The sequence below is a fragment of the Martes martes genome (genome assembly GCF_963455335.1).
Source record: "Martes martes genome assembly, chromosome: 7".
Classification (NCBI taxonomy): Eukaryota; Metazoa; Chordata; class Mammalia; order Carnivora; family Mustelidae; genus Martes; species Martes martes.
In genome coordinates, this window is record NC_137894.1 from 90,032,589 (window position 1) to 90,609,304 (window position 576,716).

Here is a 576,716-nt window from a genome sequence, read left to right on the forward strand (position 1 = left end):
GGATTCATAAAGTATCAGCTCAGGTCATGATCTCAGGGTCCTGGGATCAAGCTCAGCATCAGGCTACCTGATCAGTGGGGAGCCTACTTCTCCCTCTCCCTCTGTTGCTCACCTTTCTTGTGATCTCTCATGCTCTCTCTCTCAAATAAATAAATAAAATCTTTTTAAAAAATTATATATTGAAACCTGGAGTTTGGTATTCAGGAGTTAATGATGAATAAGATAGACACAATCTTTTGGAGCACGCCTTTTTTTAAGTTGAACAAAATGAGCCAGGAGAAATGACCTTACAAGGGAAATGAAAAAGGAAATGAAGATTACTCTATATGGATCTTTAATTCCATATAGGTGGTTTCAGAGAAGAGATGCTTGGAGAAATTGAAACTTTAAGAGTGACAAGACATTAGAACAACTCTGGGGGTGTGGTGGGATAAAAAGGAGTGTATTGGTGTAGATAATTTTTTAAGAGTTGGGGACAGATTATTTTGAGATCAAATCAGCATAGTGACTGTACCAGTTTGCATTCCCATCAACGATGCAAGAGGGTTTTGCTTTCTCCACATCCCCACCCACTGGGTGTTACGTGGAGGTGTTGAATCACTATATTATATACATGAAACTAGTATTATACTGTATGTTAAGTAACTAAGATTTAAATAAAAACTTTAAAAGAAAAATCAAAAGAGAATTTCTCATTATTAGAAAATAAACAGATTGGTGTGTTTGAAGAATATTCAAGGAAGTACAAGAGATTAGGCTCAAAGCAAAGATCTAGGAGAGTTTGTCGATGTCATAAAGGACTAGAATTTAATGTTTATTTTTATTTATTATTAAACACTTGCTTTTACCAAATAAAGCCTTTTTGACTTTATAGTAAATCAATGATACTTCAGATAAAATATTCTTATGGACAGTTAAATAGAAACAAGTGTTTCAAGTGATGGATTTAATATCAACCACAAAGCTTTCAGTTGAAAAACACTATATCCATCCCTAACTATTTTCTCTGGCAAGCAGTAAAACAGCACACATATACATGTTTTTATTTTTTATTTTTTAAAAGATTTTCTTTATTTATTAGAGAGAGAGAGCAGGGGCAGAGGGAGAGGGAGACCCAGATGCCCCGATGAACAGGACCTGAGCCAAAAGCAGATGTTTAACCGACTGAGGCACCCAGGTGCCCCAAATATACAAGTTTTTAAATCTCTAATACCTGAGAGATAATTTTGATCTTGCTTTGATAAACAGTAGCAACCATCCCATAGCATGTTTGGTTTAATCTCATATAATTAATGACCAAGAACCCAGGGCAGCAACTGGAAATAAGCATTGTGTTTACAAATGGTGCATATCAAAGCAAACACCACAGAGCCATATTAACAAAAGAATTATAAAACATCTATGCAACTTTATTATTAGGCAAAAAAAAAAAAAAAACCTTGTTATATATTATACTTTGTAGTAAAATTGCAGTGTGCAGTGCCACTTCTATTATGGGACCAATTCATTTCATTCAACTAGTGCAGGAATTTTTTTTTAAGTTTTAAGAAAGATTTTCTTAAATCTTCAAACTTTATGGAATGGATAGAATTCATTTAATGTTTAATTTTCAAATTATAGCAATGATTAAATTTGTTTTTAACATTTGTACTTAAATTACTCTATTAAAATAACTTCTTCAAAAGTGTGACTTCATATTACAATTATAAAATGGTAGGCAACAGAGAAATTACAATTAATTAAAATGTAAACCAATATTTATTAGATTTCTTTGAAGAACAGTAGATTCTATTTAAATAAAGAAACTTACAACTTTCTTCATAATTACACACCATCAGCCTCACATTACAAAAATTTGCCTTTTAACTAATATAGTTTTCCAAATTTATATACATATAAATGTATAAGTTATATATCAGTTATATATATATATATCAAAAAGTATTATCTAAAAAATTTTTAGCTATATAAACTTTTATGTATGAATCCTACCTATAAGACTTGAACTGTGCTCTGTAATATATATTTAAGTTATAGTTATATATATCACTTTTGGTAATTTGAACTTATTAAACCATATCTAGATAGATATATAGATACATACATACATATACACACATATACATACTGGGATTCTTAATTCTTTATTTCATAAAAATTGCAAAAATATAGAAATATTTATAATGGACTTAAAAGGCCTTTGCAAAGTTATGTCTTTATATATTTTACTTCAGTTTTCATTTAGAATTCTACCTACAAAGGAGGATCTCAGTAAATGCTTTATGCACATTTAGAAATAATTTAATGTACTACATATTCACTGGGTAAAATTATAAACATTCTTCAATAAACTCACAGAAAACATTGAAGACAAGCTATATAGAGTATGAAAATTACTTTTATGTAATCTGGTTAACTTCTGAAGCTTTGGTTGGAAAGAACAAGTAATACTACCTGTGTATTTTTCTAATAACTCGTTTTCCTGCTACATAACCATTCCTCCTGGGCTCCATATCTCTAGAACTACTGAATTCCTCCATATTTGTGCCTCCATATTTTCTCTCAGTAATATAACTGTTTCCTGTGTCTATTTCTTTGCATATCCCCACTTTCTTCAAATCTGGTAGTCAGATTAAACACTCAAATAATCACCCTAAAGTACTCTCCTACTCATTGCTTCTTGGACCTCTGAGGTTGGGGCATCCCTAGTAAGACCTCAAAAGGTCTTTGTAGTCCTTCATAGGTGTTGTGTTTATTTTGTTTCCTAACCTTGAAAAATTCAGCAAAATTATATTTGTTAAAGATATACTTCCTTTTCCTTTACTTTTCTGTTTTAGTAGCGATTATCTTTTTAAATATTACTTTTTGTCATTTCTGCAACATTTGTTAAAAAGGTGAAGTAAATATGTATTTTATAAGCCTTCTTGATAAATTTGAAGCTTTTGGAATTTAGTAAAATGATAATTTACATTCTCTTTGAAAATAAATGCACACAAGTAACTGAAAATTATATACTTTTTTCAAATTGAAGACACAACAGAGAACAATGTTTCAGAAATTTAATAACTTAAAAAAAAAAAACAACACAGAGGATCAGGAGTACAAATTGCCTTAATGATGGGATATATTTTCTCCAAAAACTTTCATTTACAAGAAGTTAATTGGTCTGGTATAGGTTGTAACAATATATATAATATATTTTTCACATAACTTATATAGCATTTCCCTTTTCAATTGTAGCTATGGAACTAAAGCAAAATCCAAAGTATTACTTACATTTGGAATGCCAAGTTTCTTGCAGTATATATAAAATTATATGAATATTTCCGCATATGAAACATTTTCTTTGTGCAAAATAAGTATTCTAGGCTAGGGTGGCCTAGTTCTTATACCTTAGGTATTTTCATAAGTTAACTTGAATAGACTGTCTTCTAAAATGTAACAAAATGTGCTTGTAATAATAATTTTACAATGTTTATAATTCTTGGAAAAATCCTTAGTATCTTATTTCCTAAAATGAATTATGATATACTTTGAGTATCTTTCATTTTCATATCCTTCATTTCACGTGTAATTTACTCATAGAATATATAATAAACAATATTATTTATAGGATAAATCATAAAATAGCACCCTAGATGGATATTTAAGCAAACACCAAAAGACACAGAAACAACAAATAGATACATAGGCACTCCGGATAGACTCCATATTGCTGTAATTTGAAGTTATACTAAGCTTACTTGTAATATTAACATACTTTGTTTAATATAATGACAAGGAATAAAAGAACATACACTGCAGAAGTGAAACTTCTGATAGTCTGTGACCCATATTTTTCTCACTTCAGTTTCGTTTTATAAGGGAATATGTATATTTGAGTTTAACATCCAACTTACAAGATATTTTAAAGTAGTAATCTTTAATTAATTTTATTATACTATATCTTATTAATTTAGGATTGGTATATAGGATTTTCAGTGTCCATGGGATTAAAAATTTCATCATTGATCATAATTGCAAAACTTTTAACTCTGAATTAATCACAGTAAAATACTGAGTGGCTGAATCAAAACACTATGTGTATTACTTTATAAAATCATATACATACACTTTAGATAAAAAGAAACATTTGAAAATCTGTTTAGAACTTCTTGAGTCTTGTAAAATGCTCAAAGAAATTGACTTAGGAATCCAACTCATCACTGTATAATGTTTGTCCTTTTTGAATGCCCCTAGGGTGCATAAAAGCAATTCACAGAGAATATGGTAACGACAATTGGCTTTGGATTGAATTCATAACAATGCTAGGAAAAAAAAAAATCTGTCCTTCTAAACACTGGAAAGTGATTCACAAGCCAGCAAATCACTAGTACTATATATCATTCAGCATCATAATTCTGTTCTGTCCTAATAAGCTTCACCAAATGCCAATCTCTGTCCAGATGTGAGACTGATTGAACATTCATCATTCAATGCAAATATGAGCAGTTAAAATTATAAGAGTGTTTCTGTTATATAAAATATTTTCTTCCTGCAGAATGAGTAGTCTATTATAACTAGAAGTAAAGGGGATTTCTTAATTATTTCAATTATATGCTTTGTCACTAGATAAAAATCACTATTATATATTTAGGAGATAAAAAAGTATGAAAAATGTAGCATATTTGGAAAGCAATTACTTATCTTTTCCGTGATTTTACTGGATTTCCCTATTAGAAAATCATTTTATTTTTAAGCAAAATTTTATTTATTTTATAGATGTAATCAACTGTGCATGTGTATCTCTGTGTTTCTACATGCTGATAAGTATTTTTTTCTCCCTATTTCTTTTTTTCATTTGTTTCACCTCCATTCATTTTGTCCATTTGTATGTTTTGTCACCCTCTGAAATATAGGCAAAGATAAATATAATCACAGTGGTAGAAATCACAGTTATACTAAAAGTTTATATTCTACTATTGTTGCAGAGACAAAACTCTGTCATAAATAGAGAAGATAATCTCATATCTAGAGTAAAGCCACAGGAAAAAATGCTCCACATCACTTGTCATCAGGGAAATACAAATCAAACCACAGTAAGGTACCACCTCACACCAGTCAGAATGGCTAAAATTAACAAGACAGAAAACAACAAATGTTGGGGAGGTTGCAGAGAAAGGGCAACCCTCCTACAGTGTTGGTGGGAATGCAAGCTGGTGCAGCCACTCTGGAAAACAGAATGGAGGTTCCTCAAAAAGTTAAAAATAGAGCTACCCTATGACCCAGCAATTGCACTACTGGGTATTTACCCCAAAGATACAGATGTAGTGAAACAAAGGGGCACTTGCACCCTGGTGTTCATAGCAGCAATGTCCACAATAGCCAAACTGTGGAAGGAACCAAGATGTCCTTCAACAGATGAATGGATAAAGAAGATGTGGTTTATATATATAATGGACTATTACTCAGTTGTCAGAAAGGATGAATACCTACCATTTACATCGATGTGGATGGAACTGAAGGGGATTATGCTAAGTGAAATAAGTCAAGCAGAGAAAAACAATTATCATATGGTTTCATTCAGATGTGGAATAGAAGAAATAGCACAGAGGATTGTAGGGGAAGGGAGGAAAAACCCAGTAGAAAGAAATCACAGAGGGAGACAAACCATGAGAGACTCTTGACTCTGGGAATCAAACTGAGGGTTGTGGAAGGGGAGGTCATTGGAGGGATGCAGTAACTGGGTGATGGTCATTAAGGAGGCAACGTGATGTGATGTTATACACAACTGATGAATCATTGAACAATACTTCTGAAACTAATGATGCACTATATGTTTGCTAATTGAATTTAATAAAAAAATAAAAATAACGCTACAGGAACTTGACTGTGAGGGAAATTTGCTGTCAGAAATCACCTCTTTCTTTTTCTTATCTCACTCCCTCCCTCTTTCTCCATCTTTCTTGGTCCCCACCCCCCAATGGGTGGGTTATGCTTCATTACAAGATTTTCTTTTAGAGATTGATCAGAAATGCTTTCCCCAACATGAACCTTATTGTGTCATCAGATATTTAGTGCTCTGTGGGCTTTCTATCCTGCTCCCAGTGGCATCCAAAAGCAGATAGGAAAGAAGGACATGTATTATAACATTCTGTGGTGATTGGCCTTTATTATTTCTTGTATTGGTCATGGCTTTCATGAAGATAAGTATTTATGAATGTGGGTAAGGAGTTCTTCCCTAAGACTGAGTTATTTGGTCATAGTAAATCTCTTTTCCCCACAAGTTATATTTTTAACCTGATGGGTGAGTTTTCTCAGCTTACTTCATGTATAGTGAAGAAGGACTATAAATGATGTTCAACATCACTTGTCATCAGGGAAATGCATATCAAAAACATGATGAGTTACCACCTCACACCTGTCAAAATGGCTAAAATGAACAACACAAGGACAACAGATGTTGGCAAGGATGTGGAGAAAGGGGAACACTCTCATACTGTTGGTGGGAATACAGGCTGGTTCAGGCAATCTAGGAAGTGTATGGGGGTTCCTCAAAAAGTTAAAAATTCAACTACCTCTTTCATAATTGTCTTCTATTTAAAAAATATTTTTAAAAAAGATTTTACTTATTTGTTTGACAGAGAGAAAATACAAGAAGTGGGAGTGGCAGGCTGAGGGAGAGGGAGAAGCAGGCTCCATGCTGAGCAGAGAGCCCAATGTGGGCCTCCATCCCAGGACCCTGGGATCATGACCTGACTGAGCTGAAGGCAGATACTTAACCAATCGAGCCACCCAGGTGTCCCCTACACACACACACAAACACACACATCTTGAAAAAATATTCTGAAAATATTCAGAAACAAATATTCTGAAACAAAGCCCCACTTCACAAGAATGCAGAAATAGGACAAACCTATGGAGAATTGCCTCCCAACAGTTTTAAACTACACATAGTCGTAATACCTTTAGTCCAAGCTGGTTATTATTTTGTTAAGGTAATCTGAAATATTTAGTCAGCTTGTATCTATTTGATTGAGGTATATGTACTAATAGCCATACCTAGAGTTACTATCAAGTATACTTCCTTTTTTTAAATTAATAACCTTTTTGAGGTATGTTTTATATATAGTAAAATTCACTGGTATAAAAGGTACTTTTCAATGATTTTTTGGCATATTCATAAAATTAGACAACCATCGCTACAATCTAAATTTAAAATATTTCTATCACCTCAAAGAGAAATCTCGTTATTTACAGTCACTCTCTTAACCCCACCCCCAGTACGAGGCAAACAACAATCAAATTATCTCCATATATTTACCTTTTCTGGACAATTTATATAAATGGAATCATAAGATGAGATTGTTTATGTGAATGGTTTCTTTTACTTAACATGATGTTTTTGAGGTCTGCCTATGCTGTAGCATGTATCAGCAGTTTACTTCTTTAATGGCCAAATAACATTTCATTGTATATAATACCACATTCATTATTGATTGATTCACCAATTGATGGATATTTGGGTTGTTCCAACTTTTTCTTTATTGTGAATGATGCTGCTATGAACATTTACGTGTAAGTCTGGGAGTAGACACATATTATTTCCCCTGGATACCCAGAAATGAATTTCTGAATAATATGATAATTCTGATGTTCTTAGAAACTGTCAAACTATTTTCCAAACTTATTGTGCCATTTCACATTTGCAGTCATAATATGTGAGGTTTTTAATTTTTCCACCTTCTTGTCAATGCTCATGATCTTTTTATAATAAATATCCATTCTAGTGGATGGGAAGTGATATCTCATTGTGGTTTTGATTTCCATTTCCTTCATCACTAACGATGCTGTGCAGCTTTTGAATGCTTATTGGCCACTTGGATATCTTCTTCACACTTTTGTCACTCCAAATATTTTGCTCGCTTTTAAAGTGGGTCATTTTTCTTTTTTTTTTTTTTCTAAAAGGTTTTATTTATTTATTTGACAGAGAGAGAGAGAGAGAGAGATCAAAGTAGGCAAACAAGTAGGCAGAGAGAGAGGGTAAGCAGGCTCCCTGCTGAGCAGAGAACCCAATGCAGGGCTCGATCCCAGGACCCTGAGATCATGACCTGAGCCAAAGACAGAGGCTTAACCCACTGATCCACCCAGGTGCCCCTAAAGTGGGCCATTTTTCTTTTTATTATGGAGTTGTTAAGAGTTCTTCCTATGTTCTGGATATAGTTCTTTCATCAGGTATATTAATTGAAACAATTTTCTTTTTATTTTCTTCTAGTCATTGAATTTTTTTTTTTTTGCTTAATAGTATGTTCAAAATATAAAAACATTTTAATAATTATAACTCATAATTATCTTTTTTTTTTTTTAATTTGAGCTATTGGTATATCTAAGTGACCATTGTCTAACCATTGCCTAGCCTACATTGTTTTTTAAAATCTTATAGCTCTGGCTCCTAAGTTAGGTCTGTAACAAATATATTTTTAAATTCTGTAATTTTTCCCATGACTATCTTTTAGATTGATTATGGTTATGTTTAATTATCAGGCTTTGGTAGGAAAGTCTAATGACTAATTCCTTTCCACTAAGTTCTTTGTTCTGAGTGAAGTAATTTATTTCATGACACATCATTAATTGGACCTTACCTCTGAGACATTTATATAGATTTAATGATTATAACTAATGGGTATGACCATAGTATACTTCATTTGGTTTTGGTACAGCACTGAGTTTAATTGGCAATTATCATTGAAAGCATTTCTCAAATTTGAGTTGTATTATTTGGGATTAGGAACAGTGTCGTTTCCACACCTACAAGTTGCCAGTTTTATGGGCTATGTCTAGTCTTCTCCATTCTTGTTTTCAAATAGCCAATTCTTTTTTGATTTATTTATTCCTTGTATTGTGTTATATTCCTTTACCAAATACGGGCACAGGAATCAAATCACATTAATAGCATCCTATTTCCAAACTCTTCCTATACATCTCCAAGTGCATTCCATACCTGATATGCTCTCAAGTTTCCACATACACATGTTAACCAAATTATACGTCACTACGTAAATAGGATCATCATCTTTCCAGCCTGTTATGAAAATTTATTTACAGAATACACACACACACACACACCTTTGACTTTTATAATATGATAATACTTAACCACTGGTAATAATTTATGCATTAGAATATATTAAGTTATGATGCAATAACAATAAACAAAAAGTCACAAGGAGGCAGAGAGGCAGGTAGAGAGAGAGGGGGAAGCAGGCTCCCTGCTGAGCAGAGAGCCCTACGTGGGGCTTTATTCCAAGACCCTGAGATCATAACCTGAGCTGAAGGCAGAGGCTTAACCCACTGAGCCACCTAGGCGCCCCTTATCTGTGTCTTATAAAATAGGACATTATATTATATAGACAAAGTTAAAAGAGTACTGATTAAATTATTATTGTACAATGCTTTTTCAGCAGTTAAAATTTTTATACATGTTGAAAGCTCATTTTTACTTATTTAGACTTACTCATAGTATGATTGCCATATATTCATAAACATAAAATATAGCCCGCACTAGGGTGGCTCAATAGGTTAAGCTTCCAACTCTTGATTTCGACTCAGGTCATGATCTCAGAGTTGAGAGACAGAGCCGGTTGACCAGCTCCATGCTCAGCAGGGTGTCTGCTTGAGATTCTCTGCCTCTCCCTCTTCCCTTCCCCCCACTGGCATGCATGCACACTCTTTCTCTCCCTAAAATAAATTTAAAAAATATAGCCTACAGAATTATTTTACAAATTCCTAAAATATCTAAAAAGTAGAATTTTACACTTCTGAATAATTTTTGAATCAGAATCATTGATATCCATGTGTTTGACAATATTTTCTTTGTTCTAATAGTTTTAGTGACTCAGGATTTTACCTAAAATTCAAAATCCAATATTCTAAAAATGTTTAAGTTTTTTCATTTGACAAAATTTTTAGGTTTTTAAACAATGCTTTAATTGAATAATGTTTCCAGAATATAAGCAGCTTCTCAAAACTTTAACAGTAAGTTTCAGACAAGATGACACACAGTTACTTTGTGCAGAGCTTGAATTGGTCACACCAGCTCTCACTGGGGCTTCCACATTCCTTTTGTTTATTGGGAAGGACTGGTCTATTTCTTCGGCCATCTATTGTATTGCTTTGATAAACAGGCATTTCATCTGTACATAGCTCACTAGTAAGCATTGATGCATCTTTACCCATTAGCCATTCTCAGATTTCATTAAATCACTTAGTTGTTAGTTTGGAAGAAAACAGGGAAGTGCCAGAATTTCTCCAATCATGGGTGTTTGCTTACTACCATCAAATTAATGCTCTGCCTATCTTTTGTTATGCCGTTTTGTGCACAAGATCTTTCCATTTCAGTTATCAGAGTCTGATGTTTTTAATGAACTTTTCTACCTTACAGTGACTAGATTAACAGAAAGATTGTAAAAATAAAGAGAGATCCCCATTATCTCTCACCCAGTTTCCTCTATCATTAACTTACATTACCATCTTACATTTGTCAAAACTAAGAAAACACTGGTAACATTGTATCACTATTAATTACAATCCAAGTTTTATTTAAATTCCTCCAGTTTTTCCAATTTCATCTTTCATCTTTATGTCCCAAGATCCAATTAAGGTACCTCTTTTTACTTCATCGTCATGGGTCCTCACAATCCTCTGGTCTCTGGAAACTGTTTTAGTCTTTCTTTGGATTTTATGACCTTGACTGCCTAAAGGCATACCAAACAGAAACCCTGTAGACTATGTTCTAACGAATTTATCTGATTTTTTTTTTGTTAGTTCAATCCTTTTGAAGACAATATAAATGGTTAGGCAAACCCAGTGTTAAGTGATAGTAACAAAATGAACTTAATTGCACACAGATCAAATGGAAATGTAATTACTGAACACCTCTGACCAAGGTGGTGTTGCCCAGCTAAGGAAAAGCTTGTATCTCTATATGGACACTATTCCTGACTATTCTGATTAACAGAATCTAGATTTGAAGAATAAGTTGGATAACTATCTGAGAAAATTTGTTTAGTAACATACAAAAGTATTTAAGCTATGGCTGTTATAAACAAAATGACAAGTAGACGGTCTGCTCCAGTGACACACGGTAGAAATAAAACTTCCCGGAGTAAAGTGGATCAAATGACTGAGAAGCCGAGAATTCATTATTTTATTTTTCAATCATTGGCAACTAATATATAAGTTGCACAGTGAAAGGTACTGAAGCATTGGCAATTATTAATTCTTATTTGAATGAGTATAGATGCATAAAAAAGGAAAAGGGTGAGCTGAAACACTTCTGTGAAAAAAATGCAGCCAAAAGACTAAGCTGTGAGAAAACTGCAATGCATTTTAATGTCTACTTAAGGAATTAAGACATTATTTGGTAGCAATAAGAAGCCATTGTAGGTCATTCAGTGAGTTAGCAACATGATAAAATAGCAATTAGAAAGAGTAAATTCATGGTGTGTTTAGGATAAATTAAAGCAAAAGAGGTAGAGTGCTGCCCAAAGGTTGTCTCTGAAGTTATCCTAATGAAAATAGAATTTGATCAAGAATTCTCTCTTGGGAGTGAGAACATTCCTGGGAGGTAAAATATCCTTTGCCTTATAATTTCTCACACAGTAATTTGTAGTTTATGCCACATTATATCATATTATTTTAACATAAGGGTATGAATTCATACTTTCATGATGGTGCGCTATCCTTAATTTGGAGCTTCACACAATGTCTCTAGCACATCGCTGTGCAGCCAGGGAACATCTATGCCAATTTGCCAAACCAGAACTACAAGAAAGAATGGCCTTCGAATTAAACAGAAAGATAGCACAATATCCAATACACTGTTAGCAGTGGGAATGGAAGGCCTGTTGCATAGTTTGCCAAAGACAACTAATCTAATTAGCGATGAAATCGAATGAGGAGGTAGTTTGAATCAAATATTCTGGGTTTCAAGCCTGGAAATCTGGGGCAATAGTGATGCCGTTAACAAAAGAAAGAAACCTGAAAGCACAACCTCTTTGTTGAAAGGACAGCCCTTTCTTTCTATTCTCCTTCCAAATAGACTGGTCACAACAACAATATATTGAGAGGGTTCTAGCATCTTGCCATAACTTTCACCTGATTTTGTATAACTGATGCATATTTTTTCAGGTATCTAATACACAGAACAAATAAATTATCATCTTTAGCAGTGTTTAAAAATATGAATCAATAAAGTATTTTTTATTTCTTTTAGGTCCTTATGTCCACAGTCAGTTCCATTTCTTGCTTTGCATTTGTAATTCTATCTTTGTCATTTTTTTTAGGACAGATCATTTAGAACTGTCTGATTTATCTTCTCTGGCATGCTTTAAATTGTTCATTATTGCAACTGAGATCAATACACAAAGCTGAAAGAGATGTTTAGGAGTTTCCTTTTAAATAAAATTCAGTAAAACTGAATTTATCATTTTTAAAGTCATTTTAATTGCCTAAACAAAAATACTAATAATAGTTATATATTAGTAGTTATTATATATAATATAATATAATAATAGTTATATATAATAGTCAATAATAGTTATATAATAACTCAATATTATGTATATTGAGTTATATAATAATGTTGAGTTACGTAATAACTCAAAATTATATATTGTTATTATTATACATTGAGTTATTAACCACCTGCCATTGCCATTATATAATAACTCAATATATATACTCAATAACTCTAGTTAGATACTAGAGACACTCTTCCACATATACAGTCATATTGAATGGCCCAAGAGGAGTTGCTATTATGTTTGCATGTCACTTTCCAGTGTTTATTTTAATTTGCAGTATTTTTTTAATAGTTCACAATATATAGGCTTTTGTGTAATGCTATATAAGATTCCTATTTATTTTCTGGTGAAAAAATTTTATCTAATCAAGTCCGAATTTCAGAAGCATCTTTGCATTTCTGATGTGCGCTCTACTATTGTAACAAATATGTTGAATTGCATGGCTACTATGTCTTTTGGGTGATTTTCATTACCATAAACTTACAAAAGAAAGAATATTGTGTTTGATTTCAGTATTGGGTGCTATCTTCTTGTAATCCATGTATCTCCATTTCCATCCTCTTCCCTTCTGCTTATAGATTTGGGAAGTTCACAAATACATGGTAATTAAAATTTCATCAACTATATATATATATATATATATATATATATATATATATATATTTATGCCATGTTATATAAGAATTATAGATATATTTTATAATTACCTACATAGTTACTTTTTCTGATATTCTTTCACAGATTCAAGTTATCTGGTGTGACTTCCTTGTAGTTTGAGGCAGTTTTTTGCTATATCTTTTAAAATAGATTTGTTAACAAAAATTCAGGTTATCTAATGAAATCTGGAAATAGCTATATTTGAGTTTTATTTATTTTTATATTTTTGAAAGTATAGTTTACTAGGTAAATAATTCTTGGTTGACAGTTCAGTTTGCTATTTTTTAAGTTCCTTGAATGGGAAGATTAGGTTACTGATTTTAGATGTTTCATATCTGAAAGGCCTTACAGCCTAAATATCCTCTAAATTCATTTTGGCTGAAGTCCCTCAAGTTTGCTATGTTGTGTTTTCATTTTAATTCATTATAAAATATTTCCTAGTTTCTGTTGTGGCTTTTTGACCCATTTGTTATTTGGGGATGTATTTTTTAATTGCCATTTTTTGGTAAATTTCCCAAATTTCCCTCTGTTGTTGATTTGGAATTTATTTCCACTGTGCTTGGAGAACATACTTTGTATGATTTCATTCCTTTTAAATATATCAGGGATGGTTTTATGGTCCAGCATATTGACTATCCCAGAAAATGTTTCAATATGCCCTTGAGAAGATGTATTCTGCTATTTTTAGGTACAATGTTCTATAGATTTCTGTATATATAGTTAATTGATAGGGTTATTCAATTCTTCTATGTATTTGCTGATGTCTTACCTAGTTTTCTATACATTATTGATGAGAATATGAAGGTCTTTCACTATTATTATTTTTGATAATTTATTTAAGTAATTTCTATACCCAACATGGGGTTCAAACTCATGATCCTGAGATCAAGACTCACATGCTCTACCAACTAAACTAGCCAGATGACCCTGAAACTATTGCTTTTAAGTGATCTGTTTCTCTCTCCAATTCTATTAGTTTTGCTTCTTAGGTACAGGGACTCTGTTTATTTTGCTTTGTTTTGTTTTCATTTTTTTATGCATATGTATTTATATTTATAATTTCCTGAAACAAAATGATGTTTATTATTATAAAATTTTTGTCAGTTTTTCTAGAATTATATTTTGCTTAAATTATATTTATTTGATCATTCCAGCTCAATTATGAGTGCTGGTTGGATGGTATGTTTTTTCTATCCTTTTGCTTTCATCCTATTTTTAACTTGAATATAAAACTTATCTCCGGGGCGCCTGGGTGGCTCAGTGGATTAAAGCCTCTGCCTTCGGCTCAGGTCATGATCCCAGGGTCCTGGGATCGAGCCCCGCATCGGGCTCTCTGCTCCGCGGGGAGCCTGCTTCCTCCTCTCTCTCTCTGCCTGCCTCTCTGCCTACTTGTGATCTCTCTCTGTCAAATAAATAAATAAAATCTTTAAAAAAAAAAACAAAAAAAAAAAAACAAAAAAAAACTTATCTCCAATATCACTTATTTATTTATTTTTGTCCAGTTTGACAATCTCTGCCCTTTGATTGGAACATTTACTCTATTTACATTTATTGTTGTTATTGATATGATTGGAGTATGTAATTCTTTTTGCTATGTATTTCTATATGTTCCTTTGTTCTTTTGTTTCTCTATTCTCTCTTTACTACACATTTTGTGATAGAGTATTTCTTACCTTATCATTTTATCTGTTTCAATTTTTCTTCATGTTTGATCTAGGAGTTAAAATAAACATCTTTAATTTTCAGATTATTTCAGAATCTATTTCAGATACTATTCATTTGGTTTCAGGAGAATACAGTAACTTTGCTCTAATATTACTCATTCTCTCCAAACTGTGTGCTTGTGTGTATGTGTGTGTGTGTGTTTAAAATTTTTTTTTACTGTATTCAGTATTTCTTTTTTCTTGTGTCATTTCCTTTCCGCAGTACAGCTCCTTCTTTGTGCTGTTATTTATTATTATATAAACAATAGCAATATAACTATATATATATAACTATATATATATATATAGTTTTACACATAGTCTTACATATTATAAATCCAACAGTAAAATCTTATAATTGTTTTTAATGGGCTTGTTTCTGAAAAGTTAGGTAAGAGAAAAAAAAGTAGCAGAAATATTTAAATATATACTTATGCAATCTTTTGTGTTTATCTACATAACTCTTTTTTTAAAGACTTAAATGCAAATGATTATTTGTAATAGGCACATGTATAAACAACCTACAAAATTATCTTAATATCACTCTTTATTTCTTCATATGGATTTTAATTACTGCATGGTAACTCTTTCTTTCAACTGGGCGACCTTCTATTTCATTTCTTTCAGCTGGGAGACCTCTATTTCTATTATGATTTTTCTTAAAGCCTATTAAGGGAATGCCTTTATTTTTTCATTTATGAAAGATTATTTTGTTGAAGTAGTATTATTGACTGGCAGATGCTTTTTTTCCCATAGTCATTTCCTTGCCTCTGGTCGCCAGTGTTTCAGATGAGACAGCAGCTCTTAATCCTATTACATTTCCTTGTTATGTAATGAGTTGTTTCAAACATCATCCTTTGAGTCTGGATTTCAGGAATTGAACTGTGAAGACGTCAATGAATCTCTTTGTCCTCTCCCTCTTATATTTCAAGAAGATTATTATATTTCATCCATTTTGAAAAGTAGCCATGATTTCTTCAAATATTTTGTCTGCCTCTTTCATCTCCTTCTGGAACTCTAATTATGTGTATGTTTGTACATTTGATAGTGTCCCTCAGGTCTCTGACTCACTATTCTCTTTTACTTCTATGATTTTTTTCTTCAAATTACATCATTTCTGCTAATTCATCTCCAAGGTTACTAATTATTCTTTCTGTCTCTGAATTCCGATAAAACTCACTAGCAAACTCTTCCTTAAAGTTTTTATACTTCTCAACTTGATTTATTTTTTGTAATTTCTAACTTTTTCTAATTTCTAATTTTTTAGTTATTCCCTTAATTTTTTAAAGTGGTTTTCCTTAGTTCTTAGAGCATATTTACAACACTTAACTTTGAAGTCTTTGCAGAGTTCATCCGAGCCACTCAGAAATAGTTTGTTAGTTGCTCTTTTTTAAAAAAATTATTCTGTATTTAGATCTCAATTTCTTCTTTCTTTGCATACCTCCTAAGATTTTGTTGGAAACTGAACATTTTAGATAATATATTATGACAAATTTGGATACTGAACTTCCTCTTCTCTGGGAAGTAGAAGAAAGTAAGTGTATTTTGTTTTGCTTTGTTTTTTTTGTGTGTTTTGTTTTGTTTTGTTTTTTGGTTCTTTGTATTGGCTGAATTGCCTAAACTAAGTACATAGTTGTTTTTGTGTTTTGTTTTGCTTTTTTTTCTATTCCATTGGATGCAGGTCCTGATAATTCTGTTTAGTTTTGTTTTCCTTTTTTTTTTTTTTGTTATTACCTTGGCTTCCCAGGAATGCCATACTTTGCTGATGAATCTTCATGTGTTTTTGAAAACACATTTGAAAGTTTAAGAAGCTTGCAGTCTAACCCAGTTTTTATTTTCTGTTCAGTCAGAGAGAGAGGCATATACTTTAGGAGGGAGGAGTTTCCTGATATCATTTGAGTGTATGCAAAGTTTGTACAAGAACACAGCTTTCCAAACCACCAGATATGTGTGAAACTTTGTCACAGCACATTACAGGTGTCTCATTCTTTGAATATGTACATTAAATTTCTGCCTGTTTTGCTGGTCTGTCGCTTGCCCCAACCAGTATCACAACCACAGCCTAATTGTGATGTTGCCTTTCCTATCTTATTTGCCACAAGGATTTCTATTATTTCTGACAATGTTCCTGGGAATAGTTTTTTCCCTAACTCTGAACCAAATCAGATACATCTTCTGGGGCAGGACAACTGCTTGTCTTCCCAGCCTGTCCAGCCTTGGTAGAACTGCAGTGCTGGGTTGGGTGTTACAGCATATCCATCTCATGTACCCAAAAGTCAAGAAAAGGAAAGTAAACCATAAGTAAAAACATAATTTTTAACCTCTTTACTTTTTTTTTCTTCCCGTAAAAATTACTTTTTTCTGCTAATAAGTTTATCAGCAATTTAGTAATACTATTATTCCTAAACAATACTGGTATTCTGTCCATAATAATTTCTTCTTAAATATATCTAAATTCTTAAAGGAAACAAGACATGCCAGATACGAAGAACTTAAAAAGGAATATTAACAGCAAATAGGAAAATAAATCCTGATTTAATAAGAAAAAAGTTCTAATGATAGAAGGGAGGTTTGAATATAATACTTTGCTTAAGGTATCTCTCTCTACCTTAATCTAATGTTCTCGATAATGATAAGAGTAAGGTAAAGTGTAAGTTATTTTTCACTGTTTGCTTTTTATGTACACTTTTGTCTTGTTAAAGAAATGAATTTGGGGCAGCATTGTTTGCCAAGTTTGAGAATCGTTTACTACAAACCATAAGAGACTCTTAATCTCAGGAAACAAACTGAGGGTTGCTGGGGGAAGGGGAGGAAGGGATAGGGTGAATGGGTTATGGGCATTGGGAAGGGTATGTGCTGTGATGAGTGCTATGAATTTTATAAGATTGATGGTTCACAGACCTGTACCCCTGGAACAAATAATACATTATATGTTAATAAAAAAAGAATCATTTACTAGTTCTGTGACTTTATATACATGGCTTTGTCTCTTTCCGTTTAATTATGGTAAGAACACATAACCTAAGAACTACATTTTAAGTGCACAATACAGTTTTATTATTAACCATAGGTGCAATGTTGTATGTGAGATCTCTAGAACTTACTCATCTTAACTGAAAACTGTATACCTAGTGAACACCAACTCTCCATTTTTCCCTTCTCCCAGCCCCCAACAACCACTGATAAACTGTTTCTAGGAGCATGGCTATTTTAGATGTATTTTACATGTGTAATAAAGCAATATTTATCCGTTTGTGACCAGATAACTTCAACAAGCATCATGTACTCCCAGTTCATCTATGTTGTCCTATATGGCCAAATATGTTCTTTTTAAAGGCTGAACAATACTCTGTCCTTGGGATCTTTAACCTTTGGTTTCTTCATTTCTAAATCAGAGGTAATGGTAGTTTTATTATTGGATCATTGTAAATATTAAATGAGATATTGCATACAGAATCCTAGTACCAGAAATATTGAGAGCTAAATAAGTGCCTGCTGTTTTACTGCAAGTAATAGATCATTACTAGTTACATTACTGTGATGAGCTCATTTAAGTAAATTACAAACTCTCCAGTTCTCAATTTATTGAAGTATAACAGGTTTCTGGCTGGTCTTGGTGTTTCTGGTGAACTTCAAAGGACCTAATGGTGTAGTTACAGAAATAAAACTCAGCCAAGCCTGCAACCAAACAGTGTGGAGAATGTTACACTAAGAAAATTAACCCCTTGAGTTTGACCTTTACTTTACCCAAATGTGCAGTCATTAATTCCCGACAGATAAGGTTGTTACTTCTCAGTGGGTCCTGGTCAGAAAGAGACAGGTGTGCCTAGGAAAACTTAACATCTTTCTAACAATTATAAAAAGAGGTTCTTGAAGGATCTCACTGGAATCTGGCCTTGTACTAACTGACTCAGAGGCCCTAGTTGGAATATGAAGGTCAGATGTCTTAGTCTCTGATGTGAGGGATATTGTGTGTTCTGCCATGTGTAGTAAGGTCTGTGTGTTGAGTTGAATCTTCCAGCTACATCAATCCATGCATTTTACTTAATGTCTAATGTCTTAGGTACTTTGTGTTTCTTTAATTCTGATAATTACATAGTATTTATTTCTAAACTGTAAACATAAACAAATGAAGAATTTTAGTGAAAGACTATATATTTATATTTGTTTAGGTGAACAAAAGTAGGAATCAGTAAGAAGAGAATGTCCTGTGGAAACTATTTTCACTCATCCTCAGGATTCTAGGCTACACAACAAAAGCCACCTGTTTGTTTTTATTTTTGTCTCCAAGATATCTTTATTCTTTTAATTATTTTCAGTATAGCATATCATTGAAAGACAGAATAGCTGCATCAGTGAACACCATATAAACTCATTGTTCAATGAATGCTTCATTAGTCTCATGCATTTTAACCATAGGGCTAACATAATTGAGAGTCTTAGTTCTCTTTAATCTTGATATCACTGCAGTTCCATGAATTTTTCTTCATGTTTTAAAGGTGGTTTCAATCAGCAATAAACTCTTCCATTAAAATGTACCCAGTTAAAAAGAATCACTTGTTGCCCAGACACTGCCAATTGTTTATAGGTATCTTTAATGTCATGATGATGGGCTGTGATAGTGTTTGTGTGGTAATTAGAGACACTGATATGTTCACGGTGAGAAATAAAAAAGGTAGGGTCATATTTCACATCTATACATGGTATTTTGGAAATATCTCTAATTACACAAATCATGGGGAACCTACAATATATACATAAAACCAACTTTTAAAAGGAAGTTTATACTTCTGATTTGATCACAAGCTCTCGATCATGGACCACACCATTCATAATGTTTCCCCCCATAGTGTCAATAACAAAAGACCATGAAAGGATTAAAGACACGGAATGACTACTTTTTTATTCACCAAATATTTGATAAGCATATGCCGTATTCATGATATTGTGCTAGAATCAATTGTAATTCAAAGATGAATCCAACAGACCTTAAATATGGTCTTTCATCTCCCTGCCCTACCTGTGTACACTACTTTTTGATGCTGGGGCCAGGAATCTGTGAAATACATTTCTCTTTGGCCAACTGACTTCCTATTAGTCTCAGCTGAGAAAGGGACTGGCTTTTTAAATTTTTTCCTGCTTTTCTTACCAAGGTTATCCCAACAGTGCTTCTTCACCAAAAGCATTCTGTTTTGTTTTTAATCATTTTATTTTATTTTTTTTCATCATGATAAGTATACTCTTTAATCCCCATCCCCTATTTCTACCATCTCCCTACCCACCTCCCCTCTGGTAACTAGCAGTCTGTTTTCTATCATTAAGAGTCTGCTTCTTGGGGCGCCTGGGTAGCTCAGTGCATTAAGCCTCTGCCTTCAGCTCAGGTCATGATCTCAGGGTCCTGGGATTGAGCCCCACATTGGGATCTCTGCTCAGCGGGGAGCCTGCTTTCCTCCCTTCTCTCTCTGCCTCCCTCTCTGCCTACTTGTGATCTCTGTCAAATAAATAAATAAAATCTTTAAAAAAAAAAAAAAAGAGTCTGCTTCTTGGTTTATGTGTATCTCTCTTTCTCCTTTGCTCTTTTGTTTTATTTCTTAAATCCCACATATTAGTGAAATCATATTGCATTTGTCTTCCTCTGACTTATTTTGCTTAGCATATACACCCCTTTATCCACTCATCTTATCTATGGACACTTGGGTTGTTTCCACAGTTTGGCTATTGTACATAATGCTGCAATAAACAGAGGGCTTCATATGTCTTTTTTTAATTAGTGGTTTCATATTCTTTGGGTAAATACTCAGTAGTGGAATTAGTGGACCATATGGTAATTCTAATTTTAATTTTTTGAAGTATCTCCCTACTGTTTTCCACAGAGGCTGTACCAGTTTGCATTCCCACCAAGAGTGCTGAGTGTTCCTCTTTCTCCACATCCTCATCAACATTTGTTTCTTTTGCTTTTGATGTTAGTCATTCTGACAGGTATGAGGTGATATCTCATTGTAGTTTTGATTTGTATTTCCTTGATGGTGGGTGATGTTGAGTACCTTTTCACATGTCTGTTAGCCATCTGTATGCCTTCTTTGGAGAAATGTCTGCTCATGTCTTCTGCTCATTTTTTTTTTAAAGATTTAATTTATTTATTTAACACAGAGAGAGAGAGAGAGAGAGAGAGAGAGAGATTACAAGTAGGCAGAGTAGCAGGCAGAGAGGGGAGGAAGCAGGCTCCCTGCCGAGCAGAGAGCCCGATGCGGGGCTCGATCCCAGGACCCTGAGATCATGACCTGAGCCGAAGGCAGAGGCTCAACCCACTGAGCCACCCAGGTGCCCCGATTCTGCTCATTTTTAATTGAATTATTTGTTTCTTTGGGTATTGAGTTGTATCAATTATCCATCTATTTTGGATGCTAATCTTTTATGGAATATGTCATTTGCAAATATATTTTCCCATTCTCTAGGACGCCTTTTGGTTTTATTGATTTTTCATATTAGGTTTTTCATAAATGTCCTTTATCATGTTGAGATATGTTCCCTCTAAATATGTTCCTTATTTCCTTCACTCTGCAGAAATTGCTTACTTTAATGTAGTCCCAATTGTTTATTTTTGCTTTTATTTCTCTTGCCTCAGGAGACATAACTGGGAAAGTGTTGTTAGAGCAGATGTCAGAGAGATTACTGCCTGTGCTCTCTTAAGGTTTTTTTATGGTTTCAGGTCTCTTATTTAGATCTTTAACTCATTTGAGTTTATTTTTGTGTATAGTAAAAAAAAAAAAAAAAAAAAAAAAAAAGGTCCAGTTTCATTCTTTTGCATGTAGCTGTCCAGTTTTCCCAACATCATTTGTTGAATAAACTTTTTTCCATTGTATATTCATTCCTCCTTTGTCCAAATATTTATTGACTGTATAATTGCCAATTTATTTAGAAGTTTTCTGTTCTTTATATTGATCTATGTATCATTTTTATGCCAGTACCATACTGTTTTAATGACTACCATGTTGTAATATAACCTGAAATTCGAAACTGTGATATCTCCAGTTTTGTTTTTCCTTTTCATAATTACTTTGGCTATTTGGAGGTCTGTGCTAGTTCCTTACAAATTTTAGAATTGTTTGTTCTTGCTCTGTGAAAAACACTTTTGGTAGTTTAATATGGGATGCATTAAATCTGTAGATTGCTTTGGGTCATGTAGATATTTGAACAATTTTTGCTCTTACAGTCCATGAGCATGATATGTCTTTCTGTTTCTTTGCATCATATTAAATTTTTTTCATCAGTGTTTTGTAGTTTTCAGAGTACAGATCCTTCACCTCTTTGGTTAAGGTTATTCCTAAATATTTTATTGTTTTTGGTGCAATTTTGAAAGGGATTGTTTTCTTCATTTCACTTTCTGCTCTTTCATTATTAGTATATAAGAATGCAACATATTTCTGCATTTGTATCCTGTGACTTTACTGAATTTGTTTATCAGTTCTAGTAGGTTTTTTTTTTTTTTTTGGTGGAGTCCTTTAGAGTTTTCTATTTTTGTATCATGTCATCTGCACATAGTGAGTCTTACTTCTTCCTTACCAACTGGGATGCCTTTTTATTTCTTTATATTGTCTGATTGCTGTGGCTAAGACTTTTAGTACTATGTTGAGTAGAAGTGGTAAAAGTGGACATCCTTGTCTGGTTGCTGACCTTGGGAAAAAAGCTCTCAGTATTTTGCCTTTGAGTATGATATTAATTGTGGGTTTTTCATATATAGCCTTTATTATGTTGAGATATATTCCCTCTAAACCTACTTTTCAGAGGGTTTTTATCATGAATGGATATTGTACTTTGCCAAATGCTTTATCTGCATCTACTGAAATGATCATATGGCTTTTATCCTTTCCCTTATTGATGTGATATGTCATATTATTTTGCAAATATTGAACCACAGTTGCATCCTGGGAATGAATTCCACTTGGTCATGGTGTATGATTTTTGTAATGTATTGCTGGATTCAGTTTGCTAATATTATGTTGAGGATTTTTGCATCTATCTTTATGAGTGATATGGGCCCATAGTTCTCTTTTTTTGTGGTGCCTCCATCTGGTTTTGGTTTAAGGATGAATCTGGCCTCATGGAATGAATTTGGAAGTCTTCCTTCTTGTATTTTTTAAAATAGTTTGAGAAGAATGGGCATTAATTCTAATGTAAACGCTTGGTAAAATTAACCTGTGAAACTGTCTGGTTCTGAACTTTTGTTTTTTGGGAAGTTTGATTACTGATTCAATTTCATTGCTGGTGATTGGTCTGTCCAAATTTTCTGTTTCTTCCTGCTTTAGTTTTGGTAGAATATGTATTTCTAGGAATTTATCCATTTCTTTTAGGTTGTCCAGTTTGTTGACATATAGGTTTTCATAACATTCTGTTATAATTGTTTATATCTCTATAATATTGGTTGTTATTTTACCTCTTTCATTAGTAATTTTATTTATTTGGGTTATTTATTTATTTATTTATTTGTCTTGCCAAATGTTTATCAGTTTAGTTAATCTTTTCAAAGAACTAGCTCCTGATTTCATTGATCTGTTCTGTTGCTTTTTTAGTTTCTATATCATCTATTTCTGCTCTATTCTTTATTATTTCCTCCATTTCGTGGGTTTTAGTTATGTTCTTTTTTTCTAGCTCCTTTAAGTGTAAGATTAGATAATTTATTTTAGATTTTTCATGCTTCTTGAGGTGGGCCTGTATTGCCCTCTTAGAACCACTTTTGCTGTATTTGAAAGATTTTGGACTGTTGTTTTTTCATTTTTATTTGTTCCCATGTACTTTTTGATTTCTTCTTTGATTTCTTGGTTGACCCATTCATTTTTCTAATAGCATGTTATTTAACCTCCTAGTATTTATGCTCTTTCCAGATTTTTTCTTGTGGCTGCTTTCTAGTTTCATGGGGTTGTATTAGGAAAAGATGCAAGGTGTGACTTCATTTTTTGTTTGTTTGTTTGTTTGTTGAAATGTGTTTTGTGGCCTAATATGTGATCAGTTATGGAAAATGTTCTGGGTATACATGAAAAGAATATGTATTCTGTTTTATGATGGAATGTTCAGAATATAACTGTTAATTCCATCTAGCCCAGTGTCATTCAAATCCATTGTTCCCTTGTTGATTTTCTGTTTGGATGATCTGTCCTTCAAAGTAAGTGGGGTGTTAATTTCCTTTACTATTACTATATTACTATCAATTATTTCTTTTATGTTTGTTATTAACTGTTTTATGTATTTGCATGTTCCCATATTGGGTGCATAAATACTTACAATTGTTTTATCCTCTTGTTGGACTGTCCCCTTTATTATTATTGAGTGTCCTTTTTTGTTGCTTGTTACAGTCGTTGTGTTAAAGTCTATTTTTGCTAATATATGTATTGCTACCCAGGCTTCTTTTGGCATCCATTGCAGGATAAATGTTTCTCCATCCCCTCACTTTCAATTTGCAGGTGTCCTTAGATCTAAAATGAGTGAGTCTCTTGTAGACAGCGTATTGAGGGGTCTTGTTTTTTGTGGTTTTGTTTTTTCTTTTTTTGTGTGTGGGGTTTTTTTGTTCGTTTTTAATCCCTTCTGTCACCCTATGTTTTTTGATTGGAGCATTCAGTACATTTACATTCAAAGTAATCATCGATAGCATTCTGTTTAACTAACAACATTAGGTTTCAGGGTATAGTTTTACCAGTGACTTCAAAATCAGCATTATCTTGTCCCCTCAGAAATATCAGTACCTGCCGCATGGAGTATATTTTCTAAATTCCTGGATTTCAGCTCCATAGAGCCTTTCCTCCAAGTTCTCAATGATTAGTAGTATTAGCTAAGCAGTGTCCTTCCTCAAAGGTCTCCATTTAAGTTCCATGTGTCCCTTATTTTAATACAAATGATATTTTCAAACTTTTCCCTTTGTTCCCCACTCTTCAATCGGCTGCTGCTTCCTGCAGTAATTACCTGCAAGATACTTGGTGGTTTACTTCCTTTCCTCATTCCCTGGTTAACAGTTCTTTTTTTTTTTTTTTTAATTTTTATTGTGGCAATGGCATATAACATAAAATTTACCATTTTCATCATTTTAAATTATACAGTTCAAATGGCATCAAGTACATCCATAGGTATTTAATGGTATGCAAACATGACCACTATTTATCTCCAGAATTTTTCATCCCAAACTGAAACTTTGTACCCCTTATAGCAATAACTCCGTTTCCTTCCCTCCCTCCAGTGCCTGGTGACCACTATTTTACTCTCTGTCCCTATGAATTTGACTATTCTATGTACCTCATATAGGTGGAATCCTCCAATATTTGTCCTTTTGTGTCTGGCTTATTTCACATGATACAGTGTCTTAGGTTTATCCATGTTGTTACATTTATGTTAACCATACTTCATTTTAAATTATCTGTTAAAATAGCAAGTATGGTTTGTGTTTCCTGACTTAACCCTGACCAGTACAGTAACTCACATCATGTATGCTTTACTAGCAGAGAAACAGTTCTGGATAAAATTCCGGGTATCAATTCCAGATAAAAAGTTAAGAGATTTTTTTTTTTTTAGGATTTTATTTATTTGTTTACTTTTCAGAGAGAGTGAGCTGGAGAGAGAGAGAGGGCTCAAGTAGGGGGAGCAGCAGGCAGAGTAGCAGAGGGAGAAGCAGACTTTGCGCTGTGCAAGGAACCTAATACAGGACTTGATCCCAGGACCCAGGAATCATGAGCAGAGCTGAAGGGATGCTTAACTGACTGAGCCAACCAGGCATCCGAAGAGAATTGTTTTCAACCAACAAATTTATCCAGAAGATTCAATTATATAAATATCAGTCACACAGTACTTCCAGAGGAAGTCCCCTCTATCTGACCCACAACACCTTGTAAGCAACTTTCATTCTCACAGGGAAGGGTATGGGTCTTAACATTTTTCATGACATTGTACTACAAATTTGATTTATTTAACTTTGTTTGAAGTTAAACATTAACTGAGTCTCATATTTTCATATAAATTCAGATTACGATGTTCATATTTTACTAGGTAGATGGACAAGAGGTAAATGGAGTGAAAAATGTGACATAGCAGGGCTGGAAGGGAAGATTCTATTATTTGTGCTTTGATTCACCTTATGAGTGGGTAGCTGACCGCCAACCTTGCTATGCTTTCTTTTACATCCTCAGGTGTTTTATATTTTATGACAACTTTCTTTTTTTTTTTTTTTTTTAAAGATTTTATTTCTTTATTTGACAGACATAGATCACAAGTAGGCAGAGAGGCAGGCAGAGAGAGAGAGGGGAGGAAGCAGGCTCCCCGCTGAGCAGAGAGCCCGATGCGGGGCTCGATCCCAGGACCCTGGGATCATGACCTGAGCCGAAGGCAGAGGCTTTAACCCACTGAGCCACCCAGGCGCCCCTATGACAACTTTCTAAGAGTTATTTATATTAACAGTCTTTCTTTGGATACACTTAGAGGGAAATTAAGGGCAGAAAGTGCAAAAGGAAATCTTCCATTATGTCTCATTACCTGGTCATAGGTAGATGCTTCAGGGCCTGCCTATATAATATAAGGTTTAAGAAAACCTGTGAGTAGCTCTGTCCCTATTGGGATCATTGAGCCATATTCTTTTTTAATGTTAAAACTTGTGCATCTGAGATTTATCCATTATCCATTAAGCTTCTGTTCTTGGTACAAAAGGGGGCTGTAGATTATTGGAAATAAACTAAATAGGAAATAAGGCCTGGAGTAATAACTTGAGTAGTGCCCTATTGTCCTGAATAAAGAGCCTTATCATCTCAAGAATTAATTATTCACCAGAGGCATTTCTGTGATCACCAATGAGACCATAAGATGGAGAACTTACTTAAAGATTAGGCTAATTATTTTTTTTCCTACTTCATCTCACCTGAGTTTAAACCACTTTCTCTTAGAAGTTAGATGTTGTTGTTACTGTTTTATAAAGTCATAATTAAATAATTTGAAATGTGTCAGACTACTATACATAACTACAAATTACATATTTATCAGCCAAATTAAAAAGTTTATAATAGCAAAGGATTTTGATTATTCCCTTATCTCCATCCTTCTTCACAATTTTAAACTGACTTTACTGGCTAAAATCTTAAGAACCATCTGGGCTTTACACCAAAATTTGGTGCTACAGAAAAGCTGATGAAAATTTCAATGTTATATTTAAATGAAATATTCATTATTTTATCTACTAGTACAGACAGTATTGCTGACTAAATTCGTTTAACAACAGAAAAAATGGTCTTAAGAAAAAAAGGACTTACCCTTTCACCTGACTTAAAATTTGTATTTATTATAGAAATATATAGTTTAGAGTTAGGTAAATTTTTAATAGAAATAGCTTTTTTTCAGTTAAACTTATTTGAAAAAGTATTAGTTTAAGAATATATTTGCTTTTTAAAGTCAGAACTGAGGAATGATGTGTATTCTATGTATCAATATTATAGTCCATTAGGGGATTTGAGTGGACTTGTCTAGGGTGCTTTAAAATCTAATGTCTGAGAATGCTTAATTGCTGCAAGTAACCTCAGTTTTTAATTTTAGATTTCACTAAAGATTATAATATTTAATGATTAAGCTTTAAACAAGGAAAGAACTGTGTACTTGCTATTTTTTATTTCTGTTTTAGATACAGTATATTGACTAACCTGTAGCTGTCCTCTCCCCACCCCTAACTATCCCCCAAATCCCTTCCTTCTTACCAACAGAACTCAATTATGATTAGGTAAATAATGTGCCCAAATTTCCAAGATAACCATTATCAATTAAGCCAGTCATGTTAATTGCATTAGCTTTTGCTGGACTTTCTTCATCCAACTTCCTCTAGCTAGGGGCTACTATATGATTCAGATCTAGCCAAAGAAAGGGAAATAATGGCTAAAGCATCCTGAGAAAGTATCACTGAAAAACAAGGAAACAAGGGGGAAAAAAAAAAAAACAAAACTTTGCTGCCTCTTCATACTTGGGATGCTAGTATTAGTAGATTACATCTGCAGATGTGATAGCCATTTTGCAACTGGTATAGAGACTAAAGCCAAGACACTGACAGGGTAAAAGCAGGATGTTGGAAAGAGCTGGGGTTCTCCCGTTATGTTTGAGCTCAAGCATATCAGCCTGGATTGTCTATCTTTCTACCATCTGAGTCAATGAAATCTTCTATTTTATAGCTTAATTTGCAAGATTTTCTATTGCAGCTAAAGCATTTCTAACATTAAATTACTTTCTAATTAACTAATACTAGAAAAAACTCATATTTTTATAAATATTCTTTTTAAAAACTGCATTTTCCTTTTAACCCTATAAAATACGTATGCCTATAATCTCTTTTGAGAAAATACATACACTTACTTACATATAGCATATATATTTCAAGAATGTCTTGTGCTAGTAATTTATTTACACACTTATTGCCAATAGAATTAATTTTGAAAAATTTTGGTAGAATTTATATATCTGAGAGTATATCAGATTGATATTATGGGTATATATTAATACAACAAAACAAAGAATAAATATAAACAACCTGAAATAATTATAGTTAATTATAGTTAACCTCTACTTCAGAAGTAAAATGGAATGAAATATTAAATTATTTGTCAAAATACATTTATATATTTTATTTCAAGTCTGAATTTTATACATTTATAATCAATTTAAGCATGCAGTGTGCTTACCCCGTAATAATAGCCCAAGTTAATAAAACACATAAATCTCGTCATCTAGGAAATATGAACTTTAAATCTTATAGAATAAATACATATATGTGAGTTTCGTGTCATAAAGATATTTGTAAAGTTCAAAACCTAACTTTTTGCTAAGCAATTTATTTAATCCATTATTCATGCAACACATCAAGCTTTTTTTTTTAAAGATTTTATTTATTTATTTGACAGACAGATCACAAGTAGGCAGAGAGGGAGGCAGAGAGAGAAGGGAGGAAGCAGGCTCTCTACTGAGCAGAGAGCCCGATGCGGGGCTCGATCCCAGGATGCTGGGATCATGACCTGAGCCGAAGGTAGCGGCTTTAACCCACTGAGCCACCCAGGCTCCTCACATCAAGCTTTTAAACAAATTTTATTCTAGTTACCCACGAAAGCCAATACTAAAATGTTTGGAAGAATGACTTAACAGAAAATATCCAGCTATTTAAATAATGTCTTTTGGGGACATTTCAGTGGTATAGAAAGCTTAATTATGACGTGGGCCTTCATATATTCAAAAATGAACCAAAACAAAAATAAGAATAAGAATAAAATTTTACCAAAAGTAAAGTGATAGTTTGAAATCCTTAGAGTCTTATGTAATTTTTAATACTCTTTTGAATAATTAGTTCTTAGCTTTAGGTGGAAGGAAAAAAAGAACACACCACACACATTTATTTTATTAAAATGGATTTCTATAGAATTTCTTCTGCATTATTTTATGTGTATGATTTCAACATGAACAAATTAAATTCACTGCAGATTTATTTGCCTTATCTTAGACCAAGGATCTATAAACTGTTTTTCTGAGAAGGGTCAGATAATAAATAGACTCTGCCCGTCATGAGGTCTCAATTACTCACTGCCATATATAATTGCCACATACACTAACTAAATGAATGGATATAGCTGTTTTTAATAAAACTTCACTTACAAAAAGAGGCAGTAGGCTGGTTTGCATCATAGGCTCTACTTGTGACCCCTCATCAGATAGCAGTTCATTGACAGTTAACAAAATTAGGCTGAAAGGTTTTTTTGTTTGTTTGTTGTAGTTGGTTGTTTTTTGTTATAATTGTGGTTTATTTTGTTTTTTGATAGAATAGCCCAGAAACTCAGATAAAGGTGTGGAATTAAAATGATAGCAAATGACATGCTTTGAAAAATCTCTACCTAAGGTTTATGGACTTCCCAAAGTAACTTTTTCAGTAATGTCTCTATAAAAAAAGAAATTAGCCCTAAAATACATAGGGAATGACAAAGTTATAATAAATCCTCTGTGTTATTTTTCAGTCTGTTTCTTCTTATTTTATATCTGAGTCAGAAAACTAATTCATTTATACTTGAATATAGAATGGAGAAAAATAACCCAGTTGTACTAGTTGCTGTATAACGAATCACTCTGATAAAACCACCATCCTGTCTTTTCTCATTCAGTTTCTGAGACTATGGGATCCAGGAGAAGCTGGCTCCTCTAGATGATTAATTCCACTAACATACAGTTGACCTAGGGTCATAATACTTTTACTTTTAAAGCACATGACATATTTTAATTTATTTTAAAATCAGAAGAAAGCAAACTTTTAGGTCAGAGAGAAATTTTAATGTATATTTCTAAATTTATAACACTGTAGTCAGTATAGCTAAAATATCATTTTGAACAGTTATGTATGTTGATAAAACAAATGTAATACATACTTCTGTGTAAGGATCTTTTACCCTTCCCTCTTCTGTCTTATGCAGATATGAGGTATACATATAGGTACAGGGACTCCTGGGTGGCTCAGTCGGTAAAGCATCTGCATTCGTCTCAGGTCATGATCCCAGGGTCCCTGCTCAGCTGGGAGCCTGCTTCTCCTTCTGCCTGCTGCTCCCCCTGCTTGTGCTTGTGTTCTCTCTCTCTCTCTCTCTATTGAATTAAATTAAATTAATGTATAGAGATATATATAGAGAGAGATTGATGATACAGGTACAGATGATATAAAGGTACAGATACCATAATAATATATAGGGATGGAGATGTAGATTTAGATAAAGATGTATTTTAATGGAAAAAGGAGTCAACAAAGGCAAAATTGAAAATAGTTAAAAGTGCCTAGGGCCAAAGAAAGTGGTGATGCAGTAGTATGACTCTGAATTCAGTCTGTCATGAGATTCTATAAGCTATAGGCAGAAGCTATAGTTTCTGGAACTTTGAAGGAGGCTGGAAGATCCACTCTCAACCAAACTCTTCACACAGCTGTTGTCTAGAGTCTTTGTTCCTATCCAAATGGGCTGCTGCTCAAGATACTCTTTCCCCAAAGTAAGTGATCTCAAAGAAAAAGTATATGAGAGAACAATCAAAACAGAAATCATACTTTTATAACCTATTCTTGACAACAGTATACTATCATTCCTGTCATATCTTACTGTTCACACCGTCCAACGTTAGCAATATTGAAGGGACTATAAAAGGGTGTGAATACCAAGATTAGAAATTACCAGCGGCTATCTTGGAGGCTGACTACCACACCAGGGGAGTCAGGATTACCAAGGGACATCACCTTGATGTCCACGTGGTGAACCACGTGGGTGAACCTTAGGTTGAACTCACTAAATCTAAGACCTCATGCCAAATTTTATTATGAAAAATTACTTGGGGCCTGGTTGGCTCAGTGGGTTGAGCCTCTGCTTTCAGCGCAGGTCGTGATCTCAGGGTCCTGGGATCGAGCCCCGTGCCAGGCTCTCTGCTCAGTGAGAAGCCTGCTTCTCCCTTTCTCTCTGCCTGCCTCTCTGCCTACTTGTGATCTCTCTCCCTCTCTCTCTCTGTCCAATGAATAAATAAAATATTTTAAAAAAATTACTTGCAAATAATCTAATAAATCAAAGCTTTGTATTTCTTAAGTACCTAAGTTTAAATAAAGTAATATTATATAGTTATTTAAAACTATCTCTGCTTACTATACATATATATCCCAACTGGTAAAGTTGTGATAAAATCCAGTCTATTGGGAATAGCCATTCCACATTATTTTGTAAGTTAAATATTTTATTTTTTAAATTTTTTCTTAAATAAAAACATATATTTCTTAAAAATATTTGAACTGAAAATGTAATGAGTTATTACTACTTACGTTTTAGGACATATTCCTATGTCTTTTTTAATTTGTTTTTTATTATGTTCAATTAGCCAGCATATAGTACATCATTAGTTTTTGATGTGGTGTTCAATGATTCATTAGTTAAACATTTTATAGTAGATAAATGTATGTATCCATGTTTGTGTCTTTTATTTGTTTTGTCTCTCACTAACTCAAATGAAACAAAAAAATTCATAAATAAGAATAAAAATTAAGGTGGATGATATATTATACTTTTTTCGAAAAAGAGGTTCTTTGAAATTAAAACTTGATCTAATGTCAACAACTGGGTCTTCATCTCAATTCCCATAATTCCCAGTCTTTAATTCTGACTTTCCTACTGGTCTGTTTATCCAGCAGATTTATCATTCTCTCTGACGACTTCATATAGAGGATGCACTTCACCTGTCTCTCTTCATGAAAAAATGAACACAAGTTACATGCTTCTAAATGAAACTGGGGCACACTTGTTTTGTTTTGTTTTGTTTTGCTTTGTTTTTTTCCCATCTTCTTCCTTTTTCTTTTTGCTGTAATCGCAGACTTCTTTGCTGCTGAGCTCAGATACTAAGAAAGCCGTTATTCCTTTTCTACCTAATAGAAAGTGTATGGATCCCTTGGCTGCTCCAAGGGGAGAAGATAAACACAGACAGGATGAAAAGATTACTGGTCAGAACTGGAAGATGCTGACTCAGTTTTGTACCTATAGTGGAATAGCCACTGTTGAAATGCAGTTACATGCAGACACCAGAATTAATCCTTTGCAGCATAAGCAGTCAGGAATAAGTGTTGCAAACAGTTGATTATGAATATTCTAATATGAATTATGAAAATATGAATATTCTGTTTTGAAATATGCAGTTTTTTCTGCTCCTATCCTAAAACCTTTTATTTAACATAAAATCAATGATATATAAGGCATGACCATTTAAAATGTTAAAGTCATTTACCACAAGGTACATAAAAAAAACTTGTGTTACCTTTCCCTTTGCTTTTAGTCCCTTCATTATTTCAATAACCCTTCTGGTGGCATCTAATTTCATGGTTTCCTTTCCACAAGATTTTTTCATCTTATTATCATTTTCCCACTCTTACACTTCTATACTTTATACGTTAATTGATTTATTCATCAATTCATTTAACAATTCAGTATCCACTAAATTTTGATAATATGAAATACAGGTAGAAATAAGTCTTATGATTTCTATTCACATAGTTTCTCAGATTGATGTCTCTCAGCACTTGATGTCTCTTCCACTCCCCTGGGGGTGGAAGCCAGCCTCCAACTGTTCCACAGCTGATGTTTTTTTTAATCCAAAGAATGGCACACTCTTGATTGAAGTTGATCACTTTAGGTGGTCAGTCACCTAGCTAAAATACTGCATTAAACAATTTTGTATGTTGATAGGAATAAATGTACCACATACTTTTATGTGGGGATCTCTCATCCATTTTTTTCCCTTGCTTCAACCACCTGTGCATTGAAATTATTAACATATGTAAATACTCTACCTATGTACAAAAAAAACAAGAGAATAAGGATAAGTGCATTGTACAGGTGAGAAATTTATGTTCCTGTTGTTGTTGATGATGTTTTCCATAGTCAAATGCAGAAGGGCTAGAGATGCTGTACATTCAGCAGACAATTCCACTTAGAAAACAGCCAGAGGAGAATACTAGCAGGAGCTAGTTAAGGCTACCTAATTGGAGGAGCAAGAGCAAGCCACAGCACAGATGGAGAGCAAACCACTTGGATCAATTTTTATGCTGCACATCAACAGCTTTGAGAAGCAGCTGTGCTGGAAGCCTAGGGTATTTTTCAGTGCCTAAACCAAGTAGAAAGCTGGTGTTTCAGTGTCTCCACCCCTCCGAAGGCACCAAGCAGAGCTGGGAAGACCAGGAAGAGCCATGCCTTGTAAGTGTTATAGAGGAAGGACAATAAAAAATGGTGCTGAAATTAGAGCCTTGGCAGTAGCACTTGAACTAATCAGTAAGCCAGATAGGAAAGTGTATTTCTAAAATTTGGCAACTCTGTCTCTGTACTCCTCAGGGCTGCTGGATCACTGAGCTCAAAATGTCTGTTCTAATCAACCAGAGCTTCTGCCTGACATCTGTGTTGTAGGATATATTTCACATTAGTTTGAGGTTTTTATACTTTTTTTTTTAATTTTCCCACCTTGATGTTTAATTCAATTGAATCAATTTTTAAACCAAACATGTTCAGTATAGGCTTTTTATAGATGTTTTGAAAAAGAACAGAGTAGCATCAAAGAACAAGGTCTATATTGTATCCCATCTTGGGCCCAGGGAAAGTCAATATCACAGACTCAGGTGGCCTTTACCCCATTGTGGGGTAATGTATGGCTCATGTAGGTCTGATGGGCCTTTGTGGAAGCTGACTCAAGTATGGGGTTCCTTATCTTTATTCTCCAGTTAAAACAGGAGGATCAAGATGAAGTGCAATGATTTTTCTTCCAAAACTCTGTTTCTCAGAGTCCACAGTCTCTCATACTTTGTCTCTCCCTCTAATTTACCCAAATTCACTTTCCTTTTCCTTCCCCTGATGTCCTCCATGTTTTTTCTTATGCTCCACAAGTAAGTGAAACCATATGATAATTGACTTTCTCTGCTTGACTTATTTCACTCAGCATAATCTCCTCCAGTCCCGTCCATGTTGATACAAAAGTTGGGCATTCATCCTTTCTGATGGCTGCATAATATTTTGTTGTAGATACAGACCATAGCTTCTTTATCCATTTGTCTGTTGAAGGGGATCTTGGCTCTTTCCCACAGTTTGCCGACTGTGGCCATTGCTGCTATGAACATGGGGGTACAGATGGCCCTTCTTTTCATCACATCTGTATCTTTGGGGTAAACACCCATTAGTGCAATTAGAGGGTCATAGGGTAGCTCTATTTTTAATTTTTTGAGGAATCTCCACACTGTTTTCTAGAGTGCCTGCACCAACTTGCATTCCCACCAACAGTGTAAGAGGGTTCCCCTTTCTCTACATCCTCTCCAACACTTGTTGTTTCCTGTCCTATTAATTTTGGCCATTCTAACTGGTGTAAAGTGGTATCTCAATGGGGTTTTGATTTGAATTTCCCTCATGGCTAATGATGATGAACATTTTTTCTTGTGTCTGTTAGCCATTTGTATGTCTTCTTTGGAGAAGTGTGTGTTCATGTCTTCTGCCCATTTTTTGACATGGTTATCTGTTTTTTTTTTTTTTTTTTTGGGTGTTGAGTTGTTTGAGGAGCTCTTTATAGGTCTTGGATATGAGTCCTTTGTCTGTAGTGTCATTTGCGAATATTTTCTCCCATTCCGTGGGTTGCCTCTTTGTTTTGTTGAGTGTTTCCCTTGCTGTGCAGAAGCTTATTATCTTGATGAATTCCCAAAAGTTCATTTTCACTTTTGTTTCCTTTGCCTTTGGAGATGTGTCTTGAAAGAAATTGCTGTGGCCAATGCTGAAGATGTTACTGTCTATGTTCTCCTCTAGGATTTTGATAGATTCCTGCCTCACGTTGAGGTCTTTCATCCATTTGAGTTTATCTCTAACACTCAGATATTTCCATCCCACTCTGCCTAAGGAGAGCAAGACACAGTGTAGTTTCCACACCGGCATCTCTCTGGAGTCATGGGGAATCTCTCTTCCCCCTCTCAAAATTTAAAATCTGTCAAACTGTATTCTATATTAACAAGATACCCTCAGGAACATCAAGCACCTAGAAATAAAAACAAAACAAAACAAATCAAAACAAAACAAAACAAAACAAAAACAGGCAGGTAGTTGTACTCATGCTTACTCTTACTTAGCCTGGCAATACAAATCCCACTTTCCAGCGATAGGAAACCAGAAGTCTCACTACCTACCTGTAAGAAGAAAAGAGAGTGTTAGGAGAATAAGACACAAGTTAATGTTTCAATAAATTATCGTGCCCCACTTGCACCTTTAAAAAAATCTCAGTGGGCTTTATTTAAATTTTAACTGGATCTTAGACTCAATTTGTTAGTATTTTATTTCCACAATAAAAGATAACTTAATTGTTTATGATAGTGATGTATATGTTTCTTGAAAGATTATAACAGCTCACTGAATAGATGTTGAATCTGATGCTCTTATTACATGTGATTTATTGGTAAATTATGATTATAATAATTACAACCTTAATAAGATCATTAAATAAATGCCTATGTGTGCCAAAAATGTATCAGGAGATTTACATTCATTATCTCATTAACTCTTAACAATGCTGAAGTAGGTATTATTATTCCAATATTTCATATTAGGCTTAATTATTTTGAATTCACATAGATCGTAAGTACAGGCACCTTGAGTCCTGAGTAGCTTCTCAATGGCATCAATTTTGCTGGTTTTCTTTGCATTGAAATAAGAAAAAAAATGTAAATTAAATGGGACGTTGTTTTCTCCTTCCTTTTTTATATGCATCAGATTAGTGACTTGTGACTTGTTCATTTGCCATTTTTCAACTAGTAGAGCACATTCTATCCTGTGGCCCTCATGGGGCACAGTCTTTTACCCAAGTTCTCTATTAGTCCCTGATCAGGTCTGTTTATCATATAGGTTTCATAGCTACAAGGTGTGAGGATGAGAAGAGACCAAGGAAGGTGTAATCTGGGCTAAACCACCAGGCACATGAACCTGTGTTTTCAAACAGAGCAGGCAATTCACTACCAGCTAAAGAAGTTGTGCCCTCATTGCTTTTTAAAGGGAAATGTACTAATACTAATGAAGGGGAGCACCACCTAAAAGATAATCTTCCTCTCAGTTCCCTATAGTCAGATGGAGGCAGAGAGGGATCATGAAATGCAGGAGAAGCAGGGCAGCAGGGGCAGTAGAAAAAGGAAGAGGTGGGTTCTGTGAATGGGACAATGCCTTTAATCACTGCTTTCCCTCTTTTATTTTTCTCAGTCTTTTTTCGTGGCTAAGCCAAGTCACTTTTTTTTTTTTAAAGAATGATATTGATTCCATAAATAACAGTAATTTATTTTTTTGGAAGAGGAATGTAAAAGAATCCCAACAAAAACATGGGTTGGTTCAAATAACCAAAAAAAAAAAAAAAAAAGAAGAAGAAGAAGAAGTCCTTTAGTCACTGCAAAATTGTATTTTCATGGGTGCCTGGGTGACTCAGTGAGTTAAAGCCTCTGCCTTCGGCTCAGGACATGATCTCAGGGTCCTGGGATAGAGCCCGGCATCGGGCTCTCTGCTCAGCAGGAAGCCTGCTTCCCCATCTCTCTCTCTGCCTACTTGTGATCTCTCTCTCTGTGTCAAATAAATAAATAAAATCTTAAAAAAAAAAGATTGTATTTTCATATACTCATTTTAAATATGACAGTTGTTAACTTTTAAAGAGAAAAACCTGCAGACAACATTGCTGCCTCTCATATTTTTCAACTATAAGGTGGTTCTGCTTGGATTTCACAGGCTTTATGACTCATGATTATTCAACAGTAAAATCACCTATTTGGAAAGAGTGTTTTTTCCAACTAGTATTCCAAAAGAGTAGAGAGCTAGAAGGGAGACTTCTCATAACTCGGTCTTTTACCTGACTGTAGTATGGCCACAGACCTTCATCTAGTTGCCCATAATTCAGAAACTGCCAGATGCAGTCTTCATCATCAGAATTCTTGGGAAAAGAAACTCTAAATAGTTTCCTTTCAACCCAGAAAACCACTCCACCAAGCTAGAAGAGAAAGGAGACAAATTTATTTATGAATAAGCATTAAACCAGAATGTGGGGGCACCTGGGTGGCTCAGTGGGTTAAAGACTCTGCCTTCGGCTCAGGTCACAATCCCAGGGTCCTGGGATCGCCTTGCCATCAGGCTCTCTGCTCAGCGGGGAGCCTGCTTCCTCCTCTCTCTCTGCCTGCCTCTCTGCCTACTTGTGATCTCTGTCTGTCAAATGAATAAATAAAATCTTAAAAAAAAAAAAAACAGAATGTGAAGAGCATCACAATCTACCAAAAAAATTGCAAAGACAGAAAGAAACCTCACCCTTTTATGAGACCAAGCGAATACAACCCACTTCATATGTGTTCTCAAGGGGGTATAGCTCAGTGGTAGAGCATTTGACTGCATGTGTTCTCAAGATGAACAATAACAAGTCCTCAAGTAAGAGAATTTGATATATCATTTGTCATAGCTCATTTTAAATTCACTTAGTAGTTGGGTGACTATTTGTGTTAGCAGTTTGGCTTTCTCTAAAGGAAAAAATAAGCTTCCCATATCCTTCTGACAGGAGGTAGCTTTGCAACTTGGAGTTAAATGCCCACAGAAGTTGGGCTCCTACTCCTACAGAAAGAGGGAGGTAATGTGCCATCGTCTTTGATGATTACCTGTCCGGGATGGCTTTCGGATTCTTGAGATTTATATACATTTCAAACAGAAAAAGAAGTTACAATTATACATTTTGTTTAGATAAATGCTTTTAGAAAAAAGGAAGAGAAGTGTCTCCCCTTGTTTTAAACAGGAAGAATTAGCCTTCTTATTTATTTAAAAAAAATGATTGAGATATAATTCACATACAACAGACAGCCTTTGTTTTATATTTTTTGAAAATGTTTTCTAACATTTTGTAGGTCATTGTACTTTCTTTAGTATCTTTTGATTAACTACTGTTCTTAAAATTAATTCTGTTGATATTTCAATGTTTAATGTGTACTATTGAACAAATCATTACTTATTACAAAATCAGAAAAAAAATCTTATATTTTCTCACTCCCCACGCCTCCCCTCCCCTTTCCCTCCCTTTCCTTTTCTTACCCCCTTCTTTCTTTTTTAGAGAGAGAGAGAACAGGGGTGGGGGTTGGGGTAGGGGCAGAGGGAGAGGGAGAGAGACAATCTTAAACCAGCTCCATGCTCCATGCTCAGTTCAGAGACCCATTCGGGGCCTGATCTCACCACTCAGAGATCATGACTGAGCTGAAATCAAGAGTTGGTTGCTTAACCAACTGAGCTACCCAGCGTGCCCAACCCCTTATATTTTCTTAAAAGAAAAATCAAACATTTTACTGTGATAAAAGCTTTTGTGTAGGCTCTTAATATGTTTAGAATTTATTTTAGCAAATGTCAAAAGCTCTCTCTCTCTTTTTTATTTTTATTTATTATTTATTTATTTATTTATTTAGTATGACTAACTAATTTAACTAGCCGAACTTACTAAAGGGTTTCTCCTTTCCTTTACTATGTGCCATTCTACCTCAGAGTCATATCAAGATTTGATATAACAGGGAATCTGACTTTGAGGTATTTTATTCCATTTCAGTTTATTTACCACTGTAGGAGTATTGTTATTTTTATTATTACATTTTTATGTCTGGTACAACATAAGGCATTTCCTTACAGTTATAACCATGAATCCAGTATACTAGTTATACATGGCCCTTTGTTCTGTAATGTGTATTTTAGAATTAACATGTGAAATTGTATTTAAAATTCAGATGGAATTTATGTATAATTTTTTAATGTATAACACAGTTTAAATAAGTCAAGATTTTTATATATTATATTCTTATTAATAAAGACAGGATAGGGGTGCCTGGATGGCTCAATTGGTTTAACATCTTCCTCTTACTCAGGTCATGACCCCCGGGGTCCTGAGATAGAGCTCCACATGGGACTTCCTGCTCAGCAGGTAGTCTGCTTCTGTCTCTCCTTCTGCCTTTCCCCACCACCCCCCAACCCCCTACCCTGCTCTGCTCTCTCTCTTTCCTCTCAAATAAATAAATAAAATCTTATTAAAAACAAAAGCAAAAACAAAAAAAACCAAGGGGTGCGTGGGTGGTTCAGTCATTAAGCATCTGCCTTGGGCTCGGGTCATGATCCCAGCATCCTGGGATTGAGCCCCACATCAGGCTCCCTGTTCCTCGGGAAGCCTGCTTTTCCCTCTCCAGCTTCCCCTGCTTGTATTTCCTCTTTGACTGTCTCTCTCTCTCTCTCTATCAAATAAATAAATAAAATAAAATAAAAAAACAAAAAACAAAAAAAGCAGGATATCGCCATTTGTGTAAAACATTTTAAGGCCTTTCAGTAAAATTGTATAATTTTATGTAGAGTTCTTATAATTCTTTTGTATAATTCTACATATTTATAGATTTTTTTTGCATAGTAAAATGTGACTCTTAATATTAGATAGTCCAATTTTTTTGTGGGCTAACAATTGCATTGTATAGAAATGTAACTAGGGGCGCCTGGGTGGCTCAGTGGGTTAAGGCCTCTGCCTTTGGCTCAGGTTGTGATCCCAGGGTCCTGGGATCGAGCCCCACATCGGGCTCTCTGCTCGGCGGGGAGCCTGCTTCCTCCTCTCTCTCTGCCTTCCTCTCTGCCTACTTGTGATCTCTCTGTCAAATAAATGAATCTTTAAAAAAAAAAAAAAAAAAAAAGAAATGTAACTGACTCCATATATTGAGATACTTGTTAATTTCACTGATTAATTTTAGTTTTGATAATAAGCTTTTTTGGATTATGTACATAGGTAATCATATGATTTATAGTGACACTTTTATTTCCATCTCTTCAATCTTGTGCTTTTAATCTTTTTTTTTTTTCTTTCTTTTCCTGTTATATAGGCTAGGACCTTCAGTACAATGCTAAATAAACTTAGTGATAAAGATCATCTTATTGTTTTCCTGATTATAAATGGAATGCTTTCAGAGTTTCATAAATTAATGAAATCAAAGGTATAATGTATGAGATGAGTTCCTTTCATTCCTGATTAAACAAATATATATATATATATATATATATATATATATATATACACACACACACACACACATATATGTATATATATATACATATATTTTTTTTAATTTGGTAATCATGGTGTGATTTTTTTTTTTTAAATCATAGATGAAAACTATTTTTGGTACTTTTCAAAAAACAAAGCTTTGACTTCATTGGTTTTCTTAGTTTTTTTTTTTTCCTATTTCATTTATTCCCGTTTTGTATTTACCAAAGTTTCCTTCATTTTACTTCTAGTTTTCTTTTGTTGTTGTTGTTATTGTTGTATGTATGTATTTATTTATCGCTGTGGCTCATCACTTAGTTGCCTGTTTCTCAGGTTTAAGTTTCTTACTCCTGGATTAATCTCCAGTTACTTACATCACGTTTCTTTTTTGTTTTGTTTTGTTTTATTTTTGGTTTTTGGTTTTTTTTTTGCAGCAGAAACTTTGCCTGCCAGACCAAGAATATTTGCATTTTTCCCCTTTAAAATTGTATTCAGTTTGGCTCAAGTCGATCCCAGTGTCCTGGGATTGAGTCCCCTGTTGGGCCATCCCACTCAGCAGGGAGCCTGATTCTCCCTCTCTCTCTGCCTACCTCTCCCCTGCTCATGCCTCTCTCTCTGTCAAATAAATAACTAAATTCTTAAAAAAAAAAATAGCATTCATTGCTGTGAATGTCCTGTAAAACCTCACCTCCATGATATAAGATAGTTTTGATGAGTAGTATTTTAGCTATATTTGACTTTAAATATTTTAAATGGCAAATTATAATTCATAGTTGATATATGATTTATTTAATGACTCATTACATGAGTCAATAAATTATTTTAATTTAGATATGTTTTGGAATTTAGATTTATCATTTGGAAGTTAACTTCCAATTAAATTACCTTGCAGAGAATATAGTATATGCAAAAAATTATTGATAAAATTTGCTGAGACTTTCACTATAACAAATACATGTATGTGTTCCATATGTATTTGCAAATAAGGAGCAATTATAATTGTTGAAAGCAGAATTCTTTACATGTTGACAACATCATATTTGTTAATTGTGTTGTTCAATACTGTTTTGCTAATTACCTGCTTCGTCAATTAATGGGATGTATATTTAAATATCCCACTATAATGAAGGATTTCTCCAATTATTCCTGCATTTCTACTTACATTTACTTTTTATATATGCAGGCTAGATTTTGAGCACAGTGTATTTAAAATGCCATGTATCATTTTTTTTAATTTAATTTCTTTTCAGTGTAACAGAATTCATTGTTTATACACCACACCCAGTGCTCCATGCAATACGTGCCCTCCATAATACCCACCACCAGGCTCCCCAAACCTTCCACCCCCCAGCCCCTTCAAAACCCTCAGATTGTTTTTCAGAGTCCATAGTCTCTCATGGTTCTTCTCCCCCTCCAATTTCCCTCAACTCCCTTCTCCTCTCCATCTCCCCAGGTCCTCCATGTTATTTGTTATGCTCCACAAATAAGTGAAACCATATGATACTTGACTCTCTCTGCTTGACTTATTTCACTCAGCATAATCTCTTCCAGTCCCATCCATGTTGCTACAAAAGTTGGGTACTCATCCTTTCTGATGGAGGCATAATACTCCATAGTGTATATGGACCACATCTTCCTTATCCATTCATCCGTTGAAGGGCATCTTGGTTCTTTCTACAGTTTGGTGACTGTGGCCATTGCTGTTATGAACATTGGGGTACAGATGGCCCTTCTTTTCACTATGTCTGTATCTTTGGGGTAAATATCCAGTAGTACAATTGCAGGGTCATATAGAAACTCTATTTTTAATTTCTTGAGGAATCTCCACACTGTTCTCCAAAGTGACTTCACCAACTTGCATTCCCACCAACAGTGTAAGAGGGTTCCCCTTTCTCCACATCCTCTCCAACACATGTTGTTTCCTGTCTTGCTAATTGTGGCCATTCTAACTGGTGTAAGGTGGTATCTCAATGTGGTTTTAATTTGAATCTCCCTGATGGCTAGTGATGATGAACATTTTTTCATGTGTCTGGTAGCCATTTGTATGTCTTCATTGGAGAAGTGTCTGTTCATATCTTCTGCCCATTTTTTTATATGATTATCTGTTTTGTGTGTGTTGAGTTTGAGAAGTTCTTTATAGATCCTGGATATCAGCCTTTTGTCTGTACTGTCATTTGCAAATATCTTCTCCCATTCCGTGGGTTGCCTCTTTGTTTTGTTGACTGTTTCCTTTGCTGTGCAGAAACTTTTGATCTTGATGAAGTCCCAAAAGTTCATTTTCACTTTTGTTTCCTTTGCCTTTGGAGACGTATCTTTTTTTTTTTTTTAATTTTTTATTTTAATAAACATATAATGTATTTTTATCCCCAGGGGTACAGGTCTGTGAATCATCTGGTTTACACATTTCACAGCACTCATCATAGCCCATACCCTCCCCAATGTCCATTTCCCCACCGCCCTCTCCCGTCCCCCTTCCCCCCCGCAACCCTCAGTCTGTTTCTTGAGATTGAGTCTTTTATGGTTTGTCTCCCTCCCAATCCCATCTTTTCATTTTTTCTTTTCCTACCTCCCCCCAAACCCCCCCACCTTGCATCTCCCCTTCCTCATATCAAAGAGATCATATGATAGTTATATTTCTCCGATTGACTTATTTCGCTAAGCATGATACCCTCTAGTTCCATCCACGTCGTCGCAAATGGCAAGATTTCATGTCTTTTGATGGCTGCATAGTATTCCATTGTGTATATATACCACATCTTCTTTATCCATTCATCTGTTGATGGACATCTAGGCGCTTTCCACAGTTTGGCTATTGTGGACATTGCTGCTATAAACATTCGGGTGCACGTGCCCCTTCGGAGCACCACGTTTGTATCTTTAGGATATATACCCAGTAGTGCAATTGCTGGGTCGTAGGGTAGCTCTATTTTCAGTTTTTTGAGGAACCTCCACACTGTTTTCCAGAGTGGTTGCACCAGCTTGCATTCCCACCAACAGTGTAGGAGGGTTCCCCTCTCTCCGCATCCTCGCCAGCATCTGTCATTTCTTGACTTGTTAATTTTAGCCATTCTGACTGGTGTGAGGTGGTATCTCATTGTGGTTTTGATTTGTATTTCCCTGATGCCGAGTGATGTGGAGCATTTTTTCATGTGTCTGTTGGCCATCTGGATGTCTTCCTTGCAGAAATGTCTGTTCATGTCCTCTGCCCATTTCTTGACTGGATTATTTGTTCTTTGGGTATTGAGTTTGATAAGCTCTTTATAGATTTTGGATACGAGCCCTTTATCTGATATGTCGTTTGCAAATATCTTCTCCCATTCTGTCAGTTGTCTTTTGGTTTTGTTTACTGTTTCCTTTGCTGTGCAAAAGCTTTTGATCTTGATGAAATCCCAATAGTTCATTTTTGCCCTTGCTTCTGTTGCCTTTGGCGATGTTCCTAGGAAGAAGTTGCTGCGGTTGAGGTCAAAGAGGTTGCTGCCTGCATTGTCCTCAAGGATTTTGATAGATTCCTTTCGCACATTGAGGTCCTTCATCCACTTTGAGTCTATTTTCGTGTGTGGTGTAAGGAAATAGTCCAATTTCATTTTTCTGCATGTGGCTGTCCAATTTTCCCAGCACCATTTGTTGAAGAGGCTGTCTTTTTTCCATTGGATATTCTTTCCTGCTTTGTCGAAGATTAGTTGACCATAGAGTTGAGGGTCTATTTCTGGGCTCTCTATTCTGTTCCATTGATCTATATGTCTGTTTTTGTGCCAGTACCATACTGTCTTGATGATGACAGCTTTGTAATAGAGCTTGAAGTCTGGAATTGTGATGCCACCGACTTTGGCTTTCTTTTTCAATATTCCTTTGGCTATTCGAGGTCTTTTCTGGTTCCATATAAATTTTAGGATTATTTGTTCTATTTCTTTAAAAAAAATGGATGGGATTTTGATAGGGATTGCATTAAATGTGTAGATTGCTTTAGGTAGAATAGACATTTTCACAATATTTGTTCTTCCAATCCATGAGCATGGAATATTTTTCCATTTCTTTGTGTCTTCCTCAATTTCTTTCATGAGTACTTTATAGTTTTCTGAGTATAGATTCTTTGCCTCTTTGGTTAGATTTATTCCTAGGTATCTTATGGTTTTGGGTACGATTGTAAATGGGACTGACTCCTCAATTTCTCTTTCTTCTGTCTTGTTGTTAGTGTAAAGAAATGCGACTGATTTCTGTGCATTGACTTTATATCCTGACACTTTACTGAATTCCTGTATAAGTTCTAGCAGTTTTGGAGTGGAGCCTTTTGGGTTTTCCACATATAGTATCATATCATCTGCAAAGAGTGATAGTTTGACTTCTTCTTTGCCGATTTGGATGCCTTTAATTTCTTTTTGTTGTCTGATTGCTGAGGCTAGGACTTCTAGTACTATATTGAACAGCAGTGGTGATAACGGACATCCCTGCCGTGTTCCTGACCTTAGCGGAAAAGCTTTCAGTTTTTCTCCATTGAGAATGATATTTGCGGTGGGTTTTTCATAGATGGCTTTGATAATATTGAGGTATGTGCCTTCTATCCCTACACTTTGAAGAGTTTTAATCAGGAAGGGATGCTGCACTTTGTCAAACGCTTTTTCAGCATCTATTGAGAGTATCATATGGTTCTTACTCTTTCTTTTATTAATGTATTGTATCACATTGATGGATTTGCGGATGTTGAACCAACCTTGCAGCCCTGGAATAAATCCCACTTGGTCGTGGTGAATAATCCTTTTAATGTACTGTTGGATCCTATTGGCCAGTATTTTGGTGAGAATTTTCGCATCTGTGTTCATCAAGGATATTGGTCTGTAATTCTCTTTTTTGGTGGGATCCTTGTCTGGTTTTGGGATCAAGGTGATGCTGGCCTCATAGAATGAGTTTGGAAGTTTTCCTTCCATTTCTATTTTTTGGAACAGTTTCAGGAGAATAGGAATTAATTCTTCTTTAAATGTTTGGTAGAATTCCCCTGGGAAGCCGTCTGGTCCTGGACTTTTGTTTGTTTGAAGATTTTTGATGACTGTTTCAATCTCCTTACTGGTTATGGGTCTGTTCAGGTTATCTATTTCTTCCTGGTTCAGTTGTGGTAGTTTATACATCTCTAGAAATGTATCCATTTCTTCCAGGTTGTCAAATTTGTTGCCATAGAGTTGCTCGTAGTATGTTCTTATAATTGTTTGTATTTCTTTGGTGTCGGTTGTGATCTCTCCTCTTTCATTCATGATTTTATTTATTTGCGTCCTTTCTCTTTTCTTTTTGATAAGTCTGGCCAGGGGCTTATCAATCTTATTAATTCTTTCAAAGAACCAGCTCCTAGTTTTGTTGATTTGTTCTATTGTTTTTTTAGTTTCTATTTCATTGATTTCTGCTCTGATCTTTATGATTTCTCTTCTCCTGCTGGGTTTAGGCTTTCTTTGTTGTTCTCTCTCCAGCTCCTTTAGGTGTAGGGTTAGGTTGTGTATTTGAGACCTTTCTTGTTTCTTGAGAAAGGCTTGCACTGCTATATATTTTCCTCTCAGGACTGCCTTTGTTGTATCCCACAGATTTTGAACTGTTGTGTTTTCATTATCATTTGTTTCCATGAATTTTTTCAATTCTTCTTTAATTTCCTGGTTGACCCATTCATTTTTTAGAAGGATGCTGTTTAGTCTCCATGTATTTGCGTTCTTTCCAAATTTCCTCTTGTGATTGAGTTCGAGCTTCAGAGCATTGTGGTCTGAAAATATGCAGGGAATGATCTCGATCTTTTGGTACCGATTGAGACCTGATTTATGACCCAGGATGTGGTCTATTCTGGAGAATGTTCCATGTGCACTAGAGAAGAATGTATATTCTGTTGCTTTGGGATGGAATGTTCTGAATATATCTGTGATGTCCATCTGGTCCAGTGTGTCATTTAAGGCCTTTATTTCCTTGTTGATCTTTTGCTTAGATGATCTGTCCATTTCAGTGAGGGGAGTGTTAAAGTCCCCTGCTATTATTGTATTACTGTCGATGTATTTCTTTGATTTTGTTATTAATTGGTTTATATAGTTGGCTGCTCCCATGTTAGGGGCATAGATATTTAAGATTGTTAGATCTTCTTGTTGGACAGACCCTTTGAGTATGATATAGTGTCCTTCCTCATCTCTTATTATAGTCTTTGGCTTAAAATCTAATTGATCTGATATAAGGATGGCCACCCCAGCTTTCTTCTGATGTCCATTAGCATGGTACATTGTTTTCCACCCCCTCACTTTAAATCTGGAGGTGTCTTTGGGTCTAAAATGAGTTTCTTGTAGGCAGCATATTGATGGGTTTTGTTTTTTTATCCATTCTGATACCCTGTGTCTTTTGATTGGGGCATTTAGCCCATTAACATTCAGGGTAACTATTGAGAGATATGAATTTAGTGCCATTGTATTGCCTGTAAGGTGATTGTTACTGTATATTGTTTCTGCTTCTTTCTGATCTACTACTTTTAGGGTCTCTCTTTGCTTAGAGGACCCCTTTCAATATTTCCTGTAGAGCTGGTTTGGTGTTTGCAAATTCTTTCAGCTTTTGTTTGTCCTGGAAGCTCTTTATCTCTCCTTCTATTTTCAATGATAGCCTAGCCGGATATAGTATTCTTGGCTGCATGTTTTTCTCGTTTAGTGCTCTGAATATGTCATGCCAGTTCTTTCTGGCCTGCCAGGTCTCTGTGGATAGGTCCGCTGCCAATCTAATGTTTTTACCCTTGTATGTTACAGACTTCTTTTCCCGGGCTGCTTTCAGGATTTTCTCTTTGTCGCTAAGACTTGTAAATTTTACTATCAGGTGACGAGGTGTGGACCTATTTTTATTGATTTTGAGGGGCGTTCTTAGCATCTCCTGGATTTTGATGTTTGTTCCCTTTGCCATATTAGGGAAATTCTCTCCAATAATTGTCTCCAATATACCTTCTGCTCCCCTCTCTCTTTCTTCTTCTTCTGGAATCCCAATTATTCTAATGTTGTGTCGTCTTATGGTGTCACTTATCTCTCGAATCCTCTCCTCGTGTTCCAGTAGTTGTTTGTCTCTCTTTTGCTCAGCTTCTTTATTCTCTGTCATTTGGTCTTCTATGTCACTAATTCTTTCTTCTGCCTCATTTATCCTGGCAGTGAGAGCTTCCATTTTTGATTGCACCTCATGAATAGCTTTTTTGATTTCAACTTGGTTAGATTTTAGTTCTTTTATTTCTCCAGAAAGGGCTTTTATCTCTCCGGAGAGGGTTTCTCTAATATCTTCTATGCCTTTTTCGAGCCCGGCTAGAACCTTGAGAATTGTCATTCTGAACTCTAGGTCTGTCATGCTACCTATATCTGTATTGATTAGGTCTCCAGCCTTCGGTACGGCCTCTTGTTCTTTTTTTTGAGGTGAGTTTTTCCGCCTTGTCATTTTGTCCAGGTAGGATTTGCTTTCTCCTGCTGTGGAATTCCGCTGTTCTTGGTGACTGAAGTTGGTTTTGGATCGGTTTCTTGTTGATCTTCTGGGGGAGGGGCCTGTTGTAGTGATTCTCAAGTGTCCTTGCCGCAGGCGGAATTGCACCGCCCTTGCCAGGGGCCGGGCTAAGGAATCCGCTCGGGTTTGCTTTCGGGAGCTTTTGTTCCCTGAGCGCTTTCCGTAGAGTTCCGGAGGACGGGAATGAAGATGGCGGCCTCCCAATCTCCGGCCCGGAGGAGCCGAGAGCTTGGGGTTCCGCTCCTCAGTGCGCTCTCAGAGCAAAGCGCCCAACAGTCCCGCCTCCCTGGCTTGCGGTCGCGCCTCGAGGAAAGCAGTCAATTGTTGGAGCTGGAGAAAAGCGCCGGGTCGCTTTTGTCTCTGTGGCCTCCGGCCGCGCTCCGAGCCCACCCAGCCTGAGACCGGCACAAGGTAACCCTTTGCTTAGAGCTCACTCCTCGGCTTTGTCGCTATAGCCGGCTTCCCCGCTCCAATACCTGCGAGCTCTGCGGCACTCAGACACCCCCGGTCCTTCTGTGACCCTGCGGGTCCTGGGGTTATGCTGACCCCGCCTGGGTTTCCCCCCAGTTTAGCCTCTGGAGCGATGTCTCCCAGTGGAGCCGACTTTTAAAAGTCCCGATTTTGTGCTCCGTCGCTCCGCCGCTTGCCGGGTGCCGGCCCCTCCCCCCGGGGTCTATCTTCCCGTCGCTTTGGATTCACTTCTCCGCAGGTCCTACCTTTCAGAAAGTGATCGATTTTCTGTTTCTGGGATTGTTGCTCTTCTTCTCTTTGATTTCCCGTTGGATTTGTAGGTGTTCACAATGGTTAGATAAGCTATCTAGCTGATCTCCTGCTACCCGATGTCGTCTCAGCCTGCTACTTCTCCGCCATCTTGACTCCTCCCCTTGGAGACGTATCTTGAAAGAAGTTGCTGTGGCTGATATTGAAGAGGTTACTGCCTATGTTCTCCTCTAGGATTCTGATGGATTCCTGTCTCACCTTGAGGTCTTTAATCCATTTCAAGTTTATCTTTGTGTACGGTGTAAGAGAATGGTCAAGTTTCATTCTTCTACACATAGCTGTCCAATTTCCCCAGCACCATTTATTGAAGAGACTGTCTTTTTTCCACTGTATATTTTTTCCTGCTTTGTCGAAGATTATTTGACCATAGAGTTGAGGGTCCATATCTGGGCTCTCCACTCTGTTCCACTGGTCTATGCATCTGTTTTCATGCCAGTACCATGCTGTCTTGATGATCACAGCTTTGTAGTAAAGCTTGAAATCAGGTAACTTGATGCCACCAGTTTTATTTGTTTTTCAACATTTCCTTAGCAATTTGGGGTCTCTTCTGATTCCATACAAATTTCATGTATCATTTTATGATAACCTTTTTTATCTGTAAAAATGTTTTTATCTAAAATTATTTACTGATATTAACCTGGGTATATTAAATAGTTTTGCTTTAAAGTATACCTCGCTTGTTTTAGCATAGGTATAGAGGAATGGGGAGACAGTGTTGCAGATCTCTCTCTCCCAAGGGAGACAAGAGATGTCTTTGAGAAAGTGTTATAGTGTGGAAAGCTAACTCCAAATTCTCAGTGGTTCAATATGCCACAAGCTAAAACTTTCTAGAAACTTACAAATGTTCCTGATCCACAATTTTAACAAAATCCCCCAAGAAGATGCCGGTGTTTTTCTTTGCCAGCTTGTGCCTAAAGAGTTTTGTTGGGGTTGCATCAATATAGTCTTTTACTTACCCTTTTTAAAACTGAAACATTTCCTAAGAAGACTTTGTTCTTGACCTTGGTAACTAGATTCAGTCTAGACTGTATCGGCATGCCAAAGATAAATTTATTGAATTTGTTGAAAATACATATTTTTTTTTGTTAAAATATGGTGCTGTTTTAGGTTCTCTCCACTATTTGGGGGAGGGTATTATTTACATCAATTCATGGAATAGAGCAATGAGACATATTGACATATTGCCTAATCTTTCTATATATATTTTTTAAGGTTAAGAGTTTTTATTTACTTTTTTTGGAAATTTCCTTTAATTAACCACAATATTTTTTCCCTATACAGGCAGTTTAAATTCACACAACATTTTGGGAAACAATTTTTCTGTGTGGCTTTAAAAATAAATCATACATACGGTATTGATCCCTGAGTCTAGAGTTTTATGGACCAGTGATTTTTGAAGTTTTAATTAAATGAAACTACTTCTCAGTATTCAAAAGATTGGTTTATGCTCTGTGCCATATAATTTATTAGGAGCTTTTACAATTGCCTTTCACATATTTAATTAAGATACAACACTCCTTCATTTGTTTTCAATAAAATACAATATTTCTATAGTACAGTGGTATCAACTTATTTTTCCTGTTTGAGCAATACTAATAAATATTTAAATCTCAAATTATAACTGTAGGGTGTATAAATGCCATATGATATTTTAATTTACAAAACTGAACAAAATACACAATTTTCTTGTAAGCTATGTCCCTTTCATTTCAGTATCAAAAGGCTGTTCATATGATATTGTGGATATTTTCAAGGAAAAAATTGTGTGAATTTTTCATGTCATTTGACTAAAACCTCATGCTTTACAAGAGGACCTTCATGGAAAACTGTTCTGTGGTATGTTTGCTATTTATAATGCAAAGAAGAGATCGAAGAGATTGAAGAGTAGTAACAGATATATGATCCTATACATTTCTTCTTAGAGAGAAGATTGTTTATTTCTATCAGTTATTCCTGTCTCTTATTTTGCCAGAGGAGATAGATATGCAAATCCTGGCTTGGATGATCATCTGAAAGAATTTTGATAATTATAGCTTCAAAGTATAGGTTATGTTGAGTTAATTTCAAAAGTAAAAAACCGGGGTAGATTTTTCAGCACTGTCTTTACTGTTGTTCAAAGAAGTATTTATTTTATGTTGGGATTTTCTATAGCTGAACACAATAGGTCTATTTTTTTAATAACATAAAAGTAATTTTCTCTTTATAGCTAAACCTTCTTGAAACTGGATTTTTGGAAACATATTTTGACTCCTGTTTTACTGTTCCTGAAAAAAACTTTCCTTTTTGCTTATGTATACAGATATAAAATGATAGCACGTATAGCTTATTTGTGGGTCTTTGGAAAAATTTTTTCAGAGCCACTCATTGTTCAGTGGATACATGTACATAAAGCTAAAAGTATATGGTTTTTGATTTGAAAACTGAAAATTTTTAACTTTTACTTTTGTAGTTTATTTATCAAAGGCTCAGCAGGATTACTCCAGGTAAAAATCCCCATTTTGCCACAGCTGTAGTTCTTGTTAGTGCTTCTATTACAAATGTCTGTTTTAGAGGCTATCACCTCTGACAATTTAAGTGACATCAGGTCAACCACTACAATAACAATTGTCACTCCTCATATAAAATGTTTTCAGAGATTGTGCAGAGAATACTCTTCACACAGTGGATAATCAAATTTGAAGTTTGCTGTTACTAATGTTCTCACTGTGGTTCTTTTTCTTCGGCATTATATACTTAAAGAAGAAATATTACTTTGGGTTAAAAGAGCAAAATTGTAATAGGCTTTGAAATTTTGGTAAGAATAATCCACCAGTCGTATTGTCATCTAAAGATTTATACTGAGCTACAATTGTGTGATTTATTTTTTTTGTTTTCTGAAAATATATTGAGAGAAAACAAAGATTTATCCACCAAATGAAACTGACAAATAAAAGGATTAATAATTGCTGCTAGGCAAAGTCACTTACAGGAGCAGAGAAAATAGGTATTTTTTTTTTAAATTTTAATATAACACCAACCTCCTTACTTGTATTTTTCAAATTTTATTTTTTCAGATAAGTAAAACCTTGCTCCTCAGTGCAGTCATTCATTAACAGTAAATTTTATTCATACTTGCTACTTATCATGTACAGTGATAAGTGATAGGTATTCAGTGTGAAAATGCAACTTGTCCGAATTTCAGCTTTGTGAATATTTGAGTCTTGTACTTCTGGCCCTAGATTATCTATGGCTGCAGTTTCACTAATTTTCTTACTCCTGTATTTGAGTTTTGACCTAATGTTACCCTTGTCCCAACTATCAACACTATTTCAGTTTCAACTTTGCAAAGAACTAAGAACTTTAAATTTATTTAATACACATTTAGTAATACACTTTAAATTTATTTAATACACATTTAGTTCTTTCTCATGTCGATATAATATATACTCTCTATATATTTATAATATGATTCACGTAATTTGGCATAGTGACTACATTTAAAAGGCCAAATAGTTTCAGAAACACTTTTCCCCCTCCTCCAAATATCAGGCATTATATGTACCATTCTCAACATTACTCTATCTTCCTCACCTTAATGGAAGTGGCTTCACAACTCTGCCTTCCAGAGCATCAGATAATTTCAAATCAATTTAACCTTTGACATCATAATTGAGCCCTCTGAAAGACTGCCTCTTTGTTCCAAAGGTGGAAGTAGTTCAAAAGACACACCACGTACAAAGTGGCAACTTGATTGAGCCATAGCTAACCAACCTTCAAATAGTCAAGATTTTCCATCTTTATTGCCTTGGCTGAGTTTTTTCTCTGATCTCTGCAATAAAAAGCATCTAGTAAAATTACCTGCACTGAGCCTGGTGCTTTGTTTTTATGCCTGTTGACAGCTATAATGTTTTGAGGGGGCCAGATTTTACTCCTTAAAAAATCAATGACTAAAAATCCACCAGGAAAGAAAACACATTTAAATTCATAGTTTACTCATAGTGTACTTGTGTGACTCTACTAAGTTAAATGGGTGGTAAAAAATAAATGAGAAAAGGATTGATAATTGCTGTGAGGCTGAGTCATTTAGTTACAGGCTAAGAGAAAATAAGGAATTTATTTTATATCACACTTGTAGCTATCTAAATAGAATAAAATGTTTTTGGTATTTACTGAGAGTCAAGTTAATAGAACAGAATTTGTTACACAGAAGGATTCATTAAACTTTGCTTTAAATCTAAAACTAATGGTTTATTTTACATGTTTTCTAAAGTACCTATAATTTATATTTTGAACTGGTCTTTGGCTTATTTATCAACTCTTGCATAAAAAACCAACCCAAACACTTTCCAGTTTAAAAGAAAGATTATTATTATGTCTTAAGATTTTGGGGGTTGGAATTTGGGCTTGACTAAGCTAAGCCATTCTCCTGGCCCATGAAGTGAAACTGGATGATCTAAGATCAGCTCAGTCACATGTCTGGCAACTGGAGTTGGCTGGTGAGTAGCTGTTTGGTCTCTTGACCTTCTGTCATTGCTATGAGAAGGACATTCACAGACCAGCCTGCTGGTCTCAATAAGAAGATGAGAGAGAGGCATGATTATGTATGTAGAAACATTCAAGGAATCTATAACAGAAATCTACTAGAATAGGGAAGAATTTAACAGTGTTGCAGGATACATTGTCAATATACAAAATTCTCTTATATTTTTAATACGAACAGTAGCTTATGTTAAAAATTTCCCTACCACACAGTCCAATGGTTCTACTTCTAATTTCTTCCATAAAAAAATGAAAGCATATGTCCATACAAACACTTCTACACAGATGAATAACTTAAATCTGGACACTATGCAATGCTCCTTAACAGGAGAACGGATAAACCAAAATTTTCTTCAACGTTTTGATATATTTATAATGATAAAAATGCCCAATTTTACATTCTTATGAAGCTGCCATCCTGTGTATTAACTCCTAGAAACTTTGAAGTATGTCATATTCGTTTATTTAGCAACAGCAAGTATCACTTAATGGTGTCAGTAGTGCCACGACAAACCAACTACTTTATCAATTTGCATCACCATTTTTCCCCTTTTAACCTTTGGCCCAACTGACATCAATCTCACTTAATTCAACCTATAGTTATTACATCCCTAAGGTTTCAGGCCCTAATTGAGTACACTTAAGATTGAAATCTCTACCTGAATAACTTTTGTATCCTTCTTTCATCATGCCTCCATGTTGGTATATGTTATTTTAACATTATCTAAAGCCTGTTACTGTTTAGCATAATTTTTTTTTGGTCAGCAATAAAATACATAATAGTGCAGAAAATTTTAATTTTATTGAATTTATTTAATTCAAATTTTAATTTGATCTTTGGATAAATTGGTTTCTAGCTCTTCTACCGACTTATTGTATCATTTAAATCATCTATTTTTCAGTCTCAGTGTATGGGTAATACTTATTGTCCTTCCTCCTTATTTCCTAGTTAGGTCATAAAGAACATCCACCCTCCCCCTTTGATGATCAGATTCTGTGGAAGGATAATTTGTCCCTCTCTTCTTTCCCCTTAGTTCTCCTTCCTAATGAATATCTAATTGAACTGAGGAAACTTAACATTTTTTATTTGAAAGCAATTATTTGAAAGGAAATGTTTAAAACTATATCCTTAAAAACAAGATTGTGTATAATTCTACCTGCTGAAGTACATAATATCTTTGCCAAGGATAAAATATAAAAGAGGTATTTTGCTGGTGATTATGTAATTTCAAGTGTGGGACTCTTTCTTCTCAAATGCTGTTGCCTTATACAAGTGAATGCCAATTAGCTAACTAGTTTAGATTTTTAAAAATGTGAATGATTCTTGACTATTTCTGTGATAATATTACAAATTTTGAGAGCTACTTGGTGTTTACAGGTGCTGAGACATCTAATTAGAATTCATAATAATTTATCTAGCAAGTACATATTCTATATAAGATATTATCCTTACAAGATGGCCATTTTCTCTTTCAGAAGTGCTTGAATTATTAAATATCAGCATTTGGGGGGCTGTTGGCACATAGTGATCGCTAAAAAACTATGCTTCCTCCTAACTGCCCAGGTTGATTATTGTAACAGAATTCTGCTGTGCTTTTTATATTTTTCATGAGTAAAATAACAGACTTTTCATAATTCAGATCAGGCACAGGTGTTCATTACCTTTTCTGAGAACATAGTTACAAAGGCACTTATCTCTAATAATGGAAAAATGAAAAGGATTCAAAGAATCACACAGACAGATTGGTTAAAATGCAAGAATATTTTTGCAGCATTCTACAGTGTGCCTGGTTAAATTGTGTCACATAATTCTTCAGGATGAGCATTGTTAAGTGAGAGCAGAAAAAAAAATACTTTATTCATAGAAGACTCTTAGTCAGAAAAGCATTATTTCTATGAAGAACATAATTTTAAGGAGCTTGATTTCGTCTTGTGAATATAAAAATAAGAAGCAAACCATAAAGCTATCTTTATGCCATTTGAAAAAACCAAATTTCATTATGTTGTGAATTTGGCAGTGTCTTCAAGTAATTATCTAGAGATATATATATATTTGAAAAATCCTTAAATAGCAGTTATAATTAGCCTAGCAAAAGGAGATATTCTGTCTGGATTTTGTAAGTTGAGACTGTTCTCTTGTAATTATATAACTAGACACTATAAAATTGTAAGCTAGCTTGATCGTTAGAGCTAAAATTCTGGCCTCAAAGCCGAATCTGACAATATTCTCTACCTCTCTCTCTTCCTTTATGGTAGTCTTCAGTTTTATTCCATTGATGAGATGTGTCAATAAACATCTTCTCAGTTGCCTGGAAATAAATTTTGACCATTATTTGACTGGGGGTGGGATGGGGGGAGGTGGTAGTGGAGGAATCAAAAACAACCACAGCCCCTTGGGTTGTTTCCTTCACAAATTAATATTAGTTATCAAACAATATTGAAGACAGCTATTCTTGAAGAAAAGATACTATTGATTTTTCAAAAACATAATGAAGACTGAAGGAAAATAAGAGCTGCTGGTGCAAAACCGACTAAGAAACACTTAGGAACATATTAATAACTGCTTAATATTTGATTCACTGAAGACATTACTTGGGGCATTCCAAACTACCTAACCTGGACTTTGGAGAGAGCACACTTAAAGAAGTTCTAGTCAACATTTATACTGGCAACTTGACCTTGATGTTGGTCAGGATGATAATCTCCATGTTCAATCTCTCAATGATTCTTACCTATAAAAGGTCGATGATGGCTTTAGGGGAAAAAAACACTAGGCTTGTATCTTTTTGGATTTATCTTAAAACTACCACATATTCTGGAATGTGGCAGATAATATCTATTTGAATGAATGAATCCGTACTAATTATGACACTGTTTAAAACACTTTATGTGAATCCATTGGCTTTTAGAATAAAGGTCAATAGCCTATGAAAACTAACATATATGGCATGAGTTAAAGAAAGAAGGCTAATGCCTTACTAAATACTAAAATCTGTTGTATATATACCTTCTTCATTCCAGGTTGACTTTTTTTTTTCCCAATTATTTAAACATTTGGTGCTCTCTCTGGACTGATATTTCCTCTATATAAATTAGTATTTACCAACTCCATAAAACTCTAATTTTCAAAAATTCGGATACCATTTTTTTTTAAAGATTTATTTATTTATTTGACAGACGGAGATCACAAGTAGGCAGAGAGACAGGCAGAGAGAGAAGAGGAAGCAGGCTCCCTGCTGAGCAGAGAGCCCGATGTGGGGCTTGATCCCAGGACCCTGGGATCATGACCCGAGCCAAAGGCAGAGGCTTTAACCCACTGAGCCACCCAGGCGCCCCTCTGATACCATTTTTATCTCATTATTTCATCCCCAGTTGCCACAAGAGTATCCAGAAAACAGTAGTTACCAAATAATTATTATTTCAAAAAATATATAGATAAATATTAGTTATGCCTTTAATGAAAGCCTAACCTTTTTCTACTTTATTCTATATGGATAAAAGTGTACTCTCATCTACATAAACTGAAAGACATAACACTAGTACAGAACTGATTCATAGTCAAGAACTAAGAACACAGGGGCACCTGGGTGGCTCAGTGAGTTAAGCCTCTGCCTTCATCTCAGGTCATGATCTCAGGGTCCTGAGATCAAGCCCCACATTGGGCTCCCTGCTCAGCAGGGAGCCTGCTTCCCCCTCTCTCTGCCTGCCTCTCTGCCTACTTGTGATCTCTCTCTCTCTCTCTCTGTGTCAAATAAATAAATAAAATCTTAAAAAAAATAGAACTAAGAATACAAATAAATTCTTTCCCCTTCAAGTTAACTTCTAATTTGTTATCCTTCTCTTCTGTAATAAGTTAAAAAAAAAAAAGTGCTAAAATTTATAGGAGAGGTGATTTATAATAGTGCATTGCTTTGTTTCCAAAGGAATTTGAAATATTCTGATTGTCTGAGAGATGGCTATGTATGCACTTTACCCCACCACCACATACTCACACAGGATATACTGTTTATTGAGTATAAACATGCATGTGTAATAAATACAGACTGTAGTCTCAGCTTTATAATTTACTAGTGATGTGGCTTTTGAGGAGCTTTTGAATTTTTTGTTTGTATGTTTCTTTATTTCCCCCCAAATATGTGGTAGTTTCTAGAGCAAATGACTAAAACAGATATGAAAAATTTAGCCTAGAACCTGACATATAGTGTGAACTCAGTTTGACAACTATTTTTATTGTATCAACAATTTTTCCAATAATAAATTATATTAGTAATAAGAAATGCTAAAAAAATAATTATTTGTGAGTTACTTGAGGGTCTGAAAATATATTTGCTTTAAATTGGACTTTATTGGGGCGCCTGGGTGGCTCAGTGGGTTAAAGCCTCTGCCTTCGGCTCAGGTCATGATCCCAGGGTCCTGGGATCGAGCCCCGCATCGGGCTCTCTGCTCAGCGGGGAGCCTGCTTCCCTTCCTCTCTCTCTGCCTGCCTCTCTGCCTACCTGTGATCTCTGTCAAATAAATAAATAAAATCTTTAAAAAAAAAATAAATAAATTGGACTTTATTTAAAAATAATCTGGAGCTAAATTTTATTTTAAAGTAGGCTGACTATATATTGGTATATTCTGAGAGTTTATATCAATCCTTGCTATCCACATATTTTGTTCTTTCGTATGTTTTAAATTCTAGAGAACAATGGCTTTGTTTTTAGAACCTGTGTTTAGACCCAAAGATTAATGGTAATTCTAGTCTGGATACTACATTGTAAAAAGATCAAAGAACAAGGACCTATTTTTCTTTTAAACTGAATTGTAAATATGAGAGTTTTAACATTGTTTTGCCATTAATCACAGATCTCAGAGAGGAGCTGTTAGTCAGGGGTTTGTAAGACTAGCTTCAGAATCTATGAGGACTCACAGGACCTCAGAAAAGCTGTTATACTCAGTTATAGTTTATTACAGTAGAAGGATACAGATTCAAATCAGCAAAGGGAAAAAGCATATTGAGGAACGTTCAGGAGAAACCAGGCACAAACTTCCAGCTATCCCAATGGCATTGCATGGATGCACTTATTTTTCCCAGCAACTGTGAGACAGTATGTGCAAATTGTTTGCAACCAAGGAAGGTTTCCCAAGTCTTGGTATCCAAAACTTAACTAGGGTTCGTACACGTAGGCATGTAGCACTTCTATAAGTGACCTCAGCTACTCAGACTCCAACTTCTTGGAGGGCAAACATTCACCATAAATTTTATCGTTAGTATAAACTATCAGATCAAAATGATACAACATGGCCAGAGGCTTCAGGCATACAAAAACGGGATTTCACCCTAACTCATATTGTTAGCATAAACGATTGGAACAAACAGCTGCAAAGCCTCAGGCACAGAAAAATACTCTTATCAAGTACACTACAAGGGCTGTGAGCTCTTATCCCAGGAGCCAGGAAAGGACCCATCCTGAAGACAGGTTTGTTTTGGGAATGCAAGGGTTTGAGTAAACCATGGGGAGTTAATTCTTTCCTGCACAGTCCAGCCCCTGGCTCTGGACTGAATTTGACTGTAGCAAAATGATTATATTTTCTTGGTTATCTACATTTAGTATAGCACTAATATAGAAGATACAGCATTAGTAACAGCATGTCCGTAATTCTCATTAGGAGGAGCTAGGGTAGTGTAAAGATAGACTTAAGAATCCGTTCTGTAGATCCATTACATATATTTTCATATTTTTGCAGTTTTTAATTACTTCTCCCTTGATCTATATGCCTTCTGATGTATTTGCGTGGGGGATATTTAGCATAAAGATTATCTAATGGTTAGCTAAAATGAGTTCTTCCTCAGGCCAGTAATTTTCCATCACAATTACATCTTTAAAAGGTTTTAATTTAAACTTTCAATGTTTTGATAACCAGTATCAGTATTATCATAGGACTTATTTATATATTTTTATGACAATGCCAGTGTTACATCATATCACAAGCTGATCATGGCACAATTCAGTTACATTGCAGAAATTGGGAAGAATTAAAGAGATATTTGTTATACATACCCAAAATAATCAACCCTTGCCCCTATACTAATTTTTATTAATGGGCAACATCACAGTTGACCACAATTCAGTTGTTTCTCAGTTCCAGGTCAGTTTGGAACAAGGACAGGCACCTTGCCTTAGTCCAAAGGCTTATACTGAAGCTATTTATTTTGTGCTTTATGCATCTAGGCATCCCTCCCTCCTATGGATGTTAGGCAGAATAGTTCCTATTCTGTAAGTAGTCTCTATTGTAGGTAATTTGGGAATTATTTCAGTCTTAACAGTATTAATCTTCTGACCCATGACCCTGCTCATGCCCAGTTCCAAACACATCACTCCATCTTGTGATAGATTGCTGTTGGACCTGTCTAATCTATCAGCTTGGTTGGTACAGCAATATCCAAGTTCATCGTTACGTGACAGGAGCTACTTTACAAATCATGTTGAAGAGTATGCTGTAAACGGTGTTACCGCTCTACAAACAGTGAGGACCTACATTATGATTAAGGGCTGAAATTCTGACAGGAAAACTTGGTTTTACATACCTGTGTAGCAATTAGGTATGTGTGTAATAATAGGATTTATTTTTCTAAATAGAAAATTTGTTTAAAACCTATCTACAATTATAAATTCACTCCTTAAAATATTCCCCCATCTTTAGATTGAAGCAGGTTTTTATCTGTTGCTTTAGGCCATCTTTGATCACAAACACCTGCCTCCATCAAAATTTCGAGCTTACCTTTTTATATATATTTTTTAAAAATTTTATTTAATTATTTGACAGAGAGAGATCACAAGTAGACAGAGAGGCAGGCAGAGAGAGAGGGGGAAGCAGGCACCCAGCTGAGCAGAGACCCCAATGCGGGGCTCGATCCCAGGATCCTGGAATCATGACCGGAGCCGAAGGCAGAGGCTTTAACTCACTGAGCCACCCAGGTGCCCCCCTTTTTATATTTTAAAAAGTGGGGAATAGTCATAGAACTAGGTATACATCAGATTACTCTCAGGCCCATGGTCTATTACTCCTTTCTTGTGAAAAATATTTTATTACTATTATTTTTAAAGATTTTTATTTATTTATTTGACAGACAGAGATCACAAGTAGGCAGAGAGGCAGGCAGAGAGAGAGGAAGGGAAGCAGGCTTCCTGCTGAGCAGAGAGCCCGATGCGATGCGGGGCTAGATCCCAGGACTCTGGGATCATGACCTGAGCTGAAGGCAGAGGCTTTAACCCACTGAGCCACCCAGGTGCCCCGAAAAATATTATTTTTAAATTAAATAATATAGAATGACCTAACCAACATTAGGATAAGAAAGTTTTGGCGGGGGGAGTGCCTGGGTGGATCAGTCTGTTGGGCGTCTGCCTTCAGCTCAGGTTGTGGTCCCGGGGTCCTGGGCTCAGGACAGGCTTCCTGTTATGCAGGGAGTCTGCTTCTCCCTCTGCCTCTGCCTGCTGCTCCCCCTGCTTGTGTGCTCTCTTTCTGCCTCTCGAATAAATAAATAAGTAATCTAAAAAAAAAAAAAAAAAAAGGAATAAAGTTTTAGGTAAACTTCAGGATTAAATAACAAAGTTTAAATAAAATGTGTTATTTTTGTTAAGTTTTATAAAAAATTCATGTTTTTATCTTATGTTTTATAACTATACTGGAAATATTTTATGAGTTTAATTTGTTATTTTTAAGGTTCTTTCTGTGAACAAAAAGGTCAGAAAGTGACTTTAAATGTACAGTTAATAGAATTCCTTTAGATTAAAAAATAAATTTAAAAGACCATCACAGCTATTTTTTTTAATATGCAATAGAAAAAAAATAGAGTTGATTAATCATATTAAAATATAGGGGCTCCTGGGTAGCTCAGTGGGTTAAGCCTCTGCTTTGGGCTCAGGTCATGATCTCAGGGTCCTGGGATCCAGCCCGCATCAGGCTCTTTGCTAAGCAAGAAGCCTGCTTCCCCCTCTCTCTCTGCCTGCCTCTCTGCCTGCTTGTGACCTCTCTCTCTCTATGTTAAATAAATATATAAAATCTATTTAAAAAATCATATTAAAATAAAAATTAACAGTATTATACCTTTTGGAATTGATATTCTTGGTGTTACCCTGATTTTAATTATGTTTACTATCTCAATCTCTCTAATTCAGTCTTGATTGGATTTAATAAGGAGGTTTAGATATGTCTTCACACTTTCAGATTAATCAAAATCCAAGTAATTTAATATTTAAAACATTCATCAAGAAGCTAAAGATATATTTTCACAACGTCTTTATGACAGAATTGTTGCTAATTTGGATAAAGAATGGTTCATGTGGCATGTACTCTGGGCTACAGTCCTTTATAGAGTAGACTGCAGTGGACATTGTGAAAAATGAAACTCATTTGAAATTGGCACCTAACAGATGTGTGTGTGTGTTTGCTAAATTCAATTAATATAAGTTTGTGTTTATAAAGAAATAACATTCAACTACTAACACTCAGTGGAACTGGCAGTAGGATTAACTGAGAAATTGCAACATGTCCACAGAAAACTGTTAGTGAAAATACTTTATATAATTGCACTGAAGTTATAGGAGATAATGGAGTTGAGATAAGGCTGAAAGTCATAATTTAATTCAATCATATTTTATTAAGTGAACAATTTCTTTTGAAGTTAGAATACAAAAATGTAAACACCTAGAGAAGTTAAACAATCTATTACTGCACAACAGCTTTTTTGTTTCCTGGAAAAATGGGTTAGCTATGAGCTATTACTTTATAAGCATAATAAATTAGACATATAAATTTCAAAAACTAATTGGAAAAGTGCATTCATCAGTGTTAGTGCCATAAAATCATTTAATATTGAAATAAAAAGGCTTAAGTTTTAGTGAGAATGGAAAACTAAACAACTAAAATATCTTGAAATGCCATAAAATTAGGGAGTTAAATATTTATTAATTGTATTGATGAAAAAGAAAAATTTCCATCAGTTATCAAAGCTCTTGGAGAATTCTTAGAAGATGGAAAAATAATGAATCCAAATAATGGAAAAAGGAACACATAATCAAAAAAGGAAAAAAAAAAAAGACCAGAGTGTTGATAATTTTCTATCACAGAGTCAGCAAATGTGAAGAAAATGAGAGCATCTCCATTAAAATTAAAGGAGGAAGGGAATAGTTATTTCTTGCATATGCCCATGTTGCCCATGTTAAATCTATAGTTGTCTGAAATGAGAATGTAGAAACACCATTGGTATCAAGGTTGGAGAAACAAGTCAATATCTGAATAAATTATGAACTTCAGAATAGGGAGATAAGTGGGCTATGCCCATATGTCACTAGGAAAAGGATCTCATTTTGTCTTACCAAAATTTCAATAAAGGGGACCAGCATAAATAGAGGCCATATTAAATTACACATAAAAATCATTATGCATCTTCAATGATACAACAAATTGAAGTTTATAATTGAAGAAATGATTTAGAACATAGCACAGACAGGTCGGGAGATGGGAAATTTTAAGACACTGAGAGGTACAGAATCTAATTCATGGATAGAGGCAGTGATCACTGATGGCTACTGACAGAAAAGGAACCAGAAGACATTATGTGTCCCTGATGAAAGTACACACCACTTCCTCTCAATTATCCTTGAAAGAACGTCTTAACTTCAATCTGATCAAGCCTTTTCATCTAACTACACGTTTATGAGAAAAAAGAAATAGTTTAGCCACATCATGGGATACATTCCACAAAATAGAGACTGAACATTATTCTACATGACAGTTGACTTTGTGACTCGGTTTCTTCCACAGATGAATTACGGAGGAAAGGAGCAAAGCTGGAAGGTTACTCTATAGATTACAAAAAGACATATGCATGGACCATACCTGGATGCTGATTTGAACCATAAATCCGCTTATGGGATAACTGGGAAAATCTGAACACTAGCTCTTTTAAGTAAGATCATTTTTTTAAAGTGTGGTAATATGTTGTGGTTTTTAAAACACATCCTGATAGAGAGGAAGTGATGATGTATCAGATTTAATTCAAAATAACGGGGGGGCAGGCATGGGAGGATGAGCAAGGGTGCTGATAGAGATGAAATACAACTGTCCAAGCGTAGTTACTGATTGAAGATCTGTGATGATACCTTGGGGTTCCACCCCTGAGGCAGGGTACACCAGGGGTCCACTATGTTATTCTCCATATTAGCATGTGCATTTGAAATTTCCTACAATAAAAAGTTAAAAATGGTGAAAAAATCATTATGCATCTTCAAATTGAATAGTCATCCAATAATCACCAAATATTTGAGGGTAATATGAACATACAAGGAAAGGTATTAGACTTAAATATACTTAGCTCCCACCTACCCCCCCAAAAAAGATTCACAGAGGAAAAATAAAGAACCACAGTTTAAATATAATTTCAGAGAAAGAAATTGGTATCATTAAGATAAAACTACAACAGAAAAGATTTTATACATTTAAAAGATTATCCTGGTTTAGGTGAGTGAAGAAAGATTATGTAAAACTTTGAGTTTGGAAATCAAAACTTCAGTGCTTGAGCTAACAAAACATTTTATATTGTTGAGGTGAAAAAATAAAGATTCAGGAATTACAGCTAAGAAAATGCAACAAAGTCAAGGAGAAGAAAAACAACTTTAAAGTAGAGTTTAAAAAATATGAAATGAGTGATCAGCATATATTTACTCAAAGCCTCAAGAGGAAAATAACATGAAGAATAGCTTATATGTGAGCTGAATATTTTCCATAGTTGATAAAAATTATGATGCCACAGATTGATAAAGAACAATGCATATTAAGGTGCATATTAGTTAAAAGACATATCTACATTAACTGAGATGAAAATGCAGAATAACAAAAATGAAGAGATCTTTATATAAGTCAGAGAGGAAAGATACGTTGTTCATATCAGAATGACAAAAAATGATAGCCAACATTGAAGCACAAAAAAGCCAGCCAGGTGACAATGGGAAAATAACTTTAACATGCTAAGGGAGTATAATTGTCTGTAAACAATAGATGTGAAATAAATTTATTTCCTTTACAAGGATCTTTATAAAGAAAATACTTAGAGCTTAAAAATTTTTAAAGGATTCATGAAGAAAGAAAACAATTTCAGAATGTGGTTTTGAGTAAAGATAGACTTAGATATGTTACTTAATCTAATATTGTATAAATAAATAATGATAGCTGCAACAGTTGTTTGTGGAATTAAGTAAAAGGGCACAATACTATATACACATATTAGACCAGCGCAAGGAGTGATTAATTTTGAAGCCCACATATTTGTCAGAAGATACATAATTTATAGTTACTGAGATATGATAAAATGTTAAGGTTAATTGCTGAAGGAATACAATTAAAGTGTTAATTTTCTGTACCAGGAGAAAAACTATGTAGAATAATCAATAGAGAAGCAAACAAACAAACAACAGCAACAACAAAGAGTTAAAACACAATCACAAAGAGAGGTAAGCTACAAAGGAGCAAAAGAAGGTTTATAAAATTAAAGGATGACTAGAAATAAAAAATGAACATGATAGAAGCAAATTCAAATATTTTAAAACTACAACAAATATGAAAATGATATAATCACCAGCTAACAAACAGTTTATCAGATTAGGGGGGAAAATCTAATGCTGTTGTCTACTTCTGATTATAACAAAAATCATAGCTCCATCTCAGCGCATTGTAGGCAAGGAGGACCATAGAGATGAAAATACAAAATGCAGCATCTCTTTTCATCAGTTCTTCCCTATCCTTCATACTCACATTGAGTGAAATGGACAGGTGTATTTTATAAACCTTTTTCAGTTAACTGCTTCTTGGCTAGTAATTGCAAGTCTGTCTCTCTTTCTTTCTTTCTTTTAAAGAATGTGGACTGAAACTGAGAAAATGCATATCAGTCTTAAGGAACATATAATTGAAATACAAGGAAGTGTTAAAAATAATATATATAGATAGATTTTTGTTAACACTGGAGTGCAACCACAGTTATATACAAGAATAACTACAACATTTACAATATTTTCATATGGCATTCAAGACAAAAATAAGAACATTAGCATAACTATACAGCTGGAGAGGAATCCTCTCTGTACTGCCCATAAAGTGTCCTGATGAGTCATGAGTAAAGTTTTAACTGACTACATGGAAGAATGTTTTAGCAGACTAATAAACTAATGTAATAAGTAGTTGACCATAATGCTACAAAGTTATTTAACAGAATCTGGAGTATAGAAGTCCAAGATCAGAGTATCAGCATGTTTTGGTTCTGTGAAGGACCTCTTCCTAATTTTTTGTGTCCTGCATGTGGGAGAGAGAGGGCTCTGGCCTATTCGTTTTAATAAAGACTAATCCCAGGGCACCTGGGTGGCTCATTCAGTTAAGCATGCCTTTTGCTCGGGTCATGATCTCAGGGTCCTGGGATTGAGACCTGCATCAGACTCCCCACTCAGTAGGGAGTCTGATTGTTCCTCTTTCTCTGCCCCTCCTTTCTGTGCTCACACACACTTTCTCTCCCCTCTCCATGCAAATAAATAAATAAATAAATAAATAAATAAATAAAATAAAATCTTAAACAAAAATAAGGACACCAATCCCATCATGGGGGTGCCATTCTTATAACTTAATCTAAACCCAGTAACCTCTGAAACACCTAACCTCCGAATACCATCACATTGGGGGATCAGGGGTCAACATGTGAATTTTGAGGGAACATAAGGATTCAGTTCATAACAATATGTTTATAAAAAAATTACAAGGAATTATACCAGATAAAATATTTTTTTAATTTCATTTTTTTCAAGTATAATTAACATAGTGGTTTATTTGTTTTGGGTATACAATATAATGCTTCAACAGTTCTATACATTTGTCAGTGCTCATCATGATAAATGTACACTTAATCCCCTTTACCTATTTCACCCATGCCCTCCACTCACCTCCCCTCTGGGATGTACCAGTTTGTTCACTGTATTTAATAATCTGTTTTTTGTGCATTATTTTGTCTTCTTATTTTGTTTTGTGTCTTAAATTCTACATTTAAGTGAAATCATATGGTACTTTTGCTTCTCTGTCTGACTTATTTCATTTAGCCTACTGTCCTCTAGGTCCATCCATGTTGTTGCTAATGGCAAGATTTCATTTCTTTTTATGGCTAGGTAATATTCCATTTCAGAGAAAGAGAGAGAAGAGAAGAGAGATCTGTATCTATATCTTATACCTTCTTTATCCATTTATTTATGGATGAACATTTGGGCTGCTTCTGACAGGTGTAAAGTGATATGTCATTGTGGTTTTAATTTGCATTTCCCTAATGATTAATGATGTTGAACCTCTTTTTGTATGTCTGATGTCCATCCATATGTTGTCTTTGGAAAAATGCCTGTTCAGGTCCTCTGACCATTTTTAAGTGGATTGTGTTTTTTGGTGTTGAGTTGTAGAAGTTCTTTAAATATTTTGGATTCACCCCTTATTGGGTATATCATTTGCAAATACATTCTCCCATTCAGTAGGCTGTCTTTTAGTTTTGTTGGTTGTTTCCTTTTTTGTACAGATGTAGTCCCAATAGCTTATTTTGATGTAGCCACAGTAGCTTAATTTTATTTTCATTTCCTTTGCCTCGGGAGACATATCTAGAAAAATCATGCTATGAATGATATCAGAGAAATTACTATCTTTGTTCTCTTCTAGGATTTTTATGGTTTCAATTCTCATATCTAGGTCTTAATCCATTTTCATATATGGTGTAGTAAAGTGGTCCAATTTATTTTTATTTTTTTAAAGATTATTTATTTGACAGAGAGAGAGAGAGATCAGAGGCAGGCAGAGAGAGGGCGGGGGAAACAGGCTCCTCTCTGAGCAGAGAGCCTAATGTGGGGCTCGATCCCAAGACCCTGAGATCATGACCTGAGCAGAAGGCAGAGGCTTAACCCACTGAGCCACCCAGGTGCCCCAACATGGTCCAATTTAATTCTTTTGCATGTAACTGTCCAGTTTTCCCAACACTGTTGAAGGGACTGTCTTTTCCCCTTTGTGTATTCTTTTTTTTTTTAAATTTTTTATTTATTTTCAGCGTAACAGTATTCATTGTTTTTTCACCACACCCAGTGCTCCATGCAATCTGTGCCCTCCCTAATACCCACCACCTGGTTCCCCCAACCTCCCACCCCCCGCCCCTTCAAAACCCTCAGGTTGTTTTTCAGAGTCCAGAGTCTCTCATGGTTCACCTCCCCTTCCAATTTCCCTCAACTCCCTTCTCCTCTCCATCTACCCTTGTCCTCTATATTATTTGTTATGCTCCACAAATAAGTGAAACCATATGATACTTGACTCTCTCTGTTTGACTTATTTCACTCAGCATAATCTCTTCCAGTCCCATCCATGTTGCTACAAAAGTTGGGTACTCATCCTTTCTGATGGAGGCATAATACTCCATAGTGTGTATGGACCACATCTTCCTTATCCATTCATCCGTTGAAGGGCATCTTGGTTCTTTCCACAGTTTGGCGACCGTGGCAATTGCTGCTATAAACATTGGGGTACAGATGTCCCTTCTTTTCACTATGTCTATATCTTTGGGGTAAATACCCAGTAGTGCAATAGCAGGGTCATAGGGAAGCTCTATTATTAATTTCCTGAGGAATCTCCACACTGTTCTCCAAAGTGGCTGCACCAGTTTGCATTCCCACCAACAGTGTAAGAGGGTTCCCCTTTCTCCACATCCTCTCCAACACACGTTGTTTCCTGTCTTGCTAATTTTGGCCATTCTAACTGGTGTAAGGTGGTATCTCAATGGGGTTTTAATTTGAATCTCCCTGATGGCTAGTGATGAACATTTTTTCATGTGTCTGGTAGCCATTTGTATGTCTTCATTGGATAAGTGTCTGTTCATATCTTCTGCCCATTTTTTAATATGATTGTCCATTTTGTGTATGTTGAGTTTGAGGAGTTCTTTATCGATCCTGGATATCAACCTTTTGTCTGTACTGTCATTTGCAAAAATCTTCTCCCATTCCATGGGTTGCCTCTTTGTTTTGTTGACTGTTTCTTTTGCTGTGCAGAAGCTTTTGATCTTGATGAAGTCCCAAAAGTTCATTTTCGCTTTTGTTTCCTTCGCCTTTGGAGACATATCTTGAAAGAAGTTGCTGTGGTCGATACCAAAGAGGTTACTGCCTATGTTCTCCTCGAGGTTTCTGATGGATTCCTATCTCACATTGAGGTCTTTTATCCATTTCGAGTTTATCTTTGTGTACAGTGTAAGAGAATGGTCGAGTTTCATTCTTCTCCATGAAACATTCCAACGTCAGAATTATTGGAATCCCTGAAATGGAGGAGAAAGAAAGAAGTCTAGAAGATATAGTGGAACAAGTTCTTCATGAAAATTTTCCCAATATTGCGAATGGAACAAGTGTTCATGTACTAGAGGCAGAACGGTCTCCCCCCAAGATTATAAATTCCAAAAAAAAAAACATCCAGGCACCTCATAGTAAAAGTGAGGAATCATAATTGTAGATATAATCTCTTGAAAGCTGCTAGGACAAAGAAGCTCCTTACGTACAGAGGAAAGCCCATCAGAATAACGTCAGAACTGTCCACAGAGACCTGGCAAGCCAGAAAGGGCTGGCAAGATATATTCACGGCACTAAATGAGAAGAACATGCAGTCAAGAATACTTTATCCAGCAAGACTGACATTCAAAATGGATGGAGAGATAAAGAGTTTCCAAGATCAGAAAGGCTTAAAAGACTATGCAACCACCAAGCCGACACTGCAGGAAATATTAAGGGGGGTGCTATAAAAGAGGAAAAATCCTAAGAATAGCATTGAACAGAAATATAGAGACAATCAACAGAAAGAAAGACTTCAAAGATAACACAATGTCAATAAAAACGTATCTCTCAATAATCACTCTCAATGTGAATGGCCTAAATTGCCTATAAAAGGACACAGGGTTGCAGATTGGATAAAACGACAGGACCCATCCATATGTTATCTACAAGAGACCCATTTTGAACCTAAGGATACACCCAGACTGAAAGTGAAGGGATGGAGAAGCATCTTTCATGCCAATGGGCCTCAAAAGAAGGCCGGGGTAGCAATTCTCATATCAGATAAATTAGAATTTAAACTAAAGATGGGAGTCAGAGATACAGAAGGACACTACATAATTCTTAAAGGGACTATCCACCAAGATGATCTAACAATTGTAAATATCTACGCACCCAATATGGGAGCAGCCAATTACATAAGAAAACTATTAATCAAGATAAAGAGTCATATTGATATGAATACATTTATAGTAGGAGATCTTAACACGCCTCTCTCAGAAATAGACAGATCATTGAAGCAGAAAATCAATAAAGAAACAAGAGCATTGAATGACACATTGGACCAGATGGACCTCATAGATATATACAGAACATTCCACCCTAAAACAACAGAACACTCGTTCTTCTCAAGTGCACATGGAACCTTCTCCAGAATAGACCACATACTGGGTCACAAATCAGGGCTCAACCGATACCAAAAAACTGAGATTATTCCCTGCATATTCTCAGATCACAATGCTTTGAAACTGGAGCTCAATCACAAGGAAAAGTTCAGAAGGAACTCAAACACCTGGAAGCTAAAGACCACCTTGCTTAAGAATGCTTGGATCAACCAGGAGATCAAAGAAGAACGTAAACAATTCATGGAAACCCTTTGTGTATTCTTGCCTCTGTTATATTAACATTAGAAATGCCAAGCATGCTAGTATCTACCAAATCTGCCTAAACTAAGGATTTAATTAGTCATTGTATTAGAGTATTACTATTTATGTCTTATCAATACCTCTCATTTTTTAAAGACTAGGAACAGTTGAGTCAACAAAATTAAAATGTCCCTCCCCTCAGGATCTATTTATAGCTGTTTCCATTTTACATTGTTTCTTTACCAAAATCAACACAATGAATACTATAACATTTTTTAATCTTTGTCAGCATAACCAACACAGAACACAAGCATATTAATATCATAGCTTTCTGTTTTCACTTTATAATTATTATAAAACTAATAAATGTACTTGAGAATAGAATGAAACTGGAAAGAAAATCTCTTGGCTCATTTCACCCCATTCATAATTCTTGATACTTTTTTATAGCTCTATTTTTATTACTTTTAGATACCATGAATTGACTCCAGGCAATGAAAGATGAAAAATTTAGCTCACTTGTGTGAACCATCCCCTCCCCATATCTTCCTCCCCATGTGATCGAGTCCTTTAGATATGCAATTATTGTTTCTTTAATTAGTTATTTTGATAGTGTAATATTTTCAGAAATTTTATTCCTTCAAATTAGACACTTCTTGAAACTGTATTGTGTAGGATACTTTTTCCCACTTATCATTGTCTTTATAACATCAAGGTTTACAAAATGCACATCTTATTTCGTAATAAAAAGTGCCTTGCTCTTCAACTATAAGTTTATTCTAAAAATAAAGACCAGCAATGCTTAGATTAGAATAATTGCATAATTAATATTCTACATAAAACAAAGTGCTAACATTTTTTCCAGTGAAAAAGAGTATGTTTAAATTGTTTTTCTGTCATAAGATAGATTTGCTTTGATATTTTTTCTGAAAGAAGAACACAGAAAGGAGCAGACATGCATTACCCTGTTTTCTTTTTCTTTTAGAGATGTTTTTCGTCTGCTCTGAGTTCTCTTTTATCCATTCTGTTTTTGCTTCATGCATATATTAACTTTTAAAATCTTTTTGAAGCATTTTTTAAGGATTTTAAAAATTTATCTCTGTCCTCAGAGTAGTCTTTTTTATAACCAAACTGTGCCTTCTGGACCTTCTTAGATCTGATGCCAAATATTTCTGTCATATAATAGATGGCTACCACATTCATACAAAGTTATGATTCAGTTGATAAAATAAATTTCAGCTCTGAATAGGTAGCTCTGGTCACAGTCACTTGATATCCTATGGTTTGATAATGAGTTTCAATCTATATCATGAAAGATGTTACTTTACAAGCAGTGAGTAATTTCTGCAGTAAAAGGAATATCTGCTCCATAGTCATGGAATTGTATAGTGTGATTCTCATATGGGTGTGGTGAGAACACTATCCAGCATTGATCTATTGCAGAAAGCACCACAGGATCTTCTGGGTAATAAGGCCTGGTGAATAAAAGCTTGCCACCCGGTGGATCACTGTGGAGGTCTGGAACTCAGAAATGGCAATATTCCCAAGACTGAGCAATACTTCCTCCAACATCCAAAAGCCCACCAAACAATGTGGCTTTTTTGTAATGGTAGTATGTGAGATGCAAAAACTTATCTTTTACATTAGGGAATATCATGTGAACATTTGCATATATGTCATCCTCAGCATCTTAAGGCATTTCCCCCCCATGCCTTGGTATCCATGTTTCTTGCTAGAGTGTTTTGAGTACTTTCATTTTAACTGTGTACCAAATCCAGTCAACATGATGTCATCACTATACTGGGCCAATCTAAGGTTCTGCGAATGATGGAAATTCCTGAGTACTATTCAGTGACAGAGAGCAGGAAATTTAAAATATCTCTTGGGCAAAACAGGGAGTAAATTCCAACACCCTTCCTACATAAAAGCAATTTTTTTTTTTTAATGGATAGAATGGGGGGGGGGCTATGTTTGTCAGATTACTGGTCCCATAGCACATGCACAGATTGATATATCTCTTTTGATAGGAATTCCAAAGATGGCACAGCAACTGTCATAGCTGTTATTGCCTTGTTAAGTGATAGTAGGCTGACATGATCTTTCTGTGTTTTGCAGGTGACAGGTAAATGGAAACAGGATATGGTGTGACCTACAGCTCTACTACCTTTGGCACAAATCTGCAAATCCTCAAAAATTATGGTATTGTTTCTTCTTTACCATCTTGGAGGTAAAGAGTTGGGGGTGTGATCAATGCTAGGCATTTGCACTTCGCCATTTCTACTGTAGTTGTTTCTATTTTTTTGGCAGGAAATAATATGTAGATTCTCATTTGTGTTCAGGGAGTAGAAAAATGACCACAGGGTGAGTCCATGGACCCACTGATGCACAGATCTTAGCCATTAGTCCACTTAAAGTTCCCAGTCTTAGTGCCATGGTGATGCTTGGGCTTTACTAACCTGTCACTCAATGAAATAGGTCTTTGGAGGTATAAGTTTTCCCAAGTACTATGTATCCTTATGAATGGACTGAGGTTTAGGTGAGGAAGATAAGTAGTAGATATTTTATATTCTTATAAGGTCGACTTCAGTGGAAAACAAAACAAAACAAAAGCAGAGTCTCTTTCAATCAATAGACTCTGAGTATGGGATGTAGTTTTGTGGGAAACTGAGTTAGAGATTACCATTTACCTTTACTTTGAGGCAGCTTCTACTTCCCAGACTTTGTCTTTTCTTCAAGGTTATAAAGTCCAGTAACACACTAGTTCATTTTCCCTCATTTCACTTCTACACATGGATCTACTAGCCACTGCCATGAATGACTACAGATTAAAACATTCTAGTTTCTCCTCTGGCTTTATCGCCTGGAGGGCATTTCTTTCTCCATGACAATGAGAATTGCCCCAGTGAGGGGAAACAGGGTCTTTGAGAACATCTGTGTTGGTTCTCTGCTGTAGTCTAGTGTGACCCTGAGAGCTATTGTATTGCAACCAGGATCTTTGATATCAATAAGGATACTATGGTGAGTCAAGAACAGCAGAATCTGGGCACCTGGGCGGCTCAGTGGGTTAAAGCCTCTGCCTTCGGCTCAGGTTATGATCTCGGGGTCCTGGGATCAAGCCCCGCATCAGGCTCTCTGCTCCGCAGGGAGCCTGCTTCCTCCTCTCTCTCTGCCTGCCTCTCTGCCTAGTTGTGATTTCTCTCTGTCAAATAAATAAAATATTAAAAAAAAAAAAAAAAAGAACAGCAGAATCTGCTTTCTGTTCCTTCGGGATTATCCCTAAATGGTAATTAATTTCTCAGGCTCAAAAGATATATCTACCCAAATATTCTTAATTCACTGAGTTGTCTTTTTCTCAGTACTCTGTCAAGGCAGTTGCTATATCACCTCCTCATTTATTGCAGGATATCATCATGCCCAAACCAGCATCCTGAACAGGACCCTAAGCCAGAAATCACAAGAGAATATTTTTATGCCAATAAACCCTCCCTTATCTAACTTCAGGTTTTACCTCCCACACATTTCCAGTGCCCTGCAGATCTCCTCATGTATCAGTGAGGTGGTTCCTTGGATGCCTGTACTACTCCTGGGAGGAGCTCAGGCTTACCCCATCCTAGTTGCTTGAAAATGGTGTGTACAAAGTAGGGGTAAATATGGTGTGGAACAAGAATCCTCTTGTGAGGCAACTGCCTGCTTAGGGTTTTTAGGGTCTTCGTGGCAGAGGCTTTTCTTTTCAAGCTGATGGAAGGAGCTGCTGCTACCAGCTTGGAGGCCTCAGGGAAATCTGACCTGGAAGATCCTCAGACTGTTCCCCACTAATGACTCCATCCTAGGACCCAGATCTCCTCATTTCCCTATGATGACCCTGACTTCTGTTTAGAAGACATGTTGAGGCTAGGTATTCATCTGTTGTAGCTCCTAGTTAAAAGTAAATCCTGAGTCTGATTTTCATGAGTGTTTGCCCAGAGGTTATCAAAGTTAAACATGTCTTTAACAACAGCCTGGGGGCTTTCTTTCTGGTGTGCCTTGAGTTGTTATTTGCTCTTCTGAATTTACACAATTGTGTGGGTCTTTTAAAGCTCTTAACAGAATCCTCTAACTCTACAGCTTTTATAATTACAACTGCCTTCCTATGTTACAAATGATAGTGTTAGTGAAGTAGTATGTTCTTTCCCTACTTGATACTGTTGGCCAAATAGCCACATAACATTATTTGATGGCAAGCAGGTAATTCATTCAAAGGCCCTAGAATGGAGAAGGGGAGCTCATGTTCTAAAGGCACCTTCTCCCCAGTTAGGTGTCATGGTTAAGGTTTTATGGGGTTAGGGTAATTAAGGGGCTGATAAGCCAGGTGATGTAGAGGTTTTTCAGGGAAGGGATGAGTGGCTTCTGCAAATCAAAAGTGTTCTCTCTTTTTTTCTGTCAGAGCATTGATAGGTGTAGCTTTTGTTTTTACAGTTAGTTGGTAATGATCCCAGGGTCATCTGTAGGGTTAGCAATGTGTCTGAACTGAATCAAACTGGTTAAAAAGTGGGTCATAGGGGTTTGTTTGGAGCTTGTGGCTTTTGGCATCTGGTCTTCATTTCTAGTGGCAAGCTGCACCTATAAGCGGAGCTAGAAAAATGAATTATTGTGGCTTGTTATCAAGTTCCTGGTGACAATACTAGTAACTCAAAAACTCAATGATTTACCCTCTGAATACACTTTAGTCAAGTGCTGCTATAAACAATAACTGTTTTCTGTTTGTTTGTTTGTTTACCTTTCCACTTGTCACAGACAATAACGTTCTTTTTACAATCTGACCAAGTTGATTAATGACCAAATTCAGAATCTCATCCTGAGATTATATTTTTCAGGGCAAGTACAAACAAGAGTTGTAGCCTGGGTTTACATTCTGAGGAAGTCCTGGAGTCAAGGATTTGCATGCAGGCAGATTTCTCAGGAAAGTGATCCCAAGGAGCAGGGGTGGGAGACTCTAAAAAATGGGGAAGAAAAACATAATCCAACTGTGGATTATTATGCTAAATACTATACTGGGAAACAAGGTCTTGATCCCACTGGTGCCTTTAAAGAGCCAAGTAGAATGCACCTAAGAATTGACTGTCTGAGTATATATGTATCAGCCAGAGTTTCATCTTGTTGCATTTTAACTCCCTTACATGTCTAGATTTCCATATGAATCAGAATTGCGGAGTGGATTCCAGCAGTCATCCCAGTGGAGGCTGTGATGATGACCCAGGGCAGAATGTGAAAACTGCTTGCCAAAACAGCTGGGGTAAGTAAAAAAAAGAAAGGTGGACCAGACAGGACACCAGAAAAGTTTTACATGCTACTGTTGTAGCAGTTCCACCTCCGTGGTTTTACACAAGTCATTCTTGGACACATATTCTCAGTGATTCATATAGAAGGGGCTTTTCATTACAACACTGTAATATCACATATTATAATCAACTTACATCAGAAGTCTCATTAATGAAAGTGGCTTAAAACATAGTATACAACACTGTATAGTAGATAAAAGGAATAATTTTCATATGGAGAGTATGGTATCATGAACAGAAAATGGGAAAACAGCAAAAATATAACTTGTTATATAAAAGTATATATATGTCGTAGATTGCAAAAACCTAAAAGGGAAGGAAAGATGCCAACTTGATGATAATGTTGATTGCTGGCAAAATAGGAAGCAAAGGGGTTGCGGAGGGCTACATAGTGAGCTGCAGCTGTCTCTGCAAAACACATATTTTTTTCAATATGTTAACTGTTTGACTTGAGATTTCATTATATTCCCACTTCTTTCTAAGTTTAGACTCTTTTTTTTTTTAAATTAAAATGGGTTTCAAAAAGAGCTAGTAGAATGTCCTACCCTACAATCCAGCAATTGCACTACCAGGTATTTGCCTAAAAGAAATGAAAATAGTTATTTGAAGGGGCACATGCCCCCTGCTGTTTATAGCAGCATTATCAACAATAACCAAATTATAGAAAAAGCCCACATTTCCATCAGCTGATGAATGGATAAATTATGGTGTGTGTACACACACACACAATTAAATATTAGTCACAAAAGTGAATGAAATCATGTCATTTGCAATGATATGGTTGGAGCTAGAGTGTATTATGCTGTAAGTCAGTCAGAGAAAGACAAATACCATGTGATTTCACTCATATGTGGAATTTAAGAAACAAAACAGATGGACAAAAGAGGCAAACCATAAAAAAGACTTTTAACTAGAGAACAAAACGAGGGTTGCTGAAGTGAAGGGAGGCAGGGAGGTGGTCTAAATGGGTGATAGGTATTAAGGAGGGCACTTGTCATGTGAACACTGGTATTGTGTAAGTGATGAATCACTAAATTTTACTCCTGAAACCAATATTTCACTCTATGTTAACTAGTATTTAAATAAAAACATGGAACAAACAAATAATCAATCAATAAGAAATTGAGACTGTGTAGAGGCCATTCTCTTAAGTGAATTCTCTTTATACTTCAGCAACTTTTTGTTGTTGTTGTTGTTTTTTAAGGAGATGAGATTTATTTATTTATTAATTTACTTACTTACTTATTATTTTATTATGTCATGTTAGTCTCCATACAGTACATCATTAGTTTTTTATGTAGTGTTCCATGATTCATTGTTTGTGTATAACACCTAGTGCTCCGTGCCATCAGTGCCCTCCTTAACACCCATAACCAGGCTCACCCTTCCCCCCTACCCACCCCTCCCTTCTAAAACCCTCAGTATGTTTCCTGGAGTCGATAATCTCTCATGGTTCGTTACCCGCTTTGATCCCCCCTGACTTCATTTTTCCCATCCTTCTCCTAATGTCCTCCATGCTATTCTTATGTTCTTCTGTTCTACAAATAAATGAAACCATATGATAATTGACTTTCTCTGCTTGACTTTTTTCACTTAGCATAATCTCCTCCAGTCCCATCCATGTTGATGTAAAAGTTGGGTATTCATCCTTTCTGATGGCTGAGTAATATTCCATTGTATATATGGACTACGTCTTCTTTATCCATTCTTTTGTTGAAGGGCATCTCAGCTCTTTGCCCAGTTTGGCTATTGTGGCCATTGCTGCTATGAACATTGGGGTGCATATGGCTCTTCTTTTCACTACATCTATATCTTTGGAGTAAATATCCAGTAGTGCAATTGCTGGGTCATAGGGTAGCTCTATTTTTAACTTTTTGAGGAAACTCCATACTGTTTTCCAAAGTGGCTGCCCCAACTTGCATTCCCACCAACAGTGTAAAAGTGTTCCTCTTTCTCCACAAGCTCTCCAACACTTGTTACTTGCCTTGTCAATTTTGTCCATTCTAACTGGTGTAAGGTGATAGATATCTTGGTGTGGTTTTGATTTGAATTTCTCTGGTGGCTAATGATGATGAACAGTTTTTCATGTGTCTGTTAGCCATTTGTTTTTCTTCTTTAGAGAAGTGTCTGTTCATGTCTTCTGCCATTTTTTGACTTGATTATTTGTTTTTTGGGTGTTGAGTTTGAGAAGTTTGTTATAGATCTTGGCTATCAGCCGTTTATCTGTAATGTCATTTGCAAATATCTTCTCCCATTCTGTGGGTTGCCTCTTTATTTTTTTCACTGTCTAATTTGCTGTGCAGAAGCTTTTTATCTTGATGAAGTCCCAAAAGTTCATTTTTGCTTTTGTTTCCCTTGCCTTTGGAAATGTGTCTTGAAAGAAGTTGCTGTGGTCATTGTTGAAGAGATTATTGCCCATGTTCTTCTCTAGGTTTTTGATGGATTCCTGTCTCACACTGAGGTCTTTCATCCATTTTGAGTTTATCTTTGTGTATGGTTTAAGGGAATGATTGAGTTTTATTCTTCTGTATATAGCTGTCCAATTTTCCCAGCACCATTTATTGAAGAGACTGTCTTTTTTCTGCTGGATATTTTTTCCTGTTTTGTCAAAGATTATTTGACCATAGAGTTGAGGGTCCACATCTGGGCTTTCTATTCTGTTCCATTGGTCTATGTGTCTGTTTTTGTGTCAGTACCATGCTATCTTGGTGATCACAGCTTTGTAATATAGTTTGAAAAGAGGTATTTTAAAATTTAATACAATAGGGGTGCTTCGGTAGCTGAGTCAGTTAAGCATCTGCTTTGGCTCAGGTCATCATCCCAGTGTCCTGGGATCAAGGTCGAATCAGGCTCCCTGCTCAGCAGAGGAGTCTGCTTTTCCCTCTCCCTTTGCCTCTTGTTCAGGCACTGTCTCTCATTCTTTCTCTCGAATAAATAAAAAAATACCAAACAAATAAATAAATAAAATGTAATACATTGAATTTAAAAAGAACTTTTTTTTAAATATTTTTTATTTATTTGACAGAGATCACAAGTAGGCAGAGAGGCAGGCAGAGAGAGAGGGGGAAGCAGGCTCTCCACTAAGCAGAGAGCCCGATGTGGGGCTCGATCCCAGGACCCTGAGACCATGACCTGAGCCGAAGGCAGAGGCTTAACCCACTGAGCCACCCAGGCGCCCCAAAAAGAACATTTATAGAATAAATGATAACATCAATGTGTAAAAATTTTTCAGAAGAAATAAGAAAATACTATAATTTTTAAATGCTCAAAATACACTTACAAGAGAATTAAAAATAAAAAGATCTCAATGATAAATGCATAAAATAGATTCAACTCAGAAATAATCAGATAAAATTAAAATTCTATAGAAATATATATTATATAAATATAAAAATGAAAAACCAATATTAGCTATCAAACCGACTAATATTTAAAAATAAAAATACTTTATATGTAAATGGAAATATATGTGCATATATATATATCTCCAATATCCACATATATGTATCTAAATAGGGGTGTGTATGTGTGTGTGTCTATTCTATTATATAGTAACCACTACAAATGTTTGCCCACTTTGTTTTTTTTTTCCTGGTTTTATTGAAAAATAATTGATATACATCATTATATTTTAAAATATAGCATTATAACTTGATTTACATGTATTGTGATACAGTTACCTCAATAGCTTTAGCTAACATGTAGCTTCTTCTCATATAGGTAGAATAAAAAGAAGAGAAAGAAAAAAGGAAAAATATATTCTCCTGTGATGAGAACTCTTACGATTACTCTTTCACTAACTTTCCTGTGTATCCTATAATAGTGTTAGCTAAAGTCATCATTTTGTACATTATAGCCCTTGTACTTATTTTTCCTATAACTGGAAGTTTGTACCTTCTGACCAAAGTACAATTCCCCCTCTCCCACCCTCCATCTCTAATAACTACAACTCTGATCTCTTTTTCTGTGAGGTTTTTTTCTTTGATTGCACATGTAAGTGAAATCATGTAGTATTTGTCATTCATGGTCTGGTTTATTTCCATTAGCATAATGCTTTCAACCTCCATCCATGAGGTTGCAGTGGTGAGATTTCCTTGTTTTTTTTTTTTTTTGTTTTTTTTGTATTTTTTTTGAGGCTGGATACTCGTCCTTTCTCTCTATGATATATATACATATATATATCATATATATCATAAATATATATGATATACATATGTATATGTATATCATAAATATATATATATACACACACACACACACACACACATAAATTCTTTATCCATTCATCAATAGATGGACACTTAAATTATATCCATGTCTTGGGTATTGTAAATAATACTGCTATGAACGTTGGGGTGAAAGTGTCTTTTCAAGCTAATATTTTTGTTTCCTTTGAATAGGTTTCCAAAAGTGGAATTCCTGAACCATATGTTAATTCTATTTTTAATTTTTAGAGGATCTCCCATGCTGATTTCCATAGTAGCTGTACTAATTTGTAATCCTACCAATGGTGTATAGGTATTTCCTTTTCTCCACATCCATGCAAGCATTTCTTTCTTTCTTTTTTTAATTTTGTTTTTTAATTTTGTTTTTGTGTTGTTGTTTTGTTTGTTTTGTTTTTCTTTTGATAGCCATTCTACCAGGCATGAGTGATAGCTCCCTGTAGTTTGAATTTACATTTCTCTAATGACTAGTGATATTGAGCATCTTTTCATGTACTTGTTGGTCTATCATATATCATCTCTGGAGATGTCTATTCAGGTCCTGTATCCATATTTTAATTGGGTTATTTGTTTTTGGCTTTTGTTTTTGCTTTTGTTATTGAATTGTATGAGTTATTTATGTATTTTGAATATTAACACCTTATTAGATACATGGTTTACAAATATTTTTCCCCATTCCGTAGTTGTATTTTAACCCTTTTACTGTGTAGAAGATTTCTATTTGATATATTCCCACTTGTTCATTTTTTATTTTGTTGTTTCTCCTTTAAATGCTGTAGCCAAAAAAATCATTACCAAGAGTCATTTCAAGGAGATTTATTACTATGTTTTCTTCTCTAAGTTTCATAGTTCTAGGTCTTATATTTAAGTCTATAATCCATTTCAAGTTAATTTTTATGAATAGTTTAAGATATGGGTCCAGTTTCATCCTTTTACATGTGAATGTCTAATTACCTCAGCATTGTTTATTGAAGAGACTGTCTTTTCTCCATTAAATATTCTTGGCTCCTTTTCAACTATTAGTTGACTATATATTCTTGGGTTTATTTTGGAGTTCTATTCCATTGGTCTGTTTGTCTATTTTTATGCCAATTCCCCAAAGTTTTGGTAACGATAACTACATAGTATAGCCTGCAGTTGGGAAGCATGACCCCTTCTGCATTTTTCTTCAACATTCCTTTGGCCACTTAGGATCTTCTGTTGTTCCACATACATTTTAGGATTTTTTTTCTACTTCTGGAAAAAAAATGTCATTGAAATATGAGAGAAATTGCATTGAATCTATAAATGGCTTTAGTCGTATTGACATTTTAACATATTAATTTTTCCAATCCATAGACATGGGATACCTCTCCATTTATTTGTTTCTACTTGAGTTTCTTTCATCAATGTGTTGTAATTTTCAGAGTAGAGATTTTTTTATTCCTTCAGTTAAATTCATTTAAAAGTATTTTATTGTTTTTGATACTGTTATAAATGGGATCAATTTATTTCTTTTTCAGAAAATTTGTTAGTCTGTAGTAACACTACTGATTTCTGTAAGTTGATTTGGTGTCCTGCACCTTTATTGAATCCATTTATTAGATCTGACAGGTTTTTGGTCAGTCTTTCTTTTATATAAAATGATATTATCTGAAAATGGAGATAATTTTACTTCTTCTTTTCCAATTCTGATTCCTTTTACTTCTTTTCCTTGCCTGATCTTTCTTGCTAAGACTTCTGATACTGTGTCGAATTGCAATGGTGAGAGTAGATACCATTGTCTTGTTCCTGATCTTAGAGGGAAAACTTTCAAACCTTCACCACTGAGTCAGATGTTAGCTGTGGGCTTGTGGCATATGGTCTTCATTAAGTTAACATGTTGACTCTGTGCTTCATTTGCTAAGAGTTTCTATTATTAATGCTAGTTAAATTTTGTCAATTTTTTTTTTACATCTACTGAGATGATTATATGATTATTTTCTTTCATTCTGTTAATGTGATAGAGCTCATTGATTGATTGCATGTGTTGAACCATTCTTACATCCCAGGGATAAATCCCTCTTGATTATGGTGAATTATTCCTTTAATGCACTGCTGAATTCCATTTGCAAATATTTTGAGTTTTTTGCATCTATATTCATCAAGGATATTGATCTGTAGTTTTCTTTTCTTATAGTGTTCTTTTCTGGTTTTGGTAGCAAGACAATGCTGGTCTTGTAAAAGGAGTTTGGGAGTGTTCCCTCCTGTTCAGTTTTTTGGAACAGTGTGAGGACTGGTGTTAATTCTTCTTTAAATTTGTGGTAAAATTTGCCAGTGATACCATCTGGTCCTAAGCTTTTCTGTGTAGTGAAATTTTTGATTACTGATTCCATATCTTTACTAGTAAGTTGTTCATTCAGTTTTCTATTTATTCCTGATTCAGTCTTAGTAAGTTGTATGTTTCCAAGAATTTTTCCATTTCTTCTAGGTTGCCCAGCTTGTTGCTGTATGTATAGTTGTTTATACCCAGTGTAAAATTTACAACATAAATTTAGTAAAGCACAAAGAAGCTATTCATATATTCACACAGAAAGTCCAGTTTAGGATTTCTCCAAAGAAAAATGCCCAAAAATGTGTTAAGCAGTTTTTCCCATTCTTTTATATTTTGTTTAGTTTTTGTTTTTAACAAATGTAAAATGTTTACTTTCATATTTCCTATATATGATATTTGTAAAAAGTGAATGGTTGATATAATAAAGTGTACTACATCATTTGATAGAAATTAAATTTTAAAAATGTTTTGATTTAGAGTATTCTATACTGTCAGATATATTCATGGTACAGTTTGTAGCATATGCATACATATGCATAGCATATGTATGCATATACATGGGCATACATATATACAAAGAGTGTTGTTAGTATACTAGATATACATTTTTTTTTTTTTTGAGCAACATTCTTTCCTCTGTCCCTGGGTTGTCCTAAAATATGTCCTATATTTTCATTTTCATCTTAAGACTCTGCTCTAATTTATAAATTATTTACTATATGTATATATAATTCTTCATATCCTGATTAAAAAACACATTTTGTAAAAATACCAAAAATGTACAGCTTTGTTAAATTATATCATGTTCTTTTTTGGTAAGTAATACATAACAGGCCTAATTTTCCTCTTTATGCTTTAGTTCATGCTCATTCCTTCAAATTAGGATATTGTTACTTTGTACTGTGCAACTTCCATATGATTACTAATACTTGCTAATTAAAGTTGTACTTCATTAACCTACAACAAACATACTGTGCATCTTTCGTGGTGACTGGCCATTTGGCTCTGAGAGATAGGTGCTTCATATTTAAAGGGCACATTATACTTTATTCAGATATATCCAGATATAATCCACCGTGAACTCTAGTCAGTTAAAGATTTTGAAAGAAAACAAAGGCCATTCTAAGGACTTAAAACAAGAAGGTATTTAGGAATGTAGGAAACTAGAGTCTTCCAGAAACATGGTTCACATAAGAAACATAAGTCATTCAGTCATCAATTGCAGGATTCTTGTGCAAGCCTCCTTGAATGATATCATCTACTTGTAAAATCCAGTTATTGACTAGTATAAGCTTGTCCAGAAGTTTCTAAAAATTTGCAATCTAAAGCTTTTTGGCAGCTTATACCATATAATAATAGTTTCCTTTCTTTTCATTTTCCAAATCACTTATGAATGACTTTCATTAATAGAATCTAACCCAAAAAACTGCTTTCAAGGAATTCTGAGAAATGGAATTCCCAGATGTCTTCTCTCAGGTATGGGAAGAGGCAGAGCAGAGTTAATAATCAATAATTAGGTATACTTGAGACTAAAATTTATAAAAGCTAATATTGCCCTGATTTCATTTCCCAACCATCTGAGAGAAAAGAGAAATGTAAAAACAATTCATTTTATTTTGGCTTCTTGGGATTCAGTTTGATAGCAACTTCTCTAATTTAACGTTAATTTGGGAGCAAGAACTTAAAATGCAGATAATAAATGATTTTTTGTGATAGATACATGTTCATAGACTGCAATAAATAATAAGGGAACATCAAGAATGAAAAATGGTGTCTCAGTATGTGAAACAGACTTGCCTAAGATTTATTTCATCAAAGTGACCAGATTGTCCACATGACATGGAGTAATTTTCTCTACATAGCCATTTATTCTTACCTTGTTCTCTATTTGCATAAACCCCATTTTAAAAAAATGCCCTTTCTCATTAATTTTTTGAAAATAATAAAACTGCATGTATAACATCATCATAGTCTTAATCCTAAATGGAAGGTACTATCTCAATTAATATCTTATGCAGTTGCTACAGATTACTCCAAATTTTCAATAAATGGTTTGTTGTATATTTTATATATCATCCAGTCTTGCATTCTATTTTATATACCATAGAGTCTAGCATTTTATTCTCTTATTCTTTATTTCCTTTAGGCAATCTCTTAAATATCTAATAAAATCTGTATGGATTATTAATCTATAAAAATTATATCATTATTTTAATTGATAAAATATTTTAGACGGAATTGAAGTCTTGATCCCAATCTCTTCCTTCTCTTAACAGAGGCCACATTTTTTCTAAAATAAGTATGTGTCAGGCTGGTACATATATTAATGGTTTTATTACACTCAATTGTTTCTACAAGTAATATAATGATTTTTCCCCAGGTTATTCCTGATGATATAGGTTATTATAGTTACTCATTTCCCACCACTATATGATGTCTCATTGTAAAAGTATATCAAAATTTATGCATTTCCTTATGGGGTATTTAGGTTGTTTCCTTTTCTTTCTCTTTTATTTTTTATTTTTATTTTTTTTTAAAGATTTTATTTATTTATTTGACAGAGATCACTAGTAGGCAGAGAGGCAGGCAGAGAGAGAGGGGGAAGCAGGCTCCCCGCGGAGCAGAGAGCCCGATGAGGGGCTCAGTCCCAGGATCCCGGGATCATGACCTGAGCCGAAGGCAGTGGCTTAACCCACTGAGACACCCAGGTGCTCTCCTTTTCTTTCTCTTTTAAAAACAAGTTCTTAATGCATATCCATGTATATATGTGTCTTCTTATTCATGTATATAAGAATTTCTCTAAAGGATCTAAGACCAGAGTTTGCTTCAGATACCACTATAATAGTTTCATCTAACTGCCAGATCCACTGTCATTTTTACCTCTTTTACTTCCCAATACAGTTCCACTCATTTTGAGTTTATATTTCAAGCATTGCTTAAATAACATTTTCTTAAAAATGGAAAGTCATTTTCTTATATAACTTGGGCACAGAGGTTAAAATAAGGATCTTTCCATCAGGAAGCCTGTGCCAGATATAATGAAGGAAGTTCAGGGTACTAAAAATGGTGAATACAGAAATAGAAGATAATTGATCTTAGGAGCTGGAAAAGTCTTTTACAAGTAAAGTAAAACCCGAAGGATAAATAGATGCCATTCATTTGAAAGGAGGAATGGTAGAAAATGCTTAATACACAGAATATGATAAAAATATTAGATGCTCAAATGTCTAGTTCCATATGACTTGAGTCTGTAAGAGTGTCAGGTAAAGAGGTGAATAGAGAGAACCCAATTCATTTAGGAACTCACATGCCATAATAAAATGTTTTTATTTCATCTTGAGGGCAATGGAATTTCAGAATTATCATTTCAGCAGGTAAAGAGATAAAGTGTAGCCAAGTAAGATACAAAATAGGAAAAATAAATTTTAAGGAAGTCAGTTAATTTAGACAAAATACTGCAGTGACTCAGGGAAGTGGCATCGAGGTTCTAGAGATGTAGCTGGATTTGATAGACATTGAGGAGATTGAATTGCCCGGCTTGGTGATTACATGATACGAGAGTTAAAGCGGAGAATCATCCATAAAAATTGTGCAGTTTAAGGAAGAAAAGTCACATCCATTGTAGAGCTCAAACACACATTTTTAATGAATATATTCAGGAGTATATGTAGGACATTTGATACCCAGAGTACATCATTTTTTAATATTTCCCCATCTACAGGCAAAATTTTTTCAATAATAGTCTTATCATCAGGAATAATAACCAGAGTTTCATGAATCATTCTTTAGTTTCAAAGCAATTAACGATAAAATGAAACTAAAGTTCAAAGACATAACTCAACTTTAGTAAAATACTGCATGTATGAACTGAACTTGGTAGTTTACCAAAAAACAAAAAACAACAACAAAAAAAAACTTGGTAGGTTTTTTTCTCAAGGTTAATAAAGGCTTTAATTACACACACACACACACAAAATTCTATGCATAATTTTAAAAGGAAACAAAAACAAGAAAAAAACCGTAAAGGATGCAGAGGAACGGTTCTGCTAAAACACAGAAAAAAAGTGCCACTCCATACAAACAACCTAAAGAATCAGAATCAAGTCACTCTGAACACAAAGAAAGAAAATCACCTCACAAATAATGTGGCCAAAGCTGCCAGCAAATCTGGTAGTGACTCAGTTAGGCAAAGTGCAAGGGACCCTTCCTTCTGTTTTCCTCTCTATGGCGTAAGTAAACAACACTGACAATGGGCCAGAGGAATCGGGATGGGAAGGACAAGGTCAGAGAGGGAAGGAAACCTGGGGGCAAGAGGTGTGTGGTCTCAGTCCCTGTCTCTCCTCTGTTCTTGAAACAGACCAGGTCAGTTGATTGCTCTTATTTTGGCATTTGAGCTACTGCACTTGGGTCTTGATCCAGACCCTCATCCCCCCTATTGTTTCACCAGTGAACATGCCTATACTTTAATGTATAATGCCTATACTCTTAATGTACTTTAAGAAAAGTTCAATGTTACTAAAATCAACTACTTACATTTATACTGGCACAAATATAGTGTCCAAGATTCCTACTCTTTTGTACTGTTTTAAGTTTTAGAAGCAGATGAAATCTCTATTAGTCTTATGGAATGACAGAATTGAAGTAACTCAAGGTCCATTTTTTTTTTCTTTTTAACAATTATTGTAATCTCTTTGCCAATTTGGAATCTACCGTTTAAAGGCAGAAATGAGAAGTACTATAGAGATTTCAGACAAAATGTGTTCCAGATATTCCCAACCATTATGAACTTACTTTCGAAAGAAACATAGGTAGATGAGTTGCTATGTGTCAGGAAGCCAACTGCATAACTGCGAGATCTCTAGATTAATTCAATTTAGACAACAATGTACATTGTCAGTGTTTATTAAAGAATAAGTAATGAATTGTGTTAGTCTGGAGCAATGCATATGCAAACTGTACATATACACATAAATAAAATTGATGGGTATATATATATACACACATAAGTAGTGTGATATTTATGTATTATATATTATGTTTATATGCACTTAGAAAGATAAAATACTCAGTTGTTTAAAGGCTAGTGCTGAATCTGGTAATGCTTTACACCCTATAACAATATCTAAGGGAGTGAAAAACAGCCTGTATCATTTTACCTCTGCTTCCTAATAACAGACTATATTGAATCTGTTTACTATATCAGTTAGTCACTTTTTTCTAAATCTGCTCAAAATCACCAGACAGACTAGGATAAAAGAGACAGGAGAAACCTTTATCAGAAACAACAAAGGATTTAGAAGATATTTAAATTCTCAGAAGAATTGAAAAAAAACTTTTTTTTTTTTAATGAATGCTTTATAGTGAGAAGCTCTAGATATACTATCATATCTAGACTGTCTTTTTAAAACTTGGTATTTATAATTAAACAACCATGCTCTGTTCTATAATCAAGAAAAAGGGATTTGATATTCTATTTAGGTAAGAAGAAAAACAATTATCTTCACTGTCTTTTTTATAACATCGGAGGATTGATTTTCATTAAAGTTTTGTGAATAATTGTCATTTAACATAACACAATACTTAACTAAACTCTCCACTTGTGGAATCAAAGATAAAATTTATAAAGTTCGGGGGAGACTGGGTGGCTCAGTTGGTTAAGCATCTGACCTTTAAAAAAAAATTATTTATTTATGAGAGAGAGAGTGCACGGGGAGGGGCAGAGACAGAGAGAGAAGAAGAGAATGTCAAGCAGACTTTCCTCTGAGCTAGAAGCCTGATGTGGAGCTCCATCTCAGGACCCTGGATCATGATCTGAGTTGAAATCAAGAGTCCAGTCACTTCAAGTGTCTGACTCTTGATCTCAGCTCAGGTCTCGATTTCAGGGTCGTGAGTTCAAGCCCCCCATCAAGCTCCAGGCTGGTGTGAAACCTACTTTAAAAAATTTATGAATTTCAAAAATATGCCATTTTAAAAATTTCAGGCCATTTAAAAAATATATATTCATTTATTTGACAGAGAGAGACACAGTGAGAGAGGGAACAGAAGCAGGGGGAGTGGAAGAGGAAGAAGCAGGCTTCCCATGGAACAGGGAGCACGATGGGGGGGTGAACTGAGCCAAAGTAAGATGCTTAACGATTGACCCACCAGGTGCTCCATTTCAGGCAATTAAAAGAGTACATATAGAAAAAATTAGGGACATATGTGGTAGAATAATAGCAAAAATAAAATCAATTTTCAAATTATATTTTTAATAAAAAATTTTAACAAATATTGTGGCTTTCATCATCTCCCATAAGCTGTAGCCGTACAGGTTGGTTTGCTTTGTTGATGAAGCAAAATTTCTAGAAGTCAGATAATCTGGGTTCAAATTTTTCAAATTTTCTTCTATAAAATTCTGAGTAGTGTGACCAGAGCAAATCATTAAACTTCTGTATGTCTCGGTGTATGATCTGAAATCATATATTTCCACTTTATAGATTTGTTTGCATTATAAAATCCACTTCAAATCCACTAGTCTAGCTAGTCTATCTTCACCTTTCAATGACTTTAATTCTGTTTCTCCTTCCACCCTTGAGGAACATAACAGTTCCCCACAGCTGCCTTTGTAATTGATTTTTAACCCCCATATATATTTCTTCTATCCTGTTAATACCTTTAGAAATATTTTTTTAAACAATGTCTTTTTTTTTCTTTTAGGAATATTTTATTCATTATTGTTTCTCATGTTAAGTCATTTTAATTATGTTTTTTTATTTTTTGTATTTTAGTTAAAAATCTTTAATTTCAAAACTAATTTTCTCTTTTTTTTATTTTTTTATTGACATATAATGTATTTTTAGCCCCAGGGGTACAGGTCTGTGAATCGCCAGATTTACCTACTTCACAGCACTCATCATAGCATCCCCAATGTCCATAACCTAGTCACCCTCTGCCTACCCCCCTCTCCCCAGCAACCCTCAGTTTGTTTTATGAGATTAAGAGTCTCTTATGGTTTGTCTCCCTCCCGATCCCTTCTTCTATAAGGAATCCCGATCCCATATATATATATATCACTTCTTCTTTATCCATTCATCTGTTGATGGACATCTAGGTTCTTTTCATAGTTTGGCTATTGTGGACATTGCTGCTATAAACATTCAGGTGCATGTGCCCCTTCAGATCACTACATTTGTATCTTTAGGGTAAATACCCGGTAGTGCGATTGCAGGGTCATAGGGTAACTCTATTTTCAACTTTTTGAGGAACCTCCATGCTGTTTTCCAGAGTGGTTGCACCAGCCTGCATTCCCACCAACAGTGTAGGAGGGTTCCCCTTTCTTCATATCCTCCCCAGCATCTGTCATTTCCTGCCTTGTTAATTTTAGCCTTGTTAATTTTAGCCATTCTTACTCATGTAAGGTGGTAACTCATTGTGGTTTTGATTTGTATTTCCCTGATGCTGAGTGATGTGAAGCACTTTTTCATGTGTCTGTTGGCCATCTGGATGTCTTCTTTGCAGAAATGTCTGTTCATGTCCTCTGCCCATTTCTTCATTGGATTATTTGTTCTTTGGGTATTGAGTTTGATAAGCTCTTTATAGATTTTGGATACTAGCCCTTTATCTGACATGTCATTTGCAAATATCTTCCCCCATTCCGTCAGTTGTCTTTTGGTTTTGTTGACTATTTCCTTTGCTGTGCAAAAGCAGTTTTTGATCTTGATGAAGTCCCAATAGTTCGGTTTTGCCCTTGCTTCCCTTGCTTTTGGCGATGTTCATAGGAGAAGTTGCTGTGGCTGAGGTTGAAGAGGTTGCTGCCTGTGTTCCCCTCAAGGATATTGATGGATTCTCTTTCTCACATTGAGGTCCTTCATCCATTTTGAGCCTATTTTCATGTGTGGTGTAAGTAAATGGTCCAGTTTCATTTTTCTGCATGTGGCTGTCCAATGTTCCCAACACCATTTGTTGAAGAGATTGTCTTATTTCCATTGGACATTCTCTCCTGCTTTGTTGAAGATTAGTTGACCATAGAGTTGAGGGTCTATTTTTGGGCTCTCTATTCTGTTCCATTCATCTATGTGTCTGTTTTTGTGCAAGTACCATACGGTCTTGATGATGACAGCTTTGTAATAAAGCTTGAAGTCTGGAATGGTGATGACACCAACTTTGCCTTTCTTTTTCAATATTCCTCTGGGTATTTGAGGTCTTTCTGGTTCCATATAAATTTTAGGATTATTTGTTCCATTTCTTTGAAAAAAAAAGGATGGAATTTTGATAGGGATTGCATTAAAAGTATAGATTGCTTTAGGTAGCATAGATATTTTCACAATATTTGTTCTTCCAATCCATGAGCATGGAACATTTCTCCATTTCTTTGTGTCTTCCTCAATTTCTTTCATGAGTACTTTATAGTTTTTTGAGTACCGATTCTTTGCCTCTTTGGTTAGGTTTATTCCTAGGTATTGTGTGGTTTTGGGTGCAATTGTAAATGGGATTGACTCCTTAATTTCTCTTTCTTCTGTATTGTTGTTGGTGTATAGAACTGCAACTGATTTCTGTGCATTGATTTTATATCCTGACACTTTACTGAATTCCTGTACAAGTTCTAGCAGATTTCGAGTGTGGTCTTTTGGGTTTCCCATGTAAAGTCACATAATCTGCAAAGAGTGAAAGTTTGATTTCTTCTTTTCTGATTTGGATGCCTTTAATTTCTTTTTTCTTATCTGATTACTGAGGCTAGGACTTCTAGTACTATGTTGAATAGTGGTGGTGATAATGGACATCCCTGCCGTGTTCCTGACCTTAACAGAAAAGCTCTGTTTTTCTCCATTGAGAATTATGTTCACTGTGGATTTTTCTTAGGTGTCTTTGATGATATTGAGGTATGTACCCTCCATCCCTACACTTTGAAGAGGTTTTTTTTTTTTTTTTTGTACTTTGAAGAGTTTTGATCAAGAAAGAATGCTGTACTTTGTCAAATGCTTTTTTAGCATCTATTGAGAGTATCATATGGTTTTTATTCTTTCTTTTATTAATGTATTGTATCACATAGATTGTTTTGCAGATGTTGAACCAAACTTGCAGCCCAGGAATAAATCCCATTTGGTTGTGGTGAATAATCCTTTTAATGTATCATTGGATCCTATTGGCTAGTATTTTGCTGAGAATTTTTGCATCTGTGTTCATCAAGGATATTGGTATGTAATTCTTTTTTTTTTTTTTTTTTTTTTTTTTTGATGAGGTCTTTGTCTGGTTTTGGGATCAGGGTAATGCTGGCCTCATAAAATGAGTTTGGAAGTTTTCCTTCCATTTCTATTTTTTGGAACAGTTTCAGGAGAATAGGAATTAATTCTTCTATAAATGCTTGGTAGAATTCCCTTGGGAAGGCATCTGGCCCTGGGCTCTTGTTTGTTGGGAGATTTTTGATGACTGCTTCAATCTCCTTACTGGTTATGGGTCTGTTCAGGTTTGCTATTTCTTCCTGGTTCAGTTTTGGTAGTTTATAAATCTCCAGGAATGCATCTATTTCTTCTAGATTGTCCAATTTGCTGGCATACAGTTGTTTATAATATGTTCTTATAATTGTATTTCTATGGTGTTGGTTGTGATCTCTCCTCTTTCATTCATGATTTTATTAATTTAGGTCCTTTCTCTTTTCTTTTGGATAAGTCTGGCCAGGGGGTTATCAATCTTGTTAGTTCTTTCAAAGAACCAGCTCCTAGTTTCATTGATTTTTATTGTTTTTAATTTTATTTATTTATTTATTATTATTATTATTATTTTTGGTTTCTATTTCATTGATTTCTGCTCTGATCTTTATGATTTCTCTTCTCCTGCTGGGTTTAGGATTTCTTTGCTGTTCTTTCTCCAGCTACTTTAGGTGTAAGGTTAGGTTATGTATTTGAGACCTTTCTTGTTTCTTGAGAAGGGCTCTCTCTTTCTTCTTTTTCTGGAATCCCAATTATTCTAATGTTGTTTTGTCTTATGGTATCACTTATCTCTCGAGTTCTCCCCTTGTGGTCCAGTAGTTGCTTGTCTCTCTTTTGCTCAGCTTCTTTATTCTCCGTCATTTGGTCTTCTGTATCACTAATACTCTCTTCCACCTCATTTATCCTAGCAGTAAGAGCCTCCGTTTTTTATTGCACCTCATTAATAGCTTTTTTGATTTCAGCTTGGTTAGATTTTAGTTCCTTTATTTCTCCAGAAAGGGCTTTTATTTTTCCAGACATGTTTCTCTAATATCTTCCATGACTTTTTTGAGCTTAGCTAGCACCTTGAGAATTGTCATTCTGACATATTACCAGTGTCCATATTGATTAGGTCCCTAGCCTTCAGTACTGCCTCTTGTTCTTTCTTTTTTTTTTTTTTTTTTTTTTTTGTGGTGAGTTTTTTGCCTTGTCCTTTTATCCAGATAGGAATATATGAATGAGAGAATAAAATGCTAAAAGTCTGGCAAAAACCCCAGAAAAATGTGTGTTAACCAAATCAGAATGGACCCCAAATTGTGGGGAGGAGGGGGTAAAAGTAGTTCCAAAACAATTAAAAAAAAAAAGAAAGAAAATATATATATTAGACTGGTGAATAGAACAGAGCCACCCACTTAATTTTGGGAGTATTTTGGTCTCTCAGAAGAAACTACCTTCCACAATTTTAAAGAAAGAAATACACAAAAATAAGGGTTAACATGATGAAGGGACAGAATGTGACTGTAAAGATGAAAATTAAAAAAAAAAAATTCTAAAAAAAGAGTTGATAAGTTGGTTGGGAAAAGAAAGAAAGAGAAGGTGGAGAAAATTTGCTCAGGCTGGAGACCAGAACAAACCCCTGTGCTAGATTTAGGGTATATTTTGATCTATTAGAAGTTGTATCCCAAAATTTTTAAGAAGAAAAACCCTATGTGTATACAAAAAATAAAGTTTGATACAGTGAAAGATAAAATATGACTATAATAATGAAGGTTCAAAAGATTTTTTTAAAGAAAGGTATTGTTAAGATAAACTAGTTAACAAAACTAACAGAAACAAAAAACAAGAGGAAAGAGTAAAAGTTAAAAAATTAGAATAAGAAAAAAAATTAAAAAATTTAATTAACTTTGCAAGACTAAGTAATCATGGGAAGAAAGCCATGAATTCCATGCTTTGCTTTCCCCTCCTCTGTAATTCCACTGTTCTCCTTGATCAGTGAGCTTGGTCTTGGCTGGATGTTCTTACTGATCTTCTGGGGGGAGGGGCCTGTTGTAATGATTCTCAAGTGTCTTTGCCTGAGATGGAATTGCTCCACCCTTGCCAGGGGCCGGGCTAAGTAATCTTGGGTTCTCTCTGGGGTAGTTTTGTTCCCTGAACACTTTCCCTAGAGCTCTGGAGGATGGGAATGAAAATGGTGGCTTCCCAGTCTCTGGCCAGGAGGAGCCAAGAGCTCGGGGCCCCACTCCTCAGTGCGCCCTCAGAGAAAGGCAATCAACCACTCCCTTCTCCTTGGCCTCCAGCCATGCTCCAAGCTCAGCTCACCTGTGACCCATCATGTCTGTCTCCACCTTGAGTGGAGACAGAGCCCCACCTGGAGTCTCTAAACCCAGCAGATCCCTGCTGCTCTTCCGGGGGAGTCTCCCCAGATCTGCCTCTTGTGGGGTCCCTGCTCAAAGAGCAGTGGTATGATTGTGCCACAGATCACAGTTTAAGGTAACCATGAGTTGAGAGCTCATTCCTTGGCTCTGTCTGTCGCCGGCTTCCCTGCTATAATACCTGTGAGCTCTGCAATACTCAGACACCCCTGATCCTTCTGTGACCCCCACAGGACCTGAGACCATGCTGTCCCCGTGAGGGCTTCACCCCCACTTAGCCTCTGGAGTTATGTCCTTCAGTGGAGCAGACTTTTAAAAGTTCTGATTTTGTGCTCCACTGCTCTGCCACTTGCTGGGAGCCAGCCCCTCCCCCTGTAGTCTATGTTCCCATCACTTCGGATTCACTTCTCTGCTCGTCCTACCTTTCAGAAAGTGGTTTATTTTCTTTCTCTAGAATTGCTGCTCTTCTTGTCTTTGATCTCTTGTTGGATTTGTAGGTGTTCGGAATGGTTTGATAAACTGTCTAGCTGTTCTGCTACCTGTTGTCATCTCAAATCATTTTAATTATGTCATCAGTAACTGTCCAGATACTTAACAGATAATGCTTTAGTTTTTAAATGCACCATTTGAAACAAATTTATGTCTTAGAAAATATAAACTAATAAACCAAATTTTGATTGGATATATTTTATTAAACTCAATAGTTTATTCAATAAATTCATTTAGAATATATACATCGTAACTCCACTGAATACTACCTGATTTATCTACCTAATTTTCTTTCATTAATAATGTATTTCCCCTTAAGATATTTGACTTTTTATATGTATCCATCAAACAATGAAAGCGCATCATGTGTTTATGATTAGAAATACAATATTTTCATCATAAAATATGGAAAATTCAAACAAAAATACATCTTATGAATTTGAATCTATAACAAATAATATCAGTATACATTTTGTGAGAAAATTGGTGCTTTAAGCAGTTATTAAAATCAAATATAATGTAAACGATGTATAACATACATTTACAAAGATAATGAGAGGGGGTGCCTGGATGGTTCAGTGGGTTAAGCATCTGCCTTTGGCTTCAGTCATGATCCCTGAGTCCTGTCATCGAGTCCTGCATCAGGTTCCTTGCTCAGTGGGGAAGTTGTTTCTCTTCCTCTCCCCTAGCTCATGCTCTCCCTCACTCTCTTTCTCTCTCTCTTCCTCACTCTGTCTCCTCAAATAAATAAAATCTTAAAAAAAAAAAAAATCAAGTTTTAAAATGCCTGGGTGGCTCAGGTGGTTAAGCATCTGCCTTCAGCTCAGTCTGCCTTCAGCTCAGGTCATGATTCCAGTTCCTTGGATCGAGTTCCACATCAGGCTCCCTGCTCAATGGGGAGCCTGCTTCTATCTCTGCCTCTTTCTCTCTCTGTCCCTCATGAATAAATAAATAAAATCTTTAAAAAAAAGATAATGAGGGGCGCCTGGGTGGCTCAGTGGGTTGGAGCCTCTGCTTTCAGCTCAGGTCGTGGTCTCAGGGTCCTGGGATCGAGTCCTGCGTCGGGCTCTCTGCTCAGCGGGGAGCTTGCTTCCTCCTCTCTCTGCCTGCCTCTCTGCCTACTTGTGATCTCTGTCTACCAAATAAATAAATAAAATCTTTAAAAAAAAAAAGATAATGAGAGGTATAAAAGATGTCATTCTCCATATGAAAGTAAGAAGTACCAATCTTTCCACTGATACTAGTTTTAAAGACCTTTACATACATTTGAGAGTTTTTTGAAAGGTGAAGTATTTTACATCACATATTGTATAATAAAGTGATAATAATACAAGATTTGCTTTCCCAGTGTGATGTCAAAAGAGCCATAATTATTGCCAAATCAATTTACAAATGGCTAATTGCAAGAATACATAATTAACAACAAACCAGATAGCAAGTTGTGATTACAACATAAGTGCTAATCTTCCAGTTTGTCAAATAAATGAATGCATTTTGGAAATAGAGATAACTATAATAAATAAGTCAATCTGTAGTGTCATTTAACTATGAGTAAATATATTCATTTTTTGACATTTTAAATAAATAATGATTTTTGCATATAACTGCAAGTAACTTTTATTTCCAGTTTGTCCTTTTATAGTGTCATGTTTGTAACAATGCAGTTAAGACTGTGTCAGCACTTTCATTATGAAATCTGTATTTGAAGACATTATATGTGATAAAAATTATTTTCATAATGAAATTTGGATTGTAAAAGCTCTTCCTAGGAGATATTTTAAAACATTTTAAAAAGTGATTTTTTACAGGAGGAGTATATCTGATTATGAGAAGGGTGTGTATTGATAAGTGATAGGCTATTGATGGTTCTAAATTACTTTTTTTCTGACTTTTAATGAGTATTTCTGACAAATAAGAAAAATAATGGATGTTATTAAATAACTTCATTAAAAATAAATAAGCATTACATTAGTTCTATAAATATATATTTAAACCAAGGCAATAATTGATACACTACTTTGCCTTTTGAAGGTTGTTTCCAATTTTTATTTATTTATTTTATTTTATTTTATTTATTTTATTTCATTTTTTAGATTTTATTTATTTATTCAACAGAGAGAGATCACAAGTAAGCAGAGAGGCAGGCAGAGAGAGCAGGGGAAGCAGGCTGCCTGCTGAGCAGAGAGCCCGATGCGGGGCTTGATCCCAGGACCCTGGGATCATGACCTGAGCTGAAGGCAGAGGCTTTAACCCACTGAGCCACCCAGGTGCCCCATGTTTCCAATTTTTTAAAAAAGAGATTGATAGGCAGAAAAATATGTATGAAATTTTTTGATAAATTTGATCTTACAAAGCCAACTTTAACCAAATTTGCCGGTTTTTAATTAACTATATAGAAAATAAAGCTAACTGAAATTCTTCTTACCACACTTTTGTATTTCAACTACTTACATTTTAAATAAGCCAAAAAAATGTGGCAGTAATAAATTAACAAATACTAATATTGAAAAAATATCTTACTTCTTCATGGTCAAATTCAATATAAGATTACTAGCAGCACAGATATAAAAGTAAAACTATTAAAATATTATTTCAACATAATAGATGTCTTGTAGATAATAAAAATTTTATATTTGTTTTAAGTAAAAGTCTGTAGTAAAGTCCGCAACCATAGGAATTATATTAAAATTCTAATTTACACTATTTCATTGATTCAATCATCAGTATTTTTTTACTACTCATAGAGCTTCTGAAATTATTTTATGAAGAAGATAAGGTTTTATAATAGCAGTTATAAAGTCTGGAAATTTTATGGTGCATATTTTCCCTCAAAAATAATTTTTTAAAGAAATTCAGCAAATGCAGTCTTTGGAATTACTTGCTATACCTCTGTTAGGGTTTGTGTTCATAGTAAGATTTCTAAATTCAGTAACCTTTTCAAAATAAAAAAGTATGTATATCATATGATCTCTTGTTTAAAATACATAAAACATATTATAACTATTTTTACCTAAAGATTTACCTAAAGATTTACCTAAGTGAATCTTTAAATTAGTAAAAAAATATTAAATTACTAGTATTTCTGTAAAATTTTATATACACTTTCCTGAAAATATGTAAGTGTGTGCTAGATATCTAAATATCTTGTTCTTTCCTTGATTACTTTTGAAATAACCAAAATAACATAAGAGTTATATCAAACCTCCATGGTTTAGAGTAACATTATCCTTAGAACAGATACTTGAAGGACTGCTACTGTAGTTAAAGTACTTGTGCTGAGTTAGAAAAAAGGGGCAAGAATTGGATTTAGTGATTATTTTTCTGATGAAATGCAAGAAGTGGAAATAAATTATTTTAAAGAGTCTGCTCAGTCAAGCTCACCACCTAACTGGGATAGATGCATGTTGAATGTGAGAGGCCTTTGGGGCTAAGTAGGAAGCATATGCTAGGTTCCTCCTTTCACTCCACCTACACTACTTGAGACATTAGAGTCCTGGGAAGAGGCTACCAGAAGCTACCAGAGGGACGAGATTAACCTTCCCAGCCAAAACAGTTAAAAAGAAGGAAATATATGTGGGGAAAAAAATGACACTCAAGACATTAGATATCAGTAAATAAATAAATAAAAGAGACCCATCGAAGATGGGAAACAAACTAGGAGTGAACTATAACTGGCTTAGCATATGACTTGGAGAAAGTGTACAAGGTACAGTCTAGGGAGGTCAATGCAAGATAAGCCCAGCTATCATCCTCAGTCAAGATTCCAGGTAAGTAAAGATTAATAGAAGTTGTAGGGCATATTAAAAGAAAAGAAGAGTCATGTGGATAAAGAGGGCTGCAGAGATCTGTGCAGGATCACACTTGAGTATTCAGGTGGGTCTTGGCCACAGCATGCCAGGGAAGAAAGTACCTGAGTCTAAGGGAAGAATCAAAGTAGTAGAAGTATGGTGAGTACCAGGAGCTCATGTAGGGCCTGCAAAATGCCTGTTCCCAAAAGTCAGTTTGGAAAACCTCATAATTCAGGATACATCAATTAATACAGTAAAATTCTTGCCTCAATTGCAGGGAAAAAATTAACCGTAACATAAACACAACTCCTCCCCCACCGTTCCCTACAAAAGCAACAGCAGTTTAAAGAAAAACCTAATAGATTACATTGTTTCCAAATACCTTATGCCCTAGAACAGTTTTAAAGGATATTAAAGAAAGAAAAATAATGCAGCACTCCAGAAGGTAAAAATCACAATGTTTGATATTTAATCCAGCCTTGCCAGACATGCAAAGAAGCAGGGAAAATACAGTTCCTAATGAGAGAAATCAAATCACACAGGACTGACCCCCAAATGACAGATTATATAATTAGTAGAAAAGACATTAAAACAGTCAGTATGACTATATTCCATGTGTTCAATTAGCTAGAGCAGGTGTCAGCAAAATTTACTTATTTATTTGTAAAAAGCCAGATATTAAAAAAAATAGGTTTTGTGAGCCAGATAGCTTCTGGTATAACTGTAGTGTAAAAACAGCCATTAATAATATGTAAATAAATGGATATGACTGTGTTTCAGTGTAGGATTGTTCACAAAAACTGTCAGAATTTAGCTCGTGGACTATAATTTACTGACTTCTGAGGTAGAAGAAATAATTCATATTGCAGAAGACAATACAGAAGAAAATATTTCTGAACAAATCAGTGGAAACTATGCAGACACAGAGACTAATAGATACAACAGAAGTTATCCAAAATATAGCATAGATGAAAGAAAACTTTTTGAAAAGCATTAGTGAACTGGGACAAAGCTTCAAGTAACCAAATAACGGTGTAATTGGAGTGCCCCAAAGAGAAGAAAGCAATAGAGTAACAAAAAATACTTTTCCTTTAACACTTTAAATCTTTCGATATTGATGAAGTCCCAAAAGTTCACTTTCCCTTTTGTTTCCTTTGCCTTTGGAGACATATCTTGAAAGAAGTCGCTGTGGCTGATATAGAAGAGGTTACTGCCTATGTTCTCCTCTAGGATTCTGATGGATTCCTGTCTCACCTTGAGGTCTTTTATCCATTTCGAGTTTATCTTTGTGTACGGTGTAAGAGAATGGACGGGTTTTATTCTTCTACATATAGCTGTCCAGTTTTCCCAGCACCATTTATTGAAGAGACTGTCTTTTTTCCACTGTATATTTTTTCCTGCTTTGTCGAAGATTATTTGACCATAGAGTTGAGGGTCCATATCTGGGCTCTCTACTCTGTTCCACTGGTCTATGTGTCTGTTTTCATGCCAGTACCATGCTGTCTTGATGATCACAGCTTTGTAGTAAAGCCTGAAATGAGGTAACGTGATGCCGCCAGTTTTATTTTTGTTTTTCAACATTTCCTTAGCAATTCGGGGTCTCTTCTGATTCCATACAAATTTTAGGATTATTTGCTCTAGCTCGTTGAAAAATACCGGTGGAATTTTGATCGGAATGGCATTAAAAGTATAAATTGCTCTAGGCAGTATAAACATTTTAACAATGTTTATTCTTCTGATCCAAGAGCATGGAATGGTCTTCCATCTTTTTGTGTCTTCTTCAATTTCTTTCATGAGTGTTCTGTAAATCTTTCACTCTATCCTCCTCTCTTCCCATGGCTTTTTAAGAGAGTTTCAATGTAATTCTTATTTCTGCTCCTCTGTAAAGGAGGTATCTTCCCTGCCCCTCCCCACCTCTGGCATCTTTCAAGATTTTCTCCCTGTCTTTTATTTTCTGCAGTTTGAGTATGTTATACCTAGTGTAGATATTTTCATGTTTACTAGTTTGGTGTTCTCTGAATGTCCGGGATCAGTGATCTGGCATTATTAGTTTTGAAAAATTCTGTCATTATCGCTTCCTTTCTTTCTTCTTCTTCTGGTATTCCAATTAACATGCGTATCTTTTATAATTGTCTCATGGTTCTTGGCTATTCTGTGCTATCTTTTCATTCTTTTTTCCCCTTGCATTTCAGTTATAAGTTTCTTTTGACATTGCTTTAAACTCATTGATTTGTCTTCTTTGGTACTCTTTATTATATTGATGGTCCGTTAAAGGCACCCTTCATTTCTTTGACGACATTTTGATTGCTTCCACTTCCTTGTGATTCTCTCTTAGAGTTTTGATCTCTGCTTCCATTATCCACATATTCTTGCATGTTGTCCATTTTCTCCACTAGATCCCTTAGCATATTAATGCTAGTTGCTTTAAATTCATCGTCTAATAATTCCAGTATCTTTGCCATTTCTGAGTCTGTTTTCTCTACCTCTTTAAGATGTGTTTTTATCTTTTAGTATGCTTCATAATGTGTCATTATTGTTGTTGTTCCTGTTGTTGTTGTTCTTGTTGTTGTTGAAAACCTGTTATGGACTACATTGTGCCAACTCAGAAGTAATATCTTGAAGCCCTCACCCTCAAAACAACTATACTTGGAGATGGGGCCTAGAATGAGGTGATAAGTGTTAAATGAGGTCCTAAAATTATGGCCCTAATCCAATAGAGCTGGTGTCCTTATAGAAAAATAAGACACCAGAATTTCTCTCTTTGCCATGTGAAGAAATGCTCAGACATCTGTCTGCAAACCAGAAAGAGGGCTCTCACCAGAAACCAGATCAACTGGATTCTGATCTTGAACCTTCTGGCCTCCAGAATTATGAGAAAATACATTTCTGTTGTTTAAATTTCCCAATCTGTGCTATCTTCTTATGACACCAAGAGCTGACAGACAAAGCTGGACATGACATACTGGGCAAAAGTAATCAGATTAAATAGGCCTTTAATGTGCAGTTTTTATTTATCTGACTAGGACTTAGGCTCTTTTTACTGTTTCCTATAGCTACAAGTGTCAGAGGCTAAAATGTTCTCTCATGTCCTTTCCTTGTCTCCTCTGTTGTCTTTGGACCTCCCTAGAGAGTCCTTTTTAAGTGAGGTCTAAGATGTGCAGTACTTGTGGTTGTACTCCCTGTTATAAGAAGTTAAGTTTTGGGGGAAGCGGAATGATCCTATAATCCTAGTGATAGTCTTCAATTTTTTCTTGTTTCTGTCCTCCTGGCGTGACTTTCCCAAGCGTTTCTCAGATTGGCTCCCCCCTTTAAGTAAGACAGGAAGGCTAGAACTTAGGGGTTTCCATTTCCCAAAGTCCATTATATTTGCAAAGTCCCATTCAGTTAGACACTGGGAAAATAATTTCCCTTGAGGGCAAGCCACATTAAGACATACAGTATGCTCTGGACATATTTATTATTTTTTTTTCTGGACATATTTAAATATAGCTACTTTTTCCCTCCATTCACAGGAAGCACAAAAAGATTTTTTTTTTTTCTTTGTCCTTTCTGATCTTCAGTGTGAAAACCGAGTAGGCTTTTTGGAGGTAAAATTCACAAATGCCCCCCTCCTAATTTTAAGAACCACTGAATTTTTTTTAAGAACCACTGAAACTTATCCGCATTGAACTCTCAACAGTTCTTCAGCTGTCGAGGTTTTGTGAACCATATAGTTTCTGTTGTAACTGGTGTGAAAGAGCCATTAATAATACATAAATGAATGGCTGTAGCAGGGTCTCTATACACTAGTTCCCACAAGTTTCTGTTCCTGGATTTGTACTCCAGCAAGCTGGGGTTCTCTGTCTCTCTGCCTCTCTCTCTGATTTTTCAGCACAAAAGTTTGTCCTGTGACCTCAATACTCGTGGATCTAAGAAGAGTTGTTGCTTTTCAGTTTGTTTAGCTTTTGTTGTGTGAAGACTGGAGTGGTAACTTTTAGGTTCCTTTCACGTTGGACTGGAAAGTGGAAGTCTCAAAATATGCCAATGTTTACAATGCAGTGACCAAATGTTTACAAAATTGATGAAAACTGTAAAGTCACAGATACAAAAAACTTAGACCTCAACTAAAAGACGCACAAAGAAAGCTTCCCATGGCAAATTGTATTAATTTGTAAGGACTGCTGTAACAAAGTATTACAGATGTAGTGTAGTGGCTTCAACAATAATTATTTTGTCACAGTTTTAGAGGTTAGAAATCTGAGACTGAGGCATTAGTAGGGTTCATTCCTTCCAAGGACCATAAGGGAAGGATCTGCTTCAGGCTTCAAAGGCACCATCTTCTCCCTCTGTTTTCACCTTGTCTTCCCTCTGTACACGTCTGGTTCCCACTTTTGTCTTTTAATAAAGACACCAGTCCTACTGGATTAGGGCTTACACAGATGACCTCATTTAATTTAATTACCCCCTTAGAGACCCTATCTCCAAATAAGCTCATATTCTGAAGTACTAGGGGCTAAGACTTCAACATATGAACTTCTGGAGAGGAGAGACACCATTCAGCCCCTGATACACATCATAATCTATTTTTTTAGAAACCAGTAATAAGGAGAAAGTCTTAATATCAGCCAGATATAAAAAAAAACACATTGTATACAAAGGAGCAAAGGTAAAAACAATAGTAGACTCCTTGTCCAGTTTGACGCAGAGGAATATGAAGAGACCCAAACATCTGGTCAGCTTTGCCTACAGGACATTTATTGATTTCTGGGAACTACACTGGAGGCAGGCAGTACTATGCTGCATGTTATGAAGAGCCAAAAAGAGAAAAAAAGAAAAAGAAAAGCCTCTCATAATTTCTAAATATTTAGAAGTCAGGTAACTTCAATACTGGAGGTGGTCTTCTTCAGTCTTTCAGCCAGTCTTTTTCTAACTAGAGATTTGGCAGAGTTTAAAGCTGTGAGGTGGAAAGGGGGGAGTATAAAATGAAGACAAAGGGATTTACTCAAAACCCACACAGAGCAAAACCAAATCTCCCACAGTCTTCAGTCTCTCAATTTAAAGGTGGTATTATTTTACTCCTTGACTTTGCAGACTCTCAAGGATGGAGAAGACATACAAGACACACTTTTCCTTAAAGCCACACAAAGGAGTAGAAATATACAAGAAAGAAAAAAAAAAAAAACAGTATCTCACCTCTAAGCCTTTGATAAGAAAAGGTTTTATGCCTCCTTGAAAGAGCCTGACACATAGAAATCTTCCAAAGCCCAATAAAACATTTAATTTGCATTCTGTGTGCCTGGAAACATCTTCCAGATCCTTCTGACCCCAACTTATTTGTGTAGAGTTCCCTGTCAGAAGAATTAGCTCCCAAATTTGTTGGTTAGGAAAAGAATGCAATTAACACTCCAGGGGACCTACACACAGAACAGCTTTATCTCTCAAAACAAGGATAGACATTTTATGTTTTGATAAACATAGATAATTAGAAACAGTTTCTGTTTCTTGCACTTACAATTTTGCTCTGGTTAGATACTAATAGCTTGATTTTTGTAGATATTAAGATGCCATAAAATAAAAGCTCACTTATACTGAGTCACAGATTTAATGTAAGGAAGGTCAAGCTGAATATTTATGAATGGGATTAACAGATACTGAAATATATTAAAGAGAGTATAAGGTGAAAAATGCAGTACAATTTAAACAAGTCAGAAAATTCTGACTAAAGCATGAAAAGACTTTCTAAAACTTACCAGAAGAGCAATCAGTATTTTTTCACCTTAATTAAACATTTACTTAATGAACTAAAATAGAGTAATAGAACTGCTGGGGACCAACTTAAAATAAAATGAAAGAAATATCAGGCAGAGAAATTATGAAACAAGGAGGAAAAAGAGAAAAAACCTGGAAGATGGATCAGATTTATATAACAAATAATGGGAGTTCTAGAGATAAAAATAACAAATGATAAAAAAATAATTGAGAGCGATAGGATATTTATCTGAACTAAAGAGGGACCTAAGTTGCATAATGTATAGGTCCACTAATTCCTAAGGAAACTTATTGAAAATATACTTACAGGTATAGACAAATATCTTAATAAAGTCCTGAATTTCACAATTAATTAAAAAACTTAAATGTTCCAGAGAAAAGAAAAATGATACTTTTATACTGAAATCATATTGAAGTTTGATTTTTCATTTTATTTTATTTATTTAACAGAGAGAAAGAGATCACAAGCAGGCAGAGAGGCAGTCAGAGAGAGAAAGGAGGAAGCATTTTCCCCGCCGAGCAGAGAGCCCAGTGTGGGGCTTGATCCCAGGACTCTGAGATCATGACCTGAGCCGAAGGCAGAGGCTTAACCCACTGAGCCACCCAGGTGCCCCAATCATGTAAACAAATTCTTATATGATATAAAACATGGTGTGATAAAGGCATTGGAACCCTAAAATTTATACTAGCTAGGATAAAATTTTCCTGTCATGGCAAGAAGATCAAAAAAAAAAAAAAGGAAAACACAAACAATTGAAGACATAACAAGACTATTCCTCTCATATAATATAATGTATTTAAGAAAAATACATATTCTAACATAGTTACCTTATTAGGGAGTAAGGTTTACTCTCAAAATGTTCCTGACAGTTGAAACACATATGTTCTCTTATGTGTATCTATTACCAGAAATATTAACCAAAGTAAGTGGTAACACAAAGAGTCAAATAGTCAAATCCAATTCCCAAGGACCATATGGATAACACTGAATGATTTAAAGGATACTAATGATTTAAAGGATGATAATGATTTAAAGAATACAGGGAATTCAAGACCTAGAGTAACCATTCTTCCTTGGAAGAATCCAGGACATTGGACAAACCTTTCCATAAATCCTTTTTCTCCATAATTAGAATGGCTTCTACATTGGATTTAGTATGCAAAATTCATTCAAACCAATTTACAGGGAGACGTTACGTATAAAGACTGCTATTTCACTAATGGAATATCCTCATTTTATCTTCCACTATTAATTCACCTTATATGCTTATCCTCCATTATTCATCCAGCTATCATAAACTCCATAAATTCCATAAGTTAAAGGAGTTTTGTTCTTTTGTTTTTTACAATAAGTGCCCCAGGTTTAAAACAATTCATAGATAATGAAAATACATTAGCTTTCTTCTAGTAAGCATCATAAGTAGTTTTCAAGAGGTCTGGATTGCTAGTATTACTCTCCAGCCACTCCTGGTGGCTTGCCATTGTAGAATCTTAAACAAGTAATAGGGACAAAAAGATTATACCAAAACTCAAGAAGGCAATAAAAGAAGGAAAAGGGAAAAAAGAAAGATGTAAATGCATAATAGTAAGTCATAAAATATGAACAACCAATTTGTTTATTGTAATAAACTTGAATGGGATGAATTCTCCATGGAAATAGTAACAAAAAGCTGTATATAATACAAGTAGAAAACATGGGGAATAAAGATTGTGCAAAGACAATTTAAGTGCATGAATATATAAATACGCATATAAACTGATAAAGTTTATTTTATCTACATTTAAGTTGAGACAGACAAAACAAGTCTCAAAAATTTCAGATAATTAGGAATATCAGTAATAATGTGGTATTTAAAAAATTATAGTGTAGCTAAATTAGAAATAAATATATGAATATATACATTAAATGTGTTTGAATAAATTTTTATTTTATTAGTTTTCTTATAGTTTCAAATTTTGATTTAAATGCCTGTTAGTTAAGGGCACCTGGGTGGCTCAGTGGGTTGAGCATCTAACTTGGTTTTCGGCTCAGGTCATGATCTCATGATCCTAAAATCGAACCTCCTTTTGGGTTCCATGCTTAGTGAAGAGTCAACTTGAAGATTCTCTCCCTTTACTCCTCCCTAAACTAACTAACTCTCTCTCAAATAAAATAATAAATAAATAAATAAATATACACATAAATATACATATATATGTTCTAGTTAGTTAACATATAGTGCAATATTAGTTTCAGGTATAGGATTTAGTAATTCATCCCTTAATATACAACACCCAGTGCTCAATATGAGTGCTTTCCTTAATACCCATCATGAGTTTATCCCATCCTACCTCTCATCTCCCCTCCAGTAACTCTCAGTTTGTTCTCTGTGGTTAAGAGTTTGTTTTATGGATTGCCTCTCTTTTTGTTCATCCATTTTGTTTCTTAAGTTCCACATATGACTGAAATCATATGATATTTGTCTTTCTCTGACAAATTTATTTCACTTAGCATAATACTCTCCAGCTCCATCCATGTCATTGTAAATGACAGTATTTCATTCTTTTTAATGACTGAGAGTAATATTCCATTATGTATATATATACCAGTTCCTTTTTTTTTTTTTTAAGATTTTATTTATTTATCAGAGAGAGAGAAGACTCAAGCAGGGGGACCAGCAGGCAGAGAGAGAAGCAAGTTTCCCACTGAGCAAAAATCCCAATATGGGACTCAATTCCAGGACCCTGGGATCATGACCTGAGCCAAAGGCAGACACTTAATGGACTGAGCCACCCAGCTGTCCCTATAGCACTTCTTTATTCATTCATCAGTCAGTGGACATTGGGGCCCTTTGGCTATTGGGGACATTTGGCTATTGTTGATAAGACATCTATAAACATCAGGATGCCCGAACTCCTTCAAATAAGTATAGCTGTATCCTTTGGACGAATACCTAATAGTGCAGTTGCTGGGTCATATGGTAGTTCTATTTTTAACTTCTTGAGAAACCTCCATACTGTTTCCAGAGTGGCTGCGTTCTGGAATGCAGTTTGCATTCCCACCAACAGTGTAAGAAGATTCCCCTTTCTCTGCATCCTGGCCAACATCTGTTGCTTCCTGTGTTGTTAATTTTAGCCATTCTGACAGGCATTAGGTAGTATCTCATCATACTTTTGATTTGTATTTCCCTGATGATGAGTGATGTTGAGCATCTTTTCATGTGTCTTTTAGCCTTCTGGATGTCTTCTTAGGAAATATGTCTGTTCATGACTTCTACCCAGAACTGGATTTTTTTTTTTTTTTTGAGTGGTGAATTTGGTAAGTTCCTTACATATTTGGGTCCTAATTCTTTATCAGATGTGCCCATTGCAAATATCTTCTCCCATTCTGAAGGTTCCTTTTTGTTTTATTAGTCGTTTCCTTCACTTTTTACCTTGATGAAGTCCCAACATTTCATTTTTCCTTTTATTTCCCTTACCTCATATCTAGTAAGTTGCTATGGCTGAGGTCAAAGAGGCTTCTGCCTGTGTTCTCTAGGATTTTTATGGTTTTAAGTCTCATATGTAGGTCTTTCATGCATTTTTAACTTATTTTTGTGTATGGTAAGAAAGTGGTCCAGGTTCATTCTTCTGCATGTAGCTGTCCAGTTTTCCCAACCTGATTTGTTGAAGATACTTCTTTCCATGGATATTCTTTTCTGTTTATTAAAGATTAGTTGACCAGATGGTGGTGGGTCCATTTCTGGGTTTTCTATTCTCTTCCAATGATCTATGTGTCTGTTTTTGTGCTGGAACCATAGTGTCTTGATCACAGCTCTGTAATGTAACTTAAAATTCAGAATTGTGATGCCTCCAGCTTTTTGTTTCTTTTTCAAGATCGCTTTGGCTATTAGGGGTCTTTTGTGGTTCCATATAAATTTTAGGATTGTTTGTTCTAGCTCTGTGAAAAATGCTGTTGGTATTTTGTTAGGGATTGCATTCAATGTGCAGATTGCTTTGGGTAGTATAGACATTGTAACAATATTTGTTCTTTAATTTTTTTTTTAAAATGAAGCCCAATATAACTCCAGTATTAGAAAGGAGACCACACTAGAAATTACAAAATATTTAGAATTAAATGGTAATAGCATTATATATCAAAACAGGAAGGATAAAGCTAGAGTAGTAATTGCAGATATTGAAGTCTTAAAAATATTTTTTTAATAAATACTGTGCTGAAAACAAATGTACAGCTTTGTGTTAGTTCAGGCTATTATAACAAAGACCATAGAAGCCGTGGTTAATAAATGAAAGGAATTTATTTTTCACAGTTCTAAAGGCTGAATGTCTGTGATCAGGTTTATCAGCATGGTTTAATTCTGGTAAGAACCTTCTTTCTGGTTGTAGACTACCAATTTCTCATGTCTTTACATGGCAGAAGACAGAGAATGGAAACAAGCTTTGTTTTGACTCTTACAAGGGCATTAATTCCTTTCACAAGAGCTCCACCCTCATAAATTTATCTCATCCTTGTTACCTTCCAAGGCCCTGCCTCCTAATATCAGTGCATTACAGAACAGGATTTCAACATACAAATTTTGGTGGGGATATTTTCAGTTAATAACAAACATGTTCTATTGAATAACTCATTAAAATTGTGAAGAAAATAATCAAATATAACTATAAAGAAGGAATCATAGAAAGAGCAGAAATCATGAAATAGAAAACCAAAAAATAAGAGGTTTTAAGAAGTTAAAAATAGAGGGGTGCCTGGGTGACTCAGTGGGTTAAAGCCTCTGCCTTCGGCTCAGGTCATGATCCTGGGGTCCTGGGATCAAGCCCCACATGGGGCTCTATGCTCGGTGGGGAGCCTGTTTCCTCCTCTCTCTCTCTCTGTCTGCCTGTCTGCCTACTTGTCTGTCAAATAAATAAATAAAATCGTTAAAAAAAAAAAAGAAGTTAAAAATGGAACCCTTAAAAAAATCTGTGCAATAGACCAATCTCCACTAATATAGTTAAAGAGAAAAATGAAAAGAAAACAGTATTAGGAAGAAAAAGTGGACATGATTTTATCACTTAACAAATAAAAATATTTATTCCTTTGCTAATGGAAAACTCGAGGACATATTTTTTATAGAATATTTATTTTTAAATAATCAGATGTTAGACATAATTTATGTATTTGAATACAGTTACTGTCTCAAATATAACTGTATGTATATAATAATATTTTTTACTATAATGTTTCTCTTCTGACCACTAACACAAAATAAATAATGAAAGGATAAAAATTATAATTATTTTAAATTGAACTTCTTAGTTATCAGTAAAAATATGGGTTGTGAAGATCACTTCTTGTATTATTTCCTTTAATGAAATTTAAATGAAAATTACATTAACAGAATTTTTCTGATATTATTAAGGTCTGAGAAGAGAAAAAAAGATCATAAATTATGTACAATGATATATATCCACATATTTTATGAATTGACAGTTTGGCATTCATTTGTAATTATTATTTTGTTAATTCTGTTCTGGATCACATGATAATTTTCAGTGTATCTGAAACCTTACAGATTCTATGGCACTCAGCTGGAGGTCTTATAAATTTGATACATTGGCATTTATCATTAAACATCATGCCATTTTCCAGTCAGTCTTCATGACAGTGTTCATGTCCCAACTAACTTCAGTACATTTTTGCATAATGTTATATCTAACATTATATTCAACATTTGAAAAACTTCAAGATGTCAGTATTTATATTTAACAATTCTGTCAAAAATCATTGTTTAATTTCATATGATAGATCTTTTAAAACTCAATCTACTCATTGTCTGAAATCACATTATAATGCACTTAAAATTTCTTCCTCCTTCACTTTTATTTTTAAAATTATTTCCTAGATAGAATGGTTGGTAATACTTGGAGGAACATTAAAGGATTTACATCCCCATATCTTGTTTAGGACAGTCAGATATCATTGTAAATAGTGTGTGAATGTGTTAGTTTCTTTGATGCCAAGAGAAATTACACAAACTATTTAATACTTATTAAGTATACTTTCTTGTTAGCAAAAGATCATAGCAACATTTTAATTATTTTACTTTAATAAAAATGCCCCATGCTCTTCACCAAAGTATTTATGGGAGTTTACTTGTTAATTGGTAATAATAAATCTTTCCTTTTTCAATCTATTTACTTTTACCACACTTGCATATTATTTTATTTATTTATTTTGATTTTTTTTTTTTTTTTTTTTTTTTTTTTTTTTTTTTTTAGTATAGTTGGCATACAGTTCTATTTGTTTCTGGTATACAATATAGTGATTCAACTCTACATGCTATGCTATGCTATGCTATGCTCACAAGTGTAGCTTCTGATCTGTCACCCAATAATGCTATTATATTATCATTTACTGTATTCTTTATGCTGTACCTTTTATTCCCATGATTTATTCATTCCATAATTGAAAGCCTGTATCTCCCACTCCCTTTTACCCATTTTGTCCTTTTCCCCGACCCTCGTCTCTCCAGCAACCAGTCTGATCTCTGTATGTATGAGCCTGGTTCTACTTTCTGTTTATTTACTCATTTGTTTTGTTTTTCAGACTCCACATATGATTGAAATCATATGGTATTTATCTTTGTCAGTCTGACTTATTTCACTAAGTATAATACCTCAAGGTCCATCAATGTTGCTGCAGATGGTTAAATCTCATCTATTTTTATGGCTGAATAATATTTCCCTGTGTGTATATGTGTGTCTACATACACACACATACCACATCATCTTTATCCGTTCATCTATCAATGGACTTCCATATCTTGGCTATTGTAAGTAAACTGTAATAAACATAGAGGTACACATATCTTTTTAAATTATTGTTTTTGTTTTCTTTGGATGGATAATCAGTAGTAAAATTACTGGATTATATAGTATTTCTATTTTAATTATTTGAGAAACCTCCATATTCTTTTCCATAGCGTCTATACCAATTTATATTCCCACCAAGAGTACACAAGCATTCCTTTTTCTCCACATCCTTGCCAAAACCTGGTATATTCTGTCTTTTTGATTTTAATCATTCTGACAGGAGCAATGTGATATTTCTTTTGACTCTATTGACTCTCCCATTTCTTTTCTCTCTCCTTAATCTCACCTTGGCTTCTTCATTCTTCTCATTTAAAATTTAAGTGCAAGTCTTTTTTTTTTTTATTTTGGCTTTTGTTTTTTTAAATCAAACCTACTCTTTCTAACCCATTCTCTGTCTTACTACTACTATTCTGGCTATCTCTTAACAGCCTCAATGATTTCCATATTCTGATTCAGTTTCCTCATCTGACACTCAATTTACTTTCCCTTTATTTCTATCGGTACACTGAATGAACGCTCATTAAGGTCAGCAATTACCTCTGTTAATTGAAATTTAAAGATTTATTTCTTATATAACTTGACTTTATATCATTGTTCTACACATTTGATAATTTTTCCAAATTGAAAAACACTCTCCATCCATAATTCCCTGGAACTATGGATACTTCTTCTAGGCTTCTTTTAGAACATGTACCTCTACCTTTAAATCTTGGAGCTTCTAAAAATGTAGGCCCAGTTTCACTTCTGCAGATATTCTTGTCTTCAAGGGAGTAATGTCTCTGCCACTGACTACGTTTTCAAACAATGGCTGTCAGGACTTAGAACCTGCAAATACTGCCTCCTTTGTCACACATCTGACATCTGATTCATTGGTATCTCATCTTGAACATTCCAAAGTCATCTAAAAACACCATGTCAAAAGCTGAAACTTTAATGTCCTCTGTAAGATTACTTTCTCTTCCCCATATTAGTGACCAGGATCATCCACATCTAGTTCATAGGTAAGAAACCTAGACATCCTCTCTATACTTCTCCTTATTGTTACTACTCCGTCCTTCCCCAAATCAGTCCACCACCAAGTGTGGCATATCTTACTTCCTAGATAGCACTCAGGTAATTCGTTCTTTCTATTTTAACTGGCAAAATACCTCCCCACGGTGCTTAAGAGAGAGAAAATTGCATGCCATCTAAATTGACTGTTGCCAAGCTATATAATCTCTTAGCTTTAGTTTCTTCTTCTATAAAAATAAAATTAATATTAAGTGATTGGAGGACTAAGTAAACATATATTTTATGTATGCATAATAGTACTAGTGAAGTTTCATTAAACTTGGCTTTCATATAATCTCTCTCCTGAGAATGGCAACCAGTGAATGCTGAAAACTTCAGTCTTAGTTCTGCACAATGGAGTAAGAATAGTCCTTTCAAAATGCCAGTTTCACCATGCTATCCCCTGATTAAAAATTCATCAGTTCCCTTCTGTATTTTCTTAGAAGGAAGAACAAACAACACTGCCTCTGAGACCCTTAGTTATGTGATTCCAAGTTCATTTCCAGACTCTGGTCAGTTAGTCTTGCTTCTTCCTGACTTAGGACCTTCCCTGGTCTCACAAACTACAGTGGGATCCCTGGATATATGCTTTGTCAGTTCTGTGTATTTCTCCTTCAGAACATTGTTAGGGTTTGGGATTGCATGCATGTCTTCTTATTTTGTTTATACTTATTTGTATCACTAGTCTACTAAGTTTCATGAGGAAAAGCCTATACTTTACCACTCACCATTATACTGCAAAGATCTAACACAGTGTCTGGGTTATGGTAGGAATTCAGCTAATATTTTACAAAAGATTTATGCGTTAATAGATGGATTAATGGACTTTAATCATATTGTAATTTTCCTTCCTTTTCAGGGCGGATCACCATATACATAATTCTACAGAATACTCTTTTATATCTAAGACGCTGTTTTGATATTTTTTCCTTGTCTTCTAGTTTAGGTAATTAGCAAGACAAACAGAACAGAAACCTCTTACACATTTATTTAAGGGGGAGATAATGCATTGCTAATTTGTGACAGCATAACCCCAGTAGAGAAAATAAAATCAGTATAAAGATTTTGGTAATAAAATCAAAGTACCTGAAAATACTAGATTTATTTTCTATATAGTTCTGCAACTAGTAGAACAAACATTTTGTAAGCAATATTTGCTGAGTGTGTATCATGTTCCAGACACCCATATGATTATTTGGGTCTAAAATAGTGATACAAAATATTAAAATGGTTTAGATGGAAGACTTTGTTACCAGTTTTTCTATGTAGGAACCCTGGTTTAATCACTTACTAGATGATCTCTATTTGGTTTCCTCTCTCTCTAATGATGAACAGAAAGTAATATAACCTAACTTCCAGGCTCATAGTGAGGATTAAATGAATGTAAAGAATTTAAGATTATAATTTGTATAATTGTATAAAGGACTATGTTTGCCATAAAGAAAGTTTTCTATGACATACTATTATTACTCATATTTTGGAGTCTTAGCACTTAGCTGCCAATTGAATGAGGGAGAAAAAACAAGTAAGTAGGCACCAAAGATATATTGTGATAACTGATATTGTATAAAAGTATGATGTTTATGGGGCACCTGGGTGGCTCAGTTGGTTGAGCCTCTGACTCCTGATTTCCGTTCAGTCATGATCTCAGGGTTGTGAGATCATGTTGGGCTCTGCCTGTCTGCTTGTCCCTTTCCCTCTGCCCCTCACCCCACTCACACACATACTCTCTTTCTCTCTCTAAAATATATCCATATATGTATATATCTACCCATATCTATCTATCTATAGCTATATAAATATAGATATATCTATATCTATATATATATATACATACTTTAAATATATATATATATATATATATATATATATTTTTTAATATGATGTTTAAGGGAGTCACAAAACTGGAATGTCTTACCTTAACTTGTGGGTGCAAAGAAAGCTTGATTCATAGTGTGGCATCAAAAAGGACCTGAAGAATGAACCCACGTTTGTTCATGATAAATGTGAATACCCTCCAAATGGTAGTATGTACAGAGTTGGCATATACACTTGTCTTGACTTGTGGTGAGGCCTGGAGTCAATGTTGTCAAACTATATGGAGTCAGAAAGTTTAAATCAAACAGTTAAATACTTCACAGTTAGCTAAAACTTTGACTTACAATGGAACGATACTTCATCTTTCCCTTCACTATTTGTTTATGTCCAAGTACATTTTGTCTCAAAGAGAATGATTCTAGATTAGCAACAATCACTCAAACAACTCAACATGTTTAAAAGTATAAATCCAAATGCCTTTTGATAGGGGTCATGACACCACTTTTCTCCTCTCCCTTCCACTACCTTCCTCTTTTTTTCCCCCTTGCTTTCATTCTTTCTTTCTTCTTTCATCTTCTTCTTTCCTTTCTTTCTTCCTTCCTTCCCTTCCTCCCTCCCTTCCTTCCTTCCTTCTTTTCTTCGTTTTGTTTTTTTCCATAATGCCTATGCTGTTTTGCTTATTTTTTTCTTCTTTAGTCCTGTAGGAATTCTAAGAATCTAGATAGTTAAACTCAATCTAGTCTTCTGGCTGAAATACAATTTTATTACTCATTCATACACACACACACACACACACACACACACACAGTTTGCTAAGAAAGAGAAGTGAGTGAGTAAATAAAAATAATTTGAAGTATTTGCAAAGGCGATGAAAGAATACAAATCATTCCAGTTCTGCTCTAATACCACTTTCATAGCGTTAATATCAGGCATCTATAATTTAAAAGAATTCATTCAGGAATGGTCGTATATGTGTAGTCAACAGAAGGCGTTGTTATATAATGTGTTAAACAGAAATTCATATGTGCAGAGTATCTTGAAAATACAAATTCTGATTGCCTGGATGTTATATGTGAAGCTCCACTAGAATAAGGAATTGGCAGGGATAAAATTTGCTGCTTTTTTCTATTAGAGTATCTGCTTTATTTTCATAGAGTTTATTTTTAATTTTTAGTTTTGTTTGTTTTGGACATTTAAGTCTATCTGTTAAACAGAAATTTGTCTGTAACTCAATTTTATAAAGGCCATAGCTGTCTAAACCAAAATCCAACCTGATATACTAAACCACATTTATATCTGAAATTATTAATCTCACTAACTGCCTCCATAGACATCAGTAAATGAAAGTGAAAAATGTCAGTGAAATGGTCTGCTGAAATGAATAATCTATTTGGTGTTTATACATAAGTCTACTGTGCAAACTAGATATTACATGTTCATTATTTTTGTTTAAATATTTTAGTGTCTTTTTGAGTATTAATGAAATTCCTGGTATCATGATTTAAAGTAAATCATCAAGATCTGTCAGCTTTTTTTTTTTCCTTTGTAGTATTGAGTTTGAAGTGAATTCAGTAGCCCTTAGTCATGAGTATTGCCTTAGAGTCATTTCATTCCTAGTGAGTAGAACTGTGAGCTGACAAACTTGTCCTTATACTTTGCCAGTATTGAAACTGTTACAAAGGGATTATGAGATTTATCCAGGGCCAGAGTGCTAGTCATTGACTAGTTGGCTGAAAATTATGTTGCAGATGCCTAGTTCTTAACCCAATTGGCTGTGTAACATCCCTAGAGAACACTGGTGCTAAAAGATTCAGGCTGTTTCAATTTACTCTTTTAATTAAAACATAGAACTGGAGAAGAAACAAATAAAAAAGATAAAAGCAGAGCTTAAAATATCCTCTAGCTTACCCTCAGTATTCTTTGTTACAATTCTGCAGTAAGGCTCCACCAACATATCTCTGAACAACTGCCACTTTTTCTTTTTCATTATGCATCATGCCACATTTACAGGCTCAAAATGATACTTTACATTCCATTTCCTCAACATAGCATCATTAGAAGGAGCACATAATTCCACACACTGACACCTAGAAAATGCAGTGTATTGTGTTACTTCATTATACTTCCTCGTTTAGTTAGAAACTGTAGATTAAAGAATCCATCAACAACTCTTATCAAGCACAAAGTGTTCAAAACCTATCAAATATAGGCAGCAGCTTAAGAATAAAATAATATAACTTGTTTTTAAGAGATTGGTGTTAACATATGTTGGTGAATAGAGAAGAACTAAAAACACAGTGTCGCCTAAGTCATTTAAACATACAAAAACAGACCCCCTCTCTTCCCCAAGAAAAACTCATTCTGTATTTAAAGGTACTAAAAAATAAAATTGGAAAGAATTATTTTAGGTTTCATTATATATTCATTCATTCAGCACAAACTGGGTCTGTGCTAAGCTTTAAGGAAATAGACAGATTTGGTTCTTCCCCACAAGTAGCTTATATTCTATAAGGTGGGGCAGACAATATGTATTTACCTACACAAAAAACAGATACTGATAAGTGGTAAGTACGGAAAGAAAATCCAGGGCATACAGAATTTGCTATTGAATGAGCTTGAGTACGTGACTTGTGAAATTTGGATACACTACATTTTTTCCAGTTACTTTTATAACTATAATGAAAATAAACACATATTAAAAGAAAAAAATAATTGACAATTCTGGATGAAAATCTAAATATATAATGGCAACAAGATAGTTTAGTGCTCTGGCAAACTTACTGTGTCTGTTTGAATGTCCATGATAAACAGGTTTAGGTATGATCAGGACCTATAATTAATGTAATTGAAAATTATACAGCCATGTGCTGTGGCTTCATTGTCTTTCTTGGCTTTGGAGAAATATTCCAAGATAGGGCTACAGAGAGAGATGATTAGGTTATATTTACCTGTGTTATTAATACAAATAATACAAGTATGTTCTTATTTGACAGGGGCATGCCTATTTTAAGTGCAAGAAAACCTTCACACAGTATAATGCAGTGTTGATAATACAGATTCTGGAGCCAGGACCACTGTATGTGAATCTCAGTTTTGCCAGTTAACTGAATTATGTAATACTGGACAAGATATTTAAACTATCTAGCATCAGTTAACTCATCTAGATATATAGAAAAATAATATTATCTTCCTTACATGTTTTTGTATGGATTAATTGACTTGATACATATATGCATGTTTTAAAACAGTGCCACCTTCATGTTGAATATTCAGTACAAAATATGGTGATGTTGAGGCTTATAATAATAATGATCTTAATACTGAATCTTAAGAGACAGTCAAATTTATTTTTTTATTAACATATAATGTATTATTTGCTTCAGGGGTACAGATCTATGAATCATCAGTCTTACACAATTCACAGCACTCACCATAGCACATACCCTCCCCAGTGTCCATCACCCAGCCACTCCATCCCTCCTACCCCCACCCCGCAGCAACCCTGTTTGTTTCCTGAGATTAATAGTCTTATGGTTTGTCTCCCTCCTGGATCCCATCTTGTTTCATTTGTCCCCCTCCTACCCACCATGACCCCCCACCCTGCCTCTCAAATTCCTCATATCAGAGAGATCATATGATAATGAGACTGTCAAATTTAAACTTACAGTATGAGATCAATAAATGGAATTGTGGACTATGATTTTTGCATTGTCTTGCATTCATACATATATCAGTTCATGTCCAATCAGGAGAAAGATACTACGCATTAATTCAAACAGGGGAGTTTCAATATAAAGAATTATTAATTGCAACAGGGGACTGGAGTAAAAAGGGATTGTCTAGTAAGAAGTAGAGAACTCTAAATATAGAAACAGCAGCCGCTAACCCTAGGATTGAGACCAAATGCCTTGCAGTAGTCTCCTGCTTCCCTGAGTCTGATGTGCAAGCCTTTTTACAGAAGGCAGAGCTGCTGCTCACTGAATGACAAAGAAGTACCGAACCCTACCCTTATCTTTAAATTTTAACCCTAACCTTAACCCTATAGTAGAAACTGCCATAAATCTGCCCTCTGGGATGTCAGGAAAGCTGTCCTTTGTGGGGGCTGCCGGCTATCAGGTACGGAAGGAACAGGACATGGGGGAAGCTGGATGTGATTCAGAAGTCTGAGGTGACTCTCTGGTGATGGGAGAAGGCAGTAAGGAAGGTGGGGGCAGCAGAGGGCCCACAGGTATGCACTGTAGGAGCTGGGAGGAGAAGAACCTGCAAGCACTGAAGGAGCTGGAGAGAATGTCCTCCAAAGTGGAGGGGCCTGCGTGCTCAGAGAAGCTGTGAGCCACTTAGTGTTGCTGGCCCCTGTGTTCCACAGGAATGGGCACCGAAGAGGTGCAAGTGCGTGTCGGAGTCCCTTGCTGTGAGTCAGCAGAACTGAAATGGGAAGAAAAACTATTCTTGGAACGCCTCTTCAGTTTCTTCTACTGACAAAGCTTCTTGACAGCATAACAGGAAAAACAAAACAAAACAAACAAACAAACAAAATACTATTTGAAGGGTCAAGTATCATTTCAGAAAGCAGTCTAACATGGTCAGTTTGGAGCTGGAAGGCAGTAAGACAATAACTGGTACAGTACAACAAACAAAAACACTGAATATGAAAAGTTCCTATTTCTATTTTTTTCTGCTAATTTATTAAACATACTTCATTCCAGTGTGGATTCTAGGAATCCTTATGAATTGGAAAATCCACAAATACTATTTGCATTTACAGTACTGGAAACAAACTCTCTAATTGACAACCAATCCTTAAGAAAATTGTGTACTCATGGGGTGGTTGGGTGGCTCAGTCATTAAGTGTACATCAACTCTTGATTTCAACTCAGGTTATAATCTCAGGAGCCTGAGATCCAGCCTGGCATCTGGCTCCCCACTCAGTTGGGAGTCTACTTAAGATTTTGTCTACCCTTTCCTGCCCCCTACTCACTTGCATGTGCAAGCTCGCTCTATCTCTCTCTCTCTCTCTCTCTCTCTCTCAATCATTTAATTAAGAAAAAAAGAAGGAGAAGAGGAAAGTATACTCTTGAGGAGAGCTATTGACCAGTGACATCATCTTTTAGAAATCTATTTGTATTCACATATTGCAAACTTTTCCAGAGATCTTTTACTATTTTAACATAAAAGCAATCCAGTCTCATGTTAGTTTTTATATTACTTCACCCATCAGCAGCATTCCCTCCTTATCGAAACATTTTAAAATTCTGGTTCCAAACTGCCAGATTCTCCTCTAATACTGTTTTCTATTCTGTCCTTTTCACTTGCCAATCCCTACAAGTACTATTTGTTCGTGGACCTCTTGTCTACCTCTGTTTATTTATGAGGCTCCTCATACAATCCCATGCCTTCTATCAGGATTGAAGACTCCCATTTATAAGAATATAGTACAAGCACTGTTATTATTATTTTTTAAATATACTCAACAGACAGACTGAATTGGAGGAGGAAAGGAAACAACCACACATGACATCTTCAACCATGCTAGGTAACGAGGAATCCGCATCAACCCTTGAACATAGGGATAGGTAGTCAGGATCAATGGCTTTTCAGTAGAAGCAATAGAGAGTATAATATGGAAGGATCCAGCAGGTCTAAGAATGAAGATAATGCAACAAATTCTATACCCCAAGCAAGAGGTTTTAGGCAGAGTAACAAATAGGTGAGCAAATCTGAGAAAACTGACAAAATTCAAAATCCTCACACATTTTCAATAATTGAAAAGTGCAAGAGAAATTTCCTTTCCAATTGATAGAAGTTTACCCCAAAACTCTGCAAGGGGCAGAAATACTAGGTGCAAATTCTGGGACTTTCAGATGTAGAGTGGTTCAAATACGAAGAGAGGTTCAAAGGAGGCCAAGTGCAAAGTAGTATAACAGCAAAATACTTCATAAACACAAGAGAACTACTTTAAGGGACAGATTTGTTGAGCTCTGAAAGATACAAAAAGATATAAAGGAAGCACTCTGAATTGAATCATATACGAGGGATAGAGATGTGAGCACAAACAAAACAAAACAAAAGGTTTCTTTCTTTTTTTCTTTCTTTCTTTCTTTCTTTCTTTCTTTCTTTCTTTCTTTCTTTCTTTTCAATCCCTCATGGGGGAAGGGGAGGAGTCTGAATATCATACAAAGGGAAGAGTCTGAATATCATTGATAGAGTAGGGGAAGCTAACCTACTCTATCATTTCACTGTATGTGAAAAAGTCCTCCTAATAATCTAGGAAAAGTCAGCTCTTTTAATCATGAAAAATCAGTAAGAATGATAATCAATTCACATATACATATTTTGTAACAAAAGTTAAAAATTAATGAAGTAACAGTCCAAAGGTTACCTAAACACTCCCCCACCACACACACACACACACTAGAAAAATACAGTGTCAGAGAAGATGAGAATAGCAACAATATTTCAAAGTGAGTTATAACAAATTAAGAAAATGATAAAATAATTCCTATGAACAGAATGTGCTTAAAATTAGACGGTTAAACTATAGCACAGTGTTACAGGACAGCTCACAAAACTTAGAAATAAAATAGAAAAAAATCATTTTAGACTATACTCAAAGGTGTACAGGAGTGAACTGACATAACAGAAATCTCAGGGAATAAAAAAATGATGAGCTGAAATTATGATATAGAAGCAAAAAAAAAAAAAGAGGCAACAAGTTTCTAGATTTATGGTTAAAGGAGATAACAAAAACACTTCTGCCAGAATGATTAAATCAATAGAAGAAAAAAAATTGAAAATCATTCATTTAAGAAAAATTTCCTGAATGAAAACTCAAATATACATATTTTAAAACCATACACAATACATAGTGAAACAAAATCCAAAATGTTCAACAGTGAGACATATCACAGTGAAATTATTGGGTTTTCAGAATAATAAAAAAAATATTTTGGACATCCACATAAGAAAATCACATGCTTTTAAGGGAAAGAAAATATGATTAGACCCATAATTCTTTAAAGGAACATTTCATTCTGAAACAGATTGAAGTAATCTATTTTGGGATATCCAATTTTTCTATCAAACAATAATGTCTTTCAAAAATAAATGGAAAGAAAAAGACTATGCAAAATACCTGGGAGTATAGATCTTTGAAACCCTTCCGTAGAATGATATAAATAAATGGTGATGATTTGAAGAAGATTTATCATATATTCTAGAAGTGAGCATTTAATGTTGTTAAAAATCCAGGAAAGAATGATGGCTATGAGGATGATAAAACTGGATGCAAGTGCATAGTCCCTAAAATATATTAATGAAACTAATAAAAACAGATAGATAATGGATAAAATAACTAAAAGTATAGAATGGACTGCCTTGCAGATATGAACTTGGAATGAAAAAAAATCAGATATTTAGAAAATGTGGAATGAACCAAGATACAGTATCTTATACAACAGGGGAATATCTGTGTTTATAGGATATTACCATAAAATAATAGGCCAAGAGTACTGAATACCAAAAGTAAATAATACTACATAATTATATATAACTAATATTATATGATTATTATATAATAATTAATGCTATAATTATATATAATTAATTTATATGAATATATGACCTATATAGCAGATAAAATATTTTAATAGGTGAGAGAGCCCCTTCCTATTTCTTTTTTTTTTTTTAAGATTTTTTTTATTTATTTGTCAGAGAGAGTGAGCACAGGCAGACAGAGTGGCAGGCAGAGGCAGAGGGAGAAGCAGGCTCCCTGCCGAGCAAGGAGCCCGATGCAGGACTCGATCCCAGTACCCTGGGATCATGACCCGGGCCAAAGGCAGCCGCTTAACCAACTGAGCCACCCAGGCGTCCCCCCTTCCTATTTCTTAATATGACCAACATACTTGATCTCAGTTCTATAACTGCATGTGTGTAGGTTGTAATATATACTGCATATAATTATACAACATAATATTACTTTCATTTTAACACCCTGACTTCATTACCCTCCATTGTCCACAAGCTCATTCACTCCAGCCTTGTGGAACTGTTTGGGTTTCTTAAATACCTCAAGTATCTCCATTCTTTCTGTTACATAAAGAGGTAAAAGTAAAAGGGAAGGAGGACGAAACAGAACCATAAGAAGAAACTGGGGAAACACATTTTGAAGCGAATTGTCATTTTTCTCTTGCACTAGTAGTATAGCATCGAACAGAGCTATTCTAGTTCTAATTAATTAATATTTGCTCATAAATAGTTTCTTTGTTACTGCCAGAGTCAAATGCTTTCAAAATTAATGTAATTTTGTCAAATCTTTCCTTAAAAGTGCCTTTAACAAAGTCTAAGACAATAATAGCACATGATGTGAGTTTTCCAATATTCAGACCCATCCCAATCTAATATCTACATTTCCAAAGAACTACATCAACTTTTCACCTATCACATAACCTGTATTCCAAACATACCAAACATAAAATTTCAATAAAAAATACCTGGCTTTTAATATTCTCTTTCCCCCTCTTCTACTCCCTAGAATTTATTTTCTCTATTATTCATTAGCTGTGTCCTATTATTTTCTTTTTAAAAAAATGTATTTATTTGTTTATTTGACAGAGAGTGTGTGTGAGTAGGGAGAGAAGCAGGTAAAGGGAGAAGGAGAAGCAGGCTCTTCCCTGAGCGGGAAGCTTGATGCAGGGCTGGATCCCAGGACCCTGGGATCATGACCTGAACTGAAGGCAGACACCTAACTGACCAAGCCATCCATGTGTCCTATTATTTTCAAGTAGAAGCTTATAACTCACCTTTGTGTGCTCCCGTGTGCAAATGAAAATAGTGAGTTTGTGTGTCAATATTCACTTATTTTTCTTAAGATTTATTTATTTTAGAGAGAGGAGTGGGTGTGGGAGGGGCAGAGGGAGAGGGAGACAGAGTCCTCTGCAGATTCTGTGCTGAGCATGGGGCTCTGTGCAGGGCTCAATCTTATGACCCGAGATCATGACCTGAACTGAAACCAAGAGTCCAGTGCTTAATGGACTGTGCCACACAGGCATACCTCAATATTCACTTCTAAACCTTATGTTCATGGAGAGGAAGTGGTGGTACCATATTTAATCTCTCTTTAGGCACATTGCAGAGTACTTGGCACATAGTTAATGTGTAAAAAATATTGATTAAATAAACAAATAATGGATGAAATTTGGAAGAATGTTATAGAAATTCATATAGGCTAAATTTTCATTAGGATGATAAAAGAGAATTTTTGCTGAGTTAGTATGTAAACTGAATCATAGAGGAGGAGGATTATTCAAGAAAGGAAACAGTATACCAAATTGCCAAAGAAACAAAAAAGAATCTGTAGTGATAGAAAATATCAAGAATATGACGCTTACCTCTATTTTGGAATATTAATGCTAAGGAAAAGTTAGAGATTTTAAAAAAATCAAATAGCCTGTAATTAAACCCATAAACCTCTCAAATATAATTCAGAGAATCAGAAATTAATATAAGGACCAATCTAAGGTAAATTTAGTTTCCTAGAAATTATATATAGAGGGAAAAGAACTCAAAGAAACAGTAGTAAAATAAATGTTAGAACCATTCTTATTTTGCTAAATTGCTAAAACAGAACAATGATACACTATATACTCAATTTTTTAAGAATGAGTGTCTTAACCATAAATTTAAGTTAAATAGTTTTAAACAAAGAATGACATTATTACATTTTAATTTTTATTCAACCTCCAAAACACCATAATACAAAACACAGTTATTAAATATTTTCCAAAGATATGGAAAACTCACTCTTTAGGCTAAATTAAAAAAATCCACTACATTATTTCTTAATTTATAAATTATGCTTATATTTTTCTTTAATCCTATCACATAAAAATTTTTAGACCTTAATAGAAAATGCATTATTTTCTACATATCTTTACCATATGTAAAGATAAAATAAAATAAATAACTTTTGGTGACTGTTTCTTTTTTTTTTTTTTAATTTTATTTATTTATTTGGCAGACAAGAGATCACAAGTAGGCAGAGAGGGAGGCAGGGAGAGAGAGGAGGAAGCAGGCTCTCCACAGAGCAGAGAGCTCAATGTGGGGCTCAATCCCAGGACCCTGGGATCATGACCTGAGCCAAAGGCAGAGGCTTTAACCCACTGAGCCACCCAGGCGTCCCTTGGTGAATGTTTCTTGCATCCAACAACCCTCATCTTCATGAGATCAAGGATCATATCTTATTTATCTTGACATTTCAATGCTTGTTCTAGTGACTTGCACATTGAATACACTCACACAGTGAGAAAGAAATAACAATAGCATTTATTAAGAATTTATTTTCTTCTATGCAATATACATTGTGTGAATTACCATGTATAATTTTAGCAATAGCTGATGTTATAGGTACTTGTATCTTCCTCTTTTTTTACAGAAGAAACTAATGCTGAAAGATGAACAGTTAAAGAAAGAAAACTCTTCTAAAGTTGTATCACTGGTAAGTAGCTTACCTAAAATTTGAATCTCGGCAGGCTAGCTCTCTATTATGATTCTATAATTACCAGAGGGTACTCTTTTTCTAGAATGGAAAACAGATAGATAATTAAAAGCATGGTTACTTTCATTTTGAAATTTGGGATGAGCAGTTATATGTCTTATATAGGTTTTATATTTTTATTCTGGTGATAAAGTCAGTATATGTCACACATATTTGATTTCAAATTGCTTCAACATTTATTTAGCAATAATTTAATTTGAGTTTATACTTAATGTAGTCTATCTGTGTGTAGTAAGTACCTGTTGAGAAACAGTTCTCCCTGGGTCTCGTGGGGTTTTTTTGTTTGTGTGTTTGCTTTTGGTTTTTGATGTAGCATTCAATGATTCATTCGTTGCAAAAAACACCCAGGGCTCAAAGCACTGGCTGATGTTCTTCCAGACTATTTTGCAAGGATATTTTCATAGCAAGTGGCCTTGAAGATAAAAATATTGTCAGCTCTGAAACAAAGGGAAGGTACACTAATTTCAATTTAGAAGAGATTTGAATTCTCTAAATGCTGAGTTCCTCTCCTATAATATAATACACCCTATGTGTGCAATTATAATCTGGCTCTCTTTGTGTCTGTCTCCCCTTAAAACTGGGACTCAGAGAACTAACAGAAATAAAGTGGATACTCTGGCTACTGCTATTGATTAACAATAAACTGTCCGTCTTTGAGTCAGGAATCTATCTACATACATAAAACCATAGCAAGCAAATTCATTAGCTTATGTATAGTATGAACCCCTAGACCCTTTAAAGTTCCTCATATACACATTATATGATTTTTTTCATTACATATTATTAAATGAGATTTTTTTAAGAAAGAAATTTGCTGATTTATCTAATATTTTAAAATATTTTAAAGACCCAAGATTTGAATGATTAGAAGAGGCCATGAAAATTCATCAAAGATTGAATATGTAAGTATTTGAACTATTTGAAAAATAAATATAAATCTATTTCTGATCATCTTGAATATATATTTGGCTGGTAATGAATATTTTTAAAACATTAGACCAGCTGTTCACAACAGGAGCCAATCTGTCTCCTGGGGAATATTTGGCAACATCAGGAAACATCTTTGTTACACATTGCTTGAGTTATATACATTCATTACTTATCTCAACTGGGAGTAGTGTTGGTTATTACTATCATTTAGCAGATATAGAGACCAGGGATGTACAGGACAACGACCCATAATGAATTATTTGGTCCCAAATGTCACTTATAATCATGTCGCAAACCCAGTTACACACATATATGCTTCCACATCTGAATTTGAGAGATCTAAGTCAATCTTCTCAATGATAAGAATTAATCTGCATATAAAATTTGAGAAATGTAAATATCTCTAATTTATCTATCTTGTCTATAATATAATATTTCATGAAACTCAAACCATAACATAAACAATAGCAAATAGTTAATAGAAAACCAAAATTTCAATCATTCTAAATTTTTAGGATATACTTGTATTTAGACATATTAGAGTAATATAGTCAAGCCTTTTTTATTATTATTTTTGGTAATGAGGTATAACCAATAATGTATATAAAGAAAAAAAGCTTTTATCATGTATATAGATGGGCATGGATGGGTATGAACATTAAAAAGAAATTATCCTGTATTTGGTTACCTAAGTCTATGCTGTTACTATGGAAGCCATAGTACTATATATCTATTTGTTATTATAACAATCTGTCAAGGAAATTCTGTAATTTATGTACATTACTTTTCAAAACTGTAATGTTGTGTTTGAATATTACCTAGTTTATAGAACAATCCTTAAGCATCCATGACTTTACAATTATAATTATAAAATTATAACTATGACCAGCATATGTGTATGCATGTATGCATATATGTATATATGCATGTATATATGCATATATACACATATATATATATATGCATACATGCATATATACACAACTACTTACATATAATCAGCTAACATGCACCAAATATCTGTGTTGTAGGGTCGAATAAAATTTGTCAAAATTGATCTAATTGGTATAGTATTATCTGGTTCACAAGTGTGGCCCAACAGTGTCTTCGTTCATATCATCCAGTATTAGTAGGATCCATCTACATATAATCAGAATTTTATTTTTCAGGGGGGAATTAATGTTGTTTCAAAGACGCCAAAGAGAAATCCAATATTGCTGTACCTGGCTGGCTCAGTTGGGTAAGCACCTGGCTTCAGCTCAGGTCAAGATCCCAGGGTCCCAGGGTCAAACCCTGTATTAGTCTCCCCACCCAATGAGGAGTCTGCTTCTCCCTCTCCCTCTGCTCCTCCCCCTGCTCATGCTCCACTCTCCTGTTTATGCTTTCTTTCTCATGCTCACTCTCTGTCTCAAACAAATAAAATATTTTAAAATAATAAATAAATAAATAAATAAATAAATAAATATCCAATATAAGAGGAGCACAAGGGATTTGGCAGGACTAGGAGTTGGGGAGCTGGGGTAGCATGTCTGGTGGCCTGGGTTGCAAGCAAGCAGTGCTGCCTTGGCCTATGTGACTGGTGCCGGCATGGCTTCTGTCTGGAGAGGATTCAAGCTGACCAGTGAGGAAACTCTTCTCAGAAAGTTTCAACTGAGTGAAATAGACTTCAAAATTATGGCACAAGATGAGTTAATTCTAAGATGGAAACAATATGAAGTATATGTCTAAGCTTTGGAGGGCAAGTGCACAGATCTTAATTCTAATGATGTAACTGGCTTAAGGGAGTCTGAAGAAAAACCAAAGCCAGCAACAAGAGTCTGCACACAGGGAAAAAAATCCTTGTAATGTGACTAGCAACCAAGGAGCAAGAGATACAAATGTATACTACTCAAATCCAGTATGTCAAGCAAGTCCAGCAGCCAAGCATTGCCCAAATGAGATCAATAGTGGTAGACCAGCAATCAACTTGGTTTTTTTTGTTTTGTTTTGTTTTGTTTTGTTTTGTTTTTCTAAGAATGAAAGGTGAATTGGAACAGACTAAAGACAAACTGAAACAAGCCTGAAAAAACGGTGTACTTGGAAGTTTATGCTGGAAGTAGTTAACAATCATACTCCCCAGTTGAGACTTCCCTGATTATCCCACTAGGAAAAGCTATGGTGGGACAGCTAAATACTCCTTTCCACAGTAGTATTTAGACTTTTTGAGCCAAAAAAAAAAAAAAAAAGCCACAGTCTTATACTTTCCAGCTTGTAATTGTTCATGTAAAATTTACCAGAAGAACCTTGTGTTCGACATTTTTCTCTTCCCCCGCCCTTGGCTTCAGAGGCCTGATGGTGAGGCACTATTCCAAAGAAGTAGCCACTTCAAAAAACTTCCTTCTAGCAGCTTTCCCAGGGATGTGTTTTACACCTTGAAGCAAAGTTGGCTTTACAGAAAAAAAATACAGTGAGGAGCTTAAGCGCAGCTAGAATGAACTGAATTCTTCATCATTCAACTTGACAGAAGTAGAAGGTATGCTGAGCACCATTCTAGTTTTTCAGCAGCAACTGAAAGAGACATGCCAGTATTTGGCTCAGCACCAACAAGAGGAGTTTCATGCTCCAGCCCCGAGTACCAGCAGAACTACATCTTCTGAGCCTGAATGACAGGCAGAGGCCACAGGTAAAGACTGCAGTTGGCTGGCCAGTGGACCAAGTAATGGCAGTTCCTCCTGGCAGAGGACATCTGGGTCCAGATTTTACAGGAAGAGGGACATAACCAGAGATGACTTTCTTTCTTCTCCAGGGAATGGTAATAAAGCTTCCAACAGCTCAGGGGAGAACTGGAAGAGGAGATAGTAGTTACGCAAACCAACTCAGTGCAGGGTATGGAAGTGTTGACTTTCACACTGGCAGTGAAAACTCTCACAAGTCACTCAAATAACACACACTCCAATCAATGAAAACAGTGAATGAGAAAGATAACTCCTGCCATGTTCGAAATGGCTTGGACTCGAGTATAAATGTGCAGGGTTCAGTTTTGTAATATTCTTTTTTCCAACAAATTTTTGTACAGTGCCATTTAATTTGGGGGCGATTCTGTCCAGCAAATCAACACATACTTTTGTCACAATTTACTTTTTTGTGGGTGTGTTTTTTTTTTTTCTTTTCATTTTTTTTCTTTCTTTGTTTAAATACCTTTGTCACTTTGGAAATTGTAACAGTTAATTACTTTGTTGCTAAAAGGACATTTTGTGTAGGGTTAAATTACTGTTATGTGACTTAATGTATAGTTATAAATGGAAATCTTTCCTTAAAGCATAACACAATTATGTTTGTAAAAATCTATGTCTATCCTAGGATCTGTGCTGGATAAGGGCATTCTTACCCATGCTAGAGTTAGCTGTTAGAATAGATGTAGGTGTATGACTGCCAAGGTTGCCAGTAAAATAGTTTTATTGTAAAAGTTGGGCTTGCTGATGGAGTCCTATCATACTTTCAGGGTTAGATACAGTTTTCCCCATTATACATCTGTGCCTTTTCTCTTTGGGTGACTGAATGTTTAAGAAATTTATGTGTATAGTACTCAGTTTTTATGAACTGTTGTATCTTGTTAATGCATATTGCTCTATGACTCCAGTATATCTTACCTATACTGAACAAGCCTAAATAAAATTTTGCATTGTAAAAAAGGAAGAATGGAAGAAGGAATGAAAGGAAGAAAGAAATCCGGTATAGCCAACACTTACTTCTACTACTTGGTTGGATAGTAACAGAATTTCATGGAAGGGTGTGATAATACAGCCATTTGGGAGTTGTCTTTGCAAGTAGAATTAATACTTATAAGATTCCAAAGAAGATAAATAAATTAAGAACTACATTCACAATTGAAGGATACTATTCACATGTATTTAAGACAAAAATTTCATTCTGCATCAAAATTTTAGCCTGCCTTTTACTCAAAATCTATCAGTTGTTGAATATATTTTAAATAGAGTTTTAAAATACATCTTACTAACTAAAGAAATACCAATTCTAAAGAATTTCTTTCAAAGTTCTGAGTTTTTAAAATATAAATTTACTTACATTTTCATTAGTCATTATTTTATCATACACAGCCAGAAGTGTTTTCTACAATGTGTGTTTGTGTGTTTGTGTTTGTATAGGTTGAGTTTGTCCAGGGATACCTGGCTGGCTCAGTTGGTAGATCATGTGGCTTTTGATCTCAGGGTCATGTTTGGTATGGACCCTACCTAAAATGTCAAAAAGAAAAAAAAAAAAGTCCAAAAGTAAAATGAAGGAAGTAATGAGGGAAAGTCAAGAGAAATTATGTATTAAAATAGTATTTAAAGGGTCATTAAATCTACTGAAGAGAAAAAGCCTTTCCATCTACTTATATGGTTAAAGGAAAATAATTTTTTTTTAATGGCGATGTAATGACCTAAAATGTTATATTAGTTTCAGGTGATATTTGGAAATATTGCAAAATGATCACCACAATAGGTCTAATTAACATTCATTGCCATACAGTTTTTTGTTTGTTTGTTTGTTTGTTTTTTATGATGGTAACTTTCAAGATCTACTCTTTAAGCAACTTTCAAATACACCGTATAACTATAGTCACCATGCTGTACATCACATCACCATGACTTACTTATTTTATAAGAATCAAATTCCTACACCAGAAAACATGAATAAGTGAAAACTGATTTTTTTAAAATAACAATTTTCAAAGCAATTAAGAAACTTGAGATACCAGGTAAGGAGAAAGGCAGGAATGTCCACTCTCACCATTGCTATTTAACATAGTATTGGAAGTCCTAGCCTCAGCAATCAATCAAGAAAAAGAAATAAAAGACATCCTAATCATCAAGAAAGCTGTCAAACTTTTACTCTTCAGAGACAACATGATACTCTATGTAGAATACCTGAAAGACTACACCAAAAAATTGCTAGAACTGATTCACAAATTCAGCAAAGTTGCAGGATACAAAATCAACATACAAAAATATGTTGTACTTGTATACACCAATAATGAAGCAGCAGAAAGAGAAGTCAAGGAATTGATCCCATTCACAACTGCACCAAAAACCATAAGATACCTAGGAATCAATCTAACCAAAGAGGTAAAAGATCTGTATTCTGAAAACTATAGAACACTTATGAAAGAAATTGAAGAGGATGCAAAGAAATGGAAAAACATTCAATGTTTACGGATTAGAAGAGCAGGTATTGTTTAAACATCTGTATTACCCAAAGGAATCCACAGATTCAGTGCCATCCTGATAAAGGTAATACCAGCATTTTTTCACAGAGCTTGAACAAACAATCCTAAAATTTATATGGAACCACCAAAGACCCCCCATAGTAAAGTAATATTGGAAAAGCAAAGCAAAGTGGGAGATATCACAATCCTAGACGTCAAATTATATTGCAAAGCTATAATGATCAAGGCAGTGTTGTACTGGCACAAAAATAGACACATAGATCAATGGAACAAAATAGAAAACCCAGAAATGGACCCACATCTTTTGGGTCAATTAATCTTTGACAAAGCAGGAAAGACTATCCAATGGAAAAAAGAGTCTCCTCAACAAATTGGGCTGGGAAAACTGGACAGGTACATGCAAAAGAATGAAACTGGATCACTTACTTGTACCCTACACAAAAATAAATTAAAAATGGATGGAAGACCTAAATGTGAGACAGGAAACTGTCAAAATACCAGTAACATCCTCTCTGACCCTGGCTATAACTATTACTAGACATGTCTCCTGAGGCAAAGGAAACAGAAGCAAAAATGAACTATTGGGCCTTCATAAAGATAAAAAGCTTCTGCACAGTGAAGGAAACAATCAACAAAATTAAAAGGTGATCAACAAAATGAGAGAAGGTATTTACAAATGACATCTGCTAAAGGGTTAGTACCCAAAAATCTATAAAGAACTTATCAAGTTTAATGTATTGTAGGACAACACTGCCCCACACCATCATGCCTATACCTCCACTGAATACTCTTTTTATCCTTCCTCCTTTCTATATTGACATAATTTTCTGAAAATAATCAGGCAGTGCTTATGTTGTTTGACACCATTCCTTTTTCTTTTCACTACTTGGTGTTTTGTAATCATCAGGATACTCGGCAAGGTTCAAGTTATCTCCTCTATTCCTTGGGGATTTTCCAGCAGCAGCCATCTCAAATGATAGGTGGTTACATCTGTATCGCTCTATGCGATCAATAGAATTGCATCCAAAATATGTATCTCAGACTTTTCAGAAGCACAAGAGAACTGAAGGCTATATTGGATTGTGCCCTGGTGAAACCTGTGTTTTCTATTAAAGAGTAAACCTGGATCAGTCAGCCAAATATGAAAGTCTGTTTGCCACATGGCTGTTCTTAAATGTTTCCCAGGAGATCTCAGTGTATCTTCCTTGGGATCCTGTGTTTTTCTATAGTCAAAATTATTTTTTATCTAGTTCAGGTGATCAGACACACCCAGCACACAGAACAATGCATTCATTGACAAACTCACTACATTTAATGAATGTTTTGCTTTCCAATATGTTAGCTTACTTTTGAGTTATATTTATAATTATGCATTTTAATCATTCCCAATTTGTGATAAGAAACAGTTTATTGCCTTCATTTAAAGCCCTTTCTTTTAAGGTGCTGCAGATAATAAAACTTAAACTACTCTCGACAACCAGTCATGGATACAACTTTCTTTTTTGTTCACTAATGTACATGTTAGGGAGAATACTGTCTACTGATGAGTTCCAGAAATTCTCCATGAGCAATCTTCAGAGATTGGTACCATAAATGTTCACAGTGGCTAATGTTGATATTTGCTGGTTCTTTCTCGCTGGTGCTTCTGATGAAATTAATAAATGTCTTTCATGGAATATATGGATGTTTTTAAAAAATGGAGCCTTGAGTTGTATCTGTTTGAATATGCCAGTATTTCTGAAAAAACACATTTTGATTTTCAGTTATGTTTCTATTTATTTTTATCCATATACACTTAAAACAAAAAAAAATGTTAAAGGTGTTAGGGTGGAAAATTTTGTCAGTGTTTCCTTTTCCAGAATATCAGGTATTATTTCTTCAGATTTCCATTAGATCTTTCATCATTTATATAGACTTCTAAAATTAAAATTTATTTTTATTTTTATTATCTACATTCTTCTATTTATTTCTTTGTTCTATCAAAAACTGCATTAAATTTAACTCAACAGAGAAAAACTGTCTATCAGATACCATATTTTAGGTCACAGAAATATAAAATATTAATTTAGCACTTGTATTTTTTACATTTATCCAAACAATTACAAATAACTACTAAATTATATCTACAATCATGGAGCAAGTAAAACAATATATTTTAAAATTTGATAGGTAGTAATCAAATAAACATTTATATTTCATGATCAAGTATGATGGAACTCATTTTTTTAAAATAGGAATCTTTTGTAAATTTGTGCTGGTTACAGGATTTAAAGGCATATATAGAGATGTATTGCTTTATGATTTCGTTTAAGTAGAATCTTTACGATAATAGATTGCATAATAATTGGGTACAGTACATGTTATTCCCTACACTTTAGAGTTATTCACATGGTGAATGTTTCATAATCTATAAACAGAAATGGAGAGAGTACACAGATGGAGATGCTTCCGTGGGTAAAGCACATGAACACTGATGTGACACTCTGTATACCCATGGATAACATCACAGGAATGGCCATTAAGTTTTACAACATGAATTTAGCAACTCAGTTTTATAAACAGTATGATTCTTAGGTCTTTACCACCTCTTCAGCTGGAATATGTTATAAAGATAATTTGATTTCCTTCAACCCAATTTTAATCATTAGTCCTGTCTTTTTTTTTTTCTTTTTCGTATTACTATTTAAATAAAATTTAAACTCTGGGGAGGTCTTTTATTTTAAAAAATAGTCAATAGATAAACAATAAATTATCAAATATCCATTTGTTTGGATATACAATGTGATGTTGACTAAATTGTCTTTTATTTAAGGTTATCCTGAAATGTGGAGTTGAGAAATGTGCTGTAAACTACAAATCACCCGTTTTGCTACAAATAAAATTAATTCCATTCATTTACTGAAATTCTCTACCTATAACCAATAAATCTGTAAATAAACATGGATACTGAATTCAGATAACATGTTTATAAAGTAAATGGGAAGGTGGTAGGACTAAATATGCAGTTGCATGGTATAGAACTGCGTGATAGCACTAACAGTATCTATGATTAGGAAGTTTCCATGCAGGGAATTAATCAAATCATCAATAATGGAAACAAAAACTTTAAAAACTGTGTCAGAACCAAGGCCACCATCTGAATGTGAAACATAATAATAAGAGCTGTCAAATTATCTTCCGTTAGAGTAAATGTGGTATTTTGACATTTGAGAAATTGCTATACATAATTGGAGGAACTTTATATATACTATTTTAGAAGATGAATCCGTAGTTGGGTTATAATCTGGGTGACTAACAATTGTATAAAGGAAATGACATGGTTTTCACAGAAACCTCAAACTTCTAATATTTCTTTGATTTTTTAATATATTTCAGGTTGTCTCCAGAATTACTTGAAGAGGCAGTGCTCATGGTCAATTAACACAGGTATTGTCATTCACTTGCAGTTTACATTCCTTTTTTTTTTTTTTTAAGATTTTATTTATTTATTTGACACAGAGAGAGAGAGAGAGAGAGATCACAAGTAGGAAGAGAAGCAGGCAGGTGGCACCTGGGTGGCTCAGTGGGTTGAAGCCTCTGCCTTTGGCTCAGTTCATGATCCCAGGGTCCTGGGATCGAGCCCCGCATCGGTCTCTCTGCTCGGCAGGGAGCCTGCTTCCCTTCCTCTCTCTCTGCCTGCCTCTCTGCCTACTTGTGATTTCTGTCTGTCAAATAAATAAATAAAATCTTTAAAAAAAAAAAAAAAAGGCAGGCAGAGAGAGAGGAGGAAGCAGGCTCCCCAGTGAGCAGAGAGCCTGATGCGGGGCTCCATCCCAGGACCCTGGGACCATGAACTGAGCCAAAGGCAGAGGCTTCAACCCACTGAGCCACCCAGGCACCCCTGTAGTTTACATTCTCAAAGTGGAAGTTTGAAGTATCAGACTTGAGGAGTTATTCAGAAAAAACCAACTGGTTCCTTTGTCCGTGTGCTGTGATTACTAAACTATCTCCTGTATATCTACTGACTAACCTTGTAACAGGTTACCTTCTGTAATTTTGAACAGAATGAGACTTTACAGAACTCAACTTTAGTTCTCTAGCCCAATAAGCTTGTGACAAACTTGGCCTTCATCTGCCAAGTACAATCCACACAAATAATAGTGATCATTCATTTGGCATCATACTATATATATATATTTTTTTTAATTTCTTTTTGGTGTAACAGTATTTATTGTTTTTGCACCACTCCTAGTGCTCCATGCAATACATGCCCTCCTTAATACCCACCACCTGGCTCCCCCAACCTCCCACCCCCCGCCCCTTCAAAACCCTCAGATTGTTTTTCAGAGTCCATAGTCTCTCATGGTTCACCTCCCCTTCCAATTTCCCTCAACTCCCTTCTCCTCTCCATCTCCCCAGGTGTTCATTGTTATTTGTTATCCTCCACAAATAAGTGAAACCTTATGATAATTGACTATCTCTGCTTGACTTATTTCACTCAGCATAATCTCTTCCAGTCCCATCCACGTTGCTACAAAAGTTGGGTATTCATCCTTTCTGATGGAGGCATAATACTCCATAGTGTATATGGACCACATCTTCCTTATCCATTCGTCCGTTGAAGGGCATCTTGGTTCTTTCCACAGTTTGGGGGCCGTGGCCATTGCTGCTATAAACATTGGGGTACAGATGGCCCTTCTTTTCACTACGTCTGTATCTTTGGGGTAAATACCCAGTAGTGCAATTGCAGGGTCATAGGGAAGGTCTATTTTTAATTTCTTAAGGAATCTCCACACTGTTCTCCAAAGTGGCTGCAACAACTGGCATTCCCACCAACAGTGTAAGAAGGTTCCCCTTTCTCCACATCCTCTCCAACACAGATTGTTTCCTGTCTTGCTAATTGTGGCCATTCTAACTGGTGTAAGGTGGTATCTCAATGTGGTTTTGATTTGAATCTCCCTGATGGCTAGTGATGATGAACATTTTTTCATGTGTCTGTTAGCCATTTGTAGGTCTTCATTGGAGAAGTGTGTGTTCATGTCTTCTGCCCATTTTTTGACATGATTATCTGTTTTGTGTGTGTTGAGTTTGAGAACTTCTTTATAGATCCTGGATATCAGCCTTTTGTCTGTACTGTCATTTGCAAATATCTTCTCCCATTCCGTGGGTTGCCTCTTTGTTTTGTTGACTGTTTCTTTTGCTTTGCAGAATCTTTTGATCTTGATGAAGTCCCAGAAGTTCATTTTCACTTTTGTTTCCTTTGCCTTTGGAGACATATCTTGAAAGAAGTTGCTGTGGCTGATATTGAAGAGGTTACTGCCTATGTTCTCCTCTAGGATTCTGATGGATTCCTGTCTCACATTGAGGTCTTTTATCCATTTCGAGTTTATCTTTGTGTACAGTGTAAGAGAATGGTCGAGTTTCATTCTTCTACATATAGCTGACCAATTTTCCCAGCACCATTTATTGAAGAGACTTTTTTCCACTGTATGTTTTTTCCTGCTTTGTCAAAGATTATTTGACCATAGAGTTGAGGGTCCATATCTGGGCTCTCTACTCTGTTCCATTGGTCTATGTGTCTGTTTTTATGCCAGTACCATGCTGTCTTGGTGATCACAGCTTTGTAGTGAAGCTTGAAGTCAGGTAACGTGATGCCGCCAGTTTTATTTTTGTTTTTCAGCATTTCCTTAGCAATTCGGGATCTCTTCTGATTCCGTACAAATTTTAGGATTATTTGCTCTAGCTCGTTGAAAAATACTGGTGGAATTTTGATCAGAATGGCATTAAAAGTATGTATTGCTCTAGGCAGTATAGACATTTTAACAATGTTTATTCTTCCTATCCAAGAGCATGGAATGGTCTTCCATCTTTTTGTGTCTTCTTCAATTTCTTTCATTAGTGTTCTGTAGTTCCTCAAGTACAGATCCTTTACCTCTTTGGTTAGGTTTATTCCCAGGTATCTTATGGTTCTTGTTGCTATAGTAAATGGAATTGAGTCTCTAATTTCCCTTTCTGTGTTTTCATTGTTAGTGTATAAGAAAGCAACTGATTTCTGTACATTGTATGAGTTCAAGTAGTTTGGGGGTGGAGTCTTTTGGGTTTTCCATATAAAGTATTGATGGGGTCCATTATGAAAGGAACGAGACTGAGACAAAGTGAAAGTTATGCAAAGCTTTATTCTATGCCAAGCATTAGAAGTCAGACTGACCAGCTAGGGCTGCCTCTGAAAAAAGAGATCTCCCCTTGGTCTTACAGGCTAATTTTATAGGGCACAACCGCAGATCTCTACATATGTGGCTTTGGCTGATTAGATGTCTCTTACCTGTCTGGCCTTATTTTAGGTGTGTGTTTTAGCAAAGGTTACCTGGAACCGATATCAGTAACCTCTGAGGTGTTTATTAAATAACAAAATGGCTACCTAGGCAACATGGAGTCACTGCGGCTAAGCAGGCCCAGGCAGGCCCTAGGGGTTTAACAGGTTTTAATGTGGAATCAGCCCCAACAGTATCATGTCATCTGTGATGAGAGAGAGTTTGATTTCTTCATTGCCAATTTGGATACCTTTTATTTCTCTTTGTTGTCTGACTGCTGTTGCTAGGACTTCTAATACTATGTTGAACAAGAGTGGTGAGAGTGGGCATCCTTCTCGTGTTCCTGATCTCAACAGGAAGGCTGTGAGCTTTTTCCCATTGAGGATGATATTTGCTGTGGGTTTTTCATAGATTTTATGAAGTTGAGGAATGTTCCCTCTATCCCTATACTTTGAAGTGTTTTAATCAGGAACGGATGCTGGATTTTGTCAAATGCTTTTTCTGCATCAATTGAGAGGACCATGCGGTTCTTCTCTCTTCTCTTATTGATTTGTTCTATCACATTGATTGATTTGCGAATGTTGAACCATCCTTGCAACCCAGGGATGAATCCCACCTGGTCATGGTGGATAATCTTTTTAATGTGCTGTTGGATCCTGTTTGCTAGGATCTTGTTGAGAATCTTAGCATCCATATTCATCATTGATATTGGTCTGAAATTCTCCCTTTTTTGTGGTCTTTGCCTGGTTTGGGGATCAGGGTAATGCTGGCTTCATAAAAAGAGTCTGGAAGTTTTCCTTCTGCTTCAATTTTTTGAAACAGCTTCAGGAGAACAGATGTTCTTTCTTCTTCGAAAGTTTGATAGAATTCCCCAGGGAATCCATCAGGTCCTGGGCTCTTGTTTTTTGGGAGGTTTTTGATCACTGCTTCAATCTCGTTACTAGATATCGGTCTATTCAGGTTGTCAATTTCTTCCTGGTTCAATTTTGGGAGTTTATTGTCTTCCAGGAATGCATCCATTTCATCTAGGTTGCTTAGCTTATTGGCATATAACTGTTGATAATAACTTCTGATGATTGTTTCTACTTCCTTGGTGTTAGTTGTGATCTCTCCCTTTTCATTCATAATTTTATTAATTTGAGCTTTCTCTCTTTTCTTTTGGATTAGTGTGGCCAATGGTTCATCAATCTTATTGATTCTTTCAAAAAAACAGCTTCTCATTTCATTGATGCATTCTAATGTATCTCTAGTTTCTATCTCATTGATCTCTGCTCTAATCTTGATTATTTCCCTTCTTGTTTGTGGAGTTGGTTTAATTTGTTGTTGATTCTCCAGTTCTTTAAGGTATAGAGACAGCTGGTGTATTCTGGATTTTTCCATTTTTTTGAGGGAGGCTTGGATGGCTATGTATTTCCCCTTTAGGACCGCCTTTGCTGTATCCCATAGGTTTTGGACCAAAGTGTCTTCATTCTCATTGGTTTCCATGAATTGTTTAAGTTCTTCTTTGATCTCCTGGTTGATCCAAGCATTCTTAAGCAAGGTGGTCTTTAGCTTCCAGGTGTTTGAGTTCCTTCCGAACTTTTCTTTGTGATTGAGCTCCAGTTTCAAAGCATTGTGATCTGAGAATATGCAGGGAATAATCTCAGTCTTTTGGTATCGGTTGAGGCCTGATTTGTGACCCAGTATGTGGTCTATTCTGGAGAAGTTTCCATGTGCACTTGAGAAGAATGAGTATTCTGTTGTTTTAGGGTGGAATGTTCTGTATATGTCTATGAGGTCCATCTGGTCCAATGTGTCATTCAATGCTCTTGTTTCTTTATTGGTTTTCTGCTTGGATGATCTGTCTATTACTGAGAGAGGTGTGTTAAGATCTCCTACTATTAATGTATTCATATCAATATGACTCTTTATCTTGATTAACAGTTTTCTTATGTAATTGGCTACTCCCATATTGGGGGCATAAATATTTACAATTGTTAGATCTTCTTGGTGGATAGTCCCTTTAAGAATGATGTAGTGTCCTTCTGTATCTCTGACTACAGTCTTTAGTTTAAAATCTAATTTATCTGATATGAGAATCACTACTCCAGCCTTCTTTTGAGGTCCATTGACATGAAAGATGCTTCTCCATCCCTTCACTTTCAGTCTGGGTGTATCCTTAGGTTCAAAATGGGTCTCTTGTAGACAACATATGGATGGGTCCTGTCATTTTATCCAATCTGCAACCCTGTGTCATTTTATGGGCACATTTAGTCCATTCACATTGAGAGTGATTATTGATAGATACTTTTTTATTGACATCGTGTTACCTGTGAAGTCTTTGTTTCTATAGATTGTCTCCATATATTTCTGTTCAATGATATTCTTAGGATTTTTTCTCTTTTATAGAACCCCTCCTTAGTTTCTACTTTTGAGATAACAGATCATACTGCATTGGTATCAATATAGGACTAGATAGAGGTCTTCTGTAGGAATGTGTAGACAATAGGATTACACTGTTTTTCTCCATTATATCAGAGATGAAGATACCATACTAGTTCATAAATTCCCAACTAAGAAATTACATGTTAAAAAGTATTCCGTAGTGATGTATTTCTCTCTCATTATTAGGAGAATTTAATAACCAAATTTATTATTTGCTTATTCAAGAGAATTGAATAACCAAAATTAAGGTTATTTGGTTGTGTTAATTTAAGTAATAGATCTTCCTTTTCAACATGCTAATACAAGTTCACACTTTTGAACTGTAGTGTTTACTGTAATGTAAATGCCAAAATATATGAGTTATCTTCTGCTAAAAATTTTATTTTAAACCTGAGGGTTTTGAAGGGGCGGGAGGTGGGAGGTTGGGGGAGCCAGGTGGTGGGTATTAGGGAGGGCACGGATTGCATGGAGCACTGGGTGTGGTGCAAAAACAATGAATACTGTTATGCTGAAAAGACATTAAAATTTTTTTTAAAAAAAGTAATATTTCCTTTAACAAAATGTGAAAAAATCAGAGTCTGCATTTAGATGTATCTGTACAACTAGTGCTCAGGATAGGGTTTAAGAGCAAGGGGTCTGTCTATGAATCTCAACTCTGCATTTATTGCTGATTGAACTGTAAAAAAAAAAAATGAACCAACCAAACAGACATTTTGAGAGTGTTTGATTGAGTACGATGTGTATGATATGCAATAAATATAATTTAAGGTGGCCATTATTTAAAAGGGTAAACTAGTTAAGAAAATTTGCAGATTTACAGTAGTAACTTTAAGATAACTAAAAAAAAATTACTTGTGTTAAATTTTTACATTCCTTTTTCACTGTTTCTGGCTGGGGATTTTTCATGACATTGCATGTACAGAGTTGTTGGGAATAGAGGATCCTTGCAAAGACTTCTTTAGTCAAGTATCTGGCTCTGAACTGGGAAGACTTGAACATCTGGGAGCTGGAAGAGATTACACTGCTTGTATGTCTCTCTCTATCTCTGTCCTATTTGCTTTCTCCAACAAGGCAGCTTCAGGGGACTCAAACATTCTCCACAAATACTCAGGGCTTGGTTGGCATAAATTCTAATGGAGAAAGACCTGAGAGAACCCTGTAGGCAAATGTCCAACAGCATCATCTCCACTACCTTTTCCCTTTTACAAGTGCATCAATATGCTGGCCCATTTTTGGGAAGTGAGAAGTTAGACTCCAGTTTTTGTGAAAAGAATGTCCAAAAAAGAAATGCTGATGAGTTTTAAAATCACCATTGTCTGCCATCTGCCCACAAATTATTTATATTCCTTCTATATTCACAGTAAACTCTCCTCCCCTCAACTGACCAGTGAAATTGTATCTTTTATTGCATCAGGCATAGGCTCAGATTCCAGGATCTGATCTTTTCAATCAGGTTCAGGTATAGAGGAGGCAGTATGGATGCCATTCCCTGAGTTCAGCAACTTAAGTCCAGTTCTTCGAATGTGAGTCTTGAGCTAAAGAGGCAGTTATGCTCTCCATCCCCACCACACCAAAGAGACAACAGTGGGACAGGACTAAGGTAAGTGCTATAGTCTCTTCATCTTAAAATGAGGATGTGAGGGGAAACAGAAGGCAAACAGGAGTCATTGTGGTGGTAGAAGGAACCATTTTTAAAGAATGTTATAGCAAAACTTTCATTTGTTTTCAAAAGTATAGACCAGAAATCAGAAATAATATACTATCAGATAAGAAAGAAAATTGAAAATTATTTGGATAACTATTCCTTAAATTTAGACCTGGACTACATGCTTCAGAATAATACAAGATACTTAAGAATAAAAATACAGATGTCTACATTTCAGCACTGTTCTAATGAAACATATTTTTTATTTGGAACCTGGTTATTTCATTTTTACCAAAGCCATGAGATGATGATTTTGTAAATTACAGAGATTCACTGAATAGAGTTAATGCATATATTTCATAGATTTTAAAAATGGAGAAAATTAAAGGTTTAACAAGTATAAATTCTATATAAAAACAAACAAAACAGTAATACTATGGAACAAACCAGATCATGTTGGTGGGCATTTTTTTAATGCAATGGGATAATTTAAATCTCATTAATTTTTGTTATTGAATTTGAGATGGTAGTGCTAAAAGTAAGGAAAAACATTGAATTATATGAGGTGATTACATAAATGTATGTCAGACAGGAAGCATCACTCTTGATTCTGAGCAAATTATATTATGTTATCACAATTCATTGCTAATATTAAAAATAAAAACAGATTTTAGTGCTAAAATTACAAATGGTTGGGATAATAATGTCTATAGATGATGGTAGAGAAACAATAAAAATATTAAAACAGACTAAAAAGTCAAAATAACTTATACTTTAAAGTAAATGTGAGGGCTGCCTGGGCAGGTCAGTTGATTAAGTGTCCAACTCTTCATTTTTGCTCAGGTTGTGAATTCAGGGTTGTGAGATAGAACCCTATGTAAGGCTCCTCACAGGGCATGGAGCCTGCTTAAGATTCTCTCTGCCTCTCCCACTGCCCTCCCCCATTTGCCTGTGAAAAACAAGAAGTGAATGTGGAAGATACATAGCAACTATATATAAAGAAATACATTATTTTATATAAAATTCTTAGCTCTTAAGTAGCACCAAAAATACAATGAAAGAAAGGTATCAATGTAGTACAGAAATTTTAAAAATTCATTCTATTTGTTAGGGACACCTGGGCGGTTCTAAGTCTGTTAAGGCTCCACATTTTGGTTTTGGCTCAGGTCATGATCTCAGGGTCCAGGGACTGAGCCTGACATTGGGCTCCACACTCAGTGCAGAGTTTGCTTGTCTCTTTCCTTCCCCCTCTGCCCCTCTACTACCTGCCCCCACTGTGTGCATACATGCATACATGTATGCTGTCCCTCCAATAAATAAATAAAATCTTTTTTAACAATTTCATTCTACTTGTTCCAAGTATCCAATGAGAAAGGCAGTACAGAGAGGAAAAAAATCAGTTTCAGTTTTCCATAAAAGTAGTAGATAAGTCTTATGGATACAATAATAAATATAGTTCATGGGCACAAGGAGAAAAATTAAAGAAAAAATATCTTTAGTGTGAAATTTATCTAGAAATATAGAAGTTACATTTAACCTATGCCAAGTAGAGAGCAAGTAGAACCTAAGGCAACCTATTCTCTCTGGTTACAAAGAGTTGGTCTCAATAAATTTCCCAGAGAGTTAATAAAAATATACAAATCATAGAAATACAGTGCAACAAACTCATCCCAAAAATTCACAGGAAGAGTAGATTTCTAAGGATGATTAGTAGGACAACTGTAAGAATATGTGTAATCTTCAGTGTGACTACAGGTAACATGGCTTGTAGGGAGAAACTACAGCAAACCACTGGGAAATGGGCAAGATAAGAAGAATGGCAAAGAAAGGAAAGAATTTGGCATCAATATTTGCAGTTTTATATGGAGAAATACGGAACAAAAGATGTCTGTTGAACAATAAAAACTGGTATGTTGGAAGATGAAAAAAGACTAAGCATAAGACTTAATCTGATAACCTCAAGATATTTGAATTCAAGTGTTTGAATTCAGAATATTCAAGATAAGGTATAGAATGTGTTCAGTCTTGTGAAAGGGAAATAGAGGATTATGTTTCTGGTATAGCAAGAACAAAAACCCTAGTATCAATAATAAGAAGGAAGCATAAATGGGTTTTGTCCTAAATTTTATTAGCAAAACCTAATCCAGGAGTGTACAGTTATTGTCGTTTGAAGTTACAGTGGTGACCTGAGTAATTTTCCCAAACTATACAGAATAATTTTTTTTCAAGATTGTGAAATTATACTATCAAAACCTAATTTTTATCTCTTATTAGTCTCAGTCTCATTATAATCACCTACGAATTTGAGGGTATTTGGTCAGAGCAACACAGTCCGTAGAAAGGGTCAACGAACACTGTCATAAAAACGGAAAAGTGAGTTTCTCCCAGTTGACCATACATTATGTTACAGAGCATCTCAAAAAGATGCAGAGATTTGGCTTGTATTAAGTGATATTGGGGCATGGTTTTACTTTAGGTGAGTCTATTTTTATATGGAAGTGGGAGAATTGAAGCAGGGCTAAAGCTGAATTTAGTGAAGAAGCTAAGAAAGATATATGTTTATATAGACATTTATATAGATGTATATCAGTTTTATGGCCTTCGCAGATTGTTTTTTATCTATGTTTAGACAAAATTTGTCTTGTTTTAACTCTCTCTGTCCTAATTATGAGTAACCTTCTTGGATAATAGCATTCTGCAAAAATATCTGTGATCATCAGGAGAACACTGTGTCCTCTCTCTTAGTGCTAGGCCACTTACCACTAACAGTAGTGGGAGTTTTTTATTTTCCCTCTTTCTCACATATAAACAACACCCAAGAAGTATCTTCAGAATATGAGTATGTGTGTGTGAATTTAAATCTGATGCCACGTGAATAAATGGTAAATATCTTAGCAACTTCTCACCCCAGGATAAGTCCATGAGTTCAGTTCTCTCTCAAACAATCCAGTTCTGACATTGGAAGCAGTTGGGGTCACTGCAACTGTTTGTCTTTTACTGTCTTTTGTTTTCTCTGTTACTAATAACACCTCATGTAGAATTATAAAATATTAAACATGACAGAAAATCCAGCTTATAGAAATACATTTGAGTAACTATAGCATCTTGGCTTGAATTGCTTTAGCATTTACGAGAGCAACAAGAAAGAATTTATATTTTAACGTTTTAATTTTACCACATGATTATTATAATACCTCCCTGTTCCCAATTAATTCCAGAACTGCATATGTTGGCATACAGCTTGTTTTGATGGTGTTCTTTCCTCTCATATGTATATACATCTGTGTGAAAATTTCATGGAGAACTTTTTTAAGTAGTTGTGGTATGATCCAGAAACACAGTTACTTTGTTCTTATTGTTAATAGTGTCCATCTCCAAGTAATGATTTTACAGAGAGATCTTGAGGGGAGAGTCTCAGAAAGGTTATTGAGATGAAGGGAGTGTTTTTAATATAATGAAACTTAATGTAAACTTACATATATATAATGCTAAAAGTGAACTACTTTGGTGGGAACAGAAACACAGACTCAGAGGTGAATATAAAAACAAGACAGAAAAGAGATATCAAGAAGGCAGGACTTCTCACCACACATGGAATGGATTTTGAACAAATTATATTTGGATCTCAAAGGACAGGGTACCTGAGCTGACAACCGGGTTATACACCTGAGATTCCCTGAGGCTGGTGTTGCAAACAACTGTCTTTAATGTAATTATTACCCTAGAATTGAGCCAGGACAATATTTTTATTATAACTGACAAACTTTAAATACCTGATTATGGAGAGTACTAATTAACACAGCTCAGGCCATGTTCATACCTCAGGAGATATCAGTGCCATCTGATGAAGTTGTAGAAAGTGTTTTGTAATCAACATTAAAGGCTATGCAGGATACAATTAGAAATTAAATGTTTCAGATGAAAAGCCATGCATATGAAGTGCTTTGCAATCACCATCCTGTGATTAGGAGCAAGTCATTCCTCCAAAAGTAATGTGTGTGGAGACATGCAGAAAATAAGATAGCAAACCAAGCAAAGAAATTTTGAATTCTTTTATCTAATTCATTTAACCAAAGAATTCTTGGGCTGAATAGGTCCTCCAGTTGTCAAAGCATATAAAACCTTACATTTTCTCTTATGCTGTGGTATAGTCACTCAGGAACTACTTAAGTAAATAGGTATTTGGTAAAATGAAGGGTATCTGGGTCTGTAGGAAAAACTCTGGATGGTGTATTATGACCAGAGACTGACAAATATAAAGGTACTAATGTGTCCAGCTTCCCTTACCCCCCAAAAGAAAGGATTCAGTTGCAGCATGCAGATATGTGGACTCTCAAATTTTCTAGGAAAGTAACATGACATTCCGGTAAGTCCTTACTTCTTTGGAATAAAGAACATTGAGAAGTGAATGGGAGCTATGTGTAAAGACTTTCCTCTGCATTTCTGTAAATGCTTATAAGGATAGAGAAGCCTTCCTGACGGACCCACTCAGTCTTGAGGTGACTTAGAAATCAGGAAGGCTGGACACTTAAATTTTGGGTCTGAGGCTTTACTCATTTTCAGTACTCATCCTTGACCAGGATCAAGGAGAAGGCAGTGATTCCACCTGTTCGATTAGCACCAGTGATTAGCACCAGTGACTGACAACTCTAACTTGAAGTATTTTGGTACTTAAAATGAGTGTTATTTTCCAAACTGCTTGTATAATGAGATTGTCGTTCTGATCATAGATATTTTTTTGGTAAAGTTAAAGGACATAATCCTTACGAAACATCAGGATGACTGTTGTATAATAAATATGCAATCAATGTGAGCAATTTATTTTTATTCATAAAAACTGTCAATCCATATTTTAAGTATTCTGCGTATTATATATGTATACTCTTCTCTTTCATCCCATATGTCTCTGTTGAAACTCAGTGTAGGAAACTCTTTGTGAAAGCCTTGAAATCTATAACTGATGTGTCCAAGTCTGGTGCTAGGACTGTGCCCTTTCCTGAATTTGCCCCCTTCAGATCTTCAGATTCTCAGTTTAGACTTACTGCACCCATGAGAAGAGTCCCTGGACCCACAGCTATAGCGCTGTACCTCCCAGGCTTCAATCCACTGGGACAGTAATGTATGATTCCGTGAGTCACCATTCCTAACTGACCTTCCTATAGCTCTCTTGTCAGTACTCTTGACCCATTGACTTAGCAGGGATGTCAATATATGTGTCAGTATACTTGGGTATTAAATAAGGAAAATGGAATTTGTGTTAGCCAAATGAATGGAAATAATAAGGACACTAGTTCCTTATTAGAGAGAGAGAGTGTAGGAAAAGAAAGAAATATTTTCTATGTTTTGTGTCTGTATTTCATCTCTTTTTTTGGGGGGGAGCATGAAAGAAAATGAAAGGTGAAAAAAAGTCAAGTATGCTCTGTGGTCAGAATAATTAGAGCACAGAATGTCTAGGATTGTGAGAAGAAGGAAAAGCGGATTAAAAATGACATGGGACCTATTACCTCAAACCTGAGTTTTCAGGTAATATGCCCAAATGATTTGAAGATAATTTTGCATGTTATTTTCTATAACCCAAGTGTGGATGGGTGCATTACTTGATTGTTTGCTCCTTTCAAGAATACAATGAAGATTTAGTTATTCTACTACTGAAATATATTTACCTCTCTTCACTGTTAATGGGCAAGATGGGACCTGTCTGCTGAGACAGGGCAGCTGACACTCAAAGTCATCAGAGATTCTATATCATAGTTCACTCTAGAGGATAATGAACATTACCTCTGAAGAAAACAAACCCAAATGTTCCTCTAGCTATCATTTCTCTTTAGAAAAATACAAATATAAAAGAGTGATAATGAATATACAAAAAATTATACACTGAAGGTGGGTGTCCTGGAGCCATCCCTAGAGAAGAATTAAGATTATAAAGAACAAAGTTGAAGTTCTCAACAAAATCATTTTATTGTTCCGTGTATGGGAAGATAGTTCAAACCTTAGTATCATCCAGAGATGTGTGTTTCTATGAACATCATTTCAACTCCTGACCTCATTCTTCTTTCCAAGTGTTCACACTTGCATATATTCTCCTTCTCCCCCTCCCTTCATATCCCCCACCACTTTCCCTCTCTCTCCTCACCTTGAAGGCTTTCAATCCAAAAACGTACTTCTCCTAGTCTTTGGTAAGTCACCCCCTATTCACAGGAGGAAGTGCTGTCTTGTGATTCCTTTCAGAATTCTCATTCTCACCTGATATCAAATGTCTTAGTCAAAATGCATTTGCAAAAGATGTAAAGCTTATGAATGCTAATCACTGAAGTGTTCTATTCCGAAGCTACTTTAATGGAGAATGACACTTCGATTAGTTTCTTTTTGTGATAGTCTCAGTTAGACCTCTGTCAAAAGCATCATTTTCTCTCTGTGGCAACAACCTAATGGCATACTGAAGAAAAAATTGTGCCTATATTAGGAAGGATTTGACCCTGTCCTCTAAGCACAATGGTATCCTATTATTGTGCTGAGGAACATTAGTCTTTGTTCTGTTCTGCCTATGGCCTGTGCCACAAAGAAACCACAGGAATCGATGTTCTTTTAGTTTACAGAGGAAAGAGTAGAGGGTCTGATCCCAGGCTTTCCTTTGAGTGAGAGCCTTGTAAGAGATGCCAGTCTTTACTCAGCAACAGTCTTCCTTTTGGCATAATGATGGGAGCAGGCAAAGAAGACTCAGAATTATTTGTGTCCTTTTTGAAATTACTCACTCTGATTTCTAAAATCAGTGTGTACAAAGACCCAAAGTCTTTTTTCCTCTAAGCAACCCTGAAGAAAACCCATTTCCAATTTTATACTTTATCCAGAAGTATATAATGAAATAAAGATGCAATATTAATCATATTATTTTCGCAAATTTTGGAGTTCTATGTCTAACAAGCTTTACAACAATTTAAAAAAGGAAACTCATTGTGAAATGTGTAAACCTGGCGATTCACAGACCTGTACCCCTGGGGATAAAAATACATTATATGTTTATTAAAATAAGTAAATTAATTAATTTAAAAAAAAAGGAAACTCATTCGAACTCTTTTAAAATTATGGTTTATTTTCTTTCACTTAGCATTGATTAATGCTACTCATTTCTTTCTTATTCTCTACTTGTGTTTGTTCCTCCTACTTTGTGTGATGTTTTAGGCTAAACACATCTGAATCTATGTGGCAACACATTGTTTTGAAAACTAAAACTGTATCAGTATAAATGTATGTGATTATATGTGTTATTATATTCATAAACTGTACATATAACTGTTATTTTGCGCTGCCTTATATAGAATGATGTTCAGGTATGATTACTTACAGGAATAATCTAATATTCATATTTAATAACAATAAAACATAGAGTCTTACCCATGTTTTTCAATGGGGAAAGTATTTCCCACAAAGATGCATTTTGGAAACATATGGAGGTGTTTTCAGTTGTCATAATGATTATGTAAATATTATAGGCAGGAGCTATTGATGTTACAAGTTTTATAAAAAACATGTGTTGGTGCAGTGCACTGAAGACTTTTGTGTCCTCTTCAGATTTTGAAAGACATCAAGAATCATGAGGTCAACTATGTTTTTAATTGTCTACTATTATTGTCTGAATGCATTTTACATAAAAAGATAACATATTTTTGCACTGTTCTAGTACATACTGATTTTTTCTAAGAATACAATATTAGATAAATGAAGACAATGCCTGCCTTTTCTGCAAACAGTTGTCATTTCAGAAAATAATATGAATGATGACTACATACTTTTTGAAGTATTTGATTATTGATAAAACATGCTTGTTTTAACTACCATTTGTAGCATTCAAAGATTACACACACACACACACACACACACACAAACACACACATACTCCTTATACCAAGTGCAAAATACAAGGAAAAAATCTAATCTGCTGTATGTTTGCTTACTCCTAATAAAAACATTTTTAAAATTTATGACTTCTTCATGATGTATACTAATTTCTGGAAAAGACTATTATTAGCTGAATGGGACTTCTTTCTCTCTCTTTTCCTGTCACTCTACTTGTCCCTTGTGGCAAATCTCCTGAAAACTCACCCCTTCCAAAAAGTTGAGACTGATTCTTGGTCATAGTGGAAGTGAAATAGTGGATATTAACATCATAGTTTTGCTAACTTTAGTGACTTTTCCACAGCATAACTTGTATGTTGTGAGTTTTTATGCTAACTGTCCTCTCTCAATTATGGATAAAAAATACCATATATATGTATAGATGTATAAAATTTAATATTTCATTACCTGCAAATTTAATATTTCATTAATCAGAAAAATATGAAAACTGAAACCATTCTTATAATTTTATTACTCAAAATTTATAAAGCCTTTATAATATTTGAAAATTTTTAGATATGTAGAACATCAGAATTGAAAGTAAAAACCTGCCTGCAACAATTGATCATGCTTACTACTAAAGTTACTAAAGTCTCAATAATATTGAAAGGGTTTTTGAATTGGGGCACCTGGGTAGGCTTAGTTGGTTAAGCTTCAGACTCTTGATCAGGTCAGGATCTCAGGACACTGGGATCAGAGCCCCATGTACCTTGGGCTCTATGCTCAGCTGAGGCATCTGCTTTTCTCCCTTTCCCTCTGCCCCTCCCCCATTTGCACTCTCTCTTTCTCTCTAAAGTAAATATATCTTAAAAAAAAAAAAAAAAGTGTTGAGGGGCGCCTGGGTGGCTCAGTGGGTTAAATCCTCTGCCTTCGGCTCAAGTCATGATCTCAGGGTCCTGGGATCGAGCCCCACATCGGGCACTCTGCTCAGCAGGGAGCTTGCTTCTTCCTCTCTCCATGCCTGCCTCTCTGTCAAATAAATAAAATCTTAAAAAATAAATTAAAAAAATAAATAAAGTGTTGACTCTAGTTGTGAGTTGCTGATGAAGCATGAGTTTCCTCTAATATACTTTATTATCAATTTATCCAGTAGTTATGAGTTATGCATTATTAAAATACAACATTTATTATTTTTAATATGGCATATATTCCAGTATGTTTTCTTTTTTAATAAATATATTTGATTATTAAATTTGTGTTTCAAAAGGTAATGGGATTCTATCTAGTAGTTACTGCAACTTTGTAATATTTTTAGTAAGTTTTAATATTGGATTTTCTAATTCATTTTTATTTTATATTTTTATTTTTTTACTATTTTTCTCCTACACTTTTACCTACTTGTTGATTACTATATCTTTCCAAGAAAAACCTGGAATTGTCATTTTTGAGAGTATTTCCTCCGATGTGTGGCATGGGAATGTATTTGGGATCTGCAGATTTTCAGCATGGTTCCAGTAATGAAGTAGCATGCAGTGATATATATGAGGCTACATTAATATCGAGCTAAATCTGGCTTTTGGTTTTGTACTTCTTAATGATATTGTTTAAAAAGAATATATTTTCCTGATAATCACCCAATAATTTCATTGAATGAATTAAATTAACCTTTTTACTTAAATAAAAATAGTTAAGTAATTATGAAATAAAAGCATTATTTTGGATTTACAACAGTACAGAATTCTTCAAATGAGTAAGACTTTAGCACTTAGTTTTATAAAATATGCTTCCTAAAATATACAAAGATGTCATCAAACATTTGAGATTTTTCAGTGTTTATCTTGTTTCAAAAATAGTTTTAATTATTAAAATAAATCAAAGGAAGAAGAATATTTTATAACAGGTTAAAAAAATTAGGGAATGTAAATATCAGTGTCCATTAATTTCACTGCGCCACAGACACATATTCTTTTATATATTGGCTATAGCTTGCTGTCACACTGCAAGGTTAGTGTGCATTTGAGTAAATGCAACAAAGATGGTATGATCAGCAAAATTTAACATATTTACAATATGAAACTTTAAAGAAAAAGTTTTTGACCCCTGAATTGAATAAATGAATTAATAATGTCTCAAGTATGACAAAGAAGAATGGGACAAAGGACCTGAGTAGATATTTTTCTAATGAAGACATGCAAATGGCCAATAGGTAATGAAAATGCTCATTGTAACTAATCACCAGTGAAATGCAAAACCAATCCACAATGATATATAATCTCTCACTGTTAAGATGTCTAAAAACAAAAGTTAACAAATGCTGGTTGTGGATGTGCAGAAAAAGGAATCCTTGGGCATTAATTGTTGGTGGGAATATAAACTGATACAAACACTATGAAAAACAACATGGAGATTCCTCAAGAAAATAATCTATTCTTTGGGAAAAATGTCTAATCAGGTCCTTGCTCATTTTTAAATTTTTTTTCATTTGTTGCTATTGAGTTTTATGAACTTCTATGTTTCAAATATTAAGCTTTTATTGGTATATGGTTTGAAAATACTTTCTCCCATTTCTTAGGTTGCCTTTCAATTTATTGATGATTCCTTTTCCTTTCCAAGATTTTTAGCTTGTTGTGGTTTCACTTGGTTTTTGTTGCCTTTGTTTTTGGTGTCTAATATAAATATAATTGCCAAAACCAATGTGAAGTAACTTATATGCTGTATTTTCTTCCAGGAGTTTTATGGTTTCAGGTCTTACATTCAAGTCTTCAATCAATTTTGAGTTGAATTTTATGTATGATTTTTAGACAGTGGTCCAGTTTCATTCCTTTGCATGTGGCTGTGCAGTTATCCCAACACAGTTTACTGAAGAAACTATCATTTCCCCATTGTACATTCTTGGCTTCTTTGTCAAAAAGTAATTGACCATATATATATGGGCTTATTTCTGGCCTCCCTATTATGTTTCATTTATCTATGTCTCTGTTTTTATACCAGTACCATACTGCCTTGATTACTACAGCTTTGTAATATAGTTTAAAATCAGGAAGCAGAATACCTCCAGCTTTGTTCCTTTTTCTTAAGATTGCTATGGCTATCCAAGGTCTTTTGTAATTCCATAAGAGCTAGGGTGTATTATGCTAAGCGAAATAAGTCAGAGAAAGACAAATACCCTATGATTTCACTTATTTGTGGAATTTAAGAAAAAAAAACAACAACCAGATGAACATAGGGGAAGGGGAAAAAAAAGAGAGGGAAGCAAACCATAAGAGACTCTTAACTACAGAAAACAAATTGAGGGCTGCTAAAGGGGAGGTAGGCAAGTGATGGGCTAAAGGGGTGACAGGGACTAAGGAAGACACGTGTTGAATACTGGGTGTTATATGTAAATGATGAATTGCCAAATCAAAAAAAAAAAATTTTGTTGTTGCTATGAAAAATGCCATTTGATTTTTGATAGGGATTTCATTGATTCTGTAGACTGCTTTGGGCAGTATGGGCATTTTAATAATATTCATTCTTCCAGTTCATGAGCATAGAATATGCATTTACTTGTGTCTTCCTCAATTTCTTTCATTAGTGTTTTATAGTTTTCAGTTTATAGACTTTTCACCTCCATAGTTAAATTGTTTTCCTTAGTATTTTATTGTTTTTGATGTTATTATAAATGGGATTATTTAATTTCTTTCTGATAGTTCACTGTTGTATAGAAACACTACTGATTTTTATATATTGATTTTATATCCTGTAGCTTCACTGAACTGTTTATTCTGTTTTTGATGGAATCTTTAGTTTTCTATATATAATATGGAAATATATAAAATTTATATAAAATAATATGTCACTCTGCAAATAGAGACAATTATACATACTTCTTCCTTATCTTTTTCATCTTATTTTATTTTATTTTTACCTAATTGCTCTAGCTAGTAGGTAAAAGTGGGCTTGTTCCTATCTTAGAAGACAAGATTCCAGCTTTCCACTATTGAGTGGGCTTGTCAAATACAGTCTTTATTAGGTTTAGATACATTTCATCTATATTCAATTTTTGAGAGTTTTTTTATCATGTATCTGTTGATAGGATCATATCATTTTTAGATTTCATTCTATTAATGTGGCATATCACATGAAAAAAGACCAAAACATTTTTGCCTTAGTTGAACTACCTTTGCATTGCAGGATAAAATCCCACTTGATTGTGTTGTATGATTCTTTAATATATTGTTGAATTTGGTTTGCTAATATTTTGTTGGGGATCTTTGTATTATGTTCATTGGGGATACTGGCCTGTAATTTGTTTTTAGTTAGTGTCTTTGTTTGGTTTTAATGTCAGGGTAATGCGTATCATAAAATGAGTTCACAAGTGTTTCCTTTTCTTCAGTTTTTTGGAAGAATTAGAGAAGGAGTGATTTTAATTACTTTATAAATTTTTGATAGACTTCACCAGATCCTGGGATCTTCTTTGAAGGTTTTGATTACTTATTCAATCTCATTGCTAGTAATTGGCCTATTTATGTTTCTATGTCTTCATGATTCAGTCTTAAAAGTCATACATTTCTAGGAACTTACCATTTCTGATTCCTTAAAAAAATATTTGTCCATATCAATTTCTCATGATCCTTAGTCTTCCTGTGTTATTAGCTGTAATGTTTCCTCTTTCATTTTTTATTTGAGTCTTCTCTCTTTAGTTCATAGCCTTAAACATAGGTTAATCAGAAACTGGATCCTCAGGCAGCAGCTGGTAAAGTATGCAAACCCTTCCAGGAAAAAACTGGGAGATTGGTATTTTTGTCTGGCATCTCTGCATTAAACAAGGAGGAGGAGGGAAGAGCAGCAGGAAGTGTTCTCACACTGTTAGCAACTGTTTCTTTGCTATAATGTTACAGTCCTGTGGGACTCATAAACACGAGCCCCACTGGCTCTTGGTACTAGCTGATTTAAGGGCTCATCTGTCAGGTGGCAGCTTTAAAAGTTAGGGCACTATGTTTGATCTTCAGAGAGAAGCTGGGAGTTCAGTTTCCTCCCAATTGTAAGGTGTTGTGTTGCAGTTTATGGCAAGAATGTGTCTCAGTTTTTTTTACCCATTTCAGTGTGTATTTTCTCAGTTGCCTGATGTGGAGGAGTCACTCAACTAGTTTGGATTTTTCTCAGAGGAAAACAGTTCATGTGTAGCTTTATATTTGGTGCAAACTTGGGAGGACAGAAATTCAGGAGCCTCCTATATCAACATCTTGATTAAGTCCTGGGATTCATTCTTGGTTCTCCATATCTTTCAACAGTACAACCAACTGTTCACTAAGTCCAGAAAATCCAATTTCTGTATATTTCTGCAATTGATCTGGTACCTCTCCATCTTCTCTGTTTATGCATTAATTCTATTCTTCATCATGAATAACTGGTTTACTCTTTGCCTCATCAGTTTCATTCTTCACACTCTCATCATTGTTGTCCTTAGACTTTAATTAAATTCTACTTGAAATCATTCAGCAGGCTTTCCAAAAATATAAAAATAATATGGAATTTCATTCATAGTCTGGATTCTCCCTAGCATTTCAGTTTTGCTGTCAGTAATGTGTTAATCTTTCTTCCAGTTATACACACAGGACCTTGTTAGGATTAAATTACATACTATATCCAATAGGCTGTTCAGGGTGTAATTTGTGCCATGCATTGTTTTAATTGTGCAATAGGGAGATTAATAAAATATAGGCCAACATTTAGGATATGTTTCATCCAAGATCTGATCCCAGTGAATCTTTGTATATGATTCTGGTGCAGCAAAAATGTTTTTTGGTTGGTTGGTTGTCTTTTTATGTTTTGTTTTGTGTTTTGGGGGTTTGTTTTGGTCATGAATGCCACTGAATTATTTTTCTATGGTTAACCAACTTTGTTACTTAAGTAACTTGTATTTCCCCACCTTCTATATGCCTTTTTCTTTATGGATCTTTTAACATTGTATTATATATTATTATATTATTATATTCTGCATTATATTATTATTATATTAATTATATTTTAATTATATTATTTCTGCATTACATTATTAATTCTGAAATTATAGAGAGATTACTCTAAAAAATCTTTATAACTTTTGTATATCTAAGTAATGTATCCAAGTAATTTTTATTAGGTGTTCATTTATTTAGTTAATAAACTTAAAATAAATCAGGACCTAAGGATACCATTTATTACAAAGAGTCAACATTGTGCTTAATGCATTTATTGTAAGAGTTCTTGGCTAAGTATTTAACTAATATTTTTGAAGAGTGATTTCAATGTTTGGTTGGCCTATAAGAGTTAATGAAAGCTCCAAACATTATTAGTATTTTTAGGAAATAATAGAAATCAGAAGAAGCATTCCTTGGGCTTTATAATTATGAAATATTCTATAACATAAGTCTTATAGTTAAGATATTTTTGTCTGGAAACAATAAGTTGGGTTACCTGGCCATGAGAAACCCTTCTTCTCTATTTTTAGTAAAAAAAAAAAATCTTGAAAATTGATCTCTGAGGATGTAGTGGTGCGCTAGGTGAAAAATAAAAGAATGTTGATATCACTATTGCCTGTAGTAGAAATGTCACAGAGCAGCTACAACTCTGCTATATAACCTAACCTTTCTATGTACTGGCCATTTATTTCTTTAATTTCTTGACAATAGAATTGTGCACTTTTCTTAGTTTAAATTAGAAATGTCTTCTGGACATTTATCTTCATTGTGACCTCCTGTATAAGGTTCAGGGATTTGGCTGCTCTGATACTTAATAGAAGCTCTTCAAGTCTTTAATATATAGTGCCTATAGATACAGTGGTGTTAAGCATGATATAATCATTTCCATTTAAACACATATCTCTTTTTTGAAGTTATGCATTTTACACTGTAAAAATATGATGAATTGCAATCATAACTCATGGAATGAGTTATTATTATATACAGTGTTAGCCATGTTCCAATACAAAACAAACATAAAAAGGCCACTCCTTTGTTGAAACATGAGTATTTTTTAACAACGAGACTATTTGTTATTTGTCCACTTTAGCACAATTTAAGTGGAACCCACCCGAGGCAGTAATCCCAGTCTGTCCTTTTTATGTACAATCTCAGATCATGCGTCTTTCTCCTAGCATCTCTAAACGTAGCTCATGTCTCTGCTTTCTGATCCTCCTGTTTCTGGTTCAGTTTACCTGACACTATTGCAGATACTATTCTGCAGATTTTACCAAGTAGACATTATTATCGGAATCATTTTACTCTTAGCTTTTAAATAAAAGGACTTATGTCTTACAAAAAGAATTTTGGGTCACTAGGCAAAGGGGGGTTTGTGAGGCTGGCTAGGAATAGACTTAAAATTGCACTGGTTTTAAAGTAGATTAGGTTTGCTGCTGCTGCTGCTGCTGCTGCTTCTGGGTGATTTTGGGGGGGGGGGAGTGGTAATAAGGTTAAATATGTCATTTAAAGTATCCCACTGAGTCAAAAAGCTCAGTGTACTGAGACCCAGATAGTGGAGACAAAATATTTTGCACCCTTAATCATTGACAATACTTAATCTTGTTTTAGGAAGTACTGAAAATGTCATTCTGCCTGTCATTTCCACTACTGGGCTATAGAGTGTCCTAGAAAGAGATGTAATTTTGGTGTGCACCTTATTTTCAAATATAAACTCTATTTCTCCTTTTATTCAGGGAAGTCATAATTCATTTTCTTCTTCAAATTCATAAAGTTTAAATGTGAAAATTACATCATGGTAAATTGCAAGAAAGTTGATACATTATTTGATTTAGAATAAAGGATTTATAGTTAAAAGAATTTCTGTCATTTTTTTAATGTGCTGGTAAAGTGATAAGTACCTGAAAGTTAAAGGATTTGTAACCTCTATTTATATTTTCTTATCCTTTTGAGAGGAAAACTCTATATTATTCTTGATTGGAACATCAGACAGCTGCTACAGTATAAAATTACGGTTGATTTTCTATTATGACTAAAAATAGCTAGTGGGAATGTAATTCAGAGAAATACAACACAAAACTTATTTTGCCTCTAAACTTTCTAAATACAACAGCTGTTACATGAGCCTATATAATAAATAATTAAATACTTCCATAAATAAACTCAATAGAAATAAAAGCTATAAGGATATCTTTTAGCAACATTATCTTAGAATATTTACTAAGTTAGCTATGAAGAACTAAAAAAAAAATCATGTTTTGTTGGCAGTAAAAGACTTTTAACAAGCTAGGAAGTTGAAATGGTACAAAGTAAGATGTAGTTTTGATAATTATAAGTAGGTGATATAAGTGGATAGAAATGATATCAGCTATGTAATAAAATAATTGTCCTAAATTACACCATTACAGATATAAATCAATATTTATACAGATGAAAATGAAAGCTAGTAAACATATAAATATTTATATTTCAGGTGAATGAGTTATTTAATCTTCCAAAAGAAAAAAAATTTCTGAGGGAAAGAAGTGAATATTTTACAAATCTAAAATTAGTTTAAATTTGGTTTTGTTAGAAAATGTTCTAAATATTAAGTGAAAAATTAAGTAAAATTACCATGTTTACATACCATGAGGGAGAATTATTTTCTGTAAATTATTACTGTGTTTTGTTTGGCTGTTGATGTAATTTCTTTCCATAGGACTCCACAGAGCTGGTTTTGTCTGTTTTTCTTTGATGTCAGAAGAAATCTAAATATAAACTTTCTCTTTCTGATTTTTTGTGGACATGAAAAGAATATTTAGATTGATAAAAGGTACATAAATTTACACATGCTGGTTCTTACAGATAGGGCTGTTTATACATACTCATTCACATACATATATGCTATGCACTCAGTTTCCATTCAAAACAAACATTCGTTTGTACTTTTGTCCATACGTTTGTACTTGAGTCCATCCATAGTACCTTGATTCCATGATTGGAGGTAGTTGCAGTTTTCTCGTTAGACGTCAACATTTCTAATTAAGATTTTATATCCCACCCATTCCACCTTTCTCTAAATAAAATGTTATTATTTTCTTTATTTTCAAACTCTAACATGTCTTAAGTATGTGTGCCTGTCCAATTTGGTGCTGGTAAAAATAATTTTCACTTAGTAGAGCATAATTCTTAAAAAGGAGCTTTTATGTCCTTTCAATATATTCTCATTGATTTAATGCATATACTTTCATAATTTTCATATAAATTAGTCAATTTATTTCCCACTTGAAACTACTTTGTTTTCTTATGTGTCAGCATAATGGCACTTATCTAAACTTGCAAGTAATTATCCTATAGATAAATTAGCTCTTTTTTTTTTTGTTTCTTCTCCATTAGAATTTAACCTTTATAGACATGATCATCTTTATTTTTGTTGTTGCTAATCAATATCATGTCCCAGATATTAGCATGGAGCTTGGGATCTAGAAGATAAGAAGTAAATAAATAACTTAAATGGGGAAAAAATGGCCAATAAGAAATTAGTTAAAGCAAGTCCTAACATAAATAATTTTCCTGTAATAATCTGAACTATAATCTGCTTCACTGCACAAAATATTTAGTAGGATTTATTTATGCACAGTCTATGTTCGTTAATTTTAGGGAATAAAGGAATTCAGGTTGTGTTGCATGATATAAAGTAATTAAAAATAGCAAAGGAAGAAGTTGAAAAGTCTGCGATAGTTGGAGGTGAGATTAGGAGAGGTCTCATCTGTGCTTCTTGGACCTTGTCCTTCACCTTCATATTTCAAGGATCACCCAGAGATTTGAATAGTTTATGTATTCAAAGCCTGTGTCTCCCTACAGAAGTCTCCTTTTCTGGATTTCTTCCCTCACTGAGATCACTCAAAACTCTGTCCTCTAATCTCTCAGTCGATAAGACTGAAGCAGGCTTAGGGTACTTCACACAGCACCAGTCAAAGCCTACCCTCAGGTGAAAAGCTTTAAGAATAAGAAAATCACCCAGATCTTTCTCTTCTTCCAAGTGTCAACTCAATTTTAATTTTTCCCAGTTTTTTTTAATTCATTTGGCTATTTGTAATATTTTATCTTAAATTAGTAAATGTTATATGTAGATGTCCAGTCCTATATAAGATACTTCACCTTTACTAGAAGTAGAAATCCTCTACAATTTTTAGTTCATTTTTTAAAGAAAAGAACAAGTGAAATAAATATATTATATTATATTTAATATATAATATATAATATATATTATAATATGTTATTTATAATATATAATATATATTATAATATATTATTTATTATATATAATATATATGCTATATATATTATATATACTTTTTCATTTTCAAATTTTTATTTTTTTTAACTTTCATTCCAATATAGTTAACATGCAGTGTTATATTAGTTTCAGCTATACAGGATAGTGATTCAACACTTCCATTCAACACCCAGTGTTCATTAGGACAAGTACACTCCCTAATCCCCATCACCTATTTAATCCATCTCCCCACTCACCTCCCCTCTGGTAATCATCAGTTTGTTCTCTATCAGTCTATTTCTTAGTTTTTCTCTATATATCTCTTTCTCTCTCCGCCTCTCTCTTTTTTTTTTCCCTTTGCTTGTTTGTACTACATAAGAGTTGATATATAGTATTTGTCTAACTGACTTATTTGCTTAGCATTATACTCTGTAGCTCTATCCATGTTGCTGGAAATGGCAAGGTTTCCTTCTTTTTTTGGGTGAATATATATATCATATCTTCTTTATCCATTCTTCTATTGATGGACATTTGGGATGCTTCCATAATTTGGTTATTGTAAATAATGCTGCTAAAAACATAGGAGTACATGTATCCTTTTGAATTAGTGTTTTTGTAATTAGGGAGTAAAGTATCCAGTAGTGCGATTACTGGATCATAGGGTAGTTCTGTTTTTAACTTTTTGAGGAACCACCATATTGTTTTCCACAGTGGCTGTACCAGTTTGTGTTTACACCAACAGTGAGAGGGTTTCTTTTTCTCCTCCTTGCCAACATTGATACTTCTTTTGTTTTTGATATTAGCTATTCTGACAGGTGTGAGGCGATACCTCATTGTGATTTCAATTTGCGTTTCTGATGATAAGTGATGATGAGCATCTTTCCATGTGTCTGTTGGTCATCTGGATGTCTTCTTTGGAGAAAAGTCTGTTCATGTTTTCTGCCCATTTTTAAATTGGATTATTTGTTTTTTGGGTATTGAGTTGTATCAGTTCTTTATAGATTTTGTAAACTAACCTTTTAGCAGAAATGTCATTTGCAAATATCTTCTCCCATTTGGTAGGTTGCCTTTCAGTTTTGCTGATTGTTTCCCTCACTGTGCAGAAATTTTTTTAATTTTGATATAGTCCCAAATTACGTAATACTTTATTATCTGTAAACATCTAACTTTGACATTATGGAGGAATGTCATTACCATGGTTCCCTAGAGACTTTGCCCATATCTTTACAGGCAAAGTTTTGAATTTCAGCTCATTTTAGTTAATCTTTCCAGAATGTCCATTGTCCCTACCCCCCTTGGATTAGACCTGAAGAAAATGGATGCTTAGCTGCAGTTTAAAATTACCTCCTCGGGGCGCCTGGGTGGCTCAGTGGGTTAAGCCTCTGCCTTTGGCTCAGGTCATGATCCCAGGGTCCTGGGATCGAGCCCTGCATCGGGCTCTCTGCTCAGCAGGGAGTGTGCTTCCCCCTCTCTCTCTGCCTGCCTCTCTGCCTACTTGTGATCTCTGTCTGTCAAGTAAATAAAATCTTAAAAAAAAAAGAAGAAAAAAAATGACCTCCTCATCATTAGAACAACTTATATTGCAGTTATCCAGACTGTTTTGTCTCAGCATCATGTTTTTTTGTTATTGTTTTGTTTTATTTTGTTTTAAATTTTTAGAATCATAGGAGCTAGAACCATTGACATATTCTTCTTTTCTCTATTTCAGTGGTAAACTATGTACATTAAAACTGGCTCATTTTATCTTTACCGGTCAAATCAGTCAGGCTCTCCCATCAGCTCTGTTTTTTATGTGCTTAACAAAGATGATGAAGTCCATCAGGCAAGGATTATTAAAGCCACCTTAGAGTCTGTCTGTCACAGGTGCCGGTCCCTTACAAAGTATGCTAGGAATTGTGTGTAAAAAATTTTTAAAAAGTAGAGAAAATTTGAGCTTCTGAATATTGTTAAATCTTTCCTTTTGATTCTTGCCAGAACTGGGCTAGGGACATTTAATATACCATATCCCTTTAATACAGTTAAGAAGTTAAATGATTTAAAGCTATTTTCTGATTCTGGGAAGCCTAGTTTATCATTTTGGGATTTAAAGTCTACTGTTGGTGACAAGATGCTGTTTGGAGCCCCCTTTTAGCAAGATGTGTTACTCAAACACACCACTCACAATATCCCCTCTCATGCCAGTTAATTTACTCTCAAAGTTTCTCTGCTTCTTTGCAGTTTCTCTAACTCCACCACCAATTTTGGAATTAGTAGTTGTCTCTAGAGGCTCAATTGTTTCCTCCTTCCTAAATTTTACCCCAGTAATTTCCTACCAACATGGTGATTCTTCAGTGGCTTCCAAAATATGATTTTTTCAAGCTCTTCCAATCATTCTCAACTGGAAATTTGAATAAACTTATGGACCACTATTACCATAAGTACAACTCTTTAAATATTTAAAAGTATTACTTTACCTGTGATTTCTCTGTATTTTTGCTTCAAATTTTAAGTATGTTCAAACAATGTCCTTAACAAAAATTATACAAGCTACATAAAAATAAGAATTATAAAAGTTATTTGAAAAAATACTTTTTTTTTTTTTTTTTGCATTATAGATTGAAATAGCATCTCTACCAGATCCCAGTATGGCTTTTTCATATTCCATTCTGAAATAACCACAAACCCTTGGGAGTTACAAACTAAATGCCAAAACACTCATTCTCCCATTAGACAGACCAAACTGGAAAAATAATGAATTCAGATAATGGCATGACCTCATTTAGATACATGAAACAGAGCCCTCCAACAAAATTAAGGGTAGAGTTTCATATGGGTTTAAACTACACCCTCAGGACTCTACCTGGATTAGAAACTGGCCCTGATGTTTCTTTACTATGAGAACCTGAAAGTGTTGCTTCAACTGCGTAATCCTCTTTTTTCCTATCTGTAAATCAGGAATGATTATCAATGATAATAATTAGACCTACCTATCTGTTAAGGTTGTTTAAAGGAATACATGAATGGGAAGAAATCAGAGAGGGAGACCAACCATGAGAGACTCTTAACTATAGGAAACAAACTGAGAGTTGCTAGAGGGGAAGTAGGCAGGCGGATGGGGTAACTGGGTGATGGGCATTAAGGAGGGCATGTGATGTGATGTGATGAGCACTGGAGGTTATACGCATCTCATGAATTACTGAACTCTACGTCTGAAACGGATGTTGGCTAACTGAATTTAAATTAAAAAAAAAAAAGAAAAGGAAATACATAATTTAGTATATATAAAATTCTTAGAATGATATCTGGAATATAGTGCATTTTCAATAAGAGAAAAATACACTCCTCCAAAATAAGAGTAAGCAAGAATAGGAAACTTGGAATCTTAGAGTCATTAGTTTAAAAAAAGAAAGAAAGAAAAGAATTTCTCTGGATCATGGGGAGAATTAAGTTTCAAATTACTCGTGTGTCACAGCATAGAAAACAAGAAGCTGAACTGAAAACTCTAAGTGGCATAACTTTTCTTTAATTGATATGCTAACTGATTAATTTGATGCTCGTTTTTTAGAACTCTTCAGCAACTATTCAACTCTGCCATCTACTACAAAAACCTTTAATTAAAGTACACACAATTTTTGTTACTGAATCTGCCTTACTCAAGTTTCTTACCATTTTCATGACCACAAGCCTAATACTATCTGAGAATTACAAAATTAAAATTTGTTTAAAATATCTACTTGAAAGTTTAATTTTAATCATAAACCTATTATTTTTCCGATAATTCAGATTGAATTTGTTGACATTCGTCAACATCACTATTTTAACAGAATGTAACAACTTAAATTTACTGTAAAAATACTTCTAAGTATTATTTCTCAGGATAATAAAGATTATGAAATTTCTCCCAACCATCCAAATAACAGTGCAGATAACTCAAATGAAAACAGTTGTTAACTAAAATAGAACTACTTAAGGGGTGTCTGGGTGGCTCAGTTGATTAAGTTTCTCCCTTCAGCTCAGGGCATGATCCTGGGGTCCTGGGATTGATCCCTGCATCTGTCTCCCTGCTCAGCAGAGAGACTGCTTCTCTCTCTCCCTTTGATCCTCCCCTCTGCTCATTCTCATGCTCCTGTGCTCTCTCTTTCTCAGATGAATAAATTTTAAAAAAGTAATAAATAAAATAGAACTACTTAAGAACATTCATGCCTATTATTTTATGCAACACTTGCTTTTATAAGTTCCAGAAGCAGAACCTAAAAAGAAATCCTTGGTTTTGTGTGTTATATCCTTTGGTTTTTTCCCTTGTTTTCAGTTGTATTAATAAGTTGAGAAGAGCTTTGAATAATATGAAGTAAAAATAATCCAAATCCTAGATAATTGTTAAATAAATATTTTATAATAACAATGTAAAGATCCAAACCTTTTCTAAACACCCAAACCTTTCCCAAAGATTTTTTAAATATTATTTGATTTGAGAATTCAGTTAAGAGTTTAACACTAATATGATATAAGTAATTCAATTAAATAGATGAATACTTTATTATTTTATACATATTAGTACCTGTAGTAATTAATTTTTGAGCTAAGGCCTTAAATTCAATACATGCATGTCCTTGTATAAGTTCTTACTTTACTTACTGATAGCTGCTGCCTGTTTTAAATGTCAGCTTGGATTTTATTATCATTTTCACTCTCCTCTATCACTAAGAAATAAATCTGTAGAATAATACTGTTTATTCAGGGAGAGGAGCATTGTGTTATTACTATAAAAATATTTTTTGTCATTGCTTTGATTTTTATCACCAAGTGGAAAAAGTATCATTTCTGGAGAGTTTCTAACTACCTAAAGAGAGGTGTTAGATATATGATTGAAGTAAGATATTTTGGTTATAGTAATGAGAATATGCAATATTGTGGTAACCTAATTTTGAGTGACTGAATGAGCAGGAAAATAGACTAGCAGAGCCTCATTCTTGAAATTCTCTTTGCATAAATATTTATTCTAAATACCTACATTGGTTATAAAGCTCACACTTACATACTTAATATTGTAAAACTATCACCTAAAATCGGTAGTGAAGCGATGGAAAAGCTTCTTTTTGTAGTTATTTATCTGAAATACAGTTTGAGTTATATAGTATCATTTGTATTTTTTTGTCAGATTCCCAGCTCCTTAATTTTGGACACATAGTTCAGCTCCATTGCTTTTATACCATTAAAAAAAAAAAAAAACACCAAAAAAACCCCTATGAGTACATGTTTTATTGATTGGATACATAGCAGAGTGTCTTTCATTTGCTTTCAATGCTGGATTTATTTACTTATTTATTTATTTCTGTATTTTATTTTCCCCATATATTTCTAATGTAACTGATATTTTGCTATATTAATTCCTCCTAGCCATTTTCTATATTCTTTTATTTCCTTTTTTATTCTCTGACTTTTTTGCTAATCTCCTTAATTTATTTCAATTTATACATAACTACACCATTTTGATTTATTAATGTATCTGGTAACAAATCTTTTTTTTTTAATTTTTTTTTTAAGATTTTATTTATTTATTTGACAGAGAGAGAGATTACAAGCAGGCAGAGCAGCAGGCAGAGAGAGAGGGAGAAGCAGGCTCCCTGCTGAGCAGAGCCCGATGTGGGGCTCGATCCCAGGACCCTGAGATCATGACCTGAGCCGAAGGCAGAGGCTTAACCCACTGAGCCACCCAGGCGCCCCATCTGGTACCAAATCTTTAAACATTAAAACAGACAAACAAAAATCAACAACTGCAATATTGTGCTAACATAAGAGTAAAAAAAAAACAAACAAACAAACTTAAAAAAAGCAGAAATTGCACAGGCTTTTAAAAATAAACCACTCATCATTAAAATGTAAACAACTATTAAATATATCTCATTGAACGTATGAGATCCAAATAAGTTATGGAAAATAAAATATATATGTGATTATAAATTATATACAAATGCACATACAAACACACAAATTTTAGTAGCCCCAGCCATGTACTATGATACCTATTTAAAATTAATGCATAATACATACCAAACTGTGTACATTTTACATTATTTCACAAGAATGTGTACTTTCTAATTATTGGTTGCAGAATTCTATATTTCTCCCTTTGTGTTGTTCAGATTGTTTTTACATTTGTGTTTGTTTTTTGTGTCTATCTTTCCTATTTGACCCATCTGTTAATAGCTGATATGAATTAGAATGTCTCATTTTGGTGGACTTAACAATTTCTTCCTCTAATTTTATCAGTTTTACTTAATATATGATAAATCTGTTCCATCTAAACATATTTCTAATTGCCTAGTTCTAAACACCTTTGATGAATTACAGATTTTATCATGATGTAATAACCCTATTTATTCTTAATATTGATTTTTAAAGTCCATATAATTTTAATTTATATAAACACCAGATTTTTTGCTCATTGTTATTTTTTATATCATGCTTTCATATTCAGCTTCCTTGCATGCTTAATCTTTATAGGTGTCTCTTGTAAAGAACAGAAGACATTATTTAAATCAAATCTAACAAGGAAGGTTAGTGTATTTAACTTTGTTGTAAAATCAGCTACTTGAAAATGCATCCAAAAATTTAGTTTAAAAGAGATCTGTATTTTTTATTTTCACTTTTTAACCCTTAAAATATTTTCTATAGTAGACATCCACACTGTTTACTTAAAACACAAGAGTTTTAGGATGCTCTCACCAATGATTTCCCACAATTTTGTCACATGAAATTTTAATTCTAGGTTGTGTGTGTGTGTGTGATTTATTTTAGTTTCTTAAATCTTATTTATTCTGACATTTAACTCTTATTGCCGAAGTCAACTGCCTTCATTATCTCTTTCATATATTCAGCATTTTACTTTCTCCAAAGGTATTTTCAACATGTTTATATGATAAATCTGAGGCCTTATGTTTATGAGATTGTTTATAGAATGGCCTTATATTTGGCAAATGTGTTTGGATATAAAATTCTAGACACAGTGTTATCTTGTTGAAAATAATGCTGTATTCTTGAGAATAGATTCTTAAATCTTGCTATTGAAAAATCTAATGCTAAGTAGACCCTGACTCATTTGTATGTGTGATCTTTTTTTAAAAACTTTTAAATTATGTTCCTATTATATATTCTTAAATATCTCTATATTTAAATTGCTTTATTTCCCTATCTTAGTGGTCTATAGGTTTCTTTATCCTGAGGTTGTTCATTCTTCTTACATCCTACAAAACATGTCTGTTTAAGTATTTTTTTCTGTTCTTTTTAATTTTTTTCTTTCTTTCTGAGATTTGTGTCATTAGGATTGGGGCAATGAGATGACAGCAGTTCTCTTTTATCCTTCGTACACAGTATTTCTCTTCCTTAATTTTTGTTATATATTTATTATTTCTTTATCCTTTTTAACAGCATTTTTGGGAGTGCCTCTCTATCTGAGCTATCATTTCAGTAATTTTTCCCCAGCTGTATTCATTTTATTATTTATTCAGTCTGCTCTTTTCTGTACTTCAGTAATCACATTCTTAAACATAATATTACCACGTGGATTCTGCTTGTGATTTTTTAGTTTATTACAAAATGATTCTCATTTTCTGTTTTTTTTTTAATTTTAGTGTGATTAATAGATTTATATTTTATTATTTTTCTCTCTTTTATGGTAGTTTGTTTCTTTTTTCTTTTTCTTTTTTTTTTTTTTTGGATTCAGAATCAGTTTCCTAAACCACTACATTTATTTATTTTAATTAACATATAATGTATTATTAGCCCCAGGGGTACAAGTCTGTGAATTGCCAGGTTTACACTTCACAGCACTCACCATAGTACATACCTTCCCCAGTGTCCATAACTCCACCACCCTCTCCCTATCCCCCTCCACCCAGCAACCCTCAGTTTGTTTTGTGAGATTGAGTCTCTTATGGTTTGTCTCCCTCCCAATCCTATCTTGTTTCATTTATTCCTTTCCTACCCCCCAAACCCCCCATGTTGCCTCTCAATTTCCTCATATCAAGGAGATCATATGATAATTGTCTTTCTCTGATTGACTTATTTCACTAAGCATAATTATGGTAGCCTGTTTCTGATAGAATTCATATTTCCATTTTGTTTTTCTTTGAAGATAATCTGTTCTCTTCCTTTATCTTTATAATCTCAAAGTAATAAAATTCACTTAAAATCACTCAGAGAGGGGCGCCTGGGTGGCTCAGTGGGTTAAAGCCTCTGCCTTCGGCTCAGGTCGTGATCCCGGGGTCCTGGGATCGAGCCCCGCATCCGGCTCTCTGCTCAGCAGGGAGCCCCGTATCGGGTTCTCTGCTCAGCAGGGAGCCTGCTTCCTCCTCTCTCTCTGCCTGCCTCTCTGCCTACTTGTGATCTCTGTCTGTCAAATAAATAAATAAAATCTTCAAAAAAAAAATCACTCAGAGATATTAATTAATAGCATGCTGTATATTAACTTTTAATATTTTATTATGCATAAAGTATGTTTAGGATTATATAAATAGTTATAAATAAATACATATATATTTATAAATGTAAGCATAACAGATAGCATATTTTCACATATGAATACCAAGTAAATTCATTTCAATCCTAAAGAAACAGGTTAAAATGTACACTTTAAAACATACTTATTTTTCTTTACAATTTCAGACCAAATTATATAATAGATGTATATTTTTAGATTTTAAATAAAATTTTTCTAATATTCTGAATTTAACATATTTTTCACCTTTAATGTTCTTTACAATTTATAGATTTTCTCAAAAATTTTCCAGATAAGAACTTTAGAGGGAATCTGACTTCAGTAAATTTGACTGACTGTTCATCCCTTCTTCAGTCAAATTTACTGAAGTTTTAAAAAACCCAAAGCATTCTCTGTATGGCTCAATTTTGAAAATGTCAGCATTTGTATGACATTTTAAATTTCATCATCAAGGCCAAGTACTCATTAAAGATGTTTTTAAAAATAGATCAATTGAGAAATCATATAATTAAACTTTATACAAAAAAGAGTGCCCTGGTGATTTAAAGTTACATCATAACTACGGAATTTTGTAAAGCATAAAAAGTTTAAACTTTCACTTGTGTTTTTCTCTATTTTCCTTAGGAAAAAAATGATTTATCTTTAAGTCAATACTTTCTATATAATAAAGCTATATAACATAAAAATTTAAAATTCTATTTAATACCAAATTACATATATGGTTTACCTGATAAATTGTATAATATGTATTTTCTGTCATTTGGCTTCTATAGTTTTCAGGAAAGATATTATTTACATAAAATATGTTATATAACTCCATAAATTGAATAATCATATTGAAATTATCTTTTGACATATGGATGATATCTACACATTTATTCTTTGATAAACAGCGTTCATTAAAAGTTGCCCTGAGAAAACCAAGATGTGATAAATCAATGACAGATTTAAAATAATGAAAACAAATAAGTATGTTTTATACATTCTGGGATTCTTTACCAATAAGCATTTTTTTAATAAAGACACTAAACTAATGGTCACCAAATAGGTAACTTTGTGCCACTTGAACACCAAATTACAGCAGGAAGAGAGACTGCAATTATATAGTAAGTAGAAATAATAAAATAATAATAAATAGTAAAATTATAAATAATAAAATAATAATAAAATTAAACTTTTTGACCAGATAATCCATCCCTGGGAGAGGCCAGAAGTCATATCTGTTGAGAGACATGTTTTTCATGTTTCTGCACATTGTGTAATAAGAGGTGCTGACTATTTTTGTTTCAGACTACTTTTCTGGGAGTGTATTTTTTTGAAAGTGCCTTGGCACATCGAGTTTGTCCCTCTTGAGTGAAGGGAGGATTTACTTGCTTGTATCCTGTAATAATACGTTTGGGTTTACCAAAGTTGGAGTTCTTCAATCGTGATACAAACCCGTGATGTGTGTAGCATCTACTTTAGCCTCTTGTTTTACCACTATGATGGTTGTGGGAGAGGTATTACCACAAACTTATGGCTTAAGACAACACAAATGTGGTATGTCACAGTTTCTATAGGGCAGAGGTTTGGGTACACCATGATTCAAGACTATTCAGGCTCTCACTGGGCTGAAATCTTAAGTTTTACATAGAGCTGTGGTTGTCACCCAGGGCTCAGAGGCCTCTTCCAAATTCATTAATTCCTGATAGAATTAATTTCTGTGCAACTACAGGGACTGAGGTGTCTGTTTTGTTGCTGTCTTCAAATGACTGCTTTTAGCATAGGCCATCCTTAGTTCCTTGCCATGTGGCCCCACAGAAAATTAGCAAGCATGTTTTCATGGTTTCTGGCCAATCTGAGCATGTCTGCAACCAGGCAAAGATAACCCTCTGCCTTTAGAGGACTCAGCTGATTAGGTCAAGCCCACTCAAGATAGTCTCCCTTTGCCATATAACATAACATAATTGCAGGAATGGTAGCTCAAAATATTCACAATTTCTTCTAAGACTCAAAGGAGAGTTTTATATAAGGAAGAACAGGATCACTGGGAGCATCTAAGAGTGATACCTATCAGAGTAGCCAAGAGGAAATGACACAGATACAAGTTTTGTAGCTTGTTATGCAATGTGCAATAAAGTCAATTGTCTTTGAGAGAGGAATCTTATACCATCTTCCAATAATTTATTGGTATAAATTGTTTTCTTCAAAGTAGGGTAATATCTCAGGCAATTCGCAATTTTTGACAATTGCCTTCACCAAACCAGTAGATAGTGCATTGGCTGGAGAGATGCAAAATATATTTGAGAAACTGGTTGTTTATTTCTGCTTTAAGCTGAACAGAAAGTAAGGTGTGCTTTGTTGGAATTGAGCAAACTGACATAATGTTACATGATAGCATGTCACCTTCAGATCTAATTGTGACCAGTATAGGGAGAGTGTCCCAGCATTCTCATATTGGTTTCCTGATGTGAAATGAGAGTAGAAATTACAGTAGAAAGACAAAAACGGAAGCTTCTGAATGTGTCCTCCTGCCTCAGCCAAGATGGTATATCAGATGCCTTCCTGAATCCCATCAGGAAATGCTGAGACTAGCAACTGCATCAAAAGCTTTAATGTGGGTTCCCTATAATACCCTTGTTTAGACCACTTGTCTGGATCTTGAAACACTACATGGAACTTGAAAAATGACAGCAAACTACCAGAACTACCAGAAACAAGATAGCCCCCAAACCAACTGTGGTGTCTTGGACAAGTGTCACTGCCACAAGATAAACAGGAAAACATACTCTTAACTATGCTCATAAATAAAAAGATCATATCAATTATTTTAATGTGGGCAAGATAGCCACATAGACTCATGTCTTATTTAGGATTATGTTAACATTTGTTGTTTTGTAGAAATATAGTCTTCAGGGAATTTGGTAGTCTTGAACATTCCTGAGAACATCATGTCGATCCACTATATTGATGACATTTTGCAGTTATGCAACAGGATCTGATAAGCAGGAAGTGTAAGTGTCTACATGCCATAGAAAGACACATGTAAATGAAAGGATTGAAGATAAGTCTTATGTTTTAGATGCAGAGACTTGACACAACAATGTAATTATTATACCTCCAGTCATCTTGGTCCTGCTGGACTTAACTGCTTTAAGTTAAAGGTCACGTTGCTACAGTCCTGTTAAGGATCAAATATTTGTATTCCTCTCAAATTTATATGTTGATATCCTAATGCCCAATGTGATGATATAAGGAGGACGAGGCCTTCGAGATATGATTAAATTATGAAAGGGGTACCCCCAAGAATAAGATTAGTATCTTAATGATGGAGATCCCAGAAACCTTTCTCACCCTCTTTGCCATGTAAGGACGCAGCAAGAAGATGACCACCTATGAATCAGGAAATTGGCCCTCACCTGACACTGAATCACACAGCACCTTGATCTTGGACTTCCTAAACTCCAGAACTGTGAGAAATAAGTTTCTGTTCTGATAAGCCATATAGTCTATAGCACTTTGTTATTGCACCCTGGATGGACTAAGGTACTCACCAAATCAAAGAGTCATGTAGGTTAAACAGCAGTCTATCAGACCCCAGAAATGACATATTTGAGATGGAGCTCAAACATACACAGTTTTTCATTTTGATCACCTCTTTGCACCAGGTCTTCTTCTTAAATTACACCTGGGGCCTAAAGTGGGGGAAGAAAAAGAGCTCAGTCTGGTTAACAGATGGGTTGACCCAATATGGTATATGAAGTGAAAACAGAAGATGAACTGCTACAACACTATGAACTAAGTAAGGCATGTCCTAGACACTGGTGAAGGAAATACTCCCAGTGGCAGAAATGGAGCAGAACACTTGGTCAGTCATTTTTTTATGAAGGTTGAAATGGTCCAAATTAAGAACATTCATAGACTGTTAGTGTGAGAAATGGCTTGACTGGTTGGCCAAAGGCCTATAAGGAGTAACTTTAGAAGATGAAATGCAAGAAAATGTTGGGAGAAGGCCTCTGTATAAAACTGCATGAGCATAAAGTCGCAGATCTTCATATTTCATATTTATGTCCACTGGAGTACTTCACTACAAAAGATTTTTTTGTGCATTTAGACAAGATAATTTTTGTCTATGATTGCTAGTCTTTCTCGTTGGCTGGTACAATGGTGTATATCAAAAAAAGAAATGCTTGATTTACTACCCGGAGAGCTCCCCAAACCTGCTGTTGACCATGAGACTTATTCTGTAGAAGGAGGTATAATAATGGATCATGATCACAGAATCAAGTTTTCCTAATCTAGCCTACATCTTATAGAAGCTGTAGTTCTAATGGAAAATAGATTGCACGTTTATATTCTAAACTAAGACATCAGCTCAGAGAAAACTTCCTGATGGGTTTGAGTAATATTCTTGAGGATACAATAATTTCACAGAACTAGTAGCGAATATATAATGTTCAAATATATGAAATCAAAAGACAGGAATATCTCTGGTCTCCCAAACAGTTATTTCTAGTGAACCATTTAGAGATTTCCCCCCACCCCTCAAAATTCCTGAATCCTTAGGTTTTGCTGAATCTGAGGTCAGGAGTCCTGGTAGGAGTAGTGAGAGCTGATGAAGTTGCTTCCACTAGGGACACAGGCAGATGTTGTAGTTATTACTGTCTTGCAAGCTGGGCTCTTCATATGGAATCGCAGACGGAGTTACTGTACTTCATGGGTCATTGGATCTGATGACCATCAGATTTGCTACATTATGGGTGTAGGAAAATGTATGGAACCCCTGAAACCCACTGCTAAGTCACTTCATTCTTGCATGTCTGATGGTGGTAAATGGGCAGTTCCAACAGCCATGGGCCACATAGGGTAAAACAAGTAAGGGTTTGATTTCTTTTTCTTTTCTTTTCTTTTTTTTTTTTTTTAGGATTTTATTTATTTATTTGACAGAGAGAGATCACAAGTAGGCAGAGAGGCAGGCAGAGAGAGGGGAGGAAGCAGGCTCCCCGCTGAGCAGAGAGCCCGATTTGGGACTCGATACCAGGACCCTGGGATCATGACCTGAGCTGAAGGCAGAGGCTTTAACCCACTGAGCCACCCAGGCTCCCCATGAGGTTTAACTTCTTGAGGATAAAATTTATTTTGTTGTTGTTGTTGTTATTTTTTGTTTTAGTCACTTGAACTCAAACTGAATACTAATAGAAAATTCTGTGTGTAAAAGAGATTGGTCCAGAAAAGCTTTTTCAAGTGAAAGAGCAAACAGATGGGAATGTAACACTAGGGAGTTCTAATATTTAAGGTTTGTGAAGGGGATGAAGTCCCTAAGGAGAATAAAATTGCTGGACCAGAAGTTAGTACAAAACTAATGATGTTGAAGGTATTAAGCCAAAATAAGATTTCAAGTAGGAAGAAGCAGTCAATAATGTCAATTATCATAAAGAACCAAACAAGATAAAAATAGCAATGCTCTTCTTATGTTTTTTTTAATTTGGCAATTACTATTTATTTAGTTAGTAGCATAGCTTCTCTGATTTTAAAACTCAATAATACATACTTCCCTTGCATTGATTTTGTTTTTACTCTATTGAGTGTATTTTCATATTAGCAATATTATTTTTTATACCCACTATTTTCAAGTGGTTCATATTTCCAGTATCTTTTTCTGTCCTTTTTTTGGAAATGTTTATGCTTATTTAAACTTTTGGTTTTGATGTTCTATTAACACATTTTAAGAAAAGAGAGATAGAAAATATAAAAGAGAAAAGGTATGAGCCCACATACCAACGTGTTAATACCCATATAATAAGAATCCAAAATGAAGGGTAGTAGTAATATATGGGAGAAAAATAGTTGAAGAAATAAGGATTAAGAATTTTCTCATATTTAAAAAAGATGAGAAATCGTCTACTTACCTTCAGATAGTGAAAAAGCACAATATTTAAAAATATATATATATTCACAACCAGCATAGAGGAATTTAAGAACACAACATACATCAACTAAGATACGCATATTTTCAGATACACATAAAAATGACAATATACTGGGGCGCCTGGGTGGCTCAGTGGGTTAAAGCCTCTGCTTTCGGCTCAGGTCATGGTCCCAGGGTCCTGGGATCAAGCCCTGCATTGGGCTCTCTGCTCAGCGGGGAGCCTGCTTCTCCTCTCTCTCTCTTTGCCTGCCTCTCTGCCTACTTGTGATCTCTGTCTGTCAAATAAATAAATAAAATCTTAAAAAAAATGACAATATACTAAAAAGATGTAATTTTATATGCTAGCAATTAACAACAAAAATGATTAAAACTGCTATTTAAAATTGCATCCAAATACATGATATACTTGAGGATAAATTTAACAATATGCATGAGGAATCAAGCTCCTGACCAGAAAAAAAAACTGTGTGTTTTTTTGGACCCAACCATAGGCAATTACAAAAGCTTTAGCTGGCAGACCTCATGGGGAAGAGCTGCCTTCCCTATACCAGATTTGGTGCACAGTCAGTACACTGCAGTATCTAAAGAGAGCTACAGTCAGGGACTCATGCTCCCCTAGCTGGCTATCTTCTTCAGCTTAGCTACATTCCTGGTCCAGGTGCCTTCCATTTGGAGTTGTTTATAACGGAATTCTGAAAACATGATTCTCATTCATACTCAGTACTTTTCCACTCCTATTCCTTTCCTCATCCCTCTCCACTGTCCCTATGTCCATAAAACTGGAGGTATCTTTTTTGGGGGTGGGGTGGAGAACTCTCTCAATACTGTAATGATCCTTTCCTCTCTCTGTGTGGTGATCCACCTAGGTGATATTCCATGAAGGAAATGGAACAGGAGGCAGTTGGCATCCTCTCTGTTTTTAGATTCTTCCTTATACTATGGCAATAAATGATTAAAGTTTTGACTGTCACTTTCATTTCTGGGTTGTTGCTTTAATTTTCTATCTTGACACCTGGTAACTCAACTCTCTCTCCAGCTCAGCTGAGATCCTGACAATGTATTTAAAACTTTTACACTTATAAGTACAAACATTCTTGAGAGAAATTAAAGAAAAAAGATATGTTACATTAAAGAATTGGAAATGTGAGTATTTTGAAGATATCCATTCTCCCAACTTAATCTATAAATTCAGAGTGATCTTAGAATCCCAGTCAGGTTTTGTTTTGTTTGGTTTGGTTTGTTTTTTTTTACACATTGAAAGAAAATTCTAAAATTTATGGAAAGATGAAGGATATAAAATAGTCAAAATAATTTGAAATGGATGAACAAACTTGAAAGATTTATAGCTTATTTAGTTTCAGTGGAAAAGAGAGTGTGGTATTTAAATAAGGATAGATATATATTAATAGAACAGATTACAGAGTATAGATATGCCCACACACAAATGATCAAGTGCTTGTTTTTTATTTTTGTTCCAGATTTCTTTTAACTTGTCATGTTGGAATGATTTTTAACTTCCAGAAAAGTTGAAAATAGAGCACTGATATTTTCCAAATATCCTTTACCCATTTCCCATAAGGTTAACATCTTACATAACCATGGAAAATTTGTTAAAACCAATAAATCATTATCAGTAAAATAGTATTAACTAAACTGTTTGACTTTGCTTGGATTTCAGTAGTTTTTCTAAGTTTTGTTTGTTTGTTTGTTTTCTGTCCCAGGATGTAAACCAAGATACTATACTGTATTTAGTTTTCATGCCTTGGTCTCCTACAGTCTGTGAGTGTCTCTGTCTTTCCTTGTTTTCCATGATCTTGATACTTTTGGAGAGTGCCTTGTCTCTGCTCTCCTAAGAAATCATAGGAAAATGCAATCTTTTAATCTACTGAAGTTATATGTTAGTTCTACTATCAAATGCTATATATTTTGAAGTTTTTCTTTTTTACTGATCATAACTTAAAAAAAAAAAGGAAGTCATTTTATTAGTTTAAAAATATTTTGCCAGGGACGCCTGGGTGGCTCAGTTGGTTAGGCGGCTGCCTTCGGCTCAGGTCATGATCCCGGCGTCCTGGGATCGAGTCCCACATCGGGCTCCTTGCTCCATGGGGAGCCTGCTTCTCCCTCTGCCTCTGCCTGCCCCTCTGTTCGCCTGTGCTCGCTCTCTCTCTCTAACAAATAAATAAATTAAAAAAAAATATTTTGCCAAATGTATTAGCTCAAGTCTTTGTGAGATGTCCTTCATCACTTGCCAGGAAGTTATCGTTTTGGTATCTAAGGCCAAAGTACCAAATACTAAATCCTTTTCATTCTCACCATCTAATTAATCAACTGTTCAATTGCACGTTGCCACTTTTCTTCCAAAATCTCAAATTTCAACTAGAGTAAGAGTTAAAACCACATCCTATATCTTCAAGTCTTCTAATTTTTCACTGTATCTTTTGTTCAGGTTTTTCATTTTCAAAATGTTTTGATTATATAGATACCAAAGTTGCATAGTTACATAATTAGTACCTTGTTAATTTATATTAAGTCATTGCTAAATTACTTCCTCTTCAATGATAGTAGTCATTATCTTATTGCTGTGTATTTTGGAATAGATACTTTTTTTCTTATGACCAGTTGAATTTTGCTGGGTCTGGAAAAAATGTAAACATTTATCCTAGTGCCATATAAAAGGCAGGATGCACTTTTCAACAATAACTCAATAACTCAACTACCTTTGGGAGAGTATCATGGGAAATTTTACATATCTGATTATAGAAGTTTTAAGTTATTTTTAATACTCCATTTTCTACTGATCTTTCATCCAAATTTGAAAGAAAAGTATATTCACAAGCTTGACAAAATGAAGTAAAAATCACAAGGTTAAAAAGTATGCTCAATTAAACAAATATTCTACTTTGTTCTACAAAGATTACCTTCTCTGAGTTTGGAAATCTAAACAAAGCTGTTGAAATCCTTCATTCATGTTTCTGGCATTAAAACCAGTACATAATTCAAATTAAATGCTCCAATAAACAAGGTTCTAATTTATTATTTTACTTGACTGCATATTCAAGAAATAACCTGTTGTATTATTAAAGTTGCACCACCTCATTTTTCTTTTATGATTCATTTTATAACCCATTTAGGTACTGAAATAAAAGCAAGTCAAAAGTTTAGAGAAAAAAAATTCTTTATCTATGCTTGTTACCAAAACCCAAGTTCAGCTGCCCATCACTCAAAATGCCAGTACTTCAGAAATGAGTTTTGATTCAGGAAGCCAGCCACCTGGGGAGAAGGTAGACTCTTGTCCAACCCTGAGATTTCTGCCTGGCCCAGGGATTTTTTGAAGGACTTTAGGGAAGTTAATCAGTTAAGAGAGTTCAGTGGTCTATAACATTTCTGGATTACAAGCAGACTAGATGGTGCCAGTTACAGACCTTATCATTGTGCTCAGAGGTTGTGCAAGAGGGGTCTGGTCCCTTAGTGCTCAAGAGTTGTGCAAAAGGGGCTTAGGGTCGGTTCCTTGGTGCTAGGGGTGGGGTTGTGCATGAGAGTCTGGTTTCTGTTTCATGACATTTAAAAGTTCTCTGTTTTTGGATTTCTGTTTAGGAAAGAATGCATGATCTATAGATATACAAAGAAAGGTTTAACTAATGAATCATGTGAGCTACGTGCTTGTTGAAGCTGAAATGCTATTAGGGTGGCTGGAGGGGTCAAGGTAACTTTATGCTCAGTAATACGATTTAGTTTAAATACTTAAATATAAATCTATCTTTTAGCCCTAAATGTGCAATTACATGTAAAGAGCTATATAGCTTATTTTCATAATTACATATTTAAGCTTGAGTTTATTTGCCAAATTACATTTATACTCACCTGACTTAGTGTTTTAGTTAAGAGTGCTAAGTAGTGTACATTTAAAAATTGTGATGTAATTTAAATACCATAAATTCATACTTTAAAGTATACAATTCTGTTTGTTTTCTATATTGACAAAGTTCTGCAACCATTGTGTCACCCTTCTCTAGTTTCAGAATATTTCATCCCAAAAGTTAAGTACATATGCATTAGCAACCACTCCCTTTTCCTTCTTCCCCTATCCTTGGAAACCATTAACATACTGTTTTTATGGAAATACTAATTTTGACTTTACATATAAATGGAATTACACAGTATGTAATTTTTGTGTCTAGTTTTGTCATGTAACATAAATGTCTAAAGATTCCATGATGTGGCATATATCAGCACTCCATTTTGAAGTCTAAATACTATTCCAGTGTATAGATACAATGTATTTTATTTATCTTTTCATCAGTTGATGGACATTTGAGTTGTTTCCCTTTTTTGGCTGTCAAAAATAATGCTGCCATGAACATTCATGTACAACTTTTCATGTGAACATGTTTTCATTTTTCTTGTGAGTATACTTAGGAGTGGAATTGTTGGGTCATATGCTAACTCAGTGTTTAACTTTATTGAAGAATTACAATGCTATCCAAAGCAAATGCAATCGTTTTCATGCCCACCAATGTCTATGAGGTTCCAATTGCTACACTCCCTCACCAACACTTGTTATTGACTATCTCTTAATTACAGCTATTCGAGTGGCTATAAATTGTATCTCATGGTTGTTTTGATTTGTATTGCACAGATGACTAAAACTGCTAAAAATATTTTATGTGCTTATTTGCCATTTGTATAGCTTCTGTTTTAAAACTAGAATCCCAATAAGTTAGGAGAAATATGGTAGGGTAGGAGCTAGAAAAGCTGAAGAAAGTTAGAAGCAGACTTTTAAAAATCTTTCTTAATCTCAATATCATTGAGTTTACATTTAGTCAGCCAAGAATTTCAATCAATATGAAGAAACAACAATATTAGTAAAAACAACTAAGAGCTATATATTTTAACATCCCATTACTTTCCTTAGGAAAGAGTTTAGATACTGTGTCTAGATGAGCACTTGTCCTTGTAAAAATGATTGAATCACAATGAAAATATTTGAATTATCTAAACTTCAAGAGTCCTTTTAACCAAAGCAATTTTTATTGTTATATTCCTTATGTTTATTCTCTCTAACATTCATCCCATCAGCTCTGTCATGACTTACAAAATGCTATTTCCTTAGATCTGTTTGTCTTATTGAATACTTAAAAACATATAGCATTCAAATTATTGGAAGGTTAAATATATATCTAAATTATATAATATACACTATTAATACACATTTTAAAAATATAAAACTAATTATTAAACCAAAAGCAACTCTCAGGAAATAGTCAAAGTTTTACACAGAAGAGAAGTAATCTAATTAGCCAGAAAGGCATGTAATAAATTTTTAAACAAAATTTTTGCTTGAAAATAGTAATGAAACCATTAATAATACTGAAGATAAAAAATGAAAACATTATTTATCAATCTTTCTTCTGAGGTTTCTAGAACTTCCACATAAAGTACACTTGGCCATATGTTAAATAATCTGTAAAGAATTGAGTACCAGAGCTACAGAAGTTTCATTAACATGTTGCTGTTAACCCAACTTCTTTTGTACTGACTTCATGAAAGTTAAGTGAGAAATTGTCTCACATGAGGTATCAGATTTTTTCTTAAAGTGAACTTTTTTAGAGTACATAGATACTAAGAACAATTCAGTTTTTCACTCAGAAGGAAGTTAGAAACACACTTATCACTTGCGCTATCCACTGTCACCTTCTAATGTGTCTACTTTCTAGGGCATCCTACTATAAGTTACTTATACCCCAGTGAACAGCAGTGCCAAAATTGATCAATGATTAGTACTTGCTTTCAGGTTTTTTGCACTTGACATTACAGGATTTAGTGGAAGTTCATTCCTATCTAGTATATTCTACTTTTTAAGTATTTTGCCAGTTTATCTTGTATATTGTTTATCACCTGCACTAAAATGTAGTTTTTATGAGGGCAGGGTTTTTTCCCACTTTGATCATAGCTCTATTGTCAAATCTTTGAACATGCCTGGTGAAGGCAGGTGTTCAACAATTGTATGTTGAAAAGAATGAGTCATTCTTAGATTGGAAGTTAGATATTATACATATCACCACCCAACTCTTCATTCAACAAATATTCACTCAGCATCTAATATGGATTAGGTACTCTGATACAGTGTGGAAGTACACGAACAAACTTGTAGTCTTGTCCAAATGTTATTATTGAAATTTATGGAGTTTTGTCACTATGGGTTGTATGTAACAAACCTTTAATTTTTTGCTGTTATAATGGAAGATTTTTTTTAATTAGATTCCATTCTGGATTAATGAATGTTTTGTGTTTTGCTACAAGGCATTTTTCCTGACCATGACAAGGTTTATTAAACCACTCAATGGTAAGATAGAATTCTTTTCACAATATTTGAGTGTTTTGCTTACCAAGAGTCAGCTGGGCCACAAAGCTATTTATATCAATTGTAGGTATTATTATATTTAAAAATAGTTTTATATCCTATAGACCAATGAAATATGGGTATAAAATAATACAGATAGCTCTTTCTATAGGAAATAGTTTGAAAGTTGCTGAAAGATTGATAAATGGAATAAAATAAAATGCTGTTAGATTAGTTATGGGTAAGAATTTTTTAGAGCTGGTATTAAAAAATCTATAGAAAGTGATGCCAGTTAAGTGTACTTTCTCTGCTTTAAGAAAAAAACCTGAAAATTATATATTAAACTATTTAAAGCACATGCAAACAGGTCACATGTGTAACAGTTTTATGATTCTCTGAAATAAATTTGTTCTATCATATGCAGATTTGGGGGGTATGATACAATAGAAAAACATACGAGAGTGTTTAACATGAGTTAAAATCTCACCTGTGCCATTCATAGTCTATGAGAATGTACATCAAAAGAACTAATTTCATGGTCTTCAGTTTTCTAACCTGTTAAAATTTTGTGATGTTTCATAATATACAAAAACAAAGTAAATGCCAAAACAAGATGTCTCAAAAATTAAAGACAATGTTGTAAGTATTTAATTCTTAGGAGTTAAAAGTAAATTTTAAATAACACAAATCAATAACTTCCCTGAGAGTCTTCATTTTTGTGTTTTATGACAGAATTGGTAAACATAGATAAATTTACTTCAGTTTGCTTTGACCTTGGTGAAAAATGGTTAAGAATGTATTAGAAAGCATATTCAAGCTGGGTATTAGGGTACACTTTCTTTCATATAAACTCACTTCCTTTGCTTAATTATGAATACTTTTGCTTGTGCCGGTATGATCAAAATCACCTTTGCTAATTTTGCTAATTAAGATTTCAGGTATTAAAGGGATGTTGAAGTATTCCCATAATAACATTCACATATCTTTGTATTTTTTCCTACTAAAGTACTTATAAAAATGAGAGCCTATAGAGAATACTGAAGTTTTAGAAAATGCAGCGAGTAGGAGGAGATAGTAATCAAATAAGACGATATTCTAATATCATAGCTGGTTAACAGCCCCCCCCCAGAATCACTGTCAAACCTACAAATATAAGACTGCCATTTACTTAGATGGCATTAATAAATTTAGTGTATCCACATTTCACTTGTACTTATACATGTAATTCATGAATATGCAAACATTTTTACATATGTAAATACTTACAGTGAAACTGAATATTAAGTCCCTAGGTAAAATCTACATCATTTAATATATATTACATAATATATAATTAAATTTCTGGAGAGGGGGTTTGGAATTTGACTTACTAAGGAAATTGATTTGTATAGAATATAATTAAACTCTTGAATATTAAATACACATTTTTTTCTAATCACTGTTTCCCACATTTTTGTCAGGACACAACAGAAAATATATGCAGAGTAAAATGGAATACTGAATCTTTATGTTTTAAATCATACCACTTCCAACATGGTCATATATATTTTTGGTATTCTTTAAACGTTCACATTTTTTTCTGTAAAATTTATCTTCTAACAAGATACAGGAAACCCCATGGTAATTTTCCATGGGAAACAACTCCACACCACCTTTCATATTTGTATTTATGAACTTAACAATTGATCAATAGGCAGACACCTATAAAAAAACTAATGTCTAATACCCCATAAATGTCTGGGCAAGGGAACTGCTGGAGGAAAAAAGAGGACATAAGTTTTAATATTGCTGAATAAGTACTGAATAAATGACTTACACGCAAATGACTAAGTAAAAGGAAGGAAGAAAGGAGAAATGGATAGAAGGAGAAAGTGGAGAGTGAGAGTCTCATTGACACCAAACACAATATTGATTTGAGATGGTGGTAGAAAGTTAGAGATTTTGAATATCTCAACAGATAATTTAGCTGCTGTTTAAAAAATACATTTATCCTCAGTTAAAAAAGATGTGGTCTTGAATCTCTACTAGCTTTTGATTAAATTTTCAATGATAAAGGACACCTGTTAGATGTCACTGCTCAGTAAGGACACCATTCTTCAGTCCAGTGACAAAGAAACTAAATGCAGAGCAATAGAAAAAGGTCAATAGAATTATAGATACTAGGCTATATAAAATATTCTAATACTTATAAGTAGATTATTTAGAAAGTACTCAGATCAGAGAAAAGTATCTGTAACTTTGAGACTATTATCCACTATTAATTGCCAGGTGAGATTTTACTGAGCTGACCCATCAACTTTTTTTTTTTTTTCCCAAATTTCTGAAACTAGTTGTTTTGGTGCTGATTGTTCCTGAAGGCTTTTCTTCACTTATTTTCCCTGATGTGCTAATAATATAAACAGAGATTTGTTGACTATGTACTGCTCTTATAACATACTTGTCATTAAATGCAACATAATAACAATAGACCTAGAAACACTGTAAGATTAGAAAACATTACTGTGGAATTAAATATTTTCATAAAATGAGTGGTAGAGTTTTAATAATTCACATGGCTTTTTAGGTTTAAGACTAAAATTTTTGTTCCTTCTCGTTTATTGGGGAGAGGGTTATATAATAGATAACAGTTAAGATTATGTACTACATTTTTATAAAAATCTTATTTTACCATAAATGAAAATATATATTCTATGAAGGCCAGGAAAACTAGAATAATAAAGAGAATTTTAAGGATTGATTGATAATTTGCCCTTAGGAAAAAATAATGGGAAAAAAAGGACTAGTGAAAAAAACAAGTGTTATTAATAATTTCACTTAAAGTTTATTATATGAATTATTTAAGAAAGAGTTGTCATTATTGGGTTCACTGGTCCTAGCATCCTTTTGTCAAAATATAAATTCTCACACAATACCAGGATAGAAAGAAAAAGATACAAAGAATATTAAAATTTTGGACTATTGCCTCTTGTGTGTTAAAGATATATTGAATGTCTGTTTGATGAGCAGCTATTTAAATTCATTAATATTTACATCTTAATATATAAAATGTTTGGAATATTTTAGTCAAAAATTAATTATCTTTGATACTGTGTTAAAACTCTTCTATTATTTTGAATTTGATGTTGGATACATGACTATATAAATTTTCCAAAAATCATAAAATTGTATGCTTAAAAGGGTGAATCATACTCTATTTAAATGTCTCAATAAAAATGTATAAATTATAAATTGCTTTTAACATTCACTATAGAGCAGACTCTATATATAATAGGAGAAATCTCTTGCAATGCAAATAAACTGCATAGAATTATTTTACAAATGAAATAATGACATTATAATTAATTTTTGAGAAATGATTCTTTAAAAAATATATTTGAATTATTTATCTTTAAAATACTAATATGTAAGGGGAGCCTGGGTGTCTCAGTTGGTTAAGTGTCTGACTCTTGATTTTGGCTCAGGTCATAGTCTCAGGGCTGTGAAACTGAGCCCCACATCAGGTTCTGCACTGGGTGTGGAGCCTGCTGGAGATTCTTTCTCTCCTGGGATGCCTGGGTGGCTCAGTTGGTTAAGGTCCAATGCTTGGTTTCTGCTCAGGTCATGATCTTGGGGTCCTGGGGTCAAGTCCCCTATTCAGCTCTGTGCAGAGTCTGCTAGAGATTGTCTCCCTTCCCTTTGCTCTTCTACTGGTGCTCTCTCTCTCTTTCTCTCTCTCTAAAATAAATAAACAAAACCTTAAAAAAAAAAAGAGATCTCTCCTCCCTCTGCCCCTTTACCCCCGTGTGTGCATGCATGCATGCTTGCTTTCTCTCTCAAAAAGAAAAAAAAAATCCACAAAACACTGTACAATACATGTTTCAAAGATCAAACTATGACTTACTATATATTATGTGATAATTTTAAGTATTTATACAGTAAATAGACTTTGTATGACTTTTTCCATTAAATACGAGAATCTTTTTCTTTTCAAAAGACTAAAATATTACATATCAAGGACTATTTCTCAACTAATATTTCTCAGAATTTTACAATATAATAATACCATTAATTATGGAATTCTGTAATATATAATACAATTTTATTTAGGAATTATCTCAAACTTATAGACAAGTACAGTAAAGAGACCTGGATTATAATTTTGAAATACTGCAGTTCTCCTGTGTTCTGAGAGAGTTTGTGTAGATGTATTAACTTCTTTCCCCTTCTAACTTCTGGTGGCTCTCAGAAATCCTTGGCATTGCCTGGCTTAGCAGCCATATCATTCTAAGATCTGTCTTTATATTCTCATGGCTTTCTTCGTGTGTGTCTTTGTGTTATCTCTTATAAGAACACCAGTCATTGGGGCACCTGGGTGACTCAGTGGGTTAAAGCCTCTTCCTTTGGTTCAGGTCATGAACCCAGGGTCCTGGGATCCACCCCCGCATCAGGTTCTCTGTTCAGCAGGGAGCCTGCTTCCCCCCTCTCTCTCTGCCTGCCTCTCTGCCTACTTGTGATCTCTGTCTGTCAAATAAATAAATAAAATCCTTAAAAATAAAAAAAGAACACCAGTCATTGAATTTGGGGCCCACCCTAGATCCAGTGTGATAGTCTCTTGAGATCCTTAGCTAATTACATTGTCAAAGACCCTAATGATAATTGAAATGACATTCTAGGATTCATTGTGCACATGATTTTTTTTGTAGGGGGAGGTAGGATTGAAATTATTCATTCTTAAACGTTTGATAGAATTCATCATTAAAATATGAATATCTTTGGGAGAAGATTTTCTTTCTCTAAGATTTTATTTTTTTAGAGTAGTTTTGGGTTCACAGGAAAATTTAGAGGAAAGTACAGAGATTTCCCATACTCTCTGCCCCCACTCATGCATAGTCTGCTGCATTATCAGCAGTTCCTACCAGAATGGTACATATCCTACAACTGATGGATCTACTTTGACACCTCTTAATCCAAGGTTCACCCTTGGTGTTGTCCATGCTATGGCTTTGGACAAATTTATAATGGCATGTATACACCATTGTAATACAGCAAATATTTTCATTGCGTTAAAAATCTCTTTTCCCGGGCGCCTGGGTGGCTCAGTGGGTTAAGCCGCTGCCTTCAGCTCAGGTCATGATCCCAGGCTCCTGGGATCGAGTCCCGCGTTGGGTTCTCCGCTCCGTGGGGAGCCTGCTTCCTCCCCTCTCTCTCTGCCCGCCTCTCTGCCTACTTGTGACCTCTGTCTGTCAGATAAATAAATAAAATCTTTAAAAAAAAAAAAAAAATCTCTTTTCCCTGTCTATTCATCCCTCCCATACTTGAAACCTTGACAGTCAATCTTTTTATTGTTTTCATAGTTTTGCTATCTCCAGAATGTCATATGGTTGGAATTCTACAGTATGTAGCCTTTTCAGAGAATTGGCTTCTTTCACTTAGTATTATAAAATTAAGTTTCCAGGGTGCCTGGGCATCCAACACTTGATTTTGGCTCAGGCCATGAACTCAGAGTGGTAGGAACCAACCCCACCTTGGCTCTGTGCTCAACATGGAGTCTGCTTGTCTCTCTCACTCCCCATCTGCCCCTCTGCCCATGTACTTTTTTTCTTTCTCTCTCTCTCCATAAAGTAAATACATTTTTTAAAAATTAAGTTTCCTCCATGCCTTTTCATTGCTTGATAGCTTATTACTTTTGAGCACAGAATACCATTTCATTTTCTGGAGGTACCATAGTTTACTTATCTATTCACTTACTACAGGACATCTTTGTTGTTTCCAACTTTTGGCAATTATGGATAAAGATGCTATAAATATCCATGGGAAACTTTTTGTGGGGATATAAATTCTGGAAAGACTTTTAGTAACAAATTCAATATATGTAATTGTTTAAAAAACTAGACATACTTTCTATTTCTTTTGGGGCATTTTTGGTAATTTGTACTTTTCAGGGAATTCATCCATCTCATCTACCTTTTTACATTTGTTGACTATCAATAATAAATAGATTAGGACATGCAAATATCTCAGTCTCTTCCCTTATTATTTTATAACTTACTGATATTTCCTAATGTTAATTCAATCTCATTTGACAGGTGTTATCTATACAAGATTCCTGTTTATGAGCTCTAGAACCCAAGAAAGTTTTTTTTTTATTATAAGTGGATATTAATTCTTATCTGAGACTTATTGGTTTCTATTTTGATGTTATCTTTCCATTAATATATGATTACTATTTTTAAAAACAATGCATTCCTAGAATAATAAAGTGAGTTGCAGAGCACTGCCTTATTTTGTGTTCTGTAACCAAGTTCTCATAACATCTAGACAATTTGTGCTGTAAATGTTGAGTATGTTTGCAGCTTAAGGTAAAGTATATGGTTCTGGTATTTTGAGGGGAAGACATTAGCCATTTATTTACTTTTAATGTTTCTAGGATTAATATTTTCCATTTTTGAGTCAGTTTTTAAGTTGTATTTTTCTGATAATTTCCTCTTTTCATATACATTTTTATGTCAGAAAATATTATACATATTTTCTCAGTAGTGCCTGGGATGTCTGCCTTTTAACATTTAATACTCTGTATAAATTCTCTGATTTGTTTTTTATTCAGAATATAGAGATTTTTTCAGGGTGTCAGGGTGGCTCAGTCATTAAATGACTGCCTTTGCCTCAGGTTGTGATCCCAGGGTTTTGGTTATCAAGCCCGGTGTCGGGCTCCCTGCTTAGTGAGAAGCTTGCTTCTCCCTCTCCTGCTTCCCCTGCTTGTGCTCTCTCTCTTGCTATCTCTCCATCAAATAAATAAAATAAAAAAGTAAAAAATAATATAGAGATTTTTCTATATGACAATTATTTCCAGATAATTAGTTTTATTGATCTGTGTTGGATATTTGATTATACTCTAATATTTCTGCACTTACATTTAATATTTTCTTCCTTCTAATTCCTTACTTTATTATATTGTTCTTTTTCTAATTTCAAGTGTTGAAAACTTAGATTGTTTTGCTTTTTCCTGAGTAAACATTTAAGAGTATAACTCTTTGTCTAAGAACCATTTATTGCCTCTAGGTTTGAAAATTAGTGTTTTTATTGTGATAAAAATCTAAGTATTTTCAAATTTGTCATGATTTGTTCTTTAACTCATGATTTTTTAGAACTTATTTTTTTTAATTTAAAAATATATGTGGCTCTCAAAATTTTTAAAAAATCAACTGTAATACAATGTAGTGAGGAAATACATATCATATAATATGAACTTTTGTTAATATTTAAGGGCCAGCTTTATGTCCTAGCATCCAGTCACTTATTATAAGTGCATCCTTGAATATATATATACTTAAAAATGTTTATATTCTAATTGCTAATTCAGAGTTCTTAATATATTTGTCCACTGGATCAATCTTACTAATTGAAGTTCTAAAGCCTTCCATAAGCTTAATGACTTTTTGTCTTCCTGCTCTGATAATTATAGTCATAAATATATTAAAATTCCTTATAACATAGTAGGTTAATTCATTTCTCTTTATGTCTGTCATTTTTGAGGATTATTCTTTTAAAACAAAGTTTAGTATTTTTATGTTTTTGGTCATTGAAACAGTTTTCATTAAATATTTGCTATATTTCCTTAAGTAATTTAAGCTTCAATTTTTTTCTAAATTAATATATAGTTTCCCTCTATTCTCTGTATGGAATTTTTGAGTAACAAAGATTAAAAAATGGAAAAGAGGGACACCTGGGTGGCTCAGTTCATTAAGATTTGGACTCTTGATTTTGGCTCAGGCCATGATCTCAGGGTCTGAGATCAAACCCCACAGCATTGGGCTCTGCAATGGGCATTGAGATTCTCTCTCTCACTATTCCTCTGCCCCTTTTCTGAAAAAAAGAAAAAAAAAGATACATGTACAGTCTTAGAATTAGCTTCAAGATTATAACATTTGGAAAGAATACCACCAGATAAGATATTCTGCCCCATCTATCTTTTCTTTTTGTTATTTCCTAGAAAATATACATTTCACCTGCTTCTTTTTTTTTTTTTTAGATTTTATTTATTTATTTGAGAGACAGAGATCACAAGTAGGCAGAGAGGCAGGCAGAGAGAGGGGGAAGCAGGCTCCCTGCTAAACAGAGAGCCTGATGCGGGCTCGATCCCACCCTGGGATCATGACCCGAGCTGAAGGCAGAGGCTTTAACCCACTGAGCCACCCAGGCACCCCATTTCACCTGCTTCTTAACAAGGATCGTGATTGGAAACCTTAAAGTAAAACCATCAAATATAATTAGTGTATTAAATATTTCAGGGGTTTTGTTTGTTTTGTTTTTTGGAGAGAAAGGGAGAGAGTACAGAACTTGAGCATGAGATTGGGAGAGGGGCAAGAGAGAGGGAAGGAGGGAATCCCAAGCAAGCTCCCTACTCAGGGTGGGGGAATCACTGGACTCCATCTCCTGACCCTGAGATCTTGATCTGAGTCAAACTCAAGAATCAGAGGCTTGACTGAGCCACCCAATTACTCCTCCAGGTTTTTGTTTTTGTTTTTTTTTAAACAAAACAAAACAAAATCCCCTTCATTTTCTTCTCTGAGTAGTGCTTCCACCATGTCTCAAACATGCTGTATTTTCTTTTGACCTAGACCTTTGTTGTCAGTCGATCATTATATAGGTACAGCTGGAACAGGTTAAACTTACTATTTAATTAAGTAGACATTATTAAATGTCCTGGTTTCTCGGGTTAATATAGCTGAGAGAATCTAACAGTGTACCATCCCAATGCCTAGATGGTGGTAATCAAATGCTAAATAAAGATATAATTAATATAATTAATTATTTTAATAAGTGACAGAATATTTCTGCTCCAAAAAGCTGAAATAATATGTTTATAAAAACAGAATGGCTACTTGTAGGTTCAGTAGATTCAGCCCATATGGATGAGATGGCGTTTAAAATAGGTCATGGTTGGCCTGTGGGACATCGAGATAGAAGTAAAGATAAGTTCAGCTGTAGGTAAGAGGGTGAGCAAAATCATAACAGAGAAATTGTGGTTCTTTGATTAAAAAACTAACAAAATATATTTATGCAAAATATCAATAATATTAAGATGAGTTTATCTCCTTTCAGTGTTTATGGTGGATACAAATATCTTGTAGCCCACCTCATGTCAGTCATTCTTCTCTTCCTTGATCATGATTATGTTGCTGTAGTAAAGTGACCAGCTGAAAAGCTATTCTATAGTCTTCCTTGCAGTGGCTGCTGCCATGTAATCAACCTCTTTCTAACAGATGTAGGAAAAAGCTGTTGAGCAAATCTTTCATAAAAGTTTATTAAGGATGGTACAGGAGGGAGTTGACTTAGCCTGCACACGTCTTTTGTTCATTGACTTTTCCTTCCTTTTAACTTATTTCCCACGATATTGACATTATGAGTGGAACTCCTATAGTAACTTGGAACTGGGCTTAAAGGAGTACAGAATAAGAATGAGAAGAGTCTGGGTTCCTAAAAACACTAAAGAGCTTCAGGACTAGCCCTGGACCTTTGTATTTCTTTCTTATGTATATTTCTTCTTATGTGATAAAGGTAACCCTCCAATTCTTTCAATCCACGTTACCAGAATTCAGTTGCAGTTCCTTGATTATATAATATGAAGGTCAAATTTTATTTTTAATTTATAAGATATATATCTTTTGAAAACAAAACTGAAATTAACATTCCCTTGACAAAGTACCACTTTATGTTAGTAATGAACACTATTTTTATCATGTATTTTAAATACTTAAATATTGGAAATTAAATATTGAAATCATATTTTTCAGATACTAGTGAACACATATTACCCCAAAATACTTAACGTATAGTACTTATACAGTGCTACGGAAGTTTGGTTTATTTTTTCATGGGATAAATCAGCATTAATGAAGTACAGAAATATACAATTTTGGATTTTCTCTTTAACTATGGACATTGTAATAAAATTGTATACATTTAAAAAACTATTTTTTTCAAGATTTTTATTTATTTATGTGAGAGAGAGACAGAGAGAGCACAAGCAGTGAGAGGGGCAAAAAGAGACAGAAAGAGACAAGCAGGCTTCCTGCTGAGTGGGGAGCCCGATGTGGGGCTGGATGTTGGGCTGGATCCCAGGACCCCAAAATCATAACCTCAGCTGAAGGCAGTCATTTAACCAACTGAGTCACCCAGGTGCCCTGAAAGAATTACTTAAATAAGCACTGGCATAAGCATGGTTAATTGAATTGCATATAACTTATATCTCAACCAAACCTCATAAAGAACCTCATGTGATTTTTTTTCCCCATGTGATTCTTATAAAGGGTTTAACACTGAGTTATTTATTCACACAAATGGATTGTAGATGCCATAAATGTGAAAATCTACTGAATGAAATACCACTTAATTTCCTTCTTTGTATGATAAAGAAGATAGTTGTCAGAACCACCATGTTGAAACAAGTTTTAAAAGTTCAATTTTGCCTGTTCTAGCAGCTTGCTGTTGTGAATATTTCATAGATTTTTTTTAAACAAACTAAGCTAATTTAAGGTTGATGCTGAACCTGTCATCTGTGAAATTCTTCACTTCATTATTCTTCCATCTTCTCTGTGATGATGATCTCAGTGTATATCATTCAATTAAACTTTTGTCTATAGAGCTGCTTTTACTTATCTTGAAAACTAGTTTTGTTTTCAAGCCCACACAAAAGCTTTGGCTCAGGGTTGTTGGGATGGTTCTGTATGCAGTTTCTAAAAGGACACTGAATCTAGAGAAGTATGGTAACAATCGTGATTATTTTGTGTGTTTCAGTTAGTCATAATACTGTATTATAACGTATGTCTTCTGGAAAATTAACCAGGGATTCTGTATGTGCTAAACCTGCACGAATTCTAAAATGTATTTAACCAAACTATTGCTACTCGGGCCAGTAACAGATTTTTCTGTAGGGTTAAGTGGGCTCCAATGATACCTGAAATACTTGTATTAGTGGGACTGCATATTCTAGTCAGTATTTGGTGCATTTAAACTTGAATGCAAGTATGCCTGCATGCATTGCTTTTTCTGAGACTTTAGAAAGAAGAAAACCCTCACAAACCAGAACACCATGCATTTTTATCAGCTTGCTTAGAGAAATAGTCTGACACAATTTATTTTCATTTTGTGTGTCTCAAGGTAAAGTACATGCTCCAGGGTAAGAAAAGAAATAGGGAACAGATCTTTCCCTGAATTGATAGACATGACATTTGTGCAAGTAGGTAGATAGAATGATTCACAAAAGTGGACTAGGAAGGAAGAAAGGTGAAATGTAAAAACTGGAACTAATGTTATCAACTCAATCTGTTATCTGAGCTCACAAGTTAAACATAGTATTGCAGTGTCAGCATTCCTCCAGGAAAGTAGAACGCTATAAATACCCACTGCTTGGAAGCGATATTTGACCTATAAAGAACCATCATCCCAACAGTACTTGCTGCAAAAATTGGATAATGGTTGTCTGCAAAGTGGCAGACTTTCTTTGGAGTCTGGGCTGAAACAGAGGAGTTCTGTGTAGAATAGCAATAGAATATGTTGTGAATTTTCAGGTTTTGATTGACATGTTTTGTTCATTATACATTTTCAAGAATTACCAGATTTAGCTCAGTATCCTGAGCACTGCCTTAACAGAAACTGTGATATTTCAGTTGCAAACTGTACTAAAATTCTAGTTGGATGGTGCAATCCCATAAAACCTGTAATCCTAATTGATGGAATGGTACTATTATTTCCTGTTTCAAAGCATATGTTCTTAGGGCTAATGACTTAGAAGTGTTTAAAACATGAGTTAAAGAATATTTAGAAATCCTTAGGCTTATCTTCATTTTGGTTTCTTTATGTTTTGGGCTGATCAGAGAAATGCTAATGGCACAAATACTCCAGTATTTTCCCTATTGCAAAAAAAAAAAATATATATATATATATATATATATGTTGATTTTTTTTTTTATCTAGCAACACTGTTTTTCACACTTTTCACAGAACATGATAGCATTTGCATTAGGCATCAGTCTCAGAGCAACAGATTTATTTAAAGGTTATTTACCATGCTCTTTTCTGAAACAATTTCTGATGACTGTTAGCAGCACTGTGACTGCTACTGTTCTAACATTTGATTTCAATTTATTTAACTTCCATCCAACCTGAAAAAAACTAATCTTAGTCATGTACACTTTCACAAATGCTCATCTTCTCTAAAATTCTCATTCTTTGTTATGCCATGTATTATAATAAACAATTTTAAATTATCATTTTAAAAATACCACGATTCTTCAATAGTGGTCAAGATAAACAGGTTAATGTTTTGATTTTCTTGATGAAATCCTTTTTAGTTACTCTTATTTCTTCACCTCCATATCTGTTTTATCATTGTGACTTTGATCCTCACAATGTATCTCAAAGGTGACCAATGGGACAACTCCCCCCAAACTTTCTTAGTTATGTCTCCATTGTGTCTTGTATCAACTACAACAACATCTCTAGCAGATTTCCCTGCTTCACTTCTTTCTCACTTACAATCCACAGCAGTCAGAGGGACCTTTAAAATCTAGTTTTTACTATCACTCTTGCCTATAAGCTCTCAGAAAGTTCCCATATTACTGAGAGTAAATCCAGACTCCTTTCCCCTAACTAGAAGACCCTGCCTACTTCCTCAAATTGATTTTCCATGATTATTCTACTATATTCCATGATATATTCTAGATATATCAGTCTCACATTGGCATGCTTTCTCTTGCATCTTCTTGCCAAATATCTTCTCAAATCAACTTTTCATTCTTAGAAAATCCTTCTCCATTCATGTATCTAAATTACCCCCACTAACATACAGACTTCTGGTTCTGGAATGAATAAGTCATGGGGATGAATGGCACAACACAAGGAATATAGTCAATGATACTGTGTTAGCATTGTGTGCTGACAGATGGTAGCTACACTTGGGATGAGCATAGCAAAATGTATATAGTTGTTGAATCACTATGTTGTACACCTGAAACTAATGTAACATTGTGTGTCAACTATACTCAAGTAAGAAAATTAGAATTAAAAACAGAATTACATTTTCACTATTATAAATAAATAACACCCACTATTATGAGGTGCTCCTGCATACACTGATTTTAATTTCTTTAAATTATATGCTAAAATATCACATAGATTTTGTTAGTTTATTATTTGGAATATCTCCTATCCAGTCTGAGAATATAAGCTTTATTAGAGTAAATCATCAATAAGCTGTTGATCATTTGAACGAGGCAGAAAAAATGTTAGGAAAAGAAGATAAAAATTGCAAAAAAAGTAAATTAAAAGAGGCTTTCAAACAGTAGATAAGGTCTAAAAGAAAAACAAAAGAAATACTAATCTCTCTTTTCCCCCGTGGTCATAATTTTCTTACATTGTTTACTCTAAATGTAATATCATCCCTCACTGCTATACAAGCCCAAATTGTCATAAATTTTTAAGACCTAAATACAATTTTTTGAGTGACACTTTACAGGATGTCCAGGGCTAAAGTAATTTCTTTTACATTAAAATACCTGGAACATTTTATGTGTACTTCGTTAATACTACTTAGCATCAACATGAGATGTAGGTCTGGTTTCTATTTCTATATCCCTACTGTCCTGAACATGATTACTTCCATATTATAAATTTATTATTAACAAATAATGGGCAGGACTCAAACATGTATTTACTGGAAATAATTTATGTTCCATGCTTTCCAAATCAGATTCATAATGCATTAACATTATGTCACTATTCACATAATCATATACATTTTTAAAACTTTCATGTTTATTTGAAAAAGTGGAGGTTACATATTTAAATAATATTTGAATATTTGACTCTACATATTTTCTTCCATTCCATTTGTTTATATACTTGTTTACCTTTTTTATTTCTTTCTGTTTTTATATTAAGTGTATAAATTCTCCTTGGCCACTATCTAGAATTTCTGGAAGAAGAATCTCTCAAGTTTGGCAATAATTTATCAAGAATTTTATTTAGTGAAATGACACTTCCAGTGATTTCAAATAGTTTAAATATTTCAGTATTAAGGGCAATGGTTTTGTTTTGTTTTTTGCATTATTGATCAGTCAAATACAGGTGATTATGGACCTAGATAGATCAAGATAGATATGTATTTAGATATATATATATATCAATATAGATATCTATCTAAATATATAGATATAGTTATTTACTTAGATATGCATAGATGTGTGTTTAGATAGATATGTGTTTGTATGGATTAATGGCTAGATATAGATAAAATTTTTTCCTAATACTTAACAAGGTAGGAGCTTGATATGAAAAATTTCCATCCTCTTCCATATCAGCCTTTAAGTGTTTAAGCTCTTTGGTTAGGATTACTAAGAGAATAAATTCAGAACTAATAACAAATTCTGGTTTGTCTGCCTTCAAAACTCTTGGTTGTGCCCTTCAATCTCTGGTCACTCTCTCTGCCTCAAAACAAGGTAACCTCTATGTACTTTGAGAATATCATCCATATTTTCCTTCTGTTTCAGGATCCTAGGTACATTAACCCACCAGTATTTCTTATTGTCATCTAGAAATCATATATGTACACCTTAATGATGGCAGCTGGACAGGGTTCAATTGCTACAGAAATGACTCATGAGACCAAAATAACATTTTTTTATAAACCTATGATTTATTACAAGAATATTTTACCATATAGCAACATATTTTTTAAAGATTTTATTTATATTTTTGACAGAGAGAAAGAGAGAGAGAGAGATCACAAGTAGGCAGAGAGGCAGGCAGAGAGAGAGGAAGGGAAGCAGGCTCCCCACTGAGCAGAGAGCCTGATGTGGGGCTCAATCCCAGGACCCTGAGATCATGACCTGAGCCGAAGGCAGGGGCTTAACCCACTGAGCCACCCAAGCACCCCTAGAAACATATTTCTTAAGAAAGAATTATAATCAAGGTGCCTGGGTAGCTCAGTCAGTTGAGTGTCTGACTCTTCCTTTCGGTTTAGGTCATGATCTTAACAGTTGTGAGATCGAGCCCACAGGTACTTAGTGTGGAGTCTACTTGAGATTCTCTCCCTTTCCCTCTCTCCACTCATGCTGTCTGTCTCTAAAATAAATAAATAAAATCTTTAAAAAAAAGAAAATTACAATTACATTGAAAGGCTGTCTCACACCAAGTGTTCAGAGAGTCAATTCAATCTCTAACCATCTTGCCTTTGCAGGGGTATTACAATATGTTTTCTCTTTTGGGCCAGGGTCAAATGTCTCATAGATGGAACACCATGGAACCAGGGAGTCCAGTATAGAGTATAGGCTCAGACTTATATCCCGTAGATCAAGTAGGCTTGGTTTTACTCTGTAACTTGACCCAGCATCAGAGCCCTCTAATAGGTCTCACAGAGACATGTGCAAACCCTCAATCTCTGTTATCAATAAACTATGCCCACAAATTTAGGCTGATCTTTGTAAAAATGGTTATAAAATAACAACTAAAGGGGTGCTTGTGTGGCTCAGTCATTAAACATCTGCCTTGAGCTCAGGTCATGATCCCAGGGTCCTAGGATCAAGCCATGTGTTGGGCTCTCAGCTCAGTGGGAAACCTGCTTCTCCCTCTCGCCCTGCTTTTTTTTCCTCTCTCTCTCTTTCTATCATATAAATAAGTAAAATCTTAAAAAAAAAAAAAGATAACAGCTAATGGGTAAGTTGATGCCTTGATAAGAGGCTGATGTCATCCACCATTATTTCCATTATTTCAGTAAAATGTCTCAGGACAATTCCAGATGTACTGGAGTTAACTCTCAAGGCACAATATATATATTATAATAATCAGAAGTACTTTTTTAAATCAGAAAGCATTTTTGAACACTTTCTAGCTGATATGGTGCAATGCAACTGAAAAGCTCACTCTTTCTGACAGACCCCAATTTACCAGTTTGTCCCAGTCCCTAAGATTGACATACCCAATAATCATGAGATTCGTATGTGTGATTTTTCATTTTAATTTATGTGTGAGTATTTTTATACAAATTGTCTGGTCTCCAACCTTTTATCAGCCAGTCCTTTCCTTTTTCTATTTTAATATGAAATGTTACTTGTTACTTCATTACATAGATTAGATTAAAAATGAACTTCTCTATTTAGGAAAAAGGTAAAAGGATTTTCTACTTCTGCTTCCTTCACATTCCAGTTCCCATATGGTCCCTGAATATCATCAGGCAAATCCTAAAACTCCTGAAGCACAGCTTGAAAATTACTTCTCTAATCCAATCCTGTTGTATAAAATATGAATCTGAAATACATTGACGCCAACATTTATTTGTAAAGAAGTGTTGCATATTAGTAAGAATGTTGATAAGACTCAGATTTTTTCTCTAGCTTCCCAGGGTTCTTCTCAAATGGAAGTATCAATAGCTGTCCAGTTGGCACATAGATAATATTTTCTTAGAAATAGTACTAATTATTTATAGAGCAAAATTAAATGGTGATTATAAGAATGTTAATTTAGGCAAATAAATATGCTCCCATAAATGTATGTAATCTTTTAATTTGTAGAGCTAATCTTTTTATCAGTAAATATGTTCAGCTTATGGAAAAGTATCATATCCTTAAATAATTAGTGTCTAAATGTTTTCTACAATATCTGTTGATTATCTATGTGCTAGTCTCATTTAATCATTTCTGCTAAATGCTTATTAACCTGGTGGGTATTTTTGCTAGTTTTTTTTTTCTTTCTTTCATAGAGGTACATAAAATAATGATTTTGTCTTAGAGTGGATGATACCTTGGTTTCATGAGATACATATATTTAGAAGGATTTTCTTTTTCTTTTTTCTGTTTTAAAGATTATTTATTTATTTATTTATTTGAGAGACAGCGAGAGCATGAGAGGGGAGGGGTCAGAGGGAGAAGCAGATTCCCTGCCAAGCAGGGAGCCCAATGAGGGACTTGATTCGGGGACTCCAGGATCATGACCTGAGCAGAAGGCAGTTGCTTAACCAACTGAGCTACCCAGGCACCTAAAGGATTTTCTGATGTCAGTTAGGACAACACGTTAGCTGGGCTTGAGAGTTCAGTCACAGGTTTTAACTTTACCTGAAATTCACTCAGTTTCACTCCAAAGATAATGTTCTCTGCGGCTTTTTGCCACACTTAGTCTCTACCCATTCTAATACTGTGGTTGATGGAATTATTGTTCATAGTTACCTGGCCCCTTTCTGTAGATGCAGAAAAGTGCGCCTCAGTGTAATCCATGCTAATCAACCTGGAGCTGTAACTTGCTGCCAGGGTAAAACATCCTGACCACTGCCATGTGAATTGCCTCAACTCCAGTTGAAATCAGATTTGGCCAGATGACCTGCCAGGACAACAGAATGTGAGCAGAAGTGATATACTTCAAAAATCATTGCATTTTTTTGCCATTGCCTTTTTTCCTCTCTACCACAACAATTACAGGATCCAGCCAAGGGTGGCTCCTTCATCTTGTGTCCAAGAACAAAGACTTTTGGGGCATGTTGGCAGCTGACTCAAAGCATACATAAAACAAAAGCAAAAAATTACCTTATGTGTCAGCCCCTGAGATTTGGGAGTTGCTTATTTCTACAGAAGAATTTAATGAAAATTGACTAAGATGAATTCATTTATTAAAATATTTATTTTCGTCAGTTAGGTTAGACAATTTTAGCATTCTGAAATGAGTTGTTAGCATGACAGTTAACCCCCTTCATATACATTGTTTTCTTGAGGGAGAAACAAACAATAAACACATAAGCAAATAAAAGAAAAATATTGTTTCTAAGAGCATTAGGTGTTATTGGAAATACATAATAATGTGTCTTTGAAACTAAGAAGTTCTAGGATTTGAATATGATGATTAGGAAGGTACATCTAAGAGGCATGAATTTGAGCTAAAACTCTGAATGACAAGAAGAAACTAACAATATGAATATCTGAGAGCACAAACTTCTAAGCAGTGTTTACAGAGACTGGAAGGTAGGAATAGAACATATTAGAAGAACAGAAAAAAACAACAACAGCCAGTAACCATGGTATATGATGAGCTAGGAAGGCAGTGGTAGAAATGTATTTGAAGAGGTGGCAAAGGCCAAGTTACATCAGGCCTTTGGGCTCAGAAAAGGGCATGCAGTCTGTTCCTAGGTGAGTTCACAATTATCATCCCATACCTGTAGCATGATTTCAATACATAATACATCAGTGCCATCATTAATACATCCTGATATCATTAATCTATTCCATTCAATTCTTTTTTCCTGGCTTGTTTCTTTCCTCTCAATTTCATTGTCACCTTTGGTCCTTACCTCTTAAGCTATACTAAAGATATGGACTTGATGGGCACCTGGGTGGCTCAGTTGGTTAAGTCATTGCCTTTGGCTCAGGTCATGATACTGTAGTCCCGGGATCAAATCCCACATAGGGCTCCCAACTTCATGGGGAGTCTGCTTTTCCTTCTGACCTTCTCCCCTTTCATGCTCTCTCTCAAATAAATAAATATTTTTTAAAAAGATATGAACTTGGTGATTCCTCCTATACTACAGTATACACTGACCCTCTGAAATATCTCTTTTTTGTCACTTAACATTTTAGTTCAATCTAATTTCACCTCAGGACCTTCTCTGGTGCCACTCTCCCTGTGGTTAACTAGCATGTCTGATGAATCTCATCTCTTCTTCTAAGAAGGAAATACAAAAGTCTTTCTTCTCTCTCTTTTTTTTTTTTTTATTTAAGTGTTCTCAGTCAAATTCAAGTTTTTATTCAGAAAGGTATTCTCTCTGGATTGTTGGATTGTGGAGAATCAATATCTAAGTTAGTTTTAGGGTCAGTTATTAAAAAAAAAAAGAGTAAGCATCAACTCTGTCTTCTGAATATGATAACTATAAACTTAAAATATTTTGTCTTTAGTATTTTCTTGAAAATGAGAAATCAATTTTCTGTTAGTTTAGGGCATAAAAATAGCTAAAACTAAGATAATAGTTTTATCTAATTAATCACAAAAGGATAAGAGAAATCTCTTTAGTCAAAAGCACCTGGATTTGGAATAAAAAATATTGTCTTCATGTGTATCCTTTAGCAACTTATTTAATAGTCCTGAGTATCTACTTTCCCTGTGTATAATTTTGGTCCTCTGATATTTGTGTGCATCAATCAAGAATACATGTTCTAGAAACTGAATTTTCAGAAAGTATTTATATGGGGAAGCAGGATTAAACTAGAGACATTTTATGCATGAAGAATATATTAACGAAATTAAGACATGTTTGATTCGGAGCTTTTTAGGAGATTATTATATATATTACAATCATTGGGATTAATATATACAATATGTTAATAAAATATATACAATAATTAAGATTATTGTATATATTAATAGAATAATGAGTGCAGATGAAAAGTTCAGTATAACACCTGACTAACATTGTTAGTGTCATTAAATAATAACATTGCATCGCTCTCTGCCTGCTCAAGAATATTTTTTATGGTACTGAATATCTCAGTCTGAGAGTTCTTCAGCATTGTAATTTTATATTACATGTGAAGATGTAAAGGGAATAAATCGATACTGAATTTTAAAACTATTTGAGCTAAAAAATATATGTTGGTTAACAGATCTAACGTGTGTGTCCAAATAATATTAAATACATTTTCCAAAAATTTTCACTTACTAGGTATAAAATTGGATAGAAATTTCTGTCTAGACCCTGGTCCCAGTGAGGACGTGCTATTCACATTATGGCTTGTTCCCCTGGATAGATCGTCCCTGCTGGCAAGAAATACAGCACAGCCTGTAGATAACCCCAAATTAGAACTCCCAAATGCTGGCAGGAAGTGTTCAGTATCTGGCAACTGAGGCTTTTTAATATTTGCCTCTACCTCTTTTCAGTTTTATTTGCAATATCCCAAATCATTAGATGTCTTTTACTCATATGCTTCTATTTACCCTAAATAATTCACTTTGCCTGAAATACATCTTATCATATGTAATTATAATTTTCAAGACATAAAGCTTATAATAAAAAGTTATACTCTGAACATGGAAGAATCATTGTAAACTCCGAGCATATTGGCAGCCTATGGCTAACCCAGGAAAGCAAATTCATGAAAGAGAAGCTTGATTCAATTTAGATAAAAGGAGAACTCCTGTTATTATCTATAAAAACATGTTTGATAGGTACTCCCTCCTGAGGGAGGTGGGGTGGTAATTAGTAATTTCAGGAAAAAGGTTGCTGTAAACAGGTAAGAAACTAAAATGGAATTCACTTTTGAAGCTTATAGGCAAACCAAGCTTTTATTTTTTATTTTATTTTTATTTATTTTATATTTTTTAATTGAAGCATAATTAATGTACAGTTTTCTCTTAGTTTCAGGTGTACAATAATTATTTAGCTTTTCTATACATTCCTCAGTGCACTTCCAGATAGGTATACTCTTAATTACCTTTATCTGTTTCACTCCTTACCACTAATCTCCCCTCTGGCAACTACCAGTTTGTTCTCTGTATTTAAGAGTCTGTTTTTTTGTTTGTTTGTTTGTTTCTCTCTTGTTTTCTTTGTTCATTTGTTTTGTTTCTTAAATTTGACATATGAGGGAAATCATATGGTCTTTGTCTTTCTCTGATTGACTTATTTCACTTAGCATTATACCCTTTAGGCCCATTTAAGTTGTTGCAATTAGCAAGATTTCATTCTTCTTTATAGCTGAGTAATATTCTGCTGTGTGTGTTTATGTATGTGTGTGTACACGTCACATCTTCTTTCCATTCATTTATGGATGGACATTTGGGTTGCTTCCACATCTTGGCTATTGTAAATAGTGCTGCAGTAACCATAGAGGTACATATATCTTTTTAAAGTAGAGTTTTCTTTTTCTTTGGATAAATACCCAGTAGTGGCATTAGTGGATCATATGGTAATTCTTTTCTAATTTTTTTTGAAGAACCTCCATATTGTTTACCACATTTTCCTAAAGAAAACATACAGATGGCCAACAGATACATGAAAAGATGCTCATCCCAAGGCTTTCACTGGTTCTTATGGGTTACAGGTGGATTCCAGTTAATATATTATTCTACATATTCATCTTTGTGTAAATATATTAATTGGGTGCTTTTGAATTTCAGGTATTTCAGAGAGATGGAGAACATTTTTAATATAATACGCTTCTTAATGCTGTCTAACTTTGTAAATGATTCAAATGTATATTTCTCTTTTTTTTTAAAGATTTTATTTATTTATTTGACAGAAATCACAAGTAGGCAGAGAGGCAGGCAGGTGGGGGCGGGGGAAGCAGGCTCCCTGCTGAGAAGAGAGCCTGATGTGGAGCTCCATCCCAGGACCTTGGGCTTGATCCCAGGGTGACCTGAGCTGAAGACAGAGGCTTTAACCCACTGAGGCACCCCTCAAATGAATATTTCTAAATGTATTCCACTAAAAATACATAGTCAGATCTGAGTTCAAATTTTGGCTTAAAATAAAAAATAGAGAATAGTTTCAAAAATTCTCAGAGCAGACAAAACCAGTTTAGGGATACATACAAAGTTTAATTTAACTTGTTTTGTAAGACTAACGACCACCTCATGTCAGTTTGGGGGAACCATTTAAGTTTCACCTGTGAATTCTGGAGGCACAAGCAAGAGATGACCAGGTCATTAGTTATATTTCTGATTATAATTTATCCCTAAATGAAAATTAAGATTTGTTTCTATGAAAAACATTAATCTGTAGTTTCGTAATTTTATATAAGAGTGTGTGTGTATATATATATATACGTATATATATAGCATATATATACGTATATATACACACACACACACAAATGTAATATTAATTTGAAAAATACACATGAGTATTTGGTCAGGATATTATATAAGGGTTAATGTTTTCTCTAGTCATAGGGTTAGAATGAAACAAAACAGGAAAGGAAATAATGCAGAATTACATTAAATCACATATCGAGATACTTTTCAATAGGTAAAAGACATGCAGTTAAAACACCTCCTTAGTGGGGTGCCTGGGTGGGTCATTTGGTTAAGCCTGCAACTCTTGATTTCAGCTCAGGTCATGATTACAGGGTCATGAGATCAAGTCCCGTCTCAGGCTCAGTGCTAGGCATGAAGTCTGCTTAAGATTTTCTTTCCTTCCTTCCCTACCTTCCCTACCCCCCACCCAACTCTCTCTCTCTCTCTCTCTCTAAAACAAAACGAACAAACAAAAACATGTCTTTAGTTCTCCCAGATATACAAGTTATGTGATCAAGTCTGTTCAACACCAGCTTGTGCTTTATGTTGATAGATTTTCTTTCTTTGATATTTCATTAACTGTGACTTCAACTTTTCATAATCTTGTTATGACAGACAACTCCAATCCATTATTTTTAAAGCTGAATTTTGAAAACAACTCCATTTGGAGGAAAGTTACAAGTTGCATTTCTCATGACAGTCATCAAGGGTTTTATTATGCTATTTATCATTCAAAACTGTTATACAAGAAGTAGTACATTTTTAAAGAATATAATAAATTCCCAAAGTTAGAGATCAATAGGATCTAAAGATATTGTACAGACGTTTTAATGCCTGTCAAACTGTAATATACATAACACTGATAATATTCAGAATTTTGTGTCACATTGATAAATTATTTAATTTTACATTTATTGTTTGATAGAAAAAACGTATCTAGAATAGGAAATCAACGACTTAATAGTTATTCCTAGGGCACATCTTAGAAATTCTGAATTTATTTAAAATTTAATAGAAAAATATTACATGGTTATTAGGATAAGTGGCATATAGATATGACAAACACTGTCAAGATATTCAGGGAATACCAAATTTTGAGGATTATTGCCAAGATATCTATTAAATATTTCATAATAATTTTAAAATATCAGAAGTCATACTAGTTGTTTTAGTTACCTAAGATCGTCTCAACAAAAAAAGGCCACATTAAATGATCAATTTAACCACATAATCTTTTAACAACTGCATTCCTGCTTCTAAGTGCCTTAAGTTCACAGTTCGTAAGTCAAGTTTTTTGTTGTAATCTTATATTATCTTTATGTAATCTTTAAATTATCAACAAATGTTGACTATAAGAGCAATCTTCAGATTACTCTTTTCCCCCAAAACTTGGCTTGAGATAATCACAGAAAGAAAGCACAGGATATATTTAAATCTTTTGTGTCTTGGGACACCTGAATGGCTCATTTGGTTAACTGTCTCCCTTCAGCTCAGGTCATGATCCCAGGGTCTTGGGATTGAGCCTCGCATCAAGCTCCGTATTCATCAGAGGGTCTGCTTCTCCATTTCTCTCCTCTGCCTCTCCACCTGCTTGTGCTCACACATGCTTTTTCTCTCTCTCAAATAAATAAAGAAATTCTTAAAAATCAATCAGTCTATTGTGTCTTCACCATGGTACTTCCTTCATATAACGATAGAAACAGGGTCTGCCATATATGCAACCAAATAACATTTGTGGACCAAGGAATGACATCGTTCTTTAGAAACATGTCCTGGAACCATTTTGTTGTAGACTCTTGTTTATGATTATTTTATAAATAAGTCAGGAGTAGTTTGGCAAAAGTTCCCAAGCAAGTATTTAGTGAAATATTGCTTATAATAAGTAGCTAAGAGTTTTGCATCATTGTCTATTATTTTGTTTTTGTTTGTTTTTTAGAAATCTTATCTTCTTATTGATGTCTATGTATGTTACTCAAATCCTGGTCCTCGGAACAGTTGTAGTATAATCACCTTTGGTGATAATCAAAATGCAGTTACATGAACCACCCTTTAGCTGCTAAACTAGAATCTCTATGGAAAGGACCTGGGAATCTTTAGGATTTCCTCAGGAGGTTCTAAATTACACTGAAAATGAAGTATGAGAATCAGGGATACCTACAGGATATCCTTTTTTTTTTTTTTTTTTTAAGATTTATTTATTTGAGAGACAGAGCACCCATGTGTGAGTGGGGGGAGGGCAGAGGGAGAGACTCTTCAAGCAGACTCCCTGCTGAGCGTGGAGCCCAACTTGGAGCTCGAACCAGGACCCATGAGATCAAGACCTAAGCCAAAACCAAGAGTCAGGTGCTTAACTGACTGAGCCACACAGGTTCCCCATCCTACAGGATATTCTAATAGAGGTCATTGTAATGATAGTTGACAGCACACTTCTCAAGAGTTCTTTTTTTTTGTTTTTATAAAGTTACTTTTTATATAGAACAATACAGTTTGCAGATGCTTATGTACATACTCAGAAGTATTTTCTATTTAAGAAGTTTTGCCACACTTACTGTTTGCATTGGTCAAGGCATGGGAATGATCAACTTTATTTTTTCATTGTATCTCTCAGGATCCAGATGACACACACAAATTTTAGTAACTCAGTTTATTTACAAAAAATAATTTCACAAGTTTTGGTGGTATATAGGTGAATCATAATGAATAGTTCTCAAACTCAGGTTAACATCAGTACGACTACTGTCACTTCTGGGTCCAATAGTTAGAGAGGAGAGAAAGACTTAGAATTCGTAAGATAAGACAGTTCTGTAAAACACACCACTTTGGGGAAAGCAGTGACATTTTGTGAAGGGATGCAACAAGCACAAGTTAGGCTAATATGGTGAGAACTGTATTCAGGAAACTGTATTCCTTGACCTCTCTCTCCTCAATCCCTACAAACTTCTGCCATGATTCCTCATTGTATGAACTCAAAAGGCAGTCAGGAGACATGTAAGCTCACTGATGTGATTTTTACAGTCCAGGTAACCTGAAGAAGGATAGGATAGGGAAGGGTGGCTCTGGAAGGACACAAAATATATCTAGTATATTTAATCTCATTATATGCAGGTATCATTGCTTTCTACTTCTGAGTTGTTTGATGATGATAATATGTCTGAAATTGTGTTTTATATTATGTGACATTATTTGTTATGAAATAGTGTTATGTGAAATGATTTGTATCTAATATAGTGCTGCTATAATTTGCATGTATTTGTGTTTAAATGTATGTTTATATGTCAGTGTAATACAGATGTGATGTGTATGTGACCATATATAAAAAAAGGAAAAAAATCTCTCCCTAGAGGCACTTTCTCACTGAAGTATCATCTAGGTTTCCATATTTTCTTTTCATACTTACTGGTTTAATTTTTCTTAATGTATATATCTCCTTTAGTAAATTTCAAATATAATACTCCTATTTTTTCTTCTTTACATTTAAACATATACACAATCAAATATAAGATATGTATATTCTGCATTGATTTTATTTTCGATTTACACAAACACACATGCATACATATCTGGTGTATATTTATTCATGTGATTGCTTTGATATTCTTATTTATTTCTAATGTAAGTCACGTAATAAATGAATTGGTAATTATTTCTAATGACATTAACTTTTGTAAAATAGTTTGTGGATTAATATATATACATTTCAATTTTGTTTGCTTTCTAGGTTAATTGGAAGATTGCACAATTAATTTTTAATGGTGGCTTTATTTCAACAATCATTCGTTACTTCTATTTGCACTCTTTGTTCACAGGAGACTTAATATAATTTACCTAATCCAAGTACACCTCCTTATTTCATTTAAAATGTTATGACTCTCGTCTCCCCATCAGTTGAATCAGGAACGTAGGGAATGTTGGCTTTAACACTAGAAAGCCTAAGTGACTTTTCAATTGCTCCAAATAGAGAAGAGTATTTCCCTTAGATCATTGCTACTTGTTCCTGGCTTATGATTAGACCATCTCTGCCACTTTTCTGACAACTAATTTACCTAGCTGTAAGATGTAGCTTTACCAAGGAATCAACTATGTTATTTTAAAGTGTAGGCAGGGTACAAATTTCAGTATTTTTCATCTCAACCAGTTCCCAAAATCTAAGTGCTAATGTTGTCAGACAAATGAAGTACTAAGGGAAGATTTTGAATATCTATCCCAGGAGTTATTTTAAAATAGCATAGAATTACAACTATTTCTGGTGTAGATATATTCATGCTTGAAAGTATAGCTTAGCATTTTCACTGTCTTTAAAAAAAGATTTTTTTCAGTTGTTTAGAATTTTTCTAAAGTAATAATGAAAGAGGAAGATAATTATAGAGAACTAGTATTTAAATATAAATATAATGAAAACCTAACGAAGAGATAAGATATTTGCTTGATTAGTGTTAGGATAGTACTGGTAAACTCAAATGTCTTTTAGAATAGAGACAACTCAGAAGGAAGCATGTTATAACCATTAAATAATTTCACACTATTTAACTTTTAGGTATTGATCTCTTGGGGAATTAATCTTGGATCATGTTCAGATTTCTCAGAAGAAAAGTTTGAAAATAGTTTTGTAATACAATGGTACAGTAGTAGTTAAAACATACTGTGAGATCCATTGTTGAACTTCTTTTTCCACTGTCCTAACAACAACAAATAGTGTGGAGAGTATGTATGTGTCAGCATAGGGCATATACGGAATATCTCTATACCTTCATTCCAATTTTGCTGTGAACTTAAAACTGTTCTAAAAATAGTCTCCAAGATTAAAAAAAAGTAAATGTTTATTTAAAAATTTAAAAATATATAGTTACAATAAATATCGTGGTTTTTTTTTTTTTTTTTTCCTCATAGGACTAGATAGGAATGGAAATAATTAGTTGGAAGCCAGGTAGTAGCCTTGGATCTGCTATCCTCTGGGTCTAAAATGGGCAAATGGATGGGAGTCTGATTCTTGTAGTAATAATAATAAAAATAACTGATAAAGTACTGGGTTCATGGTACTATGCAATAAATTATATATATTTGTATACCCTGAAATTTTATATAATTATTTATTAATTCCAGGAGATTTTTGTCATTGTTTTTGCTTCTTTGGGATTCTTGTCATAGATAGAAAATATCTATGAACAAAGAAAGTTTTATTTCTTGATTTCCTATATAGGAAATGAAGAAAAAAATATATATATATATATTTCATTAACACATTTCCTTTCCTTATCTTATTGCATTATCTGGGACTGCCAGTATGATGACATATAGGGTTAGTGGAAGGAGACATCTTTGTCTTGTTCTTGATTTTAGCTGGAAACATTGTAATTTGTCACTATTGACTGTGATGATATTTGTAGTTTTTCACAGATGTTTTTTATCAAGTTGAGGAATGTATCTTCTATTCCTGGATTGGTAAGAGTTGTTTTGTTTTGTTTTCTTTAATCATGACTGAATGTTTGATTTTTGTAAAAAATCTATTCATTTTGTCTGAATCTATTGAAGTGACCATGTAATTTTTCTTATTTAGCTTTTTGATGAGATTGTTTGGATTAATTGATTTTTGAATATTTAACTAGCCTTGTATACCTGGAATAAAACCTAGTAGGTCATATTGCATAATAATTTTTATACATTTCTGGATTCCATTTTCTAATATTTTGTTTTAGATTTTTTGTATGTATGCTTATGAAAGATATAGGCCTACAGTTTTTCTTTCTAGCATTCTTTCTGGTTTTGGTATTAAAGTAATGCTGGCTTTTTAGGGTTAGTTATAGTATTCACTGTGCTTCTATTTAATGGATGAATTTGTAGAGCATTGGAATAATTTCTTCCTTAAACATGTGGTAAAATTAACCAGTGAACCCACCTGATCTTGGTGCTTTCTGGTTAAGAATGTTATTATTAATTCATTTATTTAATAAATGTGCGCCTATTTAGTTGGTAGAGCATGAGACTCTTGATCTCAGGGTCATGAGTTGGAGTCCTATGTTGGTCATAGAGACTACTGAAATAATAATAACCTATTCAAATTGTCTATTTCTCCTTGTCTGAGTTTGGGTATATTGTGTCTTTCAAGGAATTGGTCCATTTTAGGTAGGTTGTCAGATCTGTGGATCCAGAGTTGTTATAGTATGCTTTTTAAACACCTTCTGCAAAGATAACTGGATATAAAAACTATGGACAATTTTCACTTGAATTCCATTTGATTAGCATACAGAAAAAATTTTGGATAATTTTCTTTTCATAATATCCCAAAAAATAAGGAATAAAATTATTTTCAAGCCCTTGATAAGCTAAAAGACTAGGCATACATTATACTTTTTAATGAATAAATACTTTTAAATAACACCTGATTTGCAACAAAACAAAGTTGAACTTTTAGTTCACTGCATCATTAGTGGTAAAACAGATGATGAAACTCATGTTGCATATTTCAGATACATACTATATTGCCAATTAAGATCCATAAATATATCTTGATATCAAAAATAATAATACTCAAAATATAATATGCTATTTTAGTATATCTTTGAAAGTCAGATCACACTTCAAATATCAGATCTAGATGATAAAGATTCACAGAATTACAAAATGGAAAAATTTTTGTTGTAGAATCAGATAGGGACCTCTACTTCAGCTCAAGATAGTAAACAAAGTAATAGACTTATCCTTCTGCTTTAAACAAATAGAACAAGAAAAATGCAGTCCACCTTGTATGTAATATATTACAAAACTAACACTAAATGCCCATAAATTCCCAGAGAAAGAAAGAAAACATGATTGATTAGATGCAGTTTTCAAAAGAAAGAGCTAAAAATTTAGCTAAAAGAGTATTGGAGGGGAAAGTGATGCAGAGTTGGAAATCTCCAGATATCTCAAGAGAGGGCCCCTAGAATCTTGACTTGAGTATTGATCTGTACATGAGGGCAAAGTGTCTAAGGTCCAGAAAGAGACCATCAGAAAGGAATAGTACAGAGCTCAGGGAGTTGGGAGTAATTTGTATTGTCACAAGGTAGATGAGAAAGACAATGAAGTGCACAGGGCATGAGGTAAAACATTTAGAGAGGTGTGTCTTGAGTAATAGCTAAATTGACCCTAGATTATAAGCTTTTCTAAATCTACACTAAACAAAATTTATAAACAAACTTGGAAAGCATCCTATGGATTTAAAGTATTTAAAGGCATATCCAAACTTCACTACTTAACGGAATTACAACAAAATTCAGATAGCAAATATATAAAATTCATAGTCTATCATCTTATCAAAATTTATTAGTCACAAAAAGGAGGGACATATGGCCTGTGATCTAGAGATAAATACATCTGTAAGAACAAACATGCAGCAAATTGATGTTGCAAGCTGGGAGAGGAAGTCAGTTATTGTGAATAGGCTACAAATGTTTAAGAAGGTAGAGGGAACTAGTACAACAGTGAGAATAAAACAGATAATATAAAAATGAGCTCTAATATTCATATTGATTTCCTCTCTTTGTTCTAATTTTACTGATAGAGGGTGGTGTGTGCTCTGATTAGTTTATAGGCTGTATACTACGTATATTGGTATATATATTGCTACATATATATTGATACTCTATTATTCAGTACAGAAATATTTAGGATTTTATGTCTTACTTAATTGACCACTTTATCATTGGGAAATGACCATCCTCATTCCTTATGACAATTTTGCTTTGAAATCAGTTATTCTGATATTAATATAGCCATTTCAATTTCCTTGTTTGAATAATGTTAGCAGGTTATGTTGCCCCATATTTTTATTTTTATTTTTTTTTTACTTTATTTTTATTAACACATAATGTATTATTAGCCACAGGGGTACAGGTCTGTGAATCACCAAGCTTACACACTTCCCAGCACTCACCATAGCACATACCCTCCCCAATGTCCATAACTGAACCACCCCCTTCCTACCCACCTTCCCCCAACAGCCCTCAGTTTGTTTTGTGAGATTAAGAGTCTCTTACAGTTTGTTTCCCACCCAATCTCATCTTGTTTCATTTTTTCCTTTCCTACCCCCAAACCCCGACTTTGCCTCTCCAATTCCTCATATCAGGGAGATCATGTGATAATTGTCTTTCTCTGTTTGACTTATTTCACTCAGCATAATACCCTCTAGTTCCATCCACATCATTGCTAATGACAAGTTTCATTTCTTTCAATGGCTGCATATTATTCCATTGTATATATATACCACTTCTTCTTTATCCAGTCATCTATTGATGGACATCTAGGCCCTTTCCATAGTTTGGCTTTTGTGGACATTGCTGCTATAAACATTGGGGTACAGATGGCCCTTCTTTTCACTACGTCTGTATCTTTGGGGTAAATACCCAGTAGTGCAATTGCAGGGTCATAGGGAAGCTCTATTTTTAATTTCTTAAGGAATCTCCACACTGTTCTCCAAAGTGGCTGTAACAACTGGCATTCCCACCAACAGTGTAAAAAGGTTCCCCTTTCTCCACATCCTCTCCAACACAGATTGTTTCCTGTCTTGCTAATTGTGGCCATTCTAACTGGTGTAAGGTGGTATCTCAATGTGGTTTTAATTTGAATCTCCCTGATGGCTAGTGATGATGAACATTTTTTCATGTGTCTGATAGCCATCTGTATGTCTTCATTGGAGAAGTGTCTGTTCATATCTTCTGCCCATTTTTTGATATGATTATCTGTTTTGTGTGTGTTGAGTTTGAGAACTTCTTTATAGATCCTGGATATCAGCCTTTGTCTGTGCTGTCATTTGCAAATATCTTCTCCCATTTCATGGGTTGCCTCTTTGTTTTATTGACTGTTTCCTTTGCTGTGCAGAAGCTTTTGATCTTGATGAAGTCCCAAAAGGTCATTTTTGTTTTTGTTTCCTTTGCCTTTGGAGACATATCTTGAAAGAAGTTGCTGTGGCTGATATTGAAGAGGTTACTGCCTATGTTCTCCTCTAGGATTCTGATGGATTCCTGTCTCACATTGAGGTCTTTTATCCATTTCGAGTTTATCTTTGTGTACAGTGTAAGAGAATGGTCGAGTTTCATTCTTCTGCATGTAGCTGTCCAATTTTCCCAGCACCATTTATTAAAGAGACTGTATTTTTTCCACTGTATATTTTTTCATCCTTTGTCAAAGATTATTTGACCATAGTCGAGGGTCTATATCTGGGCTCTCTACTCTGTTCCACTGGTCTATGTATCTGTTTTTATGCCAGGGCCATACTGTCTTGGTGATCACAGCTTTGTAGTAAAGCTTGAAATGAAGTGACATGATGCTGTCAGTTTTATTTTTGCTTTTCAACATTTCCTTAGCAATTTGGGGTCTCTTCTGATTCCATACAAATTTTAGGATTATTTGCTCCAGCTCATTGAAAAATACTGGTGGAATTTTGATCGGAATGGCATTAAAAGTATAGATTGCTCTAGGCAGTATAGACATTTTAACAATGTTTATTCTTCCTATCCAAGAGCATGGAATGGTCTTCCATCTTTTTGTGTCTTCTTCAATTTCTTTCATGAGTGTTATGTAGTTCCTCGAGTACAGATCCTTAACCTCTTTGGTTAGGTTTATTCCCAGGTATCTTATGGTTCTTGGTGCTATAGTAAATGGAATAAATTCTCTAATTTCCCTTTCTGTGTTTTCATTGTTAGTGTATAAGAAAGCCACTTATTTCTGTACATTGACTTTGTATCCTGCCACGTTACTGAATTGCTGTATGAGTTCTAGTTGTTTGGGGGTGGAGTCTTTTGGGTTTTCCATATAAAGAATCATGTCATCTGCAAAGAGAGAGAGTTTGACTTCTTCATTGCCAATTTGGATACCTTTTATTTCTCTTTGTTGTCTGACTGCTGTTGCTAGGACTTCTAATACTATGTTGAACAAGAGTGGTGAGAGTGGGCATCCTTGTCATGTTCCTGATCTCAACGGGAAGGCTGCAAGCTTTTTCCCATTGAGGATGATATTTGCTGTGGGTCTTTCATAGATAGATTTGATGAAGCTCAGGAATGTTCCCTCTATCCCTATACTTTGAAGTGTTTTAATCAGGAACGGATGCTGGATTTTGTCAAATGCTTTTTCTGCATCAATTGAGAGGACCATGTGGTTCTTCTCTCTTCTCTTATTGATTTGTTCTATCACATTGATTGATTTGCGAATGTTGAACCATCCTTGCAACCCAGGGATGAATCCCACCTGGTCATGCTGGATAATCTTTTTAATGTGCTGTTGGATCCTGTTTGCTAGGATCTTGTTGAGAATCTTAGCATCCATATTCATCATTGATATTGGTCTGATATTCTCCGTTTTGGTGGGGTCTTTGCCTGGTTTGGGGATCAGGGTGATCCTGGCTTCATAAAAAGAGTCTGGAAGTTTTCCTTCTGCTTCAATTTTTTGAAACAGCTTCAGGAGAACAGATGTTCTTTCTTCTTTGAAAGTTTGATACAATTCCCCAGGGAATTCATCAGGTCCTGGGCTCTTGTTTTTGGAAGGTTTTTGATCAGTGCTTCAATCTCGTTACTAGATATCGGTCTATTCAGGTTGTCAATTTCTTCCTGGTTCAATTTTGGGAATTTATAGTTTTCCAGGAATGCAACCATTTCATCTAAGTTGCTTAACTTATGGGCATATAACTATTGATAATAACTTCTGATGGTTGATTCTACTTCCTTGGTGTTAGTTGTAATCTCTCCCTTTTCATTCATAATTTTATTAATTTGAGCTTTCTCTCTTTTCTTTTGGATTAATGTGGCCAATGGTTTATTGATCTAATTGATTCTTTCAAAATAAACTTCTCGTTTCATTGATGCATTCTACTATATCTCTAGTTTCTATTCCATTGATCTCTGCTCTAATCTTGATTATTTCCCTTCTTATGTGTGGAGTTGGCTTAATTTGTTGATTCTCCAGTTCTTTAAGGTATAGAGACAGCTGGTGTATTCTGGATTTTTCAATTTTTTTGAGGGAGGCTTGGATGGCTATGTATTTCCCCCTTAGGACTGCCTTTGCTGTATCCCATAGGTTTTGGACCAAAGTGTCTTCATTCTCATTGGTTTCCATGAATCATTTAAGTTCTTCTTTGATCTCCTGGTTGATCCAAGCATTCTTAAGCAAGGTGGTCTTTAGCTTCCAGGTGTTTGAGTTCCTTCCGAACTTTTCCTTGTGATTGAGCTCCAGTTTCAAAGCATTGTGATCTGAGAATATGCAGGGAATAATCTCAGTCTTTTGGTATCAGTTGAGTCCTGATTTGTGACCCAGTATGTGGTCTATTCTGGAGAAGGTTCCATGTGCTCTTGAGAAGAATGAGTATTCTATTGTTTTAAAGTGGAATGTTCTATATATATCTATGAGGTCTATCTGATCCAATGTGTCATTCAATGCTCTTGTTTCTTTATTGATTTTCTGCTTGGATGATCTGTCTATTACTGAGAGAGGTGTGTTAAGATCTCCTACTATTAATGTATTCCTATCAATATGACTCTTTATCTTGATTAACAGTTTTCTTATGTAATTGGCTACTCCCATATTGGGGGCATAAATATTTACAATTGTTAGATCTTCTTGGTGGATAGTCCTTTTAAGAATGACATAGTGTCCTTCTGTATCTCTGACTACAGTCTTTAGTTTAAAATCTAATTTATCTGATATGGGAATCGCTACCCCAGCCTTCTTTTGATGCCCATTGACATGAAAGATGCTTCTCCATCCCTTCACTTTCAGTCTGGGTGTATCCTTAGGTTCAAAATGGGTCTCTTGTAGACAACATATGGATGGGTCCTGTCATTTTATCCAATCTGCAACTTTCAGGCCGCTTTTAGGCCATTTACACTGAGAGTGATTATTGATAGATACATTTTCATTGACATCATGTTACCTTTGAAGTCTTTCTTTCTGTAGATTGTCTCATATTTCTGTACAAAGATATTCTTAGGATTTTTCCTCTTCTATAGAACCCCCCTTAATATTTCCTGCAGTGTCGGCTTGGTGGTCGTATACTCTTTTAAACCTTGCCAGTCTTGGCAACTCTTTATCTCTCCATCCATTTTGAATGTCAGTCTTGCTGGATAAAGTATTCTTGGCTGCATGTTCTTCTCATTTAGTGCCCTGAATATATCTTGCCAGCCCTTTCTGGCTTGCCAGGTCTCTGTGGACAGGTCTGACATTATTCTGATAGGCTTTCCTCTGTATGTAAGGAGCCTCTTTGTCCTAGCTGCCTTCAAGAGGGCCTGCCTACAATTATAACCCCTCATTCTTGCTATTAGGTGTCTTGAGGACTTTCGAGAATCTATAATCTTGGGGGGAGACCGTTCTGCCTCTAGTACATGAATGCTGGTTCCATTCGCAAGGTTGGGAAAGTTTTCATAGAGAACTTGTTCCACTATATCTTCTAGACTTCTTTCTTTCTCCTCCCCTTCAGGGATTCCAATAATTCTGATGTTGGAACATTTCATGGCATCATTTATTTCCCTGATTCTGTTTTTGTGGCTTCTAATCTGTTTGTTCCAGGCTTCCTCCTGATCCTTTCTCTCTATCTGTTTGTCCTCCAGATCACTCATTCTATCTTCTGTCTCAGTTACCCTAGCTTTTAGAGAATTTAGATTAGATTGGAACTCATTGAGAGCATTGTGAACATCATCCCTGGTGGCTTTCAGTTCTGCCCTAATCAATTCTGTTTTGTCATCCATGGCTTTCTCCAACCTAGCTATTGCCTGGATAATTGTTAGTCTGAATTCCCTTTCTGACATATTGTCAATGTCGATAGCCATTAGCTCAGAAGGCCCATCCTCTGAATTATTCTTCTGTTGGGCATTCCTCCTCCCAGTCATTTTGGTGAGAGATGGCTGAACAGATGTAGCTGGATGTCTCGACTGTGGTGCAGTCAAGGTGCCCCCTGATACACTTCTGAGCAATCATGAGTCTCCACCCAAAGGAAAGAAAAAATAAAGAGAGAGAAAGAGAGAGACAGGAAAAAAAAGAAAGATAAAAGAGAAGGCTCAACCAAAATGGGCCCCAAGGTAAAATTTATGAAGTATATAAACAAAAACAGACAAACAAAAAGACTAATAAAAGTATATGATAAGAGAAAAAAAATATATATATATTTATATATAAGCAAAAAAAAAAAAAAAAAAAAGAACCTCGTCAAAAAGAACCCCAAGTATAAGATTTATATACTATCAGGACAAACACAAATACACAGAAACACTGGCAGAAGAAAAAGAGGGGAGATTGGTTATAAATTCTCAGTTTGGGTGAGGATAGTTATTTTGATTCTTCCTGGATGTATCTTGATATCTTTGTTAAAGGACTCAACTTTCCTAAGATAAAGGGGGATTAAAAATTGGTTTACCTATAGGGGCAGCATTGATTGGGGGAAGGGGATTAACTTGAAGTTTAACTCTATATGAATATTAAAAAATAAAATTAAAAAAAGAATAAACTAAACTAAAATAAAATTTAAAGAAATTAAAAAATAGAAAAGCAAAAGAAAAACACGGGTATATGTATCAAAAAGTTCAGGTTAAAAGGTTATTGTGGAATTTGATGTACTGTACATCTCAATGTGATGATAAATAGGTTAAAAAATCTATATAAAAAATGAACCAGAATAATGGGAACAAATTAAAAATAAAAGTTGTATCTATGAAGTAGTGGTGGTGGTTCTCTTGCCGTCTTTATTTTTTTCCCCTGGTTGTCTTTCTGGGGGAGGGGCCTGCCACGTGGGTTTTCAGGCAGTGTTCCCCGTGTTAAGTCCTCCCGCCACCCTCAAGGGGGTGGGCTCTGAGGAAACCGGTTTTTCAGACTTTTGTTCTCTGGAGGTTTTTATGTTTGTTTGTTTGTTTGTTTTCTCTTGCCTTGACAGCTTTTGATGGTTTTTGGAGATTTAGAGGAAAGCAAACTGCACCCAGACCTCCCTCTCAGAGACAAGCCTCAGTCTGTTCCCCTCTGGGTGCTGCAGATCACATAAGTTCCCCCTCAGCCACTGGCAGAGCACCTTCTGAGTCACAGTCCCTGGGGACACAGGAACTCCTGCTTGTACCCAAAACCACGACAGCGGTGACTGTCTGGGCAGTTCCAGACCGCCAGAGAGGTTCCAAGCAGTGATTGCACACTGAGATTTTCCCACTGGCCCAGGCTGGGATTGCCTGGTCTTTCTGGGTCCGAGAGCGCCGGGCTGGTGCCTTTACGCACCTCTCTCAGGGGAAGGTGTGGGGCGCAACTCAGGCTCTGATAGCATGGCACGGCGCATGCATGGGGACTGCAAAAAGTCTGTGCTTCTGCCAGCTGGTGAGGCTCCCAGCCCCTCATGAGAGCCTGAACCCATGCGCTCTTAGTCGCACTTGCAGCTCAGGGACCAAGACCTGGTTTCTCTGCCGCACTCTCCCTGGCTCAGCACCAGGGGTGGCTGTCCTGGGTCCAGGGACTTAAGCCCCTGTCCCTAACCGCCCCGATTCCCACAATTTCCCCCTGCGGTCCTTTGCTCTTTTTGAGTGCTTTCAACCAGACTCCAAGTTAATGCTGGTCCCCAGTCGCAGGTCACTCTAGTATTGGGGTATTACTTTCCAATGGGTCACTTCTGGTGGCTCCCTCCCCCTTTTGTTTATCTTCCAATATCTGTTCAACGTTCCCACTCCACTTTACCCGCCCACTGTCGTCTTCTGCCTCCATAAAGATGCAGATGTGTGTAATTCTAATCTTAGGCTGATTTCATGGGTGATCGGAGTTCTTTGGTAGGTAATCAGCTCACTTTAGGGTACAGGTTGAAGTGGCGCCTCCTCCTACTTCCCCACCATCTTGTCTCCCCCCTATTTTCAACTTTTTGAGGAACCTCCATGCTGTTTTCCAGAGTGGCTGCACCAGCTTGCTTTCCCACCAACAGTGTAGGAGGGTTCCCCTTTCTCCACATCCTCACCAGCATCTGTCATTTCCTGACTTGTTAATTTTAGCCATTCTGACTGGTGTGAGGTGGTATCTCATTGTTGCTTTGATTTGTAGTTCCCTGATGTCAAGTGAAGTGGAACACTTTTTCATGTGTCTGTTGGTCATTTCGATGTCTTCTATGCAGGAGTCCCTGTTCATGTCCTCTGCCCATTTCTTGATTGTTTTATTTGCTCTTTGGGTATTGAGTTTGATAAGTTCTTTATAGATTTTGGATACTAGCCCTTTGTCTGATATGTCATTTGTGAATATTTTCTCCCATTCTGTCAGTTGTCTTTTGGTTTTGTTGACTGCTTCCTTTGCTGTACAAAAGCTTTTGATCTTGGTGAAGTCCCAATAGTTCATTTTTGCCCTTGCTTCCCTTGCCTTTGGCAATGTACCTAGGAAGAAGTTGCTGCAACTGAGGTCGAAGAGGTTGCTGCCTGTGTTCTCCTCAAGGATTTTGATGGATTCCTTTCTCACATTGAGGTCTTTCATCCATTTTGAGTCTCTTTTTGTGTGTGGTATACAGAAATGGTCCAGTTTCATTCTTCTGCATGTGGCTGTATGATTTTCCCAACACCATTTTTTGAAGAGATTGTCGTTTTTCCATTGGACATTCATTCCTGCTTTGTTGAAGATTAGTTGACAATAGAGTTCAGGGTCCATTTCTGGGCTCTATATTCTGTTCTATTGATCCATTTGTCTGGTTTTGCGAGTACCATACTTTCTTGATGATGACAGCTTTATAATAGTGCTTGGAGTCTGGAATTGTGATGGCACCAACTTTGGCTTTCTTTTTTTGCTTTCCTCTAGCTATTCGAGGTCTTTTCTGATTCCATACAAATTTTAGGATTATTAGTTCCATTTCTTGGAAAAAAATGGATGGCATTTTGATAGGGATTGCATTAAATGTATAGATTGCTTTAGGTAGCATAGACATTTTCACAATATTTGTTCTTCCAGTCCATGAGCGTGGGACATTTTTCCATTTCTTTGTGTCTTCCTCAATTTTTTTCATGAGTACTTTATAGTTTTCTGATTACCGATTCTTTGCCTCTTTGGTTAGGTTTATTCCTAGGTATCTTATGGTTCTGGGTGCAATTGTAAATGGGATTGACTCCTTAATTTCTCTTTCTTCTGTCTTGTGGTTGCTGTATAGAAATGCAACTGATTTCTGTGCATTGATTTTATATCCTGACACTTTACTGAATTCTTGTACATGTTCTAGCAGATTTGGAGTGCCGTCTTTTGGGTTTTCCACATAAAGTATCATATCATCTGCAAAGAGTAAGAATTTGACTTCTTCTTTGCCAATTTGGATGCCTTTAATTTCTTTTTGTTGTCTGATTGCTGAGGCTATGACTTCTAGTACTATGTTGAATAGCAGTGGTGATAATGGACATCCCTGCTGTGTTCCTGACCTTAGTGGAAAAGCTCTCAGTTTTTCCCCATTGAGAATGACATTTGCTATGGGTTTTTCATAGATGGTTTTCATGATATTGAGGAATGTACTCTCTATCCCTATACTTTGAAGAGTTTTGATCAAGAAAGAATGCTGTACTTTGTCAAATGCTTTTTTAGCATGTATTGAGAGTGTCGTATGGTTCTTGTTCTTTCTTTTATGAATGTATTGTATCACATTGATTTGTGGATGGTGACCCAAGCTCGCATCCCAGGAATAAATCCCATTTGGTCTTGGTGAATAATCCTTTTCATGTACTGTTGGATCCTATTGGCTAGTATTTTGGTGAGAATTTTCACATCTATGTTCATCAAGGATATTGGCCTGTAATTCTCTTTTTTGATGGGGTATCTGTCTGGTTTTGGGATCAAGATAATGCTGTCATTATAAAATAAGTTTGGAAATTTTCCTTCCATTTCAATTTTTTGGAACAGTTTCAGGAGAATAGACATTAATTCTTCTTTAAATGTTTGTTAGAATTCCCCTGGGAAGGCATCTGACCCTGGGCTCTTGTTTGTTGGGACATTTTTGATGACTGCTTCAATCTCCTTACTGGGTATGGGTCTGTTCAGGTTTTCTATTTCTTCCTGGTTCAGTTTTGGTAGTATATACGTCTCGAGTTCACTCTCAGGAGCTTTTGTTCCCTGAACGCTTTCCGTAGCGCTCTGGAGGATGGGAATGAAAATGGCAGCTTCCCAATCTCTGGCCCCTAAGAGACAAGAGCTTGGGTCCCAACTTGTCAGTGCACCCTTGGAGAAAAGCAGTCAATTCCTCCCATCTCCCTGGTCTGTGGCTGTGCTCAGAGCTCGCCCAGCCTCTGATAGAGTGTTTTTGTCTCCGGCACGTAGCCGCATTTGGAGTCTCCAAACCCAGCAGATTCCTGTCTCCAGAGTAGGAAGGTGGGTCTCCCTGGATCTGCCACTTTGGGGTCCCTGCTCAAAGAGCAGTGCCCTAACTGTGCCATGGATCAGTTTAAGGTAACCCCGAGTTGAACGCTCACTCTTCAGCTCTGTCTCTGTAGTCAGCTTTCCCACTCTGACACCTGCAAACTCTGCTACACTCAGACACCCCCAATCCTTTTGTGACCCTGTGGGACCTGAGATCACACTGTCCCCGTGAGGGCTCCACCTCCACTTGGCCTCTGGAGCGATGTCCCTCAGTGGAGCAGACTTTTAAAAGTTCAAATTTTGTGTTCTGTTGCTCCATCAATTGCCATGAGCCCCCCACCCCACAACCTACCACCCCACAGTCTATCTTCCCATCACTTTGGATTCACTTCTCTGCCCATCCTACCTTTCAGAAAGTGGTTGATTTTCTGTTTCTAGAATTGGTGCTCATCTTCTCTTCAATCTCCTGTTGGGTTTATAAGTGTTTGGAATGGTTTGATAACTATCTAGCTGAACTCCTGCTACCTGCTGTCATCTCAGTCTGCTACTCCTCAGCCATCTTGACTCCTCCCCTGCATATTTTTATTTTCAATAAAGTTTCTTCTTCATATTTAAGTTTTAGTAAGCAACATATATGTGGGTCTCACTTTCTTAACCAATTTGAAAAACATCTGCTGTTTGATTGGGTTGTTTGCTATTTACATCTAATGTGATTATTGGTATGGCTTGATATATATCTACAATCTTGATGTTATTTTCTATTTGTCTCAACTTTTTTTCTTATTTTTCTGTTTTACTTTTTTTCCATTGCGTTTAAAACAATTTTCAAGTAAATAACTATAACTGATAAGAGAATTTGGAAGGCCAGAAGGATATATTTTCAATATATAAAAATTAAAAATATGTGTACACACTATTAATGAACAATTATAAGATAATTGAAAATTTAATACCTTATAGTATAAGGTATTGATAACATATATAATAATTTGTATAATGCATTATAATGTATACTTATATATTATTTACTATTAGTATATTAGTATATGATATTAGTATATTATATTATATATATTATATATTATATATAATATACATAATTATATATATTATATATTATATATTATATATTAGTATAATTTTCATGGCTTATACAGTAGTATCAAAAACATATTCTTATGATTAATTTTATAAATATGTGCAAAATTTCTAGGATGAAATTATATATTTTATATGTACATATGGAATTTTATGTATATATATGGAATTTGCATATATATGGAACTTGTATATATAAATTATATAGAAATATAATTCATATATGAAATATATATAAATATATAATTATACTTTATTATATAATTATTACATTAATAATATAAATTATATATTCATATTACTATATTATATGAATTATGATTTATGGACTTATGTTTATTTATATATATTTACTTATATATTTATTTATATTATATTTACTTATATGTATTTACATATAAATACTGTATAAATTTATATATAAATATATATATGGAATTTTTAAAAGCCTATATAGCTGGAAAAAATTCTTAAAACTTAATAACACGATAAGATTTTAAAATGGGTAATATGTATGGGCCATTTTACTAAAAAAGAAAAGAAGCATTTAATAGCCATCATCATTTAAATAATTACAGAGCAACAGCATTATACATCTACTAGAATTGCTAAAATTAAAATAGTAGGCAATATCATTTACTAGAGTCCTTCACTTGTTAAGTACTTTTTTCCCACACCATATTTTGTCTATACAGACATCTTAGTTATCAAGCTGTATATAGCACTTTAACATTTTCACTTAAAATTAGAATCTATGATGTAGTTCATATTTAGAGGGGTTTTTCACATTAAAATGTAACATAAAGTATTGATATCTAATGTATGAGGTGAAAGACTGATAATCACTGCCTTCTATTTATGTATTCATCAATTGAACTAATAAATACCTGTCAAACACCCACCATATACTAGGCTGTGTTCCAGCACTAAGAATTCATCAGTGAATACAGTGGACAAAATGACCCTGACCATATGAAGTTTAGAGTTTAGTTAGATGAAAGGGACAAAAGTAAAGCATGAACAGGTAAAAGGGAGTGGGGGGATGCTGCAATCTTGAATAGGGGTTTATAGAAAGCCTAACTAAGATGGAATTTGAAGGATAGCCAGAAGGAGAGGTGCTGATTTGTGTACATGTTGAAGTCCCAGACAGAACTTCCTACTGCTGAAAAATTTCAGGGACAAGTGATTGATATTTAATAAATTTGTGATTGTTTAAATGTAGAAATTGAATACTTGATTTTAATAACAATGTAATTTAATATATACATATGCTACATTTATATTTTAGATGGGGGACTACTCTCATTCAACTACCATCTCATCCTGTTAATTATTTCAGTAGATTTGCCTATTTTCATTTTTATGTGGTAATCTTGATCATTATTAAGATGAATTTATTCTGAGGGCAACTGAAGCAAAACCCCATGTGGGATGCTTAAATTCTCTCATTTGTAAGTTCAAGTAGATGGTAAAAGTAGCCAACTATTCCATTAAACTGCTATAACCTCAGGCAATCTGTTCTGAAAATCACTGGGCTGTGAATTAACTACCAAAATAAAGGTGAAGACCTCTTAGTCACATTTCACTGGATACACATGAATAAATCTTAAGAATTAAGACTAACTTCTCTAACTGCTGAACCAGAAATGGCTATAGTATAATAATATAATGCCCAATATTCCATTTATAATCTCAGATGCAATAAATTTATGTCACTTCATTATGTTTGCTGTGTAATGCATGTATTTTTAATACTATATATTGTTTAGAAATTGGTTCTGCTGTAAATTCCTGAACCTTTATTCTACAAATTTTACATATTAGAACTTATCATGAACTTTCCATGATAAAATATTCCTCAGAATTTTTAAGTCCCAGCTTCAGGTATATATTTTAATTGTATTTTAAATGACATAATCTATATTTATATAATACAGTAACATGTTTCAAATAATATATGCTTCATAGGATTTTCAGTTTTTACATATTGCACTATTTTGTAGAAGTGAAGTGAAAATGAACAATCGACTAATGTAAGCTAACCTAAATTTGTTATGTATTAACCTTTCCATTCTAAATTAAGTCTTTACAAGTGCTAGGATAACAGACAAATTTACCCTTTTCATCAGACTAATAATGGCTGAACACTAGGTTACCAAATGCTTTCTCTTCACTTCTAGGATTTTTGTTTGGGTCATTATAATTATTGTTGCTGCTCTTGCTGCTGTTGTTGGTGGTGGTAGTGGTATTTTGCTTCCTTTTAGGCTCTGTTAGAAGGCAGGAAGTTCCAGCTGGGCTCACCTACCTTTTTAGTTACTAGAAAAAAGTTAGCATGGAATGCAACCTGAAAATGTCAACAATATTTTACCCGAAGTATTTGTTTAAATACCTCGTGTATTTAAATATCTTCATATTGCCAAGGTCCAAAGTCCCCTTTAACTCTCAGTGCATATGTATAATCAAAGAGAAAACTAATTTTCAAATCTTTTTTATTTCCTTCCTTTTAAAGAGAATACAATGCTGAAGTAACACAAAAGCTGTGCAGAACTAAGAATAAATAATCGAACAACTTTTTCTTAGGATTATAAGAGTAGCAGAGGGCAGTATAAAATCAATAATTTAACTTTTTCCAAAATGAGTGGAGAGAAGAAAGGAAAAATAGAGGAGAGATAAACATGAAAATAAATAATGACTATGGTCTGTTTTTAGAGATGAAAATATCCTTTTAAGTGTGTTTCTTCTTGGAGTAATATGTTCAGTTGATACAAAATTCAAAAATTATAAAAAAGTTGGAATGGAAAGTGGCCCTCCCTTATACCTAGTCACTCACTTTCCCTATCTGATGGTCACCCAATGTTTTCTGCTTTCATAAAGACCCTATGGATAAACACCTAGTAGTGCAATTGCTGGGTGGTAAGGTAGTTCTATTTTTTACTTTTTTTTTTTTAAGATTTTATTTATTTATTTGAGAGCGAGAGAGTGAGAGAGAGCATGAGAGGGGAGAAGGTCAGAGGGAGAAGCAGACTCCCCATGGAGCAGGGAGCCTGAAATGGAACTCGATCCCAGGACGCTGGAATCATGACCTGAGCTGAAGGCAGTCGCTTAACCAACTGAGCCACCCAGGCACCCTATTTTAACTTTTTGAGGAACCTCCAGGTTGTTACTTAAAGGATACAAAAATATTAATTGGAAGGAGTACATACACCTCGATGTTTATAGCAGCAATATCAACATTAGCCAAATTATGGAAAGAGCCCAACTGTCCATTGACTGATGAATAGATAAAGAAGTGTACACATGTGTGTGTGTAAAACACAATGGAATATTACTCAGCCATCAAAAGAATGAACTCTTGTCATTTGCAATGACTTAGGTGGAGCTAGAAAGTATTACACTAAGAGAAATAAGTCAGTCAGAGAAAGACAAATGCCATATGATTTCACTCATTTGGAATTTAAGAAACAAAACAGGTGAACATAGGAGAAGGGGGAAAAAAAAAAGAGAGGGAAGTAAACCATAAGAGACTCTTAACTACAGAGAACAAACTGAGGGTTGTTGGAGGGAGGGGTTGCGGGATGGGCTAAATGGGTGATGGGTATAAAGGAAGGCACTTTTGAGGAGTCCTGGGTATTATATGTAAGTGCTAAATCACTGAATTTACTTCTGAAACCAATATGACCCTATATATTAACTAACTAGAATTTAAATAAAAACTGAAAACAAACAACAAAAAAATGCCCTACACCTGTGCAGTGATGTACACATATATTTTTATTTTCCTATTCAAGTGGTAGCATGTTATGCATATTATAGTTTGTTTTACAATTTATATCTTATATTTCACCACAGAAATAACTTGTATTTTAGAAGCATTTATATTTGTTTTTGCATTTTATAGCCTGTTTAATATTATATTGTTGATTTTTTGCTTTTTTTAAAAAAGATTTTATTTATTATTTGACAGAGATACAGTGAGCGAGAGAGGGAACACAAGCAGGGGGAGTGGGAGAGGAAGAAGCAGGCTTCCTGCTGAGCAGGGAGCCCGATGCAGGACTTGATCCCAGGACCCTGGGATCATGACCTGAGCTGAAGGCAGACACTTAACAAGTGAGCCACCCAGGTGCCCCGATTTTTTGCTTAGTAAAGAAACTTGCATATATTAAAGAAATCAGTCTTTTATTTGTTATATGAGTTGAAACATTTTTTCTAGTTACTATAAACCATTTTCCCAGACAGAATTGCCTTACTGTTTGGTTGGTCAAAATTATTAATATACATTATTTTACTATTTTGCATAACATATTTAGAAAAGCCTTTTTCATCCTAATAATAATAATGACAGCAAAATATCTTGTGAGTTATGTTTGCACATTTAGACTCTTTTTATATAGTGTACCTTAAAAGTGGAATTAATTTTGTGTAAGTTTTGTTCATTTCTTTTTTAGATATATTTGAATTTATCCCCAAACAATTTACTTATGAGCTTCCTTTTGTCACCGTATTTTAAATGTCTTCTAATGTATAATAAATCTCATATTTACCAGGGTATATTTTTCTGGCTTTCTACTCTTTTTCATTGTTCTTTTCATCTATGTGTTATTAATCACTACAGTGTAGCTCTTAAGTGTATTTTAATTTCTTGAAAAGGTAGGCTTGTATCACCTTATTATTAATTTTTTGAAAAAACATATTATCCAATATTACATTTTAGTTTATTCACCTGGAGTTTTACCTAAGTAGATTTGCTCTTACACTGTCTTTCTGTTCATACTTGAAATCCTTTCCATTATTTTCCACATTTGGAGTGGGGGATCAGTAATGAGACAAGTTTTATGTTTTAATATTTTGCTTATTTGGTCTAACACATACTAGTTTTAAGAATTATTATTGTAAATGAGGGTTTTTTCATATTATGTCTTTTAAATGGTTGATTTCTGTAGGTATAATGAGACTATATTAAAATATTATTTATATTAACTACTTTGCTTTATATATTTTATTTTAGTTAATTTTCTTGGGTTTTCAAGGTATACAACTTTCAAATAGCACAACCAGTATCAAGACCTTTTAGGGAATGTAGGAAGACATATTCATCCAGGCATAGGCTCAAGTGTGTCTAAGAACCAATCATCATATGGCTGGGAGTGACACATCTTGTATGTAGCATGAACAGGATGAGAAGTCACAGGAAAGCTGAACTAACAGATAATCCAGACATCCTTGTCTTGGCAATTTTAAGCAATATGAAATAAAGATATATTAATGTACGTAACACTAAATTTGTTTTTGTATTTTATTATGCAGTCTTGAGGATTTTTTTAGCAACTAAGAACAGACTTGTTTGACACATTATTCTTCTTGAAAAAATACTTATTTTAGAAAGTATATATTTAATTTTAATATTTAAATTAGTATGAGATATGGGCCCCCTGGGTGGCTTAGTCAGTTGAATGTCTGCCTTCAGCTCAGGTCATGATTCCAGGGTCCTGAGACTGGCTTCCTGCTCAGCAGCATGCAGTCAGCTTCTCCTACTGCCCTTCCCTCCACTCATGCTCCCTCCCTCTCTCTCTCTTTCTTTCTCTCCCTCTCTAATAAATTAAATCTTTAAATAATGATTATGAAATATATAGAATTGGTATTTCATTAGTGATTACACTTTAAAATAACTTTCAAATGGGATTTTAATATTAATGTAAACTATGCTCAACAGAAAAAACATGGTATTTATAAATTTATATTTAGCTACAGTCAAATGGATGCCATTGTATAAACATACTGTGTTTTGGATTGTTTAAATGATTTAAAGAGAAACAGACAAATTTCAGTTTTAAAAAATCATTTCAGGGACATCTGCGTGGCTCAGTCGGCTAAGCATCTGCCTTTATCTCAGGTTATGATCCTAGGGTTCTGGAATGGAGTCCTGCATCAGGCTCCTTGGTTGGTGGGGGAACCTACTTCTCCCTCTGCCTGCTCTAGCCTCCACTCCCCCTGCTTGTGCCCTCTCTCTCTGACAATAAAATAAAATCTTTTGAAAAAATTATTTCAGACTGATTAGCGTTATTGACTAAAATGAGTGGTTAGACATTTGCAGTCTTTTTCCTTCCTTCTTTCCTTCCTTTCTTTCTCTCCCTTCTTTCTTTTCTTTTTTCTTTTTTTCTTTCTTTCTTTCTTCCTTTCTTCTTTCTCAACTTAATAGCTAAAAATTCTTCCAACTTCCACAGTAGAAGCTGGAATTTCAGACACTTGCTTTCCTCACCACTTTTATGTCTAGAGTACAGGAACCTGATCCTACTTGAGCAGAAGCTTTGCAGGAAAAGCAGGAAGGGACATATCCCATTTGGCAGATATGGCAAGACCGAATATGCCTTCACTCAGTTTCTAGAGGCAGGAGTGATTCTGACACTGACAATACCTAGTATTACCATTAGGTGGTCCTAGCTGCAGGGTCCAGCTGTGGGAAGTTATTGTGCAGCCACTGACAGTGATATGTGTGTCAGAATAACTCCACAACACTATCTGAAGGTGGTATTCCTGACTGTGTCATCTTTAAACCTAAATCTCTGGCTCTCTTGCTGATTCTGTGAACTTTCAAGCATCCTTTAATAAATTACCATGCCTCATAAATTAGCTAGATTCTGTTCCAGTTGCTTTTGTTAAAAGTGCTAAATATCTATACCATAAATCAGTATTCCTTAACCTTCACACTCTTGATATGTCAGACTAGATAATTCATTGTTGGGAACTAGGGAGTGGTTGTCCTCTGCATTATGGGATGTTTATCAGCTTTTACCTACTAGAGCCAGTAGCATATTCCCATTTGTGACAACCAAAAATGAATGTCTCAAAGACCTTGCCACATTTTTTTTATTTTTAATTTTATTTTTCAGTATTCCAGAATTCATTGTTTATGCACCACACCCAGTGCTCCATGCAATACATGCTTTCCTTAATATGCACCACCATGCTCACCCAACCCACCACCCTTTCCCCCTCCAAAACCCTCAGTTTGTTTCTCAGAGTCCACAGTCTCCCATGGTTTGTCTCCCTCTCCAATATCCCCCCACTCACTTCTCCTCTCCATCTCCCAATGTCCTCTGTGTTATTCCTTATGCCCCACAAGTAAGTGAAGCCATATGATAATTGACTCATTCTGCTTGACTTATTTCACTCAGCATAATCTCTTCCAGTCCCATCCATGTTGTTACAAAAGTTGGGTATTCATCCTTTCTGATGGAGGTATAATACTCTATTGTATATATGGGCCATATCTTCTTTATCCATTTGTCTGTTGAAGGGCATCTTGGTTCTTTCCAGTTTGGCAACTGTGACCATATGTACATATGCCCCTTCTTTTCACTACATCTGTATCTTTGGAGTAAATACCCACTAGTGCAATTAGAGAGTCATAGGAAAGCTCTATTTTTAATTGGGACATGAAACCATTACATTTCAGTTTCTGAGAAAAATGCCCAAAGGTTGATAAATTACTTTATGGAAAGGCATGAATATGGTTAATTTACTGTCACTTGGGGCTTTGGTTCTCAGTCTTGCAGTTAAAAATTATATTTTATCTGTCCAATTAGAAATTAGTAGACCTCAGTAAAGTGTGCTTTCCTTTTATTTATTGTAGTAAGATATACATAAAATTTACAGTTTGACCATTTTTAAGTATACAGTTTTATGGCAATAAGCATATTCACATTATCATGCAACCATCAGCATGTTTCTTGTCCAGAATTTGTCTTCCCCAATTAAGTGCTAACTCCCTTCAGCCCTCCCACTACCCCCTGGTGATCACCATTCTACTTTCTTTCTCTATGAATCTGTTACTCTAGGAACCTTATACAAAATCAATCATTCAATTTTGTCCTTTCTGATTGACTTACTTCACTTAGCTAAAAGTTTCAGTGTTGTAGGATGTGTAAAAATTGCTTTCCCTTTTAAGCCTAAAAAATGTATAGATCACATTTTGTTGATCCAATCATCTGTTGGTAGACTTTTTGGTTACTGTAAGCATTTGGCTATTGTGAATAACAGTTATGAGTATGAATATACAAACATCTATTTGAGTCCCTTGTCTTCACTTATTTGGGGGATATACCTAGAAGTAGAATTGCTGGATCATATACAGGCACACTCTTAATTCATCATCATTGCAAATTATGTTTTTGATTAAAAGAGCATAGTGTATCTCTTCTTTGTACTATAAAAAAGTTTACCATGTATTTAAAGACAACTCAAAGCACTTGACAAGATGGGGATCAAAGTGTATTTACTTACTTATTTACTTCACTAATTTATTAGTTAGATGGTTAGCAAGTAATGCAAAGTACTTTTTCAAAAGAAATTGACAGCAAGGTGTTCATACCTTGACTTACTGAGAATTTATTTAATTAGGTTTTTCTCTCAACTCAGTATCCATCAGGCTAACTTTCTGGGTAAAAATCACTTACTTTGATATCTATTTGATGTTAAAAAGATAGAACTTTATGTGATCAATATGCTATTAGGGAAAAGATCAGAAATGGATATTTCCCAATAAAATGGATATTTCCCAATAAATTGTGTTGGAAAGGAATAACAAAACATGTCCAACCCATGCAGAAACTGACAGTCATTTGAAAATATTAAGTTATTCGAAAATCATTCTCTTAAGATTATCTCCATACAGATTGCTTTTGGAAAATGAAAAACACAGATATGTATAAGAAGAAAATGACAATTACCTATATATCCATTGGCCAAAAGTAGCCATTATTAACTGTTTGGCATATTTCCTTCTAGTCATTTAATTTAAAGAAATTAAATTTACCTAAGTGAGTAAACTATATTTATTCTTTATCCATCATTCAAAAAAGTAAAAAAGAATAAATAAAAATCGTGTAGTAATTTTATTGTTTATAATAATCCTTGTTATAGTTCACTGAACCTCTGCAGATAATCTATTTATCTAGACAGATATATTTCGTACAATGTGATTTTACTTTGGGATGCTATTTGCATCTTAAAAATAATACTGTGCTGAATTTTATCTATAAAAAACAAAAGTGAAATTGAAAGAAATTTTTAATTCAAATAAATGTATGTTGAAGATGAAGTTAATTTCTTAGCTATGTTATTTAATTTTCAGTAGAAATGACTCCCAGCTCTTTAGGATAAGAACATAAGTATTCTTATATTTGATCAAATTTCCTCTGCCTCCCAATCTTAATTGTTAGTCTTAACTTTACAATGTCTAGTTTGTAACATTAACATTTCTGTCCTACATCTAATATTTGCATGAGTTTAGATTTATCTTACATCTTTATTACATTAATACTATTTGTCAGTCCTCTTACCATTTTTTTCTATTTTCCTCAGTTTAACTATAAGTACTAAATATTTTAAATTTATTTTTAAAAATAGGTTTAACAGAAAGTACAGATATACAACTTACATATGTGGTGATTTAGTGAATAATAAAAGGCATTTTAATTTAATTTAGAAAATAAAACTTTATTGAAGCATTTGAGTAGACATTTTTTTTTTAAGATTTTTTTCATTTATTTGAGTAAAGGAGGGAGGGAGAGAACACCAGGGATGGGGGAGTATGGGAGAGGAAGAAGCAGGCTCCCCACTGAGCAGGAAGCCTAATGCAAGGCTCCATCCTAGGACTACGGGATCATGACCTGAGCAGAAGGCAGATGCTTAACCAACTGAGCCACCCAGGGACCCCTTCAGTAGACATTTACAAAATAAATTTAGATTCATTCCTTCTCCATATGCCAAGATAAAATCAACACATGTGGAAAATTTCATTGTAAAAAGAATTTACTTACAGACAAATAATTGGAATGTCTATTTTAACCTTGGAATAAGGAAGCAGTTTCAACAATTACCCCAAAATTAAACTATTACATAATAAATATAAAATACCTTCACATGCAAAGAAAATGCCATTTGTTAAATTCAAAGATGAATTTAAATAAATATTTATAACTCATATACCAAAAGAATATATGCAGAGATTATAAAAAAAAAATAAAAACATTTTAGAAAACCAGCCAATGCACTATGTATATTTACTGACCCTACTTACCAAATATCCATTTCTGTGTTGGACTCTTGTAGGACTGCATTTTCTTTCTATTTGGATTAAATATGATTATGTGATATGTTTGGACAGTAAAAAGTGTACAGTAGTGATGTGTGTCACTTCTGAGTGGAAACTTTTGGCTCAACTGCCTCCTCAACTTTATTTCAGTGCTCATGGAAGTACATGTGAAGATTGAATGTTGGTCAGCCCTTATTCCTTATAGATTATGATCAGCAAAGTTCCTAGCCAACTTGTGATATTTGGCACAATCAATAAATAAATCTTGACTTCTGCAGCTACTTGAATTATAAACCAAGAATATTTTTAAATTATTAGAGCATAAACTAGTCCTTCTTGATTGATATACAGTACCAAACAAAAGACTCAAAAAAGACAAGTCATCTAAACTGCATTACATGTATTTTAGAACATCTTGAAATTTTAGAACATCTTGAAATTCCAGTGTATTGTGCAGTCCAGTACAAGGATAAATGTACTACTTGTGGAGCAAAAGCTAGAAGTAATTCACTCTTGAACAGGAATATATTCATAGATAGGGTAAACGGACATCTTTGTGTCTGCCAATATCATTGAAAAAAGGAACCAGAGCCTGGGGCACACTCTAGATTGAAAGGCAGTATTGAATTGAACAAAGTGAAGAGTCTACTTTAAGTTGAAGAGCCAGAACAAGTATTACATGTGGTACAAAGTCCTTGTGATAATGTTAATGGGTAATTATGAGATTCCTTTATCCCTTTCCTCAATGTCAACTCTCTGAAAATATCCTGATGTTCTGAGACGAGTAAATAGTCTCTTAAAGATAATTTTCCTCAATTGTATCACTCAAATGAAATCCTACATACGTTGTATTTTGGAGCAATGGTGGAAATAAAAAATTTCCCTAGTCCGCCAATAATCCATGCTAGGAGATAGATTACTAAAGTTTACACTGTTTTCATGATTAAATCATTGCCAAATCATCAACAACACAAAGTAAGGAGTGTATTTCACCTAGTATCCTCAGAATTATTGTGGTAAATGTAGCTACCATATATGCAAAAGGTGATGGGGTGCCTGGGTGGCTCAGTCAATTAAGCATTTGCTTTTGGCTCAGGTCATCCAGCTCCACATTGAGCTCCATGCTCTGTGGGGAGCCTGCTTCCCCCTCTCCTTCTGCCTATTGTTCCTCCTGCTTGTGCTCTCTCTCCTCTCTGTCTAATAAATAAAATCTTTAAAAAAAAAGGCAAATATCTAATTTATATTATTTTCTGCCATATCTTTATTAACTCCTTGGAAATAATGACTATATATATATATATATATATATATATATATATGGAGAGAGAGAGAGAGGAGAGATTCTAATTTAAAAATTATAATTATGAACATTTAACTACCTGATTTAATTTTTATATGTATTTTAAAACTTTTATGAATCTTCAAAAGCAAGAAAACATAATCAAAACATACCAGTGAGTCATCTCTGATTTTAACAGTTTTTGATATTTCATCTTGAGATAATTTATATATACATATATGTATATATAAATATATGCATCTTCTCTTGAGGATATTTATATATATATATAATTATAATTATAATTATATATCATCCATCTTTTTTAGCATTCATTCTTTCTTTTTAGACATTGACAGTTTTATTTCCTTATTTTCTGTTTGCATTAACAATAAGAATTCCTAGGTAAAAATTTGAGGCGAGAGAAACTTCTTCCTAATTTATGTTAGTTATCTACTCCTTAGGAGGTATTCCTCCATCATGCATTAAATTCTTACTAAATGTTATCATTCTGTTGTTACTTGTGATAGTCTGCACTGAAATATCATATATTCTTTTTCAATATTATTTAAATTCAATTAATTAACAGATAGTATATTATTAGTTTCAGAGGTAGAGTTTAGTGATTCATCAGTTGCATGTAACACCAAGTGCTCATTACATCATGTGCCCTCCCTAATGCCCATTCCCCTACCTACATCTCCTCCACCCTCAGTTTTTTTCTTACAGGTAAGAGTTTTTTATGGTATGTCTTCCTCTCTAATTTCATCTTATTTTTCCCTCCCTTCCCCTATTACCCTCTATTTTGTTTCCTAAATTCCACATATGAGTGAAATCATATGATAGTTGTCTTTCCCTGATTGACTTATTTCACTTAGCATAATACCCTCTAGTTCCATCCATGTCATTACAAATGGTAAGATTTCATTTTTTTAAAAGATTTTATTTATTTATTTGACAGGCAGAGATCACAAGTAGGCAGAGAGGCAGGCAGAGACAGAGAGAGGGGGAAGCAGGCTCCCCACTGAGCAGAAAGCCCAATGTGGGGCTCGATCCCAGGACACTGGGATCATGACCTGAGCCAAAGGCAGAGGCTTTAAACCACTGAGCCACCCAGGTGTCCCAGGATTTCATTTTTTTTTAATATATTATAATCTGTCATCTCAATTCTCAGGTTTGAATCCAAAACTTTCCACTTATTGGGTGTTTTCGATAAATCCTTTAGCAGAAATGAATCTTTTTTATTTAAATTCAAGTTAGTTAACATATAGAGGTTCATCACATTCATACAATACCAGTGCTCATCACAAGTGCCCTCCTTAACCTACTGAGCCACCCAGGCGCCCCAACAAGTGCCCTCCTTAATGCCCATCACCCATTTAGCCCATCCCCCCCATCCTCCCCTCCAGTAACCCTCAGTTTGTTCTCTATCTTTAAGACTCTCTTATGGTTTGACCCCCCCTCTCTGTTTTTATTTTATTTTATTTTTCCTTACTTTCCCCTATTTTCATCGTTTTTGTTTCTTAAATTCCATATATGACTTGAAATCATATGGTGTTTATCTTTCTCCAACTACCATATTTCACTTAGCATAATTCACTCTAGTTCTATCCACACCATTACAAATGGCAGATTTTGTCCTTTTTAATGACAAAGTAATATTCCGTTATATATATATACACACACACATATATATGTATATATACACACACATACATATACATATGTGTGTATATATATACACACATATATATATACACACATATACATATATGTGTGTATATATATACACACACATATATATACACACACATATATATACACACACACGTGTGTGTGTATATATATACACACATGTATATATATATACACACACATATATATAAAAATCACATCTTTATCCATTCATCAGTTGATGGACATTGGGCTTTTTCCATAATTTGGCTATTGTTGATAGTGCTGCTATAAACATTAGGGTGCATATGTCCCTTAAAATCAGCAATTATGTGTCTTTTGGGTAAATACCTAGTAATGCAATTGCTGAATCATAGGGTAGTTCTATTTTTAACTTTTTGAGGAACCTTCATACTTTCTTCCAGAGTGGCTGCATCAGTTTGCATTCACACCAATAGTGCAAAAGTCTTCCCCTTTCTCCAAATCCTTGCAAACATCTGTTGTTTCCTGAGTTGTTAATTGTAGCCATTCTGACAGGTGTGAGGTGATATCTCATTGTACTTTTGATTTTTATTTCCCTGAAGATGAGTGATATTGAACATTTCTTCATGTGTCTGTTAGCCATCTGTATGTCTTCTTTAGAGAAATGTCTGTTCTTGTCTTCTGCACATTTCTTAGCTGGGTTATTTGGTTTTGGGGTGTTGAGTTTGATGAGTTCTTTATAAATTCTGGATATTAGCCCTTTATCTGCTATGTCATTTTCAAAAATCATGCATTCCATTGGTTGCCGCTTAGTTTTGTTGGTTGTTCCCTTCACTGTGCAGAAGCTTTTTATCTTGATAAAGTCTCAATAGGTTTTTTCCTTTCATTTCCCATGCCTCAGGAGATGTTTCCACTAGAAGTTGCCATGGCCAGGGTCAAAGAGATTGCTGCCTCTTTTGCCTTCCAGGATTTTGATGGTTTCCTATCTCACATTTAGGTCTTTCATCCATTTTGAATTTATTTTTGTGTAATGGTATAAGAAAGTGGTCCAGTTTCATTCTTCTGCATGTTGATGTCCGGTTTACCCAACCATTTTTTGAGGAGGCTTTTTTCCATTAGATATTCTGACTGCTTTGTTGAAGATTAGTTGACCATATAGTGGTTGGTCCATTTCTGGGTTTTCTATTCTGTTCCATTGATCCATGTGTCTGTTTTTGTGCCAGTACCATGCTGTCTTGATCATTACAGCTTTGTAAGACAGCTTGAAGTTCAAGGTTGTGATGCCTCCTGCTCTGCTTTTCTTTTTAACATTACTTTGGCTATTCAGGGTATTTGTGGTTCAGTACAAATTTTAAGATTTTTTTTTTTCTAGCTCAGTGAAAAAATGCCGGTGTTATTTGAGTAGGATTGCCCTGAATGTGCAGATTGTTTTGGGTAGTATTGACCTTTTCAACAATATTTGTTCACCTAATCCATGGGGATGGAATGTTATTCTATTTCTTTTTGTTCTCTTCAATTTCTCTCATAGTGTTCTATAGTTTTCAGAGTGCTGATCTTTTACCTCTTTGGATAGGTTTATTCCTAGGTATCTTATGAGTTTTGGTGCAATTATAAATGGGATCAATTCCTTAATTTCACTTTCTGCTGCTTCTTTATTGGTATATAGAAATGCAACAGATTTCTGTATGTTGATTTTATATCATGCATCTTTGCTGAATTCATGTATCACTTCCAGCAATTTTTTGGTGGAGTCTTTCAGGTTTTCTACAGAATATCATGTCATCTCCAAAGAGTTAAAGTTTGACTTCTTCCTGGGTTATCTTGTTGCCTTCTATTTCTTTGTGTTATGTGATTGCTTAGGCTAACTTCCAGTATTATGTTGAACAACAGTGGTAAAAGTGGACATGCCTGTCATGTTCCTGACCTTTGGGGGAAAGCTCTCAGTTTTTTCCCCATTGAGGATGATATTAGCTGTGGGTCTCTACTAGAAATGAATCTTAATTTACTCGTTAGTAAAATGGAAATAATTTTTTCCTAAACTCAGAGTATTGCTTTGGACGTTAAAGAAGAGATGCAAATCCAGGCATGGTACCTAAGTTTTGGTAGATATTAAACTAATGTTATCTATTTTTAACATCAGACTAAGCAAACAAATTAATCTGTGCTAATGGAAAACATTGGAGACCTCAAGTCAGGCTGACTCCTGTATGCAACAGTTGTGGACTTTGTTATTACATGTATTTCAGCTAAGAAATTTCTAGAGATTTTTGGAGGAGTCCAGAATACATAGCAGGTATGATTTTGATCTTATGTAACTCAAACTGCAAAGACATTACGTTTATCACATAAGTGTGAGCTCAGTTAAGAGTATAGTATAATTGGTGATTAAAAAACAGAGTCAAGCTAACTGTCTCAAAAAGAATCAGACTGTGCCTAATATTCTCTGCCTTCTAGAAATTATTTTAGATATGCTAGTTTTCTGAATAAGGATTGACTTTCTAATAATGAATTATTATGATAATCATAGACACTTCAGTTAAATATATTAAAACAAAATTGTATTGAAATATGCAATCTGTTCTTTTGAGTATATGTACAAAGTAATTAATATATGGAGTCATATTTACCTCTATTTGTTCATAAGCTACAGAGATAGTGATCTCATGGTTGACTGACCAATAACATAGAAAGTGACATGGTACACTGTGTTTTCTTTGAAGTATAATTCTGACATTTACTTTGAAATACCAGTAGCACTGAGAGGCCGTACAGCCATAATTCAATTTTCAAGAAAAATGGGGGCATATACATTGTGGTTCTGTTTTAAAGAACAGCCACTTTTTTATTTGGTCTCTCAAATAAGTAACAGTGTTGGTAGTTTGTTTTCATATTATTGTTATTGTTTTTTCTTTGGAATTTTGTTCCCATAACTCCTAGGGAATAATAATATTAAGGCATAGTGCCATTTCCATATTCGATGTTTCTAAGATATACCATTTAATCAGTTCTTTGAAAAATTTTATGTAAGAGAAATTTAAAACTTTGATGGATTTTTAGCATAAGTATGGAAATAGAATGCCACTGATATTCTCAAAAAAATGTAAAGTATACTTGAACTAATAATAAGAGAAGGTGGTACTGTATTTTCTAAACAAAGCACAACATTAATATTGATAATTTCATATGTATTGTCCCTGAGCTCTGATAAAGGAGAGAGGAAATTACACTAATGGCTAATATTTGTCCAAGTGCATCCTGGATATTTTCTTTCACATTTTTTAATTGACTTTTGTAATAAATCATTGAGGGAGGTATAGCCATTGTCATTTTAAAGAAGAAACAGGTTTAGGAAAGGAAGATGATGTTTTAAAGGGCATTAGTTAACATAGTTATAGAAATAGAATTTAAACTCAAATTGTTTTACTTGAAGTCTGGTGCTCTTTTGACTAAAATCATTTGTTCTGCCATTTACAAAAAGTCTGAGTATGACAATGAGTAGAATTTTACTCTAAAAGTGTATGCTATCACCAATACAAAATTTTAAATTTTTGAGGCCACTGAGAAACTGAAGCATCATTTAGTGACTGTGAGTGGACATATACATGATAGTGAGAAGTTCATTTTGTATTGGGTAAGCTTGTCTATGATGTATGTGTCATGGATGAAGCTATATATAGAGGTCTGAGGTAGACATGGAAACTGGCAGTAGGGGACTTTGAACGTGATAAAGGATACAGATATATAAACAAATTTATATAATAGAGTTTATATAATTTATATAATATAATATATTTATATAATTAAATTATATAATAAAAAAATGAAATGAGTAAATTTAAAATTTCATTAGATATGTAGAGCCTCCTCATGGTGACTTTGGGCAGGTTAGTTTTTTCATCTGTAACAAGTAGGTGAAGATAATGTCTAGTTTAATGAAAGTTCTGAGGAATGCATTTTAAGAAGAATGGCTTTGGTAGTGTCAGCAGGTCTGGTTCCTTCAGGAGGCTCCAGGGGAAAATTTGTTTATTCCTTGCCCATTCTGGAATCTGGTGGCTGTTGGTTTTCAACCACATCACTTCAATTTATACTTCTCTTCTTCTCTGTCAAATCTCCCTCCACCTCCTTCTGATGAGGACTGATATTACATTTAGGATTCATCTGGATAATCCAGGATAGTCTCCCTATCTTGAGATCCTTAATTTAATCATATCTGCAAAGCCTCTTTTGCCATGCAAGGTAATGTAGAAAAGTTCCAGTGATTAGGACCTGTGTGGACTGGGGGACTATCTTTCCATCTAACTCAAATGCAAGTGTATATGGGTAGTCTCAATGAATGCTCTAAACACCCAAATCTGGCTTGTTGTCTGTTTATTCATTTTATATGTGAAGAAATAAAGAAACAGAGATTAAATAGGAGTTTACGCAGTAAATTGCAGAGCTAGAAGTGGATTCTCAAACATCTTACACCAGAAATCACTCGGAAAGCCACACAGTGCCTAACTAAAAGAAAACCATTAAACAAATAAAGGATCCCAAAGGTGTAAAGAAGAAGGTCCTAATGAATGTATGTAAAAATATATATGAGGGTAAAAAGGTATAAAAAATGATTTTTAAATGTTAGAATCAGTAATCCTTAGATAATAAGCCAAAGACTTACTTAGAATGGCAGAACAAAATGTAAATGCTGTCAAACATGATAGTTAATAAAGTAAATGTGAATAGAAATAGGGAAGGAACCAGATGAAAAGGTAGAGTGACAATTGCTTCCTTTGTAAAATGAGGGGCAGGAAATCCTATACATGCTATTAAAAAAAGAGATTATGATGAAATCAGCAAGATAACAGGAATAAAAATTAGTGATGTCACCATAAGATATTTCTTTCAATCACCAAAATAAAACTATATTTAATGCACAATATAATGGCCACATGGAAAACAAATGAACAGGTAGACACTTAGCTGCCTGTTATTTAACATTAAGTCAATATCCCAGGGGATCACAAAAAATTTAAAATGTTTGTTTAATTGGAGGAAATGTTGTAACCTTCAGCAAATTATATCACTAATAAATAAGTTAAAGTAGTTTATTACATGACAAAATGTAAAGGGAAGGAAAATGGTTCTCTGGTGTAAATGGATGAGACATTACTGTGACAGAGCTAATTAGGCTCTTGGGAGAATTTATGCACAGTTAATGAGAAGCAGAGCTTAATTTTGTCTTAATTTACTTTCAAGATCTCCCCACACCCAAAAAATGTTCGTTCAGGTTGCACTAATTGAGCCAATGACCATTAACCCCTCTTTTCTGGATACATCCCCATGCTAACATACAGAAACTGAGCTATTGCCAAAGAGCAAAATTCATTTTGTTTTGTTTTTCCATGTATCTTTTAACATGTATCAAAAGTTTATTCTATTTAAAGATAAAGCAGATGCATAGAATTCAGAAATTTATTTTTTCTCTGCAAGGCATTTTGATTATTGATTTTTACCTTTTAATATTGCATGACAGAGAGTAAAAAGGATTTATAATTATGAGTATTATCAAATGGGGTTAGACAAATACTCTCAAATGATGTTTGTGAGTGCCCCTCAGAATGCCCCTTGATGTGAGGCCATCTCTTCATAACTCAAAATTTTTAACATCTTTCATCGCTCCTAAATGTGCCTGTTTTAGACACATGCACAGAGATGTGCAATGATATATCAAAGAAATTCATTAAAAGAGTTTAAATCAGATTTGGTGTAAATGACCCTAAGTCATATTTTATCTGTAAAAATTGATGTATCACTATGTATATTAAGTGGAATAATGTTTTCAAAATTGAGCATGATATTTATGTTCTGGGCAGATTTATATCAAACTTCAAACTATCTTTTTTTTTTTTAAGGATTTTATTTATTTATTTGACAGAGAGAACATATTTATTTATTTGACAGAGAGAACATAAAACAGGGGAGCAGGAGAAGCAGGTTCCCCACTGAGCAGGGACCCAATGTGGGGCTTGATCCCAGGACCCTAGGATCATGACCTGAGCTGAAGGCCTATGCTCAACCAACTGAGCCACCCAGGTGCCCCCAAACTATCTTTTTAATGGTAACCCAGGATTATTTTCTAATTTATAGATTTCTTTATTATTTAAAGGTCTTATTATGAGTCTGTGTTATTTTGGAGATAAAACTATTTTAACATTGTTTGATAGACCTCATTAATAGAACAATTTAAGTGATCTTAAAGGACATACTTGGCCACATGAAGTTTAAATTAATAAACAAATGAAGGGAATGGATAAATTTAACTTACATGATAAAAACAGAATTATACTCTTTTGATGTTAAAAAATAAGCACACCAAAAAGTAATGCTGTTAGGAATACATATTGATGAAGGGAAACAACATAAAAAGAAAACAGTGTATTGGTAACAATAGTATTGAGAAAGGTTATTATGGTAAACAGGAGTGCTGTCCTGGAGATCTTCAAAGCTAGATACAATTTTTTGTCAAAGTCATTGATTATGTTAGATGGTGAATTCAAAGTTACTAATTGCATGATTAATACTCCGGTTTCTCTTCAGATCGTATAAATATTTTGCCTCTTTTCTACTAATTTCATGATTAAAATAAACTATAGGGAGGAAGGGAAGCATCCATGAACAAAGAACTTTGATTATTTAATTTCCATAGACTTGAGTTATATAAGAAAACATTGAAAAAAAAAGGTTATTATAAAAAAGGTTATTATATTAAAAAAGGTTATTATATAAAACATTCTTAAATATGTTTTAGTTTTTAACATTAAAGATTTCTTGTTAAACTCCACACCTGTATACATAAAACAGAGAAATAAATACTCTAAAATGTTGTTGGAAATTTTCTATAAATTGTGTGTTTAGACAAGTATTCACCCCTTTTCTGTAATGTCTAAACTTTTTATAATTATTATATTCCTTGAATCTTAAATATTCAATAAAATATATTTTGGACTAAAAAACTTTAAAATATAAACTACAAGGAGTTTTTCTAGACACATTTGAAGGTCATTGGAACTTTTTATCTGCAATTCTTCTTTTCTTTTTGATATTGTACAATAGAGACTAATGAAGGAAATTTAAGTTACAATTAAAATGAGTGTTTAATAATGTGTGCATAATGTCTCCCCCATTGACCACATGCCAAGGTCACTCTGAGTATTTTTACTTCTGTGAAGGGATTTTTACTTAAGTTATTATTTAAAAACAAAGGAAAAAAGAAAACAACCCACAGAACTGTTTTTACCTCTGATTTATTAGTACCATGAATATATGCTATGTTACAGTCACTAAAAATTACCAGACAATCTGACTTTCAGATTCTGGAGTGATCAGCAGGTACAGTTGATAGCATTTATGTATTTACATATTCTCTAAGGCATTGTGATACAAATGCATGTAGCAAAAAATATATGGCTTTCCCCCTTTAAAGAATTCATAGCCTTGGGAAATAAGACATGTGGCCAAATATAGATAACATGCTACTTTTTTTTTAAGATTTTATTTATTTATTTGACAAAGAGTGAGAGATCACAAGCAGGCAGAGAAGCAGGGAGAGAGAGAGGAGGAAGAGACTTCCCGCTGAGCAGACCCCATGCGGGGCTTGATGCCAGGACCCTGAGATCATGACCTGAGCCAAAGACTTAACCCACTGAGCCACCTAGGCACCCTGATAACTTGCTACTTTATACAGTTATCTATAAAGCTGAGTGGAATTGCTGTGAAGCTGATGTGGGCAAGCAGCAATGGATAATCATTTTGGGTGTTCACAAATAGGAAAAAAAATGTTGCACATTGGATCAAAAGGAAATGATATACCTATAAGAAAGCTCAGCACATGTAAAGCCATAATACCAGCATTTAAATATTCATAAGTTAATTAAATAGGTGTTTTTTTAAAGATTTTAGCATATATAAAACACTTGTAGGTTTCAATGATGCATCAAATGTGATGCATAGTGTCTAAAAATGAGTCTGTGACAGGAGGACAACATGGGAAAATATACACAGTATATTTTCATAAATTTCTGTGACTACACTATGCTCTCTGCGGTCTACTGAGGCAGATAGGGGAGAGTGATTCCTTCTCTTTTGGGGGAACCTAGACTGTTTTTCTGAGGAAGTGACTTTGTGTTGGTCTAGGCGCCTCAGTGGATTAAGCCTCTGCCTTCTGCTCAGGTCATGATCTCAGGTCCCAGGACCTAGCCCCTCATCAGGCTCACTGCTCAGCAGGGAGCCTGCTTCCCCCTCGCTCTCTCTGCCTCCTGCTCTGCCTACTTGCAATCTCTCTCTGTCGAAAAATAAATAAATAAAATTAAAAAAAAAATACACCAGGCAGAAAAAGGATGGAAGGGATAAGGATTCTCTTAGTGGAAAGGTAGGGGTAAGAGTACAGGGTCCACTTCCTGACTGGTTGACTGGTCTTTCACTTTTGATCATGCCTCCATAGTCTTTGCTTTGTAAAATTTGAAGGAATGCATTCACATTGTAATTAATGCTGGTGTGCTGAAGCCCTAATGCAAGCAAAAGAAAGACAAAAATAATATGAAAACTCAATATAGGGATTTTTTATATTTATAAATAATGTACATCTACTATTGTATTTCTAGTGATATACTATAGAACAGTTTTAAAAGGATAAGTATGAAATAAATGACATATTTCAATTTTTGATCAATTATAAAGGTTTTTGGCTATGTTCTGGGTTTGAGTTTGTAAATGTCTGTAACTATGCTTTAATGATGATATTAATACTCTGTATTCTTTTTTAATATACTGTATTCTGGAGAGATTTATTTTTAACAATAATAGACACAAGTATCTATCTCAAATTGTCTTTTTTGATAATTTCAAAGATTTTGGCAACTTATTCTCAAATCTGATTTAATTGTATTGTTTCAAGCCTGTAATATAGCTATATGACTTATTTGTGTTTTCCATTTACTTATAATTCTTAAAATTTGCATTACATGTGTTTTGTTCTTCCTGGAGTTCCTTTTCTTTTTCTTCCACATACTTGGTATCATGAGGGTTAAAGTTACATATTTTGTTTTTATGAACTCACATACCTCAGACATATAAACTAAAAAAACCACTATATTAAAACAGAGGGAAAATACTAAAACCTGCTATGTTGAGACTTTCACTCTTCCTCATATGTCAAAGCTATTATATGGGCTAGTTATTTTTCTATAAGATCAGCATACTAAATTTCTCTTAAACAAATTCTCTTTTTCATTTTTATTAAAATACTCTAAGGAGGTGTTATCCTCGTTCTTCACTGTATCGCACTGAAGTATGTGGAATCAATTGTGAAAAAAAAATGTGATCAAATCTTAGAAAGCCATGCATGATGTATTTGGTAGTCTGGATATTATTGGAAATCAATAAGAGTTGATGGAAAAAATATTTTTAAAGACTGACATGACCAGCATTTTTGGTTGGATGGACAACTCTCTGGCACAAAGATAGGTGGAATGGAAAAGAGAGTGACTTTTAAGATTCAGAACGTTCCCCTCTCCTTATGTTCTGCAACTGCATTTTGGCGCCCCTCATTCCTATCTAGGTCATATTTTTTTACTCTTTGAGATCCAACTGACATAAAGTAATACCAATAATTCATTAACATCAGTTTATCAGTTACCTAGCAAATTACTGAGAGATATAATTACGTAAACTATGATGAGGTAAGAAGTTGAATGCCACAATGATTAGACAGAAAGTCCTGACTGCCTGGGAAAATGCATGAAGTGTGAAAGGCCAGACTTTGAATACAGGCTGCCCTGACTGGTCCTATTTGACAGTAGGTCCCATTCGGATGTAAGTCTCTAAGATACTGCCTCACCAAATTCAGGAAGAGATCATGACAATTAAACCAGTAGGGGCATAACTTCCCCCAAAGACCTCTCATAGGCATGACTAGAGAAATATAGGAACCCCATAAAATGTTGAGCCTGATTTTCAGGAGCCTACTCTCTCTTGGCTCTATTGATGAGGAACATTTAAACTTTTTGCCTCACACAGAGATCACAAAGAATGAACCTGCTGGAAACAATTGTCCAGTTCACAGCTTTATATGTAACAAAACCATCAAACGGATCAGAGTCCCATTTTACAATTCTATACTGAAATGTAGAGCAAATGGACACTGAGCATAAAACAAACTTAGAAAAAAGTTTATAAAATTTTCAAGTCCAATTTTGTGAATAAGCATATGCAGTGTGGGTGAAGATTACATCACTTTAGCATGTGTGAATTTGATGGTAAATGTACTGCTTTTTTAAAATTAAAGAAAAATTTAAAAAGTAGATCTAGCCCAAAATGATTTTCTTTCCTAAATCATTTCATATATATCATAGAATATTTTGAATCTCTTAAGAACTCGAACCAAATTCCATGAGTTCACAAAATAGAAGGGGCTGTAATTTAGGAAGAATAGTCTCCTTATAGATATAACCCATTCAGTATTTATCAAACCTACTAATGACAACCACATTGTTAAAAGCTAGGGGCAAAAGACCAAATACAAATGTAAAGGAAGAAATGCAAAAGACCAAATACAAATGTAAAGGAAGAAATGCAAATATAAAAAGTATACAGCAGTTCCAACTTGACATTTCTGTATATCTGTACTAACTTGATTTTTCCTAGGAGAGCTTTCTTTCTGCTCATAAGTCAAGGAAGCAAGGAGAGCTTTATATGCAGTTGGAGAAGGAAACTGACTGTAAAGAAAGACTTGAAGCACTGCTAACCTGTCCTCATCAAGCTCAACAATACCATCTTGTTAACCAATCTGCTGAGACTTCTGGAAGAATTGGACACTTTTGACCATTCCTTTAATCCAAGAACTCTCTTCTCTTGATTTCTGTAATCTCCCAATTTTTGACCCAGTTTATAACTGATTTATTTCTTTCTGGGACTCTGTTCTGTATATGTTAGTTTCCTTTAAGTTTCAAGCTTTGTTATTTTTTTACCTTTAGAACCCTCTAATTTTTGTGAAAAATCCTCTACATGGAGTACCAATAGTTTTGCTTATAAATATGCATTCCTATATTCACATACGTTTTGTGTTTCATACATGATTTCAAGGTTAGATATTGTTCTTTCTTTTACACCTTTCTTGGTTGCTTAGGATAGATGATTCTCACACTGTGTTGATAAATCAGTATGTGCAGTTATGGATTCCTTTTAACAGATTTTAAAATGGCAGATATCTTAAGCAAAGTGCTCTTAAAAATGCACTTGCCAGTAGGCATGTCATTTCACCCTGCATTACAAACAGGCCAAACAATGATGGAAAAGTCTAATAAGCCAGACGGGCCATAGAAATTAAATAATTATCTAAGCCTATTCTAACATTAAGGACAACAAAGTCCAATGAGACTAAATGAAAATCTAAGGCTCTACATGGAGTAAATATTAAAGGTAAGAATCATGTTTCTAGAGTCCTATTCCTATGCTGTCACTCAGCACCTGGCTGCTAAGGAAACAGTGGCACAGCATTAGGAGTCTAAGATGGTCACAAGAGATCTATGAGTCACAGTTCATCACCAGTTCCTTCCTGTTGTCAATTCCCAGACACTGATCTCTCTATAAATAATATAAAAGGAATTGTTGAGCATAATGGTTGAAGCAGAAACTTTACAGCTTTCCTCTCAAAGAAAATAAATTATTTTAGAAAATGGTTAGTGATTATCTTGATATAGTCATCCCAGGAGAAACATGATTCAATTAATTTCTTGCCTTGACTGTATTCTTACTCTCCTGCCCTATTCCATTAAAGATTCAGGTTTTTAAATATACATAAATATATATAAGTATTGGTTATAGAATAATTATTTAATTTAGTGGTATTCAAGATATTAGATCATGATGTTCACAGCTTCAAGTTGGAAATCATTCAGAAATAATGATTACCATTTGGAAATTAGCCATTCATTGTGGGTTCAGAGAAAAAAACTTTTGCTGAGTGAGTCATAAAGGATGCTCATCATATTAATTTTACTACAGTTGGGATGTCACAAAAGCAGAAGGGCTGGTAAAACGTTTTGTGGGCTGGTAAATATTTTTCATCCATTTGCATGGTTGACTGTATCATTTAATAAATTTGTTTTAAAGAGCCCCATGCCAAAGGCAGTAAAATGTAATATGAGGGGATAATAAGCCAATTAAAGCAAATTACTGCCAAGCAAGATAATTATATTTTGGCTTAAATAATTTTGTGCACTGGATTTATTACTGTGTCATAGTATTACTGGTTAATCAAATGTAGGGCAAACACTAAGAAAATAAAGAACTTATACATGAGATTTGACTTGTATGACAATATGATTTAATTGTTGGAAGGAAATATTTTTATAAATAAAATTATAGTCATATCTATATTCACGTTTTCAGACAATGTAAAATGTTGCTTTTCAAGATAAGAAGCTGAATTTGTAAGTCAATATTATGGCTTAAAGTGCATTTTTCATATATATTATCATTTGATATTCACAAATATTTAAGCCTTTCTATTTACTGCATTTTTTAACTCAGGTGACTCAGAAATTATGTAAATTATTTATTGAAGTATAAATGACATATGTTATATTCATTTCAAGTATACACTATATTGATTCAACAATTCTATACATTACTCAATGCTAACAATAAGTGTAGTCACTACACAGTTATTACAGTATTATTGATATTTTTCCCAATACTACATTTTGAATCTCCATGACACTATTTACTTTGTAACTGGATGTTTGTACCTCTTAATCCTTTTATGTTTTTCACCCATACCTCACCTCCCCTCTGGTAAACCTCATTCTATAAAAGAGTTACCAGTCTGTTTTTCATTGTTCATTTGTTTTTTAAATTCCACGTATGAGTGAAATCATAGGATATTTGTCTTTCTCTGACTGACTTATTTCATTCAGCATTATGCCATCTACATCCATCCATGTTGCGTGAACGGCAAGATTCGTTCTTTTTTATAGCTGGGTAAAATTCCATTGTATATGCATACTACCTCTTCCTTATCCATTCATGCATCGATGCACACTTGGGTTATTTCCATAATTTGCCTATTGTAAATATTGCTGCAACAAATATAGGGCTGGATATATTTTCTCAAATTAGTGTTTTCATATTCTTTGGGTAAATCTCCATTAGTGGAATTACTGGATCATATGGTAAGTCTATTTTTAATTTCTTGAGAAACCTCCATAGTTTTCTGCAGTGGCTGCACCAGTTTTCATTCCCACCAACAGTGCACAAGGATTCCTTTTTCTTCACATCTTTACCAATACTTGTTTCTTTTGTTTTTGATTTTAGCCATTCTGACATGTGGGAGGTGATATGTCATTGCGGTTTTGATATGTATTTCCCCCATAAGTAATGTTAAGCATCTTTTCATGTGTGTGTCTTGGCCATCTTTCTGTATGTCTTCTTTGGAGACATGTCTGTTCATGTCCTCTGCCCATTTTTAATTGTATTAATTCTTTTTGTTTGTTTGCTTTGGTGTTGTGTTGTGCTTTTATATATTTTAGATATTAACCCTTTATTGAATATGTCTTTTGCAAATATCTTCTCCCATTCATTGTATTGTCTTTTAGTTTTGTTGACTGTTTCCTCTGCTGTATAGAAACATTTTGTTTAGATGTAGTACCAGTAGTTTATTTTTGCTTTATTTTCCTTGACTCAGGAGACATATTTTTGAAAAATAGTGCTGTAACCAATGTCAGAGAAATTACTGCCGGTGTCTTCTAGGATTTTTATGGCTTTACACCTTGCATTTAAATGCTTCACCCATTTTGAGTTTATTTTTGTGTGTGGTATAAGAAAGTGAACAGATTCATTCTTGTGCATGTAGCTGCCCAGTTTTCCCAAAACCATTTCTTGAAGAGACTATCTTTTTCCCATTGCCTCCTTTGTTGAAAGATTAAAAGACCATATAAGTGTAAGTTTATTTCTAGGCCCTCTATTCTATTCTGTTGATCTGTGTGTCTGTATTTGTGCCATTATCACACTGTTTTGATTACTACAGCTTTGTAGTATATCTTGAAATCTGTGATTGTGATGCCTCTAGTTTCCTTTTCCTTTTTCAAGATTGCTTTCGTTGTTTAGTTTCTTTTGTAGTTGCATACAAATTTTAAAATAATTTGTTCTAGTTCTGTGAAAAATGTTGATATTTTAAGAGGGATTACAGTAAATCTATAAATTGTTTTGGATAGTATGCACATTTTAACAATGTTTGTTTTATCAATCCATGAGCATGGAATATCTTTCCATTTGTTTGTGTTGTCTTCAATTCCTTTCATCACAGTTCTATTCTTTTCAGAGTACAGGTCTTTTACCTCCTTGGTTAAGTGTATTTCTAAGTATTTTGTTACGTTTAGTACAGTTGTAAATAGGATTATAGATGGAAAGTTTTCAGATATTATTTATTCCAGTTCATTTTCAGTTGTATCTCTCAGAATATCAATAATAGGGGGCACCTGGGTGGCTCAGTGTGTTGGGCCTCTGCCTTCGGCTCAGGTCATGATCTCAGGGTCCTGAGATCGAGCCCCACATGGGGCTCTCTGCTCAGCGGGGAGCCTGCTTCCCCCCTCTCTCTCTGCCTGCCTCTCTGCCTACTTGTGCGCTCTCTCTCTCTCTCTGTTACATAAATAAATAAAATCTTTTAAAAAAAAGAATATCAATAATATCTGGTGGTAATAAACTGGAAAATTAATTAAAATAGTTCATGTGAGGGGCACCTGGGTGGCTCAGTGGGTTAAGCCACTGCCTTCAGCTCAGGTCATGATCCCAGGATCCTGGGATCGAGCCCCACATTGGGCTTTCTGCTCAGCAGGGAGCCTGCTTTCCTTCCTCTCTCTGCCTGCCTCTCTGCCTACTTGTGATCTCTGTCTGTCAAATAAATAAATAAAATCTTTAAAAAAAAAAAGTTCATGTGAGACTCGTATATTAATTTTTGTAACATTATATTCCCTCTTATGTAAAATGAAGGGAATATTGCCCTGATATAATTTTCTTCTCTCCTTTTTTGTTATTCTCCTAACCCAGTAGTTAATCCTTTTAAGTTTCCCTTGCTTGCTTCTCTTCATGTCATCAATGCTTATGTTGGTATGAAGCAGGGCTTATTTCTTGAGCCTATTTCTTTTTATTGTATTTACCCTTTTGGTGACCTCATACTCATGTTTCTCAAATTTAGATCTCTAACCTGCCTGTCCTTTGAACTTCAAAGCCATGTACCATGTCTACTTGTCGTCTATTGAATATTCAGTCTAATTTATCCAAACCAAATTATTCAGCTTTCATCCAAATATGCTCCCTGTATTGTTTTCCCATTCCAGAAAACTGCAACACAATTCTTCCAGGTGCTTAGGGAGAAAACTGTGAACTCATCCTTGATTGTTCTCTTTCCTTCTTTCTTTCACAATATGTCTAGCAAACTATGTCAGGTGTAACTTCAAAATCATTTTTTTTAATGTAACACTTTCATAACTAATATTTTGAGCCAAGGCTGAGCTATGCAAGAGACTCCTAGAAAATCTTCCTCTTTATGCTCTTGCTACCACTCCCATCATGCACTTGGCTGCTTTCAATGCAGCAAGAGAGTGGTTTTTCCCAAAATTAGGTCAGATAATATCACTATTCTGATAAAAGACACCTAATGGCTTCCCATCTCACTCAGAGTAAGTGCAAGCCATTCCTTCTGTTATTACTTTGCCTTAATTTTCTAAGGCTCTCCCCTCTTTCAGTAGTTCCCAGCTACTCTGGCTTCTTCATACTTCTCTAACATGCCAGGCATGCTCAAATTTTAGGGCCTTTATCCTGCTGTAGCCCCTGCTGGAAATGACATTTCCAGATGTCTACATGGTTTCCCCATGCTTCCTTTAGGCTTTTCTTAAGCTTGGCAATCCATCACCCCATTCACTGCTTTATTTTCTAAAGAAAACATACACACACACACACACACACACCCCAAAGTCTCACATAAGTAAAACTGAATCGTGTGTCTGAATTCCTTTATAACTTTGGTTCCACTTGCAGTTACAAACTTTTAAAATTACAGTGTTATATGCCTTGAAGCAATTTTATGAGCTAGATTGGGCCATGAAATGGAGGATATTAAGAAAGAAAATAAGGGATTTAAAACTTTATGATTTTTTAAAATTTATTATTCTGAGAAATCATGAGATACTCATACCAGTGTGCTTTCTACATTTCTTCAAGCACAATATTAAGAGCAAAAATATTTTATTATCCTAATATCCATCTTTTCATATGTAATATGTTGTATATAGTAACCACTCTAAAATGGAATTATTAAGAATAATTTATTGGTACAATAAAATTAAAAACAAAGATAATAGTAATAGGAATTATAAGAAGTGCTAAAATTTAAGGACATGGTTGCTATGTATAGGCAATATGCTAACAATTTTAGACAACTTTTTATATTTGGCATTTACATAAATTGATGAGGTAGTTAGTATTATTCCCAACGTACAGATAAAGAAATTGAGACTTCACTGAACTTAAGCAACTTGGTCATATTTACCAAATGGGTCTCTGGCTGAGCAGAATTCAAGCTAAGTTTTGAATCCAAAGCCCAACCTTCTTGCAGTGCCCCATATATTATTCATACTGCATAATAATTTATTGAGAAATTTGAAAATACCAATTTTGAAAATAAAATGTTTTTATCTTTCAGATTAACGAATAGCAAATTCTTATCAATGTTCTTTTTTAACAATCTCTGTTCTATTTGTATAATGAGACAATGAAATATATATATACCTAAATATAATATAATCCCAAGCTGAGAAAATGAGAAAGTAATCTATTTATATGGATACAGAAATAACATAACACAATAAAAATTTTTTTTAAATTGAATTCTGTCAAAATCTATGAGAATTAATTATCTGTAAAATTTTGCTAGTTTTGTTCATGCCATAATCTTCCATATCCCTATATATATATATATATAATTATACTTTCCTAACCTGTAAAACTTGTGTAGTCATGGGTGATAAGAAACTGTCATGCTTTTAAACTGATAATGGGAGGATAACTTGTTTAACATTTCAGAATAGTGATTTTTCAAAGTTCTTAAGACTATAAAATGTGCCTAAACTTTGAAATTGCAATCTCAATATTTTGGCTCTATCCTAGGCAGATAATAGCAAAGGAATAGCATGATATGTAAAAAAGAGGGGATTCAGAGTGTTGCTTACAGTATTAGAAAGCATACAAAAAGTAGATGATTGATTAAATGATTATGATACATACACACGAGGCCATTAATAATGAAATACTATTATCCTTTTGATAACAACACATATCACATCACCATCAAGAGTGCTCTGACCTTGGAGGAAAGTACTTTATTTTTTAATGTGAGAAAACCAAAGAGATAGTAATGTCTATTCCAATTGCTAAAATCATGTTACTAAATTGTGTGTATGTTTTATTTAGAGCCTGTTTACTCAGTGACATGAAAACATGTTTATAATATAAAGATTAACTTAAAAACTTATAAGATAAAAAGAAACACTTTTAGCAGAAATAACATTCTATTTCTAAATTAAAAATAAATTATCTTTTTGTATTATATACTTAACTATGAGTTGTGGGCACATCATTATTTATCATAGACTATAATTTAAACCCAAACTTACAATATTCAGTTTATTTTAAATGGTGCGCTACAATTTTCATAACTTTTGTTTTTTTTATTTTTATCTTACAAAGTATACTTAAAATAGCATTTATATTTAATAACAAAATAGTCATATTTATTCTTCTTTTTAATTGATTTCTTTTTACAGTTTTAATTTGAAGCCTGTAAATTCCCTCAATACATGTGAAAGTGCCCATTCCACAGGTAATTTAATTTTTCAAAATTATATATGATAACTGCTTACTAATGGTGCCATCTTTTCATAACATACATTATTATTGATACAGTAGAAAGTACCTCAGTTTTAGAAATTTTCTTAAAACTATGAGAGTTTTCACTTTCATGTAGAACTTTCATTTTTCAAAATTTCAGTAGTTTCTTTTATTAATCTGTGGAGTTTTTTAGTGGAGTTTTTCATTACTCATTCAAGAAACAACTTACCACCAGTAAAGTCACCAGTACCTTCATGTTTGCTTTATCCTCACCCTTGTCATTTATAGCACGTCCTTTAATAACCTATTTTAAAGAGAGTGAATTATTAGTAAATATTCTCCTGAAAAATTTCAAGTGAAAAAATACAGAAAAATAGAAATTAGCTTTGCTCTAACTCAACATGCTTGTCATAGAACATTTAAGTGTTCAGATTCAATTATTACTACAACGACATATCTACTGTTGTACAGATCTCCAGAATTTCATTTTGCGTAACTGAAACCTTATATCCATTTACAATAAGTCCTCCTTTTCCTCTTTTATTTAGCCCATGACAACCATCATTCTACTCTCTGCCTGTATGACTTTGGCTATTTTGCATACCTCATATAAGTGGAATCATGCAGTATTTTTTCTTTTGTGACTGCTTATTTCACTTAGAATAATATACTTCAGCTTCATCCATGCTGTTGCAATAGCAGGATTTCTTTCAGTGGGTGAATAAAAGTCCATTATGTGTATATCTCATATTTCCTTAACTCATTCATCCATCAGTGGATACTTGGGTTGTTGCCGTATCTTGGGAATTGTGAATAATGCTACAGAGAATATAGAAGTGCAGATATCTCTTCACGATCCTAATTTTAATTCTTTTGCATATATATGTAGAAGTGATTGCTGGATCATATACTAATTGTAATTTAAATTTTGGGGAGGAACCTCTATACAGTTTTCTGTAGTTCCTTCACCATTTTACATTTCCACTAAGTATAAGAGTTCTAATTTCTCCACATTCTTATTAACATGTCATTTTTTTTATAATAAAGCCATCTTAATAGGTATGAGGTAATATCTCATTGTGGTATTGATTTTCATTTCTCTGATAACTAGTAATATGGAGCACCTTTTCATATACTTGTTGGCCATTTATATGTCTTTTTAGGAGAAATTTCTATTCAAGTCCTTTGCCCATTTTTAAATCATGCTTTTATTTTTTTTGATATTGTGTTGTAGGAGTTCCTTTATATTTTGGATATCAACCCCTTATCAGATATAAGGTTTGCAATATTTTTCCCCATTTTGTAGATTGACTTTTTATTTTGTTGATTATTCCCTTTGCTATGCAGAAGGTTTTCAGATTTATATATGTCTATTTTTTATATATTATGTCTATTTTTGTTTTTGTGAATGAATCTGGATGCATCATACTTCTTGATTTCATAGTATGTTACAAAGCTACCATAATCTAAACATTATGGTACTGATATAAATATAGTCATATATACCAATGAGACAAAATAGAGAGCCCAGAAATAAACCCTCACTTATATGGTCAAAAAATCTTTCAGGGACACCTGGGTGGCTCAGTTGGTTAAGTGGCTGCCTTTGGCTCAGGTCATGATCCCAGGGTCCTTGGATCAAGTCCTGCATCAGGTTCCTTTCTCAGAGGGAGCTTGCTTCTCCCTTTGCTGCTCTGCCTGCCGTTTTCCCTGCTTGTGCTTTCTCTCTCTCACAAATAAAATCTTTAAAGAAAAAAAAAATCTTTCATATGGCTGCCAAGGCTACACAGCAGGGAAGTCTAGTTTCTTCAACAAATGGTGTTGAGACAACTGGATATCCAAATGCAAAAGAATTAAAGTGGACTCTTACCTTCAACTCATCTTACACTATACACAAAAATCATCTCAGAATAAATTAAAGGCTTAAATATAACACCTGAAACTGTAAAACTCCTAAATTAAAACATAAGGGTAAAGCTTCTAGACTTTGGTCTTGGCAATGATTAGCTAGTACAACTTAAGAGTATACTGCAATTTTTTCTTCAAGTCACATCTAGAAAATTAATTCCATTTAAACAAAAAACTAATCTAAGTTAAGCATCTAATGAAAATTGATAATTTTGAAGCTGATTCCCTGTATTGAATCTTTAAGGTTCTATGAAAGTGTCTGTTTCCCTCTTTTTTCCTTCTGTCACTGAACATACATACATGTATACGTGTGTACACCACAACTTCCATATATATGGAATATCAATGTATTTATCACATTCTCTGTTTCTCTTTTTCTTTTTGTCCCTCTCTCACTCTCTTTCTCTCTCTCTCTCCACCTTGTAGAAGAGAAGTGGTATGAAATTAAGGACCAAAATTATAGTTTATTAGTTCATGATGCATTAACATGAGCTTGGAAAATTCAAATGACTTTGGATTTGCCAAATTTAGAAGATTTTGGAAAAAATTCTATATATCTCTGGGTCTCTTCTCTATCTAACAAGGAAGTGTATGTTTGATGACAATTTTAACTTTATAAATAGTTCCTTCTATCATTATAAATTTGCTTCCCATTTTAGTGTAAATTATTCCTAAATCTTCTAAATATATGGTGATATATGTGGTGATATATGTTTGTTTGTGATAATAAAACTTATCTGTTATTTTATTTTATCCGATATAGTTTATGTAATATATAAAGTTAGAAAAAAATTAAGAAAGATTAAAAATTACAATTTATCAAATCATTAAATGAGACACAGATTTGAAGTAATACATATTGTCCTTGTGTTCATGAGGTAAACAGATAAATTTAATCACTGGCAGATAATGTCCTCGGATTCCACCTTTGAATAATTTTTCTTACAACTTTTAGTGCCTTTTCAATTGGTATTAATTTTATTATTATTTGAGATGTTTGTTTTATAGAATATATAATCCCCTATTAGTAACAATATATCCCATATAAATTGTTATTAGTAGGCCTAATTAGTCAGATTCAACAAAAACAAAGTAAATCATTTTGAAGTTCAGAATTTAGGATATTGGGAGATATCAGGTAAAGGTATTTTTTTTAATGCAGATGGTCTTTTTACAAAATAATGTTTAATTCCAGCTTTTTAATTATATAATTTTTTATCAGCCTTATAAGAGCCTTATACAAGACTAGATGACTTGAATTCTTTTTAATAGATTTCTTATTAACATTACAGAATATAACAGTTCTAACTCCAAAGTTTAATTTACTAATTAATGATAGGAAGCAGGATCCCAAGGTTTATAGTACGTTGCTAAGTACTAGGAAGCCAGAATTTTTTAAAAGTAGAATGACAGAAAAAGAAAAAGCAAATCATCATTTGCTCTTATGAAAGCAATGATTGAGAATGCTAATGAGAAAATGACAAATTAGAGGAATGTTTTCTAAAGATAATCCTTAACAGGAAGCTACTACTATGACTATGTGCTATCTCATTAACAATGATGAAACCAAATGATATAAAGAGAGATTGTATTTTAGAAAGGTATGTATAACACACAATATCTACAAATATACTACCATATTTAGAATATTTGTATATACATTTACAGTTGAGTACTACAACAATGATTATGGAATTTCACATATAGCATCTTTTATTTAAATATTCATGAATCTTCATATCTTCAACATTTTGTGAGGAGGGACTATTGTCACCTTCAGTGAGATGCTTGTTAAGGTCTTTATAAATACTGTTTGTGTTTTCATATGTACATGTTTTAAGCTAAAATATTAATTTTAAAAAGTTAAATATCAACAATAATTTGAAATACTTTACCTTTTAAATTATACAAGATTCTGGATATCTTAACTTGAATATGTTGTTAAATAGCATTAGTTTCTATATACACATACACAAACATATATATTCTCTCTCTTTCCCTTAACAATGTTAAGAGCCATAATCACTTAACTAATTGTTTTTGCTATTTTAAACATTAATAGGGTGTTTCATTACTGTCATAGATTATTCACTTTGATGTTTGTATTTAGGTACTTATTATAAAAATATTACATATGTTGAAACTACCACTTTAAATACAAAGTCTATCAAATTACTCAGTAGTAAATGTATCTAAAAACATCAAACCAAAAACAACATCCTGTTTCAGAGGGAGCCATTGAGAAACATCTGTCTCTCCTAAATATAATTAAGTAATCAACTAAAAGGGGCCATGTGTTATTGAGTAACTCGTCTTGAGTATATTTGCATTAATTCTCTAATCACTTGTAAAATACTAGTTTCAATGAAGTGTGACATGGCATATATTATAAGAACAAAATTGTTCTTAGGTTTCAAAAAATGATTAATTTCTATATGAATGTCTTGCAGATGCATTTTTTTAAAAGAGGTTGCAAATTCATGAAAATACTGCACTGCTGGGAATGGCCAGCAATCCCTGTACTGACGGATGAAAGATTACTCCAAAATTTGCTGTGAAAGAGAGAAGGCAAGGAGGTCAGTGCTCAGAGAGGAAGATCCTTTGGTCTTCTTTGCTCCCACTTTTATTGGTCCTTCAGGATAATTACAAATCCTTATCACTGTTTCTCAAGCACAAGATGTCTGACAAGGGGTCTTACTGGAACTAGGAGGATCTGTTTATGGGAATATGCTAATCTGTGTGTTCTATGAGTTCTGCTAAAAATGGCCTAAGGGACAATGCATACATCTCTTAGATCCAGGGTGGCTATTTGGGCTAAGAAAGCTTGGGGAGGGCAACTTCCCATGGCATTCCTCTGGCAGAGTGGTCAGCAGGCCCCAGCATTCCAAAGGCCTACGTCCTTCTCCAGAACCTTCCATAGCCTCCAATGGCTTCTGTGGTACATTTTAGCAAGCCAGGTATTATGGATGATTTTATGCTCTACATCAGCCCCAACACTGCACTTTAGTGCCATATACCTTATGAGTTCCCTATGCTTATAAGAATATTCCCTTTCATATTTTCTGAATTTTTCAGTTAAAGTCTCAAAGAGTGGTTTGCTTTTTTTGTTTATTTTTCTCTTCTTTTTTTTTCATTAAAAAATTCCAAGTGAATTGCATCAGCCATGACATTAACTGTAATATGATATTTCATTCAGAAAACAACTATCTTTGAAAGCCCCATCTGCTACTGAGACAATGTTTCAGTCCACCAGACTGATAACTTGAGCCTCCTCTATCATTCATGCTCAAATATTTATCTACATTACAAACACTTCAGAGCTATTTGTCTGGATCTGCCACAAATCTTGTTTCCACAGCTATTGCTTAGGATTAAGTACTAACTTTTACTTTAAATGGTTTCCTTATCATAGATATGTTCTCTTTCTTTCACCATTTTCCAGTTATCTTAAAGATTAAAAGAGATCTTTCCCACAGGCTTTTTATATGTCCTTCATTATTATTAATCAGAGTTTAAAACTGACCCTAATTTTTCTATTATTCCATCAACAGGATATTTAAAAATTAATGTTTATGTACCTTTTTTAAAGATTTTATTTATTTGTCAGAGAGAGAGAGAGCACAAGCAGGGGGAGCGTCAGGCAGAGAGAGAAGCAGACTCCCTGCTGGCCAATGAGCCTGATGTGGGACTCCATCCCAGTACCCTGGGATCATGACCCAAGCCAATGGCAGATGCTTAACCAACTGAGTCACCCAGGTGTCCCTGTTTATGTACTTTTAATAGCAAACATTAAAAATAGATGATAATATATTCATAATCTAATTCAGAGGTCAACACATTTTCACTTACTGATATCAGTAGAATATGAGTAAGTTTGTGAAAGTCTTAATGCTGAAAACCAACTTGAAATAACCACTTTAAATAAAACATTTCAGTGAAAACAATAGAATACATATTCTTTAAACTTTATAGAATTTATCTTCATACCACATACTCTGTATGTAATACAAAATATATTCTCAAACCACAATTAAATTATAAATCAATAACTAAAAGGTATTTGACCCAAAACATATTGATACTAAAAAGTCCAGTTCTAAATACTAAATAGGTTAATAGAAAAAAAAATTAGAAATATTTAAGCTGAATGAAAGCGAAACACAGTATTTTAATGTTTGTGAAATACACATGTAACAATCCATTTAGGGGAATTGATAGCACTAAATTGTTATGTTAGAAAAAAGGAAAGGTCTAAAATCAATGACCTCAAGTCTTTACGTTTCAAAATAGGATATAAAATTAAATAAAAAGCAAGCAGGATAAATTTATAAAGTGTTAAAATTAATGAAATAGGAAAATATATTAAAATCTATAATACCAAATGCTTGTTCATTGCTCTGATTAGTAACATTAATAAACTCTTGCAAATCTATCAGAAAGAGAAAAAAAGCCTGTTAACTAATATCAAGAATAAGACCAGAGTAGCAAAACTTTTTCATGACAAAACCAAAATAATACCCAATTTCAATAGAACTTATAAAGCTACATGCATTAAAATAATGTGGGGGTGCCTGGGTGGCTCAGTCAGTTAAGTGTCTGTTTCTTGGTTTCAGCTCAGGTTGTGCTCTTAGGGTCATGATCTCAAGGTTGTTAGATCATGCCCTGTACTGGGCTTTGCTCTCAGTGTCAAGACTACTTGGGACTCTCTTTCAGTAAATAAATAAATCTTTAAAGAACAAAACAAAAAACAAAAACAAAAAACCATGACATTGACAGAAATTTGGATCAATGGGATAGAATAGAATACAGAAATAGTTTCATTCTAAGATAGATAATTTTTGACAAAGTTGCCAATACAATTTAATGACAAAAAGATAATCCTTTCAGCAAATAGTCCTTTTACAACTGGATAGCCATATGCAGAAATAAATGAACTTCAACCTTTACATTACAATATTACATGATTGCCAATGTTAACTCAAAATTGATCATAGGCAGAACGTACACGGTAAAACCATCAAAGTTTTGTAAGAAAATCCAGGAGAAAATCCTAGTGCACTTGTATCTAGCAAAGTTTACTTAAGTGACCCAAAGCTATAAAAGAATAAAAAATTTAGCCTGTTGTATTTCTACCCAATAATAACAAACTATCAGAAAAAGAAATTAAGGAAAACACTCCTATTTTACAATCACAACAAAAGGAATAAAATACCTTAGAACATATCTAAGGTTATGAAAACCTGCATTCAAAAAATTATGACACTGATGAAAGAAATTGAAGGAGACAGAAGTAAATGGAAATCTATTATATATTTTATGTTCAAGGATTGGAAGAATTAATAGTGTTAAAATGTCCATACTACAAAAGGCTTGAATAGCCAAAGCAATCTTGAGAAAAAAGGACAAACTGAGGTATATACTCCCTGGTTTAAAACTATAGTACAAAACTATGGTAACCATAAAAACAGACACATGGAATAATGGAGCAGAACAGACAATCCAGAAATAAATCCACATATACATGGTCAGTTAATTTGCAACAGTGGTGCCAATAATACACAATAGGTGAAGGACAGTTTCCTCAATAAACAGTGTTAGGAAAGCTGAATATTCACATGCAAAAAGATGAAACTAAACCTCTAACATACACCATACACAAAAGTAACCCAAAATGAATTAAACACCTGCACATAATATCTGGAAACATAAAATTCCTAGAAGAAAACGTAGGTGGTAAGCTTCTTGACATTAGTCTTGACAATGATTTTTTTTTTTATTTGACAGCAAAAGCAAAAGCAACAAAAGCAAAAATAAACAAATAGGACGACATCAAACTAAAAAGCTTCTGCATAGCAAATAGAACCATCAACAAAATGAAAGGGAAACCTACTGAATAGAAGAAAATATTTGCAAATCATATATCAGATAAGCAGTTAATATCCAACTATAAATTTTTTAAAAAGTATAATTCAATAGCATAAAACAATCTAAGAAATGGACAGAGGATCTGAATAGAAATTTTTCCAAAGAAGACATACAGATGGCCAGCAGACATACTAAAAGATGCTTGACATCACCTGATCACAAGGGAAAAGCAACTCTAAACCACAATGAAATATCACTTCATACCTATGAGAGTGATGATCATCAAAAAGATAAGAACTTGTAAGTGTTGGTGAGGATATGGAGAAAAGAGAACTTTTATGTATTCTTGGTGGGAATGTAACTTGGTACAGCCACCAGAGAAAACAGTATGGAGGTTCCAAAATAATTCAAAATATAAAATATAAAAAGAAAATGGATGATGTTCTTTGTGGTATTCATATGTGTTCTGCTGAAACACTAATTCTAAGCTTTTGCTAATACAATTTGCATTGTTTTATTTTCAGTTTCAATATAACTTGCAGAGTGGAGCTTTCCCTAAACTTTCAACTAGGTTGAGACTCTTGAATCATTTAGACTCCCATCACATCATATGTATACTTATAGTCCCATGAAGACTGAAATCCCTAAAAAGAACTGTGTCTGCCTTATCCTACTGCGAGTTCCTGGAACATAAGAGAATATGGTAAACATTGACTTATAAGGTGCATATATACCTAAAAAACTTCTAACACCCTACAGATGAAGAAATGGAGATCTAAGAACTTTCATAAATTCACAGTATAACTGGCTGAAGACTAGAACTACTACTACTAGTCAAATCTTCCAATTCTCAGTTCAGTGTGTGTGTGTGTGTGTGGCTTTTTGTTTTACCTTCTACATTAGGTTGGCTAAAGACAAAAATTAGTTATTAAAATGAGTAAATATCCAAATTTGAAATTTGTTATGTTATTTCTCTCTTACCTACAATCCAAAGTTGATTTTGCAGATTGGATAACACTTTCTAGTTGTGATACCATGGCCAAGGCTTTTTCCATTTTGGAACATTTTTGTTTTTTAAGTTGTACTATTTATTTATTTATATTTTATTCCACATACAGCAGTTGAAAGTATACTTCTGAAAACTATAATATACATTGTAACAAATTAAAGAAACAAACTTAAGGAGTTAAAAAATGGCCAAAACTTAAAATACATTTAAAATTTGTATATTCTACAAGAAAACAATCCTGAGTTTACCAATTTTTGTTTTGTTTTGTTTCAAGTTTTTATTTGAATTCTAGTTAGTTAACATATAGTGTAATATGGTTTCAGGAGTAGAAATCAGTAATTCATCAGTTACATATGACACCCATTACTCGGCATGACAGGTGCCCTCCTTCATACCTACCACCCATTTAACCCAATCCCACCCACATACCTCCCCTCTAGCAACCCTCAGTTTGACCCTATGGATACTGAGATTATGTTGGAAGCTGTCTCTGTTCCACCCAGCTGGAAGGGAGAATGACCAAAAACATTCTCTGTGAGAGATTTCTGCGGGCTGGACCTGAAAATAGTGTACATTACTTCTTCCCACATTTCATTCATCAGCTTAGTCAAACAGCCTCACCTTCATGCAAGAGAAACTGGGAAATGGACTCTAGGTGTGTGACAAGAAAAAGTATACAACAGCCAGTCTTTGCCAAATGCAATACACTGTAATTAATATGTAGATTCTAGAATGTCAAAATATAAGTGCTCTCTTTTAAAATGGTACCTATTAGGGGTAAGGTTAGGTATAACCCAGTATCTAACAGACTGAGCTAATTTTGATGGGCATAATTTAAAACATATGACAGAATAATGGCATTTCTATATAACTTAAAGGCCATAAAACTGTAATCACCTGTTCTAACTAAAATGTTCTAATCAGTACTGAATTACACTTCTTGTTAGGTGAAAATTATTACAGTTACTTACTCTGCTTCATAGTTTCACACTCTTGTTAGATATTAAAATGGTGAAAGCAATTCTTTTATTTTCTTAAAGAATAGATTATCATAAAGGTCACTGAGGTCTATATACTCTAGAAGAAAACAAAAGAGATTTTACTTTGGATGTAAAAAAAGAAATTCATTTTACTTATCAACATCAAATTCAAATTTCCTTGTATTGAGGAAAATACCACATGGGCTTCAGGGTTAAAATGTTAGAGTAGAGGTGCCTGGGTGGCTCAGTCAGTTAAGCATCTGCCTTCGGCTCAGGTCATGATCCCGGGGTCCTGGGATCGAGTGCCATGTTAGGTTCCCTGCTCAGAGGGGTGTCTGTTTCTCCCTCTCCCTCTGCAACTCCGTCAGCTTATGCTCTCTGTCTCAAATAAAAAATAAAAATCTTTAAAAAAAAATGTTAGTGTAAATAATGCACAAAGAGAATAATGGTTGTAAGTTGAGTTGACTAAAATTGCATGTACTACACAACAAAACGGGAGAAAACATACATTGCCAATGATGCAGGCCAATGATGCAGTTTTTCCCAAAACTGGAAGTCCTTTTGGAAGCAATGTCATTTTTAATTCTATCAATATATTTTTTCCTTCAAAGGTAATTTTGCAAAAAAAAAATTAAAAATTGCATATTTTCATGTAAATTCACTAATTGCATATGGTTTGGTTTCTATATTTTAGTGCATTTAATTTAGTGCATTTAATTAAATTTCCAGAAGAAAAATACTCAATTTACGTTGATATAATTGTAAAAGCAATCGAGAGGTGACAGTGATTTGCATTCATTCTTAGTTTCAATTTGTATCTGAAGAAGAAAACCAATTCAGTTCCACTAGGCCTATGGTCCATGCTAATTTTCCTGGCTGTGCTTCTGCCTATTTTGATAACCCTGGCCAAATATTATGTTGGCACCACTGTCAATAATCAAGGAGATTTAAGGATAACATTACACAAATTAACAGCAATTTATATAATTATGTGATTTTATTTTTATTTAAGTATCTGATAAATAATACCTATTATTGGATTGTTTCACTATTACATAATATTTTTTTTATTACATAATATTTTTTGAAAATAGTCACATCAAATTTAACTGTGGTGTAACAGAGAATCCACGTATTATAAAGGAACATATAAAATGTGGGAATGCCACTTCATTATTTACCAAATTAAAACAAAGCAAAAGTACAGATTTGGTGGTCATTTGTGTTATACATGTGCTGTATCTGTATTATACTAGGTGTTCTATGTTCTAGGCTTTTTTTTTTTTTTTAAGATTTTATTTACTCGACAGACAGAGATCACAAGTAGGCAGAGAGACAGGCAGAGAGAGAGAGGAAGGGAAGCAGGCTCCCCGCTGAGCAGAGAGCCCGACGCGGGTCTCCATCCCAGGACCCTAGGATCATGACCTGAGCCGGAAGTAGAGGCTTTAACCCACTGAGCCACCCAGGCGCCCCTATGTTCTACGCTTTTAAGAAAAAAAATGGACTTTTAATACAAAGGATAATTTTCATGTTACAGTTATAAGCATAACCAAACTGAAATAGAAAACTAGATATATATATAGTTTGGCTTGTCACTAGAGTATATGGATGACCCTAGACACATACATAAAATATATATTCATAAGTAGACTCTACCCACATAGTTTGACTTAATATAGAATTAGTTGGTCTGTTATGGTGGTTTATTGATAATTATTTACAATAATTGATAGAGAAGGATATTTAAGTATTTATTGTCTCACCAGTACATACAAAACCTCTTCATAAAGCTCAGGACCTTTTCCTCATGTTTAGGTCTAGGAATCATCTCTTTGTGTTCCTTATTATCAAATTGCCAGTCTGAGAGCCATCGTGGAAACACTGACTAGAGAAAGTGGACGTATGGTCAGTCATACACAGTCTTAAGTCAAAGCTTGGGTAATGGATCATAGATGGCCCAGAGCCCTGAACTCTGAGTAAAAGTGTCACTTATGATCAGTATATCAGCACCCTTCTTCCTACTCAAATTAATCTCATCAAACAATTACAGGCCAATGGGAGTGATCTACTCTCCAGGCCACCTCCTTGTGACTGAGGTCTGGCCACTGTGCCCCAAGAGGACCTGATCTGCCCAAGATCCACAGCTCCCCAGGGCCATCTGATTGAACACATTCATGAGACAGAGTGCTGGAAGTATGGTAAGGTATGATAGCACTAAAAAATGCAGATTTTTATATAAGCTTATAATTTATATTTGATTTTAAAAGAAATAAGATGCAAAGTTATCCCATACATAACGTGTTGAAAACTAAAACTAGAAATACAGTTGAATATGGGATTAAAATTTAGTATTAACATAAATAATAGCATGAGACCTATTTATAAATGATAAAAGAGAAAAGGAAATAGCTCTAACTAAAATAGATAAAATATGTCAAGACATATTATAGACTGCCTAATTAGAGAAAATGAAGGCAGACAATATTCCAACAAATGAACTGGGCCAACATTATGTGTTGTCAAAACAAAAAAATCATGACAAATTATAGCAAAAGGTGTATTTTTTATATGAAATCTTACCAGTGTTGATGTACATATATGTTCTCTGGTATTTAAAATTTTTTGATAACATATTGTTGATAGGCTATCAAAATACAGGAGAGATTATAAAAAGAAAGAATAATACAGTAGACATTTAATGTATGCCATATATTTAAGAAAGTAGGAAATTAATATTATGCCCCAAAATAAATACAAATTAAATTAATTAAAAGTAATTATTTTCAAAACTTAGGTTAATCAATTAGTTATTTAAAAGTAACGTCTTTTTTTATAAGTTTACATATGTGAATAGTAAAGTTTCATTAACACAGAATACTTTAATCCACAAGTGCTTTATGAAGTTCATTACATAGTCGGTTTTTAAGATTTTTAAATTCTCACTGATTTTTCTCAAAAAGTATCTAGGCTCACCATAATAATACTATCCTAGTGAAGTCATGTAAGTCGCAATGTTTCCATTGTGTTGCACTGCTTTATAAAATAATTATTTAAAGTATCAAAATAATACTTGACTTTATTAAAGTTAAAACTTTAGCTCTTCAAAATTAATTTTAAGAAAACAAAAAGGCAAGCCACAGAATTAGATTAAATATTTAAAACACACAGATCTAACAAGTTTTTTATATATACAGAATGTTTATATGTAGATCTATATAGATATATATAACCCTTACAACTCAATAATAAGAATCCAATTTAAAATGGTCAAAATGTAAGGAAACACTTTATAAAACAAGATCTATGTATAATCAACACATAAAAATTGCTTAAACTCATTACTCCTCAGGAGGTGCTAATTAAGGCTATACTTCTGATAACACCACATACATACAGGAATGGTTTAAACTAAAAGCATTAGGATAAATAGGAAAAAAAAGAATACAGACAAAGATAATTGCTAGAGAAAATGTGAAGGAACTGTCTTGCTGGTGAGTCTTGAAAATGGGGCAACCACTTTGGAAAGCTATTGACAGTTTTTATAAAGTTAATACTGTTTCTTCCTAATTTATATGAACCTGCCATCTTGTCATTATGCGTGTATTGAAAGAAGCATCATTTTCTTCCTATTGTAAATAATTTATACTTGAACATATGTTATTGCTTCTATTTCATTATTTTTGAGGATACATTCCTTTTTTTAACTTAGTATGCTCTTTTTGTTGTTTCAAGTTTTTATTTAAGTTCCAGCTATATGTTCTTTAAAAGTTTTGAATGCTTGTTATTTGTAATGGAACAATTATCAGACTGATAATAATAGGTACCATGATTTAACCATGTATTGCTCATCTATTATATGGCAGGCCCTCTTTGGGACTCTGAGAAACACAAAAGATTAAAATTAATCTCGCACTTGAGGACCCACTATCTGCTGGCAAAGATATTTATCACTGTATTTCAGCATCCCTAAATTGCCATGGATTATAACAATTATTTTACATACTCTTAAGAAAGAAAAAAATACTGTCAATTAAAACTGAGCTAATCCTCTCTTATCTCGTTAATTATAACACACTTCCAGATTTCAGAGGTTTTAGAATATAGAAAAATATGCATTTAGAACATCTGAAATATGATGCTGGTATTCATGTGCTAAATGCTTTATCAACCTGAAGACAGAGAACAAAGAGAAGAGAAATAGCTAAGGCTGGTTTTTCTTGGGAGAATGGAGGAGAGGGTATTTATGCTATGTCATAAATGATAAATAATATTTAAGATATGTCATAAAGAGGGCACCTGGGTGGCTCAGTCTTTAAGCATCTGCCTTTGGCTCATGATCCCAGGGTCCTGGGACTGAGTCCCACATCGAGCTCGCTGCTCAGGGGGAGGGCTGCTTCTCCCTCTCCCACTCTCCCTACTTGTATCTCCCCCCCCCCCGTCAAATAAAATCTTAAAAAAAAAAAAAAAAGATATGTCATAAAGAATAGGTGGAGATTTTATGGTAGCACATTTAAGTAAAGAAAATTTTATTACTCTTCGATGCCTAAATTCTATAACCCTACAGTAAGTCACAAGTAAAATGTATTATCATAATTGCAATTCACCCTCATATATTTCATGCTATTGAGTGCTACTCTCTGTTTGTCATTATTTTAATAGTTATTTTATCCCTTCAGACAATAGGTTTTTGTGGGTTTTTTTTGTTTTTTATCTAAATGGCCTAATTTTTCCTTTATTATCTGTGTCTTAACAGTTTACACACTACCATCAGATACCAGCTTTCAAAGTCAAACTTTCAGACTTTTCTTTCTGTTACGTTGAAGTATTTCCCTAGCAAAGCCCATGTGGAAATACCATAATTTTATTCTTATGCCAGAGCTCTTTTGTTTTCAGGCATTCTATTTCTAGAATGTACAGTCATTTTACTCAAAGAATATTAGACAAAATGTATTTTAGACAAATGATTCCCCCAAATTCCTCCATTCTTTGTGCCTTCAGTTGGAGATTTTTTCTGCTGTAGTTTGAGGTAGAACTCTAGCCTATTAACTTTACTGGTGAGATAAGTATTTTATGTAGTTTTCATAATCCACAATCAGATTAAACAGTGATACCTGTTTCTTTTAGTCATCTATATCTTTTCAGTAATACCCTATCAAAGGCTATCTGCATATTTGTTTAAATATCGCATATTTGTTTAAATACCGCATATTAAAAATGTATGACTTCATTTTTAAAATTACCTTCCCCAAATATTTTTTTTATTGAACTTTTTTTAAATTGAAGTTTATTAAGAACTGCTAATTGTGAACAACTGATAATAGGTAATGGATAAACAACAGAAAAGATAAAATGGTCTATTTATTTTCTTTCTTATTTTCCTATACCACTACCACAAAAATATTTATTATCCCTATGCTTCTGAAGACATTTTCTGTGAACTTAAAGATATGATTTTGAATAAATACATAAATGAGGTTTGAAGAGACATTTTTAAATGATTATAACATGCCAACAGTATGCAAAGTTATTTCATTGAAAAGCTCTTTCAAAAGCTTTAATAGGCATATTTTTCCAATTCTCATGGAGAAGATAATGACTAATTTTCATGTAAATGCTATGACCCTGATAGAGGGCAATTATCTCTGAAAACCAATCAAATATTCATTAGAGCTGAATAAATTTGTTATTTAACTTAACTGCCTTTTTGGAAACTCAAATGCCAATTTCAAAATGATCTAAGGAGTATCTGACTGCATCAGCTGGCCCATGTTTTAGGGTCTTTTCTATCTAGGTACTCTACTATATCATCTTAAATACTGCTATTCTTAACTTACTTCTAGATCAAATTTACATAAAATGATCATGCTCAATATGATGTATGAGAGCATAAAAATTCAGAACGCAACTAGAGTAATAGCAGTGAAGTGAAATTTGATGCACTCCCTCCTGGCTGGTCATGTGCCAAGAAAGATGATACCTAAACAACTAATAAAGTCAACTGAAGCAGGTCCTTGGAGAGGCTGATTCCACTTTGTGGTAGCTGGTAAAATGGAGGAGTAAACTGAACGCACATGCACTGTATGCTCGTAATTCCATAATCATACATCCAGAGAATCACAGAAAGGAGGAATCCTATCATTTTCTCCCCTCTGAGTGCATTTGTATGTCATATAATTCATTTATATTTCAGCTTTTCTTCCTAAATAATATCAAATAAAAGATTTCTTCTTATAAGTTAACTGTTTGAACTCCCAAGTCCAATTTTTCCATTGAAAATTAAAGAGTGGCTGTTATAAAGTCATACATTGTTGGCAAATTGGTTTGGCTTTCTTTCTTTTTAAAAATTTTTTTTTTCTTGGGGCGCCTGGGTGGCTCAGTGGGTTAAAGCCTCTGCCTTCGGCTCAGGTCATGGTCCCAGGGTCCTGGGATTGAGCCCCACATCGGGCTCTCTGCTCGGCGGGGAGCCTGCTTCCTCCTCTCTCTCTGCCTGCCTCTCTGCCTACTTGTGATCTCTGTCTGTCAAATAAATAAATATTTAAAAAAAATTTTTTTTTTCTTTAAAATATATAGCTGTGAGTCTATCATTGAGCATAAAATGTAGATCATTGTCTGTACTTTGCATTCACTTATGTTCTGCTCATTTGCCTATCTTCCTACCCTCTAATCCATAGATAAACACCAGACTTTGAATTGAGCATTCATTATTTCTTTTGAAAAATATTACACTTGTCTTTAAATAACATGTTATTCAGATGTGCTTTTTTAATACAAATTCTAGATAAAGGGTATCACTGTGTGTAGTATTTTAGAAGTTACATTCTTCAAAGAAAATTAAATTTCTAAGATTCATCTGTATTAAATATACTCCTCCATGTATCTAGGTATCTTTTAATAGATTTAAATATTTTTAACAAAACAACTTTGCATAAGTTTTATTAGGTGCATTTCTAATTTCCTTAAAATTGTATGGTAATTATAAATAGCATTATTTTTATTTAAATTTAATTTTTTAAAGTTTACTGATTCAGAAGTATATGACTGATTTTATGAAATTTTGGACAATTACCAGTTTTTCAAATTTTGAAATGTTTAATTGTTGCCCTAGCAATGACCATTTTACTTTCTCTCTGAATTTGACTACTATATTGAATTTCTCCCCATGAATTTTTAAATGTTTAATTGTTGCCCCAGCAACACCTTGCTACTTTCTCTGAATTGACTACTGTCAGTACCTCATATAAACGGAATTGTACAGAATTTATCTTTTTGCAGTGGGTTTATTTCATCTGGCATAATACTCTCAAGTTTCATTCAGGTTGTAGCATAGTTTACAATTTCCCTTTTAAAGCTGAAAAATGTTCATTTGGATGTATATACCACATTCGGCTTACTCATTCATCTATAAATGGGCACTTAGCTTGCTTTTACTTTTTGGCTATTATGAATAATGCTGCTATGGACATGACTGTACAAATATCTCTTCAAAACCCTGCTTGCAGTTCTTTTGAGTATGTACCCAGAAGTAGATATTTATTTTATGTTTTGAATTCTAATCCAGTACTAATGTATTACTTTGTTCTTTAAATGACTACAGTTTCGGCTAGCAGAAGCTCTTTTATTTGGCATCTATGTCCCTCTGTCATACCACTATCACTATGTGCAGGCATGCATGTGTGTGTGTATGTGTGTGTACAAGACTGTGTGTGCAGAGCTCTAGATCATCCACTGACACTACAAGATACTGTAGGCTCATATTGTGTAGTTCCTTCTTCAGTCTTTAAATCAGAAGACTTTGTTTCTTCTGCTGGTGAGTGATATTAGAAACCACGATTGAAATGGTAAGTGTAATCATTGCTACTGAGTTTCTTTGCTTCTAAGCCCTTTCAGCTTACAGGGTAAGAAAATATATGTATGTTGCTTACCTATGTATATGCATATATCCATAAATACTTTTCTCTATATATGCCTTCATACTGATTTCTCCAACCCTAATCCATTACCCCATGGGTCTTTATAGTTTCATCCTCATAATTACATGTAAATGCACACTCCAAAAGTGAAAAAGCTGATTTTCACCTTCTGCTATCCATTTGCTTAAGGGTTCAATTCCCATACACATTGTAGCACCATCAGACTTATTGCCATGTGGGATGCCTGGGTGGCTCAGTTATTTAAGTGTCTACCTTTGGCTCAGGTCATGATCCCAGGGTCCTAGAATCAAGTCCTGCATTGAGTTCCTTGCTCAGCGGGGAGCCTGCTGCTTCCTTTGCCTGCCACTCCCCCTGCTTGTGTGCTCTCTCTCTCCCTCTGACAGAATAGAATAGAGTAACTGTTAACATGTATCCCTGTAGGAAAAAAAATATTGTTTTTATGTTTTAGACAGCATTGTTTATATACAATTACACTGTACATAATCAAAGATTATATTTTAATATACAGTCTTTTACCTTCAGTTTGAAAGATTCCATTCATTTATGTAGTTATTTTTAATTTTTTAAATATTTTTATTAACATATAATGTATTATTAGCCTCAGGGGTAAAGGTCTGTAAATTTCCAGATTTATACACTTCACAGCACTCACCATAGCACACACCCTCCCCAATGTCCATAACCCAACCACCCTCTCCCTACCCACTCCCCCCAGCAACCATCAGTTTGTTTTGTGAGATTAAGAGTCTTTTATGGTTTTATGTCTCCCTCCCAATCCCATCTTGTATCATTTATTCCTTTCTTACCCCTGCCCCCAGTCCCCCACATTGCTTCTCAACTTCTTCATATCAGGGAGATCATATGATAATTGTCTTTCTCTAATTGACTTATTTCGCTAAGCATAATACCCTCTAGTACCATCCATTCATTGCAAATGGCAAGATTTCATTTCTTTTGATGGCTGTATAGTATTCCATTGTATATATATATATACCACTTTTTTATCCAGTCATCTGTTGATGAACATCTGGGTTCCTTCCATAGTTTGGCTATTGTGGACATTGCTGCTATAAACATTCAGGTGCACGTGCCCCTTCAGATCACTACATTTGTATCTTTAGGGTAAATACCCAGTAGTGTGATTCCTGGGTCATAGGGTAGCTCTATTTTCAACTTTTTGAGGAACCTCCATGCTGTTTTCCAGAGTGGTTGCACCAGCTTGCATTCCCACCAACAGTGTAGGAGGGTTCTCCTTTCCCCACATCCTCACCAGCATCTTTCATTTCCTGACTTCTAATTTTAGCCATTCTGACTGGTATGAGGTGGTATCTCTTTGTGGTTTTGATTTGTATTTCCCTGATGCCGAGTGATGTGGAGCACTTTTTCATGTCTCTGTTGGCCATCTGGATGTCTTCTTTGCAGAAATGTCTGTTCATGTCCTCTGCCCATTTCTTGATTGGATTATTTGTTCTTTGTATGTTGACTTTGATAAGTTCTTTATAGATTTTGGATACTAGCCCTTTATCTGATATGTTGTCTGTAAATTTCTTCTCCCATTCTGTCAGTTGTCTTTTGGTTTTGTTAACAGTTTCCTTTACTGTGCAAAAGCTTTTGATCCTGATGAAGTCCCAATAGTTCATTTTTGCCCTTGCTTCCCTTGCCTTTGGCTATGTTTCTGGGAAGACGTTGCTGCGGCTGAGGTGGAAGAGGTTGCTGCCTGTATCTCCCCAAGGATTTTGATGTATTCCTTTCTCACATTGAGGTATTTCATCCATTTTGAGTCTGTTTTCATCTGTGGTGTAAGGGAATGGTCCAGTTTCATTTTTCTGCATTTGGCTGTCCAATATTCCCAACACCATTTGTTGAAGAGACTGTCTTTTTTCCATTGGACATTCTTTCCTGCTTTTTTGAAGATTAGTTGACCATAGAGTTGAGGGTCTATTTCTGGGCTCACTTTCAGTTCCACTGATCTATGTGTCTGTTTTTGTGCCAGTGCCATACTTTCTCGATGAGACAGCTTTGTAATAGAGCTTGAAGTCTGGAATTGTGATGCCACCAACTTTGGTTTTCTTTTTCAACATTCCTCTGGCTATTTGAGGTCTTCACTGGTTCCATATAAATTTTAGGATTATCTGTTCCTTTTCTTTGAAAGAAATTGATGGTATTTTGATAGGGATTTCATTAAACATGTATATTGCTTTAGGTAGCATAGACATTTTCACAGTATTGTTCTTCCAATCCATGAGCATGGAACATTTTTTCATTTCTTTGTGTCTTCCTTAATTTCTTTCATGAGTACTTTATAGTTTCCTGAGTACCGATTCTTTGCCTCTTTGGATAGGTTTATTCCCAGGTATCTTAAGGTTTTGGATGCGGTTGTAAATGGGATTGACTCCTTAATTTCTCTTTCCTCTGTCCTATTGTTCATGTATAGAAATGCAACTGATTTCTGTGCATTGATTTTATATCCTGACACTTTGCTGAATTCCTGTACAAGTTCCAGCAGATTTGGAGCAGAGTCTTTTAGGTTTTCCACATAAAGTATATCATCTGCAAAGGGTGATAGTTTGACTTCTTTGCTGATTTGGATGCCTTTAATTTCTTTTTGTCGTCTGATTGCTGAGGCTACGACTTCTAGTACTGTGTTGAATAGCAGTGGTGATAATGGTCATCCTTGCCATGTTCCTGACCTTAGTGGAAAAGCTCTCAGTTTTTCTCCATTGAGAATGATATTTGCGGTGGGTTTTTCATAGATGGCTTTGATGATATTGAGGTATGTACCCTCTACACATACACTTTGAAGGGTTTTGATCAAGAAAGGATGCTGTACTTTGTCAAATGATTTTTCAGTATCTATTGAGAGTATCATATGGTTCTTGCTCTTTCTTTTATTAATGTATTGTATCACATTGATTTGTGGATGTTGAACCAAACTTGCAGCCCTGGAATAAATCCCACTTGGTTGTGGTGAATAATCCTTTCAATGTACTGTTGGATCCTATTGGCTAGTATTTTGGTGAGAATTTTCACATCTGTGTTCATCAAGAATATTGGTCTGTAATTCCCTTTTTAGGTGGGATTTTTGTCTGGTTTTGTGATCAAGATAATGCTGGCCTCATAAAATGAGTTTGGAAGTTTTCCTTCCATTTCTATTTTTTGGAACAGTTTCAGGAGAATAGGAATTAATTCTTCTATAAATTCTTGGTAGAATTCCCCTGGGAAGCCATCTGACGCTGGGCTCTTGTTTGTTGGGAGATTTTTGATGATTGCTTCAATTTCCTTACTGGTTATGGGTCTGTTCAGGTTTTCCATTTCTTCCTGGTTCAGTTGTGGTAGTTTATATGTCTGTAGGAATGCATCCATTTCTTCCAGATTGTCAAATTTACTAGTGTATAGTTGCTCATAATATGTTCTTATAATTGTATTTCTTTGGTGCTGGTTGTGATCTCTCCTTTTTCATTCATGATTTTATTTATTTGGGTCTTTTCTCTTTTCTTTTTGATAAGTTTTGCCAGGGGTTTATCAATCTTATTAATTCTTTCAAAGAACCAGCTCCTAGTTTCATTGATTTGTTCTATTTTTTTTGTTGTTGTTGTTGTTGTTTGTTTGTTTCTATTTCATTCATTTCTGCTCTGATCTTTATTATTTCTCTTCTCCTGATGGGTTTAGGTTTTCTTTGTTGTTCTTTCTCCAGCTCCTTTAGGTGTAGGGTTAGGTTGTGTACTTGAGACCTTTCTTGTTTCTTGAGAAAGGTTTGTATCATTATATATTTTCCTCTCAGGACTGCCTTTGCTGTGTCCCAAAGATTTTGAACCATTGTGTTTTCATTATCATTTGTTTCCATTAATTTTTTCAATTCTTTAATTTCCTGGTTGACCCATTCATTCTTTGGAAGAATGCTCCTTAGCCTCCATGTATTTGGGTTCTATCCAACCTTCCTCTTGTGGTTGAGTTCTAGCTTCAGAGCACTGTTGTCCGAAAATATGCAGGGAATGATCCCAAACTTTTGGTACCAGTTGAGACCTGATTTGTAACCCAGGGTGTGATTCTATTCTGGAGAATGTTCCATGTGCATTAGAGAAGGATGTGTATTCTGTTGCTTTGGGATGGAATATTCTGAATATATCTGTGATGTCCATCTGGTCCAGTGTGTCATTTAAGGCCTTTATTTCCTTGTTGATCTTTTGCTTGGATGATCTGTCCATTTCAGTTAGGGGGTGTTAAAGTCCACTACTATTATTGTATTATTGTTGATGTATTTCTTTGATTTTGTTATTAATTGGTTTATGTAGTTGGCTGCTCCCATGTTAGGGGCACAGATATTTAAAAAGATCAGATCTTCTTGTTGGACAGACCCTTTAAGTATGATATAGTGTTCTTCCTCATCTCTTATTATAGTCTTTGGCTTAAAATCTAATTGATCTGATATAAGGATTGCCACCCCAGCTTTCTTCTGATGTCCATTAGCATGGTAAATTGTTTTCCACCCCTTCACTTTAAATCTGGAGGTGTCTTTGGGTCTAAAGTGAGTTTCTTGTAGGCAGCATTTTGATGGGTCTTGTTATTTTATCCATTCTGATACCCTGTGTCTTTTGATTGGGGTATTTAGCCCATTAACATTCAGGGTAACAATTGAGAGATATGAATTTAGTGCGCTTGTATTACCTGTAAGGTGACTGTTACTTATATTGTCTCTTTTCCTTTCTGGTGTACTACTTTTAGGCTCTCTCTTTGCTTAGAGGACCCCTTTCAATATTTCGTATAGAATTGGTTTGGTGTTTACAAATTCTTTTAGGTTTTGTTTGTTCTGGAAGATTTTTATGTCCCCTTCTATTTTCAATGATAGCCTAGCTGGATATAGTATTCTTGGCTTCATGTTTTTCTCATTTAGTGCTCTGAGTATATCATGACAGTCCTTTCTGGCCTGCTAGGTCTCTGTGAATAAGTCTGCTGCCAATCTAATAATTTGACTATTGTATGTTACAGACTTCTAATCCCGGACTGCTTTCAGGATTTTCTCTTTGTCACTAAGACTTGTAAGTTTTACTATTATATGACAGGGTATGGACCTATTCTTATTGATTTTGAGGGTGGTTCTCTGTGCCTCCTGGATTTTGATGCTTGTTCCCTTCACCACATTAGGGAAATTCTCTGCTATAATTTGCTCCAATATACCTTCTTCCCCTCTCTCTCTTCTTCTTCTGACATCCTATTTATTCTAATATTGTTTTGTCTTAGGTATAACTTATCTCTCAAATTCTGCCCTCATGGTCCAGTAGTTGTTTATCTCTCTTTTTCTCAGCTTCTTTATTCTCTATCATCCAGTCTTCTATATCACTGATTCTCTCTTCTATCTCATTTATCCTAGCAGTAAGAGCCTCCAAATTTTATGGCACCTCATTAATAGCTTTTTTTATTTCAACTTGGTTAGATTTTAGTTCTTTTATTTCTCCAGGAAGGGATTCTTTAGTATCTTCCATGCCTTTTTTTTTTTTTTTTTTTTTTTGAGCCCAGCTAGCACTTTGATAATCAGCATTCTGAACTTTAGTTCTGACACCTTACTAAAGTCTGCATGGCTTATTTCCCTAGCCATTGGTACTGCCTCTTGTTTTTTTTTTTTTTTTTTTTTAAGTGAGTTTTCTGCCTTGTCATTTTATCCAGATAAGAACCTATTAATGAGAGAACAAAATACTTAAAGGGTAGCAAAGACCCCAGAAAAATATACATTCACCAAATCGGAAAAGACCCAAAACTGGGGGGAGAAGAAAGGAGGGGAAAAAATCATTCATATATATATATATATACACACACGCACACACATATATAAAATTAGATAAATGAATAGGATAGGGCTACACAGTGGTTTTGGGTGTATTTTGGTATGTTGGAAGAAACTGCCTTCCAAAATTTTAAAGATTTTATTTATTTATTTGACAGAGAGAGATCACGAGTATGCAGAGAGGCAGGCAGAGAGAGAGAGGAGGAAGCAAGTTCCCTGGCTGAGCAGAGATCCCGATGTGGGACTCAATCCCAGGACCCTGAGATCATGACCTGAGCCAAAGGCAGAGACGCTTAACCCACTGAGTCACCTAGGCGCTCTGCCTTCCAAAATTTTAAAGACAGAAAAACATAAATATAAAAATAAGGGTAAATAGATGAAGGGATGGGATATGACTGTACAGGTGAAAATTTTTAAAGATTCTAAAAAGAATTGATAAGAAGTTGATTGAAAAAAAGAAAAGAGGAAAAAGTGTGACCAGTCTGGGGACTAGAACAAAGCCATGAGCTAGATTAGGGAATATTTTGATCTGTTAGGAGAAACTGTATCCCAAAATTAAAAGAAAGAAAAACCTATATGTATTCAAAAAAATAAGATTAAATACAACAAAGGGATAGAATATGAGTGTAATAATGCAAATTAAAAAAACATTTTCAAAAAGGTATTGATAAGATAGAATAGTTTAAAAATGTTAAAATAGGAAAGAGGAGAAATTTTTAAAAATAGAATAAGAAAAAAAATTTTTTTTTAATTTAACTTTGGAAGACTAAAGGATCATGGGGGGAAAGCCATGAATTCTATGTGTTGTATTCCCGAAGTTCTTAAGTTTTGTAGTCCTCACTGATTGGTAAAGTTGGTCTTGGCTGGATATTCTTGCTGATAATCTAGGGGAGGGGCCTGTTGCAGTGATTCTCAAATGTCTTTGGCTGAGACAGAATTTTGCTGCCCTTGCCAGTGTCCAGTCTAAGTAATCTGCTCAGTTTTGCTCTTGGTAGCTTTTGTTCCCTGAATGCTTTCTGTACAGCTTTGGAGGATGGGGATGAAGATGGCAGCCTCCCCATCTTAGGCCCTAGAGGAGCTGAGAGCTTAGGGCTCCACTCCTAGTGCAGCCTCAGAGAAAAGGAATCAGTCACTCTTGTCTCCCTGGTCGCCAGCCATACTCCATTATCACCCAGCCTGTGACCGAGTATTTCTATCTCTGGCACACAGCCCTGTTTGGCATCTCTAAACCCAGCAGATTCCTGCAGCACACTCCCATGCCATTCCTCTCAGAGGAGGAAGGAGGGGTTCTCCCCTGATCTGCCACATGTGGGGTCCCTCTCAAAGAGCAGTGGCCTGACTGTGCCTGGGAACTCAGTTTAAGGTAACCCTAAGCTGAGAGCCCAGCCCTTAGCTCTGTCTCTGTAGCCAGCTTCCTCACTCCAATACCTGGGAGCTCTGCCACACTCAGACATCCAGTCTTTTTGTTACCCTATGCGTCCTGAGACCACACTGTCCCAGCGAGGGCTCCACCCCCTGCTTAGCCTCTGGAGTGAGGTCCCTCAGTAAAGCAGACTTCTAAAAGTTCTGATTTTGTGCTCCACTGCTCTACCACTTTCCTGGAGCCAGTCCCCCCCCCCCCCCACAGTTTGTCTTCTCCTATATCGCCTCAGATTCACTTCTCCTCATGTCCTGTGTTCCAGAAAGTGGTTGCTTTTCTGTTACTAGAATTACTGCTCTTCTCTTTGGTCTCCTGTTAAGTTTGTATTTGTTCAGAATGGTTTGAGAACTATCTAGCTGAACTCCTGGGACCTGATGATATTTTAGGTCTCCTACTTCTCTGCCATCTTTCTCTTCCCCCAGACACTTATTTTCAATATGAGACCTGAAACAAGAAGGGAGACTACAGCCACATGAATGTCAGGTTATTCAAGTTTTCAGTGTTCTGAGCATGTATGCTAGTGACTACAACAGTGTCTCAAGTAGTGACTTGAGGCTTACCAATAAATTTTAGCAAGTGGCCAAATTCTCAAATATGGAATCCATGAATAAAGAGGATTGACTGTATATGAATTATATATGTGTACATCTATATATAAAAATTTAATTTAGTAAATAGCCAATAGATTTGCTGGATATGAAAATTCCCATGTGAAGTCACATAAGGTGATGATGCTTTGCCATCTTATTTCATCCTCCTGCAGAAAAGTAGAGAATAGAGATGACAGACAGCAGTACAATGGAGTGCAAGAAGCTCCAGCTCTTGGACCATCTAAAGAGGTTTGATTCCCAACTTGGGTACCTGTTAGTGGAGTAGTAGTCTCAGGTAAGTCACTTAACATTTTGAACCTTTCTTTTTCTTTTGTAAAACAAAGAAAATAGAATATATTAGGAAGAGTTCTTTTTAGGATCTAAGATTATATTCCCCCCAACACCCAACCCCAGGAATAGTGGTTCAGCATTCACTAACTTTATGTTCATGGAGACTTTACAGAATAAAACTGCCATGGATAATGAAAACTATATATGTATGTTTGTGTCCATGTGGTTTTAGGCCACATTGACAAAATATGTCACATCTACACAATGGAACATTATTCAGCTGCAAAAAAAAAAAAAAGGTACAGATTAAATGCTCATTGCAAACAGACAAATGGTCAAAAACATGCTAAGTAAAAAAGCCAGACATAAGAGACTACATAGTCTTTTATTACATGTATATAAAATACTCAGAAAAGGCAAACTTACTAAGATTAAAAGTAGATTAGTGGGGGCTGGGGGTAGGAGTAGGGATTCACTGTAAATTGGCATGACCGAATTCATTGGAGAAAAGGGCATGCTCTAAAAGTGATTTGTGGTGATGGTTATATGACTCATTAAAGTTATTAAAAAACTATCATAGAACTCTATACTTGAAATGCTGAAATTTTATGACAATATCTGATATATAACAAAACTGTTATAACAAGGTTGACTTATTTAACTGTTTTACTCTTGGGGTAGACCTAGCTTATAATCACCTCCTTGAGCTCACAAACTGTTTTTTCTTCATTTCTGAAACTATATTTGTTGATTGAGATGCTATACACTCTCATCCTACTCTGACTTTTCTGCCTCACTATTTCTTTCTGCCACTACCATTTTTGATGCCCAAGTCATTATAGTGTTTTTAAAGTCTAACACATACCTACAAATGTGATGCTGTTATCATCTCTTCAATATATCAGTTCATTCAATAATCATTGCCCCCTGGATTTCAGCACAATGCTAATCCCTGGAGATGGAATGTTAAATAAAGTAGGCACAGAGTTATCCTCTTGGAATTTATTGTGAAGTCTCTTCATTCTGGGTTTGACTAGAATGGTACATTGCTCAAGAAATTGAAATAATTTATCTAAATCTTTCCTGGTCCACACATACACTCTGACAAAATTGAGTTTTCACTCCACTTAAATAATCATTTTGAGATGAAATGGACTGAAAAGAAAATGATAGTGATGCCATGAATTTCTCATTTACTGATCTTCCATCACTGAACCTAAGTAGAACATTCTTTGCTTTCTGTGTTTTCTTCACATTAGTAAAGCTGGCAGAGGTTATGATCAGACCATTACTTTGGCTTTTGGGTCTCTTAAACTATAACATGATTCCATTTTTCTTGAAAGTGAAGTCTTCAAGGTTATATTGAGACTCAAAGGATCATCTGGAGAGGTTAATAGGTTGCTGGTACAGCTCCTAGCTTACTAAGATTTAGTCTTTTGGTAGTGCTTTCCACACAGACACACATAGAAAAGTTGTTTTGTTTTTTTGTTTTGTTTTGTTTTGTTGTTTGTCACAAGTAGGATTGTTTTTATCTCATCCATCCTGCCTAAGACTGTTGACAGGTTTGTTGACATTGCCTAGCTCATAAACACAGAATACTGAATAAACAAATCAATTTCTTGCTCTGAAGATTACAAATTCTCAAATTTGTAATTTGAGTTTTTGTGGCATTTTAAGGGATATATCTATTATATCCCTTAAAATGCCACAAAAACTGAATCAATGATAGTGATATCCTACTCACTTGCTTGGAAATAAGTGTTGACCTGCAGGTCGAGATACAGAAAAATCCTCATGAATCAGATTTGTTTTAACAGCATTTGCACAGATTCAAAGGCAAGATGATCATCCTGTTATTGTGCTTTTGGAAAAGTCTGCCAGTGATATATAATTATTCTTGCTATGTTTTCTTTTATTTCAAGTTTCTTTTTCTGATATAACATCTGAGAATCTCGTTTAACAATAGTAACCTCTGTTTCAGAAAATCCATAAAATTTTTACATCATAAAATAATGAAGTCTTCTAATAAAGCCATTTTCCTTCTGTCCACTAAAATCTATAGGTATCTATGGGATCTCAAAGGAGGTGTCTAATGCAGTCTGGTATTGTGATCAAACTACCTTTCAATGTGTCTATACCATTTTGCATTCCTACCAGTGAAAACTGCAGAACTCTCAGCATATAAAATCTCTGCACAAACTCTGCACTAAATAATAGTGAAATAAATAAATTTGGAAATCTTCTGAACTTTCCTTTATAAAAGTCCCTATCTTAGGTATGTTATGAGATACAGAGATAATATCCATTTTTTCATATCAAGTACTCTTAGCAAGATACATGACCTCCCATACTATATAACTAACCACATTTATCAAAATTCCTTGTAGGTAAGAGTGGACTTGTAACTAAATTCTGTCCAAAGGTTATGCAAGCCAAAGTGACTCCATCAGCTACTTACCTTAAGAGATATTTTCTCTTTCTTATTTGTCCTTCCATTTCACTACCTTTAAAATTGCTGCAGTATCTTGGATCATATGGCTTGGAACCAGGTTTTAGGATTGGTGGAGTGGTTAGCTGTTGGTTCTTGTTGGAATAGAATAGAGTCATCATTTTAACCTTGGATGTCTTTCCTCAGGTTGATTTAGGTGATAAAAAATATCAGAATAAACTTCTACACAGTTTAAGGCACTGTTATATATTTCTGTTACTCATGGCCGAACTTGAAATTGGAATTTTAGGAATAACTGAAGGTAATCATTACTTTTAAAGTAAGGGAAAATAAATTGACTTCTCAAAGCTAAAGTACAAGAATTGCACAATGAATCATAGTCTAAATGTTAATGAACTATCAGAACTGGAATTTTAGGAAAAACGAAGTCATAGAGGCAACCACTGACATGACTAGGGGAACCTAGGCAAATAAGAGACAGTGTTGCAAATAAACTAAAGCATAGATTATATTGACCAAAAAAGAAAAAAAAAAAACACAAAAAAACCTAAATTGAACCTCTGTGAGTCATTTATTCTTAAGTAAGATGTTTAAAATTTTCACCATGGTTGGATTATTGTTATAATAGGGTTATAACATCCATCACATAAGGAAATATTTGCTATCTGTTATCTATCTGTTTATCATATATTCATTGTACTTAGCACAATGCTTGGAATATAAATACTTACTCAATGTGAGTTGCTGTTATTTGCTTTACTCTTTGTCATTCCACTTTTTTGTTGTTGTTGTTTAAGATTTTACTTATTTGACAGATCACTCAAGTACAAAGAGCAGGAGCAGCAGGCAGAGGGTGAGGGAGAATCAGGCTCTCTGCTGAGCAGGGAATGCAGTGGGGGCTCTATCCCAGAAACCTGGGACCATGACCTAAGCTGAAGACAGACACTTAACTGAGCCATCCAAGTGCCCCTCCCTGTTCGTTTTTTATTAACACTACAAGATTCATGGCCTTATCTCTTCAGACACTTCAAGCTCTAAGTATAGTGGCTTGCATATTTGAATGATCAAGATAATTATTATGAAATTTTTTTTTTTTATTTATTTTCAGCGTAACAGTATTCATTGTTTTTTCACCACACCCAGTGCTCCATGCAATCTGTGCCCTCCCTAATACCCACCACCTGGTTCCCCCACCCTCCCACCCCGCCCCTTCAAAACCCTCAGGTTGTTTTTCAGAGTCCATAGTCTCTCATGGTTCACCTCCCCTTCCAATTTCCCTCAACTCCCTTCTCCTCTCCATCTACCCTTGTCCTCTATATTATTTGTTATGCTCCACCAATAAGTGAAACCATATGATACTTGACTTTCTCTGTTTGACTTATTTCACTCAGCATAATCTCTTCCAGTCCTGTCCATGTTGCTACAAAAGTTGGGTATTCGTCCTTTCTGATGGAGGCATAATACTCCATAGTGTATATGGACCACATCTTCCTTATCCATTCATCCGTTGAAGGGCATCTTGGTTCTTTCCACAGTTTGGCGACCGTGGCCATTGCTGCTATAAACATTGGGGTACAGATGGCCCTTCTTTTCACTACATCTGTATCTTTGGGGTAAATACCCAGCAGTGCAATTGCAGGGTCATAGGGAAGATCTATTTTTAATTTCCTGAGGAATCTCCACACTGTTCTCCAAAGTGGCTGCACCAGTTTGCATTCCCACCAACAGTGTAAGAGGGTTCCCCTTTCTCCACATCCTCTCCAACACACGTTGTTTCCTGTCTTGCTAATTTTGGCCATTCTAACTGGTGTAAGGTGGTATCTCAATGTGGTTTTGATTTGAATCTCCCTGATGGCTAGTGATGATGAACATTTTTTCATGTGTCTGGTAGCCATTTGTATGTCTTCCTTGGAGAAGTGTCTGTTCATATCTTCTGCCCATTTTTTAATATGATTATCTGTTTTGTGTGTGTTGAGTTTGAGGAGTTCTTTATAGATCCTGGATATCAACCTTTTATCTGTACTGTCATTTGCAAATATCTTCTCCCATTCCGTGGGTTGCCTCTTTGTTTTGATGACTGTTTCTTTTGCTGTGCAGAAGCTTTTTATCTTGATGAAGTCCCAGAAGTTCATCTTTGCCTTTGTTTCCTTCGCCTTTGGAGACATATCTTGAAAGAAGTTGCTGTGGCTGATATCAAAGAGGTTACTCCCTATGTTCTCCTCGAGGATTCTGATGGATTCCTGTCTCACGTTGAGGTCTTTTATCCATTTCGAGTTTATCTTTGTGTACGGTGTAAGAGAATGGTCAAGTTTCATTCTTCTACATATAGCTGTCCAGTTTTCCCAGCACCATTTATTGAAGAGACTGTCTTTTTTCCACTGGATATTTTTTCCTGTTTTGTCAAAGATTATTTGACCATAGAGTTGAGGGTCCATATCTGGGCTCTCTACTCTGTTCCACTGGTCCATGTGTCTGTTTTTATGCCAGTACCATGCTGTCTTGGTGATCACAGCTTTGTAGTAAAGCTTGAAATCAGGTAACGTGATGCCACCAGTTTTATTTTTGTTTTTCAACATTTCCTTAGCAATTCGGGGTCTCTTCTGATTCCATACAAATTTTAGTATTATTTGCTCCAGCTCTTTGAAAAATACTGATGGAATTTTGATTGGAATGGCATTAAAAGTATAGATTGCTCTGGGCAGTATAGACATTTTAACGATGTTTATTCTTCCCATCCAAGAGCATGGAATGGTCTTCCATCTTTTTGTGTCTTCTTCAATTTCTTTTAGGAGTGTTCTGTAGTTCCTCGAGTACAGATCTTTAACCTCTTTGGTTAGGTTTATTCCGAGGTATCTTATGGTTTTTGGTGCTATAGTAAATGGAATCGATTCTCTAATTTGCCTTTCTGTATTTTCATTGTTAGTGTATAAGAAAGCCACTGATTTCTGGACATTGACTTTGTATCCTGCTACATTACTGAATTGCTGTATGAGTTCTAGTAGTTTGGAGGTGGAGTCTTTCGGGTTTTCCATATAAAGAATCATGTCATCTGCGAAGAGAGAGAGTTGGACTTCTTCCTTGCCAATCTGGATACCTTTTATTTCTCTTTGTTGTCTGATTGCTGTTGCTAGGACTTCTAATACTATGTTGAACAAGAGTGGTGAGAGTGGGCATCCTTGTCGTGTTCCTAATCTCAATGGGAAGGCTGCAAGCTTTTTCCCATTGAGGATGATATTTGCTGTGGGTTTTTCATAGATAGATTTGATGAAGTTCAGGAATGTTCCCTCTATCCCTATACTTTGAAGCGTTTTAATCAGGAACGGATGCTGGATTTTGTCAAAAGCTTTTTCTGCATCAATGGAGAGGATCATGTGGTTCTTCTCTCTTCTCTTATTGATTTGTTCTATCACATTGATTGATTTGCGAATGTTGAACCATCCTTGTAACCCAGGGATGAATCCTACCTGGTCATGGTGGATAATCTTTTTAATGTGCTGTTGGATCCTGTTTGCTAGGATCTTGTTGAGAATCTTAGCATCCATATTCATCAGTGATATCGGTCTGAAATTCTCCTTTTTGGTAGGGTCTTTGCCTGGTTTGGGGATCAGGGTAATGCTGGCTTCATAAAAAGAGTCTGGAAGTTTTCCTTCTGCTTCAATTTTTTGAAACAGCTTCAGGAGAATAGGTATTATTTCTTCTTTGAAAGTTTGATAGAATTCCCCAGGGAATCCGTCAGGTCCTGGGCTCTTGTTTTTTGGGAGGTTTTTGATCACTGCTTCAATCTCGTTACTAGATATCGGTCTATTCAGGTTGTCAATTTCTTCCTGGTTCAATTTTGGGAGTTTATAGTTTTCCAGGAATGCATCCATTTCATCTAGGTTGTTTAGCTTATTGGCATATAACTGTTGATAATAGCTTCTGATGATTGTTTCTACTTCCTTGGTGTTAGTTGTGATCTCTCCCTTTTCATTCTTAATTTTATTAATTTGGGCTTTCTCTCTTTTCTTTTGGATTAGTTTGGCCAATGGTTTATCGATCTTATTGATTCTTTCAAAAAACCAGCTTCTAGTTTCGTTGATACGTTCTACTGTATCTCTAGTTTCTACCTCGTTGATCTCTGCTCTAATCTTGATTATTTCCCTTCTTACGTGTGGAGTTGGTTTGATTTGTTGTTGATTCGCCAGTTCTTTAAGGTGTAGAGACAGCTGGTGTATTCTGGATTTTTCAATTTTTTTGAGGGAGGCTTGGATGGCTATGAATTTCCCCCTTAGGACCGCCTTTGCTGTATCCCATAGGTTTTGGAGTGAAGTGTCTTCGTTCTCATTGGTTTCCATAAATTGTTTAAGTTCTTCTTTGATCTCCTGGTTGATCCAAGCATTCTTAAGCAAGGTGGTCTTTAGCTTCCAGGTATTTGAGTTCCTTCTGAACTTTTCCTTGTGATTGAGCTCCAGTTTCAAAGCATTGTGATCTGAGAATATGCAGGGAATAATCTCAGTCTTTTGGTATCGGTTGAGCCCTGATTTGTGACCCAGTATGTGGTCTATTCTGGAGAAGGTTCCATGTGCACTTGAGAAGAATGAGTATTCTGTTGTTTTAGGGTGGAATGTTCTGTATATATCTATGAGGTCCATCTGGTCCAATGTATCATTCAATGCTCTTATTTCTTTATTGATTTTCTGCTTCGATGATCTGTCTATTTCTGAGAGAGGCGTGTTAAGATCTCCTACTATTAATGTATTCATATCAATATGACTCTTTATCTTGATTAATAGTTTTCTTATGTAATTGGCTGCTCCCATATTGGGGGCATAGATATTTACAATTGTTAGATCATCTTGGTGGATAGTCCCTTTAAGAATGATGTAGTGTCCTTCTGTATCCCTGACTACTGTCTTTAGTTTAAAATCTAATTTATCTGATATGAGAATCACTACCCCGGCCTTCTTTTGAGGCCCATTGGCGTGAAAGATGCTTCTCCATCCCTTCACTTTCAGTCTGGGTGTATCTTTAGGTTCAAAATGGGTCTCTTGTAGACAACATATGGATGGGTCCTGTCGTTTTATCCAATCTGCAACCCTGTGTCGTTTTATGGGCGCATTTAGGCCATTCACATTGAGAGTGATTATTGAGAGATACGTTTTTATTGACATTGTGTTATCTTTGAAGTCTTTCTTTCTGTCGATTGTCTCTATATTTCTGTTCAATGCTATTCTTAGGATTTTTCCTCTTTTATAGAACCCCCCTTAATATTTCCTGCAGTGTCGGCTTGGTGGTTGCATAGTCTTTCAAGCCTTGCCGGTCTTGGAAACTCTTTATCTCTCCATCCATTTTGAATGTCAGTCTTGCTGGATAAAGTATTCTTGGCTGCATGTTCTTCTCATTTAGTGCCCTGAATATATCTTGCCAGCCCTTTCTGGCTTGCCAGGTCTCTGTGGACAGGTCTGACGTTATTCTGATGGGCTTTCCTCTGTATGTAAGGAGCTTCTTTGTCCTAGCGGCTTTCAAGAGATTGTATCTACAATTATGATTCCTCAATTTTACTATGAGGTGCCTGGATGTTTTTTTTGAATTTATAATCTGGGGGGGGACCTTTCTACTTCTAGTACATGAACACTTGTTCCATTCGCAAGATTGGGAAAATTTTCATGAAAAACTTGTTCCACTATATCTTCTAGACTTCTTTCTTTCTCCTCCCCTTCAGGGATTCCAATAATTCTGACATTGGAACGTTTCATGGCATCATTTATTTCCCTGATTCTGTTTTCGTGGCTTCTAAGCTGTTTGTTCCAGGCTTCCTCCTGATCCTTTCTCTCTATTTGTTTGTCCTCCAGATCACTAATTCTATCTTCTGTCTCAGTTACCCTAGCTTTTAGAGAATTTAGATTAGATTGGAACTCATTGAGAGCGTTGTGAACCTCATCCCTGGTGGCCTTCAGCTCTGCCCTAACATTATGAACCTCCTCTCTGGTCGCTTTCAATTCTGCCCTAATCAATTCTGTTTGGTCATCCATGGCTTTCTCCAACCTAGCTATTGCCTGGATAATTGTTAGCCTGAATTCTCTTTCTGACATATTGTCTATGTTGATAGCCGTTAGCTCTGTTGCAGAAGGCCCATCCTCTGTATTTTTCTTCTGTTGGGGATTCCTCCTCCTAGTCATTTTGGTGAGAGATGACTGGACAGATGTAGCTGGATGTATTGACCGTGGTGCAGTCAAGGTGCACCCTGGAACGCTTCTGAGCACTCAGGATTCCCCACCCAAATGAGAGAAAAAAGAAAAGAAAAAGAAAAAAGAGGGAGAGAGAGAGACAGGAAAAAAAGGGAAGATAAAAGTGAAGGTTCAGCCCAAATGGGCCCCAGGGTAAGGTTTATGACGTATACAAACAAAAACAGACAAACAAAAAGACTGATAAAAGTATATGACGAGAGAAAATATATATATATATAAGCAAAAAAAAGGAGGAGCCTCGTCAAGAAGAACCCCAAGTATAAGATTTATATACTATCCGGACAAACATAAGTACACAGAGACACTGGCAGAAGAAAAAGATGGGAGCATGGTTATAGATTCTCGGTGTGGGCGAGGAAGGTTATTTTGATTCTTCCTGGATGTATCTTGATATCTTTGTTAAAGGACTCAACTTTCCTAAGAAAAAGGGGGATTAAAAATTGGTTCACCTATAGGGGTAGCATTGCTTGGAGAAAGGGGATTACCTTGAAGTTTAACTCTATATGAATATTAGAAAATAAAAATAAAAAAGGAATAAACTGGACTAAACTAAATTAAAAATTTTTTTAAAAATTAAGAAAATAGAAAAGCAAAAGAAAAACACATGTGTATGTATCAAAAAATTCAGGTTAGAAGTTTATCATGGAATTTGATGTACTGGACATCTCACTGTGATGGTAAATAGGTTAAAAAATTATCTATATAAAAAAAGAAAAAAAATGAACCAGAATAGTGGGAAAGAATTAAAAATAAAAGTTGTATCTATGAAGTAGTGGTGGTTGTTCTCTTGTAGTCTTTTTTTTTTTTTTTTTTTTTCCTGATTTGTTTTCTGGGGGAGGGGGCTGCCACGTGGGTTTTCAGTCAATGATGTTCCCTGAGTTAAGTCCTCCCGACCCCCTCAAGGGGGTGGGCTCTGAGAAAAACGTTTTTTTTCAGGTTTTTGTTCTCTGGAGGTTTTTATGTTTGTTCACTTCTTTTCTCTCGCCTTGACAGCTTTTGATGGTTTTTGGAGGTTTAGAGGAAAGAAAACTGCACCCCAACCTCCCTCTCAGAGAGAAGCCTCAGTCTGTTCCCCTGCAGGTGCTGCAGCCGCTGGGCCGCTGGCAGAGCAGGTTCTGAGTCACGGTCCCTGGGGACGCAGGATCTCCTGCTTGTACGCAAAACCAAGGCAGCTGTGGCTGTCTGGGCAGCTCCAGACCGCCAGAGAGGTTCCAAGCAGCAATCGCACACTGAGATTTTCCCGCTGGCTGGGGCTAAGAGCTCAGGTCTTGCGCGCACCTCTCCCAGGGGATGGTTTGGGGCGCGGCGCCTCCAGCTCTATCGGCTCTATCGCCGCGTGGGTCTATCGCCTCGTGGGTCCCAGAACACCAGGCTGGGCGTGCACCTCTCTCAGGGGAGGTTGAGGCACGCGCGCATCTCCAGTAAGGTGCGCGTTCTGCTGTCTGGTGTGGCTCCCAGCCCCTCACGGGAGCCGGACTCCACCCGTTCTCGGGCGCACTGGCGGCTCCGGGACAAAGACCAGGTTTCTCCGCCGCACTCTCCGGCTCAGCGCCAGGGGATGCTGCCCTGGGTCTGGGGACTTAAGCCCCTATCCCTATCCGCCCCGATTCCCACAATTTCCCCGCTCGAGTCTTTGCTCTTTTGAGTGCTTTCAACAAGACTCCAAGTTAATGCTGGTCCCCAGATGCCGGGCACTCTCGTATTGGGGTATTATTTTCCAGTCGGTCGCCTCTGGTGGCTCCCTCCCCCTTTTGTTTATCTTCCGATATCAGTCCGACGTTCCCACTCCACTTTACCTGCCCACTGGCGTCTTCTGGCCCCCGTAGAGATCCAGACGTGTATAATTCTGATCTCAGGCTGATTTCATGGGTGATCGGAGTTCTTTGGTAGGTAATCAGCTCACTTTAGGGTGCAGGTTGAAAAGGCGCCTCCTCCTACTTCCCCGCCATCTTGTCTCCCCCAATTATTATGAAATTTAAAGGCTTTTTCTTCTTCAAATTTTTCTTTTAATATTACTGGGAATATCTTAATGAGATTAAAAATAAACGGTTTTAAATGATTATGTGGTACTATCTCATAAAACACTCTTATTTATAAAAGTAACTGAGGTTTTGAAAGTTTAAATTTCTAGCTAAAATCACACATTAATTTGGTTCAGAGGTACAACTGTAGGCTCCAAATAGTTTAATTTTAGCCAAGTGTATTTACTCTGTATCACATTATTTCTTTATTTTCTTTTTGTAACATATTTTGTGAACTGACATTTTTAATACATTTTCTTTTATGACATAAGAAAATACAAAATAATTGGGGGGGTGTCCTTTTTGTAACAGAGTTTATAAGTTAGCTTTTCTTTAACTTTTTTTATTCTTCTTAAATTCTTGTTATTGTGTATAAAAAAATGAAGAGGCATGTAAATATAAAAGAACTTCTGTAAATAAGTATTCTTACTGTATACCATATATGGTTTGCCAGAAGGGATTATATTTAAAATAAAGAAGGATAGTAAATAATAGTGACAGTTCAAATTTTGTACCAATTTCACCTTCCATTAAAAATATATTATTATATTTATGATTTAGTGGAATTGTCTTGCTGTAAAAAGGCAAACACTCTTTGACAGTTAGACTCTGGCTGTGGTTGTCAACATTAACAAGCACTCAGATGACTAAGGTTTGTATGGAAGCCAGTATATCATGACCTGTTTAAATCACTATTAGTTCCATAGCATGTTTTGCTTTACGATTCAGCTGAAGCTTGGGAAATAGGGAACTTATATAAGTTGGGAACAAATTAAAAATAGTTGAAAAAAATGTTAAAGTCATCATCATTTCTGTAATCTAACCAGTAATATGGATATCCCAAATTTAATATGCTGATTGAAAACACTTGATGTTTATTTTTTTTTTCCACACAGAGAAAAATGCACTGAAGTTTCAAAGAATTGCTCTCTTGATATTTATTTTTATTAGATTCAGCATTGGCTAGAAACTAAAGTAATGTTTAGGAAGCCTGAGGGTGAAAAAATAAATTTTATGAACTATAAGCTATATTTGCTGAATAACCTAGAGCTACTTCATATGTTTTTTCATTGTGATGCTAGTATTTCTGAAGTTGTCACTAGTCTAGAACATACATTCATACTTTGAAATTCTTCCCTTTAAGCAGACAGTATAGATCCAGGCAAAGATATGGTAATATCCACAGAGCATGTTGCAAATGTTTGGAAAGTATATATTGAATAGCTATACCATGAAACAATCACTGCATTTTAGTATTAATAGTAGTGCTAAAGGTCATTTAAGATAAGAATTACAAGGGTATTTGGGATATTTTCAGTGTTTTTGAAACCAGCAAAGGCCTATGATTATACTTCTAGTACAGGGCTATATATGAGATTTTAGTTGTACATGCATCAGCCCTTAGTCAAATCTCTTTGTTCTTTGGTCTTTATAGTAACCTATCAAGATACTTACTAAAATAGCACATAAAACTTAATATTTAATTCAGTTGTTATCTCAGTCATTTAGCAAATATTCCTTTGTCATATAATTTCTGGGAATTGTGGCAGTGAATAATAAGAGGTAGTTTTATAAATCTTGCTTACTTGGCAAGAAAGATAATAAATGCATAAACAACTAAGTAAGACAAATTTATATACTCACAACTGTTCTAAAGCAAAATGTATGCATACAGGCTTACAGTAAAACATGCACATCTTTATTTACCATGGATCATGGTAAAAAATTTTTAAAAATCCTTTTCTAAACAGCCTCATTCAGGGATGCCTGGGTGGCTCAGTCAGTTAACCATCTGCCTTTGGCTCAGGTCATGATCTCAGGGTCCTGGGATAGAATCCCACATCAGGATCCTTACTCATAGAAGAGCCTCCTTCTCCCTCTGCCTGCCACTTCCCCTGCTTGTGCTCTCTCTCATCTCTGACAAATAAACAAATTCTTTAAAAAAAGAAATAAAATAAAATAAGGTCTCACTCATAGTTTTTAATAGATTTAATGTGTTATTCCAATAAGGTATCGTACATACAAGTATTGTAACATTTCTTAGGAAGGATATAATTCATCTTAAACAGACAAAATAATTAGCTGATGCTTATTTTAATTTATTTAATACCTAGCCCAGTTATTTGGATTTTAAGTTGGCAATTTAATCCATGGAATATATTAAGGTTGATTGAGGAAAAAAGGAAAGGAATTTGACCCTTCAATAATGAGTGCAAAACAGGTACTTAGATTATTCTCCTCTGTAATATTGTGTTTTGTGAAAAATTTGTATATATTTGACTTGTGGAGTTTTCTTCAGGCCAGAACAATTATTTCCTGCAGGAATTTTTACCTCATCTATGTTTCAATTTAAGTTTAATTAATTTAATTTTTGAGAAAATTCAAGTATAAAATATAGAAAACTATATAATTAAATATGAAATATCAGAATATTTGAATTCATAAATCAAATTTTGGCATATCTTTCATTTATATTTTTTATTTTGCTCCCAGACAGAATGTCATTGACCAGTTTTGTAATAACTGTATAAAGTCATGAATACAGCTTAAGCTTTTATATTTTTTCTATGAACAGGTCTATTGCAGAACAGCAAACAAAATATATTTTAAATATTGTCTTCAATTTTCATCTTAAAATATCTTTTCCAATTTAAAGTTTCAGAGAAAAGAAAACAACATATCATGAAGAGATGTTAAATAAAGCATGATAATGTGACATTGATTAACTTTCGTTTTATAGAATACACAGAAGTTTTCACAAATTTTTTAGAAGTTTTAAGTTAACTTTGTAATTTATGAGTAAGATATTTCTAAAATATGTCCTATTTATTTCAGTCCTTGTCAGTGTTCTGTCATTTGGTAGGCATTAAGTACTTAATTTCTGATCATGTAATAAATGAATTATCCCAAGACATTTGCACAAGTTCAGTCAAGAATGTAATACTTAACTATAAGTACTTAGAAGCTCAACCATATATAGCACAAGGAGGCATCCTCTCTGTTCACTTAGGAGATGGACTTAAATTTACCCCTGGTGATTATAGGAATATAATGAACAACTCTAAGAACAGAAATGGTATTGGGATGACATAATCAAGGGAATATCATTTCTTTATTAGGGAGTATATAAATATCTGTTTAATTCAAAGAAACAAATATAAATGGGAATATAATAGGCAGAATTTGGCTCCCATCATTTCTGCCACCTGATGGTACTTCAGGAGTATGTTATGCTACACAGTAAAAGAAATATTACAGATATAAATAAGGTTACTAATCATTTGACCTTGAAATGGGGAAGCCATTTTGGATTACCTGATGGGCCTAGGGTAATCACATGATCCCATAAAAACAGAGAGCTGGAGAAGAAGAGAAAATCAGATAAATTTAAAGCATAAAAACAATTCAATACATCATAACTGATTTGATATGAGGAGAGATTCTGTTAAAGAAATGGGTGTTCTCAGTCCTACAATTGCAAGGGGCTGAATTCTGCCAGTGAATTTGAAAGAGGACCTCAGTGCCAGATAAGAACCACAACCCTGGCTCATACCTTGAAAATCCAGTCATACAGTGTTAGACATCTGACACAGAATAACTATATGACAGATGGGTGGTGTTATAAATTTGTGATGATTTGTTACAGTAGAAATAAAAAGCTAATTCTGTTATGTGCAATATAGAACTACAAAGGCTAAAGATCAGTTTAAATGAAAGAACTAGAAATAATTTGTTTCTCTTAAAGAGATTTAAAAAAAAAAAATGTTTGTTCCAAAAGGAAACAAAAGCAAAACAAAACATAAATCAAGGGATAGGGAATGGTAATAATCCCACTGGAGTTTCAACATGGAGAATTTTGTAACAAAAATGTCTATTTCCTCAACACAGTAATGAGGGAAATGGGAAGCAGCCACGTGATGCGAAAGATAGACTATACCATCAGAAAGAGGAGAAGACAATTTTAGCATCAGATTAAATGGTACAAATGAGAATGGAACTTTTTTAAAAATTTTTATTTATTTATTTTTTACAGGCAGAGATCACAAGGAGGCAGAGAGGCAGGCAGAGAGAGAGGAAGGGAAGCAGGCTCCTTCCAAGCAGAGAGCCCGATGCAGGGCTCGATCCCAGGACCCTGTGATCATGACCCCAGCCAAAGGCTTTAACCCACTGAGCCACCCAGGCGCCCCAAGAATGGAACTTTTAAAGACATAATTATATGTTGGTGGAATTCATTTTACCTAAACTTTCTAAACACCAGAATCTGCATGTAATTTCAGTTGGGTCCCCTAAGTTCAAGTACTACTCTATAATTCTGGAATATTTATATAAAAATCTCAACATGAATATTTGAGATGAAATATCTTATTATAAAGAATTTCAAGATGTGCTCTATGGTAAATTAGTAGCTTTAGTATACATGTATCATATATACATACTACATTCATACATACATGCATATATAGCAGGATACATATGTAATACCACATAATCGTATCAATTGATACAGAAAAAATGCAAAATATATTTATTTATGTAAAAATTATCAGCAAAATAAGTATAAATAGAAGGCATTTTCTCAACTCGATAAATGATCTATGAAAATATTACAGCTAATATCATACTTAATGGAAAGCACTGAGTGCTTTCCCCTAAGACTGGGATAAATCAAGTATGTCAACCCTCACAATTTGTTTTCTGGTACAGTCTAAATTCTTCACTAATACTATTTTTTACTGTTAAGAATAATGGCGGATGTTTATTGAGTCCTTAAATGTTATAGTAGACACAGATATAAACATTTCAATTGAATTTATTTATATGATTCTTATAACAACTTACTAACTGTGATATTGTAATATACATTTTGAACATGAGAAATTTGAGGCATACAGAGTTTAAGAAATGTTCTTGGTTGCTACACAGTTACTGACACAATTGGGTTTCATACACAAGAAGAAATTCAAATTGGATTTTACATGAAACTGAACACACATTTTTTTTTCAAATAATTCCTTCATGAAAGACATTAGTTGCAATATGCTTTCTACCCAATATAGTTTCGCTGAATTAAGAGTATGTCGCTGTCTTTTTTTATTCCAATTTTTTATTTGAATTCTGGTTAGTTAACAAATATGGTAAAATTGGTTTAAGGGGGCGCCTGGGTGGCATCTTCCTTCTGCCCAGGTCATGAAGCCAGGGTACTGGGACTGGGCCCTGCATCGGGCTCCCTGCGTGGCGGGAAGCCTGCTTCTCCCTCTCCCACTTCCCCTGCTTGTGTTCCCTCTCTTGCTGTGTCTCTCTGTCAAATAAATACATAAAATCTTTTAAAAAAATTGGTTTCAGGTGTAGAATTTATTGATTCCTCACTTACATGTAACACCTAGTGTTCATCCCAACAAGTGAGCACACATTCTTAAAAGTGAGTCTATAATGTTAACAATAATAAGGCTTTTTAATATAATAAAATAGATAAATGACTCAAATGTTATTTGGGAAGATTAAGTGAGTAAGAACAACAAAAAAACATTTAAATTGCTGAGGAATAATGGTGCTCTTATTTTAAATATTTACATATTAAATATTATAAATAATATGGTACATTATAAAAGAGCAAAAAGTAAGAGCTATGAAAAGTAAAGAAATTCCAGATACTTACAGATGTGCATACACAAGCACATCTCATAACATACCTATATAAAAAAAGTATATAGGCAATGTAAATTTATATACTGTAAAAACAGAAAATTACAATTTCCTCACTTTAATCAAACCTTAATTATCAATGTATTATTGTTCCAGTTACCAATAATTGATAAAAATCTCATGCTGATTCATGAAAGCTATTACATCTTATAAGATATGTTAGGAAATGGGGCGCCTGGGTGGCTCACTGGGTTAAAGCCTTTGCCTTCCGCTTGGGTCATGATTCCAGGGTCCTGGGATCGAGCCCCACATCGGGCTCTCTGCTCCGCAGGGAGCCTGCTTCCTCCCCTCTCTCTCTCTCTGCCTGCCTCTCTGCCTACTTGTGATCTCTCTCTGTCAAATAAATAAAATCTTAAAAAAAAAAATAAATTGTAAACCATGTGTATTAATTTGCTTGGAGTTGCTATAATGTAATATCATATACTGGGTGGCTTACACAATAGAAATGTCCTTTTTCTATTTCTAGAGTCTGGAAAGAACAAGATCAAGACTCCAACAGGGATTAGTTTCTCATGAGACTTCTCTTCCTGACTTGTAGATGGCTACCCTCTCCTGTCCTCACATGGCAAAGAGAGGCAATCCCTGGTGTCTCTTCCTCTTTTAATAAAGACATTAGTTCTCTCAGATCTGGGCTCCACCTTTATGACCTCACTTCTTGAAAGGCTATATCTCCAAAACTTGGGGATTAGGGCTTCAACATATGAATTTTGAGAAGACAGAATTAAATTCAGCTCATAGTACCAGGTTTGGCAAAATGACTGATTAACCCTATAATTAACTCACAATATTCTCTTCAGTATAGCTAAAATTAACTTGCAGATTCTTGTTAAATACATAACTAGAGGCAGTGATAGTCCTTATAAAAATGTATACAAGAAAAAGAGGAATTGTGAGAGATCATTAAAATAAACACTAAAGGATTTTTATTTTAAAACATAAGAAAAAATTATCAGCTTGGGGCATTAAATTAATTGTGTAAAGGAAATTATAAAGTTGCCTGATAATGCAAAGACTAATATGAACATGTATAGATTTTATTATAGCCTTATCTAAAAGAGGAAAAAATGGAAATACCAAATATTGAAAAATAGGGGAGTAGCTAAAGAAAAACTGTTACTTCCACAAGATAAAATAATATTAACAAATTAAACTTTATTTATGAAGTAATATTTACTCAACATGAGAATAGTATCAATATAATATTATTAAGAAATGTGTATATTATATATAAAAGTATGTTATCTTTATTATGCATGAATGTGACTAAATTTATCAAATTTTCTAATTATATTTAAGATGATCTAATTTAAAAGTATGTACTCTTGGATTACATCATATTTTATTAGGTCATCCTCGGGAACACCAAAAGATAGGCAAAATCTTCCAGAGGAGCTATGAAATTGATAACTTACATAAAATCTTTGTACAGAGAAAACTCTACAAGTATGAGATATGTATAGCGATAGCAAGTTTTTTATATATACTATATAGTATAATCATTAATTTTATGTGCAAACTTGGCTAGACTATGAAACTCATTTTTTGACCAAACATCAATTTAGATGTTTCTGTGAACATATTTTTTAGATGAGATTAGTATGTCATTAAATAGATGTTGAGTAAAGCAGATTACCCTCCATAATGTGGGTGGGTCTCATCTAATCTTTCTTCAACCTTAGGAGAAAAGACTGTGGTCACCCAAGGAAAAAGAATTCTGCCTTCAGACTTCTTCAGACTCCAAAGTGCAACATCAATTTTTCCATGGGTCTCTAGTCAGCTCACCTGCCCTGCAGATTTGGACTGACTTGCTAGATTCTCTACAGTCTTGTAAGCCAACTCCTTTTTTTTTTTTTCTTGTAAGACAACTCCTTAACATAATCTCTCTTTCTCTCTCTCTTTGCTATAATTTTATCTATGCTTATATCTATATCCATGTCTATTATCTGTGTAATCTCCTATTGGTTCTGTTTCCCTGGAAAACTCTAATTCTTATATCATGGTTTTCCCCTCTAATTTCCCTTAGTTATATGGGAAGGTAATGTGTGTGTGTGATTGTGTGTGACATACAAGCACACACATGTGTATTACACTGATACTTGATGGAAGAATTATGTACGTTTTTTAGCTTTTCAGTGTTTTAGTTCTATGCTAAATATATATCATTGTTTACTAAAATTATTACTAGTAACAGTAGTAAAAAATTTTAAATATGATAAAAATGCACTCAGGGTTCATAGCATATTAGTTAACACACTATGAACTTGCTTTCTCTTAATCTGTTATCAAACTTCTTATCTCTGTGATAATTTGAATGTGGTTTTATATTACAATATAACTTATGTTAAACAAAGTCAGACTATAAGAAATACACATGTTACCAGATGAATAGAAATAATAATTAGGAAAGTCAAAAGCAGTAGATAACAGGCTTTGAAATTGTCTGTGAGTCAAGATTTGAACAATTTAATAACTGGCAACAGTAAAATGCTGTAAGAGTCTATGAATATATATATATATATATATATATATATATGATCACACATAACCATGATATCTTCATCCAGTAATGTAAGCATTTTTCAATTTTTTTTTTTTTTAAATATTTTATTTATTTGACAGACAGAAATCACAACTAGGCAGAGAGGCAGGCGGAGAGAGAGAGAGGGGGAAGCAGGCTCCCCGCAGAGCAGAGAGCCCGACATGGGGCTCGATCCCAAGACCCTGGGATCATGACCTGAGCCGAAGGCAGAGGCTTTAACCCACTGAGCCACCCAGGTGCCCCAGCATTTTTCAATTTTAATTTTAATACCACAGCCAACAACAAACTTTCTGTATAAACCATTCCAGTAGGACTATTGTGGCACCTGAGTGGCTCAGTCAGTTAAGCATCTGCCTTCTGCTTAGGTCATGATCCTGGGGTCCTGGGATTGAGTCCTGCATCGAGCTCCCTGCTCAGTAGGGAGTCAGCTTCTCCCTCTCCGTCTGCCCCTCTCCCTCTCTCTTAAATAAATAAATAAAAATATTTTTAAAAAGACTCATAACTACTCAGGAGAACAAATCAAATATAAAGTGTTAGAATTCTTCCTTTGTCTCTTGGGAGGACTTAGAAATTTAGATACTCTGTGACTAGTTCTCTATCACCGTTGTTGCCAACACTTTATTCCCCAATATCGTGACCTGTGCCTATATAAGAAATACATTTGAAAAATTAAAACTTCCAACTGGATTAATCTACTGAATCATATCTATTAAAATCATTTTGTTGGCCTAGCTATACTACAAAAATCTGCAAAATATTACACATCCACATCACCTTGATTCCCGGTTTATAGAGCATGGGTGAATTTTCAGTTTAGTTTCATTATTACCCTATGTATGTAAGTAACAGGATCCTGCATTCTAAGCTTGGGGCTACCATCAAAAGAACTTTTCATAGATTCTACCTTTTCCTATTTAATATGTGTGACTGAGGATGGAAAAAATGTTTTGTGTACCTAGATATATACATGTGATTTTGAGGTATTGTGAGGGTGTGTCTTATATTTCAACCATCGAGTATTTAATCATGAGCTCAGATAAAGAGTAAGGTGTGACATCCAAGCTTTATTACTCGACCTTGATGCAAATAGTTTGTTTACAGAAGGTAAGTAGATTTACATAGGACAAAATGAAGAATATTTTCCTAAATTAACAGATTGCTATTTAATTATGATCATTTTACTTCATGTGGATAGAGTTCATTCAAAATGACAGAGTCCATACACAACAATTTGTACTTCTTAATAGATAGAATATATTACAAAATATTTACCAAACCCTGTAAATTGAGGCATAAGATATCTTTGAAATATTATTTATTTTCAAGGATAATAGATTTAAATTAGAATATGTTTTATGCCACAGAAATATTCAGTTCCACTTCCCATCAAATATCTGCTGTCATAGACTAACTGCTTCTTAATCTCTTTTAAAGCAGAATTAATATAAAAACTTTTACCAAATATATTACTCATATTTGAATTTTGAAAATTCATTGTCTGAATTTTTCCAAAGACTGTCATGTCAATTTAAAATATAGGTCCCATTCACTATAATACAAAATAAAAGTTATGGTACAATAATTATTTATACTTTTATTGTCTTAAAAGGATAATACCTCCAAAAATTAAGTCATAGTCACCTTTCCATGTTGAAACTGTAAACAGTATCTTTTAGTTTCTATGCTTCACTTTATTGGAATTTTTAGTCTTACCAAATGTTTACTTATCAACACACTGATTTTATATCCCTATTAAGCTTTCACTCTGTAGTAAAGAAGAAGCCAGCCTAGAATCTCGGATATAAATTCAAATACAACTTGGCACAGCTATAATTTACTGAAAGATCTTCTATGTGTTTATTGAGCTATTTCATGCTATTTTGCTGAAGTCATGAAGAAATCAATTGCATCACAGCTGCAATACTTGACCTCAAATGTCTAGATGATGGCAAATAGCTTGAAACTAGCTATGGAAGGAATACGTGCCTCATCCCATAAAAATCTTAATCAATACCGAATGCTAAATTGACAGATGTTGTAAGACTTTAACACTATCTGTACTTAATAATAGTCTCATTTCATGTATTTTCAGTTACTTTCCTAAGTGCAGCTAAATTAATTACAATGATTACTTTAAGTTCCTTATCTTCCATTAAGAATAAGAGCCTGTTTCAATTTGTAATAATGACTATCTGGGTCCAGAAAGATAATAAATAGCTTTATTCAACTTGAGTTGATAAATGGTAATGTCTGCTAATTAAGTAGTTTTGAAAGGGAGGGATTTTTTTTCTTTAATGAGATAGCATTTGAGAAAACAAATACTTTTTTAAAGATAAATATTGCATGATAATACAGATTTTTCCTTTTTTAAAAAAATTGATATTTGTAAGTATAAAATAATATTGTCCATTATTCCACCCCCTAGATAATCACTGTTGAAATCTAACTTGGCAACTTCTAGAGCACTGCTTGCTGTGTATACAATTTGGAGAGCATACTTAAGATTAAATTGCTATCCCAATTTTTTACTTAAATAATGAAACTAGTTCTAATGCATCTTTCTATAAGTGCTAAAATAGTTCAGATTCAATAAATTAATCTTTAATCTTAACATGGTTATATAATTATACAGTTTTCTGTGGATGACTTTTTCATGCATTTATTATGTGTAAAATGTATTACCAAGGACTTTCTGCAGAATATTAACATCACACCTATCAAAGGGGGGTGAAGTGAGTATTTTTCTTTTTAAAAAAAAACAGGCATCATATCAGCAAATTTAGGTGTGGTAATGTTGACATATCCCTAATGGTAGCAAAGGAGATGGCATTAAACAAATAAGGTAACTACTAAAATTCCTTATTTTCCCTTCCTCTCATAACTTCTAAAGCAGCACTTGGTAACAGTCTTAAACAAAATAACAGTTTGTAAAAACAGGTATAATTTACAATGATGCTAAATTTTAGGTGTCAGTTTGGCTGGGTTCCAGTGCCCAGATAATGTGTTCAAATACTATTTTGGTGTTTCCATGAATGTGTTTTTTATATGAAATTAAATTTAGATCAGTGGACTTTGAGTAAAGCACATTATCCTCCATAATGTAGGTGAGCTTTGTCCAATCCAGTAAAGGCCTTCAAAGAACATAGTCTGGCTGGCTCTAAGCAAATAGAAATACTGACAGCAGACTACACTTGAATTCAAACTACAACTCTTCCCTGGATCTCCGTCTGCAGGCCTACCTGAACCTTTGAACCTGAGTCTCCCAAATCATGTGAGTCGATTCCAAAAAATAAATCTCTTTCTCTTTTTACATGTATGTGTGTACATGTGTGTACATGCATATGTACATGTGTATATGTACACACAGAAGCGAAGCATAGAGACATATATACATACACACATATATCACACACACACACACACACACACACATTCTGTTGGCTCTGTTTCTCTGGAGAACCATTATTTTTTTTTTTTTTTTTTTTTTTTTTAAATATTTTATTTATTTATTTGACAGACAGAGATCACAAGTAGGCAGAGAGGCAGGCAGAGAGAGAGGAGGAAGCAGGCTCCCTGCTGAACAGAGAGCCTGATGCGGGGCTTGATCCCAGGACCCTGAGATCATGACCTGAGCCGATGAAGGCAGAGGCTTTAACCCACTGAGCCACCCAGGCGCCCTGGAGAACCATTATTAATGCATGCATGCATGTATTTAGTAAAAATAGCTAGGAGAAAACTTTAGTATCATAATTGGAATTTGAACTAAGTTCACTAGCTTCTCTAGGTCAGGTCCACGCAATATCATATTTTTTCTGTTTTTCTCAGTCCAAGGTCTGCCTCTACCTCCAGCAGAAAATATTCCTGTTTCCTATCTTATTTGTTTCCCAGACATCTTTTAAGTAGGCACTATTCTTGTCAACATTTATATTACATAAAAATAAAACTCACAGTGGCACCTGGCTGGCTCAGTTGGTACAGCATGCCACTCTTAATTACACAGTTGTTAGTTCAGGCCCCACACTGGCCGTGGAGCCTATGGACACACACACACATACAAACACACACACACATACACAGACAAAAATTAAGAGATGTTTGTATGCCAGCTCTACCACTTAATAACTATGTGTCCTTGAATAAATCATTAAAGAAATAAATAAAATTCACAGAAAATAAAGGAATTCACTTAAGATGTTCAGTTCAGTGGAACTTGAAATAAGTATTAGATGTATCAATCTGTGATTCAGACTTCAGACTATAACCCAACTGATCTACCTGACATTGTCCCACTTTATACTCTGTCTCTCTTTTTTTTCTTTTCTCCCCTTCATGGTTTAATTTCTGTAGAGGTGTTTATACTCCCATTCTTTATTTCCTCAATTTGAGTTCTTTTTAAATTATTCCATCTTGACTTCTCTCTATATTATACACAAAATGTCTCCACATTTAGCAAAGATCTTTTTTTTAATGATTCCTTGATATCTCCATATCATTTAATAAAATTGACCACTTCGCAAACCCCTGAATTTGTCAGAAAAGTATTGTGATCTCCACATTTTCAGCCTAAAAACAGGAGATAAAAACCCCATGTGAATGATGTCCTCCCTATACCAGGAGAAAAGAAACATTCTTTTCATCAAAGATAGAAAGTTAAGTCTGAGAAAATTCTGTATAAATAGACCTTGTTAAAATAATTTTCATCTTTCTTTAGCTGCCCCATATATTTTAGTTACTGTTTCACAATTGCATCTCTTTGTACAATACCATATAAAAACATTCCAAGTCTGCCACTTTTTTGGGTCTTCATTTCCTTTTGGGAGCTTCAGTGTCACATAAAATTTAAACTTGTGCTTTTCTCTTGCTAATCTGTCATTTGTTATTAACATTAGCCTAGGCCTAAAAGGGAAGAGAAAAGAATTTCCCTTATCATACACTCTCCTTTAGTAAATCAACTCTAAAATGTTGATCTTTATCCAGGTTCTCTGATCTTTTTGTTACATTCTCTCATTTTGATACCTCAATGGGTCTTGTGACTTCTATCACTATATACAAACTAATGACTCACTTTCCTTCCCATCTCATATAGAAAGCTTTCTGTTGAGCTCTGTGTCCATTTGTTTGCATAATACTTGCATTTGGTGTCTCTCAGGCACCTACTGTTTAGAATATCCAAAGCATAGTTTGTCATTTACTTCAATTTACTAATACCATTCAGAAATCTCTATGAGGCAAGTCACCATCAGGTTGCTCAAGTCAAAAACCTGTGAGTTTTACTTGACCCTTCCTCTCTTTATGGTCTATTCAAAGTCAGTTGCTAAACCAAACCTTGTTTTCTTAGTGCCTTTTATCTCTTCTGCCAGCAGCAAGGCCTAGATTTATGCTAGAGCCTCAAATACTCTCCCTTCTAATATTATTATAAGTGTTCTCTGTAAGGGCCTATTTAGCCAGAGCGGCCCCACCTTGGTTGAACAGCCATTTTGTTGTTTATGCAGTAAATCTTAAGCTGACCCTGTCCCCCCCCCCCCAAGGGGAACTTACTTAAAAGCAAGTCTGGGAAAACAGTTCCAGGTAACAAAGCCCAAATACAAGGGTGGGTCAGGTCAGGTGGAGATAACAGCCCAAATGCAGGGATGAGTTAGGTCAGGTGGAGACATCCAATCAGTAGAGCGCACATACTGTCTCTCTAGCTACCAAGGAGTGTGGGCCCCGGCTTTTGGGTTCCAATTCTGACCAAGGTGATAGGCTAGTTGAAATAGCTACTATGGGGTGAATTGTAACTCAATTGGCCACCTGTGTGTGACCTAGCATGACTCGGCAGCTTTCTCTGTGTGTTGCAATCTCATTGGCCACCTGTGTGTGGCCAGACTCAACCACATGGCCTTTGCTCTATAAAAGTTAGTCTGTGAGGCAGGGAGGGGTTGCCCCTCGGGGCGTGGCCCTGAATGGTCGGTTTGATTCTTGATGCTTGGCGTGAAATAAAGCTTTGCTTGACCTTCACTTTGTATCAGTCTCACTCCTTTGACCATGGACCCATTATTGGGGGACCCAACATTCTCCATAATTCTGTCAATGAGTTTCATTTAATAAAAATCTGATCAAGTAATTTCTTAGCTTGAAAAACCCATGTCTCCCTGTTTCCATTAAGCAAAACTTATGGAATGACTACAAGGCCGTATAATTTGACTTTTCTTGTGTTACTTCATTTCCTGTTTATGTGCTAGTGTTGTACCTGAGTTTTCGCGTCTCAGAGACCACCAAGGAGCCAATACCGATGCAATCACACAAGGGTTTATCTAACAAGCTTAAGCTTGGGCCCAAGTATACCCGACACAGTGGAGCAGGGACTTGGACCCCGAGCTTAGTTAAGGCAGGGGTATTTATGGGTTCCTGTTACTAAAGCAGGGTGGGGGTTTCTGGAACCAAAGTAGGTTGGGGCTTCTTGTTACTAAAGCAGGGTGGAGGAGGGTCTCTGGAACTAAAGCAAGGTGGGGCTTCCTATTACTAAAGCAGGGTGAGGGTCTCTGGAACCAAAGCAGGGTGGGGGTCCTTAGAACTAAAGTAAAGTAGGGGAAAGTTCAGCCCTTGGGCATAGGGGTCTGAGATGGCTGCCAGAGCTAATATGGCTGTACTTATGCTAAGGCTAAACCTGAGGTGGGACGGCCTTAATTTTTCTCGGCCCCCACACTAGTTGTGATGTTCTTTTTACTTTTGTACCTCTAATCGCTTACCTCTTTCTTATTATAGATTCTTCTGATGAAATCATTCTTCCCTTATGCCTCATTTAATTTTCTCCTTCCCTGGCCATTATTTTCATCTTTACTAAAATGTCATTTTTCATTAAAACATTTTCTAGATAAAATTAACTTCCTATGTTACCTATAAATTTCTTCCATTTCTAATTTGTACAACCAAAGCACATGTAATTTTTTTAAAAAGATTTTATTTATTTATTCGACAGAGAGAGAGATCACAAGTAGGCAGAGAGGCAGGCAGAGAGAGATGGGGAAGCAGGCTCCATCCCAGGACCCTGAGATCATGACCTGGGCCGAAGGCAGAGGCTTAACCCACTGAGCCACCCAGGTGCCCCAGCACATGTAGTTTCTATAAAAATCTTTTTTTGCCTCATTTCATTAAGTTCTATAAGGAGAACTAAACACATATGACTGCCATATTCAAACCTATATCTCAAGCAATTAACATAGGACCTAATACAGAGGGTATTCAATATATATTTTATAAGAAACATTAAATATAATATTCAGGTTAGAATCATAAGTTTTAGTAAAATCTATTATTTTACTCTTTCCTTATTTTTGTATATTATAATGAATACTAAATGACTATGGGGAAATGCATAAATCCCTGAAATTTCTTCTTGAAGGAAGAGCAACAAAGAAAAAATATTTATTATTATATGGTATTACTTACATGATTAATCTAAAAAAGTCAGACTTATAGAACCAGAGAGTAGAACAGTGGTTAAAAGGAGCTAGGGAGTGGGGGAAGGGAGAGATACTGGTTAAAGGGTATAAACTTTCAGTTATAAGGTGAATATGTTCTGGGGATCTAATATGCAGTATGGTGAGTGACCATAGTTAATAATACTGTATTGTATACTTGAAATTTAATAAAAGAGTAGATGTTAAGTGTTCTTACCACCACACACAAGTTGAATATATTACATGATGAACATGTTAAACAATTAATGGGATTGTGGTAATTCTTTCACAATGTGTGCATGTGTGTCTGTGTATATATACAGACAAAAATACATATTATAATTATATATAATGTATTATATATTATATATTTGGAGTCTACAATGTGATGATATTATATATATGTCTGTATACAGATATATATATATAATATAGTGATATATATATTATATATATTTATTAATTTATTATGTCATGTTTATATATTATATATTATATATCATTATATTATTATGTATATGTCTGTATGCAGACACATATATAATATCATCACATTGTAGACTCCAAATATATATAATTTTTGTCAATTATACCTCAATAAAGTTGGAAAAGAAGCTATAAGATGTTGCTAAAATCTATTTCAACTTACTCAAATGTTATCTCACTGTACTACTCTAGTCTCTATTCCAGATTTTTTCTCAGAGAATTAAGATAGCACTCAAAAGTCTTCAAATTAGAATACCTTCTGGTAAGAAATTATAAAAGGAATGTAGTTTAATGTTTAGCAGATTTTTTAAAAAATTTTCTGTCTCATATAATGATTTATTGATCTTTTTCCTATATCAGTCAACTCCCTATCACTTTAAATGTCATTTATATGCAATTAATTAATATATAGTGTATCATTAGTTTCAGACATAGAATTCAGTAATTCATCAGTTGCATATAACACTAAGTCCTCATTACATCATGTGCCCTCCTTAATGCCCAATACCTTACCTCATTCCCCCACCCATCTATCCTCCAGCAATCCTCACTTTGTTTTTTATAGTTGAGAGTCTCCATCTCAGATTTCTTCTTCTTTTTTTTTTATCGCTCCCATCCCCTGTGATCCTCTGTTTTGTTTCTTAAGTTCCACATATGAATGAAAAATTGCTTTCTCTGATTTACTTCACTTAGCCTAACACCCTCCAGTTCCATCTATGTCCTCGCAAATGGTAAGATTGCATTTTTGATGGCTGAGTAATATTCCATTGTATACATATATAGCATATTTTCTTTATCCAGTCATGTATTGATGGACATCTGGACTCTTACCATAGCTTGGCTATTGTGGACATTGCTGTCATAAACACTGGGGAGCAGGTGCCCCTTTAGGTCACTATGTTTCTATCCTTTGATAACTACCTAGTAGTATAATTGCTGGGTCATAGTGCAGTTCTATTTTTAACATTTTGAGGGACCTCCACACTGTTTTCCAAAGTGGCTTTTCTAGCTTGCATTCCCACATACATTGTAAAGGGTTCCCCTTTCTGCAAATCCTTGCCAACAATTAATGTTTTTTGACTTGTTAATTTAAGCCATTCTGACTGGTGTAGGATGATATCTCTGAGTGATGTTGAACATTTTCTCATATGTCTGCTGGCCATTTGTATGTATTCTTTGGAGAACTATCTATTCACATCTTCTCCCATTTCTTAACTAGGTTATTTGTTTTTTTGGATGTTGAGTTTCATAAGTTCTTTATAGATGTTGGATACTAGCCCTTTATCTGATAAGTCATTTGCAAATATCTTCTCCCATTATGTAGATTGTCTTTTTGGTTTTGCAGACTGTTTCCTTTGCTGTGCAAAAGCTTTTTATCTTGATGAAGTCCCAATAGTTCACTTTTGCTTTTGTTTCCCTTGCCTTTGGAGATGTGTCTAACAAAAATCCTCTTTGATATTGATGGATTCTTATCTTATATTTAGCTCTTTCATTCATTTTGAGTCTATGTTTGTGTATGGTGTAAGGAAATGGTCCAGTTTCATTCTTCTGCATGTGGCTGTCCAATTTTCTTAGCACTATTTGTTGAAGAGGTTTTCTTCCATTGGGTATTCTTTCCTGTTCTGTCAAAGATTAGTTGATCATAGAGTTGTGGGTCCATTTCTGGGTTCTCTATTCTGTTCCATTGATCTATGTGTCTGTTTTTGTGCCAGTACCATATTGTCTTAATGATTACAGCTTTGTAGTAGAGCTTAATAAAGTCCAGAATTGTGATATCACCAGCTTTGGTTTTCTTTTTCAACATTCCTTTGGCTATTCGGGGTCTTTTCTGGTCCCACACAAATTTTAGGATTATTTGTTCCAGCTCTGTGAAAAATGTTGATGGTATTTTGATAGGGATTGCACTGAATATGTAGATTGCTCTGGGTAGCACAGACATTTTAAAAATACTTCTTCCAATCCATGAGCATGGCATGTTTTTTTTTTTTTTTTCCCATTTCTTTGTATCTTCCTTAATTTCTTTTATAAGTATTCTATAGTTTTCAGAGTATAGATCCTTTACCCCTTTGGTTTGGCTTATGCCTAGGTATCTTATAGTTCTTGGTGCAATTGTAAATGGGATTGATTCCTTAATTTCTCTTTCTTCTGTCTGATTTGTTAGTGTATAGAAATGCAATTGATTTCTGTGCATTGATTTTATAACCCGGCACTTTGTTTAATTCCTGTATGAGATCTAGCAGTTTTAGGGTAGATTCTTTTGGGTTTCCACATAAAGTATCATATCATCTGTAAAGAGTGAGTGTTTGCCTTCTTCTTTGCTGATTTAGATGCATTATATTTATTTTTGTTGTCTGATTGGTGAGACTAGGACTTCTAGTACAATGTTGAACAACAGAGGTGATAGTGGACATCCCTGTCATGTTCTTGGCCTCAGGGGAAAATCTCTCAGTTTTTCCCCATTGAGAATTGTATTCACTGTGGGCTTTTTGTTTATAGTTTTTATGATATTGAGGTATGTTTCCTCTATCCCTACAATGAGAAGAGTTTTAATCAAGAAATGATGCTCTATTTTATCAAATGCTTTTTTTTTTTTTTTGCATCAATTGAGAGGATCATGTGATTCTTGTCCTTTCTTTTATTAAGGTGATGTATCACACTGACTGATTTACAGATGTTGAACCACCCTTGCAGGCCAGAAATAAATCCCACTTGTTTGTGCTAAATAATCCTTTTAATGTGTTGTTGGATCCCATTGACTATTATTTTGGTGAGAATTTTGGCACCATGTTCCTCAGTAATATTGGTCTGTAATTCTCCTTTATGGTGGGATTTTTGGTTTTGGGATCAAGATAATGCAGACCAATAGAATAAGTTTGGAGGTTTTTCTTCCATTTCTACTTTTTGAAACAGCTTCAGAAGTATAACTATTTGTAATGTTTGATAGAATTCCCCCGGAAAGCCATCTTTCCTGGACTCTTATTTGTTGGGAGATTTTTTTTTTTTTTTTATTACTGCTTCAATTTCTTTGCTGGTTATGGGTCTCTTCAGTTTTCTATTTCTTCCTGGTTCAGTTTTTGTAGTTTATTTGTTTCCAGGAATGCATCCATTTCTTCAAGATTGCCTAATTTGTTGGCATATAGTTGCTCATAATATGTTCTTATAATTGTTTGTATTTTTTCAGTATTCGTTGTGATCTCTCCTCTTTCAGTCATGATTTTATTTCTTTGGGTCCTTTCTCTTTTTGATAAGTCTGGCTATGGGTTTATTGATCTTATTAATTCTTTCAAAGAACCAGCTCCTGGTTTTGTTGATCTGTTCTACTGTTCTTTTGTTTTCTGTTTCATCGATTTCTGCTCTAATCTTTATTATTTCTCTTCTCCTGTGTTTAGGCTTTATTTGCTCTTCTTTCTCCAATTCCTTTAGGTGCAAGGTTAGTGTGTGTATTTGAGACTTTTCTTGGTTCTTGAGAAAGACCTGTTTGCTATATACCCCCCTCTTAGGACTTTGATGCATCCCAAAGATTTTGGAATAGTTGTCTTCATTTTCATTTATTTCCATTAATTTTTTAATTCTTCTTTTTTTTCTTGTTGACCCAATCATTCTTTAGTAGGATACTCTTTAACCTCCTTGTGTTTGTGTTCCTTCCAAAATTTCTCTTGTGAATGAGTTCAAGCTTTAAAGCATTGTGGTCTGAGAATATGCAGGGAATGATCCCAATCTTTTGGTACCTGTTAAGACTTAATTTGTGACCCAGTAGGTGATCTATTCTGGAGACTGTTCCATGTGCACTCAAGAAGAATGTGTATTCTATTGCTTTAGGATGAAATGCTCTGAATATATATGTGAAGTCCATTTTGGTCCGGTGTATCATTCAAAGCCCTTGTTTCCTTGGTGCTCTTCTGCTTAGAGGATCTGTCATTGCTGTGCGTGGTGTATTAAAGTTCCCTACTATCGTTGTATTATTATCAATGTGTTTCTTTTAATTTTGTTGTTAATTGGTTTATATAATTGGCTGAGCTCAAGTTAGGGGCATAAATATTTACAATTGTTAGATCTCCTTGTGGACAGACCCTTAAATTATGATATAGAGTCCCTCTCCATCTCTTACTACAGTCTTTGGTTTAAAATTTAATTTGTCTGATACAATGATTGCTACTCCATCTTTTTTATGATGTTCATTAGCATGATAAATTGTTTTCCACCCCCTCACTTTCAATCTGGAGGTGTCTTTGTGTCTAAAGTTAGTCTCTTACAGCATATCAGTGGGTCTTGCTTTTTAATCCTCTCTGACACACTATGTCTTTGGATTGGAGCATTTAGTCCATTTGCATTCAGAGTAATTATTGAAAGATATGAATTTAGTGCCATTGTATTACCTGTAAAGTATTCTGTAGATTTCTGTAGATTGTCTCTGTTCCCTTCTGGTCTTTGTTACTTTTGGGCTCTCTCTTCACTTAAAGGCTCTCCTTTAATATTTCTTGCAGGGCTGGCTTAGTGATCACAAATTGGTTTCTGTTTTTCCTGGAAGCTCTTTCTCTCTCCTTCCATTCTGAATGACAGCCTTGCTGGATAAAGTATTCTTGGCTGCATTTTTTTCTCATTTAGCACCTTAAGTATTTTATACCAGTCATTTCTGGCCTGCCAAGTCTCTGTGGACAAGTATGCTGCCAACCTTATGTTTCTACACTTGTAGGTTAAGGACCTCTTTTCCCTGATCTGCTTTCAGGATTCTCTATCTCTTAAAAATTGCAATTTTCAAAGCTGCAAGCTTCACTATTATACATCGGGGTATTGACCTATTTTTATTGATTTTGATGGGGTTTCTCTGTGCCCCCTGCACTTGAATGCTTGTTTCCTTATTAGGGAAGTTCTCAGCTATAATTTGTTCAAATAAACCTTCACCCCCACCCTCTATCCTCTGGAAGCTCTATTATTTGAATATTACTGCACTTTATGGTATCACTGATTTTGTGAAGTCTCCCCTCATGATCCAGTAGTTGTTTTTCTCTCTTTTTCTCAGCTTCTTTACTTTCTATCATTTTATCTTCTATATCACTGACTCTTCTCCCTCTGTCTCAGTAATAGCATTTTTAATTTTGGGCTAATTAGATTTTAGCTCTTTTATTTTGGCAGTATCAGATTCTCCAGTGTCTTTTATGCTTTTTTCAAGCCTGGCTGCTATTTTAAAAATCATTGTTTTGAATTCCAGTTCTGACGTCTTACTTATACTTGCATATTGATTAAATCTATGGCAGAGATTACTACCTCTGTTTCCTTCTTTTGCTGTGAATTTCTCCTTATAGTCATTTTGTCCAGAAAAGAAAGGAGGAAAGAAAGAGAAAGAAAGAAAAAAAAACGGCAAAAATAGCAATAATAATAAACAGAATCTTTAGGCATTCTGTTGTATGCTGGATACAGTCTGCTGTTTAGTTTTGGCTGCTTTTTTCCCACTAGGCTTTCCTCTACAAAGTTCCTCCTTGCTTGTAGTAGGGAGTGTTTGGTCCTTTAAGTAGGCATACTTTGATCTGTTTGTGAAGTTAAGCCAGAAGCTGAAGTTTTGGAGCTTTCTTAAATCAGTAGACTTAATTGATAAGGGAGCTTGTGTTGGTCTTTTGAGGGAGAGGCCTGCTGTGCTGGTTCATAAGCTGAGTTGCCCTTATAAAGATGTTCCTGTCAGGTCAGGGGGAGGGGTTTAATATAAGGTACTCCAACCTCCACTACAGGTGCTGTTTTTCTCTCTGGAGTCTGACTGTGATGATAAACAGGAGGAGGGAGGAGGAGGGAGGAGTGGTGGAGGAGGTAGTATGTGGTGTCACCTAGTCCTCTTGTCCCTGGGGAGCAGAACTCCCAGCAGGTGCTGCTCAGAAGGCCCTCTTATAGAAGTGAGCAATCTCTTGTGACCTGAGCTCTCAGAACTCCTCTATTTTATCTATGGCCAGAGCTGAGATTCAAAACTCCAAGTTTCAAATGGCCTGGTAATGTTTATGCCCACTTTTGTCCTCTGGGGAGGAGGTTCAACGTGTGTCCAGCACTGTCCCATCCCCAAAAAGCCATTGAACAGTGCACATGAAGAGACTAGAGTTTATTGTAATGCTCAGCAAAAAGCTGGAGTCAGGTTATTAGCCATCTGCACTCCACTCAGTCTCCTACACCCCTTTGTCCCAGAAAAGCTGTTACAGAAGCTTGAATCTATTGTGACAGACAGCAAAAAGTGTCTGCCAGGTTATCTGCAATCTGCTTCAGTCTCTGCACTCTGCTCAGTCTCAGAAAAGTGGCCAATAGTTATGTGCACCCAGGTTTAAGCCTATTGTGGCTCACACCAAAAAATTAAGAGGTTTTCTGCCCTCTGCATGTACCTCTGATCCCAATGCTGAGCTCCACTCAAGGGCTTCCTGGCTAACCCTTTGTCTTCAGAGAGGACAAATATGGTCCTCTAAATGCCCTCGAGAAGGGGATCAGTCTGTCCCTGAACAACCCAGGGATCCACTCACCACAGCTTATTATGCTGTCACAAACCACTGCAGTCTTTCCAACTTTCTCGCTCTTCCTGACTTTGCTCTGCAAACTGGGCTTCCTCCCCTTATCAACTTCAGGGCTTCCCAATCCCCAAGTTCAGGGCTCCAAACTTTGTCCCTGTCAAATTCTCTCATTCCAACTGTACAGATTGTTTTCATGTTCCTCTGATCCTCTTCCTAGTTATTCAAAATAGTTGAAGGTTGATCTAGTTGTATTCCACAGATGAGGCAAGTTCAGGATCCCCCTATTACTCTGCCGTCTTGGAACTCCCCTCAACTCCCTACCACTTTGAGCAGTGATGATCCAGTAAGTTACAGGCACTCAATACTGAGGTGTTTGTGTGTTCTTTTGTTTGTTTGTTTTAAGGATTTTATTTATTTATTTAGAGACATCATAAGCAGGGGGAGTAGAAGGCAGAGAGAAGCAGGCTCCCCACTGAGCAAGGAGTCTGATGTGGGACTCGATCCCAGGACCTTAGAATCATGACCTGAGCTGAAGGCAGACACTTAACTGACTGAGCCCCCCCAGGTATCCCAGCACTCAATAATTATTAAGTGATTTTTTTTAATTTTAAGAACATTCATAGAAATAATAGGGATTGAATATAATATGCAGATTTCCTTAAATAAAGCAATCCAACTCACTTATTTAAAAAGTTGTTAAAAACTTACTTAAATTTTATTATAATTCACGGGACCAAGACCAAATTGACCGTCATTTCAGCCTCATTAACCTGATCATGTAATAAGAATTGGGAAGACAATTTATTTAAAAACACCTAACCTGTATGTCATACTAAACTAAGTTTAATACATCCTTAGAACAATAAATTACCATCTGTTCACTTTTTCTAAGGGCTAGAGTGTTTTAGATTAAAACAGTTTCAAAGGGAAATGATGTGATACTGGAGAATTATAGACTGAATTATGCAGTTTACATTCCAGTTTACATTTGCTTATTCAAAAGAATATATAAATAATATCAATACATTAGCATGTAACTGTATGTGATCTGCTTTTTAAATTCCTTTTAAATATTACCAGTATCAAACATCAAAAATGTAAAACAAAGCAGAGGAGACCTTAATGGATCTAAAAAAATATTCTGACCAAGTCATTAAATCATACATAGTATTACTTTCATCTTTGTTTTATTGTCATTACTTTTATATGGGTTTTCTTATTATCTGTTAACACAATTTCACAAATGAGAAGGCAATGTTTTATACCTGACATTAAAGCTCAGAAATGAGATAAAAATTTTCAGTCCTCTTTACTGGTTAACTAAACTAAATTGACTAAACATAGCCTAGTGAAAACACACTCTACTGAGTTTACACTAGTGGGTATCTAGCTTCAAGTATATAAATAGGTGACATATCATGGTAAGGATCATCCAGTCTGTTTTAAAAGTGAAATCTTCAGAATTTAAATGTAACTGATCCTTCTGTGTATTGTATCATGAGAAAAATTATAAAGAGACTTAATCCAAATCTGTTCCAAAGATATATTCACCTAACTTCATTGATTCTTGTTCACATTTGGTCCTCCCATCCCTAGTTCTAAACATAAATTCATAAATTCAACAAATATGCTTTGAGTACTTCTAATGTGTGAGTCATATTTTCAAGTGATGGGAATGGAGTTCCTGCCTTTCAGTGGGCTATATTTCTGTTGCTTTCTGCTAATTCTTAGTTTGGTGACCTAGTTACACCTCCATATGTGGCTTTTAGATTTGCTGTTCCCATTCTTTTGTGAATCATCGCGTGTACTTGATTTTGCTTCAACATGCACCAAAGGCCCCCCAAAGTGCCACATCCACAAATTGAGGAAGATTTAAACATACAGTAAGAATAACTAATCATTCTAATAGACTCTCTTCCTTCTTGATAAAAAGACTCTTATTTTTCATATTCTCAGTGCTGATCAATATTGGAGACAGAGAGTATGTTTAAACCATGTTTCATTTCTATTACTTTCCAACACTGAATTTTATCTTAGAAAATTAATATGAGGAGGGGAACCTGGGTGGCTCAGTCAGTTAAGCATCTATCTTTGGTTCAGGTCATGATCTCGGTGTCCTGGGATTGATCCCACTTTGGGCTATCTGCTCTGCAGGGGGTCTGCTTCTCCCTATCACTCTCCCTCTGTGCTCTCTCACTCTCAGTCTCTCAAATAAATAAATAAAATCTTAAAAAAAGAAAACTAATATGGGGAAACAATATGTAATAGACATCAGTTACATTTAAAATATTAATATAAATTTGTGATTGTCATGAATAATAGTTCATTTCTGCCCTCAACTAGTTTGAAGAAGAAAAACACTAACCCAAATGCATAATTCAATACCTACTCAGAGTTTTTAATATAAGGAAACATGGAGACCATATACAAAATAAATAAAACACAGAATATGTTAGGTAATAAGTGTAATGAGGAAAATAAATTTCATCCAAGTGAAATGGATAGATGCAGTTTAAAATGGTTGTTAGGAAAATAAAATTAAATTAAATAAATAAGTAAATAAATAAATAAAATGATTGTTAGGGTGGGTTGCTAAGAAAAGCTGCATTGATATAAGAACCTAAATGCTATGACAGAGTGAGCCACAGAGTTAACAGGAGGGATAGTGGCCCAAACAGAGGGAAAAGAAATTGCAGAGACCATGGATGAGTTTATGTGATCTGGGTGTTTAAAGAATAGCAAAAGAGGCAGTGAAAATTACTGTTAGAAATAAAAATAATAATTAAAAAAAAATTGGAAAAAGAGGAAAAGGGAAAAAGAAAAAGAGAAATTAAAGTAATAGATAAAGCAAGAATCTGGAGAACCACATGGAGGTGAAGACTTTGTTAAGAAAAGAGATACTTAATATTGAATTATAAATTGTCATCTATATTGAAGATATAGACCCAGTTGCTGTTATTGTTATTATTAAACCATATACCTGATACCTATGATCAATATTGGAAGATGGGATCCAGAAAAAAAAAAAAAAAAAGGCTCCTGAGTGGGTAGATGCTCAAGCATAGGAAAAGGAGCAAATAGAGAATGATAATTTAAGAGAAGAGAGAAATCATAGAGTTAACTATCATTTATATTCATATACAAATCCTTAATAATACAGAGGTCTTTGGCATATATGAGATGAAGATTTCAGCCCTACAAATCTAAATCCTAAAGCAAAGAATGGTACTAGTATACATTTGGATTACATATATAATCAACATACTATTTCTTTTTATTTTTTAAGATTTTATTTATTTATTTGACACAGAGAGAGGGAACACAAGCAGGGGAAGTGGTAGAGAGAGAAGTACCTTCCCACTGAGCAGGAAGCCTGATGCAGGGCTCAATCCCAGGACCCCTGGATCATGACCTGAGCTGAAGACAGACACTTGACAACTGAGCCACCTGGGCATCCCTAATCAACATACTATTTCTGAGTATCTTATAAAAAATAGTCTATCAAACATCATTGCCACATAACTTGGAGTTTGCATTGCATCACTTTATATTCTCTTTTTGCCTTTTTTTCTTGAGATCCTCCCTTTAGGTGTCTGGGATTCCTTTTTGTTTAGAATAGTAAAGGATAACATGTACTCATACATCTTAGACTGAGGGAACTGTAACCCAGAGTTGTGAAAAGAGACTCAATTTCCAGTAACCATACTCTACAGGTCCTTCTTAAAGTGCATATTTTTATACACAAGCACATATTTAAATCAATGTAAATATGCAAACTCTCATCAGTCTCAGCAGTTCAAAATGGCCAGTCTAAAGTCCCAAACACTAGGTCCTTTATCAGTCACATGTTTTGAAGTAATTTTCTTTTTTTTCCTCCTAGTCTGTGGCTTTTTTTTTTTCATTTTCCTAATAATTTATTTTGCAGAACAGAAGTTTTTAATTTTGATAATGTCTGATTTTTGTGTGTAGATTGTTTTTTACCAATAAATGTTATAAATATAGATTATTCTTAGATGCCCATTACCAGGATGAAGTATTCCTTTCCTATTCCTAAATTTCTGTTTTTAAAAAATTGCAAATAGGTATTGAATGTCATCAAATGCTTTACATATCTATTAAATATTATCATTTGAATTTTCTTTGATATTTTTAATGTGATGCAATTCACTGATCTATTTTTGAATATCAAACATATATTACAAACCCAAAATAAGTCCTATTTGTCCTTGATGAGTTATCCTTTTAAATACTGGTTGAATTTGGATGGATGGATGGATGGATGGACTGATGGATCGATAGATAGATAAATATGAGTTGTTTTATGTTACTGAGGATGATTGCATCCTATATTCATGAAGCATTGTGGTCTTTATAAGTTTAGGTTTTCACTTTGTTTTGTTTATTTTGTCTTTTACTGCCACCAAGAGTAATCCTAGCTTCATCAAACATTGGGAAGTATTCTCTCCTCCTCTATCTTCTGAAAACTTTATGGAGAAAAGATACTATTTCTGACCTAAACAGTTTCCAAATCTAATTTTCAGTGATCCCCACCTCCTGTTATTCATGGCCTTGTGTGATCCTGTCCTCTTGATATGGTCTGGACCTAGTAACTTCTAATAAATAATATAGCAAAGGTGACAGGATGTCACTTTTGAGATTAGGTTATGGTAGACTATGGCTTAGTCTTAGCTTTCTCTTTCATACCCTCTTCTCTTGCTTCATCTGATGATTCAAGATGCCATGTTGTAAGATAATTTATGAAGTGGTCCAAAGGACAAAGAATCTGGGGAGTCCTCCAGACAAGTACTGATGAGGAATGAAGCCTCAATCCAACAGTCTACAAAAACTAAATCCTGCCAATAACAACATGTGTGAGCAAGAAAGCAGAAACTTCCAGCCAAGCCATAATTGACTGTAGAAATGTAGAGAGACCCAGAACCAGAGGAACTGGCAAAGTCACAACTTCTCAAGTAAGCACTGGTAGTCTGCATCTTTCCTGAAATTAATTTGTCAAATTTATTGGCATAAATTATACTTAATATATCCTGATTATCATTTTAATCTTTATAATTTGTATTAATGTTTTCTTTCTCATTTCTGATTTTGGTAATTTGTGTCTCTCTTGCTCTGACTAGCCGAAGGTCTATCAATTTTGTCGATCATTTCAAAGAACCAACTTCACTTCCTGAAATATTTTTCTGGTTTCATTGTCATTATCATCTTCACTAATCTTTATTATCCCCTTCCTTTTGGGAAGGGATGAATTTTAACTTATTTCAATAGTTTCATAAGCTGGAGGCACAGTCATTGTTTTAAGACCTTTTCTCTCTCTTATGAGCATTTAATTCTATTTTTCTGTGAGAATGGTTTTAGTTGCATCCTACAAGTTTTGATTTGTTGTTTTCATTTTTATTTCATTCCAAATATTTGGAGTTTTCATTATGACTTTCTTTTGATGATATGTTTTTTGCATTTTAATTTCAATTTCCCAATACTTGGGTAATTTCAAGATATATTTTATAATTGGTTTCTGGATTAATTCTGCTTTATTATTGGGTTATTGTTTATTATTGGGTTAATGTAGAGGATGAACTCAGCTATAATACCTGCCTTGCTAAAATGTGACACAAAGGCCACCCAGGACAGGGAATGTGGGCCTTTGGAATGCAGAGGCCTGCCGTGACCACTCTGCCTTTGGAAAGCCTCTGGGACTTGCCTCCCTAAGCTTTCTTAGCTCAAACAGCTGCCCTGTTATCTAAAAGATCTATGCTTGTCCCTTAGGCTGTGTTTAGCAGAATTCACAGAACAGGAAAATTAGCATATTGTATCTTTCCTGTAAACAGATCCTCCTAGTTCCTGTAAAACCCCTTGTCACACATCCCATGTTTGAGAAACAGTGATAAGGATTTGTGATTATCCTGAAGGACCAATAAAAGCTGGAGAAAAGAAAAGCAAAGGGTCTCCACCTCTCAGCTTTGGCTCCCTTGCCTTCTCCTCTCTTTAACAGCGAAGTTTGGAGTAATCTTTCATTGTCAGTACAGGGATTGCTGGCCATTCCCATTCTCACTTTATGAGAAAATACTTTAAATGATTTTATTCCTTTAAAATTGTCAAGGTATTTTTTTAGAGAGAGGGGCAGAGTACGTACTATTTGGGGACTATTCCACGTACATTTGAAATGAATGTGTCTTGTGTTGTTGTTTGGATGGATTATAAATATCTGGTCAGATAGGTTGAGAATGTCCAGATCTCTATACATAATGATTTTCTGTGTACTTTTTATCTTTTTTCTGTTTATTTTTAAAAATTGATTACTGAAAAAGTCTGAAACTCTAAATGTGTATTTATCGTCTCTCAGGTTTTTTTTTTTTTTTTTGGTATTATTTATAATGTCTCTAGTTAAGTTCATAAGCACTGAGAACAATTGTCTTTTTTGGGTTTTTAAAATTATTTTATTTATTCATTTATTTTAGTTTTTATTTAAATTCCAGTTAGTTAACATATAGTGTAATATTGGTTTCAGGAGTAGAATTTAGTGATTCATCACATACATATAGTACCCATACATATAGTACCCTTTTTAATGTCCATCACCCATCTAACCCATCTACTGCCCACCTCCTTTTCAGCAGCTCTTAGTTTGTTCTCTGTGGTTAAGAGTCGCTTATGGTTTGCCTCTCTTTTTTTTTTTCCCCTTACCTTTTCCTATGTTCATCTGTTTTGTTTCTTAAATTCCACATATGTGTGAAATCATATGGTATTTGCGTTTCTCTGACTGAGTTATTTTACTTAGCATAGTACACTCTAGCTCTATCCACTTGTTTCAAATGGCAAGATTTCTTTCTTTTTGATGGCCAACTAATACTCCATGGCATGTATACACCACATCTTCTTTTAAAAAAATTTACTTATTTTAGAGAGAGAGCATGCACATGCATGAATGAGTGGCTGGAAGAAGTAGATATCTCCCCACTGTGTGTGGAGCCCAACTCAGGGCTCAATCCCAGGATCCTGAGGTCACGACCCAAACTGAAACCAAGAGTGGGCCACTCAACTGAATGAGCCACCCAGGTGCTCCATACCACATCTTCTTTATCCATTCATCCAACACTGGATAGCCGGGCTCTTTCCACAATTTGGCTATTGTTGATAGTGATACTATAAACATTGGGGTGCATGTGCCCCCTTCAAATCAGCATTTTTGTATCCTTTGGGCAAATACCTAGCACTGTAATTGCTGGGTCATGTAGTTCTATTTTTAACTTTTTGAGGAACCTCCATATTGTTTTCCAGAGTGGCTATACCAGTTTGCATTCCCACCAACAGTTATGTCTTCTTAGTGCATAACCTTTCATCAATGCCTCTCATTATCCTTTATAATAATTAAAAGTTCATTTTCTGAGGTTAGTGTAGATAGCCAATTCTTCTCTGGATTAATGCTGGCAATACCTATTTTTATATTCTTTTCAATTTTATTTATCTGTAGACAGCATATAATTGGGTCTTGCTTGCCATTATACATTATCTTTAAGTGATATCTTTATGCTATTAACTTTCAATTCATATAGTTGGTTAATAATTTGTTTTCTTACTTGTTTTCAATTCTTTCTGTTTCTTTGTTTGATTTTTTCCTTTTTTATAATATATGTGACTTCAAATATAGTGTAAGAATTTTACAATCATGGGGTGCCTGGGTGGTGTAGTCATTAAGCATCTGTCTTTGGCTTAGGTCATGATCCAGGTGTCCTGGGATCAAGCCCTGAGTGGGGCTCCCTGCTTAGTGGGAAGCCTGCTGCTTCTTCTCCCTCTCCCCCTACTTGTGTTCCCTCTCTCTGTCAAATAAATAAAATCTTTTTAAAAAAGTTTTACAATCATGTATTGCCAATTTTACCTTCCCAACTTTTGTCTTATTATCTAATTTGTTAAAATTCATAAAACATTATTTTAAAAATGAGTCAGCTATATTTTAAGGCAATTAAGAAGAATGAATTTTATGTTTATAGTTCTCTACCATTTCTGGCACTCTTCATTTCTTTGTAGATCTAAGTTTCATTTTGTTACCATATGCCTTGCCTGAGGACTTTCCTTTAACATTTTAGAGTAATTTTGATCATTATGGATCCTTCCAGATTATGCATGTTTAAAAACATTATTTTTCTTTTTTTTTTTGATAAGGAAGACTTTAATTTTATCACTAACATTTAGTAAAGTTCTCAGCAGTAACTCTAAATTGAGTTAATGTACAGTGAGGCTTTTTCCAACTGTGGAGCCCTCTTGTATGCCATGTAAGGATGACAAGTGTACTCTCAAGAGGAGTGTCATAATTAATTTACTTTTTTTAAACCAGATTTTATTTTTTAAGGCAGTTTTAGGATCACAGGAAAATGGTGAGGAAGGTACAGAAATTTCCCACTACCCCTACCCCTACACCTGTATAGCTTCCCCCATTATCAATATCCTGCACCAGAGATGTATAGCCACAGGTGTACATTTGTTACCATTGATAAACCTACATTGACACATCATTATCAATAAAAGACCATGGTTTACATCATTAATTTAAGACAGTTTTGCTGTTTGTAGAATTCTCATATTTTTTTTTTCCCTTTAGCTCTTTAAAGGTGCTATTTGAAGGGGTTCAGAGTAAGTCTTCACAACTTGTGTCACTTTGTAATGTGGACTATTTTGAGCTGAAGACAGTGGAGATTTTGTAGGTTCAAGAAAAAACTTTTGCTCCTTACCTGCCTAGAATAATCTACACTGAAAGGGTATTTCCCAGAATCCATGTTATTAAAAGAGAAAAAAACAAAACAAAACAAAAAAAACCTGACTCATCTGTATGGCATAGCAAATATCTAATTACCAAACATTTTTCTTAGTGCCCTGTGCATTGCTTTCCTCTCCTTCAGAACTCCATGCCTCTATCCCATTCCATAACTGAGGATGGCATATATACTTCATTTTACTTGTCTTTGAACTTCTCACATACACACAAAATTAAATTAAATTTTCTCCTCTTAATCTGTCTCTAATAAATACCTTTTGAAATGTAGAAGAAATTTTTTCCTTCCCTATACCTTCCTTGTCTTCTGACTTGCAGTTTTTTTTTAAGTTAGCTAGTATTCTAATTTTTATTCCTCTGTATATAAGGTGTCTATTATCTCCAGCTTCTTTTAAAATTTTTGCTTTATCATCAGTTTTTAGAAGTTTGGATATTATATGTTTAGCTGGTTTGCTTGATTATTAGGGTTTGTCTTTCATTTTTTTTAGTATAAATATTTACCATACTTGTATTTTTCTGAGCTTCTTTGCTTATATGGTTTGATATCCTCTATTATTTTTTGAAAATTCCTGGCCATCATTCTAATTTTTCTTACAATTTAGCACTCCCTAGTTTCATTCTGGGGGTCTAATTACACACATATCAGATCATTTGAGATTATCCCACAACTTCCTCAAAAGTTCAGAACTAGTTGAAATAAATCCAGTAAATCACCAAAATAGTAATTATTAAAAGCTTAATGTGGTCAACAAAAAAGATAGTTTATGAGTCAGAACACTCAAACCAAAGCATGGAATGAAGCTCAAGGATATATTTTTATAGAACAGCTTAAATAGTGAGAAAGCAGTGACTATTTTTCTCAGTGACTGGTAATGATAATAGAGTTTTCTTAAGGTAGGGAATTGGTTAGTGACTCTCTCATATTAATTTTGGGAAACTGTTTTACTTACAAATTCCAGAAGCATAAGCAATAAATGACCCAGGTCAATTAGTCTTGAAAAATAAGCTAACTTAGGCTCTGTGTGACTAAACTGGTTTTGTCTCCTTAGGGAATTTTCAAGGTTGGTCTCCATTTGTTTATTTAACAGTTCTTAGATGCTTTTTCCACTCTTTTATCACTTTGCAATTCTGTTTAGGTAATTTACTTCGACATATATTAAGTTCACAGATTCTTTGCTCAGATGTGCTGAATTTAAAGACATTTTTTGCCTATTTTTCTGTTGTTTTTATTTCTAGATTTCCATTTGATTCTTATTGCTCCCATACCTTTACCAAAATCCCCAACTGATCATCCATTTTATTTACTTTTCAAAATAAAGCCCTTATCATAGTAATCGTAGTTTACATTCCCTGTCTGATAATTGCTACATATGGATCATCTCTAGTTCTAGGGCTTTTGATTATGCTTCCTTTTTATGATTTGTATGTGTGCATGTTGTGTGTGTGTGTGTGTGTGTGTGTTTATGTTCATGCTTTTTGTCTTATTCTCTTTGATTTTGCAGAACTTTGTGTAGGAGAGTAAATACTGAGGTACCTTATATTTATACTAAGAAATGGGCATGCCTCCTCTTTGCTAGAACTTAACTGTGTGTGTGAAGGGTTTAAGAGGTGGGTTGGATTTGGGTGATGTGCTTATGGTTCCCATCAACGCACTTAACTATTGGCTTCAAATTTCTCTACCCTTACCTTTTGCTTAGTGTGGCAGTTGAGTTGCTGGAAATATTCTCAATGTTCTTGTTCCACTCTCAGCTTTAGACTTCCCTAGTGCCTGTGTCTTAGAGAAGGTCTTCCTTTATCCTCCTGCCTCTCCCCTAGTGGTAGACTACTTTATTTGTTACTCAATACAATGAGCTAAATGTGTGTCCCCCAAAATCAGATGTTAAAGACCTAACCCCCAATATCTCAGAACTGGACTCTTTGGAGATAGGGCCTTTGAAGAGGTGAATTAAATTAAAATGAGGCCCTTCATCCAATCAGTCTGGTCACCTTCTAAAATACCCTGTTTGTAGTATTAAATTATCGCAGCCCTTGTAAATTAATAGTCTAGGTTCTCTAGCTTTTATTGGGGATTTGGAGATACCTGTCTCTTGCGTTGATGCAAACATTTCCTGTATTCCTAGACCTTTGTTGTCGGGATTGCTTAGTGATTGTTTTTTCTCCTCAGCATTAGATGTTCAATTGCCTGGACCCAGTACATCCTCCTGCTCTTTCCCACCTGTAGTGTTTTTTGTTTCATTTGCTCATTTTTCTCTGTTCTTTCTCCCCAGTTGCAATGGATCTTCAATTGTGTCATTGAGATGGCAGTCTTTGGTCTTCTTTTATCAAGGGATTAAGCCTTTATTCCTTAGCACACCAAGTTCTAGACAGTTTTTGTTGCTCCTATCATGGTAGCTGCTCCCCTACCCAGGTTTAACACTATTTTTCTGTCCATAATCCTTCTCAGATGCACATAATGAGATTTGTGGAGAAGTGTACAAGTGGAACAAATTTGTCTTGTTGAAGGACTACACTCCCACATTAACCCACACTGTCACCAGCTAGACCCTAGACCTGATTTTTACTGCATACCTGTTTGTATTCACTAACCTTGATCTTACATTTTCCCCTAAGCTCTTCTTTCTGATTTCCTCTTAACTCAGGCAAATGAAACCCGAAAGCTCTGCCACCCCAGGTGATGGCAATCACCCTAACAAAATCAATGCCCCACCCCCAGCCTGCCCAAACTATCCAGACAATTTGAGCTAAATCTGACTTGCACCTGAGCAGATGGACTATGGAGTGATCTCTGGAATGACCTACAATTACCTTTACCTCACTATAAAACTAAGTATCTCCCCAATGAGGGGCCTCAGCCTCATTTACATAATGTACAATGTATGTATAGACATATTCATTAAGGCAATGCAAGACGTTATGCCCAACTCTACATAGGATGACAAGACTTCCTATCTAAATAGTCTTTCTAATTCTAAACAAAAGGAACCCATTCACCCTCACTAGGGGAGTCATGTCTTTGGTAGCCATTCCCTGAGGTCTCCTTATTTGCTGCAGATAAAAGTTTTCTTTGCCTAGTACAGTTTCTGACTCACCAAAGAGTGAACTCATATTGGCTTAGCTATGTAATTATCTTAGCAACTGTTTAAAATTTTAGCTGAAATCTTCTAACCTATGCTGCTCTGTGTCCTAGGGTAACTGCTGTTTGCAAGTCACATCTCCTTGGTGGCACCATTTTCCTTGAATTTCTGGCTATTTGGTTATACTACAACCTTAACTTTCTGATAGTTTCAAGAAGAGTTATAAATCTGCATTTTATCTGTCTTATACTTGTTGTTAGATTGGGAAATAAACTTTTCAACTTTCTGCATCCTAAGTGAAAGCAGAAAGGGGAAGAAATTAATCTTCACTAGGGACAGCATTAATATTTGGAAATTCAACAACTTCCTTGTTGAAATATTTAATAAGTAAATGGAAAGAAAGTAAAGGAGCTAGAATTTCCTGATATATTTTAAATCATAACAAACATGCAATAGCCTGTGCTTAAGCTAAGCCCTGAAAAAAACAGCAAATTTTGTGTATACCACATCGCTTATGCAAATTAAAATAATTTATTCTGCATTACTCATCAGATTAGGTATCTTGAAGTTTGTCAGAGACTTCCCTCCCAGGTAATTCACTACTATGTGTTTTTACATTTATCAACTATTTGACCTGTGGGAGTTCTTTATAATATCAAAGGATACCTCAAGAAGTAGCTATCTGACTTGTTTTGTAATATAGTAAGTTTCTCACTCATTTTTGATGCAAAGTTTTAAATATATTCCAATCTTTCTAAGTTAATGAGCTCCAAACACCTGCATTCATAATAAATCTACTCCTCTGTATTGTGTCTTTGAAAGATGCATTGACCTTAAACTTCTTTAAATTATGATTCAGTCAGCTGGGATTATAACCACAGAGTTTATACACACAATTCGTAAGGTAAAATCCAAAGAATAACTCATACTAGGTTAGTTCTAGTCAGCATCATGAGATTTTTTTTTTTTCCTAACCTCATTTCATCTTTTTACTCCCAATGCCCAGTTCATTACTTCCAAATCTGTCCTTCAAAGGGCTAAGATATTCTTCAACTAAGCTTCTCTGGTTAGATGTTCCTTAAATTTCTCCCCACCCCCCCTACCTCATTTTCTCAGGTTCATCCTCTTCTTTAGTTTTCAATTTCAATTACTATTTATCACCAGAAAGGATGAATTACAACAAAAGCAGTCTTTACAATCAAGCTATTTAAAAGGAAATCAGTTAATGGAATGTATTTCAAATCTGACAAATAGCCTCACCTTTGCTTCTTCCTCCGATTCTAAAACCAGGTTTCTTTCAAAAGCAAAGCTCATTAGGGTTATGAATATATTTGATATGAGAAAGAATGAATAGAACAAAATGCATTCACTTTGGGGAAATTCTACCAAGGGAACTTACACTAACAACCCATAATTATGAGTCTAAAAAACCCCAAAATTTTAAGGTTGGGTCTTAAAGACTGTATGTAGAATGCTCTACAAAGGCATTTTTTATATCTCAACATACATTTTTTATCTTTTAAAAAATTTTTAATTTCAGTATAGTTAATATACAGTGTTACATTAGCTTCAGGTGTACTGAATATAATGAATATTCAGGTGTACAATATACTGATTCAGCAGTTCTTTTTATTACTCAGTGCTTATCAAGATAAGGATACTCTTGATCCTCTTCACCTAGTTTATCCATCCCCCAACCCATCTCACCTCTGGCAACCACCTTTTGTCCTCCATATGTGAGAGTCTGTCTTTTAGTTTGTCCTCCTTAATTCCTTTGTTTTGTTTCTTAAATTCCACAAAACAGTGAAATCATGGTATTTGCCTTTCTCTGAATGACTTATTCAATAGCATTATGTTCTACAGTTTCATCCATGTTTTAGCAAATGGCAAGATTTCATTCTTTTTTAGGGCTGAGTAATATTCCAAGTGTGTGTGTGTGTGTGTGTGTGTGTGTGTGTGTGTGTGTGTGTGTGTACCACTCCTTTGTCCATTCATTTATCAATGGACACATGGGTTTCTTCCATAATTTGCCTGTTGTAAATAACACTGCAGTAAATATAGGGGTGCATATATCTTTTTGAATTAGAGTCTTTGCATTCTTTGAGTAAACACCAATAGTGGAATAAGTTCGCTGAATGGTAATTCTATTTTTAATTTTTGAAGAACCCCCATTATGTTTTACCCAGTGGCTGCATCAGTTTGCATTCCCACCAACAGTGCATGAGCGATCCTTTTTTTTGGACATTCTCACCAACACTTGTTTCTTGTGTTTTTGATTTTAGCCATTCTAACCACTGTGAGGTCATATCTCATAATGGTTTTGATTTGTATTTCTCTGATGATGAGTGATGTTTAGATTCTTTTCATGTGTCCGTTGGCCATCTGGATGTCTTCCTTGGAGAAATGGTTGCTTATTTCTTCTGCCCATTTTTTAATTGTTTATTTAGTGTTGAGTTGTATCAATTCTTTATATATTTTGGATACTAACTCTTTATCAGATAGGTCATTTGCAAATATCTCCTCCCATTCAGTATGTTGCCTTTTAGTTTTGTTGATTATTTCTTTTGCTGTGCTGAAATTCTTTTTCACAAAGTCCCAATAGTTTATTTTTGCTTTTACTTCCCTTCCCTTAGGAGACTTATTCAGAAAAATGATACTACAAACAATGTCAGAAAAATTACTACCTGTGTTTTCTTCTAGGACTTTTATGGGTTTTTTTTCTCACATTTAAGTATTTAATACATTTTGAGTTTATTTTTTGTGTTTGGTATAACAACGTGGTCCATTTTCATGCTTTTTCCTGGAGCTGTCCAGTTTTCCCAATACCATTTGTTGAAGAGACTTTCTCCCATTGCATTATCTTGCACCTTTTGTTGAAAATTAATTGACCATATAGTCACAGGTGTGCTTCTTGGATTTTAATCCTTTTGCATTGATCTATGTGTCTATTTCTGGGCCAATACCATATTATTTTGGTTGTTACAGCTTTACAATATAATCTGAAATCTGGAATTGTGATACCTCCAATTTTGTTTCTCCTTTTCAATATTGTTTTGGACATTTGGGGTCTTTCACGGTTCTAAAGAAATTTTAGGTTCATTTGTTCTAGTTCTGTGAAGAATGCTATTGGCATTTTGAGAGGGACTGCATTAGATCTGTAGATTGTTTTGTATAGTATAGACATTTTAATAATATTTGTTCTTCCAATCCATAAGCGTGGATTTTTTTTTTTCCATTTTGTGTCTTCTTTACTTCCTTTCATCAATGTTTTATATTTTTCATAGTACAAGTCTTTCACTTCCTTTGTTAAGTTTATTCCTAGGTATATTACTATTTTTGGTGCAATTGTAAATGGGATTGCTTTCTTAATTTCTGCTGATTCATTATTAGTATCTAGAAGTGCAAAGGATTTATGTACATTGATTTTTTGTATTCTGCAAACTTTCTAAATTCATTTATCACTCTACTATCTTTTGATTAAGTCTATATACAGTATCATGTCATCTGCAAATTGTAAAAGTTTGACTTCTTCTTTACCAATTTGGATACCTTTTATTCCTTTTTCTTATTTGATTTCTGTAGCTAGGACTTCCAGTAGTAGGTTGAATAAAAGTGGAATGAATAGACATTTTTGTCTTGTTCCTAATCTTAGGGGGAATCTCTCAATTTTTCACCTATGAGCATGGTGTTCGCTGTGGGTTTTTCATACATGGGCTTTAGTATGTTGAGGTATGTTCCCTCTAAACCTGTCTTGAGTTTTCTTTGTTTGTCTGTCTTGTTTTGTTTTTTTAAATCATGAAGGGATATTGTACTTTGTCAAATGCTTTTTCTGCATCCATTGAAACGACCATACAGTTTTTAGCTTTTGTCATTGAGGGATGCATCTTGTTACTTGATTTGTGAATACTGAACCATGCTTGCATCCTGGGAATAAATCCCACTTTGTGGTGGTGAATGATCTCTTTAATGGATTCAGTTTGGTAGAATTTTGTTGAGAATTTCTGCATCTATATTCATCAGAGATATTGGCCTATAGTTCTTTTTTTGTGATGTCTATTTGGTTTTGATATCAAGGTAATGTTGACCTTATCGAGGCAATTTGGAAGTTTTCCTTCCTCTTCTATTTTTTTTTGGAATGGCGTGAGAAGAATAGGTATTAACTCTTCTTCAAATATTTGCTAGAATTCACTTGTTAGCCATCTGGTCCTGGACATTTGTTTGTTGCCAGTGTGGTGGTGGTGGTGTTGTTTTTTAAAGATTGTATTTATTTATTTGACAGAGATCACAACTAGGCAGGGAGGTAGGCAGAGAGATAGGAGGAAGCAGCCTCTCCACAGAGCAGAGAGCCCGATTCAGGGCTCGATCCCAGGACCCTGGGATCATGACCTGAGCCGAAGAGGCTTTAACCTACTGAGCCACCCAGGTGCCCCTGTTGCCAGTGTTTTGATTACCGATTCAATTTCATTGCTGGAAACTGGTCTGTTCAAATTTTCCATTTCTTACTGATTTGGTTTTGGATTGTTAAATGTTTCTATGAATCTATCCATTTCTTTTAGGTTGTCAGTGTTGCCATGTAGTTTTGTAAAGTATTCTTACAGTCCTTCATATTTCTATTATGTTTATGGTTATTTCTCCTCTTTCAGTTCTGATTTTGAGTCCTATTACCTACCTACCTATTTATCATCTATATATTTTTGATGAATCTAGCAAGGGATTTATCAGTTCAGTTGATCTTTTCAAAGAAGCAGTGCCTGGTTTCATTGATCTGTACTATTGGTTTTTGTTTTTAGTTTCTGTTTGCTTTATTTCTACTCTAATCTTTATTTTCTTCCTTCTGCTGGCTTTAGGCTTTGTTTGTTGTTTTTCTAGCTCCTTTAGGTGTAAGGTTACATTGCATAGTTGATATTTTTCTTACTTCCTGAGGTAGACGTGTTTTGGTATAAATTCCCATCTTAAACTGCTTTTGCTGCATCCCAAAGATTTTGGAACATTGTTTTTTCATTTTCATTTGTTTCCATGTATTTTTTTTTAATTTCCTCCTTTATTTCTTATTTGGATTATTCATTGTTTAGTACCATGTTACTTAACCTCCATGTATTTGTGATTTCCAGATTTCTTTCTTGAGGTTCACTACAACTTTTAGTGCTGTAGTCTGAACATATGCATGGTATGATCTCAATCTTTTGAATTGATTGAGGCCTGATTTATGACCTAATATGTGATCTATTCTGGAGAATGTCGCATGTGCTCTCAAAAAGTATGTGTATTCTGCTGTTTTAGAATGTAGTGCTCTAAATATATCTGTTAGATCCAGTTGGTCCAATGTGCCACTCAAAGTCACTCTTTCCTTTTTGATTTTCCATTTGGATAATGTGGTGTTTAAAGCCTCTACTGTTACTGTAGTCCTACCAATTACTTTACATGTGTTATTCATGCCTTCTGGTATTTGGAATCTCCCATGTTAAGTGCCTAAATATTTACAATTTTTATGTCTTCTTTGATCCCTTCATTATTATATAGTGTATTTCTTTGTGTATTTCTACACTCTTTACCTTAAAGTCTGTTTTGTCTGAAATAAGTATGACTATACTGGCTTTCTTCTGCCATCCATTTGCATGATAAATGCTTCTCCACCCTTCACTTTCAATCTGCATATGTCTTTATGTCTGAGATGAGTCTGTTGTAGGTTGCATAAAGGTGGGTCTTGTTTTTTATCCACTGTGTCACCATATGTCTTTAATTGAAGCATTTATTTCATTTACATTTAAGTTATTATTGATATATATTTATTGCCATTCTTTTGCTTGTTTTATGGTTGTTTCTACAGATTTTCTCTGATCCTTCTCTTGATCTCTTTCATGCTTTGTTGGCCTTTTTTGGTGATATACTTGGATTCCTTTCTCTTTATTCTTTGCATATCTATTACTGTTTTTTGATTTGTGGTTACCATTCAGTTTGCATATAACATCTTCCACATATAGCAGTCTATATTAAGTTGATGGTCACTTCAGTTTGAACCTATTCTTTACTCCTCTTAACCCTGCATTTTAGATTTAGGTGTCATATGTTACATCCTTTTATTTTGTGAGTCCCTTGGTTGATATTTTACAGATAGACTTATTTTTACTGCTTTTCTTCTTCCTACTTTCCCTACTCTTTCCTTATGGTCTTATTGTCTTTCTTTTCCACTCAGAGTCCTCTTTAATGTTTATTGTAAGGCTGGTTTAGTGGTCATGGATTTCTTTAACTTTCATTTGATAGGAAGCTCTTTATGTCTCCTTCAGTTTTGGAAAATCAGCTTAGCCTTATGGGATTTTCTTTGTATGTAATTGGTTTCTTTTCTCGATGCTTTAAACATTCTCTTTTTATCATGATTTTTGCCATCTTAATAACTGTGTGTCTTGGTGTGGACCTCTTTGGGTTGATTTTGTTAGGGTATCTCTGTGCCTCCTGGATGTGGATTTCTTTTCCGTCCCCAGATTTGTGATGTTTTCAGCTATTTTTCTTCAAATAATTTTTCTGCCCCCCCCTTTCTTTTTCTTGTTTGGGGATCACTATAATGTAAATGTAATTATGATTGATGGTGTCGCTGAATTCCCCAAGTCTATTCTCATTTTGCAGAATGTTTTCCCCCCATCACCTGCTCAGCTTGATTACCTTCCTTTATTTTGTCCTGCAGGTCACTGATTTATTCTTCTGCTTCCTCTAGTTTAGTTATTATTTATTCCACCTAGTATATACTTTTGTTGTTGTTTATGACAGCTTTATTCATTATAGCTTTTAAAGTATAAAAATCTTAAGTGTCCAACAGTGAAGTGGATAAATATACTGTGGAATATTCATATAGGGGACTATTACGTGGCGAAGAATACATGTACTACTACTACTACATCTAAAAACATGGATGAATTTCACTATGTTGAACAAAAGAAGCTAGATACAAGATGATGCATGTTGTATGATTTCATTTCTATAAATTTCAATAACAGGCTAATTTGTGATGCAAAAAAAAAGGATGGTGATTATCTCTGGAGAATAGTGAAACATTGTGAATGCATTGCTAATAGTATTCTGTGTATTGATCAGAGAAGTTACAGATATGTGTTCATTCTGTGATTCTTTAGTTGCGTTCTTCACCTCTGGTTAGTGGTTTTTTAAATCTATTTGTTAAAGGTCTCACTGATGTCCTCCACTCTTTTCTCAAGTCCAGTGAGTATCACTATGATCATTAAATTCTCTATAAGGCATATTAGTTATCTCCAATCACCTAGGTCTCTTGCTGTGATTTTTGACCTGTTCTTTCATTTGGGACACACTACTCTGTCTCCTCATTTTGTCTAACTATCTGTGTCTGTTTCTCTGTGTTAGGACAGTCAGCTATGTCTCCTGCTTTTCAAAGTAATGGCATTATAAAGAAAAGGCCCTGTAGTGCCCTTCAGTGCAATGTCTGGTGCTCACCAGAACCTTGGGGCTTCAGGGGTGTCTCTGTGTGATGCATGCATCCTGCTGTTATGGCTGTGCCACATTTTCCTTTAGTCATCTGCAAAGGCTCTCTTTGCCTGCTGTGGACAGTGCTTGGTCCCTGTAGTGTTGATGTGCCAGTCTGGGGACACCTTGGGCTTGAGTTGAGTTAGACCAGGCATTTGCCGGAGCTGTGGTAGGACTGCACTGAAGAATGTGCCCACTTTTTTGTCCCCTGAGAAACTCTGTTGGTTAGTAGGGCATACAGCAGACCAGATATCTACCCCATGCTCACTGCTGGGGCCACAGTCAAATTAGTTTGTGTAGTTTCTTCCCCTCTTCCCTGGGCAGGAGTTACTTTGGGGCAGCTGGTGGAGGTGATTTCACAGTGCCATCTGATGGCCTTGCTTTAGACAGACCCTTGCCAAGGGCATGTTGGATGGGGCCAGTCCACAGGAGAACTCTGGGGCAGGGTATGTGGTCCTAACAAGGTGTGTGCTGGTCCACTGTGGTAGGGGACTTGCAACTGCCCCAGAAAATTCCTGCCAAGGCCAGGCTGAAGGGAGAGTGTACAAAGGAAAATATGAGAGTGGAGTACCTGATGTTAGCAAGGTTTGCACTAATCTCCTTTGCGAGGGAACTGGTAGCCACTTGGAAAAACTACTGAGGGAGTGGTTCCACATAAGGGTTCAGGGTCTGGTGCTGTTAGCAAGCCAGGTGGAAAGTGTGCTGTGCTGGTTCCCACACATATCTGTGTATCTAGGCTGGGGGTGGGGAGGGAAATAACACCCACCAACCCTTTTGTTCTTAGAGATATGTCCCAAAGATCTTTGGCCCCCCCAGCACATGCTCTGAGGTTAGTAAACAAATCTACCTCCTGCACGTATACTCCAGGGATTTTTCAAATTGCTGTTTCCATGCTATATCACCAGAGGGCTGTTTGTTATGCTATTTCTTTAAGGGGTGGGGGGCTACTCAATTTCCTCTTGCTCTTCTGGCTCTCCCAGAGCCAAGCCTGCTCATTTTTAAGTTTTCAGGTGTTAAGCCCCATTGATTGTAAAAAATCCCAAAGTTAAGCCCCTCTAATTTTCAAAGACAAATGTTATAGGGATTCATATTCCCAGCATGGGTCCCCCTGCCTAGGGTACCTGGTGTGAGGTCTGTTCCTCTCCTCTCTACAGTCCCATAGCACCCCTCCCTCTTGTGGACAGTACCATGGGGGCATTTTGGATCCCAGTCACATCTCTGCTCTTCCTACTCTCTTTGATATGGCCTCTTCTCTACATTTAGCTGTGGAGAGTCTGTTCTGCCAGTGTTTGGGTCATTTTCTGGGTTATCTGTACTGATGTGAGTGTTATCTAGGTGTATACATGGGGCAAGGTGAGGCTAGGTTCCTGCTACTCCACCATCTTTCCCAGAGGTGTCAGTGCATAGACTTTGAATGTTTAGTTTTCCTGCTTTGACATGGTAGGTTAGGAATGTGGACTAAAAGAAAGATGAGGGCAGAGGGCAAAGAATGGATAACAATGAATAACAATGAAAAGCTTTTCTTTTCATGAAGTCTTAAGAATTATTCATATTTTTTAATAATTTGGTATTTTGACCAGCATTCTTTTCTTCTTCATATTATTATTTTGCATGGAACAAATCCCAGACCAGTACCTGATCTCCATTATGAATTATAACTTTGTACTATTTGAAAACACAGATAATGAAAATAACAATTTACTTTCTGTAATTGGCTGGAAAATGTACTCTTTCCAGTTTTTGTGCATCTTTGCCCTTTCTCTTCCCTTATTAAATTTTCTCTTGTTCATGTTATAATTTTCATCATTCTTAGAAAAGCCTATTGTATTCTACCCAATTCTGAGAGGAATGATACCTGTAAAGAGATGTAATTCCAGGTACTATGTTACTATGATTTCACTATTTCTTCAGAAATCACCTGTATAAAACATCTAAATCAAAAGTATGTTATTGATATTGGAAAGGCACCTTCTGTATCAAAGACACCTTCTATGTCAAATCAGGATAAAAAGGGAAATGAAGAGAACTTTGGCTCCCTGGGTTGAGGGAGCCAAACACTCTTTGTAAGGTACATCAGATGCTTTAATCATTCATTAGTTAACAATATAGGATTTTAGAAAGTTTTTAAAAAATGTTTTCAGGATATTTCTAGAAAAGAGAGTAAATGGAAATAATTTTCCTTTGGAAAAAACTCAAATTTAGTATATATTTTAATTTTACCTCCAGTAAAAGCAGGAGTAGGAAAACAACAGTGGTAAATTTTACCTCTATTCTCTTGCTGTATCCTAGAAACAGCTCTAAATTGGAAAGATAAAATAGAATAACATGATTATTCTGAGAACTTGGACTAAAGCAGCTATTTGGGAAATAAACAGCCTGACTGACCACTTAATAAAATCAGACAGTTTTTTAAGCACAGTTACCCTGTTTTTATATTTTTCTGTTCAGTCATCACAGAATATGGTGAAGTAAAATATACTTTGCCACCTTTTATTCAAGTAAGGTAAGTAAAATATTACATGCCATGTGGGCTGTATAATATTATTAAACTGTTGTCATTTCTGTGTGCGTTAAGGTAACACATTTTACTTGAGATTTTATAAAATCGGGCACTATGTTAAATGTCTGACAAACCTTCCAAACTTTATGGGGTGCTCACCTTTCCCTCCTTTGTTTTGTACTATTTTTTATTAAGTAAACTCTATGCCCAATGTGGGGCTCATACTCACAATCCTGAGATTAAGTATTGCATGCTTTACCAACTGAGCCAGCCAGGTGCCTCTCCCTCCTTCTTTATTCAAGAAAGGAGATTTGGATCTGTATTAAGAACAAAATGGGATCTTCAAAATAAGGAACTTATTTCCCAATGTGATAACTAAACTGGAAAAAGGTCCAATTTTTCCATATGATGTTCTCTTCTTATATTTTATTCAGTCAGTGTGGAAGGAATCTAGGACTGTACACAGGCGGGGCCTTCCTTTTGCTTTTGTGATGGGTAGAAACACAATTGAGGCATGATCTAAATAGCAAAGCATATGGTGGATGCTCTTCACATCTGCTTATGATCATAATAAGATCAGTCATTAACATTATTGTTTATAATGCAGCAGTCACAGCGTGAAGCACTTTATGTGTATTGCTTCATTTAGTTCTCATAAATTTCTTATAACTATTATTATAGGTGACAAAAAGAGAAACTGAGGCTGAATAAAGGATTCAAATCCACTTTTAAACTTAATTATAATTAAAGGTATTCATGTGTCTACACATTACCCAACCTAGCATTCTTGTGAAGAAGATCAGTTATAAATATGAAGCCAAAGGGTTTGGAAACAAGGATTTAAGTGAAATAGGAGGTTGGTGGGTGTGTTAAAGTATGTCCACTAATTTTTTGACATTTCTGTGATAGTTAATTTTACGTGATGAGGCTAATTTTATTGACGAGGCTAAGGGATACCAGATAGGTTGTAAAACGTTTCTGGTTATGTTTATGAGGGTGTTTCTGGAAGAGAAATGCATTTGAATCTGCATACTGAGTAAAGATCATCCCAGCTAATGAAGGCAGACATCATCCAATCCACTGAAGCTTGAACAGAACAGAAAGGCAAATGGAAGATGAACTGCTCCTCGCTTTAGCCCAGACATCCATCTTCTGCCCTCAGATATTGGCACCTTCAAGAGACCTGGAGTTAATTATACCATGAGCTTTCCTGGCTCTCTAGCATGAAGACAGCAGATCATGATTTCTGAGCCATGATTATGTGAGCCAATTCTTATCATAAACCTCTCTCACATATGTATCTATATCTATATCTATCATCTATCTATCTCTATATATACACATGTATATTTATATATATAATATAATGTATAAAATATATAATATATAAAATCTTTCTATAATTATGTGAATCAATTCTTATAATAAGCCTAATATATATATTGGTGTTGTTTCTCTGGAAAGCTCTAATATAACTCCCTACAAAGTCAGAGTGAAATCCACCACAAATGTATTCCCCTTAGTGTGTGAGCTAGACTGAATGTCTTCTAATGAAAATAATACGGTGTCTTGGCCACTAGACAGTAAGTCATCATTGTTTCTTCCTTGGTCTTTCTCTTATATTACTCATTCTGGGGAAATCCAGCTGCCATATCATGAGGACACTCTTGCAGCCCTACTGGCAGAGCTATATAATCAAGATCTGAGGCATCCTGCCAACTGCCCTATAAGTGAATCATCTTGGAAACGTATGGTGGCCATATCCCAGACTGACTTGTTTACTGCAGCCTTCTTAAGACCTAGAAAGAGAGCCATCTAGCTACACAAGACCTGAATTACTGGTCCAAAGAAAACATGGTAAAATAATAAATGTTTTTTGTTTTAAGCTGCGATGTTTTAGAATAATTTGTTACCCAGCAATAATTAACCAGTACTTAGCAGTTATGAATGTTGGGCCTGTCTTAAAAAAATGACAAGCAGAAGAAGCTTTTAAGATATAATAAATAAGGATCAAACTCTCCCTTCTGAGAGGTCAGGATGTAAAAGAACATAAATAAAACACTGTATATAATCCAATGTGACAGGTTGCCTTCTAGGAAAACAGGCAGAACAGGAAAACACAGCCATGTGCAAGGTAGGAGGATTACCTAGGAGGATTAGGAAAGGTTTCATCAGAAAAGTAAAATGAGGACTAAGATTTAAATCAACTATTTAACTTCTCTGAGAAAATTATTAGACTATGAAATAAAATGATGTGTTTAACATATAAATAAGTCCCACAATTGATGGCCCTTCTCAGGGTCTGTGAGATGAAGATTTATATCTGCTTCATAGAAAAGAAATACAAGAAACCTGGTTCTATTAAGTGCCTGAAACAAAATTTAAACTAGCAATTGTCAGAGGCAAACATTTGTTTTCACTAAATGAAACTTAAGTAAAATTTAGCATACCAGGTAAGAAAAACTGGTTAATGTGCAAAAAATTTGCATTTTAAAAATTATTGTATAAATAATATTCCTCCTAGGGCAATCATTCTAAATTAACTTTTTTCTTTTCCATTATATGTAAGATAATATTTCTTTCAAAAATATTTCAAGTAAGTCCATCAATTTGCTTATCTAAAATTATATTAAGAATATGGAGTCACCTTTGGACTAGGATTTTTAGTATTCACGAATGTAAGTCTTTTCTACTTTTGAGTGTAACAATTCCAGGCAATTGGACATTAATAATAATGTGACCAGATGCAGTCTAATGTTAAAATGTTCTTTACTCAATTTCACATAATTTCAGTGACTTGTGATTTCAAAATTAATTAACAGATCTGCCTAAAAAGCTGCAATTTCTACATAAGGGATCATTTTAAAATTGAACAAAAACCAAACATACTCTCTTTCTTATGGGCATACTTAGGATGAGATTCTGACACTGCCTGAATTCACTGTAGCCTGTAGCCAACAGTGGCAGATGAGAAGATAGAACAAAACAAAACAGAACTTTATTGTTATCAATAATAACAATAGGAAGAAAAACAGAGTAGACCAAATTCTGAGGACAGGAGAAAAAAACACACCATTCAGAAGGCAGTTGTGGAATGCACACGATATTGTTTTTGTTTATTTACTTGTTTTAGGGGAGAAACAATGGAATTTTGAATCCGATGAAGGAAATTTGAGTCAGACTGAGCTTCATTTTTACTAAATGTGTGAAGTAGTTTAAGACACTTTTCAGTCTCCATTTCTTCATAAGTGAGAAAAGTAACAATTCCTCATACTTGGCTCTTCTTATGAAGTTGAATCACATCAAAGTATGAGTAGAATGTCAGGCACTATACAGATGTTAATTCTTATTCTTCTAGTACATTAGGCTTTTGGGTTCATGTCTGATGACAAACATATTTATTCCCAGCACTTACCACAATTACTGCCAAATAGAATGTGACCTTAAATCTGATTGATTAAAATCAAGAAACAATTTCATTTTCTAAACCCTTTCATGTAAGTGCATGAGTTTATCTTTTCAACACATGATATTAAGAGAATTATTTCTTACATAAATTATGAATATAAATTCAGCACTAGAAAATTTCAGATGATTTGTTTTATGCTTATATTATATATATATATAATATAATATTTTTCTCATCCAGTTACCTTGAGAAATACTGTCATATATCCTGACATAGTTGAAAATAAAATAGAAAAGTAAGCAGCATGAGTGTAAAACTAATGTAGTAAGAAGATAATAGTGTAAATTAATCTAATTGTAGACCGAGAAAGAGAAAAGAGTATATGGAGATTAGGGTAAACACAATAGGTCAGTCTAACAATAAGTACAAGGTGTCTAGAAGCAGATATTTCCCCATGGGACATGGCAACAAGAATTCTAGGATTAGCCAATACTTGTAAATGCAAATAGGCATGCACTAGTACTTATTGGGAGGATCTATCGATAATACCTTAAGTAGAGTATGTGTTATAAGCCAAGTCACTCTAGAAATATAAGGTAACATTAAAGCTAATCACTTATTGTTTAACAAACTCCTCATTTTAAAGAACCACTTTAGATATTTGGGGGAAAAAAATCTGAACCTACTTTTCCCAAAAGTAGAATCTTGGTTTGTGTTCAAGATTCTGATGTTTAGGGGAACCTGGGTGGCTCAGTTGAGTATCTGCCTTCGGCTCAGGTCATGATCCCAGGGTCCTGGGATGGAGCCCCACATCAGGCTCCATGCTCAGCAGGGATTCTGTTTCTCCCTCTCACTCTCCCTATGTGCTCTCTTAAAAAAAAAAAAAAAAAAAAAAAAAGATTCTGATGTCTAAAATGGATAAAAGATTTAAAACAAAAGCATTTCAATCATAGTGTCATTCAGTATATTTTAAGTCAGTATGTCTTTTTACAGTATCTATATGTTGTTTGTATTTATAGAAGAATCTTATTTTTTAAGATCTTATTTATTTATTTGAGACAGAGAGAACAAGCATGAGCAGGGGGGAGAGGCAGAGGGAGAAGCAGGCTCTCCACTGAGCAGAGAGGTCAATGTGAGGCTGGATCCCAGGATGCTAGGATCATGACCCAAGCCAAAGGCAGATACTTAACTGACTGAGCGACCCAGGAGCCCCCAATGCAGAATCTTTTGATCGGGCCTTCCCAAGCCTATGTTTTACTGTATAAATGATATTTGGTTCTATATAAAAAAAAAAAAAAAATCAAACTTGGGGTGCCTGGGTAGCTCAGTTGTTAAGTGTCTGCCTTTGGCTCAGGTCATGATCCCAGGGTCCTGGATCCAGCCCCACATGGGCTCCCTGATCAGTGGGGAGTTGACTTCTCCCTCTGCCCCTTCCCCTTGCTCCTCTTTCAAATAAATAAAATCTGTAGAAGATAAGCATTACACATAAGTTATTTTAATGAAGCCTAAAAAAATTGCACATTTAAGACCTATCACAATTTCTGAGATAAATACCATGATGTTTTCATAAGGGTTTTGACTCTTCTGGAAGTTTAAATCTTAGGATTTTTTAAAATTAATGGTCTTGATAAATAAGATAACAATAAGCATATATTTTCACCATATATCCTTATTTAGAGGACAGTAATGGTACTAATTACATTGTATTGTGGCAAATATTTGTCACAGTCTTAATGATGCAGAGTAGGCAGAGAACACTTCTCTCTCTCCTAATTCTCACATATTCGCTTCATGAGAAAAGAAGTCTTCCCATGATAAGATTGTCAATCATTTGGATCCCAAGAGCTTCTAGATTTCAGGAATAAAGATAATTTTACATTACCTGTTAGATATTCCTGAAAGTAAAGTCACAGTGCTCATATATACATTTTTTTCTTATGAACAACAGAAATATTGCTTTAATGTGTGGTGATGAGAATAAACACAAGAGTGAAATGATCTTTAAATGCTATAAAACTACTTGTATGTTCATTATAGCCAGAATTAGAGACTTCTGGATGCACAATGACAGAGGTGTTAGAGTCACTTAATAAAATTTATACAGCAATGAAAATCAATGCCTATTCTGGAACAGGCAAGATGGCAGAGGAGTGGGAGACCCTGTTTCAACAGGTCCCCTGAATTGAGATAAATATCTACCAGAACACTCTGAACACCCAAGAAATCAGACTGAGATGTAAGATTATATACTTCTGGATCTCTATGGGGACAGAAGATCATCAGTGGAGAGGTACAGAGGAGTGGGAGTGCTCCCACTGATATCAGAGGATAAACAGAAAGGGGACAGAGCCACCAGAAGTGACCCACTGGAAAGTAATACCCCAATATGAAAATGCCCTGTGCTTGGGGACCAGCATTGACTTGGAGCCCGGATAAACACTCAAAAGGAATAAAGGGTCTTAAGGGGCAAGTGGTGGGGTCAGGCACCCAGAAGCATGGCCCTCAGCCAAGGGTTCCAGGGTGGTCACAGCCGGCACCCACCTGTCCCTGAGAGAGCCAGGGGGGTGGGGTTCCTGTCAGTGGTCCCTAGGCCCTTACGCTGTCTGTACCACCGCTGGGTCTGAGTGCACCCAATGTGGGTGTGGGCTCTAGACAGCAGTCCCAGCAATGAAAGCCACCAGGATCAGGCTTGTCTGGACCAGTGTGGCTCACGGTTTTAGTGGCACGGGGGTTCAGAGACAAGTGGGGGCCTCGGGCAACTGAGACCATGGCTGGGGGTGTGTACTGCCTTTGAGAGATTACAGTATACAGTGGAGTTTGCAGAGGGGGAGTCTGTGTGTTCTGAACCATCCAGAGGGGAGCAGACTGAGGCTTCTCTCTTGAGGCACAGGTCTGCGTGTGGACAGTTTACTTTGCCCTGACCCTGCAAAAAGGTGCAAAATGCCACCAAAGAAAAAAATCTCCAGAGAACAAAACCTTAAAAACCGGTTCCACAGCCCCTTGACAGGGGGCAGGCCAACTCAGCCCAAGCAAGAGTGACTGAAAAACAGCATAGCAGGCCCCTTCCCCAGAAGACAAGCAGAAAGAACAAGAGGGCAACAACCACAGAGTCCCCATACAACTGTAAAACTCCAACATCAGGGGAAAACAAGATATTAAGCTCCTGGTGTTGCCCCAAAACCTGTATATTTCATAGATACAACTTTTTTTTTTTTAGTTCATTCTCACAATTCTTGTCCTTTTGGCTTTTTTTTAATTTTTATTTTTTATTTTTTTTAAGATTTTATTTATTTATTTGACAGAGAGAGATCACAAGTAGGCAGAGAGGCAGGCAGAGAGAGGGGGAAGCAGGCTCCCCGCTGAGCAGAGAGTCCGATGCGGGACTCGATCCTAGGACCCTGGGATCACGACCTGAGCCGAAGGCAGCAGCTTAACCAACTGAGCCACCCAGGCGCCCGTTTTTTTTTTTTTTAACCTACTTAACATTACAACTAGATGTTTAATACAACATAATCCATAACAACTTTTTAACTTGAAGTTTTTTCATACATATACCTTTGTTTCCTTTTTTAAATTTTTAATATATATATACATAGATATAAGCATCATGGTAGTCCTTTTTCCCTATTTAATACTACCCCTATATATAAACCAGTTTTAATTTCCCTGTATCTCTAGAAAGTTGAGACCTTTAACAAAGATAACAAGATATACCCAGGAAGAACTGAAATAACCTAACTTGCCCACATCAAGGGTTTATAACCACCTTCCCATCTCATTCTTTTGTCAGTGTTTCTGTGTATTTGTTTTTGTTTTTGTACTATACAAATCTTATTCTTGAGGTCCAAGAACAAGATTTTGGCTGGGTTTTTCTTTTGTTTTCTTTTACCTTTTTTTGGTCTTTGTTTTTGTTTTTTGCCTTAAAAGTCTCACTTTTGGGATTCATTTTGGCTGTGTTTTTTTTTCCCCCCTCTTTTCTTTCTTTTTGGTGGTGACTTCCAATTTCTCTGAAACTTTCCAGAGTGTACCTTGCCTGGATTGTGGTTGATATATTCAGCTATATATCCCCTCAACCACCTCTCACCAAAATGGCTAGGAGGAGGAATACCAAACAGAGGAAAAATTCAGAGACTGTGCCCTCTCCATCAGAACTATTGGGTATGGACATAAACAATATATTGATAATAGAATTCAGGGTTACAATTACCCAGACAATTGTGAGGTTGGAGAAGACCATGAGTGGCAATATAGAATCTCTAAGGGTGGAAGTGAGAGCTGATCTGGCAGAACTTAAAAATACTATCAATGAGATCCAATCTAATCTAAATACTCTAACAGCTAGGGTAAATGAGGCAGAATATTGAATTAGTGATCTAGAAGACAAACTGATAGAAAAGAAGGATCAGGAGGAGGCTTCAAACAAACAGCTTAGAAACCATTAAAACAGAATTAGGGAAATAAATGATGCCGTGAAACATTCCAACATCAGAATTATTGGGATCCCTACAGGGGTGGAGAGAGAAAGAGGGCTAGAAGATGTAGTTGAACAAATCCTGGATGAAAATTTCCCTAATCTGGGGAATGGAAAAAGTGTTCATGTACTAAAGGCAGAGAGGACATTCCCCCCCTCCCCAAGATCAATGAGGGTAGAAAGACCTCCAGGCATGTGATTATGAAATTCATGAGTAAAAAATTCAGAGAAGGGGCACCTGGGTGGCTCAGTGGGTTAAAGCCTCTGCCTTCAGCTCAGGTCATGATCCCAGGGTCCTGGGATCGAACCCCGCATCAGGCTCTCTGCTCAGCAGGGAGCCTGCTTCCTCCTCTCTCTCTGCCTACCTCTCTGCCTACTTGTGATCTCTGTCTGTCAAATAAATAAATAAAATCTTTAAAAATTCAGAGAAGATGTCTTAAGGGCAGCTAGGGGGAGGAGATCCCTTACGTATTGGGGGGGAGGGGACCATCAGAATAATGTCAGACCTGTCCACAGAAACCTGGCAAGCCAGAAAGGGCTGGCAAGACATATTCAGGGCACTAAATGAGAAGAACATACAGCCAAAAATACTTTATCCAGCAAGGCTGACATTCAGAATGGATGGAGAGATAAAGAGCTCCCAAGACTGGCAAAGTTTAAAAGATTATCAAGCCGACACTACAAGAAATATTAAAGGGGGGGGGTCTATAAAAGAAGAAAGAACCCAAGAGTGACATAGAACAGAAATTTAGAGACAATCTATAGAAACAAGGACTTCACATGCAACATGATGTCGTTAAAAATGTATCTTTAAATAATCACTCTCAACGTGAATGGCCTAAATGCTCCCATAAAATGGCACAGGGTTGTGGACTGGATAAAACAACAGGACCCATCCATATTCTGTCTACAAGAGACACATTTTAAACCTAAAGATACATCCAGACTGAAAGTGAAGGGATGGAGAAGCACTTTTCATGCCAACAGGCCTCAAAAGAAAGCTGGGGTAGTGATTCTCATATCAGATAAATTAGATTTTAAGCTAAAGACTATAGTCAGAGATACAGAAGGACACTACATCATTCTTAAAGGGTCTATCCACCAAGAAGATCCAGCAACTGTAAATATTTATGCCCCCAACATGGGAGCAGCCAACTACATAAGTCAACTGTTAATCAAAATAAAGAGTCATATTGATAAAAATACATTAATTATAGGGGATCTTAATACACCAGTCTTAGCAATGGACAGATCATCTAAGCAGAAAATCAACAAAGAATGACATATTGAACAAGATGGACCTCACAGATATATACAGAACTTTCCACCCTAAAAAAAAACAGAATACTCATTCTTCTCGAGCACACATGGAATTTTCTCCAGAATAGACCACATACTGGGTCACAAATCAGGGCTCAACTGATACCAAAAGATTGAGATAATTCCCTGCATATTCTCAGACCACAATGCTTCAAACTGGAACTTAACCACAAGAAAAAGTTTGGAAGAATTCAAACACATGGAAGCTAAAGACCACCCTGCTTAAGAATGTTTGGATCAACCAGGAAGTCAAAGAGGAACTTAAATAATTAATGGAAACCAATGAGAATGAAGACACACCAGTCAAAAACCTATAGGATATGACAAAGGCGGTCCTAAGGGGGAAATACGTAGCCATCCAAGCCTCACTCAAAAAAATTGAAAAATCCTGAATACACCAATTCTCTTTACAGTTTAAAGAACTGAAAAATCAACAACAAATTAAGCCAACCCCACACACAATAAGGGAAATAATTGAGATTAGAGCAGAGATCAATGAGTTAGAAACTAGAGATACAGTAGAACTCATAAACAAAACTAGAAGCTGGTTTTTTGAAAGAATTAATAACACTGATAAGCCACTGTCCAAACTCATACAAAAGAAAAGAGAAAGCACCCAAATTAATAAAATTATAAATAACAGGGGAAAGATCATGACTACCACCAAGGAAATAGAAACAATCATCAGAAAATATTATCAACAGGTATATGCCAATAAGTTAAGCAACCTAGAAGAAATGGATGCATTCCTAAAAACCTATAAACTTCCAAAACTGAAACAAGAAGAAATTGACAACCTGAATAGAACAATAACTATAATGAGATTGAAGCATTGATCAAAAACCTCCCCAAAAAAAAGAATCCAAGGAGGACCTGACAGATCCTCGGGGAATTCTACCAAACATTCAAAGAAGAAATTATACCTATTCTCCTGAAGCTATTTCAAAAAATAGAAACAGAAGGAAAACTTCCAGACTCTTTCTATGAAGTCAGCGTTACCTTGATCCCGAAACCAGGCAAAGACCCCATCAAGAAGGAGAAATTCAGACCAATATCCCTGATGAATATGGATGCCAAGATACTCAACAAGATCCTGGCTAATAAGATCCAATAGTACATTGAAAAGATTATCTACCCCTGTATCCCTGGGGCTAATAATACATTATAGGTTAATTAAAAAAAAAAGATTATCTACCATGACCAGTTGGGATTTATCCCTGTGATGCAAGGGTGGTTGAACATTCACAAATCAATCAATGTGACAGATAAATCAATAAGAGGAGAGAGAAGAACCACATGGTCCTCTCCATTGATTCAGGAAAAAGCATTTGACAAAACCCAGCATACTTTACTTTACTCCTATAAACTATAGGAGTAGAGGGAACATTCCTCAACTTCATAAAATCCATCTATGAAAAACCCACAGTGAATATCATTCTCAATGGGGAAAAGCTGAGCACCTTCCCATTGAGATCAGGAACATGACACGGATGCCCACTCTTGCCACTGGTCCTCAAAATATTACGAAAAGTCCTAGAAACAGCAATCAGACAACTAAAAGAAATCAAAGATATTCAAATTGGCAAAGAAGTCAAACTCTCTCTTCACAGATGACACGATACTTTATATGAAAAACCCAAAAGACTCCACCCCAAAACTACTAGAACTCATACAGCAATTCAGTAATGTGGCAGGATACAAAATCAATGCACAAAAATCAATTGCTTTCTTATACACTGACAATGAAACTATAGAAAGGGAAATTAGAGAATAGATTCCATTTACTATAGCACCAAGAACTATAAGATACCTTGGTAAAGGATGTTTACCAAAGAGGTAAAGGATCTGTACTCGAGGAAGTACAGAACACTCATGAAGGAAATTGAAGAAGACTCAAAAAGATGGAAAAACATTCCATGCTCTTGGATTGGAAGAATAAACATTGTTAAAATGTCCATACTGCCCAGAGCAATCTATACTTTCAATGCCATCCCAATCAAAATTCCACCAAATTCAATGCCATCCCCAAGCAAATTCCAAAGTGATGGAACAAACAATCCTAAAATCTGTATGGAACCAGAAAAGACCTCGAATTGCTAAGGAAATATTGAAAAAGAAAAACAAAACTGGGAGCATCACGTTGCCTGATATCAAGCTTTATTACAAAGCTGTGATCACCAAGACAGCATGGTATTGGCACAAAAACAGACACATAGACCAATGAACAAAGCAGAGAGCCCAGATATGGACACTCAACTCTAAGGTCAAATAATCTTTGACAAAGCAGAAAATATATAATGTGGAAAAAGTATAGTCTCTTCAATAAATGGTGCTGGGAAAATTGGACAGCTATGTATAGAAGAATAAAACTCGACCATTTGCTTAGAGCATACACAAAGATATACTCAAAATGGATGAAAGACCTCAATGTGAAACAGGAAACCATCAAAAGCCTAGAGGAGAACATAGTAACGTTCAACACTGGCCACAGCAATTTCTTTCAAGACATGTCTCCAAAGGCAAAGGAAACAAATGTGAAAATGAATTTTTGGGACTTCATCTAGATGAAAAGCTTCTGCACAGCAAAGGAAACAGTCAACAAAACAAAGAGGCAACCCATGGAATGGGAGAAGATATTCACAAATGACATTATAGACAAAGGGCTGATATCCAAGATCTATAAAGAACTCCCCAAACTCAACACACACAAAATAGAATAATCATGTCAAAAAATGGGCAGAAGACATGAACAGACACTTCTCCAAAGAAGACATACAAATGGCTAACAGACACATGAAAAAATGTTCTTCATGGGGCGCCTGGATGGCTCAGTGGGTTAAAGCCTCTACCTTCAGCTCAGGTCATATTCCCAGCATCCTGGGATCGAGCCCCACATCAGCCTCTCTGCTCAGCAGGGAGCCTGCTTCCTCCTCTGCCTCTCTGTCTACTTGTGATCTCTGTCTGTCAAATAAATAAATAAAATCTTAAAAAAAAAAAAAGTTCTTCATCATTAGCTATCAGGGAAATTCAAATTAAAACCACATTGAGATACCACCTTATACCAGTTAGAATGGCAAAGATTAACAAGACAGGAAACAACAAATGGAGAGAATGTGAAGAAAGCGGAACCCTCTTACACTGTTGGTGGGAATGCAAGTTGGTGCAGCCACTTTGGAAAACTGTGTGGAGATTCCTCAAAAAATTAAAAATAGAGCCACCCTATAATCCTGCAATTGCACTACTAGATATTTACTCCAAAGATACAGACGTAGTGAAAAGAAGGGCCACATGTAACCCAGTGTTCATAGCAGCAATGTCTACAATCATCAAACTGTGGAAAGAGCCAAGATATCTTTAAACAGATGAATGGATAAGGAAGAGGTGGTCCATATATACAATGGGATATTACTCAACCATCAGAAATGATGAATACCCAACTTTTGTATCAACATGGATGGGACTGGAGATCAAGATTATGCTGAGTGAAATAAGTCAAGCAGAGAGAGTCAGTTATCATATGGTTTCACTTACTTGTGGAACATAAGGAATAACATGGAGGATATTAGGAGAAGGAAAAGAAAAGTAAATTGTGGGAAATCAGAGGGAGAGATGGACCATGAGAGACTGTGGACTCTGAGAAATAAACTGAGAGTCTGGGGTGGAGGGTGAGCCTGCTGGTGGGTAATAAGGAGGGCATATATTGCATGGAGCACTGGGTGTGGAACATAAACAATGAATTTTAGAACACTGAAAAAATAGAATTAAAAGGAAAAGAAAATTAACACCTATAGAAAGAGAACAAAATTGACAGTTGCCAGAGGCAGAGGATATAGGGAGTCAGAAGATACAAACTTCCAGTAATAAATTAAGTCATGGGGATGAAATATACAGCATAGTGACTATAGTTAATTCTCTATTGTGTATTTCAAAGTCACTGGAGAGTAAATCTTAAAAGTTCTCATCATAAGAAAAAAAAATTCTGTAATAATGTGTTGTATTGTTGGCAACCAGACTTACTGCAGTGATCATTTCACAATACATACAAATTTGAATCACTATGCTGTACACCTGAAACTAATATAATGTGATAATGTCCATTTTACCTTAAGAAAAACAAGTCAATAACTAGAACTACACACAGCAACATGGCAACATGGATGAATCCTCATGGATATAGTTTGAATGAATGAAACCAGATGTGACAGAGGGAGTATACACAAAGAAAGACACACACACACACACACACACACACACACACACACACACACACACGTATATACATATATACATTATCATTTAGTGTTTTAAATACAAAAAAAAAAAACAAGCAAAAGATTTATGCTGTTAGAATTCAGGATGATGGTTATACTTGGTGAGAAGGGTGGATGAAATGGGAAATGAGAGGATTTTCTGGGATGCCAGTAATGAGTAATGTTCTTTGCTTAATCTTTTGTTTACATGGGTGTGTTCAGTATGAGAAATTGAACTATAACATAGTTGTGAGGAATTCTTTATGAGTTCTTTGCATTTCTACATGTTGTGTGAGGAGAGACACTGAAAGGATAGTCTGAAAATAAGGTAGCCAGAGATATTAATACAGAAATGTCCTTGGGAAAGGGAGAAATGGCTCTCTTCAGGGTGGACAGAAGATTTGTTTCTGATAAGTATAATAAAGATAATGCCTCTCTCTAGGAAAAAAAAAAATTAGTAGGCTTGCTTGCAGCCTTTTATAAAAGATTGGGATTCTCAAAGTTCAGATTTCCTCTCCTCTAACACAACCCACTGCATGTGCAGATGTTACTGGGCCTTCCTGCATAATCATGTAGAGACTGAGGCTAAGGAAATCTTGTAAATGACCATATTTTAGCTACTGTTATGCTGTGAACAATAAAATACCCGTTGCTTCTTCCTTAGGAGTTTCATGACTTTTAACAGCATCTATGAACCCCTGGCATGCTAACTTGTTAGTGTGAGAGTATGGTAAGATCTCAGACCCTTCACATTTTGAAAAATTTTAATTCCAGGGGCACCTGGTGGCTCAGTCAGGTAAGCATCTGCTTTTGTGTGTATATCTTCTTTATCCACTCATCTATTAACAGATACTTGGGCTGCTTCCATAGTTTGGCTATTGTAAATAATGATGCAATAAACATAGAGGTGCATATGTTTTTTTCAAAGGAATGTTTTCATATTCTTTATGTAAATACCCAGTAATGAGATAATGGATCATATGGTAGTCTACTTTTAATTTATTGAGGAACCTCCATAGTGTTTTCCATAGTCACGGCACCAGTTTGCATTCCCACCAACAGTGCATGAGGGTTCCTTTTTCTCCATATCCTCATCAACACTTGTAGTTTCTTGTATCATTGATTTTAGCCATTCTGACAGGTAGAAGGTGATAGCGATTTTGATTTACATTTGCCTGATGATGAGTGATGTTGAACATATTTTCATGTGTCTGTTGCCCATCTGTATGTCTTCTTTGAAGAAATGTCTGTTCATGTCTTATGCCCAATTTTAATTGGATTTTTATTTTTTTATTTAGAGTTGTATCAGTTTTTTTATATATATTTTGGATACTAACCCTTTATCAGACTTCTTCCATTCAGTAGGTTGCCTTTTAGTTTTGTTAATTGTTTTTCTTAGCTGTGCAGTTTTTGTTTTGATGTAGTCCTCCGTGTTAGCTTTATTTCCCATGTCTCAGTAGACATATATAGAAAAATGTTCTTATAAACTCTTAACATTTAATACTAAAATACTAAATACTAAAATACTACCTTAAAAATGTAGTAAATGTACTATATTTTTGGATAAAAAGTAAACTACAGGTTTTGACACTTATCAAAATGCATATTTTTCCATACGTAAATTATACTTTAATAGAAACTTAAATACTTGGAACAGTCTTGATTCCTTATGAAGCACAAACCACAAAGGAAGCAAATGTAGAAACCAAAGATTTCTTCTAGAACAGACACAAAATCAAAACACACAAAAATATCACCTAAGACTCATAGAGTTACTTTTTGTGTCCCAACACATTAGTTACTCTTCTTGGGAAGAGCATATTACTAAAGAGAATATATTTGCTAAATCTTTATAATTTTATGAAATTTTGATTGAATTTCCATTTGAAAAATTATCCTATGATATTCTGTGTCACATATTACTTGATGTTTTTCTTCAAATCAGTAACACTTAAATACTATTTCAAGGGTTTAAAGATTATAACTTTATTTTTTCACGTTGTTAAAAAAATCCAAGATGGATGTGAAATTCAATATTTGCCAAGTGAATAGTATTGTTTGTGCCTTTTGAGGAGGTATCTGTTGGAAAAGGATGACATGATGGTCAAAAAATGATTATAATGCCTTATTTGGGCAAAGTTTAAGTTTTGGGAGCATGTGAACTCCTATCATATCGAATTCCAAGTCTATTGTGGAAGAAAGTAAAGATAATAGCTCCCAGCATAGTGACTAGGGAAACTGATTTTTCCAAAATTATTTAACAACTTTATAGAGAAGGTGCCTAACCTTGACTTCACTAAAATGCCTTTCCTTTGTAGTCACAAATTTATCTTGAAAGGGCAAAAGTTCTTAAGTTTTTCTGCTTAAGAAATACATTTACAGTACTGAATGACAAGGATTTCTAAATGTGATAATTCCTTGTCATTTTAATGTGTGAATATTGTGCAATTTCCATCTTCTAAACATAGAAAAAAGTGATTTTTAATGTAACTTATAGACAATTAAGCATTAAAAAGGAAACTTAGGAACTGATGATAACCAAATATACTAGAAAAATAATACATACTCAGAGCTTCAATTCCTAGAGCGTGCAGTTTTCTCTAAAGTAGTGTTAATGACTCAACTCTGTGTAATGATATTTAGAGGAATAAGAAACAAAACCACAAAAATGGCCTAATAAAAAATAAGTTATCTGTGAATGGGAACATATACTATATGAAATATTTTGCACAAGACCCTATGGGATTCCCCTCAGCTATACAAGTAAGCTGGCTCTCACAACTGAGTCTGTACTCCTGGGACTTTTGTGTTGCTTTTCAACTTTGATAGAATAGAAGAGAAGGGATGAGGATATTGAGCCTGACTGGTCAACCACCCTAGGGACAAGGGCTTGTGAGCTGCTTAATAGACTTTTCAAAATAAACAAAGTACAGTTTTTGAAATATAAGCAAGTAAAAGGACACTTATAATTTAAAGAGAAAATTTGTTTCAGGTAGTGATATTTTTATGGGTCTTTGATAATTGCTATCACCTCCCTATACTTCAAATCAGATATTTTTAGTTAATGAATAGCCATAATTCTCATCCTATTATTGTATCCAGAGATATGGTAGTTCAATTACATTGTTAATATCTTTTGACTTTAACAAGTTATACAGTGAATTTACTAAAATCATGGTAACATAATTACTTGAAATTGCTTTTCACTAAATCATGGTAATAAAGAATTTTCCCCTATAAAAATGTATATTTGCATAAAATCACCAGAAATGTCCAATGGGAATTAAAAGTTCAATAAGCCAGATCCTGTGAAGATAGCAGAGCAGGAGGACCCTAAGCTCACTTTGTCCCATAGATACAACTAGGTAACACTCACATTAGTGCAAATAACCCAGAAAACAATCTGAAGACTGGCAGAACAAACTCCACAATTAAAAGTAGAGAAGAGGCCACCTGGAAGAAGATAGGAAGGGTGAAGACAGTCTTATAGCAAAAAGTAACCATGGCAGTCCTTGGTTGGGACAGAACCAGTGGTGCTGAGAAGGATGAAAAACAGACTTTCACACTGAGAAGCCCATGAACAGGGAGGACAAATTGCTATAACATGTGCCTTTGAAAGTAAAAGGGGATGAATTTCATGAGTTCTTACAACCAGCAGAAGTTAAAGCCTGAAATTTAAAAAAACTCATGGGCTCTACTTTGGGAGATCTGGAAAGGCTTTGGGAAGTAGAGTCCCCACCCTAAAAGAAACTACACAACAAACAGCACATGCAGATACAGTATAGAACAAGCTGTTTGAATAACATGGGGGCAGATGGGTGGGCAGGCGGTTGGTTGGGGTGGAGAGAGATTTGCTCATCTTAGAGCATGGCATGGAGAGACAGGGAGATCCCTCCAGGAACAAAGGACCTGACAGGTGTCATTTTCCTCTCCCATCTCCAGCATAAAGAACAGCCACCTATGGTAAAGAGTATAGCATCCAAACTCTTACCTAATTTGTTTACACCAATCCCCCCTCTCTCCCCACCCCTCACTTGCATAAATCCAATCTTCCCAGTTATGCTTACCTTAGTCCCTAGTCCCAACACAGCAGGACCCCTCCCCTAGAATACCAGCACAAACCCTATCAACACCACTTCTGCCTTCAGTCATGACCTCAGTCCTAGCAGCAGTGAAGGCAGATCTCATTCTGCAAGCAGACCACCACACTCCTGCTAGGGACAAAACACCACCCCACAACAGGCAGAGTACCTCTTCAGATAACTGGACTGAAATAAAAAGTGGACGAGCGTCAACAGCAGAGCACACACAATGCAAATAGGTGATGTTCCCTGAAACGCCAGGGCCTAGGGAACAGGGGGAACTGTACTGCAGGGCCCACTACAGGACCTCTTCTTCACAAGGCTATTATCATTAAAAGCAAGAGAAGTAGCTGATTTTCTTAACACAAAGAAATAGAAACAGAGTTAGATAAAATAAGGAAACATATAAACATGTCCCAAATGAAACAACAGAACAAATAACAGCAATAAATTAAGAAAAACAGATGTAATATGTCTGAGAGAGAATTTATAGTAATGATCATAAAAATATTCACCAGACCTGAGAAAAGAGTGGAGGATATTAAAGAGACCCTTAACACAGAGATAAAAAAAGAACCAATCAAAAATCAAGAACACAATAATGAAATTAAAAACACACCTGAGGGGTGCCTGGGTGGCTCAGTGGGTTAAAGCCTCTACCTTTGGCTCAGGTCATGATCCCAGGGTCCTGGGATTGAGCCCTGAATCGGGCTCTCTGCTCAGCAGGGAGCCTGCTTCCTCCTCTCTCTCTGCCTGTTTCTCTGCCTACTTGTGATCTCTCTCTGTCAAATAAATAAATAAAATCTTAAAAAAAAACCAAAACACACTTGATTGAATAAAAAGCAGGCCAGATGAGTGAATTAATGACCTGGAAGACAGAGTAATGGAAAGTAACCAAGCTGAGCAAAGGAGAGGAAATAAAATTATGCAAATTAAGAATAGTCTTAGTAAAGAATGAGTTCAAACTTAAGTGACCATCAGCTTATTATATACTGCTATATTCAAAAGATATTATATGTAGGGTCTCCTGGGTGGCTCAGTCATTAAACATCTGCCTTCAGCTCAGGTCATGATCCCAGGGTCCTTGGATTGTGCCCCGCATCAGGCTCCCTGCTCAGCAGGAAACTTGCTTCTCCCTCTTCACTCCCCTTGCTTGTGTTCCCTCTCTTGCTGTCTCTCTCTCTCTCAAAAAAATAAATATAATCTTTAAAAAAAATGATATATGCAAACTGAATGTAAGCACAAATGAAAAACGGTAATAGATATGCAGAGAATAAAGAGAAAGGAATCCAAGTATATCACTAAAAAAAGCCAACAAACCATGAAAGAGAGCAAGAAAGGATCAGAGAAAATTTATAGAAACAACCACAAAACAAGTAGCAAAACAGCAACAAATACATACGTATTAATAATTACTTTGACTATAAATGGACTAAATGCTCCTATCAGAAGACATAGAGTAAAAGAGTAGATAAAAATGCAAGGCACATTTATATGCTTCCTTCAAGATAACTCATTTCAGACCAAAATATACCTGCAGTTGAAAATGAGGGGATGGAGAATCATTCATTACACAGATGGATCTCAAAGAAAGCCAGGGTGGCAATCCTTGTATCAGACAAGATGGACTTTAAAACAGTGACTGTAATGAGAGACACTATATCATAATAAAGACACTATATCATAGGACACAATATCATAGTGATATAGGACACTATATCATAATAAAAGAGACAATTCAATAGGAGGATATAAAATATGTAAATATTTAGGGGCACCTGGGTGGCTCAGTGGGTTAGAGCCTCTGCCTTTGGCTCGGGTCATGGTCTCAGGTCCTGGGATCAAGCCCTGCAACAGGCTCTTTGCTTGGTGGGGAGCCTGCTTCCCCCCCCACCTGCATCTCTGCCTACTTGTGATCTCTCTCTCTCTGTCAAATAAATAAATAAAATCTTAAAAAAAAATAAATATTTATACACCCAGCACAGAAGCAAACTAAAGGAAATAATTGAGAGTAATACAGTAAGAGTAGGGGCCTTTAACACTCCACTTACATCAGTGGAGAGATTACCCAAACAAAATCAACAACAACAACAAAAAAAACCCAGTGGCTTTGAATGACACACTAGATCAGATGGATTTAACAGACATATTCAGAACATTCCATCCTAAAATAGCAAAATATGCATTCTTTCCAAGTGCAAATTGAACATTCTCCAGATTAGATTACATATTAGGCCACAAAATAAATCTCAAAAAATTAAAAAAAAAAATAGAAGTCACATGATGCATCTTTTCTGACCATAATGATATAAAAATCTACCACAAGAAACATCAAAAGAACTCAAAGGTTAACATGAAGGTTAAATGACATGCTACTTTAAAAAAAAAAAAAAGGGTGAACCAAGAAATCAAATAAGAAATCAGAAAGTTGTGGTATTTTGACCTCTAAAGTCACAGGGTACAAAATCAATATACAGAAATGTGTTGCATTCCTACATACTAGTAATGAAGCAAGAGAAAAAGAAATTAAGAAAATCTCACTTACAATTTCACCAAATACAATAAAACACCTAGAAATAAACTTAACCAAAGACATGAAATATGAACAGACATTTCTCCAACATCTGTAGTCTGAAAACTATAAAACACTAATGAAAGAAGGTGAAGATGATACAAAGAAAGGGAAAGACATACCACGCTCATGGATTGGAAGAAGAAATGTTAAAATGTCCACAGTAGGGGCACCTGGGTGGCTCAGTGGGTTAAGCCTCTGCCTTTGGCTCAGGTCGTGATCTCGGGGTCCTGGGATAGAGCCCCACATCGGGTTCTCTGCTCTGTGGGGAGCCTGCTTCCTCCTCTCTCTCTCCTCCTGCGTCTCTGCCTACTCATGATCTCTATCTAGTGAATAAATAATAAAAATCTTTTTAAAAAAATGTCCACAGTACTCAAAGCAATCTACAGGTTTAATTCAATCTCTATCAAAATACCATCAGCAATTTTCACAGAACCAGAACAATTCTAATTTTATGGAGCCCAAAAGATCTCAAATAGCCAAAGCAATCAGTCATGACATACAAAAACAGAACTGAAGGTATCTCAACTCCAGATTTCAAGTTATATTACAAAGTGGTGGTAATTAAAACAGTATGGTACTGGCTTAAAAACAGACAGAGAGAGCAATGGAATAGACTAGAGAATCCAGAAGTAAACGTACAATTATATGGTCAATTAATCTTCAACAAAGCAGGAATGAATATCCAATGGGAACAAGACTGTCTCTTGAACAAATAATCTTGGGAAAACTAGACAGCGAAACATTCAAAGGAATGAAACTGGACCATCTTCTTTCGCCATACACAGAAATAAACTCAAAATGGATTAAAGATTAAAATTTGAGACTTGAAACCATAAAAATCCTACAAGAAAACACAGGCAGTAATTTCTCTGACATCAGCCATAGCAATACTTTTCTAAGTATGTCTCTTGAGGCAAGGGTAATAAAAGCAAAATAAACTACTTGGGATTTCATCAAAATAAGTTTCTGCATAGAAAAGGAAACAAAACTAAAAGGCAACTCACTGAATGGGAAAAGCTATTTGCAAATGATATATCTGATAAAGGGTTAGTATCCAAAAAATATAAAGAAATGATACAACTTAACACCCAAAAAACAGTAATCCAACTGAAAATGGGCAGAAGACATGAACAGACATTTCTCCAAAGATGACATACAGATGTCCAATAGACACATAAAAATATGCTTGACACCACTCATCATCAGGGAAATGCTTATCATCTCACACCTGTCAGAATGGGTAAAATAAAAAACACAAGAAACAAGTGTTGGTGAGAATACAGAACAAATGGAACCCTCATGTACCATTGGTGGGAATGCAAACTGGAGCAGCCACTGTGAAAATCACTATGGAGGTTCCTCAAAAATTAAAAATAGACTACTGTAAAACCCAGTAATTGCACTACTGGATACAAAAATGTTAACTCAAAAGGATACATGCAACCCTATGTTTACTTGATCATTATTTACAATAGCCAAACTATGGAAGCAGCCCAAGTGTCCCTGGATTGATAAATGGTTAATGAAGACATTGTGTGTGTGTGTGTGTGTGTACAAAATGAAGTATCACTCAGCCATATAAAGTATCACTCAGCCATATAAAGAATGAAATCTTCCATTTACAGCAATATGGATAGAGCTAGAGAATATTATGCTAAGTGAAATAAGTCAGAGAAAGACAAATAAAAGGTCTCTCTCATATGTGGAATTTAAGAAACAAAGCAAATGAGCAAAGGAAAAAGAAGGGGAGGAGATAGAGAGAGAGGAGACAAACCTAGAAATAGACTCTTAGTTATAGAGAAGAAACTGATGGTTATCAGAGGGGAGGTGGGTAGGGGATAAGTGAAATAGGTGATAGGGATTAAAGTGTACACTTACCATAATAAAAAAAAATATATGTGAAGGTTTCTCAAGACTAGTCAAAAAAGAAAAAATTCAGTGAACCAGTATATGGACAAAGATAGTCAATATAGATGTATAGGAGCACTTTATTGCCATATATATTTTATTTCTCATAATAATAGATTCTTGTGAAATATGGTAAAATTATTCTTATTGAGCCAGTACCAGTGAAGAACAACAATTCAATTCCATGGCCTGTTTCTCCATGTGTTTTCCTGGAGAGTTACTCGACAATATGCAATTTTTCAAAATTATGTTTTGATAATAAGAAATTATTTTATAATATCAGCTATATTCATTGTACTAAAACTTATCCAAATTATTAGAAAGAATATGTTCCCATAAATTTTATGTCATCATAGCCATCCATGGCTAACTTGACAAGCTCCTAGTACCAAAACTTATGCATATGATTGAAAAACAGACTTTGAATTTAAATCCAAGGATCATGGCTGGATTTTACTTTCTGTTACAGCCAGATACCTATTGCTTTTCAGCTCTTCTTCTAAAGGATTTTAGAACAAATCTAATGTCATCTAGTAATTTTCCTCTTCGTGTTCTTCTGCCTTTCAAAGCACCTAAATTCTTGCATTTCATACAATGTTCTTGCTGTTGACAACTTGAATCTTTTCCTCCAACTCTTCATTCTCTAGCTTTCACACCCAGTCTTCCATTTCTAGGAATTAACAGTAAGGATCTTTGCTTGAGGAATTTTAAAAGAGAAGGACTTTTGTTTTGAATTTGTACCTTTCTTTCTTTTGGAGTTTTTAATGAGAAGCATGTAATACTTTTATTAATAAAATTTAATATAGGAAATAAATCTTAAGATGTCTATAATTTTAGACACCTCAGCATAAAATGCATATTATTTTTGTTCTGGTTAATTCAAGCCTTAAATCCAAGGTAATATATTGGAGAAAGTCTACAACACAGGAGTAGTCAACTGGTATTATTTTAGAAAGGTCACACTCAGAGGCAATGCTATAATGTACTCAGCCTATTTCTGTCAATATGAGTCTTTTCTTATTAGTATGATAAATATAAGATGAAAGTTTTTAACCAGTAAAATCATATCTTGTTAATCAACATTGTGTCTTGCTATTTGTTGTCTTATGCCAACTACAGAGCTGTAGAAACCAACCCATGGGATGTTGTCACATTTGCTTTGTTAGAACTTTCCATACAAGAGGCAAAGTGCATAAAAGGAGACAGAAAGTTTAGTGAAGAAAGATTCTTGAACTGCTGGTGTGTTTTCTAATAATTGTTTTTCTAATATATATTTGTATGTATGGCATATATTGATTGGGGATTTCCTTTAATTATAATATTTGTGAGGTGAGTGGATAGCCACTCATAAATTCCTATTTATTCTAGGTCAAAGGGGAACTCCTGCAGGGTTTTAAGTAAATAAGAGGCATGATACAATGATCTAATTTGTAACTTAGAACAAGAGCTACAATGAGGAGCTTGCACTGTGATGAGTTAGAAGAACAGAGAGGAAGGCAAACATCAAAGTAGGTCAACAGATTTTATCTGGATTACTTTCCTTTTTTTTCTTCTTTTATTAAATTATTATTAAGTTTATTAAAATTCCCCTATCAGTCATCACAAAATAATACCTCAAAGGTATTCTTTTTATTGCTTGTGGGGATATTACTAGACAGGATCTTCAGCCCTTCATGCTAACTCTGGGTTATACAGCAATCAAGCTTTAGAGAAAGACATAACCACACGCAAAGTTCAACAAAATGTCATTTAGACCATAAAAGTTATCAAAAAATAAATGGTGTAAGATAGGATTTACTGCATGCTCAAATGGAGGGCTGGATTTCATCCTGTTGAACAGTGGAAGAAGGTACAATAAGCCGAAGCTTGGCAGAGGCAGATATTAGAATAATAAGCAATTCAGATATTAGAATATTAGAGTCGATAACATATTTACCAAAATAATTCAGAGTCATTCAACATCACATTTTCCTTAGAAAAACCTCGTTAACATTTCATGTAAGTGATGGCAATTATTAATGTTTCAGTTTTACTTAGCTTCTTGATAGATTTGGATCAAACCAGAAGGTGCCAAACCAACTGTGTTAATTTTGATGAAGTGACCCTATCAGTGAGGTTCAACAAACCTGAGTGTTAATCATGATCATGGCCAGCTATGTGTAAGTAGACAATGCAAGTCTAGGTTTTTGTTTCCTGGTTTTTTGTTTTGTTTGGTTTTGTTTCTCCCTGCCCACCCTCCCCTCCACCCCCACCCCCTCGTCCTCCCTGCCAGAACAACCAAGAATATGCTTACTGCATTGCAAATCTTTTCAGAACACCAGTCTGGCTCTGGGCAATATACAGTAGGGCCTGAACACAAGCTGGCATAAGTTCTTCCATGGAAGGGATATTCAGAATGTTCTATTAATACTAATACTAATCAATAGGGAAGGCAAGACATAACACTAGTTATATGCCTAAATAGGAGCCACAAAAGCATAGGCTTCTAAATTTCTAAAAGTCATGGTTCCCTCCTTATACCCTGTACTCTAAAGTGCATTTTAAAATTTATTTTAGTCTATTTCAAATTTTCTGGTATTCTATTAGTTCAAAAGTGTTGGCAGCATTCATACTATATTGTTACTTAATTCTTAGTAAATATTTAGGGCATTTTTATTTCATTTTCTCTTAAAGCAGCCAGATGATGTCCAAAAAGGGATAAATCTGTTGAATGCAGTATTTTTTTTCCCTCTAATAGTAGCTTAGAAATGCTCTAAATTCATGGAAATCTTCAGTATGAGTAATAGAATCACTGAAACTTACCTTCATTATGAAGCACATTTAATTTAAAAGCATTTTCCCCAAATGAATGTTATGACCAAATAGCAAACACCTTAAAAGAGGATTCTATAATGAAAATCCTGACATAAAGTTAACTAAAACAACTCTAGAAGTCAAGATTCTGATAAAAATAAATTGGATTTATGGTTGTGTTGTGTATTGCTTATTCCTCTCAAAGAAAGAACCAGGGAAAAATCAGCAGTACTTAAAATTCTGTTAAGCTTAATGGATTTGCAGGTTTGAATTTCTAGTTGTGTGTTACACAAAAATCTGCAGAGAAAGTAGTATATACAGCTAATTAATTACCACTGTTAATAATCAACCCCCATATGTTTAAATTTTCTTGAACCTAGAAAAGATGCAAGTTAGTGTGTAATTTTATAGAATGTCCATGTAGGGAATAAAAATGTTGTGTGCATATAAACTTGTAATTTTATGTTTTATCTCAGACTTAAACCATTTTTATAAAGTAGAAGCCAATGGGTAGCCACAGCTGGTTAACTGGAGAAAGCACTTGCTACTGCAGAGAACTCATTCATGAACTGCTTGAGCTGACTTAAAATGGAGAGGCTCCTATCACAAGCAAAGCAGCCACTGGGAAGACCTAAATATGCTTTTGGTTTAAGATTACACTGATTTTGACATAAACATCTCACTTTTTTTCTTTCTTTCTTTTTTTACGCCCTTCCCTTGGATGTCATTTTTGTGAAATCTGAAGCTCTTAAAAGCAAGAATTGAAGTCTGGGGAGTATCAAGGGAAGTACAAATGTGCAAAAATATTGAGTGCCAGGTTTATCACTAATAATTTATTCTCTTAACACCCTTGCAAAGTACACTTCCACTGTTATTTCCATTTTGAAGGTTAAAAAAATCTATAAACCCATTGATTTTCTAAACTTCTAAGTAAGGAATATCTCATCCAAAATAAAATCCCATGAGAATCTTATTTGAGATTTAACAACCCTTTCTTCCATGCCCTCATTCCTCACATTCCCCACCCATTACTCATCAAAGGACAATTTAAGAAATATGGTTAAAATGACACCAAGAAAAAAAAGAATTCTTAGGAACTCTAGGGAAATGTTTAGTGAGTTAAGTTACTCTGTTTTTTGTATTTTGGAGGGGGGGGGCTAAAATATTTTATTTATTTATTTGTCAGAGAAAGAGACTGAGGGAGTGCAGGAGCAGGGAGAGTAGCAAGCAGAGGGAGAAGCAGTCTCCCTACTGAGCAAGGAGCCTCATGCAATGGGTACTCAATCCCAGGACCCTGGGATCATGGCCTGAACTGAAGGCAGACACTTAGATGACTGAGCCACCCAGGCATCCCAAGTTAAGTTACTCTTAAATCATTTGCTTTATATTATTTTCAGGTAATATATGTCCATATATTTTGCATTTAAAAACCTAAAATGTCAGCCATTGCCATCCCAGTCCCCACTGTAATTCCTGCTCCTTCAAGTCAACTCATTTTAAATAATATCAGCTGTTTTTTGCTTACTTTCCTTTTGGTTTTTAATTTCATGTTTTTAAATACTATAACATGTTGCTTTGTATTTATTTTTTTAGCTCTGGACTTCATATATGGACTTATCTTTAATGAAAGATTAAAATTTAGCTATCTTATATTATGCCCTTGAAATAAACATATCCCTGCCAAACCAATATAGTTCAGAGTTCATTCATTTATGCTCATTCCAGTTGAAATAACAGTATGGCAAAATAAATCTTGGAATGTTGACAAAAGAAGATTTTGTAAAATAGTAACAAGTAAATGGGTAGTGGCATAGGCACAGATTAATTTTAATGGGGTCCACACTAATTACATAGACCATGAAAATCCTAACTATAGTCCTGTCCAATATTTCTGTAAATTTCTCAATGCCGCTCAACACTGTAGTTTTATAGTCTTTTGTCTATACTTATACCAAATTGATTCCACTGATAAACAGTCATAATTTCATTTTCAAAATTTAAAAAAACCTGGCCCTAAATATTGGTAAATGAAAAACCCTTTACTGCCTAATTTTTGAGATGCTTGCATTCTCATGATCAGAGCATTCTCCTTATGCCAATAGTCCCTCTTCCTCTGTCACAATACATACCCTCTTCAGCTTATATTGAAATTATGTCCTAAAAAGCCATCATAAATTGAAAACATTGTAAGTTGAAATGCATTTTTTCCATCTAGCCTACCAAACATCACAGATAGCCTGGACTAGATTAAACATGCTCAGAACCCTTACATTAGCCTACAGTTGGGCAAAATGATCTAACAGAAGATCAATTTTATAATAAACCATTGAATATCTCATGTAATTTATAGAATGCTGTACTGGAAATGAAAAACAAATGGTCTATATATGTTCTTGTATATGGCTACAGAATGGTTTTCAGTGTATTGGTTGTTTATCTTCATGATTGGATGGTTGACTGGGAGCTGTGGCTCACTGCCACTGCTCAGAATCATGAAAGAGTATCCTGCCACATAACACTAGCCCAGGAAAAGATCAAAATTCAAAATCTGAGGTATAGTTTCCAACTAACTATATATCACTTTTCCACCATTGTAAAGTAGAAAAATTTTGTTGAACCATTTTAAGTCAGGGACCATCTATAGATCCTTGCCCTCTCTTGCAATAATGCATTTGAATAAGGTCGCTCCTTATCAAAGTCCCAATTTGTTTTTTATCTGATACTTAGTTTGAGAAACATTACTGATGCTTTATGGTATTATACAGAGAGACTGTATTCTCCAACCCATGATTTATTTTCTTTTATTCTCCTTCCTAACCCTATCTCAGTTTGCCCATTAGAATTTGCTAAGAATTTTTAGCATACCAGCCAAATGGCTTCCAAGTACTTAGAGAATTTTTTCCCAAATAAGTACATATTTATATTTCATAAAAATATGAAATTATTCCATATAAGTATTTCATTTGGCAGCAGTGGCAATGAGGTATCACCTCACACCTGTCAGAATGGCTAAAATAAAAAACACAAGAAGCAACATGTGTTGTAAGGATGTGAAAAAAAAGGAACTCTCATGCACTGTTGGTAGGAATGCAAGCTGGTGCAGTCAACTGTGAAAAACATAAAGGTTCCTCAAAAAATTAAAAAAAAGAATTACCATACGGCCCAGTAACTCTACTACTGGGGCTTTACCCAAAGAATACAAAGACACTAATTCAAATATATATATGCAGACGTAATGTTTATTGCAGCATTATTTACAATGACTGACATGTGGAAGGAACCTAAGTGTTCATCCACAGATGAATGGATGAAGAAGAGGCAGTACATATGTGCAATGGGATAATGCTGAGACTAAAAAAGAATGAAATCTTGCCATGTGCAACAACATGGATGGACTTGAGGGTACAATGCTAAGTGAAATTAGAGAAATATGCATACCATATGATTTCCCTCATATGTAGAATTTAAGAAACAAGACAAATGAAGAAAGAAAGAAAGAGACAAAAAAAAAAAAAGACTCAACTATAGAGAACAAACTGATGATTACCAGAGAGGAAGTGGGTGGAAGGATAGGTAAATAGATAAGGGGAATTAAGAGTACACTTACCATGATGAGCACTAAGTAATATTTAGAATTGTTTATTCACTATACTGTACACCTGAAACTATCATACATTCATTATACAGGAACAAAAGGCTAGAAATTTTAGGTGTATAAAATACTTTACATCAACAACAACGAAAAAGAAATATAATCAAATAAGTACTGTTTCTCGTGAAGTATGAAAATTAAAATTGTATTGCTGCCCCTCGTTCAATACTAATGCATTTCTAAATTTTTAATAGTTACTGATGACTTATATTCTTTTACCTATTTGCAAAGGATTTTACATTAATTCATCATGTTTACTATTTCAAATATATACGCCTGCTACATAGTAAAACTCAGTAAAAAAAAAAAAAACTCTAGAATAAAAATAATGAAAAAGATGCCTATGGACAATTTCAATCTATGCTGCATTCAAAGAAATGTTACATGTTAAAAAATATTTATTGGCTCAGGACTCAGATTTATCTTCCAGAAAAATTAAAAGATCTTACACAGTTAATTGTCATTAATAGGAAGTGAAATTACAAATAAAGCAACCCTATTTTCTGCCACTTTTAATTATATTGGATGTATAGAAGTTTTTAAAAATTTGTCACTTCAAGTCATCTTTTGCTTCATTTCCAAAGCTATTTTATATAGACATGTATTAAACCTGGAGCACTGCTTATATATGCAGAGATCTTACTTCTATCTTAGTTACCCATTCTTAGAGCTAGCCATAGGAGCCACATAACCTAAGAGTTCTTATTCTGGAATGTACTCCCTGCTAATGTCAGCAGTTCCAGACTGCAGCCAGTGGCTACCTTGTGCCAGCATTCCCACAGGTTCAGGAAATACCTCCATATTATACACCTAACTAGTTAGCACATATGAGGACTAATCCCTACTGGCAAGGTGGGAAACCTCAAAGTTCTCAAGGAATACCAAATGCTATAACCAGTCAAGGCTCATTGAATTCTATGCCATCTGGCTCCAACTGGAACTGTGTGCCTGGACTATTTGACTGTGGACTTTGGTGGGGCTGGTGCTGCCCAGCAAGGGCTGAGTGACAGCTGCCTGTCTGGGAGCAGTTGTGCATAACTTAACATCTTATTCTACTGTTGCTGCCACTATTCCTCAGACTTACACCTTACAAATATATTCCTATATCTGAATTCTCTGCAGGCACTCCAGTGTAACATGCATGAGCAGTAGTAGGAGCTCCCGACTGTCTCCATCCTGACCACAGCTCCCTCACCCACCCAGGAACAAAAACAAATAGGAAAGAACATTAGTTCCCTTTTGTTGAAACCATGCTTTCAAACCTGGCTGGAAGCATTATGGGAATGCTGCCAGAGAAGGACAACTCCAAGCTGTAGCACGTGGTAGAGTCTCCTGAATCTCTCCATTCCAAGATGGCTAAACTATGGCAGTTCTACAGGCCCATCATGCCAAGAAAGAAGCTGTCCAGAAGATGGACGCTGCTGCTGTTGCTATCTCTTAGACAAGAAAAAACCAATTCAAAAGCCAAATATCTCAGGTGCCTGGGTAGCTCAGTGGGTTGGGCCTCTGCCTTTGGCTCAGGTTATGAACTCAGGGTCCCTCATTGGGCTTTCTGCTCGGCAGGGAGCCTGCTTCCTCCTCTCTCTCTCTGCCTGCCTCTCTGCCTACTTGTGATCTCTCTCTGTCAAATAAATAAATAAAATCTTTAAAAAAAAAAAAAGCCAAATATCTCATCTGAAATTCTGCTCAAGGTCTGAAGACTACCTAGCTTATCCTTGACTCTTAATACCAAGAATCCGATATTGCAAATTTAATAGGTCATTTTCTATCAAAGATCGATTACAAAATGCCTAGAATTTTCCTTTTTTTTTTCTTTTAGAATTTTTCAATTAAAAAAAAATGTATTTTCTGGGTTCTACTATGGTCCAGACAGTATTAACATTTTTTTTTCTTTTGTGGGTTTCTTTTCTAAAGATTATTTATTTGAGAGAGAGAGACAGCATGAGCCAGAGAGACAGAAGGAGAGAGAGAATCTCAAGCAGACTCCCTGCAGAGCTTGGCCCCTGATGCAGGGCTCCATCTCAGGACACTGAGATCATGACCTGAGCTAAAACCAGGAGCTGGACATTCAACCAACTGAACCACATAAGCACCCCAATCTCTTGTGGGTTTTGATATTTTTCCCCAGAAATTTGTTTTACTTGATAAACCCAAGTTTTAAGTTTCTCAATAAAGAAAAAAAAATCTACATTAAAAAAAAACACATTAAAAAGAAAAGTTCTCATTCTTGGTCTAGGTTTATGTTTAAAGACCATCACTGGGAGAGTTACCTTAGACTTCCTCATAGTGTCCTTCTTTTATAATATATTCTACAATACATTTCTCTGGGCATGCTTGAGTAGCTCAGTTGGTTAAGTGTCTGACTTTTGATTTTGGCTCAGGTCATAATCTCAGGATCATGAGATCGAGGCGTGTGTTGGGTTCTGTGCTGGGCTGGGCTGGGAGCCTGCTTAAGATTCTCTCTCTCCCTTTCCCTCTGCCTCTCCCCACCCTTCCTCTCTAAAATATGTCTATTCTAGGTTTTTTTCAAATACATCTTCAAAATTTAGCATCTCCTTTTACAGATGACCTATTTTGGTCTCTATCCATGTAGTGAGATTATAATGTTTTTAATTCCAGAATTTCAATTTTTATTATTTTTCATTGTTTTTCAAATAAGCCTATGTATTTTTCATGTCCTCCTGGTCTAGCCTCATACTTTCCTTTCCTATATCTAAGATTTCACTGATTCTTATTATGAAATATCCTTTTAATTGCTATTAACCTATTTATTGAACTACATAGTCTTGTTTTGTCTTGCTGACTATTCCTCAAGGTGATTTATTTATACATGTGATTTTTGATTCTTATGTCGAACATATTTTCAGTGAGTGTTATCCATGAGAAACTATGTACCCTGGAATCTGAATATGTTGTTTTAAAATCATTTTAAGTTTTTCTCTTCCTGAGCCTTACGGTTTTACTCATGCTACATAAGCTTTGATGTAGACTTTATAGTTATTTCCAACCATCTCATTGTAGGGCAACATCAAACTTGTTTGCCATGCAATCCTATGGTTGTGCTTTGTTTTAAGTTATCATTGTATTATACCCCAGGATAGGTAACCAATCTTCATGTTGCCTCCTGGTATAGGAGATAAAGTTTTTCTATATCTCAAAGTATATAATTTCATGGCTCCTGGCATCATTTATCTGGTTTAATCTGGCTGCCTACGAAGATAATACTGTTTTCATTATATCCTTCCTATTGCGGGCCTAAACGATAACTCCCAAACATCAGGAATTATATCAAGTTCTGTTGTACTGATGATCTCTTTGACCCTATTCATCACTAGGATATTGATATTCTCCTTTACTTTTGTCATCCAGAGTCCATTCTTTCTTAGAAACATTTTCCTATTTTTTTTTAAATCCATTCCTATGGAAAGAAGAGTGATTAAATGAGAGAAAGAAAGAACAGTGGATAGAAGTAGTGCCATTAAGATAGGTTTTCAAATTTTAAACTTGTCACATTTTGAGCACCAAACTAAATCTCTCAGCCCAGTTTCTTCCAAACAAGCTGACCCCTGCCTCTGTCCTTATTATCTCCTGTTTCTTTTATCCTAGTATACATTTTACACATATCCTTGTAAATCATTATTTCCTCACATCATCCCGACTCCATCCAGTTCAAATGTCCATTAATTTGGGAGGTGTTGTTGAAACATTAGCCGCTTGACTGTGTGCTGCAGTTCCCATTATCATTCTCCATAATGTTATTTACTTATATTCATTAATATTGTATATGTATTTGAGTTTTCACCTATTTTTAGTCTTCCTTCATTAAAATGCTAATTTCATGGTGGGGACTTCAAATTATATGTCATTGCTATGTCCCTAGAACACAGAGGAATGATGGCTATTTGTTAATATTTTATGATCAATATATAATAAATATTTAATAAAGTATCATTAATTAAACATATGCACCCTTCCTTAGAAGAGTATTTAATTCTCTTCAAATTCAAACTATGGAGAGCATCTCAGTTTTCACTGAAAATAACCTCCAGATCATTTTTTTTTTCTTAGTTATTACTTTTCTTTTCTTCTCTAGTATAAGAAAAAGAGCCAAAAAGTAGTTTGTTGAAGTTAGAATTTCAAAGCACATGATAAGAGTTCCTTTTACATTTTGATGGCAGATAGCCAGTAGACAATCTGTGAAATCATGAAATATTTATTTTTAAGAACTCAAAAGGAATAAAAGAAAAAAATAATAGTCTTTGTTTTAAGCTCTCTAGAGGAAATCATCGTCCATATTTGCAATACCACATCCATTTTTAAAGCCAAATAGAGGATAATTCTAAATAAAAAGATATTTGATTCCCAGGATATCCTCAAATAAATTGCCAAACAAGAGCCAAACATTCTCAATACCAGAGGACATCTTCAAAATTTTAAGAAATTTATTGATAATACAGCAAATATTTACCAAAATAACACCATATTTTAAAAATATTTTAAGGGGCGCCTGGGTGGCTCAGTGGGTTAAAGCCTCTGCCTTCAGCTCAGGTCATGATCCCAGGGTCCTGGGTTCAAGCCCTGCATCAGGCTCTCTGCTCAATGGGGAGCCTGCTTCCTCCTCTCTCTCTGCCTGCCTCTCTGCCTATTCTCTGTCAAATAAATAAAAAATCTAAAAATATATATATTTTAGAATTTGGAATTGCCTTATTTTCACTTATTCTTTGGGGCATGTAGTTCCATTCCCATTTCCATTTATGCATGTATGTATGTATTTTCCATTTCTATTTAAAAAGCAAAAAATGTTATGTTATGCCGTGATGCAAGGGATTAGGCCTGGGCTCATTTTCTTGAACTTTTCCAGGTCCTGCACTCTGTTGATTGATAGTTACTATTTATAGATGCTGCAAACTAAAAAAAAAAGCCACAATTCAAATAACGTCTCATTTAAGAAAATGAATACTTATTTTTTAATCAAAATTATGTTTGTTACAAAAGAAAATTATTATTCCTTATTCAAAAGTAAGATTTAAGAATAGCCTAAGTACACTCTTTGAAACTCCCCCAAATTTCTTTCATTTGGCAACAAAATAACTTCAGTATTCTTCTGTTTGTGAACATACAGATATATATTCCATGACCCCAATGACACCAAAGCAACCCACTGATCAGGAGAAGTTCTTTATCTGCATATAATTAAAGCAGCCCTCGTGGTCTGTTGTTCCTCCAGAAATATTAGAGAGGAAGAAAGTCTGTTACTGGTTAATCAACGTTATTTTCAAAATATATTTAGACATTGTGTTATTTCTTGATTTACACTTTCTCTACAGGAAGAGGAAAGAGGAAAATAGTAAGATTATAGTAGAGATTATCATGTACTTACATTAACCAGATTCCTCCTCAAATTATATATACATCCTGAAGGTTTAAGAAATTATATTTAAATTTTAAGCTCAGAAATTGAACATGTCAATTAAAATAATAAAATTTGTTTGTTATCCATGTTGGGGATTTTTTCTCCTGCCATACTTTTACCTGTGATAACTCACTGCTGTCTTTCAAACTCTATTTCTCTCTTTCTCTGTCATGTCCCAGGTGTATGCTTATTATACATGAACACTTCCATTGATTAGGAATGGCACACAGCTCTCTGTCTATATTTGAGCATTGTTACACTTGATCAAAGGATCAAATGTAAAAATATTCTAAAAGAAATGAGATGGATTCTAAGTAAATTCCTTAAAGATAAACACAGGGCTAAAATCACAGATCTCTTGTGTTTTATTTTCTTCTATATTGATTCTCAGAATGCAGTTGAGTGTGTGTGTGTGTGTGTGTGTGTGTGTAATATAGCCTAAAACAAAAGCTGTTTTTGTGTTTGGATGAAAAGCAAAAACACAGAAAATGATTTTTCTTTATCTCTGTATGCAAGTGAACTTTAGAATTGAACTTTGCCCAACAAAAGATCTATAGAATTCTAAAGAATTAATAACCAGATGTGTATTTATTTTTATATTGGGTTGGTTGATGAAATCCCTGATAAAGGACAGGATTATGAAAGAAAACAAAATTTAAAGAGCAAACATAACATGGTTTTTACAAAGATAATTTTAAGATAGCTATGAATAGCTATTACAATATAAAGCAATAAAATCATAGTAGATATAATAAGACTTGGTATAGGTTAGAAATACTGGATGTTTGGCTTAGAAAAGTTGAATATCTAAAAGTATACTACATTGTACAGCTGTCTTTTACTCCACAGAACCTATTATTTTGTAGGTCATGATTAAAAACTACATTTCAAAAAAGACTTTTAATTATAATTATATTCATACAGATGCTGTAATTTGGAGCCCTAATACTGCCAGCTTTTCATTAGCTCCTACTATCTGTTACATCAAAATTGTTCTTTTATATTTAAAACCTAACAGCTTTCACAACAAATAATTCCATGAAACATAGTACTGAAGATAATTATTCATATACTAGTCTTTAGGAACAGTTATGTGGCTATCAGTAGAATTATCTGCTCATTCACATACAATGTCCTTGAAATGAATAGACTCAAAAAATAATAAGGCTTTTAAAATGCACTTATATAGAGATTAACTTTCTAATATGAATATAAATGTTATGGAGCCAATTCCAAAGCTTGAGATACTGACTAATTGTGTGGATATTTCATTTGAAAGCTGTAGTGCTTGAAGTACTTGGACGTACTTTATTTCTTTAAATGAATGCTTTGGAAGCCAATATTCTACCTATATTTTATGAAACAGTTGGACATTTTTAAATTTAACTCCATATGGTTTAGATAAATATATGTGTGTGTGTATATATATATATATAGTTGATAAATGAATGTAGTAGAAGTAAAAAATGTTGCAAAATAATTGCTTTCTAGCAACAATAATCAGAAAATGCCATCAAATGTCAATATAAAAAGTTTGTTTCAGTTCAAGATGGAGATGTAGGGAGACTGTGAACTCACCTCTTCCATGGATCATACCAAATTAAACATATTATTAAAACTATTCTTCTTGAAGAGGAACTGAGGGCTAACTGAATAGCTACTGAACAACAAAAGACAGAACAGCAAGAAAACAGCATGAGAGATGAAGACATGGTTTAAATGAGTAATTAGTATATACAGCCACAGCTCCAACCAGCCAGTAAAAGTCACCAAGCACACATGGTCTACACAGGGAACACTATACAGACCACTCCTTTGACTTTAGAAGTAGCCATTTCACCTACTCCATAGGAACACACATAGAAAGGCAAACAAAATGAGGAGGGAGAGGAATATGCTTCAAAGAAAGGGAAAAAAAAAAAACTCAGAAAAAGAAACAAATGAAAAGAGATAAGCAATATGCCTGATAAAGAACTTAAAGTAATGATATAAAGATACTCAATGGACTGGAGAAAAGAATGAAAGAACTCAGTGAGACCAATAAAGAATAGAAAAGATTAAAATGAACAAATCAGAGCTAAATAATACAATAACTGAAATAAACACACACACACACACAGTAGGGAATTAACAGTAGATTAAAGGATGCAGAAGAATGTGTCAATGATCTGGAAGACAGGATAATGGCAAGAACACAAGCTCAATGACAAAAAGAGAAAACAATTTTTTAAAAAACATGGGGATTAAGAGCTCTCCTGGACAATCTCAAGTAAATAAATATTTGCATTATAGGGGTCCCAGAAGAAAATGAGAGAGAGATATAGACAAATTATTTGAAGAAATAATAATTGAAAATTTCCCTAACCCAGGAAAGGAAATAGACATCCAAGTCCAAGAGGAACAGAATTCCAAACAAGATGAAGCCAAAGAGGTACACATCATGACACACAATAATGAAAATATCAAAGGTTAAAGATAAAAAGAGAACCTTAAAAGTAGCAAGAGAGAAACAAAAAGTTACCTACAAGGGAAAACTTATAAGGATATCGGCTGATTTTCAGCAGCAAATTTGCAAGCCAAAGGGAGTGCTAGAATATATTCAAAATGTGAAAGTAAAACAGAACCCAAAATACTCTACCTGACAAAGTTGTCATTCAGATCTGAAGGAAATATAATAAGTTTCCCAGACAAACATAGTTTATTGACACTAAAACAGCCTTACATGAAATGTTACAGGAAGTTCCTTAAGCAAAAATAAATAGGCATATAAACACAAGAAAAATATGAACAAGAAGGTTGTAAAATGTGACAAGATAGACATAAAATGTGGACAATGGAGTGAAAAGGAATGGAAGGGAGAAAAATGATTTTTTTGGAAGAATGTGAATGAATTTAAATGACCATCAAATTAATATGGACTGATATTTACTTGGAATATTATATATGAACCTCATGGTAACCATAAATCTAAAACCTATGATATATAAAAAATAAAAAGAAAGGAAACCAAACAGATACTCCCTGATCACAAAGAAAGCAAGACAAGAAAGGAGAAAAGAAGGACTACAAAACAACCAGAAAACAAATTTAAAAAACAACATAGGTATATATATATATATAATATATCTATTAGTAAGTACTTTAAATGTAAATGGCCTAAATACTCCAATCAAAAGACATAGAGTGGCAGAATGAATTAAAAATAACAACAACAATGCTTACTATATGTTGTCTACAACAGACTCACCTCAGGCCTGAAGATGCACACAGACTGAAAGTAACGGGATGGAAAAACATTCACCATGATGTGGAAGTGGGGGAAAAAGTCAATGTAGCAATACTTAGACAAAACAGACTTTAAAACAAAGACTACAAAAAGGGGTATTACATATGATTAAAAGATCAATCCAACAAGAGGATATAACAGTTTTAAGTATCTATGCACCTAACACTGAAGCACCTACATATATAAAACAATTATCAGTTGACATAAATACAGAAATTTATAGTAATACAACAATAGTAGGGGACTTTAACACCTTACTTACATCAATGGATAGATCATCCCAACAGAAAATCAGTCTATGTCTTTGAATGATACATTAGACCAGATGGATGTAACAGGTAAATATGCAACGTTCCATTCCACCCAAAGAACAGAATACACATTCTTCTCAAATGCATACAGAACATTCTCCAGAATGGATCATGTATTAGGCCATAATACAAGCCTCAATGAATTAAAGAAGAGAGAAAACATAACATGCATCTTTTCTGAACATGGCAGTGTAAAACTAAAAATAAATCACGAGAAAAAAAACTAGAAAATCCACAAACACGTAGAGACTAAATAATACAATACTAAAAACTAATGGATCAATGAAGCAATCAGAGAAGAAATAAAACAAACAAAAACAAACAAACAAAAAACATGGAGACAAATAAGAATGAAAAAAAAAAAAAAAAACTATCCAAGATATTTGGGACACAGTGAAAGCAATTCTAAGAGGGAAGTATACAGCAATACAGGCCTGCTTCAAGAAACAAACAAATAGAGGTGGCTAGGTGTCTCAGTCAGTTAAACGTCTGCCTTCACCCCAGGTCATGATCCCAGGGTCCTGGGGTCAAGCCCCACATCTGGCTCCCTCCTCAGGGCGCCTGATCTCCCTCTCCCCCTACTGCTCCCCCTGCTTGTGCTTTCTCTTTTCTGACTCTCTCTTAAATAAATAAATAAAATCGTTAAAAAAAAAAAAAAAGCAGCAAACAAAACCCCAGATAAACACTCTAACCCAATGCCTAAATGAACTAGAAAAGATGGGGAGGGGAGGGGGAAGCCCAGAGTGAGAAGAAAGGAAATAATAAAGATCATAGCAGAAATGAATACATATTTGTAGAGACATAAAAAGAAAAAAATAATGAAACCAAAACCTAGTTCTTTGAAAAGGTAAACAAAATTGACAAACCCTTACCCAGACTCAAGAAAAAAAGAGAAAGGATCCAAATAAAGAAAATCAGAAATGAGATAGAAGCAGCAGTTGACAACACAGAAATACAAATATTTATAAGTTAATACTAATGAAAAATTTTATGCCAACAAAATGGAACAACCCAGAGGAAACTGATACATTCCTAGAAACATGGAATCTTCCAAAATTGAACCAAGAAGAAGTAGAAATTCTGAAAAGACCAATTATAAGTAATAAAATTGAAATGATAATCAAAACATTACCAAAAAATAAAAGTCCAGGACTAGATGCATTCACAAGTACATTCTATCAGGTATTCAAAGAAAAGTGAACACCCACTCTCCTCAAACTATTCCAAAAATAGAAGAAAAAAACTTCCAAATAAATTTTATGAAGCCATCATTATCTTGACACTAAAACCAGATAAAGACACTAAAGAAAAAGAAAGCTATATCGCTAATGAAGATAAATGCAAAAATCCTCAACAAAATATTAGCAAACCAAATCCAACAATACATTATAAAATATCATTCATCATGTTCAGGTGGGATTTACTCATAGGATGTGAGAATATTGCAATACTTGCAAATCAATTTATAGCATACACCAAATCAACAAAGGATAAAAATCATGTGCTCATCTCAATAAATGCAGAGAAACAATTTAACAAGATTCAACATTCATTCATGATAAAAACTCTCAATAAATGGGATTAGAGGGAACATACCTGAACAACACAAGGGCTGTATATGAAAAATCCACAGCTACTATCATCCTCAATGGTGAAAACCTGAGAGCTTTCCCTCTGATATCAGGAATAAGACAAAGATGACCACTCTCACCACTTTTACTCATCACAGTACTGGAATTCCTAGCACAGTGAACAAACAAGAAAAATAAATAAAATATGAGATCTGAAACTACCAAAATCCTAAAAAAGAACACAGCTAGTAATTTCTCTGACATTGGCCAAAGAAACATTTTTTAGGTTTGTCTCCCAAGGCAAGGGAAGCACAAGCAAAAATAAACTATTGGGATTACATCAAAATAAAAATTTCAGCAAAACAAAGGAGTACATGGATAAAACTAAAGAACAACATACTGAATGGAAAGATATTTCCAAAAACATACCTGATAAAAGGTTAGTATGCAAAACATAAAAATTCTTATACAACTGAACACCTAAAAAAAAAAAAAAAAAAAGAATTAAAAAATGAGAAAATATAAACAGATGTTTCTCCAAAGAAGACATACAAATGGCCAACAGATACATAGAAAGATATTCAACATCACTCATCATCAGGGAAATGCAAATCAAAACCACAATGAGGTGTCATCTTATACTGTCAGAATAGCTATAATCAAAACCTCAAAAACTAACAAGTGTTGATGAGGATGTGACAAAAAGGAAACTTCATACACTGTTGGTGGGAATGCAAATGGTGCAGCCATTGTGGAAAACACTATGGAGGTTCCTCAAAAAATTAAAAATAGAATTACCATATGGCCCAGCAATTCCACCACTGGGTATTTACATATTTATATATGCACCCCTATGTTCATATATATGCATATATAAATATGCATATTTATATATGCACCCCTATGTTTCTTACAGCATTATTTACAATAGCCAAATTATGAAAGCACCCCCAAGTGTCCACCAATAGAGAAATGTACAAGGATTAAGTGATACACATACATACACACACAATGAAATATTACTCAGCCATAAAAAAGAATGAAATCTTCTCAGTTGCAACAACATAGATACATCTTGAGAGTATAACATTAAGTTAAATAAGTCAGAGAAAGACAAATAGTATATAATTTCACTCATATGTAAAATTTAAGGAACAAAACAAATGAACAAAATAAAAATAAATAAGAGACAAAAAGAAAAAATAAAAATAGAGACAAACCAAAAAAGAGACTCTTAACTGTAGAAAACAAACTGATGGTTACCAGAAAGGATGTGTGGGGGGACCTAAATAGGTGAAGGGGTTTAATGGAAAGACTTATCTTGAGTATTGAGTAACGTACAGAATTGTTCAAACACTATACTGTATACCTGAAACTAATATAACACTATATGTTAATTATACTGGAATTAAAATTTTAAAAAAATTTTATATATACATATACATATATGTACATATACATATATTAAATTTTAAAAAGGAAAATAGATATCCATATTGGTAGAGAATAATTTATAGATGACATGATACTATACATAAAAATCTTAAAGATTCCACCAAAAAATTATTAGAAGCATTAATTCATTATATTAATTCACTAATTTCTGGTTAATTAGTAACCAGAAATTGGTAGCACATCTATACACTAACAATGAAGTTGAAGAAAGAAAAAAAAAGCACTTTAAATTGCACCAAAAAGAATATCTAGGAATAAACTTTAAGAATTGAAAGACCTGTGCTCTGAAAACTATAAAACACTGATGAAAGAAATCAAAGATGATGCAAATGGAAAGATATTCTATGTTCATGCATTGGAAAAATTAATACTGTTAAAATGTCCATATTACCCAAAGCAATCTAAAGATTCAATGCACTCCCTATCAAAATACCAACATTTTTCACAAAATGAGAATAAGTCATACTAAAATTTATAAAGAATCACAGAAAATCCTGAATATCCAGCACAATCTTGAGAAAGAACAAAGCTGGAGCTACCATAATTCCAGATTTCAAGATATACTCAAAAGCTGTAATAATCAAAACAGTATGGTACTGCACAAAAATAAACACATAGATCAATGGAACATAATAGAGAACCCAGAAATAAGCCCACATTTATGTGGTTAATTAAAATATGACAAAGGAGGCAAGAATATACAACGGAGCAAAGAGAGTCTTTTCAGTTACCGGTACTGGGAAAACTGTACAGTTAAATGTAAAAGAATGAAACTGGACTACTTCCCAACACCATAGGCAAGAATAAACTAAAAATGGATTAAGACCTAAATGCGAAACCTGAAACCATAAAAATCCTAGAAGACAACACAGGCAGCAATTTGCCTGACATTAGCTGTAGTAACATTTTCTAGATAAGCCTCCTGAGGCAAGGTAAACAAAAGCAAAAACAAACAAAAAATTGGGGAGACATCAAAATAAAAATGTTTTGCACAGCAAAGGAAATATCAAGAAAACAACAACAAAAGCAGAATATAATGAATGGGAGAAGATACACAGAGTAAAAGGAACCTTTGTGCACTGTTGGTAGGAATGCAAACTGGTTCGTCTAACTGTGGAAAAAGAGTATGGAGAATCTTCAAAAAAATTAAGAGAGAAATATCATACAGTCAATAATTCCACTACTGGGTATTTACCCAAGGAAAATGAAATCACTAACTCAAAAAGATATATGCACCACTATGTTTATTGCAGCATTATTTACAATAGCCAAAACATGGAAACAACCTAAATGTCCATCAGTGAACAAATAGATAAAACAATCACAGACACACACACACACACACACACACAATCAGATATTACACGTCCATTAAAAGAAGATGAGATTGTGCCAGTTGAGACAATATGGTTAAATCTAGAGGGTATTCTGCTAAGTAAAATAAGTCAGGCTGAGAAAGACAAATACCATATGATTTCCCTCATAAATGGAATCTAAAAAATTATTAAACAAACAGTAAGCAGAATCATAACTATAAAAACAGAGAATGAACTGATGGTTACCAGAGGGGAGATGGTGGTGGAATGGGCAAAATGGGTGAAGGGGAGAAGGAAATACAGGCTTCCAGTTATAGAATGAGTAAGTCACAGGAATAAAAAGCAAATCATAAGGAATACAGTCAATGATATTCTAATAGCAATGTAACAGGACTTGGTAGCTCTACCTGTGGTGAACGTAAAATAGTGGATAAACTTGTCAAAACACTAAGTTGTAAAACTGAAAGTAGTGTAACACTGTGTCAACTATACTCAAATTAAAAATAATAGTATAAAAACTCACTAACAATGATTTCATTAACATTTATTGCATCTGGAAAAGCTATTAATTTTTATAATAATACATTTAAAATATATCAAGTTTTATTATTGGTTTGAAGCAAGCAGTATGTGCTTGCAAAAACAGTCTATCTATAAAGGAATGTTTGCATCTAACTGAAAAGGCAGATATCATATAACTCAAATTCTACTGCAAAACAATGTTTATCATAATGCACCAAGACATCAAGGGTTCAGTCAAGTAAAATCTCAGCCAATTCCTCCTTTTCATTTTTTCCTTTAATAATCCACAGATTCTTTTATTGCTTTTCTAATCCAATCCAACTACTATAGTAACTCCACTAGTAAATTAATGAATATAATCATCTCTGAGATTATTACATAAAAAAGTAGTGATAAAATGATCACTTTGATCACTAATTTTCTTGATCTAGAACATGTTCAAAATTTTTTTAAAGACTTTATCTATTTATTTAACAGACAGAGATCACAAGTAGGCAGAAAGGCAGACAGGGTGGGGGGAGGCAGGCTGCTCCCCGCCAAGCAGAGAGCCCAATGTGGGACTCGATCCCAGGACCCTAAGATCATGACCTGAGCTGAAGGCAGAGGCTTAACCCACTGAGCCACCCAGATGCCCCCAAATACTTTTAATAATATCTAAACTGTACATTTTCTCAAAAACTTAATGTATTTTTTACCTGTTTAGTATTGCTAATAGACTTAAAGAAACCTTACTTGGCTTAAAATTTCAGTTATTTTCTAGGTTGTTTAATTTTCCTGATAATGTGACTATCCGCCCAGGTGTTGACAATGAAATGTTGGCAATAAAGTTACATTTCTTTTTATTTTTTAATATTTTTAACTTTTTATTTTAGATTACATTTTTATTTAAATTTCAGTTAGTTAACATACAATGTTATGTTATGGTAATATTAGTTTCAGGAGTACAATATTATGATTCAACCCTTCCATGTAATACTGGAACTCATCACAGCAAGGATACTCCTTAATTTCCATCATTTCTCTGAAAAGACTGGCCAGAATAAACTTCTTACCGCAAGAGGTTGATGTAGAAGATGACTGATTTAAATCTAAATGATACAGGATCATTTCATTCCAATAAGATACTCAGAGATAACACTTTTGGAATTTTGGACTTTATATAAAAGTAATTAGAAATTTGCATTGTAAGCTCTTTTAAATATGACATTATACAAATCCTTAATTAGATCCTTAATTATACAATATTCAGAGCCATTCTCCTAAACCCTTTACTTTATTGGATGGATCTAATTTTAGTACATGTATTTTTGATTTCATAAGTTTGATTTGAAAAATAAAACTCAGGATAAATTTGAATAAAATTATTTGAAGATGTTAAGTTTTTATCTTGTAAAAAACAGATACATCCTATCAACCTATCAACTATGTACTCATATTGTTATCTTTATACATTATATGAATGAAAAATAACACAATGAATAAATGTATTTATTTATAATACTTATTTCCTTTAGAACTTTTCCTCTGGACTCATTTACCCTTACTTCTCCTTTTCTAATTTATTCTCAAAACTTCTGTATTCAAATGCATTAGATTAAATTTGTCTATTGCAATATTATAAAACACTTATAATTAATCTATTCTCTGAGGTAATTTTTTACTCTACCCATAATTAGGTGGATTATCATAGTCTGAATTTTTTTAAATTTTTTTTTAAGATTTTATTTATTTATTTGTCAAAGAGCATGAGCACAGGCAGACAGAGTGTCAGGCAGAGGTAGAGGGAGAAGCAGCCTCCCCACTGAGCAAGGAGCCTGATATGGGACTTGATCCCAGGACACCAGGATCATGACATAAGCCGAAGGCAGCCGCTTAACCAACTGAGCTACCCAGGCGTCCCCGAATTTTTTTTTTTTTTTAATTTATGTTGCTGAGGATTCCAGTATCAAGTATGGAGAATTCAAACACAACTCATGAGCCCAGCCAAAAATAGCCTTAAATTCAAAGCATCTTGTATGTAAACATAAATATATTGCCTTCATATTTTGAAACTGGGCAACAAGGTATACTGTTTATGTCTATACTCAGTTAAGAAATATTCAGAGCAAAGTTAAGTAATTTTTATAGTCTATTATTATATCCCATAGTAAGAAAATAAGTCTTCAATATAATAGAATAAGACATAGGAGCTCAAAAAGCTGTGTTTGATTTAGTAATGCAATTTTGTTTCCTTCCGGCCTCCCCCACTTCCTCTCCTTTCTCTCTTCCCTTCCCTTTCCCTTCCTTTCTTTCTCCCTTCCTTCACCTTCCTCCCTCCCTTCCTTTCCTTCTTGGACCAAGTGTTTACCAAATTTCTACCTTTTATTAAATACAAGAAATTAAAAGTCTGTCCTTAAAAATTTCTATTCTACACTAAGTGATGAGCTTTATAACTGAATAACAATAACACAACTATTGTTTTATAAATTAGTTCATGTAGTTTAAAATAATAACATTAGGGGGGCCTGGATGGCTCAGCTGGTTACCGCATCTGCCTTTCGCTCAGATCATGATCTCAGGGTCTCGGGATTGAGCCCCACCCCATGTCCAGCTCCCTGCTCAGTGGAGAATCTGCTTCTCCCTCTCCCTTTGCCCCTTCCCTCTGCTCATGCTCTGAATCTCTCTCAAATAAATAAATAAAATCTTAAAAAAATAAATTAATACTATTAAATATTAGACTTGACTTTGTCAAAGTAAATTTACTTTATTTGACAGAGAAAGAGATAGCAAGAGAGGGAACACAAGCAGGGGGAGCAGGAAGGCAGAAGCAGGCTCTCCTCTGAGAAGGGAGCCCAATGATGCGGAGCTCAATCCCAGAACCCTGGGATCATGACCTGAGCCAAAGGCAGATGCTTAAATGATTGAGCCACCCAGGAGCTCCTCTAAAGGTCTGTGTTTAAAAAAAGAGCGAACTAAATTATAATTATTAAATTGTCAGATATCTTCAGGTTTATGTCATTATGGTAAACAGTAATAAAACTGCATGTAGTAATCATGAAAATTTAATTGGTTTTTCCAAGAATAATTCCTTTGGAAATATCTGTATGATAAGACTTTTTAATAAATGTATTTCAAAATCAAACACAAACATGTTTGACAAGATACATCATAGAATGTTAGATTAGAAAAAGAGAGTTACAGATCATGTTGTGTAAATTTTATTCCATAATAAAAGATATCAAATATCAGAGACTATTTCTAGGAGCAATGCAGGTTTGAAGCATAAGAAATACTACAAACTAAATCAGATTCTCTTGTTCCATGAATAACCTGAGCAGGATTAATTGAATAAAAAGAAATACCTAAATGCTATGACAAGCATAAAAAGTTGCTTTGTGTAAATACCTCTGATTTTAAATTAGTGGCTAAATAAATCAAGGCTGTGTTCTATAGCAGCAACTCTGCTGGATTACTCAAGCTTTTTTTGTTGTTTAGTTTGGTTTTGTCTATAGGTTTGTATGTCTGTTTTTTGATTAAATATCAACTTGTAGCAAATTGTAGAGTAACTGCTATAAATGGTTTTATCCTTCTCTCAATTTCTTCTTCCTGTTAGCATTACTACACTCTTTTTCAGATACTGTCTTAATCTTTAATTATTGTTCTGTAATTGTCCTTGGGGGAAAACATCTGCTATTATCTACTCATTTTTTTCTATTTTGCCTCAGATTCCCTGTGGACTATATTATATCTTGTTGACATTGCTTTTTCTATTTGCCTTTGATGGCTTTTTACTCCAAGGGTCCTACAAAGATCAGAATATCTAGCTGCTTCATTTCCTATGGCAGTTATGACACTTTTCTATGTTACTGTCATGTTATTGGATTCATGAAATGATTTTAGTGAAAGATAGCTATCAAATTATTCTACTTTGACACTTGTTCTTTTAATGATTGAAAATAATGAAATGTGGGTGCCTGGGTGGCTCAGTCAGTTAAGCAGCTGCCTTTGGCTCAGGTCATGATCCCAGCATCCTGGGATCGAGTCCCACATTGGGCTCCTTGCTTGGCAGGGAGCTTTCTTCTCCCTCTGCCTCTGCCTGCCATTCTGCCTGCCTGTGCACTCTCTCTTTCTGACAAATAAATAAAGTCTTTTAAAAAAATAAAATAAAATAAAAAATAAAATAAAATTAAATAATGAAATGCTTAATATAGGTTCTAGTTAGTCTTTTTGGCATCCTAATTTTTCAATGTCTTTTATAATCTCAATTATTTAAATTAATTTCTATTATTAAAATGCAATGGATAATCATAAATTTCTTGCATTCCTTTTGAAAATATAAATTATTATCAGAATTATTAGATATACAAATTTTTGTTTTTATAATCTAATTCTGATAAAGAATTTTTTTCAGTAATACCCCATAGTTTTTAGAATATAGTTCATGCACATATTTTAAATTTAATCCTAAGTACTGTTATAGTACTATAAATGGTATCTAATGTTATTTTCCAGTTATTACTATTACATAAAAATACAAATGATTTTTGGTGTGCCTGGATGGCTGAGTTGGTTAGGCACCCAACTCTTGATTTTAGCTCAGGTCATAATCTCAGGGTCCTGAGACTGAGCCCCACATCAGGCTCTGCACTCAATGGGAAATCTGCTTAAGATTCTCTTCCTCTCCCACTACCCAGCCCCCCACCTGCCACACATACTCTCTCTCTAAAATAAATAAAATCTTTATAAACATAAAAATAATTGAAAACAGGGTCCTGAAGAAGTATTTGCATACCCATATTCAGTGCAACATTATCCACAATAATCAAGAGGTGAAAATAACCTAAGTGTCAATCAACAGATGAAGGATACAAAAATGTCATATATACATAAAAGGATTATTATTCAGCGTTGAAAGAGAAAGGAATCCTACCATTTGTGACACCATGGATTAACCTAGATGTTATGCTAAGTGAAATAAGCCAAACATAGAAAAACAAATACTACATGATATCAATTATATGAGGAATCAAAAATAGTCAAACTCATAGTAGAAGAGAGTGGAATGGTAGTTGCCAGGGGCTGTGGGGGAGATATTAGTGAAAGGGTACAAAGTTTCAGTTACACAAAATGAAGAAGTCTTGGAGATCTATTATATAGCATAGAGACTATAGTTAACAACATTTTCTTGTATATTTAAGTTCCCTTAAATGTACTAAGAGGGTAGATCTTATGTTGTGTTCTTATCATATACACCTTCCTCCTCCTCCTTCTCCTCATCATAAAGAGGGTGAGAAACTTGGTATAGATTGTTGTGGTTGTGTCATGGATGTATACTTATTTCCAAAATCTTCAATTTATGTTCATTAAATATTCACTTTTTGTATTTCAATAATTTCTCAATAAATGGTTTAAAAAAATACAAGCAAATAACTCATTTTTAAATACTCCTCATGTAACCTGAAGAAAAATAAAAATAAAGAGATATTGTTACTTGTTATGTGAGCATTATGTTGTGTGATTAGTTTTTATGCTTACTTTCTAATCTCTTTATTTTTTAATTTCTTCATCTTACCTTATTTTTTTAAAAGATTTTATTTATTTATTTGTTTGACACAGAGAGATCACAAGTAGGCAGAGAGATAGGCAGAGAGAGAGGAGGAAGCAGGCTCCCCGGTGAGCAGAGAGCCTGATGTGGGCCTCAATCCCAGGACCCTGAGATCATGACCTGAGCTGAAGGCAGAGGCTTTAACCCACTGAGCCACCCAGGTGCCCCATCTTACCTTATTTAAACGGATAAAACCTCCAGTACAAGACTGAATAAAAGAAGTGAGAGTCAACACCTTTTTGACTGTAATCTAAATCGGAAGTCTTTAAGCCTTCAATATTAAGTATGACATTAGTTGAAGGTTTTCTAAAGTGTTCTTAATACAGTAATGCTTTTTTTTTTTTTTTTCTTAAACCAATCCAGGGAGCAATAAATGCCAATATCCTGGGGAAGGAAAAGGTTTGTACTGTAAAATAGAAAGAAGTCCAGATGGGACTGGACAACAGTGGATGTGACAGTAGTGTTTATGTGTTTTTTAATGTATATTATTTTCAAGTATTCCCTATTTCTAATTGCTAAGTATGCATATTCATTTATCATTCAGCAAGCTTATTATACTTCCTTATTTGTTATAACCACTTATTCTCACTGGATTTTATAAACATTACTTGTAATATTTAAATATTATATCACGTTCATGATTAATATTTATGTTTTTCTTCTCTAATCAAATTGGATAAAACTTTTAGAACACTGCGGGAATCATCTGGCTTTATTTTCAACTTTAATGTAGTCATTTCTCTTTTCTTTACCTAAATTTTAGATAGTTAGGCTTTATCACAATTAGGTAAAGATGCTTATTAGGAATGCTGCAATTTTTCATTTCCATCTGAATAATGAAGCCAATATGCTAATAATACATTTTTCTTTTTATTTTCCCAAACTTTAATGGTATGAATGAGTAGTATTTATATTGCCAAACAACAGGGTACTAACCTCCATGTTACAATTAGTTTCTTATATAATAAATATATTTAATATATATAATATAAGGATATAATAAATATCCTTGTTCTATTTCTTGAACATTTGGAGTGTTACTGTGCATAGTTCCTAAAAAAATGTAAAGAACTTAGAATAAATTCATTTAGCGTGTCCCCACTGAACAAATATAAAATTTCATTTGCTTCACTGATTTTTCTGTGAGATAAATACACCTTATTGAATATGAATCAATTCTTGCCTCTTATTCTCCAGATTTTATCTGAAAAATCACTTCTGTAAAGTCTTTCAAATTAGTGCTGCACTTAATGGCTTTCACAAGTATCCCTTTGGGTCACTGTGAATGTTTATCAGATGGGTATATATTTTAAAATCCAAGACACAATAAAGCAAAACCCTGGCAGAATCTAAGAAGGATGGATTTCACTAGACTCTCATGGATGATATATAATCCACTCCAGCACTGTTGTAAATTTAACAATTTTAACAGAGTTAAAAATCACTGATTATCTTCTATTGCATATAAGGACAAAAAGTAAACTGTATCTAATATAAAATCAAAAGTAAAATGAAAGATTGTTTTACTGAAATTAAAACAACTTTTTTTTTTTTTTTAGGGAAATTTTAAGTGTGTATGTGTAAATGGCTGGGTGTGGGGGAGATGTATTCATATACCAAGAATCTGCATAACTGGCATCCTAAACATTATCTGGATGATAACATATTTTTGTAACTGAATTTAAAGAAAATATAACCAAACATGAATAGTATAAATTAAAAATAATATCCTACTTACAGTTTTATATGTTCATCGCCTTTTTAAGTAAAGTCTATCCCTGTATAATTTCTGATTGCTGCTCTTATTTGTTGGCATTACTTATTCAATAAACTTGATGTGTAATACTATGTAATTTTAAGGTGTATAGTGTGTTAATTTGATTTATGTATATACTATGATTGCTGATGTAGTGTTATCACATTAAATAATAATAGTACAATATTATTATCTATGTTCATCATACTGTGCTTTAGATTTCCGATTATTTGCCACTTATTACAAACTTGTACCCTTAAACATTATCTCTCTGATCTCTCATCCCCTGGTAACTACCATTTTATTTTTTTTTATAGGTTTAACTTTTTAAAATTCTATATGTAACTGATATACACTATTTGTATTTCTCTAACTTATCTTGTTTAGCATAATGTGCTCATGGTTCATTTATAGTGTCTTATAATGGGAGGCTATTTTCTTTTTTCATGACTGAATAATATTCCATTGTGTACACGTACCGCATCATTTTTAGTCATTCATCTGTTGTTGGACATTCGGGTCATTTCCACATCTTGGCAATTACAGCAATGCTGCAATAAACATGAGAGTGCATATATCATGTTGAAAGCCTCTTTTCATTGACTTTGGGTGTTTAGCCAGAAGTGGTGTTGCTTAATTCTATAGTATATCTGTCAATGCCACAATTTACATAAAACATCTCTGAATCAGTTTTTATATACATAGTATAATTATGAAATAGGTAATATTATATATATATATATATATAGGATTTTTGTACATTTTCAATCATATTCTGCTTTTATAGGCAATAATCAATATATAAATAGAAAAAATGTGAGAAAAGTAAAAGCAAAGGTGTAATAATTTATTTTATAGCTTGCATATACTTTTATTTCTCGCAGTGAAATTCTAAACTTTGATCTCAAGGTGTGAATGTTTGAAAATTCTGAGTAAGTCCTACATTTTATATTAATAGATATAAATTGTCTTTCACAACAAGTATGTCTATTAATATAAAGTAATTATGTTAAGAGGGCAGAATGCTCAATTTGAAAATGTCAACCTTCACAATTGAGATACATGAACTTACACTAATTAATTTTCTAGTCACTTGTTTCCATTACTGAGTTTTATCCATGACCTACACACCTTTTCCCATTTTTCTTATTAAAAATGATTTTCAAAGTATAATAAAAGATGAATACAAAGTCATTCTCTGATTGACTTTAAACACATTAATATAACTAAGCTAAAACTTGTAAATTTTTGTTGGTATTAAAATTTACAAAGTATCTTTTTATAGTTCCTTTCACTAGAGTACATAGAACATCTATATCAAATTTGTATTGCTAATTCAAAACTAATTTAATCTCCAAACCTACAGTGAATCTTGGCAAGCCACATAAATAGATTCATTAACTGAACATTAGAAATAACTTTTTTCTTTTTGTGACTTTATTTAGAAAAAGACAGTAACAGTAAATTATCATAATTAAATTTGTATGAATATCTTACTCTTCATTAATTATCTCCTGATTTGAATAAATTTTGAATTAGAAACATAAGCTAACATTTAAAAGAAACTTGCTTCCTTCAACAGAAAGAAGTTTCCAAATATAACAGACATCATGAGTAAATCTCCTCTGAAATACCTTGTTTAAATAACAAACTCACTGCAAATTTCCTCCTCCTCAAAACTCTCTTAAGTGTAGGGACTTAGAATTAAGTATAATAAAATAAGAAATGAAGAGAAAAGAAGTTCCTGCCCTAAATCTTTTCTCTCTCAAAGTTATATCATTCTTTCATGGCGAGAGTATAGAGAAGCAGTTTTTGCAAACAAGACCCTGCAGGCTGCCAAGGAAATATAAAACTGGCCAAAACACAAAAAAGATCTTTCCTTCATGAAGCATGAAGATTAATCACTGAGACCACTGTTGCATTTAATACAGGACATTTACAGTGTATGAACTATGGTAAGTAAAGTGAATGAGAGCATATGACATGGAAACTCCCAGGATAAATATAACATAAGAGAAAACACTGTAAAAGAAACATCTAAAATAGTGCAGTATTATTGTAATGCTTGTTGTGCTATTGTGCAATATTGTAAAATATATTTTACCAATTATCAAAGTAACACAGCATGCATTTTTATATATGAAATACATATATATGTTCTTAAAACAACTGTTGTAAAAGTGTGTCTTTAAGTTTTTCCTACCTTCTTTTTTATGCATAAGTGCATAAAATATCAAATAAGATACATTTTATTCATTTACTTCTTGTAAATTTGTAAAAGCTACTTGGTATGTTCATTACAAACATATTTTTCCAATTCTGTCACTGCTGTTTTGATTATTATAAATGGCATACACTAATTTCAAAACATACAATAAACTGTCATACAATTAAGTGTATCTATCTCTTAACTAAGGTCTTCTTCACAGTTGGTATCATATATTATCATCTCACACATATACTTGGATTGATTTCCGGGTTAGCTAAATAATCTACTGTTATGCCAATGCCATATATGTTGCATTACATAGATGGTCTCTTCACTCCCTCATCTTGTTTTTAATTTCCTTGACTTCTAAAAATCTTTTATTATTCTGATGAACTTCAAAATTGTTGTATAGAATTAAAAAATAAAATCATGATATGGGTTGTAATTACTTATATTTAAATATTGATATGCGGAAAATTGATGGTCTATGAAATTAAATCATCCTAACCAAGGATATTGCATTTTTCCTTTTATTTTCACATATTGTTTTCTGTTCTCCAATACAGAGTAATAGTTGTTGCATCTTATATCTGGGCATTTCTTAATTTTTATTAATATGCTGAGTGAGATTTACACCCCTTTTATTTCAATGTGTTTATTGCTATGGAGAAACATTACCCATTATCCTTACACATTTAACTCAATATAGAACATACCCCAATACAGTTAAAAATTTTACAAATTTATCTCAAATGTTGATTTATACTTTTAAATGATTTTTACAATATTTTAGTAGAGTTTTCTAGTAAATACAAAGATTATTACGGTAAAATGAAATCATACTTCTCTCCATGTGCATTACTTCATTATATGAAACTATACCTTTAAGTTAATCATAAATAATAATTTCAATATTAATAATTACTCTGTTACTTAAGTTTATTAAAATAAATTTAGTGTTTTTTTCCTTTGAAATGAATTTTTTTTATTTTCTGAGTAGTTTTTATAAATTATTTCCCTCTAATATTTTCTCATCTTTTTAAGCAGGAAACTTGCTAAAGATTGACAGATGCCTTTTTAGCACCCATAGATATGACTATTTGCTTTATTTTCTTTAGCCTTATTTTATGAGAAAAACTGTGTCAATAAATTTTATACTACCAGATAACTATTAAAATCAAGGGATAAATACAATTTGTCAATGTTTACTATCATTAGTTATTTTACTTAATTTTTACATTTTATTTAGAATAGCCTGTATACTTTTGTGGAGTTTCCACGTATATTTCTACTATTTTTATAATAATTTGGGGATATTTCACCTATTTTTTTTCTTGGAGTTTTTATTTAAATTTCAGTTGGTTAACATACAGTATAATATTAGTTTCAGGAGTAGAATTTAGTAATTCATCACTTACATACAACACCCAGTGCTCACCATAACAAGTGCCCTTCCTTAATATCCATCATCCATTTAGCCTACCCACCCTGACCACCTACCCTCCAGCAATCCTCAGTTTGTTCTTCATAGTTAAGAGTCTGTTTCTTGGTTTGCCTCTCTCTTTTTTTTCCATATGTTCAGATGTTTTGCTTCTTAAATTCCACATGAGTGAAATCATATTTTTCTTTGTCTGACTTATTTCACTTAGCATATACTACTCTCTAGCTCTATCCACATCATTGCAAATGGCAAGATTTCATTTTTATGGCTAATGTTCCACTGAGAGAGAGAGAGAGAGAGTGTGTGTGTGTGTGTATTGTTAATAATGCTGCTATAAGTTTCAGGGTATATGTATACCTTTGAATCGATATTTTTATATCCTTTGGGTAAATACCTAGTAGTGCAATTGCTAGATCTTAAGGTAGTTCTATTTTTAGCTTTTTGAGGAACTTCTGTATTATTTTCCAGAGTGGCTACACCAGTTTGTATTCCCACCAACAGTGTGAGAGTGTTCCCCTTTCTCTGCATCCTCACCAACACCTACTGTTTTCTGTGTTGTTAATTTTAGTCATTCTCACTTCACCTATTTTTTATTTTAGAATGTTTTTAAAAGCATGGTATTACATGATTTTTAAGAAGTTGTGTGGGAACTCAACTATTTAGAATGCCACTGTAATATCAAATGTTTAATCCTATTTCTAATACCACCTGTGACTATTGCTCAATGGAAAATAATTTGGATAAATTTATAATATGCTGTGAAATTTCAAGCTCTCCTAAATTTTAGTGAGCTACAGACTGTATAAACTGACAGAAAAAAATTCTAATAATCATTAAGAGTTATAAAATGCTTTGTCACATAAAATAAAACCCTAGTTACAGTTTAAATAGAAATTTAAAGCTGTATGGTTCTAACAACTGTCCATGAATTAATATTCCCTGTAAATATCTGGACTTTTCAGAAGCTTGAACTTACCTCATCTTTAACCTGGTTGATCAGATTCTGCAATGGTGACCCAAACTGATGCTTTTCACACACACACCTTTTGAAACTCTTGTCCTATAAATAAAGTAGCACTGAAAATTAGAAGAAAATAAGATTTTGTGATATGAAGATTACATTTTTCATACTAATAGGCAAACATATATGATATAAATTCTCAATATTTAGTAAGCATAAATGAATGTGAAATTTATCTATTGCAACCCCAATAAGTAGTAACATGGGTTTATACATGTGGTAGTTTTCAGAATTTTACTGATGATACTCAAGAGAAGTATCAACTTTTACCATTGCTCAGAGAAAGGCAACACTCAATTTAATGGGTCTTTTCTGTAACTTTTTGCTTCCTGAATTGTAACAAGCAAGGATCAAAGTGTATTTTCTAGGAATTGATGGCTGTCCAGATAGAGGTAATAATTTGCAATACAGATAAAGGTTGTTACCATCAAGCCCTGAGAACGCCCTTTCCCAAGGTTAGCATGACTTTTTGGTTCTATACTTCCTTGTGAGATTCTCAGAGCAGAGGCAATATAGTGCATCCAAATTGGTGTAATATAATGCAGTCAGTCTTAAGGAGGGAGCCAAGTGTGGCATGACCAATAATTAAATATATTTCTCTAAGGAAACACCACAGTTACAGATGCTGATTTGATAAGTAGGGCTACCATTCCCTTCACAATGAGTTAATATTCCCTAAGCTCTTTTAGGCAACCTAGGAATCTGTTTTTTATGTGAGACTTAGGATGAATTTCAAAGGGAGATATTTCTATCCATGAATCACAAAATCACATTTTTTTTTTCCCCTCAAGTGGAATTGTTACCCTGTGAAATTGCTTTCCTGTAAAATTACTGTCTTGCCATTTCTTTCTACAAAATAGTCCATTTAACATGTGTTTTTTTTGTGTGTGGTTTGTTTGTTTGCTTTTTGTTTTTTTGTTGTTATTGTTAACATGCACTAATTTAGCAACCAATTTAAGCCAGGAGGTATTGAATGTAAAAAAAAAATTTTGAAATAATTTGTAAATCAGAACTTTAGACACATTCCCAAACAGAAATATTATAAGAAACTTAATATTGTTGATTAAGTTTATTTCACTATCTTGATATTTGATTCCTGAAAATAAGTGAAAATACTCTAAAGTTTTACTAGCAATTCTAAATTTCTAGATTAACATTATTGAAGCACTCATTACTTGTAGGGGGATAACTACTTTTATTCAAATCTTATCCTTTTCTATATTCTAATTGGGAATGTGCTACAAGACTCTTCCACACTTTTCCTATTAGAGGGATTAAAAAAAAGGAAGGTATGTTTCCTTAGTTGACAGCATAATCATTATATTAGTTAAGTAGCACACCTTTGTGTAGTAGCCATAGTGAAGAACCTATGCTGCCACAATACACACAGGAGACCACTGGATATGTTAGAGGAGTGAATATGTAAATCTTAAAATGCATAAATCTATCCCTTCCATAATTTTCTGTGGTAGGTACTGTGCTTACTGCACAGTGAATAAGTTGGAAAAAAATATTTACTGTATTAAATTTCTTTCTTCTTTACACTACTACTATTCACACAGTAGTCCTGATCTGGAGTTAAACTGAATATTCTCAAATCACATTATTATACCTAGTATTTTGACCATCTAAATGTTTATACAAAAGCAGTCATTTATTACAACGCAAACTTCAGTAGCCCTCAATTCTTGACATCACCCACCAGCTACAACTGATTGCCTAGACATAAATCCCAATCCATGCTGGACTATACCTTATCTTCCTTAAATACTTTCTTACCTTATCTGGATGGCAATTCACAAAAATTCTCTCTCCAGTGGCCAAATCTGTAGCTTCTTCAGCCCTGTCAGTTATCATGTTTTTTACTTAAGAGGATAAAAGGAGACCAGAATGAAAGAAGCAAACAAGGCGGGAGGCGAGGGGGGGTGGGGGGGAGAAGGAGGAGGAAATGAAGAGTAGAAAGAGATAAGACAGAAGACAGAAGAGGAGAGAATGGAAACTAGGGCAAACACAGAAACAGGAAGAAAACATCAGGCCAATTTACTGACCATTATATGTCTAACGTCTCATCATAATCCCTGGAACAGAAAAGAGCCACAATAAAAATGTGTTGAATCAACGAACAAAAAATGAATGAATGAAGAGGCTAATGACACTGAGGTTTGCTTCAGTTTTCCTGAAGCCCATTCCTCTCCTTAGATTCTGCAAGCACCTAAGAATGCCAGTTGGTTCCTTCTGTTCTAGTCTGAAGCTGGAATACATACCTACACAGGTGTATGCCCACACAAACCTCGAATCATAGGAATGGTGTAAGAGGGGTGCATTTAGGAAAACTTGCCCATTGATTCTGACACTTCTAGGTGAGATGTACTTAATTAAAATAAAGATTATAAAATATTTTGTCCTCCTTGATGTCTACATATATTCAAACATTGCCGTATTAGTGTATTGCTTGAATTTTTTCAAAAATAGTAATTTCATTCACCGTTAAATGTGATTACTTGATATAAAGTCCACTGAAATAAGCAGAACAGTCATTCTAAACAACTTAAACCACTTTACATTTGGCATAAATTCAGTATAAACCCTTTGGGTAAAATTAGATGAACATTTCCTAAGCTGTTCAGAAAATGTTATTTTCAAGAAATGTTAATAGTTAACATTTATAATTTACTCTTATAATGTTAACAGTTTGTAGATATGATCAGGGTATGACCATCAATTGAGGTATAGAAAATCCTACTTACTAAATCCCCATTGTGGATATTTAAGGTAGATTTAAGATAGTAAAATAAAAAAAGAGTTTAAACAAATATTTAACATAACTATTAAACAAAAAATTAATATATTCTGTTAGTTTTTATGCATATTGAAATGCATATTAATAATACCATGGCCTACAATGGCATTTTGAATTATAAAGAAATGATGCTTAAGTATTTGACTGAAATATCTTTACTTGATGTTTTATTTTATGAAGATTTACTTGTCTTGAGAGAGCTAAAGAAGTGTCAACAAAAGGTTATCTAGAACTTTTGTACTGTAATTGACCATGAATTTTAACACTGACTTTAAACTTTATTGTTTAAAGTCAAGATTATTTTAGAATGTGGATAATTATCTCAGAATTTCAAAATTCTAGGCCTAATATAAAGTGCTTTGATTTTTTTTATAATAGTTTACCTCTGTTAATATCGACTTCAAATACTCTGCTTCTATTACTTCTTTAAATACAAACAGGTGTACCACAAATCTTTCTAGAAGCTATAGCTTCAATTAAATTTAATGATTTTTCTCTGTAGCAAAGGATTGAGGGCAGTTGCTAAATGAAGAAGATTCCTATCAAACTTAATTACTTCCTCTAGTACATGTTACATTATTGGTGATACAGATGTAACTATCCAGCAAGATAGGCTACTAATTTTATTGCCTAATAAAGTTGAGGTGTAGACTTTTAAATAAGGCTACCTGTATTTTAATTTAATATACCCCCCACAGAGGTTTCTTCCTTCACCCCCTATAACCATATTAACCTGTTCATTTTAGACTGCACTGTTTTAAATGCACATATATATACACACATATGTGCATATATATATAAAACATCTATCATATCTGTATATAGTTATTACTAGTATACTAGTATATATTGTATACATATATATACTATATAGTATATATACTAACATACTAATATTACTATATTACTAATATTACTATAACTCTAATATATATAATATATATAATATTATATATACACACATATATATACGTGTGTGTGTGTGTGTGTGTGTGTGTATATATATATGCCTAAAACTCTTTTTAAGTTTAGATTAAAATGCAGTTCATTCTATATAAAAGATTCTAGTTTGTTCTAGATAAAAGCTTAAAGCAGCCACTATTATAAAGCTGAGTTAGCCTTCCTTGTGGCTTTAGTATGACTATAATATATGGAAATGCCTGGATATTTGCTCTCTTCAATTGAGTTACCCCCAGAAATAAACATTGAGAAAGAATATGACTTCATGTTTTCTGGAGTCCAGAAGTGAGGGAAGGAAAGGAAGCCAATAAAGGGCATATGGTTGAGGAGGCCCAAATCTACCAAGGAACTTTGAGAGGAAGCATGAACATTTAGCTATCTTACCAGAGGGAAATGGAATATTTACTTGCCAACTGCTATCAGTTATTGGTTGAAACCCACTCCTGGAGGGTATAAACTGCCCTTTGAAAGTACAATGGAAGGAATAGATAAATCAGCAGATGCTGTGTTTCAAGTGTTTGAAACTGGATGTTTTCTTGGTTGGTGTTCATGGATACAGTTAGGACCAAGAGTATATGGGAAAGTCATTGAGAATGTCTCCTCTGGTTACTGACTGGAGCTCTCTTCTCTGCATGATACAGAATTCAGTCAGGCTGTCTTACAAGATGGTCCCAAAATGGAGGCTAAGTGCAATCAAATCTTATCAAAACATTTTATTGGACATCAATGCCAATACCACCATAATTTATCTAACATATATTATTTGAGAAAGACTATGCAGAAAGATAAAAAAGAGTAGCCTGATGAGGAAGAAGAATAAACTTTTGGTACCAGATTTGAAGAACTGTGCATACTCTGAGAAACAAACAGGGTTTTGGAGGGGAAGGGAGGTGGGGGGTTGGGTGACCCTGGTCGTGGGTATTAAGGAGGGCACATATTGCATAGAGCACTGGGTATGGTGCATAAACAATGAATCTTGGAAGACTGGAAAAAAATTTAAGTTAAAAAAAAGAAACTGGAACAAACAAAAAAGAAAATAGAAATATTTCATATCCTCTAAATTTTGGTACATGCTAAACCATTTCCTGTTACTTTCTTAATTATTTTTCTAATTTCTTCTATGAGCACATTTTTAGTTAAATATTATTTAAACACATTCAACTGATGACTGTCTTTAAACTCACATTGCCCTCTTTATCCATATTTCCTAGGCTGTAATTCCCTCTGCTATAACCATTTTTTGTAGCCCCAGGTTCCAGAAATAATGAATGGTTAACAACTCAATTATTACTTGGGAGTTCCTTTCTGCTATATCAAGCTGAGTTGATATTTATAGAGTTATGTGAGATCTGAGTATGGCGATTTGTAATGACACCAGAAACTAGGATACTTTAAATTGAGGCAGTCTAATTAGATTTAAAGATTTAGGTTTGGAGAAAAGACAAGAGAATACCTCCTATATTGTTAATGGCAGTAGAAACAGAGATTATTTTCAAAGGGCAATTTAACAACAGTACTCAAAACCGTGGCTCATCTAATCCACTGGCAATAATTTAGCTTAATGATATATATCCCTATGTCCACAAATATGTACTTTGAAAGATGTTTTCTGCAATGTAGTTGGTATAGCTAAAACATATCTAGAATGACTTAAATCAATAGAATAAAACATAACAATAGAATCAAAGAAAAATGTAAAAACATGCAAGTTTAAAGAGAAGTTAAATTTTAAAGCCTGATAAATGTCCAAAATACACTAACTGTTATGTGTAATATATGCATTATTAAATGTAAAAAGTAAAATGCATTAAAAATATACTTAGATCATTTCTATTTGTAAAATTATAAAAAAGATTAAAAACATGCCCTTATTTGAGTTGATCCAAAGTCAAGGGTAGGAGAATAGAGATTTCAACTACAAATTTCATAACTTTCCATATTGATTTTTTTGTATCATATGCATTCCCCTTACCATTTAAATGAAATACACTCAATCTCAAAAGATTATTCAGTTTTAATGAATTTCCATCCAGATCACTTGGAGATACATACCAGATCAAGATATCAACTTTAGTGTGTTCAAAGTGTTCATCTGTTTTTTTTTTTTTTAACGATTTTATTTATTTGACAGAGAGAGATCACAAGTAAGCAGAGAGAGAGAGAGAGAGGGAAGCAGGCTCCCTGCCGAGCAGAGAGCCAGAGGCGGGACTCGATCCCAGAACCCTGAGATCATGACCTGAGCCAAAGGCAGCGGCTTAACCCACCGAGCCACCCAGGCACCCTGTTCATCTGTTTTAAAAGGACAATGAAGATGATAGTTTTATTATACCACCAAATAAAAACAATGTCATATGAATTGTAGGAATATGTAATAGGTAAAAATAAGTTTCTTTTGGAAATTTTCACTTGAGTTAATTTAACAATGTCAAAATCTAAATTTAAAACAAAATATGCAGTATAGAACTATAGATTCTAACAGGATTGTAAAGTTACTGTAACTAATTTAAATAGGATATGCAGCATCAGTATCACATTTGTCATATTTAACTCTGGAGACAGAATTTTTTTAAAGCCATCTTCTACTTTTAAGCTTCCATAATTTCCATAAATCTTTTAATTTTGAAATAATAAAAGGGATTTTCTTTTTCCCTTTGGTGCATTTGTATCATTCCCCTCCTGGATTATTAAAATGTCATAGAAAGGTCATTTATTTAGATTATCCTCCCTCATTACACAAACAAATGTCAGTTGAGCAAATTCAATTGATCTGCATGCTCCTGCTTATGTGTGTTCCATTTTTGGGGATGCACCATCACTGGCTGCATCAACATAATATGCTAGTGAAAACAATGTATGGCCATTTGTTACCCCATTGTTGAGATCACCAATACTGCTAATAAAACTCTCAGCACAATTTATGAAAAAATGACCCCAGGCCACTTGGGTGGCTCAGTGGGTTGAGCCTCTGCCTTCAGCTCAGGTCATGATACTCAGGTCTCAGGATCAAGCCCCACATCAGACTCTCTGCTTGGTGGGTAGCCTGCTTTCCCCTCTCTCTGTCTCTGCCTGCCTCTCTGCCTACTTGTGATCTCTGTCTGTCAGATAAATAAATAAAAAATCTTTAAAAAAAATGACCCCAAGAATCTGAGATGTAGACTTTTATTTCATGTTAGTTTTCCTTCTATTAGAGACTCATAGGATTATTGAATCCATACTGAAAGGTTACAGACTAAACCTTAGATCTTACTGTATAGTACCCTAGATGACTGTGAAATCAGGCATGGCCCCTAGGGATTCACTGTGAATTTTTTATGGCACTTGCTATTTCATAGTAAAGACACTGTCCTACCTTATAAAAAAAGTTTTGCTTGTTTGATTATTTATCTAAACTGTTAGATTTAAGAAAAGCACGAGACTAGGTATTTTAAATTCAGGAAGATAGCTATCAAAAAATAGATTAAGTAGAGGGGTGCCTGGGTGGCTCAGTGAGTTAAGGCCTCTGCCTTCGGCTCGGGTCATGATCCCAGGGTCCTGGGATCTAGCCCCGCGTCTGGCTCTCTGCTCCGCGGGGATCCTGTTTCCTCCTCTCTCTCTCTCTCTCTCTGCCTACTTGTGATCTCACTCTGTCAAATAAATAAATAAAAATCTAAAAAAAAAATAGATTAAGTAGAGATACAAGTAATGAAATGTATGTAAAACTTCAAAAGTATATTTCTTGTATGAAGTGTGAAGCAACTGAACCAGAATACTCTATTGAGCAAGGCTATCATTCAGAATAGAAGGAGAGATAAAGAGTTTCCCAGACAAACACAAGTTAAAGGAATTCATCACCACTACACCAGACTTACAAGAAATGTTCTTTTGAGTGGAAAGGAAAGACCAAAAGCAAGAGTAAGAAAAGTAGGAAGCACAAAAGCAGTAAAATTAAGTGTATCTATAAAAATCAGTCAAGGGTTTCACAAAATAAAAGGGTGTAGAGCAGGACACTGTATACCTAAAGTGTGGGAGAGAGGTAAGTAAAAATTTAGTGCTTTTAGAATGGGTTCAAACTCAAGTGATCATCGAGTTAATATGGATTGCTATATGCGTAAGATATTATATATAAACCAAATGGTAACCATAAATCAAATACCAGTAATAGATACAAAAAAGTAAAGAAAAACAATCTAAGTATATCACTCAAGAAAGCTCCAAACCATCAGAGAAAAGAGCAAGAGAATAAAGGAGCAGAAAAGAACTACAAAAACAACTATAAAATATGTAGCAAAATGGTAATACATACATATCAATAATTATCTTGAATGTAAATGGACTAAACACACCAATCAAAAGACATAGGGTAACAGAATGAATAAAAAATCAAGACCCAGCTACATGCAGCCTAAAAGATACTCACATCAGATGTAAAGACATGTACAGATTGAAAGTGAAGGGATGGAAAAGCATTTATCATGCAAATGGTAGTGGGGGAAAAAAAAAGCCACAGTAGGAATACTTATATTGGGCAAAATAGACTTAAAACAAAGATCTCAAGAGACAAAGAAGGACACTACATTATCATAAAGGAAACAATCCAACAAGAATATGTAACAATTGTAAATATGTATGCTCCTAATATGGGAGTGCCCAAATACATAAAGCAGCTATTAACAAAATAAAGGAAGTAAGTGATAGGAACACAATAATACTAGGGGACTATAATGCCCCACTCACATCAATGGATAGATCAGCCAAACAGAAAATCAACCAGTAAACACAGTAGAACAGACAGAAATAGCAGATATATTCTGAGTATTTCGTCCTAAAACAGAATATACATTCTTTTGAAACAGAATGAAACTTCCTCAGAGTAGATCAGATGTTATCAACAAATTCAAAAAATATTGAAATCATACCATGAACCTTTTAAACCACAATGCTATAAAACTAGAAATTCACCATAAGAAAAAACTGGAAAGAACACAAATACTTGGAGGTTACATAACAATGAATAGGTCAGCCAAGAAGTCAGAGGAAAAAAAATACATAGAGACAAATGAAAATGAAAACACAATGGTCCAAATATTTGGGATCCAACAATAGCTGTTCTAAGAAGGCAGATTTAGCAATAAGGCTCTACATCAAGAAGTATGAAAAATCTCAAATAAACAACTTAATCTTACATCTAGAGAAGCTAGAAAAAGAACTACAACAAACAAAATACAAAACCAATAGAAGGAAGGAAATAATAAAAATTAGAACAGAAATAAACAAAATAGAAACGAAAAAAACCAACAGGACACATCAGTGGAACCAGGAGCTGGTTCTTTGACAAGATCAATGAAATTGATAACCTGTAGTCAAACTTCTGAAAGAAAAAAAAAAAAAGATTCAGTTAAAAAAAAACACAATAAAAAATGGGAGAGGAGAAATAACAAACGACACCACAGAAATACAAAGAATTATGAGATTATAAAAAATTATATGCAAACAAACTGAACAACATAAGGAAAAAAGGAATAATTCTAAGCATCATATAACCTCCTAAAACTGAGTAAAGAAGATATAGAAAATCTGCAAAGACCAATTATTAGCAATGAAATTTAATCAGTACTCAAAAACTCCCCAAAAATGAAGGTTCAGGACCTGAAGTCTACACAGATGCATTCTACCATTTAAGTTAGTACCTATTCTTTTCAGGCTATTCCAAAAAATAGAAGAGGAAGGAAAGCTTCAAAATTCATTCTATGAGGTAAAATTACCCTGATACCTAACCAAACAAAGTTGCTAGGGCACTACCAAAAAAAAAAAAAAAAAAAGAGAGAGAGAGAGAGCGAGAGAGAGAAAAGAGAGAACTACAATATCTCTGAAGAACATAGTTGCAAAAGCCCTCAACAAAATATTAGCACACCAAACCCAACAATCCACTAAGAAAATCATTCACCATGATCAAGAGGGATTTATTCCTGGGATGCATGGGTGGTTCAATAATCACAAATCAATACAATACATCACATCAATATGGAAATGATAAAAAACCATATGACCATTTCAATAGATACAGAAAAAGCAACTGACAAAGTACGATATCCATTCATGACAAAAACCCTCAACAAAGTAGGTTTAGAGAGGGTATAATAAAGGCCATAGATGAAAAACCCATAGCAGACATCATAATTAATGGTGAAAAACTGAGAGCTTTTCTTTTTTTTTTTAATTTTTATTTTTATTTATTTTTTTTTAATTTTTTTTTTAATTTACTTATTTGACAGATCACAAGTAGGCAGAGAGGCAGGCAGAGAGAGAGGAGGAAGCAGGCTCCCCGCTGAGCAGAGAGCCCGATGTGGGGCTTGATCCCAGAACGCTGGGATCATGACCCGAGCCGAAGGCAGAGGCTTAAACCACTGAGCCACCCAGGCGCCCCTAGAGCTTTTCTTGTAAGATCAGGAAAAAGACAGGGCTGTCCATTTTTACCCCTTTAATCAACATAGTACTGGAACTCCAAGTCATAGTAATCAAACAAGAAAAAGAAATAAAATGCATTCCAAATGGTAAGGAAAAAGTAAGACCTTTCCCTATTTGCAGATGACATGATACTATACAGAAAAAAACCTACAGACTCCACCCAAAAATTTCTAAAAATGATAAATGAATTCAGTAAGGTCGCAGGATATAAAGTCAATATACAGAAATGTGTTGCATTTGTATACACTAAAAATGAAGTAGCAGAAAGAGAACTTAAGAAAACAATCTCATTTAAAATTGCACCAAAATAATAAAATATCTAGGAATCAACTTAACCAACAGGTGAAAGAACTGTACTTTAAAAACTAAGAAATTAAAGATGACACAAAGAAATGTAAGATATGCCATTCTCATGCATTGGAAGAACAAATACTGTTAAAATATCCATAGCACCCAAAGCAAACTACAGATTTAATGCAATCCCTATCAAAACACAAACAGCATTTTTTCAAAGAACTGGAACAAATAATCCTTTAATTTGAATGGAACCACAAAAGACCTCAAATAGCCAAAGCAATCTTAAAAAAAGGAACAAAACTAGAGGTATCAGAATCCCAGATTTCCAGATATACTGCAAAGCTGTAGTGAACAAAACTGTATGGTATTGGCACAAAAAAACCCACATATGTCAATATCAAATTGAGAGTCCCAAATAAACCTATGATTTGGGGGTCAGTTAGTCTTTGACAAGGGGATAAGAATATGCACTGGAGAAGACAGTCTCTTCAGCAAATGGTGTTGGGAAAACTGAATCATTTTCTCACACCATACATAGAAATAAACTCAAATTGGATTGAAAACCTAAATGAGACCAGAAACCATAAAAATTCTAGAAGAAAACTCAGTCATTTCTCTGACATTGGCAGTGGCAACCTTTTTTAAGATGTCTTCTTAAGGCAATGAAAACAAAAGCAAAAATAAACTATTGGGACTACATCAAAATTAACAGCTTTAGCACAGCAAAGGAAAAAATAAACAACAAACTAACAATATAATGAATGGGAAAAGATATTTGCAAATGATATATCAGATAAGGGGTTAGTATCCACATATATATGAAGAATTTATACAACGCAACACCAAAATACATACATACATATATATATATATATACACACACACACACACACACATACATATATATATATATTATTCTAATTTAAAAATGGGCAGAAGATATGAACAGACATTTGTCCAAAGAAGACACAGAGATAGCCAATAAACCCATGAAAAGACCTTCAATATCACTCGTCATTAGGGAAACACAAATAAAAACCATAATGAGGTATCACCTCACACCTGTCAGAATGGCTAAAATCAAAAACACAAGAAACGAGTGTTGGTGAAGATGTGAGAAAAAAGGAATGCTCATGCACTGCTGGTGGGAATGCAAACTTGTGCAGTCACTGTGGAAAACACTATGGAGGTTTCTCAAAAAAATAAAAATAGAACTACCCTACAATCCAGTAATTGCACTACTATGTATTTATCCAAAGAATAAGAAAACACTAACTGAAAGGTTGTATGCACCCCTATGTTTACTGTAGCATAATTTTCAATAACCAAAATATGGAAGTAACCTGAGTCCATCAATGATGCATGGATAAAGAAGATGAAGTATACGCAAACACATACATACATACATACATACATATGCACACACACATGCACAGGAATATTATTCAGCCATAAAAAAGGTTGAAATTTTGCCATTTGCAAGGACAAGGATGGAACTAGTACAATGCTAAGTGAAATGAGTCAGAAAGACAAATATATAATTTCACTCATGGTGTATTTAAGGAACAAAAAAGAAAAAAACACACTCTTACATATAGAGAACAGATTGGTGGTTACCAAGTTATGAATAGGTGGTTGGAGGGATATTAAATAAGTCAAGGGGATATAGAGTGCACTTGTCATGATGAGCACTGAGTAAGGTATAGAATTGGTAAATCATGATACTGTATTCCTGAAACTAATATAACCCTGTATGCTAATTATACTGGAATAAAAAAAAGAGAAATATTTGCTGTTTAAGGCAAACAAAAAGTGCCAAGCAATTTAATTCACATAAGTAAATTATGATAGCCTCCTCTGAAATGTTCTAATTACTGGTAACAATATGGTGTGTGTATCTTAATGTCTTTTCCATGCATTTTTGGGTAGGGATGTTTACAACATATACACACAAAAGCATAAAACAGAATATTTTGATACTTATTATCCTACAACTTTTTTCAATTAGTATGTTTTTTATTTTAATAAAGGGCTCGATATCACTTTCTTTTTTCCTGAAGTGTTTGATTTTAAAAAGTGGAGGGAACTCTTGGCCTCTTAACCCCTAGAAGATCATGGTCAGTGGAAGTGAAATATGAGGTTGCACATTTTTAATAAACTCACTAGTTGATGGTTAAACCTATTTAGGTGTAAAAGCCACTAGTTTCTGCTTAAATATATATGAGTAATTGAGGAAGACGATTTTTATAAATAGAAACATGTTTATTAACATCCAAACACCCTTCATACAAGGCCATATAAAAATTCTTAGCACTTTGATTATATATAAGTCTATATTTCTATATAGTTACAATGATATATAATTTAGCTTTTCATAATACATTGTTTAAATACACCATTAGTTCTGATAACATAAGCAATTCTTTTCTAATCCAATACTTGAACAATTTCCTCTGTACTAGTTTAACAGGACTAATTAGCATAAGATGCTCTTTGTTAAGAGGTATATGATCTGAGTATTGACAACTGCCAAAGTTTGGAATTCTTATATAGCACTTTCTTTTTGCCTTGATCATAACACAGAATACTTACGGATACTGAAATTCAATAAGTAAAGTCCAGAGTCATGTTACTTTAGCTGGTGAATCAAATTCACACATAACACTATAATATTAAAAACCTTTAAAAAAGCACAATTTAGGGAATCTGTGTTACTACGGACCATTTCTATCAGGGTAAGACACTTGGGAACAGAAAAGAAAAAGCTTTGGGCTTCTGTGGGGTGCCCAATAGAAAGGAAAATGTTTAATTGTCGCCTCTCCTGAGTGACGGCAATTTGGGGAAATGCCAGTACATATATATTCCAACTCAACAACTCTGGGTAACATCATGCATATGGGAGTTGGCTTAGCTCATGCTAGGTGACCATAGCACTGACCTTATAAGATTTTATCTACTTACAAAGTTTACCAGAAAAAATGGGCTCTATACATGTGTGTATATAGTCTATATACCTGTGTATTTTGAAGACATCTGTTGTTTCTGGACTTATATATAAAGGTGAAGATAGAGAAAGTCTAACATACCATGTATTTCCTGTTATTCATACATTTATTTACTAGTTTAATTTCTCTTACTTTGGGGGAGATACCTTTGTACTTTTGTTACTTTTCATATGAACTTGAAGAGATTATTGTATTACCTAAGAGATTTAATTATTTTGAGAGCAATTTATAAATTAGAGTTATTTGACATAATTAGTAGGGAGGCTTACTATATATGGGTATGGGTATTAAAAACTTTACATCTTCTTAGTTATTAATAATGGAGTTAAAATTCATTAATTGGTATATATGTTTTATTTCATAAAGATTTCCACTCAAAGGGGCACCTGGATGGCTTAGTCGTTAAGTGTCTGCCTTCTGCTCAGGGTCCTGGGATCAAGCCCCATATCTGGCTCCCTGCTTTGTGGGAAGCCTGCTTTTTCCTCTCCCACTCTCCCTGCTTGTGTTCCTGCTCTCGCTCTCTCTCTCTGTCAAATAAATAAAATCTTTTAAAAAATAAAAAATAAAATAAATCCTTACTTAAAAAAAAAAGATTTCCATTCATAACCACAGGTATGATATATATAAACATTATGATTTTCAAATATTAGTAATTAATCCTTTAATAATCAGAGTATTCATATGAAGTTTTTTGTTTTGTTTTGGAATATTTTCTATAAGAAACAATATATTTTATTATTTAAAAATATTCTCACTGGACACATGTGTGCCAACACATGTAACATATTTGGGTTTTAGTTTTCCCGAGCTACTACAGGATCTATTTTTAAAGCTTTTTTATTGAAGTATGATTGACAAAATCATAAGACATTCAAAGTGTACACTGTGATTATATTGATGAACATGTACCTTGTAAAAGGAGTCCTCCCATCTAGGTAATTAGCATATCCATCACATCACACAGTATATAATGATTCCATGTATAAATGTTTATCATGCAATATTTGTCTTTCACTAATTGGCTTATTTTACTTAGCACAATGTCTTCAAATTCCATCCATGCTATAGACAACTTAAAGATTTCCTTCTTTCATGGCTGAATAATAGCCCATTGGATGTGGCTATATATTCTTTATTCCATTCACCCAATGTTGGACATTTAGTTTGTTTCTATACCTTGCCTATTGTTAATATGTTGTGATGAACATACGAAGGCGTTATATCTTTTTGATACTCTGTTTCCATTTTCTTTGTTATATACTCAGAAGTAGGATTGCTGGATATAACAGTTCTATGTTTAATTTTTTCAGAAACTGCCATGTTGTTTTCCATAGTGATTGCACCAATTTACATTCTTACTAAAAATGAACAGGGTTCATTTTCTCCATATCCTCGCCAACTCTAGCTATCTCTTATATTTTTATTACTCTCATGCTAACAAATGAGATGGTATCTTCTTGTGATTTTGATTTATATATCTCTGATAATTAATGATGTTGAACACCTGTTAATATATCTGATGGCAACTTGTATATTTTCTTTGGAACAATGTCTGTATTAAGTTCCTCTGCCCATGTTTATTAGGATTGTTTTTGGACTGGTGAGTTATAGGAGCTGTTTATATATTTTAGATATTAACCCTTTAACAAATATATGAATATAGCTAATATTTTCTCCCATTCTATTGGTGGAATTATCATTTTGTTGATGGTTTTCTTTGCTGTGAAGAAGAGTTTTAGTTTGATGTAGTCATACTTGTTTATTTTTTTTATTTTATTGCCTTGTCTTTTGGTGTCAAATAAAAAAAAAAAATCATTTCCATGACCCTGTCAAGGAGCTTACCCTTGGTTTTCTTCTAGTATTTTTATGGTTTTAGATCTTAAATTTAATCTGTAATCAATTTTTCCCCCCCAAGGTATAGGATAGGGATCCAGTATCATTCTTCTGCATGTGGCTCTCAAATTTTCCCAGGTCCATTTATTGAAGAAACTACCCTTTTCCTATTGTGTATGCCTATATTCTTTGTTATGAATTAATTGACCATATAAGTATGGATTTAGTCAAAGGCTCTCTACTGTGTTCCACTGATCTATGGGTCTGTTTTCATGTTAGTACCATACTACTCAGTACCACTGGAATTTTGATTGGAATTGCATTGAATCTGTAGATCACTTTGGAGAGGATGGCTCTTTTAACAATATTCATTATTCCAGGGGGCCTTGGTGGCTCACTCAGTTAAGTATCCAACTCTTCGGTTTCTACTCAGATTGTGATCTCAGAGTCCTGGAATTGAATCCCATGTCAGGCTTCATGCTCAGTGTGGAGTCTGCTGGATATTCTCTCTCCCTCTACCCCTCCTGCTTGTGCTCTCTCACTCCTTCTCTCTAAAATAAATCTTTTTAAAAAATATCCTTTCTTCCAATCCCTAAGCACAGAATATTTTTCCATTTATTTGTGTCTTCTTCAGTTTCTTTCATCAATGTCTTACTGTTTTCAGTAAACAGATCTTTTACCTCCTCGGTTACATTTACTTCTAAATATTTCATTCTTTTGATGAGACTGTAAATAGGATTGTTTTTGTTTCTTTTTTTGGTCATTGTTATTGGATGGGATCACAATCAGCCTCCATTTTGATATGGATAATGTCAATATTTTCTTGTTAGCTCCATCAAGTATTGGAATAATTCAGCTAGTTTCTGGATTCCCTTTGGGGGTAATTTTTCTTTGGGCAGCTATAGATTTGAAGTGTCTGTGGTAGAAGGTGAATTCAGGTAGGTCCTATATCTCCATCTTGGACCAGAAATCCTCCAAAAGGGTCCATTAAAGAAGTATTATTTAAAACATTACCTATAAATCTATAAATTTGGCAAATGCCAAACAATACACAGGACTGCTGATATTTTAGAGAAAATAATTTTAAATTAAAATTCAGGTGTTAGGGGCGTCTGGGTGGCTCAGTGGGTTAAAGCCTCTGCCTTCGGCTCAGGTCATGATCCCAGAGTCCTGGGATCAAGCCCTGCATCGGGCTCTCTGCTTGGCAAAGAGCCTGCTTCCCTTCCTCTCTCTCTGCCTGCCTCTCTGCCTACTTGTGATCTCTGCCTGTCTGTCAAATAAATAAATAAAATCTTTTAAAAGAAATAAATAAATAAAATTCAGGTATTAGAGATTATATATTATAAAAGGCAATCCTTGTAAATTAACATGATGAAAAATCTCTTACTATCCACACTGGAAATTAGAAGTTAAATTTATAGCAGTATACACATATAAAGTAACATAATATTTTTGACAGGTTCTACTATGAAAACATTTTTTATTTTAAAAAAGAATTACAGGCATATATGTGTAATATATGTATGTATGTGTGTGTGTATATATATTTACCAAAAAATGCTACATTTTATTCCATAATGAAGCTGGGTCAGCTGTAATGAAATAGGCTTTCAAATTTGTCAGAAGAGACAAAATATAGCGCACTAACCATTGTTGTGAAAACATTTATAATTTGTTATAGTGAACTATTTATCATTTTAGTCCTTGATCCTGTTATCCATTTGCAGGTTAAATGTCATAATCAAAGTTGTCAAATCCATTTAGTGATCAATACATTAGAGTTGACCTTCTATTTAAATTTTTTCAAGTTAATGTATTAAAATTAGTGTGTGGAAAAAAAGCATCAATTAAATATACAATAAGAATCAAATTATTTACTGCCAAAATAGGTGCATTTAAGGCACCAGAGTGCTAAAGAATAATTTCCCTAGATTTCATTTTTAATACAGTGAAGATATAAGAAGAAAGATGATTTTTTTTAGACTTTTTAACACTCTATTCAGGAGAATTTATGATAATTTTTAAAGCACCTAATTGCTCCAACCCGCCAGCTAACAGGCAATGAGAATTCAAATACTGTCAAGAGACATAAACCTGCTCACCACAGAAAATCTGTGTACAGAATAAACTATGTAAGGAAAAGGAAAAAAAAAAAAAGCAACAAACCACCAATAACAAACCTTTGCTTGGGGAGACATCTGTGAAACTTATCATTTGGACAGTGAAGAGTCTTTAGTTTTTGTTTAGGCCCCAATATTTGTCCCAGTTCAGGAGACTGAGCATGCCATCAATACTCAAGTATTGACAAGCCAGAATAGTTCACAATGGCAGTGAAGCAGCGGTTAGGTAGGTTAGGTAGGCAGGATTGGTCTTAGATGGTAAAAGGAAGGCACAAAAGGAGAGGTATGGTACAGGCTGAGAAAGTCCAGATCTTCATTCCCTATGTGATTTGATAAAGTCCAAAAGCACTGATAATTATTGCTCTAAACAGCTTCCTCTAACAATGAATAATCATCTTTCTTAAAGATTTGTTAATACTTACTGGTGAAAGAAAATATAAAGTAATTCACCTTGGTGAAATCCATTATAACGTTTAAATACTTTCCATCTTCATTTTCCCTTAACATGAGGCAAAAAAAAAACCCTGTTTATTGATTGCCTACTATATTTCAGTCTTTGAAGCTTTCATATGCTGTCATTCCCTTCTCCACAAAGCAAATACTCACCTTTTAATTTTCCTCATGAGGAAATTTATCAGAGATTAAGTCTTTTGCCAAACAATATACTTTTTTTTAAATTTGGTGCCCAAATACAATTATATCTAATTCATAACTCTTATTAATGACATTAAAATACTTTCAATTGATTTCCTCTGATTTGTCAGGCTTTCTTATATTCATATTTAATACATATTCTGATACATCTGTGAATTAATTCACTCTATTTAAATTCATCAGACATATGCATTGATAATATATGCTATATATACAGATATAAGTTAGGAATATAATGTATTTCATACATATGTCAGAGTTAGACCAAGAGACTCTTATAATGTACATTCTTTCCTGTCAGTTTGAAAAGATAATTTTACGTAGTAAATTATGTTATTTTGCTAGCCAAATTTAATTTGGTAAAATCAATATAATGTTATTTGCAGTTCCTTTTTTAAAATTGGTCACACTGCATTAATTCAATGTATTAAAATGAATAACATTAATTTTGATTAAGTCTTTAATTTTCAACATGCTTTTAGGACAGGGTTATTATTTTAATTTTACAAATGAGGTAAGACAAGCTCAGAGGTTAAGTGGTTAAATTACATAAGCTTCATAGAAAATTTTAAATCCAAGAGGCCAAACCTCTAGCTAATTACCTTGCTCCACAATTCAAAAGCCATTTTTGAAAAAATATGTTACATAATACTTAATGCAGGTATATTTATGTTTAGCTGACTCTGAAGTACTGTGTTCAGAATGATCACTTTAGGGAACAGAGTTTCAGCATATGTCAACATAAAAGATGATGGTGACATAAATAATTATGATAGATTGTCTACATATTTGATCTGAATTTAGGTTTCAAACAAACTAATCTTGCTACTATTATACTTAGGGAATTGTTTAAATTGCTTGCAATATGAGCTAGCTATTTGTAACGTGCTGTCCTCCTAGGTGTTGATAAAGATAAATCACTACACCATTTCATGTGTTTTTCTTTCTACCCCCACCTCACTCATTGGCTGCACAACAAACACATCACTGTCCTGTCATTATTACTGATAATCACTTTTAGGAAACATTACTGCACCATTCCATTATGCTATCTTTTATTAAAATTTTATACATTTATATGTATCTTTTATTTTTCTGGCCCATTCAAACCCTCATTTATCTTTCTATCCCCCAAATTTTGCTCCTCGAATTTATTCCATATCTCCTTTTTTCAGATATAGATCCACTGTCCATAACATAAATCTATTTGTCATCTTCCCATGTTTTATAGTACCATTTATGAATGGTACAATAAGCACTTTAATTAACTCTTCTGTATACCTATTTTGTTCCTAAGTCATTGATAGACTAGAATCATAACTTTATTTTCCATTGCTGTTCTCACCCACCTACAGTGGATATTAATCTCTTCCTGACTAAATGGGTTATAGAAGCTTCACAGTTATTCTAACCTAGTATTTCCTTTCTCTTCCTTCAATAATTCCAAATACCCTAGTTAATTATTGTTTTGCAAAATTTGCTTTTCTCAAACATATTCAAAATCATGTATCTTGTCAACTTTTCAATAAAATAAACGGAAAGTAATTTATCTAGATGTCAATGCACACCACAATCTGACTCTAATTTACTTATCTGCCTTATTTTGAATTGGTTCCTGTTGTTGGCAATATAGATTGAGTGTTTCTCAATCAACCATGTTGTAGGCATGCTTCCAGGAATTTTATTATGTAACATTAACATGTCATTACATTTGGTAATTCCTGTATTAATTGGTATATTACTAAGAATATGTAGCACATATTAAAAATGATGGAACAGAAAAAGGACTGAAAAACCCTACACTAGAGTAACCTAAAATTTTATTTTGATGATCCCTATTGTTATGAGTTTATTAATTTTTAATAATGTCCTATTTTGCATGACAATTCCATCATGAGAGTAAACTGTATAATTTTATGTACAAAATGGCATCAAATTAGAAATTATATATTGACATTAGGTCCTCTTAAAACAATGCTATATCATATAACTAGACTGAGAAAAATAATTTAACTGTCCTATACATTTACATGGTTCCTAAGAGAATTACTTTTGTGTCTTTTAAGAAAATTTTATTTTCCTTATAGAAATTTGTTATTTTTACCTTTTGGTAGGTTTTTAGGAAAATTTTTTTATTAATAGAATATAAAGTGCTTCCTACCCAGACACCTTATATTTTGTTAGAAACTTCAATATTAGAAGTGGCTATATTTTTATTTATGCAAAAGAACTTTCTTCTATTTGGAATCCTCCCAACTTAAATTTTCTTCCCTCATACCAACCTTATATTGAGTTGAGCTGGATTTATTGCAATTCATACATAACACTTAATTATATATTGCTTTTAGTCCAGGAATATATAAGTCCAATTTTTTTTCTCAAAAATTAAATACTGAGTCTTCAAATTAATATTTTTCTTTTTTGTTTTTAATATTTGTGATGCATCTATGTGATTTTTAAGAAGAGAATACTTTGCTCTGTTAGTATAAATTTTTATGATTGTTGTTGGTTTAATTCTTCCAATTAAAAAACTTTTTTAGTCTATGAAAAATTTCAAATATATACAAAAGTATAAATAACATTATGAAACCCCATTCCCATCATATACTTTGACAATTATCAACTCATGGACAATTATCTATACTCTTCCCTCCACTCCCCTACTGTTTTATTTTATTTTTAAAGATTTTTCACTTGAGAGAGAGAGAGAGAGAAGAGAGAAAGATGTGGGGTGGGGGGGAGTGTAAGTAGGGGGAGGGATATAGAGAGAAGGAGAAGCCAACTCCCAGTTGATTAGGGAGCCAAGCACGGGGCTCAATCCCAAGACCCTGGATCATGACCTGAGCAGAAAGCAGACACTTAACCAACTGAGCCACATGCTTAACTAACTGAGCCACCCAAGCGCGCCTACTGGTTTATTTTAAACCAAACCTTGGAAATGCCATAATTTCATATGCATATGCTTTAGTATGTATCTCTAAAATATAAGGACTTAAAAAATAGTGACAATGTTAAAAAATTAATCATTATTCTTGTTAGTATCAAATAGCCAGTCAATGTTCATGTTTCCTTTTTTCATAAATGCCTTTTTTACAGGGAGCTGTTTAGAATTAGCATCCAAAGCTCACATATTATGTTTGATTAATGTGTTTTATTTAATCTTTAAGCAGTTCTCTCTCCTTTTTCTCCTATTGCCATCTATTTATTGAAGTAACTGGATCATCTGTCTTCCAATATTTCTTACATTCTGGGTTTGGTTGATTGTATCCCCAAGATGTCCTTTAACATGTTCCTTTACCACCTATACAACCTCTATACTAGGCAGACCTAAACACTTCATTAGATTTCAGATTTCCTTTTTTTTTTTTTTTTGTAGAAAGAATATTTACACACAATATTATGTATTTCCTACTGCACCATTTTGGGAAGTGCATTATGTCAAGGTTTCTGTTTTTACGATGTGAAGGTTTACATCTGAGCTCAGACGAGGTCAATCTGATCCTATTCATCATGATTTTCTCTGGCCTCCTGCTGATATAACAAGCAAGGAAACAGGAACCTCGGGGACTACTGAGTCTGTGCTAATTTGTTATGCCAGGAAATTTAATACATAGAATAAATATAAACAATACAATACACAGAATAAATACAAACAATACAAACTTTGTTTCTAGCTATTCATGGAATAAACCCGAAATACCATGTTTGGGTCAGGGTGTCAAACTGAAGTATATGTAGGGTTGAAAATTACTCTTTCACTGCTTATTCAGTGTTCTAAAGCCAAAAATGTGTAGCTCCAAAAAAACACAGCCATACCTCAAAAATATTGCATGTTCAATTCCAGACCATCACAATAAAGTATCACAGGAAAGTAAGTAAAATATTTTTTTTTGGTTTCCCAGTGCATATAAAAGTTATGTTTATACTACAGTCTCTTAAGTGTACAATAGCATTGTCTTAAAAAACAATGTACAGGGGTGCGTGGATGGCTCAGTGGGTTAAGCCTCTGCCTTCGGCTCAGGTCATCATCTCAGGGTCCTGGGATCGAGCTCCGCATCGGGCTCTCTGCTCAGCAGGGAGCCTGCTTCCTCCTCTCTCTCTGCCTGCCTCTCTGCCTGCTTCTGATCTCTGTCTGTCAAAATAATAAATAAAATCTTAAAAAAAAAAAACCAACAGTGTACACATCTTAATTTAAAAAAATGTTTTATTGCCAAAAATGCTAACCATCATCTGAGTTTCAGTAAGTCTTAGTCTTTTTGCAGATGGAGGGTCTTGCCTAGATGTTGATGGCTATTGACTTAACAGGGTGGCAGTTGCTGAAATTCGGGATGGTTGTGGCAATTTATTAAAATAAGACAACAATTAAGTTTGACTCTTCATGAGAAATTTCTATGTAGCATGTGATGCTGTTTGGTAGCATTGCACCCATAGAAAAAAACTTCCTTCAGGATTGGAGTCAATCCTCTCAAACCCTACCACTGCTTTATCAAATAAATTTATGTTATATTCAAAATCCTTTGTTTCCACCTCTACAGTCTTTACAGCATCTCACTAGATATAGATTCCATATCAAGAAACCACTTTCTTTGTTCATCCAATAAGAAGCAACTCCTCACCTATTAAAGTTTGACCAGGAGATCTCATCAATTCAGTTATATCTTCAGACACCATTTCTAATTCTAGTTTTTCTATCTCCACCACATCTGCAGCTACTTCCACACTGAAGTTTTAAACCCCTCAGAATCATCCATGAGGGCTAGAATCAACCTCTTCCAAACTCCTGTTAGTGTTGATATTTTCACCTCTTCTCATGAATTACAAATGTTCTTAATGGCATCTAAACTGGTGAATCCTTTCTAGAAGGTTTTCAATTTACTTTGCCCAGACCTGTCAGAGGACTCACTATGGGCTGCTATAGCTTTATGCAACGTATTTCTTAAAAAATAAACTTGACAGCTTAAATTATTAGTTCCATAGGCTACAGAATGGATGTTGTGTTAACAGGCATTAAAACAACATTAATCTCAGTGTGCACCTTCATCAAAGCTCTTGGGTGACCAAGTGCATTATCAATGAGCAGTAACGTTTTGAAAGGACTCTTATTTTTTCTGAGCAGCAGTTCTCTGCAGTGGGCTTAAGATATTTGGTAAACTATGTTGTAAAGAGATGTGCTGCCATCCAGGCTTTGTTGTTCCATTCATAGAACATAGGCAGAGTAGATTTAGAACAATTTTTAAGAATCCTAAGATTTTAAAATGGCAAATGAGCATTGGCTTCAACTTAAAGTCACCAGCAACATTAGCCCCTAACAAAAGAGTGAGCCTATCCTTTGAAGCCAGGCATTAACTTCTGTTAGCCAAACAAGTCCCAGGTGGCACCTTCTTCCCATGTAAGGCTGATACATTGAGAATCTGTTATTAAGTGTAACCACTTCATTAATTATCACAGATAGATCCCTAAGTTAGTTCAGCTCCTACATCGGTAATTGGGGCTTCACCTTGCATTGTGACGCTATAGAGATAACTTCTTTCCTTAAACTTCATGAACCAACCTCTGCTAGCTTTTTCCAGTAGCTTCTTTTATTTTATTTATTTATTTATTTCCCCTGTAGCTTCTTTAACTCTCAGCTTTCATGGAATTGAAAAGAGTTAGGACCTTGCCCTGTATTAGAGTTTGAATTAAGAGGATGTCATGGCTGGTTTGACCTTCTATTCAGAGCATTAAAATTTTCTCCATTATCAATAATAAAGCTATTGTGTTTTCTTACCACTTGTGTGTTACCTGCAATAACACTTTTCACTTCTTTCAAGAACTTTTCCTTTTTCATTCACAACTTGGCTATTTTGATGTCAGATATCCAGCTTGTAGTTTATCTTGACTTTTCATGCCCTCTTTATTAAGCTTAATCACTTCTAACTTTTGATTTGGAGTGAGAGATGTAAGACCCTTCTTTTCACTTGGATATTTGGATGACATTATAAGGTTATTAACTGGCCTAATTTCAATATTGTTACATCTCAGTGAGTAAGGAGCCTGAGAACTACAGAGAGAATGGCCAGTTGGCGGAGTAGTCAGAACATACATTTATCAATGCAGTTTACCATCTTACATGGGCATAGTTCTTAATGCCCCAATTACAATAGTGACTTCAAAAATCACTGATCACAGACCACCATAACAAATATAATAACAAAAAAGTTTGAAATATTATGAGACTCACCAAAATGTGACACAGACACACGAAATCAGCAAAAGCTATTGGAAAAATGGTCCCAGTAGACTTGCTTGATGCAGATTTGCCATAAAAATGCAATATCTAGGAAATACAATAAAGCAAAATGCAATAAAATGAGGTATGCCTGTTTCCAAAACACGTTAAACTCACGCTCACAGCATCATATTATCAACCTATGTGAAAAACGTTTGCAGGCTGTTTTCCCTAATAACACTGAAATTCACCCGTTTGACATTATAGTACATTTAACGATTATTTCATTAGGCCCATCACATGAAGCAATATATGCTTGTAGTATGGACATAAATAGTGAAAGGTAATAGCAACTAAATAACAGTATGGTTTCTAAAATCAGGAGAATGATCATTTCACATCTTTGCGATCTGAAGCTGTTACGTACTCTTGTAATTAAAATAAAAATAGCAAGTTTATGTTAGACATTCTTAAATTTTCTATTTTGAATAGCCAAATCAGAACATTGCAAAACTTCAAATAAAAGACTATGAATTATTGATTATTTATGTTAAAGATTTTAGATAATTATTCACATAAATAATAAAAATTGGAAAATAGTCATTTAACTATTGATAAAGTTATGTCTAATTTTTTAAGAGTGGTGTCATAGCCAATATACCAAATTTTATAGCAAATTTATGTCTAAAAAGTAAAGTTTATAATATTGCATTCCCGGCTTTTTCCTGACCAATAAAAATTTCTCTTACAATTGAGGAGTACTAAAAAACTCATATTCTGATACTACCCACTACTTGTTTTTGCTCATTTGCAATGTTAAAAACACATTTTGTTTGGAATTCTACAATGTACCATATAAATAATTACTCTCTTCTGGTAATTATTTAATATCAATAATTAGGTTCATGTAATTGTTTTCTAAATTCAAGGTATCTGACACTGTAGTTTATGTATATATTCTATATATATATAATGTGTTTATGTATACATATGTATATGTAAGATTTGTATACATGTGTATATGATCAAATTGCCTCTCCTATGGTTGCTTTTTTCTAAGTATATTTATTTCATCCAAATACAGGTCATATGACTTGATCAAGGAAAGGGGATCTGAAATTACTATAGCAACTAAGAAAGCAATTAAGATAAGTGATAGGAGGTCACTTGTAAGAACTAGTGAGAGCATTTTAAACCCAATATTTAAAGCAGAATCCAGAGTGCAGTGGACTAAAGTGTTAACAGATGAAAAGAAATTTGAAACTGCGTGTAACATTATTTCTCTGGAAAGTTGATTATGCATGGAAAGAGACCAGTAAGTTAGACATTATGAGGAGAAGAGAGAAACTTTTTATTCTGTTTATAAAATGATTTTAATAAAAGATTTCAAAAAATTAGGAGATAACAAAACTTATAAATTTTTAACTTATAAATTTTTAGTCAGGGAATTTAACTTCCTACAGTATTATTATCTGATACACAGTACATAATCAAATTCACCATTTATACTAATAATGTCCTTTATAACCATTGGTTTTGTTTTGTTTGTTTTTTTTTTTTGTGATTCAAGATCCAAAACATAATCAAGGATTGCATTTAGTCATAATAACTTCTGATACTCAAGGAATATGTATTGTTCAACCTTTGTGATTAACATAGGATCTACTTAAACTGTGTTAATAGTCTGTTCCCTACTGAACAAATAACTTCAGGATCTGTTCATCAATCCTGCCTAAAACAAATATTATCATGACTGCAAAGCAGTGCAAAAATTTCATTGTAAATACCGTTCCCTTCTTACCATTGCCTACATCTATTATCTGTATCTATCATATCATTGTGTGAGTGCGCATGATTGTGTATATACTTTGCTTCCTATTTACCTACATATTTTTTTAAAGATTTTATTTATTTATTTGACAGAGAGAGAGATCACAAGTAGGCAGAGACACAGGCAGAGAGAGAAGGAGAAGCAGGCTCCGCATGGAGGAGAGAGCCCGATGTGGGGCTCGATCCAAGGACCCTGAGATCATGACCTGAGCTGAAGGCAGAGGCTTTAACCCACTAAGCCACCCAGGCGCCCCTACCTAGATATTTTTGTATAGATATGGGCATATAGTTCTTCTTTTAAAAAATATCCAATATACTATGATTCATTACTAACACTCATCAATTATTTATTCAAATTATTTTACCAATGGGAAATTCCTCAAGCTGAATTTTAAGTCCCTTTGAAATATCCCCAATATGTTCTGAGCACGTCTGTACTTTCTGTTGTCAGAGATATTACAGGTTCATAATGTATCTCCCTTCCCCAGCCCTGAAATTTGCTTTTTCTTCAAGGACACTGATATCTACTTATTAGAAAAGACAGACATATTCTTTGAATCTATTTAAATGCTTTCTCTTTTGATTTTATCTCTCTTTAAAATTTTCAAAAGCACAAGGCAATGATTTGAAGATATTATATTTCAGATAACTGTTTTACTATTATGTTTATTCTTCAAACTGAGACAATGATTATATGAAAAAGTAACTTTCAAGGTGTAGATTATTTGCAAATTTTGATTATTTTCTGGGAAATGAGAGCACAAATAATTGGTATCAAGTTACACTTTAGCCAGCAGTTTGTAACAATACTCTTTTCACTCAAACCTCGTTTCCTCTGTTGGATATTAAATACTGTTAAGTATTTTATTAAGAAATAGTTTTTGCTTGCATTTTGCATTCACTGATATGATGAACACTTGTCAAATGCTTATTACTATTTGTATTTCTTCTTGAAAACATATTCACATAAATAATCTACTTGCATATTAGAACAGAAGATGCAAAATCATATATAATACAATTACAGTAACTATTTGTAATATTAGTTACATTTATCCAATTTTTCCAAAATACAACATGTTTGTATGTACGGAATATATATATATGTGACATTTCTGAGCATGTGCTACATATATATACATATATAAAATTTTTTACACTTATGAATTTAACAGAAAAATGCCACACAAATGTGTTCAAATATATGTATATGTGTAAATATACATATAGGTACATATTCCATATATATATTTAATATGACATTCCATAGTAATTGTAAAATCTTCCTTTGCTTTTAAGATTGTTCAATTACAAGTTAATATAATCAACTTTATCTTAATTTGATATTTTTATTTTATATTTTTAATACACTTACATGCTTATTTACATTTGCATGTTTGATTTTTTTAAAGATTTTTTATTTATTTATTTGAGAGACAGAGATCACAAGTAGGCAGAGAGGCCGGCAGAGAGAGGAGGAAGCAGGCTCCCTGCGGAGCAGAGAGCCCGATGCTGGGCTCGATCCCAGGACCCTGGGATCATGACCTGAGCCGAAAGCAGAGGCTTTAACCCACTGAGCAACCCAGGCGCCCCTGCATGTTTGATTTTTGATGGGATATGAAGATTTTTCTATCAATTTCTTTCTCCTTATTTATCTAATAAATACCATATATGCATTTAATTTTCAAACATCTATAGCTTAGGCCCATTTTAATAATACTCTTTTGTCCAGTGATATTATATACAATATAGATTTTGTAAATGTTTACCAGTATATATATTTGAAAATACCCCACATAATATACTAGCAAAATGTGCTACTATATTATGTGGGGTATTTTCATATCTATCTCATAACTAATATTCATGTGTCTGTGCTCTTAAGTAATATTTTACCAAGTTCCACCTAATGATTCTATTACTTCATGAAGTAAATGTAGTTACTTTATATGGTTACTTTAGTCCTCTGCATATAAAGATAAATCATCTATCTTCTTTAACCCTTCTTGGTTTCTTTGTCCTTTGATCTACTCTTTGATTTATCTTTAGCTACCACTGTCTATATCATTGAGGGTGTTACGCTGCTCTTTCCACAGCATCATTTTGAAGAAACACTCCTTATCTCCACCCTAGCTGATTTTCCTACAATAGCTGACAATATTCTCCTATTCTTTTCCTTATCAGCTCATTTGATCCCATTTGCAGGTTTCTGTCTTTGCAAAGTAGATCATATAAAAACTTTAACAGTGCATATCATCATATTAAAGTCACCAACTGGTTATGGGAAATCCATCATAATATGCATCAAACTAAGTCCTGGTATTTATAAAATGTTCTCTTAGTCCTTCAACATGTTTCTTTGTGCAGTTATTATTTACATGGTGTTATATCTCCTATTTTTGATGGCATTTCACTTGACTTCAATTCCTACAGAAACCATGAAACTGCTCATTTTTTAAAAAAAATGTTAAATGAATAACTTCAATGAATACTTTTTATAGATCCTCTTTAAAAAGTCATGTGTTATTCTGATTCATAAATATGAGTGGTTTTCTTCTGTTGGTTTCTTAATTCTGAGATTTACAGTGTTTGAGTTTTAAAAATAGGTACATCATTTACGAAGATGTTAAACATATATATGTGAGCATAATGATATGCGTGAGCTAATATATCATCTAATGCTAGTCTGCTTGGAACATCATAATAACATAACATGTATCGCATGCCTTAAATAACAGAAATTTACTGCCTAACAGTTCTGTAGGCTGGAAGTCCTAGATCAAGGTCCAGCAGGGTCAGTTTCTGATGAAAACAATCTCCCAGCTTGCAGACAGTTGCTGTTTAGCTGTATCCTTAAATGGCTTTTCCTCTTCTCTTGTGTGAGGAGAGAAAAAGAGGGGAGGGAGGGAAGGAGCAAGATGGGGGAAGGGAAGAGAGAGAAAGAGAGGGAGAAGCAAACTCTCCGAGGTCTCATAATAGCACTAATTCTACCAGATTAGGGCCCCACCCTTATGAACTCAACCTTAATTACTTCTTTACTCCAAATATAATCTTGTTGTGGGGATACGACTTGCATATATGAATTCTAGGGGACATACACTCTATCCATACCATTTGCTCAGTTTGTTTGTTTTTTTATGAAATATTTTATTGATTTATTTGACAGAGAGAGAGATGACAAGTAGGCAGAGAGGCAGGCAGAGAGAGAGGGAGAAGCAGGCTCCCTGCTGAGCAGAGTCCAACGTGGGGCTTGATCCCAGGACCCTGAGATCATGACATGAGCCTAAGGCAGTGGCTTAGCCCACTGAGCTTCCCAGGCACTCCATTTGCTCAGTTTTATATTGTTAAATAAGATTGTACTTTTTTAAAAAAGCATTTTATTTATTTATTTGACAGAGAGAGAGTGTGCTCAAGCAGGGGAAGGGACAGGTAGGCAGGGAGAAGCAGGCTCCCCGCTGAGCAAGGAGCTTGAAGCAGGGCTCTATCCTAGGACCCCGGATCATGAACAGAGCCAAAGGCAGACACTTCACCAACTGAGCCACTAAGGAGCCCCAGGACTGAGCTGTTCTTAACTATTATCTATTTCACATTATTTTATTGGTGGGAATGCTATCTAATTCAGACTGTCTCAACTTATATAGTCCTTTGGTTTTCAAATGTAGGAAATCAAACCCAGCATGACCTTATGTAACTCTTCAAACACTTTTTAGAACCATGAATTTATTTATAATTCCCTAAATTAATAACAAATTAAAGAGAAAAAAGCAGAACTTATTTCTTCTCAATGTATCTCTTGAAATAAAATTATTCTCTTAAAGGTAACTGAACTGTTTCATGGACCATATCTTAACACTGTTGGGACCAAAGGTATTCTTTCATTTTTAGTTTTGAAATAAGATGTTTTACTTATTGTGGGTGATTCAGATGGAATCTATCTTAACCCATATCCATTCTTCACTTACACTCAACAGTAACCAGAGCTCAATCCAGAATGAAACGGGATGTTTTTGTGTCTTCATATAATCATGATTTAATAGAAAGGCACAACTAAAGTGAAGAGAAAATATATGGAAAAATTACAAGCTTTCTCCTGACCAACATACCACCCTGTACGTAGAATTTAGAGATATGCCAAGTTGTTCCAATTAATTGCAAAGTAATGTTACCCTTTCAGAATTTTTTTTTCTTCTAAGAGGCATATAGACTGATTCCATTATGCCTGCATTCTTTCTTTACCTCAGTCTTCCTCAGAGCTGCAAAGCCTTCATATCAACAAGCTCAAATATATCTAAAATATATCTATATCCTCACAATATTCTTTACATCTAATAATAATCCCAACCATTCATTTCTGCACACTGACTCTTCCACCAGGCTCACAAAAATTTAAGATGCATCAGCAAAATGTTGATATTTTCAGCTTCTTTGATGGATCCCTTCACCTTCATTCTTTAATGGAAATTTAGTGTTTACCTGAGAAAATTGCAGTCCTGGGCTGCCTTCTCAAGAAGAGATTTTGTTTTGTTCAATATTCCAATACCAGGGGTCTGGAAATGAATTTGTTTCATGCACTATTTCTAAACCACTTTTATAATTTTTCTTTAAAACAACCACAGCTCTCTTGAAACTACCGCTAATTAGCTTTACTTATTTTTGTCAATTTCCAACATCTTGATGTTTGCCCACCTGGCTCACTATCCTCCCCTCCACCACTGTTAATGTCATTATTCTTGAGGTCATTCACTTCCACATACATGATTCATTTAGTACTTCAACCTCCCTAGATCCAACCATCTTTTCCTCTACCTCCCCATCAAAAATCACTTACTGTTTTTATTATAGGACTTGTTATCAACAATATCTGTACCTCCTTTAAGACCTCATTTTCAATCACCCATGCCGTCTCCATCACTGTCCAAACATCAAGCACATATAACAAAGTACCAATACTACAGAATTTTCTTCAACCTTATTAAACATTACAATCAACTGGTCACTATCTATTTTTTCCATTATCTATCAGTTCACTACCAGCACTCAGCTCCAGTTAGTATTACCTGGATCAGCCCTATAACTATTAATTTACCAATATACTTAACCATTCTATCCTTTCATTGCTTTCTCCTTGAAACAAAGAGATGAATAAAGTATTTGGGTAGAAGGTAATGTGGTGTGGCTTTACGAAATCATCTATGATACTATATATCTCAGTAAAGAGTTTGAGGTTTATTATAAGCATGATGAAAGTTAATAAAAGAAGATGAATTAAGAACTGACATATATTGAGTTGTAATTTAAAAACAGGATCCAAACTGTTGTAGGGGGAATGGTTTAAAAGGTACAAGATTAAGACTATAAAAACCAGGTGAGAATTTTTGTAATGGTAGGCATAAAGAAAGAGTGTTATGCAGGTATTTTCAGGTAGAACCTCCAGATTGAGATTGCTCAGTCTTAGTCACAGGCAACCTTTATTTCTTTGGAGTGTGGTAAGCAGAATATAAAGTTGAGCCACATGGAGAAATCATACATTCTATTGTAAATAGCAATTTTCGCTGGTAACAAAATTTAAATCAAGAATATACATTGGCAAGAAAGTACTATATTAAATTACATTGGAAATTTAGAATTCACACAGTTTTTACATATCTGAAGAATGGCCTGCATAGCAAAACTATTCAGGATTCAGTGAATGACAGAACATTCCTGACTATAAATCAACAGATTTGCTGATATGAGCATATCTGGATAACTTTACAAAAAAAGAATACTGGCCCAGAAGGAACTTAAAATTCATCCGTTATTTATTTAAAAGAGAAATACTTAGAATATTATTAGATGAAACAACAGTGTAATGTGCTAGAATTTACTAAGAAGAGTATACCCTATGTTGTCAAACCCTCATTTAAATATTTGTGGAAGATTTTGTTTCCTTACTAAGCATTTTATATCACAATTTCAGAATTAGAGATAAAAATTGATGAGTATTTAAAGTGTTATGTTCCATTCTATTGCTAATTATATTGAAAATATAGCCCAGATTAATGTCAATTTATTAATAAGATAAGTCATAGAAATTAAAACTAAAATTAAAATTAAAATTAAAACCCATTTTGTTTTGTGTTCAGTCTCTAAGATTTGGTTCAAAATCAGGCTTTATTCATCCTGAAACATAAGATGCACTGAGTTGGTATTTGACTCCATTTTGGAGTTCATTTTCTATTTGTATTACATATTCTGATAAGAATAAGAACTTACCTACTTATAATTTCATGAGAAGTATATTATTTTCCTTTAAATTTCTATTGTATGAATCTAAACAAAACCTGGTATGATAAAGTAATATTTATAAGCTGTTAAATATATAAATATGAACCAATAAGACCTCTAATGGCTTTCAAAATGTATGATTCATACTCCAATGAATTATTAAGGAATATACTCATTTGAACTGGAAATTCATCCAGAAATTTTAATATCTGTCTAAAGAAAATAGAGTGATTTTGTTTTGAAAATTTCACTATCAATTAGAAGCTGATGTTCTGTTTAAGGATAACTCTGTCAAAATTTGTGCATAGCAGGAATTATAAAAATATATAATACTATATAACAAAAACATGGGCCTTTTAAAGAAAATAAAAAATAAAATAGTGCTTATAAGGAAATTTGCTGTATATAAATATGCACTATTCTTAAAGTCTTTTAAATTCCATATACGTAAACAAAAAGCACAATATTAAAACTAATGTAGAAATAGAAAAACAAATCATATTTGGAAGAAAACTCATATTCAATTGGGAAAAAAAGGGCTGAAAATCTAAGGAAATTAGTTTTTAAATAAAAGATTAAATTCATCAGAGGTAACAAATATCAAGGGAATACTAATACTATTATATTATAATATATAAAAGAAAAACGTTAGTATACAGAATCATCTCAAAATGCCCAAGAAATACTAACTGAAATGTTTGCCTTAAATCATTTTCAGATTTGCTATTTCTTTTCTACATATAATCGTGTACTGACAGTTACAAAATAAATACTTTATTAAAATTTAAAAGATGAAATATAATATTTAATTGTTCTGTTTTCCTAAAAGTACATTTCTGATGTTTTTATTACCTATCTAATAAGTTCAAAGAACTATCTGGAAAGATGATGAAACTAAATACAAAATATTATTAAAGATATTTTAAATGTAATAAAACTGTAGAGCAAAGTGTTTTAAATAGTTATCCATTCAAAGGTATTTATTGTTCAATAAAAACTGCATTTTCTACTAAACACGGGGGATACAATCATGAGAAAGACCCAAGTTTCCTTTTGTGTAATAGTTCTAGTCATTAACTTCTATAAATATATTTTTTCACTTTATTTCCATGAAAATAAAAACTGTCTTCCACAAGTATTTTTTTGCCATAAGCTTTTAAATATTTTATCAAATTAAGTTCAGTCTAATACCTGATGGTTTAAATACATTTATAAAATGGCTTATAAATTACATGGGTGATTTGGGGACCTTTGTACAATTGTAGCTTCTCTCTCGCCCCCACCGCCCCCAGCAAATATCCTACTTCCCAAATGTGACTACTATGAAACTTGTAAAATAATCATAGTAGTTTGCTGGAACAGCTTTTTAGACTTTTAACCATAAAAAGGAGAAGGAAACATATAGCCAAATCAATTTAAAATAAATAAAGGTTATTATGTGAGTACTGATTCTAATATAAAAGAGTGAAGTAGAATTCTGGTAATCAATCCTGAATATAAATAAATACCTAAAATATTTAGTGATATATTCACCCTTGGATCCTTGGATTAGCATTTTTTTTTTTCAAATGCTGCTTTTATCAGCCCAACATTTTATAGATCCAAAAAACTAAACAATTAAGTCAGGTATTATTAGGTTATTATGTTATTGACTGAAGGACAATAAGTACACTTCAGAATCTAGACCCAATTTTAAGAGGAGACATTTTACTGCTAGCATATATTCGTTGTTTATCCAGTGTATAGGGTATTAACCACTTAAGTACTTTACATATTTATGGGTTTCATATGATCAGACTGAGTTAAATGGATTTTGAGAAAAGAGATACAGAGGTAAAGTGTCATTCTCCTTACATCATATTCAGAATACATATTATCTACATGATTTATGACCCTTGGTGTTAACCTTATTCTAAAAATTGCTGGTGAGAAAGCAAAATATATAGTCACTTGATTACCATGCTGAAGTAGTATAGTATTGGATTTCTCTACTAAGAAGTTATTCTTTTTTTACTCTTTTCTATACTCTCATTTGAAGATTTTATTTATTTATTTGACAAACAGAGATCACAAATAGGCAGAGAGGCAGGCAGATAGGGGGAAGCAGGCTTCCTGCTGAGCAGAGAGCCCAATGCAGGGCTTGATCCCAGAACCCTGGGATCATGATCTGAGCCGAAAGACAGAAGCCTTAACCCACTGAGCCACCCAGGTGCCTTCCATACTCTTATTTGAAAGGACGTCAACATACACAACCTAAATGTAAAGGAGTGGAGAGTTTTCTTCTCCTTTCTTGGAGGATATATATATATATATATATATATATATATATATATATATATATATATTTTTTTTTTTTTTTGGATAACTTACTTATTTTAAGGTACACAACATTAATTCCATCTATAAATCTATTCTTGTCACATAAGTATAAATTCAAGGCTTAGGGTATGGATATCTTGACTGGGGGTGAGCATTATTCTGCCAAAATAATGGCCATCCACTTGTTTGAAAATCATTTGTTGAAAAGGCTATCATTCACCATTGAATTGCCTTAACATCGTTGCCAAAAACCAATTAAATATAATTGTGTTTGTGTATTTCTGAGCTCCCTAGTCTATTAATCTTACTGATCAATGTATCCACTATGTCACCAGTGCCATGCTCCCCAGATTACTCTATCACTATAAGTCTTAAAATTGGGTAGTGCCAGTACTATAATTTTGTTCTTCTTCCCCGCTGGGTAATCTAGATTGTCTTAATACATTTTAGAATCAGTTTATCAATATCTACAAAATAGTTTGCAAAGATTTTGATTGGGACTATGTTGGTTCTACAGATCAAGTTAGGATAAACTTACATCTTAGCAATATTAAGTCCTCATATCCATAAACATAGATAGAGATATAGATCTTCTTTGATTTGTTTTCCAGAGTTTTGTGGTATTCCACATGTAGATCCTGAGAAAGGATGAGTAACTGCCCCCCAAAAGATGTTCACATTCTAATTCACAGACTCTGTGAATGTTATGTTATACAGTAAAGGGATTTTACAGATATGATTAAAGGCTCTTGAAATGGGAAGATTATACTGGATATGGTGGACACATTGCAATCATAAGAACTCTTAGAGGATGGAAAGAGGATCAGAGTGAGTAGAAGATGATATAGTCAAAGTAGGGGGTTACAATCATATGAGGAAAGACAGCCAAGGAATGTAGGAAGCCTCTAGAAAAAGATAAAGTCAAGGAAACAGAATCTTCCCTGAAGCTTGCAGAAGGAATGCAGTCTTGCCGAAACCTTGCTGTGTCTCTCTGTCAAATAAATAAAATCTTGAAAAATAAAGTTTTCAAGATTTTGTTATTTGAGAGACGCAAGAGTGAGAGAGCACAAGCAGGGGGAACAGTGGGGAGAGAGAAGCAGGCTCTCCGCTGAGCAGAGAACCCAATGTGGGACTCAATCCCAGGACAGGGATAGTGATCTGAGGTGAAGGCAGACACCTAACTGACTGAGCCACCCAGGCACCCCTAGATTCTTTAACATTTTCTACATAGACAATCATGTCATCTACAAAAAATGGAATTTTTTCCCTATATGTTCAGTGTATCTTGCATCTCTCTTTTTTTTTTTTGCATTTCATTTTCTTATCTATTACACTAGCTAACATTTCAACAGAGCTTAGAAGTGGTGATACATGGTATGTTTAACTTTTTCCTTATGTCAAGGAAAATATATTCAGTATAAATATTAGCTGTAGGTTTTTTGTAGATGTTCTTTATCTACTTTATATTTCCATCTATTCTTAATTTGCTGAGGGTTTTATCATGAATGAGTATTATATTTTGTTAAATACCTTTTCTGCATTGACAGGATGATTTTTCTTCTTTAGGCTACTGATGATTAATTATATTGTTTAGCTTTCAAATATTCTACCATCCTCAGACACTTGGAATTACTTCTATGTGTTCTTGTGTATTATTCATTTCATTCATTGTTGGATTCTATTCACTGATATTTTCTTGAGAATTTTCATCTCTATGTTCACAAGAGATACTGGGTCTACACTTTTTCTTATATTTATCTGGGTTTGGTAGTATTGTGATGTTGGCCTTATACTGCATGTATTAATATTGGATGATTGTTCATTCTGCTTCTATATTCTGAGAGAGAGAATAGAGAACTGGTATTATTCCTTAAATGTTAGAATTCACCAGTGAATCCTCTAAATCTGATTCTTTCCTTTTTAGAAAGTTTTAAGCTACTTACTCTATTTCTGTAATAAATATAAAGCTATCATCTTATTTTTTCTTGTGAGCTTTTAGTAATTTATGTTTTTTAAGAAACAGTCAAATTTGGGGGCATAGAGTTATTCCTATTACTCTCTTAGAATCTTTTGGTATTCATGAGATCAGATGACCCCTTTTTCACTTAAGATATTCTTGGTTGATCATTTCTTTTTACTTTTGCATTTATTCTGCTTCGCATACTCTTGAGTTTTCCGTATCTGATGACTGGTGTTTGTCATTTATTTGGGGAAACTTGTGGCCATTATCTCAAATATATCTTCTGCTCTATTCTCTTTCTCTTTCCCTCTTCCTGTCTGTCTCTGTCTTTTCTGCATTCCAGTTGCTTGCATGCTTTATCTAATATTTTTCCATTGTCCTTGGATGCTCTTTTTTTCCCATTATTCTCTTCACTATAATGGGAAGATTTTTAAAATCCAACTTAATCAACATATACTGTATTTTTAGCTTCAGAGGTAGAATTTAATGATTCATCAGTTGCATACAACACCCAGAGCTCTTTACTTCAAGTGCCCTCCTTAATGCCCATTCCTCAGTTACCCCATCCTCACACCCACCTGTCCTCCTGCAATAAAAAGCTTTTGCACAGCAAAGGAAACTCTAGACAAAACTAAAAGGCAATCTATGGAGTGGGAGAACATATTTGCTAATGTCTTATCAGATAAAAGACTAGTATCCAAAATCTATAAAGAACTTAGTAAACTCAACATCTCCACACCGCCCTCCCCAAATCTAGTCAAGAAAAGGGAATAAGACGTGAACAGACATTTCTCCAAAGCCAATACATAAATAGCCAACAGACACATGAAAAAAATATAATTGAGGACCTATTTTATATTTTTATATTTTAGCAAGAGGCTTTCATTGAGGTTAAACAAAAACCTTGTTGTTTAACCCTTAAACTGTCTCTGCTCCCCTTCCCCCAGGGGATTCACTTAAAAACATGTCCGGGAAACCAGCTCCAGGTAACAAAGCCCAGATACAAAGGTGGGTCAGTCCAGGTGGAGACATCCGATCAGTAGGGGGTTGCATACTGTCTCCCTAGCTACCAAGGAGTATGGGCCCCCGCCCTTTGGAAACCCTTTTGGTGCCAATCCTAGTCAAGGTATAATAGGTTGGTTCAAATGTCTACTAGGGTAAATTGTAATTCAATTGGTCACCTAGCATCACTGTGGAGTTTCCTGTGTGTGTTACAATCTCATTGGTCACCTGTGCGTGGCCAGGCCCAACTGCATGGCCTTTGCCCTTAAAAGCTAGACTGTGAAACAGAGAAGGGTCGCCCTCTCTTGTAAAAGGTGTGGCCCCGAATGTTCGGTCTGATTCTTGATGCTTGGCTGAAATAAAGCTTTGCTTGACCTTTGCTTTGTATCAGTCTCGCTCCTTTAATCATGGACCCATTATTGGGGTGTAACAATAATGGGAAATTTTTATGAACATATTCTCACACTTATTGAATACTCATTGTATTGTGTCTGGTGATGATCCCATCAAAAGCAATCTTCATTTATATGACTGTGTTTTTCATTTCTACCATTTCTTTTTTATTCTTTCTTAGGGTGTCCATCTCTCTGAGTATATTGTATCAGGCAATAGGAACTAAGATAAATAGGTCATAACATGAAGATTTATGTTAACCTAGCTAGAAACTCATCTGTGTTTAATGTTTCTTGTACCATTGGGTATCAGAGGTTTTGAGTTCTTCTAGTGTCTGTTTTTGTCTCCCCTACTGACTTTGACCTTCTTATATACAGTCCAGCTTGGAGAGAATTTGTGTCATAGTCCTTTCAGCTACAATCCCCTCTTGTTATATTCTTGTCTTGTATGATGGTAAGATGTGGGAGACATGGGTGAGCATGACACCCTTCTGATTAAATCTCAGTATTTTACTGAACCAGTGCCTCATAGCTGTGATTTCCAGAAGCATTATGCATGGTATATGTCTATTTATTTCCCTTTATGCAATTTTCAATCTATTTACTTGAAACCTCTGACCCTTTTTACTATGATTTTTTAATTTTGTTTTTCCCAAAAGTAAGACAAAGAGGCTACAGAAGATAAAGGAGGGACAAACCCCTTTATCCAGGACAGATAAATTTCAGAATCATGCTCTGATAAATTCCTTGCTTCCAGAGAGTAGGATTTCCCCATAATAATGATACTGTGATTGTTTCACAATGGTTCACTTCCCATTCCTGCTACCTGAACCCTCAGGGGATCTTTTCTTGGAACTTCACCTTGAGAATCTAGTAATGTTTCTGTAGCTAAAACCAGAAAGTGGGAGGGGGGGGTGGGCGGGGACCATATTGGGGGAACCTGCCTAAATACTGTGAACCACAAGAGTTTCTCACACTCATGCTACTCCACATTCAACTTTCAGCGATTTGTCAAAATTACCATTTAAGTATTCATAAGTTTATGGCTCTAGCAATTTGTGCTTCAAACAGATGTTGTCTGTGTTTGAATGTATCTGTTCCTCCATATTGCAGGGGATCCCTTTGCCCTGAGACCACAATTCTTTAATGGGTCTAAGAAAAGCTGTTAATCTTCAAGTTTTCTGGGCTTTTTCTACTTGTAAGGATGGAAGTGACAACTTTCAAGTTTTTCACATGTCAGTGCTAAAGCTGAAAATCCTTTGAATCCTTCTTAAGATCTTAAATTTGTTTTGTCCCAAACTGACTATGTTTTCCAACAAAATTTGTTATTTTTTTCCTACATTTTTTTAGCTTAAGTCATTACACACCCAAGTTTCTTCAGGGGGGATTTGGTTACTTCTATTTTTCACTTAGACTTGTAAAAATTTTATCATATATTTTCTGAACAATTATATTTTATCAAGATTTTTTAACTAATAAACATTCATTTAAGATTTATCTTATTAAGGTTCCCACTATTTATTTTACTATAGAAAATGGTTTTTGTTTTTTCTTGATTAGGTATGCACACCTTCCTCCATATGGAGTACACTCCTAAATGATTTTTTTTTCAATTATTAACTCTATAATCTCCCTATTTTATATATTGTAATTATTTTTAAATGAGTATATATGCATACATATAACATATACATACATACATGTATACTCAGTATTTAAGAGTTATTCCCTTTACATTAATTTATATAAACATTTTAAAAATATATATCAAATTCTACTCTCCAAATAATAATATATTAACCACTAGGATTTCTATTTTAAACTTTTTAAAAAAGATTTTATTTATTTATTTGATGAGAGAGAGATCACAAGTAGGCAGAGCAGCAGGCAGAGAGAGGGGGGAAGCAGGCTCCCTGCTGACTAGAAAGCCCAATGCAGGGCTCAATCCCAGGACCCTGAGATCATGATCTGAGCTGAAGGCAGAGGCTTAATCCACTGAGCCACCCAGGCACCCCTAAACATTTAATTTTATCTTTTCTCTCTTTAGTCTTTGATGTTAATGACCACTAGAATGCAATCCTACTGCTACCCTCATCAGTCTATAAATCAATATGGATATAATCCTTTATAGAAATGGTCCAAATACATTGACTATGGTGAAAATATGCAGTTCAAATTCCATTACTCCAGGTTACTGTTGAGGGAACAGAGGCAAGTTAAGGACAAAGCAGAAGCTGACACCCTTCAACCTCCCCACCCACTATGTGCCATATGTGTGATATTCTTCCAAGAATCTCCAATCTTATGTTAATACCTTGCTAGAGGGGAAAATAACATTAACCTGACAATGGCAAGGCCTCAAGGCCTCTGGTATCTTTTAGGTCCCCTTTAGCATATGAAAGTTCTCTTGAAACCTCCCTTTTCCTTACCTCCCCCAACCCCACAGTTATTAGTCAGCAACCCCTCACAACCCTGGTGCAGCAGCTCTTTTCTGCCTGGTCCTGTCCTGAGCTTTAATAAACCACAATTGTCCACCAAAGATGTCTCAAGAATTCTTTTTTGGCCATTGGCTCCGGACCTCACTTATATTCTAAAATTTGATCAGGACCTGGGTGGCTCAGTTGGTTAAGCTTCAGCCTTTAGCTCAGGTGGTGATCCCAGGGCCCTGGGATGGAGCCCTGAATCTGGCTCTGTGTTCAGCAGGGGAGTATGCTTCTCCATCCACTTTTGCCCCTCCCTCCTGCTTATGCTCCCAATGTCTCTTGTTCTATATAAATAAATAAAAACCTTTTAAAAAGACAAACTGGATTATGCCCATGTTTCAATGACAGTTTTTCTGACTTAATGTCTACCACAGCTGCTCTATATCAAATTTCTTGTTTATATATATTACTACGAGAATTCATCTATTTTTAGCATAACATATCCTGATTATTACCCTGTGTCTAAATTGCTGCTAAACTTCATTTTGTAAATTTTTTTTAAATATGAAATTTTATACAAAACATAAAGGTCAACTTTTAAAATTGATGGTAACATTTTGGTCATAATAAAATCATATGAAAAATATAAATATCCCTTGCATAAATTTGATAAATAAACAAAGTCATTTCCATTAAAATTTTTAAGCAGAGTTATATCTAAGGCTTTGAGGCATTATTTTCTAATCTTTAAAATAAATGGATAACTGTCTTATCTGAAAACTGTCAGGACTCAGTTGCTTTAAGAAATATTAACATATTTTCATTTCCAATGTGTTCAATTTTTGTAGAAATATCTGACAAATGAATAAATAAACAGCACAGCAAAACTTTTAGGGTTTTAGTTTAAGGACCTGTGAACACTAGTAAATTTTAGTGCCATTTATGTTCTTCCCAGAATCATTATCACATAAATAATCTTTGTGAAGTGCTTACATTAAGAGACTTTTTCCCTAAGGGAAAATATTTTTAAAGTTAATATAACTTTGATAAGTATATATTAATTTAAAAAATTATTTGCTTTAAATGACATCAAAAAATTATGTCTGTACATACTAACAATGTTAATTATGTAGGAGAGATCCCCAAAATGACAATGGAGGGATAAATGTTTTAGGCCTTAATAAAATGACTGCCATTTAGTTTCCAAAATAGTAAAAGTTATTTGTACATTCCTAGGCGCAAATAAAGTTTCCTTTATTCCACACCTTACCGGAGTATTTTTTAAGTTTCTGCCAAATTATGTGTTAGTTTTTTTTTTTTTTTTAACTTTTAATGTTCATTTTCCTTAATTCTAGTAGTATTAAACATCAGTTACTTCATTTTTTGGCCAGTTGCATTCCCATTTTTGTGCCTGCATATCATTTACTTACTATTTTTTTCCCTGCTTTTTTTCTTATTAATAGAAGATTTTTGGGAAAAAAAGTATTAAAAATACTGAGAGATTAGAACTTCTGAGAAGGTGGTGGAGTAGGAGGATACTAAGCTCACCTCCTCTCAGTGATACACCTAGGTAACATACACATCAGTGTAAATAACCCAGAAAATGACCTGGAACTTGGCAGAAGATTGCCCACAGTTAATCTTAGAGAAGAGACCACATCGAAAATAGTAAGAAGGGCAGAGGCACAGTTGAGAACCAAAATGACTCTCAAGACTGTCCATGGGAAGGAAAGATGCCACAAGTATAGAGAAATGCACCCCAAGCACAACAGGCACCCCAAGTACAGGAAACCCATACTAGTACTGAGAAGACAACATTTGGCTTTGAAAACCAGAGCTTAGCTTCACAAGTTTTTGTAATCAGTGGTAATTAGAACCTGGAACTTTAAAAAATCAGACTTGGCTCTAGGAGAATCAGATGGGGTTAGAGAACTAAGATCAGGCCCTTAAAGATACAGCATAACAAACAACCCCAGTGAGATAAAGGATAGAAGTAGCAGTTTGAAAAATATGTGGGTTTTCGGTTGGGAGATTTGTTTAATAATCTCAAGTGTTTGCTGGAGGGATAGGGATCTTTAAGAGACATCTCCAAGATCAAAAGAACTAGTGGGCACCGTTTCCCTCCTCTACTGCCCAACATAGATACGCTGATAATTGTAGGAACCAGCACTAACACTTTCCATCTAGCTTGGTAACAGGACCCCACCCTTGTATTCTCTGCAGGTGGAAGTGTTCTCCAAAGCAGCTCTAGGTCATCTCCTATAGCAAACCAGCAGAAATATTTCTTACACCTTGCAGCCCTGACAGGGGACAGAAACATTCCAAAGTGACTCCTGCCCCAGGATAGAGGAAGATAATCACACACACCAGCTCCACTGAAGCCTCACCAGTGGGCTGGGAGAAGACATCTGGTCTGAACTGCTGGCCTGTCCACCAACAAAAACCTACAACACAGGGATCCATCCCTTCTGAAGTTCAGCATGACTGAAGCTCTGGCAAATGCCTAATCTGACGCAACTCACCCAAGGTAGCCCCACATTGACCCATTAACAAACAGGGATCAAACTCTGCCCACAATAAGCAAAGGGAGCCATTACAGGCAACTGAAATGAAGGCAAAAATGGCCTAGCCAGAATAGTAGGACACATACAACATACACAAAAGACACCTATGAAGTGCCAGCTTCTGGTGAAAAGGAAACGTTGCACTGCAGGGCATTGACCTCTTCTTTATAAAGACAACTTTCAAGAGCAGGAGACATAGCTGACTTTTTAAAAAGATTTTATTTATTTGTCACAGAGAGAGTGGGAGAGAGATTAGAAGCAGGGGGAGCTGCAGGCAGAGGGAGAAGGAGGCTCCCTGCTGAACCAGGAGCCCAATGCAGGACTCTACCCCAGGACCCTGAGATCATGACCTGAGCTGAAGGCAGACCTTTAACTGACTAAGCCACCCAGGCATCCCAGTGACTTTCTCAATATACAGAACAGATACAGAGTTACACAAAATGAGGAAACAAAGGAATATGTCCCACATGAAGAACATGTTGAAAAAAAGAAAGAAAGAAAGAAACACAGCAAAAGAGCTAAATGAAATTGATAACATGTCTCAGAAAATTTAAGTATGGTCATAAAGATACTAGCGTTGAGGAAAGAGTGGAGGATCTCAAAGAGATCCTCAACAAAGAGGTAGAAAGTATTAAAAAGCACCAATCAGAGATGAAGATCTCAATAATGGAAATGATTAAAAAAAAATACACTAGAAGAATGAATAGTAGACTAGAGGAAGCAGAAGAAAGGATCAATGACCTAAAGGACAGAATAATGGAAAACAAGTTGAACAGGAGAAAGAAAGAATAAAAAAATGAGAATAGATGAGGGGCACTCAGTGACACCATCAAGCATAACATTTGCATTATAGGAATCCCAGAGAGAGAAGAGAGAAAAGGGCATATAAATTTTATTTGGAGATAGGATAGGTAAAAATTTCCTTAATTTGGGGAAAGAAACAGAAATTCAGATCCAAGAAGCACAGAGAGCCCCCAACAAAAATCAACCAAAGAAGGTCTATACCAAGACACATGATAATTAAGGTGCCAAAAAATAGTGAAGCAGTGATAAATAGAGAATTGTAAAATCATCAATAGAAAATAGTTAAATCCAAGGAAAATGTCATAAGGCTAATAGATGATTTTTGGCAGATATTTTGTAGGTTGGAAGAGAGCACACAATATATTCAAACTGCTGAAAGGAAAAACCTATAACCAAAAATTCTCTATCCAATAAATCTACCATTCATAGTAGAAGGAAAGATAAGTAGTTTTCCAGACAAACATATGTTAAAGGAATCAATCGCCACTAAGCTAGCCTTACAAGAAATGTTAAAGGGGAATCTTTGAGGTAGGAATAAGAAAAGTAGGAAGCACAAAAGCAGTAAAATTAAGTATATCTGTAAAAATCAGCCAAAGGAGTCACAAACTAAAAGGAAGCAAACTGGAACACTATATACCTAAACCATGGGGGGAATAAATAAAATGCTAATGCTGCTTTTAGAATGGGTTCAAGTTTCAACTTTAAGTGACCATCAACTTAATAGACTGCTATATACATGTTATATATAAACAGAATGGTAACCACAAATCAAAAACCACTAACAGATATGCAAAAAAATAAAGAGAAAAAAAAAATCAAGTGTATCAAAGAAAGTAGCAAAGCATCAGACAAAAGTACAAAAGAAGAGAGAAGGACTAAACAACAACAACAACCACAAAACAAGTAACAAAATGGCAATAAGTACATACCTATCAATAATTACTTTCAATGTAAATGGCCTAAATGCTCCAATCAAAGACAGAGTAACAAAATGAATTTAAAAAGCAATACCCATCTATGTACTGCCTATAAGATATTCACAAAGACCTAAAAACAGATTGAAAGTGAAGGGATGGAAAAGCACAGAGCATGCAAATGGAAGTGAAAAGAAAGCCAGAATAGTAATACTTATATAAGCCAAAAGAAACTTTAAAACTAAGACTGTAACAAGAGAAAAAGTAGGACCCTATAATAATTATAAAGGAGAAACCCAACAAGAATATATAACTGTAAATATTTATGTGCCCTAGATGGAAGAACTCAAATACATAAAGCAGCCATTAACAAACACAAACAAACAAAAAAACATAAAGGAAGTAATAAATAGTAGGGGACTTTAACACCCCATTTACATCAACAGATAGATCATCCAAACAGAAAATCAGCAAGGAAATACTAGCTATGAATAACACACTGGACTAGTTGGCTCTTACAGATATATTCACAGCATTCCATTCTAAAACAATAGAATACACATTCTTTTCAAGTATACAAGGATCACACTCCCAAAGAGATCACATGTTAGGTCACAAAACAAGTCTCAACAAATTCAAAGACTAATGCAATATCATGCATCTTTTTCCAATCACAATGTTTTTGAAACTGGAAATCAATAAGAAATAATCAGGAAAGAACACAATACATGGGGAAGTTAAATAACATGCTACTAAACAATGAATGGGTTAATGAAGAAATCAAAGAGGAAATAAAAAATAGATGGAGACAAATGAAAATAAAAACATGATGGTCCAAAATCTTTGGGCTGCAGCAAAGCTGTTCTCAGATGGAATTTTATAGCCATACAGGTTTACCTCAAGAAGCAAGAAAAATCTCAAATAAACAACTTAACACCTAAGAGAGAAAGAAAAAGAAACAAAACCCAAAACCAGTAGCAGGAAGGAAATAATACAGATTACAATAGAAATAAAGTACAAACTAAGAAAACAACAGAACAGATCCATGAAACCAGGAGCTGGTTCTTTGGAAAGATCAATTATATTGAGAAACTTTTAGCTAAATTCATTTAAAAATATAAAAATAGAGAGAGAGAGAGAGAACATACATAAAATCAAAAATGGAAGAGGAGAAAAAATAACCAACCATACAGAAATACAAAGGATACAAGCATATTATGAAAAAAATACATGCCAACAAATTGGACAACCTAGAAGAAATGGATCAATTCTTAGAAACATGTAACGTCCCAAAACTGAATCAGAAAAAAATAGAAAATTTGAACAGAACAATTACCAGCAATGAAATGGGATCAGTAAGCAAAAAAAAAAAAAAAAAAAAAAAAAAAATCCCAACAAACAAAAGTCCAAGACCACATGGCTTCACAATTGAGTTCTACCAAACATTTAAGGAAGAGTTCATACCTATTCTTCTCTAACTATTCCAAAACATAAAAGAGGTAGGAACACTTCCAAATTCATCCTAGGCCAGAATCATCCTGATACCACAACTAGACAAAGATACTATAAAAAAAGAGAAGTACAGATCAATATTTCAAAATAAAACAGATGCAAAAATGCTCAACAAAATATTAACAAACAAAATCCAACCATAAATTAAAAAAAAAAAAATCATTCACCATGCTCAAGTTGGATTTATTCCTGGGATGCCAGTGTGGTTTGATATTTGCAAATACATCACATCAACAAGAGAAAGGATAAAAAAACATGTAATTATTTCAATAGATGCAGGAAAAACATTTGACAAAGTACAACATCCATTCATAATAAAACTCCTCAACAAAGTAGGTTTGTTTTTTTTTTAAACAAAGTAGGTTTTTAGGGAATAAACCTCAACATTAAAAAAGGCCATATATGAAAAATCCACAGCTAACATCATACTCAATGGTAAAAAAAAAGATTTTTTTCCCTAAAGTCAGAACAAAATAAGAATAGCAAAACTTATCACTTTTATTCAGTGTAGCACTGGAAGTCCTAGCCACAGCAATCAGACAACAAAAAGAAATAAAAGGCATCCAAATCAGTAAAGAAGTAACACTTTCACTATTTGAGATGATACGATATATAGGAAACCCTAAAGTCTACCAAAAAACTAATAGAACTGATAAATGAATTCAGTAAGTTCATAGAATATAAAATCAGTGTATAGAAATGTGTTGCATTTCTATACTCTAAAAATAAACTAGCATAAAAAGAAATGAAGAAAACAATTCCATTCATAATTGTATCACAAATAAAATACTTATGAATGAACTTAATGAAGGAGGTGAAAGACGTGTATTATGAACACTATGAAGTACTGATAAAAGAAACTGAAGATGACACAAATGGAATGCTATACTTTGTTTATGCTTATGGACTGGGAGAACAAATATTGTTAAAATGTTCATAGTACCTAAAGCAATCAACAGAATTAATGCAATCCCTATCAAAATACCAATAGCATTTTTCAAAGAACTAAAACAAACAATCTTTTAATTTGCATGGAACTACAAAAGACCCACATATACAAAGCAATCTTGAGAAAGAAGAACAAATCTGGTGGTGTCACAATCCCAGACAGAATTCAAGATATACCAGGAAGCTGTAGTAATGAAAATATTATGGTATTTTTTGGTACTGGCACAAAAACAGACAGATAGAGCAATGTAACAGAATAAAGCACCCATACATAAACCCACAATTATATGGTCAATTAATCTTTGACAAAGGAGGCACAAATATCCAAAAGGAAAAAGGAAGTCTCTTCAGCAAATAGTGTTAGAAAAAACTAGACAGCTAAATGTAAAGAATGAAACTGGACCACTTTCTTACACCATAGACAAAAGTAAACTCAAAATGTATTAATAACCTAAATTTGAGACCTGAAACCATAAAAATCCTAGAAGACAGCACAAGCAGTCATTTCTCATACATAAACAGTTGCAACATTTTTTTAGATATGTCTCCGGAGGCCAGGAAAACACCACCAAAAACAAACTATTGGGACTACATCAAAATAAAATGCCTCTGCACAGCAAAAGAAACTATCAATAAACCTAAAAGACAATCTACTGAATGGGAGAAGATATTTGTAAAAGACATGTCTGATAAGTAATATCCAAAATATACAAAAAACTTACATAACTCAACATTCAAAAAGCAAAGAATCCAATTAAAATATAGACAAAAGATATGAACATATTGATGGTCAAAGAAGACATATAGATGGTCAACAGACACATGAAAAGATGCTCAACATCACTGATCATCAGGGAAAAGCAAATCAAAACCACAATGAGATATCACCTCACACCTGTCAGAATGGCTAAAATAAAAAAACAAGCAACAACAAATGTTGGCAAGGATATGGAGTAAAAGGAACCCTCATGCATTGTTGGTGGGAATGCAAACTGCTGCAGCCACTGTGGAAAACAATATGGAGGTTTCTCAAAAAAATAAAAATAAAATTACCACATGATTCAGTAATTCCACTGCTGGATATTTATGGAAGAATGCAAAACACTAATTCAAGATGATATATTCAGCCCTATGTTTATTGCAGCATTATTTACAATAGCCAAAATATGGAAGCAATCCAAGTGTCTATCTATAGATGAATGGATAAAGAAGGTGAGGTATATATATACATAAGGGGATATTATTCAACCATAAAAAAAGAATGAAATCTTGCTATTTTCAAAAACATTGTTGGACTTGAGGGTATAATGCTAAGTGAGATTAATCAAAGAAAGATACATCTTATATGATTTCATACATATGTGGAATTTAAGAAACAAACAAATAAACAAAGAAAGAAAGACAAAGGAAACAAAAGCGAAAATGAACTTTTGGGACTTCATCAAGATCAAAAGCTTCTGCACAGCAAAGGAAATAGTCAACAAAACAAAGAGGCAACCCACAGAATGGGAGAAGATATTTGCAAATGACACTACAGAAAAAGGGCCAATATCCAAGATCTATAAAGAACTCCTCAAACTCAACACACACAAAACAGATAATCATGTCCAAAAATGGGCAGAAGACATGAACAGACACTTCTCCAAAGAAGACATGCAAATGGCTAATAGACACAGGAAAAAATGTTCATCATCATTAGCCATCAGTGAGATTCAAATCGAAACCACATTGAGATACTACCTTACACCAGTTAGAATGGCCAAAATAAAAAAAAAAAAAAAAAAAACAGTAAACAAGTGTTGAAAAGGATGTGGAGAAAGGGGAACCCTCTTACACTGTTGGTGGGAATGCAAGTTGGTGCAACCACTTTGGAAAACTGTGTGGAGATTCCTCAAAAAAATTAAAAGTAGAGCTACCTTATGACCCTGCAATTGCACTACTGGATATTTACCCCAAAGATACAGATGTAGTGAAAAGAAGGGCCACCTGTACCCCAATGTTCATAGCAACAATGGTCACAGTCGCCAAACTGTGGAAAGGACCAAGATGCCCTTCAATGGATGAATGGATAAAGAATATATGGTCCATATATACAATGGAGTTATTATGCCTCCATCAAAAAGGATGAATACCCAACTTTTTTTTATTTTTTTATTTTAATAAACATATAATGTATTTTTATCCCCAGTGGTACAGGTCTGTGAATCGCCAGGTTTACACATTTCACAGCACTCATCATAGCACATAACCTCCCCAATATCCATTTCCTCACCATCCTCTCCCGTGAATACCCAACTTTTATATCAACATGGACAGGACTGGAAGAGACTATGCTGAGTGAAATAAGTCAAGCAGAGAGAGTCAAGTATCATATGGTTTCACTTACTTGTGGAGCATAAGGAATAACATGGAGGACATTGGGAGATGGAAAGGAGAAGGGAGTTGTGGGCAATTTGAGGGGAAGACAAACCATGAGAGACTGTGGACTCTGAGAACAAACTGAGGGTTTGGGAGGGGAGGGTGTTAGGGGGTTGGTTGAGCCTGGAGGTGGGTATTAAGGAGGGCACGTATTGCATGGAGCACTGGGTGTGGTACATAAACAGTGAATTTTGGAACATTGGAAAAAAAAAAAAGAAAGAAAGAAAAGAGAGAAACCAAAACAGAATTGTAATTACAGAGAACATAAGGATGGTTACCAGAGCCGTGTAGGTAGGGGTAATGAGTGAAATAGATGAAGGGGATTAAGAGTACACTTCTCATAAGGAGCACTGGATTTATGTATGTATGTATGTATGTTTATGTATGCACACACACACAAACATATATATATTATATATATACACACACATATATAATATATATACACATATATTATATACGATATATACACACACATATATATAATAGAGGTATAATATTAAGTGAAGTAACTCAGAGAAAGACAAATGTCAAATGATTTCACTCATATGTGGAATTTAAGAAGCAGAACAAACAAACAAACAAAACCAGACTCAAATATAGAAAACTAACTGGTGACTGTCAGAGGGGAGGTGGTGGGAAGGATGGATGAAAGAAGTGAGGGGGATTACAGTTCATTTATCATGATGAGCACTGAGTAATTAATTGTTGAATACAATTGTTGAATCACTATATTGTACATCTGAAACTAATAGAACATTGAATGTTAATTAAACAGGGATTTTTTTTAAAAAAGTGAGGTTAAGAATAGAACATACAATTTAGGAGAATGACTATGAAGGGAAGGCAAGGAAAGTGAAGAATCTAAATGGAGAAAAAGGTCAAGAGAGGGTCATTTGTGTATTTATTTAATATGTCTTTTTTTCTGATTACAAAGGCAATATATACTTTATAATGAAAATCTGGAAGTAAATTCAGACGTCATTAAAAAGAAAATATGATACTGTCATAAGGACAAACATGTAAGCCAATGGAATAAGACAGAAAGCCCAGAAATAAACCCTAACATATACACAGTCAACTGATTTTTAACAAAGATGACAAGGATTCAGTAGGAGAGTTTTTCTTTTTTTTTTCAACAAATACTGCCTGACAACTGGATATCGGCATACAAAATAATGGGGTTGGACTCTTACCTAATGCTGTGTACAAAAATCAACCCAAAACAGGTAAAAAATCTAAACTTAAGAGTTAAAACTGTAAAACTCTTAGAAAAAAATGAAGGAAACTCCCATGGTATTGGATTTTGCAACAATTTAATGGATTTGACAACAAAAGCACAGGCAATAAATTAAAAAATAGACAAATTGGATATCAAAATTAAGATTTTTGAGCATCAAAGGACTTGATCAAAAAAGTGAAAAGCCACATACAAATTAAGAAAAAATATGTTCCAGTCACACATCTGTTCAGGGAGTATACATAATATATAATTTCTATAACTTATCAACAAAAGAAAACAACCCAAATCAAAAATTGGCAAGGGAACTCAATAGACATTTTTCAAAAAAAAAAAAAAAAAAAAAAGACATACTACTGGCTAAGAAGCACCTTACAAGATGCCCAACATCATTAAACATTAGGGAAATATAAATCAAAACCACAATAAGATACCAATTCATACCTACCAGAACAGCTATAATGATAGTAAAACAAAGCATACACACACCCACAAAAACAACTACAAACAGTGTTGGCAAGGATGTGGAGAAACTTTAACTTTTATGCACTGCACAAAACATGAAAACACATCTTGATATGGGTGTTAAGCTTTCTCTTTTCTTGTCTCAGGAAATAAGATACTCTTTATATGTAGCCGAGGGGACCCCTTTGGCTTTCACATTTAGTTTACTTAATGATTAATCAACCTCAGCCCTTTAAAATTTTTCTGTAGAACATCAGTTGACCTCAGCAACAATAGTATTCCACTGGGCTTGTAATTACTAATTTCCTCATATGTCCAAATCACATGATAGAATACATCTACTAGTACATTTCTTTCCATTAATACAACAAATCATCTCACTACAATTGTGGGTTTTATCAACTCATCTCATTTTATGCCAGGAGCTATCAGTAGTTTACTTACTACTAGTGATATAGTCTTTACAACCATGAAGCAACAAATGGTACAGAGCCCAAATCCCATTTCAATGTCTATTTTCTCAGGAAGCTTGGGAACTCACAGCTGGATTTCAGTTTCCTCAGAAAGAAGATTCTGTGATGGACATTAGTAGGCAGGACGATTTTTGCACATTTATGTTGGGATCAACATGTGTGCTAAAAGAAAGCAAAATCGGGTTGGAATCACATCAGTCTGCAGTGTAATCAAGTCCTCAGCCAAGAGCTATGGGAGTTTTCAATCAGCGTGGTACTACACACTTGTTTTGAGTTGCGGCAATAGGATAAAGCATGAATAGACATCAGATCCTGGCTGCTCTTGGGAAGAGAATGAGCTTGAATGTGGCAGCTCACTTCAGCTGAAGGTAATATGAGAGGGCTGAAAGCTTAGTGTTGGTAGAAGCATGAGCAGTTTAAGGTAAGTCGTTCTGTCCTGAAAAGGGAACTGGATGACAAAGCACAACATCTGCTACACTGAGACACTAGACATATTAAAGAAATTGAATCCACTATTAAATACCTTTCTAAAAAGAAAATCTAGATCCAATAACTTAAAATTATTCCAAATACTTAAGGGATAAATAACCTCTATACTTTACACATATTTCCAGGGAAAAGTTCCAGAAAGAACACATACCAAGCCATTTTATGAGACCTAGATGATATTGGTATAAAAACTATAGAGGGACTTCAGAACAAATAAATTTCCAAATCTCTCTCATGAATATAGATGAAACAAACTTAAACATGAGTTAGTAACACAAATCCAATAATATAGATCATTAACAGTGTTTATTCTGGGAATGTAAGATATATTAAACAGAGAAATAAAAAGATTTGCAACCACTAAGTTACTCTCTTATAATACTTGAGAAAGTTTTGTCTAGATTTCCCAAGAAGCATGCGAATGAAATTTAAAAGTGAAAAAAAGTATGGATTTTCAAGAAATCTGTGAATTTTTGCAAAGACTGCTTAATCAGATGGATTTGTGCTTTCAGCCATAATAATATAACTAGCACTACTTATATTATCCTCCATGCAAAAGGATATTTGCACAAAATATACCAGGCAACAGTTTTTTAGTGTTTGCTTTTTGTTTGTCTTTTAATTGAACAACAGACTGCACAGGACTGTGATTCCTGATATAGAATAACAAGTAAACAAATGATACAAATCCAATGATTAATCATTTTTCCCCCATAAGTCATGTTTAATAATGTAGTGCAAGGTAGAGAGCCTAAGCAAATTTTAGTGGTCTTAGTAATTTGAATAGAAGTCTGAGAGTCTAAAGGACAAAGTGCAGGAGAGAAGGGAGCTAGGTAGAAAAAACATTCTAGATATCTGCATAGTTATTTCTGAGTCTGCTGATAAATACTAAGTTGCGCATACTTAGGATGACATTTCTTAAGGTCAATCACGAGTCAACTGAGAATCTAGCTGCTTAAAAAATGTCCAGATCTCATATAGGGTTAGAGACGTTTCAGGTTCAAAGAGCCTGAGTAGAGAGTCCTCTTTAATCACTGAGGACATTCTATATCCCTAAACCTTAGAGCAATTTACAACTGCCTTTATACTGCCTAAAACTCCAGCTTGAAAGGATAGACTTGATCTTATCTGTCAAACAAATTGACACTATTAAAACAATAAAATCAGCTCTCAAAAAATGTAAAATTTTTAATTTCCAGAATCTAATTCAGGAAAATGTAACAATGCAGGGAAATAGACTTTTTATTACCAGTAAAAAAAATCAGTTACCCAAAACAAGCATGTATATATATGTGTGTGTGTGTGTGTGTATATATGAATGGAATAAATAGAATTATATACATGAATTAGCATACAAGACCTTGAAGACCTTAAAGAACTAATGTTAATACATTCAAGTATTATAAAATGTGGAAATAATGAAAGGTAAAAGATTAAAATGTGGAACTTCTAGAAATGAATAACACAGTAAGTAAAATGTCTTTATTTTTTAGTTACTTTAAGATTTTATCCTTATCACAGGCTTTCAGAATTTTGGTGTTTTAATAAACTTTTTAATTTGAAAAGTTATACATTTATAGCAAAATTGAGAGGATAATAGCGTTTCCAGATACCCAACACCCAATTTCCCCTACTATTAATATCTTACGATAATATGGTAGACTGGATATAATTAATGAACCAATATCAACATGCTATTACTAACTAATGCTCAAACATTACTCAAATTTTTAAAAAATCACCTAATGTCCTTTTCATGTTCCAGAATCCCATCGATGTTACCATAATTAACCATTATGTCTCCTGAGGCTCCTCTTAACTGACAATTTCTTAGACATTCCTTGTTTGACACTAAACCTTAGTTTAGTGAACCAAGTTCACTAAAACTTGACAATACTGTCAAGTATTTTATAGAATTTAACTCAACTGGATTTTGTCTGATATTATTCTTATGATTAGACTGAGATTACTGATTTGGAGGAAGAAGACCACAGAGGCAAAATGCCATTTCTGATCAAATCATATCAAAGGTGTCCATTATCAACATGACTTGCTACTCTTGATGCTAAGCTTAATCATAGGGCTGAAGTAGTGTTACATTTCTCTATAGTAAAGGCACTCTTTTTACCCCCTTTCTTTACCGTACTCTTTGGAAGAAATTTCACACTTTCTTTACACTTAATAAGTGGGAATTATGCTTCATCTCCTTGAAGGTGACTTCAAAAAGGTAACTTTAGGGGCGCCTGGGTGGTTCAGTGGGTTAAAGCCTCTGCTTTCGGCTCAGGTTATGATCCCAGGGTCCTGGGATCGAGCCCCACATCGGGCTCTCTGCTCAGTGGGGAGCCCGCTTCCTCCTCTCTTCTGCCTGCCTCTCTGCCTACTTGTGATCTCTGTCTGTCAAATAAATAAATAAAATCTTAAAAAATAAAAACAAAAAGGTAACTTTAAAAAGCACCTGGAACTTTTGTACACAGGAGCTTTGTCTTTTCTATTTATTCATCTTTTTTTTTTTTATATCAGTATGGACTCATGCATAATATAAAATCTGATTCCATTTTTTAATGTTTCACTGTTGTAACTTTAAAGCCACACTGCTCCCTTTCTCCTTATGCTTCACATCTGAGGGAGCTGATAAGAAATTCCAGAACTCTTCTGGCTCAAGTGGGAGGTTCAAACTTTGTAGGCCTCAGTCATAGGCCAAAACCCTCACCTAATGCTATCCCCTAAACAAAATAAAAGCCCAGAGCCAGTCTCCTTTCCTGGCTCTCTTAATCCACTTTGGATCCCAGTCTGTTTCATGCATATCATAAACTTTCATATCCTCTTAGCCTGAATATTGGCATCATTTGTTACAACATCCAAAACAAATTTAGATATTTGAATGATTTTTCAGCATGGGCAAAACAGTTTCTTCAAACCTCTTCTTGAGGTTTATAATGCAATACTAATATATTTATTTTCTTGCTTAAATTGTTCCAGCTTTGGCCATTGGGAGCTCCTATATCCCTCTGACATACCTCCATTGATTTATCTTTTATTATTCATTAACTTTTTCAGCACCTTCCTTCTTTCTGACACTAAAAATATGTCAGGTACACCATGTATAATTCCTGTTCAAATCCTAGACGAGCCAGTTCTTTAAAAATGCAAAGAAATAGACATTATACTGTTCTTGATATAGTACAGACACTGTATAAAAGAATATTCCTGAATCCTCCCTTCCATCTTTATTACTATCATTCATTTCACTTATTCCTTATTCACTTATTCACTTATGATAGCCCAGTAAGTTGTTGCTACCATTGCTTTAAACAGTTATTTGTACATCTATGGAGAGCAAGATTTATTCTACCTCAATTTTTTTCTTCCCCAATGTGAAAAAATTTCTGTAAATCTAGGTATGTGACTTCTTTCTTCCCCCCCGAAAAATGGCTTTTAATATTTTTACAGGCCAGTCTCCTGGAGAAGATAATTCCTCAGTTTTTGTTTCCTTAGATTTATCTCTACTTCACTTTTAGTATAATTTAACTAGGCGTATATAATTCTAAGTTTGCGTAGGTTTCTCTCAAAACTAAATACTACACTCTGCCTCGCTTACTGCACGATTACTGACCAGAAGTCCACTGTAATTCTGTCTTCCACTATAATTCTGCTGTTGCAGGATGTGTATTCGAAAAGGATGTGTATCCTTACTTCTCTAAGGAGTTACTTTCCTATGGCCTTCTCATTTTTTTCTTGTTTCCCCCCACCCCCCAATTTGGGTAGGATATCCCTTGAATAGCTTTTATTTTTATTTGTTTTTGTTTTTATTCTGCTTGGTATTATTTGAACTTCCTGAATCTGTGGTGTGGTGTGTATCATTAATTTTTGAAAGTTTTGGCCATTATTACCTCAACTATTTCTTCTGCTACAGTCTTTGTTCTTTTTTCGTTATATTAACTATGCATATTATTCCTTTTGAAATTGTACTTTAATGTTCTGTTTGTTTTGCATTTTCTCTTTCTCTGCATTTCAGTGGGAGAAGTATCTACTAACCCATCATTGAGCTTATACATTTCTCTTTGGCCATTTTTCAGCATATTGATGTGCCCATTAAAGGTGTTCTGCATTTTTGTTATTATTATTTTTTTTTCTTAGCACTTTCTCTTTTTTTTTACCTTAGGGTTTCCATCTCTCTGCTTGTACTCCCCATCTGCTCTTGCATATAGTCCATATTTTACTTTAGGGTCCTTAATATAATAATCATAGTTATTTTAAATTTCCTATATGATAATTCTGACTTTTTGCCATACCTGATTCTCATGCCTAAATTGCTTCTTCTGACAGTGTTTTTTCTTCTTTTTTAACATGTTCATAATTTTCTGGTGAAAACCAAATGTGATATATAGGAACTGAGGTAAACAGGCCTCTGGTGAGAAGTTTTAGATTAGTCTAAGAGTTTGTGTTTAATGTTTGCTATAACTAGATGCCAGAGGATTCCTATTTATTTAGTATCCTTGTTTGTATTTCCCTTGTCAACTCTGGACTTCTCCTATTAAGTACTCCTCTACAAAGAGTGTCTGTGTCTTTTGGATCTTTTAGCTATAATTCATTATTAGCATACTGTAACCTTGGTAAAGTGTTAAAGATTGAAGATGGACATGTGTTCTAAAATTTTATGATTAAGTTGGGTTCTTTAGTGTGCCTATGTTCCTTGGTGTGAACTTCACAAGAGTTTCTTAGTTTTTTCCCCATCCTTAGGTGTGAAAGGAAGGCTAAACAAAATAGAATGGGAGAAATGATCTTTCCCCAGATGGAATCAAGTTCTGATAAATTCTACCCCACACACACAAATTGGAGAGTAGGTCTTTATTATGTAGAATGATCTGGAATATGTTACAATGGTTATTCTTACTCTCCTTCTGCATAAACACGGAAGATTGTTTCCAGCTCCTTACTTTGAGACCTGATATGGTTCCTGGAGGTAAAATCCACAAAAATATAGAGGCTCTGCAAGACTGTCTCCCAGCAGTCTGTCACTTTTAATGGAATCTACACTCAGCCTCCAGCAATTCACCAAAATTACCACTTACCTATGCCTACCAATGGCTTCAGCTGCTTCTGTTCTAGGTAAGTGAATCTTGGTTGTGACTCTCTGAATTCACATCAGTCACCTGACTCTCCAGATTTCAGAGTGGTACTTTTCCCTGAAACTCAGTTCTCCGATGGCTAAAAGAAAAGTCATTGATTTTTCAGTTGCTCACTATTTGCTTTTTGTAAGGTGGAAATGAACAACTTCCAGTATCTTTGTAGGTAGGATCGATAACTAGAAGTCCAGCAAACTTGAATTTGATGTGATTTAGTCTGGTTTTCTTTCATTTATCCTTATATTTTACTGAGCATCCTGTATCTGTGGGTTTCATGTTTCATAAAATTCTAAAAAATACTTGATCATTGTTCATTCAGATTATGTCTCCTCCTCCCACTGCTTGCGACTCTAATTGCACATATTTTTGTTTACTTGATAGTGTCCCATAGGCCATCAATTTGTTTTTATGTTTTCTCTAATTTCATAGCTATTTCATCTTCATCACTTTAACCAGTGAATTTCAGTTGCCTCTTAATCTGAGACTGCTACCCTCTCCTATGAATCATATTCCCTGTGCACACAGTGACTTGAAGCAGAATGCCAAGGGGTAATACAGCTCACATCATTCAACTCTCTTCTCTCACAGATTATATGCATTCACTTCTCTTAGAAGATGGAGGAGGGTCAGTAAAGTATCCTCCACACTAAGGAGGCATTTTGCGACCAAAAGGTGAAGCAATCCACTCCAAATACCTTACACAACATTGTATTCAAATTAACCTCTTAAGGGGGTGGGGGGATTGGGGAACAAAGGATCCGTCACTAGAGTTATTCTGTTTTATAGAACAAGTTTTTTAGAGCAAGGGGCATTGTGGTGAGGTTTGAGGGTTGGTATCTAAAGTGGCGCCTCTTGTGCACCACTTTAAGGAAGATCAGAACAAGCCTTCTCACATTCTGGTCAGGGCTGGTATTTTTTAAAGTCAGTCCCTTCAATGTAATATGAAAACAAAACAAAACAAAACAAAAAAACCTGGTACATCCAATGAAGGAAAGTGCAAACTATATTCCAAACACCCTTATTCCTGAATGATGGCTATATTTGTGGCAAGCTGCTTCATTTATATTTTTTCTGTATAGTACTATATTCAGTTTTGTCAGGCCACATTACACTGAGAATAAAGATTTGCTGTGGAAATCTCAAGGAACAAAAACATGTATTTTGGGTACCCTTAATTTTGAAGATTTGTAAGTCAAAAATAAGGATTACCTAAGGAAGAGAATGTACACAAATTATGGTAACATATTAAAGTATATTTAAAAAGTATTGGAAAGTAAATTATATCATCATTCAAAAATAATTTCTCCTTGGAAGACACACTGTCAGTAGAAACGCAACTGAGATCCTCATTGGTGTCAATTCGTTCAGAGTTTTTAGAAATAAGAGCATTTACTTACCTGTACCCTGTGCTGGGGAACTTGATCACAAACAGGAAACTACCACTATACCCATGAGCTGGACCCTGAGGCTTCTCACCCACTCCCTGGTCCTTGGAATGTAGGTTCCGGCTTGCCTTTCTTGCTCCCAGAGCTGCTCAAAAGACACAGCCTTGAGATGGTGATGTGGTGTTAGAAACACCTGCAGGGTACACGTGACTGAGCCTAGTTAGGGCCTCTTTATAAACTTTTAAGAATCCGAAAACAGGTGCGGGTATCTATTTATCTTGCTGCAACTCCAAATGAGCCTTGCATGTAAGTTTCCTCTGCTATAACACTGTTATCTACCAGCCTGCAGCAGCCCCTCTCGGTCTTCAGTTTCTCCCTGCCCTCTGCCCAGGAAAATTCCAGAAAAGGTGGCATGTTTCCTTGGTACACAATGATACAAGTTAAGATTCAGCTGTGGCTGATCTCTACAGGATTAGAACTGTCGTGGAGCCCCATAACTGGCTCCCTACTCAGTGGGAAGCCTGCTTCTTCTCCCTCTCCCACTTCCCCTGCTTGTGTTCCCTCTCTGTCAAATAAATAAATAAAATCTTTAAAAATAAATAAATAAAAGAACTGTCATTACTATTCTCCAACACTCCAGTAAGCTAAAGAATTTTTAAACATGGCATTTTTTTTTGTAAATTTGAAGATACCTTTCATTTGAGAAAACTTTATAAAAATAAAGTAGAAAAAATGAAAACCTAATGAGTAATATTTCATCTTTAAAAACATATTTCACTTATAATATTTCATTCCCTTTGTGCATGTTATCTCAAACATTTAATAAGTTAAGACTATTAGACAAAAAGGAAAATATTCCTCAGTTTCTCAAATAACATGTTATAAAAGGACAAACTGAGAAATTATTTACAGAAAACACCTGTAGTATAATTCTAAAAGTTTTCCTTTGTATTCAGAGTACTTTATTACATACTACTTATTTAACCTATGCTATAGGAAATTACAACTGTTACAAAACAGTAAGCATTATTTTAAACAAAGATATTTCAAACTTTGCACACAGAAAGAATGTGAAAAACTTATTTTAAAAATAATGAAAAGAATATTTGTGTGTATTATGTGTTTGACCAGTGTGGTGCCAGGTCTTAAATTGTTGTCAGGTAATCATTAGTGTTATCCATTTATTTGCCGTGCAGTTAAATTTATTATGGTCCACGTAGGAGCTATCAGGATATCAGTTATTAGAGGACCGAGAAATATTTATGGCTTAAAGATTGTCTTTCTCGGGTGACTAATAGAAAACAGAAATCCAGGGGCACCTGGGTGGCTCAGTGGGTTAAGCCTCTGCCTTTGGCTCAGGTCATGATCTCAGGGTCCTGGGATCGAGCCCCGCATCAGGCTCTCTGCTCAGCAGGGAGACTGCTTCCTCCTCTCTCTCTCTCTGCCTGCCTCTCTGCTTACTTGTGATTTCTTTAAAAAAAGGAAAAAAAAAAGAAAACAGAAATCCAAAATAATGGAGTATGTGATAAACCTGATTGGCTCATAGACTAAAGGAAAAAGAATGCCTGTAATGGAAAGTTTTGGTGTGTCTGCAGTTGAGTATCTGGAAGAACTAGGGTGGCAGCATAAGGGCCAGATGCTTGAGACAGAAAAACTGAAGGACATACAAGGGTACTAAAAAAGTTTGCCCTGCTTCTCATTTCTCCAGAACTGTTTTGTTTTTGTTTTAGTTTTACATCAGCAATTCCTATTTTAAACAGGTTTAGCATTCTTAATTGTATAATTCCCGGGGTCTGCAAAACTAGTCAGAGAAAACAAAGAAACGTATAGAACCATACTGGGTACAAATGATAATGCCCTTTAAAACATATTCAAAGGCACCAAAGTGGTATCTGCCACATAGTATTAGCAAATATCAGAGTTCACCTGATGAGGTTTTCATAGTTGTAATATGAACTGTGGCTTCTGTTGTGTTAAGTGTGCAGATAAGTTGTTTAATTAGTTTTTCCATTAATTGAAATACAATTTAATAGTAAATTATTTAACTTTAATGTTGCAAAATACCTATTATGAAAATAAACACACTGAAATGTGTGAGGTATATACAATCAAAGGTAATCAATTTCATGTAAAATATATAATGTGGAAATTGTTTTAAAAACTTTGCCTATAAATTTTATAAAACAATAAAATGACAAAATTCACTTATAACAAAATCTCATAATGACTTATTTTTTTGCTTTATTCATCCCATTGTTTGAATTCAGATGATTAAAAGCATTAAGTTTTTCAATTTAGGCATTTTTGACAACTCCAGGAAGCCCGATAAAAATTTTGCTAAAGTCAACAAAAATTTTGACCATTATTGACTTGCCAATATTCCAAAGGCTTATTACAAATTTTTTTGTCTATAGAAACATTTTTCTAAGACATGATCTATTTATTTCTCTGCAAGTGATTATATTGTAAAAGGGCCATATTAGGATATAAGACTAGATATTATAAATTTTAATATTTTGGAAATTTTATGTATCTCACATATTTTGCATTTTAGGTAATTCATTAAATACCTTCATTTAAGCTATATATGAAGAAATATTGAAATACTGAGGTAAAACTAGACTTTTAAAAAGCATACATATCTTTAACATTTTACAAATACATATATATGCTCTAGAGGCACTGTAGCCACTAATCCACCATTTATTATTACATTACTTCACTCTATTCCATTGACAAATGTGTGTTGAATTCTTACAGTGTGCCTGGTGGTTATATGTATTTGTATATGTGTATATTTTATATATATATAACATTTACAATTCTTTCCATATTTTAGGTGCTCTTGAGAGCTCAGTAACTTCAGTTGGTAAAAGTGATCATAATGAGAACATGAAAATATACTTCTGACAATTATATTTTAAATGCAGAAACAAAAACATGGATGAAATTGTATATATTGATAATGCTTTGGTAATGCTATATCTATAGCACTGAAACACATGTTATTTTTAATACACATAGATATATTGTCTAAAAGGAAAAGTATAAAGTACTAGAATATGTTATATACTATGTATATGTGCAGGTATTATATATGTATAAATATATATTTGATTATTCAAAAATATTATAATGCTTTGTATTGTCCTCAATATTGTTTACTGTACACATTAAATAGCATGCTTACCGTATCTAAGGGTAAAGTTTGATTTTCATTTTGAGGACTTATTTGGCAACCTAGATCAAGACGAAAAATTAATGGACTAATAATACTAAAAGACCGTGACCCATCTAGAAGTCAATAATATATATCAAACCACAATTTTCTCTAAATCAGTGTGCAAAATTCCAAATCAGTGCACCAAATTTATACAGGCCTACTAATCCACATAAGGCATAGTAATTAGGTCACTGGGCAAAAATAACAGAATCAAATGTAGATGGGCTGGCAGTTACTAAGGGAATACCATTAACCCTAATATCCTAAAGAACCTAGCATCCACAGTTGGTTGCTGGCCCTAAAATATATGCTGTGCCAAAAAGCAATAAGGCCTCATTGTTGCCAAAAAATTCGTATGACAATCCTACTCCTGAGAAGTCAGCAAACTGAATATGCTGAGGTATTACTTCTACTCCTCACAAAGCTGCCTAGGTGTATTGCAGGAAGTCAAATTATAGCTAACATCCTATCCCCACCCTCTATCCTGGAATCAGACTCTATGGAATCCCATTACTACTGAAAGCAAAATTATTGTTCCATCATCCATACACGTCTCTCACAAGTACATCTGCTTCAGGAAAATTTGATCACAAGATTCCTACCTGCAAGTAAACTTGGGGAATGTAGTATTTAGGTTGCTTGTCTCTACAATAAAGGAAGACAAACCAGAAAGTGAAGCTTGGTGTTTTATAGTCCATAGCTCTCACCATGAATTTCTTGATTTCCCATATGGCTTTCTCCTACAATCTCTTACCTTCTGAGAACCAAGACTGTTTATTTCAATGCAAATGTGATGATATCACTCCCATGCTTAAGACACATCATTTTCCCACTGTTATTGAAAAATAAAGACCAACATCTTTAATGTGACCTACAAAACTCCACCTTGTCTGTTCCTACCTTCCTCAAGGCTCTTTCCTCAGTTTTTCCCAATCTCTTCCTGTGTTCTAGCTGTACTGGTCTTTATTCACTTAATTAGTCTCGTTTCTCTCCTCTGTGAGGTCTATGTGTGTAATGTCTTCTTTGTTTAAAAACCAGACCTAAGTCTACCTTTCCACTCCACTTAATAAAATTATATCTTTCTTTCAATGAACAGATCAAATATCACTTCCTTGACAGATGGTAGAGTATAATATCTAAGACTGAGAGCCCCAAGAACAGATGTCCAGTTAGAATTACAGCTCCACCACACAATCTGATGGAGCCTTAGGCAAATTATTCAAATACTTTGTGCCTCAGTTTTTTCATCTATAAAGTGGGGGAATTCATGTGTCTATTAAATGAATTAGAACATGGTAAGGGATTAAAAGTAGAGTAAGTACCAGAAAGCAGTCAATGTGGCTATTCTATTATGCTTCACAGAAACCAATCTTGATCTTAATAATTAGTTGTTTGTTTTTTGTTTCTTCCAAAATGCACTTAGGTCCATCAGAAATGTAGTTTTACACGTATTTGTGCCCTAGATACTAGAAATAAAAGATTTTCAAGGGTAGCAGTCACGTTGCTTTGACTCTCAAATGGTGAAAAAAGACCTGGCACATAATAGGTGCTCTATGTTTGCTGAATGAATGGATGGAAATCTGGGTGAAAAGCTTCATTTCAAAATTTCAGTATCTAACAACATTCACATAGCGATTTATGCGTTTATGATGTTGTGAACTATCTACATTCCTCCATCCACAGTAGCTTTTAAGATGATCAAACAAATGTAGTACTTTGTAACTTCATAGCTTTTTTTCATTCTTTTTTTTTTTCTTCTTTGGATTTCACTTTGGGAACTTCTATTCATGTATCTTCAAGCTCATTGATTGGGCTCTATTCTACTGATGGGCCATCAAACTATTCTTTATTTCCGTTATACTGCTTTTGATTTTTAGTTTTTCCTTTTGGTACTTTCTCAGAGTGCCCACCTCTCTGATTACATTACCTCTCTGATCTTGCATAATGTCTTCTATTGTTAAGGCTTTTACCATTATAATCCTGATTATTTTACATTTTACAGAGACCCCAAATCTGTGTCTTATCTGGGTCTAATTCTGATATTTGCTTTGTCTCTTCAGATATTTCTTTTTTATCTCTTGTAATTTTTTTTTTAATCCAGATATGAAATATTGGGTAACAGGGACTACAGTCAATAGGCCTGCAGTGTGAGATTTTATGTTTTCTGGGAGAGTTGGGCTGTATTTAATATTTTCTGTAGCCAGAGGTATCAAATTCCTCTGGTATCCCTTTTCTGATATCTCCTGTTATCTTAATGCTTCCTTAAAAATTTGTCTTTAAGTAGATCTGCCACAGCTCTTCCAGTTGTAACCTATTGTTACTATACTGGAGTATTGTAGGAGTGATTGTAAGATGTGGAGATGGAAAGAATTCAGTGATCTTATAGTTCAGTTTCAATCTTTAATAGACCTGTGTCCCTGGGTGTTACTTTTGTAAGGGTTTCTCAGCTCCTCTTCCTTAAGTGAGACAGCAAACCTACTGAGGAGGGTCTGGAATCTAGAGAATGCCTTTGTCCAGGTTGGTTAAGACTGTGGTAAAGCCTTTCATCCTTATAGGATAATCATTTTGTAATGGAGAATGCTCTTGGTGTACTGTATTTCTGGATGATTTCTTTCTCATCCTTCTTGCCACAGCTAAATGAGGATCTTTCTTGGCTCTTCACTGTGAGAACCTGGTGGGGTTCCTGAAGGTAAAGTTCCACAGAAGTGGGGGAAGGGCTTAGATTCTAGTTCTTAGAAGTGTTTTAGTTTTATGTTAGTCCATACGTAGCCTCCAGCAAATCATCAAAAACCAATTAACTCCTCCAGTTCATCTGTTCTAGGTTAGCTGATTTTGGATGTGATTCAGAAGTCATTTGTTCCTCCACAGTTTTAGGTGGCAGCTTGTCCTGAAATACCAACTCTTAGATTCAAGAAAATTCATTGATTTTAATCTTTTTATTCAGGTTTTTTTTGTAATTATAAAAATGAATGGCACTTTACCTGTCAAAGATAAAACTGGAAGTTTAAAGGCTTTGTAATTTTTAAAAAAATTTTTTTGTTGTATTGTATTATTAGCCCCAAGGGGTACAGGTCTGTAAATTGCCAGGTTTACACACTTTACAGCACTCACCATAGCACATACCTTCTCCAATGTCCATAACCCAACCACCCTCTCCCTCCCCCGTCCCCCCAGCAACCCTCAGTTTGTTTTGTGAGATTAAGAGTCTCTTACGGTTTGTCTCCTCCCCATCCCATCTTGTTTCATTTATTCTTTTCCTACCCCCCAAACCCTCCATGTTGTCTCTCAACTTCCTCATATCAGGGAGATGATATGATAATTGTCTTTCTCTGATTGACTTATTTCGCTAAGCATAATACCCTCTAGTTCCAACCACGTCATCACAAATGGCAAGATTTCATTTCTTTAAATGGCTGCATAGTATTCTATTGTATATATATACCACTTCTTTATCCATTCATCTGTTGATGGACATCTAGGTTCTTTCCATAGTTTGGCTGTTATGGACATTGCTGCTCTAAACATTCAGGTGCACGTGCCTCTTTGGATCACTGTACTTGTATCTTTAGGGTAAATACCCAGTAGTGTGATTGCTGGGTCGTAGGGTGGCTCTATTTTCAACTAGACCTTTATCTGATATGTCGTTTGCAAATATCTTCTCCCATTCTGTCAGTTGTCTTTGGTTTTGATGACTGTTTCCTTTGCTGTGCTGAAGCTTTTGATCTTGATGAAGTCCCAATAGTTCATTTTTGCCCTTGCAAAAATGTACACGCCCTTGGCAATGTACCTAGGAAGAAGTTGCTGCGGCTGAGGTTGAAGAGGTTGCTGCCTGTGTTCTCCTCAAGGATTTTAATGGATTCCTTTCTCACACTGAGGTCCTTCATCCATTTTGAGTCTATTTTCATGTGTGGTGTAAGGAAATGGTCCAGTTTCATTTTTCTGCATGTGACTGTCCAATTTTCCTAACGCCATTTGTTGAAGAGACTGTCTTTTTTCCATTGGACATTTTTTCCTGCTTTGTCAAAGATTAGTTGACCATAGAGTTGAGGGTCTATTTCTGGGCTCTCTATTTTGTTCCATTGATCTGTGTGCCTGTTTTTGTGCCAGTACCATACTGTCTTGATGATGACAGCTTTGCAATAGAGCTTGAAGTCTGGAATGGTGATGCCACCAACTTTCACTTTCTTTTTCAATATTCCTCTAATTATTCGAGGTCTTTTCTGGTTCCATATAAATTTTAGGATTATTTGTTCCATTTCTTTGAGAAAAGTTGATGGGATTTTGATAGGGAGTGCATTAAATCTGTAGATTGCTTTAGGTAGCATAGACATTTTCACAATATTTGTTCTTCCAATCCATGAGCATGGAACATTTTTCCATTTCTTTGTATCTTGCTCAATTTCTTTGATGAATACTTTATAGTTTTCTGAGTATGAGGCTTTGTAATTTTTTTAAAAGATTCATTTACTTTTTATTTATTTATTTATTCAGAGAGTGCACAAGCAGGATGATAGAGGGAAAAGGAGGGAGAATCCCAATCCCCTACCCCCAGTGCTGGACTCCATCTCACCACCCTGAGATCAGGACTGGCACCAAAACCAAGGAGTCTGGTGCTTAATGGATTTCACCCCCCCTGTCATCCTAATGCCTCTATAATTTTAAATACACTTGAACATCAGTTACTTATTCCATATTCCCTCAGTTATAGGAAATACCTATTGATTTTCTACCTTGTAAAATGAAACTATTACTGTCTTCCTTCTGCTACTTTCATTTTCCGATATAGCAAATCACTAACATATGAAATAAATCTACTGCATATAGTGTATATAACATGCACTATTATGTATCCTATGAAAGCAAAAAATTTTATTTTGTTATGATTCATTACTAAGTCCTTAACGCCAAGAGAATTATCTGATATATAATAAGGCTTCAATTAATATTTTTTAGTAAGTGAATGAATGAATCTAAAGTAAGACAACTAGTTGTACCTTCAAATAGTTGGCAGTGTATTATAAGAAATGAATAAAATATAAATATGTTCAAAGGCAGATATTGAAGCAAATGTGTAGCCCATAATGACGTCAGAGTAGTTTCTTTAAAAAGGAATGATTATCTTTCAAAATATCTCACAGGACATTTGCCTTGGTTTAATAGACCCAAAAGTAAAGTCAGAATGCTGCCTGTGATGTTGTCAGGGACAGGATTATATGACTCACACTTATGAGAATAATAAATATTAAAAATATTAATTGAACAATAATATATAATTAGCAAAGGACCATAAATTAAATTTTGCTTCTAAATATACTATGAAATCATACCACATGTGGAAAACTAACTTATAAATAGAAGATTGCTTACTGAGCATGAAATCAAAACAAAAAGTTTGCTATGTAATTGACATGTTTACCAGTATCTAGCTAAACAACTGGATAAACATATGTCCACAAGTCAGACGAGCCTATAGGCCAGAATATCTTATTCCCTAAGAAGTATTTCTATTAATGTAGTTTCTGCCTTATTACTTTGATATTTTTTATTGTGTTTCCATTTCTGATCAACATTCCTACTGTGATTAATACAATTTTTTTAATGTAGGTTTTTATCATACAGTCTATTTACCATAGGCTCCCAAACTTGTTGAATTGTACTTGTTTTTAACATTATTTTGTTTTGATTTTGACTCATTATCCATTATTTCTAAATTTTAAACTCAAAATAGACCCTGTTCCAAAATTTTCATGTTTACAAAGATTCTGTGTAACCTACTATGTTGTCAACTACATATTTATAAATAATTACAGCATAAAAACAATGGAATATCTGGTAAAAGAGAATTATAAAGGAGTAGTGTGAGTATATGTGAGTATATATATATATATAGTGTATATATATAGTATATATAGGAATATATATGAGAAGAGGAAATAATACAGAAATTGGAGAAGTCTTCATAAACAAGATAGATTTTGTTACTTTCTATTTTTACCCAGCCCCATTGTGCTATGAAGTCCTACATTTAAGCAGGACATTTAAAAAACAGAGAGAGAGAGAGAGAGAATGAAAAAGAATCACAGCACAGTGATTAAAAAGATAAATAGCTTGAGTTATTCAATTCTACCATCTTTCTAAAGCACTGCATCAGGGGTGCCTGGGAAGCTTGCTCAGTCAGTTAGGCATCTGCCTTCAGCACAGGTCATGATCCCAGGGTCTTGGAATCCAGCCAGACATCTGGCTCCCTGCTCAGCGGGGAGTCTACTTCTCCCTCTCCCTCTGCTGCTCCCCCTGCTTGTGCTCTCTGGCTTTCTCTCTTAAATAAATAAATAAAATCTTAAAAAAAAAAAGTGTATCAAATAATGTCAAATTTCATCTTCATTAATCATATTTCTGATTAGTTTAAAAAAATAAAGGAAAGGTGTCTGGGTGATTCAGTCAGTTAAGGGTTGATTTCGGCTCAGGTCACAATCTCAGGGTCTGATCCCCTGGGCTTGAAGCCTACTTGATTCTCCCTCTGCCCCTTCCCACCTTAAAAAAAAAGGAAAAAGAAAACTTTGGCTGTTTTAACTAATACAATAGAAATTGTTGTTGGATTTACAGAAGATATATTTTAATTAGTTTTAACTGAAGTATAATTCACATCCAGTAAAATTCACCTTTTTTTAGTGCACAGTTCCATGAATTTTGACAAAATTATACAGTAGTGTGCCAATCACAATGCAGATATAAAATATTTCTATCACCCCAAATAGTTCCCTTGTGATCTGCTGCATTCAATTCCCTCTTTCACACCCATTCCCTTGCAATCACTACTTTATTTTCCATCATAGTATATAACTTAAATTAGAATCCTTTTGAAAAAGACAGTGAATGCTATTAATAATAGTGGGGAAATGTGTAAACTGAGACTGTATTGGACAAACATTTTCCATGTGAAGAGTTTATATTTATCAGCAGGAAATAAAAACTGCTGAAAGTTAATTGCACAGAAATGTCATAAATAGTTATAACTTACTATGATTAAATAGGTAGTAGGAAGGATGAAAGACAGTCAGGGAGGATCAAAGATTAAGAGACCAGTTAAGTAGCTATTGCCATATTTTTGTTAATGAGAGCCTGAGGAAATGGATCAGCAATATATTTCAAATGCAGAATCAATAAGAATGTCAATTACTTGTATTTTAGAAGCATAAGCACATGAGTTGTTAGAAATGATTCAGAAATTTGTGACTTGAACTAAAACAAATTAACCTAAGTTAACAGTGACATTGATTAAAATGGAGATGTGAGATAATAAATCAGTTTGAAAACCTAGATTGTGGATTAATCTGTTTGCGTGTGCTTTTATTTTGTTTTATTTTGTTTGGGTTTTAGTGGTTTTTTTTTTTAAGATTTTATTTATTTATTTGACAGACAGAGATCACAAGTAGGCAGAGAGGCAGGCAGAGAGAGAGGGGGAGGCAGGCTCCCTACTGAGCAGAGAGCCCGATGCAGGGCTCAATCCCAGGGGCTCGATCCCAGGACCCTGAAACCATGACCTGAGCCGAAGGCAGAGGCTTTAACCCACTGAGCCACCCAGGTGCCCCAAGTTTTTTTGTTTTTAGATGCAATGGGTTACTTACTAAGTATACTTAAAAATGAAGAGGATATGTCAGTGACAAATCACTAAATTCTAGTCCTGAAAATAATATTACACTATATGTTAACTAACTAGAACTTAAGTAAAAACTTGGAAGAAAAAAATGTGGAGGCTTACTCAATTGAAAATAAGGTGATGCATAATCAGCTCTATGTTAGAAGATACCACTCAAATCAATGAATGGCTTATTTCTTGCCTTCCCTGTTTTCCTATATGGGTAAGGGCACTTTCTCTAAGGCTGCATTTTTTTTTTTAATTTATTTCTGTTATTGTTATTTTCTTTCCAAGTTTTTATTTAAATTCCAGCTAATTTGAAAATACAGTGCAATACTAGTTTCAGGTATAGAATTTAGTGATTCATCACTAACATACACCACCTAGTATTCATCACAAGTGCCCTCCTTTATACCCATCACCTATTTAACCCATCCCCCTGCCTACCTCCACTTTGCTTACCAGCAGTTTTTTCCTCCATAGCTAAGAGACTGTTTCTTGGTTTGTCTCTTTTTTACCCCCATGTTCATTTGTTTTGTTTCTTAAATTCCACATGAGTGAAATCATATGCTATTTGTCTTCCTCTGACTGACTTATTTAGTTTAGCATAATACTGTCTAGCTCCATCCATGTTATTGTAGATGGCAAGATTTCATTCTTTTTGATGGCTGAGTAATATTACATTATATATATTTGTCCATTCATCAGTCAATGGACATTTGGGCTCTTTCCATAGTTTGCTATTTTTGATAACATTGTTATAAACATTGGGTGCATGTGTCCCTTCAAATCAGTATTTTTGTATTCTTTGGGTAAATAGCTAGCAGTTCAATTGCTGGCTCAGAGAATAGCTGCATTTCTTTATCTGAATGTATCTAGGAATGTCTATTTAGGACAGAGACTCTGAGACCCTGCATTTCCTTAAATAACTGCATTTGTATGATGCATTTTTGTTAAGCTTTTGGCTACATTTAGTGTGCCTTTGGTAGTTACAGACTTTTATGAAGGTGCAGTTAATGGAAGAAAGATTCTTTTAAAAAAAATAATTTATCTATTTGAGAGAGAGAGAGAGAGCACAGAGGGAGAATGAGCAGGGGGCATGACATAGGACTTGATCCCAGGACCCTGGGATTATGACCCAAGCTGAATGTAGATGCTTAACTGACTGAGCCATCAAGGCACCCTGGAAGAAAGATTCTGTAATAAAATTCTAATTACTATTTCAGGTCTCTCTAAATCTGACTTCAGGGTAGTTGGTGAGCTTGGATGATTGAATAGTTTTTAGAGTGATAACTGCATAAATTAAAAAAAATAGATGAAAGATAACACCTTTGAGAAATAAATTGCTTCCTTTCCATTCTTGATAAAAATCCTAAAACATATTTTGAAACTTCCACAAAAAGATAAAAATATTTTGGCAGTTTAGCACAGAAACTGGCATAGAGTCAGTAAGCAATACATGTCTGCTGAAGGTAGAAAGAGAAGAAGCCTAGTAACAAATAAGAAAGTAAATTGGACAGAATGTAGTGAAAAAAAATGGATTCATGGATAAGAAAAAAAAATAGATAATATCATAGATATGTTTGTCATGGCATAGTCAGGATTGTCAGAGGAGAAATAAGACATTAAATAATAGAACAGAGATAAATAATTATAAGAAGGATCAAAGGTCTAGATTATTTGGATTTAAACATGAGACCATTGATTGCCTTTAATTAAACTTAATATGTTAAAAAATGAGGTAATAGAGAATGACTGAAAATGCAAAACAGCAAAACTGATTGTCATTATAGCTGATGGAGTAAATGCCATAAAGGGCATATTTTTAAGGTTTAACTTTCAAAAATGTGGGAAAAGAGTTATTCTCTGAAACAAATGGAAAAGAAAATGTGTGTAGTTATAGGGAAATTTTTAAAATGGGGAACTCAAACTTGTGATAATTTAGTGTTAGATGATTGTAATTTTCTTGAACTCAGAGTTGGGAGTCACATGCTGAGAGTATCATGAGGCTGGTAAGACTCTGTGTTTGGATGACAGAGGTTTAGAGTAATTGCTGTATAAAATCAACAGCAATAATAAAGCATCATAACGGATCATTAACAACATACCTATACATAGAATCTATAAAATGAATACAATTCCCTTTTTATTCCCTGGAAAGAAGTAGAAGGAAGAGAGAAGGCCATAAGTTTATGAAGCCTTCAGGATATTTTCAATACATTTCTTTTTCAAAACATTAAGGAAACTTGTAAATTAGCTCATATTTGTTCATTGTACTGGGATTTTTCTTGGTTGATGTTACGAATCTGTACATTTGTAAGCACTGTGAGTTTATTTAAATTAATAGCTTGTATGAATATTCATAGATGCACATGTATATGTATATTTAATAAAAATCCTCTTATATTTTATGATGCATACACACCTTAATTTGTACATCAGAATAATCTGTATCTTTCTCAATCAGAAAACAACCAGACAAGCAAAATTTACAACTGCCATATTTTTATGCTAGAATTGCCTGTACTTCCATTTCATGTTCTCAATTCTTTGGTGATTAAGCATCTGTTTATAAAGTATCACCCATGACAACAATTGCCTCTTTCTAAAAGATGCAAAGCAATTTTTTAAAGTTTTTAAGAAAAAAATTGAGCTTAAAAATTACATCTGGCTAGTTGTCCCTATTGCTGCCCCATTGTTATGTGCAGATTCTGTATGCAGTTTACTTGGGTTTGAGTTAAGCTTTTGTCACCTGCACATTGTGAGATTTGTGGCAAATTCTTAAATTTTTATTCCTTAGTTTACTCATCCATATAATAATAACTCCTATCTCATAGGTTTATTGTATTATATGATTAATGTAAAGAACACAGAAAATAATCTGACAATGAAACTTCTAAAAATGTTTAAGAGGTAAGAAGTCATAGTTTAGTAGTTTTATATTATCTGATTACAGAATTAATAATCATAATGAATATTATAAAATTATGTACAAATTATAATGGAAAAGTCATTTAACTTGATTTGTAATTATATATTAAACACTATTTTATTCCAGGACCTGTAAAAATAATAGGGTAATTTTTGTCAAATTTTAATTTAAAAAATCCTTTAAAAAATTATGCTGAGTGAAATAAGTCAAGCAGGGAAAGTCAAGTATCATATGGTTTCACTTACTTGTGGAGCATAAGGAATAACATGGAGGACATTGGGAGATGGAGAGGAGAAGTGAGTTGGGGGAAATCAGAGGGGGAGACAAACCATGAGAGACGGTGGACTCTGAGAAACAAACTGAGGGTTTTGGAGGGGAAGGTGTTGGGGGGTTGGGTGAGCCTGGTGGTGGGTATTATGGAGGGCACATATTGCAAGGAGCACTGGGTTTGGGACATAAACAATGAATTTTGGAACACTGAAAAAAATAAAATTAAATTAAAAAAATTCTCCAGTTTATTTACAAACAGTATTAGAAATTAGAGAGAATAGACTCACTATTAAAGAAATTAGTCTCATTAATTAACTTATAAAATTCCGAATAGATCAATTAGAAGAAAATGATAGACCTATTCTACCTATGTAATCATTAAATACGATTCTAATAATCTATGATTTCCATTGTCAATGTTTTTATAGTGCATTGGAATAGTGATGTTAAATCATGATGATTACAGTTGTTATTGTATGTGTGAAAATTGTGGTGACAACTTGAGTTAAGAAGGGAAATGGTGTGGGATTTATTGCTCTTCTCAATATTTCTGCAAAAAGAAGAGTGATGTTGGATTTACTAACAGAAGAAACATCAGAAATTGGTGGGTGGTGGATTTTGTTTATAATCAAGAAGAATGAATTCAGACAGGGGTTAATAAGGGCTGATGCCAGTGAGTAGACATGTGATAACATACATTTCTTCTTTTCCTGAAAATGATTTAAATAAGTATTGATCTAAGGCTGGGGCATGAATAAACTAACTTCATGATTCTGCCCAGAACCTAGATTTTGAAAATCCAAAGCCCTGTGGTGAGATATATAGAAAAGGAAAAGCAGATTTGTCTGTAACAATTGCCTATTCATATTAGATTTTTTAGTACTTGGTGGATAAAACAGATGAATTTAAATTAAGAAAACATCTTTCAGTTACAAATTTCCCACTTATGAACATATAGAATTAGCTGGACTATATTGAGCTTAACAGAAGCATTTAGAATTCTGAACTTGGGAGTAGACCCACTCAAATCCTCTTTTGCACCCAAATTGGGAAAAAAAAAGTAAAATAGGTATTGTAAAATTACCTATTGCAAAAAGCAGTTTCCAGTATTTATCACTTCCATCACATTCACATAGTTACTTCCTGTTTTGAATTTTTAGTGTTTATATTGTTTCTGGGTAAATTAACCTTATAGGTTTTTAATTCATAAATCTTTGTCTGATAATTCAAAGCATACTTGTTGAAATTCATTCTCACAATTGTATATGACATTTTGATATAAAGATGTACTTATTTCTTCAGCTAAACTTAAACAGCTGTAGAAGAAGAAAAAAAGATGATCACTGATTTTTACAGGACAATGTTCTTAATTTTTTGACAATATGTATTACAGAGGACATTATATACAAATCTAATATAAGAATGTTAAAACTGTCCAATATACACACACATACACATATACATGGATGGAGTAATGTCTTCCTGTGATTTTTATTCTTTAAAGCAGCATAAGGAAGGGAGTGTATTTTTGGTCTGAATTTCAGTCACCGCAGTATAATTATTTCTGTGTGAAATATTATCAGACTTAACTACCCATATTCTAACAAAAGTGTCAATACAGTTAATGGGAACTTAAAAGCCTATCAGAGTTGTATTTGTAATTCTGCATTGAAAATTATTTAAAATGTCTTAAAATGTCAAAAATCTTATATTAATCAGGTAATTTTATTTTTATATTTTAATGATTATATATTCTATTACTAATTTTAGTAGAGTAACTCATTAGCTTGAGACTTTATATGCTGTTTTAGGAATTGGAAAAAAAAAGACCTCTTGAAAGATCAAAAATAAAATGTGCTTAATTTTTAAACTTAATTTTCATTCCCATTAGAATAATGAACAGTAAATTTGTCCTTATAATTGTCCTTAAAAATTCAACTGAAAATACTGATTTTATTTTATAATGGAAACTTTTGACTGCTTAATATATATGACAACTATTAGAGACAATGAGGTGAACTAGTAACTTGTAGGCACTGAACACATATTTTAGGGTACAGAGAAGGACAGAATGCACATACAAAAACAAATGAACCAGTCTGGCCAGAGGAAAAGAGTAGAAGTCAAGTGTCCATAAACATAAAGTTTAACTGAATGAATAATAGATGTATTTATTTTAATCTTCCTATCCAGACTAATATTTAAAATGTGCTACGCAAATGAAATGTATGCTCTAGCAATTTGAGAAACAGGAAAAATTTTTGATACCATCAAGTCATTTCATTGCCATCTGCTCTTCACAGGATTCCCTCCTCAATATACCAGCTGTTCATGTGCCTCAGGAATTTGTACTTTTACCTCAAGTCTCAAATCAAAATCCATCTCATTTGTAAAGTCTTGCATAAAATCCTAAAAGAAATTTAAGGATACCTTTTTTTTTTTTTAAACACTCTTACTGTGTTTTAAAGTAAATTTTCATTATAACAAACATACTTTTTAGTAATCATTTGAGATTTGAGTAGATGTCTGGGTGGCTATTAGATTGTTAGTCTCTGTAATGGATAAGAATGTCTTGTTTACTTTACTCCCTGGCCTGGTAAACATAGCAGATGCTCAACACACATTGATTTACATGAGTAATTTACTCTGATTCAAACACTGTTTTGAATAATAGGTTTAGAGAGTGACTACAGGTCATGAGAATAGAAAATTCTGAGTAATGTACCGAGAATTTTGAAACTTATGAACGTAGGCTGTAATCACGTTATTTCAGAAGGGAGAGTGCAGTCATATTATTTCAGATGTGAGAGGAGACACCTAGACTCTCATGAAACCACTGCTTGTTTTTCCTCTACTCCCCAGATAGCAGTAAGTAAATGGCTTCACCTATGGAAATAATAGACAACATTTTCCTAGTAGGAACAAACATTTATAGTGTACTAGTGAATAGAATTACATAAAAATATCTGTGTGCAGGGGCGCCTGGGTGGTTCAGGTGGTTGAGTATATGACTCTTGATTTCAGCACAGGTCATGATCTCAGGGTTGTGAGATAGAGCCCTGAGTCCAGCTCCATGTTTAGCAGGGAGTCTGCTTTTCTCCCTCTCCCTCTTCCTCTGCCACGCATGTTCTCTCTCTCAAAATAAACCTTTAAAAATATATATATATATCTACATGGAAAATAAACTATGTATGATATTTCTAAATTTAATTACTTGTAGAGACATTAAATACCAATGTACTATTAAAACAGCTCATATCTTTTCTAATATCCCTATATACTAATTTATTGACATCTGTTTTCTTCTTTGTTAAATTATGACACACTGGCCCTTGTTAATGGAATTAATTGTAAATCAATTTTATCCAACTTCTGCTATGTGGAACAAATAGAGGAAATTACTTTTAAAATAGTCGTGTTTCTATTCACTTTCTCCATTTTTTTTTTTAATTTTGGTAAGTTAAGAATCTGAATTAATCGTATAATTATCTTGGATCAATAAATTGGGGTAAGAAAAAATATTCTTATGTTACATTACAACTGCTTTCACCTATTTCATTGAGACAAACTTGTTCAATGGAAACAAAACAAGTCTTCCATAAATAACTATTTTTACTGATATGCAAATGCTATGACAAAGAGCACAAAGCAATACTCAAGAGAGTGTCACTTGAGTATGCCTATGAGCAGTGCAATCTGTTAATGTGCTTTCTATTTTGTAAAAGTTTTCTGTGAACCTTCTTTTAACTATCTTGAATGAAATGCCCATAGTGTATTTTTTCTTATAACAATATGAGCCTACATTCAATTCTGTAGGCAGCTTATTGTACTAAACAATTTGTCTCTGTTTTGAAGACAATATTCAAAGGTCTGCATTCTTTAAAGAATAATCAATCTCCTTAAAGTAAATCCAAGACTGTTGTTTTTATTTCTTTTAAAACATTACAAAGCTTAAAAGGACTTCTACGACAGCCAAAGAAGACTTCTGAAATAGAGTCATAAAAGGAAAGTGACTTGAAGTATCTACTGAGGGTCACCTGTGTTATAGGACTACTAGATGTGAAATCTTGTCCTTAAAAAAATACAAACAAAACGACAGGTGGGTATAGTTACCTTTTGACTATCTGATTAAAACAACAACAACAACAAAAAACAGTATCAGAGAATCAAGTAAAAAAGCTGCTAAACTGGTAATTACACCAAATTTTGTTTGTTCTTATAGCCCTATTCTATATTTCATATCACTTCCTAGGCCATGACAATGTCTCAGGAATACAATGTAAGAAATGATTGTTAAAGACAAATGAAATATTTATAGTCCCTAATAACCTTTTAATACAATGAGTACTATAACAAGCATAAAGATCCATTGCTCCCATTCAGAGAGGCTTATATTATATGGGATATTTTTTATTAAAAATATGCTCCTGAGAGAAAATTGATAATCGTAGTTTAAAATTTTCAAACTTGTTTTTGTGATGAAATAATAAAGTTATGATAAAATATCTTCTCATCATGCAATAAAATACAAATCATTATCCTAATCCTGAGGTCCTGGTGTTAGTCTTTATTTTACGTATTGTATTTGTATACAAAATTATCTTTGTCATGGTAGTCTATTGTATTAAGTTATTAAAAATAATCCAGAACTTTTATTTTTATTTTTCAACATAAAATTAAAATGGAATATTACCCTTTACCTACTTTTTGACTGTGTACAACTCTTAAATATATAGCCTGCCAGGAGGTTTTTTTTTTTTTTTTTTTTAAGATTTAATTTATTTGACACAGAGAGAGTACAAGTAGGCAGAGCAGCAGGCAGAGGGAGAGGGAGAAGCAGGCTCCCCACTGAACAGTGAGCCTGATGCGGTGCTCGATCCCAGGACCCTGGGATCATGACCTGAGCCAAAGGCAGATGCTTAAACAACTGAGCCACCCAGCTGCCCCTGCCAGGAAAATTCCTGACCTTGTTTTTAGAATGGGTGTCATGATCAGGGAAAGTTAACAAAGGGAATGACATTTGAGTGAATATGAGAATTATAACCGATAAAGCAAAGAGAAAAGAACATCTTTGCCAAGATAATAGCAAGGCTTGAAATTTTATTAGTGTACAGAAATTTCATAGGAAATAAAAAAGTTATCGTGTGGTTATAATAATGCTATAGTAGTTGCACATGGAGGGAACAGAGTTAATATCATAAGAATAGAAATGTAGGCTGGGTCATATTGAGAAGGTCATGAATACTTGCAGATTTGAGTTATAATCTATAGTCAATAAGGAATCATAAAATTCTTAGTGTATAAAACAAACACTTTAACATTAGTGTCTAGAAAGTTCATCTTAAAAATGGGTGTACAGGAAGAACTGAATGGTGAGGAGACCACCATAAAGCAAATAATAATTTCAATAATATAACCAATATCTGTGGAGGAAAAGAGGAGGGGAAGTGTAAAAGACATGGTTGAGGTAATTTTGACAGAGTTCAACTCCCCATTATGTGGGTGTTAACAGATAATTTAAAATGACTTGGTGGTTGTAGAATAGTTGGCAAAGAAGATATCAATCTCATGGTATTATGTAATATATATTTTGTGTTGATAATGGTTCAGCCATTACAACATAAAGCCTCTATGTTTAGAGCAGAAAGGGAAAAAGAACTAGAGCATCCCACAGGGGTTTTTCAGAGTTTTAGATTGAAAATGACACAATTTACTTCCCACATATTTCCTAGCCAGAAAAAATCAATTAACTCCACCTAATTATAAGGGGTTTGGGAAGTTTCCCTTCTGCACAGGAATAAAAAAACTAGAAGCAAATCACAAATCATCATTTTGATTACAAATGATGATTTGTGATCATTATTAGTAAAGTTGGCTACAAACCCGGGGGTTTTCATGAATAACTACAAAAAGATATACTGAAATATACGAGAAGGAGTCAAGATGGCGGAGAAGTAGTAGGCTGAGATGACATCGGGTAGCAGGAGATCAGCTAGATAGCTTATCTAACCATTGTGAACACCTACAAATCCAACGGGAAATCGAAGAGAAGAAGAGCAACAATTCCAGAAACAAAAAATCGGTCACTTTCTGAAAGGTAGGACCTGCGGAGAAGTGAATCCAAAGTGACGGGAAGATAGACCCCGGGGGGAGGGGCCGGCACCCGGCAAGCGGCGGAGCGACAGAGCACAAAATCGGGACTTTTAAAAGTCGGCTCCACTGGGAGACATCGCTCCAGAGGCTAAACCGGGGGGAAACCCAGGCGGGGTCAGCATAACTCCAGGTCCCGCGGGGTCACAGAAGGACTGGGGGTGTCTGAGTGCCGCAGAGCTCGCAGGTATTAGAGCGGGGAAGCCGGCTACAGCGACAAAGCCGAGGAGTGAGCTCTAAGCCCGGGGTTACCTTGTGCTGGTCACAGGCTGGGTAGGCTTGGAGTGCGGCCGGAGGCCACGAAGACGAAAGCGACCCGGCGCTTTTCTCCAGCTCCAGCAATTGACTGCTTTCCTCGAGGCGCGACCGCAAGCCAAGGAGGCAGGGCTGTTGGGCGCTTTGCTCTGAGAACGCACTGAGGAGCGGAACCCCAAGCTCTTGGCTCCTCCGGGCCGGAGACTGGGAGGCCGCCATCTTCATTCCCGTCCTCCGGAACTCTACGGAAAGCGCTCAGGGAACAAAAGCTCCTGAAAGCAAACCCAACCGGCCCCTGGCAAGGGCGGTGCAATTCCGCCTGCGGCAAAGACTCTTGAGAATCATTACACAGGCCCCTCCCCCAGAAGATCAAAAAGAAACCCATCCAAAACCAACTTCAGTTACCAAGAACAGCGGAATTCCACAGCAGGAGAAAGCAAATCTTATCTGGACAAAATGACAAGGCAGAAAAACTCACCTCAAAAAAAAGAACAAGAGGCCGTACCGAAGGCTGGAGATCTAATCAATACGGATGTAGGTAACATGACAGATCTAGAGTTCAGAATGACAATTCTCAAGGTTCTAGCCGGGCTCGAAAAAGGCATAGAAGATATTAGAGAAACCCTCTCCGGAGAGATAAAAGCCCTTTCTGGAGAAATAAAAGGACTAAAATCTAACCAAGTTGAAATCAAAAAAGCTATTCATGAGGTGCAATAAAAAATGGAAGCTCTCACTGCCAGGATAAATGAGGCAGAAGAAAGAATTAGTGACATAGAAGACCAAATGACAGAGAATAAAGAAGCTGAGCAAAAGAGAGACAAACAAATAGTGGACCACGAGGAGAGAATTCGAGAGATAAGTGACACCATAAGACAACACAACATTAGAATAATTGGGATTCCAGAACAAGAAGAAAGAGAGAGGGGAGCAGAAGGTATATTGGAGACAATTATTGGAGAGAATTTCCCTAATATGGCAAAGGGAACAAACATCAAAATCCAGGAAATGCTAAGAACACCCCTCAAAATCAATAAAAATAGGTCCACACCTCGTCACCTGATAGTAAAATTTACAAGTCTTAGCGACAAGGAGAAAATCCTGAAAGCAGCCCGGGAAAAGAAGTCTGTAACATACAAGGGTAAAAACATTAGATTGGCAGCGGACCTATACACAGAGACCTGGCAGGCCAGAAAGAACTGGCATGATATATTCAGAGCACTAAACGAGAAAAACATGCAGCCAAGAATACTATATACGGCTAGGCTATCATTGAAAATAGAAGGAGAGATAAAGAGTTTCCAGAACAAACAAAAGCTGAAAGAATTTGCAAACACCAAACCAGCTCTACAGGAAATATTGAAAGGGGTCCTGTAAGCAAAGAGAGACCCTAAAAGTAGTAGATCAGAAAGAAACAGAGACAATATACAGTAACAGTCAACTTACAGACAATACAATGACTCTAAATTCATATCTCTCAATAGTTACCCTGAATGTTAATGGGCTAAATGCCCCAATCAAAGGACACAGGGTATCAGAATGGATAAAAAAACAAAACCCACCAATATGCTGCCTACAAGAAACTCATTTTAGACCCGAAGACACCTCCAGATTTAAAGTGAGGGGGTGGAAAACAATGTACCATGCTAATGGACATCAGAAGAAAGCTGGGGTGGCAATCCTTATATCAGATCAATTAGATTTTAAGCCAAAGACTATAATAAGAGATGAGGAAGGACACTATATCATACTCAAAGGGTCTGTCAAACAAGAAGATCTAACAATCTTAAATATCTATGCCTCTAACATGGGAGCAGCCAACTATATAAACCAATTAATAACAAAATCAAAGAAATACATTGACAGTAAAACAATAATAGCAGGGGACTTTAACACTCCCCTCACTGAAATGCACAGATCATCTAAACAAAAGATCAACAAGGAAATAAAGGCCTTAAATGACACACTGGACCAGATGGACATCACAGATATATTCAGAACATTCCATCCCAAAGCAACTGAATATACATTCTTCTCTAGTGCACATGGAACATTCTCCAGAATAGACCACATCCTGGGTCATAAATCAGGTCTCAATCGGTACCAAAAGATTGAGATCATTCCCTGCATATTTACAGACCACAATGCTCTGAAACTCGAACTCAATCACAAGAGGAAATTTGGAAAGAACGCAAATACATGGAGACTAAACAGCATCCTTCTAAAAAATGAATGGGTCAACCAGGAAATTAAAGAAGAATTGAAAAAATTCATGGAAACAAATGATAATGAAAACACAACAGTTCAAAATCTGTGGGACACAACAAAGGCAGTCCTGAGAGGAAAATATATAGTGGTGCAAGCCTTTCTCAAGAAACAAGAAAGGTCTCAAATGCACAACCTAACCCTACACCTAAAGGAGCTGGAGAGAGAACAACAAAGAAAACCTAAACCCAGCAGGAGAAGAGAAATCATAAAGATCAGAGTAGAAATCAATGAAATAGAAACTAAAAAAACAATAGAACAAATCAACAAAACTAGGAGCTGGTTCTTTGAAAGAATTAATAAGATTGATAAGCCCCTGGCCAGACTTATCAAAAAGAAAAGAGAAAGGACGCAAATAAATAAAATCATGAATGAAAGTGGAGAGATCACAACCAACACCAAAGAAATACAAACAATTATAAGAACATACTACGAGCAACTCTACGCCAACAAATTTGACAATCTGGAAGAAATGGATACATTTCTAGAGATGTATAAACTACCACAACTGAACCAGGAAGAAATAGATAACCTGAATAGACCCATAACCAGTAAGGAGATTGAAACAGTCATCAAAAATCTCCAAACAAACAAAAGTCCAGGACCAGACAGCTTCCCAGGGGAATTCTACCAAACATTGAAAGAAGAATTAATTCCTATCCTCCTGAAACTGTTCCAAAAAATAGAAATGGAAGGAAAACTTCCAAACTCATTCTATGAGGCCAGCATCACCTTGATCCCAAAACCAGACAAGGATCCCACCAAAAAAGAGAATTACAGACCAATATCCTTGATGAACACAGATGCGAAAATCCTCACCAAAATACTGGCCAATAGGATCCAACAGTACATTAAAAGGATTATTCACCATGACCAAGTGGGATTTATTCCAGGGCTGCAAGGTTGGTTCAACATCCACAAATCCATCAATGGGATACAATACATTAATAAAAGAAAGAATAAGAACCATATGATACTCTCAATAGATGCTGAAAAAGCATTTGACAAAGTGCAGCATCCCTTCCTGATTAAAACTCTTCAAAGTGTAGGGATAGAAGGCACATACCTCAATATTATAAAAGCCATCTATGAAAAACCCACCGCAAATATCATTCTCAATGGAGAAAAACTGAAAGCGTTTCCGCTAAGGTCAGGAACATGGCAGGGATGTCCATTATCACCACTGCTGTTCAACATAGTACTACAAGTCCTAGCCTCAGCCATCAGACAACAAAAAGAAATTAAAGGCATCCAAATTGGCAAAGAAGAAGTTAAACTGTCACTCTTTGCGGATGATAGGATACTATATGTGGAAAACCCAAAAGGCTCCACTCCAAAACTGCTAGAACTTATACAGGAATTCAGTAAAGTGTCAGGATATAAAGTCAATGCAGAGAAATCAGTCGCATTTCTTTACACTAACAACAAGACAGAAGAAAGAGAAATTGAGGAGTCAGTCCCATTTACAATCGCACCCAAAACCATAAGATACCTAGGACTAAATCTAACCAAAGAGGCAAAGAATCTATACTCAGAAAACTATAAAGTACTCATGAAAGAAATTGAGGAAGACACAAAGAAATGGAAAAATATTCCATGCTCATGGATTGGAAGAACAGATATTGTGAAAATGTCTATTCTACCTAAAGCAATCTATACATTTAATGCAATCCCTATCAAAATCCCATCCATTTTTTTTAAAGAAATAGAACAAATAATCCTAAAATTTATATGGAACCAGAAAAGACCTCGAATAGCCAAAGGAATATTGAAAAAGAAAGCCAAAGTCGGTGGCATCACAATTCCAGACTTCAAGCTCTATTACAAAGCTGTCATCATCAAGACAGTATGGTACTGGCACAAAAACAGACATATAGACCAATGGAACAGAATAGAGAGCCCAGAAATAGACCCTCAACTCTATGGTCAACTCATCTTCGACAAAGCAGGAAAGAATATCCAATGGAAAAAAGACAGCCTCTTCAACAAATGGTGCTGGGAAAATTGGCCAGCCACATGCAGAAAAATGAAATTGGACTATTTCCTTACACCACACATGAAAATAGACTCAAAATGGATGAAGGACCTCAATGTGTGAAAGGAATCTATCAAAATCCTTGAGGACAATGCAGGCAGCAGCCTCTTTGACCTCAAACGCAGCAACTTCTTCCTAGGAACATCGCCAAAGGCAACAGTAGCAAGGACAAAAATGAACTATTGGGATTTCATCAAGATCAAAAGCTTTTGCACAGCAAATGAAACCGTTAACAAAACCAAAAGACAACTGACAGAATGGGAGAAGATATTTGCAAATGACATATCAGATAAAGGGCTAGTATCCAAAATCTATAAAGAGCTTATCAAACTCAATACCCAAAGAACAAATAATCCAATCAAGAAATGGGCAGAGGACATGAACAGACATTTCTGCAAAGAAGACATCCAGATGGCCAACAGACACAGGAAAAAATGCTCCACATCCCTCGGCATCAGGGAAATACAAATCAAAACCACAATGAGATACCACCTCACACCAGTCAGAATGGCTAAAATTAACAAGTCAAGAAATGACAGATGCTGGCGAGGATGCGGAGAGAGGGGAACCCTCCTACACAGCTGGTGGGAATGCAAGCTGGTGCAACCACTCTGGAAAACAGTGTGGAGGTTCCTCAAAAAACTGAAAATAGAGCTATCCTATGACCCAGCAATTGCACTCCTGGGTATATATCCTAAAGATACAAACGTGGTGCTCCGAAGGGGCACGTGCACCCGAATGTTTATAGCAGCAATGTCCACAATAGCCAAACTATGGAAAGAACCTAGATGTCCATCAACAGATGAATGGATAAAGAAGAAGTGGTATATATACACAATGGAATACTATGCAGCCATCAAAAGAAATGAAATCTTGCCATTTGCGACGACGTGGATGGAACTAGAGGGTATTATGCTTAGCGAAATAAGTCAGTCGGAGAAAGGCAACTATCATATGATCTCTTTGATATGAGGAAGTGGAGATGCAATGTGTGGGGGTTGGGGGAGGTAGGAAAAGAAAAAATGAAAAGATGGGATTGGGAGGGAGACAAACCATAAAAGACTCAATCTCAAAAAACAGACTGAGGGTTGCTGGGGGGAGGGGGGACGGGAGAGGGTGGTGGGGATATGGACATTGGGGAGGGTATGTGCTATGATGAGTGCTGTGAAAGGTGTAAACCTGGCAATTCACAGACCTGTACCCCTGGGGATAAAAATACATTATATGTTTATTAAAATTAAATTAATTAAAAAAAAACAAAAACAAAAAAAGAAAAAAAATTGATGGCAAATATGAGTGACACTATAAGAGAAATGGCAGACAAATAAAGGAATCTTATGTTAAAGAAATAAAATATTCCTATATTCATTAAAATAGTGAAGAAGGCTTTACTAAGGATTATTGAGATAGGTGTTAAGTCTATCCTGTTGGAGGAAAGATCGGACTCAACTCTGAACACAGCATGGACAAGTGGGGATTTATAGAACAGGATTAATAAGTAATAGGAAGTTACTAAGAGAAGACATGATGGGTAGGAGATTTTTGTCAAACCAGTAGAACACGATTCCTGTTGAAGAAAGGCCAAGGTGACCCCTGGGGATAAAAATACATTATATGTTTATTAAAATAAAAGAAATAAAAAAAGAAAAAAGAAAAAAAGAAAAACAGTAAAGGATTTGTTAAAAAAAAAAAAAAAGTAAGGAGTGATATTAGCAATATTTTGATCCCTCAAAGTCTGATTGTTTAAATCTTAGGGTCTGATGTTAATATGTGTCTCCTTTAGTTATTTCCTGGGAATTCTGCGTTATTGTTGGAGGGTATGTTTTGAATTTGTATATGAAGACTTCTTCTGGTTATATCTTGTATATTTGTTGATAAATTTTTAGTGGCTCTGGTAGGTGGTTTAACCATGTTGTGTATCAATATCATTTGTGGAGATTCAAGATTTTTAAAAAAACAATAGAAATAAATCTATCATTATCATTGTTGTTATCATAATCATCATCTACTTAGCTTGATCATCAGCGTCATCTACCTCTTTATCATCATCATCAACCTCTACCTCTATACCTCTGTCCGTATGTCCACATAAAATGTGTGAATGAGGGAGCAGAAAGTGAGTCACTCTTACTTGCTTAGCTATCTATTTTCTTCTCTTGGATGTGAATTAAAACATTTTTATAAATTATTAATGGTAAAGTAAAATATTTTAAAATGTACATCAATCAATTGTTTGGGGCTGAATTATTTATTAATTTGTTTTCAAATATTTAGATTTTATCTAATTATTTCAATTAACATTCTAATTAAAATACATATTTTGCTTCCATAGTTTAGTGGATGTCTACATTAGATTCTTAGAAGTTGGAGTAGTTAAAGATACATATTGTCAAGGTGTTTGTCAAAAAAGTACTTCTAGCACTATAGAAAGTTACTAATCTCTAATCATCCCTGCTTATATTATCTATTTTCATTTTCTTGAATTCTTAATTTACCAATCTCACTATTTCCATTTGTATTTCTTTCATTAATAATTTAATTTTTTTTCACTTATTTTTTTATTTCTTTGAGAATTGACTTTTCATATGTTGGACAAATTCAACATTTTGTTATTAGAATTGTTAAAATTATTTTATATCATACTTGTTTTTCTCATAATTTTTAACTGCTTCCCAAGAATTGCTTCCTTTACATATTCTTAAGGATATATTTGGATGTTTAAAAGATAAATTTTACTACGTGCAAAGAGACACAAACACACAAGTGTTTTGCTGTATAATTTTGGAGCCATTCTCTCAACTCACATTCTTTCTGATACTTTGTTTTCTAAAAAATGAGACCATTATGTTCTCAATCTTATTCATCCTCCCCTTTATTATTAGCTATGGACTTGGAAAAAGCTACTTTTTCTACAGATGCTTTAATTTATCATAAACCAGATTTCTTAATTTTCCTGCCATATAAGATATATTAAATGAGTTGATACATGTAAAGTACTTAGCACAGTTCCTGGAAGAGAGCAGAGGCTATGTGTATTTGCTATCATCACCATCATTTATATTTACTTCATTATTTTTGTGCTTAGGAATCCTTCTTGGTTTATATAACTACTAAAGTAATGACAAGGTAATTTTACATTCATGTGTCACTATAAAACTTTGACAACCTCTATGACTTTCTAGACTTATTATCCTCTGAAAATAAAGCTATAAAATAAAATTGCTGTCATAATTTCAACTATGATAATAGCAATAGCAGCTCTTTATTGTAAGTTTTCTATAATCAACCTGTCTAATGTTTGTAAAACAGATAAAGTAACACTAATTAACATACTTTATTTTCTGGCAGAATTGTGACCTATTTAGAAACAATTCATAATAAAATACTTTATATCATTATTTCAAAGAAGAATTTTATAAAATAAAGTAAAATAAATAAAAGAAGAATTGTACTTCCGTTGGTTTTGTAAAGCATTTACACAATACAAAATGAAAGACTGAATTTATATAAATATTTGCCTCTTTCAATTTTTATTTATTTATTTTTAAATTTAATTTAATTTAATTCTTTTCAGTGTTCCAGCCTTCATTGTTTATGCACCACACCCAATGCTCCATGCAATATGTGCCCTCCTTAATACCCACCACCACGCTCACCCAACCCTCTCCAAAACCTTTAGTTTGTTTCTCAGAGTCCACAATCTCCCATGGTTTGTCTACCCCTCCGATTTCCCCCATTCACTTCTCCTCTCCCTCTCCCAATGTCCTCCATGTTATTCCTTGTGCTCCACAAGTAAGTGAAACCATATGATAATTGACTCCCTCTGCATGACTTATTTCACTCAGCATAATCTCCTCTAGTCCCATCCACATTGATACAAAAGTTGGGTATTCATCCTTTTTGATGGAGGCATAACACTCCATTGTATATATGGACCATATCTTCTTTATCCATTCATCCATTGAAGGGCATCTTGGTTCTTTCCACGGTTTGGTGACTGTGGCCATTGCTGCTATGAACTTTGGGGTACAGATGACTCTTCTTTTCACTACATCTGTATCTTTGGGGTAAATACCCAGTAGTGCAATTACAGGGTCATAGGGTAGCTCTATTTTTAATTTTTTTAGTAATCTCCACACAGTTTTCCAAAGTGGCTGCACCAACTTGCATTCCCACCAACAGTGTAAGAGGGTTCCCTTTTCTCCACATCCTCTCCAATGCATGTTGTTTACTGTCTTATTAATTTTTATAAGGTCCTCTTTAAATCTTAGTTATTATGGTGAGAATGTGACATGAATATAGTCACTGCTCACATGGATCTCAGAGTATGTGGAATAATCTATGCATGTTTTGAAGGCAATGCAAATAAAGTTATTGTGTGAAAAATATTCAAGGGGTTTGGCTTTTAAATCCTTTATAATTTATATCCTTGTATATAAAATATAATTTAAATCCTTGTAAATATTCAAGAGGAATTGGATGCCTATGTCTAACATCTTAAGTCATTCACCTATATAAGTACACTCACTTTGAGTATAAAAAAATGCATTATTGAAAATATGCTCCAAATCCTCAGTTTTCTATAAGACTAGGCTTTAACTGGTGCTGGAAAGACAAGTGGTATCAGGAAGTACACTAGGTTAAAAACTAGATAGAAATAACTGCTTCTTCATGATATTTAAAATATATCTATTATCTACAAAGATAACTTACTCAGAGATGATACTCAAAACTTACCATCTCATTAGATACCTAGATAGGTAAACCTGAGCAAAGTTGTAACAGAGTAGATATTTATCCTCAGTCCTGAAACTGGAGAAGGAGGCAGAAAGGAAAAGAAGTGGAGAGAGAAAATCATCTTTGAAACTATATGGTCAACTAATCTTTGACAAAGTAGGAAAGAATATCCAATGTTAAAAAGATGGTGTTCTCAACTAATGGTGTTGGGATAACTGGACAGCTACATGAAAAAGAATGAAACTGGACTACTCTCTTATACCATCCACAAAAATAAATTTAAAATGGATGAAAGACCTAAATGTGAGAAAGGAATCCATCAAAATCCTAGAGAACAGAGGTAGCAACTACTCTGACTTCAGCTGTAGGAACTTCTTGCTAGCCACGTCTTCGGAGGCAAGGGAAACAAAAGCAAAAAATGAATGGCTCAGACCTCATGAAGATAAAAAGCTTCTGACAACTACCATATAATCTCACTTATATGTGAAATATAAACAAACAAACAAACAAAATACCTCATAGACAAAGAGAACAGATTGGGGGTTACCAGAGGCATGGAAGTGGGGAGCAGCAAGTGAAATGTATGAAGATACAAAAGTCAATAGGTGCAAACATCTAGTGATAAAATGAGTCAGTTACAGGGATGTAACATGCAGTGTTGAAGACTATAGTTAATAATACTGTACCATATATTGAAAGTTGCTAAGAGACTAGATCTTAAAATTCCTCTTCACAAGAAAAAAAGTTATAACTATGTATGGTGATGGATGCTAACTAGACTTAATGTAGTGATCACTGCAAAATACACAAATATTGAGTCATTATGTTGTATACCTGTAGTTAATATAATGTTACATGTTAGTTATATCTCAATAGAAAATAAAACATGACCCCCTGCCCCCCACACACACAAAATGAAAAGCTTCTTCACGACTGACAGAATGGGAGAAGATGTTTGCAAAGGACATATCTGATAAAGGGTTAATATTAAAAAATCTATAAAGAACTTCTCAAACTCAACACTCATAAAAGGAATAATCCAGTTAAAAAATGGGCAGAAGACATGAACAGACATTTCTGCAAAGAAGACATCCACAGGGCCAACAGACACATGAAAAAGTGCTCCACATCACTTGGCATCAGGGAACTACAAATCAAAACCACAATGAGATACCACCTCACACCAGTCAGAATGGCTAAAATTAACAAGTCAGGAAATGACAGATGCTGGTGAAGATGTGGAGAAAGAGGAACCCTCCTACACTCTTGGTGGCAATGCAAGCTGGGCAGCCACTCTGGAAAACAGTATAGAAGTTCCTCAAAAAGTTGAAAATAGAGCTACCTTATGACCCAGTGATTGCATTGCTAGGTATTTACCCCAAAGATACAAATGTACTGATTTGAATGGGCACCGGCACCCCAATGCTTATAGCAGCATTGTCCACACTAGCCAAACTATGGAAAGATCCCAGATGTCCATCAACAGATGAATGGATAAAGAAGATGTGATATCACACCTTCTTTATCCATTCATATGGGTATTTATACACACACACACACACACACACACACACACACTGGAATAGTACTCAGCCACCCAAAGGAATGAAATCTTGCCATTTGCAATGACATGGATGGAACTAGAGGGTTTTATGCCAAGTGAAATAAGTCAATCAGAGAAAGACAATTATCATGTGATCTCACTCATATGTGGAATTTAAGAAACAAAACAGAAGATCATAGGGGAAGAGAGGGAAATATAAAACAAGATGAAATCAGAGAGGGAGGTAAAGCATAAGAGACACTTAACAATAGGAAACAAACTGAAGGTTGATGAAGGGGAGGGAGTGGCAAATGGGGAAACTGGGTGATAGCTATTAAGGAGGGCATGTGATGTAATGAGCACTGGGTATTATATAACACTGACGAATCACTCACCTCTATCTCTGAAATTAATAATATATGTTAATTGAATTTAAATAAAAATTTTTAAAAATAAGTAAAAATGTCATTTGGCATAAATTATATTGATGCAAAGGTTTATATTCTTTTTATTGTAGCCAGATTCATCTAAGCAAAGGGTCAAAGCATCTTTATATTAAAACGACATGGATGGGTGTAGTATTTTGGAATGCAAAAAAGAAAATTTTTAGAAAAGGAGTGACAAAACAGATGGAAGGGTTGTCATTATCATAGCTATTAGAGAAATATAGGTTGAGGGGGTGAGTAATGAGATGGGAATTGATAGAGCAAACTATCCATATTCCAGTGATTTTTATCTCCTTAATCCCAATAAACTCTGTGATCTCTTTTTAAATTCTAGGAAACAGGAATTTTCTATTTATATTTTTCTATTTATAAACTAATTTTCTATTTATAAACTTTTCTATTTATAAACTAATACCTGAGAGTGATATGGCTACCTCTCCAGAGGCTATGAACAACCAAAAACAGATGCAAATTTTATTCAATTCTTGCTAGAAAAATAAGTTAGTTTACAGAAGAATGAAATGGATTCTAGATTAATTTAAGGCTTTATTCAACTCTAGTTTATCTTTAGAAAGTACTTAAGGAAAATGATTTATTATATGGGTTAATTGATTTATTATATTGGTTTATTATATTGGTTGATGGCTGGTATTGATTAAAGAAATTAAGTCTTTGACAATTCACATATTTTGTCAGGAAAATCAAGCACTTTCTAATTATGTGTATATAAATTAACAAAAATTCATATAAAAAGCTAGGAACCTTCAAGACTATTCATTAATGCATACATTAATTCATTGAATTATTTAACAAAAATATACATATCAACCACATGTCAGGTATTACTTTAGTCTCTAGGAAAGAGGTAAGATTTTGGAAAGAAAAAAATAATTTCACTGTTGTTCAGATTTATAAAACTGTTATATAGAGATATATAATTTACATGTTAATATAACACATTCATTCAATACATAATATATGTTCACCAGAAGTGGCATGGCTGAATCATATGATGATTCTATTTATTACTTATTTGAGGAATTACCATACTGTTTTCTGTAGTGGCTGTGCCATTTTATAATCTCACCAACAGTACATAAGAGTTCCAATTTTTCCATATTCTAAACACCACTTACTATTTTCTGTTTGTTTTACTCATTTACTTAATAGTAACCATCATAATGGGTATGAGACAGTATCTTATTGTTGCTTTGATCTACATTTCACTAATGATTAGTCATAGTGGTCATCTTTTCATGTGTTTATTTGTCATTTGTGTATTTTATTTGGAGAAATGTCTTTTCAAGACCTTTGCCCATGTTTCAATAAGGTTTTTTTTTTTTTTAATTTGTTCTATGACTTTAATGTGGTGGTGGCTATACGCCTCTATAGACCTGTAAAAATTCATTAAATTTTACACTTAAATATGGTGAAACTTACTGAATAAAAATTATAATTCACTGAACTATATTATACAATATAATTATCATATAAAATATATTTTAAAAGCAAAATAAAATAAGTAAATAGGTAATTTTACTACTGGAGAGATCTGAATGTCAAATTAGTATGTGGAAACATCCTCAAATTATCCATCTTTACAGAAATGAAAATTCAAAGCACAGTGAAATACAGGTACCTACCTCCTGAGTAGATAAAACTTAAATGATTAACATTTGGAGTACAGAGAAGCTATGAAGCAACTACAGCTCCCATACATGTGGATGCAAAATGGTATAGCCACTTTGGGGCCCTTGGATGGCTTAGTGGGTTAAACTTCTGCCTTTGCCTCAGGTCGAGATTCCAGAGTCCTGGGATCAAGTCCTGCACTGGGCTCCCTGCTCAGCAGGGAGTAAGTTTCTTCCTCTCTCTCTATGCCTCCCCCCTGCTCATGTTCTTTCTCTCTCTTATGTCTCTCAAATAAATAAATAAAATCTTAAAAAAAAAAAAGTATAGCCACTTTGAAACATAGTTTGGATGTTTCATACAACGTAAAACCTACATCTCCCATTAGCCTCAGTCATCCCATTCATAGATATTTACCAACAAAGAATAAAAATATTTGGTCATAAAAAGATGTATACAAGAATGCTTATAGTAGCCTCATTTATAAAAGTGAGTACAGGATCAACCCAAATATTCATCAATTGGTGAATAAATAAACACATTGTGAATGTCTATATGATGAGATTTTATGCAGTAATAAAATCAAGTGAACTATAGATATGTGCAAAAGCATTAATGAATTTCAAAAAACATACCAAATGAAATTGGTCTAAATGCTGTATGATTCCTTTTAAATGATATTCATTTAAATCCAAAATTATGAAAACACTTCAGATAAGTGGCAGTCAGAAACTTGGTATAAGATTATCAGAGTCAAAGGGGAACTTGTGAAATAATTATAATGTTCTATATTCTGACAATGGTGGTGGTGATTATATGATTATGTCCCTTATCAAAAATCAGTGAACAATATAGATATAGTCTGTTCAATTTAATTCTCATAAATCTGACTCTAAAAATATCTACCATACAACACACAATGATGTGCCAGGCAGTGGTAAATGTTCCACAGAAAAATGAGACAGATTCTGTGGGTGTGTTTGTGTTTTCATTTGTCATGGAAAGTATATTTGCAAGTTAAAATACTACGAATCAGAAATTCATCTGAGAATGTAATTTGTGGGTATTGTAGATATTGTAGATACTGGTTTTATTCCTATTAGAGGAATAGGTAGAAGGCTCTACTGTGGCAGAAGATCAGCAAAGATGCCCATGTGATTGGTGTAGAAAAAGGTAGGAAAATGACAATATGTAGTAGTACAGAGATAATGAGCTAGGTTGCACAGGATTCCAAGGTTATTGTAAGATTTCGGCTTTTCTCTGAATGAAGTAAAAAGCTATTGATAGATGGAATGGGTAAGCTCTATGAAAAGATTACTCTTTTAAAAAGAGTCTTATGGCTATAGCTTAAGGAATAGGCTAGAGGGAGGAAAGGCAGGAAAGGAAAATCCTTTAGGGAAACATTGCCTAATTAAAGAAAGTGGGACTTGAGTATGAAAGAATGGACCAAGATAATTTTATGTTAAAGTAGTAGGTTCTTGATTTTTTTTTTTTTTGACATAACACAGAATTTGCTGTATGGTTGATTGTAAGCCGTCTGAAAACAAAAACTGGTGGTAATTTCAATTTTCTGGATTTAAGAAACATGAAAAAGGGCAAGTAAGATTACTGAAGAGATAGATTGGATTATATTAAAGGATAAAGTGTGATTTTGACAGTTTAAATTAGAAATACATATCAGGTTTCCAAGAAGAGATTTTAAGTAGGTGATTGGAAATTTTGATCTGGGATTGACAAAGAATTGGAGACTAGAGAAATAAATTTAGGAGTGTCCAATATCAATTATTACTGAACAAATTTGGTTACTTAAGAGATAAATAATAGAAAAATTCAGACTGAACCCTGGGATTTGCCAATATTTCTACTCTTAATGTGAAAATGTGCCTGTGAAGATTCAACAAAATAATACAGAAAATAAATTTAGTTAAAAAAAACTCAACAAAAATGAAGAGATATCAATTGTTATTTTTAGAAAGGAAATATGAGGTGATGGTTAAAATTTATAGCAGTATCAATTTAAACACTTATATGAACAAAATAATGTTATTCAAAATGCTGATGTGATACTCTATTTGTAAACATATTAAAGTCAGAGAGCAAGATATTCATAAAATAAACTGCAATAGAGTAAATGTAGAAATTCCTACCAAAGGATTTTTTTTTAATTTGTCATTTTATTGATGTTTGATTTTCCCTTGTGGTAAAACATAAGCCAATTTTCACAATAAAAATCTTGGAAAGAATGAAAAAATATCAAAGTAATGACCTTATAAACTGGAACCTTTTAAATTTCGGAGATGATATGAGGTAAATCCCTTTGGAAAGAAATCTTAAACCAAAGGTTATGAAAAAGATTATTTTAGATAGAAATAGATCCAAGACTCAATTTAGACTGCAAGAAAACAGAGAAGGTACAATTACTTTTTCCATAATATAACCTTGAGGAAATGTATTTTTGTGGTTTTTAACATACTTCTAAGTTTTAATAGTATTTGTGCTTCATTTATATGTAAGTGGAAATATTTAATTTTCTTATTAGTAAAGAGAAAACATTATAACTTTTATAAACATTTTAGGATTTGTAATAAAAGTTCAATTTGGGATGGCATAAAGCTTATAGTTTTAAAATGAAGAATTGTTGAAATACAATTATTAAAGCTAAATTTATGGTGACTACCTAATTAAAAAAATAATGCATTTATATAATTTTACATGTAAACATATGTGTGTGTATATATATATACTTTAAATAAAACTATACATATTTTTTTTAATTTTTATTTATTTATTTGTTTGACAGACAGAGAGAGATCACAAGTAGGCAGAGCAGCAGGCAGAGAGAGAGAGGGGGAAGTAGGCTCCCTGCTGAGCAGAGAGCCGATGCAGGGCTGGATCCCAGGACCCTGAGATCATGACCAGAGCCGAAGGCAGAGGATTTAACCCACTGAGCCACCCAGGTGCCCCAAAACTATACATATTTTAAATGAATCTTACTTATTATATGGAGAAAACTGAAAATTTTTTTATTTTAAAATATTAAATTGGATTTCTACTCTGGTATTGACATACTAAGACCCTTCTGGATGATTATCCTGTATAAAACTATTACAAACAGGGGTGCCTAGGTGGCTCAGTTGTTCAGTGTCTGCCTTTGACTCACGTCATTATCCCAGGTCCTGGGATCGAGCCCTGCTTTGGGCTCTCTTTTCAGCAGGAAGCCTGCTTCTCCTTCTCCCACTTCCCCTGTTTGTATTCCTGCTCCCACTTCCTGTATCCCTCTCTGTCAAATAAATAAATAAATAAAATCTTAAAAAATTATAAACAATGAACACAAGAAATAAAACTAACTGACTGGATGCACTGGAGAGTGTATAGAGCGGAAGAGACATTCCATGGCTAGAAGGACATATTGGAGAAAGGGTAGACAGGATCATAGAATGTAAATTCTTGTTTTCATTTTTTCTCCAGATAAGGACAATCTGGTATAGTGTGTGCATGAGGTAACTGGGATGGCAATAAAAAAAAGACACAGAGGGCGCCTGGGTGGCTCAGTTGGTTGAGCAACTGCCTTCGGCTCAGGTCATGATCCCGGACTTCCAGGATCGAGTCCCGCATCGGGCTCCCAGCTCCTTGGGAAGTCTGCTTCTCCCTCTGACCTTCTCCTCTCTTGTGCTCTCTCTTACTCATTGTCCCTCAAATAAAAAAAAAAAAAAAAAAAGACACAGATCTTTCTGGTCAAGGGAACAGAAAAAAAGGAATCTGAGGATACAGGCTGCTGAAGAGTAGGAGAATCTGGTATTCAGAAGGAGAATACACTAATATCTCTAACTGACACATAAACCATGCATTCATGAAATATATTCACATTTACAATGTTCAATATGAATTGCCCAGTACAAAGAATAAAGAAAATGAAATGCATTTTCTAGATTAAAGAAAATAATCTATGACTGATCTGAAATAAATTAAATGTTAAAAGTAGCACACAAAGATTTTAAAATTATTATTTTAATAATACCAATTAAATAAATCAAAAAAGCTGCACAATGAATAAAAGAAATGGAAATTTCATTATGGAGTAGAAAGATTAAAAGGAACCAAAGAGAAATTCTAGAGCTGGAAAATACAATATCTGAAATTAAAAAGTGAACTTAAAGACAAATCTTTAGAAATCATCCACAGTGAAGGAGGAGTTAAGATGGTGGCGTAGTAGAGGGACCCTGAGCTTGCCTTGGTCCTTGAATACAGCTGGATTGATATCAGATCAGTTGGAACATCTAGAAAATTGATCTGAGGATGGGAGAATGATCTGCATGGTTGGAGGGAGAGAGTATGGCAAGTGCAAGGTGTGTGGACATAAACTGGGGAGAAAAAAGCCAATGTTGTAGAGGCTAGGGAGCCCTTTCCATGGAGATAGTCAAGGGGGAGAGAGAGTGAGGGGAAGAGAGAGTGGTGTATAGTGTTTACACAGGAAAAACATAGTGTTTACATAGGAAAAACACCACCTGGGACTACTGACTAGAGAGTCAAGGGGAACTGTGGTAGGTTTTTGTAAGCATTGTGTGAAGCTCGAATTCCAAGGTTTTAGAGGTCCATGACATTCACCAGAATCAAGCCATGGCATGTACTCCTGAGAAGAAGGGTGCAGCCCAGGAGTCCATGTACTGGTATAGGGATTCCCTGGGTCACACTGGGAGAGAATATTCACCTTCCTGGAGGGTATCTTGCCTATTTAGAGATTATTTTTCTTTTAAAAAAATATATTTTATTTATTTATTTATTTGAGAGAGAGAGAGAGAGAGAGAGAGCGCGCAAGCAGGTGGAGTGCCAGGCAGACCAGGAACCTGGGATCATGACCTGAGCTGAAGGCTGCTGCTTAACCAACTGAGCCACTCAGGTACCCTTGCTTGTTTTTTTAGGTTTGTTTTTCCTTCTTTTGGATCAGGCTTCTTTTGTTCTTTTTCTCTTTTCTTTTTGCTTCTCTCTCTTTGGATTCAAAATTCTAGTTTTTTTATTTGTCTATTTTTTGTTTTTGTTTTTATTTTTTTTTCTCATTCTTTTCCCTCCCCACCCCCTTTTTTTTTTGATCAGGCTTTTTTCTTTTTTCTTTTTTCTTATTTTCCAAGCTTATTTTATATTTTAACAAATCAAAGCACACCTAATTAAATGTTCGAACACTCCCTTGAAAGCAAAGAGCAACTCTTCAGAGGACTGACCTGGGGAAAGAGGAGCCAAAATGCAACACCAAAGTGTACAGAGCATACATCAGAAACACTTCCTGAAGTGTCAGGCCTGGGATGGTGTATGACCCTTTCTTAATATAGCATTACTTTCAGGAACTGAAAACATAGAAAATGACAAGATGAAGAAATTCTTCCCAAAAGAAAGATCAAGAAGAAATCACAGCCAGAGATTTTCTCAAGATATAAGATATTTTCTCAAGATTTTTATGAAGAAAGAAGACACCAGAGAAACCCCTGCTGGAGAGAAAAAAGACCTAGAAACTAGTCAGGTCAAAGTAAAAACAAAAACAAAAACAAAAACAAAACAAAAAACAATACGCTATAACTGAGATGCAAAACTGAATGGATGTAATAACAAGTATGGAAGAAGCACAGGAATGAATAGGTGAGCTGAAATTAAGAGTCAGACACTTAACCAGCTGAACCACCCCGGTGCCCCAGACAAACTAGATTTTAAACCAAAGGCTATAGGGGTGCCTGAGTGGCTCTGTTCATTGAGCATCTGACTCTTGGTTTCAGCTTAGGTCATGATCTCATGGGTCATGGGATCAAGTCCTATGTCTAGCTCAGTGTTCAGTGGGGAGTCTGTTTGAGATTCCCTATCTTTACCTTTCCCCCCTCACATGTGTGGGTATACATGTGCTTGCTCTCTCTCTCTCTCTAATAAGTAAATCTTAAAAAAATAAAAAAAAAAATAACCAAAAACTGTAATGAGATGAAAAAGCACTATATCATAATAAACAGATCTATCCAACAAGAAGACCTAACAATTGGAAATAATTCTGCTCCCATTTGGAGCAACTAAATATATAAGTCAATTAATAACAAACTTAAAGAAACTCATTTTTATAATACAATAATAGTAGGGGACTTGAACCCTCCACTGACAACAATGGACAGATCATCAAGGAAACAATGGCTTTGAATGAAACAGTGGACCAGATGGACTTCACAGATATTTTCAGAATATTTCATCCTAAAGCAGAATACACATTCTTTTTGAGTGCACTTGGAACATTCTCCAGAATAGATCACATATTGGGTCGCAAATCGGGCCTCAAACAGTACAAAAAGATTGAGAGCATATGATGCATATTTTTAAATCACAATGCTATGAAACTTCAAGTCAACCACAAGAAAAAATTTGGAAAGACAACAAATACGTGGAGGTTAAAGAACATCCTACTTACTAAACAGGTAATTAAAGAAGAAATTAAAAAAAATCCATGGAAGCAAATGAAAATGAACACACAATAATCTAAAGCCTTTGGGGTGCAGCAAAAGTGGCCATAAGAGGAACTATATAGCAATACTATCTAGCCTTTGTCAAGATGCAAGAAAAACCTTGAATAGACAACCTAACCTTATAGCTAAAGGAGCTGGAAAAAGAATAGCAAATAAAGTCTAAAACCAGAAGAAGAAGGGAAATAAGAAAGATAAGAGCAGAAATAAATGATACGGAAATTAAAAACAACAACAACAACAACAACAGTAGAACAGCTCAACAAAACTAGGAGCTGGTTCTTTGAAAGAATTAACAAAATTAATAAACCCCTAGCCAGACTTATCAAAAAGAAAAAAAGAAAGGACCCAAATAAATAAAACTACAAATGAAAGGGGAGAGATCACAAACAATACCATAGAAATATAAACAATTGTATGAGAATATTATAAGCAACTATGTGCCAACAAATTGGGCCATCTGGTAGAAATGGATATATGCCTAGAAGCAATAAACTAACAAAACTGAAATAGGAAGAAATAGAAAATTTGAACAGACCCACAACCAGCAAAGAAATTGAATCAATAATAAAAAATCTCCCAATAAACAGAAAAGAGTATAGGACCAGATGGCTTCCCAGGGGAATTCTACCAAACATGCAAACATCCATCTGAAAGTGTTCCAAAAAATAGAAACAGAAGGAAAATTTCCAAACTCATTCTAGGAGGCTACATTACTTTGATTCCAAAACCAGACAAAGATACCTCTAAAAAGGAGAATTACAGGCCAACATCCCTAATGAACACAGATGCAAAAATTCTCAACAGATACTAGCAAATCAAATCAAACAGTATATTAAAAGAATTATTCACCACCGTCAAGTGGGATTTATTCCTGGGCTTCAGGGGCAGTTCAGTATCTACAAATCAAACATGATACACCGCATTAACAAAAGAAAAGAACTATATGATCCTTTCCATAGATGTAGGAAAAAGCATTGACAAAATAAAGCATTCTTTCTTGATAAAAACCCTCAAGAAACTAGGGATAGAAAGAACATCTCTCAACATCATAAAGACCATATATGAAAAACCCACAACTAATATCATCCTCAAAGGGGAAAAACCTCCCCTGAGGTCAGGAATACAACAGGGATGTTCACTCTTACCACTTGTTCAGATAGTATTGGAAGTCCCAGCCTCAGCAATCAGACAACAGACAGAAATAAAAGGCATGTAAATCATCAAGGAAGAAATCAAACTCTCACTATTTGCAGATGACATGATACTCTGTAGAAAACCCAAAAGACTCCACAAAATAATTGCCAGAATGGATAAATGAATTCAGCAAATCAACACATACAGAAATCTGTTGAATTTCTATACACCAATAATGAAGCAGCAGAAATAAGTCACGGAATTGATCCCATTTACAATTACACCAAAACCCATAAGGTACGTAGGAATAAACCTAACCAAAGAGGTAAAAGATCTATACTCTGAAAATTATAGAACAGTTCTGAAGGAAACTGAAGAAGACACAAAGAAATGGAAAGACATTTAGTGCTCATAGATTGGAAGAACAAATATTATTAAAATATCTATACTACCCAAAGCAATCTACACATTCAGTGAAATCTCAATCAAAACAAATCCAGCATTTTTTCACAGAGCTAGAACAAACAATCCTAAAATTTGTGTGGAACCAGAAGAGACTGCAAATAACCAAAATAATGTTGAAAAAGAAAAACAAAGCGGGAGGCATGACAATCCTAGACTTTAAGCTCTATTGTGGAACTGTAATCATCACACAGATCTGTACCCCTGAGGTTAATAATACATTATATGTTTATAAAAGAAATTTAAAAAATTAAAAAAAAAAACTGTAATCAGCAAGACAGTATGATTCTGGCATAAAAAAAGACACAAAGATCAATGGAACAGAATAGAGAACCCAGAAATGGACCCACAACTATATGATCAACTAATCTCTGACAAAGCAGGAAAGGTTATCCTATGGTAAAAAGACAGTGTCCTCAAAAAATTGTGTTGGGAAAACTCAATAGCTACATGCAAAAGAATGACAACAGACCACTTTCTTACACCATCCATAAAAATAAATTCAAAATGGATGAAAGACCTAAATGTGAGAATGAATCCATCAAAATCCTATAGGAGAACTCAAGACAGCAACCTATTTGACTTGAGCCAAAGCAACTTCTTAATAGCCACATCTCTGAAGGCAAGGAAAAAAAAAATGAACTATTGGGACCTCATCAAGATAAAAAAACTTCTGCACAGCAAAGGAAAACAATCAACAAAACTAAAAAGCAATCGACAAAAATGGGAGAAGATATTTGAAAATGACTATCAGATAAAGGGCTAGTATCCAGCAACTATAAAGAACTCCTTTGTTATAGTGTTCAGAAGATTCACATCTATAATCATGGTCATACTTTAAAAATATGTGCATATTTTTAACTCTTCTAATGGTGGCTATGACCATAAAAATTATAGCATATACCACACGGGTATCTTTTGTTCAGTATTTATAACAACAGTCTTCTTGACAACTTTGGAAGAGCATTATCATATCCTAAAACCACGGGCCATCTGCTACTGCAGATGCCAGGTTATGGTCTATTGGCAGTTTCGATAGTGGCAGAATTGAAGTATTTCTTTGTTAGGGGCAATGAAAAATGCATACATCTGGTTCCTCCAAATATAATTCAAGTAATACATCTTGTATCATAAAGGTTTATAATACAGATGGGCCAGGGTGGCAAGGCCACATTCATCATATATGGGGTATGTAAGAATAGAAAACTACCTGCAGGGCTAGAGCTAGGGGTTGTCTGAAGACAACAGAGTGTAAGAGAACAAATGTGTTCCATGCTTCCTGGTCCAGTCTCTCATTAGTCCCCCAAGCCCTGACCTCAGAATATCTTTCTGATTCCCACTCCCATCCCTTCTTTTAGTTTTATGTAATGATATCTCCTATTAATTTGGTTGTTAAATTTGGCCTATGACCAACTTTGCTCCCACTTCACCCATGGTAAGTTGAGGCCCTACTAATTCTCTCTACATTAGGTAATTAAAAAAGAAAAGAAAAGAAAGGAAAAATCTCTTTTTTATAAATTGGCCTTTAAACTCTCCTATCATTCCTGATATCTTGAAGAAATTCTGACACATAGTATGTGCCAGTGTGGTGAATATTGAAGTCTATGAATACATCCGCACAGTATATGTTAAAATACCAACATCCTCACTCACAAGCCATGCAGTCTTAAGAGAATTAATTCATTTTCTTCAGTTTCTTAATCTGAAAAGTGTGGATATGACAGTGCCTTCATACAGACTTGTTAAAAAGTTGAAATAAATAATCAGTTTTAAAATGCTTAACACAGAAGCAATTATCACATGAATATTAGCATTCATTATTAAGCATAAAGTCCTTCCAAGGTAAATCAAATATGGTGTATCAGATGCTCTACATATAGCATAGATATTGCTTTACCCACATATACTCAACTTTCATTATTCATGGATTCCATATTTATGAATTTGTCATTTATTTATAACTCCAAAATGAATACCTGACACTTCGTAGCTATTTGTAGACATGCACACAACCTCAAAAACTGGGTTGCTCAATGTCCAAGCTCCCAGCTAAAGTTTGCTAGAGTTAGTGCTACATTTTTTTGCTTTTTGTTGGTAATTTGGCTGTTTATAATGGCTTCCAAGCATAGTGCTGAAGTGTTATCTAATGTTCCTAAACATAGTGTGCCTTATGGATAAATACATGTGTCAGACAAGCTCCGTTCAGGCATGAGTTATAGTGCTTTTGGCAGTGAGTTTGATGTTAATGAACCAATAATATACCCATGTAGAAAAAGGAAGAGAAAATTCTTCAATCTGTATGTTAAGTCCACTCTATAAAGTGCTAAAGTAATGTCTATAGTACATGATAAAGCTATGGAAAAGATAGAAAACTTGCTAAATTTATGAATTCAAGAGATGAGAACTATAAAAAAGTACAGTGGACAGCATTGCTGTAAGGTTGAAAGCCAATAAAATATACAGTGACATTACCCAAGATTAAGGAAATCTTAAATCCTTCTTTATCAATATTGGCTGGCTCATCTGTTTCAAAAGGCAACATATCACTAAAAAATAAACCCATAGGTCAAGCAGATTCTGTAGATTAGGAGACTACAAAATAACTTTTAAATGCCTGCCAAATGTTATACAAGAGATGAGTTATACAGAAGAACACACTTTTCAATACTATGAGACTAGTATGTCTCATAAAGATACTAGTAAATGAACCTATATAGTGCATGTGGCTTTTTGGTTGAAGAAAATGTAACCAGAGGCTTATAAGAACCTTACCCTGCATTTTCCCTGGGAGCAGTCATGAAGTATTTGCTAATACAATGTTTAAAGCAACTTTATAGAATATAGCTACCATAAGTAAAATAAATAGTTAAAATAAATAAGTAAAAGTCAACCAGACTACTGAGAAGAGGAAGCAGAAATTCTTCCATCACTCTGATATATTGCAGGATGGCAGACTTTTACTTTCTCACAAACTGGTACAACAAGATTTTTATTTATTATTTTTATGTACGAGGTTACCTTGATACTGCTTTAAAGATAGTTATTGATAAATTTAAAAGTTGATTTTTATGTCGGGGTTTCCGATTTAATATAAGTATATTAAGCTTATATATTTGTGTCATTGGTTACATAAGGTGGTGTTAGGTAAGAATGGCTAAATAAGTGCCATGAAAAGTTCCCCACATTCCTTACCAGTCTTGAAACACTAACTAACACACTATGAAGGTCTGATATCAAAGGTAAATACAAAGGGATTCAACCACTTTATTAAGTTTAAACTTACACAGGTCACAATACTCTGCTGGGCAGAAATTGGAAACATCTTGTGCTGGGGATATTTTTAACCTTTGCAATTCTCAGTGTGTCAGTTTTAATAAAACAGCAATCATATAAACCTTCTTCAGGGAAGAAACTAGAAGTGGGTAATTTGTTTTAAATAGTAGTTTGCATTTGTTGGTATAATTCTTTGAAGGAGTAACTGTGTTTGTGCTAAGTCAAGCACCTAAAGCTTCTGTAAACTAACTGCATTACAATTTGCTATAGTATTAGTAATTGATAGTGATTGTGTCTATGTGAGGAAAGTTGTTCAACCAAATTTGCATTAAAATAAATCAATTTTGGATTTATGATTTTTTTTAAATTTATGATTTTAAGTGACATTAGGTTTGGTTCCCACTATGTTTTTTTTATGTTTTATATTATCTAGATTATGTTTAATTTCTTTTCAATATGCCATGTGTAGAATCTCTTCTTTTTATAATGAATGTTTTGTTTAACAGAGATGTCAATCAACAAGTCATTATAGTGTTCTCTTCTTTTTTTGCATTTCTTGTTTTTTGATTTATTATTATTTTTAAAGATTTTATTTATTTATTTGAGAGAGAAAGTGAGTAAGAGAGAGAGAGAGCACAAGTAGGGGAAGGCACAGAGGGAGAAGCAGATTCCCGGCTGAGTGGGGAGCCTAACGTGGGGCTTGATCCCAGGACCCTGGATCATGACCTGAACAAAAGGCAGACACTTAATGGATGGGGCCACCCAGGTGCTTCTCTTTTATTATTTTCTAATACCATAAAAACTTAGCTCCAGGAGAATTTATGTCATATTTGTGCTTTGTAGATTATGGTGTAGAATGTTAGAGTTACTTATAAAGCAAGTATCACAATGTTTGTGTGACAGTGAAGGCCAAAAATGCAATTCTATAAACACCAATATTAGAAAACACTTATATAGCTTTAACAGCACTTACCAAGTCCCAGTTCTAAGCACTTCACATGTACTAACTCATTTAATCAGTGAAGTAACCCTATGAAGTAGGAACCATCTTTATCATTTCCAATTTACAAACTAAAGGAACTGAGCAAAGAGAATTTAACTTATCCTAGGTTACCCAACCAGAAAGCAGCAAAGTCAAAATCTAAACCCAAGGGAGGTTGATTGTAAAATCTTTTCTCTAAAGCATTAAATTATTTTACCCAATGTAAAACTGAAGAAAATAGTTTTAGGTACGTTATCTCACTGATATCACAATAAATCTACAAAATAAGGTGCTTCAAAAATTCCCTGGCATTCTTTTTGCTTCAATTTAATTTGCTCTTCCTGACTCTTAGCCTCAACTATGCCCATGTTCCCACTTTCAACATTCCTGCCTGGAAGCTGGAGTCTGTACTTCCTGGTTGATTCATTTTCTAGAACTGTATAACACATCACCATCCCAGGAGCAATAACCTCTGCTGCGATCCATCTGGGCAACAGTCTAGGGTTTTAATCAAGGTTCTTTTGGTTACAAGTTATAACAAAACAAAACAAAACAAAACTACACAAATGACTTAAGCAGGAAAAATCAGAAAAGTAGAATCAACAGGAGACACGGATAGTCCATGGAACCCAAAGAAAGGAAATACAATCAAAAGAGGTTAAAACCTCGAAACATTAGAAACCTATTAAAAATATCAAGCCTCAAACTTTCTCTATCTTTCCTACCCTCTGTGGCATCATGCCCCAACCTATGTTTTGTTTACATGTCTCCCTTATTCTATTCTTCCTACAAATTGGTTTTCTCTCCTTTTCTGGGTATACAGCAGAAAAAGGTCATCCTAAAGGTCCAAAGTTCACATGCCTTTCATATGTGACCGGTATAATCTAACACCTTTGAATCCCAATTCTAAATCCTGAATATTGGAAAATATGATTGAACCATTTTGGGCACATGTGCCCACTTTTGATTCTATAAGCTATATTACTCTATGTAGATTAATACACTTTTACTCACATGACTCCTTTAACATTTTTGGGTGCCACTAAAATCCAGGATCAAATTCCCAACCTGAATCTAATGCAAAATAGAAATACTCCATTATGTATCTTTCTACTATGCTACAGTAAGGTAGCCTGCTGTGGGGCTGTTGTTCTGGGTCTTCAGCATTAAGCATAATTATCCAAGTCTACAAGAAACACAATATTCAAATCTTTTTTTGAATTTGAGAAGAAACTGCTATATTCACAATGTAAAAATAAAATTTGGCAATTACAGAGTCAAGATATAAGTGATCTTGACTTCATAAAAATAAGACTTCATAGCCTGGGGGAGGATTTTAGAGTAAAGAAAAGAAATATGAGCAGTAAGCAATTCCAAACTTTAATAGTGAGCAAGAAAATTAGGAAGATCCTAAACAGGAGAATGATTCATGAAAACTATGAGTAGAGAAAAATATGAAGAAGCAGTATATTTTTATGTGAAAATATTGGAAGTGAAGTAAAAATTAATATGCTATTAATTTATTGCTGTATTCATGTGATAAGAGTATATCTTGTCTCATTATTCCCCTATCTCTTTTAACTTCCATTTATCTTGTTCTACAAAATGTTACAATATGAATATTCTTTAAATATCCATTTTATTAGTTTTACTTGATATTCCTACAGCTCTACATTGCCCTAATGTGTCCTTACTATGATTAAATTGTGCATAAAAGTGAACAAAATTTAATGCAATGATTCAGAATTTATAGATATTCAGAGTTATAGTTACAGAAAACTAAGTCAAATATTGCAGTTGTTGAATTAAACACTCATCTTTATAAATTTTATAGAACTAATGTCTCATATTAGCTATACTCTACCTATTTTCTGTAGCAGAATTTCAAAAAAAATATATTTTTAAATCAATTTATTTTACCAAAACTATGAAAAAATAGGGACTTTTAAAATGACAAAATTTTCTGAGTTTTAGCTTTTAGTTTACTGTACCAGTTTAACTGAAAGATCTGTGCATAAACACAGTTCAGATAATGCTTTAAGATAATATCCTGAATATGATATTAATAACGTAGTATATCTGAATAAAGGCCTTCTGGAATATAGGCTTATCATAGTTATAATTATTTTTAACCCATTTCTTTAAAGAACACATATACTTCCCAACAGATGAGAGTACAAAAATCTTAATTGTTGCTATTGTTTCACCTGTACATAAACCTCTATAAATCAACTGTAATTGATTTTGGAGGGGCTTTATTTAAGTTTGGGGAAATTGAGCTGAATTAAGCAGAATTGTAAATGTAAATCAATTCAGTTCCATATATCCTCTCCACAGCCTTCCTCTAAGATTACCATCGTTGTCATTAGAGACTTATGAAAAAATCTACCCAGAAGGAACTATTTCAATCCAGAAGGAGAGAGCTGAATAAGCAGCTAAGCTGGCTTAACTAGCTATTGTGTAGCTAGGCTACCATGTCCAGGGAAAATCAGTGGGAAGTAGGTGTTATCCACTACAACTCAGGAGAACCTAAGTTGGGAAAAATAGTCTTTAAATAGAATCTGGGTTTCAGAGAAGGATAGAAAAATGAGGGTTATCACTGGGCTACACAGTCTGAAATAACCATCAGCACATGTAACCTTATATCAAGGTCCATTTTCCCCAATGTTTCTGGGACACAACTTTATGGGGAAAATGAACCTAATGATTGATCTTGATTATGATATTTCTTTTTTTTTTTTTAAGATTTTATTTATTTATTTGACAGAGAGAGATCACAAGTAGGCAGAGAGGCAGGCAGAGAGAGAGGAGGAAGCAGGCCCCCCGCTGAGCAGAGAGCCAGATGCGGGGCTTGATCCCAGGACCCTGGGATCATGACCTGAGCTGAAGGCAGAGGCTTTAACCCACTGAGCCACCCAGGTGCCCCGATTATGATATTTCTTATGTAGAATGCAAAATAATAGAGATTACAAACTAACTGACAGTTTAAGGATACTTAAAGTAAAAAAGAACATGATGGGCTTAAATGAAAGAATGTTCCTAAACAAACTGGAACACACAAATATATCTTGAAAATATTATATATTCATATGCTAGTAATAAGGGAAAATCATTATAAATTATTAGAATCCTGCCTTTCAATGTTTGTATTTGAAAAATATTTAGCTATCACTTGGACATTGATACAGCTACTTCTTTCTTCAAATGGCAAAAGTCTATGGTCTCAAGTACAGTACTAAAATTGAACATACATTTTTACAGCCAATAAAACAGTTGTTTATAATTTGTTCTGTAGTTGATATTTAAATTATGATGAAATCAAGCATTGATCATTTGAAACTTGCTAATTGCGGTAAAACTGAACTAATCTCCTCCTTGCATTTTAAGAATTAGGATGAAGAACAGCTTCATGTGCAGTCTAACCAAATTATTTTACATCCTCATTGATCACATGCCATCAGATGAGACTAATAAGGGTCAAGTAAAACTTCTTTCTGAATTATAACTTACTGTCTGGTTAGACTTTCATCTTAAAATGTTCCCTTTTCTTAATCAGAAAAAATTGAGAAAAACAATTTTTTATAAATGAATTCTCTTTTGATAAATATTCCAAGAATATGAGACTTAGAGCTTTATGATATTTTGTATTTAAAAGGGTATTTAAAACAGTTTTTAAATTGTTAGTGATGTTTAAGACTATTTTATTTTTTTTTTCAATCTGCATTTCAATTGCCAATTCTGTGGGAAAAGTAAAAGCATAATACCTACCACTCTAGATTTTTGGGAGGTCCTTCTGCAGGGATATTTTGCTTACTAGAGCCATCTCAATATTGGGAGGAGAAGCAGCTCCTAATGTGTTCAACTTTTGCCCTTCTCTTGACAGTGGCAAGGTTCAAACTTTGTCAGCATGTAGAAAATAACCTCATCAATGCAAAAAAGAAAGAACATGATTCCTTAAATCACCCCTTACTGGTTATTGAAAAAAAATGGTAAACAGTACAATGGGAAGGAAATGAAAAGTATCTGAAATCAAATTAAATATTTTTTGGAATGCTCTAAACCTCTGAAAGAGTTTTACTTCCTTTTAATAAAAGTTGTTTTTTTTTTATCATCTAGTCTTTTATATCACAGATTTTCATAATGCACAGCTTTTCTGAAGAAATATGAAAGCCACTTTTATTCTCTCTGCCATATTCTACCTTCTTTCTTTTCCCACAGTAAAAAATATATTACAGCTCATATTATTTTCTCCTATGATAGAACCTGAGCCAAAAGAAATCTAACAGAATTTAAAGCTTTATAACAGAGGTAATATTTTTGAACTTTCATTAGAGTGGAAGTCTTAGCTCTCTAATATTATTATCCCATTGATTTCCTAGCCCAGTGGCTAAATATAATACAACTCAAGGATAGCTATTTCTTCTCCGATACTGTATAGCATAATTATGATTTTTTTTGCCATAATTTTTTGTCTGTCCTACTTATTATTTTATTACTTATCCAAAATGTCTAATAAAGAAGGAAATACAAACAAAATGGCATTCATTCATCTACATATCTAATTATCATTATTGATCGAAATTGACATTAGGGGTGCCTGGTTGGCTCAGATGGTTGAGCAGCTGACTCTTGATTTCCATTCAGGTCAAGATATCAGAGTCCTAGGATCAGAGGCCTCTGGCTTTGCATTCAATGGAGTATGCTCTCTCCCTCTGCCCCTCCCCATCACAAATAAATAAATAAATCTTAAAAAAAAAAAAAAAAGATTGACATTTGTGTCCATATTGTGACGATGCATATTGATGAATACTGCAATAATATATGTTGTGTCTGTTATATATAAACCTTTTATGCATAAGGCTGTAACTGCCTGTGAAAAATTTCAGGCAATGACCTTCAAGAGTGATGGTTTGGGGATCTTTAATCAATATATGTTTCCTACTCAAATGAGTAGTTATTAATTACTTCATTAAAAAGTTCAGAAAGTGGGGTGCCTGAGTACTGCAGTCAGTTAAGCATGTGAATCTTGAGTTCCGGCTCAGGTCATGATCTCAGATTGTGAGATGGAGCCCTGCCATAGGGCTTCATGCTCAACAGGGGTCTGCTTCTCTCCCTCTTCCTCTCCCTCTGCTCCTCCCCCTGCAGTGTGTGTGTGTGTGTGTGTGTGTGTGTGTGTGTGTGTGGTAAATCTTTTTTTACAAAATTAAAAGTTAAAAAAATAAGAAAAAATTGGAAGTACAGAAAGCTGGGGCACCTGGGTGGCTCAGCCTAATGAGTGTCAGACTCTTGGTTTGGGCCTGGATCATGATATCGGGGTGGGGAGATCCGCCTGCATGGGGCTTTGTACTGAGCATGGAATCTGCTGGATATTGTCTCCCTCTCCTTCTCCCTCTGCTCCTGCTTATGCACACTCTCTCTCACTCTCTTTAAAATAAATAAAATCTTTTTTTGAAGATATATTTTATTTATTTGAAGGAGAAAGAGCACAAGCTGGGGGAGCAGCAGTCAGAGGGGGAGGGAGAAGCAGGCTCAATGCCAGGGGCTCATCGGGCTTAATCCAGGACCTAGAGATCATGACCTGAGCCAAAGACAGACGCTGAACCAAATGAGCCCCCAGGTGCCCCCCAAATAAATAAATAAATAAAATCTTAAAAAAAAAAGTACAGAAAGATAATTTGGTTCTTTTTATTCCATTTGGTCCACAACTTGACAGATATTCAACTTTCTAACCTCTTTTAAAAAAATATTTGAATCAAAAGAAATGGATGCATTTATTGTGACATCTTAATTTTGAGCCTATTATCATCCTTATGTGAATAACTTATTGAAAAATTCTCAGAATTTTCATATGCCAAAGACAATGAAAAGGGAGAATGAAACACGTATTCTCTTGCTTTTCCCCAAACTTCTAACATTATTATTAAACCTTGTGTTCACCAAAGTGCATATATATATATGCACACACACACATACACACACACACACACACATCTAAATTCTTAAACTGGTAAACAGGTGAAAATTGTTTTTCCCACAATGGAATGTTACACAGTAATAAGAAGAAACTATCGCTACACAAAACACAGATTAACCTCAAATTAATTTTGCTAAGGGAAAGAAGCATATTCAAAAGGCTATAACAATACATTTATATTAATGTAGCCTCCTGTCAAAATCAAAATTATAGGGAAGAAATTGATGGTTACCAGATGGAATGTTAGTGGGGGAATGCGTTAAATAAGTGATGGTCATTAAGGAGCACACTTGTGATAAGCACGGGATATTGTACCTAAGTGTTGAATCACTAGACTGTACACCTGAAACCAATATTACAATGTATGTTAACTAACTAGAATTTAAATAAAGATTTTTTTAAAATATCAAAACTATAGGGATGGCGTTTAAGGAATTGCTATTGGATAGGGAGGTATTGATTACAAAGGAACAAAGGGATTCCTGGAAATGATTTGGAAGTATGTGACTATATCTCAATAAAAATAATAATTTGTGTGACCATTATCAAAATCATATTGTAGACTCCTGGGGATTTTCACTCAGACATAAGTATAGGTAAATACATACAGAGTAAAAGGTTTTGCTCTAATAGTAAAATAACTATAGAAAACAGATTATGGATAGTGAGGCCTCTACTCTATGCCCAACACCATCCTCAATGCTTTATTTACATTATATCTTTTAAAATTTAAAACTGTAGCCATTTTCCAGATAAGGAACAACATCTTAAATAGGTTAAATTCACATATTCAACAAACAGAATTTGGGAAGGCAGAGACTGATGCCAGTCTTGTTTTGTCTCTTTAACTTGGTATGTGTTCAGAAAATGTCTTGCACTTAGCTAATAACTAAACGAGAGAATGAAATGATCCTTTACTTCAAGAAGATTCCACTGAAGTCGTGTTCAGAAAGGAAATTGTTAAAATGAGTTCTTAAATAAATTTTAAAAAATTTTCTAAATGATATGAAAAACAATAGAGGGGACAAATAGGAACATGGACTTAGGAAGCACTTAAATTTTGTAGAAAAAACCTAAAATTTTAACAATGGGATCAACATTTGTTTTTTAATGTGAATCACTCAATACTTCTAAATGTTCAGTTGCAATGCACTATGCATAGATGTTACACTTACCAGTTAGATTAGGGTAATAATTATATATCAAGTTGATAACCTCTTGAATAATGAGGCTGAAGAGGATACTTGATCAAATCAAATTCTAAGAATAACAGAATGACATACATTCAAATGAGATTCAAGCAGGAACTATGATAAGTAAATCAAGATTTCAAATTTCTGAATTTCATTTATAACATATCAAAAACTTTCTCAATTCTCCTGAAAGACTAGTTTTTTTTTTTTAAAGATTTTATTTATTTCTTTGACAGACAGAGATCACAAGCAGGCAGAGAGGCAGGCAGAGAGAGAGAGGAGGATGCAGGCTCCCTGCTGAGCAGAGAGCCCGATGCGGGGCTCGATCCCAGGACCCCGAGATCATGACCTGAGCCGAAGGCAGCAGCTTAACCCACTGAGCCACCCAGGTGCCCCAAGACTAGTTTTTTGTTATCAATTGTTTATAAACACATGCTTAAAGTATAAACAGAAGCATGAACATTTGGCCATGAAAAAAAAATCAAGATTATCATTATGTCAATATTAATAAATACAGCTTTTATGATGTAGAAATGAAAGATTTATGTATTTGTATTATCATTAAGAATGTATTTTTATTTTGTATTAAATAAATACTAAAATTATACACATTTTATACACATGCCTGAAGATAAATACAGTACATATGCTTTCATGATAAACATTTGATAAGGTTTGTATCTTCTTTTAATAAAACTTGATCAGGTTTTACTACCTCAATCTTTCATACATATGATAAATAATGAGTAAACATTTGTAAAATAAATGAACTTTGGTATATAGTGAACTGAATTAAGCCAATTTGGTTTGGAACATCTTTATTTATTTATTTATTCACTCATTCATTCCTTCATTCATTTGGCTAATAATTGTAACCACAGAAAAATTACGAGGACCTTTAGAGAATTAGCTATTTCCCTCCAAAAACTTACTATTTATAGCAAAAGTAAGTCTCAGATTATTCTGCCAATTATCATACATTTCATTAGCTGAACATGTACTAACAGATGATCACTAAGATATTTACTTCAACCTGCTCACCAATCTCAAACAAGTCCCAACTCCCTGTCCTTTCAGGTGTTTACAGAACAACTTAAATGAATGTTCACTCAAAACAAGATTCCAAAGGCATTCATCCACCACTCTTCTAACAAGAATCAGGCGTTTGGAGTTCCTAGGTAAAAGGCTAGCACAGAGCTATTTAGCATTTTAGCCTAAGGCATCATCAATAAGGGCAATGATAGGTTTTGCTGTTATACTGACTGTTCAGCTAAGGGGAAGGAATATCTCTAATATAATTTACCCAATCTATATTTTTCATTTTCAGTGAGAGCTCATTTTTAATATTCAGCATGCTCACTAATGGTTCACCATGTACACCATTAAAGCCTATTTCTCAAATTTACCATGCTAATTAAGAAAGTGCTAATCAGCGGTACCTGGGTGGCTCAATGGGTTAAAGCCTCTGCCTTCGGCTCAGGTCATGGTCCCAGGGTCCTGGGATGGAGCCCCACATTGGGCTCTCTGCTCAGCGGGGAGCCTGCTTCCTCCTTTCTCTCTCTGCCTGCCTCTCTGCCTACTTGTGATCTGTCTGTCAGATAAATAAATAAAAAAACCTTTAAAAAAAAAAAAAAGAAAGTGCTAATCACAATAGAAAAAATAAAATCACCTTTTAACCACACCTTGCAGAATATGGAGTATCTGATGAAAAAGTGTATTTTTTTGGAATGCTGACTGTACTTGGGATATAGCTTAACATAAGAAACACAAATGCCAGGGCGACTGGGTGGCTCAGTGGGTTAAGCCCCTGCCTTCTGGCTCAGGTCATGGTATCAGGGTCCTGGGATTGAGTCCCACCTCTGGCTCTCTGCTCAGTAGGGAGCCTGCTTCCTCCTCTCCCTCTGCCTGCCTCACAGCCTACTTATGATGTCAATCTCTCTGTTAAATAAATAAAATCTTAAATACATATATAAAAAAGAAACACAAATGCCACAATCCATGGTGAAGTGTTTTCAAGAATTACACCTGCCATAATATGATGGGGAGAGAGGAGTATTAACAGTGTTAATCATATTTTGTTCTCTTCTTGTTTTTGTTTTAGTAACTTTGGGCCAGTTTTTTGTTTTTTTGTTTTGGTAGGAAATTGTCATTCTTACTCTATATAAACTTAGACAAACTTGTTGTCTTCAAAAACAAAGATTACACACCAAAGAACTTTTACCAAAATGGACAAAATGATATTTCTAGACAATATACTGCTTTAGTTAGAGGTTGTCTTGTTTCTTCAGACTATCATTTTTCCAAACTTAAAAATTATGAAAGTAAATAAGTTTTCCATGAGTTTATACTAAAAAGTTTTCAAAATATATGCATGGTATATGTTTCAAACTATGTGCATTAATTTAAGGCATATCTAAGATAACCACTGGCATTTTAAGCTTTTGCAAGTTAAGGAAAATATTTGAATGGAAGAAGCTATTTTAGTCTTTTATCACAAACTGAGAAAAGAACCAGAGAAATGAGTAGTTTCTTATAATAGAAATTTTATGCCAGTGTGGCTCCACTGAAGGCATCACACCGCAGGAGTAAAGTAGAAAGAAATGTACACCTAATAAATAACATTTTCCTTTATAGGTTAGTATATTCAACAAATTAGATCAACTACCATAAAGGGAAAAACAACATTGCAAAAGTATTCAATTCTTGAGAATAGAAGGACAGTCAGAGATGTAGCCAATTGCCCTAGATACATGTATTTTTCTTACATGTATTTTTCTTAGTAATTTCTAATTAGTTCTAAATAATTCTTTCATTCCCTTAAGTGGGAGCCTTAAGTAAAAGCACATGTTGGAAAGACAAGATGCCTTATATATCACAACTGGTATCTTGATTACAAAGGCCATCACGTCTCTAGACTTTTAGTTTCTCATTTGTTGAAAATATGGACTAGTAGTCTAGGTAATTCAATAAATTCTCACTTTTCATCCACTGTCCTCTTCCAAACATGTAGAAATGGTTCATAAATTATACAAAAATGGAAAATCAAATGACAGAGGCTCCAAAACAAGATAAACACTTTCAGGCAATGTATGGACTCAGAACATAACCACAGTGATCAGTACTGAAGCCACTTCTGCATTCCAGAAGTAAGCAGAGGTATGTAGAAATTTTGTGAGGGTGAGAAATAAGATCTAGTTTCACTTCTTGAAAGCAAGGGGTGGATGGTGGGATAAAAGAGGTAAGAGAAGTTTTTTCCCATTGTGAAAGAAAGCTAAAATCAAACAGATATTGAAAAGAACTGCCTCCCCTCATGCCAGGTTGGGGGATGGGTGGGAGGAAATGATAGGATAAGACCATGTCAAGCCATATTAGAGTCTGAGGCAAAAGGAAAAAATGTGCATCTTTTTATACACTTAGCCAAATGTCCTCCTATATTTTGAACCAAGAGAAAAAAGTGAATTAATGCTGAATCAGAAAACCTTATTTATTTATAAAGCCCATGTTGCCCAACATCTTCTCTAATCATTGTCAACCCTCATAAATCCAGAAGCATGGGACTACCACTTCTCAAAGCAATTAAGAGTATACTTATCACAATGAGCACTGAGTAATGTATAGAACTGCTAAGTCACTATATTGTACACATGAAACTACTGTGACACTGTGTTAATGATACTGGAATTAAAATAAAAAAAAGATTATTCCCCAAAACAATAATTTAAGGTAATAAAACAAACATTTTGTCCTTCTTTAATATTTTTTATTGTTTCTGTTTTATAGTTGTTCATTATGAATTATTTATATTAATGTTGATTTTTAAAATTTTATATTATTATTTATTTTGACTATTGAAGTTTTTGACACCACCTTAAATCTTGCATCCACGGAGAGTACCTCAGTATCTTCTCCTAGATCTAATTCTGGCCCTCTAGTAGGATATATAAACATAATTCCATGACCATTAAATAAATAAAGTTCTCTCCAAACTTTTTGACTCTGTATTCTCTCTATTACCACTACTAGGTAGCTAAAAAATGACTTTACATGACCTTGTAAGTCTCCATATTGTAACCTCAGGCAGAACAAATTTAGCACAGCAGTTGTGCGTAGTTTTTAAGGAGTCTTTTCAACAAAAGACTACAAAGGAAAGTGAAATAGAGAAGTTTATTACTCACAGGTCTTACACACACACACACAGATATCAAGGGTCCACAAAGGGAGGTTAAGTCAAGATGCTGGCAGAGAAAGCAAGGCAGAATCTGAGGCACATGGCTTTATCCAAGTCTGAGAGTGGAGTGCTTTAAGTTACCAGACCAAGGCCAGGTTGACCAGTTCAAACCAAAAAGAGTGAGTGGGATTTTTGGTTAGCTTGATTAGGGTCTTATCTAATGGGAGGCTTATCTAAGGCCCTGGAAAGCAGGGGAGAAGTGTTCATCACAAGGGTCTTTGGGGAAGTCATATTAGGAACTCATATTTACTTGTGACTCTGTAGGCTATTGTCTAGGGCATGTGCTGCTAGGATGGGCTGTCAGTTTGAGGCTGTTGCAGGCCAACTGGCCACACAACATATGTAGGCAGCAATATTATGGAATAATTCAGCTACACTCTCAATGCTGGAGAACTAGTGTTTTCATTCTCTTGTACCAGTACATGGTTTTCATTCTCATCAAAATAGTTATCCACACAACATATCATTTTCTAAGTAGGACTAAGAAAAGGAAGAAGGGCCATTTCCCCTTTCCTTTGGCTTTAAGGACACATGCTTCTTGTTCCATTAGCTAGAGCATACTCATAAGATCACAACTATCTTTAGGCTAGGGGGCTACAATAAACAGCCTATATTTCAGTTGACTATTTGTTTAATTTTGTTTAATTTTGTTGTTACTGTTAGATTTGCTTTATTTCCTGGCTTCTCTAAAATGGAACACTCCCACCTCTGAGAACAACTTTCTCTTTGCAGTGATTTCGCTGGATAGTTAGAGAGCCCATCTATACTCAGAACCAGAGGCTCTGGTATCAAGCTCTTCACCATTCTTCTGCAGCAGAAATGGGAGAAGATAACTTCTGACCTGCTCACCTCATTGGGCAATGGGGAGAAGTGACAATTTTGCATAGATGCAAATTTCACAAGGATTAACTCATTTGATCTTCACAACAACCCTATGAAGCTAAGTTTTCTGTTAACCTCTTTTACAGATAAGGAAACTGAGACACAGGGATATTAAGAAATTTGTATAACTCACTAATAAGAGATAAGAGTCAAGATTCAAAATCAATCAACTTGGTTCCAGAATTGCACCATTCAGCACTGTGGTCTGTGCAGGACACCATCTAAACAGGGCAGGTCAAAGGCACCCAGAAGCTCTGAAACCTGAGAACACAGAACTCTTTGACAATCTGATAAGATCTATGGCTCCTCTTCCCCAGGGAAGCACTCATATGTCTATTTAGCAAGTTTGTTCACTCTTCAAAACGTGTGAGCTAGTTTTATAAGCTGCTGGAGTCACATGAGACTTGAGACCCTAAGCAGCCAAATCCTGTGAGCCAGTACACTGGCTGGGGAAGAAGGACACCTGAACTCTACCGTCAGCTCCTCTGCCTGGATATGCACTTTTATTTTCCTTCCACCTTCCCTGAGAAGGAATGGTGTTTAGTGAAATGTCCACTAAGGTGAGCAACAAAGATCAGTGGGCAAAGCCAAAATAACCCCTTTTCCCCCTGCTACCAACCCTAGCAGCCAAGCAGCTGGCCCCTTGCAACTAAGAACAACCTCTCCTCCCCCAGGAAGCTAGCAGTAACCAGACCAGCCTCTCATCTCCTTAGCACTCCATCCCAGTGCTCCATCCTCATAACTGGCCACACTCTTCCCCCTTCACTCCATGCTAATTTCAAATCACTTCAACAACAGGCATACCTCTTCTACTTCAGAAAGCTATCCCTCTTCAACCAAGAACATGAGGCCCCCACTCTTCTTTCTCTGCTTGCTCCAGGGTGGTCTCCATCTCTGAGCCCAAAGACAGCTGTTTTACTTTAAAACAGGCATGCCACCCATTTGTAAAACACCTGAGGCTGTGTTAAGTCACCAGCCAGAGGAATGCCCCAGTCAATACTCTCCAGCATTAAAACAGGTGAAAAAAACAGGGGGGAGATCTCAGTCTCCCACAAGGAAAGGGGAGAGGAGAGAATTTAAAGTTAAATTTGTTTTGTCTTGTTTTGTTTAGGTGTCAAGTTTTAGCAAACCTCTTAAGGGTGTCCTCTTCAAGTCTCTAGCCAAAGAGAAGGAGTGTGTACTAGCCCGAGATGGTGGGAATGCTAGCTACTGCTACTGGTGGATTACTAGCTGCTTCCCATTTAATCCCCACCTGACAATTTAGGTGTGCTATTACTGTAGAAAAAAGAAACTGGATCTCTGGGACAACAAGCAATCTCTGCCACAAATTTTGAATTGATAAATGCACGTGTAGTTAAGAATGCATTGAATTTAATATTAAGTATAAAATATTTTGTAAGGGATATTAAAACTACATGAAATTAAAAGGATGGAAGAGAGAATGTTCAATGGTATTTAAAGTAATCATGAGATAAATAAGCTAAATAGTTAATACAAAATAGAGAATTTAAAGCAACAAAATGAATGGCTTGATTTTATGTATTTATGGAAAAAGATGTACTCTTTATATAGAGATAATATATATTAGTTTCAAGTTATCAAGGAATTACCACAAATGTTAACCATTTTCTAATTTAAAATGGAGATATTAACAATTTTTAGTTGAATATTTAACTAAAAATACAAATAATTAAAAGTAAGCAGTATATGCTTATAGACCAGAAAGTACATGTCTTAAGACATGCATGATAGGTAAATTCCAATTAAAACAGAAACTTGGGGGCGCCTGGGTGGCTCAGTGGTTTGGGTCCCTGCCTTTGGCTCAGGTCGTGATCTCAGAGTCCTGGGATCGAGCCCCACGTCGGGCTCTCTGCTCAGCAGGGAGCCTGCTTCCCCGACCCCCACCTCTCTGCCTACTTGTGATCTATCTCTCTCTCTGTCAAATAAATAAATAAAATCTTAAAAAAAAAATTTAAAACACAGAAACTTGTAGGAAGAATAACAACAGTACCTCTCCTCCCCACCCTACCTAAGTCCTAAAACTCAGAACTTGTGACCACTATAGGTTACACCACCAAGGGAATTTAAGGTTGCCGGTGGAATTAATTTTCCTAAGCAGTTGACCTTAAAATACAAAGATTATCCTGGATTACTGAGGTGACCCCAATGTAATCAAAGCATCCTTCAAAATGGAAGAGGGTGGCAGAAAAGAGGTCAAAGTCAGTTAAAGAGATATATCAATGAAAACAAGATCAGAGATATGCTATTTTTCTGGCTCTGAAATTAAGAAAGAAGCCAAAATTAAGCAATATTTGTAGCTTCTAGAAGCTGGAAAAAGCAGTAAAACAAATTATCCTCCAAAAGTACCATACTTTTGCAGAGACCTTGACCTTAGCCTGGTGAGGAAGATGTGGGATTTCTGTTATTCAGAACTACAGGAAAATAAATGTGTGTTGTTGTAAGCTACCAAGTTTGTGATAACTTATTGCAGTTACAAATAGAGAAACTAGTATGTTATTTAGAACTGATTTAAAATCAGCTTGCTATATATCAATATCATATAGCATGCTACTAAAGTAGTACTTAGATAAAAACAATTAAATCTGGGTGTTGGAAAAAGAAGAAATGTATAGATTAAGTGAAGTATATATTTGAATTTAAGAAGCTAGACAGCCTATGATTTGAAGATAGCAGCATTTCCTTCCCTTTTCCTAGGAAAATATGTAATATTTGTATTACTTTTATTACTTATAAGAAAGTTGAGAAGTAAAAATGTAACTTTCATTTTTCGGAAAAACTAGGACATAGATAAATATCCATGAAAAACATGTTAAAAAGTGGGTAGAACTGCATCCCAAAGCAATGAGCCTCAAATAGTATTGACTGTTTTAGGAAAAAGAAAACATTATGGCAATCAATCTCAGAAGTCACCAGAAAAATAAGTTTCTTGAAGGCGATAGCAGTGAATCCCCTTCGTTTATCAGAGAAAGATTAATCATATCACTATATGACAGAACTTCTTAGCTTGCTTCCTAGAGACAAGAGGCAAAGGAATCACACAGGAAGGCTATGTATTCAGGACAAAGCCTGTCTTCCTGTCAGAGGGACAGAAGAGTTTTTATCCTCCTCGACTGATGAAAATTAAAGATAAACAAATTTACCTTTATCCTGGGGTGAAAGGAAAATTATAAGTAACCTGGTACATGGTACTAATCATTTTCCTACTTGAAACTCCTATAAATACATTATCTAAGAAATGTTCACCTCCTTCAACAACGAACGTTGAGATATTACAAAAAAAAGACAATTAAAAAAAAAAGAGGCAACAGGTAGTAACTAGATTTTGTTGCACTCTAATGGAAATGGAGAATTAAAATAATACTCTTTTTTAAAAAGACTTGTTTTATTAGAGAGAGAGAGAGAAAGAGCATGAGCAGTGGGGAGGGGTAGAGGGTTGAGTGGGGAGCCCGATGTTGGGCTCAATCCCAGGACCTGGGATCATGACCTGAGCTGAAGGCATACTCAACTGACTGAGCCACACAGGCATCCCCCAATTAATTCATTTAAAAGTAAACTTGCTAAACAGTCTATATTCAGAAAAATTGGGACTCCATTCACGCCATTCGATATCTTCCAGGATAAGTTCCTTTCCTAATTAGGGCAGAAGGCACATTGAAAATGGGAGTTTTGCTTTAAACATCCCTAATTGAACTCTTGATGTTCTACTGACTTAACAATCATGGCAATAGTTTTATAAATCTTTCAATTAAAAACCATAGTAATTATTGGGCATTTCTGCTTTCCAAGAAGTTAACATATTGAAAACAATACAGAGAATCTCTATGTAGAATTTGGATCTGATCCAAGCTGGGTGTTATGCTGATTATTGCCTTTACAGGTATGTGAAATGACTGTGCAGGTACCTTGTCATCATGTTGCCATACAAAACTATTTTATTTGAAAGATAGTTATTCTCCACAGTATTTAGCAAACCTAATTCAGAAAATGTCTGAGGTTAGAAGTTAGCATATTAGTAAATTATAGTAATGAGAATTTATACCAAATTAAGGAAGAAAATGTTGCTGATTCAGGTTTCTCCTCCTATTCTTGCTACTGATGGAAGAATGCCTGTAGGCTCTTCCATGGTTGAATGAAGGATAGTCATAAGGTAGTAGAAGCTCTTGACTCCCAGACAAACTTTCTACGCTATGGAGCAGTGTGCAGTAAACAGTTCATTGCCATGCAGGCCATTTCCATTCTTTTTTGCTTAATATATTTCCTGTGTTTATACATATGGGTGTGTATACATAAACATATATGCATATTTAAAATAAAAAGACACTAAAATCTGAAGTAATTAATTGTGGACTGCTGGTTGTTTCCCTAAATCATCTTATCTTATTCCCCCGACATGGCTGCTGTGGTACATAACTCTAATAGGGTTGAATTCACTCTGTAGAATATATAAATGTTGGCCAAGGTATGTAAGCCACAGTGACCCTACCTAGTCACCTGTCTCCCTAACTAGATTCTAAATTTGTAAGTATATTAGTTACCTTAGGGTGCCATAATAAAAGACCACAGACTGGGTGAATTAAATAAACTTTTTTTTTTCCCCCCTCATATTTCTAGAGGCTGGAAAGTTCAAGATTAAGGTCTGGCTGATTCAATTCCTGGTGAGGGAACTCTTCCTGGCTAACAGATGGTCACAATCTCACCATTTCCTCACATGAGTTGCTTGCAGAAAGCAAGCAAGCTCTCTGGTGTATCTTTTTATAAGAGTACTCATCCCATGGGATCAGGGCCTCATCCTTAACACCTTATCTAACTCTAATTATATTATGATGCTTAAGACTATAATTTATTTCAAAATATGATTTAATATTTTTACAGCTTAATAACAATATAAATATTATAAAACAAAAAATACAGGAGATAGAGAAGTAGATAGCAACACTTTAGTAGTGGAAGACTTCAATTTCCTCAATGATAAATTAAAAAATTAAAGATAAAGTAAGGATACAAAGAGACTAAGTCACAAAATAATTATGTAGACATCAAGAACACATACAGGGGCGCCTGGGTGGCTCAGTGTGTTAAACCTCTGTCTTCAGCTCAGGTCATGATCCCAGGGTCCTGGGACCGAACCCCACATCGGGCTCTCTGCTCAGCAGGGAGTCTGCTTCCCTTCCTTTCTCTCTGCCTGCCTCTCTGTCTACTTGTAATCTGTCTGTCAAATAAATAAATAAAATCTTAAAAAAAAGAACACATACAAAAAGGAGGATAAAACTTTTCAGAAGTAAGGAAACATTCATAAAAATTGATCATAATTAGGCTACAAGGTAAATTAAAATGAATACAGGAAGTTGTGTCAATGGTACTACCTTAAAACAATGTAAGAAAAAATTAAGAAAATTTAAAATGAAATTAATAAAAACTAGAAATCAGAAAAGGCTCTCTTTCATGGAATTTACACTAAACAGACCAAATTCCCTCCTAAACATATTTTGGGTCAAATTTAAAATATAGGGGTGCGCAGGTTGCTTAGTCAGTTGAGCATCCTACTCTTTGTTTCAGCTCAGGTCATGATCTCAGGGTCATAAGATAAACGCCCAAGTGGGGCTCCTTGCTCAGCACAGAGTCCACTTGCTTTCCTCCTCCATTTCCCTCCCCCTGTGCTTCTCCCCATCTGCTCCCTCCTCTCACTTGCACTCATTCTTTCTCTAAAATAAATAAATAAATAAATAAGCAAGCAAAATAAATATTTTTAAATGTAAAATATAAAAAAGCAAATTAATAAAAAAATAACCCTAGAATAATATGAAAGCCTAAATATCAGGATCTTGACATAGTTAAATTAGTGTTCAGGGGACAATTTAAAGCCTTGTCAATTGCTATAGGCATATTGCCAAGATATTGCAGATTCCATTGCAGACCGCTGCAATAAAGCAAGTCAAATAAGTTTTCTGGCTTCCCAGGGCATATAAAAGTTATGTTTACACTATACTGCAGTCTATTAAGTGTGCAATAGCATGATGTCTGAAAAAACAATGTGCATACCTTAATTTAAAAAATACTTAATTCCTGTGGCACCTGAGTGGCTCAGTTCGTTAAGTATCTGACTTTTGATTTTGGCTCAGGTCATGATCTCAAGGGTTGTGAGACTAAGCCCCGAGTACAGCCTCTGAGAGATTCTCTCTATCCCTCCAACTGAAACGGCCCACCTCACTCATGAGCACTCTCTCCCAAAAAAAACCCCAAAACCCCAAAAAAACAAACAACAACCCAACAAAACTCAAAACACAACAACAACAAAAAAACGTCATTGCTAAAAAATTGCTAACCAGCATCTGCGCTTTCACTGAATCATAGCCTTTTTGCTGGTGGAGAGTCTTGCCTCGGTGTTGAGGGCTGCTGACTGATCTGGGTGGTGGTTGCTGAAGTTTAGGGTGGCTGTGGCAATTTATTAAAATAATACAACAATAAAGTTTGCACATGGATTGACTTTCCTTTTCATGGACAATTTCTCTGTAGCATGTGATGCTGTCTGATAGCATTTTAGCCTCATCAGAACTTCTTTCAGAATTGTAGTCAAGCCTCTCAAATCTTGTTGCTTTATCAACTAAGTTTATCTCATAATCTAAATCTAAATCTAAATCCAAATCTAAATCTAAATCCTTTGTTGTCATTTCAGCAATTTTTACAGCGTCTTTACCAGGAGTAGATTCCATCTCAAGAAACCACTTTTGTTGCTCATCTATAAGAAACAACTCCTCATCCATTAAGTTTTCTTCAAGAGATTGATCAATTAAATTACCTCTTCAGGTACCACTTCTAATTCTAGTTCTCTTGCTATTTCTACCACATCTAGAGTCACTTCCACCCTGAAGTATTGAACCCCTCAAATTCATCCACTAGGGTTAGAATTTCAACCTCTTCCCATAAATGTCAAATGTTATTAATGGCATCTAAAATGGTAATCCTTCCCAGAATGTTTTCAATTTACTTGTCCAAAACATCAGAGGAATCATTATCCATAGCAGCTACAGCCTTACAAAATGAATTTCTGAAATAGTAAGATTTGAAAGTCTAAATGATTCCTTGATCCATGGACTACAGAATGGATGTTGTGTTAGCAGTCATGAAAACAACATTCATCTCCTTGTGTATCTTCATCAGAGCTCTTGGGTGACCAGGTGCATTGTCAGTGAGCAGTAATATTTGAAAAAGATCCCTTTTTTTCTGAGCAGCAAGTCTCAACAGTTGGCTTAAAATAGTCAGTAAACCATGTTGTAAACAGATGTACTGTCATCTAGGCTTTGTTGTTCCATTTATGGAATACAGATGGAATAGATTTGGCATAATTTTAAAGGGCCCTAGAATGTTCAGAATAGTAAATAAGCATTGGCTTCAGCTTAAAGTCACCAGCCCCTAACAAGGATGTCAGCCTATCTTTTGAAGCTTTGAAATGAGGCATTAGCTTCTCTCTAATTATAAAAGTCCTACAAGGCAATAGACTTCCTCACACAGGGTTGCCATAAAACATCAGTTTGTAAAAAACACAGTATCTGTGAAGTACATAAAATGAAGGACATTAAAACAAGGTATGCCTATAATGAAATTATATTGTATATTAAATATATTAGAAAAGCACAACAGAATAATTTTATTATTATTTTATAATTATATTATATTTATATAATTATGTTATAATTATATAATAAAATTATAATTTTATTATCTTTTATTGCAATAAAGGGCAATAAAAGAAAAAGATTTATTAAAATAATAATAGTTGTCTTAGTGGGTTATGTAATACATAGTTTATAATTGGTAGCTTAAGTAACATCATTACCTTGTGACCCATGACACCTAATCCAAGAGCAAACACTGATATTTTTCAAAATAAGGAAAAATACTTATGAAAGAAGGTGTTGCTCCAATACTCTAGAGGACTCCTCTGTAATTCTCTGATTAGAACGTGGCACATTCTCATTAGGCATCTCAGGTCTTCTATGTACTTACCAACATTTGATCAGCTGGTACAAAAGGACCAAGTGGCAGGTTATAGACACACTGCAGTTTCTACCCAGTGGAGACCCTTCTGTCCTCTGGGTCATATTCAAAGATGGCAGACTTCCAGGTTATTTAATAAATTGTTCTGAATAATATGCCCAGAGGTGATATACGTTGCCCTCTAATTCCTGAAATGTCAACTGCAACAACCAGTCCTGACAATTTTAGGTTCAACTGAATATTTCAAACTCAAAAATTGAAATAGGCCAAATCTAGCACTAGTTTTCTCAGATTTATGGAATGATACAAAACAGGAAACCCAGTGTGCCAGCATCAAGAACAACACTTCTAACAACACTTGCAGATGCCCAGGAGCTAGTTATTAGCCCCAACAACATTAACTTAACATTATGAAATGAGACCATGGAGCAGTGAGGGGAGTCACATTGACTAAGGAATCCCAAGCTTCATACAGGAATTAATATTTCTTCTCATAGTTTCAAGGGCTTCATTTCCAATTTACCAAAAGAGGAACATACGCATTTAGAAAAATCACCAAGCTCAGGAAAACCCAAAGCTATGGCTTTATCCAGGTTTTTAATGTTGGTATAATAGTCCCCTAGTCCAGATTCACTCTTTTTATTTATTTGTTTGTTTGTTTGTTTTAAAGATTTTTATTTATTCATTTGACAGAGAGAGAGCATGAGCAGGGGCAGTGGCAGGCAGAGGGAGAGGAAGAAGGAGGCTTCCTGCTGAGCAGAGAGCCAGACCTGGGGTTGATCCCAGGACCCTGGATCATGACCTGAGCTGGAGGCAGCCTCTTAACTGACTGAGCCACCCAGGAGCCCCCAGATTCAAGTTAGTAATCAGTTTTTTCTCTTTCCTCCTTCCTTCTTTCCCCTCATACCTCTCTCCCTCCCTCCCTACCTCTGTGTGTCTGTCTCTCTCTTTCTCTTCTTTTTTTCCTTTGTTTTTCCTTCCCTCCTTCCTCCCTTCCTTTCTTTTCTTTTGTTTTACCCATAAACAATGCTGCCTGGTAATACAGATGAAATTCCACCTTTGTCAATAAGGTTTCTAGTAACTAGAAGAAGACAAATTCAAGGCACATTTGCATTGGGAGAAAATAGGAGAAAGGTTTCTTGTTATCTTCACCCATGTGGACCATGCATAAATGATTCTGTAACTATCTTGCAAATATCCTTTAGTGGAGTTATCTAATATGTTTTAGGCCACAGAATTCCGTAATTTGATTGAGATGATAAGCTTAAACAGAGTTATTTTCTTGGAATTACCTTCACCCTGTAGCACACATGTCTCTCAACAAAACATCAACTCAATTTCCCCTAGTATCTATTACCACAACGTCTTCAGGTCATCATTTACTGGACCGCCCCCTCTAGACTAAACTGTGTAAGAGCAAAGAGTTCATGGAGTCCTAAAGCAAGAGTGATGATGTAATCAGAGGCAGATTTCTAATGAAGTTAACAAATTTTAAATTTCAGAACCTCTATTTTATACATCTCCTTATGTAGCCCTCAGAAATATTTTACCAACTTTATATTAATATTTGAAATTTTTTCTAAGAAAAATGTTCCTTTATTTATAGAAGCTTTAGGTCCTAAAATATAAGTCCATCAGTGGTATTTTAATATATTTTAGAAGAAAAAACCAAGGCAACTTCCAGAGCAATAAATAAAATAACATTGGCTATATTAAGTTACAACAATAGAGACACATCCAGAAAAGAAGCTTCAACTTGCATCACCACTTGACTAAATGTTTTATGATCCACAGTAATTTCCCAAGCTCTACCCATATTCTGTACAGTACAAAAGAAAACTAAATGGGGATCCTCTAGGGGTGCCTGTCTGACTATTGATTTTAGCTCAGGTGGTGATCTCAGGGCTCTGCCTTAGGTGTGGAGCTTGCTTAAGATTATCTTGCTCCCTCTGCCCTCCACCCATTTAGCACATGCATGCATGCGTCCTCTCTTGGTCTCTTAAAAAAAAAAGAAAAGTGAACCAAAGGGGGATCTTCTAGGGCCCAATTAACCTATATAGCATATACTCCTTTCTAGCATAATAGACCTTACTCCATAAATCAGTAAGCTAATTTGGACAATATACCAGTTGCCAAGTGAATCTAGTAAAATTTTATCTTCAGCCACCGGAAAGGTAATCAAAGAATCGGTTTGAGGCCCTAGAGACAAGCTATGCAGAATCATGAGTGAAAACTCTATCACTAGGCCATGCTAGCCCTCTACATGGAATACGATGTTGTTCTGGGTCCCAAAAAATCTGTATTCATTTAAACCTAATAATTCCTGAAATCCCTAACAATTACCATAGTGCACACTTGACAGGTCTCTTTGGGAAAAGTAAAAATGGAGATTTATATAATATATACTTAGTTATCATAGGATTTCACTTTGTTACCTGGATTAAACCTCATTAAAGTGGTTCTAGGATTGTGAACAGATCCATTTCTGAGAATTTTGTAAGCTATTCTAAGTTTCTACTATTTCATATTTCATTTTATTTAAATTTAATTAGTTAACATATAGTGTATCATTAGTTTCAGATGTAGAGTACAGTTAATCATCAGTTGCACATAACACCTAGTGCTCCTTACATCACGTGCCCTTCTTAATAACCATCATCCAGTTACCCCACCCCTCACCCACCTCCCCTACAGCAACCCTCATTTTGTTTCCTCTAGTTAAGAATTTCTTATGGTTTGTCTCCCTCTCTGATTTTGTCTTATTTCATTTTTCCTGCCCTTCCTCTATGATCTTCTGTTTTGTTTCTTAAATTCCACATGAGTGAAACCTTATGATAGTTGTCTTTCTCTGATTAACTTATTTCACTTAGGGTATTCACATTAGGGTATTTCACATTAGGGTATTCACTAATACCCTCTAGTTCCATCCACATCATTGTAAATGGTAAGATTTCATCCTTTTTGATGGCTGAGGAATATTCCATTGTGTGTGTGTGTGTGTGTGTGTGTACCACAGCTTTATCCATTCATCTGTTGATGGGACAGCTGGGCATTTTCCATAGTTCAGCAATTGTGGACATTGCTTCAGTAAACACTGGATGGAGGTGCCCCTTCAGATTACAACGTTTGCATCCTTTGGGTAAATACCTAGTGGGGCAATTGCTGGGTCATAGGGTAGTAGGGTAGCTCTATTTTCAACTTTTTGACCAACCTCCATACTGTTTTTCAGAGTGGCTGCACCACCTTGCATTCCCACCAACAATGTAGGAGGGTTCTCCTTTCTCCACATCCTTGCTAGCATTTGTTGTTAGCAAATGACTTGCTAATTTTAGCCATTTTGACTGGCATGGGGTGGTATCTCATTGCAATTTTGATTTGTTATTTCCCTGATGCTGAGCGATGTTGAGCACTTTTTTTTTTTTTTTTTCCACGTGCCTGCTGGTCATTTCTATGTCTTCTTTGGAGAAATGTCTGTTCATGTCTTCTGCCCCTTTCCTGACTGTATTTGGGGGGTGGGGGGATGTTGAGTTTGATAAGTTCTTCATAGAGCTTGGATACTAGCCCTTTATCTGGTAAGACATTTGCAAATCTCTTCTCCCATTCTGTAGGTTGTCTTCTGGTTTTGTTGGGTCTTTCCTTTGCTGCACAAGATTTTTATCTTTTTTAAAAAGATTTTATTTATTTATTTGAGAGAGAGATCACAAGTAGGCAGAGTGGCAGGCAGAGGGAGGGAGAGAAGAAGTCTTCCTGCTGAGCAGAGAGCCTGATGCAGGGCTAGATCCCAGGACCGTGGGATCCTGACCTGAGCCAGAGGCAGATGTTTAACTGGCTAAGCCACACAAACACCCCTAGATTTTTATCTTGATGAAGTCCCAGTAGTTCATTTTTGCTTTGTTTCCCTTGGAAGATTTTATTTATTCATTTGAAAGAGAGAGGGAATAAGATCGAATGGGGGCAGACAGAGAGAGAGGGAGAGGGAGAACCAGACTCCCTACTGAGCAGGGAGCTCAAGCAGGGCTTGGTCCTAGGATCCTGATATCATGATCAGAGCCAAAGGCAGATGCTTAACCAACTAAACCACCAAGGTGCCCCTTTAATTTCCTATTATAAGGATTCAAGATAGACCTCTACTTCCCTTATCTAGATTTTTTGTTTTGTTTTGTTAGTTTTCCATAACTCTTTACTTTTTTTTTTATAATCCAATTGTACTTTAATGATTTGCCTACCTCTTTCTTAATCCCAAGAACTCCATAATCCACTAATAGTTTTTTCATTTAAATGAAATTCTTTGGCCTCTATTACCCTATGGTTATATTAGCCCAAATAAGCTCAGGGAATCCACTTAAAAAGTAGAATCCACTAGCAACACCTCTGATTAAAAAAATAAATGCCACTGTAATACACTTCAATAATATTATCAATGTCATAAAAATGCAATTCTTAATGCTTTGATGAAATCAATACCTTGTAAACCATCTCTGGGTACATTAGATAGGAGCCAGGTAGGAGTAGATTTCATGTCTTAAATCTATTTTGACAATCATAAATAGAAATTTTCCTATTTCTTCCACTATCTTAGGCCAAGGAATTTCTGGCATCTCATCCTTACTTAGTAAGAGATAACTTTGAATACAGAGCTCAGTCAACAAATAACTAAAACCATTTATTTATTTATTTATTTATTTATTTATTTATTTATTACTAGTTGGGATATGAAATCTTCAATGTACTCTTTAAAAAACAGCTTTTCTAGACTAAAACTCTTTTTTTCTTTGGTCAAATGCTTTCAGATCCATACTTAAAAACAGTATTCAGGGACGCCTGGGTGGCTCAGTTGGTTAAGCGGCTGCCTTCGGCTCAGGTCATGATCCCAGCGTCCTGGGATCGAGTCCCACATCGGGCTCCTTGCTCCGCAGGGAGCCTGCTTCTCCCTCTGCCACTCTGTCTGCCTGTGCTCGCTCTCTCTCTCTCTCTGACAAATAAATAAATAAAATCTTAAAAAAAAAAAAAAAAAATTTAAAAAAAAAAAAACAGTATTCATAGTTTTTTTCCAATATAAATTAAAAAGCTTTGCAATGCTTTTACTTTTTTTTCTCCAAGGTTAACTTTATAATTGGCCCCCTGGGGAATGCTAGATTCTCAGACTCATTATAGATCTGTATAAAATGATAAAATTAGAGTTGGTGGAGGTGTGCATGAGAAGATTTGACTGCTCCAGAGGTTCTTATAAAGTCTTCAAGTAAAGCAAAAACAGCCTCATGAGATCCTGGGGAAAAAAGGTTGTTTCTATTGACAAGAGAGGTGTGGTTAGTGGGGTTTTGGAGTATTCCAACAATCTAATTACCCATCCCCCATGCAGACATCTCTGTTTTTATGTTCATACTCTTTTATACACTTCATTAATTATCTAAATTTAACATGAGATAATAAGTTCTATAATTAATAATGGCTAAACCTCATAGAGTAAGTCCTATTTCAGATGCTATTTTGAGCATGTCACATGTATTAGTTCACTTACCCTTCATAACATTTTATAAAGAAGCATAATTATTCAAATAAGAAAGCTGAAGCACAGAGGTGTTAAGTTACCTAAAATTACAAAGTTAGAAAATAGCAGAACAGAGCTTACATCAAAGTAGTATAGCCCTTATATTTAACTACCATAGATAGGCTCAGAGTTCAGCAAGCACTGTAATTTATAAACTCACAGGATCAAATTTTAATTTAAACTTTCAGGTGCATCACCCAAGAAGATGTAATTGATAAAAAATTCTTTAAATGTAGTCACAGAAATGCTATGATCAGAGAAACTAGGGGTTTGTGCTTTCCATTCTCTTTCTTCAAGATGTTCAGTGTGGAATTTAAGAAACAAAACAAATGACAACAACAACAAAAAAAAAAAAAGAAAGAAAGAAAAAAAAGACACACACACACACACACACACACACACCAAAAAACAGACTCCTAACTATAGAGAACAAACAAATGGTTACCAGAGGGAAGGTAGGTGGGAAGATGGGTGAAATAGTGAAAGGGAATAAGAGTACACTTATCTTGATGAACACTGAGTAATATATATGGCATTGCTGAATCACTATATTGTATAACTGAAAATAATAACACTTTATGTTAACTACACTGGAATTAAAATAAAATATAAGATGAAAAATAAAAACAGATGTCCAGTATAGATGGAAGAAACCAGCTCATCACATATACTCCTTGGATTCCTCATGTCTTTTATATCTTTTTTTATGGAAATGGTTTCCTTTAGACTTTATTCTAGAGGTAGGTAATAATCTAGCTACTTTGCCAATGCATGCCATAGACTGCCATGAATCACATAGGTTAATTTAGCTTTTAAGTGACAGAATTCCAAGTAAGGCCAAATGACCAACTTCAGACTCCCAAATGTACCTTGAAAGTGAATTTTTTCTATTCATATCTGCCACCAAATTATGTAGATTCAAGATAGTTAATTTAACAGACATATATTGTTTGTGGTCAATTAAACAGAAAGTCCACTGAGTTGCTTGTTAAATCACTGGAAAGTTGACGAAGTCTTAAAGTTAAGCTACCAGGTGTGATACCCAAAACATCCTAGGTACTTTTGATGGCAAAATGAATTCTACAAAGATTCTGAATACTCAAGTCGCTGACTTCTGAAAAGTTTCTGGGGATAGGTGTATGATGGGAATATTGGTCCTAGATCTAAACCTTGACCTTTAATTGGTCCTCACTCAATAATTAACTATTCTAGATACTAATATGGTGGGATGACTATCATAAGGCTGGGAATTCCACAAAAAAAGGACATTAAGAGGTAATGAGCAGTCAGAAAATGAGGCAAGACCAACATTCTAAGAAGAAAAGAATCGTATGTTATTCTATTTCTAACCATTCTAAAAATACATCTTGTAATAATGATCATTAGGTAACGGGTACAAAAGAAAAACCTAAACAAAATGATAACATGAAGATATATTTTTTTAATGGAAAGCATATAATGTGACAAACAAAAAGCTAGCACGTGCTAAATGAGAAATACTAGAAGCAATGCCATTGAATTCAAATCTAGATGGTTTTCAGCCATCATTATTATTACTCAGCCCTTGGAAGTCCCAGCCAATATCATCTGGCAAGATGATACACTAACAGATATAAAAATAGAAAAGGAAGAGTTTTAATGGTTATTACTTGCCAACAATTTTTTTTTGATAATTGGAAAATCCAAGATAATCCAAACAATACAAAAATAAATAAATACATAGATAACTAGAAAGACTCCAAAATAATGTTTAAAAATATCTCAGGTTTTTTTGTTTGTTTGTTTGTTTGTTTTTGTTTTTTCTCTTTTCTTGTTTTTTTTTAATTTTTTATTTATTTTCAGTGTAACAATATTCATTGTTTTTTCACCACACCCAGTGCTCCATGCAATCTGTGCCCTCCCTAATACCCACCACCTGGTTTATAGATAGGAAGATTCAAAAGAACAAAATATCCATTCTCCCTATGTTAATCAATACACCCAATGTACTCAGTAAAAACGACAGAGGAGGTGGTTTTTTTTTTTTTCATTTTATTTTATTTCTTTTCAGTATTCCAGCATTCATTGTTTTTGCACCACACCCAGTGCTCCATGCATATGTGCCCTCCATAATACCCACCACCACGCTCACCCAACCCCTCAACACCTTCCCCTCCAAAACCCTCAGTTTGTTTCTCAAAGTCCACAGTCTTTCATGGTTTGTCTCCCTCTTTGATTTTCCCCACTCACTTCAACTCTCCATCTCCCAATGTCCTCTGAGTTATTTCTTATGCTCCACAAGTAAATGAAACCATATGATACTTGACTCTCTCTGTTTGACTTATTTCACTCAGCATAATCTCTTCCAGTCCCACCCATGTTGATACAAAACTTGGGTATTCATCCTTTCTGATGGAGGCATAATACTCCATAGTGTATATGGACCACATCTTCTTTATCCATTCATCCATTAAAGGGCATCTTGGCTCTTTCCACAGTTTGGTGACTGTGACCATTGCTGCTATGAACATTGGGATGCAATGGCCCTTCTTTTCCTACATCAGTATCTTTGAGGTAAATACCCACTAGTGCAATTGCAGGGTCATAAGGTAGCTCTATTTTTAATTTCTTAATGAATCTCCACACTGCTTTCTAAAGTGGCTGCACCAACTTGCATCCCCACCAACAGTGTGAGAGGGTTCCTCTTTCTCCACATCCTCTCCAACATTTGTTGTTTACTGTCTTGTTGATTTTGACCATTCTAACTGGTGTAAGGTGGTATCTCCATGTGGTTTTGATTTGAATCTCCCTGATGGCTAATGATGATGAACATTTCTTTTCATGTGTCTGTTAACCATTTGTATGTCTTCTTTGGAGAAGTGTTTGTTCATGTCTTCTGCCCATTTTTTTGACGTGATTATCTGTTTTGTGTGTGTTGAGTTGGGGGAGTTCTTTATAGATCTTGGATATAAGCCCTTTGTCTGTAGTGTCATTTGTGAATATTTTCTCCCATTCCGTGGGTTGCCTCTTTGTTTTGTTGACTGTTTCCTTTGCTGTGCAGAAGCTTTTGATCTTGATGAAGTCCCAAAAGTTCATTTTCACTCTTGTTCCCTTTGCCTTTGGAGACATATCTTGAAAGAAGCTGCTGTGGCTGATGTCGAAGAGATTACTGCCTGTGTTCTCCTCTAGGATTTTGACAGATTCCTGTCTCATGTTGAGGCCGTTTATCCATTTCAAGTTTATCTTTGTGTATGGTGTAAGAGAATGGCGAGTTTCATTCTTCTACATGTAGCTGTCCAATTTTCCCAGCACCATTTATTGAAGAGACTGTCTTTTTTCCACTGTATATTTTTTCCTGCTTTGTTGAAGATTATTTGACCACAGAGTTGAGGGTCCATATCTGGCCTCTCTACTCTGTCCCACTGGTCTATGTGTCTGTTTTTGTGCCAGTACCATGCTGTTTTGGTGATCACAGCTTTGTAGTGAAGCTTGAAATCAAGCAATGTGATGCCCCCAGTTTTGTTTTTCTTTTTCAACTCCTTCTTAGCAATTTGGGGTCTCTTCTGGTTCCGTACAAATTTTGGGATTGTTTGTTCAGGCTTTTTGAAAAATGCCAGTGGAATTTTGATCAGGATGGCATTGAAAGCATAGATTGCTCTAGGCAGTATAGACATTTTAACAATGTTTTTTCTTCCATCTGTACTCCAATATTCCTAGCAGCAATGGCCACAGTTGCCAAACTCTGGAAAGAACCAAGATGCCCTTTAATGGACGAATGGATAAAGAAGATATTATGGTCCATATACACAATGGAGTATTATGTCTCCATCAGAAAGGGTGAATACCGAATTTTTGTATCAACATGGATGGGACTGGAAGAGATTATGCTGAGTGAAATAAGTTAAGCAGAGAGAGTCAAGTATTATATGGTTTCACTTACTTGTGGAGCATAAGGAATAATATGGAGGACATTAGGAGATGGAGAGGAGAAGTGAGTTGGGGGAAACTGGAGTGGGAGATGGACCGTGAGAGACTGTGGACTCTGAGAAACAAACTGAGGGTTTTGGAGGGGAGGGGGTTTGGGGTTGGGTGAGCCTGGTGGTGGGTATTATGGACGGCACATATTGCATGGAGCCCTGGGTGTGATGTATAAACAATGAAATTTGGAACACTGAAAAAAATTAAATTAAATTAAATTAAATTTTAAAAAATGTGTTACTATAATCCTAATATACCACTGGGAGAAGGAACTTGAATAATATAGAATTAAAAATCTGCATTTGCTAGTGAAATGACCAGGAATCAAAGAATTATGGATGGCGTTAAGCATCTAAGAAGGCCGTTCTAAGAAAAGGCTAGAGAATGTTTGACTGGTGAGGATTTCGTACCTAATCCACTAAGGTACAAGTTTAGTAGTAAACTATAATTAAAGACCTTGATGCAGTTTAAGAAGGATGGACTTTAACACCAGATAGACCTGCATTAAAATTTAGCAAGCATACCTTATAGCTTCATGGTAGGTTAATTTCATCCTGTAGACTTTTCTCTGATAGGTTTTTGTCTATTTTTTTTTAATTTTATTATGTTCACTTAGCCACCATATAGTACATCATTAGTTTTTGATGTAGTATTCAGTGATTCATTAGTTACATATAACACCCAGTTCTCATCCCAGCATGTGCCCTTCTTATTACCCATCACCCTGTTACCCCCTCTCCCCACCTCGAAAACCCTCATTTTGTTTCCTGGGGTCCATTGTCTCTCATGGTTCATCTCCATCTCTGATCTGTCCCCTTTCAAATTTCCCTCCCTTCCGATATGGTCCTCCATGCTATTGCTTATGTTCTACATATGAATGAAAACATATGTTCATTGTCTTTGTTTGACTAACTTCACTTAGCATAATCCCTACCAGCTTCATTCATGTTGATGCAAATGGTGGGTATTCATCATTTCTGATGGCTGAATAATATTCCACCATATATATGTAGCACATCTTCTTTATCCATTCATCTGTTGAAGGGCATCTCAACTCCTTCCACAGTTTGGCTATTGTGGACATTGCTGCTATGAACATTAAGGTACATCTGTCCTTCTTTTCACTACATTTGTATCTTTGGGGTAAATACCTGGTAGGGCAATTGCTGGGTCATAGGGTAGCTCTATTCTTAACATCCTGAGGAACTTTCATACTGTTTTCCCAGAGTGACTGTACCAGCTTGCATTCCCACCAATAATGTAAGAGTGTTCCCCTTTCTCCACATCTCCAACACATGCTGTTTACTGTCTTAATTTTGGCCGTTCTAACTGGTGTGAGGTGGTTTCTCATTGTGGTTTTGATTTGTATTTCTATGATGGCTAGTGATGTTGAGCATATTTTCATGTGTCATTTAGCCATTTGTATGTCTTCTTTGACATGTCTGTTCATGTCTTCTCCCATTTTTTGACTGGATTTTTGTTTTGTTTTGTTTTTTGTTTTGTTGTGTTGTGGTTTTTTTTTTTTTTTTTTGAGTGTTGAGTTTGAGAAGTTCTTTATAGATCTTGGATATCGGCCCTTTATCTATAATGTCATTTGCAAATATCTTCTCCCATTCCTCGGGCTGCCTCTTAGATTTGTTGACTGTTTCCTTTGCTTTACAGAAACTTTTGATCTTGAAGAAGTCCCAAAAGTTCATTTTTTTGCTTTTGTTTCCCTTATCTTTGGAGATGTGTCTTGAAAGAAGTTACTGTGGCCAATGCCAAAGAGGTTACTGCCTATGTTCTCCTCTAGGATTTTGATGGATTCCTGTTTCACACTGAGGTCTTTTATCCATTTTGAGTTTATCTATGTGTATGGTGTAAGAGAATGGTCCAGTTTCATTCTTCTATATTAGCTGTCCAATTTTCCCAACACCACTTATTGAAGAGACTGTCTATTTATATTTGGATATAAACATCAGTTTTTTACAAGTCCCCTCACTCACTGTAGCCACATGACTTCCTGGAACACCCATACCTTTCACTTAATTTTCTCTTATGATCCATGCAGGTTCACTGACTCACCTTTTCTTGGTCTTCCAGTTACTAGTCTGAATGAAATTAAGAAAACTAGAAATTAATAATTGTCCACATTAACAATATTCAGAAAGAGGTTAATAAGTTGGAAAATATATTTTCTATTCATACAGTTATGCATTATGCATTTTAATAGACAATTTTTTTTAAATCAGAGGAGGAATACATTATTTCAAAAAGATCAGACATCAGAAATTAATACTTTGCTTGTCCTGTGTAATTCTGAGGGGACTGTGAGACCCTCTGAAATAGGAATTGCATTTATTTATCTCAGAATCATTAATAAGAGATGACAAAATGCCATGCACTAGGAGATGGTCCAAAAATAAAATTTAAGTAATTAGTAATCTCACTAAATCATTACCTATTTTTTCTATTTTTAATATGTAGCCACATTCCAAAATATTATTTCAGGGGCCCGTAAAATTCATAGACTAGAATAAGACTATTGATACATTAGAGGAAACTTCTGCAGCCCAAAGGGGTTGTATCAGAATGGAAATACTTGATTTGCCTAAGAGTAGAGCTGTGTGCTTAAGCACAACTGGCTGAAGTAACAACAGGTAGGATCTCTGAAATAAGTTTGACAAACTAGAAACCAAGCTGTTACAAAAGCATACCTATTTGAGCATGATTTGATTATAATAGGAGATAACACATCAGTGTTTTCTGTGTAGCATTATTTGCAAGTCTGTAGTGCCTTATAAAAAGAATAACAGAACAATCTTATAGAGGTGATAATGTTATTAAATGACTAATGTGCAGTTATAGAGTTCTAGGCATTCCTTTAATATTTTGCATATATTATCTTACCAAATGTATGGGTCTGTCTAATCATGTATCTGTGTCACATCATGTAATGATTATGGTATTATAATATATTTATTTGTATCTTAGGTGTAGCATTGATTTATTACTCTTAATTTTCAGAATTTCCCCAGATATTTTCCCCCAGATATTCTATTTTTTTCTGTAAAATTTAGAAATAGTTTTCTAGTCAAAAACTCCTCTGTCAGGTGGGGGCAAGATTGCAGAGAAGTAAGAGACCCTGTTTCAACTGGTCCCCTAAAGTGAGCTAATTATCTACCAGAACACTCTGAACACCCATGAAATCAGCCTGAGATGTAGGATGATACACTTCTCAATCTCTACGAGGGCAGAAGATGCCAGTCAAGAGGTAAAGCAAGCTGGAATTGGACTTTTATCAGAGGATAAACAAAAGGGGGAGGGAGCCACCAGAAGCAACCTACTGGAAAGTAATACCCCCATATGAAAGTGCCCTGTGATTGGGGCCCAGCATTAACTTGGAGTCTGGTTAAAAGCACTCAAAAAGAGCAAAAGGTCTTAAGGGGCAACTGGTGGAATGGGGCAGTCACAGGCATGGGCCCAAGCCAACAGACCCAGGACAGCCACCGTGGGAGACCATCTGTGCCAGAGAAAGTGCAGCAAAGCCTCCAGACCATGATCCCTGAGCCAAGGATTTTCTGCTACTTGCACCGGCTCTGGACCAGGCACCCTCCACGTGTGAGGGAGTCTGATGTGTGCACCAGCTGTCTCTCTCTAGAACCATAGTCTTTTGCACTCTGCATGTGCACTGCATGACCCAGGACTGAACCCCAGCTCCCCGCCCATGCCTGAGAGTGCTCTGTGTGGGCGCTAGCTGGTGGGTGCTAGAACCGGCCAAGAATCTGAACACTCCCAGCCCGGGCATGAAAATCTCAACACGCTATCTTTGGTCTACCCTACCGCAGTCTGGGCAAAGGCAGCCAATGTAAATGGGCTCCCTGGACCAATATCGCTCATGGTTTTAGTAGCATGGGGGTGCAGAGACAAGCAGGGGTGCTTTGCCCAACCCCTGAGATGGTGGCTGGGGGCGTGCACCGCCTGTGGGAGGAGGCACAGCTCAGCGGATTTTGCAGAGGGGGAGTCTGTGTGTTCTGAACCACCCAGAGGGGAGCAGACTGAGGCTTCTTTCTTAGATCTGGACTAAGTTTGCTTTCCACTAAACCTCCTAAAAGCCACAAAAAGCCTCTAAAGAACAAAAACCTCCAGAGAACAAAAGCTTGAAAAACCAGTTTCCACAGAGCCCAGCCTCTTGATAGGTAGCAGGAGGACTCAACCCAAGCAAGACTGACTCAAAAACAACATGGTAGGACCCTCCCCTAGAAAGCCAACTGAAAAAACAAGAGGACAACCACCACAGGGTCCCCATAAAACTGAAAACCCCAATATCAGGGGAAAAGAAGATATTAAGCTCCTGGTATTGGCCTAAAACCTGTATATTTTAGATACAACTTTTATTTTTAATTCGTTCTCACTATTCTTGTTCTTTCTAATTTTTTTAACCTATTTACCATTACAACAAGAGGTTCAATACAACAAATTCCATAATAACCTTTTTTCATACCTATACCTGTGTTTTTCTTTTTCTTTTCTATTTTTTAAATATACATATAGATATAAGCTTCAAGGTAATCCTCTTTCCCTAAACAATACTACCCCTATATATAAACCAGTTTTAATCTCCCTTTATCTCTGGAATGTTGAGTCCTTTAACAAAGATATCAAGATACACCCAGGAAGAATCAAAATAATCTTCCTCGACCACATCAAGGATTTATAACCACCCTCCCATCTTTTTCTTCTATTACTGTTTCTGTGTATTTGTTTTTGTTCTGGTATTATATAAATCTTATCCTTGGGCTTCATTTTGGCAGGATTCTTTTTTTTTTTTTTCTTCTCATTTACTTTTGTCAGTCTTTTTGTTTGTCTGTTTTTGTTTGTATACCTTATAAATCTTACCTTTGGGGCCCATTCTGGCTAGGTCTGGGTCTTTTTCTTCTTCTTGTTTTTCATGTCTCTCTCTTTCTCTCTCTCTTTTCTTTTTTCTTTCTTTTTGGTGGTAACTTCCAGTCGCTCAGAATGTTCCAGGGTACACCTTGCCTGGATCACATTTGATATATTCAGCTACACATCTCCTCAAACACCTCTCAGCAAAATGACTACAAGGAGAAATGCCCAACAGAGGAAAAATTCAGAGACTGTGCCCTTTCCATCAGAGCTGCTGGATATGGACATAAACAGTATGTTGGAAAGGGAATTCAGGATAAGAATTATCCAGCCAATGACGAGGTTGGAGAAAACCATTAATGACAACATGGAATCTAATAGGGCAGAAGTGAAAGCCACCAAGGAAGAAGTTAAAAATGCTATCAATGAGATCCAATCTAATCTAAATTCTCTAACACCTAGGGTAGCTAAGGCAGATAGAATTAGTGATCTAGAGGACAAAATGATAGAGAAAAAGGAGGAGGAAGAGGCCTGGGGCAAACAGCTTACAAGCCATGAAAACAGAATTAGGGAAATAAATGACACCATGAAATGTTCCAACATCAGAATTATTGGGATACCTAAGAGGGAGGAGAAAGAAAGAAGACTAGAAGATATAGTTGAAGAAATTCTCCATGAAAATATTCCCAATCGGGGGAAAGGAACCAGTGTTCGTGTTCTAGAGGCAGAAAGATTTCCCCCCAAGATCATAGAATCTAGAGACCTTGACACCTGATTATTAAACTGATGAATCATAATTTTAGACAGAAGCTCTTGAGAGTAGCTAGTGGGAAGAGATTCCTTCCGTACAGAGGAAGGTCCATCAGAATAACATCAGACCTGTCCACAGAAACCTGGCAAGCCAGAAGAGGCTGGCAAGACTTATTCAGGGCACTAAATGAGAAGAACATGCATCCAAGAATACTTTATCCAGCTAGGCTGACATTCAAAATGGATGGAGAGATAAAGAGCTTCTAAGACTGGCAAGGTTTAAAGGAGTATATGACCACCAAGCCAGCACTACAAGAAATATTAAGGGGTGGGGGCACTATAAAAGAAGAAAAACCCAAGAGTGTCCTAGAACTGAAATTTACAGAGACAATATTTAGAAACAAGGACTTCACAGGCAACAGGATGTCAATAAAAATGTATTATTTTGATAATCACTATCAATGTGAATGGCCTAAACACTCCCATAAAACAGCACAGGGTTGCAGATTGAATTAAATGACAGGACCCGTCCATATGTTGTCTACAAGAGACCCATTTTGGACTTAAGGATACATCCAGACTGAACTGAAGGGATGGAGAAGCATCTTTCATGCCAGTGGACCTCAAAAGAAAGCTGGAGTAGTGATTCTCATATCAGATAAATTAGATTTTAAACTAAAGACTATAGTCAGAGATACAGAAGGACACTACTTCATTCTTAAAGGGTCTATCCACCAAGAAGATCTAACAATTGTAAATATTTATGCCCCCAATATGGGAGCAGCCAACTACATAAGACAACCATTAATCAAGATAAAGAGTCATATTTATATGAATGCATTAATAGTAGGGGATCTTAACACACCTCTCTCAGTAATAGATCATCCAAGCAAAAAATCAATAAAGAAACAAGAACATTGAATGACACATTGGACCAGATGGACCTCATAGATATATACAGAACACTACATGACTACTGATTCTTCTCAAGCTCACATGGAACTTTCTCCAGAATAGACCACATACTGGGTCACAAATCAGGGTTCAACCAATACCAAAGATTGAGATTATTCCCTGCATATTCTTAGACCACAATGCTTTGAAACTGGAACTCAGCCACAAGATAAAGGTTGGAAAGAATACAACGCTTGGAAGCTAAAGATCACCTGGCTTAAGAATGTTTGGATCAGCCAGGAAATCAAACAACTTAAACAATTCATGGAAACCAATGAGAATGAAGACACTTTGATCCAAAACCTATGGGATATGGTAAGACGGTTCTAAGAGGGAAATACATAGCCATCCAAGCCTCCCTCAAAAAATTAAAAAACCCAAATATACCAGCTCTCTTTATACCTTAAAGAACTGGAGAATCAACAACAAATTAAGCAAACTCCACACACAAAAAGGGAAATAATCAAGATTAGAGCAGAGATCAATGAGATAGAAACTAGGCATATAGCAGAAAACATCAATGAAACTAGAAGCTGGTTTTTAAAAGAATCAATAAGATCAATAAACTAATCCAAAAGAAAAGAGAGAGCCTCAAATTAATAAAATTATGAATGAAAAGGGAGAGATCATGACTAACACCAAGGAAATAGAAACATCAGAAATTATTATCCACAGTTGTATGTCAATAAGTTAAGCAACCTAGATAAAATGGATGCATTCCTTGAAACCTATAAACTTCTAAAACTGAATCAGGAAGAAACTGACAATCCGAATAAACCAATATCTACTAACGAGATTGAAGCAGTGATTAAAAAAACTCCCAAGGTTTTTGGAGCCCAGGATCTGATAGATTCCCTGGAGAATTCTACCAAACATTCAAAGAAGAAATAATACATGTTCTCCTAAAACTGTTTCAAAAATTAGAAACAGAAGAAAAATTTACAGACTTTTCTTATGAAGCCAATATTACCCTGATCCCCAAACCAGGCAAAGACCCCACTAAAAAGAATTTCAGACCAATATCCCTAATGAATGTGGATGCTAAGATTCTCAACAAGATCCTAGCTAACAGGATCCAACAATACATTGAAAAGATTATCCACCGTGACCAGATGGGATTTATCCCGGGGATACAAGGGTGGTTGAATATTCGCAACTCAATCAATGTGATAGAGCAAATCAATAAGAGAAGAGAGAGAAACCACATGGTCCTCTCCATTGATGCAGAAAAAGCATTTTACAAGATACAGCATTCATTCCTGATTAAAACGATTCAAAGTATAGGAATAGAGGGAACATTCCTCAACTTCATAAAATCTATCTATGAAAAACCCACAGTGAATATCATCCTCAATGGGGAAAGCTACAGACTTCCTTTTGAGATCAGGAACACGACAAGGATGCCCACTCTCCCCACTATTGTTCAACATATTAATAGAAGTCCTAGCAACAACAATGAGACAACAAAAAGAAATAAAAGGTATTCAAATTGGCAGTGAAGAAGTCAAACTCTCTCTCTTTGCAGATGACATGATACTTGATATGGACAACTTAAAACACTCCACCCCAAACTACTAGAACTCATAACAGCACTTTAGTAATGTGGCAGGATACAAAATCAATGTACAGAAATCAGTTCTTTCTTATACACTAACAATGAATATATAGAAAGGGAAATTAGAGAATCAATTCCATTTTCTATAGCACCAAGAACCATAAGATACCTCGGAATAAACCTAACCGAAGAGGTAAAGGATCTATACCCAAGGAACTACAGAACACTCATGAAAGAAATCGAAGAAGACACAGAAAGATGGAAGAGCATTCCATGCTCATGGATTGGGAGAATAAACATTGTTAAAGTGTCTATACTGCCTAGAGCAATCTATGCTTTCAATGCCATCCTGATCAAAATTCCACTGGCATTTTTCAAAAAGCCTGAACAAATAATCCCAAAATTTGTACGGAACCAGAAGAGACCCCAAATTGCTAAGAAGGAGTTGAAAAAGAAAAACAAAACTGGGGGCATCACATTGCTTGATTTCAAGCTTCACTACAAAGCTGTGATCACCAAAACAGCATGGTACTGGCACAAAAACAGACACATAGACCAGTGGGACAGAGTAGAGAGGCCAGATACGGACCCTCAACTCTGTGGTCAAATAATCTTCAACAAAGCAGGAAAAAAATATACAGTGGAAAAAAGACAGTCTCTTCAATAAATGGTGCTGGGAAAATTGGACAGCTACATGTAGAAGAATGAAACTCGCCATTCTCTTACACCATACACAAAGATAAACTTGAAATGGATAAACGGCCTCAACATGAGACAGGAATCTGTCAAAATCCTAGAGGAGAACACAGGCAGTAATCTCTTCGACATCAGCCACAGCAGCTTCTTTCAAGATATGTCTCCAAAGGCAAAGGGAACAAGAGTGAAAATGAACTTTTGGGACTTCATCAAGATCAAAAGCTTCTGCACAGCAAAGGAAACAGTCAACAAAACAAAGAGGCAACCCACGGAATGGGAGAAAATATTCACAAATGACACTACAGACAAAGGGCTTATATCCAAGATCTATAAAGAACTCCCCCAACTCAACACACACAAAACAGATAATCACGTCAAAAAAATGGGCAGAAGACATGAACAAACACTTCTCCAAAGAAGACATACAAATGGTTAACAGACACATGAAAAGAAATGTTCATCATCATTAGCCATCAGGGAGATTCAAATCAAAACCACATGGAGATACCACCTTACACCAGTTAGAATGGTCAAAATCAACAAGACAGTAAACAACAAATGTTGGAGAGGATGTGGAGAAAGAGGAACCCTCTCACACTGTTGGTGGGGATGCAAGTTGGTGCAGCCACTTTGGAAAGCAGTGTGGAGATTCATTAAGAAATTAAAAATAGAGCTACCTTATGATCTTGCAATTGCATGACTGGGTAGTAACACATTTTTTTTTAAAGGTCTATTGTGTAGTTAATTTTCCATCTTGCCTGACTGCATGACAAGCAAATGGCTAAACCTAAATATTTCTATGCTTTATGCCCCTTTTAGCACTTTCCTTGCCACAATACTATGTCACTTAAGTTTTATGTGCAGAAGGAATCAGAAAAGTTGGGAATGTATACATTATATTCTAGGACAGTCTATTTTATCAGAAGAAGAAATGGCGCCTTGATCACTTTCCAAGTTTACTTTGAATATTAGACAATAAATTAATAGTGAACAAGGGAATGAATAAATTAACCCAAAGCCAGTTCCTGCTTCACTACTTAAGAGATATATATCAGTATGTCATTTAACCATAATATATCGTTTCTTCTTCTAGTATAGAATGCTAATATGAAGTTGCTTAAAACTATTTAAGTGAATTTTAATAAAAGTTATTTTGTGGGGAAATGTGTGATTATTGGTTTTTTGTGTAAATACTGATTTGAAGGATAAAATATGATACTCTTCTCTTTTTTTCCCTTTTTACTTCCTTTATCTGTGTCAGTATCAATATAATGTAATCCAACACAACCAATCTTATTAGAGGACTGGAACTATGAAGTATCATATGCTAGTAACTGGGTAAATAAAGCCTGTCTCTTTAAAGTGTAAAATTTCAGAGTGTTTTGGTGGTTTACAGGAACTATGAAGTATCATATGCTAGTAACTGGGTAAATAAAGCCTGTCTCTTTAAAGTGTAAAATTTCAGAGTGCTTTGGTGGTTTACAGGTTTTAATGCTACTTCCAGTAAGTCTCTTTGCTTAAGAGAAAAAAATTGATTTTCTAATATATGTCAAATATCCTGTTCAGAGTTGAAACCCAGTTGAAAATGACAGTAGCTATGAAAAGCTGAAAAGAATGTGGGTGAGAGAGAACAGAATTTACTTTACCTTGAAAATAGATTTATATAGAATGGTATAAAAAACCATACCTCTGTCAGAAAGTTCTAAATATGGATCAAAGGGATGAAAGTATAAAAAAATCAAACTTTGCTTGCCAAAGATTAGGAACTGGTTATCAAATACATTTTGTCCAAGCTGGTTAAAAGGTACTGGAAAAAAATCCTTGCTCTTTGAGAAATTATAATTTTGTATTTCTTTTTCATTAGAAGCAGTAAAATAAATTTTTTTTTATAAATCTTCCATTTAAAAATTAAGTTAACTTTCTACTTATGTACTTCAACTGCTTTTATGAATAAACTGACTATTCGAGTGCCTAGGCTGTGAAGTGGTTATGAGCACTAGTTTTAAGGTCAAGTAGGACTTTGTTTTGAATCCTTGCTCTGTTATGTCTTGATGTTTAACAAGTAAGTTATCTGAGCACTCAATGCCTCAGTAATATAATTATAATAATACCCCCTTCTCAACAACTGCTTTAAGAATACAAAGAGGAGGGGTGCCTGGGTGGCTCAGTGGGTTAAGCTTCTGCCTTCTGCTCAGGTCATAATCCCAGAGTCCTGGGATCAAGCCCCACATTGGGCTCTCTGCTCAGCAGGTAGCCTGCTTCCTCCTCTCTCTCTGCCTACTTGTGATCTCTGTCTGTCAAATAAATAAACAAAATTAAAAAAAAAAAAAGATTCTCTCTCCCTCTCCCTCCTCTCTCCACTGGCACATGACTGTGCTCTCTCTTAAAAAAAAAAAAAAAGAATACAAAGAGGAGGGGGAGGAGTCAAGATGGCAGAGAAGTAACAGGCTGAGATGACATCAGGTAGCAGGAGATCAGCTAGATAGCTTATCAAACCATTCCGAACACCTACAAATCCAACAGGAGATCAGAGAGAAGAGCAACAATTATAGAAACAGAAAATCGATCACTTTCTGAAAGGTAGGACCGGCAGAGAAGTGAATCCAAAGCGACAGGACAATAGACCATGAGGGGGAGGGGCCGGCTCCCGGCAAGCGGCAGAACAACAGAGCACAAAATCAGGACTTTTAAAAGTCTGCTCCACTGAGGGACATTGCTCCAGAGGCTAAACCGGGGTGAAGCCCAAGTGGGGGCAGCATGGCCCCAGGTCCCTCAGGGTCACAGAAGGATCGGGGGTGTCTGAGTGTCATGGAGCTCACAGGTATTAGAGTGGGGAAGCTGACTACAGAGACAGAGCCAAGGAATGAGCTCTCAGCTTGGGGTCACCTTGAACCAAAATCCGTGGTGCAGGCCACTGCTCTGTGATTGGGGTCCCCACAAGATCCAGGGAGATCCCTGTTGTAAAAGCTCAGGGATTTGCAGGGTTCAGAGACTCCAGGTGGAGCTGTGTGCCAGAGACAGAGAAGCTTGTTCACAGGCTGGGTGAGCTCAGAGTGCAGCCGGAGGCCAGGGAGATGGGAGTGCTTGGGCGCTTTTCTCTGAGGGTGCACTGAGGAGTGGGGCCCTAGCTTGGCTCCTCCAGGCCGGAGGTTGGGAGGCCGCCATTTTCATTCCCATCCTCCAGAACTCTACAGGAAGCATTCAGGGAACAAAAGCTCCCCAAAGTGAACCCGAGCGGATTACTTAGCCTGGTCCCTGGTAACGGTGGTGCAATTCTGCCTCAGGCAAAGACACTTGAGAATCATTACAACAGAGCCCTCCCCCAGAAGATCAACAAGAAATCAAGGCAAGACCAAGTTCACTTACCAAGGAGAGCAGCAGAATTCCAGAGGAGGAGAATGCAAAGCACGGAATTCAAGGCTTTCTCCCCATGATTCTTAAGTCTTGCAAAGTTAATAAACTTTTTTAATTTATTTTTTTCTTCTATTAATTTTTTTAAACTTTTACCCTTTCCTCTATTAACGTTTTTTTAACTTGTTTATCTTAACAATATCTTTCATAAAAAAATCTTTTTTGAACATTCATTTTTATACTCATATTTTATACTTCATTGTATCTAACTTTAGTTTTTGTATACACATAGGGGTTTTTTCTTCTAAAAAATTTTGGGGTAGAACTTCTTCTAATAGATCAAAATACACCCTAAGTCTACCACCGGGCTTTTTCTAGTCTCCAGCCTGAGCAAATTCTCTCCACTTTCTTTTTCTTTATTCTCCCAACCAACTTACCTTATCAACTCCTTTTCTAGAAATTAAATTTTTTTTCATCTTTATAGTCATATTTCATCTCTTCATTGTGTTTACCCTTATATATGTTTTTAATTCTTTAAAATTTTGGGAGGTGGTTTCTTCTAAGAGACCAAAATACTCCCAAAACTAAGTGGGTGACCCTGTTCTAGTTACTATACTAGTCTAATATATATATATATTTTCTTTTTTATATTTTTTCTTTATTTGTTTTCTTTTTTTAATTTTTTTCCTGAACTTCTTTTTACCCTCCCCCTGCCCCCCCACAATTTGGAGTCTCTTCTGATTTGGTTAAAGCACATTTTCCTGGGGTCTTTACCACCCTTTTAGTATTTTATTTGCTCCTTCATATACTCTTATCTGGACAAAATGACAAGGTGGAAAAACTCACCACAAGAAAAAGAACAAGAGGCAATACCGACGACTAGGGACCTAATCAATACAGACATTGGTAATATGTCAGATCTAAGTTCAAAATGAAAATTCTCAAGGTTCTAGCCAGGCTTGAAAAGGCATGGAAGATATTAGAGAAACCCTGTCCAGAGAAATAAAATCCCTTTCTGGAGAAATAAAAGAAGTAAAATCTAAACAAGTTGAAATTTAAAAAAGCTATTAATGAGGTGCAATAAAAAAATGGAGGTTCTTACAGCTAGGATAAATGAGGCAGAACAAAGAACTAGTGATATAGAAGACCAAATGACAGAGATTAAAGAAGCTGAGCAAAAGAGAGACAAACAACTACTGGATCATGAGGGGAGAATTTGAGAGATAAGTGATACCATAAGACGAAATAGTATTAGAATAATTGGGATTCCAGAAGAAGAAGAGAGAGAGGTGAGCAGAAGGTATATTGGAGAGAATTATTGTAGAGAATTTCCTTAATATGGCAAAGGGAACAAGCATCAAAATCCAGGAGGTACAGAGAACCCCCCTCAAAATCAATAAGAATAGGTCCACACCCCATCATCTAATAGTAAAATTTACAAGTCTTAGCGACAAAGAGAAAATCCTGAGAGCAGCCTGGGAAAAGAAATCTGTAACATACAATGGTAAAAATATTAGATTGGCAGTAGACTTATCCACAGAGACCTGGCAGGCCAGAAAGAACTGGCATGATATATTCAGAGCACTAAACGAGAAAAATGTGCAGCCAAGAGTACCATATCCTGCTAGGTTATCATTGAAAATAGAAGGAGAGATAAAAAGCTTCCAGGACAAACAAAAACTGAAAGAATTTGCAAACACCAAACCAGCTCTACAGGAAATATTGAAAGGGGTCCTCCAAGCAAAAGAGACCCTAAAAGTAGTAGATCAGAAAGGAACAGAGACAATATACAGTAACAGTCACCATACAGGCAATACAATGGCACTAAATTCGTATCTCTCAATAGTTACCCTGAATGTAAATGGGCTAAATGCCCCAATCAAAGGACACAGGGTATCACAATGGATTAAAAAAAAAAAAATCAATATGCTACCTACAAGAAACTATTTTAGACCCGAAGACACCTCCAGATTTAATGTAAAAGGGTGGAAAACAATGTACCATGCTAATGGACATCAAAAGAAAGCTGGGGTGGCAATCCTTATATCAGATCAATTAGATTTTAAGCCAAAGACTATAATAAGAGATGAGGAAGAACACTATATCATACTTAAAGGGTCTGTCCAACAAGAAGATCTAACAATTTTAAATATCTATCCCCCTAACATGGGAACACTCAGCTATATAAACCAATTAATAACAAAATGAAAGAAGCACATTGACAATAATACAACAATAGTAGGGTTCTTTTTATTTTTTTTTTTTTTTAACAGTAGGGTTCTTTAACACTCCCTTCACTGAAATGCACAGATCATCCAAGCAAAAGATCAACAAGGAAATAAAGGCCTTAAATGACACACTGGACCAGACAGACATCACAGATAGATTCAGAACATTCCATCCCAAAGCAACAGAATACACATTCTTCTCTAGTGCACATGGAACATTCTCCAGAATAGATCACATCCTGGGTCATAAATCAGGTCTCAACTGGTATCAAAAGATTGGAATCATTCCCTGCATATTTTCAGAGCACAATGCTCTGAAGCTAGAACTCTATCACAAGAGGTAATTTGGAAAGAACCCAATACATGGAGGCTAAGGAGCCTCCTTCTAAAGAATGAGTAGGTCAACCAGGAAATTAAAGAAGAATTGAAAAAATTCATGGAAACAAATGGAAATGAAAACACAAGTGTTCAAAATCTGTGGGACACAGCAAAGGCAGTCCTGAGAGGAAAATATATAGCGGTACAAGCCTTTCTCAAGAAACAAGAAAAGTCTGAAATACACAACCTAACCCTACACCTAAAGAAGCTAGAGAAAGAACAACAAAGAAAGCATAATCCCAGCAGGAGAAGAGAAATAATAAAGATCAGAGCAGAAATCAATGAAATAGAAACAAACAAACAAACAAAAAAAATAGACCAAATCAACAAAACTAGGAGCTGGTTCTTTGAAAGAATTAATAAGATTGATAAATCCCTGGCCAGACTTATCAAAAAGAAAAGAGAAAGGACTCAAATAAATAAAATTGTGAATGAAGGAGGAGAAATCACAACCAACACCAAAGAAATACAAACAATTAAAATAACATATTATGAACAACTCTATACCAACAAATTTGACAATCTGGAAGAAATGGATGCATTCCTAGAGACATATAAACTACCACAACTGAATCAGGAAGAAATAGAAAACCTGAACAGACCCATAACCAGTAAGGAGATTGAATCAGTCATCACAAATCTCCAAACAAACAAAAGCCCAGGTCCAGACAGCTTTCTAGGGGAATTCTACCAAACATTTAAAGAAGAATTAATTCTTATTCTCCTGAAACTGTTCCAAAAAATAGAAATGGAAGGAAAACTTCCAAACTCATTCTATGAGGCCAGCATCACCTTGATCCTAAAACCAGACAAGGATCCCATCAAAAAAAGAGAATCACAGAACAATATCCTCGATGAACACAGATGCAAAAATTCTCACCAAAATACTAGCCAATAGGATCCAACAGTACATTAAAAGGATTATTCACCACGACCAAGTGGGATTTCTTCCAGGGCTGCAAGGTTGATTCCACATCCGCAAATCCATCAATGTGATACAATACATTAATAAAAGAAAGAACAAGAACCATATGATACTCTCAATAGATGCTGAAAAAGCATTTGGCAAAGTATAGCATCCCTTTCTGACCAAAACTCTTCAAAGTGTAGGGATAGAGGGCACATACCTCAATATTATCAAAGCCATCTGTGAAAAACCCACAGCAAATATCATTCTCAATGGAGAAAAACTGAGAGCTTTTCCTCTAAGGTCAGGAACAAGGCAGGGATGTCCATTATCACCACTGCTATTCAACATAGTACTAGAAGTCCTATCCTCGGCAATCAGACAACAAAAAGAAATTAATGGCATCCAAATCAGCAAAGAAGTAGTCAAACTATCACTCTTTGTAGATGATATGATACTGTATTTGGAAAACCCAAAAGACTCCACTCCAAACCTGCTAGAACTTGTATAGGAATTCAGTAAAGTGTCAGGATATAAAATCAATGCACAGAAATCAGTTGCATTTCTTTACACCAACAAGACAGAAGAAAGGGAAATTAAGGAGTCAATCCCATTTACAATTGCACCCAAAACCATAAGATACCTAGGAATAAACCTAACCAAAGAGGCAAAGAATCTGACCTCTGAAAACTCTAAAGTACTCATGAAAGAAATTGAGGAAGACACAAAGAAATGGAAAAATGTTCCATGCTCATGGATTGGAAGAACAAACATTGTGAAAATGTCTATTCTACCTAAAGCAATCTACACATTTAATTCAATCCCTATCAAAATGTCATCCATTTTTTTCACATAAATGGAACAAAGAATCCTAAAATTTATATGGAACCAGAAAAGACCTCGAATAGCAAAAGGAATATTGAGAAAGAAAGCCAAAGTTCGTGGCATCACAATTCCAGACTTCAAGCTCTATTACAAAGCTGTCATCGTCAAGACAGTATGGTACTGGCACAAAAACAGACACATAGATAATGGAACAGAATAGAGAGCCCAGAAATGGACCCTCAACTCTATGGTCAACTAATCTTCGACAAAGCAGGAAAGAATATCCAATGGAAAAAGACAGTCTTCAACAAATGGTGTTGGGAAAATTGGACAGCCACATGCAGAAAAATGAAATAGGACCATTTCCTTACACCACACATGAAAATAGACTCAAAATGGATGAAAGACCTCAATATGAAAAAGGAATCCATCAAATTCCTTGAGGAGAACACAGGCAGCAACCTCTTCGACCTCAGCCACAGCAACTTCTTCCTACATACATCGCCAAAGGCAAGGGAAGCAAGGGAAACTTGAACTATTGGGACTTCATCAAGATCAAAAGCTTTCGAACAGCAAAGGAAACAGTTAACAAAACCAAAAGACAACCGACAGAATGGGAGAAGATATTTGCAAACAACATATCAGATAAAGGGCTAGTATCCAAAATCTATAAAGAGCTTAGCAAACTCAACACCCAAAGAACAAATAATCCAATCAAGAAATGGGCAGAAGACATGAACAGACATTTCTGCAAAGAAGACATCCAGATGGCCAACAGACACATGAAAAAGTGTTCCACGTAACTCAGCATCAGGGAAATACAAATCAAAACCACAATGAGATACCACCTCACACCATTCAGACTGGCTAAAATTAACAAGTCAGGAAATGACAGATGCTGGTGAGGATGCGGAGAAAGGGGAACCCTCCTACACTGTTGGTGGGCATGCAAGCTGGTGCAGCCATTCTGGAAAACAGCATGGAGGTTTCTCAAAAAGTTGAAAATAGAGCTACCCTATGACCCAGCAATTGCACTACTGGGTATTTACCCTAAAGATAGAAACGTAGTGATCCGAAGGGGCATGTGCACCCGAATGTTTTTAGCAGCAATGTCCACAATAGCCAAACTATGGAAAGAACCTAGATGTCCATCAATAGATGAACGGATAAAGAAGAGGTGGTATGTATATGTATGTATATATATATATATGTATATATACATACACACACACACATACATACACACAATGGAATACTATGCAGCCCTCAAAAGAAATGAAATCTTGCCATTTGCGATGACGTGGGTGGAACTAGAGGGTATTATGCTTAGCGAAATAAGTCAGTCAGAGAAAGACAACTATCATATGATCTCCCAGATATGAGAAAGTGGAGATGCAACGTGGGGGGTTTGGGGGGTAGGAAGGAAGGCTAACAAAGCATGAAAGACTCTTAATCTCACAAAACAAACGGAGGGTTGCTGGGGGGAGGGGGGCAGGGAGAGGGTTATGGGGTTATGGACATTGGGGTGGGTACCTGTACCCCTGAAGCTAATAATACATTATATGTTTATAATACAGAAAAAAAATTTAAAAATTAAAAAAAAAAATACAAAGAGATGTTAATGCAAAACATGTAGCAGAGTACCTGGCAAATATTAAGTGTAGTAGCATTCATCATTTGTCATCAAGGATAAATATGATGGTGGTGATTACATGGTACACACACACACACACACACACACACACACACACACATACTCTATAGCATAAAAGTCACAAAATATTAAAGTGTGTGTGTGTATGTGTGTGTGTGTGTCTATGGGTGTGATATCAAGTTGGTACCTGATATCAACAGAGTCATCTTCACCTAGATGGTGCTTTACAGTTCCTTTATCAAGAAGGACAAACACTGCTGCAGTACAGCTAGCAGCATTTTATCCTATATTAGAAAACAGTGACTTTAGGGCACCTGGGTTGGTCAGTCGGTTAACCGTCTTCTTTGGCTCAGATCATGATCCCAGGGTCCTAGGATTGGAGCCACATATCAGGCTCTAGGCTCAGGGGGAGCCTGCTTCTTCCTCTCCCTCTGCTGCTCCCCCTGCTTGTGCTCTCTCTGTCAAATAAATAAATAAAATCTTTAAAAAAAAAAAAAAGTGACTTTACTGATTGAGCACTTACTTTGTGTTAACTTATGTTTTAAGAGGCTTAAAACTTTAAATTATGATTCTCTCAATAAACAAACAGAATAAGTTATTTTTGATATCTCTGTTCACAAGCAGAAAAACCGAGACCCTGGACAGTTTAAAAATGTGCACAAAAGGGGGCCTGGGTGGCTCAGTGCTTTAAGCCTCTGCCTTCGGCTCAGGGTCCTGGGATGGAGCCCCACATAGGGCTCTCTGTTCAGCAGGGAGTCTGCTTCCCCCTCTCTTTGTCTGCCTCTCTGCCTATTTGCGATCTCTCTTTGTCAAATAAATAAAATCTTTAAAATAAATAAATAAAAATATGCACAAAGTTGCAATTGGAGTGCAGGGATTACATCATATGCTTTATGGCTCCCAGCCTGTATTATTATTCTCTATTGCTTTGGATGGGGCAATTAGAAATTTTAACCCTTGAGAATTTCAATATCAGTAGGAATCAGAAGCACTCTGATTTTCATCAAATGATATTTTACCTGCATTCTTTTTATAAGGAGGCATATAAAAACTGAATATTGTGCATTTCCAAGACAGTGCATTTGAAAAGAATTAGTAAATACTGTTAAAGAAATGTTATGGCCAGCCACTCTCCATTTTCTCTTTCAAAAAGCGTGCAGGGATCTACAATTGAGCAATAATTTCAGAACATAAAGAGGGACAATCAAGTTTTCTGGCTTTTACCTCATATAGCTGCCCAAGAGGCCTGTTTCAACCACACAGGCTCAATCATAAGCAGTGGAAAATAAACTGATATTAAGGATAAAATAATAGATTTTAAAAAACTTTTGATCATCTGTAGGGCTTACAGAAATGATTGGAGAATTCCTAAAGGGATTTCCAAGGCTTGAATTCTGAGGATAAAGCTGAGCTGAGGATCATCAGCTGGGCACTTCAGGACTGTTTGTGCTTCTGTGTAAAGTTAAATTATTGATCTAAATTCTTCATGACTCTTATCCCTTAACTACTGACATTTCAAGAGAATAGAGTATTAAGTCAATGTCATTTTCATTATTATACACATTACACAAGAATTTATGATTTTTTAAAAAATTTTATTTAAAAATGCTTCTTCCTACATTTAATAAATTTCAGTTAACTTAGCTATACATAGTTAATCTATTTTCAGTTAGTATTTTTCACTCATGGAAATAGAAAAAAATATATGAAGTCATCTATTATATGACAGACTATCTACTGACCGGTGATTATTGTTTTGAACTTGTGAAATATTTGGGAAAATTTGTAAAGTGCTCGTTGGTTTTCTGAATACCTCATTATGAACAAAGACTGTTATTTATGTCAGAGTGGTCCAATAAGAACAGCTGCAATCTAAACATCAAAAGAATAGTGTACTAGTTTTCATCACCTGAACTCCACAATATCAGAAAGACTATTTTTGGAATTTCTTTGCTTGTTTTTAATCTTTAAATTTAAGATTGTATTATGTAATTTTTTAGATTGAAAATCAAATAATAAAGGGAGACTTTCAACTTCCAAGAGGGATTTTTAGCTAGCATAGGATCAGCTCTCCCACAAAAACCACTAGAAAAATGTAATTAAAACACAGAAGTCAACTGGCTTAAGGCAGTAGAGAGCTCCAAAGGCAAGGAGGCCCCAGAGAGGTAAGACTCCAGAGTGGGGAGAACCTGTGTGAGGTGCACTTTGATAGCCTTTTACCTGCATGCATGTGGCAATTGCAGGTATGAACTAGTAAATATTGTTAAAGAAATGTGGCCAGCCACTCTTCATTTTCCCTTTCAAAAAAGCATTCAGGGATTTACAATTGAGCAATAATTTCAGAACATAAAAAGAGACAATTGAGTTTTCTGGCTTTTTCTCAAATGGTTGCCTCAATGACCTGTTTCTACCACAAAGGTCTAAACTCAAGCAAGGCAGAATAATACCCCTGGAAACCTGTAAAAGGGCATTGAGGTTGCAGATGCATTTAAGGTTGGAAATCAGCTAACCTCAAGATATAGAGATTATCCTGGATTATCCAGGAGGGCCCAACTTAATTGCCTGAGTCCTTAAAAGTGAAAAGCCTTTCTGGATATGGTCAAAAAGGAAGGAAAAATAGTAGAAGTGTCACAGAGATGCTATAAGGCTGAGCCTGAAGACAGAGGAAGGTTGCAACAAGTTAAAAGATGCAAGCACCCTCTCTAGAAGCTGCAGTATCAGAAGTACAGTTAAAAAGCATCACATAAAAAGACATCTTAATAAATGGCCCTGTCACCATAGGTTTGTTCAAACCATGAAATCAGGCATTTTAATTTTAATTTAATTTTAAAATTTTTAACTGAAATATAGTTGACTCACAACATTACATTGGTTTCAGGTGTACAGCACAGTGATTTGACAAGTCATATGTTATACTACACAAGTATACCCACCATCGGTCACCAATACAACGCTATTACAGTATCACTGACTATATTCCCCGTGATGTGACTTATTCCCCATGACTTATCCATTCCACAACTGGAAGTGTGTATCTCCCCAAATTAGACATTTTAAAATCCTCTGTGCTCCCCTACCTCCAAATCTAATTCATCAATACACCCTATCAACTCCAGCTCTAAAATAAAGCTGGAAAATGTACACTTCTCTTCTCCACTACTTTTACCTTAGGTCACACAAACACCACCTAATGCTCAGCATACTCCTATAGCCCCCTAGCTAGTTTCTGCACTTCCCTTCTCTCTACCTAGAAATAATTTCTACATACAGTTGCCAAAGTAAGTAGTCAAACATAGTAATTAGATCGTGGTCCCTCGCTGCTTAACATTACTCAGTGGATTCCCAATTATACTTAGAAATATCAAAGACAAATAGACAGAAACTTAAACAACAAAAAAATCTTTTTTCCCTGTCTTACAAAATATGTGATATAGCACTGCCCACCTCTTATCACATAACTTTCCCTTCTTACACTATGCTCTAGCCACTTGCCTTTAGATCCCTCTGCTTCTGCTAAGATTGTTCCAAAATTTACGGTAGCCATTCTTGCAACCTGCAATGTTCTTCTACTTGTTACCATCTGGCTTTCTCTTGTCATTTGGAATTCAATATAAACAGTAAGGTTTTAAAAAGGCCTTTCCCCAGCATCAAACCTGTTGAATCATCTATTCAATAACTACCATATTCCCCTATTTTAATTTTCCACACAACCATTATATAATATTTTACTATATATATTTATCTTATTTTTTATCTCCTGTCACAAGAATGTAAAGTTACAAAAAGACTGTGTGTGTAGTAAACCAGTATCCCAGGTGCCTAGAGTGTAATGGGATTACAGTATCAAAAATTCAAGAAATATTTGTTACATGTATCATTGAATATAAAGGCACAGAAATATTTTTAGGTGTTTTTGGTAAACTATTTGTTTTAAAATTTAAAGTGAAAATTATAACATATGAGAGGAAGAGAAAATAAATATGAATAGGTCAAGCAGTGATAGATCATGAAGGATACATATATAATACTTCCTCCTACTTAAAAACTAAGGCTTTCCAAATCAATAGTATAGAGTTGTTTTCAGTAAACGTTAGAGGAGAGACATTATAAAAGTTTTTATTTTCTTTTATTACTTTAAAAATATATTCTGGTATAATGTACATATTGTTAAAGTTCACAAATCTTAAGGGAATAATTTGATCAATTTTTAAATACACAAAATTGAGCCATAAGCCAGATCAATACAGATACCCCTTTCGGCACCCTAGAAGGCTATCTTCTGTCCCATCCAAATCAACAGTCCCCTTCAAACTTAGCATCTATTTGATCACGGTCACAAATTAGTTTTTTGGGTGGAATCATTGAATTTTATGATCTTAATATTTGTGAAGAATACTGGTCAGATATCTGGTAGATGCCCCCTTCATTTGGGTTTCTGTAATGGTTTCTGAGTTCCCCTTCTCTGTGCATGATAACAAGGGGACATGATATCAATGTATTATTACTAGTGATGTTAAACTTTCCAAATTCTATACTGTGCATATATTATTTTCCCTTTTTAACTAATAATTATTTATTTGGGGGGATATACTTTGGGCCTATACAAAAAGCCTTAACTGAACACAAAATGGTTTTAGTAGCCATCAGTGGATCTTGTCAGCAGTGATTATTACTATAGTATTCTAATGATAGTTTTCTATTTTACTCATTTCCTTTATACTTGTTAAAATTATCCTTCAAAAAAGATTACTACCTCTCCTCCCCATTCAGAATATATAAAAAATTTAAAGATATTCATTTCATTTATTAAGATATAATCCAATATTAAGGTTATCTATTTTGCTGCACAAATTGTCATAGCTAGCATTGCCACTTTGACCTCCAGACAGCTCCATGTGTTCTTTCAACATGCCCCCATCCTTTTTTCTTTTTTTACCCTTTATAACAGTTTCTTGGTTTCTGGCAATATAAGAAAAATGATACAGGCTCATCTTGAATTATCCCTACCCCACCCTTAGAATTAACTACTGTCTCAGAGTACACGGAAGTGTCTTTCATTGGAGAATGATATTTAGAAAACAAGATCTGGCACTGGCTATACAATTAATTGCTCCTTGGTGTCACTTCTTTCAGGGCTTCTCAACAGACAGGGCTACTTGAGTTTTATATTGTTATGAATATAATTGAATATAATATGAATATAACAATATATATTGTTATGAGTATCAGTTTACACTGATAAAACATGAGTTTGTATTGATACTTTCAATTCAGTCCAGCACCATAAGATTTGATTTAGCCTTTCCCCATTCCTTACCCATCACTTTGTATTTCCTTCATAGAGAGAAATGTGAGTCTTATTGCCTACAATAATATGTAGATGCATTTGTTCAACACTATTATACATATAAATTAGTTTTAGAAATGTTCACCCATACCTTCTGAAAAACAAATTACCTAAAGCACATTGCATATGATTGTCTTTTGCCTTTAGTATCCTATAAGAACACTGCTTTCCAAAGTTACTTTGGTCAGATCCTTTCTTTGTAAGATTCTTCAAGGCACTATTTGACTTTTTTGAAGTACATTTATGATCATTTGTCACAGTCTCCACTCAACCATAGGTACTGTCACATATTGGTTGATTTAAATAAATATATGTATCAATCAAATTTTACTCTTTATGGTGTGAAGGTACATGAGCTTTGACAAATGCACAAAGCCATGCATCTATGACTACTAGTGTTCACCACTACAGTTATAGAACTGTATGGAACAATTGTTTCATAACAAAACTTCTCATATTGACTCTCTGTAGTCAATCCCTGCCCTTACTTCTCAACCCCAATCACTTACCTTTTTATTCATCCCTATAGTTTTACTTTTCCAAAATGTGACATAAATAAAGTCATACAATACATAGTATTGTATGTTTGAGGTCTGGGTTCTTTCAAGCAAACGTTTTTTAATGTTTTTCCATGTTTTTGTGTAAATCAACAGTTTGTTCTTTTGATGCTATAAGTTAGTATTCTACTGTGAAGTTGTACTACAATTGTTTATTAATTGGTGGAAGGACATCTGTGTTTTTCCCAGTTTCTTGTGATTAAGAATAAATATGATACAAACAACTCTGTCATCATCTTTGGATAAACATATATTTCCATTTCTCATGGAAGATTCCTACTAGTCATGGAATTGTGTCAAATTGCAGTTGTATGTTTAGCTTTCTAAGAAACTGCCAAACTGATTTTCAAAGTTAGCTGGTCCATTTTGTTTTCTTACCAGATAAAAGAGTATTGGGTTATGCAAGAACATGTTGGCCATTATAATTAATTTGGATTTTATTTTAATTGAAATAGAAAGGCACCAAAGCTGTGAAGTATATGACTTACATTTTGGAAAAGTCACTTTGGTTTCTATATTGTCAGGAAAAATTAGATTAGTCAGTAAACTTTCACAAAAATATAGTCAAGAGGTAATAGCATGCACAAAAACCCAAGGAAATACATACTGTCTTTCATATACAAGCACATGCACACACACACACACATACACACACACGCACACACACATCATCTTGTTTCAAAAATAATTTATTTATGGGACTTAAAATAATTTAAAAGTAGTATGTATAACTGAATATTATTCATATTCTCACAAATATATTTAATTACTTACAAGGTATTTGGTGTTATAAGACATTTGGGGATTATTATGGTAATAATGGAGATTACAGTGAATAGAATTATGTTTTTAACCTATGATACTAATGTATATAAATTTATGAAATTAAATATATATCTTCTTGGTCATATTCCCTTGGTAAAATCATATTAGTATTTTCCTAGAAATGTGTAACAAGATAATTATCTAAACTATATTGTAATAATTATTATTGTTTTATATACTTGGAGAAACATTTGGTTCTAGAAATCATTTACCAGAAAATTAAAACTAAACAGATTTTTTAAGAATTTTCTTTCCAAGGAATATTGGCAAGCCTATTAAATGAAAGTCACCAGCGTGCTTTCCATTTTATATTTTATTTGTAGTTTTCTATTTTATGTATTCCACAGAATAAATGGTGACTATTACATGCATGCAGTAATATATCAGAAGAGGAAGAAGAAGTAACCTGACTCATCCCTAAGAATTTAATTTCACTTTTCTCCGAAAGATAAGTTATTCATTGTTTTGTATTTTATGGCTGTTTTACAACATCATGGACTTCTAACTTGGAATCTTTCGATTTTGTATGGTTATTTTGAAAGGAAATAATATATAAATTATGTTTAGGTGGTAAATCAGGTAGCTTCAAATTCCAAAAATAATGACAAATTGACACTTACTCACCTGTTCTCTATTCTAATTTGTTTCAACAATCCCCTTATTTTATAACCTTTTGTTAACATTTCTTCTTGTTTAAAGTAATTCCTATTGTCTTATTCTACAACAGCATATATGTATTTACTATAATTACACTGGGATATGTGAATAGAGTGAAGTAAAGAATTGAAGAAAAATTAGTTTAAGTCTTTCTGCAGAAACAGAATTTTTATTTGACTCAGTTAGGACTATAACCCAACTTTATTTATTCTCTCTTCAGTTAGTATTCCTTAAATCAGCCTATGGGTTTGAGGTATTTAGAAAAAGAGAAACAATAAATTAAATATATTTCAATACAATTTAGATAAAAATTTCCCATTACATAAAGATGACTTGAATATTTCTAATTAAAAACTGATAATATAATTTAAAATACAAAATGTTAGCAAATAACATTTAATAATAATATTAACAAAACGATCTTCGCAATCAATCAGTCTCTCCTGTGTACTGATACACAAATAATAATTTTGAGAATGAATGACAAGTTGTTTTTCCTGTGTCCTCCAACCATGAATCTGTCATGTTTATTCCTGTTCAAAGAGGGTGACAGCAGATGAGAAGAAACTGAATGGCCTTTTAAAAAAATAAAACACACACGACAGATGCCATATGGCTTTCCCCCCCATAACTCTGTTGAATACATTTAGAAAAGAATTTCAAAAAAGGGACTAAAGTGAAAAATTAGTTTAGAAATGACCTTGTATTTCAAAACAAATATACAACAAATGTCACTTAGCATTTAGTAATGTGATATAATCCTAAGCAGTAATTATAAACTAGCTATAAGGTAATAATTTGTGGAGTTGAATAATACAACATTGTATTAATAAATTAAATGTGTTAAAAAAAAAAAGAGGCAGGCATAATGAACAGTATGCTCATTACCCAAATTAAATGTTTTTCAACTATAGAAAATCATATGCTTGCTCGTCTTTTCCTAAATCTGAATTATTTTGAGAGAAGTCCAAGAAATTACACTTTATATTACCACTATAAAAATTAATATCATTTTTAAAGTATAATAAGGTGTAAATTATCATAAAAATGCACAAAACATATTTAATATCATTTAATATGCCATCAAATAGAAAAAGAGGGAAGAGTTTCAATTCATTTTATAAAGTTGGTATTAGTCTGAAACTAGAACCAGAATAAAACAGTAAGTAAAAATTATAGCCCAATAATCCTCATGAATATGGACAAAAAAAATCCTTAACAAAATGTACAAAAAATATATAATTATAATAAGGACATAAACATATATATAATAGGAACTGTTTTATTTTTTCTTTTGAATATATATATATATATTTTTCTTTTTTTTTAATTTAAAAAAATGGTGAGTCCAGGGGTGCCTGGGTGGCTCAGTGGGTTAAGCCCCTGCCTTCAGCTCAGGTGATGGGATCCTGGATCGAGCCCTACATCTGGCTTCCTGCTCAGCGGGGAGCCTGCTTCCCCCTCTCTCTCTGCCTGCCTCTCTGCCTACTTGTGATCTCTGTCTGTCAAATAAATAAATAAAATCTTAAAAAAACAAATGGTGAGTCCATTCTGCTCTCATCAGTTTTTTTCAGTAAATTGGTTGTAGGTTTAGCCAGTAAAATGAAGCAAGCAAAGGAAATAAAATGAATATATATCCAAAAGGAAAAAACAAAACTGTTCCTATTATCATATGACATGTTTTTCTATGTTGGAAATCCTAAAGAATCTAACAATAAATAAAATAAAATTCTACAACTAATAAGTACTTTAGGAAGGTCACAGAACACAAGATAAATACATACAAATCAATTACATTCTATAGGCTAAAAATGAGCTTATAAATACTGAAACATGAAATACAATACAAATGGCTCCCCCAAAATTAAATATTTAGGTACAAACATAGGTTATATATAAACTCTATATGTAAATTATTACAAAACTCTAAAGAAATCAAAGATCTAATTAAAAAAGAGATACTCCATGTTCATAAATTTGAAGATGCAATATTAAGAGGTCCGTTTTCCCAACATGCTCCCTAAAATCTGTGAAATCCTATTCAAAATCCCACAAAAAGTATTGATAGATACTGAAAACTTAAATCTAAAATTACTCTGGAAATGTAAAAGATCTAGAATAGCCAACACGACAGTGAAGAAGAATAAAGCTGGAGGACTCACATTTCAGGATGTATTATATAGTTACAGAAATCAAGACAGCTTGATAGTGAAAAAAGAGCCATCTAGATCAGTGCACCAGAACAGAGAGCCTATAAATAGACCCACACGAATATGGTCAATTGATCTTTGGCACAGGAAAAAAGGCAATTCAATGGAGAAAAGATAATCTTTTTGACAAGATCCAGAGACTTATTGTAACTCAGTTTGGAGATACTGTCCTAGGTGTGTGTCCTAGTAGGAGGCACCTACTAGTATTTTATGTTTGAGATATTAGCAATCACTGATAACCATTACTTAGATTCATCATTTCATTGATAATGAAAAAAATGACAATGGTTTAATTCTGTTATTCTTTCTTAATCTATTAGCTAGGTTCTACTTTAACAGATACTTTTCCTTATTAATAGGTTGATGAAATTCCTAGATGAATTTAAAGATAGATACTTGATTCTTTTTCTTTGTAGCCCATTTTGAAAATATTGATTTGGATGCTTACCATCATCTAGAGGTGAAAATGGGCTGTTTGTTTCATTTTAAAAATACATTATGCCCTCATGGATTTTACATACTAAACCAATTTGTTAAGTACATAATAGTTTTTAATAGCACCCTTAGTTTTCTAATTACAGAATATCCAGCCTCTCTTGGATATTTTCAACTCCAGTCTTAAGATCAACTAATTCACAAATAAGACTTTGTTATTTTATGGGAAATGATACCAGCATTCAAGATAGATGTACCCCTCAAGAAAAGGTTGGTTTTCTGGTAATAAAAGAAAAAAAAGAAAAGAGCAAAAAATCTACTTCTAAAGATCAATTTGTATGAATTTACAATGACACTTCCAATTCCAATTTAATTCTACAGGATTTTCCTCCTTAAACCTATATATCTTTCTTCTTTCTCCCATGCCAAAATCTAAGATCCCAACTACAATAACATATTTATTCATTGATCTCAAAATACATTATATTTACACATATATTACAATTACATCATTATATTACAAGTGATGGCACAATAAATAGACTTGCATACTTCTATTTTTGTAACTTTGAACTAAATTTCCATGAGTGAGATTTCTGGATCAAAATCAAAGACTAAGGGTATCTTCTATATTGGCCAGTTCACTGCACGTGCACACACACACACACACACACACACACCATGTTGTGCACATTAAATATACACAATTTTGTTCATCATACCTCAGTAATGCTGGGGTAAAAAAGAACTATGTAGTTGGAAAAGAGTAGAATATGTTAGTAGCCTTTCCATATAATGTGAATATACTTAAATAATACACAAAATTTGACAAGTGGCCAGTTATTAAAGGTTATTGTTGTATAAGATATGAAACCATATTAATTTTAGAGTCTATTAAATTGTAATTTATCAGTCTATCTTGTACTTTGAATGGATCTTTAACCTATGTTATTATCCAGCATCATGCATTGGTCATTTGGAAAATATCACTTCACTGAGTTATACAAAGCTTTCATACACTAACATAATTGTTATTCAATATAAATAATCATATGTGTTAAAATCAATGATAATCTCATTTTAAGGCAATTTAAGAATTGGTAAGCTCCCAAGTACTCAATGCCATTTATGTTTTCCAAAATTTTAATTTTCACTTTAACGCTCAAATTTTATTACTGGCAACAAATAGTGCCAATTATATTCCTGCGAATGATGCACTTCAGTCATTTTCTAGAAAATACATGCCCAAATCCAAATCTGAATAAGCATACGTTATCATTCACTTTAGTAAAAATGGTGTTCTATGTAAAATTGAACAAACAAAAACTAATTCAGCTCACAGCTCAATTACACAAGAGTTTTCCCTCAAACAAAAAAAGTGATTTATGTGTTCTTACCATTTTCTCTCAGAAATTATTAAAAATAACTTTACTCTGATTTGACATTCAGGAGGATTATATTTTTATTCTAATGGGGAAAAAAAGAAAAGCAGAAAACTCTGGATTTAGACCTTCTTTAGTATGAATCTCCTATTTCTCAGAAAACAAAGTTTGGCTTCACCAACAATATTTTATTTTATTATGTATATATTTATAAATGTATACATTTACTCTTTCAACGTGAAGTTCCTTATATTTACTCTAATTTCACTTATATGATATAATGTTCAGTCAAAAGAACCAATTAAGGTAGGACAGAGGATTTTCAAAAACTATAGGAAATTTGTCTTGTACTGTTAATCACAACTGATGAGTTACCATTATCTGTAAGTAATCTATTTTGACTGAATACTACCTTTTTTGTTAATTATTCATATGAACAATGGGGCAATATTTTCTAATAGGACATGTTAAAAAGAAAATAAAACATGCACACACACATACACACACTTTTAAACAGGATTAATTCATCAAAAGTTTGAATTTTCTAAGTTAAATTAGCATGTGTTCTTGCAGGTGATTAACCACATGCTCAACTAAGTTATAACTGTGAAGTCACCATTGATTTCTAAAACCCAGTAATTACAGAGTGTGACCAAACCTCTTGGCTCATATTTTGTCACAGATGAAGGAATGTATGAACCTAATTGAGAAAAAATGATTTGCCAAGGTCACAGAATATTTTATTTATTTTTGTCAGTACAGTAGGTCTGCATATTGTTCAGAATTTCTTTCTATTTTAATATTTAATATTTATTATAAATATTTAATATTTAATATTTTACTACAAATTGACTCTAAGCTATTTAATTGTTTGTAAATGTTTAGCTAATGAAGCAATTTTAAAAGTTCCCATGAGACAGAACAGGAAGAAATTTTTCTTGCTATTTCAGCACAATGTGGTTTTCATTATTTTAAGAATTTTATTCACTTCTATTTTTGTTTAGTTTTGTTTAGTTTTAATGAGACAAATTTTGAAATTATGTTAAGTTTTCATCTTTAGGAAATGTATTTTGTCACTGAAAGATATATAAACATTCAAAATCAATTTTTTCTATTAGTTAATTTAAAAAACAGACAAAAAAAAAAAACTAACCTCATCCTTCCCTATGATGAAATCTCTTCAGGTATCAGGGGTTACAAATGGCAAAATTTTTTTAATAATATATTGTTGACATCGAGGTAAAATTAGGGATTGTAGTCAGTCTTTTTCAGTATGACAATTTTGAGAATCAATTTCAGTTAATTTTTTTTCAAATTACTATCTCAACATTAATCAAATTATTTTTCCACATGTTAGAAAATATGTAGAATGCAATATGAAATGAATGTATCACATTACATATTTCCAGTAATAAACTAAATAATTTTATTTTCTTTTCATTGTGAGTATTAACTGACTTTTTTGCTCAAACGTATTTCCTTTTCTCACACTACATGGATTTTCATAGCCACTATTTATTGGTAATGATGATGTAGTGATGTTGAAGAAAATAATTGTAGAATATAAATTAAAATCTATTAAAGACAAAGATGATACATGATTTCATATGTATCCTGATTTGTACAAAGCTTTCCAGAACATGGAATCTTACCTGAATTGGCTCTTTCTTTATCTTTTCATAATTTTGAAATAATTTGTCAAAATTTTTAAATTATATGATATGGACATCAAATGCTTTTTTTGTATCTATTAACAGTATCATATAGTTCTTATCTTTTCTTTTATTAAAATGGTATATCATGTTGGTTGATTTGTGAATATTGAACCATCCCTGCAGCCCAGGAATAAATCCCACTTGATCATGGTGAATGTTTCTTTTAATGTACTGTCGGATTTGATTTGTTAGTATTTTATCGAGAATTTCTGCATCCATGTTCATCAGGGATATTGGCCTGTAGCTTTCTTTTTTAGTGGGGTCTTTGGTTATGGAATCAAGGTAATGCTGGCTTCATGGAATGAGTTTGGAAGTTTTCTATCAAATAAGCTATTCTCATTTAAAGTTGCTGCATAGCCACATACATGCTTCTGGAATCCAACAGGATACTTATCTCTTCCTTAGTGATCTAGTTATAAATAACTCTACTTACCATAGATTCAAATTAAAGATGGCATAAATTAAGAGGAAAAAAACGGTTTGGAAGACCTTTTGCTTGTTTTTTGAGTGGTAACTTCAGAGTTGGACCCGTTCCATAGCAGTTTCATTAAAATCTCATGTCACAGTGAGGAAATATTTCTAGTTCAAGAATACTGTACTTTTTGTGTAACTACTAAAATTGCTTATTTTGATACGTTTATTTTATTTGGTCCTTAATTTAGTTATTTGGAGAGCCAGGGTTTATGTGTATGTGTGTGTACATACATGTAAACATATTTATATGCACCTTACATATTATACACTATGTAAACTTACATTATTATATATTGTATCACATCATATATAACATAATATGTAATGTCTTATAATTATGATATGTGTTTTATATATACACACACACACATACACACATACACACACCCCTACACAAAAACGTTAACCATTTTTACTGGATAATTCTAAAATATTTGCAAATTATTTTGTACTTTTCACAAACTGAAAAGTATTGGTATGAAAAATGTAGTGCTCCTTTTTGTAAAATTTTTCTTTGCAATGAGATAATTTTCATATAAGCAAGCACTCAAAAATATTGTTTTTTTTTTTTAATGTCTAATTTCCAAGTCCATATAAAATCATTTGGGTAATATTCCAACCAGGAGTTTTATAAAATTCAACTAAATCTTATTACTTTCATAAAAATTTATCTTTTCTTTAACTTAGGTCAGCCAGCCTATATGGTGGATTAAAAAAAAAAAGTAGAAACAACATGTAAACAATAAAATACTTGAATATAATATATAAATGCTGATTTGATTAACCTACAGCAATACAGGAACAGATATTTTGAAGAGTCCAAAGAGATGCTTACTGGAAAAATTATATTATCATTATTAATATCTCATTATTACACTTACAAAATTTTAGAATGTTCAAAATAATACTCTTTAAATTGGTTTAGAAATTTACTTGGACACCAACAACAGCTAGAATTTGATGAGAATAAAAATATATACAAACATCCAGGAGCATAAGATTTGTAGCATAGAAGTTTTTACTTAAAAATACTAACTCTTCTGATTTCACTAGAATCAGAACCCCTCAGGAACTTCACTTTATAATGATATATGGGGCCAAGCCACACTGCATTCTATAAATCCCCATTTTTACTACATGATCCTTAGATAGGATCATATACAATTTTTGTGGATTTTCATTATGATCATATGCAAATGATTTGATTAGATGTCCTGGAAAAGTTTTTCATCATTTATGTTGCTGTATCAAGTTCAATTTCCTATCCAATCTCTAGAAGGACTCCAGAATATCATTTAATGTGAAAATGCTTGTTCAATGAACTTTATATATGGCTACAAATAATACTGTTTATATGTATTGTATATGTATATAAAATATAGTACTTGTTCACTAAAGTTTAAATATATATAGTTTTGTAAATTCTTTGCTCCGGATTTTTGCCATTTAATAAGAATATGTATTTCTTTTAAAAAAGATTTACTTATTTATTTTAAGGAGAGGGAGATTGCACACAAGCAGAAGGAGGGGCACAGGGAGAGGGAGAGATAGTAAGAAGCAGACTCCCCACTGAACACACAGCCCTACATGGGGTTTAATCTCAGAACCCTGAAATCATGACCTGAACCAAAAGCAAGAGACAGAACCTTAACCAACTGAGACACCCAGGCATCCCCCCTTTATTTTTTTAAGATTTATTTATTTATTTGACACAAAAAGAGAGAGAGAGTGGGGTGGGGGAAGGAACAGAGGGAAAAAATCTCAAGCAGACTCCCCAGTGAGTGGGGTTCAATCTCAGAGCCCTGATCATGACCTGACACAAAATCAAGTCGTACAGTTAACTGAGCCACAACAGACACCCCAGGAATTTATAGTTCTTGAAGAATAATGATTTGGACACAAAAAAGAATACACAATTTGGGTTTATTTATAGAATACATGTAGAAGATATTTAAAATATTTATTGGTGGGGTGCCTGGCTGGCTCAGTGGGTTAATGTCTCTGCCTTCGGCTCAGGTCATGATCCCAAGGTCTGGGATTGAAACCCACATTGGGCTCTCTGCTCAGCAGGGAGCCTGCTTCTCCTTCTCTATCTCCCTGTCTCTGCCTACTTGTGATCTCTGTCTGTCAAATAGATAAATAAAATCTTTAAAAATAATAAAATATTTATTGGTAAGGTTTTCAAAAATAATTTAAATTACCCATGTGAATATAGCATATATGGTTAGATATAATATATACTCTGTGTAGCTACATACATGTACATACATATATACAGATGTCATATATAGTATATATAGCTATATATGCTATATAGTATTTTACATACATTAATAATAATGCAACATAAAACAAAGTATTGATTCAAACAGTAAATCAAGTCAGCATTGGCAATGTCATCAAATAGTCACTAAGTGAAAGCTTACCTATTAAAAGATAAAGACACATAGACCTATTTCAGGAATAATGCAACAAACAGTAACTACCATGAATTGAGCACTCAAAATGTGCTTTTTGTAGGTTCACCAATCCCTTAGAAATCATCTGACTACAGAAGGATTTGAAACAGTATCAAAAGCTTCATTTTCCTCCTTTTTAGGACAGTTTTTCTCCTGTCCACAGCACTATCTGGCTAACCACAACAATACCTAAATGATAAACAACACAAATGGAAAAAAATTTCAACTGTCACTGAAAAATATTCAGTTAATTATTATTAAACAGCAACAAAATCTTTCAAAATATTTCAGCATTCTGAAGGTCAAAAATACAATAAACTAAATACTATATTATATAGGCTGGAAATCTTTGTTTTCTTTCTTAAATCTTTGTGTGTAAGGTTTTCTTTTGATTTGGTCCCCTAGTATTTGCTGTATGGAATAGATTTAATGGATATTTTATAGGCTCATTATGAGGAAAGTTGATTTTACACATTATTGAATTGGAAATCACTCATCTAAAGAGAAATCATCTGTGCATTAGCCAGCATAACTTTATTTTATTACACTTGATATACATTAGAGAGTGATCATGGCTAGTATCATTAAACAGATGGCAGTGAATTTTTCTTCTAGCCTCTGGATTCAGAAGGAGTGCCTTTCTTATTCTACTTCAAAATTAAGTTTAAACTAAAGGGTAATTAAAAGAGGATACCATGGTTTTCCATTTTTAATTAGAACATAACTTCACTGATGACCATCATTTCATGTACTAATAAAAAGTCAAATAGATTATAAAATCTCAGTATCTAAATATAACCATGATAATAAGAACTCAAAAAGAAATAAAAACAAAAAAACAAAATGAATTAAGCTTTGAATAATACCACATCTTTCCATCATAGAGCAATCTATGGTTCTTTCCAAGCCTGGAAAATCAGCAGTAAGAGAAGTGAATACAACGTAAATAACGCTAAGGAGAAATCAACCCAACTTTCATCCATGGTGGGAGGGCTAGAGAGATAACTCAAGGATTCATAATTATACAGTGAGCCAACACCCACCTTTCAGAACACACTGATCCTTTCAGAATACCTGATGTAAATTGTGTAGGCTGGAAGCTTCAGGAGATATAGGTAAGAGAGATTTCCCTGTAAGGTGAACAGTACTTTTACTGAATATGAACTGTGACTATATAAAGGATTGAGATTGGGCAAGAAAACTGAGCAAGATTGTCTCTGATGCACATGGAGCCCCATCTAATCTGAAGGACGAGGATGAGAGAGGAGAAAGGAGAGGCAGCCTCCCAAGGTATTTCATACCTTGGGATTTCATAAAGGGTACTATCTAGGACAAATACAAGTGGGGCTGGAAACAAGGTAGCAAGACAAAAAGACATCAACCAAAGATGACTAAGTTCAAGGTGTGTCTCTATGTAATAAGAGTTATCTAAGAACTTGAAGTCTAGTTGTCATCCTATAAACTAGAGAGATATATTCCAGACTTCACAGCAGTTTGAATGTAGTATACAGAAACTTGGATATAAAGTACAAAGAGTTTTGTAGAATCTCATCACTGCAAAAACTTAGATCTTTGCTTAAAGGGAAATGATGACCCTCTTATAATTTTTAGTGCTGTGTTGAATGCAACATGAACTGAATATAAAGCTCCAATGAAACCCAAATTCACTACAGACATGATTGGCTCACCAGGTTCCTTCCCTATATATACATCTTAGCATATATAGGCATGTGCCCCTTTCTGGAAACAAATAAATTTAATGAATTCTAGATTGTTCTTTTACATGTGATATCTGGCATATGTACAAAAGCAGTAAGAAATTTGAAAAAGCAGGAAAATGTTACACTCAAAGAAGGGAAAAAAAGAGTCAACAGAAATAGACAAAGAGGTGGCCAAATTATTGGAACAATTGGGCAAAAGCTTTGACATTAGCATAAATATATTAAATAATCCAAAAGGAAAGATTAAAAGTATGTGTGAATAGATGGGTGATTTCCACAGATAAATGAAAACTATAAACAAGTACTAATGATAGACACCAGATCCAAAAAATATCACTTCATGGAACTTTATATGAGGTACAAAACTAATTCACAGTGTTAGAAGTCAAAAATGTTTACCTAAATCGGGTATAGGGATTAAGTGAAAAAGGATAAGAGAGAATTTTCTGGAGTAAAGAAAAATATTGTTTTATTTTATGCATCTGCTACATGTATTATACAATTACTGAAAAAAAAAAAATGTAACTGAACTGACCACTAGGGTTCCTAAATTTAATTATCTGTAACGTGGGACTTTTACAGGTATGTCAATAAATAAATAATCCATTAAAATGAATACTCTAAAAGACTTCACTACCTTAAAATTGCCACTACCCACACTGATTATTTTGCATCTATACATCAACTTATGTGGATCGTGCTAGTCTTTTTACATTGTCTTCTTTTAGGATGAAAAATTTTAATATTTTCCATATATTCATTACTTTTTTTTTATTTGTGTGTAGTTGATACACAATGTTACATTAGTTTCAGGTATATAGTATAGTAATTCAACAACTCTGTGTGTTACGTTATGCTTACCACAAGCATAGCTACTACTATCTAGCTTCTGCAGGAAAGAAAGTTTTAATTTTAATGAAGTCCAGCTTATCAATTATTTCTTTCATGGATTGTGCTTTTGGTGCTGTATCTAAAAAGTCATTACTATAGTGACCTCATCTAGATTTTCTCCTATATTCTACTTATAGTTTTTTATTTTTCATTTAGATCTAGGATTTATTTAATTTCAATAAAGCATATAAAAGCTATGTCCAGACTGAATTTTTGCCCATGGATACTGAGCTGTCCCATCACTTTTTGTTGAAAAGACTGTCTTTCTTCCATTGTATTCTCTTTGCTCTTTTGTCAAAAATCAGTTTAAATATATCTGTGTGGGTCTATTTCTGGGTTCTCTATTATTTTCCATTAATTTGTCTTTTCTTTCACTGATCCTACACTATTGTGATTTCTGTAACTGAACAGTCTTTTTTTTTTTTTTTAAGATTGATCGATTCCCCCCACCTTTGGAGAGTGTGGGGAGGAGCAGAGGAAGAGGGAAAGATAATCCTCAAGCCGACTCCCCACTGAGCACAGAGCCTGACACAGGGCTTGATCCCAGAACCTGGGATCATTACCTGAGCCCAAATCAAGAGCTGGCCACTTAACCAACTGAGCCACCCAGGTGTTCCTGAACAATAAGTCTTAAAGTTGGAAAACATCAGTCCTCCAACTTCGTTCTCTCTAGTATTGTGTTGGCTATTCTGAATCCTTTGCCTTTCCATATAAAGATTAGACTCACTTTGTTATATCCACAAGATAATTTTCTGGTATCTTTATTGTGTTTCTGTTTTACCAATAGACCAATTTGGGAAGAACTGGTATCTTGACAACACTGAGTGTGAACACACTCCACATGGACTATATCTCCGTTTCTTTATTTTTTTCTTTATTTTATTCCTTAATTTTACAATTTTCCTCATAGAGATCCTATACATATTCTTAGATTTATATCTGAGAAATTTAATTGTTCATTGTGTTCTATTCTAACACGCATTTATAATTATTTAAATTTTAGTGTTTATTTATGTTTAGTATTTATGTTTAGTATTTATATTTAGTGTATTATAATATTATGTTTAGTATTTATGTTTAGTGTTATTTACGTTTTGACAGTTATTTCTAGTTAATCTGGATCTTGATATTCTATCAGAATAAGAAATGAAATGCATACTACTTTCAATTTCCTCTTCCTCACCAGACCAGCACCATGAAAACTTGTTATGTGAAAAAAACAGGAATTATTATTAAAATTTGTGTTAATATTATTTATTTGCCCTATTTAGACAAACTGAGTTCTAGTATTTCCTTTCCATCATCACTCAATTGGCCATATCCTTCTGTATCTTGGAAGAAATATTCCTTATGCCGAAATATATTCAATGATCATATTTTAAGAGAGTATCTATGATTACTTAATTTTGCATATTCTTTTGTGTACTGTGGCAAAATATAGAATTCAAATTAAAAATCATTTCTTCTCAAAACACTGCAAATAGAGCTTCCTTATTTTCTGATACAAACATAGATGCTTCTCTCAATTGGGCAATTATTGCTTTAAAAGTGGGGACTTTAAAAATGCAAAGAACAGATTACAAAATGGTTATACCTGAAAAACTACCAAATTTGTTATATGACTAGAGGGAATCTATGCTGTTCCTGTCTAGTAATACTCTTATGTCCCAAGCCAGCTTGGTCATTGTGCAAGTCAATATACTAAGGCGAATCTGTCCATAACAACAGAAAGAAAGCTGCTTGAGGGATCCGACTTGATTTGGACAAGGCACAAAACACCTGGAACAGTAACAGGAAAGTCTGTAGTAGCTCACTTAACCTGAGATTGTGGTCTTGGTAGTGCAATGGCAAAACAGAAAACTAGCCAGAAATATAAGAGGATACTAGAAATGAAAAAGTTGTTGAAAGTGGTTGATAACTATCTATCTTTGACTAATTAAAAAGCTATGTACGCATACAGAGGAAACTACTGGATAGGACCCATGCTCTCACAGAACCACAGCGGATAGGAAGGTTTCATGTAGCAACAGGAAAGGCATGAAACATTCTTCACACATTTCTCCCTCACTTAGAAGCTACATGAATGAACAGGGAAGGCTTGAGAGGATTCAGTGAAATATAAAATTCATAGCAGAATAAAAAACTGCCTGAAATTTGAATGCAAAACCGGATCTAACCGGAATAAGGTGGAAATTTTACTGGCCAGAGGTGTTTAATCACAGCCTTTGACTAGTGACTGACACCTAAGCTTTGTAGACACAGGATGACGTGTAGAAATGTCAAAATTAAAAAATAACAATAAAATATTCATTCCAGAACTAGAAGCCTGTATCTCCCACTCCCCTTCACTCATTTTTTCCATTCCCACCTGCACACCCTCTGGCAACTATGACAGATGGTTGTTACACTTGGAGTGAGCACAGCTTTTTTTAATTATTGTGTTGTACACCTGAAACTAATGTAGCATTGTGTCTCAACTATATTCAAATAAAGGAAAGAAATAAAGAAACAGAAAATTAAAAAATAAGATAAAATAGTAAAATTCAACTAAGCAGATATGTCATTACCTATAGGAAGATAAATTTCATAGATTAAAGGCAGAAAAAAATGATCTGTTTCCCAGAGTTCAGGCCCAGGGAAGGACACTACCAAATTTTAAATCTGGGCACTGATGGAAATGTTCTATATCTATATCATTATCGTGGGAATAGTTCTATGACTGTATACATTTGTCAATATCATCAAATTGCATACCTAAAATTGGTCAAACTAATTGTACATAAATTCTTAAAACTATAATTTATTGTGATGAAATTCATTTCATCAAGTAATGATGAAATTCACTTCATTTCAATAAGTATTAAGGCTGACAGGGTATAGTTTATTTATTATGAACATTAAATTTAGAAAGTAGTTTCATTGTGTGAAAAAATAGTAATTATTCCTCAAATTATAGCAAGCAAGATTTGATGTTATTTTGTCATTTTTAACAAATAATCATGATACATAGCTATTGGCAATTCAATAAAGCACCTTTAGATTTTCTTGATGCTACAATTCTGGGATGATAGGGAGAGGCATGGCATTCTTTCCAGATTTCCTCAATATCTTTTCTAAGAGATGTACTTAGATTATATTTGAGAGATCTAATTTGAGGAAAGTCTCAGACCATTTTTATAATAAAGTACTTCATTCTCCTAATGATATTTGGTTACAATTACATTTTCTTTTACCAAAACAATGTTTCTTTTTTGATCCTCACTCTCCCTCTCCCTCTCTCTTTTCCTCTCAATTGCAGGACCAAAGTTCCAATTAAAAATCCCTGATTATTAGAGATACATGGTCATTCAACTCTGATATAGAGGTGTAGTATCCCTTCACCTTGGTAAGAATTTAGACTTTTTAAAACTAATCAAAGCGATTTAAAAATATTAGCTACTGCTCATATTGCAATGATGTTAATCACAATAAGTAATGTTGAGGGTGTCAGGAAAAGTTACATTTGGAAAATAAAGTGTAGGTTCCTCATAAAAAATTTTTTTAAATTCTCAACTTTCATAAAAAAAAATCCTTTAATTTATTAACTTGTTTTCCAAATATGAGTATAATTCCTTAGTTAGAAACACACAATACTAATCATCTGGATATTGTCCGGAGAAGATTGATTTAATGAATAATGATCACTGAATATCAATTTTATCAATAGTGGTACATATTTTGAATGAAAACTCTGATGAAATTAGGTTTTTGTTATTGTGTTTCATTTTTCTTTTCCTTTCTTTTTTGCTGTATTGAGTTGTACTGAAAAAATATTTGTAATCACCATAATGTATCCTAAGTATGACAGAATAAGAAATAATCTTATATTAGGACAAGAGACATTTATATTAAAATTTATATAGGTGAATCACTTCCTAGATTGATATTTGAATGAGTAATTCAAATCCCTTGCTTGAACTTGTTATAAAAAAAGGTAGATACCCATCCATCTTGTAGCTCATTTTAAATTAAACATATCTTATGATAGTATATTGTATTTTAGAGTCTTCTTCTAGGATACTTAATATGACAGATGCTTATACTTTATTAAATAATGATGATAAACAGATCTAAATATATTTACTACTAGAAATTCATCATAACTGGAGTTCTGAATGTATTTGTTGCCTTAAATAAAGTTATTTATTTATGCATTTGCATCTCTTGATGCCCATTTTAATTTTTTTTTATTTTTCAGTAATTTTGTTCTGACAGAACCATTAATTTTCCATGCACATATCATGAAATCTCTGCTCTTTCATTTGCTTGGTTCAGAAGCTGCAATCCACATTGTTTGCACCATCAGCCTAGTCATATTTACTGAGATACTGCCTTTATATTTATTTAGGTTTTTTAGCATGATTGAGACAGATCTGTTTTCAGCAGTTAACTTCTAAAATGGCAATTTGTCTTAATACGGAATTTATGTAGCTCTCCATATTAATGTAAATATGCTTATGAAATAGTGCCAAAACCACTGTTAAGCGAATTCTGAATTCAATGAATTTTAAGTTGCATTAAGCAAGAACACTTCAACAATTCTCAAAAAACTTACATGTAGAAAATAATATGCCTGAGCTTGACCAAGATTTAGATACAGTAATTCTTCTAAAACATACAAAACATAGGAGAAAAACATGTGAAAATATCAATCAGTTTTAAAAATAGATAACTGATCTACTTAATAAAGGTATTTGATAAAATATATATTAGATAGAATACCTTACCCTAATAAATGACGTTGTAAAAATAAATCATTATTTTTTAAAAAGTCTTCAGTGATTATGTGACTTTACGCATTTCTTATACATGTGCAAATGCTTCAAATATACCATAGAACTTCTAAACATAAATTGTTTTACACACAAAATGTTCTTGCACATATATTCTTTTCCAATACAGTCCAAAGAACTATTATATTTAAATGGTAAAATTATTAAAAATGGTATAATTACTAAGAAAATCAATTATATGTATATGCATGTTTGTTTCTGAGATATTGATAAATGTCTATTAAGTAGTTGTATATAGGTATCCGCAGTTTAAAAGAAAATTTAGTATGGTGGATATAGAGATGTAAAAGTCAAGAGCAAATATATAGTATTAAAGCCACTAGTATAGAAAAATATCTAAGGAGGGAATGTGTAGTATGAGAATAATATAAAAGATCTAAGCTTGAATAATATGAGTATTTTAAGAAAGACACTAAGGAAGAATAGAATAATAGAAAAAATAGAAACTGTAATAAATAATCAGAAGTAAGAAGATATTCAACATATCATGAATTCTAAGAGTAAGAGTATTTTAAGGAGATAAAGGACTTGTATTTAAAATAGAGAGCTGCTAGTCAGAAAATTCCCCATCTACTAACTTTCTATTGAAATAGCACACAGAGGTAGGTATTAAATTCAACAGCAAAAAATCCAGGGATTGAGACCATAGGGGAAAATTAAATTAACAAAAGGACAAATGGACTATGAACCAAAAGAAAATAGAGCCACCCAGGAAAATATTAGAGGATTTCTAATAATCCTCCCTATAGAATATAGTTGGGAGATAACTATTTTCAAGATGTAACCTCCAAAGTAGCAACTTGTTATTGACATTGAATTTATTTTAATTACTAATTTGGATTATTTTAATGTACTATATTATGGTTATCAAATCATACTGCAGATTGTAGTATGATTCAGTAGGATAAGGAATGGCCAGAGGAGGGAGATAACTAGCAAATTAGTCTTAGATTATAAACCATAAAAAAGTTGCAAAAAGGGATAAAGCTAAAAAAAATCCTGATGAAATTTAGGTTTTTTTTTTTTTTAAGATTTTATTTATTTATTTATTTATTTGACAGAGAGAGAGAGAGAGAGAGAGATCACAAGTGGGCAGAGAGGCAGGCAGAGAGAGAGGGGGAAGCAGGCCCCCAGCTGAGCAGAGAGCCCGATGCGGGACTCAATCCCAGGACCCTGAGATCATGACCCAAGCCGAAGACAGAGGCTTAACCCACTGAGCCACCCAGGTGCCCCGAAATTTAGTTTTTTAATGATAATTTCAAAAAAGTGTAGAGTAAAATTGATCTTTCTACTTTTTTAAAGTTTGAATATCCTTTTACATAAAAAAAGAATGTAGAATCATTGGGACACGTTTTGAATCAGATGAACGTCAATTATATGGAATCAAGGAAAACTTTTTTAAATTTGACACAGATATAAAACTGTCATTCAAAATAAGCACAGCAGAAATTAATAAAAAGTAATTAAAAATTAACATAAAAGTTTTAGGATGGGTGCTAAAGCAATGATCCTTGAAGTAATACTTACATAAATATACCAATAAAGAATTAATTAGTGAATAAATGGATTATATATTTATGCAATTCAGAACATTCTTTAGAGATTCAGTTTCAGAATAGTAGTCACCAATACATACTCTAGTCACACTGACAGACTCATTCCTACAGAGAATTCTGAGTTAATCGAAAACATTACAAATCCTGGACCCAAACTTCAATATAAATGTAGCCTCCCTATGTGGTACACTGCAATGTTACATTGTAGTTACACAAGTTGAGATCACCAATTCTTACAAAGTGTTCCACACAGCAGCCTGTGGGTAGCTCACATGGCTGAGCATCTGTCTGACTCTTGGTTTCAGCGCAGGTCATGATGTCATGGTCCTGGGATTGAGGCCCGAGTCTTGCTCTGGGCTCAGTGCTGAGTCTGCTTCAGAGTGTCTTTCCTCTCTCTCCCACTCACTCTCATTCTCTTTCAAATAAATAAATAAAAACTTTTTTGTTTTTTAAGAAAAAAAAAAAACAACAAAAACCCCAAAGTGTCCCACACATAATTTGACCCTCCTGAGCTCACCTCCTTGAAAATTTCTTGAGCACCGACTCCATGATTTTAATGTATCCAAATATTTATAGTACTATTCAGATGTTGCTTTCTCAGACTCCTCCCAAATCTTCCCTTTCATGGACATCTCTTTCATGGTCTTGTATTAAAAAACAAAACAGGGGCACCTGGGTGGCTCAGTGGGTTAAGCTGCTGCCTTTGGCTCAGGTCCTGATCCCAGGATCTTGGGATCGAGTCCCGCATCAGGCTCTCTGCTCAGTGGGAAGCCTGCATCCCCTCCTCTCTGTCTGCCTGCCTCTCTGCCTACTTGTGCTCTCTGTCTGTCAAATAAATAAATAAAATCTTTAAAAAAACAAACAAACAAACAAAAACCAACCTGTACCTGATGGACTCAAGCATTTATTAAAACTTATTTTTAGGGGCACCTGGGTGGCTCAGTTGGTTAAACATTTGATTCTTGATTTTAGCTCAGGTCATGATCTCAGGGTGCTGAAATTGACCCTGTGCTGGGCTCTCTGCTGAGCATGGAGTCTACTTAAAATTCTCTCCCTCTCTCTCTCTCACTCTTGTGGCCCTTCCCACCCCCATCTTCAACTCCCCCCCCTTCACAGGCATACACTCTCTCAAATGAATGAATGAATGAATGAATAAAATCTTAAATAAAAACTTATTTTTAAGATTAAGGCTGAAAAAGCATGAGTTGTAATTCTGGAATATTTTCCAGTTCCTTCATATAATAGCCCTAGATTTACATGCTTGTATCACAGGTATTCTATATCTGTTTTTCTGATTCATAAATGTCTTTGCCAAACCACTATCCTGGCAAATTATTCAATAAATAGCCCAAGGAAAAACAAACAAACAAGATTTCTGGTTGCTGGGCCAGCATGTTAAGAAGCCTGGAAGTCACCTCTGGCCTAACAACAAGTAAAAACCTAAATAAACTGAAAAAATCAACAATTCTTCTTGATTAATAAGAAAAGGTCAGTATCCCTAAAACTGAAGAGACTGACAAATGTCTACAAAGTATCACAATTCACAGGAGCAGAAATCCATGAGCTGAAATATCCACAGAGAGCAGTGCCAGAAATGCAAATTAAAACAACAATGAGACACACACACAGACACACAAAAAAACCCCCAACAATGAGACATTACTAGCACACACCTGTTAGAATGGCCAAAATCCAAAACACTGATAACTCTAAATGCAGGAAAGGATGCAGAACAAGGTTGATGGGGGGTGGGTGGGGGATGGGCTAGATGGGTGATGGGTATTAAGGAGGGCACTTTTTAGGATGAGCACAGGGTGCTGTATGTAAGTGATGAATTAGTGAATTCTACTCCTGAACCCCATATTGCACTGTATGTTAACTAGCTAAAATTTAAATTAAAAAAAAAGAACAGAAACTCTTATTCCATGTTAATGTAAAAGAGAAATATATCCGAACATTAGTAAGGCAATGGATACATTTTATTCAGCAATTATTTAACAGTATAAGAAAGTCCGCACAGACACAATTGTGCTTTTTAAAAGGAAAATGAGGATGGGGGGAAGTGTGAGGGCTCTCAGTAGAGAGAAGTGAAAAATTACAAAGGTTTAGTCAGTCTAAATGTGGTTAGGCCAGCTGTGTTTCCTAATGAGCATTTGCTGAAATTTACTCTCCTCTCAGAATGATAGGGAGACAGAGGTATCCTCAATGATTACATTTCAAAGGAATGGCCCTAAGGTCCTTAAGAAAGACACTTCTGATTTGGAGAAGATAGACATTCACAATTGTAAACCCTTTTAGTAAATTCTCAAAGAAAGAGTGGTCAGGCACCTAGCATCAGAAGTTAACTAAAACAAACAGTACAGTCTCCTGGCAGTGTTGAACTTTCTCAGGTTTTTTGTTTGTTTGTTTTTTGTTTTTTGTTTTTTAAGATTTTATTTATTTATCGGACAGAGACACCGTGAGAGAGGGAACACAAGCCAGAGAATTGGGAAAGGGAGAAGCAGGCTTCTCGCCTAGCAGGGAGCCTGATGCGGGACTGGATCCCAGGACTCTGGGATCATGACCTGAGCCAAAGGAAGACGCTTAACTGACTGAGCCACGCAGGTGCCCTTTCTCATGGATTTTAATAGGGGTTTGAGGTCATCCCAGGAATATATCCTTATGCCGCTAGAAGCCATTCTATAATTTAGTGCACTAAGCCTCTTAGTACAGGGGCTCAGGCAGTGTTATATGCCAACAGTTGTTTTCACTGGGGGAAATGAAAAATGGTACAAACACACTGAAAGGTAGTTTGAAAGTTTCTCACAAGACTAAATATTCTCTTAACCATTACTATTTAGCAATCATGCTCTTTGGTATTTACTCAAAGGAGTCAAAAGATTAAGTCCACATAAAAGCTTGTACAGATCACTTCATTTATAATTCATTTATTTGGAATTCATAATTCTAAAACCTGAAAGTAACCAAAATTTTCTTTAGTAGATGAATGGATCAATATACAAAGTACACCAGACAAGAGAATATTATTCATTTCTTTAAAAAAAAAAAAAGCTATATTAATCCATGAAAAAACACAGAAGAAAGTTAAATGCATGTTACCCTGTGAAAGAAGCTAGTCTGAAGAGGCTACAAACTATATAGTAACTATACAGAATTGCATCCTGGAAAAGGCAAAACTATAGATATAAAATGATCAGAGGTAGGGAAAAGGGAGGGGGTGAATAGTCCAAGAACAGAAGATTTTTAGGGCAGTGATACTATTCTGCCCTAATGATAATGATGTGTCAATGTAGGTTCATCAATTGTAACAAATGTTCTGATTTGGTGGAGGATGTTGATAATGGGGAAGGGTATGCATGTGTGGCAGCAGGGGAGGTACAGGAAATCTCTTCACTTTCCTTTCAGTTTTGCTGTGAACCTATAACCACCTAAAAACCAAATTCTCCTTTAAAAATGGCATGGAATCATGCTGACTGATGCACAAATTGAACCTCAAGAGTCTTCAGAAGCTTCACTTACAAAAAGAATCAACAATGATGATGATCTGGACAATACCTGATGGTTATTTTGTAGCAACAAAAGGAGTGTCTGAGAATAAAATTGTCCCTCTGAATTTAGGAAAAGAGTATTGTACTGTAGCCATGGTAACAAGTACTCACCAGAACATTTTGGGAAACTGTTCAATCAATCAATGACAACTTGGCTAGTGAATATGCTTTCATGAAACAATAAATTATTTTCTCCCTCTACCTTCTGAAAGTCAGCCAATTAAGAATGAACTTATTTTAATAAAGATATCTTCACGTGCCAATCAATATTAATTTCACCAGAAAAAAATAATTTTTATATACGATGGAAATCTTTGATGCCCCTGAAAATCCACCAATCCTTGAACTTGTTTCTGAAAAAGCCAACATCCTATCATCATGTTACTCTGCTCAAAAAACCAAAAAACCAAAAACAAAAAACCCACGTCTAACCAGCATATTTCCCTTGACTATAATAAACAATTTCAGCTTTGATTTTTTTAGTCAATGGTGATATCATCTATGGACATTTTATTACATTTAAAGTTTCAGTAACTTTTGAAACTTAATTCAAAAATGTCAAAAAAAAAAGTTAAGAACACCTCTAAGTATCTGATAAAAAGATAAACTGAATCTATTACTTGTTATAGTAAAAGAGAAGATGCTCACCAGTCACAGTTTTGCTAAGCAGGTAGATTGCTGACATTACATAGGACCTTGATATGTAAGGATCTCAGTTACTGGCAGATACTCAAAATTTCAAGTGTTTTAACATCATAAATAGAAATGCAAATACTCAGGTGAGACCGTTGTTGATTGTTTGGCACTGAGATACATATTATTAGAGTTCATTTTAGATTTGTTGAAAATTTGAAAATCTTGAAGAAACTGGTTGGTTCAGTAACAATGAATAATACAAAATAACTGGAGATTTAAAAATTCAAACAGATAATGCCCATAGAAGAAATGGGAAAAAAATGTCAAAAATTAACTTCAATTAACTTCCCTAGATAAAGGGGTTTAAGAATGTATTTATCTTGATGGGAACTGAGTAATGTAGAGAATTACTCAATCAATATATTATATACCTGAAAATACTATAACCCTGCATATTAATTATATTTCAATTTTTAAAAAATCATTCATTTTCAATTATAATTTCTTTAGAAAAATTAACTTCCAAAATAGCACCAGAGTTAAAAAAAAATAGCAGCAGTCAGATTATTTTACAGGTCAGTTGTACCATGTATTTAAGATATAGATTAATTCATGCTACACTAGTAGCAATAATTACACTAATACAGAGAATAAAGATGCAAGATTTGTTTATGTGTTCTACTTAAAAATTAAGTAAATTTGTTATCAAAATCATCAAAAATAGCTCTAAAAAAGAAACAACAGGTAAATATTAACTATAAATACTAAGGCAAAAATCTTAAGTAAAATTAGCAAAACATACATCAGATCCATGAAACAGTATTACAAGATCAAATAGTTGTCTTGCCTGAAATAAAATATAGTTCTATATTAGGGAAACCAACAATGTAGTTTTTCACATTAAGAGATGAAAAGAAAAAAAAAAAACAAATGATTATCTGTATAGATACTGAAGTTTTTATTAAAACTCAACATCCAATTTTTATTCATACAGGATTCAAGATGAAAATACCCTATAAATAATACCCTATAAATATAGGCTATGTCTTTATATTTTAATATACATATATGTTAAACAAAATAGAAGAGAACACCCCTTTCACACCAGATTTTTAACATTAATTGGGTTTACCAAGAGCATAAACAGAAGAAAGAAAATAATAACTGATTGTAGCGGGCAAAATAATGCTCCTCCCCTAGCCCCCACAATGTCCATACTTTAATCCCTGGAACATATGACTATGTTACCTTACATGGCAAGAAGAATCAAAGTTGAAAATGGAAAAAAAGTTGCTATTCCACTGATCTTAGAATAAGAATATTCTGGAATATCTCTATGAGCCCAGTACAATCACAAGGGTCCTTTAAATGTGAAAGCTGGAGACAGAAACGTTAAGTTAGAATGATGCAGCATGAGAAACACTTCACTGGCTATTGCTGACTTTGAGACAGAAGGGCACAACAAGCCAAGGAATTTGTGCAGCCTCTAGAAGCTGGAAGAGACAAGAAGACAAATACTTTCCTAGAGCCTCCAGAAAGGATTTCATGCCTGTCAACACCTTATTTTAGCCCAACGTGAACATTTCAGATGTTTCACCTTTAGAACTGTAAATTTGTTCTATTTATTTCAACTAAAATTGTGGAAGTTTATTGCAGCAGCAATAGGAAACTAATGCAGTGCATAAAAGTTTAACAGGTTTGTAAATGCTTTGTTATACAGAAATAATATTTATGAAGGTTGAGTTGTATAATTAGAAAATCTAAAAGACCATTGGAAATATTACAAAAAATAAAAACTTCTACTAATGAGAAATTAGTAATTAGGGACAATTAATTTATAAAATCAATGGTTTTCCTATTCAGATGAAATACATAGAATTAAAGATTGAACTTAAGAATGAAAATAATAAATGCATAGAAATAAATTTTAAAATGTTATATAAAAATTTAAAGATTAAGTATTCTTTTTTAAAAGATTTATTTATTTTAGAAAGCTAAAGAGACAGAGTGTGAACACACACAGGAGTGAGGAGAGGGGCAGAGGGAGAGAATCTTCAAATAGGCTCCCACTGGAGGAGGGAGGGTGCTCAATCCCAAAACCCATGATATTGTGATCCTGAGCTGAAACCAAGAGTTAGATCTTGGTTAACTGACTGATGCTTAATTGACTGAGCCACTCATGTGCCCCAAAGATCAAAATATTCTTAAATACTTGAGGAAATCGAAATACACAGTTGAAAATTTTAATTCATGGATATAAGTTCATGTGTGTGTGTATATATATATATATGTGTGTATATATATATGTATATATATACATATAAGGATATAAGTTCATGTGTGTGTGTGTATATATATACATATATATGTATATATGTATATATATACATATATATGTATATATGTATACATATAAGGATATAAGTTTGTGTGTGTGTATATATATATGTATATATATGTGTGTGTATATATATATATAAAATTTTAATTCATGGATATAAGTTCGTGTGTGTGTGTGTATATATATATACATACATATATATATACATATATATATATACACACACACACACACGAACTTATATCCATGAATTAAAATTTTATATATATATATATATATATATACACACACATATATATATTTATTCTTGATTCAAATAAAAAACACAAAGCTATCTTTGTAAACAATCAAGCTTGGTAGACAATATATACATGTAAGACGTAACAAATAATTTTCAAAAAAGAATAATATTCAAGAAATAATATCCTTTCAAAAAAGAATACTTATTTCTAAAATAAATAGCTTTTTCAGATGTTAGAAATTCACCATAAATTACACAATGTAGAGCTGCTGCCATAATAAGGTAAATATATCAACGTTATAGAATAGAAAACTTAAAACTAGACTCAGATAATGGCAATATATAATAAATCTTCACAATTGCACATAACTTGACATGACTGTCAAGAACACAAAGAATCTTCTTTTCATAATCTTACTCAGAATCAATCTTATTAAAGCCCCAACTTCAGTATGAGTAATAAAGGAATATAGCTTGATTTTAATAATTTATGACTATCTGTTTTATAAAATATGGCAAATTTTAAATAATTTTAGCAGTTCTAATGCTGATAAAGTATCAATTGGAAAATATATTTCTAACCATGCATTAAACCAGAAACTTGTACAGAAATATGGGGCTTTTGGTAATTGTCATTTTCCAGATTAGGGTTCAATGATAGCTAGGTAAAATTTCCAAATCCTATCAATATTAATTAACATTTTAATTGGATAGTGACACATTTTAGGGAGAGAAAGTTCTACTTCAAAGAAAATAATGTGACCAGCTGTTTGTTTTTTAAAATATTTTATTTATTTGACAGAGAGAGAGATCACAAGTATGCAGAGAGGCAGGCAGAGAGAGAGAGAGAGGAGGAAGCAGTCTCCCCGCTGAGCAGAGAGCCCGATGCGGGACTCAATCCCAGGACCCTGAGATCATGACCTGAGCCGAAGGCAGAGGCTCAAACCACTGAGCCACCCAGGTGCCCCTGACCAGCATTTTTTTAAAGGCATTTCTATATTATTAATTTTATCACTTGCATAATTTGAAAACAACTATAAAAGATAACTCCAAGTACTTTCATCAGTTGCAATGTAATCATCTGTGATTCCCTGCAATATCTTCAAGGTGTAAAAAAATAAAGTAATTCATATACTCCAATAAATATTCATTTTAATTGCTCCAAATGTTTCTCACACAATTTTTATTCACTTGATCACATGTAATATGTCTCTTTCTCTGACTGCAGTAATGTCTTTTTGTATACAACTAAGAATCTGCACTCAGATAAGAACAGTTAAGTTGCAGAGAGAATACATTTAATAGGAGCATAATCATTATTAATAAATTATTCAGTAAAACTTGTTCTTTCCATAAGATCTATATTTAAGCTCTACAATATCATTTCAAACAGAAAAATATGACAATCTAATGAATCAAAGCTAAAAGACTTCTCAGATGGGAAGGTTTATTTTCTATGCAATTAGTTAATTATAAAAAGAAAAAAAAAACTTCTATTACCACCTACTTAAAAAAGGCAGTGTCCATGGTTCCTTTATCTTTTAGATATATTTTTACAGAAAATGACACTATATGTCACAAATTTGGGGATTTTCTGATCCTGAACAATTTTTAAAATACTGGTTATTTTCTCAATTTATGAAGAAATATAAATGTTTCAGGAGATAGGAATTTTCAATTATTTATCATTTTTGCACTTCCATACATTATATCTTGTATGTTTTCTTAGGTAATATCTGAATATCAAAAACCACATGTCTTACAAAGTGATATATAATAATTTTATTTCCAACCAATTTTCTCTATATTATAAAACTGAAGCAAGATTAACATAAAAATGAAAAGAAAAGCTTACATCTGTAACAAATTAGAAGACTATCAGGTTACCTACTCATCCTGTAGCTATGGAGGAATTGATTGGAAAAAGTCAGAATATTAGTGTGTTTTGTTTACTCTAGGCTCTCTTTAGCAAAATATCACTTTGAATGTTAACTTTGTATTAATTTGAATGTTCGGGGATTACTTTGCTACCTAAACAATTTTTCAGTTGGCTTTCATTTGGCCATCTTTAAGTTATGACAGATAGTCATAAATCACAGAAGGAAAAAAAAATGTATGAGATCTACAACAAGAAGACAACTGATAGCAAATGAGTCAAAAATGTGCTTGCTAAAATTTGATGTTGCACTGCAAATGAAACATTACACACATTGCATATAGTTTTATATAATTTATATATATGTACACATATGTACATGTATATATACCACACATACATATACACACACACACACAGTATGTTAAGATTTTTCTCCAATTGATCCTCATTTATTTGCATAGAAAATTAATGTTATAGTAATGTTATAATAACAAGTAAAGAATAAGCAGGTAAATAAGGTAAAAGAATAACAGGTAAATAACAGGTAAAGAATAAAGGGCAAATACATTTGATATAGGCAAACTTAATTTTATAACTTAATTTAAATAAAATTGCTTAATTTTATTTATTTATTTATTTATTTAATTTCAATTTATTAATTTATTAATTTTATTTATTTATTTATTTTTTAGTTTCAAGCTTTTATTTAAATCACAATATAATGTTAAGATTTAAAATAATTCTTGCCTTAATACTTGAATGTATATGAATATAGCTGTGAACATTATGAAGTCCTCAAAATAGCGACTCACCATTTATTTCAAATGAGGTTAATGGTGAAGGGAACCTCTGAAAAGACTGAGTCAAAAAACAAACAAACAAAAATAAGCACAGTGCACACAGCATCTCTGCAGGAAGCAGTATTAGGTACTAATTAATGAATATCCTCATCCCCAAACAGATAAGCTCATATTGTCTGCTCATGGGATGTCAGAACATATAATTACTGTGTCACCCATTCTTCTTTTTTTTACCCGAGAAAGTTTCTTGCAGTTTATGTAGTTATGTTCCACCATTGCATATGGGGTGTATATAGGTTGGACAGTTTGTCCTTATAGTGGACATGTCTTAAGAAAACGTACCTGATGGAGTGAAAACTGCACCTTCCACTGTTCATGACTTTGGAACTATGACTGGATAGGATCTGGGCTTTCTGCTGTGAAGAAAAAGTAAGTATGCTGAATGTATAACAAAGAAAAAAAGTGAATCAAATAGTTTGTTGAGAAAAAAAAATGGGACTGTGGTAGACATTAATGGTGTTTGTCAATATCCAGTTTTCCTTGACTTCTGGATAGGGTAACCAAATTTAGCAGTTAATTTTGAATTTCAGATAAACAAAGAATACATTTTTGTATATGTCTCATTTTTATGAGTTTAAAAAAAAGTGTGTGTGTGTGTGTGTGTGTAATTAAAATTTAACTGGTTATTCTGTATTTTATCCAGCAAGCCCTACTTTTGTGTCTATGTGACATAGCCTTCACTTCCCAGACTCATTACAGTTAGGAAAAGTCATTTGACTAGTTTCAGCAATGGGCTTTCAAGAAGGATGACACACATCACCTTCAGGTAAAATTATTTAATCACAGTGTGCAACCCTCCTCATTTCCCAGGTATGGTATCCTAGTAGACTTCAATTTGAAATGTTGGAACAAAATGGAAACATCTTATATTGCTAACTCACTGGTCTCTAAGTGAGTGAGAAATCAACATTTGCCATTTATACCACTGATACCTAATCATGACTATCACACCCAAGTTTTAATTTCTTACTTTTCCCTACTGCTTCTTCCTTTTTTTAATTAATTATTTTTATCAACATCCAATGTACTATTTGCCCCAGGTGTACAGGTCTGTGAATCGTCAGGCTTTCATATTTCACAGCACTAAACATAGAACATACCCTCCCCAATGTCCAGAACCCAACCACCCTCTCCACACCCCCCACCCCCCCAGCAGCCCTCAGTTTGTTTTGTGAGATTAAGAGTCTCTATGGTTTGTCTCCCTCCTGATCCCATCTTGTTTCATTTTTTCCTTATCTACCCCCAAATCCCCACACTAACTCTCAAATTCCTCATGTCAGGGAGATCATATGATAATTGTATTTCTCTGATTGGCTTATTTCGCTCAGCATAATACCCTCTAGTTCCATCCATGTTGTTGCAAATGACAATATTTCATTTCTTTTGATGGCTGCATAGTATTCCATTGTATATACATACCACTTCTTCTTTATCCATTCATCTGTTGATGGACATCTAGGTTCTTTCCATAGTTTGGCTATTGTGGACATTGCTTCTATAAACATTCGGATGTACGTGCCCCTTCAGATCACTACATTTTTATCTTTAGGGTAAATACCCAGTAGCACGATTTCTGGGTAATAGGGTAGCCACATTTTCAACTTTTTGAGAAACCTCCATGTTGTTTTCCAGAGTGGCTGCACCAGCATACATTCCCACCAACAGTGTAGGAAGATTCCCCTTTCTCCACATTCTTGCCAACATCTGTGGTTCCTGACATCTTAATTTTAGCCAATCCAACTGGTGTGAGGTGGTATCTCATTGTCGTTTTGATTTGTATTTCCCTCATCCCAAGTGATGTGGAGCACTTTTTCATGTGTCTGTTGGCCATCAGGATGTCTTCTTTGCAGAAATGTCTATTCCTGTCCTCTGCCCATTTCTTGATTGGATTCTTTGTTCTTTGGGTGTTGAGTTTGAGAAGTTCTTTTTTTTTTTTTTTTTTAAGATTTTATTTATTTATTTAACAGAGAGAGAGATCACAAGTAAGCAGAGAGGCGGGCAGAGAGGGAGGGGGAAGCAGGCTCTCTGCTGAGCACAGAGCCTGATGTGGGGCTCAATCCCAGGACCCTGAGACTATGACCTGAGCCGAAGGCAGAGGCTTACCCCACTGAGCCACCCAGGTGGCCCTTGATAAGTTCTTTATAGATTTTGGATACTACTCCTTTGTCTGATATGTAATTTGTGAATATCTTCTCCCATTCTGTCAGTTGTCTTTTGGTTTTGTTGACTGTTTCCTTTGCTGTGCAAAAGCTTTTGATCTTGATGAAGTCCCAATAGTTCATTTTTGCCCTTGTTTCCCTTGCCTTTGGTGATGTTTCTAGGAAGAAGTTGCTGTGGCTGAAGTCAAAGAGGTTGCTGCTTGTGTTCTCCTCAAGGATTTTTGTGGATTCCTTTCTCACATTGAGGTTTTTCATCCATTTGGAGTCTATTTTCACATGTGGTGTAAGGAAATGGTCCAATTTCATTCTTCTGCATGTGGCTGTCCAATTTTCCCAATGCCATTTGTTGAAGAGACTGTCTTTTTTCCATTGGACATTCTTTCCTGCTTTGTTGAAGATTAGCTGACCATAGAGTTGAGGGTCTATTTCTGGGCTCTCTATTCTGTTCCATTCATCTATGTGTCTGTTTTTGTGCAAGTACCATACTGTCTTGTATATATCTTTGTAATAGAGCTTGAAGTCTGGAATTGTGATACCACCATCTTTGGCTTTCTTTTTCAACATTCCTCTGGCTGTTTGAAGTCTTTTCTGGTTCCATATAAATTTTAGGATTATTTGTTCCATATATGTGAAAAAAAATGGATGGTGAATTGATAGGGATTGTATTAAATGTGTAGATTGCTTTAGGTAGCATAGACATTTTCACAATATTTGTTCTTCCAATCCATGAGCATGGAATATTTTTACATTTCTTTGTGTCTTCCTCAATGTCTTTCATGAGTACTTTATAATTTTCTGAGTACAGATCCTTTGCCTCTTCGGTTAGGTTTATTCCCAGGTATCTTATGGTTTTGGGTGCAATTGTAAATGGGATCGACTCCTTAATTTCTCTTTCCTCTGTCTTGCTGTTTGTGTACAGAAATGCAACTGATTTATGTACACTGCTTTCATACCTGACACTTTACTGAAATCCTATATGAGTTCTAGCAGTTTTGGAGTGGAGTCTTTTGAGTTTTCCACATAAAGTATATCATTTGCAAAGAGTGAGAGTTTGACTTCTTTGCCAATTCAAATGTCTTTTATTTCTTTTTGTTGTCTGATTGCTGAGGCTAGGACTTCTAGTACTATGTTGAATAGCAGTGGTGATGTAGACATTCCTACTGTGTTCCTGACCTTAGGGTTAAAGCTCTCAGTTTTTCTCCATTGAGAATGATATTTGCGGTGGGTTTTTCATAGATGGCTTTGATGATGTACTCACTATCCCTACACTTTGAAGAGTTTTGATCAAGAAAGGATGCTGTACTTTGTCAAATGTTTTTTCAGAATCTATTGAGAGTATATGGTTCTTGTTCTTTCTTTTATTAATGTACTGTATCACACTGTTTGATTTGTGGATGTTGAACCAACCTTGCAGCCTAGGAATAAATCCCACTTGGTTGTGGTGAATAATTCTTTTAATGTACTGTTGGATCTTATTGGCTAGTATTTCAGTGAGAACTTTTGCATCCATGTTCATCAAGGATATTGGTCTGTAATTCTCCATTTTGGTGGGGTCTTTGTCTGGTTTGGGGATCAAGGTAATGCTGGCCTCATAAAATGAATTTGGAGATTTTCCTTCCATTTCTATTTTTTGGAATGGTTTCAGGAGAATAATTATTAATTCTTCTTTAAATGTTTGGTAGAATTCCCCTGGGAAGCCATTTGGTCCAGGGCTCTTGTTTGCTGGGAGATTTTTGATGACTAATTCAATCTACTTATTGGTTATGGGTCTGTTCAGGTTTTCTATTTCTTCCTGTTCAGTTGTGGTAGTTTATATATTTCTAGGAATGCATCTGTTTCTTCCAGACTGTCAAATTTGCTGGCGTATAGTTGCTCATAATATGTTCTTATAATTTTTTGTATTTCTTTGGTGTTGGTTGTGATCTCTCCTCTTTCATTCATGATTTTATTTATTTGGGTCCTTTCTCATTTCTTTTGGATAAGTCTGGCCAGCGGTTTATCAATCTTATTAATTCTTTCAAAGAACCAGCTCCAAGTTTTGTTGATCTGTTTTACTATTCTTTTGGTTTCTATTTCATTAATTTCTGCTCTGATCTTTATGAGTTCTCTTCTCCTGGTGGGTTTAGGCTTTCTTTGCTGTTCTCTCTCTAGCTTGTTTAGGTGTGGGGCTAGGTTGTGTACTTGAGAACTTTCCTGTTTCTTGAGAAAGGCTTTTATCACTATGTACATTCCTTTCAGGACCACATTTGCTATGTCCCAAAGATTTTGAACAATTGTGTTTTCATTTTCATTTGTTTCCATGAATTTTTTCAGTTCTTTAATTTCCTAGTTGACCTATTCATTCTTTAGTAGGATGCTCTTTAGCCTCCATGTATTTATTTCCAACTTTCCTCTTGTGATTGAGTTCTAGCTTCAGAGCATTGTGGTTTGAAAATATG

The 576,716-nt window shown here is 34.5% G+C and overlaps 1 pseudogene across 1 annotated transcript; it reads left to right on the forward strand.

Annotated features, from left to right (window-relative positions):
* The first annotated feature begins 117,169 nt into the window (after positions 1–117,169).
* On the forward strand, positions 117,170–127,602 carry LOC308346702 (pre-mRNA-splicing regulator WTAP-like; annotated as a pseudogene). Its single transcript has 3 exons — positions 117,170–117,211; positions 123,525–123,587; positions 126,961–127,602. The product of its transcript is annotated as a pre-mRNA-splicing regulator WTAP-like (transcript).
* The last annotated feature ends 449,114 nt before the right edge of the window (positions 127,603–576,716 follow it).